Source organism: Cuculus canorus, chromosome 3 (assembly GCF_017976375.1).
Source record: "Cuculus canorus isolate bCucCan1 chromosome 3, bCucCan1.pri, whole genome shotgun sequence".
Taxonomy (NCBI): Eukaryota; Metazoa; Chordata; class Aves; order Cuculiformes; family Cuculidae; genus Cuculus; species Cuculus canorus.
This window is the reverse complement of record NC_071403.1, coordinates 41,253,090-41,779,567: the sequence shown is the minus strand read 5'-3', so window position 1 is coordinate 41,779,567 and position 526,478 is coordinate 41,253,090. Positions and strand designations below refer to the sequence as shown.

General features: G+C 38.5%; 5 protein-coding genes across 37 annotated transcripts; 2 read left to right on the top strand and 3 right to left on the bottom strand.

Moving 5' to 3' along the window:
* Positions 1-22,877: 22,877 nt before the first annotated feature.
* On the top strand, positions 22,878-139,923 carry EPB41L2 (erythrocyte membrane protein band 4.1 like 2). Of its 22 annotated transcripts, XM_054061287.1 has the most exons (26): positions 22,878-22,979; positions 26,657-26,737; positions 75,243-75,718; positions 76,922-77,131; positions 92,806-92,910; positions 98,196-98,238; positions 104,195-104,270; positions 105,609-105,827; positions 106,283-106,370; positions 107,883-108,035; positions 109,195-109,292; positions 113,164-113,336; positions 116,182-116,348; positions 117,896-118,528; positions 120,435-120,467; positions 120,699-120,761; positions 124,140-124,286; positions 125,502-125,606; positions 128,419-128,553; positions 129,476-129,529; positions 129,737-130,294; positions 132,113-132,235; positions 132,785-132,883; positions 133,698-133,778; positions 136,264-136,402; positions 139,887-139,923. In XM_054061287.1, exons 3-25 carry the CDS (start codon positions 75,257-75,259, stop codon positions 136,369-136,371), a joined length of 3,933 nt encoding a protein of 1,310 aa, XP_053917262.1. In that variant the 5' UTR covers positions 22,878-22,979; positions 26,657-26,737; positions 75,243-75,256; the 3' UTR covers positions 136,372-136,402; positions 139,887-139,923. The 22 variants fall into 22 exon arrangements, with proteins under 22 accessions (XP_053917262.1, XP_053917240.1, XP_053917244.1 ...); XM_054061265.1 differs by lacking the exons at positions 117,896-118,528; positions 120,435-120,467; XM_054061269.1 differs by lacking the exons at positions 117,896-118,528; positions 120,699-120,761.
* Positions 139,924-143,640: 3,717 nt separating this feature from the next.
* On the bottom strand, positions 143,641-148,801 carry SMLR1 (small leucine rich protein 1). Its single transcript, XM_054061288.1, has 2 exons — positions 148,578-148,801; positions 143,641-145,083 (listed from the first exon to the last, which is right to left on the bottom strand). Exons 1-2 carry the CDS (start codon positions 148,708-148,710, stop codon positions 144,971-144,973), a joined length of 246 nt encoding a protein of 81 aa, XP_053917263.1. The 5' UTR covers positions 148,711-148,801; the 3' UTR covers positions 143,641-144,970.
* Positions 148,802-300,328: 151,527 nt separating this feature from the next.
* Positions 300,329-354,642, bottom strand: TMEM200A (transmembrane protein 200A). Its single transcript, XM_054061490.1, has 2 exons — positions 354,119-354,642; positions 300,329-303,491 (listed from the first exon to the last, which is right to left on the bottom strand). The coding sequence occupies exon 2, from the start codon at positions 303,473-303,475 to the stop codon at positions 301,997-301,999; it is 1,479 nt and encodes a 492-aa protein (XP_053917465.1). The 5' UTR covers positions 303,476-303,491; positions 354,119-354,642; the 3' UTR covers positions 300,329-301,996.
* On the top strand, positions 354,036-430,091 carry SAMD3 (sterile alpha motif domain containing 3). Of its 7 annotated transcripts, none has more exons than XM_054061489.1 (13): positions 354,036-354,162; positions 355,224-355,276; positions 392,151-392,256; positions 393,007-393,196; positions 397,637-397,747; positions 408,170-408,355; positions 408,664-408,748; positions 415,583-415,747; positions 425,301-425,504; positions 425,813-425,984; positions 427,677-427,759; positions 427,994-428,206; positions 428,853-430,091. In XM_054061489.1, exons 3-13 carry the CDS (start codon positions 392,178-392,180, stop codon positions 428,859-428,861), a joined length of 1,497 nt encoding a protein of 498 aa, XP_053917464.1. In that variant the 5' UTR covers positions 354,036-354,162; positions 355,224-355,276; positions 392,151-392,177; the 3' UTR covers positions 428,862-430,091. The 7 variants fall into 7 exon arrangements, with proteins under 7 accessions (XP_053917464.1, XP_053917462.1, XP_053917458.1 ...); XM_054061487.1 differs by having other exon boundaries at positions 427,994-428,236; XM_054061483.1 differs by lacking the exon at positions 428,853-430,091 and having other exon boundaries at positions 427,994-428,633.
* Positions 430,092-430,286: 195 nt separating this feature from the next.
* L3MBTL3 (L3MBTL histone methyl-lysine binding protein 3) lies at positions 430,287-510,648 on the bottom strand. Of its 6 annotated transcripts, none has more exons than XM_054061480.1 (22): positions 510,537-510,648; positions 500,292-500,403; positions 486,966-487,077; positions 484,642-484,801; positions 483,473-483,641; positions 482,223-482,307; positions 479,892-479,983; positions 476,183-476,287; positions 474,572-474,707; positions 469,760-469,851; positions 469,082-469,233; positions 459,833-459,909; positions 458,316-458,401; positions 455,867-455,977; positions 453,986-454,100; positions 451,591-451,693; positions 442,760-442,906; positions 441,974-442,138; positions 437,838-437,929; positions 435,142-435,305; positions 434,504-434,566; positions 430,287-432,163 (listed from the first exon to the last, which is right to left on the bottom strand). In XM_054061480.1, the coding sequence occupies exons 2-22, from the start codon at positions 500,391-500,393 to the stop codon at positions 432,020-432,022; spliced, it is 2,472 nt and encodes an 823-aa protein (XP_053917455.1). In that variant the 5' UTR covers positions 500,394-500,403; positions 510,537-510,648; the 3' UTR covers positions 430,287-432,019. The 6 variants fall into 6 exon arrangements, with proteins under 6 accessions (XP_053917455.1, XP_053917456.1, XP_053917452.1 ...); XM_054061481.1 differs by having other exon boundaries at positions 510,446-510,585; XM_054061477.1 differs by lacking the exon at positions 510,537-510,648 and adding an exon at positions 510,196-510,328.
* Positions 510,649-526,478: the final 15,830 nt, after the last annotated feature.

Below are 526,478 nucleotides of genomic sequence, written 5' to 3'. Positions count from 1 at the left end.
TGGAGTTTCCTGATCCTCTTCTTGAGGCTCAAGGTTGTAATGTATCAAGTTACAGGGGTGAACCAATTTAAAGCTCCCTTATTACAATCATTTCGATTTACATTAAGTGACTTAACTTGAGTCATTATACTAGTACTATGACAAAGCATAAGAATTGAAACAAATACAATTAAAAACACCTAAACAAATTCTGAGTAGTTGGGAAAGAGGCAAGTTTTAATTCTCCATTTCTGCACATTGCTATGTCTTTAATAGGCAGTCTCTTACAGTCCTTATTCAATCCCCCAGGCTTTTGATGAGCCACTTTCAATTCACATTCACTCATGCAGTAGCACTAAATGTGCTGTAATAACTGAAAGGGAGGTAACCATTTATATTTCCACTGTCAAATCTGACTTTCAGTCCAGGTTAGAACAGTGTTTTCAGCACCCCTATTGAAAGGATCAGATTTGGGTCATTTTGTCAGGCATCCAATCTGTCTCTATAAGCCAGCATGTGCCCATTACCGTGTATCTGTAAAAGTAGACTAACAGCTGTTTAATAGAATTTATATAAAATGAGGAGAGGGTGGGGAAAAGAATCTCCCCAAGGCTCCAGAAGAACTGTAGTTAATTTGGCCTGATCAGAACATATACCGGTGTAGTGAGAAAAAAATCTTACATCTCAGAATTTTCTAGGTGATTTTCACCTAGATTTTAAGAGTAGAATTTACCAGACTCGTTTCTACATAAGAAAATTGATATATAGCTTAAATGTCATGACAGGTGGCATAAATATGTTTTGAAACACTGAAAGGGAGAAGATCAGGCAGACATCAAAATGCACTCTGTCAAGAACTCTGCTTTTGATTCTCTGGGCAGCCAGAGTATCAATGAATTTTTTTGACACATAATTCATGCTCAATTCAAAAGCTCTCAGTATCAGATATACTTGCATTCAAATGGTGTAATGACTTCCCACGTAACATAGCATTGTGACATGACTGTTCACTTTCTTTCTAATATGCACTAGGTCCTAAAAACCTTATCATCATTATTTTGAGCAAAGCAAATAAGAATCAAAACTGGGAATAATAGGCAAATTGAAAATAGCAGACAAAGAATACTGTGGGTTATGTAGTTGTCTTTCTGCTTTGGCACAATGGTATATACAATCCCAAGAATAGCCTTCCTCACAGCATAGCTGGCTGAGACAGGTAAGCTGCATGAGAACTTTCAAAAAGGGTGAAATCACACCCAGAAAAAGATTGCTTTATGCTTTTGGGAGAGTAAGGAAGGCAATAATAAGATCCTTCAATTGAGTGGCATTCAGTGAAAGTCATAATGTTTTCCTGCAGTGGTGTAATAGGGCCTGGACTAGTTCACTTAACTGAAGGGAAGCAGGACCAGCAGAAGAACAAGGGAGGAGAAAAGCAAAGTGAATTGCCAAAGGAAATGCTGAGTTGCATTTTTTGTTGAATCTATGTGTGGATCTACAGCAGATGTTATCACTTAGGTACTGCATTTGGAAGACTCCAGACACTCAAAAGAAGTTCCACTGACAACAGTGGACTTGTGGTAGCCATGTCATTGGAATGCTGATTAGGGAGATTTCAGAGCAAGCCGGAGTGATTAGGTAGGGCTTTCTGACTTCCCATGAGAACTGGCAACCTAAGGGGCCTTTGACTCTTTGGTAATAAGTCTCTTTGTACTTGCTTTTCTAGATGTGACATGTCTTGCCCATTCAGGTTCGTTCAATATGCTGTCTACATTTGTCATGTAATTTCTTCTAAAATGACTTGTTCTATAGTCCAGTTTCTGCCTTACAGCTGAAACTGATTTTACTCAAGTCTCGAATGACCCAAGTCCCAGGAACAAAACTCCATCATTATTCTTAGTGTCTAGCTGGCATCTTTCAGATCATAGCTCAAGAGAAATACAGTCCAGATCTTAACAGCCGGTCTTGGGTACTGGAAACTGGATGTTTGTGTTTCTGTTACTGTACATCTGGATTAATATGTTGTGCTTCTTAGCTGGATAAGCAGCCCAAAGAGAATACTGCACTAATTAATTTGTTCTGCTTCCAGTGCCATATGAACTCATTCATAAGCAGCTCAAATATCTGTGCACATCATTGCATTAGTACTGTGCAGACAAAGAATCCATGTGTCTTCCTATGCTCCCTCTTCTGTTTGGAAAAACTTTGCAGTTAGCACTGGCAAAACTACAATTTTTTTCTCCTTTAAACTGTTATTTGTTATAACACCAGCAGAAAAAATCCACAGCAACAACAACAACGATAATCCTTAAAACTGCTGAGCTTGTAATGCACTAAGACAATCTTCTAAGCCATTTAATGCTTATCTTATGGCTCCCTTGTATATATCCCTGTTTACCTATCTCACATGGAGCTTGTCTGCTTTTAAACTAAAAAAACAGCAACAAAAATCTATCTAATGAAAACTGGACAAGAAAACTTCATGTTTGTGTGATAAAAGCATCAGTTGAAGCCTTGACAAAAGAGTTGATATCCCTTTGTAAACCTTTATTTTAAATTCTCCTTTTAAGTTACTAGTAGATGACTTTGAAAAGAACTCATAAAAATTCCAGTAAATTGTATGTCATGAGACACATCTTCCTGCAAATACCTACCCCTGAACCTTTTAAAGTAATATTTCTTGAAAAGTTTACTTTTGTCCAAGTATATTATCCAATACTGTTGAAAATGATCCAGTTTAATTACATGAGATGACATCTATGTTGGTAGAAGTCCAAGTTGTAAAGCTGTAATAAAATCTGTACCAGAAGGAATAATCTAAAGAATGATGAAGTTCTTTATATTTTATTTAAATCTGCTTTTCAAAAAGTGATATTTTTATATTCTTTTTTTTTTCTTACACCATAAAAAAGGAAATGTGTATATTGCCTCTCTACAATGAGTATACTAGAATATTTAATAAGTCCTTTGCAGACAAAAGAGGTATATTTTAGTGTGATTATACTGGGGTCATTTTTTGTGTGTGATTCTCCACTTGCTGGCAAAGAGTGGTTAAGTGGCTCTGCTTCTTGCTAAACTGTTACTACAAGACTACTAGTACAATGAAAGGAGACAGTAGCTTTTGGAATACCAGGGCAATTTCTGCCAAAAATAATGTCCCGTTAGGATCAGAAAAAAACCCACACTGTTGCTGTCGAGTTCCTGCTTTCAGCCATAGGCTGTACATGCCTAACAATGAGTAAAATTTGAGCACATATACATTTAACTGAGTTATCTTATTACAGTTTCTTGACTAGATTGGAATATCTGGGTATAAACTAGAAGATAAAATAGCAAAATAAGTTGTTTGGAAAATTTATTGAATGTATTTACCCTTACCAAAAAATATCATGTACAAGTTTTTACTTTGCTTTTTACTGAGTGTTCACTGTGAGGGTTGCTCTGCCCTCCTTACTCAAGGAAAATGAATTTTTGCCAGAATTACAAATTCATGAGCAAGTTCTGTACATTATGTACCAGCACATGGAAGGTCATTAGGAACTGGCTGAATCCTGTGCAGAGGCTGACAATTCTTGTTCTCTCTCCTTGTATATCCTGCCAGCACCTGACTTTTTTCCTTATGTATCTGAAAATCGTATTTTTAATAGTGCCAAACTGTTTAGATTTCTGGTGTTCATATCTGTCTGCACTGTTCACATCAATTTTATGGAAAACGGGTCACAATCTTTATTAATTGACACTGGTCAAAAAAAAAAAACCCGCACAAGGAAAGTTTAAATACTTGCATAAAATTTCCCTAAACTAGGAACGTAAATGTAGGCATAGTATAATTAAAAGGGTTTTGCATTGTAACTAATTTCTGAAAAGATCAGGACTGGTAAGTCTGGAGCAATATTAATTTTATCTTTCTGTCCTTGAATAATTCTTTTTCCATAGCTATGATTGGAATTTGTAATGGCAGGGGAGATTCTACCCACAGATAATGTTTCACAGGTTTTACTGCTACCCTAGCACAGAGTCACAATTATTTGAGTTTATACAGTGCCAAGATGTTGAATTCATGGGATATTTTACTCCTGATGTCGGTAGGGCCTGGATTCTTGCCCTTGTCCTGTGGCTGCACAAGATGAAATTCTATCCTCTCTGCAGTAAAAGACAAACTTTCTTGTATTTCAGTCAGGACAGAATTTCACACTTTAAGGGTAACTCAGAATTACTTCCCCTTTGTTAGCAGATAGAATCATAGAATCATAGAATAGTTTGGGTTGGAAGGGACCTTAAAGATCATCCAGTTCCAACCCCCCTGCCATGGGCAGGGACACGTCCCACTAGATCAGGCTGTCCAAGGCCCCATCCAACCTGGTCTTGAACACGTCCAGGGATGGGGCATCAACAACTTTCCTGGGCAACCTGACAACTTCCCTTGGCAGCCTGGCTTGATCTTTAAGGCTTGTCTCCAATCTCCTTTCCCCACTGCAGCTGTGCGCATTTGCCTCTGCACGACCGAAGTGGAAGAGATGAGAATGAGAATATTGGAAAAATTTGGATTAACAATACCTTAAAAATTGGATTTTGGAATGTTTTTTTGGTCCCAGTAACTTTAATGAGCAACTTTACCCTAGAGTCCAGAGTCAGCTGTGTCGACACAACTAATGTGGACACAAAGCATAATGCTGATTTGGTCAGATTGGAGCAGTAGAACAGAACTCATCAACTTGATTTGACTTGAGCTGGCTTGGCTGCGAAAAAGCAATGCTAGGTGGATACATAGGCTTCATGTGTAAAATACCTTGTAAAATGGGAAAAGATACTATGTTCTTTTCATGATATATGGAGATGAAAGAGACGTGGAAATTTTGGGTATGGAGATGATGCTTGTTAGTTTTAAACTTGTAACACTGCTTGGCTCTCCTGGACATCACTATTAATCATCAGAAAACTGTGGATGTTCTGAGGTCAAAAGTGCTGAGAACAGAAAATATAAAAAGCTGCATTGGAAGCAATTTGCTAACCTAGTTTCCTAAGGTGCCTGTGATTGTGCTGTCAGCCATTGCCTTTTAGCTTTTAATGTCAGTGACCAATTTCAGCCATATGTGCAAAAGGATAGTGATCTTAAAGACAATTAATGTCTTACAAGCTTTGTAAAGCCCCGCAGATGGCTAGAAGAGAAAGGCAAATAATTCTTAGAAGAGGGAAAGGTAAGCTCAGGTCCACTACTATCCTTTCTCCAGCTTAGCCAGAGTCCCCACTCTCTGTTATCTAGGGCAGGTATCAGAGAAGACAGAGGAGGAAGGAGATTTCAGGACCAAAAGACACAGATCTTTACCAAACCAGACTTTTTGAGTTGTGCTGCTCAGCAAAATATTTGTTGTTTCTTCCATAATGGACAATGAACTTTTCTGATGTGAGCACTAGTTCAGGACTCTCTGGCAATGCAAAGAAACTATTTGTTTTTCATTGAGGCAAAAATAAAACCATTAAAAGAAACAAGTAAAGAAATAATTTCCTAAACAGCTTGAAGGAAACAGGAGAAAAGACCTCCTTTTTTTCTGTCTTCCTCTTTACCGGATACAGGGCTCCCAATACCCCGGAGCATGACACCTGTGAATGAGTGGTATCTGATATCTGATTTTTAACTACCTCCTTTCTCTGCACTTCTGCAAAACAAATAAACCAATTAAAAAGCCTAAAGCTGGGCTTGTCCAGGGAAAACCTAGGTGTTTGTAGGACTGAATTCACCACACTTTTCCTCCTCTCTGCACTATTTCTCTTTTCTTCATTCTGACTTTTCAATCTGCCCTGATGCCCTCATCTGACACAGCAACTACATCAGGGAGAGAGAAAACAGGATAGGCTTTCACTTTTGTCTGGCAGCACAAGCTTGCATTCTGTGCTTTGGAGGTTTTCAGAGGCTCTTTATTCCATGTAATGTTCCTGGAGTGCAGAAGCGTATCTTTTGTTCTTCCTTATAAAGGGATATTTTTATACACAAAGATATACAGTACACTGAATTACAAGAGTTTTTATGTATTGGATTGTGAGGCTTTAACACAGAAATTTCTGATGATTCTTTAATTCCGCCTTATCCGAAGCATTTAACTTAAAAAGCCTTAAAGCATAGATGAATCAAAGCCTCAGAATCCATCCAATACATCAACTAATTGTAGTGACATCAAAACCAGAATGAGGCTCTTAATTTAAACAGATTTCACTCCTAGCATGCTAAACGTGCAGCCCGCGTATATGTGCTAAGCTGTATTACCTAGGTATACATATGTATGGCTTCATGTACTTGCAAGTAATTAAAATGAAGGAGGACAGACATATATCTTCGCTGTATAGAAATAATCCTTTTATGCTTAAACATATCTTTTGTTGTTTTAAACACAGCTTCCACGTTTGTGCTGCGAAACATTGTATGTACAAAGTGTAAAAGCCTGTATAGGTCTTTGGATTCCTTTAATATAGTTTCCATATTAGATAGCCAGATGGTGGAGAGCGATAATACTCTGTACTAATCACTTAGGAAGTCTACAGAGTGGTGCTTTGAGATTTAGACCCAGAGCTACTGCCATCACTCTTTTGATGGGAAGCCGCAGATACTATTCCAACCAATTGAATGTTTTCAAACATATCAACACTGAACAAATTATCTAAACAGGAAAAAGACTGGTAAATAGTATTCAGTGCTAATGAACAGAGAGTTTTGTCCAAACGAATGTATTGTTTTTACAATGATCAGAGATCAACATGACATTACACCATAGTATTTATAGACATCTGAAAAAATATTGTTGATTCTTTATAACCATCACAAATAGGAGACATACGTGCATTGCTAAGTTATTTTACAAAGGAAAAAAATGCCTAAGAAGCAGAAAAATTATCCCAATGAATTCCTTAGTGCTTGATTTTTAATTCATACCAATATTCTGTTCTGTCAATTTTAACAGTTTCTCATTCTGACAGATTAATCAGCAGAAACGTTTTCTCATAGGAGTATCTATTGACAGACAGGAACACTTCTTTGTTTTGTGTTTATACCTTGAAAGTATGTGCTTTCCTTTTTGGACAATGCATTGTTAATCCATGGGCACATTTTATAGAGATGAAATGTCAGATGTGCCCTTTCCTAATATCATAGATTTTTTTTCATATGCTTTATTGCTGCAGTTTCAACATAAGAAAGGGAAAATATTTCTATGTGAATTTTACTTTTATTGTTAAGCCTTTTATAAAAATGCATACTGCAGGCTCCACTCCAGGCTGGCAACTAGAAGCTCTGGAAAAAGAGACTGAAGCAGCACTAATCAGCACTCAAATATGATAACTAAGCAGACTAAACATGTAAACAAGTCCTGTGCTGAGTGTTTTGTTTTGATAGCACCGATTGTCATTTCAGTAGAGGAACAAACAACCCACTTCAGCCTGTATCTGGCTTATTAATTGCAGAACACTTTTAAATAGTAAAGAGAAAACACAAAATAATGTTGCACAGAGAGGTTTGTAATCCACTTTTCAGAACTGGGTTGCTCTAGCCACAATTTTGAAACAGCAGCAATATTTTACTCCATCCTTAGGGTAAAATGTGCATCTTCATTGTCCCCATATTTGTACAGCATTGTACTAAAGTTGCAAAGATGGTGGACTTCATAGAATCTATCTATCCAGCATTTTTTTTCAACAGTACTGAGCAAATATTTGCTCAGCATTTCTGAAAATCAGGCTGATTAACACCAGAGAACAGAAAACTAAAGCAAAAATAATAATTTATCTTCTTATTTCAATGTATTTTTCTTCTTATTATGCTTAGTAAAAATAAATAAATGGTTTGAATGTCACTACTAAATTGCTTATTTTAATTAGATTTTTTTCTCATTTCCTACATCTTTTACTCTGTGTAATATTTTGTATCACTGTGGATTCATTACTTACATTACCATGCTATGTGGTATTTCATGATGCTGCCCAATCCGCCTGAAGCCAGAAAGCCTGATTTTAACCTTGAATGACTTCATGGAGTTATTCTTAATACATGCTAATATATTAAAAAGCAAACACTGGCTCAGAAATTGTATAAATCCAGCACTCAGCACATCCTAATGTTACAGCATGCAGTTGAGAAATAAACAAAGCATTGAGGAATGTCTTTAAAATGAGAACGGTGCAGGCACACGGAGAGGAAGATCATCATGTAAACAAGTGGTGGGAAAGAACAGATGTATGCTGTTTAGACACACAGGCAACCTGCCTGAGGGAAGTTTGGATTATTGAGCTAACATGGCAAAGACCTATGGTCTGTTCGCATCTAAATCATAAGAGTTTTTGTGCATGTTGTGTGAAAAGTGTTCCCGCCTCTCCTCTAAAGAAGCATGCGATTTCTCGGAGGAAGGCACAGTTATACACAGAGCAAATTTACAGTTCGTTTTGCCTAGGAATTTCTTCAGAAACACTGATAAATGCTGTACCCTGTACAAAATTCAAGAGATGCAAGTTACAGGAGCCCCTCCAAGATCGCTTAAAGTCTACGGAAAACCATGCTTCAGTAAGGATAATCACTTCAATAGGTGTTAATGGTTTTGCTTTCACAGATAGAGCATCCCCATACTAAACCTGTACATTTCTCATACAGTAGAAAACACAGTTCAGTGCTGTCATTACTGTATGCAGGTGGTCCTGGATATACTTTCCATTTGTGAGGCCAGCTTCCCATGTACAGGTGTGCACCATAAGAAAAAACAACTGATGGAGCAGGAAGGGGAGAAGAGAGTGACAGGTAACAGCTCCAGACACTCTGGTGAAGGTAGTTCAGAGGATCACAGACCACAAAACTCATCTGACTTAACTTTCCTGCTTTCACAGTAAGTACAATCCTAGTAAAATATAAAATGGACCAAAGAGGAAACATAAAATTTCATCCACGTTAGGAGAGAAGACAAACATTTTTTTTTTTGTTCTATTTTAAGTCAGTTTGTAAAAAATGGTACATAAAGTGTGGTAAGTGACCAGAGCACCAGGAGAAGGAGAGAATCTATTGTATAGGAATTGCAGCAAATAATGAAATTACTGTTAGATTTGAAGACTGAACAGCAATGGTCAGTAGTTCATTGTCACAAAAATTACTTTTCTGTACAACTCAAGCTTGCACCTTCTCAACAGTGTCAGAACCTTCCCTACCCCCTGTCCCTGCCACATTTTATCACTCTGCTGAATCTTTAACAAAGGGTAGGGATGGAATACAGGGTCCTGCAGCGAATGAGAAAGGGAGAGGAAGAGAGGGAAGAGGCTGCAGATGAGACGGGTGATGCTGAGTGAGGTGCAGGTTTTGAAAGGAAAAGTGTTTCATTAAGTGTGTCCTGGCAGGACCCTGAAGGAGTGGACAGGCATTACTTTCCCCAGCAACTCCAGCTGTTGTATTTTCTCCTGCTAAAGTAAGAGACCTTAAGACGATTTGTACTGTAAGGGTTTGCAAGGTGCACAGAACTGTTTGTGTGTGTCTCCACATGCTGTTAGCAGAATTTAGGAAGGCATTTGGTTACACTTTTTTCCTGCACAATCACCAGTCTATCCTTCTGCAGCTCCCCATTGCTCCTCACGGGGTCTTTCACACCCCACCACTTGGTTCCAGCCCTTCTTACTGAGCCAGAGAAAACAGTACAGTGCTGCTGTCTTCCTGTAGGGCCTGCAGGTATATTTCTACATTTGCTATGGCTGCTTCCCATGGCAGCTATTCCCAGAAGACTGAGAACAGATGGAGTGGAAGGAGAAGGAGAGTTGCCACCGCCACTCTGAATGCTGGACACCTTGTGCAGTAAGACCAAAAGTTTGAGAAGCCTGGAAAAGGACTATCCCAGTTATCCTGATCTTGCCTACAGCAACTTTCCCTCTGGCTCACCAGAGAGAAGTGGAGGAAAAGACACAATATGACAGTGATGGGTAGGGAAGAGTCTCAACAAATGGTGAGATTAAAGGAATTCAGTGTGTCCTGTAAATTGCTCCTCCTTTTTAACTGTAACTAGTCAGGATCACTTCTCAACAGAGCTACACTTGCCAGAAGACTACTGTAGACCTTACAAAAACCGTGACTGAAGCCTGCAGGAGCAGTGAGGCTAAGACTGTCAGGCTTCCGGTAGGATAGAGGCTTACTGAGGTTTATTTGAGAGAGGAAGAATAAGTAACGCTGCTAGGCTGGAAGCCAAGCCACTAGAAAGGAGTTGTGGAGCAAAGGGGAATCCAGGTGAAGTCCCTGGATACCCCTGCCTCCTGATTTCTCAGAGGCTGCCATTGTGCTAAGGAACAACTGCGTGTGCTGAGAGATATTTAACCTCCCTTTGAAAGGTAGTGAAAAACTGTTTGGGTATAAGGTAAACATGCAGTATGTTGTACAAAACTCTACCATAACGTAAGCACAACATTATTTATACATGTTGTTTATGTCTAATTTTTATATCTGTACCAAACAAGGTTAACACCGCATGAGATTACAGACCAATGCTTGCTATGAGTTACATCGCATAGGGTCTGTAAACAGTACCTAAATACGCTATATGATACAGCAGAACGTCACTAATCCATGATAATGCAGGGAAGCCCCGGTGCAGATTAGTAGGGTTTGTGGATTACGAGCTGGGAGGGCATTTGAGGGGAGGTCAGCCACGTCTCACTCCAGATTTGCCTTCCATCTCAGTAGTGCAGTAAGTCAGTGGAAGGAGCTGCAAGGAGCACTGTTGTTCTGCTCAGCTCCAAAGGACATTACAAGTAATATTGATGCTGCTATTACTTCTTTTTCCAAAGCCGTAGTAGGCCTACTCCAAACAGAGAATTGCACTCCTGATCCCCCTTGAATCAGTTTAAACACTTAGCACATACCTGCTGTGCAAACACATTAAATCAATTTAAAGTGAGGTTACTTTGTGCATATGGAATTGGCAAGGGACTAACCTGCTCAGAGCACAGCTTGCATGAATGTACCATGGTGTGTGTGCAAGTCAGACCCTGAATGCAAAATTTAGTTTCCAAGACTTTCTGAACAACACAGTAATAGCATAAACAAATCTGTGGTTTACTGTTGGCCTTTGATTATTATTTCCACTCATTCAAGGGACAATGCTGCCTAATTCACAGTCATCTAAAATTGTTTCTGGGCTAACCAGGTTTCTCACTAATGATGCAACCAATAACATACATTTTTAACAGTGAAGGATGATTTTGATTGTCTAAAACTGACATACTGCTAAATGTCATATGGATGATAATCAAAGTTAATATCATGATAAAATACCAGTACAGTAACTGTTTTGATTAAACATTTTATAAATACATGCACTATTAAAGAATTTGAAATCGAATGACTGGAACCAATATTGATTTTCATTGTAATTTCTTTCTTTTCAAGAAACAAATTGAATAATCCGTATTGAAAAAAAGAAGAATGTGAAGCTCTTGGTCTTGTGTCAGGCAAATTTTAAATTCTATAAAAAATGGAATATCCCTTATTTCTAATACAAAATGTCACAGATGTCTTGGCAAGGTCATGGCTATACATGATATGGGTTTTTAATGCTAAAAAAATGACCTGAGGCAAACACTTGAGATATATGATTTTAAAGAGATTAGCTCTCCGTGATGCACATTCTCCTCTCAGCAGTCTGTAGGCTCAAACAAGTCTGTACATTTTGAGTTTATTGACCTTCGTGAATATAGTTCTTCAAATACTTCAAAAATGGTAACAGATTTCTTTGAAAATCAATGCCAATCATGAAGCTATTTGTTATCCACTGTTTTCTCACGAATGTGATTAATTAAAAAAAAAAATCACAAAAGTGAAACAGTTAACTCTGATTTAAAAATAAATACTAATTTAATACTAATACTTTCAGGTGTATAGTAATTCATCACAGGCCAAGAAAATTTCTAATAGTCAATCCTATCTTTCCATGAGAAAAGAAAGCACAGTGTGGAAGTTTAACATTATGGACAAATGCTCATTTAATATAGGAAACACTCAGCAAGTTAATTTGCTTCTTCAACTTATTTTGATCTAAGCTCTCAAACGTAAAAAGAGTTGATTCACACTGCTGGGCCATATTTCAGTGTGAAACATACAGGATAAAATTCAGGCACCATTGCTGTTAAGAGAGGTTGTTTTTTAGTGATGCAGTGAAGCCAGGATTTGACCTTTTTTTCTCCTGTCACCATTGAATTGTTACATGGAATAGTGAGAATTAAAGACTTTTGTATAAGTAACAATTTTTCTTTAAAACATATTTTTCTGACACATTTTCTGAAAGAAGCACACATGGCCTTTTCTTAAGGAATTTCCTAGGAAGGTATGTAAGCCTAACTGGCTGCATGGGAAATCTCTTGTGGGCAAACTAGTTTCTAGCTCTGCAAACAGACAGAATATAGGAACTATGTACCTAAAAGTCTGCAGGACTGAAGCCTTAGCAACATTGAGACAATCAATACAAATGTTAAACCCCAGTTACAGGGCAACTTGTCAATAACCAGGTTCCCCAAATCAGCCACAGTTGTAATATAGATGGGGCCCTACAAGCTGTTCAAAGGAAACATTGCAAAAGCTGCTTGCCATTTAATGATTGCATTAACACCATTATCTACCACCTAATCGATGCAGTGATTGACAACTTTGCAAATCAGATTAGCTTTCCGTCTGTGTATGAGAGTAGCATGGCTAGGAATGGAAAATTGCGTGGGCCCCAACTTATGGCAGATGAACAACAGTCAAAGGTATAAATAAGAAAATCACTGATATTGCAGATTAGTTGCAACAATTAAGAAACATAATATATTAAAATCATCCCTGTGATTTTATTCACAACTTGCATCCCATCGCTGCAATGCTGCTCTTGTACAGTGAGGGGAAGTTCCCACCCAATGACATCATAGTTTGTCTTTGGCTACGGCCAGCTACATATTTTTAAAGAGGTCCTGTTTGTTCCACAACTGAACTCTTCACCTTTTGATTACATGTTTTGTTTAGGGGGGGAGTGTTAAAGGGGTAAAGCCTGCTAGCAAATTTACTTAAATTGGTGTTCACAGGCTCAGACTTGGGTGGGCTGCATTCCCTCCTCCAGTTACACCCTACCTAAAATCCTCATATGTTAAAGCACTTGACTAGTTCAGCCTTAATGATTGGGTCATACCCTGGAAAGCAAGTTCAGAGATACTGGAAATGTGTGCTTACAGCCCCAGACATAATTGTAGAAAAATATGTGGATGAACTAAAAGAGGAACACTGGGACTATACTGAGAAAAAACCAAGGTATTGGGAAAAAAAACCCTATCTCTTAATCATGATGAAGTGTCACAAAGTACACGCTGTGTACTACACTCCCAATGACATGTTTATGAGTAAAAATAAAATCCTTGCTAATCAGAAACACCAACCTGAATATTCCTTTTTTTCTTCAGCTGCTACAAACGCATACTCTCTTAATGATATTTTCTTTGCTGTGTGAAGGGCTTACGCAAACATCACACAAGTCACATAATGAGAGCTAGAATGAAGGAGGATCTGCGTTGTCACACAGTAATAGTGTCAGAAAAAGACATTTCTGTAGATATCTTGATTTTCATAACAGTAGACTGAGCCATCGATAAGCTTGAACTATCAGAGAAGTTTTATATCGTAATCAAATGAAGTGGATTTGTTATTACAGTTACAAAACCAAAACTTCTCTTTATTCTCCATAGAAGCAATCTCCAAGGTGGGATCGGCAATTTTCTAACACTCTGTGGATAACTGATAGTATGCTAGTGCTGCTTCCTTGCTTCCAGATACTGGGAGTAGTAGCCAGTAAAAGTCGGGAATTATTATTTAAGCACTTGGAATGGGACAGAAATAAGTATTAGGCAATACTGCCTCTTGTATGCTCTGTCCTCACAGAGAAAATGAAGGACAGAATCACAGCTGGAATAGTTAGGAATGACTAAATATTTTCTTAATGTAACTTTTGCGTTGGAGCAGCTGCTGTGGTTGTCCCTGTTTTTTCCACAAATGAAATGGGAGGTGACCCACACCACTAGTGTTCTGTGGTCCTCACTACAGCCTGGGAAAGCCTGCTCCAAAGAATCCACAACACATACTCTGAAGACGAGAAGCAGAGTAGATGCTGGATCCATTTTTAATTTTGAAAAAGTTTTAGCTTTCAGGAAACAGATAAGTGGTTGGATATGGTATCAAATTTGTGGTTTTCCCTCTTTGCCATTTTAACTTTTGGCCCTTGGACTGAAAATAAAGTCAGCAAGTGGTAGAAACTTAAAACATTTTAGAAAGCAATAAGAAAAGTAAAAAAATATTCTGATCAAAGCTCTTGCAGGAATTTGACTTTGTTTTTTTATAAGTATCCTGATACATATTCTGATTTGTCTTTGTTGGAGTGATAAGGGTTAACATGGAACTAATCTAATAAACAAATGTCGTCTTCTCTAATTGTGGGATCTGTCACATTGCAACGTGCTCTTTCCAAAGCATTCTTAGTGAATGGCTTGGCTTTGTACCATATGAGACTCAGATACAAAACCTTTAAGGAATCCCTGTGAGTCTGTTCCTATGACGTGTTGATTTATACCAAATTATAGTCAGCCTCATTTTCTTTGAATTTAGCTGACTGGTAAGGTTACATGCAGTTTTGTCTTGGGTTGTTTAGCTGGATGATTCTAGGATTATGTGTGATAGATACTATGCTGGTGACATAAATATCCATTTTACTGTGGAGGATAATGGGACCAGGGTGGGACCTTTCCCTATTTGGCACAGCTCTCATGAGACTCCAATATAAATAAAACCCATCCCTTCCAGCCTACATTTTTTTTTCAAGATTCTATTTATCAGCCCCATGAAAATGGATTTCAGTTGTGATCATTATCCATAGCTTTTGCCAGCTAAGTGAGAGCCCTCTCACAGAACCGCATTCACTCACTCTGAAATTGCAAATTGCAAAAATGAAAATCTTTACTGGAGGAGGAAAACAGATCAGCAGGGTCCACAGCATTTGATAGCTACAGTTCTTAAAGCAGGAGTAGAGATCAGAGCAGGCACAGAAGAATCTGCTGATGAGGCAATAACACCTATGCACATCCCTGCACAAAAAACACATAGGCTCCTTCACGAATTATCTTAATGGAATGCTACGGGATATGTCTCTGCAAGTTAAATGATGATGATGGTGATGATTACTATTGTTATTAATATTATTATTATTACACATGTATCCATTTTATCTAATCCTTTCCATGCTAATATTGGTATCTTAGTATTTTCTTCCATCATTTTTTTTATACTCAGCTTCCTCCTTCTGCACTGTACAACTGAGCCAGCTGGCTTGGCCTCTTTACAAGATGTTCATTTGCTCATCCCAAATGCTTTTCACTTTATTGCCTTAACACCTAAAAGTTGTGTCTAGTCTATATGTGCCAGTTTTGTCCCTCACTGCTTCTGCGTTGATGCAGACACGCTTGCTCCAACCACAGTCCAGAAGCTTTCATAACTACTTAAATAAATAAGAATCAGAAACATTTTAGAGAGATGTTTACAGAGATTGTATATGAAATGAGAATTATTAGCCTTGCAATTGAAATCCTAGACATGCAGCAATCATGTTTTTAAATTGTTTTTTTCTCCCTGGAGCTTCCATTGGTTATTATGGTGCAGTTATGAAATAATTAAATTATTTTCTTTCTTAATGGCTTTCATCATCTACTTTGTTACCATACAATGTTGTTTCAGCTACATTTCTTTTGGCATAACTGATTTTGAGACATGGTTGGCCTGCCAGGTTGGATCTTTCTGTCTATTGTTTCCATTAGTTGTGGATGTTTGTCTATTGTTTCCATTCTGTGGATGTTTGTTCTACAAACAAAATCTAGGTCTTCAGCGACACTTGCCACTTACCCATGCCAATATTTGTTATCCGCTTCACTACCCAGTCTGTAGCAATGCCAAGCAGTAACATCAAGAGAATATGGGCTTTTCACATCAGCAGTCACTTTGAACTACTAGTTGTTTTTTGCTATTCAAGGGAATTTATGTTGTGGCATTGATTTTGACACTTAACAACTCTACAAAATTAAACAAATGGGGAATCTAAAGAGAAAAGTTAAACATGGCATATTACCCATGTGATTCTCTCCCTTATCTCCAGTGAATAAAGAGTTTAAATTCACTGTGTTTACCTTACATCATGCAGGGCTCATCTTCTGGATTTTCTTTTATTTTGTATTTTGACTTTAACACTTGTAACTCTACAACTTCTGTTGTTATAAAAGGCACAAAGGCCCATAAGGCGTGCCTGTTCTTCCAGGGATAAGAGCATCTTTTCTTTAATGGTATGGTCTGACAATTAATATCTCCTACAGAGGTGAAGTTCTAACTTGAGGACAGTCCTCAAGTCAGTATAGCAGTAACCAGGAAGAATCTTAGCAATTCAGAAGATGCACTCAGAAGGGAGTTCTTTAACCAGTAGTGTCTGCAAGATTGGAATCTGACGAGTTCCCAACCTCCACAATTACATTTATCAGCTTATAATCACCATATGAAAGCTGTCAGAGCGGGACTGCTGTATTTGTCGTCCCTGCCAGCACTACAGCTGGGGTGTGAGAAAACTCATGCCTTCACACTGCAGTAATATAATTTGTCTCTTGTTTTGGTTTGTGTCTGACATGTCAGAATCCAAGGCCAGAGGGTATCCACTGCATTCTTCTACTGCCATAAATGCAAAGCAGAATCACACATTAAAAAGTACTCACTTAGAAGGGGTGTCCCTTGACCAGCAATCAAACGTAGTAGCAACATCCACTCCTGCAGTGCCAAAGGGTACATTTCACATAAGTTCATGCACGTATATTAATTGGGTAACCTTGAGATGCTGCATATAAATTATATAGCTGGGCACATGAAGTCTTGTGTGTCCACAGACTGAAAATACTGTCCATAAAGAGTCTGGATTGATAACGCAGGTTTATTACATTAAAATTTCAGGTACAATAAACTTCTTTTCTTAATGCATGCTTTTACGCTGTAGCATGTTTTCTCTTAATTATGGAAGATATTTTCACATGCTTTTCCAATGTTGTGGAACCTTCCTGGATACCAGCAGACATGCCAACAGATGGATCTCTGGAAAAAAAGGAGATACATCTCCTTTCCAGAAAGCAGCCTTCTAGAAGCTTATTCCCATCTTTACGTAAACTTTGTGGAAGAAGGAGCGATAACCTCTTTCAGGAGCAATTTCTAACCACTCAAGATTTTACCCATTAAAACTCACAATGGTGGTGCTGAATAACTAAAGTTAAAGTAACTAAGAATTAAGTTTAAGAGTAGTTATATTATTGTAGTAAAAATAGATTATGCCATTTTATTGCATCTCCTTCAACTGTTTCTTCAAACCTTATTTTATTTCTTTCTTCTTCAAAATCTCTAAAATGGAGCAATCCTTACATACAAGGAGACAGCATGAGTATTTCTGCATGCCTTGTTTTCTTTTAACGTCAAATAGCTTACCATTGGAAATGGACATTTTCTCCCTCATATATTTTATTTTATAATACGACTCACAGCTGTGCTGCCAGACTAATGTGGAGTCTTTGCAGGATGAACATTGTAAAGAGGGAGTTACCTTAGTGTCATTTAGCTAAAACCAGGAAGTCTACTGGAGCAAGAGTTGAACAAACAGCCATTTTGACTACAGAATTATAATCTGTACAGACAGTAGCTCCAATACAAGGTTTAACATTTGATGTACTTATGAGCAAGTGTGGAATGAGTTTTCTAGCTTTTTAGCTAAGCCTTGTCTAACTTCACTTTCTGGAAGTTAACTGCATGTTTTTCGGACAGTGTCACATCTATGACTGTGGAGCTGAAGGCCATCCTCAAGTTGGTGGAATGCTGTAATTGAAAGGGGCAAAAAAGGGTCACACCTACAGCTAGTAGCAAACAGGACAGGTGACCCTAAACTGACCAACAGAGTATTCCAGCCCATATATGTTATGCTCTGTATAAAACTGGGGGGGCACAAAGGTCAAGTCCTCTTCTTCAGTGGCTGGCGTCCAATCCAGACCTCATTTGTCTTTTTCCTGTGATCCCGGAACTGTGTGTTCCTGAATCCAGTTTCAGAGTCTAGCTCCCTCCTGCCACTGAGTCCAGGCTGGGAACTATCCCCATGCCTGCTCTGCAGTATCAGTAGGAACACAGTCATTGAGGGGGAGGGTAATTTTGTATATTATATTATTATTATTTATTATTATTATTATTGTTGTTGGTTTTGTTGTTACATGAAAGCTGTTTTATTTTCCAACTCACAAGTCTCTCTTTCTCATTTCCCTTTCCTGAGGCATGGAGGGATTGGGATTGCAACTGCTCATGTTTAGCTGTCGATCAGGCCAGGCTGGTTCTAAACCATTACAGCTTATGTTCAGATGTGTTGCTGCAGTCTTTATTTCTGTTAGACAGTGCTTTGGTTGGATCAGCACTTGAAAGAAATTTTGCATATTGAGTGCAACAACAGATTGGTAGCGTTCTTATCATGATGGCACCTACACAAAATTCAGATATAAACTCAGAAAAACGGAGAGAGGGTGGAGGAGAATATTGAAAACTGGATTAGTGGCATTTCTCTAGTGCTAGTGCAGCAGCAGTGCATCTCAAAATCAGCAGACTATAAAAATCACCACCTGACGTTGTAGACAGAATGACAGACTTCACTTGGCTACCCAGATGTTCAATTACTCCACTTATGAAATTGCCTATATCCTTCTACTCCTTAGGCTGTGCATGTCCCGCTATAAAAGAGTTAAAGAAAAGTATACACCAAAAATTGCATCATGTTTTACATTTTCTAAAACGTAGCTGTTTAAACCAATGAAATTGCTAACTATTGCTTTTCCTAAATTGTACATCATAGAAGAAGAAGAGTTTGTCTTAAGGCAGCAGATTTTTCAAGAAACAACTAGCCTAAAGCCAGTAGGAGAAGAAACAGCAGCATAAATAAACCTCTCTGGGGGGCACTCTAACTGGGGTTCTCAGCAGAGGTATCTGAGTCTCTCTGAGGCAAAGAGCGAGAAGCAGCAAGTCTGAAATTTCACTACAGGCATTTCCACTGGTTTCAGCAACTTTGGGAACCTTATTGAAGCTAAGATTGATGCAGGCACAGCTGTTATTAATACTGTGCCAGTTAAACTTGCTCAGGCCAATGGTATTACATACTGGCAGCTACACAAGTGCTAGCAATGAGCAAAAACAGTTTGGATGGCACAAACCCTTACCTCCAAAAGCTACAGAGACCAAGTGTCTTCTGTTGTGTTTGTAAATTAACTTAAAAGTAGTAGTTACTGTTTTTAGGAAGGCATGGGAAGCTGCTCTATTATTTTGCTGAGGAACTGCAACATGTTCTGCTATAATTCCTTCACACTTAAGAGATGTTAAAGCAGCAGACTGTCCTGCATATAATAAGCATCTAACCCAGTTGCTATTGTGCTGATTGTAGCATCTGCTATATCAACGAAAGAATCAGAGTGACTGGTTTCCCTGAAAAAGAAAAATGATACTCTATCTTCTCTTTCAAAGAGCTGAAGGCTTTTTTTAAATGCCACTTTTGAACGTGGAACGAGATACTAAAAATACTTTATTCGCTTTATTTAAATTATACACTATAATAAATAAAACGTAAAGATTACAACATCAAGTAATATAGCTAGAGAGAATTAAAACTGCTTGTGCACTTGCATTATAATTCCTTCTTTTATTGTTGGTCCCTAACCTCTTTCACTAGATGCAGAATGAACAATGCTGAATTAAGCACAGATATCTAATACTGCTTGCTCTCTATTCACTGCCAACTCATTGCTTCTCTGTGTGCTTACATTAATTTGCTTTAACAGCAGTCCCATGAGCTGCAGGGTTGCTTTTACTTCTGAAACACAAAGATTGAAAAAAAGATATTCATCAGTGTCTAACAGGACTTGATTTCTTAATCTTATGTATTATGAAACACCCAGAATATTTATGATATATTGCTGGCTGTCTTAATTTTCTGTAGTAAGCTTCTCTAAATAAGACCTCAGCATCTTAAGATTGGCATTGTGAAAACAACCCCCCCAGTACTTTTACAAAATCAGATTCAAGCGATGTTGTACACACCATACAGACATTTTTTGTAAAGGAAACAGTATCTTAAATTTCTTCAGAATTCTGTAAAGAGCAGTCATGATCCTGCTCTTTCTCCTCTTTTCCCATTCTAATTTTCCTAGAAATGACACAAGGATTACAAAGAAAATAGCTTATTTTACTTCAGAGTTCTGCTCCAAAGTAGGAAAATCTATCCTGTGCACTGAAATAGGCATGGCTCAGTGTGCATACGAGGGCGAGGTGGGCAGTCTGTAGTTAACTTTAGGTTATAATGCATGAAAGGGATGAACTGGAGTTGTACAGGCAACATAGACTGTGATGGATTTTGCAAATTCAGTAGGAGCGCATGTAACGTAATTAATTTTCTTAATGAGAAAAGAAAAAGATAAAAGCTAGAAGATGCCTTGCTTTCTTAACTAGACAGTTGTTTGCTGGGGTTTTTTTTGTTGATTTGGGTTTTTTTTTACACCTGTCAGGACTACATTTCTCAGCTTTTTTCTTTCCTTGTACATATATGCACAAAATGCAGGCCAGAGTATCACCTCTTTGTCCAAGATTTGACATATACTCTCATATGCTGGAAGGAAAGTTTTGAAGAGAATGAAAAGCCTAATGCTTGTCTAAAGGAGAGCCAGAAGGGCTAAGGTAAGGGAGTTGCCCTTGGGTGGGGAAGATGCCAAGGGCAGACGACCCACAGCACTCCTGCAGCCTGTGCAGCACAGCTGCCCTTACACTCCATCAGTTTTTTCATATCCAGGCATAAGTTAGACAGACTGTCACTCTGATTGCATGTATTTTTTCAAACAGTGTTTTTCCAGGCACTGTTCATTCTTTGAGATGGTAACATCTCGTGTTAAATATGATCTGTGCTGAACACATGTGTTTTCTTCTGTGATCACCTCTGTTTGCAGTGCTTCCCTATCTCAAATGCAAGGTCAGGCAGAGAGCTGGCTCCAGAGCTCCAAATTAGCAAGTGATTTGGCTGTTGTGAAGTTCATAATAACATTGAAATTAGTCTTTGGGAAGTAATAGAATATGCATAAGATTTCTGGGAAAATTTATACATATGCATATAAATGGGAAATATATTTTGTAACTAGCTTTTGTCTCACTGCACATGATTGATGCAGAACACTCCCTCATGTTGCCCAGGCCTGATTAAGTATGCTTGCTCTCTAAAACTCCAAAACAAGTCTCAGAGCGAGTTTATTTGCTGGCATTTTCGGTATCACAGGGACAGGTGCCTGGTCAGACCAGGCTTTTTAGGGCTGTACCAACTAGGTTGTGGGAAACACCCGAAGAAACCCCTCCATTATACAGCTTTCCTCAGCATGGAAAATACTTTTCCTTCTACCCAGCCTGAACCTCTCATTTCAACTCACACACGTAGTCCCTCGGCCTCCCACCGTGCAGAGCCTGGCTGTGTCTTCTCAACCATGGGTGTTGGGGGTCTGCTATACCACACTCCCTCCTGCCATCTCTTCCCCAGGCTGGACCAGCCCCGTCTCTCAGCCACCCTCCATGGGAGGGGTGTTCCCTTCATCCTGGAGACCCTGCTGAGCCCCCTCCAGGAGCTTGTTCCGTGTAGCATCAGCAGATCATGAGCCTGCGCGGAGACACCACTGCCAGTCACAAGTGGTGTTCTTCAGGCCTCAGTGCTGGGGCCAGTTTTGTTCAGTATCTTTAGCAATGACCTGGATGAAGGTATTGAGTGAACCCTTAGTAAGTTTGCAGGTGACCCTAACCTGGGAGGAAGTGTCGATCTGCTTGAGGGTGAGGAGGCTCCTAAGGGATCTGAACAGGCTGGATCAGTGGGCTGAGACCAATGGGATGAGATTCAACAAAACCAAATGCTGGGTCCTGCACTGGGGGCACAAGAGCCCTGTGCAGTGCTACAGGCTTGGGGAAGAGTGACTGGAGAGCTGCTTGGCAGAGAAAGACCTGGGGGTGTTGGTTGACAGCCAACTGAACATGAGGCAGCAGTGTGCCCAAGGGGCCAAGAAGGCCAATGGTGTCTTGTTTGTGTCAGAAACAACATAGCCAGCAGGTCCAGAGAGGTTATTCTCCCTCTGTATTTGGCACTGGTGAGACCGCACCTCGAATCCTGTGCTTAGTCCTGGGCCTCTCACTACAAGAAAGACGTTGAGGCTCTGGAGTGTGTCCAGAGAAGAGTGATGAAGCTGGGGAAGGGGCTGGAGAACATGTCATTTGAGGAGCGGCTGAGGGAACTGGGGTTGTTTAGCCTGGAGAAAATGGCATGAGGAGAGACCTTATCCCTGCCTACAACTGCCTGAAAGGAGGTTGTAGAGAGGAAGGAGCTGACCTCTTCTCCCAAGTGGCAGGTGATAGGACAAGAGAGAATGGCCTCAAGCCACACCAGGGGAGGTTCAGATTGGACACAGGGAAGAAATTTTTCACTGAAAGGGTCATCAGGGACTGGAACTGCCCAGGGAGGTGGAGGCATTTAAAAGACTGGTAGATGAGGTGTTTATGGATATGGTTTAGTGGCAGATAGGAATGGTTGGACTCGATGATCCAAGAGGTCTTTTCATAGAATCATAGGATCACTAGGTTGGAAAAGACCTCTGAGACCACCGCCCCCCACCTGATGATTCTATGATTCTCTGACCCGCTGCCCGCGCGGGGCGGGGCGGGGGCGTCTCTCCCGCGCGGCGATCGGCGTGGGCCGCAGCCAATGGGGCGGCGGGGGCGGGGCCGCGGGCGGGGCGCGGGGGCGAGCGGGGCGCTGGTTGGGCGGGGGGCGGGGCCGGCGGGGTTTTCTCGCGGGCCGCGCTGACGGACGCGGTTCGGCAACTTCAACTTCGCGTGCGGGAGGCGGCGGCCGTGTGGGCGGCAGGTACCGGCGGCTCTGGGGGGGAGTTGTCGCCTCGGCGCTGTGTGTGAGAGGGTCCTGCTCCCGTGGAGGGGGCAGTCCTGCTGCCGCGGGGGGTTCCAAGCGCTGCCGCCGCCGTTTCGTCCCCCGAGCGGGGAGCCGGGGGCTGTCAGAGCCGGGACCGGCCGTGCGAGGCGCGGGGACGGCAGGGGGCGGCAGCGGCCCCCGAGGAAGCCGCGCCCGGAGTGGCGGGGCCTTTTCTCCGCTCCCCGGGCGTGCGGGGGTCCCTGGAGGAGGGGGGGGGGAGGGGGGGCGCACAGGCACAGCTCGTTTCTTCCTTGCTCTTTTCCCTAGAGGGTTGGTCGCAGCCAGGCGAGCCCCGAGGAGCCTCCTGGCCGGGGTTGGGGTGGTTGGGTTTGAGTGGGTGAGGTTGGGTTTGGGTTGACGTGGGTTGTACTGGGTGGGTTTGGGACACTCGCCCTCCCGCGGTCCCTGCATCTCCTGCGCCTTTGGGTCTCCCCTTTCTTACCTCCGAGGCTGAGAGGAAAAGAAGAGAAAGGCGGTTCTACCCTCTCCCCTCAAAAAAAAAAATTAAAAAGAATCTGTCTGGCGGTTGGCTTGTGCGCGAGGAGAAGAGGCTTCGTAGTTCTTTTACACCGCTCCTCATTCTTACAGCTTCATCTGTTTGCATCTTGGACTGGTTCTTTCTTATAGCTGTGAGTAACTGCAGAAGAATGGGCTAAACGGGACTCTCCACTGAAGCTGTTTATCAGTAATTAAATAGGAGATGGCAGAGGGGTTGGAACTAGATCTTTAAGGTCCCTTCCAACCCGAACTGTTCTATGATTCTATAAATTGAGAAGGCTTATGTGTTCCCAGTTTCCTTTCCCTGCAGGATTAGGATAAAAAACAGTGTAGAATCCTATTGTATGTTTTTACTTGCTGTTTGAAACAAGTCTGCCTTTCAGGATGTTATGACATCCTGAAATTAGTAAACATTATGCATTGAGGTCTTTAAAAAGTTATGATGTTATTTATAAATTCCAAGTCTGAAGTTATTTCCTATTTTCTTTTGTAAGGTTTGATTACAGTACTGTGAAGTCTGAATACTCTGAAAAGAGCTGTTAACACTGTGGTGACGTTTTTAGTGCAGCTTTTTTCCACAGGTGACGATCCCACCGAGTTGAAGTTAATCCCTTTTGATGTTAATAGCATTGCGCATGCATGTGTATGGCTAGAATGGATTTAAAGGAGGTTACTATATGAATGATCACTGCTTGACCTATGGGGAGTAGGTTTGAGGAATGGTTGTCTAAATGGTTATGATTTCCAGAAACAGCTTCTGAAATAAATCACTACCAGGGAACAAGTAATAGCCAGCTAGGCAGTAAACTTTGGTTAAGGTGCTCTGATACCAGTAGTGACTACCGAACAGTTCAACTAGGATGCTTTTTCTTGTAAAGATGTCTTAAGACCCATTTTTAATTAAAAACTTGTAATTTATAGCGTTGTCATTGATATGTAGTGCTCTACTTAGTTTTACTATCTGTGTGCTAGTATGGGTGCTTCCAAAGTGTTAGTGAAATGCAACAAGCTCATAGTTCCCCAAAACTTAGCCTTCAGCAATTTCTCATAAACTTGAATGTTTCCAGATCTGGAGAGTTTGAAATGACAAAGTGCTACTATCTAAAAAAATAAAGCTGAATGCTTTAGTGTGATATTTTTCATCTTCAAACAGCAGATAAATTCAGTCCGTAAACTACAGACCCAAGCTGTTGTGGAACAGACCCAGTTCAGAACCTTTTTTTGCGTCATCCTGGGTTATGCAGGAATGGCCCTGAAAGGGTGTTCAGCTGAAGTGTTCTGCTTCAGCTGTTGCTCTCTTCCCTTCCAACAGTTTTCCATTTTTGCTTGTCATGCTGTTTTCTATCTGGTGTTAACCTCTTATGGTGGGAAGTTGAGCTGCTTTCTCTTGCTTAAATTGCAATGTTCTGCTCAATTTGATTCCCTTTGGGCTTAGAATATGACCTTCCCTTCTGCATTTTTAGGGGTTGTGGCTCCCGAAGTTTGTATCAACAGGTTGTACCCATGGCAGATGAGCTTGCATTGTAGCAGTGTCATTTACAGTGGTTTAGAGAACACTTTCAAAATCAGTGTGTACACATGCTAGCAGTGGAAAAGAGGGGAAGTTCAAACTTCTTGACAGCCAGGCCCATGTGGAATAGACTTCAGGCTTCATTCCTTTGAAAATACACCTTTTGTTCCACCTCTAAATTGATAAGTCTCTAGCAACTGCAATCAATTCATACCGAGTTTCATTACCAGTTTTTAAATTAAAAAGTAGGAGCAAACAAAGGCAACTCTCTGAAGCTAGCCTGACTTTTAAGTCTGTTAATGGGGTTTCGGTGACTACACTCAATAGTTCTCGTTTAGAGAGGGTAACCCGAAGAATAGCTTTATTTATTGTATTTGATACGATCTGAATCATCTATTGAGTGTGCATATAGGCAAAATATACATTTGTGATGTGGCCAACTCCCAAGTCATGTATTTAAGGGTGAAGAATGTGGGTCATAGGTGGAAAATGGGAAAGTGTGCTAGGAAGTACAGACATTTAAAGCAGGCGTTGTGGGTTGTGATTAATAATAGTTTGGACGCAAGTTCTCCAAGTCATTATTAAAAAAAATCAAACTAGATATATAAACAACAATTAAAATGTATGACAATATAATAAAATCTTTCTGCAGTTTGTGCTTATGGAATTCCTTTTTTGTACTCTGTTCACTTCCAGCATTAAACTTTAGAAAGTTAATAGTAATAACCAGAAAGAACTTCAGAAGTTTCAAGAACTGGGAAGCAAGTTTCAGTACAGAAGTGTTGTATTTAAGAATTAAAAGGGGAAGGAGCAAACTAAAGTGGTGATAGATGTACCGGTGATGTGCATGACAGCAGATAATAGTGGCTATGAAATGACTTAGTGGCAGGAAAAGGGTCCAAATGGCCTGTATTTTTAATAATTATGTCTGTAAAAATACAGAATTACTCTACTTAAAGAGGACAAATTTTTTACATTTTAGTTTACTGTGTCGATTTCAGTGAGGTAAAAATCATTTTACCAAAGGTTGTAGTGTATAGTGTATTTTCCATTATCTATTTTTAAAGTAAGATTGAATGCTTTCCTGAGAAAGACGTACTCATTCAAATGCTGGTTTCATTCTGGAACTGATTTCTAGTTGAGGGGGGGGGTGCGAGAAGAGGGAAGGTGAGCTTTCTTTCTCATTGCAGGCAAATTTAACCCAAGAAAAGCAGGATTAGGAAACTGTTCATTGTATGCTCACACAGTGGTTGGATGCAAGAAAGGGGATGTGAGAGTGTGTGATTGTCTTATAGCCTGGGTTATAAGGAAAGTCAGACTACGTTGTAAGGAGTTTTTTCTGACCTTCTAAATTGAAAGAAAAGCCTACTATTGACTTTAAGAATGTTAGATTTATAATAAAACTGCCAGTTCTATTTTTTTAAAAAGATAAAATCAAAGTTGCAAGTTAAATGATTGTGTATTTTTTTCCCCGATTTGGAAGAATGTTCAGATTTTAAAAATATTTCTTATTTAAGCACAGTTCAATCTCACTTATCTTTTTTTCTATCACTTGGTGGGATAATTTTTGGTGCAATTTGACTACAAATTTAACTTTCTCTTACAGGTAACGAAGATATTTTACTGTAGTCCAGTTGTCGTAATTGATTGGATTCTACTGATTTCAAGACTCGTACTGGAGTTAGAGGTAACTTATGGGTTTGGTTTTTTTTTTCAAATTGGAAGTCTTGCTGTAGGAATTTACTAAATAGGCAAAGTTCTGTTTCAGCTTCTCAGATATTTTTGCTGTTGATGTGATAAATTTACATGATTTAAGTTGTCAGTTTTGTAATATTTTATGGGAAAGAACATATTAATGATACGGTAAATATTTCTACTTTTGGATATTCTTCAATTCTTAATGAAGAAGTTTGTGATATAAACTGTTCTGTGAAAGTAATTTTACTAGTGGCTTATTTCCTCTGTAGACTTCACTTGTCTTTGAGTACTTGGTAAATTACTGACGTAAGTGAAGAGCATATCAACAGAATCTTGATTGGGTAATCAAAAAATACCTATACCGTTTGGTTAGTGAAATGAAAGTTGTGTTCCATGTATGGTATGAGGTTATAGACTTGCATGTAATGCAAGTGGGACAATGCAGCAAGAATACATGCTTGTTTGTTTTACCAGACTCGAGGGCGGGGAAGGGAAAATTATTTCCATTGCAATAGTGTCTGATGTTTTAATGGCACTTTGCAAGCACTATGTTACGCTGCTGCCTGCCCAGCAAGCTCCATAAGGATTGCTGACCATAATGTGGAATAGCGTTCCCTAGTTTCAGTTTACAGCTCGTAATTTTCTTGGGTTTTATGTAGCTCCTTACATCTGACATACTGTAATACTTTGAAAGTAGAAAAAATTGAAGAAATGTATGGACTTAAAATGTTAAACTTCAAACTCAAACAAAACAAAACTCAAATCTTGTTTCCCTTCTTAAATCATTTTCTTCACTTGCTCTTTACTTTTTTGTTTCCTAATTGTGGAGGAAATCTAGGGCTGGATCTTTTAAGAGTAGATAACTTTTAAAATCTCACAAAGATTTTCAGATACTTATACTTCACTTTGCAAATCACAACTTCCTTTGATGGAACAATGTTTAGTGACTGATCTCAAGTATGAGATGCTTTGGAGGCTTGACTACACTTAAGTTGGACTCTTCATAAATTGCTGATTGTCTCTGAATATTGTCAGAAGTAGGTACTACTGCCATTTATCTCTGTAGTGTTTTTGTTAATAGCGAATTGGCTCTTCAGAGACCTTGTGAAGGAGTTGCAGGAAGATCCTTTCTTTAGAACTTGGAGACTGTCAGTGTCTAGAGGGTTAACTGAGTGTTTTACTTAATATTATATTTACCATGGTGCTCATTGGTCTGTGTCCTGTTTCTCCACCCTGTTTTTTTCTGAATGGTGTGATACAGCCTGTCTTTTAACTTACCTTGCTGTTACGAAGTGATGCAGCGTGTCTGCTCTGTAAGGTTACTGTTTGAAGACTTCGGCACTGAGTAGTAAAATAAGTTTAGCTAAGGACAGTTTAACAATCCTGTGGATTGTTTTGGTGCTCTAGGTTTGCATCGTCTCTTTTGCTTCTGTCTGTGGTTTTCTGTTTGTAAAGCACTAGTTCTGGAGAAGTTTTCTGTAGGAAAAGATGTTCAGTTACCAGAAAATAAAAATAGATTCCAAAAAAGAAGTATGGACTGAAAGATCAGTTTCATCTTAAGTTGCTTGCACTGATGACAAAGCAGAGTTTAACCAAATATTTATTGTTGAAGTGACTCTGTAATTAGTAGTGTTGTACAGCTAAATGTAACACTAGTTTTTACTGTAAATTACTGCTATCCCATTACTGTGGCTTGAGAAGTATAGAGTGTAGCTGTGGTGTTCTTTTTAGTGGCCTGGATAAGAATTTGACTACAACATTTTAAGAACATAGTTTTTATATTTTTAATAGCATTCTTCAGTACATATTTAAATGATGTGATCTCTTACCACAATGGAAAATTAGAACAGCTTTTTCTTATTTGAAATACTCGGCTTTACTGTATATGGGATTTAAAATATATATTCTTGTTGCAGGCTTTTGAATTGGTAAGCCAGGCCTTTACATTCTGATTGACTCAGCATGTATCCCCTACGACTTCTGAAAATCACCCTAAATTTAAAATCTGATGCTGAAAATATGCACTTGGGTTTCATGTTTATTGAAACTTTTTTTGTTTCCAGTTACTTACATAAGCAAGGATTCATTTGTAAAATATTTTAAAATATACTGAGTATGACTATGTCCTGCAAACTTGTTTGAGTGTGAGCATTTCTATTTTGGATCTGAAAGTTCTTATTCAATTTTGAAATAGTGTTTGGTACTTTGTAGACACTGTTGAATAAAGCATTTGCTTTATTGCAGGTGAAAGAAGCTGGTTTATCCCATTTGGCTTCCTTCTTTTGAAGTTGTACTTGAATGTTGTACTTAACTAATACTGTAGCAGCAGTTGTTTCATCATCAGTCAATTAAAGAAATGTAGCAAAATAGTAAGCCTGTATATAATTTTATTTTCTCTTGGATGACTTGATCTTTTTTCTTGTATGGCTCTTTGGATACTTTTCCTGGTAGGAATATTGTGCTATTGAACGAATCTGAAGCAAATCCAGTGTCTGGAGGGAAAGGGTGAGGGAAACCCACAACCAGAATCCAAAGCATGTCATGGCATGAACTTCACATTTGACTCCATGTTAGATCTTAAGACTGCTTTGTCTCCTTTGTAATTCACATTTTTTGTACTGTAGTAATCTTTGACAAGAGTTTAGCTGTATAACAGTCAGAGGTGGCTGCTCAGATCAAGCAGAGGACTCCTGCATATCAATGCTGCTACTCTTTGCAAACCCCAATTGCAAGTGATTTTAGTATTAAATCTGTTTTGGACTCTGAACTCCTGCTGATTAACTGAAGCTATTGGCTATTTGGGCTCATTGTCACAGTGTGCTTTCTCTACTCTGTGTGCTTGAGGATGTCTTGTGAAAAGCGAGTAATGTTTAATAAGATCTGTACGCTTCCAGATTTACTTATTTTTCCTTCCCCCCATCTTGAGTCTATTTGGCTGACAACATGAGTCCATTATAACTTTTCTGGATACATTGAAATATTTTTACTTAGACGGGTAAGACATTTCTGAGGACTGAAATACATGTTCTCAGTCTTTTACCTCTTAATTCCATTCAGTAGAAAAGGTGAAAAATAGCATATTTAAATATTACTTTTTTGTAGCATTTTAATTTAGTCCCAGTGTAATTTTAGAAGATAAGGGTGCTATTTAAGTTCCATGGGATAACTGCAGAATAGGGTGATGACTTTTGAGACCAAATACTTGAGGTATTCCAGGAAAAAAGTTTACACTACTATCAGCACATTGTTCTTCTACTGTAGTAGAAATGTAACTACATATATAAATTAAATTTGGAATGCTTCAGTCCTGTGCTCTAGATGAGAAAAGGTGCCTTCTCCATAGGAATGCTCTGTAAAATGACAGATTACCAGAGACTGATGTTTAAAAACCTCATCCAAACACAATGAAATCTTACTACAGAACACAGTAGTGAACAGCAGTGTTCTGCCTTGGGGAGAGTGACAGCATGATGCATTCAAATAATCATGTGTTAAGAAACCTTGTATGACTAATTTAACTAGATATTTCTGCTTTCTGAAGACTTGAAGGGGTCAAAGAAAAACTTACTGTGGCTTCCTGTATACAATACCACATGCTTGTTTTAGCAAATGTAGTAAAAATTAGATAACCCGACATTCCACTTCCATCCCTAGACCATTAAACTCAATCCTGACAGAATATTTGCTATCTTTACTAGAGGCTAGATATTAAATGTGTGGCAGACTTCTCTGAAGGAAAAGTTCGTGCAATTTTAGTTCCCATATGAAAGGATGATGCTAGAAGCTGCATTACTTCTTATCTCTGTAGGTATTATGGTTATTTGTTTCTTATATTTCAGAAAGTGTCATGAAATTTTATAAAAATACACATACTGTAGCTGAAGTGTATCTTCTGTGCTTAATGTGAAGTCTAAATGATTTAACTGTTTATTTTGAGGAATTGTGATACTTGAAGTACTGGGCTATGAATGAAAAGTATTTTATTTACTGCTTGCAAATGGATTTATAAAAGTCAATGTTAAGCATGCAAGAGATGCTCTTAATATGTTTGGAGCAGATTTGCTTCAGCCTTTCTTTTTTTTTATAAGACTTCATTTTTTTGGGGGGGGTGTGTGCTCAGGCCTTTTTCCAGTGTTCCCTGATATTTTTTTTATTCACTTGTTTCGAGGCGACACCTACAGTGAAGACTGTTTTACCATAAAATTCCCCAGCTCTTGGTGCTGATTTAGAGTATTTCTTAAGCCTTAGACAGAGGGCAAGATATATACCATACATAGCAGCATTAAAGCTTTGAATTGAGACCACACGGAAATAGTATCTGAACTGTTTGGGCACTGTCATGAGCCCTAATTTTCTGACTTGAAACTTCTTGAATGAATAAACTGTTGAATGATGTGGGAAGATTAATTTACCTGGTGAAGTTTTTTAAAAAACAAAAAGATGGTATGTTGCAATTTAGATGTCAAGGTTATTTATGTCCCAGTCAATCTGCTTCTTCCTTTTACTGCTGAATTATCTTTGCTTGCTTGTGAAGGGTATTCACTAAAGATCTGTGGATCCTTTCTGTTCAAAAGCTCACAAAGGTATTTTAACACATCATCTTAGAAATAACTCAGTTTTTCTTTGACTTTTTTTGGTTAAATATTTTAAAACTACATTTAAATACTTAAATTAAAGACTTTTGTGCAAATAATAGTTTTCAAATACTAAGCAGCTTCTTATGTTGTGGTGTTCCCCAGATTAACAACACTATAGCTAAAGGGGCAGGTATGACTAGTGTATATGGGTAGAATGATCAATGTATAAGTAGTTAAATTAACTGCACAAGACACAACAAATGAGCATATGTTCTGTGAATATTTTCACACCTTTGGTTATGTCAAAAAGGTAAAAGCATAGGCCTTTTTTTTGAAGCATACAGTTTTCTTATGCCTGATTCTTTTTGTTTTTAGTTGTGGTGCATGTGTTTTTTTCCGGACTGAAGCTTTGTTTCATATAACTCAGGCAGTGTGTCCATAGGTGTGTCTTGGTGAACAGATCATGTAGCTGTGGCAACAACTCAGATGAAAGGACAGTAGTTTGCACCTACAGGTCCTAGTCAACCTTACTTTTATTTTTGGCTTTAAAACAAACAAAACAAAATGAAACCCTCACAAATAGACAAAAAAAGCCCCCTGGCTTCATCCAGGGCTATGGATAGATTAGTGCAGTAAAGTTAAGTGATGGTTATAGGTTTCTAGTGTAGTTTCCTAGGGGAAGCTGTTCTTGAGGAATGCTTTTTAATTTTGAGGGGTCAGGAGGTAGTTGGTGATTAAGAAAAATTGTAGGGGGAAAAAATTTTCATTTTGGTGTAGGGCAAACACCTTCCCTGCAGTTCGGAGTGAACAGGAACCTAACAAAAATAAGTTAAGGTTTTGTGAGTCTTTCGCATTGTCTATTTTGTGGGTCATCATTAACAGTTTAAAAAACTTTTATTGAACAACTTAAATGTAGGTTGTTTGGCAAGGAAATAGTGTTCATGAAAATGTCTTATATAGAAAACACAGGAAACTTTATAAAAAGTGGATTTTTGGGGGTGGTTTTTCTTGTTTACTTCGCATGTTCATGTTGTAGGTGAAGTCTTTGCTTTGACCATACTCCTCCAATATTGGACTGTGCTTTTGATCAACTATCACTTCAGAGATGAAATTGCTGTATTTTCAGCAATGATAAAAAACAAAGCAGGAATGAAGTGCTCACATTTTGTGTGTTAGAATTTGTACTACATGGTATATCAAGAAATTATCCTAGTGTTTGTAATAGGGAAAGTGCTTTAAGTTTTAAGCACTGGGAGTTAGTGCAAGACAGTATTATAAAATCCATTGATATTGCATTTTTTTGGTTGCTTCTAACCTTAGGAAAGACGTGTCTTTTTTATCAGGAATTCATTGTGTTTTCCTCGAGTGCCATTTTCTTTTGGTCTACCTTCTATATATTATTGAATTTGAATCAATTTTCAAATTTTTACCTCTTTGAAGTGACTTTTTAGTGGAGAGTTTTGTTGCAAGGGTTAATTTTAGTAGTTAGATGATTTTTTTGTGTTATTATTTAAGCTGAAACTTAGTAGTGCAGCAAGCCCTTAGAGCTTCCTTTAGAAGAATATCCTGCTTTACCAATCCTTGTGAGTTACACTCTGGGGTAGTACTTGTGTTGCCTGTAGTTTATGCAGCTTGTCAGGTCTTGCTTGCTCTTCCCTCATCCTCTTTTTAGTATAAGATGGAATAAAGATGGTTTGTTTTTTTTTCTTTCGGAGAAGAGCAGCCTCTGCTAACTAGCTTCAGGCTCTGCCTCCCACCAGCGTGCTGGGACCAGTTGCTTACCTCCAAGTCTATTGCCACTATATGTCAGTGGAGGAAGTCAGTGGGGAAGCGCTGTTATGACAGCGTTGGTTTGCTGTTAGATGAGTTCTTAGAAGTATCTTATCCTGATCTGTTGAAGAGAGTTCCTATACACTTGTACAAAGCAAGAGCCTGATAACAAATATGACTCAGATTACTCTGATTTTATTATACAGATGCAAAAATGTCTGATTTTATGCAGTTAAGGTTTTTTTTTTCCCCATCAGGTGCATTATAGCAGTATTCTAAGAATGTAGCTGGTACTTGAATAATTGTGTGGAAATTCTCTTGCTGAAGTTTCTTGGTGCTGTAGAGGCTTGAATAACTCTCGCATGACAAAACAGTGTTAGTTTAATTTCTGTGTGGGAACAAAGTTGTCAAGTTTTTCAATGAATGTTATTTCTAAAATTAAAGAGAAAAATAATAAAATAGCAACTTTGACATCTGTCAAAACAAAGCTTCACAAGTATTAAATATTTTTATTAGAACAACAAAATTCTGCTATAATGGGAATTCCGCCTGTACCATTTTTCCACTTGAAAGTGTGCTGTTGTTAGGGCATTAAGTTCACTTTCTATAGAAAACAAGCCATGTTTTGCCATTAGATTTTTGCAAGCTTAAAATTATAATTGTCTGCTTTTCAGTAGCCTAAAGTAAAATTACAGAAACTTGACTTCTTTGAACATATTTTGCAGAGCATTGGTCTGAAATGGTATGTAAACTATGATGACATGGTGGGAAAATGTACTGCTGTGTAGGAGTGAATTGCAGCTGGAGATACTAGAGACATTTATGGCTGATTCATTTCTTTGTCTGACTTGGTGAGCTTAAGGAGTACAGTATTACTTTTGTACCTTTGATCGCAGGTATCTTATATTTGCCAACATTCAAATAATGAATTTAGCCACTAACTAGACTACCCAAACTAAGTTTTCTTTCCAGTACTAAATTTCAGCCTGGTGAAGTAGTGATATTGATGAGTAACTCTGTGTCCATGAATCATTCAAGAACAATACTTTTGAACTACTGATGCTATTATGGAACCTTTAAAACAAGAATGTAATTGCAGCAATGTCTTTGAAGTAGGAGTCTGAGAATCTGTAGTCTGCATGCAGGTTACGTTGAACAACTGAAGTTGGGCTTCCATTTTCAACAGTAGATGTACTGTTTTGAGTGTGATTTCTTTCCCTCCCTCCATTTCAGTTTATCTTACAAGGGTGTGGTTCGCCCATATTTTCTCTCTCTTTTATCCTTTTAGCTCCAAGTGAGCCCTTTGTAACCTCTCCTTCTCCATGTCATTTTCTCCTCTTTTGTCTTGTTTTTGGTTTCCCCTTGAATTAACTCTAAAGTAAACACTAATGTTTGTGAAGTCCAGTACTACTGGAGAATTGAAAATGGCTTTTGCTCTGCTAATCACTGCTAAAGAAATGTTTGTAATGGTTTGAAAGTGGTCTGATAGTGTGGTATGCTGCAGAGGTGTGCAGAAAGTATTCTTTGCTGTGAGCAGTAAAATGTTACTTGATGCAAGGTGGGACTTAAATGCTATGCTACTTTAATATGGAAGGCTTCTTGTTGCTTTCTATGAAAGTGAGCATATCTGGAGCTTTAGCTGAAATTGAAGTAGCCACCTTAGAATTAGTTTTTTTTTTAAATAAGGAACTTAATTATTGCTGCAGATGAGATTTTTCTAATGTAAACCTTACATCAACATGATGACAATATAAAGACTCATCTCCTGTGAAGTCAAACTAAGCTGAATATGCTCCTGTGCAATGTTTCTAACATTTTGTTTTGAAAGCAGTTGTTGCTCCTATTATCCTGCTAGACTGAGGAAGGTGCCCTGTTATCTTTTGAGGCGTCTATTTCTTTGCATGAAAAACCTTTCAATTTACTGATCTGTCGCTGTGCTTGAAAAGTGTTGCCAAGAGCAGCTTACTTCTCAAGAGCATAAAGTCATTCACATGACAAAACTATCTTTGCTGATATCCTGAAGGGCTGAAAATTCTGCAAAACACTGAAATATTCTGCAAGAATTTTGCCAGCAATTCGGTGCTTTTTAGCCAAGAGCATCTGTACTATATTCAGTTTTCCAGCTTGATCCACTGATTTGGCTATTTGAGTTGTTTATATGCTTTGCTGCTATTCTTCAATGCACACTTGCAAGTTCTATTGTGAAAGTTTTGGGGAATGGAGCAGAAAGGTCAAACTCCTTAAATTCTTAGCTTGTTGCTGCCCAAGGAGAAGTGATAGCAAGACAAAAGTTACTAGTGCATGTGGAGAGCGTAGGTACAAGCTCCCTGGCTTTGAATTCCCCTAGCTTTCAATTTCTAATTGCTGTGCTGAGGGCAAAACTTCTGGAGTGAGAAATAAGAGAAGAGGAGGCATAGTTGTTGCATAATTTTATTTTCCTGGTTTTTTTGAGTTTTGTTCAGAAGTCATCTTTTTTTTTTTTGTTCTGCAGCCTTTTGTATCCTGTTAGGATAAGCTGTACTTAGTCCATCTCATAAGTAAATGCTGCTAGTCTTTTTTGTCTTACAGATAGTGCGCTTTGACTTTCTCTAGCATCATAGTGCAAATAGTTACATTCAGAGGTCTAGTTAGCAGCTAGTTCTTGAATAGCATAAAGTGGAAAAAGTGAGAAGTAGAGAGACTTGCAGTCTGCCCTGCAATGACTGCATTATTGTGGTTTTGTGCTCACAAGACACTTGAGTAAGCATAGCTGTGTATGATCAGTAAGATGCTGCTTTTTTTTTTTTCCCCGTGGATAGTTTTATTTCCTCTTGTGTCAGCGATTCTGACTTAAACATTTTAACTTTGTCTGTAAAGCTAAAATATTTCTAAAATACCTTCACTGACTGTTGTTGCTATTGACTTAAAAATATAGGATTATTAGTCAGCGGAACTAATATTATGATAGACTGTCGCTGCCTACAGTAATATATTAATTGTGTGACTTTTCAATTAAAAGGTTCTTGTATCAAAATGGCTAGTTACAGTGACTTTCAAAAGTCATTACCAGGGGTTCATATGTAAGGGTATTGAAATACCTTTTTGGGTGGCATTTATTGTAGTGAAAATGGTGATTTTTGTCCCAAAAATACAAAGATAGATGCATTAAGAGCTTTCTGTATGCTTTTTATTTTTTTGAGGAGTTTTGGTGGCTGTATTTGTGGTGTTCTGTAACTTACATAAGCATTGGGAGACTAGAGTGTTATTAAATATGAGGTATCTCCTGACCTATCTGGAAAGGTTGAGATGCCATTATGAGAGTTCTAAATTGGATCTGCTGAGTTCTTGTAATAAGATGCCAAAGACTCTTCACTCTTTTCTCCTCCTTAAGGAATCTCAAGAGTATTATAACTTAATTTACACATCTGATTTCCTTTCTTCCAAGTCAAGAAACTTAAATGAGCAGCAGTCAAGAAACTTAAATGAGCAGCTTAAGATCTACCCAGGCTGCAAATGAATTTCTCTGAGGTATATTGTTAGATACCTCTAACATACTGTACTGACCCTGGTATGTTCTTCAAAAGAAAAGTGTATGGAAGCTGGTATAGTCATTTCTGTGCATGAGACCAAAGTGCTTTATGTATAGTCTGTATGTGAAGTTGTCTGTCTAAACTGTCATTGCAGCACTGAAAATCTGTTAGTGCTCAGTTTGAAAGTAGTTAGACTACCCAGCTGTCAGTAAAGTTAACCTTTTGCTTGGGGATATAACACTTCTGCTACCATATGTGGTGGTTGTGCTCTCTGCTTCCAGTTTAAGAGGTCACCATGCCAAATAAACTGCAACAAATTCTGTGCCCTTGTGGCAAGGGTACAGAAATGATGCCACAAGTTATTTGTAGTCTGAAGAATTGCTGCTGCCAAAATCCCAGGATGACTATATGAAGTTTTGTTTCCTCAGACTTGTCACCTGCAACAGTTGAGGTACTTTGAGATGCATTCAAACTGATAATTGGTCTGAACTTTGCAAAGCCATTGTGAATATTTGACCAGAATTATCAAGCTAGTGAATCGGGAGACAAAAATTTGTCATCTACATCATCCAGTTGGCATTATCAGTTCTAATACCTGCAATAAGCAGGACTGCACTGTGCTCTGTGCTTTTATAGTCAGCTAAGTGTCCGTGTGTTTGAGCGTAGATTCTTTGGGTTAAAGGCACAAATCAGTTTTTGTTCTCAGTGGAATGGTGGTGGATGAGCGAGGTGGGGGAAGAAACTCAGAATTCCTAACTCTTCTGAAGGCCTGCAAGCTGAATTTAGCGAGCCCATCTATCTAGTAATAGCTGAAATTGCTTTATATTGTTGGGTTAATTTCAGCTAGCTTCTTTCAAAAAACTTTCTAATTAATATAGTAGTAGTATGGTAAAGGCAGGACTTAAGCAGTAGAATTGTTAGGTAATAATCAGTTTTTCATGTATTGTAAATATTGCTCCACTCATGTTCTTTCTCCTTTTACCTCCCTTCATGCTGTGATGCTCTGCTGTACGGTATTCAGCAATAGTTGGAAGTAGTAATATGGGAATACAGAAACACTAGCCTCTCTTAGCTAGTGGTGAGAAATATGTTCACCTTCCTGTAATCTTCCTCAGAATTAAAGTTTACCTGAAAGCATTAGGATTTAAATATTTAAAAACTAAGTTCTAATGGAAGAATTCGTGAAGCATGGTCTTTCTTTGACTTTGTCTTGCTCTCCTTTATAACAAAATTTCAATTTTACCTTCCACAAATGTTGCTGTGCTGTCAGTACTGCTTTCCATTGTTTTCTTCCATTATCCCCTAAATATACTTAATGCAGAACCCCGAAATATCACTAGGTAAGTATGTATTTTGCCTGGCTGAGAAGTGCTGATCGTAAAGCTAGTAAGCGAAGTAGAATGGGTTACATAGGGGTTTGTACTAGATGCTCTTTGCTACTTTGGATTTTTTTCCTGCCAAAGTGGTTTTGAGTTAGGTAGAAGTCAAGTATTATTGAGACCCCTGGACCACTGCTAAATTTGGTTGAAATTGACTATTGAACTGAACCATTACTAAGGAAGGGTAACAAACAGATGAACAGGGAGTATGATTGCACAGGTCCACAATTGCAATGTTTCAAGCAGTGGTCTTGTTGGGAGTTCAGGTTAGTCTTTGTCATCCTATTCCTAAGACATCTGATGATGGGTGGTATCTCTTGGTATTGGTTAGGTTAGATTATTAGCTGTTTTGAGGTGGGGATTGTAGTTTTATTTTTGTGATGTATTTGGCATATGTCATAGGATAACATAAAGACATTCTTGTCTTAGCTTTACATTATTTATTTTTTCGTGTTTTCTTTGGAGAACATTAGCCTTTTTTTTTTTTTGTGCCAGGAGTTATAGAATTGTTGAGGTTTATTTGTTGCAGGAGTTAAAGCATATATGTTGAAGTTGGAAGGAAGCCTCTGGAGAGTGCTCAGTCCAACCCATTTTTCTGCTTCATGCAGTGTCACAGAACTTTCAGTTTTGAATACTTCTGATGATGGAGACTGCACAGCTTTGGGCATCCTGTTCTGTTTGACCCTTAGAGTAAAAAAGTTATTCTCCCTCTCTTATGTTTAAGTAGAATTTCCTGTATTTTGATTTATCCCCTTTGCCTCATGATTTCACTAGGTACCCCAGTGCACAGCCCAGCTCCATTTTCTTTACTACCCACTCCCATCATTTATACACTTCGATAAGCTCCGATGATCCCAGGCCTTCTCTTTTTCCCAGGCTATACCATCCCTGCTTTCTCAGCCTCTCCTTGTATGGCAGGTACTGCATGCCTTTGCTGTACTTGCTCCAGTGTGTCTTCAGCTGTCTTGTACTGGGGAGCCTAAGACTGGATGAACCTGCAAACCATAATATGCAGCAAGGACATGGTGCCAGCTGTCTCCTGTGAGCCCATAAGCATCTGTTAGGTATAGGAGAGGGTCCTAGTAGTTTGTCTTGTAATGCTTGTCACGTATGGTCTATGTACACTTTGCCAATGATTACCTCGGCACTTATAAGAATGTCGAGCTCATTTCATTCTAAAGACCAGCTTCCAGGCTTGTATAAGGTGTTTCAGGCGGTACTAATAAGGTAGGAGAGGAGCGGTCAGAAAATTAGCAATACAGAGAGGGGTTTGCTTTTAACTATGTATGTGTATGTATATATGTATGTACATAAATGTTTGCCTAGCTTGTCATTTATAAAGTAATGGTTAAAAATAAAGCCACCTGATTTAGCCTCTAAGCAGAGGCAAGGGATTTTTTTTTTTGTCTTTTAATTTTGATCATTATTTGTACAGATGTGTCTTGATGATGTCAGATGGGGCTTAAACTACGTGGGACATAGTAGTTAGACGTAGTGGCAGTTATGGGAGTTTGGGAGACAGAAGGTTGTATTTCCCATTTCAGTTGAGAATTCTAATTTACTTCAGCAGGCTTTTCCGCCTCTGAAATCTTACCTTTTTTCTTGCTTTCTGCTTCAAGAATTGTTAATGGTAAGAAATTGAAAATCAAAAATGTCTCTGGTAAAACTGAGTGTTTGTAGGTTGCCTTTTGCTGTCAGGAAAATCTTGCTGTTACACAACTCGCTGTGTGGTGTTGATTTTTGTTTTAAAACCTGTGTCAACTGTTTTGCTATATCCTCTGTAAGCTTTTAAGTTCGCTCAGTTGAATACATTTTATTTAGCAACTGAAATCTTGCAGCTTGTTGTGAGTAAAAGGTCTCATTTCCTCCTTTTTTTTTTTTTTGCAAATAGGAAAAGTTATTAACAAGCAGAAGGTTGTTGTAAGTTAGGGAAAACAGTCATGGTTGTTACCTTAGTAAAACTCAAGTCATTTGCTGGGCATCTTTCAGCACATGGACAACTCTGCTCTGGTAGACTTAAATGACAACTGATAATTCTTTAGAAGCCTTATTATGAAGGAAGAATTTTCTTAAATGCATTAAGATTTTTGACAGATTTTTAACGTAGTTATTAATACCTCCTTCCCGTTTGCTCTACAATGAGATCTCTTGAGTTTACTATCCGCTACCCTTAGTTTTCTCTTAATGAGGACTTGTTTTTTAAATCCTAGCCTTTGTTTGTCAGAAGCTATCCATGGGCCTAAAATGTCTAACAATGGAAAGTTTACTACAAACTTACATTTTTCTGATTTTAACCAAGGGTGTGGTTAAAATCAGCAAAAGAGTCTTTCACAGGTATTCCTTTGCTGTTTCAGACCATGAGAGCATCTTTTGGTAGACCATACAGCAGAGTGTGGTCAATTCAATTGAACTCTCCAATATACTTTTAAGTATTTAATGAGTAATGGGGAACAGAGAATCTGTTAGTTTCCAAAACTTATCCTAATGGTTATCGGAGTTGTTAAGAAAATATGGAACGTGCTTGACCAAATGAAGCTGACTATTCCAGGCAGAGAATTAACTGAGCTGCTCTTAAATGTGGGATCTATGCCGTTTATTTTTCTCTGACCTTAAGCACGTGGGAAAGAAGATAGTTTCTAAGCAAAGGGAAAAGGAAATTGTCTCATAGTTATTAAATCCTTTTCCTATCAGGAAGTATGCATCAGGATTATATGCTTGGCAAGCAAGAGTACATATTTTGGCACATACTTCTGTCTTTGCAAGTCTAACAGCCTGCCAGCATTGCAGGCAACACTAGCAGCAATTCTATCCCAGACAGTTTTGATTATAAATCCTGGTGCCTGCATTGAGGGAGAAAGCTCCATGGGGATGGGTACTATTTGGTCATCTTGGCTCCTTTTCCTTTCCTAATGCACTGCTGAAAGTGTGTGAGGAGGAGACAAGAAGTTGGTTATGCTGGTAGTAACCCTCTCTCTCTGCATTATTAAATATCCTGTAAATATTGCCTAAATTTGAGGACATTCTAGGCTTGTTGTGATGGAACCAATGATCTGCAATCTAATTGTATGTGAAAGATCTTCTATAAACCATTGTTTGAGTGCACCAACCCCCAGAATCACAAATGGCGTTGCCCACACAGGCATTCCAGTAATTTGGTACAGTCTTTTCTTGCTTTTCAAATGCCAAGTTGATTGTTATTTCCAATTTTTAAGTACATGCCCAAATCTTTTGTGAAAGTGCTCTGGGGCCAAACCATGTTGTGAACTCAGTCAGTGATAGATCTGTGTTGATAATTCTGCCATTTGGCGTGACAGTGGCTTCCCTGCTTACACAAGAATAGGGGCAAAAATAGTTGAGTGGAGTTACGTTTCCTGTTACAACTTTATTTGATAGTGATAACCATGCTATTAAAATGCTTCATTGAAAATACCTCAGCTAAAGCTTCTGAAGTGTGAAGGGAGGTAAGTGATGAGAGTATATGCGCTTCTATGGGAAAGATTTTGAGGGCAAGACTGCCTGTCCAGTGTCCTTCAGTTTTCAAGAAGAGTTTAGTACTTTTTATGCAGTATTTTTTTTAGAAACTCCAAATTATTAATGTAACTGTTTAATAAGGCAAAAGGTAACTGAAGTGTTATGCTAACATAGTTTGCTTATTTTTATGTAAACATTTTCTTCTAAATAATTTGAATATAGAGTTCAGAAATTTATGGAACATTCCATTTACAAATATATTTCACAGAAATCATTCTGTAGAATGAATATGAAGCATTCAAAATCATAGAATCGCCTGTCTTTCCAAATTTGGTCTTCAAGGAAATTCTATGGTTTTTAAAACTTGCTTTCAAACATGTGAAACTTGCACCTTAAAACCTGGTATATTGCTTTAACGTTAAAGTTGATGCTTTGGGGACTGGAGGCAAATGTGTAAGCAATATTTGGAATAAGTTGTTTGACTGTAAACTGCTTTTATGGAGCAGTTAAATAGATATTCTAGTTTTTGTTAAAATATGTTGATTTTCTTTTTTTTAAAAAATATTTTTAAAGCCAGTCAGTTTTCTCAAGTACTGACATTCTTTTTAACTTCCTATAAGCTGTGTGTTGTGGTGTATTTTTGTGGCATGTAAATTCCCTATTGGGATATTTAGTTGTTTAGAATATCTGACAATAGCAAGTTGCTGGTACTCTTAGCTGAGTTTTGTGACTTATCTTTAGTCTGGAGTTTGATCTCCGACATTGCTTTTTAAGTTTGCCACAAGCAAAGCTGAAGATGCAAAGAATAAATTTTGCTCACTGGATGTATAGAAGCTGCTCTTCATAATTCAAAGAATTTGTATTAACACAATGTATTTGTTTTTCTTCAAGGGAGCACTGAAGTTCTGCCAGTAAAAGGACTGTTGAAATAACTGTAGTCTTCCATAGTTTGCTATATCTACTGCATACGAAGTGTTTTGTGTCTGATTAGAATCAAGGTATTTGACATGATGCAGTCATGAGGATAACAGAAGGTTGTTTTTTATCTAGTGTGAAGCCTGAAAATTGAGTTTTAGCATCCCTAATGTCTGTGCTGCTTCTGGAAGCTAGTCAAGACTAGACTTCTGCACAGACATTCAAAAAGTGAATTTCCAGAGCAGGTAACAGAGTTTGTAAATCTTGATCTTAACCTCTAGATAACTCTCTTGAGTAAAGGATCCTAAATCTCATTTCTGAGGACTTTGGTATTTCAAGAAATTGTAGCAACAGACTAGGCAAAAAATATATTACTGTTACTGCTTGCCTTAACCATGTTATACAGTCTATTCATTAAGTTAGAATTAATTAGCAGAAAAAGTTTACTGTTTATTTTTGCAGATTAAATCTCTTTTAAAGCGTAAAACCGAACAAGAACGTTTGTTTATTTGTTAATTCCTTTGGCAACAGTTCTCATTTAGGAAGCTTCTGCCACTGGACTCGCTTTCGCTGTATTTCCCTCCTTTTCCTCACCACATAAGACTGCTACTTCAACTTGCTCCACATGTCCTGTGAAGACAGTGTCGCTTTTTAATTTTAGTTAGCTCTTTAGGTGGCTTCTGCCGAAACCAGGTATGCGACATAGTACATCTGAGACATCAGCTGGGGAGATCCATCTTAAACGAGCATCCTAATGAGTTACTGTGGCCTTACCTAATAGCCTTCGTCCATGCATGGGACTAGTGTTCATTGAATTCGTTAAAACTTAACTTGGTTAAGAATGGGTACACTTGCTGTGCACTGTAATGAGAAGTTGAATGAGTGAGCATTGCAAATTTTTGTTAGGGATATCAAATGCTGTAAGATCTAACTGGATGGATGTCATAGTATAGAAGAAGATGTTATCTTACCTACTGCTGCAATCATACACCTGTTTGTTATTCCTGAACGAAAATAACTATGCTTCTTACTTTAATAAAACACAAAAATAACTCTTTGCAATTACTGTTGAAAATGTTATGTCTATAGCATAATTCTGATTGAACTGTAAAGCTCTTAATGACTGACGGATTGTGGAAAACAGTTTTTAAACACTTGAGGAGCCTGTGGCTGAGAAGTCTTGACAAGTTACAGATACCACAGATACCAAGAACATGGTATTGAAGGGAAAGAACTATTGTGACATGTGAAGTTAAAATCTATATAGCCTGAGTCTGTATAAAACACAAGTAGCTGATGCCAGGAGTTCAGTTACGTGTAGCTGAAAACAGAGACAGCTGTAAAGGGATGAAGAATTTGTAGTACAGCTCTGTAGAGTAATTGCAAGCTTAATACAGAAGAATGTCTCCTGAGGCACTTCAGGAGGTTCTAGTGAAATAAATCACTGTAATAATTTAGCTGTAGCTGGAAACAAACTAATTTCTTTTTGTTTCAGTAATAGTTTTAGCCTGACTTCTTTCTCTACCTACTCTCGCCCCCTGAAAAATGAAGTTCAACTGAAATGCTTAGTTTAATTATTTAAACCTCTGTAAGAGCTGATAGGAGTAATTATGCAAAAGTTTGCCAAACGGCTGCTTTTTTTTTTTTGGGAAGTTAATGTTTGGGGAAAATAAGTAGTTGTAATATTTTGGAAAGGAGGAGGCATAGACCAGGATTGCCTTTTTTTTTTATGTTCTTTGCTTAACTGTCTTTTGTCACAGAATTGATTTATGGGGTGGGAGGTTGATAAGGGCAGCAAAACATCAGCCTAAAACAGAAGGATGAGATTCTTTGTGTGGGAGCTTTTTGCCTGCTTTGGCATGAGATCTACTTGAATGGGTACTGACACTAAGCAAGGCCTGCAGCCTGCTCCTTTTCCTGTGCGCCTTTCTCCCTCCTGTACCAGCACTTCTTAGCTCTCTGGGAGAGCCACAGGCAAACCTGAGTGAAGCTTGATTCTTGCAGTATCTTTACATCTGTTTCTGTTCTCCTGGCTGAAACTGGGCAGATTTCTGGAGAGCTGTTAAAAGGTTGGAAATTTGGACAGAGAGGAACCAGGAGCTGTATAGGGCTGAAGGACTGGAGTCACTGTGCAGTGAAGTTGGGGAGGTCACTGGGAGGAAGGATGGAAGGGGGGCGCTGGTGTTGCTACTGTAGCCAGAAGGTGTTGAACGGGGAGAAGTTGTTGACTCAGAACTGTGGACAAGCCTTGAGTTTGTGCTGCTCTATCCCTAAACTTTCAAATTAATTAAATGGTTAATGGACTTACCTAGTCATATGACTGGTGCCTTTTAACAGAGTAGACAAATCTTTAAAAACTGAATATCAGCTATGTTTAAAAGTCTTTGTCATTTTCTTTTGAAAATGCATTCATAATAAGTGATATCATACATCTCCTGATAGCTTCACTTTTGTTTAAAATGTTTCCCTTAATGCTTTGGCACATCTTGATGCTAGCAAGAGGAGAAAAGGTTGAAGGAGTCTTGAAAAGCTTTACTGTTTCAATAATGTGTACAAAATTTAAAGCTGAGGTAATTTGAGAAATGTGGTGCTTGACCTATGATACTGCTCCAGCTTACTGTTGGGATCGGATGAACCAGCCAAACCAGTAAATCCACTGTGTAAAAAAAACAGCATTTTGTAAAAAGACCTCCTTAAACAAATACTTTATAAATCAAATATGTTAACTAGTATGGAAGGCTTTAGTTTCTTGAAAACTTCAATGTAGAATAACTAGTTTAATACTGGAATAAAGATAGCTGTGTCATGACAATAGAAAATTTATTACTAAAAATTTCCCTGTCAAATTTGCTTCTTCCTAATATTTCTGGAGGTACTAAATGTGCACCTTTAAAAGAATTTTCTACTTGCTGTATAGTAAAACCATTTGAAGAGATCTTATCATTAGTATTTGTTGTGCCTGTTGTGGTGAATGGAGTTAAATCCAGTGTCTGCTGGTCACAAGTGGTGTTCCTTATCTGCACTGTTTCGGCTTAAAGCCATTACTCCTTGACTGCACTCACTGATAAAGTGTCCAACTCAAACTTTCCTATAGGCTCCCTTTAAGTACTGGTCTATAGGGTCCCCCTGGAGCCTTCTCTTCTCTATGCTGAACAAACCCAACTCTCTCAGCCTGTGCTTCTATGGGAGGTGTCCAGCCTTTTAATCATCATGGCCCTCCTCTGGATTTGCTCCAATACGTTCATGTCCTTTTTATGCTGTGGGCCCCAGAGATGAGTGCAGAACTCCAGGCAAGGTCTCGTGAGAGTGGAATATGGGGGGAGAATCACCTTCCTTGACCTGCTGGTCATGCTTCTCTTGATGCAGCCCAGGATGCAGTTTGCTTTCTGGGCTGCAAGGAGGCATTGCCAGCTTGTGTTGAGCTTCTCATCTATCAGCACCACCAAGTCCTTCTCTTCAGGGCTGCTCTCGATCAGTTCTCTGCCCAGTGTGTATTCGTGCTTGGGATTGCCCTGAGCCAGGTACAAGACCTTCATGACACTTGCACAGGCCCACCTCATAAGCCTGTCAGGGTTCTGCTGGATGGCATTACTTCCCTCCAGCATATTGACCGCACCACGCAAGTTGGTGTCATTAGTAAACTTGCTGAGAGTGCACTTAATCCCACTATCCATGTCTCCAACAAAGATGTTAAACAACACCTGTCCCAATACCAACCCTGGCAGAACAGCACTTGTGAGTGGTTTCCACTTCGACATTCAGGTGTTGACCACAACTCTTCGCATACAACTATCCAACCAATTCCTTGTCTATAGAGTGGAGGTTGTAGCGAGATGGGTATTGGTTTCTTCTCCCATGTAGCAAGCAATAGGACAAGAGGAAATGACCTCAAGTTCTGTCAGCAAAGGTATAGGCTGGCTATTAGGAAAAATCTATTGGCTGAAGGCGTTGTCAAGCATTGAAAGAGGCTGCCCGGGGAAGTGGTTGAGTCCTCATCCCTGGATGTATTTAAAAGACATGTAAATGTAGTACTTAAGGAAGTGGTTTAGTGGTGAACACGGCAGTATTAGGTTTATCATTGGACTCTGTCTTAAATTTTTTTTTCCAACCTCGACAACACGGTCATTCTGTTACTACGTGGACGTCTGTCTTAGGGTTGCTCTGACAATGAGTACTGAAATGATCAAATGCATCCACGTAACTTCTAATGCAAGTTGTGCCAAAGAGACATTCCTCAGTTTCAGCAATACAACGTAACCCCAACTGGAACCGATTATGTACTTATGCTGTGTTCCAGAGGCAGCATCAGGTTAGAGATATTGAAAAGGTAATTATTGCAAAGTATGGTGCTGTGTGTTTAGAGATAAAATAAGGTTTCCTTGAAAATTTTATTTCTGTAAAATAATTTTCTCATTGTCCTGTGGAATCTGATGCAAACAGTTGTGTTAAGTTTAGTAAAATTTTCAAAAGTAGATTAGGAGAAGCTATTTTATTTTCAGTACAGGGATAGTCACTTTTTTCCTTATAGTATGCATTCCTTTATTTTGCAAATTTCAGAAATATCCATCATTTTACATAGACATTGAAACATACCTGGTTTAAGTGTTAGTAGGAAACTGAGTTGTTCCTAGTTGTCTAGGACCATCCTGAAGTAGCACTGCTATTGAATAGACAGTGAACTTCTATGCCCTATGAGTCCACACCAAAATTTTTGTCTAGCTGGGAATCCAGGAGTTGCACATCCTTTGCAGGAGAGAGGGAAGCATCGACAGCAGCTAATGGGTGGGACTGCTACTTTTGCAGGTAGACTACATGGACCCACTATGCAATGCATTGCTGAGTCTCAGGATGATGCTGTAGTGTGTCTCTGCCTTGGGATTCAGGCTATCACAGCAGCAAAAACTGTTATAATTAGTAGTAGTTATTAGTTTAAGTTGTATTTAGTTATAATTAACTTGCAAGGGGAGCCACTTTTAGGCTGCCAGAAGCTACACTTCCTGTAGTTACAGACTGGCAAGGACTATGTTGTTGCTGAAGGGGTAAAGTGGAGTTAATTACTTAGGCTTTTTATAAGTCTTATATGAATACATTTATCTTTTGAGTCCACGGAGTCATTTCTGAAAAACATTACATTTCAGAATTAGTTCTGAAATTCAAGATTTTATACAAATGACAACTGGCAGTTTCTGATAGTTTATGGATAATCTATATTTAATAATCTGTTCAAGGCTTATATAGAATATCTGTATAAGATATATAGTGAGGTACACAGTCTGCTATCAGTGCTTTCTGATAGGAAACAACTTGTACATCAGGGTGGTAGCAGGGGCACAAAGTTAAAGTTAACAATAAAAATCACCTTTTACTGAAGAGAAGCCTGATAGCCTAATTTCGTGGATGAGATTGCAGGGGTAGATTTTTGTGTTGCTTTGTCTTTTCAATTAATAGATGTAAATTCTGAAGAAGAGGCAGAACTACATTTTCAATGCATGAGTCCAAATCATGAGAGTTTTGGAGTTAGAGATTCTAACCATGACAAAGACTGGGTGTATTTGCTCGTGTTTGCTTATTGAGGCGCTAGTGTGTCTGACCTAATTGGGTAGTAAATTCCAGCTTTTGTTCTCAGCCTTTTCTGAGTGCCCGGCAGACTTTAAGACGGAACGCTGCATGAAAAATAGCTTCTTGTTGACTCCTCTGGAAAATTCAACAGTAGTAACCTTTGGGGCTTGAAGAGATTTCTTGTAAAGTATTGATTTGAATTAAAGTTACTTCAGTTCCTTCAGGTAGTGCTGCTATATGGTGCTGCTCTATTGATTTACAGTTTTGACAATCAAAAAAATTGCACGATGTAGTGATTTGTAGCTTAATGAGAAGGTAAGTAGGAATTTTGCTTAGAAAGAAATAACTCCAAGTATATAATGTTCAGTTAACTGGAAAAAGTAGTATTTAATGATATCCAACACTTCTAGATGTTAAATTAAATCTCTTTAAGTGGTGGAATAGGCATAATGCTCTTGATAGCAGTTTTGATATGTGTATATACTTTGAGATATCCTTTATACGCTGTGGATTTCTTATGGAAGACAGTTACTATCTTTTACTTGTGAAAGCATTTGCATTCGAAACAGTTTTTCTTCTAGTAGCCAAAAAGTCACTTCAGGGCAAGAAATGCATAAGCATCTGCCTATTACATTGGCTCTATTAATTAACTGGAGTGCATTGTATTAAGTGATTGTCTGTGTAGAGGATTAATTATATGCTGACTCAGAGTCAAATCTTATTGCAATAAACAAGAAACTTCCTCTTGTTTGTCTGGGAGTCCTTCCTGGCAAAGTTATAAAAATATCTAATCTCTGTACATTAGAATTGCCCTTTTTGTCAGATACGCTGTGGAACACAGTCTAATAAAAACCAGTGTTCCAGATTGTCAGCATCTGCAGTTCTTCTGCAGTTTTTCTGCAGATAAATATGTGGGGCTTTGGCAGGATGTACAGTGATGTCTGCTGTCTCCCACGTAGGTTACCCAGTAGCATCACACTGCTGCCAAAAGGATGGGTGGATGAGGCTTCTGTAGTTTTGCCAAGGACCTTCAATGGCAGAGTGCTCACAGTGATACAGCTTTAGTTGGCCTTTTTTAAACTTAGTGGTAGACCAATTCCAGATTTATCTGCGTATCCTGACTGAAAATGTTAACACTGGAAATTCTGACTTTTTTTTACCACTAGGTTTTTAATTATATCCCTTTTTAAAATGGAAGAGATTAGAGAACTTTAAGGAGCAGGTAGTATTGTGCAGGTGTTCTGCATATGGGACAGAAAAGGCAGGATTTGATGAGTTACTTTATGGCTTTGGTTTTGTTGGGTTTTTTTTTTTCAACCACTATTTCAACAGTTACCAGTTAAATTCTTACAAAGCTTTAGGAAATAATTTCTGATAAATCTTTACTACAATAGAAACTTGTATGATGTCTCATGTCAGAGGATATTTCCTGAGGAATCCTTGGCTGGTTGAGAGAGATGAGACTATAGAATACAATAATGTGTGCAGACATAAATGAAATGTGTGTATGCATGTGTTTCTTGTGTGTAGCTTCTGTGCAAGTCTTCAGTCTGTTAGTAACTACTAATACGTAATGATGATTCTTGGATTAGCCGTGTCTGGATCTCTTATCAGTAGTAGCTATGAGAGAGTGCATTTACTTGCATAACTTGGTTAGCTTGACTGTGTGAGTATAGCTTGTTAAATGTGTGCAGGTGTATTGGTCTAACTGCTATTTTGAGACTCTTGATTGTTTTACAGCCTGATATCTCCTCAGCCTTAGTGTACCTTCTGCAGCTCCAAACAAATACTATATTTACAGTGCCAGCTATGCTTTTGTCTTGGCATGAACAGCTGTGCTGCCTCTATCAGAGGACATGTCAGCTACAATAATGGTATCAAATTGAAGTTTTCTTACATGAATCTGGCTTGAATGAGATATTATTACTGTAATTTAATACTAAAATTTGAAGTTGTAATTAGCCTACTGTTTTTGTGAGCATGTGTTGAAGTAAACACTAGAGCTCTTGCTTGAAGGCTTTCCTTTGTTTCTCCTGTGAAAATAGTATGGAAGAGTGAGACTTCTAGGTTTAGCCTATGGATAATCAGAGGAAAGCAACTTGTTTGTTCAGACTTTCCAGCAGCTCTGTAATGGATCTCTCGTGGCTGATACATGTGACTGTTGCTCCTAAATTGGCCATGCTTGAGTGCACTGATGATAAAATAAATGAGTGGATTATTTTTCACAATAGGCTGTTATGACTGACAGTGATTAAATTATGAGAGATTGCAGAGCACATTCTTTGAGTGGCTACAAAGAGAGTTTTCTGTTCAAAGCAGCAGAGAAAGTACACTGCGTTTCTGTGTTCCTGTTCTGAAAGAGTAAAGTGGTGCATAATGGAGATGTTGAGCACTATGACAGCAATATAAGCTGACAAAGTCCTAGTTTCGGTTCTGGTGTTAGGATGTTTCAATTTTTAGCTGTTCAAGATGGACTAGAGAAAGAATTGAAAGTTAACACATCTCCTGTTTCAGGACCTTTGCAAGTGCCATTGAAAGGTTGGTTTGGTTTGTTCATCTTGCTACTTAGGGAAAGTGGCCCCAGTCTTATTTGTTGTATGAAAAAACACTTACATTTCTGCGCTCACCATATTAAATAAAGTTATCCATTCATTTGTATATCAGAATTTCTCAATTGTTTACAATTTATTTCCACTGTAGTGTTACTGTATAGTTCAGGCTTCTTCATCCAATGGTACAGGAACTCTGAAAGCTCTTGTAGCTTTTGCAATACAACAAACAAATGAGCATAATATGTGTGTGTGTTTATAACATGCTTTTATTATTTTTATGGCAATATCGCTTTAAATCACAACTGTGATACAGAATGTTCTGTACATCAAGCATATTGAGATCTCATAAAGAATTAACATTAATTTTCTTTAAATATCATCATTAAACATCTTGAGCTATTTTTATCTTCTTTGCACAAACAACTTCTATTTTATTTTGAGGAATAAAATATATGATCTGCTAATGAATACTGGTTGTTGTGATGACTAGTGGAAAAATATCATGACAGTTACCATTCATCCTTTTAGTTCTTATTCTTTTTCCCACAAAACTTATAGAAACAGGGCAAATGGAGTTCTGTACTAAGTGGCAAAATATCGTAGTCTGTTACTACTGAGTATTACCTGACCTAGGGAGTAGACATTTAAGTTCATATGGCTTACTAGCACTATGGTTTATTAGCACTAATGTGACTTAGTTTGTGTTCTTAGGAAGCTTTGGTAAATACTTTCCTTTTACTACAGTGTCTTTTTTTTTTTAATCTAGAAGGTAAGGAGAAACAGAACAGCGCTTGCATGAGTTTCTGTGCAAAAACGAAACAGGTATTGACTGAAACATGAAAAGGATGCTGTTCATGAGGAATGGCTTTTCTAGTGTATTTTCTGTGAGAGTGAATTAGCACACATATACAGCTCACTTCCTAACAGATTTTTATTTCCTGTTTTGCGGATGCTGTTTATGTGTCAGGCTTAATGTGTTTAGTGAACTTCATATATTACTTTTTTCCCCATTCTTGGTCTCGTGCCAACTGACACAAGGTATCTCTTTGAAAATTACTGTTCCAATTAATGGGTATATATTCAGTTCAGACTTAACCAAATGATGTGGGTAATGAAATTATGCAACTCAAAGCCACAGTGCTGGTTGCTGCTTGGGACGAGCCTGCTAAGCCTGGCACAGTGCTTCATGTGCTGTTGTCTTGTTCTGTGTCAGCCTCCATCTCCTCTCAACACCTGACTTTTCAGCTCCTGCACTAAAAATGATGAAGCAAGCAGTGGGCCATACTGTCCAGCACTTTGCTTTTCCCCTTTCTTGTGTTTCTTCAGAAGCAGTGTGTGTGGCACTCTAGCAAAGTGCTGGAGTGTGTAGAAGGGCTGCCAGTCTTGTAAAGGGTTTAGTGGAGGGTACTGAGGGAGCATGAATAGGGGAAGGGAGTACAGTGAGGAGGAAGGAACACTCGCCTGCACTGATTCGTCTGAGATGTTTAATGTTACTAATAGATCTGGTGGTTTTGAAATGCATTTTAATACAAGCATAGAGAGAGACTGAAATTGTATTGCACGTTGCTGGTAAATGAGGACTCATCTGTGCTGTGCAGAGCACTCGAACAGCTAAGTTGTTAATACTTTTAGCTGTAAATATTTGGTCTGAAACAAAAACCACACCAAAAAACTCAACCAAAAAATCTTAATGGTACTGAGAGTCTGAGAAAAGGCTTGAAATAGAGGGTTGTTGCTGTTCAGTGTAAGTTAATTCTGTAGTTACACTGCTCCAATACAAAGAGTTGCTTGCTTGTGAAGTTTTTTAGCAACATCAAACTGCCATCCGCACTTGCTCATAGACAAAATTGTTCCTGTTTTATTCCTGTGCTATTTAGCTGCAGAATTTGTATGAGAAGTTTCCTTGGAAGGTTCATGATCTTGAAGTAGCAAAAATATTTTAATGTGGGATTTGCATGAAGGCCACTATCTGGAAAATTAAAGATTATGTTAAAGTTCCACCGTGCTCATTGAGACACTTTCAGAATGGATAATCTGGTTCAGTTAATGGTCTAGTTATTTTCCTTTCACATTTTACTCATGAAGAGTATATGATTTTAAGCACAAAAAGAAATCCTTGTATTTAAGGAAAAAATTCTGGTGCAGCTCCCTTTATTAAACTTGGATCCTGAATGGGATAGGGTGTATTAGAGCCATGTTCTATTAAAGCTTGTGTTAGAACAGTATGGAGATTTGATAATGTATCCTGTAGGGATCTGAACTCACATTATCTTTTTTGGCATTTCTAATTTCCTGCTGGTGATATCTGTGTTAAATTGAAGGAGGGTGTGTTATCCGTATAGTAGTTGTGCTTCTTGTTCATACTGGAAATGGATCTGTCAGCTCAATATGGGCATCTTTTACTCAAGGTTTGAGTCAATATATATTTCTGCCTAGAGTCAGTGTCATTGCCTGTTTGCCAGTGATGTTTGTAATTTCACAAGATTAAGGAATATAGTCGCATAAAGGGAAATAAGGTCAACAGCTTCTTTCCAGTGGCCATGTCTACTCTGTTTTTTGATATTTTTAGAATGTGTTTATTCTGCAGTCAAAAATGTGATGGCAGCTGTGATTGGTGTAGCTAGGTGAATTGCCTGAAATACCATAAATGCTGCAACATGGGCTACTGGCCCCAAAATGTTACAGTTGTGTTGGAGTTTTACAGTTCTTCTTTCATAATCATTGTTAGTTTCTGAAGTAGTTTTGGTGTGTCCCGGCATGTACTTGCTTCAAGACACCAGTGGAAGACATCTATGAGAACCTAAGTTTTCTAGAACTACATGGTTTTACAAAGGGGAAATTCTGGAGAAGAACTGCTTGGTTTTAATATATTTTTGACAGTACCATTTTTTTGAGATGCTTTGGTTAACAAAAAACTATGTAAGGTATTGATGTAGTTGGTTATGTTCTAGTCTAAGTAGAAGTTTATGTGCTGATGTACATGATCAGAATTGTGATACAGCATCTTCTATCTGAAGCTGTATGTACTTTAGTCAGAAAACTAAATGCTTGTTGTTAAGTACTGATGTGAATATAAGTATTTGGGCACAGAACTAAAATTCAAAATGGAGATAGCTCCAACATATCAATGTTGACAATTTTTATAAGCATACTGAAAAGTAGAGAGGACAAAAATAATTTTAAAATTGCATAACAGTTCTTAAGGATTTTGGCTTGAGTTTAACGGAACTAGTTTACCAACAAGAGATTGAGATGACATGATGTAATGTAGAAGTCTGCTAACAAGGGAAAAGTAGTGAGGATGTATGGGCTGCCTGATTCCCAAGAAGGAACATTGTTTTCAGAGTGTGATTAGAAACTGGCCCTGAGACACTTAGTTTATCATTATATGTTTTAGCAAGCACAGTTAATTTGGAAATCAGATTTGAGACTAGACATGCATTTATGTACGCAAAGTCTCTAATCAAACTGGCTATATTTGCAAAATTTATCTCAATGATGTAGTGTTTGACATTTTTTAAAACAAATATCAACTTCATTCTAAATTGTATGATGCACTATTTGCGAATAAATAATTATTATTCAACATCATAAGACGAAGTTAAAAATAAGCATATATTCAGGTGAATAATAACTTGAATGTGTGGGTAATTGCTTATCACAACAGCAAGACCAAATGTAATATTAGCCTTGCATTCTGCTGGAATCCATTTTAACAACTTAACAAAAAGAAATGGATGTTTCTTTGAGGAAAAAAATGAAAACATCTATGTGCAGGCATATGCACACAGTTTAATAGAGCATTATTGCCAACTAATTGAAATCAAATATTGTGTTCTTTTAAGGTATTTTACCTACGAATTTGTACAACCTGTGTATTTAGTCAGTCCTGAGAAATAATGCTCGCACACAGGCTGTGCTGGCCTTAGGAATAACAAGATTTTCACTCCCCTATTCATGGACTTGATCAATGAATACTGGCTGCAGAGTGATAGATTTAATATTAGAATGTATCATATATTGGGATACTTATTCTAGCTGTTTAAGTTAAACAGAATTTATTGTGGTGGTACTTAAGTCCATGAAGTAGTCAGTTGTAGCTCTAGTTAGAATATAACTCAAAGTTGGTTTTTATTGCTTTGCAGCACATACAACTACGTGGTTCCTGGTTATCCTTTTCAGACATGAAAAAAACCCACTTTATTACTGAAAAAATAGATTAAATACTTCAGAAGGGCTTCACAGGTGTCTCAAATGACATTGAATGTTTTTACAGGGTGTCTTTACAGAATCTTATGGCCATGTCATTAATGAACTTGGAGATTTTAACATTTTAAAACCAGCTGCCAGATCTCTTTGAGCACCTGTGATTAAAGCAACCTAAAAAAATTTAAAAATATTATTACAGACTTATTTCTTTACAAAATTACCTAACTTTTTTCTAAAGCACATTTATAAATATTAGTGTTTTTCTATCAAGATACTAAAATGTTAGAGGCTTTTCTTGGATCACTCTCAACAAAGTGCTCAGAACTAGATGAAAAACTTTTTCCAGCACAGCTTCTTAAAATTTGTTTGCATTCCTCATGTTCTTGCTGTGTTTCCTGAAGGGATTAAACACCAAGTAGAAGAAATATTGCACGGCTTCCAAAAGACTTTAGTATTCTTCCTTTTTCCAGAGGCTCATAGTGCTAGGAATTATTGGAAAGACAAATAGCATCTCTCCCTCTTACAGTTTTTCTTTTGATAATTGATTTTTTTGTTCCTGCTGGGTTTATTTTCATTTACTAAAGGGTAAATTAAGGATTAGTTAGAGCCATTTCTTAATGTATTGTCATAGTCAAAATTGAGAAGAAGGAATGTGATATTTTTACCACCTCTGTGTCAGGCTTGCGAACAGTAAAATCTGCTCTGAGTAACGCAGAATGTTTACCTTTCCTGAAACTTTTATATTCATTTTTCGAATTGGAGAAATGACTCCTTAAATGAAGTCCTAGATTAGAGCAAATATGAGGGATGTTCTTTGCCTGCTGGGCATGAGCAGATTGCAGCTCTCTGGGTATCTTAACTTGTAAACAGATTACCGTAGCCTGTGCAGCACCGCATGCTGCTTAAACCCTGGCTCAGATTGAGCAGTCATAAAATGGATTGGTGACTTAGGCTATTCATCCCAGCCATGACAGTTTAAAGGAGGTCACTGAGAACGTCAACAGAGCGTTCAATCCTTTTCTTCTAGATAGGCTTTGCCTTGGGTTTTTTGTCAGGCAGATTCTTTCAGAAGTATTAAGGCCTTCCACTTTCATCTCCATTAATCGGGGGCTGTTCTGGAAGAAATTCCCTATTAAAGGAGCTCTCGTGTTGGTTTTTGATGCCTGTCATCCCTTCAGTTAAGGGATTGCAGAGGTCTTCATAAACTATGGACCAAGAACAAAATCCATGTTTTCCAGAGCAAGATACTTTAGGAGACTAGACCAGAAAAATTTAGTGATTTATACCATTCTCACTCTTTGTTTTAAGAGAATTTCTGTCATTTCCGCAATTATTTGGGGTATTGAAAACAATAACTGGAACATGTGTGATGCACAGAAAAAGAACTTAATTCCCTTTGTTTCAGCCTCTCAGCCTCCTTTGATATATTAGCTATATTGGTTTCCAGTTGCTTTGGGCAGAAACAAATCCCCTATACTAGGTAGTAGTATAGTTCTGATTAAAAAATTAGCTGCTGAAGTGAATTCTCTATTTATGAAGTGATTTCATTCACATCAAATATTTTCCAGTGGTGTAACTTGTGATTAGTTGAACAGCTTTTAAGTACTAGATTTGTGGGGTTTGGGAGGTTCTAATCAGCTACAAAATAAAGGCATTCACATAATTTTGCAAACAGCTTATTTTGTTTGTTCTCATGTGGATACAATTTGAAAGAAAAATCCAGCTAGCATATTGAATCATTTATGTTCTTTTTGTTCAGGTGAGATGCTAAACTCACTGGATGTAAGCCAGGCTTTTGACACAGTTGGCACCCTGACTTTCTAGCAGTGTGATGGAATTAAGAATGGAAGGCATAAGACTTAATTGATAATCAGGAAGATTCTAAAAAAAGTAAATAAGATTAAGTGAAGGTAAAAGAAGGCAGGGACAAAAGAGGATGAAAGAAGTTTATACATGAAACTAATATGGAGTAAGAAGGGTGTTTGTGTTGCAAATAGCGAAGCCCACACATCAGCTCAAAACAACCTTGTTGCTTTGTCTTGGGAATTTTAGGGAATCTGTTTCCCATTACAGGGTTATGGAACATTATGCTCCAACATAATTATTTTTTCACTATTTCCATCTAAATGTCTCTTTAAAATGGTGCTACATATATTTAAGGCTGATCTATACATCTTAGCATGGGGTAATACATTTTCAGAATGAGAATTATTTATATAATTGTCAACTTTTTAAAGTATTTCTGGATTGCTTAGCATACTTTACATTTTCTGTGAAATATGGTACCATATTTTGACTGATATAACATTTGAGGGGTGAAAAGTAGTCTTTTTTCCAACCATTTGAAACTCTCATTGAAACTTTGGGAGTCACACCAAGCATGCCATATTAGTTACCTGTATTTCAAAAAGGGAATGCCTTAAGCTACAGTTTCCCTTTTCCAGTAAGCTTACTTTATTCTTTACAATCTTGTATCTCAAGTGTTGCAGTATATCTTGCAGATATATGCAGTCTGAAATCCATCCTACTTTGTTAAAGATGCCAATTAAAACAGTGTTTCGTTGTCATAAAAAAATGTGTGAGGAATGCTGCATTTTTTCTTAGTGGAGAAAAGACTACGTATTTTGTTTGAAGTATTGTTTCTGTGTAATTGTGGTCATGGTAATTAATGAAGTTGAAGAGAATCACTTGATGACAGCAGTACTTCATAAAAGGAACCTGTCAAACAAATTCTTTCCTCACCTGATGTGGTGGAAAATTTGGTTCATTTGTGTATCACTGTGGTGAATTCTAGTTCTGTGGAATTGGAATGTATAGTTAGTGGTGTCTGTCCTCCAGACTTGGGTTTGACTTTGGATTTTTAGTCATGTCAAAGAAACATGGATTAGTTTGGATTGTTCAGCATGAAAATGTTATATAACTTGAGAAGAACAAACTTCTAGCTTTTGTAATAGTTACTTCAGTGGAAATTCATAGAATCGTAGAATAGTTTGTGTTGGAAGGGACTTTAAAGATCTAGTTCCAACCACCATGCCATGGGCAGGGACACGTCCCGCAAGACCAGGCTGCTTAGAGCCCCATGCAACCTGTCTTTGAACACCTCTAGGGATGGGGTATCCACAACTTCCCAGGGGAACCTGTGCCAGTGCCTCACCACTCTCATGGTAAAGAAATTGTTTTGAATGTCTAGCCTAAATCTGCCCCTCTCCAGTTTATACCCATTGCCCTGGTTCTACCACTACAAGCCTTTGTAAACAGTCCCTCCCCAGCTTTCTTGTAGGCCCCTTTCAGGTAGTGAAAGGTTGCCATAAAGTCTCCTTGGAGTCTTCTGCAGGCTGAACAAGTCCAACTCTCCTAGCCTGTCCTCCTGTGGGAGTTGCTCCAGCCCTCTGATCAGCTTTGCAGCCCTCCTCTGGAGCCGTTCCAACAATCCAAATTGAGCTGGGAATACTTCTGTTACAGGTTATGATTTTAAAAGGAAAAAAAGCTCATTTCGTAAATGCTTGTAGTTTTCTTAACTCCCATGTAACCCAGTACTGACAGTCCATACAGCTAATAATTTTTGTGCGTGCCTAGAGGATCTAATAGTATCAACATTAAGACTTGTCTCTGCTTTGTTTTCTATATGAAATTTGGATGTATAACTCTTTCCTAAACTCTTTTTTTTTTGAGAGGTGACTTCTGGGTTTTGATTGACTCTCCCCTTATATGGAATATCTAGAAGTGCTTGATCCTCAGTACATAGAGGAGGCCTTGAGACCTATTTTTGGTTTGCTTCTACTTCTGTCCTAGTGTCGTGTGTCATTTTCTCCTCATGGTGCTCGAGTTTATCTGAATCTTAATTTTTTTTGGCCAAAACCAGAAATACTTTTAATAGATTAGCAAATTTTGTAACTACCACTAAACATGGATCATGTTTCAGGTAGGTGTTTTAGATAGGTGTCTGATTTTTGAGCTTCTCAACAAAAAGTAAATGAGATATAATTCATTGAGTTTTAAAACGAGGAAGAAGCTTACCATGTAGCCAGTGAGGAATTGAAGAGGTAGTTGAAGTGTTGAAATATTGTGCCTCAAATCTCAGAATTGACTGGAACCAGAACACTGTATGGATGTCTAGATATGCCTGAAAACCGAAAGTGAACTAATTGGAATTCTGTCACATTAGGGGGTTGGAGGAATACACTAACCCTAATCCAGTTTTTCTAGAAAGTTCAACTTCTCACTTGATGTGTTAGGAATCCAAAGCAAGCATTCACTGCTTAAAAATAATTACATAAATAATTAGAAGCACAGAGGAAGAAGTGCTCCATTTAAATCTTGTGATTGAGGAACAGGTCTTACAACTTGTCATGAAATCAGTGTACAGAATGAAGATGCTACTGGCAAAGTCTTAAAAGTATTGCCTGTTGAGGCATTTGGTTGCATAGGAAAGATTTTTAGCCTCTGAAAATTCTTCCGGAACAGTAAGGCACAAGGACAGTGCGTTTAAGGGTTTTGCTTCTCCCAGTCCTACTAGTGTGCGTTCGCCCTTTCTTGCACAAATTCTTTCGTGGCTAAATGACTTTAGTGGGCAGGATTTTATATGCGAGGGTGAAGTGATAGTCGCTGAATCTCCTGTGGCCTAGCACTTGAAGGACCAGTACTTGGAGATCTTGTGTTCTGTTCAGTGGCTTCTGCAATGTAACGTAGCCCATACTGGGATTCTGGTTTCTTCCCACCCTGCCCCCTTCTCTGGCCTCACTGCAGTTTTTTTGGCTATTACACAAATCATGACCTTTTTTCCTGTTGTCTTCAGTGTCTGTTTCCTGTTTTCTTCTTCCCTCTTCCCTCCCCCACCCCATTTTTTAGTTCTGATTTTCTTTCCAGTAGTGTATTTCACTGTTAGCTTGGTTTTCCGTAATTTTTTTGTAAGAAAAATAAGAGAATTGAAAGCTATAACATCAGTCTGTATCTGAACTTGTTACTGAATTTATTGAACATTAATTTGTATGTTCATACCGCTTCCCAAAACTTTTGTCTGTCTTATGATGTGTTTCTCCCATCCTAACACAGAAACTGAGATGTAACCATTTTCTAAGTGCTAGAAGTTTTCAGTCTTCTATTCAGTCACATGTTTAGGCAGGCTTCTTAGAGAAGCACATCCCAGACTTCATCTGGATCAGAGCTCCAGTTCTTGGTCTCTGACATCTTACTTTAGGAACTATTGTTTGAGTGATCTTGATTTATGAAAGAATATGATGTAATTTTAAACAAGAGTCTGACTAATTTTTTATTAGTCTATGCTTCCTATGGCTTCCACACAGGAATGTGGTCTTGCAAAAAATCCCAAATTGTTAATGAGTATACTATGGTCAAGAAAAATCTTTAAATTAGTTTAGTCTGTTTACATGCTTATACCAATTTTCCCTTTCTGATTTCTTTATATCTCAAAGTACTTCAGAGGTGAATCTAGAGTTAAGGAAAAATTAGGATGGGGAGGTCCATGCTGGGAAGCTCAAACGTGATCTTGGTTGTAAGCTTAAATGCAAAAGAAGCATAAGCATAGAAAACAGGAGTACGCTTGAAGTAAATATGCTTTCAAGCATTTGTTCAGTCAGCACTTAAAATGATGAGCCCAAAAGGAGGGAAAGAAACCTCTAAACCCAGGCAGATTGGGAGCTTCACTTCAGGTTATTTTGTGTGGAGTTCATAATGTGCTGTATGTGTTTGTGTAATAAAACTGTTGGATTTTAAATTGCTGTCACCTTGGATTTGTTTGCCTAGAGCTTTTTCAAAGCTTTGAAGCTCACTGGATATATAGGATGAGAACTGAAAATATAGCCCAAGAAGGCAGAATAAAACCTGAAAGCTTACTGTAATAACACACCATCCCTATTTGTATATGGTCATTAAAAGACTTTTCTGCAATGGGTGAGGCTGCTTTGGTAAACTGCAGTTTGTGATATATATTTATATGAGAATGTCACTGCAGTCATGGTTTGGCAAGTCACCATCTGTTTTTTCCTTCTCTACCGGACAGTTCTAAATATTCCTCCCCACCCTGTTCTTGGTGTTCACAAATGAATTATTCTTTTAAATCTTTCTTATCTGTCATCTTTCCTTAACTCTCCAAAGAAAACTGTTTAAATAGTTACTCCCTTGGGACTTTCATGCACATCCTGTTATCTGTTTTATATTACAATCTTTCATGCTGGGAATGTCCTTCCAGAAAGCACAAAACAGCTAAAGCACTTCGCATTTAGCATATTTGTTAGTTATCTGAAGTCCAGGCACAAAATCAGCATTATTAGCATAACATTGTCCTTTGCTCCTTTTACTCTGCTTCCCATTAGTAGTATTATACTTGTTTCTGACCTCTAGAGCATCATTTCACTTTCTGTAGCCCAGAGGTGCTGCAGTGGTCAAAATGTTATTAGAAATGAAGCCATTGCCCTGAAAAGTGTGATGTTTCTAGAAAGCTGCTGGTATTTTCACTCTTCTAATCAAATACCAGCATTCAGAAGAGCCTATGGGAGCAATGAAGTTTTGGCTGCCAATTTTATTTGCTCAGCTAAGAGGCATCTCTACCCCAGTGCTTTTTGTTGCTTGGGGTTGGCATTGTAGTTCTCCCACAGGAGCAGCAGATGCATACTTGCCCAAAGAGCAGTATCATCTGTAGTTTCAATACTTCCTTATATATTTAAGTAAACAAATATGTAGGATAATGTTTGCAGTGTCTGACTTCACATATATTATTTCAGGTGCTTTATAACTATTTGAGACTACTGAGCAAATTTGTTCTGCTCTTTCAGGGAACATTTCTGTTCCAGTAGCACATGAACAACTGTTAGCTTGTGCTAGGTGCACACGTAAAAATGAAAATGCCAACTCAAGACATCTTGAGTGGTGAACCCCTGAGGTTTGGCGAATGTGGGATAGGTGACAGGGAATATAGAACAGCATTTATTCATTGTAGTGGTGGTTGTCAATTATCATGTTTTTAACTACTGTATTTTTCATTTTATTTCTCATAAAATATACTACACAATTAATAGCCTGAATTTATTTACTTATGCGGGTGTTCTGGCTAGAGCTGAAGTGGAATCAGTTTTCTGATTTCAGATAAGTCTCATCTAAGTAACTTCATTTTCTGATAGTTAACTGCATGTTATTCAGACCATTTTTTTTTTACGTGGAACACTGGTATGCAGAAAGGCCATTGCTTATACTTATTCCTATAGAAACAAGGGCCATTCTCAAGCTGATAGGATGCTGTAAGTCAAAGAGGTGAAAAAGGGTTGCACCTGCAGGGAGAAGCAAACAGAATAAATTGATCCCAAACTGACCAACGGATTGTTATATCCTGTATATGTCATACTTAGTATAAAACTGAGGTATCATGAGCGTCAGTCTCTTCTTTGATGGCCAGCATCCAGTGAGGACTTCATCTGTCTGCCTCTGATCCCAGATCGGTGCATTCCTGAATCCATTTACTGAGTCCAGCTCGTTCCTAAGCCTGGACTCTTCACAGATGCTGCAGAGCAGACACCACTGGGCTGACATAGTCATCGAGGGGTGGGGATGCAATTTCATGGTTTTGTATATATTTTATTATTTTCTTACTAGTAGTATTTTCTTGGTTATTATTAATTCATTAAAGCTGTTCTAGTTTTCAAGCCACAAATCTCTCCCTATCCTTTCCTGTTCCTGGGTTGGTGGAGAAGAGGAAATCAAGAGCTCAGCTGCTTGGGTTTAGCTGCCAAATTGTGCCAGACCAGGGCTAAATGGTGCCTGACTCAGTTACTTCTGGAGTGCTGTGCCTCCACAAAATGTGCTTTTCGAGGCACTTAAGTGTTGTGGGCAGTGGCATACAGGGCACAGGAGGATGATTCCAGCCACCCAGTGGTTGCTTCCAGCGTTGTAAGCACATGCTTAGCTTGGTGGATCTGAAGGAGTGTGATATATTCAGTTTGCCAGGCCTCCCCATACTTATTTCAACAATCGTGCTTGATGCCACAAAGGTTTTAACTGTTTAGCTTGTTTTATTGAGGTGCATGTTTCACAACTGTGGATTCTACTTTAGGTCAAACCAGAACATTGTGTGAAGATCTCTGTAAATCCTTCAACAGTGAATGTACTAGTAGAATCATACCCAGCAGAGACAGCTTCAACTTTCCTGTAAAAATCCAGAAATACTTCACCATACAGCTTGAAACTTTGCACTTATTTAGAATTTGGATTCAGCTTGTTTAAGATTAATTGCCAGGGATGCCATTTATCCAAGTATTTGAAACTGGATTAATTATTGGTAGGAAGCAGTAGCAGTAACACTTTTTTTTTAATTTCAGTTTAAATACTGATACAGGAAAACTGACCTTAAAAAAAAAAAAAAAAAAAAGGCAGGTGACAGGTGTGGAATCTTCTGCTACTGTATAAAATAATTTGTAATTTTAATGTCATTTTGTTTGTTTCCTGAGTAACGTGCAAACATCAACCAGTATTGTTAAAGTGGCTTGCTAAAGAGAGCTGTTCTCTCTAGTGCTTTTATTTGACAGTAGCAAAAATGAAGTACTCTTTGAAGTTGAAATGCAGAACTGATGTTGCTGCCAAAAAAGGCACTTTTGTGGCTATGTTTACACCCTGAAGCTTTGTAAACAATGTTTGTTTACTGAAATCTATTCTTGTAAATGACAGAGCAAACTGTCTTAATGCATTTGTTGGTTGGTTTCTGGCCATTGTTCCTAAATTAGATTAGCTAAAATAAAAAGCTAACAGGCATTTTGAGTGTGATCTTAGTAGTGTCTGCATCTGTAGCCTCCACATACAGCTATTAACTTTTTCATCAGTATTTGTTTTGCTTGTAGGAGTCTATGACTAGTGTTCTATGAAGAGCACAGATTAGTTGCTTCTCATTTATTTTTCCTGACCTTGGGTGTTGGTGTTGTGGTTATTTCCCACTTTTGCATGCTGTTGAACATTTCCTAAACATGTGAGAAGATAATTGTCTATGACTTCCACTGAAGAGGAAATGAATACTTGTCGAAACAATGATGTGCAGCTGGGATTCCAGCATACAGGAGCTTTATTACATTGGACTTCTGTTTGCAGGACAAAAAAATTCTCAGGTACTAGTACTTTACTTTTCAAGCAGAGTTGGAAAGTGCTTTATTAAACATGTTATTATATGTGCCTTGGAAGCATGCTTTATGCATGAGTAAACTTAATGTTATAGGTATAAAAAGAACTGGTTTTAATCTTGCCCACTTTCAAGGGTGGAAGTTGGAAATAAAAAATTTGTTGTAGCATCTAGAAATCAATCACTTACAAATCGGAGCAAGCTAAATAATTTACAGAACCCAAATAGATTCCCCTTTCTCCTGCCCCCCCCCCCCCCCCCACAATTTCTTTAAGAATTGGAAAAAATGAAATGTTTGCTTGTGCATCAGTGGAATTGTGGCACTGTTACAGTAAGCCTTTTGATGAGATGGGATAGGGTGGAAGAAGGGGAGTGGAGGTTGGAGGGACAGCATGGCTCGGAAGAAATGATGGCTTATTGCTAGTTTTAATCTCTAAAATTGTGGTTATAATGAGAGTTTAATGTGAGCAGTAAGAACTCCCTGTAGACTTGCAATGTTGATTTTAAAGATAGGGCAGATATTTTCCTCAAACTGTTGTTCTTAGTTTGGACAGATAACAGGAAAACAGAGCTGTCTCTTGACCCATGTGCACTTTCTGGCTGCTGGAATGAATTTGGAACTAAATCCTGGTTTTCCACTGAGCATGTCCTTCTCTAGCAGTGTCAGGGCTTGGGTGGAGTCACTCTTCTTCAATGCAGTTTTTCAAAGGGAATGTTGGATTCTCATCAGTTTACAACATTTTTTCAGTGCTGGGGAACAGCAGAAAACTAGCCTGGTAAATTATATATGTGCAAATGTACTCTGGCAAAGAGACTTCTTGAACTGAATTCAGTTAATCTTTGAGATTTTGTTTTTGCCTTGATTTATTGGAGTGTTTGTAGTTCAAAAAATACAAAAGGAGCAAATTGCTGTTGTTGCTGGATATGGTATAGACAGCACTGAAAGAGGTGCGGAATGTGTATTTAATTAAATGTAATATTAAAGAAATTTCAGTGTGGACATCGCAATTTGGCTACTTGAAAGGTATTTATGTTCTGAATTTTTTTGGAAGTTTTGGGGATTCTTCTATGATTTTACATGTTGTGTCGTAGCTGTTACAGACAATGCAGTTCTGAATGCATTTCATTTTAGTATGGGCAACAACACTATTTCCTATGTTTTATGATACATTTTTAGGCTGCTACCTAGTGTCACGAGACAAATTTTGGCAAAACAGTATTTAAAGAATTCTCGCTTGTTTTCATGTCTAGTATTATCTTTCTTTCTGAAGAGTTCTATTGCTTCAATTGAATTGTCCTTTAAAAATATTCCTTTTAAGTTGTATATTTTTGCAGAAACCATGTTATTCACCAGTCAAAATAGAGGTGGCCTGCAGCAGGTGTTTTATGAGAAGATGAGGGAACTTGAGTGATAGGGAATAGACTTGTGTTGTTGGGCTGCTTTAATGGGAAAAAGATATTGAGAAATAGTCACGTCCCTGGATTCAATTTTGACTTTACAGAGAGCTGAGGTAATTTCCCTAGAGTTGCTTTACAAAAATCTGTCAGAGTATTTTCAAAATAAAACTATTATGCTATCTAGACTGCAGATATTCACTCTGCAATTCTAGACAGAAATCTCTAGACAGAAATAGCTTTATCTCATGTCATTTGCCTTCTATATTTTTTATTTTCTGTTTATCTCCACAGTGATCTTAAGTAGTATTTTATATTGTTGTTTCAGAAGTGTCTTTTAAGTTCACACCCCCCTGTGTAGGGACTTGTCAGTGTTTTTCTGGGGAGTCCTGTGTATTACACGGATTTATTGCACATTAGCAGTAATCTTCTAGCACTACAAAAATTAGTTCTAGAGACTTAATGGTATTTCAATATTCATATAAGGACAAAAATGTTTTCCTAGTAAGGCAAGTAGGTTACTGTATTTGGGATGGGAACATTGTATGGTTTTAAGTGTTCTGCTGGCTGATGACATGTATGTAAACATGAAGCCTAAAAAAACTCTGCCATTTTGAATAGGGACTTCACTATCTAGGTAAAAAGATGTTTGAGTTTAGTTGCCATTAAGTCTGGGGCTTCTAGCCACCATGACATGCCTGGAATTCTCAGGAAACTGGATTTGATAGATGTAGTATCCTTTATAAAGACATGCTTTTTGTGCCTATTCTGTTCTTGGAGATAAGCTGAGAGGCTATTTGAATATATGTGTCTATTTAGAGACACAGATGTTTGTGTACACTTGTAAATTTATTTTTTTTTGTTGTCATAGTGTAGTAAATCACTGGCTCTGAAGTTAGTTATGAAAATAAGTATGTTAATACATACATAAAACATTCAGTCACTTGTAACTTGGGAATTGAACTTGGAATAGTTTTGCTGTTTAAAGTTTGACCTTTGAAATGTGCTACTGATTTTTAGAGCTATTATGGCACCATCTGCTGACCAATGTACAGGCTGGCAATGACAGCTTGCTCACCTGGTTCCCTCCTTGCGGATAAGCTTCCAGTTTAGGGGACAGTTGGGGCAGAATTGTGAAAGGAAAGGGTGATTTTCACTTTGCTTATGTTTGGAATAAACATTTTCAGTGGAGACATAATTACAAAGCCAAGTCTGAATCGCAGCACAGCTTTAGTTGTCTAGTCACCTGGATTATTGCTTAAAGCCTTGCCATGAACTGTGAAGCTTTAAAAGAAGTTATTTGGTGTTTTGGCTATATGTGGCATAGGATTGTTCTTGGTATTCTGTTTATCAATGCCTGCTAAGCCTACAAAGAAGAGTTGTGACAGCATGAAATCAGTTCAGGCCCCAGCTTTGGTGGTCTTGTCACAGCATGGGAAACAGATGGATTCTGACAGGCTTCTGCCCTGTAGCTACTACTGAGACCCACAAAAAGCAGAGTCTGCAGTTTGTCTTTTCAGCCTCTCAGTTAACCTTGATTTTTGTGCACAGTGATCTTCAGGGAAGGAATAAACTGAAACAGTCCCCTCTGTTGCATTCAGTGTTCAAACAGTTAACTTGGGTTCAATTGCTAGAGGTAATCTTAATTGTTTGAAAGTAGATGCTTAGATTTTGGATGTACAAAACGTTCTTCTGTGAGTTCACTCTAATATTTAAAACATGTTCAGTAGTTTGCTGATTTGTTGGTCTTTGACTTTAATCTCACTTACTTATTTCAGGAATGTGCTTAAATGAACCTAATCCAAATTATTAGATTTAATAGTGAAAGTGTGTTGGTATGAATATACATACACAGGACTGTATATACATAAGCACAGAAAAGGATGCAAGTACCTGTAGGAGAACTGGGTCTTTTTTGAGTTGATGTTTTACTGCAGATCAGGATATTTTTTTTTTTTTGGAAGCTGTACAATGTAAGTGTTGTGGATTGATGTAACTAAGTCAACTTTAGGGGTGTTCATACTTCCTTAAGGATCTCAATGTTGAAAACTGTGTTCTTTAGTTGGTAATTTATTCGTTTGTGTTCAGAGAGCTCCATGTCTTTGCCATTGCAGTAACCAGCCTAAATAACGACTAAAAGATGAAACTGATTTTGCTTTTGCTGTGTCTGCAAACAGAATGTGCAGGTTATATTGGCACCCTCGGAACAATGCTGCAGCACAGTGGGGTGCTGCACAGAGCCATGTGATGCCATGAGTTTTCTTGTTTACGTACTGCTGATAAAATACAGATTTTAAATTAATAGCAATGCAAAAAAAAAGTTTTTGTATTTGATACAATACGTTCACCCTGATTTGGGATATAAATTGATATACCCTACAGAAAGTAATCAATTTATGCTTTTGAAAAATCTTGTGGGAGGAGTCTCAAATTCCGCAAGTATTACCTAGTGCTTGAACCAGACCCTTCTAGACTCCATAAAGTTTGAATGATGTTCCAGCTAGGATTTTACTCTTTATGGCTTTTATGTCAACAAATTTTGTAGTGAAACCAGCAAGCATACTTTTTGTAAATGACCTGTCCTAAACAATGGTGAAATGCAGAGCAGTCTTCTGTGCTTCAAATCAACAGTATGGCAAGAATAACACACTTTCTTTAAAATAAATCATGAACTCCCAAATATGTAGCTGAAGTACACATGCCCTTGTTTCAGGCTTTCATGTATATTTTTCAGGTATTCTTTGCTTTGTTCTTTTTGTGTGCCCCATGTGAGCTTTAGTAATTGGAAGTGTTTGTGTGCAATTAGTCAATTTTTGTGAAGGTAAAGAATTTTTAAAAGGAATTATTAATACCGTGGTGATCTAGAAAATTGCGCATCTTGTGCAGTCACCCATGTTGCCTTTTAGTGCACTGAATTGTAATTAAGTTGTAATAGAAATAAGAGGAATTATTATTTTTTTTTTTTGCTTCCATGACATGATGGTTTTTGTGAATCCCAGTAGACTGATTGGGGGTGACAACTATCAAAGCTGTTTTCTTGAGTTTACTGTTAATTTTAGTGACAAACTCAAAAGGAATAAACAGGTTTAGGACTGTCTGCTCATACTTTTATATCCTCAGGAAATGAGTAGAATAAGATTCAGAAATATATGGAGAAAGGATTTGTGTTTGTTAATCTGTGCTGATGAATAAGAAATACCATAAGGGAAGCAGTGAATTAAGATACAGATTATCAACTGCAGTGAAAAGAAGCTTTCTGTGGTTTTGCAGAATCACAGAATTGTTTAGGTTGGAAAAGACCTCTGAGATGAAGTCCAATCATAAACCGAACACTGTCAAGTTTGCCACTAAACTATGTCCCCAAGTGCCACATCTATGTGTCTTTTAAATACCTCCAGGTATGGGGACTTAACTGCTTCCCTGGGCAGCCTGTTCCAATGATTCACAATCGTTTTGGTGAAGCAGTATTTCCTAACATCCAGTCTAGACCTCCTCTGGTACTACTTGAGGCCATTTCTTCCTGTCCCACCACTTGTTACTTAAGAGGAGACACCAACACCCTCCTCACTACAACCTCCTTTCAGGTAGGTTTGGAGAGGGATGAGTTCTCCCCTCAACCTCCTCCAGACTGAACAATCCCAGTTCCCTCAGGTGCTCCGAACCAGACTTGTGCTCCAGACCCTTCACTAGCTTCATTGACCTCACACTCCAGCATCCTCATGTCCTTCTTGTAGTGAGGAGCCTAAAACTGAACACAGTATTTGAGGTGTGGCCTCACCGGTACAGAGTACAGGGGGAATGCTCTGTAACTTTTTAGGATACATTCAGTTGTGATCTTTAAGCCACTTTTTCTTTTCTTTTAGTAAATTTCATGTTATATGTTGTCTTCTGTTTCTGGTATATATATATATATGGTGGCAGGAATCCTTCTGGTCAGAAAACTACACTTCAAGAATTAATAGTAGTAACTGAAGTAAGGTATCAATCTGTGTATTTGAGAGGAATGAGAGTGGGAAGGCAAGAGTAGCGTTCTGCTCTGCTTGCAGATGTGATCTCTGACCATCATTAGCTTTTCCTCAGCAGAATAAAAACAGAGGGAAGACACGAATGAGAAGGGGAGAGAACAGCTGTTTTCTTCAGTTGCTTCCTGGCTGGAACCCTGGCTTGGGGATCCTGGCCCTGATTAGGGCAGGATGTCTGCTCCTCATAGGAGGGTAACTTGTTTTAACAAACTTAGTTCCTCTTCAGAAATTATTTCCAAGTTTATTTCCAATATTTTCTGCCCTGCACCTCCCACCTTGGCCCTTTTAGGTTGGGTAGACGTTCAGTCTGCATGAGCCAAGTTTTCAGGAGAATTAGAAAAGATAATGGATGTTATCACTAGTAGCTTAATGTGCATGAGTTTAATGCCAATTGCAAAACATGCCAAGATTTTTTTTTTTATTTGCATTACTCAGACCTTGATAGTCCTTCCATTCAGGCATCTCCCTGAGGTTCCTCCTCTGTTGTCCACTCCTGCTGCAAGATTCTTACTCTCACTCTCCTTTCAAAATGAAATATGGATTTAATGTTACCTCACAAGATGAAAGAGGTAGGATAAGGAGAAACCTATCTTGTAACAGCTGTTACAGAGCTAAAAAAAAGAAAGGGGCAAGAATACTTAGTGTGTGTATGCTATGCATTAAGAGCAAATGAAAGTTTATAATGCTTCCTTGGAGACAGGAGAGGAAGAAACGTTACAATTGAAGTTTATAGTCAGAGCTTTAAATTTTCAACCTAATTTATTTAATTTCTCCCCAATATCCTTCTGAGACTGGTGGTGTCTGCCTGTTTCTGTGTGGTTTTTTTTTCCTGACACATTGGCTCTTAAGACACAGGGCTGGATGGCTCTTGCAAGGGCTTCCCTCTCGGATCGGGGAAAAAGCTGTTTCCAGGTATCCTGATTACTTGATCTGGTTGACTGTAGTGAAGGTAACATGAGAAACTTTTCAACCTGCAACAGTAGACACTGATTACAGAACTGTGTTTTGTCCCCCACTACCCCTGTTTTTTTTCTGTGAACTATAGAACTAGAGGATCTGACAGAGTAAGGAAGCAGTGAGCAGAAAGGAAGGGTGTGCAGGGAAGGGCAAGTAGAGCTGATTTTCTGTTTCTCCAGGGATCCTTAATTCTTACACCAAAATGAAACTCTAGGAAAAAAAAAATAACAATCTTGCTGGACAGACATAGGTACTTGGGGAAGACTATCCCTTACGCTCTTGGTCAGTGCCATTGTTTGTTAAATTAATCCATCTCTAACAACTCACTCAGAGACTGCTGGGAGTACAAAGAAAATCTAAGAGCTTAGCAAAGAAGTGTACCGTTTTGTAGGATTTTCCTCTTTATTTTTCCCTCTGGAAAAGCACTGAAGTTAAAAGCATGAGGGACATTGAGCTCATGAAAGAAATCACATCCTGCTGTGGGTATCAAATGAAGACATTAAATGAATGTGGAGACCTATTCAAACAGGGTCTGTAACAAGTTTCCCTTGCTTTTGCAGTAAAAACACAAGTTCTCCTTTTAAATATAGGTTAGGTTGTGAAAAACCTGGACACTTGGAAATGCAGAACCTTTCTTGTTTCACACTGAGTTAAGCTTGTACCACCCACTGCTATATTGCCTAATTTAATCAGTTAAGATGTGAAACTTGTTATCCTCTGTTCTTTTTATTGTTAGAACAGTATCATAGGAATATGTTTACAGAGTGATTTATTTTCCTCTGTTCTTAGGAATTTTCTGCAGATGCTTTCTGTTGGACTGTATAAGCAAAATATCTTAATTATGTGAATGGTATAGGATTAATTTTTATAACTGTATACATATTTAATGCATTTCTGCATATTTTTAGAAGTAAAAATGAATGCGGGGACTTAAGATTTTTCCATTAGCATCTTTGAAGTTTTGTCTGTGAAGTTCTCTAGAATTTTTAGCTACTTTCTGGGAAGAAACTGGCCCTTTCGTAGAGATGCGTAAGAAGAAATTGCTGCTATCTATTAGTAAAGAAGTTTCCATTTTGACTTCATTGAGCAGTGTGGATGGCTGCTCTCTAATTGGCAGAAGGTTGTGGATTTTTCTGTTGGAGAAATATGACTTTCTATATTGTATTTGATTATATTATAATATGATTTTCTATATATTAATTTTGATAAGACATTATTATTATTATTATACTATTAGGAAAGAACAGCAACAGTTATTTGTAAGATATGAAGGTTATAGGAAAATGTAATTTGACTAGGAGCTGCTTTAAAACTATCATACTAATTGTAGAGTGGCTTGGGTTGAATGTTGTGGAATAACTAGTTCCAACTCTCCTGCCGTGGGCAGAGACACCTTCCACTAGATTGGGTTGCTCCAAGTCCCAGCTAACCTGGCCTTGAATGCTTCCAGGTGATGTGCAAAAGCAGACAAGGGGGGCTAGGAGCATTTGTTAGAGATTGGCGTTGTTCGCCTTGAAGACCTTGGAAGTTGATAATGAAGGAGCCTGCTAGCAGCAGTTTACTGATAAGTAGGCATTGGAATGCAGAAGGCTGGCTGCATTTGGTTCAGGAGTTTGAAAACAGCTGGAGGAGACTGAGTCTGCGCAAAGGTCAAAAAGAAATATATTCATCCCAAGGAAGACTTCCTACTTCATCCCTAAGACCCGGGCCCACGACCATCAGGAGGCACTATGCAGGCACAAGATTGGAGTGAACTTTCCCGATCTAATTATAATATGAAGCGGGGATAGGGTATGAGTATGTAGTAGGCGCTTATACCTGTGCATGTCTTTACACTATAAGTAGCTGCTTGTTAAGCTATATGGTGTGCAAGCTAGGAGGAGAACCCCCTTGCACCCCAGCGCTGGAAATAAACATACCTACTTTATAACTCATTTTGGGTTATAGGGTTTGATTCCGCAAAACACAGGGATGAGGCATCCGCAGCTTTGTTGGGCAGCCTGTGCCAGTGCCTTACCGTCTTCAAGGTGAAGAATTTCTTCCTTATGTAATTTAAATATCACCTCTTCCAGCTTAAAACTGTTACCCCTTGTCCTATTAAAACACGCTTTTTAAAAATCTCTCCCTAGCTTTCCTGTAGCCCCCTTCAGGTACTGGAAGGCTGCTATGGGGTCTCCCTGAACTCTTCTCCAGGCTGAACAACCCCCAGCTCTTTCAGCCTGTCTCCATAGGAGAGGTCTTCTAGCCCTCTGATCATCTTTGTGGCCCTCATCTGGACTTGCTTCAACTGTTCTGTGTCCTTATGTTGAGAGATAAACACAGGATTCTAGGCGAGGTCTCACAAGAGCAGAACAGAGGGGGAGAATCACCTACCTAGACCTAGTCATGCTTCTTTTGATGCAGCTTAGCATACGGTTGGGTTTCTGGGCTGCAAGTGCACATTGCTGGGTCACATTGAGGTTCTCATCAACCAACAAGTCATCTTCCTCAGGGCTGTTCTCAGTCTGTTTCCCACACAGCCTGGATATGTGCCTGAGCTTGCCCTGAGCCACGTGCAGGACCTTGCACTTGGCCTCGTTGATTTTCTTGATGTTCATAAGGGCCTGCCTGTCAAGGTCCCTTTGGGTGGCATCCTTTCCCTCCGGTATGTTGCCTGTATCACAGCTTGGTGTCATTGGCAAACTTGCTGAGGGTGCACTTAATCCCACGGTCTATGACTGCAACTAAGATGTTAAACAGCACCAGTCCCAATACTGACCTCCAAGGAACACAAATCACTGGTCTCCACCTGGACATTGAGCCATTGGCCACAACTCTTCACATGCAACCATCCAAGCAATTCTTTATCTGCCAAATGTTCCATCCATCAAATCCATGTGTCTCCTATTTAGAGACAAAGATGCTCTGCAGGACTATGTCAAATGCTTTGCTCAAATCCAGATAGATTATATCACCTACTCTTCTCTTATACATCAGTGCTGTAACACCGTCGCAGAAGGCTATCAAGTTTGTCAGGCCTATCAGCTTCATCTGGCAGTTCCCTCAGGACCTGCAGATGCATCTCATCAGGTCCCATCAACATCAGGGAATGAGCTTCCAAACTGATTGGTCTGATGGATTTCCCATCACAGTGTATTAAAACTAATACTGCTATAAAGGGCAACCTGAACCTGGATTAGGGTGACCAGAGACTTTGATCCAGCTTGGTTAAATCTTCTTACTTCAAGTTAACTTCAGGAAAGGATGATTATGTTTTACTTTCTGGAGAAAAAAAGAAAAATAATTTATTACTTCGGAGCCCAGAGGAGGCTGCAAACATGATCTACTCTCATATGAGGACAGGCTGAGAGAATTTGGCTTGTTTAGCCTAGAGAAGAGAAAGGGGTACCTTATAGCAGCCTTCCAATATGTAAGGAGGACCTACAGAGAAGATGAGGAGAGCCTCTTTATCAGGGAGTGTTGTGAAAGCTTGAGGGAGAATGGTTTTAAGCTGAAAAAGGTGTGACTTACATAGTAGGAGGAAATTTTTCACTGTCACGGTGAGATGCTAGAACAGGTTGCCAGAAACCTCTGAAAGCCCCATCCCTGGAGGCATTCCAGATGAGGCTGGATGAGACTTTGAGCAACCTGATCTAGTGGTAGGTGTCCCTGCCCACAGCAGGGTGGTTGGAAACCAAACCAGGGTCGTTGGAAACCAATTTGTGCATCTTCAGGTTCTTTAGATGGTCCTGAACCAGATCTCCTGCAGTGAGCTGTTCTTCATTCTCCCAATTGCCTTTGTCTTTTGCACATTGGGCAGTGGCTAGGGTACTTGCAGGTGAAGACTGAGGCAAAAAAGTCATTTAATACCTCAGCCTTCTCCATATCCTGTTTAACCAGGTCTCCTGTTTCCTTCAGGAGAGAGCCCACGTTTTTGCAGTCTTCCCTTATCACCAATGTACCTGTAGTAGCTTTTATCGTTGCCCTTCACGTCCCTGGCCTGGTTTAATTCTATCAGGGCTTTAGTTTTCCTAACCTGATCCATGGCTGCTCAGACAGTTCCTCTGTCTTCCTCATAGGCTATATGTTATTAAGTCCACCTTCCGTATACTTCCTTTTTCTGTTTGAGTTTGTCCAGGAATTTCTTTCTTATCAATGTGGGTTTCCTGGCATTTTTGCCTTTCTCTTTGTTGGAGTACATCACACCTGAGCGTGGAGGAAGGTGAGCCTTGAATATTAACCAGCTTTCTTGGGGCCTTCTTCCCTCCAGGGCTTTATCCCTTTATTTTTTTGTGGTTTATAATGGCAAATTCTTTAATCTTAACAGCCAGTCAGATAGAAACCTGCCTTTCAGACACCCGTTACCTCTGAGATAGAAAATGCTTACAGAAATATGAATGCTCCATCACAACAAATTTTATTTACTGTATTAAAACTTGAAGGGTTTCATAGAAAGTGGAGGAATTAACTTCACTGTAATATTTCAGCTTGAAATGTCTCTAGTAAAGCAGTAAAGATACTTTTCTTGTAATTTCCTAATTGGTGAATGTTTTGGTTTAGATAACATAGTTCGGAGTAATGAACAAAGAAATACTCATATGTAGTTAATTTTGGTCTCAAGATGCTTGTTTAATATTAATTTGCCTGTAGATAGTTCAGGGCTCTTATGTCTAAGCTTCTTACTAAAATGGCTGTTAAATTTGTTTCTTTTTATTCAATAATGTCAGTCTCTTTTGCCAGAAGGGCATTGGAATAATCTTTACTCAGAAAATTAGGTGTAGCTTTTAACCAAACAATTTCATTTGAGTAATCACACTTAAATTTTCATTGAGGAGAAAGAAACATTTGGAATACCTGTTTCTCTTGAGTGGTATTTTTGAAAATCTTTATCTGCAGAGCACTAAGTTTTAGCTTACTGCTTTTACTTGTGAGCTGAGACTCTGAAAAGAAGTATTTCTTTAACTCCAATAAGTTTCACTTAAACTCTTGTAGATTATTACTACTTCTTACTACAAATAACAAGAGTCAGCAGTACTAAATAGTGATGCTACCTAACAAAACTGTTTTTATTGTTGCTTCTTTCAGTGTAAGTTGTTACAATGACAACTGAAGTTGGCTCAGAGACTGAAGTGAAGAAAGATTCTGAGCAGCTGGGACCAGACAAAGCCAAGGACAAGCCTGAAGAAGCATCAGACACTCCAGAAAATCAGAAGTCCAGGGAAACATCTGAAGAAGCTCAAGATTCTTCTGTCCCAGCACCAACTAGCCAAAGTAGTCCAGGTACCCAGAAGAAGGAAAAAACTTCATCTGAGAGCAAGGGTATTTCTCGTTTCTTCCCTCCATGGCTTAAGAAACAAAAATCCTACATCTTGGCAGAGCCCAAAGAGACTAAGAAAAGAACCACAGAGGAAGAAAAAGTAGTTGAAGAAAGTGAATGCCAGACAGCAGAGGGGGTGGCTCAACCGAAAAAGAGCTTGGAAGAAGCAGCAGCTGAAAACCAGCATAGTGCTAAAGCAGATGACAAAGAAGAAAAACACTCTGTTAGTAGTGCTGAAACACAGGTACATGTGGGAAGTCAAATAGATACTTTGGAGTAATTATAATGAGACCTGATTCTTGACTTACGTAATTCATGTAAAGCTTCGTTAGGGTGATAGCAAATTATAAACAACTACTCTCTAGCCTTTTGTGCAGTTGGGTTGATATAGTTATGCGTAGCTTAGGTGTTTTGAGAGGCTCTTGCTGTGTAGCAAAGCATATTTTTAACGTCGTCATTCTAGGTGTCTAATTTTAGTGTAACCTCACACTTTGGCGTCATTCAAAGGATCATTGAACTGTATCATTGTGGTAGAAATGAGAAAGGATAAGAGGAAAGTGTCTTCAGTCAGCTTTGTCTCTGAAGCGATTGGATAGCATGAATATGTCCTTAACAACTTAACCACAACAAATAACAAATGAATTATCTCAGAGTATTTATGATCTCAGTTTTTGTTATCCTTTATCATACCTATGGTTCCTGTCCTTATTGATTTATTCTGGGAGGTTGGTGCTGAGTTCCAAGGCAAATGCCACCTTCTGTGGCTCTCAAGAGTCTTAATTTTTGTGAAGTTGCATGTCAGTGCTTGACATCCAAACCTCACATTCTAGGGTGACAGAGGTAATTAAGGGTATAGAGAATCTTTCATATGAGGAAGGACTGAGAGAGTTGGTACTCTTCAGCCTGGAGAAGAGAAGGGTTAGGAGCGTCTTCTCAATGTGTATAAATACCTGAAGAGAAGGAATGAAAAGGAGACAGATTTTTCTTGATGTTACACAGTTAAAATGATAAAAGGCAATGGGCACAAATTAAAAACATGGAATTTATTTCAAATCACAAAAATCTTTACTGTGATAGTGGAGAGAGAGACTAAGAAAAAAAGTCACAGAGGAAGAAAAAGTAGTTGAAGAAAGTGAATGCCAGACAGCAGAGGGGGCGGCTCAGCCGAAAAACAGCTCGAAAGAAGCAGCAGCTGAAAATCAGGAAGCCAATAAAACATTAAAATATCTGATTTCAAAGAACAAAAAAAGGAGTACCTTCTGCAGTTTGAGAGAATATCTGGTCCCCAAGGGAAGACCTTAATGCTTACACTGATTATTGTGCTTCCAGCATGTGCATAACTTTCATAAGAGCCTAATGTCTTATTTATTGGTAGCTTATAAAAGAAATTAGCAATAAGAGGCACACTTTTCTGAGTTTAATCATGGTTTAACTGTATTTCATGTAGCCTGCCAAAGATGGTAAAGAAACGGAAGTAGAGAAAGTTGAAGAGGAAAAGGAAGATAAAAAAGAGGAACAAGAAAAAAGGGAGACAAAAGAAGTGCAGACAGCTGAAATTAAAACAGAAAACATTCATCACAAGTCTCCCAAGAAAACTAAAACAGTGCAATGTAAAGTGATGCTTCTGGATGGCACAGAATACAGTTGCGACCTAGAGGTAAGGCATCAAGTTTCTACATGATAAGCTTTTTCTGTAGAGGAAAAAAACCTGCTTCTATTGCATTGAGAGTTTAACAATACATTTTGTTTATCTAGTGAACTTATCACAATTTTACATTCTTGTTGCTATCATTAAGGGCCAGTTAACATTTAATTTTAAAACTAAGTCTTTAAAACATTACCAGTTTATCCTATAAAAAGGCACTCTTGTGATACACTAGTAAATAAGATAAAATGCAGTATACAAGTCCTTTCAGTGGTGATTGTATGACAGCTCAAACTTTATCTTTTTGGAAAAGATTAAGGTTTTCTTGAGGGTAGTGTCACGTGTACTAAAATTGTCTTAAATTCATTGCTATTTTTTTTAAGTTATCTTAGCTGAATTATTTAAGTTATAAATGAAGTTTGTTTGAAAGAAGTTCTTTGGGTTCCAGCAGTCAGTAGAGGTTCCTGGGATTTGAGAAAAAGCAAATATCCTTCTTATTTATAGGAAGGAGGATATAGGAGATGACGGGCTGATCCAGCCTCACCTTGGTATTTGGGAGGGTTATACTGCAAATAATCCTTTTCAGACTTCTTTGGGACAGCGTGTTTGGGAGCAGTCAGATTGGATCTACAAAGGGGAAACAGTACTCTCTCTTGTGTTGACTGGCTTTGGATAAGCGGAGAGCTGTGGGTATTATCTTGGTTTTGGCAAGGCTTTTGACACTTTTTCCTATAACATTGTTCTAGACAAACTGATAATATATGGGCTAGGTGAGTAGACAATGAGGTGGACTGGAAGCTCCTGAACTGCTGGGTTCAGAAAGGTGATCAGCAGCACAAAGTCTAGCTGGAAGCTAGTTGCTAATGCTATATTAAAGGCATTGATACAAAGGAAATTAATGACCTGGATGATGGCACAAAATGCATTCTCAGTGGATTTGTAGATGATAAATGCAGGAGGAGTGGGTGATAAACCAGAAGGTTGTGCTGCCCTTCAGATGGACCTGGACATGCTGGAGAAATGGACAGACAGGAATCTTGAAGTTCCACAAAGAAATAAAAAGACCCGTACCTGGGGAAGACCAACTCCTTGCACTAGTACAGGCTGGAATGATTGGCTGGAAAGCAGCTTTGTGTAGGAAGAACTGGGGGCTGGGAGAGGTGTCCTCGTGAACAAGCTGACCATCGGCCAGCAAAGAGGTCTTGCAGTAAAAGTGACCAACAGCTTCCCAGGCTACGTTAGGAATAGTGTTGGCAGCAGGTCAAGGGAGATGGTTCCTTCCCTCCACTGAGCACTGGTGAGGCACACTTCGAGTGCTGGGTCTAATTCTCAGCTTCCCAGTACAGGAGACACACAAATGTGCTGGGGAGCATTCTGCAAAGGGCCACAACATTGATAGAGGCCTTGGAGCATCTAGCATATGAGGAGGGACTGACAGCTGGAACTGTTCTGCCTGGAGGGGAGGTGACTCAAGGAGGTTTTAGTACCGTGTACAATACCTGACTGGCAGATCGGTAAAGAAGATGGAGCCACGGTCTTCTCAGTGGTGCCCAGTGGCAGAATGAGAAGAAATGAGTGCAAACTGAAGTACAGAGAATTCCACTGAAACATGAATTTGATGGTACGTCAATTGTGGGCATGATCAAACACCAGAACAGGTTGCCTAGGTAGATTTTTGAGTCGCCACCCTTTGAAATATTTCAAATCCGACTAGGTAGGGCCTTGATTTGACCTGCTGTGAGCAGAGCTATTAGACCAGATGACTTCCAGAAATCTTGTCCAACCTCAGTTAGTGTACATAATTATATTTCACCATTTTAAGAGGATAATTCAAGAATTACTCTAAACACACAAGCTGTGTTAATTTAGATTCTATAATGCACATTAAACACATAGTCTGTCAATTAAGAACTGATGATAGCATGAATGGTATTAACATAGAATCATTAATAAAGAAATATAACCATGGCATAGCTGCAAATCTATGAAGTTGAATAGTAGTGTAACAATCACAGTGCCTATGTGCCAACTGCCCCAAAAAACATTTCACTGATTCGCACTACCATCTCAATGTTTTGGAAAGAGCTAACTAATGAATGCTGTGTTAACCTAGTAATCCTTCTAACATCTGGTCTTGCTGAGTTGAAACTTTGCTCTGTTGGAGAGTTAGCACCCCTGCCACTACCTGTTGTGGTGTGGTATATTGTTGAGGTGAAATGATGATTCTGACTTAAGTACGTTGATACAACAATAATCCCTCATGTAAGCAATACTTAGCTGTGCTCTACTATTTTCACTTCAAAAATATACCTTTGAAATAATTTGGAGTTTACTGAAAATGTGCTATTGCTGGAGAAAATGCAAATGTGAAAACAACATCAGATTCTGTTTAAAGTATTTTTCATATTTTTAATTTCATTGTGGTATGAAGAGAAACTCTAGTGTTTTCTTTATCACATCATCATATGTTCTCAAAATTAATAGTTTTTATGTGGTCCTTCTAGGAACATGATCGCTTCTCATCATTTTTTATACTTGCAGGAAAAACCAGTTGCGTAAAATCTCAGCATTTTGTCGCTGTTGCCCAAGTCCCTGGTTTTCTCTGGCTTTTTTTGAACTAAGACAATAAATCCCTAAATAACAAAGAACTTCCTTAATGTTGTTCCACACATAACATTCAAAGCTTATGCTTTGAGACTTCATACTGTTTGGAAGTACACAAGTTCAGGCATAGCGCCCCTACTAGTCCCTATTAAAAAGCTTCTAAAAGCTCTTTTGTTAGTGCTTGTTGAACTCCTTGGCCTAAGTAACTAGGCCAGTTACTTAGTCTCACACCTATCTTTTTATTCCTGTCTATTTTCCTTTATTTTAAAATAATCTTAGTATAGATTAAACTGCTTGCTGTCTTCCTGTGTCTCAGTTCTGAAAGTTTTTACTTTAATTTTCATTCTTTTTTTTTCTATTCAACTTGTTTTTCTTTTTTTTTATGAAAGAACAGAATATCCAGTAATACGTCTGTCTTGCTTAGGAAGAAACACAATTTCAGAAGACCAGAAACTGCTCTCGAAGGTGCTATCCACATGGTAGCTAGACTTCATCCTGCTTATGTTCCCTTTCACTTTGTGAGCTTAACTTGGTTCTACACGTATGTCTTCAGGTCCAGTGCTTTAGAACACTTCAACATACTTAATTTTTTATAACATGGATTTTGAATTTTGCATACTTAAGTATGCAGCGCTTAAGTATTAAATGTTTTCATGCAGCATCTTACACGAAAAACAGCTTTTTACTTTTCTCTCCCAATCACTGAAGTTAGTCTTGTTCTTTATTTTGCAAAGTGGCAAGTTTGATACAATTTAAATTGGAATAATTTCTCAGTTGACCAAATATAGAATTTTTTTCAAACTTAAAAATGGATATTTTAATTCAGTAAGGTGCTAGTGAGCTTTCATAGATTACATAAAACTACTGTATTGGAAAAGTTACAGTTTTTGTTTAAAGTTGAAGCTTATCTGGAATTAGTTTTTAAGTGTATTGTCTTGGAGATTTAGACTAAGCAGCAAAAGATGTATAAATGCTGGCCTGGACCAGGCTCTCCTTGCTTCACTAGACATTTTCAGAAATTTAGTGTTTATCAAGTGACAAATGCGTATCCTAACTTGCTGAAAACTGTGTTCAGCTCTACTCCTAAATGCTTGAATACTTAGTACAAGGCTGAGATAGGTGGAGGATTGATTTAAGTGAATAGGTGAGGTTCAGTTCTGTAATTGATATGACTAAAGCAAGTTTTTGTGTGTCAAGGTATTGGTTTTCTGTCTTAGTTACCACAGATTGGTTTTCATAATAATAATCCTGATATTTCTCAGGGACCTTGATCTTGGCAGCTGTGAGCTGTGTGATGGAATGTCTGGCAGTGCCTTTGGTTTTAAGTGAGAGAAGAATTTTCAAGGCAAGATGGAGAAAATAACAATATTTAACAATATTTGTTGGTTACATGAAGTAGGCTGTTTTGCTTGAAAGGTACTCATATCTTATTCTGGATAGGTTTTCTGGACCAAACTCAAATGTTAGTATTTTATCCTTCAGTGTCTCTCAGTCTCTTAAGAACTGTTGTGTTCTGCAGCATCAGTGTTCAAAAGCATAACAAATAGTATGTAAGTATGTGTGTTACCAACACAGTTCAGCTCAAAGAGGGCAGAGTTAAATTACTTAGGGAGTAGTGTTCCTTTAACACAGTTCTTACTGTTCTCAAGAAGTTGCGGTATAGCTAAATGTTGTGCTCTTGAGAGGACTAATGTTCTTCATCCAAGATTGGACTCTCAAAATAATGATTTTGTATTTTAAGTACCAGATTTGATCACAGAGTCTTGGTTTCTTTGACTGTAATTCTTTATTGCAGGCAGTCACTGTTTAATCCATCTGAAACAGTTTTGCTCTCCTTTTGTGGCTTTTCTTTCTTACGAAAGGAGTCGATGTGACAGTCCTTGGGGAAGAAAGAATCAGGAAAAATATAAGTTTGTGTTGCACTCAGAGTTAAGAATTGTTTTTAAAATCATCTCAGACCACTGAATAGCTTGTCCATTTGTGCAAATTTTTTGGTGTTTTTTGAGTGAATGTCATTGTTTTTCTTCACAAGTGCTGATTTATTTTGGAACCATGAGAAAAGTGGAAGGGAAGTTTTTCTCAAAGGTCACATAAGGAAAGGCAACATTCTCAGCTTTGATGGACATAACTTGCCCTATGTAATTTTCTGAGGGATGGTGCAAGTTGTAGTTTACATTTGGTAATCTTTGCAGAAACAGAAACGTCCAAACCTTACTTTTTTCATTTTTTTTTTCCCCCCTCATGACAAGCAGTGGTGATCACTCATTGTTTTAGGAAATACAGTTCTCAGATCAAAGCTCATGCATTTCACCAGGTCTGTGGCCACCTCTGATTTCTACACACTGTTACTCTATACCTGTGCCTGAGTTCTTTTGTTCTCTGTGCACCTGGTAAGTCTGGAAGAGAAAATAATGGGACTGTGGATACTGCACACAGAATTTCTTGCCAACTTGGGTCCAGTTTACGTAAAACTAAGCCTCTTTTTTGTGGTACTATAGACTCAGAAGTTTTCTGAATATATTCCACGTCCTCTCCTAAGGTTTCTGTTACAGAGTTTGATATCATCACTTGGAAAGATTACCTGAAGAAGCCCAGGAACGCTTTAAAAGTTTTGTCTTGGGCCTGTTGCATCTTGGAGGGCTCTGCCATGATCAGCTGTGGTTCATACTATGTGAGACTTCCTTAAGCCTCTGTTAACATATGCTTCTTAAAGTGGCTGATAGTACTTATTCCAACTTTCTGGATTATTACCTATAAATAATGAACTGAAAAGGTTTTCCTTTAGACATTGTCTGGTATTGAAGTGTTTGACATTCAGGGACTGACGTGTATCTAAATTTTATTTTTGTTTGAGTACTTAACTTGTTTTATGCACAGAATATTGTGCAGCTGCTACTGTTTCCTTATGACATCATAAGCAATAATTTCTGAGAAAGCTGATAGTTTTTACTGAAAAAATCTGATTGCTGTAGTCAATCCATGGATTAAAAAAGAAGTTGCCTTTTTCTTGAACGGCCTGATTTAGCTGCTTTAGGGTTAGAGTTCTGCACTGTAATATTAAATACTGTCTTTTAACACGCAGTAGCATTAAAATCAAGGCACAAAATATAGGTTCATCTGTGGATGATTCACATGAATCTTTTTTTTCCCCAAGCATTGTCTCCCCCACCTTAGCACAGTTAGTCAAGTTGACTGTTAAGGGCTGGACTAGGAGGCATTCAGTTTGCTAAGGTGAAAATGCAGTACGTTTGTGACAGTAACCAGTAGACAGGTATGGTAAGTAGATGTGGTGTCTTATTAGCTCTTCGGTTTGATTTTTTGGGGTTTTTTTTGTTTTATTTTTGTAGCTGAGCAACAGTTATGAAGATGTTCTGGGATTTGATTTGGTCGTGGAGTTTCACAAGTGTATTGTGAAATGCCAGTGTAAAACTTGTTTACACATGAAAAAGGGGAGTGCTCTAGGGCTTTTTATCTCTATTCCCTGTTAGGAAAGGGTTAATTTTACATTTATGCCGACTAACTGAAAAAAGCAGGGATAAGGATAGGTTTGGTATCAGGGAGTTGTATATAATCACTCTTTTTCTGTAATCTTCAGAAAGGATTTGAATTTGGGGAGCACATGTTTGTAAGGAATTCAAATCTACATACTATCTAAAGAAAGAAAAGATAAACCAGCACAAATTGCAAGGCAATTACGAACTTGGTTATATCAGTACAGAATTTCATGATGTGCACTTCACTGCATCTGGAATTATTTTAGTTTGTTGAATGGATTAAGTATATATGCAAACTTAGCATGTATTATATGGATAAAATTGAGGATTTATTACTACACTTACATTGATGTAACTTCTGCATAACAAGACATTTTCTCTTTAAACTGGAGAGATATGGATTTGATGGGTGGATGGTAAGGTGGATAAGAAACTGGTTGGATGGTTGTATTCAGAGAGTAGTGGTCAATGGCTCGAAGTCCAGGTGAAGATCCGTGACAAATGGTGTCCCTAAGGGATCCATACTGGGACTGGTGCTGTTCAAAATGTTTGTCAATGATATTGACAGCGAGATTGAGTGCACCCTCAGCAAGTTGGTGAAGAACAGCAAGCTGAGTGGTGTAGTTGCCACACTGGAGGGATGAGATGTCATCCAGAGGGACCTGGACAGACTGGAGAAGTGGGCCTCTGAGAACCTCATGAGGTTCAACAAGGCCAAGTGAAAGGTCCTGCACCTGGGTCGGGGCAATCCTTATTTTCGGTACACGATGGGGGATGATGTGATTGAGAGCAGCCCTGTGGAGAAGGACTTGGGGGTGCTGGTTGGTGAGAAGTTTGACATGAGCCGGCAGTATGCGCTTGTAGACAATAAGGCTAACTGTATTCTAGGCTGCATCAAAAGAAGCGTGGCCAGCAGGGTGAGGGAGGAGATTCTGCCCCTCTATTCCTCTCTTGTGAGACCTCATCTGGAATACTGTGTCCAGGTCTGGAATCCTCAGCGTAAGAAGGATATGGAGCTGTTGGAATGGGTCCAGAGGAATGCTACAAAGATGATTGGAGGGCTGGAGCACCTTCCCTAAGAGGACAGGCTGAAAGAGTTGGGCTTGTTCAGCCTGGAGAAGAGATGGCTCAGAGGAGATCTTACAGTGACCCTTCAGTACCTGAAGGGGGCCTACAGGAAAGCTGGAGAGGGGCTATTCATAAAGGCTTGTCGGACAGGACCAGGGGAACAGGTATAAACTGGAGAGGGGCAGGTTTAGACTGGACATTAGGAAGAATTTCTTTAAAATGAGAGTGGTGAGACACTGGAATAGGTTGCCCAGGGAGGTTGTGGCTGCCCCATCCCTGGAGGTGTTCAAGGCCAGGTTGGATGGGGCCTTGGGCAGCCTGATTTAGTGGGATGTCCCTGCTTGTGGCAAGGGGTTTGGAACTAGATGATATTTAAGGTCCCTTCCAACCCTAACTATTCTATGTTTCTGTGATTCTTGGAGTCTATAGTGAGTCTAAGCACGTTTTGGAAAGAAGTGTATGTGACATGTAGAATACATTGAGAGATATTTAGAGAAAAATTGGTTTCTGTGACGCAGTTCGCTTCTGAAAGCGAATTCCTTTGTGTCTTGTCTCCTGTCATTTGTTGGTATGTGCGTAGAGTTGAAACTGATAGGAAGTGCTCAGTTAGAAAAAAAAAACAGATTTAACGTGTTGAGGTAGCAAGCTTATGTATGAAATTGTGTGGAAAAAAATCCCCATTCACTCATGGTGACTCAGCATGTGTTTACTGTGATATAGAGACATTTCTGCAAATGGCTGATGCTATTTTTCTGTAGTTCAGTATTTGTCATCAGATGTTGCAGTAGGAGTACAGGTATACTTGTATCCCTCTTGCTTCTTTGCCACTCATAGTTTTTATATAGCAATACTTACTTTCAGGATTGTTTTTCTTCTTTGCAGCTACCTAATGTTGTTTTGACAATAGAATCATTTCTTCTGGCTTGTCTTTGCAGGTCTTTCCCATTGCCCGAGGCAGGCCTGACGTGGTTCATGTTTGGCTTCCAACTTAAAGCATGGCTCGGGTATTTTTTTTGAAGGTTACTTTGTAAATTAATTTATCACCCCTGAGAGTAATCCCTTTGTTCTTTTGCCTTTAGAACTCTTTATTTTGCCTTAATAGGGCCTCTGACAGGCGTCAACTTGCCAGTTTGAGCTTAATTATTTTTCTACAGAACTATTTAAACTACTTTAGTTTATTTTATGATCATTTCCTTCAGTTTTTTTTCTCATCTTTGTTCTTTTATTACTTTGCTTTTAGATGCAAATTTGAAGGACCCAGTTTTTAGTATTTTTTCTAACTTCTCCAAATAGGCTTGTCTGAATTCCAGTGTGGATGCAACATGTAAGGTACCTCCACTGTTGCCTAGGGAAGTCCATGACCTCTCAGCATAATAAACCTGAGCCTTGTACCATGTGAAACCTATTCCATAATTCATTGTAATTTGTAATTCTTACTATGTAGTGTTTTATGGTCTTCCGTTATTTTTTTTTTCCCAGAAGTTAACTGTAGTCAGTTCTTGCCATCAGAATCTCTGTATGCATTGGTAGCTTGGATAGCTGATAAACTGTGTTGGTTGATAAATGATTAATCTGCATCTTGACTACTTGCTCTGAGAAATTAAAAAACTTGGTGTGAGTAGTGTCATGAAATATGATACCAAGCACTCTTCAAACTTGATTTATTTTAGTTTTTGGGAATTCAAAGTTTCATAAGGAAGCAAAATTAACCTCAATTGAAATGTTACAAGCTCTCTAACCTTTAGTCTGAAGTGTATAAAGTTCTTCAAGTCCACAGGTAGCTTTAAAGTAAAAATGTCTAAATCTCCATCTCTGACAAACTTCTGAATTGTATCATGAAGTAATATTGTATAGAAGCGCTGTACTAAAGATGTTGAAATGCATATACTGTATGTACATATATAGAGAACATGAGCAATTGATTCAATTAATTTTTTTTAACTTTAAAGTTATTGTAGTTCTTGGAGATAACGGTCCATATAGCCTCAGACTCTCCAGAGTAATGTATAAATTCCTGTAGAGGAGGAGAGAGGAAGAAACTATTGTTTGAGTAGTTTTGGAGGAGCGTGACTTAAAACAACCTTCACAGGCTCTGAACTGTTAGTGATTTTCAGGTGTCTTCTATGACTTTGAAAGAGAGTTCAGTTCACTTAGTTTCATGTTATTCGTATGTCAGAAAGACTTGTATGTGAAGATAAAAGATGTGTAGTGGTATTTGCCAAGGTTTGTAAATGACTGAATCTTTGTGCTTACTTGAAATGACAGAATCATATTAAAGGATAAAATAATAGGTTTATGATTCAACAGTGTAATCTTTGTGAGATGTTATGGCAGCTGAGTTGTAATAGCTTGGGTGAGCAGACTGTTGGAATGTTTGAGATTTAATTTCTAGAAGCAATTGTTTATTTTTAGCACAGTGCAAATGACACAATTTTGACATAATCCTTTCTTTATAATTGACATCTGGGGGAGCAGGTGTAAGCTACTAATCTTTTAGGATGATCTGTATGTGTCTTTTGAAGGAGTGTGATGTGTGAAAATGGACTTGCTTTTTTGTTCTCTCTCTTCTTTTGTGGTTTCCTAGGTGGTTGAGTGGAAATTTCATCAAGTTTGGAATAAAAACTTATTCAGATTTCTGCTTTAAATATAGCCTGGGTTTTAGACAAGAATAACACAGTTAAACAAACAAAAGTGCTAAGTGCGTAATGATTACTAGTTAGAAGCAAATGAAGATCCTATTAGGTTTGTTTACTGTGTTCAGTCAGTGGTCTAATTAAACATTTATAACAAAAGGCATTTAAAGGATGCCAGCATTGACCATATTTTATGCACGTATGAACAAGTGAAATATATTGGAGTTGACATAGATTCTGTGGTTACTTAGTTTAATACAAGTAAAATTTTTTTTCTTAATGTACAACAAAGATCAGCTTTTAACCCTGAATTAAGAAAAGTCAATGAACTTGATACAGAATAGACGTTTAATTGTAGTTGAGTTTTGATTTACAAATTTTTATTTTCTGACTGCTTCAATGTGTAGACTAGTGCTTGAATAAACCTAAGTGGTCTATTTAAATCATGACATTGTATTTAGAACAAGAAAAATAGAGATGATGTTACATTTGACACATTTTTAAAATATTGGTCCAGATTCAACAGATACCACCGAAAGTAATGTTTGTGTAAAGTCATCTTGGAGCCAAAAGATGCTCTACACCTCTATGAAGTTCATGCAGAGGGAACCAAAGCCCTTTCTTTCACCTCTGGCATCACCACAACCAAATGACTGTACATGGTATAAATGTACTTGTTTACATAGTCTGAACATACATACCAATTTTGGCACCAACATACAAATTGACAAGAAGAGTGCCTTTCTTATTCTTTCAGTACTCAAAATACTGAGTCCTGAAGGAAAATGATTTGCCAGGGTTTTAGACAGGTCTGAATACCTTCCCCCAAATCTAGGTAGGCCGATAACTCTCAGGAAGGTCTGAGTTACAAATGTGCTCTGAAAGTGACTGAAATGACTTTTGTAACCTGTATAAACATGGCCTACTGTGCTGTTTGGTTTCAATGGCAAAGGGGATATTGAGCTGATAGCAGCGATGAGCTCTTTTTACAGTTTGAAAGTCATCATTAACCTCACTGTGCTTTGGGCATAGATCCAAATGTTCTAGGTCTGAAAACTAGCAAGCCTTCCACCACTCCAGTATAACTTCTGCTCACCTGTTTTTCAAAGCCTGTCTTATTTCCGTGATGGTCTGTTAGCACCATCCATTCCAACTGTTTATACTTTGGCTTTTTTCCAGGCTGTGGCTACCAAAATTACATGCACGCCCTCCCACCCCTGGAAAAGAATTGCTGTCCAGCCAGATGTTGCTGGTCCTCCTCACTGCATGTCAGTGATGTAAGCCATAGTGCAGAGAGCACCAAATTTACTAGGGACAGCTAATAGGAGGGGAGGGGTGTCTCTGGGCTGCAGAGCTGGTTTCTGCCACAGAACTGGGTTTGTCCCTGGAAGCTTAGTGGCAGAGGAAGCATTGGAGATGCCCAGCAGCTATGCCCAGTGCATGACCATCAAGGACAGAGACAACTCTCTGGGCCTCCTGGGCACTGGGGCGAGCGCTCCAGAGGCCTTCCTTTAAGGGATGCTGGCCAGAAGGGGCAGCAGGTGGAGCTGCAGGGGGCTCTGTTACTCCTATCATAGGGCCACCACCTGGCATTGCAGCAGTGACGATACTGCAGGACAGGATAAAGCGGGCCTCATCCCATGTCTTGCTGGCTTGCCTGGTTTTCCAGGGGCAGCCCAAACATATCAGAGAGGGAATCCTTGAGGAACTGGTGGAATTACTTGGAGGAGGGAGGTAAGGGAGCGAGACTGGAGACTGGACAAAATTACTGGGCGTTCTCTGCTGCAAGCCCAGCTCCCATTGGGGCCATGTTCAAAGCTCATCTGATATACTGAAATCCTGCCTTAGCTTTTGGGGAAAAGATGTCTAAGGCTATTGGGCCTATTCAGCTGTGGCAAGACCCAAGGGAAATCCTTCCTGAGGAATACTGCAGAGCTCACTGTCCTCATCCCCTGCACAGACAGTGTCAGTAGCCATAAGAAATGGGATGCAGAGATGTTGCAAGGGCTGCTAGTTCATTAAGGCATGCACTGGTGTCCTACCAGGTGTGGGAAGGATTCTTTGCCCCAGGATCTATCAAGACAGGAATTTTGCTGTTTTTGGAAGCCCCTGAGATGACTCCAGGATGAAGGAAAATAGGGATTGGGCTTCTTTTGCTTGGGTTGCCCTGTGGGACGAGGAGACAGGTCTTTGCTCGTGTGCTCAGAGAATAGCTAAGTGCCAGCTCTGGGGTCAGGAAGAAGTTTTCCCTAGGGAAACACTGGTCCCCAGGGGATTTTTTTGCCTTCCTCTGCAGCATTGAGCGTGGCCTCTAGACAAGGCCCTTTGGGCCATTTTGGCTGGGTTCTTGCCTGTTGCTCTTGCACCTCCAAGGTGCCACTTGTGCCCTGCCTCTCCGTGGAAACGGTCAACAGCACTTCTGTTTTGCCTCATCAGCAAACTTCGTAATGGTGCACTCAACTCCTGCATCCGGATCACTGGCAAAAATATTGAACAAAACTAGTAGCCTGGAGGAACATCACTAGTATTTGTATTGCATTTGTAGCTGGCAACTCTTGTAGCCAAACGGATCCATAATATCCTATTCTAATTCCCAACTGCATAGAAATTTCCATTCTGTGTGTCTGCTGTGATTGCTTTGCTATGGTATGTTCTTGTGTGAAGAAGGTAAAGGACAAACCTTGTGACCCCTAGTTTCATGAAGCAGTTGTATTATGAGGTGGCATTTGGAGTGTCTAAATATAGATTGGGAAATTGGTACTGGAATCGTCTGTGTAATATACGTTCTTCTTATGCTTTCATGTTAAAAAAAGTGTAACTTGGGGGCGGTGCAGAATGTTGCTCTTCTGAGTACTCTTGTGTTTTAAATTACGGGCTCTGTGAGCCTGTTCTCAATTTTCTCACTTTGTTGAAGCCTCTTTGTATAGCTAGGCTGCATGTGCTCCCCTTCTTGATGGGGGAGCTGGGTATGGATTTATCCTTTTACTGCCATTTTGGCATTGGAATTTGGAATAAAGAGATTTCCTTTTTTTCAGTGCTAATGTTTGGTGTGCTATATATGCATATGGGTGTGTATATACACCTACATATAAATGTATATCTGTACATAAACGTAAAAGGTTACTGATGATCTTTTTTACACATTGGTTGTGACTGTCACTTGACACATCAACCAACTGGTGAAAAAAGACATAGAATCCTGTGCAAACCATGATGTTGCTTCTTAGTCTCCTGCTCTTCTGTTAAACAGTTTCTAACTTCTGAAATGACTGGATCACAGTAGTTGTCGTCTTTTTGTAACCTCAAGTCTTGTTTAAAGTCTCTCTCCTAGGAGCATGGGGTTTTCCAGAGAAATCATTATCATATAGTTTAAACTGTATAGTAATGCTTGTCTTCAAAGGGATTGCAAAGAAATTGCACTTTAAAAGTTTGGGTTTGTGAATTGAATAAGTTGGGATCTTAACTTTCTGAGTAGGATTTTATAAGGAGAACCATTGCTGATACTGAGGCTCGTTATGCTTTGAATCCGTAACAGAGCTCTATAAATGTCACTTTCTTAGGCTATGAGAACTTAGTATCATGCTGTTGTCTAGAATGTAGACTAACATAATTTGACATTGTGGTATTTTTCCTTATGTGGAAAAACTATAAACTTACTTAAAGCTCTTTAACGATACAGTAGACATAGGCAGTGTATCCCAGTTCTGTGTTGACTATGACTTCCTAAGAAGTAACTGCAATATTTTACTCTTATACTTGCAGTATATTTCCTGTGAACTTGGATGCTTTATATCTTTGTATGCTAAGACTTGATATCAACTGTTGGTTTTGGTTTATGAACTTTATGAAAAGCTATATGATTAGCAACTTCTGGTATGTACTTAATGATAGCGTATGCTAATCTAATTCTGCACTGATCTGTACATTTCTTTTACTGAAATATGTATACCTGGAACTTGCTTTTGCAAGGAGTGATCACTGATGTGCACAATGACCTAGGGAAAAAAAATTGTATGTATTACATGTACCTAAGCTGATTAAGATTCTTCAAACTCCCTCCTTTTTTCACTATTCCTGCTTTCGATTTAGTTCCCTACGTAACTGATGGGGGTTTTTTTAAGCTGAAGGTGTCAAAAGTAAGTGGTTACTTGAGACTGCTAGGGGAGTCATCTGTCTTTGCAAAAAGTGAAAATTCTGGAAGTACCACACAGCTCGCTGTTTCAGAACTGACTCTTTAAATTCCACTGCCTTGCTGTGATAGGCTATTAAATGTGCTCATTTTATGTTTCTTTGGAAGCTCTCTGATCTTTCGGACTGTAGTGTCAGCTGAACAATACAGTCTTGAATAAATAAAGCTTTGGATTCTTGGGGAATAAAACAACAATGCCTTCACTATTTGCTCAGCGCATACCTTATCTCCCCGCTCCATCCCCCCTTGGCCTTCATGTTTTGTGCTGTGGGGCCAAGCTGCAAGCAAGTGTGGAGCTTGGAGCATATTGTGAGCGCTCCGCTGTTATCTGCAGGACACAATGGCTGCAGTGTCGCCAGGGCCTACACAGGGGCAGTTGCTAGCGTGTCTGTGGAATTGCAGTGGTGTGTGGCATCTACTGAAATCTGTAGGATTTCTGCAAATGCAGAAATTCCTTTAAGCTGCCAGGCCTCTGAAAATGCCATGTCGTGGTCACATTGAAAAATGCCACAAATAGCAGAACAGTCATGGAGGAGTTGGTTCAAACTGGGAGACTGCATGCTATTCATGTTCAAATTTGAATTGTGGAAACAAATTCTCATCTTCTCCACCCCAAGTGTGTTGTGAGCTGTCTGTTCTAAAACTTAGTCTACTGTCAGCTGCCATCTCCAGTACAACAAACCTTTTCCCTGAAATCTGGTACAGAGATGTAGGGCCTGGGCCTGCTTTTCATTACCAGCAATAGTAAGATACAGGATACCCTTGCTTAATGTCCCAGTTCCAGGTACAAGAAGAACAGATAAAACTTCAGGATTAATTACCATTAGCTTAAGCTGTAATAATACTGAGCTACACCAAGCAGACTTTTTATTAAGAATGTTTTTGATTACTACTGTGAAGTACCAGGTGACAATATTGAAACTAACCTCAAATAAAATTGGGATTTTTTTTTTGTTGATTTTTCTTTTCTTACTACTAGCTTCCATAAATACTACTTTTTGGAAGTATAAACTTCTTTAGGGCCTGGAGTTTCAATGGATTTGTTGAGTACAGAGTTCCTAAATCTACAGACAGAATGCAGCCCTCTTATTTTCTGCCCCCCAAAACCTCTGCGGTAGAGACAGTTAGGTGTGTTACTTATATTCTGCTTAAACTTGTGCACTACATCTGCTGATCTGATCACTGATGGCTTGGTTTTCTTGGATTTCTTGTCTCTTGAAGATGATAAAATGCTTTATTTTTCTTGGGAGTTCCTGTTACCTCATTCATAAAACTCATGGAAATGTACACCAAAATGCTAGAAATGCAGAAGTTAACAGAAATTAACACTATAGGAAGTATTTTAATTTTTAGAAGACAATAGAGAAAAAGTTGGCTCGCGTGAAGAAGTATTGTTATTTTAAAAATCAAGAACCAGAAAAACTAAGAACTAATTAGTGACCCATAATGGTGCAGAATAGTTGAATTGATATAGGTGCTATATTTTCCTTGTGCATTCAAGTCAACTCTTTAGATGAATTGGAAAAGAAGTCTGTATTGTTGTCAGTGATGCATATAAGCAAATATGGTGAACAGTGAATCAAAGTTGCAGCTTTATAATCTATTTTATTGGTAATTTAACTTTTCCTCACTAATAGCATGTAATTACAGTATCTGTAATTAAGGATTTACTTCTAGTATGTTTTTTTTTTCCCTCAGAAAAGAGCAAAAGGCCAAGTGCTGTTTGACAAAGTGTGTGAACATCTCAATTTACTGGAAAAGGACTATTTTGGACTGTTGTTCTATGAGACTTCAGAACAGAAGGTAAGCCTGCATGAGGGGTTTCATTTGTTTGGGTTTCTACGTTGCTACTGACTTTAATGGTTCAGTGTGGTATATGTTATTAAATGTATACAATTAGAAATGTTTGAGTAAACCATTGCAAAACGTCAGTTCTAGTCTGCTGTAAACTTCCAGCACATGCGAGATGCTGATTTGTATATTAAGATACCTATCAATGTGTCTGCTTATTATTTAGAGTGAGAGAATATTTAAAACATCTGCATTTTTAGAAAACTGATTCATTGGTAGGGTTTGTAATTAAATAGTATGCTATCCCTGCAAGTGAAGACAGGAGATTTTAACATCTTATTTAAATGTCTGACAACTCCCCAAAGTTCTCAACAGCCCTGATGTCTGTAACTATTAGGCTTCAGAGTTCCTTTTTTATTCGTTTTAAACTTAAAGAAAATTTTGGAATTTGTTAAGATGAAAGTCTGGATTGGTGTGAAGTATGTCTTTTTCCCCCCTTTTTAAAAATTATTTATTCTAGTTTACTTCTAGTCAGACTACAGTTGTCTTGGTGTTTCTCAGTCATGTTAATGGCAGAACAGCACACCACACAAAAAGAGTCCATCTGTACATGTGTACATCTATGTGTGTTATCATGGATACTTATCTATAGTGTATTTAAATGAACTGGAGTTCCATAGTTTTATGGCACATTGAATAATGAAATTGTTTGTCCAAACTAGTTAAGCTCCTGTGAGGCACAAAGGATGGGTAGGAATGATTACTGAAATATTGTTACCAGTTCTGGCTTTCTCTGAAACTCTCAGGCTGAGGAAAATACCGAGGGCCTACTTTAGTCACTTAGCTGAGAAGTAGAGATTGATTGTCAGAGTTGAACTATTATATTCCTTAGAATATTCATTCAGATGTCTTTCAAAGTCTAAGAAGGAAAAGGAAGGATTGTTTAGTTGTAGATAGGGTAAAGAAGGTACTGTACCTAAATTTCCCAGTTTCAATGAGTGTCCTTTTTCTTCTGTTTTTCTTCTTTCTTCTTTGTTTGCTTGTTAAACAGGGATTATCTGTGTGCCCATTGCTGATGATTTGTGAGCTTTTAATTTTAAATTGATTTCCAAAGTTATTAGAGCAGATTTTGTGTTATGTAATTCATATATATTTTAGGAGTTTGGATATATGTACATGATGACTGCATTCTTCATTATTGTTTTGTGTTTACTGCCATTTTAGTAAGAACTGATCGTTTGATTTTGCTTTTTAACTGCAATAACTAGTGTTCTGTGATCACTATCTAGAAATATAAGCAGTGAGATGATAATTAACTATCTGGATAATGTGGTCACTGCTTTGATTATTTGCATATCCAGGGTAAATCTAGCACGGTCTTCAAAAGAAGAATAGACAGCTCGTCACCTAAATTATGGATAGCAGCAGGCTTTTAGTTAAACTTCTGGAGAGGTCCAGTCAGATTTGTTGTGAAGACTGAAAAAACTGCGGTTGTTGGATTTTATAGTCCTCATACCACTGAGTTATTAGTGTTATTTGGAGAAAGATAAAGAAGTCTTCCCTAGCAGATATGTATTTCCCACCTCCTGCTTTCTCTTGCAGGCTTAAGCTTAATTTATGGTGAACTGTAGGAACTACCAGCTTTTGATTACACTAGATTGTACCCAAAGTGCCATTATATGGATGCTACTATGCCTCTGATGCAGTTGTGATTGCCAGATGAGTGGGAATACCCAGGTTTTCAGCAAAGAATTTGAAAACATGGGCTTTAGCATGAACCAGTCACATAAAAAGCTTACAGTCCACCATAAAAGCCTGTAAGCTTTTATGGGTTGGGCAGTCTGTACTGTCTTACACCAGTTACATGGTATAAACTGATGTGATGTGTAGCTACTGCAGTATCTTAATACTGCAAAAGTGTGGGGTTTGTGCCGAGTTCCTCTTCCTCAGCTTCTGCTTACTTCTTTCTTGTAAGTTTGAAATTGTATAGTGGCACAGAATGTGCTCTAAGATTGAACATTTATTTTTGTTATTAAAAGGATTTATTTTTAATACATGGAAGAAGAGTGTTCAAATTGTTTTCAATAGGTTAAATATTTGTAGTATGCTTTTGATGAATCCTGTGCTTCTGTCTTAAGATTTTTAGATCTCAACTTTTTTTCCATTCTCTTAAAGAAAAAAAAAGGGAAAAAGTTCTACGTTTGGATTTAATTAATAGATAGAAAAGGAGAGGGAGGCTGATCGGTCTTGTTCAGCGATAGCTGCCAAAGAAAGCCTGAGGACTTGGAACTTTGACTGTTTTTAGGGCCTTCACTTTTGTTCACCTCTGTAGCAAGTTTGAATTCTTCTCTGTCTCAGTACTGGTTCTTTCTGATGCATTTTTTCCCCTCTTAAGACTGTTGCCTCTTTAGATTAAAATGTCACAAGTCTCTGACCTTCAGGCCAGTCAGTACTAAATGCTGAATGATGTGTTTTTCTCATTCTTGTGCACTTATCACAGCCACCCCTTTATGAGCCAGCTGTTGAACTCTATGGCAGCTGCGGGGTGTGGAAACTGAATGCCAGGCACTCTTTGAATTAGAGCTGCTCCCTAATGCATCACTGGGGTACCATTGGAGGAGGAGTCCCATTAACTTTTCTCTGTGGGTGTTCTTTGAGCTGAAACACAAGTTATGTCTTCAAATCAGACTGATTTTTGTTAGCTTTAATACATGTATTAGAACTATTTAGGTCAAATTACCCAATAATGATTTATTTTTTGGTTTTGCAAACGTTAAATTTATTGGTCTAGTTCAGTGACTTCATTGCATTATACCCTCAAAACTTCATGAATGCTCCTTTCACACTATAACTGGTCTGCAGAAGTGTTAGAAAGCTTCTGCTCTTATCTTCTGGGTACCAGCTGGAAATGCTGCTTTTCTGGATTTCTACAAAATACTTCTGTAGTAGTAGAGAACATTTTGTTGTTCTTTGGCAATGCATTGCTTTGTCTCTTCTATAACCTTACTGTTCACAAATTAAACGGATAGATTTCTGCATACTGGAGCACGGTAGTGTGTATACACTTGGTATTTTGTTTTGAAAGACAAATCTGTCTCTTATGCATATTCTATTTTAAGGTAGATTTTTTTTTAACAGTGTTTGGTTTATCCATAACAAAAAGCACAGATGTAAAAAAAAAACCACCCCAGTAATTATACATAGAAGTGGAATATAAGCATCAGATTTTATTTGGCAGAACAGTTGCAAAAGTTGATGACAAAGTCTGCTTCTAGCAAGCGTACTCCAGGTTCGGAAAATCCCAAAGTGAACTGTAACTTCTGTAAAGAAAAGATTATTCTTCTCACCTTGCAGTATATTCTGTATTGTCTGCTCTTTTCTCCTACTTTATAATGGTAAAAGATAAAGCACTGATAGTAGCATACTCATGAATCCTATTTTTCTATTGTGCTATATTCTATACTTATTTACTTTATTTACCTTATACTGTACCTTAGCTAAAATGTAAGGGTTTAAACTGCTTCTGGTTATCTCTGTGATTGGAAGAAAATAGTTGTGTATCTTTTCAGAATGGAATTAATGCCAAAACTGAAAACCTAGAATAAGAATTGTAGCTGAAGTGAGTCTCAACTAAAATTATTTGAAGACTTCTGTTGTCTTTCAAGGCCTTTCCATATCAAGACTTTGCCAACAGAGAGCAGTTTTTCAGACTTTAGCAGAATAAATGATATCCAAATCTTTCATGGGAGTGTTTTGTACCTCTTCCTTTAACAGCATTATGGACTGTATCTCTGGAAGAATTATAGTAGCTATGAAATGTAGAGGTTTCAGAGTTCTTAAAGCAATAAATGTGCAATTATTCTCTGATTACATCTGTATGTTTTTTGCATTTAATTTGTAAACAGTACTTCTCTAATATATTCGTGCTGCATTTGTGACAATCAACCTGGATCAAGGTCATTTACAACAGGGAACTTGTATTATGGGTCGTATTCATAGCCACATCCTTTATCAGCAGAGGTAGCCTACATTAAGGATCTATGCTAGTGCAAAAACATGTAGTTCCAAATTCTCCTAATCCATACAGACCCATAAAAATGTGGCCTATTATGTTTTGTATCCTTAAAATAAATTAGACCTTGGGTGGAAAAGCCTGTAATAAAGACTGAGGGATATGATATTGGGAAAACAATTGTTGCATCTGGCATTCGGTTCTGTAGACTGGAAGGCAAGTCACATTACATCCACTACTTGGCTTGGTTAGGAAAGAAACATTGCTAGAGATATGACTTTAGCAATATCTATGCTGGCACTGAGTTCCTCTCTGACTTAAAAGTTTCTAATGTGTGCAGTTGTTTGTGGAAATGCAAGTGTTTTGCTTGACCTTACAAGTTAGTTGCTAATTCTTCCCTACTTTGCACACATCTGTATTTGAAATGTGTTAAGTCCTGCCGGCAGGCTGGTCGTATGCCTGTGTGTTTATTCCATGTATGTGCTTGCATATGTGTATCTGGCCATGGGAAATAAAGGTTTAAACACTGTATAAAGTAAATTCTTTAACTGCAGTTAAAAGGCTTATTTTTCTAGTTTCTCTATTTTCTAACATCTATGGAAAATCATGAACAGGATTGTCTGAGTTACTGATGAATGTGTTACTGATGTTAGTTTCACTTGTCAAAGTTACATTTTTTTGGATGATCAGTCAAAAAGTCGCTTTGCATATATCAATAATAACTGAAATGCTATGAACCATTTAATAGATTGCATGAGGGAAGTCAGAAAGCAAGTGCATCAATTTGATTAGGTTTTTCTAAACACTTTTGAGTATTATCAGAACTGAAAAGTGTATTCTCTAGCACTAATAATGGGAATAACTTGTCTCTGGAGCTAAAGAGAAATCCTGTTTTAAGTAACTATGGCTGTGTAAATACCGACATGTAGAGATTATGTAGTCTGCTTATGTCAGTAAAAGGAGTGTGAAAGAAAATTGCATTTGTCAAATGTATTTTCTAGACCACCTCTACTGTAAGACTATCCACTTCGCAAAATTACAGGGCATAAATAGTCTAAAGAAATAAGAAAACAATGAAGGCAGTGGCATTACACACTTTGATTTATGTGCATGGGTGGGGAGGCTTGCTAGCAAATCACAAATTCAGTTTTAGAATTCTGGTGATTTTAAATTAGAACAGATGCCCGAACAATGCAAACTTCAACTGTGGTGTATGAAATTCCTTCACCATCTTCAGTCTGAAATGATTTTTAAATACTGGGTTTGTTTGTTGTTTTTTTTTCAGAACTGGCTAGATTCTTCAAAAGAAATTAAAAGACAAATTCGAAGTAAGTACTTCTGTATTCAGATGTTATGCTGCTTTTATTTCCTCACAGAAATATTCTTCATAAGCTTATTAGCCTGGATGTCAACTAAATTGTATATTTATACTATTAAAAGAATTTATATCTGATAATCATGTATTCAGCCTTAGAACAGAAAGCAAAGGTTCTATTTCTGTCCACCATCCAAGGAGAGAAATAATCACTCCTCCTTGTGCTGTATAAGTTGATGTTTATACTGGCTGCTGCCTCAAAAGTGTTGTACATGACTAATAGTTGATCTCTGCATCCTGAAACACTAGATGTTTTTCTACTTCGTGCTGATGTTTGGGTTATGGAATGGAGAATGTCATGTTGCAAAGATGGTCATAGCTGTTGCTATAGAAATTTCTAATTTCCAAGACTCACCAGCAGAATATGAAACTATAAAAAAGAACAGGTCTTACAGAAAAAGTATCTTTTTCCAATCCCGATCAGCTCAACATTGATATCTCCATTTCCAAAATGGAAATGGAATAGAGAGCATTACCTTTGAATGTCTCATTACAATGCTTTTCAGATCAAATCTGTGAGAAGTCTTTCTACTTCGTATACTCACTACACAATGAATAATTTACTTAACTCTTTTTGCATAAAAGGGTATAAACTCTTCACTAGCCAGGTACCTTTTGTAGTAGTTAAGGGAGTGAATGGAGAGTAAATTTGAGGAAATAATTTGAGTATACGTGTCTCAAAACAAGTAGCCACTTCAAAGTGCTAAACAGCTCTTGCCCTTACTGAAATTATTCTCATTGCTTTACTCATTTGTGGTCAATGCAGGTGTCTTATATTGTTTTGATTTTGATAGAAGCATTCTTTTATGACTGACAGTAATTGTAAGTGGCGAAGAGATGCTGGTAAGATTTACCCTTCCAACATCACAAGAATTTAAATTGGTTAAGGAACTGAGTTTGAACTCTTTTGGGGAATGTGATCCAGTGGGAGCACTTGTAGTTAACAGCAGTGTTATTTACAATGATAAATGGTGGTTTCTTTACTATTTGTAATTTCCTATTTTAAGGCAACAGTCACATTTTCCATAAATCAGTGGTATTATATCAATTAAACCTACTTCAAGTCTTCTGCATGCCAAAATAGACTAACTTCCATATTATATTCTGTGGGGTTTTTTATAAGAAATGAGGATCCCAGTGTTCTGAAGGTGGAATGCACTGGTGTAGGAGTGAGTGCAGTCTGTGCATTCTCATCTGATAAAGGATGGACTTAACTGGTTTTACTACTCAAGTTAAATGTAAAGTTATATTATTGCCTTTTGTCAGGAGAATGCTTGTTTAGCCATAAAGATTCTAGAAGGTTCATCACTGTACCTAGAATATGATTTTTCTGATCTGATGTAGGTTAACTGTGTCCACTTAAGGTAATAGCCTTTGTTTTCTGTAGGAATGGGTACTTTCAGGAGGTGGGTGAGTGCATTCTAAAATGACTGCCTGAAAGGGGAGCTAAACCAGCCTTGGCAAATGCTTTTTTCCACTCTTTGCATTGGCTATAGATGGGAGTCAGTGTTGTCTTAGGTAACTGAGGTTGAATGAAAGTACCAATTCGCCTCAAAAAAGGTAATGGTTATGGTGATAGAAAAGTTATTTTCTTTTTAGAAAGGAGTGATTAATTGTGGAGTGAAGACAAAAAACTTAATTTGCTTGTAACTTGGTTCAGTTTATTTATTCAGGGGGTTGAGGAAGGAAGTACTCTAATTTTATGGAATTGAATCAAAACAGATGAAATATTGCAATAGGTAGAGCAGCTGGTGGCGAGTCTTGGGCTTTGAGTTCAAACCTTGCTCCTTGTTCTTGTTGAGACTGTTCTTAACATCTTTTTGTTCATGGGCCTCTAGCCAATCAGACTGGGGAACTTAAACAGCCAAATGGAATACAGAGCTAAGTACAAGGGTCCTGCACCTGGGTCGGGGCAGTCCTTGGTTTCAGTACAGGGTGGGGGACTACATGATTGAGAGTAGCCCTGCTGAGAAGGACTTAGGGATGTTGGTGGACAAGAAGCTCGACATGAGCTGGATATGTGTGTTCACAGCCCAGAGAGCCAACTGTATCCTGGGGCTGCATCAGAAGAATCCTGAATCAAGGGAGGTGATCCTCCCTCTCTGCTCCACTCTGGAGAGACCCCTATCTGGAGTATTGAGTCCAGTTCTGGAATCCCCAACATAAGAACGATATGGAACTGTTGGAATGGGTCGAGAGGAGGGCTACAAAGATGATCAGAGGACCTCTACTGTAAGCCAAAGCAGAGAGAGTTGGGGTGGTTCAGCCTGAAGAAAAGGAGGCTCTGAGGACATCTTACAGCGACCTTCCAGTATCTGAATGGAGCCTGCAGGAAAGCTGAGGAGGGACTTCTAACAAGGCCATGTAGTGATAGGACAAGGGGAGAATGGCTTTAAATTGTAAAGAGGGAGATTCAGGTTAGACATTCAGAAGAAATTCTTTACCCTGAGAGTGGTGAGGCACTGGAACAGGTTGCCCAGGGAAGCTGTGAATGCCCCATCCCTGGAGGTGTTCAAGGCCAGATTGAATGGGGTCTTGAGCAGCCTGGTCTGGTGGGAGGTGTCTCTGCCTATGGCAGGGAGGCTGTAACTGGATGATCTTCAAGGTTCCCTTCCAACCCAAACCATTCTATGATTCTTTGAGACATAGTTAGCCAACAATTAAAGTAGTTTTGGGAACATCAGGGAGCTGAAATGGATTTTTTTACCTTGGCTCTATGGTATGTTTTGCAATGCAGCTTATACATTTTAACTACTCAGGAAAGAGAATAATATGGAAGGATAATGATATGGTTAAATAAGTATCTTTTCAAATTACACAGTAGACCAAATGTTGATATATTCATAAGTACAGTTCTGAGAATTACAAGTTTAGAATTTTGCAACACAGTGAACCAAAGCATTTAAACTTGCAGCATGTATTTGAAGTGCTAAGTTAGCAGTTTAAATGTATGGCTCTGGCTGGCTGATTTTAATGCTAACAAGACAGTTAAGCTCAGTCACGAAAATATGATCAGTATTTCATATCCATCCTTTATATGAATAACTGTATCTGTAGAAGTTGTGGCTAATGTCAGTCTGAGTTGATTATGTTGAAGTCTAGCTTATAGTTGAAGAGAAATAAGTACCTGTGCCAGGGAAGAGCTGTCCTGGAGGAAAGCTTCTGTATGTCTACTAATTATAAAGAATGATTTTGCAGTTTGGAGATGTCCGAGTTTGTGAGCTGATTCTTGTTAGTCCAACTAGGCCTGGCTGGACTCTGGGGTTTCTTTTTCATATTTTGAATGTGCAAACTGGATATAGATCTCATTTCTTTAATTTTCTTGAAGGCAAGTTGAGCAAAATTGTTGAAGTTACTTTCTTAATTTGATGGCACTTTTCACATGTCTGTGAGCAGTGTGTGTCCTAGTCCTGCAGTAAGCAAAAAATGTTATTTGAGAGACAGAGGTATCATCAGTAAAAGCTAGAAAAATCCTTCACTGGAGAGAAAAAAAAAAAACCAAGCCTCCCTGATTTCTCAGTTTGAATGGGATGAATCATGTTAATTTGTATGCTTCTAGCTGATTGGTTATATTGCATTCTTTTTCTCTAAGAATGTGCCTAAAGTTGCTGCAGAAGCATTTTTGAGGTAACAAGCTGGGTAGAAAAATTCTTAGCATTTCTATAGTCCATATTATTAAACATCAAAACAGACAGCCTTATCAAGGACAAAATGGTAAATATAATTTTAAATATCAGTTGTTTGGGGTTTTTTTTGCCTTGACCACCAATTCAAAGCTCCAGTAATAGTGTGCATTATTGTGTGAAGACAATTATGTTTGTATGTATCCATTATGTGGCTATACACAGTATGCTGTAGTGAGAAGTATAAATATAGGTTGTGCGCATTGTAATATCCTTGTTAGTCTATATTCAGGAGATGATAAACACACTTTCAGGCAACATAGAAAGTTACAAACTGTCCAGAAAATATTTAGTAGAGAGTCAACTACAGTATTTTTTTTCTATGAATTAGCTATGAGAATTAGTACAAGTAGACACTGAAATTTTTCACGTAGCCTATAGATTCAGAGGATTTATGCTCTTTTTAGCTTTTTGTGAAGAATATAGATTCCCCATCGCTTTCAAAGGGGTTCTTGGTCTTCTGGCTACAGTGCTTTCTGAAAGCTACTTGTGAAAATGCTGTCAAGAAAGAGATACAGGTTTAGGCAGGAATTCATTTGTGACTAGTTTCACTGCAGTTTCATACCAGGAAAGCTTGAAGATGGGTTAAGTACCTGTGTAGAAGGATACATCCTTCATCTGTCTCCCTGCCCTACAGCCTTCTTAACATGACACGTCTCCCTGAACGCTTGTTGTGTAGGCTTTTTGGCCAATTGTTTCTCTTCATCAATTTGGCTTACTCAATACTAGCAGCTTTTCATTAAGTGATGTGAATTCCCTGGGAGATAAATGATGGAAGGTGTGCTAAATCTATCCCAGCTTTAATTCTGTTTGTTCCTGTTATGTGTATTAATTACTATTAGACACTTCTAAAGCTATTTTTCTCTTAATTGTGTCGTGCACTAGATTGCAGTAGTTGATGCAATGAGGCACGTTTTTCCACAAATTGGTCCTGTGTATAAAGCCAATAAACCAGGCTTTCTCATCTAAGCAGTTCTGCCTTTGTTTTGTCAGAAGTTGTCATCGTTCTAAGAAATAACTGATGACTGTAAGTCCTAAGATGTGCTAAAACCCTGAGGTCTCAAAAGGAAATACTGATTTAGCAGCTAGATGGAGAATGAGGTTCACATTTAAACAGAAATTGAAGTGCTCCCGTAAATAGTCATGTCTCAAAAGCTGAATTTTTTGAAATGTTGAAGGACCTTAGAAATTTTGGTGCAGAGCACTTTACCTTTAATACCTGCAGAATTTTAAGGTGGGGATTTATTAAAGAAAATAACATTAAACAAAAATATCAGCACTCTTTGGTAGCATAATGTTGGAAATAGCATCTCAGTCTTGGGGATTTTGTTATTGTTAAATAACAAAAATTTTGAAAAAAATGTTTATTTTATCTGTGTAGGACAGAATTTTCAAGTTGTTTACTGTCCAAAACTCATCATTAAAAAGCTTTATAAAATGATTACCTTTTTAGCAAAAATATTTGGTAAAGTCTTTCACCACAATATTTGTATTAGGAGAAAAGGGGCAAGCGGAAGATGAAAAAAACTACCTACTTGTTTTGATAATATTTTGAATTATTTAAGTTTCAGCACATGGACATTATAATATTACTTTCATTATGTTTGGCAAAATATGATAAAGCTTAACTGCATTTGCTTTCAAGCAGCATGCAACACCAAACAGTTACATCTTTTTCCTGTTTTGGGGTTTTCTGTTATATCTGCATTGTGCTTAGAATCTGTTTGAATTAGAGAAGTTATACGTTTTGTCAAGTTATTAGTACTTTCCAATGAATATATTCCTCTTGCACATAGTATTACAATACTGATGTAGATTAATATACTGAGACTGTATTTTAATTATTTTAATTAAAAAACTTGATTTTGACATCTCATCTTCAGAGTTGTTGTACAGTCTCTCAAACTAATGGGAGGACTGTTTGCCTTAGAGGAATTGGAAATAAGCACAAATTCAATGCTAGTGTCTTTGAACACGTAATATCTTATTGGTAGGTCTCAATTAAAAACTTCTGATATTTATGTAACTTATTGTAAAGCATTCTTTAAAACCTGATAATGAAAATAATGTATGATTTTTACTAATATACTGTAAAAAAAAAAAAAGGGTTAAAACCTTTCAAGATTTTAGTGGTTTAAGTTTTATGATTGCCTAAGATTTTGCAGTAAGGTTCTTCCTCTGCGTGTTTCAACTTGTCTGAGATTAACAGACATTTTCCATGTTTAGGATTACCTTGGCTATTCACCTTTAATGTGAAGTTTTATCCTCCTGATCCTTCACAGTTGACTGAAGATATCACTAGGTATGTATAGCTCCTTATTTTGAACTTAAAAGTTACTGTTAGTCTAATTTGAAGACCATGTCAAATTTCTTCTTCAGTTTCTGGATGCTGTAATGGGTTTGGCTATTACTGTGGAACACTACAGATGTTCTTGTACCAACTGCTTTTTCGATCGGGGTTGAAACGGGAAAATAAACTTATGGAAGAAACCTGAGAAGAATTTAATGATAAAAGGGGGATATGATTTTGCTGCTTTATTATATAGCAAATCAGGATGGGGGGGCGTGGGTGTAAAGAGTGAAACTCAAAGGATCCAAGATATTGGGTAATAATCTGAGCTAGGTTGTGAAAACAGTTTTATACTTACGCATTAAACAAAACCAACAAAAATAATAAAACCTAAAAATAATTCTCCTAAATTCTTAGATCGAAAGTACTTAAAATGCACTCAATACCAGGGATCTAAAAAGCACGATTGCAAGACTAACCTAAGCAGCAAGTAGAATGCAAGGACTTTTTTTCAGGCGTGATGGAAAACCTAAATGTTTGGGTTTGGAGTTAGCAGATGCTGCTGAGGCAGGGTATATGTGCATATCGTATCATTCTTCTGCACAAAGTAAGACAGCTACACATGTATGTAGTTGATAGGCTACTGCAAATATACATTCAGTATGCAGTGTATTTAAAATGTTGTTTTCTTGAAAATATTCAACTAGTTGCTTGACTTTTCAGTTGTGTATTCAACTGATAAAAGCATTTTTATGGTTATAGCTGAAAGTTAAATTCCTGACATGTTAAGAGTGACTCATAAAACCTTTTTTTATTTACATTTAAAAATGTATGCTAGGGTAACTTGTTAAATTTGGTAGGACACTGTGTGCAGTACCTGAGATATTAAATTCTAATATATAGATGGTTTAAGGAAGACAGTTGTGTTCCGTACTAAAAAGTCTTTCTTTTGTATTACATAACTTGATTCTCTCATGAACCACAAGGGATGTAAGGTTAAAATTTGAAGCAAAGGATAACTTCTATGGAAATACCCAGGTTTTTATTTTTTAAGCTCGGATACCTGCAGGCTGGAATGTGAAATGGAGTTCCTCAATCAGCTTTTGTTATACTGGAAGTCTGGAGTTATTTATGCAAGTAATACTGGCTCTTAAAAATGGAAGTTAAATTTATTGTGTAGCAATAATGCTCAAATAGCATAAGGTGTAGCAAATTATTGATGCATTGACATTTTAAAATATGCTTATATTATCACATGTATCTCAATAAATGCTGCTGTGTGTCTCAGACGTGCCATTGGTAACACTTTCTCGGTTCTTGTTTTTTTTTCCCCTTTCCTTTGTTTTGCAGATATTTCTTGTGCCTACAGCTCCGTCAGGACATTGTTTCTGGCCGGCTGCCATGTTCTTTTGTGACTCACGCCCTCCTTGGTTCATATACCTTGCAGGCTGAGCTGGGTGATCATGACCTAGCAGAGCACCGCAGTGACTACATCAGTGAATTCCAGTTTGCACCCAATCAAACTCAAGAATTGGAAGAGAAAGTAGCTGAGCTCCACAAAACACACAGGTGTGTCAGATACAGTGGGATTAAAGGAAATCATTATGCTTTGTCATGTTTGTCAGTTCTTTTCAGAATACGCGTAAAGGTGCTAAGCTGATGTTTTTGCTACTTTGGCGATCTTCTGCTATGTAACTAGGACCTCTTTAGTGTTTATAAAAATTTCAGTTTGAAAACAGTAGCTTCACTAAGATCTCAGACAAGAAATTTGGAGAAAATATTTTATCTGAGCATGTGAATTAGTTTAAGCAATATACAGCTAAAATATTTTCAAAGAGTGAAGGTGGAAATCTCTACTAACGGAATATAATATGCTTTTAGAAAACAATTTTCCCTTTAGGGCAAAAATGCTATTCATACCTTACAAACTAAGGGTTTTCTATGTGTGTGAATTCTAGGATGCTGCTCAGTGTTAATTCTCAGTTCTTTTGTCCGTAAACTCAAGGCTTATTCAATGATTTTAGGGGCTTGACTCCAGCACAGGCGGATTCCCAATTCCTAGAAAATGCTAAGAGGCTCTCTATGTATGGAGTGGATTTGCATCATGCCAAGGTACTGGGGACTTGTTTTGTTTTGTTTTAGGATAGACGTGCTTAGTATTTAAGGATGTGGAATTATAAAGGTTACTTTAAAAATTTCATACCCTCGTTTCTTAGATATAAGCCTTCTATCTCTCCATCGTAATAATTACTCAGTTTACAGCTCAGAATTTATTTTAAATCTGTTTATTTAATGTGTAGACATATGTGCAGCATGGCAAGAACCTCTTATTCAAAAGAGCAGCTAAATACTTCTTAAATGACAGATTCTTGATACTGAGGAGACATAGGGCCATAAAGCTTAAAAGAACACAATTATTTCTGTAATGCCAATGTGTGCTTTTTCCACTCCTCTCAGATCAAATTTGCATCTCTAGTGGGATTTTTTTTTAGTTAAAGAATCAACAAACCAACTAACCAACACCCTTTCAGTTCCCTTGCACAAATCCAGAGTCTCAAATCTTTACGAAAATTAATGTATCATAAGTGTATGAGTCCTATAGTTAAAAAAGAAAACCAAGACTTATGCACTGGAGAAACATTGTTTAATTCTGTTGCACATAGAGACACTGTGCACTTGTTTTTGCAATTTTCCATAAACTTCTTTCCTGCGTTCTGTTAGAATCACTTGAAAGAAATATACTTAAATTTTTATACATGTCCATTAACTATGAATAACATCTATTCATTTTTTAATACAAGTGCAGCATGGCAGTTCACTTGGTCTGTAGTGTTTTCAGGGACTTTTTTTTTTTTTTTAGTTTTATTGGGGCTCCTTTTGCCATAGTGAACTAACTGCAAGCATGAGAACCACTGTTTCATAGAATCCACTTGCAGCTGTTAGTTATGCTAGTGAAGCAACTTCTTAATGACAGTGCTGTATTTGATGTAACTGACCTGTTGTTAGGAAGGACATGAGATTCTGCTGTATTGAGTAGTGTTACAGTATATTGAAGCCCTCTGAGTAAATGATTAGATATGTGGCCTGTAGAACTTCCATCAAACGTTGTCAGTGGAACAGAACACTCAGAAACCCAGCCAGCATTTTGACTATCATTATGTTGACATTTTCAGCCAACTATACATTACTTCCTGTATCTTTATCAGACTAGTAGGTGACCATAATCACCAGCTTGTTTAGCCCCTCATTGTCTGTTTTAAGTTGGAAAGGCCTTATTAAATTTTTCCTTCTTTTGTTTTGATATTTGCTGAATTTATTGGTAGCATGCTCATGATACCTCTCCTTGCCTGTAAGTTGTTGACTTAACCTTTATTGCCAGAATATTGAAGAATTTCCCAGTACTATGGCATACACAGACAGAGGCATGCCAGAGCTATTACTTGAAGCTTTTCCCATAAAAATTATATACTTGGATATTTCTGCTTTAAGAATCTCATTGTCAAGGTCTTTCAGGTTTGAATATGAAAGAAGTCCCAGTTGCATTGTTACCTAAAGGTATGCCAGAAGTACCTACTCGTTTGGAGTGTTATTAAAACTGATTTTTATGGAATTCTCATGTGATAGGATTCTGAAGGTGTGGATATCATGCTGGGTGTATGTGCTAATGGACTGCTCATTTACAAAGATAGACTCCGGATCAACCGCTTCGCTTGGCCAAAAATTCTGAAGATTTCCTACAAGCGAAGTAATTTCTACATCAAAGTTAGGCCAGCAGAAGTAAGTAGCATCTTTCTGCCTTGTGTCTTTTGTGAGATTATTTCTGTCCAGCAACAAGAAAACAGCCTGTCCTCACTGGTTTATATTGGATTTGAGCAGAACTTAAGTGTTTTATTTTCCTCTTCAGATTTTACTGATTGTATTAAACACTTGTTTTGATTATTAAGTGCAAACTGAGAAGAAAATCTATTTTCTTTTTTTAATACATGCCATCTTTTAATTTAGTTATTATTTTACAGGGAAAGCTAGTTACACTGACCATGTTCTTACTGTCTATACCAACTTAGAGTCCTGGGGGAGAGCCAGCTTCTCCTCCTATTTGGGTATAATTGTTCACTTAATGTTAAGCATCTTGCTTAAGTGTAGCTGAAGGCCTGAATTGTCTTGTGGGATGTTGTAACTGTTCCTGTTAATTGCTGTGGAAATAGTGCATTCAGCTTTATTTTCAGATGCCATTATAATCTTGTGTAAGTTTATGAAGTCGAGGGGGGGTTAGAGTAAACTTTGAACTCATTGTAACTGGCAATTTAACAAAAACTGAGAGGTCAAACACTGTAATGCTCTCTTAAATCATTATCTAAAATGCTTAAGGTAGCTTTTACTGTGTGAAAAAATAAAAGAGAAGTCCTAATACAAAAAAGTATTAGTAACATTGTAGTATTTTAAACTTTGTAACATGGATATATTGTTCTTTCACTCATGGGTGGTTAATAAATGTAGTTTTTGCTAAGAAACTTACATAGTAAAATGGCTCAGGTAAGCTTAACGCTGCAGTATGGATTTGAAACTTTTTTTAAATCCAAGGAAAGTGTACGGCTCAACCTGCAGTACAATTACTTCATGTAGTTTAAAAATAAATACATCTGGCAGCTATTCAGAAAATCAGCAAGGAACACTAAAGTATTATTGAGTTTTTCAAGAGTCATTAGTACAGATAGCAAGTGATAATGTGATTATTGCTCCTCATGACTAGCCTGCCAAGTACAATTTTATTAAAAGTTTGGAAATACTGATTTTTTTTTTTCCCCCTCTTAAATCTCATGAAGACTTATGACAGGAGAATTACAGCTTATTACAGTAATGGAATGATCTGAACTCTGCCTGCTAGTTAATAGCCAGCGTAAGAAAATGGGTTAATTTATTTGTGGATTCTTTCCAGCTGGAACAGTTTGAGAGCACTATTGGGTTCAAACTGCCAAACCATCGGGCTGCTAAAAGGTTATGGAAGGTTTGTGTGGAACACCATACTTTCTTCAGGTAAGTGATGATTCTCTGCTTCCCACACTTCTCTAGCTCTGCTTGTGTTTCTTTTAAAGGATACAAGGGAAGTAGAGAATATTTACCCTTTCTTTGCCCCTAATTTCTCAGTCCAGTAACACCTTGTAGAAGACAGCCTAACAATCATTGACTCCAAATTACTAATTCTGAACAGTACAATTAGCTGTTTTATTTAAACTTGAGTGCTGACAGGATGGAAGTAAACTGGTGATAGTATGTAAGACTTTCAGAGAGACTGACTCTTCAGAGTGATCATCTAGAAGGCCACTGTACTCCTCAGTAAGAAGCTCTTTGAGCTTGACAGTGATAATCATTCACCTCACTTTTCAGAACATTTTGCTGAGTGTAAGTGCTTACACCTGAATTTTTCCATATTTATAAATGGCTTAGTTCATAATAATTCTTCTAAAGAATAGGGAATCACTTTAAGAACAGGCTACTAACTTTCTCTGCATATTTTCCCTCAGCAACTGAAAAACAAAATTCTGAATTGGTCTTTGAAGCTACGGTCTGTTTGGAAATGAGCATTTTAACAGCAGGGCACAGTTTTCTTTCTACTTCCTCCGTTGAAAAGGAATTATAAAAATCAAATGAAGATTTTTTTTTCAGATAGCACAGACTCCATGAAGGAGTGCATGGGCCCTGTGCAGCCTAGGAGGCACAGATTTAGATTTAATGACTTGTGCATTGAAAAGGCACTAAATCTGAGTTTCTTGCTTGAAATGAGTAAGTAGGGTATGTAAAAGGCAAGATTTCTCTTTCAGCTGCTTGGTTTTTATTTTAAAAAAGCAATTGTATTTTAAGGTAGATGCAATCCTGTCCCTGAACACTAATGTAAGGTGAATATTCTTGCTGTACTGAACTTCACAGACCTGGTGATGTCTGTTACCACAAATAGCATGCAGTTCTGTCTGCAATTAAAAGTTTAATACTCTTCAGATAACTCATGTAGTGATTCGCTTTGCCAGGAACCTGTATTTCCTAATTTTACAGTAATAAAATGGACTTGAATAGGGAAAAACCAAATCTTATTGAGGTCAAAAAACCCTAAACTGAGAACTACCATTTGCAAATACAAGTGTTTTCAGGAGTGTTAAGACATAGATGATCTTACTACAGAAATTCTGACATAACAAAAGTAACTGGATTTTATTCAGATTGGAAGTGACTTTCCTAACCGGGAATGACATTATAATGAGAATTATGTAACAAATACTTGAACCATTCTGTAAAATCCATATACTTTACTGATGTCATCACACAGAAAATCCTCAGAATCTCTCATCCTGATTTAAAAACAGAAAAATAACTCCAGCTCTATTTTTTTGCCAAAGATAAAAAGCAGAAAGCAATTGCCACAGTCCAAGAGACTGTAGCTCTTTCAGAGTTTGTGTAAATCTTGCGTATGATACCACAGTAAATTGTATTTACTAGATACAGTTTTTTAGCTACCAGATTTCTTTGCATGCCCCATATGATATTGTAAGAATCCTTATTGTGTTTTGCAATGTTTCTGTTGTTCTCAAACAATTACATCAAGATCCATCCATCTTCTTAAAATTTATGGGAAGTTTAACCACCATGAAGTTATTTATAAAAATTTGAAATCAACTATATAGAAAATGACAACTGAGTTCAAAAGGCACCGGGTTCACTTGTATCGTGCAAATTTTAGAGTTCCTGTACCATTTTCAAATAGCAACAATCTGCTTTAAGAAATGCAGTCAAACTGCATTAATCTGTTGAGGCAAGATTAGTCGGCAACTCTAGATCTTAAACAATGGCTGCAGAAACCTGCTTGCAATTCTGCTTTATGATGTTTTATTTGAAATTTTTGTCATTGTTTCAGTGTCACCAGAATGTCATAAAATGATAAAAGCATATTCTTCAATTACTTTATGTAATTAATTTTGTAAAACAAAAATACCATTCTTATGCCCTTGATCGGGAAGTAATTAGTTCTCTTCCACATTAAAAGAATTAAAAGTTTATATCAGCAGGGTGGAAGACAAAAATGACAGTTAATGCTGTAGCCTTGCCAAGACTGGAAAATAAAGAACAGAAGGAACCTTGGAAAATCCCTCTTAACTTTCTTTCTCTAAATGCATAATGCACTTAGAAATAATGCACTCTTAGAAATAATGTGAAGAAATACATTGTCACAAAGGTTGCATAAGGCTGCTTTATAGAAGCAATGAAAGGGAAGTTCCAGATACTTGTGTTTTTATTACATAAGTGGCCTTAGCGCAGAATGGTGTATTAGTCTGTCTTGAATTCTATTTTCTCTGAAAGTGTGTTAAACATTGTCTGTCTTGAATTCTGTTTTCTCTGAAAGTGTGTTAAACATTAAGATTCAGATGCATTCATATGCATCTTGGGCATGCGGGATGGGACCCTCTGGCTAGTTCTCTGACAATGCCATAGACATCCTCTATTAGAGAAAATTGTAGCCTTCTACCTAGCTCAACGTTCTTTTTGCTAAGTATCTTAAAATTCTTCTGTTTGGGTGAAATATCTTTAGAATTACTGTCAGTTTTCTGAACCAGCCACCAGATACTGTCTTACTGTATGCTAGATCAGATTTCACTGATAAAGATTCTCCCTGTGTAAAAGGGGAGAATGAAGTTGGCATACTTCTAAGTCCTGCTTGCCTGTCTGTGCCATCCTAAGTACAAAAGGAACAGTAGATGCTGGTTCTGCTTGAAAGAAGCTGATATTTGGTGAGCTTATCCTTTGCAGATTCTCAAATCAAAAATCTCTGTCTGAAACAATCTGATGGTTTTAGACAGCAGGAGAATAGGTCACGGAGACTGCCATGGTGGGTGAGAATCTATTTGCTGTGCTATGTTGATCCAGGAAGCAACATCAAAGGCCTTTCTAGAGAAGTGGTGTCATGGTTTAGCAGAGAACAGGAAGAGTTCCTGCAGTGGTTATCTTACCAGCAAGAACGGCACTAGAACAAACAGTGTGGAAGCTGATGGTTCAGATTTCAAAAACCGAGTATGAGCAGTGAGGATTAGATGAAGAAGAGCTTGAAGTCCTCATACTAAAGGAAATTGAGGGACATTTTAGAGGACCTGTGTCTTCAAACTCATATGTGATGTCAATAACTGCTGGAACAAACCAGCAGAATCCCTCATAGCATATTCTGCCACATTATTTGAACTTTCTGACATTGGCTATTAACTTAGGTATTATACAAGGATACATACACAGCATAGAACCCAGTATTAATAATACTTGTAACTGGATCTTTTTTTCACTAAATTATTTTTTCTCCCTCTTTATATCCATGAAATATCTACTTGTATAAATCTATAAATGACTTTGTAAAGAAACCCAGAGACTCAATCTAGCTTGTTAAACTTCTTAGTGTTCATTAACAACTCTCCAGCCATCTCAATCTTTTTTTTCACTTGATACAGCCTTCCGTGCAGCTTTGAGATGCCATTCCCTAACTTTGAGGAATAGCAGCTGCTGTATCGCTACCTCAGAATACAGGAAAGACAGTGGAGGTGGGATGTATAGTTTCTATTACAAGTAATGTTCTAAGGAGAGAGATCCGAGAGGTATTCTACCTGGACCTATTTCTGTCTAGAAAAAAGTACAATTTAACCAAGATAGCACAAAAAGACAAGAATCTCAGATGCTTAGTCATTCTGTAGAAAATGTGGTAGTTATTGGCATCACCTCAATTCAACTGCAAATAATAATATGTATTGTAAAAGTTCTTTGCAAGATTATGGTGGAATCCTTTGTTGCAGTGCACAGATCATGTATGGTGATGTGAGTAACTTTAAAATAAATAAAATAACCTTTTTACCTGACTTTTCTCTTGCTTACCTTTTAGACTTGTAACACCAGAACAGCCTCCAAAAGCGAAGTTTCTAACCTTGGGTTCCAAGTTCCGCTACAGTGGACGTACACAAGCACAGACACGACAGGCTAGCAACCTCATAGACAGACCAGCTCCACGCTTTGAACGCACTTCAAGCAAACGTGTTTCCAGAAGCCTTGATGGAGGTATGATATTTGACTTATTTCTTCAGTGTAACGATTACATTGTGTTGTGGCTTTGATCTGAACAACATTCAAAAGTGTTGATATTATGGATGGCCAGGATGTCAACTGAAAAATTTTTGAATTTTGGTTTCTGATGGGTGATACGAGGCATAGCCACTTTGGTTAGTTGTCAGTTTTAGGTGACCTAAACAGTAGTCTAAGTCACTGCCTAAATTATATGGCACTGCTGTGAATTTATGGAGGATTCTATACTGGACATGTAGCATCTGTGTTCACTACTGATATCTATTTTACTGGATGGCCATACACAATATGCTGTTGTATAGAATTGTTTGGTTGGCAGCATCTTTGAGCTATGAGTGTCTCTCTTTACACCAAACAAAAAAAGGCGGAATTTCTTCTAATTTTGTATAATTTTGTTCAGTATATTGCTATCCTAGTATATTTATTAGACATTTCTGTGTTTAGTTAATCTCTGTGCTGAAGTTGTTTGAATAGCTATATTTTTTTTTGGTCATTGCTGGTGTTGGTTCTCTGAGCAGAAAAACCTTATGGCTTCCTTTATTAGAAATAGGCATGCTTTCCAAAGGCAGATGTCAGCAGTATGTGTGGGATATGTAGAAGCACATGTTATACTAAGTCCGGTTTAGGTCCTGTGTCTTTTTAACTCTTCCCAGGTGTGATTGTTATACTAAGTCCGGTTTAGGTCCTGTGTCTTTTTAACTCTTCCCAGGTGTGATTGTATCATCAAGCCTTTCTGAAACCATCCTGGCAGTGTTTAAGGCAGCTTGCTGGTGTTGCTACCTGCAGGCTAGTTTTAAATAGTTTTAGTAATAGTTTTAGTAATAGTTTTAAATAGTGTTCATTCCAGGTCAAATATAGTTTTTTCTTCAGGCAGTAGTCCAGGTGTAGGCTCATAATGTGAGCGTACATGAGAAATCCTGTAGTGCTTGCACTCTGCCTCTCCTTTGTGAGCAGTATGTCCAGTGCCACTGTTCCTCCTGGACACCTGGAGTTGTGTACCCATACTTGTAAGGGTTATTCTTGTTCCACTCCCACCTCACCCTCACTAGAGGAACTGCAGCATGCTGGAGGAATAGGCTGAATGGAACCTTATAAAATTTAACAAAAATAAGCGTGAAGCTCTTCATCTGGGGAGGAGTAACACCATATACCAGTACATGCTAGGAGGACCAGCTGCACTGAAAGCAGCTTTGCAGAAAAGGATCTGGGGACTCCTGCTGGACAAATTAAACATAAGTCAACAGTGTACCCTTATAGCAGCTCTAGAAAGCCAACTCTGTCCTGGGCTGTATTAGCAAGACCATAGCCAAAACGTTAGAAATTTAATATTCCTCTCTATTCAGTACTTTGTGAAGACCATGTCTGGAGTACTGTGTCTGTCTTTCAGTTCCCCGGTATTAGATGTGCATTGATATCTTGCAGTGAGCCCAGTAAGGGCCACTAAGCTGGTCAGAGGGCTGGGGGTTCATGATATGTGAGGAGAGGCTGCGGGAACTGTGATCCTTCAGGTTTAAGAGGAGAAGGCTGTAGCAAAAGATATTACTGTCTATAGGTACCTCCAGGGAAGACTTCTTTTCTCTGAGGTGCCCAATGATAAGACAATGAGAATGAAGTTGAGACAGCACATTTCAGTTAGAAATAATTTTGTTTGTTGAAAAAGACCTTGGATGTGCTCAAAACTCCACTGAACAGGTCCCTGAGCAAACTGGTTTAATTGTCCCTGTTCTGAGCAAGGGTGGTAGAGTCGCTCACCTGCAGGTGTTCATCCCAACCTTCCAGTTACTCTGTGATTTGTCAGGAGTTACTTGTAGAACTTGAGGTATGTATACTTAAGAAGTGCTCTGTTTACCAACCAAGGAACAAATTGGAAGCCTAAGTTGCAGAATTTGCTATTTAGAGTGATCCTAAAAGCCTAGTGTCTCATATCTCACACTTGCCCTTAGCTGACCTTGCCTTATCAGCAGCATGAAGAAGGCTCTGATCTGGAACCAAGACTGTTTTAAAAAGAGAATCTCTCTCCACAGTACTCCAACAAATGTCTCTTCCTCTCAACTTTCTGCACCTTGGCTTCATAAATTTACTAAAGATGCTTAATCTGATGAATTCTTCTGTATTTTGTTACTACCATTTTGACTGACTCAATCATCTTGATCTTAAAAAAAAATAAAATAGTAAAAGCCATCCTGCTCATTAATCCTTTTAGGCTGAATCAAATAATAAAAAAACCCCTAATTTAAGGCCTTTCACTCTCTTGTGCTTTGACTATATTTAAGTATACATATACAGTATTTCCGGTTTTTTTGCAAGCAAATAGAGGGGAAGGATCTTGTTTGCACTGAGCTCTTGCTGCTGCAGTTTTGCTAAGGTTCTTGAATAGAAATGCTGTGACAGTTAGATGTGTAGCTTCTTCTGTAGGATTGTAGAATAGTCCTCTCAAAATAGTGAATATCAACAGAAAAAGGTTGCCTATTTCTCTCTTTCATTATAGTAATTTACACAGTCACAAGAGAACAGTACTTTCTATTTGTTTTCCAAGACTAATTGGGAAGTTGGGAATTAAATATTTTCCTGATGTTGTGAGGTTTTCTCCTTTGCATAGTAAGTGTACATTTCGACAAGGGCACATTGCTGTTCATATCAGTGCAATGAGAGCCAGGGACATTTTAGAAAGGCGAGACACTGAAAAATATGGTATCATTCAGTTACTAGCCTGTATTCCTTATTGTTGGCGTCACCATAAAATCATTTTGTTACGAAGTCTTAAAAAACCCAAACGTTTCAACTTATCTTAATTAATCAGAATTATTTTGTTCTGCAATAGCTCCTATGGGTATCTCAGACCAAAGTCTGCTGAGAGGCTTCTCTGATTCTGGGGGGCAGGCTGCTGGAGATATCATTAACACTGATGCCAAGTTAAAAGAAGGTGGCAGAGAAGAAGATGTAAGCCCAGTAATAACTCCGCAATTAGAATTGACTCAGGATGGGAAGGTATGGCTGACTTTTACACCAAAATTATTTGTTTGTGATGTGTGTCTGTGTTCTTACTTAGTGCCTATCACTTCTGAGCATCATACAGAACACCATATTAAAATATTAAAGGACAACTGTCAAGTGTTTTCTATAGGTTTAAATTAATGTAAGTGTTTGTAAGCAAAAGAGAACACAGACTTCCAAATGGCATTGACCTATGGTTTCTTTTATTGTGACAGTTTTAATTTAGTTCTCAGTAAGCTTGCATGAGTTTCTGAAAAAGTGTTTCAAGAGGTAAATAATGTTTTGTTTATTTCCTTAATTTCTATAGGCTTTGGAAAAAAAAAAAAAGTTAGGGTATCCACAGATCTGTACATTCTACAAATTTGGGTGTATTATAACTGTCTTCAATTGCCATAGATAACAGTATTGTTTCACTAGCCATTGCAGAATTATTTCATCCTTTAAAAACTTAGATGTTGGCTGATGTGTAGATTTCTATAAAAAGTTGAGTACTTGGTCTTTTCCTGTCACAAATAACCATTTACTTGTCTTGCTTGTTTGAGCTGCTTGGAGGAATAGGTCAAAAAACTTAGCTTACGTTGTATGATTTGATGTAAGAATTTCCTTCCAGAGAGTCTTCTACAATCTTCTGCTCCTCTCTATTGGAGGTCCTTTCTTTTTCTGGCAGTTCTCCAGAACATTCATATTAAAAGAGTAATTTTGGATTTAAACATTTTTGCGATGGTAGCTACACATTTGATTCCTAGGAGGTCTGCTGAGTTTCTCTGTGCAGTTCATGTGTTCCCACTGCATCCAAGGGTGTGGAGGGAACAAATGCCAACAGTTGCATTTTCTTGTTTGGCTGACAAGTTGAAATAATTATGAACTAGCCTAGGAAAAGGCACACGCAGTTTCTTTATGGGAGAAAATAAATTACTATGGTTTGACTTTGGGCATAGTAAAATGGTGATGTTACCTTGTTTCAAAGTGGCAATATCTTTCAATATATTAAGAAAGAAAAAAAAAAAAAAGACAGCATTTTAGGAAGTTATTCCAGGAAGCTGTTCAGTATAGTTTTGTTACACATGCCAATTATGTGAACAGCTTTCTTTCCCCCCGGGGCAGATTGTTCTTTTTCTTTCTGGCTCACTTTAAGTCTTAGAGGAAATGGTTATAATCCCAAGAGTTGAAGTGCCAGCTTGTCTTTCGTGTACTGCACTGTCCCCTGACCTTTCTGCCAAAGCTTTGAATATCTCTCTGCTTTCATCTGTTGTAAGCAACTATTACAGTTCAAAAGAGCACAGTTCTTTACTGCCTGAGAACAAAACATTCGTAATGGGTTCCTTACATAGTCTGCAGAATTAAACAAGTGTGGTGCTTGTAAAATACAAGGAGATTTCTGTTTTTATTTGGCTTTTCTGTTGTGTTAGTAGAGCTATCCCTGCTCCTAAAGAAACATTTTCACTAACTAATAATTTCTTTTTTCCTCTCTTGTGCCTTCAAACTTGCATTTTGTTGTGCTTTCATTTGCCACTGTGCACATAATTTTTTTTTTTCTTCAGTTCATTCACATACACCTGTCATCACTACCCATCCATTCTTCGTCATCCCATCTCACAAACCTGTTGCCTGTTCCCGAGGTGGACATGCTTTCAGATATTTCAGAGGAAGATCCTTTAGGGGAACACCTCCTTACTGTCCCAGACATCTCAGAGTGCAATTCCACAAATGATACACCAGATCATAATGAAAATGAAGTATCTACACCGAATAATATCTTTGAATCGATGAGACCCCTAGTTAGTCAAGGCTTCCCTGCTGTGGAGGGAAAAATCCATACAAATGATTATGAAAGCACCAAGTTTTGTGTCTCATTCAGCTTCATCAGATGCTTTTCTTTCAGTTTCCATTCACTGCTTGATGAGGATGGTTATATCACTTTTCCTAGCCTTCCTGATGTTTGTGTCTCTCTTCTCCCACCTGGCCTTCAGCACTATATTCCTATTACCTCTCCTTCCTTCATCCCTTCTTTTCTCCTTATCTTTGTGCTGCTTCTGTCTGCTTTCCAGTCTATCCTTTATTCGCTCACATTTTCCTTTCCTCTCGCTCTGTCCCTCTGCTACCTGGAGCCTAAGGTGACTTCCTTTAACACCTCCAATGACAATGACCTAAATGACAAAGCAGAGGAAGAGGAGGTGTAATTTTGTTGCCTAAATGTTGACACTTGCACTTAGCTTTTCATGCTTGTTCTCCCAGAGGCTTGGTCATTATTTGCACACTTCCTAGTATAGGAATATGTCTATCCACATGCCTGTATGTATATATACACAAACACATGCATGTTTGTATCTTTCTAACTTCCCTCATCTGGGAGAAATTGCACTGCAGGATATTTAGTCAATAGATAGCTGGTGGGTTTTCTGCCTGAATTCCTAAAGCATGCCTAACTTCATTAGATTTCACAGATACTGAGCTTCAGGTGGAGTTCTTTTGTAGCTCAAAGTATTTGTGAGCACATAAATCTGAATACTTTAAGTGTTGTGTAATAATAGTTATTTTGTGGCTTGATACTATTTGCAAGTTATGCTACTTGCACTATCAGTTTGTTAAAATGCACGTCTCCTGCATGTGTTGACTGGAATGCACGCCACTGAAATTGTGTTTACATCTGAAAAGTGCAATTCCTAAAAGCTGAATTCAGAAAATTCTGTATGCTTTAAAATTGGCTTTTCTGTTATTCCAGACGTCAGATGTTTCAGCTCTACAAAGGTGTGTGCGAAGTTCAGTCTCTCCAAGGCATTTTTCAAGTGCTTTCATAAATCTCTAGCAGGAGTTCAGGTGGAGACTGATTTCATTCATTAGCTGGAATTGCAGGGTTTGTCAGACTTGAATCACTGGAGTCTGAACATTGTTTGACATAAGCAGTTAAAGTTGCTGTAGAGAAGGCTGTCACGCTAATACTTTGCTCTGATCATTTGGACTGGTTGACAAAATACCTCCTTTCCTTATGGCTGCTGTGCATGTTACAGCAATGCTACTAAAAAAAGTTAGTTTATTTTAATCTTCAAAGGAAATATGAAACCAAATATTACAGAATCAAAAGAGGGGGGGCTCTTCATTGTTACATTTAAAACTTATTAAGCTGATCAAATCAATACCTTGTACATACTAAAAAACGTGCCAAACATTACACCAATCTAAGTTTAAAATAATGAAAAACAACTTTTTTCTGTTTTCTGTAATCTAATTCAATCCATCATTTCTAACAAAGTTGGAGGAAATAGAACCCCCCGATAAGTAAGGAATAAAAATGTGGTATGTACCACGTTATGTGGACATCAGTACAGAATCCAAAATGCAGCAGCATGTGCAATAAGTAAACCCCTCTCCAAATATACATACTTGCACAGTGTTGACTTCTAAAAGCATCTTTTCCTATGATTAGCATTTGATATTTTTACCTGTGGAAAGACTCTGGGAAGTGGTTTGCTTTTTGAAAATGCTATTCCGTAGGCTGGTCAGAATACTTGTAAGATATGAAGGTGAACCATCTTTACCAACAGAGTGCATTGCACTTTGAGGACAAAAAAATGCACCTAAACAAGGGGATGGAGTGCAAAAACGCATCCCAAGACATCAACATTCTTCAAATAACGAAGGCAGTTTGTAAATTCAGTGTTTAGGTGTTCGACCTGATTCCTAGACTCTCTTACCAAAAGAACTCATGTGTTAAATTTCATTTTACCATCCATTTGTTGCAGAGTTTAAGGCACTTGCCACAGAAATTATGCATATCGTTATTTTTTCTTTACTCATTCTTAAATTTCCAACTGAGAAAACATGAAAAGTACAGCAAGAAAGGGACATAGTGTGAGAATTCCATTTTCATGCCACTTACACAAAATACTATTTCAGCCATTCTACAACAACGTAGGTGAAGGAAGACCAAAGTCGCTTAATTTCAACAACTGAGGCCGAAAGAGTAAAGGTCTGTAAATATAGCACGCTTTGCAGCATTTACAAAGAGGTGAAGCCTCTGTGTTATTCTGTAAGCATATTTAACAGTTTGTTTTCTTGATAATTTGCCACATGCTCACGCAGGTGGAATCTGGAGAAGAGGAAGCCCATCAGAAGGTGCATGTTTGTTTTTTTTACAGTTAAATCTGGCTGTACCTGCCTGCCTTGTTAGCACCCTAAACTTTCTGTTGATGTAATCTGAATAGTGCCTACACATTACCATTTTATTTCCTTTATTTAACTCTCTGATTCTAAGGGTTTTTTTTTTTAGTTTACTTGCTGGTACATTTTATGTCCATTTTGAATTTTTTCTTTTTTTTTTTTTTTTTTTGTGGTTTAATTTCACAGAGCAATTCCTTGAGAGTAGATGGGGAAAATATTTATGTCAGACATAGCAATTTAATGTTGGAGGTTTGTATATAACATGAGAAATACTTTCCCTTCTCACGGGCTGCCAGGCTGCATGGGTTGTGAAGTCACTTGCAAGCTGTTACAAACACAGTGCATGAAGTGCATGGGGAAAAGCAGCTTGGAAATGTTGCATGTTAGCATTCTAGTTTCAGAGTTTAAATCTAAACAAACAAAATCAGTAAAATCCAAACAAAAAAACCCCTCTCAGCTTGAATGCTGAATGTATTTTTTGTATATTTTTCCTAGATGTTTTCAAGGTGGCAACTGGGAATAATAGCCCTATTTAGATAAAGCAAATGCATGGGTCCAAGTCATAATCCTGAATGGATATTTATACTTTGCTCTTCAATGTGTCTGTCTTCTGTTGAGAAAGGTTTCTAGTTTTCACCAGTTTAATCAACCTTTATCAAATATGTTATCCGAATAAATGGAGTTAGTAAGGCACAAGCAGTGGTAGATGTATGGAAAAAACATCCTGGTTCTGATGCTCATTGATTTTTTTAAGCTTTGAGAAATGTATATGTGGATCAGATTTTTAAAGGAGATGTCCAAATCTGCTTTCTGAAATCTGCCTTATTTTATCACTTTTCAAATGGAAGTAATTCTTGCTTCCTAAATGTTGGTTTTAATTGGAGATAAGCAACAACGAAGAGTTTTGAACAGTATGTTGATGTGCAGTACTTTGTCACTGAAGTAGACATTTTTATTATAAGAATTTCCTTATAGTCTGTTAATCTGTATTATTTCATCAAGCACTGTCTGTATTGTAATCAGTGTCATTTAACTTGTGGTTAATAAGATAAGCTATCAACTAAAGAAATTTTAGAGAATCCTACTACTGTCTTTAATTTATTTAATTCATCCAGATGGGGCTATAAATGATTCCCTTTGTCACAAAAACTGTCTTTTGAAAAATCATCAGTGCTTTTCAGGAATAAGATGTATGGATCGCAGTAACCCAACTAATATGTTTATTGGCTTTTCACAGCTTTTGATCACTGTTGTAACTTTGCTTGTGTGTAACTTACTAAAGCACTGAAAGTGCGCATTGCATAACTGTGCTTTGATCAAGTCCAAGAAATGTGCCTTGTGTCAAGCCAAGACAGGTTTTAAAATTGATATGATTGTTAAACTTCAGTTGTGTATGGAATGCCTTTGGCATAAGGTTTTAGAAAATACATACTTTAGGGGGACATATTTAATGTCTTATTAGTCCTATATTAAAAAAGAAACATTGATCTTGTGACAGTATGAACCCAATAAGTTGCTGGAAGGGGAGAGGTTTTTAGTGTTCAAAATCCATGTGTGAATATTTGCAGAGTTAGAAAATAGGTGTGCAACACCATGAACATGCAGTGAAAAGAAATTAGAAACTAACGACTATGGGTTTGGATTCTTTTGTGACCATATATAGGGCATCATTGCACTGTGAGCACTGAGTATAAAAATCCTAACCAAAATATTAAGGTAAACTTCAAAATATTCTTTATGAAGAATATAGATTCTTTGTACAAACTTTAAATGCTTTACGTAAACTGTTGTATCTGATTACATTATTTAGATAAAACTCCATTAATAATTATGTCTAAATTGATATTGTTCCATTTTTACCTTCAGTCTTTTAATTCTGTACTAAAAATGGATCTGAGGCTTAAACTTGGATTTCACCACAGAATACTGAGTAGTCTTATGTCAGAGTACATAACCAACACAAGCTTTTCTCAAGACCAGACATGCCTGAAGGAGGACAGGCTATGGAGGCAGAGTGAAATCTTTTCCCACTGGAGCCCAGCATTCTATTTAAATCACAGAATGATTGGGGTTGAAAGAGACCTCTGGAGATCTAGTCCAACTCCCGTGGCTAAAGCAGGTTCGCCAAGTGCAGGTTGCACAGGGATGTGTCCAGGGAGGTTTTGAGTATCTCCAGAGAAGGAGACTCCATAGCCTCCAGGCAGCCTGTTCCAGTGCTCAGCCCCTCTTCGCATAAAGTTTTTCCTCATGTTAAAGTAGAACTTTCTGTGTTCCAGTTTGTGCCCGTTGCCCCTTGTCCTGTTGCTAGGATCCACTGAGAAGAGTCTGGCCACCCATCCCTTAGATATTTTATAGCATTGGTGAGGTTCCCTTTATCTGTGCCTTTTCAAGCTAAACAGACCAAGCCGACTCGGCCTCTCCTCCTAGTGGAGATGCTCCAGTCTCTGATTGTCTTTGTGGCCCTCTGCTGGACTCTCTTCAGTAGTTCCTTGTCTTTCTACAGCTGGGGAGCCTGGAACTGAAAGCACTTCTCCAGATGGAGCCTCAGTAGAGCAGAGTAGTCACACTCTTAATGTACGCCAGGTATCATTGACCTTATTGGTCATAAGGGCACATTGTTGGCTCATGATTAGCTTGTCACGCACCAGGACTCCCAATTACCAGAGCTGCTTTCCAGCTGATAATGAATTTCCAAGAGAGGTAAGCAGGTTGATTTTTACCTGCTTACCAGAACAGTTATGTTTCTGCGTAGCTCCTGCTCTGTCTGCTCCTGTACCTGGTGTAAAGTAAGAGATTAGCTTGTTGGTATTTTGTCCAATGTGCTACAGCTTATTCTCAATGGGTCATCGTAAAATCTAGTTCAGTATTCACACTGTGGTATCCCCTTTGGCACTTGCCTATGTAGGTGCAATGTGGAGAGAACATCTTTGGTATCAGTGTGCACAAAAACTATCCCTACTTGCAGGCTGTGTCTGCTCTCAAGTTCTTAAATGTGGAATTGAAAATTTTGGCCTTTAAGTCTTGAAATGTGATTCTTAGGTATGTTTAAGCCTATGTGACAGGCACAAGGAGTAGTCCATCTGAAGTTAAGCTGGTGTTAGTTGCTTGCATATTTGGCCCTGGCTTATTGTTTCACAGAAGTATTTTCCATGGAGCTTCTAATATCAAGATACATGCATTTTTATAATGCTTCTTTCTTAAAGCTGCCTTTGGTAATGTTAGTTGTTCAATATCATAAACCACTTGCTTCTGTGCTTACAAATTTTAGATGAAAGCTATCAAGTTCTGGAAATTATTATTATTATTTTATAGGCATAGTAGTTTCATGTTTTGGATGGAAATAGCAGTCTGTTAAGTAACTATGCACAGTATTGTTTTTCCTTTGCCTTAAAATTTGGAAGAAACTCTGTATTAGTGGCTCTTTGTTACAAAAAAAACAAAAGAAAAACCTCTTTGTTCCCTTACAGCCTTAAACTATTTTATTTTAAGGCACTCCAAAGAAGAATAGCTTTTCAGATACAAGGCACTTTCCTTGGTTTGGTTTCTCTTTTCTTTTTTTTTTTCCATGTCAAGTTTGCTTTTTTTGTTGTATTTTGTCGTACTTTGTTTTACGTTGCACATTGCTAGGACCTGGATAAGACCCAGGACGACTTACTGAAACACCAGGCTAGCATTAGTGAACTCAAGCGCAATTTCATGGAATCCACACCTGAACCCCGCCCAAATGAGTGGGAAAAGCGGCGTATCACACCTTTGTCACTACAGACACAAGGGGTATGTCACTGCAGACTCTTGGCAGCATGCGTTTCCATACAACCCTGTAAATGCAGTTTGTACTTTCTTTGGCTAATGTTATATTTGTTTATACTAAGTATACATTAACTTTACCACTTACCATTGTACTTGACTTGAAATAGTGTGTGGAATCTTCTTTTTCTACAAGAGCAACTGAATTAGAATCACTAGGAAAAAAATGGAGATGATGGCAGCATTTTGCTCTGTGTTAAGGACAGCTTAAATTTCACACTGATATACCCAGATCAATGGAGATAATTTTTCAGCGACAGTATAACTTTTCCCTCCTGTTCCCTCTAACTCTTCATCGACAGTTTGTGCATAAAACACGCACAGTTTCAGAAGCACCTTACACAACCAGTTAATTTACATTGTTGACTTCTTCATGACATATTTAATATAGTTGTTAAAATTTACTCACCCTAATATCTGAAGATCTGTAAAATGAATTCATCTACTTTTTCCTCTATACCTCTTTCCTGATTTGAACTTAAAGCAGCAGTTTGGAAAACGATTTTCTACAAATATCATCCTGAATGCTTGTGGCAAAAAAAAACCCTGCCCAGATAAAATTCTCTTGCTGTTGTGAAATTTTTAGGTTTATGAGGAGTTATTTGCTGCTTCTTTCATAGAGTAGAAGAGCAAATCAGTCTTTAAAAGAAATCAATTGATCTTGTGTAGCTATCCTTTTCTTCTGCCATGAATACCCTTCCCTCCTAAACACATTGTTGTCCTACCCCATTAAATTCTTAAGTATTCTCTTCATTCCGAGAAAGGTGAACTTTCCATTAAGCTTGTTTGATACTACCAAATGATTTTCATTAGTAAGGTATTATTTTAATAAGATGCTTAAGCAATCCAAGCTGTCAGTATGTGCATAAGATAATACAGTCACTGTGTGGATCACTAATGTCCACAACACATTGGTTCATTTAATAGCTATCGATATCTTTTTGGTTAAAATGGACAGTTACATGAAAGTGTAGCATAAGTTTTGTGATGTGACTATGTATTGTGTTGATTACTTTGTATTGAAGTGGAGGCCCTTCTGACTTTTTATCTCCAGGGTTGGTTTTTTCCTCACCTGGTATGTTCTGTCACTTTCAGACGGTGTGGTTTTATGTTTATATGTAGTGTCTGTCTGTCTCATTGCCTGTTGATTTACACTGGTTTTATAAAATGAAAACCAAATAGAAAAAAGGAGACCACGTTTTCCAAGTGAAAATCCTGCCTGGGAAGGAGAAGCAATGGACTGCAATGCCATGGATTGCTGGAACAAAACCAGAGGAAACAAATAAGGTGGCTGCCCTGAAACCTACTGCCTTTTTGCTGTATCTGCTATGGACTAGCTTGGGCACTTCTTTCTTTTTTCCTCTTCTTCTTTTTTTTTTTTTTTTCCCTGATGGAGATAATTTCTTTTAAGCCAGTATTGAAAGGAGATGGTTGAGTTGTAAACCAGGATCTGTGTGCATGTATGCGTGTATATATATATAAATATGGATGTCAGCAACCTTCTGGTTAAACACCGAACTAGGTGTAAGGTTCTGAATGGCTACTATTTGGGAAGAAAACCAATTTTCCATGAGAAAATTCCTGTGTTTTCTGTGACTAGGATGACAGCAAAACATGTACTTCTGTTCTATACGGAAGTAATTGTCTGCAGCTCTTTAACACTTCTCACAAGAATGTTTGCTTTGCACTCACTACATAGTCATTCAAATCAATAATACTGTAGAAGCAGCTTCATTTCAAAGGAAGCTTGGTTCTGAGTATCTCCACACTTCTTTACCTCTCTTTTCATTCAGGAAAATAGATGTTTTCTCCCCCCATGAACTGGTTTAACATCCATGCAGTGGAAAACACTGTATAACGAGTGGGACTGTTAGCAGTATGATAGTGATGATGGGTAGCAATTGTGATATTATATTTTTACATCACTTTTGGACTATTTTCCTCCACCTAGGAGCTGGGAGAGAAGGGGGTTAATGTAAAGCTTCCAGTCGCATTTCAGTAACATATATAAATACAGTGGTTGGGAAGCATTTCCATCCTGACTTATAACACTTATTAATGGATGTAGAGAAGTTTGTGTTCAAATATTTTCTTAACCCCAGTTCATAAATTTGCTGCTATTAGCAGACTAATACATTACTCAGTTCTATTTGTGGACTGTATGTTTCCTTGCCTGTCATTTTAGGATAGTTGGACAATACTTAAGAATAACACAGGGATGCTATTGCTAATATTCTTTCTTTTCTTCCTTCTTGCACTGCAGTGAAAATACTTGCAAATAAGTAATTTTCTGTGTATAAGAAGTATTATTTTGGGTACGTCTTATTTGTGCAGCTACACTTTTGTCACCATACTCTCAAATGCACAGCATCTGTGACTTAAGTATAACAGAAATTATGAAACACTGATATGTACATCACAAGTGAAATGTCATGTTATGGATGCCCATAATATTTTAATTCTTATAATCCATTTCCCCTCACACTCACTGCTTGTAAATAGCATTTCATGTTAGTGTATGACTGTTTACCTGAAGGAATTTGCCAGGAATTTAAACATCTTCACAGACTGATACATCATTGCAACTTCAGTATTTTGATTAAAACTGTCAATTCTATCCATACACTTAATCATTTTACTAAATGAGGCAACAGAGGTTGCATTCTCAAACTAATTGTGTGATTGGAGTTTTCTTTCAAAAAGATTAGAAGACCTAAAAGTTTGAAGATGGTAGAACGCAAAAAGGTGTGTGGTATGTGCCTGTCTATAATTATATGTATATAGTATATGAGATGCCCACAGTTTGACCACATAACACAAAGTTGGGGGGGGGTTTTCCCTCCTGGCTTTTTTTTTTTTTTTCCTGCTTTGAGTTGTTAGAAAACATCTACTATCAGAGTAGAGTAGATGTAATCTATTAATAGAGGAACATTTATTGGGCGCAGTAAAATAGAGGAAGAAAGTCAGGGTACAGAACATGTTGCCCTGATGGCTATTGAATGTTGCATAAGGACAGATTTAATAGCTTGCATTCACATTGAATTTTCTTAGTCACTGTTGAAATATATTTCAAATTATATTGTAGGGGAAAAAATATAGGGGTTCTTTTTCTTTTCCTCCTCTGTTCTTCTGCATGCCATATGTGTGGTATGTGCATGGTAGCATGGTGTAACTTGATGTCATTTCAGATTCTACAGTGCTACTCACGTGGCTAGTCCACATGGACTGCAGCTGTCTGCATGGCACCTTGGCTATCCTCTGGCATGTGGTTCTCTGTAGTACCTTTCTCTAAGACAGCAGTGTGTCTTGTTGAAAGCTCTCAAAATGTGTGTTATGTCCATGTTAGCTATTTGTTATATTACTGGCTTTTTGCTTTAATGGTTCTTACTTCTGACTTAATACAAGGGCTTGGGGAAGTTAAAAAAAACTTAACTGGGCTTAAGAATTTTAGCCTTTTCAGAGGGTTGTACCCACATGAATTGTAAAAGTTTGCTTTACTGTACAGATTTATAGTATTACAGAAAGGAGACCAGGCTCTGAACATGATTTACGCATTAAAGCAGTGTGTGTTTTTCACGTATGTTTGAATAAAACAAGTTTTCCCAATAGAATGGGAAATGCTTTTTGAAAACAGATTCTTTACAGAAAGGAATGTGCTTGGGTTATTTAAGCATTTGAAAAGCACAGGTATAACCTGTGTTTATAAAGAAAACCTCATTTTGGCATTGTGGGTTCGTGTTGTTCAAAGCAAATGCATTTGACTGCCCTGAAGCTCTGAGGCAACTGGGCATTAGAAAAAAAATGCATGTTTTAAAAAGGAAAAATATCAGTAGTAAATACAGAATTACTACCTAACTGCTGTATTTGGGAAATCCGTGGAAATGCTAATGCTTTTAGTTTTTATCGTGGGATGTACACGGCTGGAGAGGGGCCGTGTTTTATCAGAACTGTGTTCTTGTCCTCCTGTCCTCTTTTCACCCAGCCTTTCCCCTTTTTCCTCTTCTCCCAGCCAACTCCTCTGTCACGTTTCTCTCTCGCCGGACCTTTCCTCCGCCGGTCGCTGTTTAACGCTTTCCTTTCCCTTCTCTGACCCGTCTAGAGCCTAGAAGAGGAGATAACCTCCATTCTCTTTAGCCGGGCGGGCTCGGGATGCGCTTTCGGCAGCGGCAGCGCGGGGCCAGCAGAGGGCGCTGCGGGGGAGGACAGCGCCGCCTCGGCCGCGCCGCCGCGACAGGTGCGGCTGCTGCGGGAGGGGGCGCGGCTTCTGTGGGGCAGCGCTCGCAGCTCGCCTGGTGCCTGGTGGGGCCTCGCCAGGGGTGCTGCCGCGATCTGTGGGCGCCTTGCTTGCTAACCGGCCATCAAAGTTGGGATTAAGTCACAGATGATGTGTTGGTTTTTGTATTCTCGTCATTCGAGCTCAAATTTTGCTGCAAACTTTTGACTAAAACCACATTTGACCGAACTAAAACAAAAAATTAAAAAAAGTTACACTAGGCTTTCTAATATGTCCATTGCAGGTCACTTTGTTACAGATCGAATATTAATCTAACTGCTTTAATCTCATTATTTTGGCTCTGAACTGAATACTAACGGGATCATCTTGTTAATCATATATTGCTATTCTGACAACATACCCCCTAAACAGTCTGCCTCTGCCTATGTACTAAGGTTCAAAAGCCACAGACCAAAGATGAGCAACTAATAAAATCTTACAATAGTCTTTTTTTAATTATTTTTATTATTATTATTTTTTTATTATTTTGTATGTTGATAAGCTGATAATAGAATGCTGAATAGGTATCGATATTTTTTTTACTTTCCCTTGACATTATTTATTGCAAATTCCTGACTTAACCAAGAGAAATAACTGTCTTGGTAGCATCACTGACCAGTGCGTTCATGCTTTGCTTGTCTTTCATAATTAAAATCTTAAGCCAGTTAGTAATGTCTAATTCTAGATGTTCTAGGCTGATTCTTGCCTACTTTTAAATGGAATATTTCAGTAAAATGAGCGTAGTTCTAGGAGTCTTGTAGTGAATACACAGTATCTGTCTAATATCATATATGTGTGTTCTTAAAGCTTGCTTGGGGTATGTTAGACTGTTGAAAAGGGTTATGCATTGATTTTTATCCTCTGATTGCTTTTTGTTTCACAGAGACATGCTTCCAGGGCAGAAGGGCCTTGTACTGGAGTCAGCGATGCTGATAAGGTTCTACTGATTTTTTCCATGGTTAAATTTGCTTCTAACTCTTTCAATCCATCTTCATTCTTTATTTCCTTTTTTTTCAGTTAACCATCACAACCATCTTTTGTCTTCTACATGACATGAACCAGTCATCAGCTAATTTTGTTTCCTTCATTTTAATTTATTCATATACTCTGCTTTTGTTTTTCCTCATCCATGTTTTTTGTGCAGAGGTCACATGAGACTCTGGCCATAGTGGAGGAGAAGAAGCAGGCAGAGGTTGGGATAGAAGAAACACTAGTCGTAGATGAAACCAACAAAGGGAAAATGCAAGTTACCACTGATGCTGGGGAAACATGTAAGGTGGAGCATCTGTCAAAAAAGGACTCTTCATCATTGCCGTCAGATAGTAGCAGCAGCAGCAGTAGTAGTGAGAGTGAGGATGAAGAGGTGGGAGAATACCAGCCGCATCATAGGGCAATTGAGGAAGTCATCAGGGAAGAACAGGAAGAAGAAGAAGATGTGAAGAGGAAAGAATGTGAAGAAAAACAGCAGGTGGAAGACACACCAGAAGGCAGTAAACTAAATGTACCAGTTGAGCGCACACAAGTTACAGCTGAAGATTTGGTCCAGGAAAATGCAGTTACTGTAGCTACAGAAGAAAAGAAATTGTCAGAGGAAATTAAGCAAGATTTAGGTGAAGAAAAAGAGGAAGAACAGTTCAAACTCAATGGAGAGGTGTCTCATATTGACACTGATGTTGCACCACAAATAATTTGTTGTTCTGAGGTAAATGGTAGAACAGTTTGACAACTAGATTAAGCAGAGATTTCTTGGGGTCAAAATATACCTGCCTTTCTTCTTCTCGCATTCCTCCAGCTCTTCAGGCATCCAGCAATATTCAAATCATTTGGAAGGGGAAACCATTGATGAGCAGTGAAGTTCTGTCTCCTTCAGTTATGGTTTCTGACTTTTTGCTAGAACTGAGTGAGAATCACCAGTAAGGCAAACCTTCCGAAGACTGCCATCTCCTTTTTATCCCCTCCATTAGTTTATATGCACATACGTAATGTATGTTTATTGTTTCCAATGTTTTAAGTCTTGTCTTGTCTATTTGTCACTTGTTTTTGACATGTCCTTGACATGTAATTGTGATTGGAAAACTACTGGCAATTGAAATTAGAAAATACCCGTCACAATTTTTTTTCTTTTTTCGCCTCATTGCTCGCTGTTTTTTTAGCCTTTTTTCCCCCACTCTTTTAATGTTACGAATGTATAGATTAGAATATGTATGCTTAGAGCACTGTGTTGTAAGGGAACGAGGCATATATTGCAACCTTACTATTTAGTCTTCTAATGCAGTAGATATTTAGGGAATCAGCTGTTTTAAGCCAAACAAGGTCAAAGGATTTATTACTAGATAATTGTTACAAAGAAGCAGAAAAGGGGAAAAACTAAGCATAGGGTTGCATCTCTTTAAGTTGGCACATGATTTTCTGCTGCGTTTTTCAGTAATTGGATGGTTTTTTTCCTACTCGTCTCTCTGCTTGTTCTTGGCAATTTTTTTTTTTTTTTTTTTTTTTGCAATTACATCTTGAACGACTTACCCTCTTGCTTTGGTTTTCTTTTTGCATACACAGGTGTTCTGATGAATGATGCGAAAGAAATAGTTTATAAGACTTTCAGAAGTCGGAGGCACTCACACTTCCTAAAAACATAGCTAGTTTGGAAGAAAGGAAGAAAGGCTGCTGTGTGCAAGCGTGTGTGAGAGCAAGAAAGAATTATTTTTTTCCTGTAGGATTTCCCTCCATGTGCATCCAAAACCAATGGGAGATAGCAACTGATGCATCTAGGAAAATATTAGAAGGCTTTTACTAGTTATGTTTTTTAAAGTTCTTAAGTATATCGAAAGTCTCCTCTAATAAGATAAGTCACAAGTTCAGTGGCTTTCAGACCTCTGGTTAATAGTTTGCTTTGGGATATTGCAGAGAACTCTGCTAGCTAACACTAAATACTTAGAATGACTTTTTAGGATTGTTGGCAAAAGAAGCCCTTGATTTCCAGAATTATTAGATTGAATGTAAACTGCTTAAAATCCAGTTCCCAAAGTTTTTTCCTGTTCCAGAAGTAGTACATACTAAAAAATTCAACTTTTACATAATTTCCTTGGAATTTCTTGTCTTTATTTGCGGTTTGACTGAGCAATGATAGGTGTTTTCCCAGATTAATTCTAATGTGAAGATTATCTGAGCTAGCTATCACCTTTACACAAACTAAGGTGTTCAGTTTTTTCCCTAGTGATGCTTTTTTACACATTTTAATTAGCTGTGTTGCAGCTTGACTTTACCAGTTGCCTTCTGTGAGATGTGCTGTGGGCTGAAACACAGAAGTTTGAAAAAGTTATTAGGAAATTAAATTTTCCTGCTAGAGGGCTGATATAGTAGTCTTCACTAGTTTGCCTATTTATTGCATGCTTTTTGATTGGGAAGACTGTCAAATACTTAGATTACTGTTATGATTGTCTTGAGCTTTTGGTTGTGTTTTCTTGGTCCGCTTCACAAAACACCTTTTGTCTTTTGAATTGATTCGTTATTTCTTACACCACAGCCTCCAGTAGTGAAAACAGAGATGGTAACCATTTCAGATGCCACACAGAGAACTGAAATCTCCACTAAAGAAGTTCCAATTGTACAAACAGAAACTAAAACTATCACCTATGAATCTCCACAGGTATGGTGTCTGGGTTACTATACTGTTTGCAGCTGGTTTTTATTCCAGTTAATTGTAGGTTGAACTAGACCATGACCAGAAAATCCTTTTTAAAAAAGTGTGTGTATATATATATATATATATGTATATATATATATACATATATATATATATATATACTTTTTTTCCAGCAGCCAAGATTGTTTTAACTATGAATTTGGTAAGTGAAATGCTTGTAGGCATAGCAGTATTACTTCTGAAATTCTAGGTGTTTTTTTTAATATAAGGACTTAGTTGCTGTCTGCAAATATATAACTGATTTTTAGTTTTGGAAACTTGATTAAAATATCTCATTGCTTCTGAAAGGAAAATATAACTGTGATCATAAATTTTCCACAAGAATGAACCATAACAATAGTCTTACATGACTCAGTAAACTTGGATGTCTTCTATTTAAGTTTCAGTTCTAAATGAGCTAAAGAATGGATTTAGTTAGAAAACGAACCTTTTCTGCTTTGAAAACAAGGCTTTTGGATGCCAAAATACAAAAATAGCATTTGTTTCTTACAGTTTGATGGCAGTGCTGGTGACAGTGCTGGTGTGTTGGTGAGTGCACAGACAATTACATCAGAGTCAATTTCTACTACCACAACTACACACATCACAAAGGTAAAATATAATGTCTCTGAACTAGAAAAAAACCCAAACCCTCAAAATAGTCTTTCATGAAGTTTCTCATGTATCTGCTAATGTATTAAAGAAAGCTCACTTGAAATGGATTGGATTCATTCCAGGCATGTGTGAGAGTTAATCTTTCTGTACATAGATTTTTGAACAGAGAAGACATAATGAATAAGCAGGGCTATGTAGGAACCAGAAAAAAACATGATTAGTTTTTTAGAAATAAGACCTATATGAAGTATTGTGTTTGACAAATGAGTATGTGTCTAAATTTTTACAGTTTCAGTTCTGTCATCGCTCACTGATACCTTACAGAATCTTTGTTTAAGTAACTGATTTGGTCTTCAGGAGCTCTGCTAATGGCATCTGTTATAAGGATGAACTGAAACTGTTGTCAGCCTTAGCATTGATGATTCTTGTTTAAAGAATGTTTTAAAACAGGTCATACCACTAGATTGCTTTGCAAGCATATTTTGATGCTGAGTTATGTGCTTAGTTTTGAACTTTTGTCTTTGAACGGTCTGTAATTTTCCTGGGAAATTGTTAAAAGTATTGTTTAGGGTGGAGCAAAAGGAGGAAGGAAATGTTAAGGTGTGAGTTGAAAATTTTCTTCCTCCTCTCCCCCCTCAGCTGTGTAAGGAAAAGGAAATGATGATATAGTATTGAGAATATTTCCTACTAATTGCAACTCGATCACAAGAGTTTATTTGATTCAGTGCAACAGAAAGCAGTGCTTTGTAGTGATATGGAATATTTAAAAGGATGGTGGTTTTTTATATGTTTTTTTTTATACCATCTGTAGATGGTAAAAGGCGGGGTATCAGAAACAAGAATTGAGAAGCGCATTGTCATTACTGGAGATGCAGATATCGACCATGATGAGGTGAGTATGCAAGCTGTTAATGCTTCCAGTGTGCTTTTTGTAGTCCAGTGATATCTAGATGACATTTTACAAACCTGAAATGAGAGGAAGGCAAAGAATTTGAATAAGAAGACATAAAGACCCTGACTGTTAATCGTGGCAAAATTGTTAAGCGATTTTGTTTTGTGAGTAAGGAGCGTTTAGACTATAACTGAAAGGAAAAACAGCATTTGTAACTTTGCATCGTGGATCATGTAAATGGATTTCTTGTTATTTTTAAAGGGATTTCTTTTCTGAGAAGAGACCAAATTTGTTTAGTGTTGCTTTTGCCATTTGGGAGGAAAAGCATTAGTTAAAATAATCTTATTTTGGTACCTGAATCTGTAGAGGTAGCAGTGTCTGCTGTGTTGTGTCAGCAACATCTGAATGTGTTTTGACTGAAAGCTTTGAAATATATTAAAGCATAAACTGCTTGAATTTAAAAACTAGTTTTTGACTTGTGTTTATAGGAGTCTGTATAACAAAAGTAATTTTTTATCTACTGGAGTCTTATGTAACTAAGTCTCATGTCTATCAGTACCAAAGCAGTGTTTTACGATGTTTTAGAAGCTTAAGTTTAAAATTACTGCTCCCTTTCCTATTAAGTCTGATTTTAAGCAGTGCACAGGAAAGTAGTTGAAAAAGTACTATTATATATTCTTTATAGCGATGATTACAAAATTTTTATTGTTTTTCTTCTAAAACTATAGTAATAAAGTTCATCAACGGTCTCTGGATAATACAGATGGAAAAGCCTACCTTCCACATATTGTTGCAGTAAATCCAATTCTATCTTTATGAAGGCTGCAGAAATCAATGTCACAGGATTTAATTTAACTTCTTAACCGTAATATACTGAGAGCTCTCAGAGAATTTAATTTCACATTTTGATCTTCCTCCACAAAGTGTCTCTTGACAAGTTAAATCTCTTCTTGAAACTTATAATTAAATGACAGGGCTGTTCAGCATCAGGCATGGTTCTTGTCTGCCTCAACACACGTTCCATGCAATTCAGATATCTGGAAAGTATACCAGACAATGCTTCAGTACAACCATTCTCTAAGCTCTTTGTTTTGAGGTAACTGGTAATGAAGTAAAAAATGAAATTATAATATAGGAAGTACAAAATATGATTTTAATCACTGAAGTTCAAAGCAGCTGTGGGAAACTTCAACAGATTTAAGAAATCTCTACCACTTTTTCTTTGGTGGATGTGGTGCCCTTTAGATGCACGGACTACAGGCTGGATGTTTATTCTTTTGGCTTGGTATGTTGTAAAAGACAAACTAATAAAAAATTTTTGGGATAATGCATCAGCAAACATCGGTATAGTACCCATGCACACTGTGTGTTCTTCTGTACATATTTCCTTACCAGGACTTCAAATTCATTATCATAGTTAAGGTGGCTAATGTTGGTGTTTCCAGTCTCTCTTCAGAATAACTATTTTTTCTCCACTTGCCACCTATGGCTAAGGAAATTTTCTAAATTAAGATGGACCTTTCTGGTTGCATTAACTTTTTCTTGCTCCTTCTACTGTATTTGGATTTTTTCAGTTGTGGATAATAGTAGGGTGAACAGGGAGCTAACATCAGAATGCCTTCCAGTTTCTTCTTCTTTTTCTTGTGTTGAGTTCCAGCAGTAATACAGCTCACTGAAATAAGGTTCAGATCAGGGGAAGGAATAGAAGGTCACAAGTGCTCTTTCACTTCATGCCTCCTAGGATGCTCTTATGTGGTTGGCTATAAAGCCTTGTGTAGAATAATATTGAATAATTTCAGTTGGAAAAGACCTGCACTGATCGTCTAATGCAACTGTATCTCTCTTAAGATAAAATTGCTTAAAATTGGAGGTGGAGGTGGGATTGTAAGGAACAGAGTAATTCTTATATCTACACTTCCCTGAGTTAAACTAAAGGAAGTTCTTGTAAACTAGTAAGAGGAGAAAAAAGGAGATTCTTGTGCTGAGAAAGAAATTTCTGTTATGATCTTCCAGCGTTTCAGCACTGTACTTAGAGGGCATTCCAAAGTATCTTTCTGTATTGGTCAGGAAACTGAAGGGAACTCTCTTTGTACTCTGAACATTCTTTTTAAGTCTTTATTTGGCAGATTTGTTGCAGAAGCTCAAATACTTCTGAGGTATAAGAACACTTTGTCTTATGGAATGAGCTAGAAAAGATACAGAATAATTTTACGGTTGTTACTTATTGAAAATTTTGACAAGTTTTTGTTATAATGGGCTTTGGGGTTTTTCTGTTGTGTTTTGTGAGTGGGTTGGTTTTGTGTTGGGCTTTTTGTTAATGTTTTGGGTTTCAGTTGAGTGTTTTTGCCTCCGAGCCCTCCCAGGTTCAGGAATTTAGAGTTCTGAACAACTGTAAAGAATTTTCCAGTGCTGCTCATCCATTCTCTGGCCCCACATCAGTTTCCTTTAACTGTTGTGGAGTTACATATTTTGAATATATTTGCAGGCCTTGGCACAGGCAATCAAAGAAGCCAAAGAACAGCACCCTGACATGTCTGTCACAAGAGTGGTGGTGCACAAAGAAACTGAAGTTGCTGAGGCTGATGAAGAATAAAATCAAAAATGTCCTCGAGCAAATACTTGTGGTAAGCTTATGTATATAATTAACATAAGAAAATGTAGCATCAGTTTTCTGTTGCATTCTATAATAAGAGGCTTGAGAAATATGGGGGATCTTTGATAAATGATGTGACAAGAAATGACGAGTTGAAACAGATGCTAGTACCCTGTTAGTGTAAGAATTTTTATCTTGGATCTAATCTGACAGTAATTGGACATCTTCCTTTATGTCTCCCAGTTTTGTCGCTGTAGTTTCATGGCATCTCCTACAATGTCTGGTCAAGTTGTTTTAATTTATATTGGAGTGAGTTTGAGCTATTCTGCAAAACATGAAGTATGTGTCACTTTTTTTCCTGTTTACCTCTGTGATTACAGTCTTTGCCTTCCATCTTGCTTGCTTAGTGGAAGACTATATGGAGTTCCCAGGAGTGAAAGGGCATGCTTGGACATTTTAGTTTAGTCTTCTAGTTCTTAATCCTAAGAACACTGAAATACTGAACCTTTTATCATTTTCCCAAGCAAGGAGGTAAATGCATTGCAAACTCAAGTTTTAAAACCTCGTATCAGTTGAAAGAGGTATTTGGAGGAGTGTCAGTTTATTAGGCCCTCATTTCTAGGAATGAAAAAATCAACCAACCAACGTGAAAACAAGAGGGGAAAAAAAGCCCAAGGGAATGAAAACCTGATCTACTGATACATTCAGTAGACAGATCAGAATGAACACTGAATAAATCTGCTTTTGACGTTGTTATATGTTGATGTCTTAAAGCTCAGGAACCAGTTGGGTATGTAGAGCTTCAGATTTCCTTTGCTTGTGACACTCGATGTTGTGAAAGTGAAGCTTCACATTTTTCAAACTTGATGGCTTTGTTAATTGTAGATTCACATTCAAGGAAAAGGTATCACTTGAAGTGGTGTAACAATGGGGGTTACTTGAAAACAAATTAAAAATAAAAAGCAATGTTTTAAGCCTTTGGGACAGATCTTAGTTTCTACTGATAAATCTCTTCAGCTAGAAAACCAGAGGTGTTATTAGCACATCTTAAGATAGAAAGCTCTGTAGCTTTTAATAAGCATTGTGATCAGTATTACTGTAGGGGAACACAAGGTAAAATAAATAAATTTTGGGTTTCTCTTAGAAATTAGAGTTGTCATGATTCGTATTTCCTTGGTGATTTATATAATGCTGGTTGTGGCCTGTGGAAAAGAGTTCTAGGTCCTGTACAGGCATGCATTCCCTTAGTATTGAATGAAGTCTTTTACAGAAGGAAACGACCTGTCATAAACTTCATGCTGCAGCTTCATGAGACTTTTAGGTCCCACAAGCACTATTCATAAAGTGTCAGGAATGTATGTATGAACAATGAGACACTGATTTGATTCCAAATTTGATGTAAGTTACTATAAAGACAGGAGAGTGTATTTCACATAATCCTGGTAATTTCTCATGTTCAGAAAGTCAGTTTTATTCCTGTGCCCAAGTTTAAGAGCTGGAGAATACGCTGCTGGGTATCGCTTTTGTGATCCAGATGAGAAAAGATTCAAGCATTGGTTTGTGATGTTATGAAGTGCATTGACTGGATGCTACTCTCTTAAAGATCACCACTATCAAGGAATGTGTGCCATGTTTTCAGCTGAAAGATATAGGCAAAGGCCTTGGTTTATTTTATCTACCTATGAGTCTTGGGTTTTTTTTAACATTTGGATAGAAGTGAAGGGGCTGATGTGGCTGAGGAAGGGGAAAGCTAATATACGTTGCTAACTGTTGACATGTTATGATCAGTAAGAGGCTTACGTGTTGTGAGATCTTTGGAAGACTTTTTCCTCCATTGTGAGATCTGTTGGCATAATTGTTGGTTCCCATCACTGCACACACCAACTCTTCTGTGAGTTTATCCTGAACTCCTGCTACCTGCAGCACTGTGTAGAGCAAGTGTTTGAACACCGTGAAGTCCACGAGGTTAACAGTAGAATCATAGAATCCCTTGGTTGGGAAAGACCTTTGAGGTCATCAAGTCCAGCCTTCTGTCCACTACTAAATCATATCCCTAAGCACTTCATCTACCCCTCTTTTAAATAAATCGAATGCCTGCCCCCTGCCTGCAGACAGTTTATCCCCCTTATCCATCAAAGTGGTTCAAGTTGCCTTTCCTGGCCTCATACTGCTTGTGCTAGAACTATGATGTTTTTGATTATGTGAGTTTATAATTTATATTTATAAATTTTGGCCAGTTTTCCTCTGAGTTTGCTGAGAAGTTGGAGGTTTTACATTGGAATGGAGCTAAGTTTGAGGTGGTTTGGTCGGATTATTGTGTGTTTGGAAAAAAAAAAATTAATTTTTGCTCATAAATTTACAAACCAGGAAAACAATACAAATCAGGTTTCGAAGTGCAAGGTCAACACTCACCTGGATATTAATATTATGACATTAATATTTTTTATAAATATAACATTATGTGATATAGGCAATGCAAATAAGAGGGTGCTGCTTGTGAGGGAGGATTGAACATAATCTATACTATATACGTAATTACACCTTCCTTGGAGGGACTGTCATGAGAGGAGGAAACAATGTTGGCAGGTTTGCGGCATGTTTCTGTATTAACTGCGCACTAACTGCAACGTTGATTCTGCTCCTTCATCAAATATTTAACTACTTTGTTAAAGTTTGATTTGGAAAAACATTCAAAGAAGGTCTTCCGCCTGTTGAGGGTGGTTTTTGTTTTTTTGAGAAGTACATACTGTGGAATGGTGTTTGTAGTGTACCAGAGGGCCAGGTGTTCTTGTCTGAATTTGCCAATTGCTTTACAGCTCTCGATCTGAAATGCTTCTGAGAGTAAAACAGGACTAATGAAGACAATGCACCATACTGCTTTTCTGTTTGACATCTGGTGACTTGTTTGATTCCTTCCAATTAAACATTAATTAAAAGTAGTTACCTAAACACAGGCCGCCTGAAGTGCCTTGAATATCTATCTGCAGCTTGGATTGTCAAGAGACCTGTGTCTTCCTGTAACAGTACCTGAAGGGCAGATTGAACTGAAGAAATGGCTCTGGACAATTGTTTAGGCAGTGGAATCATGCCACTTGTCTTGCTTGGTTGTTTCTAAGATGATTAAAGCTCTGTTCTGATGAGTACACAGCAGTGTCATTTGTGTAGACTTTTTCTCTAATAAAAGTGAGACACATAACACACTCAATTATTAATTGAACAAATATTTTTATTTATTTATGCACTAAATTGTGGATTAAGATTTTCAGTAAATTGTGCAAGAGGTGAATTAAAATACTGTGAGAATTTTGGGGAGGGAAAAGTACCAAGAACATCAGTGATAGAAACTGAGCTGCTGTTTACCTTATGACTGAAAGGGGCTTGGGTTAATACAACTTTTATTAAATGACCTTCCTGCAGAATAACCTGTATGGGAAAAATTACTTTTTGATTCTGTGGTATTCATTAAGTATCAGTTATGAATGCTTGTATAATCTTCCCCCTCCTTTTTCTTACAGAAGTAAAAATGATACTGACCGTGTTTGACCATGAAGACCTGTAATCATTCCAAGTCATCACTACTCTGCTGAATTCACCAAGCCTAGCAATGATGACCACATGTTCAAGAATCAAATGCCAATACCAAACTCCATTTTAACATCTTTGGTCTATATTCCATTACAATCTTTCTTGTTTATTTTTTTTTATAACCACTTCTTAACAATCTTAGATTTTATTTTTTTTTAAATGACATTTTAGAAGGTGTGATCTTCTTTTGCACAAATACTTGTATTTTTGAAGCTCATCCTTAAGTATATGAAAGTGAACAAAAAGGTCTGGAAAGCATTGTTCACTGGAGCAGGTGGTAATTGTGCTGGGAGATCTTAACTAATTTAGATATAGTATTTTCCAACTGTTTCAAGTGAAATCTCTTACTGGAGTAATTTACAGATACTTTTTTCAGATAATTCAGGTAAATATATGGTATTGCATAACAAAGATTTTTTTTATAAAATACATTTCCTAAAATTTGGAAAAGTATATTTCTTTGGATAAATTTTATACTGTAACTCTGTAACTCCTTCTGTTCTAAGGTTCTCCTCTCTGGAGCAGAGATGGTGTGGCAGTCTGTAGAGGAGAAGGAGTTGCAGACGTTTCTTCTGACTGAGCACTGTGTTCTTTTTGCACTTTGGTGCCAATGGTCAACTTCTTGCAGATGTTTTGCTGTCTGCAGCATTCCAGATAAGGAAAGAAGGAAGTACAAAATATCTTTCTCATCTTCCAACAAGAGATGATCTAGGCAGCTTAAAACCTTAGTGCTTTTTTTCTTACTGTGTCCAAAATTCCAACACTTCCATTATTTGAAAACATGTTAGAATGCTTGCTTTGTATTAAACCTCATTGTCTCCGTGTTAGAACTGACATTTCTGTTATTGAGAAGGTATACGTTTCAGATGCTTTGTCTAATGGTTAATGCAGGTTTTAGGGTACTGAGTAAAAGTGTACAATGGACTCCATTCATAAAGTGATAAGACAGTACCATCATTTGAGACTGCCATTGAGAAAGCGTGTTAATTATTTCTGATTTTATTTTTATTTTGCTCTTGCAGGGTGGTTGGTTGGGTTTTTTTGCTGTTGACGGTGTATAGTTAAAATGCCACATTAGATTTATAGCAGCTTGAGGTTGTATTAAGTGATATTTTGCTCTCTGTAATTCTGTTAAAAAAAAAAAAATAAAGTTGTTTATTCTCTGTATGACTTTTGAGACTGACATAAACTTGGAAGGTACTTAAAGCGAGCAGATCAACTGTGAGAACTGCAGTTATAGTAGTAACAGAACCTTAAAGTGGGGATTAATGCAAATAGTCTCCAGGGTTACTAGAAGGGTGTCCTCTAATACTGATGCTAAAGTTATCAGGTTATCTGAGACATGTTCTGATAAGCTTCCTGGTTTCTGCAATTCGGAAAGTCTTCAGATGCCAAAAAAGACAAGGTTTGCACAATGCAAATCAATCTGCAAGTGGTTTTATAGAGTTCATTGAGTTGGGACATACTATGATATTCAACTAACAACAACAACAAAATCGCAATACTTATTACATTCTTTCACTTCTGAGCAATATATTGTTGGTGCTGTTCTCAGTTTAGATTGTGTTGCCATCTGTCAGCAGGCTTCCTTGACAGAAATCCCTGTTGGTTTTGGCATCATATTATTTTGATAACATAAGACAACAGTAACCAAGATGTTGATTTATATACATATGTAGATGTTCTCAATTACATCCCACATTATCCTGAAAAATAGCGCAGAACAATCGTAACTGCTTTTCTTTGAAAAGAGACATTTAGCCTTTCAAAAAGGAGAAGAGAACCTCACCCAACCTAGTAACATAAGAATACTACCACCACACGGTGCTTGAGTGCAGGAGGTTGTCAAGGAAGTTTGGGATATGTAAGCGGAGGTCAAAATGGAGACAGACATTTTAAGGGATCTTTTGTCTTGCAAAACTGTGCAAGAAAGCTTTACGGAATCTTTGAGGCATTTTTGATATGGGGTAGTATTAGTTGTGGAACTTGTTTGGAGGGAGGCAAGCATATGATTTAAATTTCTTATTGAATCTTTCTGATTTGTTAGACATACAATTTGTATTTAATCCTTCAAACTGCAAATATAGTATTCTAGAAAACAATATCACTCCCATGAGAGCTGTATTTCTTCAAATACTGCATAGAACCTTTTGTCAGGAAAAAATTAATACTGCTTTCAGATCAGCAAAGCTTGTGCATAGTTATTGCTTCCATTGATTAAACATGTACTAATTAAACAACCGTTGTCATGCAGAAAAACTTAGGGCCTCAAGTGTGTTCAATCCTAAAAATAGTCAAGTTTTTCAGATTCTGATTATATGTAATTATGCAAATGTTCTGGAATATTGTGCAATTCTTGTGAGATTTCATTGCTTCTTTTTTAGTATATCTGTAGCAAAAACTGCAGGCTGCAACAAAAGAAATTGTTCTCAAGACACATCACAAGCTGGCTTTACAATACCTAGGCAATTTCTAATACAGGTCCATTTAATGAGAAAATACTTCAGTAATTTGTTCTGCTTAAATACTGACAAAAGTGAGTCATGTGGATCCTACACAAAAATACTTAATACATCTTTATTTTCAATCAAGATCACCTAAGGGTTCATAGTAAATGCTGGAATTGTTGCCTAGATTAAGATTCCATAAAGTATAAGGAAGTAACTCTGGTGACAACAGACTTCAGAAGCAAAACAAACAAGCCACATTTATTGCTCAAAGCGATGAGCAAGGAAGTACAAAGTGTTTCTCGCAATGTCCTTGTTTGACAACTCAGGCTGAATGTCAACTTTTAGTTTGGCCACAGGAGAAAATAACAATGATAAATAAAATAAATGAAATACTATGACAAAGGTCAGAGTTTGTGAGATTTCATAGTGATCAAAACAACTAACTGTATCTTTGGCCAGGTTGAAATGGGAGCCTCTCAGCTTTTAGGCATGTTAACAATGGAAGTGTGCTGCTTGGAGCAGTTGGTGTGTCTCACTGATGACCTGTCTACACCTCTGGAACATGTGAAACACTTTTTTTTCAGGCTGTTCAGTTGTTGTTTTTCATACTGCACTTGGAAAAGATACTTGGATTAGAAATATTAGTACAAATTACAAGTGTTAGCAATGCTGCTGATACCACTAATGTTTGTACTGCATGAAGGAAATCCCACAAGAGTTTTTGGAGGTAAGTGTATATGAATGACTATACTGGGCCAGGCTAAATTACGAAGACTGCCAGAATCCTGTCTTTGATCAAGGCTACTGGTAGTTGCCTAGGGATGTGTATATAAGTACTGTACTAGAAAGTATTTTCCAAAATACTCCGGCTTCTGGCAGTTCTCAAAGACTTGCTAGTCTCTCAGCTTTTCATATTTATCTGCTTCAGTGGATTTTTGTTCTATACATTTGCTAATTGCTTCCTAAAATATTTCTCTGGCAGGGACTTTTCCCATTCCATGTATCTTAAAAAACACCTATCTTCATTTCTTTTGAACCTGTCTCTGCTAGCTTCATTTGATAGCACTGCTGCAGGTACCATGGGAGATGCCTAGCGGTTGTTCTCTCTTTAGTCATTCCCCAGGCAAAAGTTATTCCACAATTCTTATCACCTTTCTCTGTACCCTTCCTACTTAAGTGTTAGGACTTCAAATTCTGTTCTGGGAAGTGAAGAAGCAATCACAGACAGGCAGGATGGTTTTAAACATGCTTTACTGCTGTAGATGGAGCAGAATTGTAGCTTCACGTTATTGCTAGTGAGAGGAAGACGAGGACTCCTCAGTAACAACAATGAAGGCAAATTATTTCATTGCAGTCACTGTTTCTATATATATATTTAGAGAATGATTTTATAATTTATTTGGACAAACAGTTCTATGATGTTATTTAAATACACCTTCTTTGTCTTGAAAAGAGTGATGTAAGATACCAGAATGTATTTAATGCCGGTAGCATGAAAACAGAGACATTTCTCAATTCTGTTCAGTAATAGAACTGAAAACAGTGAGGCCTGAGGATTTTCATGGCATGTTATGGAGTCTTGAATGTGAGATCCTAACATCTATGTACTATTCTTCAGTATGCATGCCACTGTTTCTCAGTAAAGTGTTGTTAAGGAGTAATGTCACTTTCCAACAGTTTACATCTCTCTATTCTTAGTCACTTTGTGAAAGTGAAAAGATTGATCTCATATTGTGGTAAGGCTTGCTAAACTTAATTTCTTTATCTTTATATGGGGTCCAGACCAGTCTTTTTTTTGACTAGTAGGGGAGTGGGTGTTTGGAAGTGGAGGATAAGAGGATGTGTTACAATTCCTCTAGCCTCTGATCACTATCCAAGATCACTGCTGTACTCTTGGAATAATAAGTGTTCTAAAGAATACTGTTTGAATATTTTTGTGGTTTCAAAACTCAGCATGGTCAATCAGTAGAAATCCTTTTCTTTCCCAGAACTGTTATATTTTGCTTCCAAATTCTATGGAAAACATACTTTACAAAACCTACGATCTTTTCGAAAGTGTAGAAGCTAATAAAAACAAGTCAGTTCCCCTTAATCACTCTTCCCAATTTCATAGATGTCAGTGGGTGTTATGAACTTCCTATTTATGCATCTTCAATTTAATAAGACTGCCTCCTTTATATATGCATTCTCACTTCTCTCAGGAGCTTATGTAGCTTTCTTCTCAGTAGACTAGTGAAAGGTTAGTGAGCAAGGTACTTTCCCTCCCATTCCCTTCCTCCATGAATCCTGTGTCATGTAAGGAAACTGATACAGTACACTGCAGGTGGTCTCTGGAGTTTGATGAGTTGCATAAAGTACTTCTTGCTTCACCTCATGAGAAAGCAAAACTGTTACAAGACCTTTTTGAATAGCAGCAGCTGTTTCCTTTGTATAGCACAGCACTGACTTCTCTCAGTTCTGTTTTCCTCAGTGGTATTTAACTACAGCTGTTTCTTTTTAAACCTGCAGAGCTGGGTACTGGGTTTAAGCTTTCTTCCTGATACGTGAATCTCCCTTAATATCTTTCAGTTCTTGCGTTTGCTCTCTTTTTGTCCAGATCTCCTGGCTTTCTGCCACTGGCTGTGGTAATTCAGGAGAGCGCTTCTGGGGTCTTGTTCCATGGCCAGTTCCTCGTTAACTGAAAAAAATCCAACACAAAATTCCATAAGAATGTGTTCATTTCCTATGGTGAATTTTTATGAGGAAAAGGAGCTGGCATATATTAGTAAGAGCTAATTTCATTAAATTAAAAGTGCCTAAATAGCATGCTCATATCAGTGTGCAGTGTTCATAGAAGAAAGTCTTCTGAGTGTGAGATAGGAACTGTGCCTGTGCACAGTGGAGAACTGACAAACTATTGACATCGACAGAAATACCCTGTTCTAGTTTGCCTCCACCAGCGTTCAATCAGAATAAAATCCTTGAACAGCAAGGAGAGCAGTGAATTTGTACTGGCAATTTGCATTCCGCTTTACTCTGACCGTGCCATGAGAGCCTCAAATTGGTCTGATCCTCCCAATGCTGCCCGTGATACAGACAGAACAGAAAAAATTATCTCTGTCTCTATAATCGGAGATCCTCAGAACAGGATGGTGGTGTCAGAGGCTTGGACAATGTCTGGAGAGGGAGGGAGAAACAAGAGAAGAAAAAAAAGAAAGGGGGAAAAAAAAAAAGGAAGGGGAAGTACCTAGTTAGCATAAAGCACTCTGTCATGAGATATTAGTTTCCCTTGTTATTGATAGTTGTTAAGGGGAAAGGTATGCCATTTTGTTGGATTTAGTTTTATTTTTTTTATTTTAACGAGTCTTGAAAGGATGACATGAAGGTGGGTTTCAGTATATTTAATTGAGCCCCTCTTGCTGCACAGAGAAAAATGAAGCGCTTATTTGACAATGAAACAAGGCGGCCTCGCTTTTAGTAATGCAATTTGATATTTATTTTTTGCTCTAATTGAAAGATCTAAGGAAATAGTCACCTAAAGCCTGCTGATTATCTGAGGTTTTGTCAGAGAGGGACTGTTGGCGAGTCTGCTGTCAGGCTTATCTGTGGTTATTTGTTTTGCTCGCCTGATGGTATTAAGGTGAAGTTGGCTCTGCTTGCCTGTAAAGGGAGAGATTCTCTTGGACGAGTTGTGAGTTGGCTGGTGATCTAAGCGATAGGCTGGACTCTGGCAGTCTCAGATCAAGCAAAAGAAGGGATTGGAGGTATAACTGGGATTGTGGTGGCCAAAGTATGAAGTAGACAGGAATCCATCCATTTCACATCCTTTTGAGAATCCCTGACAGAACACCTGTGATCTGCAAATTGTTCAGTGCCTCAGGAAAGGAGATTTGCAGCCAGGTGGTTCCCTTCAAGCGCCTTCCTCAGTTGTGAAAGGGAGAGGCATGGAAACAATATTCCTTTGGTAAATTAGTTGCCTAGCTACTTCATTCACCTCTTCCAGCCTTGATTGCTAATCTCGGCAAATTTAGGAAATTGATACTTTTCTAAACTCAATACAAATCCAAACCTAAAAATTCTGTGCTTTAAGGGAAGCGGGATTTAACATCTGGTTCTGCATGTAATTTACAGACCTTTAGAAAGTGCATCTAAGGGAAATTTGGGCACTGTGAAATAGGGCAGGCTGGTTTGGGTCAGCAGTTGTTCATGCATCATGAATGTGAGGTATTTTAGATGGGCTCTTTTGGCTTAAGGAAAGTATTGTCTGAGCTTTAACAAGATGGGATCTGTAACCCCCCTATTTTTTCTGTTTTCCTTGATCCTAGCCAGAGTAGAAGAGCAAGGTCATCAACAGGTAAGAGTAAGTTAGTAGTATCCAAGCATTATTTCATAATAATTGATGTCTACTATCACAGATGGACACAGAGATGATTACTTGCTTCTATCCAAAGTCTAATGCAATGATTTCATTAGCTTCCTTTTCGACCTTTTTCAAGAAAGAGCTCTCGATACTTAGCCTTCCCCACAGATACTGAATTGTATGACGTTTTGGCACCACACCATTTCTTGGTGATTGTTTACTAGTGTGTGAAAAACTGCCAGCACCTTGCTCTAAGGGTAATTTATAACTGAAGGCAGAGCTGGGTTAGGCACACATAACTGGCTTCCCTGCTGATTAATTCAGCATCTGAAAAGCCCATCTTGAACATGAAATGGTTGAGTTTTAGCATCCTGGAGGTAACTTGTATATGCTTGTATGCAAACAAACACCCTTTCACTCTGCTACAGCCTCAGATCTAAATACCTGGAGATGTTATACAAAGAGAGTGAACTCATTCTACATTTCTGGGTATGTGTGACCTTCCTTACTTTTAGAATTGTGTTAAATTGCTCAGTTGTCAGGATTTCAGAAGGCTGCAAGATAGAGAAAGCTTAATGGAGGTACTAATTTCAGTGCCTGATCTGATGTCTAGGTAAGGGTTCTTCCCTAACCTTGCCCTGGTGGGTAAATCTGGCCTTCTCCTGTTTGGCTGATGCACCTCTGAGTGAATGTCTCCACTTACCTTCAGAGCCTTGTGGTCAGGGTTGTTCTATCTGCCCTATCCAAGTATCTGCTTTTGAGATCATGAGTGAGCTGCTAGAGCTAAAACCTGTAGTACATGCGTTGAGGACCATTGTCCCAGGCAGGGGTGTCTTGCCAAGCTGTTCCAAGTAGCATCTGAAGTTTACAGAGGAAATCTAGAATATAATCTTAGCTCCCCGACACACTGTGGAGACAAGGTTCAAAAGGCATCTGATTTGAGGAGCAAGCTTAGGCCAGTGTCTGCAAGAACAGGTTTTGGAGGGGCTGAAGGAAAGAAAAGATGAAGAGTCTGAGCTGAATGTGTGCCAGGGCTTGTGGTGGCATCTAGAAGCCTAAAACAAACAGTATACGTGAAAATCTGCTGCTGGACCTCAGATTCGAGCTGAGGCTTAACCCCAAACGTGGAAGGCACGATGATCATCCCATTAAAACTGGATGGTGTGAGGTACAGGACTTTCCTTTCTGAAAGAAACTCTCTGTCTGCTAGGGTTGTAGCTCAGTGCATTTTCTGTGCAGGACCAGTCAGGCTTTGTTTGTGGCTCTTGGGTGCATTGCACTGAGCATTTACTGGAGGGGGCAGTTTCTTGCTTTGGTTTTTCTCTGAAGCTACATATTTGAAGTGTGTGTATAAGCTGATTTTAAAATAGAAAAGGTAGCATCGCAAATGTGCTTTTAGGTACAAAGTAAAAGTCCATATGTACCTTCGAAAGAACACAGACGTACTCAAAAATCAACGAGTTACAGGGTGTACCTGCTGTTACCTGACTCACCGAAGATGTGCATTATGAAAGCACAGAAGAAAATGACCTGTACTTTAGCCACCCGGTCCTTTCTCTCCATTTTTGTTGCCTCTTCCATAGCGTAGAATAGCAAAATCTTCTGTAGTATGGATTGTAAAACTATGGAGTTTTAAGTGAGGATTCAATCCAAGTTCTAAACAAATTCTTGTAACATTTTTCAAATAGAAAATGTCCTTAAATGAAGGACAGCTTCTGAAAATTATAGTCATGTTTCTCTTCAGTTTAGTTAATGGTACCAGCTTAATGGTAGCCTGTTTTATGGGAATTTTTGCCTGCCTACCCACTCATGGCCCTAAAGCCCTGACTCACCTTCTAACAGTTTGATCCAGCAGTAGGCAATTAGCAGCAGGAGGAATACAGTCACAGGCATAAAGATCCCAAAAAAGAAAAAGAAGGCAGGCATCTCCTTCCAAAACATAGAAAGTAGGTAACTCGTGATCATCTTCCTCTGTAGAAGCCGTGCTGAACAAGATCCTTGTGGACCTGCTTTCTTCCTTCTTCCCCCTGTGTCCACATTCTGCCCTTTGCTCAGGCTATTATCTCTTTTTGGACTTCGGTTTGTTTGTGCAGGCCTGTGATTCCTCATAGGACTACAGTTCGCTTGCAAAATTACTCAACCATGAAGTTTCAAAGTGCACATTGAGTTAATGTAGGGTTTTAAAACCCTTGGGTTTCAAATAATAAGCACCCTCTTTCTGTATATATTATTGATTTTACAATAGATGCCAAATGCTCTCTCAGGATGAAGACCCTGTTACACACATCACACAGGCATATGTGTGGTCTCTGCTCCAAAGACTTTTCAGACCAGACCATTGATGCAAGCAGCAAGTGACCCAAGTGGATGCTGGACCAACAGCACTTTTTTCCAAAGAGCAGCTGCAGAACAGTGAAACTCAAGAAGGTTTCTTTCTTAGCAAAGTCAAAAATATGTGATTTGGGAGTTTAGGTGTGCCAGAGAACCTTTTAAATGTTCAAGTATACTGGGTTTGAGGTGTTCACTGTGTTCAGTTTTTTCCATCTGGTCATCAGCCTATGGCAGGTCCGTATCTAGGTTGCATGTGTTGGTCTAAAAAGATGATTAGTCATTTTACAACCCTTTTTTACACCTCAAGGGTTCTAAAAACATCTGATCAATAGACTTGACATGTTGGAAGTGCTATTACATGCAGGTTCCATTGGCTTCACATAAGGGCAATGGAGAATCTTGCTGTTTGACCTGCCTGTGTGCTTGAATTCCAGTAGAGATGTGTTTCAGGTTGTTGGAGATGAGGTTAGTCTGTCTGAGTATTCAGTCTTGTGTTTCAGGTTGTTAGAGATAAGGTTAGTCTGTCTGAGTATTCAGTCTTTGGCTTGTCAAATCTGATACCTAATGAAAGTATCAGGTAGCATTAAACATTGTGACTTTGTGGTTGCAGCAGCTTGTTATGACAGGGACAGAAAATCTGGCTCATTTTATGTGTTTGAGACAGACAGGTTTTTGTTTGCTTAATACCTAACAAATCTGAAATTGGACCATGAGGATCAAGGTGAAAACCGTTTTGAGAGCCGTTCTCTGCTGGCATCCAGAAAGGATGTACTATATGATTTGATTGACTGACTGGGTAGGTGGGTAGCCAGGATGGGAAATTTTGAGGGGAAAGTAGATTTTGAGGGTGAAGAGGTATTTCTGCATTCACCTTGTTTTCCTTCCTTATTGTTTTCAAAAGGCAAACAACTTTACTTAATAATCATTTACGTTCATAATTTTTTGTTAACTCTGACACATTTGATATCCTCACTTTGTGACAACAAGTGATGGAAAGTAGTATGTCCACAGGCAAATTCCTGGATTTTTTTAATCACCTGCTGTTGTGTTTGATAAAAAAACAAATGACGTGTCTTATGTCTTGCTTATATTTGTTTGGTTTGGCATCTAACCATCACTTCTTATTCTGTTTTTTCCTACTAGATGTTTGACCTCATTCGTAAAGTGCTTGGCAAACTACTGATGAAAAGCATGGATTAAAAGCCAGAGGGTAAGGATATTAATATAATTATAAGCCCATTGGTTGCCATATAGTTCCTTACTTGTCATCTGTGATCCATAAATTCCCTAAACATTATTTACACAGGAAAAGTTAACTCGGCTTTCTTTTTAGGCTGTTGTAAATGTTAGCATTCCAGTCTGCAAAACAGTGGTAGTATTTTGATGGAAACTCTTCTAAATCCTTTTAAAAATTCTTTCCTAACTCGTATTCTTAAAAAAAATAAATCCTTGAGCAATTAGAACTCAGTCTGCAAGACTAAAAATCTGTGACTGAATTCCAAACACGGTGACATTATGAAACAAGCCAGGAGGATATACCAGCATACAAAGGCAAAACAGTCACTTGTACTTTTTAATTGGTTTTCCTTGTGTGCCCGAGATATTGGTTCTTTCTGTCAAATGGGAGTCAGGGGAGATGAAGTATGTATCTAACTTGCCTGTCGTGCCTTACTGCCATGGGGCCAGACAGCTGATGGATGTAGAGCAGACAGCTTGGAAGTGGTTTGTTTCTGCTGAGGAAGAATAAGAAAATTTTCCAGCCTTCACAGTTGTACAGTCTTCTTGTGAAATTGTGAGTGTCAGCTCTGATCACAGCAATTACACGAGGAGTAAAACTTGGCTAGCGGCCGTTGATCGTGGCAGATATCTAAAGCGTGTTTCCATGCTGAAGCAGGACAAATGCAGGTGGAAACAAGCATATTTTTTACCATGAGCAGTTCTTTTTCTGCGCAGGTGGGCTGGGGTGGCAGTGGGTGTGCCTGCAGAGGAAGGGAGCTTTGCTGCTGCGCAGATGGTGGCGTTCGGCAGAGCGGGGCTTCTGCTCCCTCGCAAGCCCCAGCGCGCAGTGGCAGCGCCTTGCGTGTCTCTGCCGAGTGATCACATCTACCACAGTCAAAAGAAAACTGGGAAATTAGGGCCAGGCATGGATTAGTAATGCAGGAACATATGGTTTCCAGGATGATCCGTGAAGCTTGGATATATTTGGGAAAACAGATGGATTCACGAGCTTTGTGAAAATGTCACTGACTTCTCATGAGTTGGAGGAAGCAAGTGATTGCTCTTCAACCCCTGAGTGCTGCCAGTCCCACAGTGCAGGACAGACCTCCCGAAAGCTTACTTTCTGGCTCACAGGAAATTCAGCCATTTCAAAATTTTCCTTTTGGCTTGAATCAGGAACTATATTTCCTGTGAAATGGAGTTTAAGGCACATTAATTTTAGAGCCACTTATTCAGCTGTATAATTTTAACTATTTACAAAAAATACCAACACAAATGAATTCATTCAAACTTCAAATGACTTATATTTCCCAAACCTGCCAACTAACATTAGAAATGAACATCACACCTACCTTGTTGGAAGGAATTACTTCTCAGATTTGTGTGTGTGGTAAGCAACATTCTTGTTAAATATTTTGATTCAATCACAATTTCCAAAGGAAAACTTTCTCTTAAAATTTCTAGATGATTTTCGTAGAGAATATAAAAAGGAAAAAAAATACCTGTTGGAGCTAAATGGAAGATCAGGATCTGCCTGTGAAGGCTCAACTAGAATAAACAAAATAAACCTCACTTAATTATTGCAGGTGTTTGAGAGCCTTTGGGGCAGTAATCAAGATGTACACATTCCGTAAAAGCAAGTCACCAATATCCACAGCTACTGAACTGACGAAGCCAAGGTTGCCCTTTTTTCACGGAAAACACTGAAAAGGTTGCAGCGAGACCAAGTCTTTCTTTTTTAATTAAAAAAAATGTTTCTATAATTAGGGTGGAAAGGGGATGCAGTGGTTCAGTCCAGGCTCAGTACGCACAGAGCTTTCCAGCACAGACCGGTGGGTCAGGCGCAGACTCCTGTTGTACTCTCTGTCAGGGTCGAAATTGTCCCCACAGGGCTGGGTTTTCCCACAGGCATCCCCTGGCCTAGGAGGGGTACCTGTAAGCTGGGTTTGCTGCTCAGGAGGCACATTTTGATTAGAAAAAGGACCTTAGTTTCCTGGGTTATCAAGCTGAAGAGCTTCCTGGAAAGTGTGATAATTTTATTAAATTTAAATGCTAAACGGGCACCTAGAGCTCATCTTTCTCATGGATCTCCTTGCTGGAACACCAAAATCCTTTATTTTCCTGATCAATCTAAATTCATTAAAGGTCATTAGATCAGGTGGTTTGATATCTTTATTATTACTGACCTTTGCAGAGTCAATAAATTGATTGGTTAAGACTTTTTTCCAAAAAAATCCAGTCTGTTTAAAAACACGATGAGAAGGAGAATTGTCTGTCCCTTTCTACAGCTTTTCATCATGCAAGACACTCACCTTGCATCTGGTTTGGAGCTTACCACACTTCTGCCTGTATCTGTTTTTTCCATTTGCCCATTCCTCAGTGGATTAATGAGATTTTGGGGCCCTGGTATTTTTTTTCCCTGTCAAAGTACTGACACCTTGCAATGCTATTTCTCAATCTCTTTTCGGTTATACTACACACGCTCATCTTTAAATTCCTTACAGTGAGTGATAAATTGTTTTACCCATCCTTGAAACGTCCTTGTAGGTTTTCTGTTTTTTCTCCAGTTTTTAAAGGTCCCTTTTAAATTGTGGGCATACGAGAGGCTGCAGTCTTGTAACAGTGCCGCCTGCGAAACTCCTAAAGGTAAATTTGTGTCCTAATTCTCTGTTGCTGCTGTTCACTCATCAGAAGGGCTTATTAGCTGTGATTGATAGAACATTCAGAGGCACTTGCTGCATTGCCTACCTGTTCTGGATCTTGTTTGTCTTCAGGATTGTAGTCTCCTAGGACAATCTTTAGGGATGATCAGTTAGTCTTGTTTCTAGATGTAGAGCTTTGCTTTGGAAATGTTGCAATGTTTTTTGTTGTTATAAACTCGGCTCCTCGTAAGGATTCTGGTCACGTAGCCTATCTGCTGTGTTCTCCTTATAACTTAACATCACGCCTTTGATCATCTGCACATTTTAGAAGTAGTGATTTTATATAAATTTCTACTTTGTGGTTGGGGTTTTCTCTCCTATTTTGTCTATTTTCTACTTTGTTACTTTTCTAATACAAGCATTTGTGTCTTCACATGCTAAATAGGTTCAAGTTCTTGATCTACCTGTAAAGCTGCATAAGCTGTTTCTGAGCTTTGAGGAAAGGTATTAACTAGATTATTTTCAGACTGGATCCGTTTTCTGATCGAGCTTACGGTATGGGCATCCACGAGGCAATATGGCACAGACTGTAAGGTGTACGGAGGTGGTAATGAGCGGCCGTTTAGGAAGGAGACCCTTCCCCAAAGCGAGGCAGCAAGTGGAAATGCCTATCACCTCGCTAGAAGCACTGCATGCAGCGGCTTCCCTGTGGATATGACTTTTAAGATCCCTGCAGCAATTCCTAATTCATTACTTGTGTGCTTTGTAGATATAGAAAAGTGATTACTTTTTAATGAGCACATTGTGTGTTACTAATTCAAGTGCCTTAAGACATCTAAGTGTATTGAAGCTGCGGTTGCCTTTATCAAACAAACTTGTAATCTCATTAAGAAAATAACAGCTATTTTGCATAAGCCATGCTAAGTAGCTTATTTATATTCCATTTCTGTATCTGTTTGAACCATCTTTGCATTCTTACTGCCTTGCATTTATTTTCTTATCTATAACTAGGCCAGATCATTTGAGTGTTGGCATGAAAATATTGGGTTTCTAGTTTCCTGGATATTATGCTTAAGAATTATGAAAAATTAGCATCAGTGAAATAAAAACCTGCTTGGCCAACTTCTAGCACTCTTCCAGTCTTCTTGATTTTCAAAGTGTTTCTATTCAGTAGAGGTTTTTTTAAATTTTTGCTTTGTTATTAATCACTTGTACAGGTGAATATTAATCTACCTCTGCAGAAGCATCTGGTGGCGGTACCAGGGAATGACTCTTGTACAAACCAAAATATTTATTGAGCAGTAATATTCCATACCTTATTATTTAAACCTTTTAGTTATGGGCTGCTGTGAACATATTTCTTGCTTCCAGTATAATTTTAAAAGAATGAAAAGATAAAATCCAGTTGTTCCTAGTCCTTTGACCATAGCATTTTCCATGATGAAAAAGGCTGACAGTGTCCATTTTCTGTGTTCATGGCTTCAGATCTGTTGAATGCAATCTTATTCTTTTATCTCTTTTTTTCCCCAATTCTTACCTTTTTTTCCAAGAAAAAAAAAGTTTGTGGAACTACAATGCTTGTCTTCCCTAATAACTCTAAGCCAACTGCAGAAAAAGTTGAGACATGTAGGTAACTTGCTTTGAGATTTCCAAATACCGTGAAAATTCATGGTTCAGCAGAAGAAAAACTGCAGTCAGGGCCCAAATGAGAGGAAAGAGAGCAGAGCTTTGCTCCTGCATGCTCAGCTTTGGACAAGGACACTAGCCAGTACCTGTGTGGCCACTCACCCGGTAACAGTATTATAAGGGGTGTAAGTTCAATGGTGGAACTATTACACTGGCAAGGTGTCTAGTAGCAAGGGATACAAGCTCATAGAAAACTAGGCTTTGCTACTTCTACTGCTTGTGGAGGAAGATTATTTCTAGCTGCTGCCTTTCCCATTTAATCAACAGAGTTTTTTCAAAGTCGTGCTTATCCTTGATTGGCAATATGACCCTAGAGAGAGTCAGTAAAGACTCATATTTATATTTCTGTTAAATCTAAGTTTATTATGTATGTCGGATGTTCTATTAAGTTAATAAATATTTATTCTTTTCTGTCAAGCAGTTTTGCCGAGAACTTTGGAAATAAGTTTATTTCTACTGCCCATTTTAGAGTGTGTGTATGTAGGTTCCTGTTACAGTTGCCAGCTGTTTGCCTGTATCTAGTAAGACTGATTCCCAAGGACTGCTCTGTAAACAGCTACTCTTCACCAGTCCCAAAACAGGGATTATTTCACCTGTACCTGACACGACACAGTCCTGCAAGGTCCCTCCCTAAATCTGGATCCCATTTCCCTTAGAACGTCATAGATCTTTAGAAGCCACGTGGTGAATGCTCTCTGCATTTTAAATGGAAAGGTATCTTTATCTTTTTAAATAAACACCGCAGAATGGATGGAAAGAGATTAAGTTCAATCTCTTGGATGGCTCACAGCTGTCTCCTAGTGTGCTTTTCTCCTGGATTAGTAAAGAGGAAATCATTGCAACATTCAGAGTAGACGAGTGAGTGGTGAAAAAGTGTGCTGTCCTGTTATCCCAGAGAGGCAGAGCAAGGCTGAACTGGGCATAGCTGTGTGGTGGTACCACGGTGCTGCCTCTGTTTGACCTATAATCCATGGCAGCAGCTATGGTGGTGGCTTGTTGTATTAGCATTTGCTCACTGATAGGTCATTTTTTACCTAGCAACACACAAAGCAACAAACTTGACAAGAGATGCATCTACAGGCTTGACAAGAGATGCATCTACAAACTGGGACAGATCCCATATTCATCGGGCACCCCAATTTGAAACTGATCCTGACACACCTCTATGTAAAGTTCCATTTAAGGGATCAGAGTGATTGTGAAAACTAAGCTGTTTCTTTGTTTTTTTTAACTGGCCCGATTTTCAATGTGTTGTGTCATTAATTGTCTCTTGGTTAGCTAACACTTCTTGATATTGCTTTGTAACATTCCTGCTACCCTACTATTGCTAACCTACCTTACTGTAAGCAGTTTTGAGTCACCATATGGCTGTAGTGCAGTGCATCTTTTTCTCTTCCCTCTTCCCTGCAATAAAAAAAGGATGGGGAGCCGGCTACAGGGGCAAGATGTACAGTTGTGCCATGCTAGCTCAAGAGGCGGAACTGGATATGCCCGAGCCAGGAAGGCCTGTGACTCTCCTTGGGAAGCCGGAACCCAGCCTGGGCTAATCCAGCACAGGGCTGTGCTGGTGCAGTAACATCTGACTGGGGCGGCCACAGCACGGATGTCGAGGAAGGCTGCCTAGCACTACAAGCTTCTTTTAACCCTATGCACAAGCTATGCTGCATGGCACTGCTGTGAACATCTCATTTTATTCAGTAGCTACAAGTGCGCGGGTGGGGTAGCTGTATTAGGCACAGCTCTGCAAAGTAAAGAAGTGGCATCTTCCAAATATGAGTGCTTTTTAAGACATGTTAGCTATTTGTGTTCACTTGTGTGCCATAACAATGACTTGAGCCATGACCTCTCAGCTGCTTTTTAGGACTGCTGAGAATTTTGCTGTATCTCAGTTCCAAGGTCCCTATTAGACAAACTTGAAAAAAAGCCCAGGTTTTCATACACTTAATTGAGCCGTAGAAAACTCAGACCCACATTAAAAGTGCCTGTGTTGCTGTTGCTAGTAACCTATGTCGCAAAGTTATTCACTAGATGTGAGACAGACATTTCATCTTGATTTTCCCTGTGAGATTCCCTCACAGCAAGGTGATTTGTTACCTCCTCCTATTGCATGAACTGCCTCACAGGAGAAACAGGGCTCCATTGTGCAACCAAATGCCAGGGAGACAAACTGCTGGGGTTGAGCCGTGGTTTCATCAGAAATGTATTGGGCTAAGGCCTAACCTCGGTGAAAATAATTTATAGTGAAATGAACAGTACGGTAAGGCAGTAAGTAATGCTGGAGAGGTGTGTGCATGCACAGCTGCCTCTGTCACAGTGTCTGTAAGGGAATAAAATCTCTGTGTGAGAGAAATTTTCAGCTGATCTACTCCTGCTACGGAAAGCTATGGTTAGTTTATTGCATTTTGTCAGTTATCAAGTACTCGATTAATGTGACATGAAATAAAATGGCATGAGCACATATTATTCTGTTATGCATTCCTAGCAACTGTTAATTAATTTGTCGTTCTGCTTTCCATGCTGTACTTCTACACAGAAATGAGTTGTAGCCATCTGCTGGCATAAAATGATCATGGGGTTTTTTTTTTCCTCTTCTCAGAAAGAAGAAAGGCAGACAGCCCTTCATGTTTCTCCTTATACTGTAACATATCCAGAAAACCTTATGCTTAACCCTGACACGAGCATCAACAAATGCTAATTTACATATGCAACTGTGTAAGACCAAGGAAAGAAGTTTTAATCCTCCATTGTTCAGTGATTTAAAATAGTTACTGTGAATGTTTTGCCTTGGGGAGCTTCATGTAGTGTTTTATGAGATGAGCATTTTTTCCCTGAGAGAGGAATGCGCTGTAAGGTCTTTTAGTCATTAGAGTGATAAGGCAAATACAGTCCATCCTCATCAGAAAGCTGCCCTATAGGCGACAGCTTCTCTAGCATGAATGTTAAACCATATAGAATTATGGGAGCAGGATAAGGGAACTGCAAACTGATAAAATAGAAAGAGAAATAATTGAGACAAATGTTTCATGTTGGAAAAAGGCATAGCTGCTTTGAGACTCTGTTGCCCCAATTTGCTGACTTCTCAGATTGTGGCCTTGATTTATGTGGAAAATGCTGACAGGCCCTGTAAGACCTGATTGACATAATACTGAATATATCTGTAATGGGGGCAAGACTATTTACCTGATTTCTACAGGTACTTTAAACATTGATTGAATAGTTGATCCTGAAGGACAAGAGTGAGGGGAAATGAGATCTCTTGCTTTAAATTGCAATAAAATGCTTAATGACTCAGAGCTAGGGAATGATGAGGACATAGTTTTCTTATCTTGTATATCTGAAGCTTATAAAAGCTCTTTTCCCCCCCCCCTCTTTAATGTTAATTTTAAGACTAGAACTAAGCAATAACCTAATGAAAAGATGAGCATTTATATGTGAAAAAGCGGTGGGGCATTTCAGGTTGATCAGCAACTCGACCTTATAGGGCTCCAGGATGTGTTATAAAAGCCTTCTATTGAATTCCAGTTGGCTTTGGCAAAATAACGTTTTCCATAAAATGATATTTTGACTAAAAATTATAGTCCACCCCTATTTTGGTCCAGGAATTGAGTAATCCTGTCCTTCTGTTCCTTTATTAATGATTTACTAATTTACCTAATACAGGTGTCAACTTTGCCACTTCTTTTACTCTGGAGTTCCTAATGTCTGTCTTAAAACTCAGTGTCCTTTCTGCACCATCAAGCCTTGACACACCAAGGCAGTTTTAACCAGTTCCCCGCCACTGTTAATACCTCACCTGCCTCATCCTTTATCCTCTTAGAATTTCTCAGGCAATAATGGGATATGTTGGTGTTTCTTTCACCGTTTGTTCGGTAACTTCTAAGCCACTTAAAATTTCAGATATTTGCTGCCCCCTTATTCACTGCTAAAGAGTTCCAGCATGGGAACCTCCTCAATTTCTTCCACAGTGTATACTTACAAAAGGAATTCTTTCAGCTTCCCTACAGTGGCTTGGTCAGGGGCTGCCATCATAGAGGTGTCTGATCTCCATTTTAAAAAGTACCTTAAGTACTTTCACTTCTCAGAGGAATAGAAGTCACACATGTCAGGAAGATCAAACAATAAGGACAGGCAGGAAGAGCTGCAGATATGTCTAATGTACTAAACACACTGAGGCCTCCCAACTCACTGTGTGCTATCAAACAAACTTTAGTTTCTCTGAGTTGAAAAGAGTATGAACACAGAGTAGTACTCTTGTTACTTGGCGAGTATGTGCCCCCAGTCAGAGTTTTGCCTGCCCTGTCAACTTGTGGTGACTAATCACTGCCCTGGTGAGCATACGCCTGAGTCGTAATTAGAGACTACCTATGAAATCATAGCTTACTGTACCTGGTGACATATTTTTTTTGTGTATGTGTGTATGCTTCAATGGATCTGAAGATTATGATCTATCAGTGTTGAGTGTCTGGGCAGTTTCATTGTTTACAAAATCCAGAACCACCGTGGCATCTGCAGAGCTACAGTCATCTGTGTTGTTGCAGCATGCTTCTTTGGTAGATTGAAAGGTTAGAGAGAAATTAGTGAAAATACACATTTTTAAGGTTTCTGATTAATTTTCTTGCCCCTCATCACCTATACGGATCTCTCTCCCACATACTGTTTCTTCCATTCCTGCTGTTTTTATCTTGGTAGCATTATCTGTTTTCACGTAGAGTTAGTTGTGTAACAGCAACCTGCTGATTTTTTCAATGGCTTCCAGCAGCATTTATTATCTAGCACTCTTCTTCAATCAGTGATTGCAGAAGCACAGTGCACTCAGGGATACTCAGATAATGGGTTACAATCAACGACATTAGAGAGATACATTCTCCTATCTCTCTGTAGTGCCTATTTGTGCATTTGTCAGAGAGTCATAATAGCAACATTTGAAGTTATATTAATGCTTTCTATCTAAGGGTCTCCAAGCGCTATGCAAAGCTCTGATAGATTTGCTCTCTTAGATGTGCTGAGAACTTCAGCACCTTCTGGGAACACTGAGATTAGCAATTCCTATTTTACAGCCACAAAACTAGGATTTTAGCTTGTCTTAAAAAATTTACAGTAAGAAAACAGTTTATTTAGTTTCTAACAGTTTCCTGAGGTTGCCTCGATGGAGGACACAAAGGACACCTGCAGCTGGCATATTTTCCCAAAGCTGGTTGGAGGCAGAGATAAATCTCATTTTAGTCAGAGTGGCAGAGCAACTTAGTGTATCTTTATTTGGTCATACTCAAAGAACTAATAAATGTCTCCTATATCACAAATTAGTGTGAAAAAGGTGGGATGGCATGTTGACAGAAGATAAGAGGGGCTTTCTATGGGCTCTAAACACAACAGAAGGCAATGGCTGTAGTTTAATAGGTCTGTCTGAGTGAAGAAGAAGCAAAAGCAGCAGACAGAAGATAATCCAGGGGAGTAGAAGAATTCTGGTGGCTCAGGCCAGGGAGAAATTGTGTTAACGGCATTGCTGCCTGCTGAGAAGCTGGAAATGGAAACAAATGTCCTCCTGTTTTTTGATTACTGAACAGAGTCATGTTTCTCAAAAATAGATAGACACTTCTCTCCATATTTCACTTCTTTAAATAATAATGTAGGTTGGATGTGTTCCCTACCAGCTGAAGAGCAAAGGGGGCAAAATGATGGCTCCTATAACCCCCTGGGGTTAAATAGGGTAAGAAGCACATGTGCTGCTCCATTAAGTTAACTGTCTGTTTACTGGGAGGGAGAGAACTAAGTATTAGTAGCCAAAAGCAGTTAATGGCAAAAGCGAGTCTTAACTGCACAGCTTACTGCTACAGACATAATTTGATATTACTGGAAGAATTAATATTAAAAATAATGTGGGTGGACTGCTTTATCTCAGATATCAGCAGTATTCCAGTAGAACTCAGGTAAATTTACTAAAATACAAAGTCTTCTGTCACTGTTGTCTGTAGTTAATAAAACAAAGTTAGCAACATCAGGCTAAAAAAAGACTTAATTGAAGTAATTTGCTGTACTTTTATAAAAATTTACAGTATATTGAGAAGTTTTCAGGTTAGAAATGTACCTTACAGGAAAACTTTACTCAGAAAAGTAGAGTATTTTAAAATACTTGAGGAAGGACTCCTTCCCCTATTGCATTGACCATTTTATGCAGGTAGCTGCTGCAATTAGACTGAGATGGACATTCAGTTTTCTCTGGTGGTCTGCTCTTTTTACTTGGTGAATTATTATTTTTCTCTGCCTAAAAATATTTCTTCCTTTACTCCTTCATCCCCTCACATTACTCCAATGCCTTATGGCTTTTGTCACTCACTGTTACCGTGCTTTGATCATTTCAGTACAATCTCTGGACAGCTATAATTCTCACCCTAAGTATTGTTTTCAGTGTTTGAGGGTTATATAAAGAAATCAAAGAAATGGTGCTGGAAATGTTTTCAGGAAGCGTGTAACCAATACCCCTCTTCTCAGACAGGGTTGGGAGCACCTTTGTTTCTTGAACATATCAAAATAACCTAAGCTTAAAACCCACTGGGAGTGATGTTCCAGTAACCTGCCAAGGTATTGCCTTTCTGAGGTACAGTATAATGAGTGGTGGTATGCTGAGACTTCCTTACTATGTAGCCTAAATATCCTTTACTGCATAATAAACTAATTATTGTTCTGTCTTTTCAATAACAGTTGTTCATCATCCTTTTTTTTGAGACACTCCATAACTTTGCAGTTTGCTTTGTGAATCCTTTCATTCTGGCAGTAAAAAAAGCTAATTTTTTTTTTTTTGTCCCTTTCTGTACCTCATTTTTGGAAACTTTATAGTTGTGGCTATTTTTCTCTAAATTATGCCTGGCCTTTCTATACCTTTCTGAGAATGAGCTGCTCAGTCTCCAACTGGAGGCCTCAAGTACTCTCCAGAGTATGATAATTTTCTCTGTGTTGCAATGTTTTTTGCCTGCATAGGGCTTAGCTGGGCCAGAACTGTTGATTTATGTGTGCCTGGCAAGTATGGCAAGTGTTGGCCATCAAAAAGAATGAGCTTGCTAGTAGAAAACTGGCTAAGGATTGATCCTACAAGGGGGGAAGTCAAGAAGGACCCTCCAAGAAGGAAGTGTCATGCATATTAAAGTACTGCTAGTGGTCCTTGTACTGCCTGGAAAGTAAGTCATGGGGCAATAAATGAGTCTCTGCCTTCAGAAAAAGAATGTCTTGAAGGCTCAGAAAAAAGCTATGATTTGTTAACTGGGATCATCCCATGGGAAACTGAAGAAAGACAGCATCTTCAAGATGAGATCAAGTCAGAGACAGCCTAAGGAAGTGATGGGACTCTTGCAGAAAGCCAAACTTGTAGGAATTTCTGGGAGGAGTGTTGTGGGGATTAGTAGGTCTGGGATTCCCTACGGCCCTTGAAGGAGGAGCTTCTCTAGAAGAGCTTATATGGAGAGGAACAACTGGAGAGTTTTTTTCAGGGGGAGAAGTCATAGAGTTGAGCCTAGAGAATGCGTTGAAGAGGAAAGAACAGGTGGGGAAAAAGTGGAAAAAGGACCAAGTGTGTTGTCACTCCCCCATACCTGAGGAAAGGAAAGGTGGTGAGATCCTTTCGGTAGATCCTTTTTTCCTTTTTTTTTTTTTTTTTTTTTTCTCCCCTTCCCACAGTATCTCTTCCCTTTCACTTTTTGAGCCATAAAAAAACCCAATGCTGGAATATAGCCTGACTATTCCCCATTTTGTATGTGTGCCTTTGAGTTTTGCTTCTAGCACGGTACTTCGAACTTTGCATTTTATGATTTTCAGACTCTTCTTCCAAATTGTTCAAATTAATTTTAAATTCTAATCATTTCATCTTGACATGACCTGCATGGTAGCCCATAGCTCAAATCATTGATAAAGATATGAAATAGATAGGTCTTGGGACAGACTGTGTGACTTGACTTGAATGACCTCACTTGAAGCAGATAGGCTGACATGTTAATATGCATCTACCCTATATGCTTTCTGTCAGGCTCTTTTCTGAAAACAAAAATGAGACTGTATCAAAGGCTTTCTAAGATCAAGATGTGCTACATCTGTAATTTCTTCCTCTACAGGAGACTAGTCACCTTTTCAGAGAAAGAAATGAAAAGATTTCTTACAGTTTGCTCCGACAAATACGGAGTCGTTGAGGAAGGACCTGCTTTCAGGGTTGGAAACTGCAATGACATCAGTCAAAATGTTGGAGCATCAGTTTTCTTGATAAAAAAGTTAGTATGTCTTTCTCTACTCATATCTTTGAACAGATGTAGTTTTGACATCCTCTTTCAGCTTAATTTCTTGTAAAACATGTATACTAGATGAACTACAACTGTTTTCTGAGTGTGTTAGCTAGCCGAGTGACATTAATAGGTGATTTTGTATTGCCTTAATTGGCCAGGGCCCTAACTGACTGCAGCCAAAAGCAGCTGAAAGCATGTTTCTGTGCCAGCAGGAAAGAATAATTGCACTCAGCAAATATTACATCTTGGCAGTTGCAACTGACAATCTCTGAACCCTGTATCTCAAGTCTATTTTTGCCTACATTGATTCAGTTAACAATTATTTTATCCTACAGTAACTAAGGTGGTTGTAAATCTGTTTTGTTCTTGATTTTAAACTGCATAAATACTACAAATGAACTGAAAATGGTTTTTTATGTTCTAACAATAAAAGACAAGTAAGCAAGACATCTAAATATCTTTACACGCCTCTCCTGTATGTCATTAGCATATACACATAACAGCAGTAAGTTCACTTGGCAAGATGTAACGTTATAATCTTATTTTGTTTCACTTTCCTTCTACTATTTTCTCATCTTCTTGGTTCTTTTTTCAGTGAAATTGTTCGGCTATCATCTGTTCCCAGTATGGCACTGTGAAACAAAGGATTTACCACGGGCTGGAGGAATGGCTTACCTGGCAGTAAGGAGGTGGGTTTTCTACTATGCCCAGTGGAGTAAGAAAAAACTCCAGTGCCTTTTGCCACCCAGCGGTTGCCTGTTGCTCTTAGATGGTGCTGGGGTGCAAACTGCTCTGAATGAGCTGATGATTGGCTGGTGCAGTTTTTGGGCTTTCACACTGCCGACAGGGGGGCCAGCTGGGCAGCCGTCTGTTTTGCAGGGGTGAATGAATGGGCTGGAAATATCTGATACAGGTCAATTTAGTACAAAAAGTCAATTGTGCTGCTGCCCAACCTCATTCTGAGGTAAAATATAAAGCCCATAGTGTGCCTGTGTGCTTTGGAGGGCACCAATCTCTATTTTCAAGATAAGTCTAGGGGGTAAAGCTTGGGTACTCATGAGGTAGGTATTTTCTAGAGCAAAGCTGTACTTTTGCCAAATACCATACTGCTCTTAGAGTAGCTTTCACTGTAGTAGTTTTTTCCTTGCCCAATGGGCTATGCTACTATTATGTCTTCCTGCATAATATTTACCCTTTGTGTGATTCTGTGATTCTGTGATTCTGTGATTCTGTGATTCTGTAATCACATCCATTAGAAAGGACATTACCCAGCCAACAATACTTCTGATGGCATGTGGTGCTCTTTAATTAAATGTAAGTATTCACAAAAGCATAGAATATGTTCTGGTTTTTAGGCCTCCAGCTATCCCCCATGGCTCTCTTTATTCATTTAAATACATCATCAGAAAGTTGAAAGGCTTTTTCCTAATACACTAGGCACAATGGAGTCTGAAAGTGTAATAATGGTACTACATTATGCAGTGTGCAAAGTTCAGGGAATTTGAATCTTGGCGTTGAAATCTGCCTTCCTGAGTTTTAAAAAAAGAAAAAAAATAGTTCTACTTCCATGTTAGACATATGGTTGTCTTGTACTAAAAAACAAGTATGAGACAGTATGTAAGTAGAAACATGGCTGTGATGTCCAACATCTGGTAAAATTGTGAGTAATAATGTAGTAATTTTTAATTGTTTAATTTTCTTTATTGGGTTGTTTTCTGAACATGGAATGATTCACTTAATTCTAATTTTCACAGTATCATAATATAGTTAGGGTTGGAAGGGACCTTAAAGATCATTTAGTTCCAACCCCCTTGCCATGGGCAGGGACACCTTCCACTAGATCAGGCTGCCCAAGGCCCCATCCAACCTGGCCTTGAACACCTCCAGGGATGGGGCATTCACAACTTTGCTGGACAACCTGTGCCAGTGTCTTACCACTCTCATGGTAAAGAAATTCTTCCTAATGTCCAGTGTAAATCTGCCCCTCTCCAGCTTATACCTGTTCCCCCTGGTCCTATCCCCAGAAGCTTTTATAAGTAGCCCCTCTCCAGCTTTCCTGTAGCCCCTTCAGGTACTGGAAGGCCACCATAAGATCTCCTCTGAGCCTTCTCTTCTCCAGGCTGAACAGGCCCAACTCTCTCAGCCTGTCCTCATAGGGAAGGTGCTCCAGCCCTCCAATCATCTTTGTAGCCCTTCTCTGGATGCTTTCCAACAGCTCCAAAGCCTTCTTATGTTGAGGATTCCAGAACTGGACACAGTATTCCAGATGAGGTCTTACAAGAGAGGAATAGAGGGGCAGAATCACTTCCCTCAACCTGCTTGCCACAAGATTTTTCATCTCTTCTCAAAGTATCTGCTGTGGAAAATGAAGTTTTGCTCTCTAATATTCCTAAGAATAGTGTTATCAGAAAATAGCAAAGCTTCACTTTGTAGAAAAACTTCATTGGTGGGTCATGCTGCTTTTTTACACCGATATCTATAACACAGCATGCAATGTTAGTTGAAAGCGTTCTGCTGTGTTGCATTAATCTATTGCCCATCATGGAGTACACATACATTGTTCTGGAAGCTTCAAATAGAGCTAAAAAATAAAGGCTGCCTCAGATACTGTATAACCCAAGTACACAGCAGGACAATTAACAGCTAGGTGTAAACAAAGAAACGAAAGACCACATTAGTATATGTAAGAAGCAACAGACTTAGCACAGTAACCATGACTTTTGGTAGCCATCACAACAAATAGAGTTTTAAGAAATAATCTGAATGAAGTTATCAAGGCAATTTATGAGGTGTTACCTTCCGGGTCACCTTCCGTATGTAACTTGAAACTCCATAGGTATGTGTTGCAAACTGGCACCATGAACCTATCAGGTCAATGAGGTGGGACAGAATATGGGATAACCTGGAAGAGAAAAGCAGCCAAGACTGCATGCTTTATAGGGAGAAGCAGCATGAGTAGATTGCAAGGTGAAATACCAGACTGGTAGTCTGGAAAAAACTCTTTTCAGGTGTGCTTGAGTGAATCAGAGCAGATGGAGGAGAGGGCATGACTGTGCCTGTCAACCAGGGAGGAGGATGTTGAAGAAAAAAATGCATGGAGTTGAAAGGCTCTCACTCCAGTCCTGCACAAACACTCACAATTGACTTGTTAGATTTTCCTGGTTTAAAATGCAGACTTCAGCTATCTTGGTAATCTTTCATCGATTAAACCACTGTCACTGAAGAGACAAGATGAGCTCACAATGTTAGGTTTACGCTTTACTGTTGAATCATAAAAAAGTTGAGATTTCATAGTGAGATAGTTTAGATCTTACCTTTAATCCTAGGGAAATCGCAAAGAAATTCTCTCTTGAAAAATGTAAATTACATGCAATACCTAAATCATTTTCAAAGTAAACTGAAATTTACACTACCTTTCTGGTTTGCAGACTTAGTTTTTCTCAGAAAGTACAAAGTATTCTGGATGAAGTCTAGTGACAACATGGGTTTGGGGCTCTCCTGTGAATGAGAGGGGTTAATTTCTTATTGCATTTGTCCCATGACATTTCATCAACCACCGTACTGTACAGTAGGAGGCAACACAGCATTCTTCTGTCTACTCATTGAAGCTGTCCAGTCAGTGAAAACAAAACCTCTGTTTAAAATGCTTTGGGAATTGAAACCCAAAAATTAGAGGAAATTTGATGTTAAATAGAACTTCTATTTAAATTCCTGTCTTCCTGTTTTTATTTGGGTAGTTTTGTCAGCTCCTACATGATGTGCATATTGCTTTCAAATACCAGCAGAGCTTCCATTGCCATGCAAAGAAGCTGGCAGTAAATTATAGTTCTGACGATATGCTTTTTCTCTTTATCCTAGTGGCATCAACATACTTCACTACCTCTAAGTGGAAAATGCACTACAGTTAATACAGAAATTAATCTTGATGCATGTAATTGGTTTTGTGAGTTTGGGCTTTTTGTTGTTGCTTGGTTTTTCTTTGATTTTTTTAAAAATTATTATTATTTTGCTCTTTTTTTAAGTTCTTGGCTTTAAAACAAACATCTTTCTGGAGACCTGCATTGAATTAATTTTTCCAGCTGTGCATTTTTGAATGGATACATATCCTGTCTCAGATTATTGATCTCAACACAGTATAAAGTAGAATCACACAGTGGTAGGGCTTAGAAAGGACCTATGGAGGTCATCCAGTCCAATACCCCTGCTAAAGCAGGTTCACCTACAGCAGGTTGCACAGGAATGTGTCTAGGCAGGTTTTGAATATCTCCAGAGAAAGACACTCCACCACCTCCCTGGGAAGCTTGTTCCCGTGCTGCATCACACTTGCAGTAAAGTAGTCTTTCCTCATGCTAAGGTGGAACTTCCTGTCTTCCAGTTTGTGCCCATTACCTCTTGTCCTGTTGCTGGACACCACTGAGAAAAGTCTGGCCCCGTTCTCTTGACACCTGCCCCTTAGATATTTGTGAGTATTGATAAGGTCCCCTCTCAGTCTTCTCCAGGCTAAACAGACCAAGCTCACTCAGCCTTTCCTCATTACGAGATATGCTCTAGTCCCTTGATCATCTTCATGACCCTCCGCTGGACTCTCTCCAGTAGTTCCTTGTCTTTCTAGAGCTGGGGAGTCCAGAACTGGTCGCAGTACTCCAGATAGTGCCTCACTAGGGTAGAGGGAGCAAGATGATAACCTCCCTCAACTTGCATGTTACACTCTTCCTGATGCACCGCAGGATACCATTGGCCTTCTTGGCCACAATGGCACACTGCTGGCTCATCATTGTCTACCGGGCCCCTTGGGCCCTTCTCTACAGAGCTGCTTTCCAGCCGAACAACCCCTAACCTGTACTGGTGCAGGCAGTTATTCCTGGCACGCTCTAGGGGCTTTTAACTCACCTGTGGTTGCTCCTGGCAATGCCCAAGGCACAGCAGCCTCTCTTGTGAGAGCTGCAAAGTCCTGGTGGGTCCCTCTGCTCTTCTGCAGGCTTCTCTGGGTCTGGGAACCTCCTATCAGCCCCAATCTAGCTCTCAGTCTTAGCACTTGCCATTACTGCTGCCACATCCCTTGCCGACTGAGCGCAGTTAACAGTTTTGGGCCATTTAAATCAGGTGTTAGGAGCTGAAGTTCATGACTTCACTTCATGGTAATCCTACACTGAAATCTTGAATACATGTATCGGAATACCCCCATCATACTCCCATCACTGTCACATCAGTCTTAAAGGACTTGACACCAGTCTTTCCTCTAATGAGTGTTATAACATCTGTCAAATCAAGAAGCAGTGTAAAAACTTAAACTGTTTAAACTCCATTTAGTTTATGCTGCCTGTTACTTTACATTGGTTTCCAAAGCACTTACAATGTTTAGAATAAAAAAGTTTCAGTAAAACTTGGTAGGAACTCAATGAGTGAAGGAAATTAAACACACCTCTTCTCTAACTGATGCTCTCACAGGTAACATTCAGGCCAGTCTTTGGACCTCTGCTAGTTTTTGGCAGCCATCTCTTTGATCGAGACATGAGCTTGCATAGGAGAAATGATCAGATGCATTGAAAAGACATTACACAATCTAGTACCACTTCCCTTAGCATAATCAGCGTTTTTTTCCTTGTAAAACATCAGTGTCTAAAATTGTCAACAATTTCTTTACATGAAAACTTTATAATTAAATGCATCTTTCTGAAGTCTCAAGTGAATGGCTTTATTAAATATACTCTGTCACTTAAAAGGATTTTGTAAACAAACTTCAGAAGGAAATGAAGGAAATTCCCAAGGAAGGCAGTGGGTTTGCAATATCCAGCACTACTAACTATGTTTTTAATAGTACAGCAATGGCTTGGGGTCCAACAGAGTTAGGGAGTTCTCTATATTAAGTAGTTAACTGCTGTCACCACTCTGACTGCATTAAGAGCAGATAGAAGAGATCAGTATTTGAAGGAAAAGGAAGTATTGCTATCTCCATTTCACATGCAGTGGACTGGTAAAGGGAGTCTAAATGGTTGGCCAAAGGTCAGATGGATGAACTTTGTTAGAGTCAGAAATAGAAGCGTGATGGCTGAAGCACTTAGTTCCAAGACCAGCCCTGCTCTTTCTCATCTCTGATTGCAGTTAAAATCCTTGTTTATAACATGAAACCCTCAAAAATTTGGTTCAGATAAGCTTTCATTCTTTTGAATGCTTATCTTAGCCTAACTCAAACTTTCTGACTGACTCCTCTGACCCTGCAAAATGGATGTCTTACAAGAACTTTTTAAAATTATGTTTCAGTATTTTAAATTCCAGTTAGAAGCAAGCACCGAGAGGGATGAAAATAAAAGATAACATGAAGAAATGTAAGTTAAATTGCGAACTACAATATGATTTCATCTGGTTTGTTTTGGTGGAAGTCATTCTAGTCCAATTTTTTAACTCCCCCTTGCACTGGAAAAAAACAAATTCAATTACTTCCATGTGTACTAGAATTAAAACAATCAGAAAGGAGATGCTTTGCATGGACATGTTCCTAAAAAACTGCTGGCAAAGAACTTCATTCCCCATAATCTCTGAAGCAACTGAAGTGATTGTTTGTGAATGTGTAATAAAAATGTTTAAAATTGTATGTTTATGATACTAGAGATAGTAAATCACGTGCAACACTTAGTAAGTGGTGAGGTTGGGTTTGGCAGCAAAAAAGGCACAGCACTTTTGTTAGCAGCACAGAGGCTTAGTTCAATCTGATTCAGCTCTGGCTTCTGGGAAGATTTATTTTATATTGGATGTGCTTAGAGGTTCAGTGCAGGTATTTGCAATCTGTCTCCATGATAAGTTGTAACAGGCTGGTGCCATTATTGAATGCTAATGTCATTGAGAACTTCCTGTTACATAGACCCTGTTTTCCCTTGCTTTATCTTTGCAAACCTGAAATGTTTTGCTCCGTAGCTGTTGGTCTCAAATGAAATAGGATATGGATATGGAGAGAATAAAAATCTTAAAGAGATCTGCAGAGTGTCAAGCAGCAAGAGTTGGACCTCAGAAGAATGACAGGAAGACCCTCTGCCTGAGATATCTTCTCCTGTAGCTGAAAAGAAACCTGATTCCCAGTCCACATCTGTTTGAGCAAGGACCTGGCTTAGTATCTCTCTCAGAGGCTAAATGTCTAGTCTCATTAGATTCTCCATTAGCTCAAGTAGCAGAAAGGGTTTGATGCATGGTAACCCATCCATACAATGACCACTTGGAAGTTAGATTGCAGCTCTACAATTCAGCTTAATTTTTGAAATTGGTGTTAACATTTAGCTGTCCTACATGAATGTACAACCTGTACATAGAACCTAAAAGTTACAAAATCCAATGTGCAAGAATGCAGATGTCCATGGAATTTTCATTAATCGCTGTATGTCCCTTACAATATTTAATAGCTACAATTCTGAATCTTCCTGAGCTTAGCAAAAACAGTGCAAAGGTATTTCCTGATCTTAGAATTTCTCTTGGGGTAAATATGTTGTTCTTAAGAACTTCAAAGCAGAAGCAATATTCGCGCATTGTTTTTTAAACATAGGTTCATATGCCAAGCCTATCCATACAATACATTAATGCAAATGGCACCATAAGGACGCCTATATAACTTCTTCAACGGTGTGAGGGGGAAAAAAAATAAGATAAAATGATATTTATGGGTAAATTAGGCCATACAGCAGACCAATCTAATTTCTGAACTAAATGGACTTCAGGGGGGAATTAGCCAGGCTTCTAAGGTGCTTTCAAGGCTTCTGGCATCTTTCTAGTACTGTGAACCAGTTCAGGCATTCTTTCTATGTTAATAATAATAATTTTTACTCTGTCCAACTATATTGCAAATTTATTCTCTAGTACTGTTTGTGGTGTTTAAATGCACCTTAATAGTTTAACTGGTGAAACTGTCAGGCTTTCAAGCAGTATTTTTACTGATACAAAAGATTTTGCAATTGTTTGTTCTATTATTGTTTTTATTATTATTTTTGAAGACTGTTTTACCATCAAACCAAGATTTAGGTGATTACATTCACAAGGGCTCCTGCCAGTACTTTCCTATTGAAGTTGCAAATAATCCACTATTTGGGCCATGCCAAGAACTTAATCCTCAATGATTTTAATTTGGAATTAGTTGCCTGTTTCTGTTTCCTCACTGCATTTTCTCCCCAAAAAACTGTTTTCCATAGTGTTTATATTAACCAAAAATGTTATCTCCTCAATAAAATAGAGTTTAAGAGCTTCTCTTCCCCTGGAAGGTCAATACAGGTAAAATAACTTCAGCTGTTTGCTCTTTATTAAGTTTGTGGGAATCCAAAATAGTCTCAATTATTTAGGAGGAGTAAATATGGATTTATGTTCTGCTCAGAATTGCTTTTGAATAAATACATAGTTTCAGCAGATCCATACTGTCTCTTCAGTTTTTACAACTTTCCAGTTCTCTGTGTGTATTGTGTACATACATATATATAGGGCTGTTGTTGGATACTGACATCTAGTATGGTCCAAACTAAACACATGTTGGTTTTGATCCTAGTTAGAACTTCATTAGTACTTGAACAATCTCTTGCTCAAATTTGTAAGTGCAATGTTCTTGGTAAGTAATTGCAGTTTCCTAAGGTGAGTAAAATTATCATTCTACTTATCTAAGGCAATGAATTGGTCAATGTACCTCGATGAAAAAAAGATATTTAGATTATTTGTCAAATGGCATTAAATATTTATCATCATTATTGCATACTTTAAAGAAAAGCTGTTGCTGTGGGGAGTCTTGGACACTTCTGTGTAGAGATGGCTCATTTCTGAATGGTGACAAACGTATGTTTTCAACTCAGATTTATGAATTTGATGTCAGAGAGCAATGTCAGAGACCTTATGAAAAGGGGGAAGAAATCTGTGGAAGCTCTGCAGAAAATCTGTTCTGTGTTGTAATGTTTTTTTTTTGCTTATAGTATTTTTGAGATTTCTGAAAGGACTAAAATTTTAGACGTCTGAGTTTCTGTGCTACTAATTCCCCTCATTCTTTATCTTGGCCTCCAAGGGCTGAAGTTATGGCAACATAAGAAGAATGAGTGAGAGGCCCAGTGAGATTTAATTAGGCTCTCTTCTTCAGAAGCTAAAGCAGCTAGAAGCTTTTAAATGTTTCTGGAGCTTCGACATGAAACAGTTTGGATAACTGCAAGAACTGTTGGGGCTTCAAAGGCTACATCTTCATATCACACACAGAAAAGTAATGCATAAGTTAGAGGAAGATGTTATGCCAGTTCAAGTTCATCTGGAAAATATTTTTAGTGCTACAAGGGCTGGCGCACCAGCAAATTTCCCATGGTGCCAGGCAAGTCCTTGAAGTAAACCTCAATTTCTATTTATGATGTATGCACTCAGGTTCTCCCCAACTTATACTTGCAAAGCAGTGACAAAACTGAGAAAAAGGACTCTGCACAGAGAAATTTGGACTCTGCTCTGCTTCTTCAACCCCTTTCAGTCTTTAAGTACAGTCGGTGGGCTGTGTGACTCTCATCCAATCCTCTTCCCTAAGGGAGACAACATCCCAGCCAAAACCTTGAGTACTTTTCCTAGCTCAGAAACTCTTTGATAAGCTGTTTCCCTCCTTTCCTTGTAAAGAAGTACTGACTGCTTTTGACCAAGATGTCCTGAGATTTTGAGGAAGAAAAGGTTATTTCACCACAATGAAGTCTCAGTTTCAGGCAAGCATGACCTAGCAAGCAGATCCTGCTGCTGGTTGCAGCAACCAGAGACCATTATTTGCTGAACGTGTTTTGTGCTGTTCCAAGATGAAGCAAAAGCTCGTAGTTCATTGGCAGGCCTCAAGCTCAGCTTTCTTACCTTGTCTCAAAATACACTCACTGCTCTTTTTAGGCATCAGAAATGCTATAGCAAGTTCTGGAAAGTAAATCTGAGGCAGACTGCATTTCCAGAGGGACAAGATAAAGGGGCAAAAAGCCAATTATGAGACATGTACGGATGAGTTGATATGTTTGAGAGCAACATCTGCTGTGGAAGGCTACTGTCCAATATCAGGCATTCATTTATCTTTCCTGTTGATCCTTTTCAGCTGAGCTATTCCTGGCAGGACTTCCCTAAGGGATGGAGCATGACAGCATTGCATTTCTTCTCTCACAGCCAAACTTCAAGAAAAGCTGGATATCACTCTATGCTTTTTTTTTTTTTATGTAACATTATCACTGAAGCTTTCCTGTCTTTTTCTGGGGTTTGTCTCATTTTTATAGAACTCTCTTCACCCGCTCTTTGTCTTTTACATCATGTTATGTGATAGCTAGTGGAAGGCTGTGTGGTTTTCTGGGTAGGAATGAGACTAAGGTCGCTTTTATCTGCAGGCCTACCCTGAGGAAAGTGCCTTGTCAGGTAAACTTTCTATATGTGCAGAAAAACAACCTTCCTTCACAAAGCCTTACAGCACACTGCAGTTATAGATCCTCAAATGATTGCTCTGTTTTTACTATCAATGCTGGGCATTGGCCTTAATAATAACATCAAGACTTGCCAGAAAAGTGTCTCATATGTTTGTCTTTATCATGTCTTTCTATTATTTCCTTGACTTTTCTGTCCTTTGAATGCCAAGATCCCTTTTCATTGTCTCTGAAATATCTTCTTTACCTCAGACATATTTCTGGGGACAGACTTGTGGGGTGTCGACTGTTCCTCGTCTGCAATCCAGGCCCCATAGTTTACTGAAACACAAGTACATTTAAATGAATTGGAACCATACATTCATGCCACTGACACTATATAATTATTATTTTTAAAAGGAAATACAGCCGTCTTCAGCAAAAATGTATCTACTGCAGAACTTTTCTCACCTCTATCACTTTTTCATTTTTTACATGTAAAGAAAAAAGTATATTCAGTCCTTAATTAATATCTCTGCCTCAGAAAGGTGTTAGTCATTACACTATTAGTGTAACTCATTCTGATGGTATATGTCCAGAAGAGCAAGTAAGGTTATTCACAGACTATTAAGTAGTCAGAACTAGTTCATCTTGTAAAAGAGATTTATTTTGTTTAATAAGTTGCTATTAGACAGATGCTTCCTGAGTCAGCGAATAATCCCTTTGATTTTGTCGTGACTACAGTGAAAGCTGAAGCTCATCAGCGCTAGATAAATAGTAGGCTTGCAGAGATCTACTCTACTAAAAAGTTTCCAATTAAAATATCAGCTTCCTAAAAGGAGCTCTGCCACAGCTGTGTGTTGTCCTGTACGAAAGGGAAGGTCCTTCCTCAGTCCTCTGATCTAACAGCTGTCGTTTGATCTACTTGGAAAATGTCTTCGAAATCACATACCTTGTCAAGACTGTATGATAAAGCTTTTGAAACTATATTTATTGCAAGTGAGTAGTTTATTATGGCCATATCTGCAGAAATAATTTGTTATTGAATGTTGCTCCAGCTTCTATTTAATTTTGGGGGATTTGCATCAGTATTAGAAATATAGAATCAAAAGAAGGCAGGACAATTATGTGAAAGGCAATTCCAACTTAATGAACCATTGAAATATTATAATGGAACAAGTTTCCTTAGCAAGTTATAAGCTAGGAATGCAGTAGAGAGGTTCATAGTAAGACCATAGTAATGAAATATGTTCTTGTTATCCTTTGAATGTGTTTCAGGTACCCATCAAAACTCAAAGTAGTGTTCCTTGTTCTTACTTAGCTTGCTAAATGTACTGAGAAATGGAGCTGAAGCAAGGAGTTTTTGTTGCATAAGAAATGTGATTTTTTGTTTGCCAGTTCTACTTTACCCATTATCATCTGAGACCTTGCTTGGTTTATCCTCTTTGTTTCCCTTCCCACCCAGTCTGCATCTTAGTATGACAGTGTACAGGGGAAATGTAGCATAGGATCTTGGAAATCAGCCCTTTAGTGTTGCTGGGAGAAATATTTTCAGCCTGAGAAGGCAGTGCCTGGGAGCTGAATGCAAGGAGAGTCCTCCACAGTCCACGTTAGACCTTTCTCCCAGTCCACAGTTCTTACGGCAAATCTTCCCACCCTGCCCAGATTTCATGTGCATTCCTTTCATGGGGAGATGCTTAAGAAGATACTTCCCTCGGCTGTTTCCAGCCCCAAGCTGAAACCCAAAAGCAAAGTCAACAAATCTGAACATTGCACCATACAAATGCAATCGTTCCCCATCCACTTCAGTGGCAGCTGTGCTCCTGGAGATTCCCTCGTGTCCCCTTCCTTGGCTCTCCTCCTCTTGGCATCTTAGTTGCCTGGAGGAAAAGCTGCTCTTTACCTATTTGTTTCCACTTAGTTTCCCCAGCAGCTGTCAGCTGTAAGGTACATTTCTGTAGAGCAGATAGTTGTGCTGTATGCACGAGGACAGGAGATCTCGACATATTTACTGCCACAAAAAATGGGACAGCTTGTCTCTGCAATCTCTATGGTCTCTTTATGAATCAGAGACGCTTTGTGGCATGGTGTCAGCAATATGTGAGCAATAACTGTGTTCTCTTTCAGAAGCTCTTGCTCAGAAGGATCAGACCCCAAGGGGAGTCTGCGTGACCTTACAAATTCATGAGGCTATTGTCTCAGTGAAGAGATGAGTCTCATGCTATGCTCTGAAAATTGAGGGAGGGGAATTTATTCTGCTGCTGTCACTAGTGAGTGCCAAAAATAGCAATGGACACTTGTACCGGTGAGAATAATTCTAACTTTTTTTCCACAGAGAATGTAGAGCTCTGTCTTAAAAAAGCTGCTGTGTATTTCCAGCACATTTGTGCTCTGACTTGCCAAGTTTTGCCTTGCGTAAGAGTGCATGTAATATGTCTTCCAGGCATGCTGTTGGGTATGGTGGCTTCAGGGGGTTATGTGATTTCTCTGTGTTAAGGAGTATAGGAAATACTAAAAGGATTGAATGTTATAGTTTCCTAGCAAAGATCACAATTCAGATTTTCTGTTAGTGCTTTTGGGCAAGCAATAACAATGTCTAGAGCAATTTAGAAAGCTTTAAAAATTGCTCTTACGCTTTAAATAAATTCTCAGAGCAGCATTAGGACATGGACATTTTAGTGCTGGATATCTGCAATTTACCATGCACATAGCGGTGATCAAATGCAGTCACAAGGCAATGCAAACCCTGTTCTTCAGTCAGGAGATACCTGTAAGGGAACATTTCCCTAGACAGCCTCTCTGGTTGGGCTCTCTATTACGAAAAAACAATTGTGAACCACTGCATGTATCGGTAGTCTGTGTGCTGACTCAGCAAGAAGGACTGAATAAACAGTTTGAATGTACATTCCATAGCAATAGACCCTACATTTGGATCAAGGCACCAGCACTTGCAGGGGTAGATAGGCTCCTCTTGCAATTAAAGAGTTAGGGGGCTGCCCTCATTAGGCCAGTTCAGGTCCCTTAGAGCTGCTATTCCTCTTAGTGGAATGATGTCAGGCACAGTCACAGTACAGCTCTGCCATAAACTGCTTTCTGTCTTTTCAAGACTTATTTTCCAGATAGCACAGTGCAACCAGAGCTACTCAAAAAACCTAAGATGTCGACCTTCTAAACAAGTTTTAAAAATAAATTATTAAATTAACATAGATCTCTGAGCTAAAAAAAGCTGCTCTTCAATTAAATGCGCACAGCTGTTTAGTCTGTTTGTAATCCAGTTTTCCCTGTGGTATCTGGCATTTAGAGCATAAAAAGGCATTCTTGAAATTAAATTACTTTTAGGACTCTTACGTACAAAAGTGCCTGGATACTTCAGAGAAAAAAAGGGAAAATGAATATTGCTCAGACATTGTAATGTTTATTAAGAGATAAATGCTTTCCAGGGGTGTACTTCTGGTTAATATAATCTTGAAAAAATCTTCAGAAAACAATAGACGTAGAGGATGAACAGAGCATATGTGGCACAACAGTTCCTTGCAATCCACCCTTGCCTGAAGCAAGAATAATATTTTAAAGTACTGATTCCAACTCGTTTTCTTGGAAGTCATAGTTCAATTTACATTTACGACTGCCTGAAGCTATTTTGAGGAACCCAAATGAACGAATAGCCAGTCTTCAAAGCTGTCTCAGAAATGACACAGAAAATGTTAAGTATACCTGTGGCTTGCACTTGTGTCATTTGTTATAATTAAACTTTTATTGCCTCTGGTTTTGAAATCTCAGGGGAATATTTTCTCTGGGAAGTGGTGTCTTAAAATGTAAACTTGTTTTCTGAAATGAATTTTGTTACCATTTCTGCAATATTTTTGGTCTTTTTTTATATTTATCCTTTGAAAAAAAAAAACCCAAAAAGCCCTACGGAAAACAAACACTTTTATTGCCCTTACAGCAGCAGTTTAAAGAAAAAAGAAATAAACCAACCAATCAGGAAACATTTTCGTAACTGTGGAGTTGAAGTAATTTTCATAGTAGCTTTTCATAAATGGCAAAAATTTTGGAGACTTTCAAGAGATTTATTTTTCTTATTTAATATGCTGTAAAACTCAGCTCTCATACTAAAATAGGGCCAGCTGACAAGGACTGGATCTTTGGGTCAGATCACCAGTACTGCACCCTCTTTTCTGGTGCACACAAAGCCCAAGTAGACCTAGACCTCTGCCTCTGCAAGGCAGCAGTACCCGCTGCCTCATCTTTGCTGTGAAGAATTTCTGCTGGGGTATTGTCCCAGGAAGTGTCTGCAGCCACCTGGAGCATCCGCTTAAGGGGACAAGAGGCTGAGAGGATAACCAGTTTTGCCTTACTGAAGTATGAAGGCTATATTCAATATATATTGCTGGCATAAATCTCTCGAAGGGGCTGAATGTTTAGCAGATCTGGGAGGGGTTGGCCAGTGCTTTGCACTGTAACTTCCTTGTGTAATAAGCATCCCTAAAAGCCCAAAAAGGTTTTAACCTTGAACAAGCCAGGTGCAGGGCTGATGCTTTCTACCTTCATTTTAGCCAAGTCAGTGGCTTTCTCATGGTAGCAGAGTCCCTGCAGTCCTCTGTGGTCCTTAGGAAGGTTTTTTCCTGTCATCTGTAAGATGCCCTCTTAGCTCTGTCTCTCTCAACCTCACTGCTAAACCTATTTCTCTCACTACCTTACTGCCACCTTCTCTGTGGTGCTGTCAGATCTTCCACTGCATGGCTCAGTTGCGTTGTGCATGATCAATCTCCTTCCCTCGAGAGATTTCACACTACACCCTTCCTCTTCCTAAGGGAAGAGCTGGGAACACACAACCAATATACAAACTATTTGCTCAAGCACTATAGCCACCAGTGCTTCACCTGGGTTTCATCAGAGCCCTGAGTGAACAGACAGGTATTTTGGTGCCTGATAGTCAGTGTCCTGGTTTTATTTCGAGGGTTGTGACAAAACTGTCCTGGAACAGGCACTGGCACCATCTCTCATGTATTCCCATTTCTTGCCAGGAATAAAAAGGAAAGCTAGACAGATGTCTGGTCACTGATCTTCCTCCAGTCTCCAGCAGTTTCAGTGTATATTTGAATAAGTTGGAAACAATCATCAGCTCAGAGGGCTTATAGAGGATGAAATTTGGACTTTTTTTATTTCTTCAAAGTCCAAAAGATAAGAGACATCCTTATTAGCAATTTCTCTAGTTTGAGGGTTTTGGTTGCTTTTATTTTTCCTTAGCAAGGATAAAAGCTACTTGTATCAATCAAGAAAGGCACCGAATGCTCTGTCATCTCAATTATTTGCAATTTATGGGTAATCATACAGCTCTTTGTGTGTGATCCTGGGACCAGAAACACAGTTAAGAAGTTTTTGTCCTCAATAATTTATTTGTAGTTTCCTCACTTGAGCTGATTCAGCTCTCCATGAGACTGAACTGGAAAGTGGGTTGCCGAGATCATCAGAGATTACATAAGGCAAAACTGTGTTTTATTTTGGTTTTCTGTATGATGAGATGAAACAATTAGTGTTTAGCTTTGGTCAGCAAGGAGCAGAGAGCAGGCAGGAAGTTCTGTAGCTGAAGAGAAGGCGCCTAAAACTGTCTGAATTTAGAATTTCCTTTGGCCTTTAAAGAGAGATGTGCAACACAACATAGTGGCACAGTACTGAGTCGCACCTTTTAAGCTCATCTAAGCTCAGTATCTTGTTCCAGAGGGGTATCAAACTCGGAAGTGTCAAAAAGACTCTAATCACTAAATGTATCTAGTTATAGCTCTCCATGGTATTCAGAGATGACTGGTCTAGGGCAGAGTATGCTTTCCACATTAACCCATCAGAGAATTTTGAAAGTTCACAGTAGCATTTGGAAAAGCAGAAGTCAAAGGAACAAAAATTCCCACCAGCTGCCTCAGTTATAAGCTGCTGAAATGGAAGACAGTTAACATTTCTGGACTGTTGATTATCAGTGTAGAAATTCAAATTGATAGAGCCACCTCATTTCCAGTTTAACAGCATTTTGAAAGCTACTGCGTACTTTGTTTTGAATGACAACAGACTTTCTGAATTTGAACATTGTGGAAGTGCTTCCTTCCATTCCTGCCTGCCTCCCTCCTGGCCCCCTCTATCCACTGCCAAGGACTGAAAGTGATCCCATTGTCATGCTGCCAAAGTAAATTAACATGATTCACAACTTTCCATAATAACTATTTGAAATTAAAGCAGTTGGTAATTAAAGTGATCCTTGCTCCCTGGTGACACATGCAGCATGACAAAACAGAAGTAATGTGACAGCAGCAGAACCTGTCTTCTTTATTTACACATTGCTTCAGTGCCCTGTTCTGCCAAGTGACTGATCTTCTATTGAATTAGAGAAGAGTTAAATTAGACTGAATATTTGTGGTGAAAACGTTAATGTGAAAGTATCTGCTGTGATAGCCCATTAAATAAAATCAATATACTTTCAGATTCATCATGCTCCTCTTGGGTCTGTGGTTGATTTTGCTGTGGTTTTCAGGGAAGCAAAGGAACTCTGCAGCTGAGCTGCTGAACTGAGGCTGGGAAGCTCTAACCTGGAGATTTTAAGGCTCAGAGACCAAATATGTTGCATGGAACAGAGTGGGTTGCTTTGAAAATGTCTCCACCCAATGTCAGTCAGATTAGCAGCTTTGGAAAAGGTACTTGTAAATAGAGAAGACAGTTTATGTTCTCCGGACCAGGATGGGTAGGTCCTAGCAGAGTTGCCTTCTTTAGGATAATCTGGAGAACCATAGTGCCATGGCTTTTTGGGAGGAGGTCTTCCTCTCCTCTGCTGCATGAGCTTTGCTTGCCGTGTACCTGGTGGTGGGGCTCGTCTGTACTTTGCCTTCCAGACCCAGGAAAAGCAGAGTGCTTCGAACTAGCAGTTGTGCCTTTTTCCTCCTAAGGGCTGATTCAACAGGAAGAAATTCTTTTTTCGTAGGTTTAAAAGTCTTAGTTTAAGTAAAAGCCTGAATTCAGAACAAAATGTTGAAGGGAAAAGAACCGGCACTTTCATTTTTTCAGTTGTGAGATTTTTGTCTTTGTGTATTCATTCCCCAGAATAAGAATGATGACATCTGAATCCTTTATGCTTTTGCACTGTTGTAGTAGTTTAAACGTATGCTGCAGTTAACAAATGCAATGTGAAATGCTCATTGTCCTAAGGAGTTGCTATGGGAATTAGGACAAAATGACCATTTGAGGTAAAAGATAAAAAAGCTTTATTGATGAGTTATATCTTAGGCAAAAGTGGCTTCTTACAAGGTCTTTGGAAGATGGAGATGGAACGTGTTTAGAACGGTCAGCACTGTCCTTCCTGCAGAGTGCTGGGCAGGGATATGAGTCCAAGGAAGCGCAAAGTGAAAGGACTCAGAAACGAGATGTGGTGACAGTAGAGCTGGTCATGCGATGACACCAGTTCTTTAAAATGAATGCTGAAGGAAAAACTTGACACTCAGAAACAAAGCCCAAGGTGCCATCAAGTGAAGGATCAGAAAACTTCATTAATTTTAACTTCAGTGTAGTTTGGACGGGGGAAACAGAAACAATCATTTCCATCTCATTGGTATTGCACAAGATGGCATGCCAGACAGGGCAAAAGCTTCATCTCACAATCCACTCTGCCACAGTCGCTTTGTATGATTCTGGCAAGACTCTCAATCTCCATATGCTTTTGCCTTCTCCTTGTGTGCTGTGACATGAGGATAATAAATTCCTGAGGGTAGGAAAGGGAGATGTGGATACATGCATGCTTCAAAGCTTATGAAGCACTCAGGCACAGCAATGTGCTTTCTGCCAGTAAAATTCCCGAGTTCATTTCTCCACTGCTAATTGGAGTTGAGGCATTGCTATTTACTCATATAAGCTAAGTGGAAAATACAGTTTCTCACACTAGATATGCAGCTTCATAAAGACAAGAAGCTTAATTTCAAAGGCTAAACTATAACCAGTTCATAAGTATACCTGGGAAAAGAACAGCTACTGTTGTAAAAGATTTTATTCTGTTGCCATAGAAACCTCTACAGCATGGAGTGCCTTATATGCGAATGTTATAGAATAAGAACTACAGAAAAACATTTTATTATACAAGACCAAGCAAACATGGTCTTTCTTTTTGTACTTAGAGAAAACAAGAAATACATTTTCAAGGAAGACTGCACTTATTTAAAATATTTTGTTACTGGAATGTTTGTTTTCAAGTGCTACCTACTCTGAGTTTTGAGAAAGGAATGTACCAGCTCCCCTTTGATTGCAAAGCAGTATCCCGTAATTCTTTCTCAGGGACCCTTGAGAGACCTTTGAAATACTTAATATTCACTCCCTCTGCTCAGTCTTTCTAAATTATTTAAATGACATGAGGAAAAATGCAGTTTAAGCCACTTCTGTGTGTGCAGGTGTCTGGACAGGAGCTCTGCCAGAGAAAAATACAAACGAGATTTTAATTTTTCCAAGCTCTTTTTGAAACCACCTAAAATGTTCCCAGTGCACCTTCAAGTTATGAGTCCATATGCAGATGAACATGGTGGTCACAGTGAGAAGGCAACTCAAGCAAACACAACTAACTGAAACAGTTTAATTCCTCCCATTGTTAGCCTAGTTAAAAGCTTGCATGAAGGATGAAGCAGTGTCTCCTCAATTTCAGCTCTGATCCATGCACAAAACAAACTCCACATTCTAAAAGCTCCCGGACCGAACCCTCGTAAGCTCCAAATCCTCGAGGAGATATTTGCAGTAGGCTGTAATTCTGCTAGAATTTGTGCAACTGTCCAAGAAACCAGCCTGGCTATTTCGCTTTACACAGATAAGCATTATGCTTTGAACTAGAGCTACAGTGATTTGCAGCCTTCTGCCCCAAGTGACCTGTAGCACTGCTCAAACTGGGCAGCACAGATTGCACTTCAGTCCTTCCTTCAGATGTCAATGTATCTAAGCCAGTGCAAGAGACAAGTTCTTTCTCAGGGTAATAAATGACCAGGTTAAAATTGCCTGCCCAGTATCAGCTGAGCTTTGACATCAAACTGTGTACGTCTCAGCCACGAAGTAAAATGAGTTAGCTGAAATTGCTTGAGGCAGTGGTTTTACTGTCAAGAGGTTAATTACACTCATGGTATATTAGTTTTGAATAATCCTTAAGTTTTAAAGCAAACCTTGGACGCTCAACAGTTTTCTTCTAAGAAAAGTATTCGAATTGTTAACGCATGAATTCTTTCTTTAAATGACACCTCCCTTAGCACAGTCCAGTCTTTCTTTACCTAGCCAGAAAGCAAAAAGTTGATCATCTAGCAAATTTTCTTGTTTTTTTAGCAAGGTTTCTAATTTGAAGAAGTCCAAATGTAGTTGGTCTACATTAAACTTCTGAACACTACAAGAGTACTAGATACCAACATGTCAGGAGATGGGATGGTGGTTGTGGTTGTTATGGTGGTTTTTAGCTTTGTGGTTTTTTCAAACAGCTTTCATTTATCTCTGAAATTCAGAAGCATCTCGGAGTGAAGAAAGGCACCAGAAAATGAAAGTTTGATAAAGCTGGGAAGTGTGCTTCCTTTAGCTATCCATCTCTTGGCCTGGTTGTTGCAAAGGGACCATCACTCTTTTACAGGGAGTGAGGTTTCAGACACTGCCAATGTGTGCTTGACACCTTTTAAAGCACAACCCTGGTGAAAATCAGGTTATATGCTTGCTTAGCAGTGAGATCAAACATACGTCCTTGGCTGAATTCCCATTTTTGCTGAGAGCTGGGCAAATTACTGAAAACATGAATTGCAGCCATAAATGCAAGTCTTGCCTTTCATTTTTTTAGTCTTTCAGTATTCTTCCAAACCCCAAATTGGCATATTTCAAGTTGTGGATAGCTCTCTGTAGATATTCTTGGGGTTTCTGGATTTTTTCTTGCTCCAGTTATATTTGATTCTGGGTTTGCCATTTTCAAGATGTTTTCTTTTACTTGTGTGGATAAACAGAACAGGATTTAAATTTTACTTTTTGTGTTATCATAACACTAAACAGTCCACAGTCCATTTCCTTATAAATGCGTAAGCAGATTTTGATATTATTAGCTAAGTAAGCATATGGCAAAAAGCATAACTGATGTGTGCATTCATAAAAAGCAGGTCAATGCTTGATGTAAATCAGAACACACATGATTTGCTCTGAAAATATTAAAATGCCTTTTTTGGGACCCTTTTAGCTTACCATTTTTGAGTTCTATGTAATGATTCTCAAAGGTTTTACTACTTTAGGTTATGATACAGTAACATGTAAAGAAAGTTGAATGTTCTTCCGTGCTTGTGTAAAGCCAATATTTTTCTGTCTTGTTCACATATGGTGAAGTGTGAAAGGTGGAAATACAGTTTTCTTGACCGAGATCTGAACAACCACTCTTTAATAGTCCAACAGTTGCACATGCTTTCATTAGAGTAATATTTCATGTTATGTGTCTTATCCTTGAGGAACAGCTATAAGCATGTCTCAGTGACTCAATCCTAATTAACTGGGACTGTAATTAGCCTTCTTGGAAATAGTTATAATTACTGTTCCTGAAGGGACTGGCTCCTCATCTGAACTCTGTGCTAGTAACCAACTGGGATTGGGATGTGAAGCAAATGCTCTACACTGGAAAGCACTACTGTTGGTGATGAAATCCACACTTTTTAGACAGACAAATGATTGCAGTATTTAGCTAAATTAGAGATAATCTACTCCATTACAAGGTATGGATCTCAATATTTCTATCTGTTTTGGCATATTCTTTGATGTTTTACATATTTCAGATGAAGTTTATGAGAGAAATGTATGGGTTTGGGGTTTTTTTCAATTTTTTTTCGCCAGGTGTATCATTTCATGAATAAAAGACTAGAAAAGCTTCTAGTGAGAGAAGCCCACTTCCAAGATCAGAAACAGAAGTGGTGATAGTTTTAATACTATTTGAGGACAAAGTGCTGCAAGTTCAACTTGAGTATCTTGTCTCCTGAACTATCTGAGAAAGAAGCTGGTTGATGCTATGGAACAGAGTGAAAAACTGGCATGGAGAGAAATAAATGGCAGAGGTGCTTATAGCAGATGGCTGAGAAGAATCTATCCTAATAGGATTCTATGTATAAAACTGGTTTTATTGTTTTACACTGAGCTGGATTGATGCTACATGGTGCTCTTGCTGGAGAGGAGGGGATGAAGAGAGCAGGTTACAGCTCTCTGATCTTGCAGAAGACCAAGGTCCCTATAGCTTGTGTTTCTCTGAAAAATAATCTAATCCCTACTCATTATCAAATTGATTGTCTCATTTGACATTGTTGTCACTATAAAAAAATTCACTGTCATTAGAAGACAGCTAAATCACTCTTAATTTTATTAGCCTTGTGATCTAGATAAAGGTACATGATGTTTGAAGACATATTTACTTCTTTTGTTAATGTCAGTGTTTTTCTACTTACTGCAAACAGACATTGTACCAGTGGAAGTTTATATCTATTTAAATCCCCTTGAACTGGAAGTGTGATTGAAAGCTGAACTATGATATCTTTGTGCATGAAGAAGAGACACTCATTTATTCAAATTAATGTCAAGCTTGTCTACTGCGCTTTTTTCTTCTACTTAATTGTATGTGCCTGCAGTAGCACACAGGGCATGTGCTTAAATAGGAAGGACTAATTGTAAGAAGCTGTCACATTAACAGCGATTTAACTGGATAGATTGCACTTTAGTAGAAAAATTTCCTCAGGATAAGGCTGCACAGTTTATGAAGGTGTGTGATGTGTAGGAAGGTACCTTTTTAGGAAAGATGTAAGGCTACTATGTAATTACAATGAATCTTTTAAATTTAGAATGGATAAAATACTGCATAGATGAGTTCCCTGTAGGTTATTGAGGTTTTTGGAGTTTCTTTTTCATCTTATTTCAGCTCCTCTTTATCCTTTCTGCACTCAAGCAGGGGAGTTGGTTGGTTTCTTGTCACCACTGAAGTAACAGAAGTATAACAGGTAAAAGAAGATGCATTCTCCATTAGTTATGTATGTCTTGCTGTTATGGCTGCAAAGCTGGGGAGGCTTGTTTCTACCGTGAACTTACTGAAAAAATATCTGGTGTTAGGCTGAATAAATAAACACAGTGTTAGTCTTGCAATACTTGATTAAATTCCTAGGGAAGATAATGAACTGCTCCTAATGTTAATATGTCCTTATTTAAATTACACTGAAACATAATTTTAGTTCTCCCAAATGTGCTTTAACATGTTATCAAAATGACAATATAGTTTAACCTTTTAACATCGGGTATCTAAAGACTCTTCAAGCCTAGCCCTATAGAAATGGTGACGCTGACGCAGACCTTCAGTTTGAGAGGTCTGAGCTGCTCACTGGTTTCTGATATGACCGGGTGTTTTAAAGGCCATATCTAGCACAAGAATCTGTTATTGCTGGTGCTCACACAGCGACCTACCTTGGCAGTGCAGCTGGGAACAGTGTGACTGTATCCCCTGGAAACAACTCTTGTGTGGTCTTCTAAGAAAGGGAGAAGAAAAATGGTGTAGAGACGCAGGGGACGCCAGGGGAAGTACTTGCTTCTGGCCTTTGAAATGGGCAGGATGACCGTGGCCTCTTGCTGGACCTGTTAGCCATGGGCATCCCACTCAGAGCCTGAGAAGCTGACTAGCACCAGGAGCTACAGGCAAGTGCTCAGGCTGTGCTCAGCGCAGTGACCTATCCTTAAATGGTGCTTTTGTGGTGATTTTATGTAGTGATACATTGTATTGTCATGTTAGTAAATAGGAAGATAGTTAACCTATTTTTAGCTTTCATTTTATACCGCTGTTTATTAAAAGTGAGCTGCCCCCAAGCTCTCTGAATAAACAGTGGGACTGAGCATGCAGTTTTTCAATGCTTTACAAAAAGGGTGTCTTTGAGAGGAAACTGCATTACAGACTCCTTTGAAATGAGCAAAAGCTTTTTTTTTTTTTCCACTGAGAACAAGTTACCTGTTTGCACCCACGTTCCCAGCCCTTACTGTAGCTACAGATGGCCTAAATGCATTGTTCTTTCCTTCCCAAAATAGATTATACAGAAGCCCTCCTATTCCTAAGGTTGCTTAGGCACTTACCATGAAGAAAGACTTCACTGCAATATTTATACTGGGAGATTCCTTCTGTGATGCTAACAACATTTTCAGTCAGCTTGATGGTTGTAATGCATTTGCACAAAACCACTGCCAATTTTATTTATTAATTTATTTTAAGAATGCAAGCAACTGTTTTATACTCTAGGTAATTCCACCTGGAGAATACAAATTTGTGTTCCAGAAATGTATCTGCATTTATTTTTCCCTAGATCTAGGTGAAAACAGAATGAAAATCAGACCAGAAAATATCTGATGTAGCACTGGGATCCATACCACTGTCTCTTTATTTAAAAGAAACCTGAAAAAGCCAGGAATATACTTGTTTCTGATGGATACACCATACTGTTGCTTTTCAGTATCTCTCGTGGTGACCTTCAGGAGTCTGGTAAGGTTCATATGCTTAGGAAAAGAATTCAGTGCTTTATGAAACTGTAGCCATGATTTAATACAGTTTAAGAATTGTAATATTTCATAATGCTATTGTACCAGATAGAGGTGAATATTTTTCCTCCCATTAAATGATAACAGAAAGTAGCATCAACCTACTGGAAATTTTAGCTTCCACGAGATGATTCTCTGAGTTAATTACCAATATCATTGGTTCCAGCTTAGCAAGCTGCATCCATTGTGAGCAGATGGTTATAAAATGAAATATATGCTTAAGCCCTCTTTCTTCTTTCAGTAGTTTTTAGCATGCAGTTGGTATTATACTTAAAAGATTTGCATGCATTTAAAGTTTTGCTTTGTAGTGAACCTGTCCCCTGCTTGCATCATTTAACATTTGATGCACATAATACTAATTTTTATTTATAATTCCAAAATATTGTTGCCTTAGCCTGTTTGAGGGCTTTTTTGCTCTCCTGCTGACAACAGAGAAGTCTATTCTGGTTTCTTCTTGAAAACCTCTCTTCTTTGTTGAGACTTTTGAATACAGTACTATTAAAACTTGCCACTTGGTGGCACTAAGAAATAACACAACTGCCCTTGAAAAACGATGTTGTAAAACACGGCCAATTGGCTGGTTATAACAGAGCCCAGTGGCCCTTTGAAAGGAAGACATCAAGTGAGCAGAAATCCCATAGCCGTTTTGCTTGTTGTAGACGTTAGTACATTTTCAGCACAGAGGATGCACGGTGGGATGCTACTTCTGCACCTGGATGTGCTCAGCAAGTTCTTCCCTTTCTGCTGGCTCTGCTGACAGATGTTCTGTACTCTTACATAGGCTACTTAAGAATCAGCTGTACCTGCCTAGGAGAGTTTTTGCTGGAAGTTGAGGAGGAGGAAGTTGCAAAGCCTTCATTTCCAGTGCCTTAGTTCAGGCATCACCAGAGAGTTCCTCTTGGATGAGGAGATTTGCATGAATCTCCCTGGGGAGCGCCCCAGTGTAAATATTATTGGTTAGAAGAAGCACAGCAAAGCCATGTAAAGAATTAACTCGCTTCAGGGTGTGTGTGCATGTGTGTGCGTGAGAGTATGATTTTACTGACTTACAACTACTGGTAGTATAGAAAATGAAAGAACTGGACTACCATTTATCCAGGTTCTTTCCCATCTTGCTCAATAATACCTAGTAAAGGTCAAGTGCCCTAGGAACCAATTTCATATGTAGTTACATTTCGTGTCTCTGGTGCAGCTTTTCTTTCAGATCTGAACTGAAATATTGTTTTTCTCTTTCCCCCTGCACAAGGCTTTTCTTGCTACAGTTATGGGTTATTTATTCAGAACTGAGTGCTGGTTTTCTGTCTGAATATTTTTCTTCTGTCAATGCTCCTTGTAGTGTGTCTTTGAGTCCTACTAATGCTCCTATTAAAAAAAATTATAATGATTTGTCCCAGCCTGTTAAACAGGGAGAAGTTTTCGGAGTGGAATAAAACTCTTGCAGCGAAAATGTAGCAGGCATCTGAAAAGCAGTGTCATTGTTTTATTTCCCTGTATTCTAGAATTAAGGCTATGTCTATGCTATTTAAGTAGGAAGGCCAAATAGTAGCAAGTTTATAGAGCAAAGGAGTTGGTACTGAGGACTTGGTGTGCAGTCCACATGCATTCAGAGGACATGAGCTTGGGCTCCGGGCTGCCCTCTGGAAGGAGCAGCTGTCAATGCTGGAACACACCTTGCAGGTAGCTTTGGTGGAGAAGTCCAGCCCCTGCCTCCATGCGCTCCATGATCAGTGTCATGAACTGAAGGCCAGCAAACTGCTTCTGTTTTTTGAGATGAGAGCCAAATTCCTCATCTCACCTCTCGGGCTGTGGGTGACACAATGAAATTGTAAATTGCGGCTATCACAGTATGTTAGCAAGGATAATGAAGTTGGCTGGCCTGGGAGTTTATTACTGACAGAAATTACTCTTCATCAATAATTTAAACCTGTCTGTGGTGACTGGAACTTAACACCAGCACGTGAGTGTCTTGCTGAGTTAGTATAACTACTCCAGGAGGATAGTGCCTATGTAATGCATAGCAAGTGCTGCTGGCAGTGTCCCAACTCATGCTAAGAAGCAGATTTTTGTGTTTCAGATATCTTGGAAAACTTTTTGGAAATTGGAAGAGCTAGAGATGAGACTGTATCATTGAGAGACTCAAGGAAAGGCAGGGACAGATGTCATGGTGATGGGTGGAAAGAGTTAAGGAGTGAGTAAGAAAATGGATGGGAAGTTAAATCGGAGAAATCCATTTTTGCCAATCAATGCATGGCCAGGAAATCTGTATCTACACAGAACCGCTTAAGCTCAAAATAGAGATGATCCAAAAGTAATGAAAATAATTTCTCTGAGTAGAGGACCAAATGACCCTCCACTGGGATAGTCATTATCATCTGCTTTGTACAGCACTTGGCAAGCTGGAACTTTGCCCTTGGCAACTTACAATTTTTACAGTATAGATGTTTGAAACTAAATAAAACAATGAGATCCATGTTGTTCTTCTAACAAGCAATAACTGTGGGAAAAGCATTCTTGCAAGTGCTCCTTAGTCTTGGTGAGATTTACTGTAGTTAATAACTTATCCATTAGTGGTTTTTACATAGCCCACCATAACTGACAATCCAATAACAAATACCGTGTCAGAAAGACAGTTAGATAGCTGAAATATAGACATAATGTTCTGACTCCTGGCTACATTCCTGGTATGTCAGTGTCTGGCTCCTAAATATTATCAGAAACTTATTTTTTGAGCCCTACATCAATAAGCTATATCACTCTCAGCAGCAAACATCAGCTAAGAAAAAATGACCTTTAAAATAAGGCCTTTAAGAGGTTAAGTTTACTGCATACTGCTGACTCTATGAAAAGTAACCAACATATTGTAAAAATCATACTTTAAAAACAAAAGCCAGACAAAAATATCTGTTTAGAATTATTCACTCAGCAAAAGCAAAATTGCTGAAAGGTATTCCTCTGTCGTGCTCATGCAGTAGCAGGTCTACTTGGTCATAAACAAAAGCTGAGGCAATCAGTTTGCCAAGCATCACGTTAATAGCACAAACTGTCTTTAATAGCAAAAAGCAGTGAAACAGCAGGAGGGCTCTCATTAAAACGACACATTCCTCTCTAAAGGAGACAGCCATTCAAGGCAATAGTTATTTGGCAGTGTCTTCCGCTAAAGAAAAAAATAATTTAAGAACTTTCTAACATTTGATGTTCACTGAGCATGAAATTTCATCTGGCATACTTGGGCTGTGACTTGCTCCAGCAACTTGCTGCTTGTTTACATTTGATTTATGTCTCATTTACGTGGGAAATCAAATGTGTGATTCGCTGTTGTGTAAAGTTCAAAACAGGCAGTTTTATATGTTGGTGGCGTCCACGTCACTGTGTGATCGTACAAAAATAGCACATCAAGAAAAAGGATGCTTGCTGTACAAACTCCTTTCCTCCTTTTAGGCAATGATGATGAAAACAGCCTCCCCAAAATTTCAGGAATTACAAGAGAAACTATAAGATTACACCTGCTCTGCTGTAGCCCAAATTCATCATTATCCTCAAAAGGTATCATCAGCAGGGTATCATCATCAGAAACCAAGGATGGTCACTCTTGCTCCATTGTGGCTGTTCAAGCAAGACGTGGGAACAGGCACAGCCTTTCTCTATAATAGCCACCAGAAAAGATAGAGCAGTGTCCAGACAGAATTACTATAGGAAACACATTAACATAAGATACATTTTTTCCATCTAATTGACAACCATCTAAAGGTTAATGCTCAGCAAATGCTATAGGTAATTGCTATAGGTAATTGTTCTGAACTTATAAACAGTAATTATGCCTCACATCATTCTCTACAGAGCATCCAATTAACAGGTGAAATATTAAGAACTTAACATCCTGATCCTGCCCATACCCAAAACTGCATCACAATGCCACCGATATCAGTAGCTTCGACATTGAAAAGAGTAAAAGATGGCAAGTATGACAATATTTTAAAACAGCCACTAATCCAAGGAAGTAGAGATCACCAAATCTGATTTGCTTTTTAGCAAAGCTAGATGAAACCATAATAATATAAAGAATAGATTTTTTTCCATGGGCGTAGCAGTATAATATAATACAATACCTTCAAGAGTTTACCATGGATATATGCTACATGTTGAGAATGCTTTTGAAGAGGAAGTGGAAAAGAGAGACATGATGATATTTTTTTACTATGGAAAAATTAGAATATCCCAAACTAAAATTGATTCTAAACTGATGTGTTTATCATGACAGACTTTATTAGCTATTACTAGTCAGAAAAGAGATTTTGTCATCATTGTAGAAGCTTCTGAAAACATTTGTCACTCAGCAGTAGCCAGAAGGACAGAATCCAATTAATTGTTAAGAAAAGAGAGGCAGAAATACAAAATACCTCCATACCACTTTAGAAAACCCATGTATATCTCACATCTTGAGTGTTGTATACGATTCTAACTACATTCATTTCTGAGAAGATAGAGAAACAGCATAGAGAAAAGTGTAATTGTCATTAGAGATAAGGAATTACCTCTGTGGTGCTGATATTTAATATCTTCATCTTAGAAACTGATTCTTTCTGAGAGAGAATAGGTCAGAGATTTATTAAAACAAGATTGGTATGAAGAATGTGAACAGGAAACTATACACCTTTTATCACAGCACAGAGTTAGAGAGACACTGAATTAAATAGTTTGGAAGCAAATTTAAAAGTAAGAGAAGGAAATATTCTTCATATGATGTTAGTTAATTGCTGGACTCATTTGCACAGGAGGTTTTAGAGGCCACGAGATTAAATGGGCTCAGAAAAGTGATTAGTCGAATTGATGGAAGGAAGTTTGTGAAAAGCTGTTAAACTCAATAACCGTGATATGTGCGCCAGCTCAGGAAGCCTCTGAACAGGGGCTAGCAAGAGGCTATAAGTGACAGACACATTAGTACATGTTCAGCCTCTTCTTGTCATCTTTCTCTGATCATAAGCTGCTTCCCTTAGTATCCTCCCTTTGACAACAGGCTATAGATAGATATTTAACTGAAACAATATGGACACCCACAGGGTCCTGAATCTGTATTTTAGCCAAGAACATTCCAAGTATTTGCAAAATTGAGAGTAGCCAAGAATCCTGACTTCTGTTTATTTGTCTTGGAAATCTTCTTCAGGTTGCATTTGCTCTGTGGTCATTTCCACTCACCACTGGTTGAGTAGTTGGTGTCAAACTTGGTGTTGGTATTTCTTTGTGGGGTTTTTTTTTGTTTGTTTGGTTAGTTTTTCTAAGTTATACGTCTGGGTGTTTAGAGAATCAGCCTTCCTAGAGAGAAATGAAACATATTTGTTTGCATCTCTTGTAACCTTGGTCTGTGTCAAATAAAATACTGTACACCAAGGATTTTCAGAAATGGGCATTACAGTATTCTGTAATTCCTGCTTTACTCCTCAGGTATCTACCATTTCCAGGATTGTGGTTTTCAATATTTTTTGCTGTTAATACCTTGAAATTCCACTTGATATTTATCTATGTCTTTTATAGTGCCCAAGACTATCTTGCTGTTGCTTTAGGATAGGGCTAAACCTGTTCAAATTTTTATTCTTAGGAACTTTTTGTAGCTCATAACATAATTAGCATGTCTGTCACTCAAGGTACAGGGCACCGTAAATTTTGGCTTTGAGTTTAAAATGCTTTGAAGAATCCGCATTCTAGGCAACTGGAAAATTTAGCATTGATGGAAGGGTTTTCCCTTCTATGTGGGAGATAAACTGGAGATAACATTCAAGTCCCATAATTCATATGTTATATTCTAGACTGTTTAAACTAAACTATTTACTTGTGCCTTGTAGTATGCTAAATCCCTTGTTAGAGTGCAATTCTTAGCATAAGATATACTTGCAGTTGTGTGTGTGTGTGTGTGTGTGTGTACATCATCCTGATGGATCATTACAGCTGACATGTAAAACATTTATTTTTGGGCATTGCTGAAAACAATGTTTAAGTATTTTGCTCTTTAGTCTTCAATGCATTTCTGTTGGGAAGGAACAGAAACCAAACCAACGGGTGCAAAGAGTGCTGAACTTCTGGTTGTTTTTACTTCACTTCATGACAAACGATGTGAAATGATTGAATCCAAATAATCTGAACCTATGCAGAAATAGTCATAGGGATTTGAAGCCTGGATTCTCCCTTACCTTATCTGAAGGTAATTTTTCCCACTATGTATCACTGCACATTTTTTATCTTCAGATACAAGGCAAATGTGCTCCAACTCCCTCATCTTTGCAGGTGAAAAAATGAGAAAAAAAATCTCAGAGTCACAACACTGAATTTCTCTCAACCCTCTTTATTAAAACACAGCCTCATTTTTACTTCCATCACCCCATCTCCCATTTTTTCATCCTTGTTTCCTTTACCAGCGATGCCCAGACAGTGCATCTTCCCTGCAACAATTTGCAGGTCAGCCCACCCTTGCAGCGTGTGTTGACAGGAGACCAAAAAGGAAAATCCTGAATCACATCAAAATATGTAGTCCTTTTGCAAAATTTAGGAAAGAGTTTGAAACTAGAGTCTCATACCAAAATTCATGTCGGTTTTCATTTCATTTTAAAGAAAAAATGAAAACCATGGCATAAAATAATCTCTGGCATTTACTTTCTTCCCTTTTGTAATGCACTTGGTGCAAATGATGGGAAATTGTCCTTACAGACTAGTGTCCTTACATTAACAGTGTACGTGAATATGAGAGAGACTGCTTGGGTCTCCACAATACTTACATTCCAGCAGTCCAAGCTGATATTCTTATGCAAGTTACTTTCCTACTGGAGCTGATAGGAATCTTGCTAAGCTGTTGCCTTGAATTGAAATGGTATGTGTGGGAGGACTGTGGAGTGACACTTCGAGGATATTTAGGCATGGAAAATACTTATTATGCACTCAGAAATATTTCATAATGAAATGTTACAAATTACCGTCAATGATATTTCCTTGTAAGCCATTTAAAAAATAAAACACATTAAGAAATTTATCTATAAAGCTGTCTTTCCATTCCCTCTCCTACAAATGGATTTGTCAACTGTTTGTTCCACATTTTGCAAATGTCTTAAGCTGACGTTCCTTCCCCCCCAGCTTTTTTATCTCTCGTTGGACACATCTGTTTAATGCAAATTCTGTGAATGAGGGAAACATCGACTTCCCACTTAATAGAAAGCCATGCTCATCCTAATCAGCATATCACTCTGAAAACCCATGTGGAAGGAAATATTTTTGTCTTACATTAATTCTGAAACAAGCTTGAAAGCTGTTTTTTTTTTTCTGAATCTTACTGTTGGAGACAGTTGTCTTGCTAGCAGGTGGCATGGGCAGTGACATGGACAGATAGGGAACCTAACTGCAAGGAAATGTTGCCATTCTGTTTTATACCAATTTAGTTGCAATAGAAAAACATTGCTTTATATGTTCTACAAGATTCTGTGTAAAACACTGTGGGGTTTCTTCCACTGAGCTCCATCCATTTACCCTACGGATGCAAGATGAGCAACCTCATGCATTGTTTCCCTCAGATGTCTCCCTCCACTGACTGAGACAGCAAAGTTAAATACCACATGGCAAAACAAGTAGTGAATAGTTTGCTAATCCTTCCCTGCAGGGCTCTTGGTTTTCTGGGGGTTTTGGTTTTTTGCTCATCTTTTAACTTAAGGACAATTTAAAGAATGTTAAGGACAACTAGCTGTTGCACAACTAGCAAACATGCTGCGAGAGCCTGTAACAGCAAATGAGGCGGCCTTGAGAAAAAGAATTCAAATATAAAATACAGAGACTCCCTTAATGTAAGTAGAGTGAAGGAGTGTTTACTCTCATGACAAAACTATGAATGCCAGAGGTTTATGTTATTTAATAAGGAAAAACTTAATAAGAACCACTTGTCAAAAGCCAAAGTTATAATGGCATTTCAGTGCCTCTCAGGCTGAGACAAACACTGACTATAAGGTTTGGCAAAATGATGAAAATCAAGTGAAATGTAATGAGATTTGATGCCGAGCTGGCCAGAGTAGATAAGACAATGGTTTCTTCTGATTTCTTAGGTGCTATGAAGATGCACAGACTTTTGTTTTGGCCACTTGTAGCAGTGTGTCAGCATCTGACTGCTGAAAATTAATAAGCCTTGTTGAGAAATAAAGTTTATTTCTGTTATGTTGCAAATATAGATAAACAACTGAGGTAAACAACTGAGATAATCAGTTGTTTATTTCTGAAAAGCCTAAATCTAAAAATTCAAATGAAGTCAGGGAGATTTTGATTTATTAATCGCATAACACATAGAAATTGGTCTAAGCCATAAATTTTGAAACATCTATATCCTTATAGACAGGCAGTTTTGATAGCAAGAGATATCATGAAAAAGACCAATTGTTCTGTAGGTTTTCCTTCCTATCAGAATTTCTCCTATTTTACCTGTTTAAAGTCAAGTTTAGATGTTTTGTTTCTTTGTATGAATCATTGCTAAATTTTGAGTGATATGAAAGATGATGCTGTTTATATTGTACACAATGAAGCTGTAGGACTCGATTGGCAGTTCACAGGGCTCCAAAGAGGCTGGGAGGATTAGTCTACATGGGAGCTTTAGTACTAAATGACCCAGTTGGCCCACAATAATGTTCTGAGTTTCATTTGAAAGAAGGAATTCAATTTCAGGGCATTCCTTCTGACCTCTAGAGCTTCTTAGAACTTGACTTTTTTGAAAACTAGCTGTAATTTGTTGACATGAAAAAATCTAACAGGATATATTTATTTGGGATGGGAGATCACAGAAACAAACCCAAATACACTGACTGTTTCATATTTCAGCTGAAAGTGGACATCTGAAATAGCCACAGCTGGTATACGATGCGGGAAACATTGTGTGTCTTTCTTCATTTTTAACTAGTTTATCTATTAGCTAACTTGAAAAGTGGAGATCTGACTTAAAGATCTTTAGTAATGAGCATGGCATGAATTGCGTGTGTTGCTATTGTAATCTGCTTAGAAAACACCATCCACATAGACTAGTGATTCTGCCACTGTTTTTTTTCTAAGAAGCGTGATGGGTCATTAGCTTAGTATAAAATATATGCTTAAATTGAAGGGTTTTAATCCTGCCTTAATTCTTTAAGGAACATAAATAATGATTGCATCTTTCTAAAAGGGAACTGTTCACACTAAGAGCTATAAGGGAAATTTACAGACATTATGAAGTAGAAATGCCATCACTGAATCAGCTTCAATATATTTATTACTGATTGCAAATGAGGAGTAGTGCTTTTTACCTGCATTAATCACTATGAAATTTCTTTAGAAAGAAGAGATATGGATGCCTTAAAGCAGCTTGAAAGATGAAACTAAAATTGACTGCAAAGTACAGCAGTACCTTCTCTTTCTACTTTTGGCAATATAGATACTTTCAGCTGATTCTCCTCTAGAATGTATTCATGAGGATTTAACTTGTGTACCTTAGAGGTAAAATTGGCCTTTCGTGAGGAAGTTAGATCAGTTCACGTCCTGATGGCTGAATAATGCAAGACACATGATATTTCTTTAGCTCCTTTGGCATTTCCTTAAATTGCAGGTAAAAGTAGAATGAATCTAGAAGTCGTATCATTATAGCTTATTTTATACCCAATAAAAAAAGAAATAATTTACAAAGAACAGTGAGAAAAATATGGAATTCTGTTTTTTTTATTAGCATGAATGTACAAGTTTTTGGCAGAACCACCACTTGCATACACAAAAATTCCTCTCATATTGACATGGTTGCAGGATCTCCATCTCTCTTGCTCTAATGTGATAGACCTCAGGTAATATCATCCAGAAGGGAACGGGCTAGCAGTTGTCCAGAAACAGTTAGGATAGCATTGCAGGCCTCGGGCATAACGTCGTGGGGAATCAAAAGAACTCTGAGCTGTTAATCTTAGTAATTAGGATCAACTGATCAATGCCAATATCAGGTCAGTGCTCAACAGTGGTGTGAGGAGTTACTGAATTATTAGGAGTTATTGGGAAAGAAATAGAGAAAAAAGAAGAAAATTTTATTCTGCCATTGTATAAATCAATGATTCTCTCACATCACCAAAAAAAATAGACAGCTCTGGTCACTTCATCTCTGAAAAGATTCAGAAGAACTACACAAATTTTAGAGAAAGCCTGCAGCCATGATCAGAGGAACTAACATTTTCTACATGAGAAATGACTGAGCCTTTTGGGAAGAAAAGGAAGACACATTTGGGGAGGACATGACAGACGCTGCAAAATTATCAGTGCTATGGAGAAGAAATATAAAGGTCAATTGTTACCTGTCTTTTCCCATAGAACTTTGAGCCATCACATGAATCTACCCAGAAGCAGATTCAAACCTAAAAAATGAAAGCTTTTTCATTGAACAGCATGCAGACCTGCCAATGAATGTGTAGGCGATAAGGTTACAAGGCTTCTCAAGGATTCTGGATGCAGGTGGCCAAAGAGACAAAGTACAAAAGGCTCAGGGAAACTGGTTTGGAAAAGGTGAGAGGCTGAAGGATGATTCATCAGGCGGTGTTTCACTAGCACTAAAAATGATCCCCAGTGAGTCAGGGTAATCAGTGCTTCTCCCCCATCCAACTGTGAATGGTTGCATGATGTTGCTAAAGACAAATAAACAAACAAAACCCATTTAGATTTTCTGTTATTGAATTAATTTTGCTTTCTAGATTAAAGGAGTCTCTAAGAGCCCCAGGGACTTATGTGTTTACCGTATATATATGGACTTCTGAAAATCTAATCAATGTAATCTAATCCCTATGATGTGTTACAGCAGGGATGCTTCATTTATTTTCACTTTGGCCCCTGGTGCTCATAGGAATATTTTTTCTTGGAAACTTGCTCTCATAATCATATTTGATACCTTTGTGTGGGGCAACTAGACGTACTGAGGTGAGAATCTCTGAAAATCATTGATGTTGCCAATTACAGAAGTGATTATTGAACTGAAAATAAAACTCTTTGAAAGAAGTTAAGTTGGGATGAGTCAGTACTCTGCACCAGAATGAGCTGGTGTCATGTGTTGTGTTAATTAAATACCAATACAGGTTTTCTTACTGAAAAATTTTTAACACACAGCTTTTGTCCGGCCTTGACATAATCTTGGGCATCTAAGGCAGATCCTGTGAAAGAATAGGACTGGATTTTGTGATTTCTTCTGAATGATCAATACCTTAATGAGAAAGATCACATTTCTCTTAATTACAGAAAACATTACCCATCATTCAGGTCAAGATCATCCTTTCTGAGATTAAAAAAAAAAAAGAATAAAAATACAGTGCATTACAATTAGATATGAATCTAACCTGGGACATTTCTTTCTCATTTACAACCTCTTCTTCAGAATCTACTAGGAACAGACATCTTAGGTCCCATTTTGACCAATAAATTGCATACTTAAGTACCCTAATTACTTTGGATTACTAAGAAAACTGATTTAGGTTTGCAGCTATTGACAGTGTAACTATCCTTATGTACCAAACTTCATGACTTCTGAACTGTGTTTTCTGTCTATGGCTAGGCCTAATAATAACAGGAAGATCACAAGCAAATTCTGGTCTTAAAATAAACTCAGTTTCCATTATAATATTTTGTGTATATATTTTATGCGTAGTTAGTTATTTTTTCCTTTCTATGAATTAATTAATTTAAAAATGGTGACATTCATCTACCACATTTATCCATGTATCAGACCAAGCTGTTTCTGCTGTTTTTCAGAAAACCTCTTCTGGTGACAGGTGTTTCACATGATGCTTGTGCCTATTCTTACATTTGGAGTCAAAGGCCATGGGTGGCAGCACTGACATGGAGGAGGGGGAAACAGAGGGCAATTAGGATTTAAATGGACACAGAAGCCACACCATGTCAGTCCTGCAGGTGACAGCTGAGAAGTCTGGTTGTATTTCTTTCTGGGAGACTGCTTAATGAACAAAGGGCAAATTTTTAACCATTTAGGAAAGACCAGAAGTATGTCATTGCTTGGATAAATACGCTGCTTGCATTTCATGAGTTATTTCTGCAGGGCAGTGCAATGTTTCACAGACTCTTGATGAATCTCTCTGATATTTCTCCACTGTCTGTTTTCCCCTGCCCCTTTGATGTTTTGGATTTGTAGTTTAACTGTCGTGAAATTAAATACTCAGTGAATAGAAAGGTGTTAATGCAAGACCTTAAGTTTTTTTCATCAGATCAATGTGAGATTTTGTGTCTTCAGTAGGAAAGCAATTTGGACCACAAACACTTCCACTAAAGAATTCATCTTGTCCAGAACAGATAAAAAAAGAAACAGATGCAAGCATATGTACACAGGAAAGAAAAATCTCAGCAGGATCTATAAATGATGACATTCACCTCATTGCAGAAACCTGCACACAAAATCCTAAGGTACAACTGTTTGTCTCGGCATCAGTGGTAGCTGGGTCTAGGGATGCATGACCATCCTTGTGGCAGTCAACACCTCACTAAGAGCAGCCTCTGAATGTGCCCTTCTGCCACAGACTGTGGAGTTGCTGCTGCTGCTCACGGCAGGAATGTTGGAAAGGAGGCGGGAGGACAGCCCTGTCTGTAACCCTCCAGCTCTCTTGTGCCAGCTGCAGCCAGCTGTTGAGCTCTAGCTGCCAAAAGATGATACTTCAAGTTCTTCATGCAGATCTGCATCTTGAACAGCTGTTTCATCTTGTCGGCAGCAATGCTGGCTCTTTTTCTAGCATCTTAAATCTCTTGCAAGTTGGGAAATGAAACCAAAAGCTGCATTTTGGAAGACATCTCTATGAAAGGGAATTTTATGGTAAGTTATCATATTTTTTCTTCTAGTAATCTTTATTTGAATTAAACCTGTAGATATTTCACAGAAATAATCTGAAAATTAGTATTATAGGCAGTCTGAGTCTGCTATTGTTATTCAACTTTTAATACTAAAGTGTTGAGATGTTTTGCAAAAATGTATCTGTTCTGTTTAGAACATTAGTACAATCCCGACAAAAGGCTGATGGCCTAATTTCCAGGATACTACCTAGGAAATTCTTCATCTGTGGTAGACATGCACCAATATGGACCCTCACATGCCTCCGAAGTCATTTTGATACCGAAAATGCCAACAAATAAAACTCTCTAAGACTCGTTTTGGAGTTATAGAAAGCAAGCATCCTTTACCAGGGCTGAGCAACATGCAGGAATGATCTCCACCAATCATATGCAACAACACAAAGACTGTTACAGAATATGTTTCCCACTTACATGTACATGTATAAATTTTCCCAGAAATCTTATGCATATTTTATTACTTTACAAGAACTAATCTGAATCATAGAATCACTAGGTTGGAAAGGACCCACTGGATCTTCGAGGTCAACCATTCCTAAGAATCCCTAAACCTTGCCCCTCAGAACTTCATTGACCCGTCCATTAAACACCACCAGGAAAGGTGACTCAACCACCTCCCTGGGCAGCCTCTGCCAGTGACCAATGACCCTTTCTGTGAAAAACATTTTTGTGTCATGAAACTTTGCAACAGTCAAAACTCTTGCTACTTTGGAGCTGGCTCCAGCTCTCTGCATGACCTTGCCTTTTCAGATAAGACAAAAACTCCAAACAAAGATGATTACAGAAGAAGAGACATCTGTTTAGCAGTTATCATGCTTCACACAGGACATTATGATTTTCAAAGAAAGGACAGTGTCTGAGAAACATTGTTTTAAAGAAAACATGCTCTCAGAGGGACATTGTATCTAACTTTCAAAACCCATAACTGCTTAGATGAAACTTGACTGTACTTTAGCTTAAATCATCTTGAAATATTCTATGTATTGTATCAGTTTGAACATCAAGCAACCTCTTTTTCCTAGCATTTTAGTTACTACTAAATGGCCTTGCTTTCCTTTGCATTCACAACAGAGTCTTCTTCTAAGCTTAAAAACATCAGAGAGTTTCCTGTCTGACACTGTTGTATTTTTTAATCAGCTCTTTCATTATAAGCTGCTCAAAAACGAATGTCTCTTTTTATTAAATGATAGGTAGATAGGAGAATGACAAGATGACAGGAGTTGACAGAAGAATGACACACATGGTAAAAGCTTTGGACAGTTAGATCTGTTAGTTTGAAGGAAAGATAGCTGTGCTGAGAAACACTCACCTTAGAATAGAGATAGGAAAATTGGGAGGGAATAAGCTTCAGTCACAGAAAGTAATTACATAGAAAATGGAGCCCATTTTCTTTGCTAGACCATAAAGGCGAATTAATAAATTTCACTAAGTGATTCAAGGACAGACTGGGTTAATTTTTTTGTAAGTGAAAAAGGATAGTTGAAGGAAGGTGCAAAAATTACCGAGAGAGATATGGCATACTGCTAACAGAAAGCAATCAGAATTAGAAGTATCAGATATGAATAATCAAATTGACAAACTGCAAAATCTATAGCTGCAAAAAGCTGTGTCCACCCAAATTCATATTGTATTGTTTTACCGTGCAAATTTAAACTGATATGTCAAGGAGGTATCTGAAAGTGACTGAAAGTGGTGAGGAACAGAACCCATGTGCTGATGGCTTGCAGGGCTTATATCTGTACAACATCCACACAATGCAGTACAGAAAATATGTGCCTCCAAGGGACCCAAAAGAAGCAGTAAAAGTGAGTACGCTACTTTTGGCAATTATGTATGCTCTTTAGAGGAAAGGCAACTGGTGGCCAAGTATGAAAGAAAAACCCTAAATACCAGATTCATAATCAAAGACCGATAGCTGCCTCACAGCTGCCCAGGTGCTATCCCACAGTCTAATCCAAAGCCCTCTGAAAGTAATGAGTCTTTTCATCTGTTTGTACAAGCCTTGGATCAAGTTTGTGTCTCAAGAGAAAAAGTTTATATACTATTAATGCTAAAACCCAAGGAAGGCATTTAAGTGTTCATTACACACCAAAAGGATGGATAAACACTTCTGCACTTTACATTTCTAGATTGAAACCTGATAGGAAAATGCAGTGGTGATCTGGGATATTTAGTGTAAAGTAAGAGCTGCCTCTGACTAATGTTTTTTAATGTGAGTAACTATTATAGGCCATGGGAAAACTCAAAGATTTGCCATACATTCACAGCAAAATATCTGTTGGCAAGAACTTTATGCAGCGAGAGATGAGTTTTTCATGAAACTGCAGTTTATAGGTTAAAAAACCCAGTCAGTTGCTTGCCACCTCACATCTAGCTTTACTGCACAGCACATTTTCAGTGACAGCTTATGATATAGATCAGATAATATGCTGAATATCATGGAAATTATTCAAAATGTTAAAACAAAACATAATTATTAAAACAAATCAGAGCAAAGAAGAAAATGTAATGGAGCACAAAATGAGTATACCTATTAGAAGTTATTTTTGTCTGCAGTTTTTTTGAGTGTAACATCAAAATGGTAGCATGCATTCTTTTTATAGCACTGACTTCTGGTTTTAGCATTGCAACGGCTGTGAGTATACTTAAACCTGTTTTGGAAGAAACAGTTTCAGCTACCTCCTCAGTTTGGGATCCTTCGAGTTGCACATACATATATTTCTGTATAGGACTGGCTTCATGGCTTAAGTGGGCATATTGCCATGGCTTTCAGTTTAGCTGAACACGTAAGCACTTTGCCCAGGAGAGATACACAGGTAAATGCTGTGAATAATGCTAGACTAAGTGAAGCTTATGGCCCATCTAGCCAAGAATTTTTCTTAGGGGATAACATGAGGAAATGTTTCTCTCATAGGTACTTAAAAAATTAAGATATAACCCTCATATAATATATCTGATATAAAGGAATAATCTTACTGAGACAAGGTAGAAGACTTTTAGGTCAGCAAATAGTTTGTTGTTCTTCTCATGGATGTGCAATAGAGCTAGACAGATAATTTGCAGTGTTTATTCTCATTGACTGATACTGGAATATCAGTGACAAGATCATGATTTCCTTCAAATATATTGACAGCTATATCCATGCATGCAACTGTGCAATGTTATATACCAGAAAACACTCACCTGTTATAGATGTGCTGGTAATGGGTCAGTCAGTGGTCTCTAAGGACAGAGATCACTGTGATCCCTGTTGCTGTTTGTATTGTCCTTGTCAAGTACTACTAGACTTCAGTGTAGAGGTATTGAGAACCCCAGTGTAAGAAAATTTATGTTGAAGAGATCTCAACATTTAGACTGTTTTAAATGCCTATAGGCTTTGTTCTGCGGCAAAGTTTCAACCAGGATTATTGCATCAAATCCAGATCACTACATTTAGCCTAATAATTATCAGGTCATGGATTGAAGCCCACATTCCTGTGGTTTATACAACATTTAATGGTGTTCCCTTAGCCTACTATCATTATAGCCACATCTCGGTCCTCTTTTATAGTAGGATCAAAGAATGCATAATATTACATTCCATTTGAATCTTTGTTTACAGGCTGTATTGTCCTTGATGCTCTTAATCCAACCTTATCTGGATTGTATTGTGCCTGGTCCAGTCTTCCTTGCTTGTAACTCTGACAAGACTGCACAGTCGGGTCAGTGGCTTGGCAAACTTCCATGGAAGCAATGTACAGGGACTAATGCTCCAGGGAGACTGGAAGCCTCTGAGCCACACTTCAGTACAGGTTCTCTGGCCAAACACATGGTATTTCTGTAAGCCTTCTGTAGGCAAAGGCAAATGAAACTTGTCCAGTCCAAACAGGTGCAAACAGTCTGTGATTGTAGACATTTAAGAAATCCGTTTAATCAAGAAAATGTGGGTGGTAATGCATGCGGAGTGCTTGCCTGGACGTAGATCTATATTCATCAGCTCAGAAAAGCTAGCATGGAAAAGCAGCAACCAGCACAGCATTTCCCATCACAGAGGCTGGAGTATTAATAGGTTAGGTAAATATGAAATGGGGCCAAGAAGTGACATCTTCTGAGTTAAGATAATTTATATCAGTTGATGTAAGGGCACTGTTCTTCATGTTAATGAGATCATACTGATTTATGACTGTTCTGTCTGGTCTACATCTGCAATTCTTCTATATTTTACATATTTGCATGACCTCATTCAGGTAGATGATCCGTTTCTCATCTAAGTGCATGGAGACAAAGATATCAAACATTTATTTAAGCTTGCAAATATTACAAAATAAAAGAAAAAGTATGCTTGAGAAGCCTGTAGCAGAACTTTAAGGTCTCTGAGAGCCTTATGTTCACCACTCCCCGAGAAATAAGTAGTATCTGCTATTCTAATAGTGATTTTTCTTTCTCCATCATACTTAGTCGAGCCTCTCCAAACTAGGCATCAGCTATCCTAACAAAGACTGAGACAAGGAATGGGAGGAGGGTAATATATACACTCAGTGTAGCCTATTCCCCTAACTACCCCAATTGATCTATTTTAGCAGTTTTCTTTTCCTCTAGTGACCTGTGTCTCTGGTGGTGCAGCAGACCCAAGCTAAGCTCTTCAGAGCCATGCAAGCAATTTAGTCCCAGCTTTTATTACAAAAGCATTTTCTTCAGTTATTAGTTCACTCATTTTTTTAGATAATGTCTTTGTCTAATTTTATATAAAACTTCAACAAGGGAAAATAAGAAGAAAAAAAAGCAAATGTGAGATGGGATACTGACTGTCAGGACCCTACCATGTGCAAGTGGTACAGTTGCTGGGCTTTTTGTTGATACTTCCTTATTGTATGCTCAGCCCATCCTCCTGGGTCCAGTTCTGTTCAATATCTTTATCCATGACCTGGATGAAGGGATTGAATGTACCCTTAGTAAATTCACGGATGACACTAAGCTGGGAGGAAGTGTTGATCTGCTTGAGGGTAGAGAGGGTCTGCAAAGGAATCTGAACAGGCTGGATCGATGGGCTGAGGCTAACGGGGTGAAGTTTGACAATGTCAAGTGCAGAGTCCTGCATTTGGGACACAACAACCCTATGCAGTGCTACAGGCTTGGGGAAGGTGGCTGGAAAGTTGCTTGGAGGAGAAGGACCTGGGGGTGTTGGCTGACAGCCAACTGAACATGAGCCAGCAGTGTGCCCAGGTGGCCAAGAAGGCCAATGGCATCTTGGCTTGTAACAGAAACAGTGAGGCCAGCGGGACCAGGGAAGTGATTGTGCCCCTGTACTCAGCACTGGTGAGGCCACACCTCGAATACTGTGTTCAGTTTTGGGCCCCTCACTATAAGAAAGACATTGAGATGCTGAAGAGTGTCCAGAGAAGAGCAATGAAACTGGTGAAGGGGCTGGAGAACAAGACTTACAAGGAGCAGCTGAGGGAACTGGGGTTGTTTAGCCTTGAGAAAAGGAAGCTGAGGGGAGACCTTATCACTGTCTACAACTACCTGAAAGGAGGTTGTGGAGAGGAGGGAGCTGGGCTCTTCTCCCAAGTGACAGGGGACAGGATGAGAGGGAATGGAATCAAGCTGCCCGAGGGGAGGTTCAGATTGGATGCTAAGAAAAACTTCTTCACCAAAAGGGTTACTGGGCACTGGAACAGGCTGCCCAGGGAGGTGATGGAGTCATCATCCCTGGAGGTTTTTAAAAGATAGGTAGAAGAAGTACTTAGGGATATGATTTAGCAGTGGGCAGGTATGGTTGGACTTGATGATCTCAAAGATCTTTTCCAACCTAGGGATTCTATGATTCTATGATACTATGATCAATTCTACCATCTCTTAAAAATTAAAAAAAAAAATAATAGCTTTTTTTTTGGCTCAGGAGATGTGTTTTACACACTAGACATTCTGGCCTCAATAGCATCTGGCAATCATGGTTTTCCAAGTCCTTTCTACTTCTGAGGTGAATGAGAGTTCTGCCAATAAGCAATAATTGGAGTACATTGGAGGAATTTGACTTTACCTACCTCACCTTCTGACTCTCATGTGAACTCTTCTCAAGTTCTTCTCACACGGGAAAAAAAAAAGAAAATAAAAACAGGAGAAAGCCTGCTTTCCTCATTAAGCAAAACAATGCATTTAACAGCATGCTTCTGGCTCCTAGATAACCTACATGGAGATGACGGTCTCCAGGAATAAGAAAGGAGGAAAAAATTGTGAAAACATTTTGGAACAAAGTTCTATTGGGACCCATACACTGTAATCTCCAAATTAATACAGTGATTGTTATTAAAATGTCAACATTTTTCCATTACATTACTTTTTTCTGCAAAGTGATTCTCTGTAACTAATAAAGTTAATTATGTACATAAAGTTAATGGTGGATCTTAAAGAAATTTTAATGGTAGAAACAGTTAATGGGTAATAACTGAAGCTGCATTACTGAAATTTTAACTCCACATTTTTCTGCAGGCTTAACATAAGGTGTGACTATGCCACCACTGGTAACCAAAAATATTACCAGATGGCAATTTTTCCAAAAACTGTGAGCAGTATCCTCAGTGGGGATAGGTAAAAATATCCTATGGAGAACAGAGGGGGGACCTGATCCCATGGCTAAATTACTGAGCCCAGGGAGAAGTTAGGGCTGAGCTGAATGACAGGAGGGATGCTCCTGCCCTGCTGGCAGTTTCCCTCTCTCTAACAGGAGTTGCTTCAGTAGCTGTTTCCCATGCCTAATAACCCCTTATTCAAAGACATGTTAATCTGAGCAAAAGATTTTACCATCAAGTTTTAATAATACATAGAGTTCTTCATATATGGTTTCATATCCACTCTTCCTACCCTCTTCATACTGCCTGTGTAGCACTGATGCTGCCTTCCGTGTCTGAGCCATGTGTGGGTAGTGCTGTAACTTCCTATCCTCTGCCTATACTTCTCTCCCCCTTTCATTTTCAAATTGCCATTTATTTCATCACTGATAAGGACTAGAAGCCAAAGTTAATCCCAAATGTGGACCCTCTTAAATGTCTTGAAGTAGTTAATTCCAAGTAGAGACACTGCTGACATTTTCCTTCAGCACTTTAGAGTATGTGGTGCTCATGATTTGATTTTTGAGATGATAGTCTCCCACTGAGAATTAAAGGACTCTTTAGCATTTAGCATGCAAGTCCTATAATCAGCCTGAGAAAAATAAGCAGTAGAAGATGCTTAAGACACGTAGTGCTTGCAAAGATCACTGCTATGCCCTATTGCCAATGGCGTCTTACTGCCATGTAATAGTAATTTTACTAACCTTATGGAATACATAGGGCTATGTCCTATGTTTTCACATGTTCTTCACAGGATCTCATCTTTTCATGCTGAAGCTAATGGGTGAATGTCTACTCATTAAATAGGAGTAGTGTTCTGGTCTTTTAGAAGGAACAAATAGTGGGAGCGGAGAGATTTGGGATTCTGCAACACATTTCCTGAGAAGCCATTAAATCTCTTTTTGCCTCAAGTTCATTGCATTCTTTAGAATTAATGAAAGTACAGAGATTTAATATATAAAACATGTAGTGATATTTTTATAATATTTTTCCCTCCTTGATTCTTAAGTTGTTTTCTGAAGAATTTTGTATTCCAGCAGTATTCCAGAGAAACTTCTGAAAACCACCAGCAAAAAAAGTTAATTTCGTTAGTTTTACAAATCTGCTATCTTCCTTCAGGGCTTTCCTCCCACTTTCTTGTGGAGACTGTGTTCATTCTTTCCTGAAAAACCTGATTTGCGTACCCTATTTTTCCCACTTCTTGTTGGGGAATGCCATGTTTCTCCCTTCTTTCATTTTTTATGTCCCATTCTTTGAGCCTTACACACCCTCCCTCTTTCCTTTTGTGTGTATTTCTTTTCTATGCCTCTTTCATTAATTCTCTTATTTTTTTCTGTCAGAAAACTTAAGAATTAGTGTTACTTTCTAAATTCTATTTCAAGTTACTTGGCAGGCACATTGTAAGTCAGTACAGTTTTCCTTTGCTTTCCATCCCTTTGTCCACCTAAGCTGCAACATAAAATGCAGCTTGGGAGATTTCAAATCCCTGAAATAATGTCTGGGGAAATAAAAAACCCTACATTTTTCCTGAGGGTTACTTTTGATTGGTCTATTGCAAAACACCTCAAGAAAAGATAATTCTCTACATCATCTTTCCAAGGATAATTCCCGTAGCACTGAAAGCTCTCCAGGTGAGCCTGCAGCCAGGAATCAGTTACTAGACAACTTGTTGCTGAACGGTGAGAGGCCTGTAATTATTATAGCCATAATAAAATAACTCAAATTTTCTTTTTGGGAGAATGAAGCCCTGAAATTTACTGAGCCAAATTTAAAATCACCAGTAATATTTGATAAAAAAAAAAATAAGTTAGACAATCAATTGCCCAAATGATTTAACTATGACTGAGATTACTTTGAGGAAGGTAGATGGATTAGAGAACAAATTATCTCATCCTACATTTGGATGAGGACTGCAAATTCATAATCACTATATGCACCTTTTATTCTCTTTTTACATTGTATTTATGACTTTTGCTTGAAAGTGGAAGGCAGCTGCATTTGCTGAAATGACGTTCTGAAATCTCTTTTGGCCTGGGATCATGCTGGAGAAGACAGCTCCGTGGGTAATAGACACAGGGAAATTATCTCATACCTGTTTATTAGGCACAGGGAGATTTCCAAAGAGATGTTACTTCTGATGTAGTATCTTTCACGCAGGATCTGCTCCCGCAGGAGGACTGTATATGCAGGTGGACTCATACAGGTTGAAGCAGGACTTGCAGCAGGAAGAGTCCCACGCCAGCCATGATGCAGGGAGGCTGTTGGCCAAGTGGCTGGAAAACAGTCTCCGTCTAATCCCCAGAACCTGCAAGGGTTGTGTGTACATCCTCAAATGCAGAGACTGAAAAAAACCCTCCCACTTCAATGAGATATCAGTCAGTGCATGGCTGAAGGAAGTTTCATCAGCTAATTGGAATCACAGAGTAGAAGTAATTTTCTGTAGTGGTTACAAGCCGCATACCAGGTGTACATTTTTTTCATGCAGCCCATTCATATAGCAATAGCAAGAATGAGGAGGTAACCTGCAGATCTGGGATCTTGCCTGTTTGTACATGTACATGCACGCTGGAGTAATCAGATCGGAGAGTGGTCGCTTGTGCAATGGAAATGCAAAATATTTTACAGTAGTATTAACTGTAGTATTTTTAGACAAATTGGTGTCTAGAAGTTTAACAAAATAAAAACAAAACAAGGAGAAGTGAGTTTCCTTCATAGTCAATCAGTGAAATCCTGCCTTTAACAATGAACTGAGGTACCTCAGTTTACTACAAAAAACATAAGCTTTTTGTTCTTGTCATCTTAGCCAATGTTGGATTGTTCTAAAACCTGCTACTGTGCTAAATCTCTACGAAAGAGATTTTTTAAGCAGAACATGAAAAGTCTTAATATGCCAAAAATTAGGATTAAGGAAATAAAAAAGCGGAAAAAATGCATTCAACCCTTCTTTAGCAATCTTCTTATTCTGGGCAAATCTGAAAATCTATTTGGTGGTGTAAACTCAGTCTTAGTGTTCACATCTGCTGAAGTATCAGTTGTGGTGGTAACACCATCTGAACAGATATTCTGCTTAAGTGGAATCTACGCTACATCCTAATTAAGCCACTGTCACCATCATACTGCTGGCATTAGATGGAAACCTATTCCCAGTAGCTGTTCCAGTTGAGTATGTGAGCTTCAGTTAAATGAATAAGCTTTCCAGTTCAGTATGTTTGGAACATGACCCTTGGTGAGTATGATTGACCACAATATCCTTACAGAAACAAACAGCTAGTTCTTAATTGAGCAACTATTTTAGATGCAGGAACTGAAGAAGCATTTTATATGGTCCCTAGTTTCTTCCATTTATTAAAACCTACATCATGTCTACAGTGATAACTTAAAATAGGCAGAAATGGAAATGTTCTTCTTTGAGTTACCACTATTTTTATTTATTCTATCACATTAGCCTTTCATGAAACAACAAAATAAGATTAGAGAACAAAATTCATTGTATTGTTCATATAAATTAATTGCATTTAGGACAATGTATACTACCAGAAGTCAATCAAATGGTTTCATCAATGGTCAGGCTTAAACACATCTTCCTGCCTTTTATGATTTGTAGCAGCTTCGCTAAAGAACAATTATACTTATCAAATAAAGCACACAGAGAGAAAAAATAGCATGAAACATGGAAAATCCATTTTCTTTCAAACCAGCATGCATTCTTCAGCTTTAGGGAGTGATTTGGGTACGTGTGTGTGGGATGTGGGCAGAGGCTGGAATCCAACATGCGGGCACACAGTCCACACAACTCTTGCTTCACCTGCTAAGCCTTACAAGTGCCAGAAGACTTTCTTGGGATTTCAGAGTGCTGCCCAGATGTCTCTGAGCTGGTACTGTGGAGTCTGTCAGTGTTCATTTCATGTTTATAGAATTACAGAATCATTAAAGTTGGAAAGGACCTTTAAGATCATAAAGTCCAACTGTAGACTTAACATGAAGTCCATAACTAAACTGTGTCCCCAGGCACCATGTCTACATGTCTTTTAATGTCTCCAGGGATGGTTACTCCACCACTTCCCTGAGGAACCTGTTCCAGTGCTCCACCACCCTCTCAGTGAAGATTCTTTTCCTAATATTCAACCTAAACATCCCCTGGGACATCTTCCTGCAATTCCATCGGGTCCTATCATTGGTCACCAGAGAGAAGAGAGTTTACCTTTTTCCCCTTGTGAGGAAGCGGTAAACTGCTACGAGGTCCACCCTCAGTCTTCTCTTCTTCAGGCTGAAAAAAACAAGTGACTTCAACAATTCCTCATATGACTTCCACTCTAGACTCTTCAGCAACTTTGTGGCCCTACTCTGGACACTCTTCCCGGTAGCTTGATATGCTTTTCATACTGCTGCACTCAAAACTGTACACGATACTTGAGGTGGGGCTGCACCAGTGTGGAGCAGATCAGGACAATCACTTCCCTCAACAGGATAGCAATGCCGTGCTTGATGTACCCCAGGACACAGTGGCCCTCTTGGCTGCCAGGGCACACTGTTGGCTCATGTTCAACTTGTCATTGACCAGAACTCCCAGATTCCTTTCTGTAGGGCTGCTCTTCAGCCTCTTGCTCCCCAGTCTGTCCTTTTGGGTTTGTCCTATGCAGGGACAGGAATTGGACTCAATGATCCTTGTTTGTCCCTTCCAGGGTCACTGCATATTTCTGATCATATGGATCTGATCCTAAGAGGCTCTGTGTGAGCGTGCATGCACATGTGTGAATGAAAGACAACACAGACTTTTTAATTTCATCCCTCTTCAAGGTAAAGCAACTCCAGTGAATAAGGTAAAAGCTGTCAGTTTTCAGGCTTCAGAAACTGCAGACAACGAGCTGTCTCCTTTTAGACCTTGCTCACTGCATTCATTAAGACTGCTGAAGTTAATAAAGGGATCAGGATTTAATTTGACCTAGAATTTCCCACATTTTATGCCAACAAAAAGAATATCTGCACCAGATGTTTAATTTATCGAAGCCTTGGGGCTAGCAGAAAGCAGATGGCAACCCTATACAGCTCCTGCTGAGCTAGGGTGCATTTAGGAGGTCAGGGCACTGGGACCTACAGCAGTGGAGGAGCAGGCTGCTTAAATGTACTGGTAAGGATGGCTGGTCCTGGGCCAGTTTGTATGCCTATGTCTGTGTGCCTTTACTGCACTGCTGAAACCAAGCGGATTTCCCCGGAGTGGCACTTGAGCTCACTGTAGACAGGAAAACCAATTTATAAACCTTGCAAAACTAAACGGGAGGTGTTCAAACATCATATTTCATTTTTTTCCTAGCATGTAAGATCTTTAGTCAAAGCATCATAATAGATGTTGAGGACTGTCATGAAAATTATACCACGTTAAAAGATTTGTGTTGGTGAGTATTTCTGGACTGTCTGATGAGGCTTGCTACATTTCAGGCATAAATCAAGAAAGAAGATGATCCTTAAGCTTAGTTAGCAACAGAAGAGACAATACTGTTCAAATCTTGAATTTGCATTTGAAAATCTAGCCAGTTAGCAATAAATATTCCTTATTTTGTGTCTTAATGGTGCTTTTTAATTAAATACCCCATTAAACTGAATACTAAACAAATTTTAGGGTCAGATGATGTATCATTTGCAGATGATTACTTGCTCAAGGCTTGTTTTGAATCCCAGTGAAGTTAAAAATATTCTTTTCAATTACCTTAGTGGGTTTGGGACTAGAAAGTGAAGTAGTCTGATTGGAGCAGATAAAATAACTCCATGTAAGGGGGTACCATCTTGTACAAGAAGGGATTTGAATGTCTAATTTAGCAAATAGATAGAGCCATAATGGTTATTAACATGGTAAACGTTTTGGAATTAAAAATCAGCTGGCATCAATTTGACAAAGTATTTTTTAACAGAAGAAATGGCAGCATGGTTGGCTCCACAGAACATCACTTTTCAGTGTCTATACTGTTATATGCAAAATAGCAGGAATGCTTTTGTATAATTGGGAGTCCACAAAGGGCTCATATTTTCTACGTGCACACGCATACATAAAGATATTTACATAAAAAATTCCAACCACACTTCAATTACTACAGTCGGCAATTGTGTTTTGTAACATTTATGGCTTTTTATAGTCTTTTGTCAGACGCTGCCACGTGGATATTTTCATCTCTTCATTTCAGTGCAATGCCTTATTACAGAAATATGAAATCAGGGGAAGTCTGTGAATTAAAAGAATACCCACTTGAGAGAAAATTACCTTCTTAAAAAGATTGATTGAATGACCACCAGAAACTTTGAGAAATTATGCTTACCATTTCCTAAATGATAACAGCTTGAACCGACTCTGATGTTTCTGTATTTCACATCTGTCTCCAACTCCTTTGTAGAGGACCAAAGAAAACAAAAAAACATGCAGATAGATGTTTAATAATGTAGTGTTAGGTCATTGTTTTCCTGTGATTTCCTGTCTTTTATATGTGTACACATTTATGGTACGAGTCCCCACTGGTAGTGTAAATAACTACATTTTTATGATTATTTACGTTATAACCATGGGAGGTTTGTTGGTTTTGTTAATGTTATTGTGCAAGCACTTTAAAGCCCTATTAAAGATCAGGATCTTTTTGTACCAAAATCTATCCTCTCAAGATATAAACAGTTTCTGTTCCGGAGAGTTCACATTTGAAAGACCTAGTGTGGAGTTTGGAAGCATGTGGTCATAAAAATAAATGGTAAGAAAAATAGCCTGCAATCAAGTATTTGCTGGTCATTTGTAACTGCCTCCTTAAAGGCTAAAAAAGCACATAACTCTGAGAAGTTTAACACAAAATTATGTTCTTCTAACTCCACAAGTTATTCCTGGTATTAAATATGTTAACTAGATATAGGTTCTTAACCGAAGAACAAGTCTGAAGCCATCTTTCTCCATGAAAGCTACTGTTCAGTACCAATCATACTGCATCGTGTTACAATACTTGGAAAATAGTACAGTACCCTTTCACAGAGAATAATTAGCAGAGATGGCATGCAAACTCATAATCCATAAGAAATGTTTACCAAAAGACGAAAATCTGTGAAGCATTTATAAGTTCTTGCTATGGGTTAAACCTAGCGGGCAGCTAAGAACCACATACCCACTTGCCCACTTTCCTCCCTTCAGTGGGATAGGGGAAGAGAGAAGGAAGAATATAAGCAAGAAAACTTCAGAGTCAAGATAAAACAAACAAATAAAATTGTGTAATAAATGAAGGATAAGTGGAAGATGAGAAAACAAAACAGGTGATGCAAAATCACTCACTCTCCATCCTGTGGGTAGACCATTGCAGACCCATTTCCCAAGCAAAATATGACTAACAACCCTAAATCATCCTCTTTTGCTTTTTATTGCTGAGCATGACATTACATGATATGGAATATCTCTTTTGGCTAGTTCACCTCTGTAGTTAGTTTGGGTCATCTGCCCTGTTGCGTTTTCTCCCAGCCTATTGTGCATCCCCCGGTCTATTCACTACGGGGCAGGGTGAGAAGCAGAGGGGACTTTGATGCTATGTGAACACTGTTCAGCACAAGCTAGAACATTAATATGTTATCAATACTGTTTAAGTCAAAAGTCTAAAGCACAGCACCACATAAGCTGCTATAAAGAAAATTATCCTAACTAGGCCCGGTAAAGTCTTTTAATTTTTCTCCTCAAATCCGGCCTTAGAAAACATTGTGCATTGTTACAAGAAGAATTGAAAATATTCTTGCTTTTATAATTTTTCTCCTGGAACTTCCCAATATTCAGATAGCGTCATACAGAAGGGAAGAATACTACTTTCCTCATGGTATCCCTTTTCTTTCTGGGGAAAAGTTATTCCTCTCTCTATTGAAGAGTGTTTTTTAAGGGGGATTATAATTATTGCTCACTTTATGGAGTATAAATTGTACTGCCTCTCTGAATAGTCTGATGCCTTATATTTTAATATCTTGCTTGTGCAATCTGGAGGACATGGGGAGAACAGGGGATTCTTGTAACCTTCCAGAAACCAAAACAGCTGTCGTCATCTGGTAGGCAGTGCCTGACCTCCCTGCCAGCTGAATCAGAGGGCAAACCTTCCCTTGACATCTGTGAGCAGGATGGGACCCTTGAGAGCAAGCACAGCCCTAGAATCATTACCCAAAAGACACAAAACTTTCAAAAGGTCAGGGAAGAGTTTTGAGGGATATATTTTCCACAAAGCAATGTCACATTACATCCCCGTTGCTAGGGAAGTTATACCAAGCTGTGCATGGAGCCTACAACTGCTGGAAATTTATTTCAGCTCAATGTGATTCACAGGCAGGAGGACTAATAAGAACATAGTGTATTATTAAAAATATCAGCTTGACAGGGCTCAGCAAGTGCCTGTAGCAAACGTCCCTTGGAAACAGGGAAAAAGCCTGGCTCCATTTACTCTCTACTTCCGAGCCTTCTTACTTATCTGCAGAGAGAGGCAGAGAAATTACATGAGGTTGAGATTTTAATGAGAAGAAGTAGAGGACTAATGAAATGCTAATGAGATCGACATAATCCAGTGTACCACTGCAGGCTCTCAGTCCTTTCAAGCCTGGTAAACAAAATAGCAACCATTAATTTGCCTGAAGTGGATTCATGAATTTAGCAATGGAATTCAGAAAAGCATTGAAAAATACCTTATGTTCTCAGCAGTGACATTGAATCTTGTTTTTTTTAAAATATATTTCCCTAAGGCAGAAGTAAAAGCTCAATTTTCCACCTGCCATGGACTCACTAAGAAGGCTTCGGTCAAGTGGTTGCCACAGACAGACACGCAGGTGACTTTGTCGTTACCATAGGGTTTCTACTTAGGTAACAAGTTTGATGTGAAGGACAACTGACAGAAAACTAGAGGTTGGTGGTGGGTTTTCATGGAAAACATAGAATCATAGAATGCCAGATTGGAAGTTTCCTCTAGGATCATCTGGTCCAACCTTTTTAGCTGATGCATAGTTTAAATGAGATGGCCCATCACCCTGTCAAGCTCAACCTTAAACTTGATCAGTGTAGAGGAATCTACCACTTTCCTGGGGAGGGCTATGAAGATGATCAGAGGAATGGAGCACCTCTGCAATGAAGACAGGCTGACAGAGTTGGGATTATTCAGCCTGGAGAAGAAAAGGGTCCAGACCTTATAGCAACCTTCCAGTCCCTGAAGGGGTTAACATGAAAGCTGGGGATGGACATTTTACAAGGGCATGGAGTGATAGGAGGAGGGGGAATGACTTTGAATTGGAAGGGGGAAGATTTAGATTAGACATTAGGAAGAAATTCTTCACGATGAGGGTGGTCAAGCACTGGAACAGGTTGCCCAGCAAAGTCATGGCTGCCTCCTCCCTACAAGTGCTCAAGGCCAGATTGGATGGGGCCTTGAGTAGCTTGGTCTGGTGGAAGGTGTCCCTGCCCATGGCAGCAGGGGTTGGAACTGAATGATCTTTAAGCTCTTTTCCAACCCAAACCATCCTATGATTCTGTGATTCTATGATTCTAAGATTATTTCAATGTTTAACTGTTCTCATGGTAAAGAATTTGCTTCTGGAATACAATAGGAATCTCCCTAAATGCAACTTATACCTATTATCACTTGTCTTCTCCATGTGACTCGTTGCAAAAAGGCAGTCTCCATCCTCTTGTTAGACAAGAATAAAGGGTGTCCGTGTACTGGTATGTGATAATATTCCCCCAAGCCTTTTCCTCTCAAGGCTGAACAAACTCAGTTCTTTCAGCCTTACTTCATATAGTAGGTTTCCTAGTCCTCTGGTCATCTTAGTGGCCCTTCTCTGGACCCTCTCCAGCCTGTCTGCATCTGTTTGGAAAAGACAGGTGGCTCTAAGTGATGGTGCTAGGGGGTGTAGGCTGGCTACAAAACAAATTTTTGTTTCACATCCAACCGAATCTGCATGAGGTTCAGCATATCTTAGGCCTATGGGGAGCTTTCGGGCAAGACCTTTTCCTTTCCAGAGCAACTTAACTCTGATCCCAAATAGGCTGTCATAAGACCAGAGAGCTAAGAAAGGCAGAAGTAGGTTGAAACTATTTTTACAGCTCTGTGATCCAGAGACAACTTTTGTCTTACACAGGATAGAACAAGTTTCAAGCTGTTCTGTGGGGTTTTTTTTTTTTGTTGTTTTTCTTTTTTTTTTCTCTAGCCCTCAGCAGCCCAGACTGCTCCTCAGGGATCACTGGGACACAGGGCTACGGCTGCCATTCATCTCTCTCACAGCAAAAGCACTTGAATCCACAGAGGAATAATTTAAGTCAGGTCTCTCCTGGTACAGAAACAGCCGAAGGCACTACACAATATGTCCAAAACTACTCTTTTGTATGGCATCAGCTGATTTCTTTACACATGGCTCCTGAAAAAAATCTCAAATTGAACTTTAAGTCAGGTTTCAATGTTACTGTCTATCACAGCTACATTTGCAGGTTTAGGGCCTTATTAAAGAGGACTTCTAACTAGTTCTTCTAACCTAGAAGATAATTCTTGCCCTCGCAGCTACCAAGGCTACCTTGACTGACTAACTTCCAGTTGGATACTCCATTTATTGCACCAAACTACTGATTCCAAATACTTGCTGCAGACAAATTGCGTATTTCCCACAGGGAGAAGAAAAATACAGAGAAAGAAAATAAAAATGGTCATTCAGAGCATCTTCTGACACATTTTACCTTGAATCTCTCTTGTTCTAGGTTTTAATTTTGGTTCTTCAAAGGAAGAAATCTCCTTCTCTTTCAACATTTCTTTTCAGTTATACATATATCACAACAGTTTAGCATACATTTCTCTAATCTTTGATTAATGTCTTAACTTTTACTTAAATACCCATTAACATGAAATCATCACAGTAATTTTGGTTGAATCCCCATATCACTGACATACTGTTCATGAAAACAAGATTATCATCTGAAGGCTTCAAGGGATGATTGCTGTAGCGTTTGGATTCTTTCCTGACAGAATAGACTCTCTAATTCTTTTAAATGAGAGAAAAAAAAGAAGCATGATGGGCATACAAAGAAACTTTCACACTTCTTTCTATGCAAAGTCCCAAGTTAAATGCATGATTCACAAGAGTTAGGGATTCAGTATTTGGGTTAAAAATGTGTTCCGGTCACTGTTTGACATGCTGACCAGCATCTGCTTGACATGCTAACCAGCATTACTTTATAATTTCTTCATTTTTTCTTGACTGATTTGTATGTTTCCATCAGACTTCAGCCTTCTATCTGGGTTTTAAAGAATATTGGGCAGGGATTACCTCTTATGGAAGCACAAACAACAACATATTTTATCTGAAACAAATTTCTCCTTCCTTTATTTGGAACCACATGCAAATTACATCCATTTTGAGATGTTCTTTAAATAAAAATAGTCCTCCATATGTCTTTGTTGATTTAGTTACCTGCTTTATTAAAAATAATTGTCAAGTGTAAGAATTCAGTGACTGACACAGCATTTGTGTTTACAGGCAAAAACTTTCAACATCCACCAAAAATCTCAAAGGCAGCCCCGAGAATGCCAAAAATTAACACTCCCAAAGTCCCTCTACTTTTGTTCTCTCATACATAAAATGAGACCACTACTGACTTGACAGAGCTATAATGCAAGACTTGAATTCATTAGTATTTGTAAAATACTTCAGGACTCCAAAGTGATGTTCACTTAAGGTATAGTTGATATTTTCTTGTCTTTTTTCCTACTGTTATATCAGAACTAGAATCATGTAGTTTTAACACCGAAAGACAATTTGTGCATGAAGTGTTTTTTCACAACCCTGTGCTGCGTTAGCACCTTTGTCCTTTTCCTCATTAGTTGCATGATCCATTTGGATGTACAGATAAGGGCTGATATCATCTGTCCTAGATGTGTAAAAACAGAGAACAGGAATTCATAGGGAGCCAAGTGCTGCCCCTTCTGGCAATGCAGTGTCTGCACAAAGGAACTCAGAGGCTTCTGCTTTGAATGCAGATTGGGTCAGCTGCCAAAATAGTCCCCTGACACTTTTGCTGAGACTTTGCTGCTGCTACTCCCTGTGGCAAGGAGTGGAGATTGATCTCTTTCAGATATCAGTGAAGACCACTGTTTCAGAGAAAAGGTCATCCTTATCCACCTCTTGCCCTTGCTCTGATTGCCACTGACCCTGTTTTTTTCTCAAGTATTAATCAGGACTGACCTATGTTTTCCTTTGGGCGGGGCCTGATGCTCAAAGCACGGTGTGTGCCTTCCCTGGTTTAGCATAGTTGATTGTGTCATGTTTACATGGCTTTGCTACTTTCCTTCCTCTGTTTAATTGAATGAAAACTACCTGACGTTCAGCTTGTCCTCTGTACAATCTAAGCGACTTGCACCCTGCAGTTAAAAAACACTGCTCTTGTTTGCCGGTCTTGCCTTTCTCCTGTGTTAATTATTAGGATGTCCACTTCATACACCCACTGCTGTGGTCCTTGGCCTGAATACTCTTGTGTATGTTGCTTACCATAAGCACATGAATAGCTGTAATGAAGCAAAAGCTTAAGCTGCACATAATTATAATTTAGCATTGGGGTTATTTATAGATTATTAGAATGCTGTCTTACAGGAGAATGACGTCACTTAACTCCTCAGCTTGCTCATCTGTTCCTCGTATCTCATTTTGCTTGCTTGTGAATCAGACAATATCCATCTTATATGATCCACATCTCAGTAGTATTATTAGAAGCAAAACACATACGTCTCTAGATAACATCATGTGCATCTTAGATATTTTGTAGAAAATAGTTATTATTATAATAACTGAAGCACGAGGTTGAATTTCAAAGATTCTACCTATTTAAAAAGAGTGATTTTCCTTGTCTCCCAGGTTACACTTGGTCTGTGCAGAGCGGGGTACTGAGGCAACTCCTGAAAATAGCTGAACAGTTAAGTAAACTATAAAGGTAGAAAACAGAAGAGACGCATTTGAAGAGTATTTGGTGAAGACAAAACAAAGGAAACAAAGGCAACTTAGAAAGCAAATTCAAGTGTAGTTCAACTTTAGTCAAGGGGAAAGAGGGAAAATTAAGAAACAATATGTTACTCATCTCAATTTTTGTTACATCAAAGGCCTATATTTTAGTTTGTTTATTTTCTAAGGTCCTCTGTAGTTGACAGAAAAAGCGTGCTACCATTCCAGTGTGGATCATACATCGCTGAAATCAATGTCTAAGTATCACCCTTTTAATATCTTTTCCTCTGTCGCCCTCCAGTAAATCAAGGAAGATGTCTTTGTTTTTGTTACTCTTACAGTGATGAAAGTGCAAGCTTCTCCTTTTGAGAATTTCTCTGATTATTCTTACGACAAATATTCATCTGTGGCACCCTAGGAATGTAGTGCTAATGAGCTGGGGAAGAACTAGATATGAGTAAAATAAAAGGAAATAAAAGAAAGGCACTACTGGGGCACTTGTTATTTTTCAGAAAGGTGGTGCATGGGCTGGGATAAGGTCAACATCCGAGTATCCTGTTTGCAAAATATTTTCCATATTTTTTTTTCCAATTTCCAGTCCTACATACAAAATGTGAATGTTTTCACGAAAACTGTGGTGTTTTTTTATTTAATCGTTTTTCGCATCAGACTTCACTTGGAAGAGTGAAACAGTCGGTAAGAACATGGAGTTCACAGATCACATCACCAGAATTACAAAACATGGGAGGAGAAACCTACCATTGGAGGTGAAACTCAGATCTCATGCCCTAAAAGCCAGAACAGCTTTTAGACTAACTTCATATCCTTCCAATCTGGGGATGTTCTACTACATGAATAAATGGTATCATTTCAGATAAAACCTGAGAAATAAAGCTTGGCCTGGGAAGACTAGACAGCCCTAAGAATTAAAGCTGGAACTTCACTAGTTGTCTAAGGTTAGCAACAGGGTTTGGAGTCCCCTCTGTAGTAGTGCAGTTTCCTTCCTCAACATGCTCTCTTGCCCGACTCTTGCCAAGATTCCCGCTCCACGACTACGTTAGGAGTGTCTTACATCTTCCTTACCTTGTGCTAGAAGATTCGTCCCCCAGCAGAGCCCTTCCACACACTGTGCTGGGGGCGTGGAGGCAGGCACTTCTCTCTGGACACTGACTCTAACCTGGAGGCACATAGTGCCTGAGCCTCCCAGGAGGTGTGCCTCTAACTAGAGAGGAGATCCACAAACACCAGCACATGCAAGCACTGCTTTTGCCTATAGGGTATAGATTTGCTGAGAGCCCTTTGCCTTCACGCAGATTGGCTTTGCTGATAGGGAGGCACAGTGTGGCAGACACAGACTGGCAGGCTGCTGGGCTGTTTCTGCTGTTCTCACCAAAAGACAGGAAAGGAAATACGCTGATTTTGGTGCCAAGCCCTTCCTTTGAGAGAAGCTGAGTAGTGTGAGTGGCAAGATGGAAGTGGGAACAGCCCTGTTTAGTTCAGAGGTGACATAAATGGTCAGCACGGGCTCACATGGCACATGTAAATTGTTTTCTTCCCTGAACCTTGTTCTACTTTTAGATGTTTTAATTTCCTGTAATCTTTATTACAGTCACCTGTGGGCAAGTAAACAGACTGTTTTGAATCAGACAGCTGTGCTAATTTATTGCACTGTTTAAAGCAAAGCTACATGCAGGGACTGGAGGTACTGGTGGATACAAATGGGTATGTACCTCCCTACAAATTAAAACACCTTCGGCAAGGAGCAGACCAGCCAGCAGGCAGGTTGGTTTGTGCACATTCGACTCCTCCCATGTCTGTGCACAGAGGATGTCATGGCGGTGCCTGAGCTACATGTCGCGAGTGGCTCAGGGGCAGCTGCCCCCAAGGCAGGAGAGAACAGACCCCTTCCTAGTATGAGGCTGCCCTCTTGTTCCTTGCAGCACTGCTGAGCAGATCATGACCACCTCTCATTTCTTCAGCTGCCTTGGGGCTGCTGGGGCTCCCAAGGGGATTCAGGTAGTGCTGGAGGCTGTGTCTCTCAAGGCAGACAGTTTCCAGCCTTTCATGCCTTTGGGCTTGCGAGGCCTGACTGCATTGCTTTTTTCTATCTTGCTCTGCCCGGTCTCCTTGGAAGGCAATGAACATTTTCTTGTAGAGAGCCTGTGCTTTGGGCCAGAGCATGAACAACCCAGAACAGAAGATAAAATGGACTTGCACAGGCTGGAGCTCCCAAGTTCTCATAACAGTTTGTAACAACTGAAGACAGCATGAATTAAAAGATTCAGGGAAATGTCCTAAAACCAAAGAGTAGGTAAAACTGATTTTGGATTCAGAGGCTCCTGGTTATCAAGGTCACCCTGCTGTTTATATAACTGTTCTGCCTTTTCCTGACATGATACACGCTACCAAACACATTGTTTATTATAAATTCTCCTCTCTGATTGGAAGGCATTTTGAGGACCCCAAACATGTTTATTAAATTAAAAGTATGAGAAGTGGAAAGCCATTATCCTCTTGTGAACTGGTCTGGAAAAATATGCATATGAAATAAGTCTGTGGAGGAAGACAAAGGAGGCTGCAGTCAAGATCAAGTAACATTTTTTTTAGTTTGACTTTTGTTTTCAATTTTCCTCATTAAAGTTTGATGTCGTGCTTCACTGACCATTTCTACAAGAAGCCAAAGAAAAAAATTACAATTGCAATTCTAATTATCTAATGGCACGTGAGCAATATTCTACCTGTATTTACCTCTACTATGTCCTGACTGCATCTGATCTGAAACAATCTTGAGGGAAAAGCCCAGTTAGTCTCCCTGATAGGTAAACAGCACTGTGAAGAAAAGGTTCCAGGTTTCTCCTATGTCTGTTCCTAGGTAAGCAAATTGAGTATTTAAATAGGCTACAATAAAATGAGAAAATAGGCTACAATAAAAAAATATACATGTATGTGTAGATGTTTCTGCAAGGAACTGCCCAGGAATGATGTGTTTTGCAAGTTGTACACTGAAAATAAGTAGTATGGATAAGTCCTTATGCTGACAAAGCCCATTAATGTTCAATACTTAATCCTTAATGCAACTTTAAAAAAAAAGAGAGGGAGAGAGAGGAAACATTTTGGAGCCTTGAGAACATGCACTCTCCTACTTGGGTGAGTGTTGTTTCTGTCTTGTCTGCTGAGTGACTTCTTGCATTTCCACAGCTTCCTTCTGCTGCCTGCAAATAACCTGCTCTCTGCTTATTTTATTTGTTCCCCAGTGATGGGCCTTACCACTTGATTCTCCACTTTTCCTCTTCTTGGTGTCACATCCTGGTTTGCAGATGCCAGTCATCTATCTATGCTGATAGATGATTGCCCTCTTTGTGCTCTTATCTTCTTCATCCTCCTTACTCTTCACCACCACCAAATAAGTCAACAGTTTCAAATGTTTAACTTTGTGTTTGAAAATGCTGCAGTTTCTGTGTGATCTCTTGAGAGTATTGGTGAATACAGATGCTCAGAGCAGTCATGAACAAAGGTATGATCTTCCTCAGCTCACCTATCTTCCTTCTTCCACTTGGTGAAAACCAAGTCCAGCATTAATGGGAAAAAAAATTCTTTTTACTTTAGTAGGAGTCCTCTGTAGTAGCCACTAGTCCTGTGACTTTAATAAAAGCAGGATACTGCTTCTCATTCCTCCTCCATGCTTTAGAAATCCAGTTCATTCTAACTAGGGGTATTACAGTGAATTACAACATTGACAAACAGGTTTATTTATGTTTTTTCTGGCTCAGTAGAGGATCACATATTCCGTAAAATGCTTATGTAGTCCCAGGATTACCTCCATAAAATCTCTACCATGCTTCATTCATGTAGAGGTAAAGCTTTCATATCTCTTTGTGTTTCTTAACCATAAATGAACATGCATGTTCCAGCTAACATTGTGCAGTGACTTTAGTGCGCATTAAACTCCTAAGATTTTGTGCTATTCATTTATGCATTTGCATGGTCTGTCCATTCAGCGTTTCCAGATGTCTGGAGTCTGGCCAAAGCTACTCCCTCATCAGGACTGCTGGACATCTGGAAATTCCAGATAAGTGGCCAATGTCCACTTTTTATGTGGACAACATTTTTAAGGAGATAGATAACATACACAGAAACCCAGATGTACTTATGTAACTTATTGATAAATCCTAGACAATGTGAGGATACTTTGAGTGTAACAAAAACAAAGAGGGCATTAAAGACAAAAAAAGACATCTCCTACAGAAGGCCAATAGCAGATGAGTGCCAAATTCCTCTTTGAGCATCTCGAAACCTACGTCTCATCTCATTCGCCTTGGCTTTATTACACCTCTCTTCATACCATCCGTTTTGCCTGAACCGATACCTTCAGTAACTTTTTTCCTTACGTCTTCACTGTGAAAACATTCCTGAGCATGACATTATAAAATACACTTTAAAGCTCCCCTAATCCTGTCTTGTTGGCTTTTTTTCTCCCATGGTTTCATAATTTATGTTTCTCGTGGGACTGGTAGACTATTTCTTTCTGACACACCACTCACTGCACGATATTTGTATATGTATATGTCTTTAGAGTACTGCTATATAAATTCTTTATATGAGCTGTGCATTGCTTTATGAAACTACAGTTGATAAGCCAATTGCTTCAAAACCATACAAGGCCTACATAATTCCTAGATTTTTTTTCTAGACATCGTGAACACATTGTAAACTGACTTTAATCCATGCTAAAAACGATGTGGTCAAAAGGGAACATTCATGCTCAGAGTATGTGGGATGACTGAATATGCATGGACGCTTTGTGACTGCTATCAGATGAACCTAAATCCTGATTAATGGGTATAACTTCAGCAGTCAGAATGATAAATTAGACAGTAGGATTGCAAAGAAACAGAAGACTGCACTTCAATTTTGGCCAGAGGGTTTGCAGTTCATTTAATATACTTGTCCTTCAAATTAACAATTACCTAGGCATACAAGAACACACTAAGAGGTAGACTAAAAAGATATAGGTAGGTAAAACGTGAACAGTATTGGGTTTAGGAAAGCAGGAAATATTTCAGTTATGATCCTGTTAAGACTTACACATGGCATTAATGTCAGGAGCTGAAGGGTCTTCTTAGATGGTTGTGTTGCTTACAAGTTTGTAATCTGTGTTGAAACTTTCTTTACATTTTTGTTTATAACTACAAATCTGTTCTATTTCTCTGTTCAGTCTTTATATTGGCATGTAGATTGTGAATGATGTATTTGGCTAGAATTTTTTTGCTTGCAGACGTTATGGATCAATGAACAGTCATTTATAAGTTCCTTACCATTCTTGCCAGAAGCAGAATTTCCTTTAAGGCATGGGACCATTCTGAGAAATCACAGATAGAAAAAACAAACCATGAGAAATAACAAGGGCCATGATGTAAGAGAATAGATAATTGTGGGCAAAACTCTCTGTAGCCTGGAGAAAGGATAAGAATATTTATTTTAGAATTAAATTGTCAACAAATCAAAAAATACTTGAAAAAATGGAGTGAGTTCCTTAACATTATATGGGTACTGCACAATGTGAGTGGATATTGCTGTTGTCCAGAGTAGTTTGCCTTCTGCCATAAAAGTAATGTGACTTCGTATTTATTTAGTCCATAGGTTGAAATTTTTGTTGATGCAAACTTAAGTAAGTCATGCTGGTATTTTTATATGTTCATTAAATATCCTATTTGAAATTAATTTGAGAATAATAATTATTATTTCTTTCTAAGGATATAAGAATGAGAAAAAAAAAACCATGCTATGATTTGAAAATTCTGGTGGAAACTTTTGCAGCTTCATGTGGGAATTTTTGTTTCTGTTCTGAGATTTTTCTTGCCAGAAATTTGCATCTCCTAGATTTTCCATCTTTTAATATCAATATTAATTCAAGTTAGGACTGTTGGGTTTTCCCAGACTGCTTTCAGTTATTCAACGCTTTCAAGGCCAAAGAACTGAGTAGCAACTCCTATAGGCATTTCAAATAAACCCAGGGCATGTCCATGTTTGGCACAGGAGGCAGCCTGCCTAGGAGTATATTCTAGAATTAAAACATAATTTAATGTAATCTTAGAAGTGTCTCTGTTTTATAAAACCAGAAAAAAATCTTTTTGATGTGTTCCTGGAACCACCTAAGAGCCTAGAAACCTTAATGAACTCCTATATGATTTTTTTTAATGAACAATATGTATTTTCAATTCTTTTTATGACTTTGATAAGTAGGTTGAGGAGGTAGTGTGGTTAGAAACTTGAGACTTACCCCATGGAATAAAAATGAAAACCAACAAAGAATCAGGTTGTGTCAAAAGAAAATCAGAATGTGTTTTGTGTAGGATGAAGGGTTCACATATTCATTTTTAGACTAAAGACCACATTCAAAATCTTAATTTTCTTACTTTTTATTATGTCAGAGCAGGTGAAACTAGGAAGAAAGGAATTGTATATATATGTATTTAAAAGAATAGGAAAACATATTAACTCAAAGGAAAGAACTGTAAATAGAATCGTCTAACGTCTGATTCGGTGTTTTGGGTTTTTTTGGTTTTGGTTTTTTTTTCCACACAGGGGCTTCTGAAACCCCATTTTGCATTTACTCCCTATGACAACTGTAATGCTGATCTTAAAATGTGTAAGTGATATCTCTCAGTGAAAAGTGGCAAAAGCAAAATAGTCATATTAATAAATGGTTATCATTCATTAGTAGTATAATCATCATGCTCAAATAATTGCGGTTTAAGTCCCATAATTAAGGTTTTTAAAGTATTATGATATAAAGGAAATGGATTCAGAGGAAATTTAATCTTTTTATGAAATATATGATAAGGTTCTTTAGCTGATAAGTTGATGGAAATAACATGTTCCAAAGCTGATTTCAAATGGATTTCAGATGGATTGAAATAATGGTAAAAAAAAGGAGGGAAAGATTATGTATTATCCAAGAATACATGTAATCTGTAATTTAACACATAATAGCTGCTCTAACACAGACAGTATCCTGCCACAACCTGACTCGTTATTGTATAAAAATTAATACCTTGAAAATGCTGCGTGCTATATGAAATCAAGTAGTATTTATATTTTGAATGGCAAAATCTTCAGAAAGAAAAATGTTTCTTTCCAGATCTTTACCAAATCACAGATCTCAGCATCTTAAGAAGGGAAAGATAATAACTGTGTCTGCATAATGCCAGTAAAAAAAAAAAAGATAAATATGAGCTCCTTTATGGCAGTTCTCATTTTCAGGAATTAAAAACCTCCTTCTCAATGTACAGGTAAAGTCCATGTCCTGCTTGTACATATTCACTTGAGGATGCACATGGGATTGGAATGAGGAGGAACTTGCATCATTGGGTGTTTTGACAGATTCTAACATTTTAAAACTCAGTTTGAATGATCTTTCAGTGTAACATATAATTTTGGGAAGTGAAATGCAATTTCTATCCATTGCTTTTTCTCACTGAAAGATTGCTCCACACGAAGAGCAAGTTTCTTTCTATTTAAACTGAAAAATAGGAATCAGATAGAAAACAATTTTGTTTCTTGTTTGAGAAATCCCAATTGTCACATTTGATTTTTAGTTTTAGGGGAAAAGATGAACTTTAAATTGCAGTTATTGAAGTGTAAATTTTACAGTTTCATTTTCTGTAGTACTCTATGGATCCTATATAATAAAGGAAAAAATTAATTTGTTTTTTTAGACATTTTAAAACCTCTTTCTATAAATCTTTACTTGAATGTCATATCTTGCCCTCAACCTAATTCAAACATTTTTAAATGTATTCTCCCAAACTGCCTCTCTTCACACTTCTATTGACTGATGCAGCTATTAATCTGTCTGAAAAGCATGATGGGTTTGACAATGGAAGACTATATTTCTTGTTCCTTGTTCTGTTGAGTGATATTGATCATGACATTTGAAAGGAAAACTCACCTTCATCCCTCATAATTGTTTTCTGTCATATATTTTCTCAAGTTTTGTCTTTGGATGCACCTACACAACATAATGCAGTGCCTTGGAAGTATATCCATGCTACCTCGTGCATCATAAGCAATATAGCGGCCTTAACAGAGCAATCTGTCTAGGTTAATTAACCCAGCTGAGAAGATATGTAGGTGGACCATCATCCTGATATTGTAGCTTTATTACAAAATCTAGATCTGCAACCAGATCTAAGTTGCGGGTTATTTCTGAGTGATAGCACAGCCTCCTTCAAAACTGGTGATGTCAGAGGCTGCAAAGACACAAAAACTTCAGCATCTCAAGCAGGAAGATGGGGATGGAGCTCTGAGGGGCAGAAAACTCGCATTGGCAACCTCTTGGTCTGCCTTGGCTGCCACAATTAGTTCCTGCTGATGAATACTGAAAGCAGCTGTCTGGGAGCTACTGGAATACAAAGAGTATGTTCACGACGCTTGGCCAGGGTTATAAAAATAAAATCTTATCATCTATGAAGAACATCATCATGTCAGAAACCATTCACATTTTCCAGAGGTATTTTCTGAAGGATGCTATGCAGTATACAAGTCCAAATATTTTCTTGATGATGATGACTTCAGTGAATATGTTGCTCTTATCAAATGGTCCCAGGATGCCACTTGTTTGGAGGGATTATATTTTTGGCTAATCTGTTCCATGCTAGGCCAAGAATAGAAGGAAATGGACAAGCCTTTCATGGTATCTTGAATTTGGCTGGTCACCGTCAGCGTGTACCAGTTTGTTTATTTTCAGCCTTGTAGAGTACAGGAGGAGTCTCTTCCCTTTTCCCCCAAAAAAGTTGTTGACACTGCTAATGACAGCCACTACACATAAGACAGCAGATATTTTGCTACACTAGATATCTTTGTTAAAGCCACCTCTAATATTGGCTCCACGACTTGCGATTATGTGGCCTTGGGAAGAAGGCAGTGTTCATGAAAAGTCCATTTCTCAGAATTCACCTTGCTAAGACACATTAGTACTAATGTACTTGGAATATAAAAAGTGAAAATAAACAGTTACAAGGAGGTAGAAACTACTGTGCTTGCTGAACTTTGTGGTGATGTTTCCTTTCCCAACACTTAGAACAGTGCAATTATTTTATTGCTTTGAGAGCAGAAGGAAGTTTGACTCACACACTTTAAGTCAAATATTCTCTTTGACCTGTCTAAAATTTACTTAGGTGGAAATAGAGTTTCTTATGCCTGATTTCACTTTACTCTGCACAAAAAATTTGCGAACAGTCTAACCAATCTGGAAAAAATTAAAACTGAAAAAATCTCCCCAAAAGACAACAACAACTATGGGGTTTTTTTCAACTTTTAGTGTTTATAATGGCTGATAGGGTACACAGGTACAGCCAAAAATAGCCTGTTGACTCAAACAAAATCATAATGTGCCCATATTTTTATGAAGGGCTAGAAATGAAATTATTTCACCAGCTTTGATTTGTTCTGTGGAACCAGAAATGAAATCATGAAAAAGAAAATATTCAGGGTATGTCACACTTGTATACTGCAAGACGTGTTCCTGTAACGTAATTCTGACAACAAGTAAAATTATGAAAGCGTGTGTTCACTGATAATAGATTGGAAACAGAAGTCATTCTCGGCATAAACCCTCTGCATGTATTGCTCTAACTCCAGACTTCAAAAGACTGCAAAAGAAATTACTTTATATAAACAAACCCATCGTTGGTCAAGAAACTGTCAGAATACTCAAGAGTTATACAGGTTCTTTTGCAACAAAGACAGAGTATTTAGTGAAGTATGGTGATGTTTACTGCAGGTCTGACTATTAAGCAAACTTTTGTTTGCTGTAGGGATACTATGAGTTACAGCCAAAACAGAATTTAATTGACAGAAATCTTACTAATTAACACTAGCGGTTCATTTGTCTTATGACATTTTTTATTAAATAAATTCAAATAGCTGTATGTGCAATGGCATTGCCTGGAGTTGGAATTGTTACACAGTGGGTGTGTGTTAGCTGCAATTTCACATAGATTGTTTACACCAAAATTATTTTTATCAAGAACCTGGTTTGGAGCTGACCGGAAGCTTAGAAGTGGCATTTTAAGAAACTTGGGATCTCTGTACTGATGAGCTGATCAGGCTGCGTCTAGAACAGACAGGCAGAACCATCCAGGATGAGCTGTTTCCTTTGCCATATTATAGGCCACTGCAGTTCCTGGTTCATTTAATTGCCTGAGGTCAGACCTGCTGTGTCTTGGAGATCTCTCAGTGCGTTAACACCGGGCTTCAAAACCACATCATACACAGTGAGGTTTACCTGTTACACATTTCCTGTAGCTACCAGGAGTGCTATTAAACTTGGCTGGCAGTTACAGGTAGTTTTTCAATTAATACAGCTATATCACTTAGTGATTATTGCTACAGTAGTTCAAACATTTATGATGCCTAATCAGATGAAGCTCTAGATGAAGGCAAATGCATCACATTCTAAATTGATTTGTTATCAGAACTACTTACAGGATCATAAAAAATGCTTTAGAAATTTTCTTCCAGGTATATAAATATTTTATGTAGCATTTCTTTTTAACCCTGGTGCAGATCTTTGTCATCTATATGTTTACCCAGTCTTTTTTTAGATTTGACACAGAATAAAATGTCATATATAAATAAAGAATAAGAACAAGCAAGATACCTCACATTGCTGATGAGTTGGCAACAGCCACACTAACCACTGCTTCTCTTGAGCATCGTGAGATTCTTATAGCTAAACAAGACATCAGTTCTGTTTGTGTGAATGAAGTCAGTCATGGAAACTATTGTCTCTGAAAGCAGATGTCTGTACTAAATCCCTTTAACCCAGTAGTCACTTGTCTTCGTCTGAGTCTTGCTTAATCAAAGTAAAAGGGGACAGCAGATGCCAGAAACTGTGAAAGGTGGATAAAGGTCAGAAAGGTCTTCAGCAGAGACAAAGTTTTTTTGTGGAGATGAAGCTTTGTGCTCAAGCGTGGTATAACCACTGAGTGACAGAGGCTTATAGCAGGGCAATAGATGTGATGTGTGAAGTGTAAACGAGCGTTTTACAGAGTTAAGGAGAGGAGAGGTAGCAGAACAGCATTTTGAAGAGTTAGAGGAATGGAAAATGAAGACAACTATAATAGTTATAGTGAAAAGCAGGGAAGGAGGGAAAAGAAAAAAGAAGAAAATTATGAGTAAGAAGATACCAAAACTGGGGAAGCGGGCGTTTTTCTCTTCTCCCAAGTAACAAGCAATAGGACAAGAGGAAATGGCCTTAAGTTGCACCAGGTGAGGTTTACACTAGATATTAGGAAATATTACTTCACCGAAAAGTTTGTGAAGCATTGGAACAGGCTCCTCAGGGAAGTAGTTGAGTCACCATCCCAGAGGAATGTAAAAGACGTGTAGATGCAGTGCTAAGGGACGTGGTTTAGTGGTGGGCTTCACTGTGTTGGGTTTACAGTTGGACTTGATAATCTCAAAGGTCTTTTCCAACCTAAATATTTCTATGTGATTCTGTGACATTTTCATTTAATTTGATGCAATATAGAGTAAGAATAATGGCATTTCCTATTGATTTACTCATGCTTTATCTCCATGACCTGAATCAATGTAATTTATAGCTCAAATTTTAAAAAAAATTGTCTGACATATCATTTCACTTACTGTGAACCTGATAATTCGAGAAAAAGTACACAGGTTTTGGGGGGCTGTTGGAAATAGCTTCCCTAGACCACGTGTTGGCTTCTTGGCTAAACTGGATGTACCCAAGCGGAGGACCTGAACAAAGGTGCCAAAGAGCTACAGCAAGGCAGGTGAGCAGATAGATTAGTCTTGAGGAGGCTGCACATGCAAAAACAGTTGGTGTGCTGCTTCTTAATCCAAGATGATTCCTGAACCCTATCAGGATATAGAAGATTAACAAAGCTACTAGCCAGTCACTGATACAGCTCCTGCTCAGGAGTAAAATCCCTCATCAAATCATAACATTTAGAAAAGCTCCTTTAGAAAAAAAGCTCCTCTTTAGAAAAGAATTTATCCTGTGTCTGTAACATTTGGACACTGATCAAATAGAATCATTGATATCCAGTTATACAAAGCAGTATTTTCAAAAATTAAATCACTTAGATTCACAACAGATGAATTTGTGAGGTGAGGTGTAGAAGTGAGCACTAGTGAAAAGCCTAGGACAGGTACATGGGCTCCAGCAGCTATGTTTGAAATACAATATAATCAACTAGAATGGAAATAATTTTTATATACTCTTAGCAAGTGTCAAAAAGATAATATGAATCTGAAAAGATATTTGTTTTCATTTACTGATATGTATAAAACACTACAGTAATTGCACTGGTATGTGAGAAACAATTGTTAGGAAACAAGTATTCTAATAAATATGGATGTCAAGGATTCTCAAGGACACAGATTACTCTTGTGTATGTTTCCGATTGGAATCCTCAATGCAGTGCTAATTGCAGTGGAACAATTTGTCTTCACCCCTGCCCTCTGTATGTTTTGAAATGATCACTCTGTGTATGTGCATGCACACAAACACAGAAGGGCCTTCTAGTTACACCCTTACTGGTTTCAGAGACTTTCAGTATACATCTGTAAGAGGAAACTGAAGATGGAGTTTCTTCAGTAAGATTCACCCACTGTGGAAGCCATTTGGAAGATGCTTTGTTTGACAGGGCTATCAAAACACTTTTTTAAGGTGTTGTAATATTTTCTTTTTTTTTTCTTTTCTTTCTTTTCATTTCATTTTTCACGCAGGAATGGAAGAAGAGAAGATCTTACTATGAATAAATAAAAACTCTCTTCAGCTGCTATGTGGTGCAAATTTTGCATTTTTAAGGATTTGCATGATCTCCCAGGAATTGCAATCTGCTATTAGACTGCCTTGCATGTGTGACTTCTTCACAGTCTCTGGATGATGAGTGCACACAGAGTTTCTGTGCCTTTGATGTTGGTGCCCATGGGTAGTGTGAAATAATCTTGGTTTATGATTTATTTCTGGGAGGGCTTAACTAGTTTCTTTAGGATTTTATGCATCCGGTTCTGTGGCTAGTGTTTGCCGCCAGATGACTGATTGCACATTCAAACGTTCAGTGCACTGAATTCAGCCTACAATTTGTACTACACAACACTTCTGTTAGTTAAGGTGCAGAAGGCTACAGATATAAGTATTATTTCAGGTGTAGTAAAGTATACTAGAATATGTTTGTACAGGAAAGTATAGTTAAGTATGCAAAACATAGAGTTTTTTTTCCTGTGTTTGATATAGATAATGCTGCCTCGTCTGCTGCTCTGTTCTGTGGGGAATATATCTGTTGACGTGGCACAAGCTGAATCAAGACTATTTCTATTATTCCCGCTACTGGCTGAACTGATGGGAAAACAAGAAGACTTTCTGCATTCTGTTTTAACTTTGTGTTGAAAGAAACAGAAGCTGGAAATTATCCAAAGGCTAATGTTTCTCAGTCTGAATTTCCATGTGGAGGTTTTTCTTTTCTAACTGAATTCCAAAGTCACCTTGGGCAGCACAGTTTGGCTAATGTTTTGACCCAATCAATGAAAAAAATCTTCAGCAGATACATTTTCAGGAAGGTGTGATTTGTCCATGCGTTTAGGATCAGTGTGCATTAAATGGTTCTTGTGCCTTGCCACATCTTGTATTTAAATGGTGATTTTAAGGAACAGAGAGAAACAGTAAGTTTGAGGATCTGATCCTCCGCATTTGCATTTACTTAAGTGGTCTAACTTAAGGTTTCATTCACTTGTGTGAATAACAGGCTGTCTTGGCCACACACCATGGATGATGAATATTTTATGACATAGTGATGATTTCAGTTGGATATATTAACATTTTAATAAAAATTCTTCAGAGAAAAACCAAAACCAGTGCAGAAAGAGATTTTTTTTGTGTGTTTCTCATGAAAGATGTTGAGGAGTCTTTTAACAAAATTATTTGAATGCAGAATAATGACTAATACTTATTTTGTCTTAAGCATTTAATAGGTGCTGATCTTTAATAACTAAAGGTTCACTCAATAATTTATACACACAAGACAGTGAAGGATTCAGTCAGAGTATTTAATATATCCTGAGAATAGAACAGGTGAAGTTCAAACAATTGTAGTTTTAACATTTGGCACTCCTTTATGTGGAAATAATCCCAGCTGAAAGGTACCTAAGGAGCATACACAAAATATAATAAACCCACCCGTGGACATAAGGATGGATAGACTAATAAGTTTGTTTAGTTTTTTCACCCAGACTATACTTGAGCATGTTTCACTTGGTATTAGAATTAGCAACTGGTTCTAAACATTTGCTGAAGACACATTGAATTACTTTCTTCTAACAGATATTTACTCACTGTTACTCATTTGCAGTGTTTGCAAGTTTACCTTCCATCAATTCCTTTCAGAAAGAGGAAAATACTCAGTATTGTATGGACTGTAATTGGATGAGCTCTAACTTATGACTTAGGAAAAAAATTTATTACCCTACATTAGAATACACAAGACTAGATTGACTCAATTATGCTGATACAAATTCACTATAATTCCATCATTTTTTCCAGATTAATGCCAAAGTGACTGAAATTCAAATGCTTCCCATAACTTCCGTTGTCATCTTGAAGCAAAAGGCAAAGTCTCTTGGTCTTCTTCTTTCTTCTCAGACAGTTTTTAAAGAGAGACTGGGGGAGTGGTAGACAAGTGTGATTAATATATCTCTACAGGAATTTTTACATATATTAAGGCACACTTTTTTTATCCCTGTACCAGGGTGTGGAAACACTGCGTTTCTACTTTGTTTTGACTGGAAGCAGGCAAAAAATATGCTGCAAGAGGAACCTGAGTGGAACAGTGCAGACATGCTCATCACACTGGGGGTATTACCAGAGCCTGCCTTCAATTCATTCTGCTAGTTGCTGTACATGCATGCTCTTTTCCAGGTATAATTATAAAGTATCACTGCTACTGCTTCTTGCATGTCTATAGAGCTGACCAGGCACAAAAGCCTGATGATTCTAGGACTTTTTCCAGACACGTCTCCAATAATTAGCCGTTTGCCACAGTTTTCTAAACCAACTATCCAAGAGCTGACCAATTATTTTTTCTAAATCAATTATAAGCAATAAAAGATGAGGGTGATTATTTCTGTGTTTTAATTACGATGAATAATTCCTTCAGTACAACAGGAGATTTTTGTCCTGAAAAAATGAAAGTACTGTTATACTTAAAAGAAGCAATGTTTCCATTATTTTGAAGAGGTAAAATGACATTCTACTTTCTGAGGAGGACTTGAAAAATGGGGAAATAACTGCTAAGAATATTTTGAATTTAATTATCTTTCTAAAATGCATTTTATCAAAGTGTATCTATTGGGAAGAACTTTTCCAATATAAAGCATGCTTCTGCAATCCATACTGGAATATGCATGTGCACATTTCAGAAATTTCAGGAACCTCTGCAATGTAGTAAGTATAACTGGAGCAAAATATAATGACATACTTGAAGCTACATGTTTAAGTCTTTCTCAGTTATACAATTTTAGGAGGAAATAGGAGCCTTTAAAAAAGACTTTTACTGTATATCTAAATTACATAAAATGAATGCTAGACTGGCTTCTTTCTTCTTGGTAATCATGCATTACTTTATCAGGCAGTCCTATGAATTTTAACTTCTATTGTTCATTTGTTCACAGTTTCGTGGAGTGAGCTCATTTGGAGTTAAGGTTAGAAGCACAATCACATCAGGCTGCTTTGAAAAATCTGGTCAAAACTTTCTGAAGTGATTATTGTCAAGAAAACTTGAGGGCAGTTGGTTCAGTTCATCTTCCATTCTTTGTGTGCTATGAAGGAGAGAAATCTCTTTGCCTTATAAGAAAAACCACTGGGACAGATGCTGTCACTTTGTGATACCAAGCATAGAAGTAATGTGCTTCAAATGGTGAGACGGTGTCAGCTCTTGAAATGGCTTACACATTTGATATGGAAATAGGAGAATTATATCAGGTACCTGCATCTTCTTATGCTATTTGCATTAATGCTCACACTGCCTATCCCTCCTTCATGGAAGGAAGGCACATTTAGAAGTAAGGGTAAAGTCAATTGGAACAGGTAGGTGCTTCAGGGTGCTCATTTATTCAGGTTTTCTAGACTGATCTTCAAGATATGCTTCATCATCATCTTGAGAGAGCTGACATTTGTTAATACTTCTTCCCTCCTGGCTGACTTAACTAAAAAATCATTTCAGTTTTAAGTACACTGATATTGATGAAAATATTCTGAAGCATAAAATTTGAACTAGAACAAGGTATGACATTAGAAATTTCATCTCTATACAAAACTTACAGCAGTTCAGTTCTATTCATTTCTATCAGACCTAATTTCTGCAAGTTTGGGTTTTTTTTAATAACTCCTACTTGTTTTGGTTTTGCAATGATAAAACGATATGTTGTTGAGCTTCAAAGATATGCAGCTATGTCAGTACACAGAGCAGATGCTTTGTAGATAAGAAAGCGTGTCTAGGCAGTGATCAGGAATATATTTATAATATGCAGTATCAGTTAATGGCATCAGAATTCACTCCCTTTCATTCAACATGTTTTCTGTTATTAAATATGATTCTTGCTAGAAAACTTGGCTAGATTTAGTCCACAATGTAAATTAACTCGATAATGGGCTAGTGGTCATTCTGCTCACTGACATGGAACACAGCTTAATTTTTCCAAGCAAGCTGTTGTCACTGATACTGAATGACATTCTGCTCCTTAGGAGTTCACTTTCTGTGAATTCATGTTCTGAAATTAACAGTCCGTATTGCAGGAATGCAAATGGAGAGTCCCATGTTCAAAGTCCTGTCAAAAAAAAAAAATAGATAGATAGGTACCTTAGGGAGTTTTAAGACTCTTGACCTTTTCTAAACATGCAATTAGTGTTTCACTGCTGTATATTTAGAATCTCTCATTATTTGAACTTTTTTAGTGATTTTTCCTTCTAGCTGAATGTCTGAGAAATGTGAAAGTAAGACTGCAAACAGTAAAAAAGGGGAAGGAAGGATTTTGTTTTGTATTTTTGAAACATTCTGGTTTGGGCTTCTTTTCTTTCTCACTTTCTATCTAAATTATACAGCAAAGGGATCAATACTATAGCGTGTGCTTAAGTATGACAGCGTATTTAGGAAATAAATTATCTTAACTTGTTGCTGACACAGAAACCAAAGTACTTGACAACTTATCTATGACAGCATCACAAAAAGAATCTCCATATTTTTCAATCAAAATATAGGAAGGGTTTGTGTTAATTTTAGTCATCATGGCCAAGTGAAACAGCTAGAGTACCACAGCAGCGTTTCCTGCCTTCATCTCCCAACATGTGAAATGAGGGCAAGGTTACAGCCACATCTGTCAGTAGTAAGGAAAGGAGAGCATACTCTGACAATCTGATTGAGCACTTTCCTACAGGGTTAGAGAGGGAATTAGGTGAGAAAAGAGACAGAAATACACCCTCACCCCTTCATCTTTTCTCCTTCAACTCATTAAAATTTCATTACAAACCAAAGCACGCTGAAGGATGTAGAACCCCACCCCCCCCGGATTTTTATTTTCCATACTAAACTGTAGCACTCCTAATCTCTTCACGGTCTCTAAGACTCTATTGATTGATAAGCCTTCACTGCTATCAGACAGCAATGCTTAATGGGGCATACAGCTGACCAAGTGAGCTGTGAAGCTCTCCCTGAGAGGTTTCCAGCTGGACAGAAATTCTTGTCAACCTCAAGCTACTATCTCAGTTTGCAGATTAATTTCATTTGGACTGCTGTCACACCATATTAGGTCTCTGAACATTTCTGATGGTAGAAAAATACAGATTTGTGGTGTAAAAATGACTTAGGAAGATACAGATTTTCTGTTATTCAGTGACTCAAGTATAACCATTGCATAAAAACCCAATTCCCTCAAATTACCTAACCTTAAGGTTTCCATACCTTAAGGCCCTAATTCAGGATCTTAAAGCATAGGTCTTTCTGCAAGAGACAGTGGGTGATCTGGCTGCTGGCATCTGCTGAATCCAGCGGCAGCAGAGGAAGAAGGGCCACTTATTTCTTACTTCATTTATCACTGTTCCTCTGTGGGAAGTTACTGTCTGTCACACTCTGTGGCTAAACTGCTTGTTTTCTGCTTGTTGTGTAAACTGCTTTTTGTGTAAACTGCACCTCAGTTTGCTTCAGTCAAAACAAGTTAATTTAAACAGTTTACAGAGTAGGCATTACTAAGCTGGCTCTGCTTGGTGCAGAACCTCAGGTCTGAGGACACCACAATTCTTGACCCAACAGTGGTCAGGATTGGCCGGGTGTGGCACCAAGGCACTCTTCCCTTGGCTGTCGACATCCATGACTGATTATTGTTTGGAGAGAGCATTTTGTGCTCATGATGCTGGTATGCTCGATAAAATGAAACAAACAAAAAACTTTCTAAAGTGTCACTGAAATCAGCATAACCCACCCATACAGCAACTTGGGTGAGGAAGAAGATGCTGTTTTGAAGTAATGATTTACCCTATTTTGCACTTTAACAAGACTCTATTATATCTTCTGAACAAGCTTTTTCCTCTGTTTGCCTTTCCATGCTATGCCCAAGAACAGAGTCTTTAGTTACATCTCACTCTTTACTATATAAGGCTGACATGGAAATATCAACACTTTCCAAATGCAGTGTTTTACCAATTCTTTCTTCTGGGAGGCTACCTGCCCCTGTTCCAGCACATTTCTATTAATGAAACCATTTTCGTTCTAGTTCAAAAGCACTGATGCAATGGGGCAATTGGAAATACACAAGGCAAGTGGCATTTCCCTCACTAAGGCCTTTCTTAAAATGTCTGTTAGTTTCTTCCTTCAGCCCATGGTGCCAAGGATGCTCTGTTCCAGGGTAAATCTCAGTGACATATAATAGTCTGCAGAAAATATTCAAATTCTATTTTTAACAACTGTCTTTTAAAACCAGGGTAATTTTCTCAGTTTCTTGACATACTTTATGATGCCATAACCTTGGTCTGAAACTTGTAGTCATGCTTTACTATCTTCCTTTTACATTTACTTAATTACTTTTCAATTATCTTCTTCAAGAGTCTTTACATTACAAGTTCAGAAACTCAAAATACATTATCCAAACAAGTCCTTTGCTCTGCAAAGGGGAGTTCAAAGCTCCATTGTACATTAAAGGCATTTTTTCACATATCTATTTTTGTCTCCTAAGTCATCAGATGGAATAATTTGTGACAATTTGCATGAGACTCACAGCTCACCTGTTACTCTGCTTATTTCAGCATGATTAGACCAGGGTTACACATCAGGCTCAAGCGAAGTCACTAGGAGCTAGTCTTCAATATATAATGCCAAAAATAAGATATCTATTATAGTGTGGCCATTCAAGGTTACGAAATACTCTTTACTTTAAAATCTCTGGCTTACATCCATAAAGGGAATGTCCAGAAGCTATCCAGAGGTATAGTATTCAACCAATATGCATATCTAGACCTTCTACTTTTTGCTATGTTTATGCACAGGACTGCTTACATCTTGAGTTGTATGAATCCTCCTCCACAGTTTAGCCTCAGCTGGGTTCACAAAATGGGCTCAACTCTGATCCAAAATTTCTAATAAAAAGTAAACGTTCTGGATAATGAGAGTGAGCACCAGGGAGACAGGAAAGGCAGTTTGTAGTTCCTGATCTGGTGAAGAGGTACTTGTATAAAATGAGTTTCATAGGGAAAAACTGTTAACTCAAATTAATCATGGACAACACACTGATACCACAGTAAGAAATGTCTGCTGATAATAAGCATATTATATTCTTCTGTGATGATGAACTATTAGCAATGCTAGTTGAATGCTTTACATTGGGGATCCAGTCAGTGCTATGCTGCCCGGATTCAGATGCAGTTGATGTAGTGTTGGTGCACAGTCAGAGTACAGGGCTCTCCTCTCCTTAATCCACAGTGCGGCAAGTCCAGAAAACGTCTCTGCTGAGTTTGAAAATTCCATGCTTTTGAGGGGAGGAGGAGAACAGAATTTCCTAGCAAAACATCCAGAGTCAGGTCTCAGCTCCACAACAGGAATGGAGCAGTGGGAGAGCGGTGAGAGGAGGGTGAGGAAAAAGAAACACCCTTTGAAACCCTGTCTTGCAGAAACCTACAGGTTTCACCAGGTGGTACTGCATTACCTGGTGGTGTTATGACATGATGGATTTTTTTCAATTTCACTACTGTCAAAAGCGATCCAAATTAATTCTAGTTATGCAAAGAAGGATTTTAATCGATTGTAGATAAAATATCTTACCTACAGACTACAGAGCACAAGAAGGATGGCACTGACACCATCACCCTGGTGTTCTCTAGTTTAGTTCCAGAGGCAGGGCTTTGGCTGTTAGCATTGAGGAGGATGGAGGTCTCCCACCCTTGGAAAAACAGTACTGACTCTGTAACTCTCTTGACAGTATTTTTCCTTTGCTAGCTAATGATGTTCTTTCCTCTGTTTGCAGTGGGCCTAGCAATAACTGGCAGGATATTTCAAAAGCAGATGCCACAAATCACACCCTAAATCCTCCTAGGAAACTAACTCCCATGTCCTGGTTCTCAATTCTGAACATGAGAGAACTACTCCCTCCTACCTTGCATGAATGCTGGAGAAATGCATTCACATCTGAAAAGCAATCAAATGCCACAGACGGGGGAAATGCAGACAAACCTACAGAGGCTAGTTCCAACTTCAGAAGAGCTTACAGAGTCTGGCAAATGACATTTAGTGAGCTGCATGCTGACAAACAAGAAGAAAGTAAATATTAAATAGCTGCTAGCTGCATGAGAACCTTGTACTGAATGGGAGAGAAGTTGAAAAATCCACAGTATATCATAAAACTGTATCATAATTTTTAGGCATAGAATGAAATAATTAAGTTTGTATAGGCTTCCCCTAAATGTCAAGAGCTTGACTTTTAAATTTTAAATTTTGTCCTAGTGTATACATATACGGTGTTTTTCTTCGAAAATGAAACCATGTATTCCCCTAGAGTTTTCCTTGTCTTTTTCTAAGATAACATTTTTATGTAAAAGTAAACCTGTCCTGTTGAAGAGAGCAGCTGATTTCTTTCATTCTCTGTTTCTCTTTGTGTGCCACCTATCTCCAGGGCAGACCTGCATGGGTATGTCCCTGCTGGAGCTCTATGGTCCGTTCTATGCTCACCTGGATCATCAGGCTCCTGTGTCCTCTAACCCTGACACCAGCCCATCATGTGTCAGATACGTACCCTGCAATGTGGAAACTCTCACAGATTCCTGTCAGGTAGCTTCTCCATTGACCCCCATACAGCAGTGTGCAGAGCCCAGCGGTCTCTGGTGGGTGCATAGTGCTATCATCACAGTATGTCTGCAAGCAGCAGCTGGTTGGAACAGATCAGAGCAGCTTCTGCCAAGTGGAGGTGTTACCCACAGACATAGAGCAGGCAAAAAAAACTGTTAAACACACACGCGTCAGCTCATCTGCACCGTCTGCATTTCTTAGAGCTTAGATGGATGTCCAGCTGTCTCAAGCACGTATAGCTAAGTCCTAATTTGCTCTCCATGCCTGTTGAAGATGTTACATATATGCCAGGGGTTTATATATATATATACATACATATACTTTAATGTATATGTATTCTTTTTCTGTTTTGTCAAGATATCAGGGTTGTTTTTCAGGATGGCATTTATCTGAATATAGAATTTACCTCAGCTTGCATACTTCACAGCAAGTAAGTAGGTGTTCTCTGCTAATTATCTCTCTTCTTGCTCCCTGAAGGACCCTTACTTATGTTGTTCATCCCTCTGACCCACACCTGGCACTCTCAGAGCAGGAGCCAGTCGGTATAGTGAAGAGCCATGCAAAACTCACTGAATTCCTCCAGCCGTGGCAGACTTTATAATGCAGAACAAATGCAAGTCTCTGCTTCTTTTCATAGCTACTTTATGCAAATACTGCATAGAAAGCTCCACCGTTTTGCAACAGCATACTCAGGCTTTGGCCTTTGTAAACTTTAACCAACATTTTGTAGAGCTCAATGAGTCTCGCTTTTGAGGTTGACTTGCTGACATAGGAGAACTTAGAAGATGACTCCTGTTGCAACAGGCAGCTTTAGGAACAGTGCTAATTGCCATAGGAAACCAATGGAAAAGAGAAGCTCTTTTAGAACAAAAGAGGAAGAGTCCTTCCTGCTTGCACATTGACCTCCTGTTTGCCACTGAAACACAGAAGCTTGGAAACATGTAATTAATTTGTCTTTCTAGGAATGCCTTTTGAAGCTGTGACAGCAAACAGAAAAACTGTGATAATCTGTAGCAGATACTTCAAAGTGGCTCTTCCTTTGCTTAAAATGCACTGGAACAAAGCTTCCAGAAGCAACATCAAGATATGAAGTCCATGCACTATTATCAGTGTGCTGACAGAGTGCTGCCAACCCCTTCTGCTCTAGAGGATTTAATAAAAAAACATCACTTAAGCTGGCCAAAAAAAAATGAGGAATCAAAGAAGTGTTATAGTTTGTGAAGTTTCCCACACTGGCTTTAAGATTTTTTTACATCACTGCTCCCAAGACCTGTGTTTTATATCAAGCTTTTCAAACCATTTATATCTGGATTACATGCAGATCCTGAAACAGCAGCCTGAGTATGATGTCCTTGCAGTTCCTGAATTTGGCAAAAGTTGTTCAGCTTCCTAACGTGGGAAAGTCCATAGTTTGTAAAAATGTCCAGTTTATCAAGCTCACTGTTTCCCATGGCCTCAGGTGAAACTGAAAAAAAGGGGACCTCAGTTCTGGATTTGTTGAAGATACAGAGGAATTATGCTTCAACGTGAAAGAAAAGTGATAAAGAAACATGTACAGCTCCAGTCCCCTCTTAGTGAACCATCCTCATACTTTTTCTTTAGCGCAACATTATGTTATGACTAGATTAGCTGGGTTTTTCTAGCCAATAACACGTGTTCAGAGCACAGAGATGGGAAGCTCGCTTTTCATACCTTATGCAATTTGCCATTTACTCTGTACTGAAAGCTGAGAAGGCCAAGAGCAGCAATGATTTTAAAAGCATCGGTATATAGAAAGCAGACAAAAAGAAAGACTTTGACTTTATCATATCCAAAAGTCTCTCATGGCATTAAAAATCTGGATTAATCATAGGTGGTATGAGTAGATAGACAGCAATATGTACAATTTTAATTTTCAAGCTTCGGTAACTTTCTGAAATAATGCCTTCATTTCTTGGTACCATTCAATTCTTCTAATCTCAGAAGACAAGTTTCCTCTTGCTGTCTTTATTTAGTCTTTCAAGGCTTCAACAGGAGGCAAATATTTTTGGTTGTGAGACAGAGACAAAATGATTTCTCTGTTGTTCTTTCAGGATAGTGGCACGTAGAATCTTTCAAGATCAACTCAGTTAAAGGAAGATTTGGGTTTGATTTTTAATGTTAAAAATGCTCCAGAAGAGCCGATAAGTAGGGGGTAATGTTTTTCCTCACAGTTTCTTCATAAATTAGTGCAGAGTTAATAAAGCTTTAAACATGCATATCTAATGATCTTTAACAACAGGTGGTAAAACTCACTTACCCAGTTTACTCAATACTAGCTGTAAATGAGGGTCCCTCAGGAGAACCAGCCACAGAATGGCTCACTTCTTTTGATAATACCAGCCTCTGTTTCTATGGAAACAGCACATCATTTTTGTGGCTTGCAAGACATGTGTTTAGCCCCTTTTAGAATAAACTGTGTTCTCTTTACACTCTTTTTAAGACTGAAAGAAATACCCTGCTTGCAACACACCAAATTATTACCCCTTCTCTTTTCTATCTAAATAAAAAAAAAAGCTTGGCTGTATACCCAGTAATTGCTAATTATCATGAGAAGTAATGGCATTTTTGTAGGTTACAATTTCTAAGAAGAATGGATATCTCACTGTTTTGTGGCAGAGAGTTGGAAATTTTGGGAACGTGGCTAAAAACAAATGCTATCATGTTGAAAAAGGAAAAGATTTGGCTTCATTAAGCACATATTCTCATGTATGTTTTTCCGTATGTCGGAATTTGGTAATTTGCATCACTGCGTTTTGAAAGTTATTGCTCTTCATGTTGCTAGATACTTGAAGTAGCTAAAAGACCGTCTGTCAAATACCTGATGTATCACATATGCATGCTCATATTTACCTGTGCTTTTACTGGGCCATTCATTTTTCAACATGAGTTACCACTGAAACTATTGGGGTTTCCCTCCCAGATTGCCCATATGAAAGAGCACTGGGTAATTATATTGCAAATAAAATAAGATTTTAAAAGCCACAACTTGTCTGTCATTAATGGGTGTTTAGATCATACTGAAACAATTTTATAATCTGATGAGTTTACCATGGAAGCTGTTTTTATATCTTCCCATATCTTAAGTAGTGAAAATAGAATGATCTGTTTCAAGCTGTGATGGAATGAAGATTTATAGAGCTTGGACCGTCAAAAGGCTGGCATTATAGGGTTGTCAGAGTAACAGGCCTTGGGAAGCCGTACTGGTTGTGTTTAAAGGGAGAAGTCAGCTGGAGGCAGACATCTGAGGCATGTTGGATTGATTTGCAGCTTAAAAGCAGATTGTGTTTGCGGAGAGAATAATGGAATTCTAGCTCTCATCTGTCTTCCAGATTAAATAACAAACAGACATTTTCCTGAAAAAAAATTATTAATGCAGCCCCACTTTAGCAGAAGCACTTTCAAACATTAGAGAAACACAGCCCCACCTTTGCAGTAGGTCATTGAGAGAAAGTTTGTGATATGAATGAAAACAAAGCAAGCCAGCCTAATTCAGTTAAAAAGACATCAAAAATAAAAAAAGAGGAGTTATTCAAGGTTTAAAGAAAGATACATCAAGCATATTTCATACACCATTTCACATGGAGTTTGAATACCACTTTTTGAAGTATGGAAGATATTTGATCCTACATTTCTCACTCAGCAAGCTACCTTCATTTACTAGGGCTTTCTTCAGTGCTAGTGACCCTAGTACAAAAGAATAATTTGCATATCAAACTTAAAAAAAACCCGCATTGTGGTGAATATAGATCGGCATGAGAGGAAAAATTTTAAGATGCTGCAGAGCATTGCCATCATCAGATGAAGAATTCATGAAATCTATAAATTAACTCTCTTGATTCACAGTACAAACACAGCTAATAGAAAACTAAATATTCCTGTCTTTCTCTTGTTCCAAACAGAAGGTTTACAGTTTTAGGAAGCTTTCAATACTTCTGTTTCTCTAGCATTTCTCAGTTATTCTCTCTTAAATCATTAATGCAATGGAATTCCTTGCCTGTTAGTTAAATGAGGCTGTTCCTTAGCCAATTTGTGAAGGACTGCAATTTCCTGCCTGCTCCTATTGTGCTAAATTGTACTTTGTCTCTTATTACTGTAGCATTTTCAGTTCTCTATTGATCAATACGTTGCATTGTCATTTAAAGCAGAATATTTTCACTGGTGTGGAAAAGGTTTTGTACAAGATACACAGTAATTTTCTCTCAAGGTGAGTAGTCTTTCTGCCTTTTTCTATGCTGTTTCTCTGGGTCTTCTTGTTACAAAGAAAATTTTTAATATGAGCTTTTAAAGACACACAGGATGTGCCTCTATTACAGGCAAAACTGGTGATTAAATGCGTAAAGATAATACAAACTTTTTTGGGACAGTTCTTCATAGCTACTTTAAACCTCAATTCCACATAATCCAAGATACTTCTAGAAGGAATTTTTTAGTCTATAGTAAAAGGATTTCTAGACCTCTCCATTTTTAGATTCTGCTTGAATTAAAGTATTTTCTGGAACCATCTGGGCATTTCTACATAATTCTGTACTGAGGGATACAGACCATCAATGTGCCTTTTGTTTTGGCCTGCTCTCTTTGTATCGTTTATTTTAGATTTGTTGTCACAGAGTGCTGGTGAGGGTTCTGTGACTTGTACAGCACATCTTCCATGGACCCTCTAACTATCTATTAAACAGCTAACTGCAACAGGCAGGGACAGTACTTTTGTATTCAACGAGCAGAGCCTAAAACATTAGACCAACACATACATGCGACTTACATGTTGAAAGTGAAACAAAAGTGCTGCGGGAAGGAGGAACCACATACAGTGTGAGGTGTCTCCTCACACGGGAGAGCATCCCATGCCTGCCCCTACACCTCAAATGTCCCTGCTGAACCATGCTGCTGCGGCTCATCATGCATTCATCTGACATAACAGGCATTGGCAGACTATGTATCTTTTCTGGCACAGCTATAACAGTCTAAATATTGTGTCCAAACATGTGTTTAGTGAGCTGACAGTTTCTCTGCCTGCACCCAAGCTGTACCTGTTCTTTCCTCTCAATATCTGTTTAAAATGTTAGGACTGCATGCAGAAAGAGAAAATACAGGCAAAAAAAATGTTTTTCTTTCACTGTTAGTAGCCAGAGTAAAATGTATGATTCTGTTTTTCCAGTTCTTGAAAAATGTAAGTCTCTGAACAAACTTTTTTCAGTAAACAGAAGAAGAAATGGGATTTCGCAAATGTCAGAGAGAATTATTCTAGTTTGTAACTGTTAAATTATTTCTTTGTGTTTGTTGATCATCAGCAGATTTTGAAAGGCTGGCATGCAGGTTCTGATACACATCCAAAAAAATCATCTGACGTTTCACAAAATCATCACTTTTAAGACCATAAAGTACTGTAATTATGACAATTCTCTGTTCAGGGTAAAACAGGAAGAGGCATCCAGTAAATACAAATTCATGCTGTAACCCATCAAGTCTGTCTGTTTGACTGTTTCAGTCTTACATGATTAATGTCAATATTACTTGTTCAGCTTCAATATTACAAGTACCAGTTACAACAATGAAAGGATTTCTTTTCATATTTAAAATGCTCTTTCTTTTCTTAAATCTCTACAATTTGTATCGCATGATATGACAATATTTGGTTATATTCAGAACTACATTTTTTGTGCTACCTTTGCAGCAGTCATTGCACTAACAGCTGTTTGTCCCATTCATAGTCTGTGGCACAACTGAGAAGTTATAAACTGGACCTCTCAGTGGTCAAATATCGTTCCAATACATAGTTCTGCAAGGAAAAGGAGGATGTTTCTGCAGCCACATTCACCAAAGAGGGTGAGGAAGAAAGGAATTTTTGTCACTTGCATCATTGAAAGATGATCAAGATTGTGCACTAACACATAAAGACTAACTTCCGTTATAACAACCATTATCAAAACTTTAATTTTCATTGAAGATAAGAACATAAGGAGAAGGGAGAAAGCACTGATGAAGCATTTAAATAAAGATTTCTCTCATTTTAATATTTTTGTCTTCTCCTTTAATTTGAGCAATGTGGAATATTGAATCAGATTAATTACAAGGACATCACTAGTTATTGCACTTCCTTGCAAATTATTCTGAAACAGAAAAGTCTTTTGCTGCCATGTTCACATTTAGCTTTTAGATTGCCTTTCTGGCCACAGCATCACAACACTGAGCCAACTTTGCTAGAAACACTGGTATGAGAAGCAGAGAAACCATAGGGAGCACTGGAGAGAGAGGTTGCTCTTCTAACCTTCCCTTCTTCTCCTATTCAGTGGCCATCAGATAAATAACATTCAAGCACAACAGTATGATCTGGTTAAAATTAATTGTTTCAGATAGAATTTATGATTATTCTTCAGAATCTTGAAGACCGTTCAACATAGCTCTTATAACATAGATGGGCCATCCAATCCTCTTTTTTTTTTTTTGAAACTGGCTTACATAAAACTGTTTTGCAATCCCAAGTAAGTTCTGCTATCCCAGGCAACTTAGAATAAAAGTCCCAGCTCCTGAACCTCATTTGAACTACCAGATGCAGCTCAGCAGGAACTCCCAAAGCTAAATGTCAAGGTGGAGCTGTGAGCAAGTTGTGAATTTGATGAGAAGACTCAGACGAAAACCTTGACAGCAACTGCTGCTTCCTATATCCAGAAAATGCACCCAAGCAATTACATCTGCAGTTCTGCTCTTCAGTTGTTCTCCCTTTTTCACCAATCAAATGCTTTCCAATGCAAGTTCTGTGGTACTGCTTAGTATCTAGCCTAGCTAAGGATGGGTGGTAACTGAGCAAGCACTAGGGTTTAAAGCAGGAGAAAATGGAAAGTATGTTACAGAAACCTTTCAAAAAGGTAAGGAACTAATGAATATGGAGTTGTGATAGTGATCAATGGTAGTCCAGATGCATAAAAACATCAGGCAAAATAAAACAAACTTGAATGACCCCGTTCTCTAGAGAGAGTCTCTTTGTTCTTCCTTGGCTGGAAGAGCAGAGCTTGACACATATCAAAAATCCAAATCATGCATGTTGTCCTCTCTTTTTCTAGAGTCACGTGCACTGATTCAGCTGAGATGAAAGGAAGGAGTGTGAAAATGTCAGCTGAAAGATTTTTCTCTTGAAGTTTTTTTGTGCTAATCTGTAGGATTTACAGTTTAGACAATATACTGTAGTCCCAGAGGTACACCAGTGAAACCTAAGCCAGCTGGATAATCAGCTGATCCTTGACAAGTTTAAACTTATACACATTTTTGTTGTCTTTAAAAAAATCTACATTTTATTAAAAACATATAAATTCTTTTCTGTATTTTATGAAACACAGAGGAAGGACCTACATTAGTGCATTACACTCACTCATTTCTTAAACTTTTTTTCAAAATTAGTATTTTCGGGAAGCCTGCACATTTTTATCTGTGAAATAGTATTGACGAAGTGAGAGGAAATTCAGTATTTCTTTGCTGATCAGTATGAATCCCATGCAGACTGGGGCATATCTGTGTGCATGTGTATGCGCATGTTTGTGTGTGTGTCTACTTGTGAGTACCTTCTTCTTAAGAACTCTGACACCTTTAGCTTCCATCATCTGCATTCTAACTTCCAGAATAGGCAAAATGGAAAACAAGAATAATGCCAAAACACAATTGGAGTTATTTGTGCAGGGAGGTTTTAATTTTTAAAAAAATAATTTCATCCACTGACATTTTACCCGTGAATCAAAGTCTGGATCTAAATCCAGAGGGAAAATGTTGTAGGTGTTGTTTTGCTATTTATTCAAGTAGACACTTGTATTGGTTCTCTGATTTGTCTAGTCTATCTCTTTCAAATCTCTTTTTTCATGTCAGTGTGGTTTTAAAATGTCTTGTTTTTCTACTAACCCATGCAAACACCTGCCAAAGTACAATGTCTCTAGAATGCCACTTCCGGCTGAACAGCTTCTTAATGAGAAACTGAAAGAAACCATTCCAATTTTCTTTTAAGCCGTGTCACCAATGTTGGCAACAACCAGCTCTCCTTTTCTTCTCTAATTAATATTCTTTACCAATGTTCATCAGCATGATTGCATTAATCTTTGCCTTGTTAGATTTACTTCAGGGTATATTTTCTGTGGGAATATTGAGCAAGAACAGACCTCTTGATTCATCGAGGCCAGTCCTCTACTTTATCTTCAATTTCAGACAATCATTCCACAAACTCTTTTAATAACTGTTTAAGTGTTGTCTGAAAGCTACATGCACTTAGGTGTTATGTTCTGTCCATTAGGAGACTGTACTAAAGTCTTTCATGGGCTAAAACCTCGTCATATCTTAGTCTAACGAACTAAGCAAAAGCGTTTGCAACTGGATATATGCTTTCATGACCCAACGGGCTGTAGAGTTTATGGACTTTCTGATTTAAAACCTGTCTTGTTTCTACCTCAGACTGGGTCATTCTCACTCCCCTTATTCACCCGGCCTTTGGACCGGTGTCCCAGTTTTCATATCAGTCCTTTCCTCTGTCCTGCAAGTTCTCTCTGTGTTCTTGAAAACTCTTTTTTGAGGTGGTTTAAAGATTTTCTGTAAATATTTCCCTTTTTTATGTGACTGAGGTTCCAGATAGGTTGTGGTTGAATCTTTGACTACACACATTTGCTTTCAAAGCCTTGAATTCCCTGAGCTTCTTTGCTAACTTTAGATTTACCACTATTGACTTTGCTCATTCCATCATCATAATTGCTTCTAGGATTAGTACTTCAGCAGGAAGGATGGAAAGTCTCTGAGTTTATCATGGGTATGAGCCTTGGAAGTTTTAAGTATGAGTTGGAATAAAAATGCCCGAGATAAGTACAGAGCAATTTATCAGCAATCAGAAAAATGGAGAGTGGACCAGAAGATTTGGCCAGATTTTATCTCTCTGCATCCTCTTGACTCATTTTTTATGCCAGGGAGGAGGTTTGTTTCAGGGAAGGGAATGAGGGCTGCAAGAGTTCACACAAGGGTCTGCTCAGGACAGGGCACAGTTACTTACAAAAGCAGAAATAAGCTGCTTGAGGTGATGGCACCTGGTGAGGAAGTAGCTGAAAAATTAGAAAACATGTAAATTCAAAATACATCAAATTGCAATGTAAAACAACTTCTGAAATATGCACAATGTCAGTACCACAGTGCCTGCATGGTCTGAAATTGCAAAAGTCCAGCACATAGTCTTTTTTACACTACCTCCTTTGTAGACTCTTTCTGTCAACTGCAACAGCAGTCGCTATGTTCAACATAAGTTTGGAGCTACAGGTGTCAATTTAACAGAAGAATAATCAGTTAACACTTTTGAGAAAAATTATACTTTTCAGCTGTTGATCAGGCCAAACACAAATCACGTTTTATATTAAGGTGGCAGATGAAGGAAGGGAACATGCCAGGGGAGGGCACTGCAGTGGAAAATGCTTACACTACAGTTGAGATTTCTTACTGTTAATCCTGTACTTTTCCAATTTCCTTCCCCAGGATCTTTGGAAATGTACAAATAATTGTATCTTAGAATAATTTGTGTTGAAAGAAATCTCTGCAGGTATATCATGTTGTATCACCCTTGAGGAAAAAGTAGAGTGACACAAATGTCATGAGAGTAATTAGAGTGTTTGTTTTCCCTCCCTTTATACCCAGGCAAAGGTTTCATTAGAACAAACTGTTTCTTAGTGATTGTACTTGGGGTCAATAAATCTGATTACATGCTTACTGAGACCATGCCATTCATTCCTGGAACTACTAGGCCAAACATCAGCATCAGTCACACCATATTCACTTAGCTGCATTTGTTATGAGATTCTAGCTTTCATACCAACTTACTTTTTGAAAACTGTCTAAAAATAGTGAAGTGGAATTGTAATTGATAGTGATCTATAACATACCACAAACTAGAAATAACTGGCCTTTTAAGAATGGTTCTTTGTCCTTCTTCTTAATGCCTTGATATTAAGTTGAAGCTACAGAAGGCAATTCTGCAACTAAAAAACATGATGGAAAATGTCTTCAACTAAACTGCCAAAAGACTGAACTGCATATTAGATGACTACTGTGGAGGCTGTGCCTTTCTGCACACTTAATAGCATTGCAGTCTGTGGGGATCATGTTTTCTATCAGCTGAAGGAAGTTCTATACATCTAAAGCATGCCATGTAGCTGGAGTCATACTTAAAACAGGAACCCTCACAAAGTGTCTATGTATTCTTTAAATGTTCGATTATTTTGGGTATTTATGGTAATTGTACATCTCAAGCTCTGTACTGTAAGGTGAAATACAATTTAGTGCATGATTCAGTTTCTTAGAGTGTATTGTTCTAATGTTTAAATAAGGGGTGACTCCTTTTCAGTCATTACTTTTAGTTTCTTGGGTTTGTAGATTTAATCAGATCTGATTTATTTAAGTAGTCAAAATTACCTTGTGATTTAAAACATGCAGCTGGTTGTGCTGGTTAGCACTTAATAAAGTCAGCTGTTCTCTTCTTTTTGATTCTGCGTCACAGATTTTGTGACGCTTTATAACCTGGCTAATACAAATGACAGTTTTCCTTCAGTACTTTTCATTTTAAAGAGCTGTAGAGCCTTATTGCAAATATAATACCAGTCTGGCTTTTTGTATCTCCTGTGTTTTACGTTAGTAAAATAATTTGAAACCCCTTAGCATCATTTTAAGTTATCACCTTTATATGCATTACTGAACTACTTTATGTACAGAAAAATTTCCTTTATGCACTCTATGAGATCTTTTTATATCTGAGGGGGAAAAAAAATTCCAAGTTCGTCATACCAGTGAGCATTATATATATCTAATATTCTTTTTTCTTCCTTTATCCAGGAGTGGCACTATAAGTAGAAAACACATGCCACAAGTACAAAACACCACTGGGAAACATCAGGGAGATCACACAACTCAAATTTCTGATACAGAACATATAGTAAAGTACAATCAGCACAGTGAATCTGGAAGAACATGGTCTTCCCTGTTGCAATGGCTGAGGCTGAGGGAGCAGAGAGCTGTGCTGCATGTTGGGCATCACCGCATGCAGAAGTGAGCTTACCCTGCTGTAAGAAAAGGTAATTCTCCAAGAAATGCACAGATGATCATTCTGCTTGTCTTGCCAATATATTCTGATGATGAGCCTATAAAGAGAAAGAAGGTCCTGTCACTGCAAGAAGCTGTTCTCAGATATTCTGGCAGCAGAAGTTTTGAGAAAGGTGGTGGAAACAGCCTGATAAAATATGAAACAAAAAGATGAAAATGTTTCAAAGCAGAACTGGAATGTAAAAGTTGATACCTCAATCAGGAAAATAAACTTTATACTGTGAAGAAACATTTCTTGGTGGAGGCTTAGAAGTGTGTATATGTCCATAAACACAGTAGAAAAATAATTTTTAGATATCATTTCTAAAAAGAAATTCACAGGAAATAGGGTTGTTTCTTTTTCAAAATAATGCCTAATTGTTTTTTTTCTACCCCTCTTTCAGAGTAAATGCTATTTTCAATCTGTTTTTTACATGACTTGTTGCTCAGTGTGACTGTGAAGCAGAAACTCAGAAAGAAAAAATTAGCACAGTTTGATTCAGAATGCAAAGTAAATCCCAAAACTAAAGTTGTGGTTTTATTACTAGGTATGTATTAGGGAGCAGACAGAAGCATGAAATCACTTTCTATGTGCAGACATAAATCTTAGAAGCACTATTTTTATCAGCAAGAAAAATAAGTGATGAGTCATTTTGACTTTGTGCATGTGTACCTAATCTTGTTTTCTTTGGTTTTTTTTCTTTCCTCTACAGATATTCTTTTCAGAGGATTAGAGCATTGTCTCTACCTATTTTTATTCTCTAAATGCTCCCAAAATATATTAAATGTTCAGAGGAAGGATGAAAGCTTTATGCTTGGCGTAGTCCATTGTACTGATAGGTCTGTTAGCTGGTCAGCTAGTGATAGCTCTTGACAGGATTCCCAGTAAAACATCAAGAGATGCAGGAACAGAAGATTACGTAGGGAATCACTAGGGACTGAGGGCATGGGTGCATTGCTTTATGAGTGCTGTGTAGCCCCTGCCTTGCATATGCATCCCAGAGTGACACAGGAAAGACTGCTGAGGAAAACTGGCAATCAGGAACAAGATGTTCCATCTGCCAGATGAATTCATCCTGCCTGAAGCCTAATGTCTAAATGAGGCAGCCAGAAAGAGGACAAATAGACCAGAAGATGAATTTTCTCAAGGGCTGGATTTGAATCATATACCACGGGCTGAGTGCTTCTCAACTTGGAGTGCTGGTTTGATTTTATGTTAGGCCACTGAACGTTGGATGAGTTTTAGCTGATAGGAAGGAGGCCAAAATGGATATTTATTAAGTCAAAAGCATTGGTGTTTTTTCCACAAGTCACCTGCTTTATAGTCAGGCTTAGTGGAGATGGCGAGGAAGAAGTTGTTTAGGATTCCTTCCTCACCAGTGCAAAGAGTAGCATGAAGCCAAACTGGACACATCCCTTGTACTCTGTTTACGTCTGTAGTTTCAGGGCTTTTGCTATGGCTGCTCTGAGGTCATATGCAATACATTTGACTCCAAATCTTTCTCTGCAATTATTTATCATTCACCATGCCCATTCTCCAGGTGTCAGTTTAACAGAAGAATAATCAGTTAACACTTCTGAGAAAAATTATACTTTTCAGCTGTTGATCAGGCCAAACACAAATCACATTTTATATTAAGGTGACAGATGAAGAAAGGGAACATGCCAGGGGAGGGCACTGCAGAGGACAATGCTTACACTGCAGTTGAGTTTTCTTACTGTTAATCCTGTACTTTTCCAATTTCCTTCCCCAGGATCTTTGGTAATGTACAGATAATTATATCTCAGAATAATTTGTGTTGAAAGGAATCTCTGCAGGTATATCATGTTGTATCATCCTTGAGGAAAAAGTAGAGTGACACAAATATCATGAGAGTAATTAGAATGTTTGTTTTCCCTCCCTTTATACCCAGGCAAAGGTTTCATTAGAACAAACTGTTTCTTAGTGATTGTACTTGGGGTCAATAAATCTGATTACATGCTTACTGAGACCATGCCATTCATTCCTGGAAGTACTAGGCCAAACGTCAGCATCAGTCACGCCATATTCACTTAGCTGCATTTGTTAGGAGATCCTAGCTTTCATACCAACTTACTTTTTGAAAACTGTCTAAAAATAGTGAAGTGGGATTGTAATTGATAGTAATCTATAACATACCACAAACTAGAAATAACTGGCCTTCTAAGAAAAATTCTTTGTTCTTCTGCTTAATGCCTTAAAATATGCCACATTCTTCTGAAGATGTTGCCCTCAGAACTCTCTAGTCCTCAAGAATGCACTCACTACCAGCAGTTGTAGAGAAGATAGAATCATAGAAACATAAAATCATAAATTCATAGAGTCACAGATTCATAGAATCATAGAATCATGGACAAGTTAGGGTTGGAAGGGACCTTAAAGATCATCTAGTTCCAATCCCCTGCCCTGGGCAGGGACATCCTGCTGGGTCAGGCTGCCCAAGGCCTCATCCAATCTGACCTTGAACACCTCCAGGGATGGGGCAGCCACGACTTCCCTGGGCAGCCTGTGCCAGAATCTAACCACTCTGAGGGTGAAGAAATTCTTCCTTATGTCTGGTCTAAATCTGCCTCTCTCCAGTTTGCACCCATTCCCCCTCACCTTATCCCCAAAAGCCTTTTCGAATAGCCACTCTCCAGCTTTCTTGTAGCCCCTTCAGGTACTGAAAGGCTGCTATTAGGTCTCCCTGGAGTCTTCCCTTCTCCAGGCTGAACAAGCCCAACTCTCTCAGCCTGTCCTCGTATGGGAGGTGCTCCAGCCCTCTGATCATCTTTGTAGCTCCCCTCTGGATCCGTTCCAACAGAAGGGGATAGATCCTTAAAAAGATGGCCCAGCAACCACTTGGTTAGTATTTGCCTGTTAATTTGTCAAGAGAAGGTCTGTCTACTGAGAGCTGAGGGTACACCCATGATCATGGGTTTGCACAATGCATGGACTGTGCATAGCCTTATGATGCGATGCACAGAGTTGTGCAGCCCACAAATGTATGATGATGATGACATGTACATGTCATCAATAGTGCAATGGTCCTAATATTTACCCTCCTCATAAACAAGGCTGGTACAGGAAGCACCTTATCTCTTTGCTTGCAAAAATTTTATCATAGGAGCTTTTCCTCTGATTTTTCTAAAAAGCCTGTGGGAGCAAGTGAGTGCAGTGTGATAGTGGAAAATAGGGTTTCAGCACAATACCCAATCCACTTTGCATGTGCTCTTGCTCAAATGAGAAAAAATGAGTGTCATGAGCCAGCTGGACACATCTTTTGCCCATCTGTTCCACATTTATTTATTTATTCAACATTTGATTTACTGCTTTATGTTTATATTTCTCATATTTGGTACTCAGGGAAAACCTACAAAAAGCCATCAACACTTTGTTCCCTCCCAGCCACCCTGGAATTCCCATAGTAAAAAATGGCCATGAAACCAAGCACAAGCTTTGTCAACAAGCTGACTGTCATTTTATTTGTGTGCTTATAACACTTTCAATAACTGTATGTTTTCTAGCTATCTTCAGGCACACATCACATCAGCAGCATCATATTTTCCAGGGTAAAATAATGCCTAATTTGACTTGGGATTTTTCTCCTTTTCTTTCAAAGAACACATAAATTGCTAATAGATGAACAAATCATAATCCTAAATCTAGTAAGGAACAACCCAAAATTCTCAGCCCCTTTCTTCACTTCCTGCCTTCAAAAGACAAGAAACATAATGTGTTTATTTTTGGAAAATGTAACAGATATTCTTGGGGGGAAAAACTGGAGGGAAATGAATACTAACGCTGAATGTGTCTCATAGGATGTGCCTTTCAGTTCCGATTTAAGTCAGTCATTGCATCTCTGGGAATTGTCAATGCTGCAAACCTGCTCTGGAAAGCAATTTCACAGATACAGTCTCAATAAATTAGTTTAGTTTTGTTCTTACAAGACTGTTCCTTCATACTGGTTAATATTGGATTGTTGCCCTACTGCTGGAGATACACAAGAAAAGAGAACTGGGAGAAGAAAAGTGTTACCAAGTGACCATAACCTTAATAAGCATTTAATGATACTAAAGAGTCCCTCTCACCACTCCTGGCAGCAGGAAGAGCTAGAGCCGGATGAGGTTGCTCATGCTTAGAGCAGCTAAATCTTAAGTACTTCCAAACATTCCAGACCTGGCTATTCTAGGAAACCTACATGAAGGAACTGTAGTTTTGAAGGGTTTGCACCAACTAGGATGGCAGAGCACAAGGTGCCAGCATTGCAAGTGTTCCCACTATTGCAATATACAATCTGCACAGCCTGAATTGATAACTACCGGTAGTAAGTTTTTCTTTCATAAAGTTTTCTGGGGGTTGACAATTTTGTTAATTCAAACATTGTTAATGAATAATAGTATCCAGTACACTTTTCTATAATAATAGTGGGCAGATAGGAACAGTCCAGGTTTCCTGCCTTTCATAGTATATGTATCTGATCCTATGTCACAGAGTATTGTACTGTATTCCTGGTGTTCATTCATTTCCAAAACTTTTATTTATGGTTATTTGCAGTACTTGGACTAAGTCACACCTCTATAAACAGTGGCAGCAGTACAATGAATTTTGGATTGAGCACATCTCACAAACCGCTTTGTTTCTCTGTGTCTCCTAAAAGTTTACATGGTGTCTGTTTAATTAAGGCTCTTCTATTTAGTCCAATTTTTTGGATATCAGTGGGATAGATTTTTTTTCAGAAAAAAAAGGACACAGAATGGAATTATCCAGGAAAAGATGCAAGATAATATTTTTAGTAACAAATCCAGTGCTTCAGAGCTGCGTGGGAGTAGCAATAAATTTACTGCTACGAGAGCAAGCAGCCTTGAGAGCTCCAGATAGACTGGGCTGCCCAGATGGATAACCCAGACCAAAAGGCTGAAAATGCTCTTGGCACTGAAATTAGCTGGTCAGGAGAAACAATGCTGAGACAATTCCCAATCAAATTTGCTGCAGGGCCTAACAACAAATAGATTAAAGCTGGAGGGTCTGAGAAGGATGAAAGTGGTAATAGGGCACACCTATAGTCCTGGAGATCTTGAGAATGATCTGAAAATATTTAGATATTTGTGGCATATGTTTAGGGTGGCATCAGACCCACTCTTACTTATGCCAGCTGTTTGGCAATTGCATGCAACAAGCAAGAAACATAAAGGCAGCTTTTTACCTCTTAGCTGATGTCTGTCACGGGAGAAGGAGATGATTTAAAGAAGTTCTAGGGGTTTTTCCATCCGATTTCATGACACAAAGTACCAAGATATAACCAAGAATCTGTTTGGGAGTAGAAAAATTATTTTTGAAGTAAACATCTTAAGTTCTGTTACTGATACTGCGCCAAGATCATCTTTATTTGTGTATGTGTATGAGCTAATAACTTTATGTTTAATGAGCAGAAAGCACTCTTCTAGTTAACTTTATTTGGAACAGTATCTCGCTTTATAACAATAATTTTACACTTCTTTGGATTGATTGCTATATTGCTGTAGAAGGACCACAACATCTTACATATGATTACTATTGTTAAAGACAAAGCAGAATTAAAAGACTTACAACCTGCCATTGCTACTACAGGTAACTAAGAGAAACTAGAAATAGTTGCAGAAGTGAAAATCACAGAATCATAGAATAGTTCGGGTTGGAAGAGGCCCTTAAAGATCATCTGGTCAAACCCTGATGCATTAAACAGGGCTATCTTTAACTAGATTAGGTTGCTCAGAGACTCATCCAGCCTGACCTTGAATGTCTCCAGGAATGGGGCACGTAGCAACTTTTTGGGCATCCTGTTCCAGTAGTTTACCACCTTCATTGTGGAAAAATTTCTTCCTTATATCTAGTCTTAATCTACTCTCTTTTCATTTAAATCACTTCCTCTATAACCACCCCAACTTTCCAGCCTATCTTCATGAACCTTGTCATGAACCCAAAAATAATTGATTGGATTTGATGCAAAATGCTAGTGGTTTTTTTCTCTGTATTAATATCCACCATCAGTGTCATGGGATTAAAGAGAAAAAAAATAAACCCTGGAAAGAAATGGTAAGAATAATAGTTCCTTCAAACAAAGCCTGTGTCTATGCTTCCCTCTCCAAATCTCCCTCGCAGATCACCGTAGGCAAGGCAAAGGCCAGCTGATGTATAGCACTGGTGAATCAGCATGGCTGGCCCCAAGCGCAGTGCGTGGGTCCTAATTGAGTTTAATGTACCTGATGACAGCTAAATCTCCCGCACTCGCTTTGTCTAACTCATGTGGGAGTATGAATGTAGGTGCAGAGAGTAAAATGATCAGATGGTATTCCATACATTGTTCTTCATATTTTGAAGGGGAAAAAAAAGTTCAATTATGTGTTTTGTTACAATGTCTTCATTAAAGTACACAGACACACCCCTGGAAGAATGGAAACTGTGGTTAGAGAGGGTAAAATGACAGAACAACTGTCATCAAAAAATGCCTACTTTATTAATACCTTTTAAAATTATCCTAATAAAAACTCTACCAAAAAAATAAAAACCAATTTAGTAGTGCTGTCTTTCCCCTTCTGCATCTAGGCTCTTTGTTTACTCATGTATAGGAATATCCTTTTGGAGGCAGAGCTTGTGTCTAAGTTATGTCAGTACAAAAATAACAAAGAGCCAGGCTGTCTCTGAGGGCAAACGTCTTTGTAATATGAAATGAGGAAAAACTGGGAGCTTGGAGACGCTGGTGTTGAAGGGAGGCAAGCCCCTGTCTTTTCCAGAAGGTGAGGATGTAATATCCCTGAGATGAGAACAGCAGGTTGTGTAGGGGCTAGAAACTCCAGGAGTTATCTTATGTGTCTCTTCTGCTTCTTTTTCTCTCTGCCAAGAGCTGTTAGCCACACATCTGCACCAACAAACCAAGAACAGTTAGACCTGGTTTTAAAAAAATTGCACTTGAATTGCTGCTTAAAAAGGCATATTTTACAGCCAACAAAGCCAATAATATCCTTCAGCCACTCAGTTATGCTCACCATTTCTTGGAGAAAACACTCAAAGTACTCCACTGGTCTCCTCAGTCAGCACTCCACACCACAGAGGAGAGCTGCTCATTACAGATTCCTGCCCTTTCATTCTGCTTTCCAATCTATTCAGGCAGTATTAGAAATCGTAGAATCATGGAATGATAGAATCATAGAATAGTTAGGGTTGGAAGGGACCTTAAAGATCATCTAGTTCCAACCCTTCTGCCTTGGTCAGGGACATCCCACTAGATCAGGCTGCCCAAGGCCCCATCCAACCTGGCCTTGAACACCTCCAGGGATGGGGCATCCACAGCTTCCCTGGGCAACCTGTGCCAGTGTCTCACCACTCTCATGGTGAAGAAATTCTTCCTAATGTCTGGTCTAAATCTGCCCTCTCCAGTTTTTACCCATTCCTCCTGGTCCTATCCCCACAAACCTTTATGAATAACCCCTCTCCAGCTTTCCTGTAGCCCCTTCAGGTACTGGAAGGTCGCTATATGAGCCTTCCATCTCCAGGCTGAACAGGCCCAACTCTCTCAGCCTGTCCTTATAGGGGAGGTGTTCCAGCCCTTCGACCATCTTTGTAGCCCTCCCCTGGACGCATTCCAACAGCTCCAAAGCCTTCTTACGTTGAGGATTCCAGAACTGGACACAGTATTCCAGATGAGGTCTCACAAGAGAGGAATGGAGGGACAGAATCCCCTCCCTCGCCCTGCTGGCCACGCTTCTTTTGATGCAGCCCAGAATACAGTTGGCCTTCTGGACTGCAAGCACACATTGCTGGCTTATGTTGAACTTTTCTTCAACCATCACCCCCAAGTCCTTCTCTGCAGGGCTGCTCTCAATCACGTCATCCCCCATTGTGTAGTGCAAACAGGGATTGCCCCGACACAGGTGCAGGACCTTACACTTGGAAAGGGAAAAATAAGGTTTCAGGTCCAATGGTCTCAAATTCACTTGCACACTCAATGCAGCAGATCTCATTGTGGCTGGATCCTGCAGAGCATTTTGTGCAGAAGAGTACCTTTGTATGGTCTACTGTGCTCCTGAAACATCTGCTGTGCTTTGATGGTTAAAATCTTTTACTGGCAAGTAATTGAAAAGAAGAGAATTCATAGGCAGGAAAACACTGAACAATTTGCAAGAGAAAAGAGAGGCACAGTGGGCATTGACTGAAGGTTTGATTAGGCTCATTAATCCATAGGTGTTGAAACACACTGATTAATACTGAGTGGTGATATTGATTATTTAATTAGCAATTTTCAATGCATTGTAGATGTTGAATTTTGTATTGTAGTTATTTCTGACAAAAGAACATTGTTTTTCATTCTTACCTCATAGAAACAGAGCTAAGAAAATTAGCTTTTGGTGCATGGATCCAGAATAGTAATTCCAGGGAATTAAGTCTTTTAATTATCTAAAGCACTGCAGTATAAACTTTCCCAATTGCCATGACAATATGTCTAACACTGCCATGTAGAAGACCAGCACACGGTGTTGAGTGGGTGTCTTGTACTCCTTGTTTATTAAAACCTTGGTCTCTGCTCAAACTTTCACAAGGGCTCCCAATTAGTGCCAATTGTGGTGATGGTTTTGACCATGTGGATGATTTTTCTCCAGGAAACGGAGTAAGATGCCATTGCAGTTCTGAAACGAAGATTCCTCAGTAGGAAAACAAATCTAGGTGTTCCAAGAATAGCATCTCTGAATATGGTTTAAATTATGTATTTGCATTGTATTAAAATCCTTCAGATATCAAGCTTATAAAAAATGTATTATCAGGAAAACAATGATAAATAATAATAATAAAATATATTCTGTTCTTTAAGATAGCAGTAGCAATTATTTTCCAGAAACCAGAGGAGAGAAGTGATTGGGAGCAGTTAATATTAGTGACAGGCTGTAATTGTGACACAATTTTATACAAAGCCACTGCTATCATACTGTATTATTTAAATTATTTGTCCATGTTCTAAAAATCTTTAGGACCAGCCATACCTGACTCTTAGTGTGTATCAGTATCTGTTATTATTAAAATGAATCAATTCTCCAAAGATATTGTTGAAAGAACTTTTGCATTTCAAAGAGGCTCTGAATAGTATTACTTCAGCTACTTCTGAAATTAAGGCATGTAATTAATGAGCATTTCTATAGAGACAGAATGACTTCAAGTCAATTCAATTTTGTCTCCATCAAAATGTATTATACATGTTGGGAAATGTGACAATGGGAGAGGACTGGGAATCTTCAGAGCATGTATAAAAGTTCAGAGGCTTTCAGCTAGGCATCATTAGAAAATTCCTACTCATACAAATTGAATAGAAGGAAAATAGAGAAATAGAAGGAAGAAAAGTCCTGCATACATGCATGCTAATCTATGTGAGTGTGCAGAAGGCAGAAGTGATGGCAATGGAAACACAGCTCAGAGAAAGCCTGAATGGCCTGTAAGCAGACTGCAATATACAAGAAAAAACAGATCAAAGCAGATAGAAGTAAGTTTACTGCTGCTATCAAATTTCAGGCTCTTTGATCCTTCCCCCTTGAAGCTTCAGACCTATAAGCATGGAGTGAGAGGTGGTATTCTGGGCAGACTAAGTGGGCTTTTTGTTTTATTAGGGCAAAATTCTCAGTAGCACGTAATTAAGCAACGGCTGCCTAAAAGTTCTGGGAAAGGCAGTAGGGAGGCTCAGCTTTGCAAGTATGGATTTCTTAACAGATAAATCTCCAAACAAACTTATGCATCCCTAGATCTCCCTTGACCTCTTAATCCAGAAGTCTTATAGCAAAATTATTCTTGTAAAATACAAATTTCATCCTATTTGGAACAATCTTGGTGAGTAGTCATCACTTGGATCTTTAGGTCAAAGTCAAAAGATGTCCCCTCATTTCTACTTTAGCTTATTTCTTGAAAACAGGATGTCCTGCTTCTTGAACAAGTGGAAACATCAGTCACAGCAAGAGGAAGGTAGGAGTTATATCAGTGCACAAAGAGAAACGTTAAACATTTTTTTTTGTCCCTGTATTTTGTCTTTGTAACAGGAACTATTTTGGAAACTGGATAGTTTAATGAAATTGTGTCTCCTCATGTTCACACCACCTCTGCATTTGAACTAAATTTGGCTTAGGTGATCATTCAGCTTGTCTATGCAACCAGTCAAAACAGTAACTGCTGAAAGGGAAAGATGAGGAGACATTTGTTTTGGAATAGCTGTATCGTGGAAGGATGTTTCAAAGATCCCTGTAATTTTTTTTTTAAGTATTGAGGGATACCAGATCTTTTCAGATTTTGAAACATTTTTATTCAACGTCTTTCTGTTGCTGTGATGGTTTGTTTGATATTTCTTCACAGGCTGTTCTGAAGAAAAGTTTTATGATTGACTTTGTTTTAGAAAATCTAAAATGTGCCAGAGAAAAAGAAAACTGACATTTCCACATATCCATTGGATGAACTGGTCAAGTAATTGGATTTATGCACTGTTAGCGTAGAAATTGGAGTGTCTATTTCCATTCATTGCATGCAAACTTCTGCTTTACAAAGATGGCCAATTCTTATCACAGATTGAGCTTTATAGCTCAGCCTGTGCCAGAGCAAAACATAAATTTGGTCTTTTGGGTGGAGAAATGTAGGTTCAGTCCTTTTCATATATTGTGCCAACCTCTTTGGATCAAGCTACAAAGCAGACTTTGGTCATTACCCTATTTTTAAAAATGGAAAAAAAGGAAGATGCAGGAAACTACAGACTGGTCAGTCTGACCCCTGTGCCTGGCAACATCGTGGAGCAGATCCTCCTGCAAACCACACTAAGGCACATGGAAAATAAGGAGGTGATTGGTGACAGCCAACACAGGGCAATTTGTGCCTAAAAAATTTGGTGGCTTTCTGCAAAGGAGTCACAGCATTGTTGGATAAAGGAAGAGCAAATGGTATTATCTTCCTGGACTTGAGCAAAACATTTCGCACTGTCCCTCATGCCATTCTGTCTGAATTGGAGAGACATGAATTTGATGGATGGACCACTCAATGCTTAAGGAATAGGCTGGATGGTCACATGTGTGCAAACAGTTGTTTCCAATGGCTAGATGTCCAAATGGGGACCAGTGACAAGTGGCCTTCCTCAGGGGCTGGTATTGGGAGTGGTGATACTTAATGTATTTGTTGGCAACGTGGACAATGGGATAGAGTGTACCCGCAGCAAGTTTGCCTATGACAACAAGCTGTGTGCTGCAGTGAATGCACTGGAGGAAAGGGATGCCATCCAGAGGGACCTTGACAGGCTTGAGAGTTGGGCTCATGCAAAACTCATTAAGTTCGGCAAGGCCCAGTCCAAAGTCCTGCACCTGGGCTGGGGCAATCCCAAGAACTAATGCAGGCTAAGCAGTGAATGAATTGAAAGCAGCCCTGAGAAGCACTTAGGAGTGATGGCTGATGAGCAGCTTGATGTGAGCTGGCAATATGTGCCTGCAGCCCAGAAAGCCAACCATATCCTGGCTGTATCAAAAGAAGCATGACCAAAAGGTCAAGGGAGATGACTCTGCCTCTCTACTCCACTCTAATGAGACCCCACCTGGACTACTGCATTCAGGTGTAGGGTACCCAACATAAAAAGGACATGGATCTGTTGGAGTGAGTCCAGAGGAGGGCCATGAAGATGATCAGAGGTCTGGAATAACTCTCCTATGAAGACAGGCTGAGAGACTTGAGGTTGTTCAGCCCGGAGAAGAGAAGGCTCCAGGGAGACCTAATAGCAGCCTTCCAGGCCCTAAAGGGGGCCTACAAGAAAGTTGAAGAGTGACTTTTTCAAGGCCATGTAGTGATAGGATAAGGGATAATGCCTTTAAATTGAAAGAAGGTAGACTAAATTAGATATAAGGAAGAAATTTTCACCTTAAGGACAGTGAAGCAGTCAAGCAGGTTGCCCAGAGAAGCTGTAGATGCCTCATACCTAGAAGTGTTTGAGGCCAATTTGGACTGGGTTTTGAGCAACCTGACCTAGTGGAAGGTGTCCCTGCCCATGGCAGGAGGGTTGGAACTAGATATTTTATGAGGTCCCTTCCAACCCAGATCATTCTACGATTCTGTGATCTTTTTTATTCTTCCAGATACAGCCAACAGGGTGGGAAAAATCTGTCACATATTAGCTCTCCTAGACTACTGCTTACACTAGATTTTCACAAAGAGATGTTCTCAAGCTATTACTCTTAACCAGGAAGAGATTTCTTCCCATCTCATCCCACAGTGACATCATCTGGTTATTTATGCTGTTATTTCCAGCAGACCACTTAATTGATCTTTAGACCTTCACACCTCTGTGTTCAGAGAAGCATAAGCAGCCAGAGCTGCTATTTGTACTCTTCCATGAAATTTGGTGGAATGGAGTCAAGTTCAGTATGTCTGGAATAAGCTGCTAATTTACATTCAGGATAAGTTAGGCCTAGTATCCCTCTACTAATTGTTAGACAGAAGCTTTCTGAGGTGCTCTGAACTGCCCTTCTGTAGCCTCTACTGTTTACTTAGTGTATGTGGGTTTGTATGCAGCTAAACTGGATTTCACATGCAACTGAACAAGTGCACGGGGTTGAAATTCATGTGCTATACACAAACACATCATCTCTGACTGGGCTGTGAAAAGCCAAAAACTAGGAGATTGTCAAGAGGAAGTAACTCACCCATTTGCTTTATTTTTTCACTCTTCCTGATGCATTTTCTGTTGGTTACTTCTGTGAGTACTTGTATCTATGGTATGCAATAGCCTGAACCCAGAGAAGCTGAAAATCTTTATCTGCCCTAGAAGACAAATGATACACTGCAGTTCAGCTCTCCCAGAAACCAAAAATATCCACAATAATAGTAAACCTTGCTTACAGAGCTTTTGAACATCTGACTCACAGATACGTCTCCTCCTCTAACCGTTGAGCAACCTGACCACCAGACTTGTGGCTATGAATTCTGCTAGCTGTCTGGATGCTGTTCTACTTCAGTGCTGTCAATGCTAAGACTGAAGATACAGCTTTGGCTTTGTCTCAGAAAGGTAGATAACCAAGAAAGGGAAATTGTAGGTACCTTGCATAATGAAGTCTGAAATAAGTAGACTGCAAGAAAAGAGACTAGGTCTCTATGAGTGAAAAGGATTAGCACTCTGGAGCATGGAAGGACTTGAGGCAGGTTACTATGTTTAGGACAAAGCATGCATTTCAGATACTTAATACACAGTAACAATCTATTTTAAGAAAAAAATGTTATTTTCTAGACTTAGAAGTCAGAGTGCACTGAAAATAAATAAAAAATGTTCATGAACTTCAGAGAGCTTCACATCAGGGGTTTACAGGACAGTAAACATAAACAAACAAAACTGTCACAAAACAGACAAACAAAAGCAGGTCACCTTCTGTTTTAGCTCTGCCCAGTGCCAAGGACTGTTTTTTAAAGAACTTTTTTGGTATAATAAATTCATAGAGACCATCCCAGGAATTAATATGCCCCTTTTCTTAAACTAGACGATCTACTATATCATATAAATGACACTTTCAGAGTCTGTAATGACTTTCATACTTGGTTATAAATCAGTCACCGTGAAGATGCCAGAAAGGTTATAAAGAACTCTGCAGCGTAGCAAAGGCTTGAGGTGTGTTGATGTGTAGAGCAAAGAAGAGCACAGCTGCAGTATTCCTTCCTGAATCAAAGCAGCATTTCATTTTCACATGTTGACCTACTCTAACTTTTCCACCGAGCGAGGAGGAATAGGAAATGCATAATTAAAAATTTCTGCCTTTACTATCACTGAAAATTAAGGAAAAAGGTCATTGAAGATATGTTTTTGTATGCCATCTGTATTTTTGTCAAACTCCTTCATCTGGGTAAAGCAACAATATTTAGAAAAATCCTAAGACCACGACTAAGAAATATTTTACCTAAAGTTGCAATAGCTAATTGTGTTACAACAGAAGTCTGAAAAAAATTCTTCCCACATCCCACAACTTTTATGCCAGGTTTATGTAACCTTTATTGTGTGTTCCCTCCACATACAGCTGTCTATCTGGGAGATGTCAAAGTAAGTTTTGTAAGGAACTTTGGTAACCATATTAAATGAAGGAAGGAGAAGGTGCATTTTATTGTGATGAATCTGATTTTGCTGCTTAACCCTGCCATATGCTCAGTTCAAGGAAATATGACACTCCTTCACTACGGTTGCACAAAGAGGAATTTTTAGGTTATTTAACTTTGAAGACTTCACAAACTAAGTTCAAATATATTTTTCTCCATTTTGACACAAATGCACACCCACATGTGAGAAAGTATATCCCACAGCAAGACACGTTTATAGAAATGCCAGCTATACATACTGTGCTGCATCAACAAAATGTGGAAACAGAAAAAAAGTCAAGTTCACATCTATGTTTTGCTTGTGTCCAATTATTGCCTTAATTGGACAGAATGACAGTTTGTGGCAGTTGTGAAAAACATATTTTACTTGATGTCAAAGAGAATTGCCTTACACAACAAGAATATGTTTCAAGAAAATCTTTACAGCATTACTTACAAACAAAAAACAACCTGTAAGCCTTTTGCATCCATTCTCACCTTGGAAACACAAACCAGAAGCTGCTTATGATAATAGTTCCTAAAATAGAAAATTAAATATTAACTCAGAATAAATTGGACCTGAAATGAAACAGCTACACTTGCAGCAAGCAGCTTAGATCTCAGCCTTACTCCATAAGGTTTCAGGTTTTGCTAGGCAACTGTACAGGCACCTTTTAAATTTTAAAGCCATTGCATCTATTGTCTGTGGGAGTGAAAACTAAGTGTTTCACATCACTTGGCTACCTAGGAGAAGCTTTATGCTGAGAAATTAGCCATATATGTGAGGCCAATTTAAAGTAGTGAGGGAAAATGGAGAAAGAACTAAGTTGGACTTTTTCAGCGAAGTGTATGGCATAACACAGTCTGCAGTGTTTTTAGTTCAGTTTTAGTGAAACATTTCTACTAGTTATGAATTCTGATCAGAGACTTTTCCTAATGTAATCCTACTTAGAAAGTCTTGGTTTACTAAATTAACTACATCAAGAACATGTTTGACTAGGAATTTTACGGTCTCTTCCCTGATCGTGACATTAACTGTGAAAGATTTCACCTGATTAAAAAAAAGTATGCAAAGTAGGACATGATTATATTATAAGATCTTGCACTCATAATGTGTATCTTTTCATAAGGTAAGAAAGGAGACAAATCATTAAAGTCATGTTGTCCCATGAGAGACAGGACGTGGTTTGACACAAGTAATGCAATGGATAATTCGAATTGCAAAGGATTCATATTTTCCTCTCTAAATTACAAGCACATTTGTGATCATCTTTCCAAAGATCAAAGTGTGGCTTTTTTTGTTATTATTAGTATTAATATTAATGGCAAGTTTGCAGGTTCTGATTCAGGACTAGGGATTTGTTGTGTCAGATGCTGTGAACGCACACACAGCAATCTGCAATGATGGTCCCTCACTGAAAGATCTTTCAAATCAGAGTTCTTCAACCATTTATTTATAATTACATTGTTTTTCTTATGAGTCAGCCTTAAGCCAGAAACAATTTCAGTTTTGGGAGCTCAGAGTTGAATCGTAATAGGAAGATGTGTCAGTAACAATCTTTTTTCCATTAATGCTCGTGAATATCTATTTAAGACCAGATATGCCACAACATAATGTCCTTTAATAAGACTCTTTTCTTCAGACTGGATTAAGGCCAGAAATTGCTTCATGCTGGCTTATACCTAACATTTTTACTAGCTATATTTCTTAGTTGTTTCAGCAGGAGAATTATTAATTGAACTTCATCATTAATTTTCATCATTCTTTCCCTGATTCTGCTCTGCTTGTAGGAATAAGCCATTTAAATGTCAAAGCAATACTACTACTGCTACTACAGTTTTGGTTAGTATGTTGTTTAAAAGCAAAACCAAAGAGTAACTGTCCCTGAGAATGCGAATGTTGTAGCTTATTCCCAAAATAAACAGAGAATCTGAAACAGCAAACTTTCATGTTATTTTGACCAAAAGAAAATGGCTATTTCTTTCCATTCCAACAACCATGAATATTCTCACTCACCCACAGTGGCAAATGCAGGAGTGCAGAAGCTGGCACTTGCAGTTGGAATACTTGTGTGTCTGAAGATTTTGCTCCCAAAAAAATAGTTTACTTCCACAGATAGCCATGAGCTAATGGAGAAGATTCAATCCTGACTCCCATTTCTGACTAACTTCCAGTGTAATTAGAAATTTTAGACTTAAGTCTTTCACTTCTAAAATTAAATGCTTGCTTGACCGAGTCTTAATAATTACAAAGTGGGAGGAATAAGGCATAGTGTGTCAAAAATGCAAATGCAACGGAAAGTGATCTGCAGGTAGCTGGATTATTTTGGTATGCCTGTTTTAATGATGGCTGCAGCTGGGAGGAGGCTGCAGGCACCCAGGCCTGCCAGAAGTGTTTTCTGAGCTTTCTGTGGCCAGTCAAGTAAGTAAACAGGAGAAGGAAACTAGAGAAGAGGTTGAGCTAGAAATTATGCAGAGAGTCTGTATGTATCTGTCACTCTCTCAGACGCCCTTCAGATGGGAGTCCACGGGAGTTTTTTTGCATTCAAAGCCTTGCAAACCATTTAGAAACAGTTATCACTGGCTCCTTGCTTCTCTTCTCTTTGTGCATTTTCACTGCTCTCAGCTGTAAAAAGTAAATGGCTTAAAATACTGTCCTGGAATTGGCTAAAGTTCTAGAAAAAATACTGGTAAATCATGCTGCGTTAATTAGTGCTGGGCAAATGTTTAAAGACAGAAGTATAAACAGGGAAAGGCTCTGTTTGTAGTCAAACATTACAAAATCCTCTTAGCATGACAGTTATGGTAAGGCAAACTGGTGCAGAAGACAAGAGAAATGAAAACTGAGATTTGACACACCAGCTAATTAGCCAACACGGGAGTAAGACATTTCAAAGTTTCTTAGACATTCATAATGAACTAATGGCTTAGACACCCTTTGTTCTATTGTACAATCAATACAAGTGCAAACGCTGTTTCAGAAATCACGGCAGTGTTCAGTTACCTGAATTCTCATTGTCAAAATTTCAAAAGGAACTAATTCTGCACTAATGAGCAAGCAACCTGAAAGGTTTGTGGTTTGTAAACTAGATTTGGTTTAATCTGCAAGAGTTCAAAGAAAGAAGCTGTGACTACTGAGGATGTAGTGTAATTAATGTCAGTTCAAGAATTTAAATAAAAAAAAATCTGTTTGTCTTCACGTCCAGATTTTGGAAAACATCCCAGTTGTGACACCCCACACCCATGGGATAAATTCTCAAGGACTGCTCAGGCCATGTTAAATAAAGAGCTAACGTGTATCACTATTCTAAGTGCAGGCTGTGCTTCTACAAAAGACTAGAGCCTTCCTGAAGGACTGGAGAAGGTCTCAATGTGTTATATCCTTTGCAAATGCATAAAAATGACCGTGACAACCACAACAACAGCCTTCAGGTATGGGAGAAGTATACAAAACATATGATAAAATATTATTTACCACGGAAGATAGTTATTTCAGTACACCAATAATCTAATTACTGTCAAGACTGATACCATCATGGCAAAGGGTATTATAGGTGGAGTGTTGCAGCAATTCTGTGGATCTTTGCTTCTCAGGCAGTAAAGTCAATTTTGACAATAACATGGCAAGTGAAACAGGTCTTGCAGACCAGTTTAAACCTGTAAGGTAAGGTGGCAACATGCAAGTGTAGCCATCAGAGTACTAAATGAGAACAGCAGTCTCCCACTCTGTTCAAGATGATTTTTATAATCTTTACTGAGAGCAACTTTAGCAAGACACCGAAGCAGAACAAAGCACTGTGAGGACCGGAACAACAGCATACAGGACAGCCAGATTGCTGATATATGAATAGGAGAGGGGCAGAAGAGGCTGGAAGGGGAAGAGGGTTCAGTGATCAGGTTTAGGTAGGTTTGACTTGTTAGCAAACAATGTCAAAAGAGGTAACCACAAGCAGTAAAAGAGAGCTGAAAATTACTTGTGCAAGTAAAGAAGAGCTAAGCAAAGGAAAGCAGCCATGAAATCTCTGTGTATGTCAGAAAGAGAGAGAAGAGAGCTGTAGGAGGGGAAGTCAACAAGAGAATTAGATGAGGGGAAGGACAATACACTGCCAAATTTCTCTTTGAGAGAGGCCATAAGATCTCACAAAACAAGGGAAGTGGATTGAGGAGGGTGTAAAAGAAGTGATGCAAACATAATAGGAAAACAGCAGACTGCTACTAGAAAAAAATGCCCAAGACTGGGGCTCCCTCCAACCACCCCCCAGGCTGCTCTTAGTAGTTTCCTAAATTTTGCTCTCCTTCAAACTTTTCTGAAATTTGAACTCTCTCCAGAAAGGAAAGCAGCATCTCTAAAACTCCTATCCACTGCCTTACATAGTAGGTTCCCCCGAGTGATCTTCCTGGTGCCCACAAAGCAGGAGAACCCTGAGCTTAAGCAAAGGAGGAGTTACCATAGTTTGGAGTCGGGTATCTCATTTCCATCAACTTCTGGTTTAGTGGTCTGAGTTCCTTAAAATAAAGCTGCTTAAGGCACCGCATATCACCTAAAATGGCAGCCTAAATTAGTCCAAGTACAGCAAATAATATCTTACTCCCTGAAGTGACTGTATCTTAGTCATCAAGCAAAAGTCTTATGCCACTAGTTATGAAAAATACAGCTGATCTGTCATCATCAATTTTTTGAAATTGAACTTCAGAGGTCACATTTGTAGCTTTAAAATGTGCCCTTACATAAAAAATCAGGATCAGAGTGTATGTTGGTTTAAAACAGTAGGAAAATATTAATAGAGTGAGTTCTGGAAGTATGCTACATAATTAGAAGAAGAATAGACTAATTTACAGGGCGGTGTATTATCTTATTACTTCCAGGATCACTATCATAGCAAATAGCATATTTGTCAAGGGATGAGACATTTCATCAAGAATGAGACAAACTTCAGCACCTTTCCTTCATGAAAAATGTAGTGCTCTCTACCACTCCTTGAGTGACTCCTTAGTCAAAGCCCCACAAGCAAAAACAACAGTTACAAAGGGACAAGTTGAGATGAATTTTATACTCTATCCATTGCAATTCTGAGGTGTGACTGTGTGGAGAATATGAACCTGGACCAAGATTACCGAAGCTGTTTAAACTATTGGAAATCCTTGAAGTAAGAGTATTTCAAGTAGCTGTTGTCCAGAAAATATTTTAAATAGAAACCAACCCAATTTGTAGCAGGTATTTTTCCTAAACAGTTCTCAAAGGTTCCAGTCTTTAAGATATTAAATGTCTCCAGTGAAGTACTGAGCACTGTCAGTTTTCATGACCATCAATCATTTCTTCCAATACAGAAATCTGGAATATGTTCTGTTTTAAGTACCCCTAAGGTCAGTGAGGAGCCAGAGTTAAGTGAAGAGAGAGACAAATGCATGCACAACTGCCGCTGCTGATGTAAATAGCCAGGTACAGGAAACAGGAATCCAGCTGCTGAAGTGGTCTTTGTTCACACCTGCTGTAGTACTCCTTTCTCATACTGTCGGCGCCACAGCTTTGTGAAAATATACTGATTTAATTTGACACTCCTAACCCTGCAACTGTTGTGTAAAATGTTTAACCACGCTATCTGTTAGAGCCTGCAAAGCTCCCACAGTGAGCTGAGGTCTTCAATGATTCCATTCATGGTGTATGAATAATTCACATAGCTTTAACATCTCTGAAATCTTATTAGCCTATCTCTAATGAGGCTTCTTATTATCAGCACCAAAGTTTCTTTGAGGTTTTCTGTGTAATAGAAGTAAAAATGCAGTGTAAAACACATACCATGCAGTTAAAATTTACTCAAATATATGCAAGTGAACTATGTAAATACAGAGGGAAAAGAATCTCCCTGCCAGCTTTAGAGAATGTCTACCTTAATAACTCTGTAATTACAAAAAATGACCATCATCCTTCACCTTCTCCCTTCTAGATGTGCTTTCACTCAGTATTCATTTGTCCATCTATATGATGATTATTTCACATCTAGTAATTGGTTAACATTGCTAGTTACTGCTATTTAAGAAGCAAAGCCAAAAATTGGTTACCACTATGTGTATCTAGAAGAAGGAATGAGTGATCAAACCCTGGCCTGCAGCTAGACTATATTTACATAGAAATGTGTCACTAAGATACCTAACCTATTTTTATTTACTGTCCTAGAATCGCAGTCGAATGTGAGCACATTGGGAAGCTGGAGAAAGGAGTATTGGGTTCTGCTTTCTGCTGCAGCCCTGATTCACAGTGGAATCCCACCAGATGTGCCTGGCATTATTTGAAGCCATTACTTCTCCTAAACAGGTCTTTACGCCCTCACATACAGTTTATTATTTTGTGCCTGTATATGTATTATAATACTTTTTTTATTGGGCTCTGATTTCATCAAGATTAGTTAAATTTACATTTTAAGTTAAGCTTGCAATACATGAATAAAATATTTTCTAGGAGAATAAAATATTGTATAAATTTCAATCAGTGGAATACACACATTTAGACATGCTCAACTAACTACTCATAGTCCTTATCAGCTCTATCAGTGAATAAATAACCTTTACTGTAGACAGTATCAGGACACAAAAGAATGGACAACATTGTGAGGAAATAATTTTAATCAAGTAAAGAAAATATTAACAAATTCTTTCTGCATCCAAGTGATCTGCTGATAAAAGGTCATCCTGTAGACACCACAGTTCAAGCACTGACATCTGCCTCAGTACAGCTTACCTTCATTAAAGTAAGGCTTCTCATGAGTAGACCACAGCACTTATTTAAATCCCCATGAAAGCAGCTGGGGACTGTTCTTGGGAACATTCAAAGCATCAGCTAGTGGTATTCTTGGAACGGAGAAGATTAATTCAGCCTTCATTTGATAAATCCTACTTCCACAGAGAAAGTTTGTCAGTCTTTAGGATATATTTTCATATTGACATATGGTTGTTTTTCTTCTATTTTTCAAAATAATATATAGGATCCAACAAATTGTTTCCTGCTGTATATTTGTCATTGGCATGAATTCTGGATGGCTTTAGGAAACAGAGAACAGTACACTGAGATAAGTAAAGGCCTTGATTTATTTTTAATATGCTATATATCTATTTGTTATGTAATTTGAATTACCATCAACATAGTATCTTTCAATTACTCAGCAAGGGAGCTGCCAGGAACATATGAAGAGATTACTGGCTTTTTCTGTGCCACTTCCGATGTTTAGCATAATTATTTGCAAAAATACTTAATACAGACGATAAGCAAATAGATTCATGTCAGTTGGGGCACAGACAAACTAGAGAAAAAATTTCTCTAGTAGTACATTAAAGCACATATATATAAACACAATCCTTTGAAGAATTGACGCTGTATATATACAGTGACTTTCCAAAAATTGATCTCTGCATGGGACCAATGGCAGAGGGTCATGATGGGAATTTTGTTGATATAAGGATTGGAAGACTCCAGTTTCAATCTGGCTTAGTCTCTGTTGATTGAAGTATAAAATTAGTCATATTTCAATTCTTTACTTGCAAAGTATGATAAAAATTTTTTTATCTGTTTTTTTGACAAAGTGTGTTACATCACCATTAGATTCTTAGCCAAGCCAAGGTTTGGTGTTCAGGCACTATTAAGAGTATAATTTGTAGCAAGCATAGAAATGTTTATGCACATGCTTAATTTTCTGTCATGGGTGGACCCATCGAAGCCAATGGATCTATTATCATAAGCAAAGTGAAATGTGTACAGAAATGCAGGTGATAAGAGGGATCCAGCCTGCAGTTACATTCAGACAAGAACTAAAGACGGTTTGGGGTGAGTTTAAGACTCAGGCATCAAAAGATATCATGCATTCTAATATAAAATAGATTTTATTATACTTCTGACTTTCTGTTCAAAAACACATTTGCAGCAGCGTATTGCTTTTGTATTCTCTGTATCTCCTCAAGGAAAACATTTAGCAAGACTGTTATGAAGATAAATGATATGATTTTCAAAAACATAGAGGGGAAAGAGAAAGGAGAGTTCTTTCCTTCATACAAAAGAGAAAGAGAATTTCTAAAGGATACTCTCTGCTGGAGGATGGTGTGTAAAAGCTTGTTTTTTCAAGGAGATAGACTTCCTTTGATTGGGGCTGAGCAAAAGATGTTTAGGCTTCTAAAAAAAGTACAATACTTGCAACTCGTCCCAGTGAAAGCTGAAAGAATAGTAGAGTCTGATGCAGAATTTCTTGTCCTCTGACCCTACACCTGCACCAAACCACTACAATGCATGCATGTCTCAGTGTGGAAACGTATCCATTTATTGCATCACTACAAACATGTGACACATTTGAAGAAAAAATTACAAGCCTCGAGGCATGCTTAGAGTTATTAAATTAGCAACACCAAATTTAAATAAGGCTTCAGCTACAGAGCATACAGCTGGTTCACCATGATAGCTTACATCAGAGCAACTCCACTGAAATAGATGAGGTCAGATCAGGGCACATTAGAAACCAATCAGAAGAGATCTACCACCCCCCTTTTCCCATGCCCAACCGTAAAATTAGATTGATGGTTGTGTTAGTGAAAAGCATTTATGTAGAAGCAATCTGTTAAATTTCAAAATGACATGTAGACATACACCAAAGCATTTAGGATAGGTTATCTACTCTCCTGAAAAAAAAAAACCCTCATTCTTACCATAAAATATTCTATTCGTTGGAAATTTTGGTGGGAGCAGGGGTACCTGTAATAACAATTAAATTTAAGAACTTTCAGAATTTTTTATAGTAATATATTTAAAAATTCATAGAAGAAAGACACAAATCAGGGACCTACAGACTTTCCTAAGATAGTTGTTTCCTTATTCATCAGTGAACTTTTCAATTAAATGAAGAATTAAATCCTCAAGTTCATCTTGCTTACATGGAACTACAGAAAAATAGAATTGGAATGGATTTTCAGAGACAGTGGCATCTAGATGTTTTCATGCTCTGTAGTACAAACAGTTATACCAACATCATTCATTGCAAAAAAAAGAGTTTCCTTCTCTTAAAACTGCCATCCGCTGAAAACCCTCAAACAATGTTCCTTGGAAACAGAGGTAGAGAGGACAGAAAAGTGGGAGATTCATGAAAAGGTATCAAGAAGACTACAAAGCAGTGAGTTTTTCACCTGGAAGTGAGAACAGGTTGTGACTATTCATGGGAAACAGAGATAGTACATTAAACAAAGGCATGTAGCAATTCTTCTGCGGAGGAATGAACATCTTCAATGCAAGGTGGCACACAGGAGCAAATTATATAGAAGGAACTTCAAAACCTGGAGGAGCACTGATTTTGGATATTGATTTTCTGTTTCAATTTCTTGCCATACTTTTCCTCTTACTTGTAATACAAATCTAACTTGCTTCAGTTTAAATCTATTGCTTTTTGTTGCATCCATGCCTCCAGTCTTTCCTGATGATAATGCTCACTGCTGGGTTCATTTTAATTGGTCTTCATGTCTCTTGAACCATGAATACGCTTGTATGGCCTTATATCCAGTTTTTCATGTAGGTGTCTATCAGATTCAGGGAGAACAAGTTTTCTTGAATGGGTTGTATGAGCATGTGTTGAAACAATTTCAAAACATACAAGATATCTGCTACTTTTCTCCCACTCATAAAGCATACTATCTTGTCCTAGAAGGTGGTTACAGCAGTTCGACGTGATTTGTTTTCAAAAAATCGTTTTTTCCTCATTATTTGCTAATTCTCACCCACGCTTTGCTTATATATTCTAAAATTTTCAAGAGATAGAAAGTTACTTAACTAGAGCCAGAATTGTCTCTCTCTCCTTTCTGACCTTTTTTAAGGATTACTACATCTAGAATTTCCCATCCTTTCACAAGCTGAGCCATCATCCACAGTTTTTCGTATCACCACTCTCTGTCCTGAAATAGCCCTTCTCCATTCTCAGGCTAGTGTAACTCCTCCGAAAACTGCTATAAAATTTCAAAATATCTTAAAGAAACCAACTTGACTATCTAAACAGTTCATCCAAAAATCTAGCCTGATTTTGTACTCTTTTTACTCTCTTATTATTTATATAAGTTGGCAGCTTATGGCTAGTCTTTCAAAAAGATATTAATCACTTGAGACGTCTTTCCTTTGTATACTACAATTATTTATCTTTTAAATGCATTTTTCAGATCTGATCTTCTTTCTGTTTTATCTAGTTTTTCTCATTTCCCATGAGGCCATTGCAGAGTTATTAGTATAGTGAGTTTAGTCTTCTAGTGCCTTTCCATTGCTTTCATTGGGAAAGTCAGCATTTGCAGTTCTGATGTCACTGCTTTATGGAACACTCATTTTTTCCACAATCTGGTCTATCCAGCAGCTTCACTTCCAAAGGATACAAGCTGAAAGTCATCATAGCTATTCTGATATTTTAATAATTCTCCATCCTTTTTTCTATTGAAACATTTAAAAACACATGCAGATGGAGGAACTCTAAGCAATTATACTTCTGATTCTGTATGGGGAAACATTCTCTAGTTTTACTCAGGAATGTGGAGAAATACTTTCATTCTTTCCAATTTTCTGAAAACAGGTAAGCATGGAAACATTCTCAATATTAAAAAATCAAATACATTGTGAATATTTACCTAAAACCATTGAAGCTATTTATTTTGCTCAGCACTGAAGAAAAGTTTGTAGCATCTTAAACAAAATTGACCGCTAGTGCCAATAACAATGCCTCCTGTAAGTATGAGATAAGAGCTTCTTTTGGTAAACATGTTACATCACTTACAAGTTGTTGTAAAATTTTAAACTTTTTATGTACCAGGAAGGTGCATGCAAAACTGATTCTCAAGAAAAAAATTGAAGGACAACTGAATTTTATGCTAGTTCAATGATAACAGTAGAAGTTCTTTGTACAGATCTAGTGCTTTCTGTGCATTATCTGTGTTTTAGAAAAACATGTTAATGTGGAAGATTTGATATTCACTTTTTAATCACAGAGAAACTGAGAGACTGAATGACACCACAGGTGCTCGAGTGGTGACTGAAGCACGAAGATTCTTATATTCATAGAATACCTTCTTAGAAATTCTCCTAGCACCAGCTGATGTACTCTAGTTAAATATGAAAAATACTGATGCTTAGTTTTGCTCAGAGTACCATGGATATGTGCAATATACGCTTTTACAAGACTAACAAATAAACAAACAACAATAGAAAGGAAGATGTTTCTAAATATTCCTAAGCAGCCTTCAGTGTATCTATTTATGTTCCAGTGTGGCATGCATGACTCTAGGTTGTGTGCTATATGGTTTTCTGTTTTTTCTTCGTAGCGAAAAAAAAAGCCAAACTAAAAGAATATCTTTCTTGAACAACCATCAAGGTTTAAGAGGAAGAACTTGAAAAATATAGAGTTATTTTCTTCAGAGATGCTCAGCTACATTACACCAGATCATAATTAAATCAGCGAAGAGTGATATCTCTGGAACACCCGTTGTAAGTCAGACTAGTATTAATCATCTCCAAGGTGATTCCAGTTACTATGGGAACTATGATATTTGTTTGTGTTCCTAGCACTGGCTGGTCGCCCAAGTTTGGCAGCCTCCTTATAGTAATCCAGCAGCTTAGAAATGTTAAGTCCCCATCATGAATTTTTCATTACTGCTGTCAATATGAATCTGTCCTTTTCAGAAATAATTACTAATTAATAAATCCTACTCCGTGTTCAGATGGGAAAGGTTGTCTATGCTAAAGCTGCCCTTTTGTAACCAAGCTGTTTAAACCCTTTTGGATTTTGTCAAGCAAAGAAAGCATCATTTTTTCACTCACTAAGCTCTTCTTTCAAAATTGTGTAAACTCCTTGCAGATCCTTTTTTCCTGTGACTTTTAGAAATATTTATTGAAAAAAGATGGATCATCCTGAATGTAGGCTTGACTCAGATAGATAGTTCACTCTTGTTTAATTAATTTCTTTTCTCCAGCTGCTCCAGAGAATTTCTCTGGTTAATGAAAGAGTGTCTGAAGGTACAAGTGAGCACTTGGACCAGCTCTAGCACCTTGCTAGTGAGACCTGGCTCTGCCGTCACCACACCACTGGGGAAGGCACAGGCTGTCGATGCACCCCACACAGGTCCCCACCACCTTGGCTACCCCAGCAGGGGCCATTCCCAGCAGTGTGTTCTGGATGGTCCTGCTGCCTACAGGGTGGGGTTCATCATGCCTCAGCCACGGAGAAAATGCCATCAAACCCAATGTAGAACAACAGAAGACCTGCACTTACTGTCCCAGGAGCGGGGAGGCAAGGAAGAAAGAGAAAAGGAATATTCTAAAATTCCCAGTACATCACAAAAGCAATTTATCATACTGGAAAAAGTCTTGTGATCCTTGACTTTGTGCTAAAAAACATATCATACAAAAACCTGGATGAATTATTGAAAACATAGTTGGAGGAGGGAAAGGGAAAGCCAACAGCTAGCTAGAGAGCATTTCATTTTCCTGCTTCAGTGGATATCTTTCCGCTGTGTAGATGCCACGGTTTTCTCCCCTTTTTATTTTGACAGGAAGGAAGCAGAAAGCCCTTATAAAGTCAGCTCCACTTGAATCATGCAGAAAATCTGATCTCTCTTCACTATGGAGCAATACAAACTATCAAAACCACCTTCATTGCAATGGCAAGGTATGAAGGTATCATAGTACCTGGTGTTCATAAACTTCTTTTTTTCCTACAAATACACACCTATTGTGAAGAAGCTGCCAGCACCCTTCGCCTTTTCTCTCACCTTTTCTTTCTTTCTTTCTTCCTTTTAAAGGACCCATTTCTAAACCTCACTCAAGCCTTTCATTTTATCTGAGCCAAGAACAAGAGAAGTGAAGTTCATGAGGCTCACTATGGAGACTTTTTGGAGGAATGGGTCTTTACTGGTAATACTGGAGAATAGGCCAGACGTTTAACAGGATGGCAAAAGAAATAAGAGCACAGTACATAGCAGCTGGGGAGGACAAACTAGGAGGCAGAGTCTGGGCTGATCTAAAGGAGAGCACTTCCAAGCAAAGTGAAAATTTTCATCTGAGATCTGTTGCTGATATTTTATTTTAGTCAAATAAGTTCATTGGCAGCATTAAGTTGTTCCATTTTAAACAGTGCTGTTCCAAAATGTCATCTGAACACAAGAAGTGAGAATGTTAAGGAAGAATCAGTCAAGTGTTTAGAGCCAAGTGAAAGAAGACTTTGAAATTCGAACATTTGAAAACCTGTACTAGCGGGTTATTTACCCTAAACAACCTGTATTAACCTGAAATAAAACCACCCACAAGAATCCTGACGTACAGTATTAGAAAGTATAGGTGATTTTTGTTATGTTAACAACTCTCAGATGTCTGACTGTGTTCCAATACACACTTTGACTACAACAATGTAGAAACCTTATCACAACAATTTAATAAAACATAATTAAAATAGATATATTCAGTGAGAACAAAGACAAAGAATTTCATTCAGAAATAAGACCCAAAAATGAATCAGTAAAAATAGTCAACTTTTCATTCAAGATAAACTTTTCAGGTTCTTAACAAATCATACATTTATGAAAGGATCAGATATTGAAAATTAAGCACAAAAAGTGTCTCCATTCTGCCACATCATTCTGAATATTTTAATGCTAAAATATGTGAAGCGATATCCAGTAAGCACCACTGGAAATATTTACATCAACTTTGTAGCAACACATTAAAACCAAAATAATTTACAATTTCAGAGACACAGGGAAAATAACTGGTGAATTGATTGGCAAAATTATTGGCCACTGAAAACTTCATATGATTTGAAAAGCCAATAAATACTACCAGAGTCCTGAGAATATTGCTTCTTTGTGTAGCACAGAAAACTGAAATAAATTATGATTAAAACCATAGATCTACTACCAGGGCCAGGCGACGTTTCTAACTTTCTAAGTACACAATTTATACTTCTTCAAATATCTCTGCCACCTATTATGGAGGTTATTCTTTACTCCTAAGAAATATTCATCAGGAAGATTATTTTCTATTGTCAAATATTCACAATCTTAATCTTTCCTTTTTTTCTTCTCCAATAGAAGAGATTTTTATAGCAACAAGTTTGATTTATTTTGCCTTGTTCCTCGCAGAAGAAGACTCTCAAAGACAAAAAAAGAGCAATAGCTAAACAGACAGGCACCTAACCCAAGGTTCCTGGTAGAGTCCAATTATTAAGCTATTATTATTCTGGCATGCTGCTCCTCACTTAAGATGTAATAAATTAGAACTATTGACATTCTTAATTTAGAAAGACAAGGCATCCTCATGGTCACAATTCACTGTACATTGTGTGACCAACACTCAGCACTTACCTGCACATACCAAAGAAATGCCAGAGATTTCTACCAGTGTATTCTCCAAGTCAGTACTCCAGTCCAGTTGTAGCTACTTTAAAATTGGATACAGTATGTAAGTCAGATGTGTAGATATGATCAAGCTAGAACTAAATAAGAGTCTTAGTAACGTTGAGCATGCTGTAAATCAAAACAAAATTTAAAGAGAAAAACAAACTGATTTTCAGGTTTCACTGAGTGGATGCTACAAAATATGATTTAGGAATTGGGGTTATTCTCTGCTCAGTCTACAATATTTTATGCATGTGTTCAGTAAAATAATCACAGCGATTCAAAATTCATTTAAGAGGATATTCTTCTTCATTAAAAATGAAAGAGCACATTACATGAATAACAATGAGGCTGAAATTAGCTCTTGCTCCTTAGCAGAGCACCAGCTCTGTCTAGTTTAGAGGCAGTTGTGGAAGACAGATGGTCCTAGCATCACAACTATTTTTTAAAATTTATATTGTCCACAGGGTATGACCACACTCTGTGTCATTCATACAGGGCATCCTGATGAAAAGAACCCTTTCCTGGAACTTCTTCAAGGAAAGAAGCTGCTGTGGAAGGACTGATAGCATCATAAGTATGGCCAAGCATCCCCACGTGGTTCTGGCAGTGTGCCTTGATTCTCAGAAAAAACATCTTTCAAGCTAACAGGGTGGTTCAGCCTTTACATCCAGCCACTTTTTCTCAGTGTGACTACCCGACTACAGAGGTGCCCAGCTCACCTTCCTACAGCTCACATAGGGGAAACTGCACCTTACGTTGGTGTTTGAATAGCAAAAGTAGGATTATGTGATAACTATAAAATTTAGTACTGACATTTGAAATCTGTTCTGCTGGCTAACGCAGTGATATCAGGAAAACATTTTTAAAACTAGGTTTTGGTTGCATAAATGCATAAATATTGGGAGCTACTGATGTTCATAAATGCCAGTGTCTCCACATGCAGAAAAACTCTGTGTATAAATAAGTTTATTCAGTATTTGTTTTTATCGTTCTTCTATTTAAAAAAACTTCTGTCACCTTGGCAGATAACAAAGAAAATATTATTAAATATAGGCCTGCAGTTTCCAAAGGCATCTCAGCAGTTAAATGTTTGGCTGACACGAGAATTTACAAACTCTCATGAACTCTATTAAGATTGCCAGCTTGGATGAGTGTTCAAATGTCTCAGTCATTGTATAACAACCAGTAATTTAAGGAAAAATTAGGTTGCAAAAACCCCATTGAACTAAATGCAAAGGTACAAATAGAATTTATTTGGGACTAGCCGACTTCTGCATTAGTAGTGTCTAACCAGCTGAATATCTGCTTGCCACAAGTTTGAGTATTCCCCCTGGTATTTATTTTACAAATCAGTATTTTACAAGAAAAGCATATTTAATGAAAAAAATAAAATGCCTTATTGCAGGAAGCAAATTTTAAAAATAGAAACTGAAAATTTGTGGGGAAAAAAAGTAGAATATTATTTAAATCTTATCAAGAAGTCTATAGTAAGTGTTTATATGTGTACAGGGTTTTTGGTGGGAGGGAAAGGAGGAGTTATGCTTTAGCATAGCTGTTCATGACAGTAAATTAACATAAAATTTGCTTTTCCTATTGTATTTTTATCATCCAAGAACTGAAAAGATAAATACATATGCCATTTCATCTCTGTAAGTAGAACTGTGCTGAAAAAGTACAATGGAAAATTAACCCTTCATAAGCAACCCTGGTAGAACAAAAAATAAAAAGATTAAATGCTCTGCACGTGCAGTGCGACAGCTCAAATATCAGTCTTTCATTCTGATTTCTTTCCTCCACAAGAATGCATCATTCAGTGCTCTCAGGACTGAATTACAATGAATGTCAGTTTGATGAAGCAGAAAAATTTAACCAAAGACAGCCTGGGGAATTCAGCTGCCTGCTTCACCTCACATGAGGTTCTCACCCTGGGATGTGCCTAACAGGATCCCAGCTCTTAACACAAGCAACTTGACAGCAATGCCTGCACTTGCTGTAATGATATAAAGCTGCAGAATATTGCAACCTGTGAAGTACATCTGCAGATAACCAGATCATGTTTTAACATGAGTAAGTTTAAGGGTTTTTTTGACCCTAGGCAAAACATTAAGTTGCGTCTATCTGTCTTCCTCATCCTCACCTTTTGGAAGGAGAAGAGGGCTGGGCAAAATTCCTCATGGAAAGTCTTGTGCAACACTTATCTCCCAGAACTTCCAGAACAGTATGGTTCTGTTTGAAGAAAGAACTCGAAGAATTGGTCAAATAATTTAAAATTATCACAATTAATTCCATTATTGAATTTACTATATTGGTTTAAGGTCAATATTGGTCTTATGTATATAGGCTTATAATTTAAAGTTCTATGCTAATAATATATCATATACAGCTAGCTTAATTTTGTATTTTTTTTTTTTCAGTTAAGCTGTAACCAGATGCAGCCATGGAAGAAGCCAAGTCACAGCTTCTTCTTCCGCTGTCACTGTGGCAGGGTAGGTCACTCTAAATCCTAGTAAAAATATGCATTGCTATAACCTATACACTACACTTACAGATGGATAAAGCCAATGTGGTATCACCATTAGATGGACAGAACTCTTGCTCCAGTGCTATCCTCAACAGTATCACATATCCTCTGATTTCTAATAAGGTTTAAATTTCTGTACTGCCTAATTAGGGAGAGCAATTCCCTGAGGTTCCCTTCCCTACCAGCAGAGAGACACTGGCACCTCCAGAAGCTTATTGGGGTTTGAGACATGCTGGCTAACCTACCATAGAGATGATTTTTTTCTTTTATTTATTAATTGTAAAGAAGGCATTGGGCAGGTAACCTTATTCTCAAGCTTTTTCAAGCATGGCTGATACATGTATATATGTTTACACAGAAGGGAATGGAAAAGACCTCAAACTCCTTTGCAAAACTTAGAAGTTGAAATAGTTTTGTATGACAGTGTATGCTAACTAACTTCTGTAGCTGTCAGTAAAAGCTATTGATTCAAGAGGAAATTACAAACTTGTGAATGTTTGTCAAGAGAAGTTACCCTCAAAGCTCTCTATTCTAAGCCCTGTGGATCACTTGTGAGAAGATGGACAGAATTATTGGTCAGTTGGAACTGAAGTGTTACTTTCATTATGATATAATTTATTCCCACATTTCAGTACTCTTTTGATGGACCTGTGTTCAGGGATATTAGAATAAATAAAAGTCAAACTGAATGCCACTAATAAGGGAATGTTGTGAGAGTGATAACAATGCAGTAATGACACAGATCATCCAGAGAAATTAATAATGTAATGGCTTGCTTTTTCTTTTAATTGCTTTTCCTTTTACTGAAAGACTGAGGCTCTGCTTTCCATCTAAATCTTTTCACAAGTAATTAGAGGGTGCAAACTTCTGTCAGAAGTTAATTTGTTTCTATAGTCCTCAAACCAAAACAGGCAACTGAACATTAGGTCTGGCATTTCTAATTAGAATTCTAATTATATAAAACCTTTTTGCCCAAAACAGCGAGAAACAGTTCCTACTGCTTAATGGAAGTAGAGCTCTCATCAGTCAACATTCTGGTACAGTAGTCATCTATGTAAAAGTCAATTGCTGCATACTACCCACTGCCAACTGTTACCCACATGTAGCCTGAGTAGCAAAATCCATCTAGCAGTGTATGATCTTTCCATTTTTCTTTAAAATTCTGCTTCAGCATGGTGCTTTTCTTTTTTTAATAAGTACATTATCAACAGTAAACTAATATCAGAAGCAACATGGAATTGCTGCTGCAAGCCAGCAAGTTCCAGTGTTTTTCATACTACTACCAATGTGTTCTATAACTTAATTAATCAGTCTGCATCTTATATGCTGTGAGGCCACTGGCATTTGTTACTGCTTACAGCTAAATACTATAGAGTGTTACTCACCAATGCAAAATCTTTCACACGAAGAAAGGAAGAGGAATGGAATAAAAATCAGCAGATAACCAGAACACAAAGTGAGGATGCCCAAATATTGAATAGCTTGTGCTGTATGTGCAGGAGAGGGAGCAAGGCAGGTGTCTCATGATGCACTCTTTTCCACATTGATTTTGCTTCCTCTAACTACCTAAAGAAAAGTATAGTTCTAAAGAACAGAAAGACATTGGCAAGCACCATCATAACCAGGGTTTCCTCCACTCTTTTTTTTTAATCAAATGTAAAAGACTCTGTGAATTCATGCAAGTAAAAGATGAAAAGAGAAGGCAAAGGTTTCCTGGGAAAACCAGTTTTCTGCCTTTGGCAAATGCCAAACAGCTGGCATTCCTAGCACAGTAGACGCTCTAGCAACTAGCAAAGGTAGGGGACAATTTTATACTCTTCATGCACAATGGTCAGATGTATGCAAACTGCATCAAGCTTGTGCTACCTCTAATGTGAGGATTAAGAGATAACACCATACTCTTGCTTAGGTGGTTACACCAGCTTGTAGTATTAGTCAGATATAGACCAAACAAAAGCTTACAAAGGAGTCAAAGCAGTGTTAATACGGTCTTTAGTATAAACAGGCATCCCAGATTAAAAGTCAGAGGAAATCTTCCCACCTGCCTGTGCTGAGCTTATAGTTAAATTCTGCAGAACATTTTAAACAGAAAAATTTGACCAAAAGCTGATTTTTTTTTGATGTATTTGGGTGCCTGTCTCCTAATGTTGCCTTAAAAAAATCTACAGTGAACAGTATAAATTCGTTTTCACCCATATACAGGCAATTTTGATTCCTGTGCTTATATGACATCAGATCCACGGGCACATTTCCAGTGGTATGTCTGTACTTTCAGTTGTATTCCCAGAGGCTTAGTACTGTAGAAAGGCTTCTGATAAAAAATGCTGATAAAATGAAAAAGATTCCATTGCAGTTGTGCTGTAGCACTTCCACATCAAACCTTCTCCCAAGGGCAAAGAACAGATCTTTGGTCTCTACTGGGAATAATAAAAGTGTAACCCCAAATCTTTGTTTTACCAGTATAAGATTTCATGTCTGAGACACTAAAATTCTCTTGTTCACAGAGGTTGCAGAAGTGGTGCACAATGTTTGTTTCTTTGTTTGAGAAAACACAGAGAAAGAGAGGAATAGCACTTTTTTTCTTGATGCTTGAGATTAAGTGGGTAGGATGCTATACAAGGTCCAACACAAAAAAACCAAGACTGACTCTACAGTTTGGGAACCAAGAGTGGGAGGACAGAGACAAAGAGATGGTTACAGAACATGCTCTGTCACAGTGAGACAAGGCTCAACTTCATCGCTTCACTTAGTATATGTATGTTCATATATATCTGTTCAAATGTGGATGTTTTCTTACACTTAGTCAGAAAATGTCAGTGTGCAAGAGTGAACAGTGAGTTAATATCAAGTTTCTTGTGAAACTGAAGAAATCCACAACAGAAACTTCTCAAGTTATTGACTGTGGCTTAAGGCGAAGAGATCCAAGATCAATTTGGTGCTCAGAGGACGCCAGTTAGTAGATGAAAGCAAATACAACAGAGATCCTCAACAGCCTGCTATAAAATGATCTGTGAAATTGCTTTGAATGTTGGCAGCACCATATGCAGCTATGAGTCAACTCAGAGGGAACTATTTTGAAGGTGATCACAGCTGATTTTCTTAATTTGTTAAACAAAAGAGTTATAGGCACAGTCTCAATTTTTTTTTGTGTTGGACCTACACATAGTTCAGAAAATTGGCAAATAAGGTCAGCAATTAGATAGCAAATCAGCACGTATATCCAGCTAAGCTACAAGGTCATTGATGAAGAAGTAGATGCTGAAGAACAGCACTGAGAGGGAGCCTTTGAGAAAAGAACCATGTAGTGCAATTCCCAACAGATAAAACAGATTCCCCGCCATGCAAAGGGCTGATCAATATGCCATCAGTCAGATATTTGTATTGTTCTTTACACAGATCTCAAATATGACCTTTTAAATAGACTTCTGCCTTGACTGACAGGCTGAATTTGATTTCTTCTGTGAAGTTTTTGGATCTCACCAGAATTCCTCACTTGTCTTAGAATGAGAAAAGTGTGCATATATTTAGACAGAAAATAACTGTTTTCTTTAGTTGGTTAAAGTATTCTTCCTCTTAAGCTTTTAATCTTCCTTTTATTTAAAAAAATAATAACTATGCTTAGCCCTCATTCTTATGATGTTTTCTTCTCCATCTGCAGGAAGTAGTGCTCTGCTAGGCAGGAAAGCACCCCTCATTCCTTGCCTTGCTTTGGGATGTGTTTGCTGCTACACATCCTGCATCCTTTAATGATAACAGTAGACTCCTTCTGTAAATGGTGTTTTCTTGCATTCTGTATTTGCCTGGGAAATCAAAACACAAACTCACTCTGTAAGTTATGCTTCTTACATAAGAATCAGTCTTTCCAATGTTGATTTGCCCAAGAGTCAGAACATGCGTAATCCTTTCTGCCCCAGGGTCTCTCAACTATTTTTACTGTCTATGCAATGTGTCTGTGTGGTGTATATTTAGCCATCAAGCAGCAGTTGTTTAGGAGCCACTTTGTCTGTCAAGTGCAAAAGAGGGCCAGATTTCAGGGCAGTTTAGACAGAAATGGCAGTGGATGCATCTATTTAACAATGCTTACTCCACTTGCATCAGCCTCCAGCCACTATCGTCAGCTAAAGACAATTGACTTGTGAACTAGGACAGAAGTAGAACAGAGCCCCTTATTTCCTCAGGATGTGGCCCCTTTGCAGGCTGGCTAATTGTGTATATGTGGTGTGTGTATCAGTATCCTCCAAGAGTCACACGTCTGGTTCCAAGGTGAATTTACCCTACTAAAATTACAGGCATACGAGTCCATAGGGTCCCTGCAGGTGCCTACATACCAGGCAGTGTTAAACCAAATAATAAACTACCTTGTTTGAAAGTCTGGTGAGCTGATGATCCATATATGCTTAAATGTTTCTGCTGATCCTTGTGGAGTCATGCAAACAGACCTACACCTGGGAGGCAAATGCTCTTCCCTTTCCCCAGCTCACAAGTCAAATGACCCCTTTTCACATTACATTGTCTCAAAAAGATGTGCAATAAATAAGGGATCAAGAGGTCAAAGAAAAAGAATGCGTAAACCTTACATATCTAGGAAATTCTGAGCTTCCACCTCCACGTGCAGCCACAGGACAGACATTCAGGTGTCATTATAGGCTGGGGTGCCTATAATCTTTTCCATATCAGGTGAACATTAATGCTTTCTTCAGGTTCACAGAATTCTACAAGGAGTTCCTTGTTTCCACAAGGGATTAACCTCCCAAAGAAGACCTCTTATAACAAGCCCAAATCTTCTCCAGGCCCTGGTATTCAAAAAATCCAAAAAAATTAAGTCTCCCTTTAAAATTTATCAGATATTTTACAAGCTGCATCTTAAATTTACAAATTTAAGGTTTTCCCATCATTTTCTGACTTCTGAGTGTGCTGAATACACTTAAGGCACACTTCCAGAAGTTTTTTGCAGGACAGCGGGTAAAGAATGAAGGGGTTGTCTACAGTGTGTTTTCCCCTCCAGTGGAAACATATATTCGCATAAATAGCAAGAAAATTAGTCTTGAAATACTGCAAGATTTACAATCAAACCACGACAATTGGTGATGTGGTAAGAAAAGTTGCAGCAGGCAGTTATTTGATTCCTGCTACCTTCCAGGACTCTTTCCAGTGGCCCTCAACACCCCACTTCCCAAAATATGTAATTTCCAACTCTCTACTGGGTCACTATCTTTGGCAGAGTCCCCTCTGTTCTGGGCCAGTTTGTACCGCTTCAGTGGAGAACCACTCTGACAGCTTTCCTGCTTGCTCAGCAACCTGTCCAGTTTATTGTCACCAGACTCCTACCCAGTTCACAATCTAGGGCAGCCGAGACCTCAGGCACTTCTGCTGTCTCCAGGCTTGAAATCATCTGCTGACGCTGATATTTTTTTTCAGGTGAAGCCTCTGCAATAATCTGTTGTATTTTTGCTGGTTCCCCGAGCTTACTGTATGGGTGGGGAAACCATAGCTCTGCAGCTAGGTTTAGGATGCAGAAATGTAACAACAGCACACAGGGCTTCATCCCTCTCAGGTTCAGGAAACTGTGCAAACTGAGTGGTAGGTGGTTTGTGTCTGCAAGACTTTGAAGTAAACCAAGCCCTGATTATTTGCAAAAATATTCCTTTCAGGTACTCTTTTCTTAAAGCCCATTTCTTGGAGTCCAAATCATAGATGTAGCTGTCATTCCTGTGTGTCACTGAATTTCTGGGATACAAGGCCCAGGAGGAGGGCTATCTCACCTTTTTTCCAGTTGCCTGTTTTCCCTCTTGAGGATTACCACCTACATTTAAGTGAAAACTAATGGACATTTTCTCCAGTCAGCTGACCTGTTCATCTTTCCATTATTTGTGAACCTTTCTGGCAATTTTCACTCCATTTTCCTTGGCACTCTCCCTACACAACAAGCTCCTCACTCCTCCACTGGTTGCCACAGCTCGTCATGGCCAACTTTGTCATCCACTATGACATTTATAGAAAAATGTGCATTGAACTAGACAGATTTATCGGCTGAATTGAAGAAGAGGATGAGAGAGATCAGAGGAGTGCAGCTTCTGTCCTTTCACAAAGGGAATTAAAAGCTAAAAATTGCTAAGTATCCATTTATTTATTTGTGTGGAACTAAAAACAGAAATTCAGCGCTATTACCTTCTTTGTCAAAATAAACATTGTCACAGAAACTTCTAGTTTCCAGTTATTCTATTTTGAGGTTTTATGGTATATTTCTCTTACTTTCACTCTTATTTGATATTTTATTATTGTCTTACTTTCATCGCAGGAGTGAGGGAGAATAGACATGTTGCATGTGAAGGCATCAAGGTTGATTCTACCGAATAAGAAACCTGTTACTGAAGGAACCAGCCCCCCTCTGTCTTCTGATACCGTGGTCCCAACTCCAGACAAACTGATACATTTTCCTTTTTTCCTGTTTGATCTTTCTTATATTTATAATCAAGAATTCACGATGAAATTGAAGTCAGACTGTGGCCCCTGCCCTGCTCTGCCAGCACTCCTCATGGAGGAGAGAAGGCTGTTCTGTGGCCATCTTCCATGTGACTGTTACTGAGTTTTGGGCTGAGTTTTTCTTTCAGGAAATCAGTCCATGCCAGGCAGGTAACTGCAAGGGACCTAAATACTAAACAAATCATTATCCACCTCACACGCAACATTTAAACCAAGCAAAAGTAAAACAAGACAAAATTAACTGAAGGGATTTCTGTCTTTTTAAGTTAAATTTGAGCAATGCTCTGTTCTGTGCATGTAAGTTTCTTTTTGTGGCATTTATAGAAATATTTCCAAATAACATCATTTCTTGGTTTCATGAGTGTTCACAGTAACGCAGTTCAGTGAACACTACAGAAACTGTTAAGTGTAACTTTCATTAGGTGCTCTGAAGCTATATTTCTTCCTTTCCTTATTCTTTTAAGAGAAAAATGGTCTTATATTTGGGGTTCTGCAAAGAGATCTTTGACAGATACTACTTAGTTCTTCAGCACCCAATGTCTTTGGTGGCACCTTTGAGCTAACGAAATCTGTAGCTTGAGGTTTGTGATTTCACTGTTATAAGGTGAAGGCTGTGAAGGATAAGCAGAAATCCTGCAACAGAGATAGAATGACAAAGAAAAAAAAATAACTTAGCCTTCCCATGCAACAGAAATGCTATAGCCCTGATTTTTCTGCATTCGCTTAAGCACCCAGTAAATCCTTTCTCCCTGTAAGCAGTACTGCTGCTGTTCCTACTGAAAACAGCTACAGTTAGAAAAGAATGGACAAAGTCAGGCCAAAATGTCAGCTAGTTTAAGGGTAGAAACTGGAATGGCAAGTTGCTGAAATAGGAAGTATTCAGACTGTCTGCTGAGCAAAATGACTCCCTCTCATTTTCTTATCTGTTAAAGCCAGCGTTCACTGTGACAGGAAACACGGAGTGATGACAGGGCTAAGAGAAAAGGCGATATAAACTTCAATTCCTACCAACAGAAAATTGAATTTTTGTTACTGTAATGAGTTAAATTTCTGCTATATCCAACCACGTACATACTGTGGATGTTCATATACTTTTCAATATGTTATTTATGTTCCTTGGAGAAAGCAAATGTTGTTTTCCTTTTAGATAATGTTACAGCAGTTATATATGTCCTTTCTCAGTATTACTTGTGTAGGAGAAAAAACAGATGGTTCCTTCATACTGAAAAAGGCAAATACTACATTCTGAGCTTTAGGATGATGCCCACAGGCTTGAGTAAAGAAAGAATCCTAAAGGAAATTATTGTAACTTGAACTATGCTTATTCAATGAGAGTGACAAGATTAAGTGGAAAGTTGATAAGTTCAGGATCTGGATCTTACTAGTTCTGTTGATTGCTTTTTCTGATACTGTTCAGCTTTTCCCATGTTATTAGGTAGAAGTCCAGAAACTGACATTTTCATCAATTCTGCTAGACACTAAATGTCACTTTAAAACAGCTGAATTATTTGTAATATCAGCTACCGGACTTGCAGGAGGCATGGCCGACTACACGGACCAAATACTGATGCAAACCTTATTATCCAAAAAAACCTGATATTGAATAGAAGCTTCTTTCACCTTGGTAACATTCTTCAGATAATGAAATGTTATTACCCTTTACAGTTTAGCAGCATACGAAATAACTAAGGGGCCTGCAATCTGGTTTAGACTCTTTCTTATCACAATGATGTTATCACTAACTTCAGTTATCAACCTTATTCCTGCTATTAGAGAGGCATTCAAAAAAAGAAAAAAACCCAGAAAACTTCAGTTGCCTTAATATTCTGGGGATGCTGTCTTTTAAATCCAGCAGATTCCTGTTGATGAGGAAATACGAAGAAGTCTACACTTTCATGAAAACACACTGCCACTCTAACTCTTCTGGCCAGCTCCAAATACCTAAAAAGAAGTATTTTTCAGGCAGGTGTATGCACCAAAGAGCTGGCCAGGACACATTTCTTCAACAGCTTCTGTTCCATAAGTAGAAAAAGGACAAAAATCCTTGTTTCAAACTTGTCCATATAATTTATCTACTCTGTAAAATGGCATGCAACTCATTCTGTCAGCCGATTCTATTTATGTCTGTTCACTATACTCAATATATTCAGAGTTCATTTGAGATTGTGATTTTTTTACAAGATGCAAGAGCCTTTCAAAACCATTTTCATTCAATTTCTACAGGTTCTGTTACAGAGCTTCATCACAGAGAAGCTGGGTTTGAAAGTTATTTGATTTTTACTCCTATATGACATCATTTGCTTTTACACTCTCTAAAAAGTAAGATAAAAGACTACACTAGCTTAAGGGGAGAAATGAGGAAAGGCAATGAAAACATGACCACATTTGTCCTCCAAGTGTCTATGATTTTAAATTGACTTACAACTTACATTTTTATACTAGCAGACACTTTCTCATTCAGGAAGAAATCCATATATAGAAAATAAAACTACTGTTCTTTACTAAACCAAGCCCTGGTCTGCTTAGGAGGGTATCCAAGCAAATATTTTTGTGGATTATTGATGAGCTAAGCTTTCTGAATGCCTAGAAACAATCCATCACCCTTCTCATAGAATTAAGCCTGGACGATCTTAAGTAGCTGCAAAGAATCTATCAACTTCAGCAGACTGAATTTCTCTTTTTCAAGGAAACCAGTATCCTCTTTACATCTGCCTATGCTCACACTTTAAATAACACAAACTCTTTCGTCTCACAGCACACGTTTTGTTTTTGCTGAATCTGTATTTTATGAACAACAAAAAAAGCCTTTTCTTAGATAACATGAGGAATCCTAAACTAAATGAAAGCTAGGTTTTCTTTTCTATAGATATTAATATGAAAATTAATGTCAGCTGGATTGTGGTCATGATCTGTGTATTTGTTTGGCACAGCTCACCATGTACTGCTTACCTTGGCATCTGCGGTTAAAGTAATTTTAAGCATGAATACTATCAAAATCAAATGTAAATAGTATCCAACACATTTCAAAATACACAGTTTCTTTACTGTGATATGCATTCTTGATGTCAGGGAAGGGAAGAAGATAAACTAGAAAAGGTATGTGATTGCACATAATTTACTGTTCACATCAGTGAATAAAAATTATTTAATTTGATAATGTGGTAGCCTGAACCTTTCAAGACTTAATTTGGTGATATATTAACCTGCATCCCCCAAGATTGTGACATGCTATGCTAGCCTCATTCTTACAGCTCTTTAATCTCATTAATAACTTTGTCACTTTTCTAAGTCTTTGTTTTAATGATTTATATTGCACTTACTTTCACTGAGACAAGAATGGATGAAGGCAACCATGAATTCATCCTGTGTTTTGAACACAGGCATCCTCCTCTCCCCACCCACTTTGCACCATGCTGTTTATCTCTGCTGAGGAACAAAAGAAGAATGCTCTGAAGTAGCATGCTCCAAAGATTAAATCAGCTTCCAGATCCAATAAAAAATGCTGCGTGTATATATTATATACACATATGTGTATAAAATTCATATGCGTATATGACTTAGCACATGATTAATTAGCACATAATTAAATAATCTAATTTAAAAAATAAACATTTCAATCCATTCTAGAAATCAGTCAGACATAGAAGGGCTCAGGAGTACATTGTCTTCCCATCTGCTTTACATTTGGAAAGCTCCTTATAACATCAACTACTTAAGATCTAGAGATCCCAGAGGGGAGAGAAACTGACAATTACAAGCATACAGCCATTAAGAAGCAGCCATGCCTATCTTTAGCAACAGAGTAGAAGCTGAATAAGTGACTTACTGACAATACATAACAAGTACATTTGTTCTCATTTCTCTTTTCAGGAAATGCAAATGGTGTGCTCATTCATAGACGATCATCAAGAAACTGAATGCTTGAAAGATGACAAAAGCAAATACAGACAGAAAATCATAAACTCACAGGATGTTACTACCAGAAAGGATATTAGAAACCCTGGACAGTCTGTTATGTTGCTCTAGAAACCACTAGATTGTAGTGCCCTCCAAAATCACAATTTATCTGAGTCACTATGATATTATGAAGAGAGGGTGAGGTTCACAATCAGCTGAAACCAATCTGCTGCCATGGCAGTCTGGCTTTTCCTCTGTGCTTAAACAAGGAGGTCTTGAAGCAGATCAGCTCTCAGATCAAGCTGAAAACTACTTGTTTACTACTGCTGGTTGTTTTTTTGCAATGAGTTGCTACTGCTTTAGCTGATTTTGCTGATTTTGTTTTCATTTGCTGACCTGGTGGATCACAGCTGCTTAGGGAGTAGGATGATACTGGAAAAGATGGAAAGAAGGGAGTGGGAACCTTACACCACCTGTGAGTCCAAAGACTAAAGCATCCCTGTAAAGGGGTTTAGGCGCAACCGTAAACATCAGAGGGTTCTTAATGATGTCCAGAAATATCCTGACCTGTCCTACCTGAAAAAATTAAGGAGCAGAGTAAAATAGAGTATTAAGGAAAGGCATGATAGCTTTGCAAAACTGTCAGTCTAGATTATAGTAAAACAGGTATCAATGTAATAAAACTGAAAACATTAATTCAAAGAGTTAGTGGACAAGCAACAGGTTTATTTTCTCATTAGAAGAATGACTAAGACTGTTTTCTGTGACAGTAAGCAACAGTTCCTTGCTTTGGTGACAGTTATAAAGTATGCAAATTTAGAAAGTAGAGTTTAATGAGAATCTAATGTCTGTTTTATTAATTCCTAACACCTCCTAATCTACTGTATTCACCTGACTCCTCTACATGAAAATCAAAGGCTACTGCCATTTAAGTAAGTTATAAGTCTAATCTTATTCCTAGTCCCCATAAAGAGAAAATAAAGAACACTTCTTTGCTGGAGATAATACAATACGCTCACATCGCATATCAGAATGCTTCTGGCCTGTTAAAATGATAACGATTCTCTACAGCTGCAAGATGAGTTTAACTATATTATATTCTCTGTGTGATAGTAGCTGATCTTCTCCATATTCTTCATCCATGTATTTTTATTTGAATCCATTGAGACCCTTGAAAAACTAGTGACTGCGATAAGACAGTAATCACAACAAATTGGAACAACATTACTTCAAGATAGACTAGAACATGCCTAAATTGATAATTATTTCTGAAAAATGCTAAGAAGTGCACATTGGAAAGAGTTATGTGATGTGCTTCTGTATGGTAAACATTTCAAAACTAACTGCGCTTGCAAAGAAAAGCAAGCCTTATATCAGTGAATGCAGATCAGTGGAAATATATGTTCAACAGTCAGATTAAAAGGTAAATTTGTGACTATAGTATGGAAATTAGAGAGGTTAATACTGAAAATATTATATTCCATTAAATCTATTCCATTAAGCCCACATAACAATGTTACACTCTCATCTTGGATACTTAGTTTTGCCTACTGTTTTCAGAATTATAGTGCACAAGTATTTAAGACTTCTAGACAGTCAAGATAAGTAGTTAGAAGACACAGGAATATTTTTCCCTGTGATGACTGAATTAAAAAGCAGGAGTACATTGATCGTCACTAACCAAGTTAAATATTGTCTTTACCTTGAATTTATACTTTTGTCTTGTAAAAAACTCAATTTCCCAGAAGTAAAGACTGTGAACAAATGTAGCTGTAACAACTGAACAGAGATATCCCTAGACAGAAGAGTGAACAGACATCTACCACAAAAAATTGCTGTAGCAAATACCAGCTGTCTTTTGTTAAGCAATTCATGTGCCATAGACAAGAAGCTCCTAGAAACACAAGTGCTCATCCAATTAACTTTAAACAGGATAAACTACAGTGGAACTCCAGGTAAACTATTGATTTCAGCTGAATAACGTTAATAATTTCAGAAGAAAATAGTTACTGAAATCAGCCAGGCAAGGAGGCTGGTGATTTAACACCCAGGTAAGGCAGATGTTTGATTTTAAATTAACAACCCACAAACCTGTATCTCAACTGCAGGAAGCCTCTGGAGATAATCGAGACCAAGCTGGATTAATGACTGCTTAACAGCACACAAAAAAACCCACAACCAAGGAAACTTAATGGAGAAATGTATACAATGGAGCAGAGAGTGAGTGTGGGAACCTGCTGTGAAGCGTGAAGTGTTACATCCAGCTACCCTCTAATCCAATTTAAAATTGAACAACCCCCCCAAATCCACTGAAACTGACAAGTTTGTTCCAGATTAAGTCTATATAATAAGTGATTACTCTGCCTCATTTCTCAGTAAGGTTAATGATATTAGAAATCGGGGAAAGGTAAGGTAACTAGAAGGAAAAGAGATCTGGAAATGGGAGTGTGGAAATGAGAGATAGAAAAGAGCGAAAAATGGAAGAAAGGTGTAAAAATGGAAGCTATGTAAACCCTCACCTGTGTGAAAGCTAAATTCAAGCCCTGAATGCTCTCACGGTGTGGGGGCACATAATCTCCGCTAGAGAAGCCTGTAAAAATTGGCACATGAAACACATAATAGCAGGAACTTTCAATACATCTACTGAGCTGACAGAGAGATGGAAGGCAATGTGTATTAAAAAAAAATAGTAATCTTTTAAACTCTATTTATGAAGTGTCAGAAAGAATGAAAGGAGGAGTTATCTGGCCATTCTCAATCTGCTAATAAAATCCAGGTAGTATGGAAGGCTTCAGAAAAAAAGCCTTCAAGGTAGTGAAGAAAAGAATGAAAATGGGAAATAGGATAAGATGCTGAGAGGATGTGCCAAATATATCTCATACCACAGTAAAGTGATGTCTCTTTTTGAAATAATAATTTTCTAGACAAAATATGCAGCAGATCTCATCTGCTCTGACTTCAGCAATGTATTTGATACAGTGGCACATCTGAAATTATTATCTGTGCTGGATAAGAGAATTAGGAGAAAAACTATGTTGAGTATTAACCATCAAATGAGTAGATGGCAATTTGGGCTGGTAAGTAATGTATAATACAAGATTTCAGTGAAGTAACTTGCAAGGATCTCACAGGGAACTAATCTTATCAAATAGCATTTATTAACAAACTTAAGATTAAGGTGCATTTGTGCTGATGAATTCAAGGAAGTCACTAAGGGTGTGGCTAAACAAGCATTTTTGAGACCTCTTTTTGGACTCCTTTCTGCAGAAAATTAATGGGGAGATGTTCCCCAGGAACATAGCTAAGCATTATCAATATGAAAGAGATCAGAAGGAAAACTGAATTGTTGTAATGGGCTGGAATGTAATGGAATTTAATATTAAAAGACACGTAATTAGAGGCCAAAACAAATACAGTATTGCTTACAATTTAGGAAAATATTCTGAGAACAAAAAGATCTAAGTGCTAAACTGGTTGTACAATGAGTCATAGGATAACTCTGAGCAACTAGTGTAATTAATTTCTTTAAAAATACAAAAAAAACCCACCCAGAAATATAAATATATTTACAATAGATGTCACATTATTCCTGGTGTATAATTTCAGTAAGAGAGCAGTGGGCTATTGCAATGAAATTAAAGTGCTGATAAGAATTTCAAACTGATAAGGGAAATATATTGGTTGGCAACTTACAATTAATTTGCAGTAGTTTACCAAAACAACATTAGGAAACTGAAGGGCTTAGTGGGATTCAGAAATAGATCAGATGTTTCTGTGAATGTCATCCTGAATAATTACACTACATGGAATAAAAACTGGTAAGGGATAATAATGGTTTTATGATTCTTCCTACAGACAATTCACAGTGATTGTAAATTACTCTCCTCTAAGGCATCATCTACCTTCTTAGAATGAAGACAACAAATTAGACATACTGCTTTCTGTTTAATACAGTAGGTTATTACATTTCAATTTCAACAAACTATTCTGAAATAAGAGTATTGTAACTATCAGATTTCCATTATTTACAAGACTCGGGGCTATAAATCTGCAAAGTGTCATTCAGAAAATCAATGCTATTAAAAAACAAGCCTTACTGAATGCATAAAATACTCCAGTGAGGTTAATTTGAAATACTGAGTCCTAAAATACAAAACAACTTAACATTGCCATACACAGAATATTGATGGAAGAGTTAATAAATGTGATGTGAAAGTTAAACGTGTGATAACTGCAATTAATTTGCTCCTGAGTTTAATTGAAAAGGTTTAAACAAAGGTCATGAACTTGTCTTTGAGTAGCTAAATCATACTAATTGAAGCACTCCTATATTATAATAGACCATTTATTCCATTTGTATTCTCATATATGTATGAATCATGGAATTGTTTAGATTGGAAAAGACCTTCACTATCATCAAGTCCAACTGTAAACCTGACACTGCCAAGTCCAGCACTAAACCATGTCTCTAAGCACCACATCTACACATCTTACAAATACCTTTATAGATGGCGACTCAACCACTTCCCTGAGCAGCCTGTTACAATGCTTGACAGCCCTTTTCAATAAAATAGTATTTCCTAATATCTAGTCTAAATATCCCCTGGTGCAACTTGAGGCTATTTCCTCTCATCCTATCCCGTGTCACTTGGGAAAAGAGACTGACACCCACCTTGCGACAAACTCATTTCAGGCAGTTGCAGAGGGTGACTTCACACCTCAGACTCCTTTTCTCTAGATTGAACAGCCCAAATGCTCTCAGCCACCCCTCACAAGACTTGTTCTACAAACCCTTCACCAGCTTCATTGCCCTTCTTTGAACACAGTATTGCTAAAAGATTTCTATTGTTCATCATAATGCGATGCTTGGTACGTAACCAAAAAGAAAGTAGTGTTGGGAAGATGAAGTCAGAAGTTCCTGAAAAGGGTTAGGAAAAGATTCATAGTAAGAACTTAAGAGCATAAGACTAAAGCAATACAGGAACTTTACAAGCTGCCTGAAAAAGCTTTTCTTTTTCAGAGAAAAAACTGCTGGTGTAGGTTAAAACTATTCCCCAGATTTCACTCAGCAGAAACTAAAGGACTAGTAATGCTGTATTTTAAGGACAAGTAAAATCAGCTGTAAGTTTGAGAAAGACATTCTGATACGGTTGCAAAAAATAAAATAAAATTATTTAGCTATCTAATATATGAGGTGGGACAGATGCCTGCCTCCAAAACTGTCGGCCTCAAAAATTCTGCTAAATTATAACACCAAATGTCACTTCCTTTCAAAAACAGACTGGTGGTGCCAACTTGCCTTTCCATCCTTTACACAACCCTAGCGTCAGAGCAGCAGTCAGAGTGGGTAACAATATGCCAAAGTCTTTTGCTGCTGAGAAAACCCATGCCAATACCTTCCCCTCCATTAAGCCATGCGTAATTGAGCAGCTGGAGCATTTGCCAGTCCCTCCTGCTGAACTCTGCACCGCTCTGTGTGGAAGTGTTAGGTTCATTGGCTCAGAGGGAGAGTAAACTGCGCTCCCCAGGGAGTAATTAAAATATCAGGCTGGCAAGAATCCAGTCCTTGTTTCAAAGATTTTATCCAGCAACAATTTCATGTAAATCATAGAGCAACCTTGGAAAACACAATGTAACCCAGCATTTCTGCTCTATCACTGCATAGTTATGCTCTTTATTTCCTGATTAAACTTGCCTAAAAAATTAGCAAAGTGAAACAGCTTTCCCTAAGAGGGAGGGACAGACCATAACATCAGTCCCATCATAGAATCATAGAATCATAGAATGGTTTGGGTTGGAAAGGACCTTAAAGATCATCCAGTTCCAAAGCCCTGCCATGGGCAAAGATACCTTCCACTAGACCAGGCTGCTCAAAGCCCCATCCAACCTGTACTTGAACACCTGCCAGGGATGGGGCTTCCACAACTTCTGTAGGCAACCCGTGCCAGTGCCTCACCACCCCAACACCAAAAAAAATAAAAATCAAAAAAAAAATCTTCCTAATATCTAATTTAAATTTTTCAGCTTAAAACTGTTACTCCTCATCCTGTCATTCCTCTCTCCGTCTTTCCTGCAGGCCCCCTTTCAAGTCCAGGAAGACTGCTTTAATGTCTCCCCAGAGCCTTTTCTTCTCCAGGCTAAACAAGCCCAACTCATATGGGAAGTGCACCAGCCCTCTGATCACCTCCGTATCCCTCCTCCAGACTCACTCTAACAGATCCACAACCCTCCTGTGCTGAGGACTCCAGGACTGAATGCTGGTCGCACTTCCTTTAATGAGCCCAGGATACAGTTGGCTTCCTGGGCTGCAAACCCATGCTGCCGGCTCATGTTGAGCTTTTCATCCACCAGCACCCCTGAGTCCTGCTTTTCAGGGCTACTCTCAATCCATTCTCCACCTAGCCTATATTAGTGCTTGGGATTGCCCTGACACGTGCACTTCTACGTGTTTTACTTCCTGAGGTTTGCACAGGCTCAGGTCTCTCTCCTTGAGATTATTCAGAAACCATCTGCACACAGCCCTGAGCAACTGGGTCTACATTGCCCTGCCTGAACAGAGGGCTTGGACAAGATGACCTCCAGATGTCCCTTTCAACCTCAATCGTCCTGTGATTGTATGAATTAAATATTCCATTTTGGGGTAATTTGGGAATATTTTTCTTGTTGGTCTGTCAACCACAGAGTTGCTTTGTATGATGCTATTTTTATTTCTTATTTTAAGTCAGGAGCTTTATTTTGGTCTCCTAGGTGGGTAAATTTGTAAAAGTGAGTACATTTTTCAGTACCAGGTATCTATGTTAAAATGAAAAGCTATAGCCCTACCATATTGACAAAAGGACCACTCACTATTCCTACATATGATGGTACCCAAAGAAGTGTCCCTTAAGCTATGATTTAATGTAGCTACTAAGAAAATAAAAGTTCACATAATTCATGTCTTCAGTGTTTTCCATTTTTATAAGAATACTAACTGCCAAACAAAAAAGAACAGTGTGTTCTTTCTATACAAAATTTCCTTATATCAAAATCACTTTGAAAATATTTCACACTGCACAGAAAAAAATATTCACCCTTTATATGTGTAGGGATGTCATCACTGAAATCAAGTAGTCATAGCCAAATATCTGCTGGCAGGCTAATAAATTAAGCACAATATTACATACTAAGTTATGATACCTAACTATATTTTGATATGAAGATTTGAGATCATGGAAGAAAAACAGGTCTTACACAAGATATATGTAGATAGACATTTTATTTTATTTCAAAAAATAGCAAATGTCTTAAGAACACAAACCAGAAAGTTATTAAAAGCTTCATAGCAAAATATTTAGCCAACTCTGTTACGATATATAGGCTTGAGGTTATAACAGTTAACACTATGCCTCAATTCAAGGAGCAAGTAATGCTCTTGATACATAAACATCGTGCAGTTGAAATATGGAGCTGAATATAAAAAACCCAAAAGATACGGCATTTTTATCTTTGATCTTTCATAATCAATGTAATTGAGTAACAACGACATTTTAACATGTTTGACTCTTTTGGGGAAAAGCCATTAAAAATAATTCCTGAGTATTTAGGTTAGATGAATATATCAAAACCGACCAATTAAGACCAACATCCTGTTAGGTAAGCCTTGCAGCTTTGAGTCATACTCTCTGGCATGGCTGTCATAGCAGGATCACGGCCTAAATACCTTAATGAAATACATGAAAACCTTCTGGTATGTACCTTCAAATTCTCATTTTCTTTAGCAATAGCCTACAACTGTCAACTGTGAAGCTTTTTTTGCTGAGAAAAACATTGTTTGAAATGCCACTTCCTTTTGCAAAATCTTGTAATGCAAATTGCCACAGCTAAGCCTACGGTGAACCATCATTCCAATAATTATGTGAACTATATAAATCAAAATTTAGGCAAAGGGCTTTCACACTATGTTAATATATATATCAAATTGTATGCTTTGTATCAGTGTTTTAAACATAGAGATCTAGTTATGTAGTTTCTTGCTATTGTAATGAGAAGCAACATATTAATTTTCCACTATTCCCTTCAGATTCATGTCACAATGTCATCTCATTATACACCGTGTTTCTAAAATCCTGATGGCATTCATCATATTCCTATGATTTTAATTGAATCTGTATATTTTGATTTTAAAACTGCTGCCAATCAAAGTGGTTTAGAGAACTAATCCCAGAAGAATTTTCAGATTTCTTGCTTTATATATGTCTTCCTGGAATTAAATTACGGGATTAAATTACAAAGGATGTAGAAAGATTATTGCACAAAGCATAGTTAATAATTCACAACACCGGTATTCAACTTGACCAATTACAATGAATTCACAAAAATTATTTTAATTATAGCCACTCTTTTCTATCCACCCATCCCAATATGTAAATAAGTTTCTCACAATGACAATGGTAAGACTGCAGTTACCAAGATGTACCATATGTGAAAAACAACGCCTAGGATAAAGGCCTGGGTTTGACAATTCCAGTATGAACACCTGCTCACTTCCCATTCGAGACTGCAAGCACCATTTTTAGACTTGCAGTCATTAAATAAATATAACTTACAGGTAAATGAAGCTTTTTTCCTAATGCAAACTTCTGGAGTCAAATTGATAAAACGTAACATGCTCATATTAAAGGAAAGAAAAGATGACTTGGGAAAAAACGCAATCAGTAGTACCGAAAACCCTCTGAGTAATGATAACATATAGTCTTAACAGTGGTATATTACTAAGAAAAAAACCTCTTGGATTTACAAAGATGAAGATTTCTGTTCACGTAAGCCAATTTTAATGGGCTATTAAGCATTTGGTTAAAAACAGGCTTGTACTAGTCTCACTGAATAGGAAACACTTGTCAAAATGTTTTTTATTTTTTTAAAAATACTATATGACAACTTCTAAATTGCAATTTAAATATTAAAATCTTGTTTCAGAAGTTCCTCGCTTCAGGTTGTTACTCAAAAACTCGTCGTGTTCAAAACTCAAATTATTATGAGATCTTGAGATCATAAGAAGCTTTTCCTTATTAGTAAAATCTTTCTTGACCACTGCTTGTGGCACAAGTAATCTATCCATTGGGTCCTCTTTGTTTTCGAGTTTCATATATCCTTTACTGTTGCTTCGATCAAGTCTGGGCCAGCTTGGGTGTTTCCTTTGTTCAGCTTGGACAGTAAGCGTAGATGGACCCCTATCCAAGTCCAGGGACTTTGAATGTGAAGACAAAAGATGTAAAGATGTGTTGGACCCAAACTGTTTTCTGGCAGCACCAGGAGATAAAAGCTTTCCTGTGCTCGGTCCAAGAGTCATTGAAGATTTGAATTGATCAGATGGAGTGTCCACAAATGAATTGTGTCGTGGAAGCACGGCAGCAGCCGGTTTGTAGGATTCATTTGTATCAGTTAGTGGAATGGCCAAAGAATCCATAGACAGATTTCTAGACCGACTCCTGCTAATCTCCGAGTCCTCAGTTATGTTATCTATACTGGGCTCATCAATAACACAGTTGTTCAATTTGATTACTGGCAGCGTGAAAGCACTAATGGAAGAGGATACAATGGATTTTGTTTCACACTTTATAGAGCTAGTGTTTCTGTCATCTGAAGCCTTGCTGGAATGAGGGTACAGTCCAAAGATTGAACCAGATTGCCCAGTCAGCAGAGGTGGCAGAAGGCTACTACCAGTGATCCTGTCTTCATTTAGGGTAATCTCATCTTCTTCAGCAGAACTATCCATTTTGCTATTACTTTTGAAGCCAGAGAAAGGTGCAACCGTGTTCGCAGCCAGTCGTGATGCACATGAGCTCCCACTATGCATCATTTCTCCCTCACCTAACAAGCCAGTGAAGGCACCACTCAGCTGCTTTTGTTCCTTGATCCTCAGGGTATGGATGTCTATTACAGTGGAGTATATGTCTCTCATGTGTATGATTTTTGTTTCCTTGTCACGATTTTCATGCAGAATGGCATTTGCGCAAATAAAAATGAAGATTCCAATGCCCATTGTAAAAGGGCCCAACATTTTCATCTTATCTGAGTGCACATGCTGTTCAAAGAAACGAAGTAAAATGCTTCCTTGGCTTCTCAGGACCTGGGTTTCATTTGTTGACAGATTATCTTCAGATCCTAAAAGCTGTTCTTTTTGGGGCCAGTATCCAAGGATGGCCATTGCAATTCCCAAGAATGCAATAAGTACTCCCAAAACAAGGAAGAATCCCGAAGGGGAATAGAGCCGTATTTTGCCCCTAACAATTACTACATCAGCTCTAGGCCGGCGTCTCACTGGCTTCTTCTCCTCAGAAGCTGGTGCTGTTGTAAGATTTACATGTTGCTGAGACCTGGCAGAGTCTTGCCTTTTTAAGGCAGCCAGTCCTGTTATGACTCCTCCGGTTGCTATCATAGTTCTATACTGTGCCCTGGGAAAACAAGAAAAAGAGAAAAGAAATAGTGACATAAGCAAAGTTAGCATGTGCAAACATAAAACACACTTTGCTAATCTGTAGATAATCCTTGAGATTCAAAATACTCATGGCTTCAAAAAAGCTACTACATCTTAAATTTAGTTATGACATAGTAGCAGTTTCGAGATTCACATGACATTTTGAAATATGTCCAAAAGAATTTTATCACTGTAAGTATAGGTAATAAATCTTCCATCAGTGATACAGACATTAGCAGAAGGCTCTTAGTGGTGACATATTAGGATTAAAGATGAAAATATTCTTAAGTTTTAATAGATGATTTATATATGGACTGGTCTGCAGGAAAGTCAATAATACATTATTACCTTGTATGCGTTTTAGATGAATTTAACACTTTAGTGAGTAGTTCTTTTAAACTGTGACATACAGTTACAAGTACAGATTATTCTACATATCTCCTTTAAGAGATCTTGCCTTATAGATTTCAGAATATGTTAATAGAATTATATTCCATCATTTAAAGCTTTTATTAAGTCCACTCAGATCACCGGAGCCTCAACTATCGAATTAATTTGCCTTTCCTAATAAAGCATATCTAGAATTTTTTTCCTCCTCCTCTTGGTTCCTCATGGATTGTAAATCAAGTAGCCCAGTTTAGTTTAGCAGGTAAGAAACCTTCATAAATTTCAAGTTCATCAATTCAAATCTACTTCATTTTATGAAGAACTGTTTTTATTTTAGACTGATATTCATACCTAGCTGTCTATTACACCAGAAATATTAACCAGCCTGGGTTTAATAAGAGAAACCCATGTTTGATAGGTTTTTATGAGTAAAAATAGCAAATGAAGCAATACAGTTCAGGATAATTGTATTTTATTTTTCAGGACATCTTATAATCAGACTCAAACATAGTTTCTGAGCTTAATTAATGAATATTAGAATGAACCCTAGGTAATATTGTAGGGTAAAATTAAGATACTATAAGCCAGGTATGAAAAGATTATGTTCTCTTTGGTGGCTTTACTAGGCTCGGAGGTAAAGATAGGCTGACAGACGGCTGCAGAGGAAAAGGCTCCATGACAAAGCTGGGGATGGTTTAACAAGCAGACAAAGCTAAAGTTGGGCTGGAAAAATGAAGTAAGAGGCTGAAAAGCAGATGCAAAGCAATCTAGAGTCTGTTTACAATTTACAGTAATTTTCATAAGATCTTTTAAAATATTTATGTCTATAAAATAATCCTAGCAGTATACTCATGCAAAAAAAAAAAATTAGATCTATCATAGTATGAGAAATAAACAGACAGGCTCTATATCTGGACACTACCATAGAATTTCAACACTGCAAGCAGGTGTCGCATAAGCATAATCTACAAACAGAAATTGGACCAACCCGCAAGTTATGAACTTGATTATGAAATTAATAGGGAACTTGAAACAGGTGGCTAGGTGGAAGGACCGATCAAAAAAAAAAAAACAGTTTCCAGAGCTCATTATCATCTGTTAGGCAGCAATTCATATGACAGACAGAGCAGTAACCTTAACTGCTTCCCTGCATCATCGTTATTAAAGCACAGACACCTTCCCCTCTTTCTATAAGAAGCCTTTTCTTTACCAAGGGAAGACCTGAAAAAGGCCCAGGGTGCTAAGTATACAGTATTTTCTGAATTACTGAAAGAAAAATCCGTAACATTATTCCAAAAAATCCCAGAAATTTCACCTGTAGGGCTGGGTTTCATGTTTTTCATCTCTCTGGAAATTCTTACTCTTTGCAATTCACTTCCATTTTTATGCTACCTGAAAAATTTCAGCAGTTCAGTACCAATTTATTTCTTGAATGCTTCACGAAAAGCCATTTTTTCGAAACACAAGAATTTAAAAATCCTCCAAAGAAAGTTATTTGACATTGATAGTCTTTAAAATTTAACACAAACTTTTCTCATATGCCTATGTGGTTAAAGGTTTCTGCTAAAACAAAAGGTCATTATTTTGTACCACAGTGTCTTGAACCTCTAGACAGAAATAAATAGGACTTATCCACTATATAAGCTGTTATGTTTTGTCATGGGTCAATTAAATGTAATTAGCTTTCTCTATGAAATAAAGTAAGAGAATTATGGCATATCTTTACTGAAATGAATAGATTGTTTAGCTATAACCTAGCCTGTTCCATTACTCCTTTCCAGATCCCAGACCCTTTTGGGGGGGCAAGGAGTTTCCATATTCATGTGGTATTTTACAGGCACACATCAACCCACTCTGTCAATTCTCAGGGCTGCCAAGAAACTGCACAGATACAGCAGGATTTGTTATTTTGTGTACTGTACTGTGCTTATCATAGCTCCCTAGACTGTGCCAAAGGGTGAAGAGAGTAAGCTCATATCTGCTCTCTAAATATTTTAAACATACCTCAAGCAAGATTCCTCTCCAACTCTGACAAGCAGAGCCAGCAAAAAGGCTCTTAAAAATGATATCTTAGATGTCTTTCAATAGAAAGTTCTCATTTATAGATTTTACAAAGATTGCAAGAAAAAAACACATCTCAATCTTATTATTAATAATAAAATAATGAAAGTGAGAGAGAAAGTGAGATCCCTCAAGCCACCTGGCTGGGCTCCTCCTGTTTTTTCAGAGGAAAAAGTTGTTCCTCTGTTCACTTTACCTGCATCAGAATTTGGATGCAGGGGAGAGAAAGTCTGGCTGAAACAAGATAAAAACATATTTTATACACAGAGTCTCTTTCATGTTTCTTGAGTTTGCAACAATATTATTAAATCTCCTTTCTTTCAAGGAAAAAATGACAACCAAGTTTGTAAATAATAATTTGTAACAAGCCACATTGTTGGTAAGGCTTACGTGCTACTTAATATTGGCAGCTCAATTTTGATCTCATCTATATTTAATAAAATCAATGGTATTAACAGACATATTTGTACAAGATGATTTCACTTCGTACAGACAGCTTTTCAGAAACCTATTATATTGGAGTGCATTTTAAGATGGAAACTTTTTTTAGAAAATACTATATTTAGAATAAAATGGTGTTGTAGATAGTTGAATTATTCTGCAAATATTACATTAAGTGATTACATTTAGTTTTACGCTGAAGTCTGACTTCAAACTTCTGAACAAGCAAACCTCAGAAGACTTTGATTCAGAAATACAGAAAGATTATGCAAAGACCTCAGACAGAGTCTTTTTAGTGGCAGTGTGAATGACACAGACTCGCTCCAAATGGAATCAAATAACGGTAAAATGGATAGGGAATGCAGAAAAAAAAAAAGAAAGGGACAGGCCTGTAATTAACTTTATAAAACCCAGACATCTTTCTGATACAAAAGCACCACGGCTACCAAGCTCCTCTTGAAGAACAAATGTTGAATGATTCTCTGACCTCGCAGCTGCTGTTTGTTTCATCCTCAGCAAGAACAGCAGGTCCAAAGGCCTGGACAACTTAGGGTTTTAGTCTCAAAAGAAACACAGGCCCTGATTTACCTCTAAATTTAATTTTGGTTTCTATTGTGCTGTTGTTACAGAGCAGCCTTGGCACCAGCTCTGTCGGCCACTCAAAGATTACCCAAGAAATTCCTGTCTTGGTATAGCCCCTGAAAAGGAGCTGCTTCTCACTCTCTCTCTGCATTGTTCCCACAGAGGAGAGCAACTCGGGCTCTTGACATTTCAGTTCTAACCTTGTCAATGGCCATTAGCAAGATGCACTTCTCCTTTCATCCAGACTGTAGGCTAAGCCCAGTCCTCTGCATCTGGCAGGCTTTCTAGAAGACACCCTAGAAATTCCAGCAGCAAATAAAGTAACAGGTTGTTACGTGACCCTTCGCATGAGGAAAGGACAGATTGCTCAGCGGCTGCTACTGATAGATATCTGAGATCATAACCTCTGTGGGGCCTGCAGAGAACTTTGCACAGTCACAGAGAAGAGGAGCTGGAGGCAAAGACCTGGATGACACCAGCAAAAGTATGAGTGGGTAAGGAGGGACAAGAGTGGTTGCAGATCATCTAAGAAAATAATACTAGAGACAGAGGAATAAATTCCTGGAGGAAAGGTTTGCAGATGTGATGCAAAATAGATAATGGCAAAAGAAGTATCAGTCTGGGATGTGAAGTGACATCTGCCTTTTCCTCACATTACACCGGCTATCCAAGGCAAGGCTGCCAGAGAGGCTGGAAGAGATTCTTCTTTATCACCTTCCCATAGAGGGAAAGGTTGCTCACATGCTCAAGGAAAGGCTGTCATAAAGGAAACTTAAGAAAGAGCGTAAAAACAGGTTTCACAAAACAGTTTGCTGTGAGTAACCACTAGACTTGCATTTGCGAAGCAAAGAATGAAGTATTTTCCTAACCAAGGCAAGAGGACAAACAACTCAAACCAAGAAAGAAATGGTATATTCACTTTGTGATACAAAGGTAAGGCACAGGTAAATTATCAGACTGTAATTTAGCACAAAAGGACAAGGACTTTGCCAGCCTACTGAAAGGGAGGCAGGTGACCTGGGGACTCATTAGAGTAGCTGCAGAGCACAGAGGAATTTGAATAGCTTGGACACCTCCGTAGGGAGGTATGGTAGATAAGAAGTGACTCAGAGTCCTTTTGAAGCTTGCAGCCATCTACCCAAGTAACATCCAGTTATCCTCTGGAAGCTAAGTAAATGACAAAATGGGTGGGAGAGGATTTGTTGGGATTTGAGCCCAGTTGACTCATTGATTTATTATCCCAGCTATAAGAGATGTGTCAACTGTAAGGACCTATTACAGACTGCACAGTTCTGTTTTAACAGCAGCTGAGACAAAAGCTGGTATTTAGACAATGGCTCCAGTGCGAGGCAGCCTAGGAAAATCTGAAAGATGTGTGTGCAAAAGCACAGATTCAGTGAAAGGAATTAACTGTTCTAGTGGCTCCAACTAACTTCTCCTGGATTCAGAAACTATAAACTACTTATTTCTCTCTTTTACCTATGAGGCCACAACCTTAATACCCCCTCTTTTCTCCCTAAAGGCTAACACCACCTCAACTATACTGCTGTCAACTAACTTTTTTCCAGAGATGGCTAACTACTAAAAATATAATTCATTTCTCAGCAATTGTTCTCAACTCCTAGCATGCTTTAAAGCAGAGGGCTTCTATTCTAGGTGCCTGAAAGCTTATCTGAATTTTTCAACTATTTTGGTACTGTAAATGTTATTACTTCTACATATAACTTAGACTTTTGAATGCATATACAGTCATTTGAATTATAGTGAGATCTTAAACGTAATTTTAAATGTATACTAGCAGCAAAGACAGGAAGAAAGCTAAAGAATTGTATTCTTTGATATTTTTTCCAGACACATTCCAGCGTCCCTTACCACTTACAATCTGTGTTGTTTGCATGAGTATTTTCTTTCTCATTTTCTGTTTGAGAAATGACTGAAACTTAATTATGTGAAATTATCAGAACTGTACATGCTATTTCCCTGTAGTTTAGGCTTTATGCAAAACTTTCTGAGAAATACAGCTCTTGTTTTTCAGCAAAGAATTAAACATCACTGCCGTAAGAAGTACTGTGTGATAGAACCTGGTTTATATTACCAGAGTATTTCCTAGCTTATTATTTCAGCTGATTAGAAGATTTATTTCCCATCAGTAGTTGCTTCACTATCATTTAAGGGACTCAATTTCAAATTTTAACAAGAGGACAAATTGTGACATCAAGGAAAGTTTATTTTAGCTTCGATAAATGAAGCTCCTAGAAATGAAGGAGGTATGTGAGAGCCTGTTTACTCATAAAATATTTCTCATAATCAAGAATGCAAATGATAAAGTAATAAGAGAACTGATAACATAACTGAGTAAACAAATCAATATTAATCTGTATTTAACACATCTATAATTTCTTCCTGATGTATAATATATGCATACCAATATGTTATCTATGCATAGAGGTTATCATCTGCTACAATGTGTTCTATTCCAGAGGTTAAAATATGCAGTTTTATAGACCCAAAGGGATTAATCACTCTGACAGAGATAATACAGCTGTTACCCAATAGAGGGTAGTTTCACAAGAATCAAAAAAATCATCGCAAATTACATTTTTATTTAGCAGTTAAACAAGCAGTTTAACTCCCCAAGTGTCTACCACACCAATGGGACTACCTTATGATACATCTCTCTTCTCATATCCACTCCTCAAAAAATGAGCTGATCGAACAGATTGAAAAAAAAGAACAGCAAGCAAGCAAAAGACAGCTTTGGTAGTCATGATTATGAAGTATCTTAAATGTTCATTAACTGACAGTAGGTGAGAAGAAAGCATGTGAAACGTGGTTTTAAAAATGTTTATAAGTTCAGATGAGATTTTAAAGTCATGCTAGCAAAAGCCAAGGATAGGAAAATGCACACATTTTAAACTTTAAACCTTTGAAATTTCCAGCTGAAACAAACCCTTTGGGTTCAAATTCCCTGTAATGGTGCCTCTTTTAGGCTCCAAAGGGATAAGCTTAGGGACTAATCATGTTCTTTTAACCTCCCGGTTGCCAGTCAGATTATGGAAGCAGGCCAAATCACACGAGCAGTTTCGCAGCATAAAAAGGAAAAGGCAAGCTGCACGTGGTGAGGCAATGCAAGAGCACCAGGGTGTCCAAATGCAAGCAGCAGGCAGAATGCTACTGCAGACATTAAAAACCGAGGTTCCCTGGATACTGGTACCATACAGCTGTATCAAATGATCTGTATTTGCTTTACAATAGTACCATGTTAAATAGCAAAAGATTTGCAAATAAAAGCTTGGTATTAAGGGCATGTCAAAATCTGTTGGGATATTTGAAGTCCAACAGTTATGCATTTATTTAAAGCAAGACCATGGAGGCCCAGCAGTTACCTCTGCAGAATCTGTGAAAGATAACTAGGCATGGCCCATATTTTCAAAAACCTAGAATTTTTACTGTTTTAAGGAATTGAAGGGGTCCACCAATTGTGAAGGACAGAAAATCACCGGTTTGGAGAGGCTCTAGAGGATGAAGATACATTGGAGAAAAAGAGAAACACTCTTCTACTATAAAAAGTTGGATACTGAAACAAAGTAAGAACAGAAAATGAGTTTTTAAAAAGCAGATCCAGGCTTTAGTGAGAATTAAGAGATGTAATTTTTATATATAAGGATACTATGTCACACTGGTTTGACACATTGTACAAAGAAGCAGGGTTCTCTTCTATCAAAGTGACTTTGATGGAACTTTCAGGTGTGGCAAGTAGTTGAAGGAGCCACCTTGAATATATCAGATCTTCATTTGGACTCATATTCATTCTATGTCATTGGCAAGCCTGGGCCATGGCATTCCCTATAATGACCTTTATGACTGTCCACTGTCTTGTATCGAAGCAGGACTCTTACAGCTGGGAAAGTCCAAATATGTTACACAAAGCATCTACATTACAATTCAGTGGAAAGGTCATAAAATTACCCCAATTCACAAAAATTACAACAAAAAACTTTAATCCTCTAGTGTTGGAGGAGGGGCACAAATCAAAAGATATAAAAGAAAAAACCAAGCCCACCAAAATATTCTTATAAAATTATACTTCATTGCCATTATGTGAACCTCTCAATGTGACAATGAATAGAACTTAGTTAAAAAGATACAACTGATCAACACCCAAACTTCAACAGTTATTCAGTTTGTGTCCTCAGTAACACAAGCCTCTCCTTCATTTAGAAAGGAAACAAGCCTGAAGGGCGCTATTTTATTTTTCAAATGAAATTTTGGGGCATACTGTCTAAGACAGCTGATTCAGCAGGTCAGAGTCCTGGTTCATATACAAAACAAGGATATAGGATCACATAATCATTGGATAATCCAAGCTAAGCAGGAACTCAGGAGGTCTCCAGTCCAACCTCCTGCTCACAACAGGGCCAGCTGCATGGTCCGAACAAGTTGCTCAAGACTCTTTGGTCTAGCCTAATATGCAAAACCCCCAGGATGAAGTCCACTCTGCCTCCCTGGGCAGCCTGCCTCACTGCCCCATGGGGAGAAAGTTCTTTCCTATATCCAGTCTGAACCTCTCTTCTTGTAACTTGTGTCTGCAACTTGGTTCTGTCTTCTTGCTCACTCCCTGTAGGTACTGGGGGGACTGTCGTTAGGGCCTGTCGGAGCTATCTCTCCTCCAGGGCTGAACCAATCCCACTTGGTCAGTCTGTTTGCAGGGCAAGAGCTTCAGCCCCCAACCTCCTTGGGGCCCCATGCTGAACCTGCTCCAGTCTGTAGATATCTCTCTTCACATTTTAATATTGTGAAAAATCCTTTTTTATTTGGCTCTAAACTAACTCGAAATAATCAACCAATAACTATAGAATTTGAACTAAAATTTACAAACTCAGAAATTCTGATAAATACAATTGTAAGCTAAGTGAGGACATCTCTAGATTTAGCAAATGCCATGACTGCATTCTTTAAATCACATCAAATAAAAATCCCTTACGAATACCTTCGTCACTTACAGTATCTGCCATGTACATTAATTATTTCAACTATTATGCCAAGGTCAAAATTAAGGTCAACACCCAGCAATACTGCACAAAGATGAATGCCAGAGCTGCTTATCCTCTTTACTGTTATTTCTTCTTCAGCCAGATCCTTTCAGTGGGTCATATATTGTAATTCTCTGCAAAATCAGCAACATTCAATATTGGCAGCATTTACACAGAGCTCATTAGCTGCTCACAAAAGCACAGAGCAGACATCAAAGAGAGAAAGAATGAACCTGAGTTTCTATATTTTGCTTTCAAGACACCACTCTATGACTTGGCCTAGATTTGGTCTACAAGGTTTTGCATGGCCTAGTTGCACTCACTTTTAAATTTGCTCCTTGCTTAACTACATCTACTGGCACGCTGCCATAAATCAGGTGTGAGTCTACAGAGGTTCATGGATTTTACCAACGTAGAACTCATGTAACAAGAGGTTGGCATCAGGTCTCTTACGTCTAGAACAGTTTCCCAGTCATCATACTCTGAAGCAAATCTGTTGTTAGGCCACAAAACATCTGACTCACATAACGTAAACCCACCTGCCCCACCATCACCATGTATGATGTCCCAAATTCCCAGCTGTCCTGCTCCCTGTAGCTGTACTAGCCTAGCTCTGGTCCTAGATGACAGACTAAGGAAATACAAGCTCTCAGTCACTGGATGCAATTGATTGTGGAATGCCTACTGTCATCTCTGTATTAACTGTATTAAATTATAGATAAATTGAGAGCCGTAACTTGTTTTTCAGAAGTGTGCACTGATAACTTCTTTAGTCATGCATAGAAATTTTTGCTTCCTATGGATATCATGTCCTGTTCCATGATACATTACAGAACTATGACAAAAATCATGAGGGAGCTAAAAAAAACCCTAGCAAACAAAAACGAGAAGAAGCTTTGTAAGATTTGAAGAAAAGGTGTTTAAAAGGTGATTGACTAATAAAGTTTGCTTCATTTTCTTCCTAAAAGAAAAAAATAGAATATGAACACACACAATTTTTTTTTGGCCCAAATTGAGTAAGGTGATAACTCTCCTTTATAACTAAAGCAACAAAATCTGTTTCTAAGCTATTTTAGCCCTTTAGTTTGTGTAAATCCATTTTCTACTGAAAAAGACACATTTGTCCATTCACATTATCAGTGTTCGCATTCAGTAATCAGAAAAGATCCTGGGTTCCTTGTGTTTATAGGTGAAATAAGTAGATTATTTTAAATTCTTAAATCTATCTGCTTTCAGTAAAAATAGAAATTCAACCTTTTTATTGAAAATCATCACTTTATGAGCACTAAGCCACATACAAGATGGGTGTGGATCTTCATGCATTTATTCTAACTTGCTTTTTTTCAGGTTTTATCTTTTAGATATTACAAAAAAATAAAAGGAGTTTCCCTTAGAAGTACAAAAGTGAAAACTGTGAGATAATACTATAGCCCAGCAACCCTAGAGCTGAAATCCAAAATGCACAGAGCTAATGGGAATTCTGAAGGGAGCTCAAACAATGCAGATCAGGTTATTGATCAGCTATCAACCACAAGTCATGAAACAAATTTTATAAAGGTCTCAAGATATTTCAGGATGACTGAACGTGTAAAAGCAGAGTCAAAGATATGTTCTCTGTCATCTATTGCAAATTAAAGGCATGACTAAACAGCTCAGGGCTCAATCTGTCAGATAAATTCAGTTTCCTAATACAAACCAAACAGGAAACAAGACTGAAGATGCTAGGAAAAACCTTCATTTACAAACACTAGGACTGCTGATTCTTATGACAAAATAAATTGCAGGAACTTGGCGTGGAGGTACAGAAGCACAAACAGTGCTGGAGGGCTCTGGCTACCATTTACAGTCTACCTTAACTAGCAACCTGTTAACCTGATTTAGTCAGAGGTGAAATCTCTAGCCTAGACACAGGCTTAATGTAGGCAGTGACCAGCTGTCATGAGACCAAACAAATGTCCTTATCTGCACTATATGCTCAGGTTCTAACAACTGTAATTTCCCACTGTATACAAGTCCAATGGTTTTAAGATCAAATAAGATGTTTCCAGAACAAAATGAAGCAGGTATTTTGAAGAAGACTTAAATAATATACATAGCAGATATGAAAGCAAAGCTATTTGCTCCACAAATAACATGTCTGAACAAAGCTTTCTCTCTGACCTAGAAAATACTTCATGTCCTATAAAACTTAAAGCAGCAGGAATTATCATTCTCTGTTTACCCTCAGAGACCTAGGACCAATGTTTCAAACCAAATAATGCAAGAACTTCACTCTGAAAAGTACGTGGGTATCTGCACTGTGTAGAGGTATTTGAAAATCTCAGTGCATGACAAAGATACAAAAGAGATGCTACACGCCTGACTTAGCAGAACTTAGGCATCTAGGACCAAACAGCAACTGTGAAAGCTACAAACTTAACCATGCTACCTATCCATTAACCCTGATGATAACCCCAGCACAGTTTTAAATTAGTGGCCAAGGAAGTGGGGCTTCCTGGGAGAGAAGCCCCTCCACAGCAGGGTGTGGGTCTTTGGAACAAGACCTGGAATTTGAATTCCCTGAGCACCCCAGCCACAAGGTGACAGTGTCTATATGGCCAACAGGAACAGTTGCTTCAGCACAGATGTGGCCCTTTGCTATTGTTACACTCATCTGGTCTGTCATTGCCTTTTGAAATCTTCTTTAAGGACTACGATCTAAGGAACACTAAAAAAACATTGGTCAGTGTTAGGATGTCCTTCACGCTTTTACACTTTTACCTTTGTGCAAGTTAACTTACTCTGCCAAAATGCAAGACAAATCATCCCCTCCTAAGGTCTCTGTTGCCATAACTAGCAAGGTCACAGTATCTGAGTTGTCTGATTTAAAGACTTCTAGTGACTCAGGGGTGTAGGTGGACTCCCAGATAGTTACAATATAATTATTTTCAACTACAGAGGCAGAAAAATCAGTGTATGAGGTTTAGGTTACTCTACATTGGTAAATAAATCAGGCCATCATTATATCACAGCTATTATTAGAAAATTAATAATGGAATGGAAATTTTCTTGGGTCTTAGGAATCCCACAAAAATAAGTAAACTCGTTAGCGTGATGCTATTCCCAATACGTCAAAAATAGTTTCAAATACTAGATACAAAGAAGGGAGTCAAGCACTATTTCAAAGAGAATGGAAAGCATAGTTCAAAAATACTTCTGGTATCCCACAGTCAAACTTTTTTGCCCATTAATGGATGTCACAGAAAGGAATTATTATTAAATTAACAGTAAAACTCAACCATGTCTTCAACTGCAGAGTAGAGTGATCTAGCCAGATATCCACATGGGGGCATCAGTAGAGCCTGTAAGCACTCACACTGCTATTACTTAGCTTGTTGACTGGTAAACACAAGTTACAAAGTATGCACAAGAGCAGCAGTTTCAACATGCAGAGACAACCCCCCCCAATATTTCACGTACATAAAACAACAGGAATGTCAACATGAAGGTTTAAATTCCTTTCTATTACATAAATTATCCCTCACAAACAATTTCTTCTGTACTTTTAATCAACACCATTTATCAACTACACTATAATAATCACTCTCTTTGTGCTAAACCATCCAAGAAGGATACTGCAAACAGCAAGAATACACAGGGAGCCAAGAAACCTACAAGTAGTGAGATGCTAAGAGAAAGATATGATAAAACACTCTGGGTCACATTTATAGAACTGTATCTTAAGCTTTGACACCAGAATTCACTTGTAGAGATACATGATTTCCCTAGTAAATATTTTTTTTTTTCTTTTACAGTGAAAAATCCAACCCAGGCTCTACCAGTCAGGGTTAAAACCAAACAATTTCTGCTAGTACGTAAATTCAGTGAGGCCAGTTAAATAGAGCAGAAGAACTGCTTCCTATGCTACCTCCTCACTTCTACTTGCTTCCAGGATGCCCAGCTGTTGTTCTCACAGAGGACTTTGCACCTACCACAAAACTTTCTTTCTCAACCCTTAAAAGGTCTGACTCCCTCATCTCAGACATCAACGCTCCATCCTCTTGGCCTGTATTTTAAATATACACAGCTTTTCCATTGGACCACAACCACTGAAATACAGCAGAGTTGCCGTTACCTAATTTTGCATCTATGAATCAGCATACGCCTGTCCTACTGTTTTGCAGAAAAACAACTCCATCCAGTTGTTCCAGTTAGACTGAGTCCCTAAATGAGAATTTGTGAAAGCACAGGCTGCCAGGCCTAAGACAAGTGTGAATATTCCTAACACATAAGAAGTGATAAACAGTACTGTCGGCCAAAACATGGTGCCCTAGTTGAAGCCCTATTAACAATTGTGTTGTCAATAGAATGCTGTATTATCTTATGTGTTGCTCAGTTTCAATTATCTCCATTCATAAAGTCTATACATCTGTGTTTTGATGCATTTGAGCTACCTTGTATAATGTAAAACATGATGTTATCTGACTCATATGATCAGGACAGATGTCAACACTGACTAATACTAGATAACATTTTAACCTTAGCAGGGATGTCAGCTTTTACCAGCATGTATTATAGGCTGAATTTTATTCATAAATGACTTGCAATTACATTTTTTTTAACTCCTTGATGTCCACTCACTTAAATTACTATTGCTACATCGCTTTATGCTGTTAATATTTTCCTTATGTGTCTTTAGCCTGGGTATGGTCACTGTTAATTACCAAGACAAATATCAGTTTATTTTAATGAAAATCCTCTTAATTTAAACAAAGCCAACATAATGTTCAAGCACTTATAAATCAAAGTAAGGCATGTTTAAACTAAAATGAATGCCTGACTGATGTTATTTGCAGAACCTTGTTAAAAGCTCTTGGCTGATATGTGATGCAAATATAGACAGCATAAAGAAGTAAGAGATTACTTCAATAAGGAGTTAGAAGTCAAGAAGAGAGAAAATATAGAGTCAAGTTTTCTGGTTACTCTAAAATGCACATCTATATCTTATTGCTTTAGGGTCTTCATAACGAGTATTTGTAGGTATCAGTCAGTCTGGTATGTCTAAATCTTTAGCCCAATTTCTGAATGTATTGCTGAGGAGAAAGAAAGTAAAGGTCAGTAAAACTCTCTCAGCAAATTACCAAGTACCAACAGATACAGTGTGGGTTACTTATTTTTTTTTTTTAGAAAACCACTGCAAAATTATCAGCTCCATGTAAGAAAAGCAGGATGAAGAAACAGGAAGAGGGAGATAAATTGAAAATGTAGTTACAGGTTAAGCATCAGGAAGCCATGGGTAAAGAAAAAGGTGTTAAGCAGATGAATCTGTACATACATCCCGAAGTTCAAGTTCAATATGGGACTAAAATGCAAAGAAAGTAATTACTGCTTGTTCAAGGCAGTGATGAAAAGTACTGCAGCAATGGCACAGTAAGCCACATACACCAGAAAGTCAAAGGACAATTGTTATTTTTTCTAAAAATGCGCTCAAGAATTAGCCGAACAAATATTAGAAGGGAAAAGTTCTGTACAAAATGAACTGAGCTCAATATTTGAAATAGTGGCTGATAGAGCTGCAAACAATGAGGACCACCCAGAGTGAATAAAGAGGTAGAGGAGCACGCAGAGAGATGAACCAGATCATGTAACTATGTGGAATGTCAGAGAATGTCAGCGGTAGAATGTAAGTTAACTAATGCAAATGCCAAAAAAATGAACATAACAAATGAGAACACAGTAGGAGGCAAGGAAAAAATGAAATCAACAGAGACCTACACAAACAATGAAAAAACATGACAGATGAGAATGAAACCAAAAGGTAAGGTAGAAGATGCACCTGGTTACGAGAACTGTGTGATTTGTAGGAGATGTGTAGGGTCTGTGGGAGTTAAGTAGTCAGATACACTTGCAGCTGCTGGCAGATTTGGAAGCTCATCACATCCTCCACATTCAGCTGGAGGATAAGATTTTATAGAACAAGAACCTCTTTTTCCTTTCAAACCACATTGATGTTTTTCTTCTAGAGAAAGGATAAACCATCACCTGCCCACAGGCTGAAATGACCATTTCACAGGTGTTTTGTTTAGGCTTCTCATTTATTCTTCAGTTGTCATTATCCTAGAGCATTGCTAAGACAGCAATAAGAAACAAGAAAACCTGCTACACACTCCTCACAGAAGTCATGGACTGCTCCATGCAGATGCAGTCCAGCCAACTAGCACAGCCACCAATTGGCGACAGAAGTCCACAGTACTCTGAGCAGTTCAGAAGCACCTAAACCTCAGACATTCATGCCAGCTGGCTCCCTCAAAAAAGCACCTGCATTGCCCTGGTATGGCTTCTCATACTGTCTTGACCTCCCAGGGTATGATTGTAAGCAAGGCACATCCCAACCAAGAGCGTTCCAAACTCCAACCAACTCTGATGCTTCTGCATTTCAAGTAGTTGTGAATTTGAGACAAGGTTTAACACAACTGCCTGCAATTTTTCGCGGCTGAGTTGCTGAGTGAAAGAATGGGTCAGAACAGAGGACACTTGCAACACCTCTGCTGTAGCCCGTGAAAGCTAAATTCAGAAGAGAAAGATCCAAACATAAGATGCCTACTACATAATTAGCAATATAATTTCTGTACTGTCAGAAAATAGCATAGATCATGCTGGTACTTTTATTGTTGTTGTTCTTGTTGGCAAATTCTATTTGTTGCAATGTTTTATTCAGGATCTTTGAAGGATTTCTGGCCAGCTGCAGACTGTGAGCTTGAATCTCCCCAGCATCTGAGACTGGGTAAAAGCTGTGTTTGGATTTTTCACTTGGACAGTCCACCTCCATACAGTTCCAAGTCACATTTTCCAAGCCGTAGAGTGGGAGTTGTGTAGTAGGCCTCTATTACTTGCTTACTGATAACACATGGCAGCCTTCCTGTGCCATGTACACAGAAGGAGCCTTCCACGTACCTAGGGATGTCAGTGACAACAATGAACCTGATGGTTTCCCAAGGGCTGTTACTACATGCCTTTGCCATGACAGGGGCACAACAGTCACCTCATCACTGCCAGGCATGCTGAAAGCAGGAACACAGTATTAGGATCTTAGTGTTTGATATTTGTCTGCTTTATTTAAGCTGACTTAAATCAGCAAACAGAAATACAGCTGCGCACTTTTCCTGACTTTTCAGTTCATAATCCATATGTAGATCCATAAATCCAGCCTGAAAACTCCACATCTGAGAATAAAAAAAATAACCTGTTTTACAGGAAGCTTCTGTGTGCACATCACACAGAGCCAGAACAGAATTTTAGTGGATTGTGACACAACGAGTCAGCCTGCTTTGGGACCAGTGGGACAGATTCCTAAATAACCCCTAAACTAGACTGGAAGGAATTATTGCTTCTCCAGCTCATAGGTCTTACCAAACAAAACTCCCCTGCATGCAGTCTACATGCAGAACCTTTCTTGAGAAATATTCTCACTTATACTAAAATCATTACAGAAATGTCAGTAATGAGTGCTAGTGTTAATGACATCACCATCCCTTGGTGCCATAAATATCATCCCAATGTGATCCTGCTCACAGAGCATTAGCATATGTAAGGAGACTCCAATTTTCTTTCCACTTGAGGTATGATATAGATCATGCAATTCCTAAAACATGGCCATGGTGTCACCTAAACTGCTTCCAGAACTGCTGGGACATTCATGCTACTCTAAAAGCCTGAAGTCCTGCAAGCAATCAGAGGTGGCCAGGAGCTGACATACCAACGTACCATCTTTTTCTAGCTTGGATTCTCACAATCTATGCATGAGGCAGCACTCCACTCCCCCCCAGTTCTAAGCTACTCTTGTTATACCCATGAATGAGCATAGTAACACCTGTTCTCCATGAGTGCCATACAGTCCTAATTGCGTTGCACAACTGTGTAGTACTTGTTCTAGAAAAGTGTCACTGAAGAACATTGATGAAGTACAGTATAGTCAACAGAATATTTCTATTAAACCTTCAGTTTTCCAGCACTTCCTGATTATTTTCTGATTTGAGCTGTGTGACCCAGCTAAGTATTAACATTGATTTTTTAATTAAATCACAGAGACACTGGCTTGGAGAGCTGTGACATTCTGAAATTCAATTGAATTTGGCTTGCCCTCACCTCCTCCTAATACACACTGTGTTGATTAATCAAATCCTGTTCTAATTCGCTGCGGTGTAGGCTACATTTATCCATTCCATTCCTTCACAATAAATGCCATCCACCATTTGCAACCCTGATTCACCACTGATTAACCATATGTCTGACATCAGCTTCTCATACTTGACCGGAAGAGTTATCACAGAAACTTATTGCTTTAAAAAGAACAGACACAGTAAGAGCAAGAGAAAGCAAGGGCACATAGGAACTCAACATGTGTTTTGGGGATGGATTTACAGATTTAGATTTGCATAGGCTGCAACAGACATACGTTATTCAGAACATCTTTATTCCTAGCCTTTCCTTTTGACAGCATATGTGGTTATATTACAGCTCAGTTTTTAAAAACTCTATTTAACTGCTACTGTAAATGGATTACATCCACCCAGTGCCAATTCTTGAAGAACGATGTCAGCCATAGGATAGAGACAAATACTTGTTTACTCTGCTAGCTCATGGAAGAGGTAAAAAGATGCTGTTCTGAGCTAAGAAGCCCTGACAGCCATCCAGAGAGACCTTAACAGGCTTCAGAGGTGAGCCAGTGCAAATCTCATGAAGTAAAACAAGTAGAAGAGCACGTGTTGGGGCAATCCCAAGCACAAATACAGGCTGGGTAGAGAATGAATTGAAAGTAGCCCTGAAAAGCAGGACTTCGGGGTGCTGGTGGATGAAAAGCTCAACATGAGCTGGCAATGTGGGCTTACAGCCCAAAAGGCCAACTGTAGCCTGGGCTGCATCAAAAGAAGTGTGACCAGCCGGTTGAAGAGAAGTGATTCTCCGCCTGTACTCCGCTCTAATGAGACCTCACTTGGAATAGTGCATTCAGTTCTGGCATCCTCAGCACAGGAAGGTCATGGATCTGTTAGAGTGAGGCCAGAGGAGGGTCACAGAGATAACCAGAGGGCTGGAGCACCTCCCATAAGAGGACAGGATGAGAGAGTTGGGCTTGTTTAGCCTGGAGGTAAGAAGGCTCTAGGGAGACCTTAGAGTAGCTTTTCAGTACTTACAGGAAAGATGGGAAGGGTCTCTTTATCAGGAAGTGTAGCAATAAGATGAGGAGTAACAGTTTTAAGCTGAAAGACAGTAGATTTATACTAGATATAAGGAAGACATACTTCATGGTGAAGGTGATGAGGCAGTGGAACACGCTGCCCAGAGAAGTTGTGGAAGCTCCATCCCTGGAAGTGTTCAAGGCCAGGCTGGATGGGGCTTTGAGCAATCTGGTCTAGTGGAAAATGTCCCTGCCCATGCCAGGGTGGTTAGAACTAGATGATCTTTAACATCCTTTCCAACCCATCACATTCTATTATTCTATGTTTCTATGATTCACGTTTCTTACCTATAAAATCATAAACAGACTCCAGCATACCAGAACCTACTCTTGGTTGATATCACAATAAATTTATCATCCCGTGCAACATTAGAGGCTTGGGGATGAATGTCTGGAAGGCTGTCTGGTAGAAAAGAACCTGTGAGTGTTCGTTGATCCAGCTTAATATGAGCCAGCAGTGTGCTTAGGTAGCCAAGAAAGCCAACAGCAACTTGGCTCGTATCAGGAATAGTGTAGCCAACAGGAGCAGGGAAGTGACTGTCCCCCAGTACTTAGCACAGGTGAGGCTGCACCTCGAATACTATATTCAGTTTAGGGCCCCTCACTACATGAAGGACATTTTGCTGTTGGAGGATGCCCAAAGAAGAGTGACAAAGCCGGTGAAGTACAAGTCTTACGAGGAGTGGCTGTGGGAACTGGAGCTGTTTATTCTGGAGTAGAGGAGGCTGAGAGGAGATCTTATAGCTCTCTACAAGTACCTGAAAGGAGGTTGTAGCGAGGTGGGTGTTAGTCTCTTCTCTCATGTAACAAGCGATAGGACAAGGAAACATTACTCCACCAAAAGGGTTGTCAAGCACCGGAATAGGCTGCCCAGGGAAGTGGCTGAGTCATTATCCCTGGAAGTACTTAAAAGATGTGTAGATGTGGCACACAAAGACATGGCTTGGTGGAAGACTTGGCAGTGTTAGGTTTATGGTTGGAATCCATGATCTTGAAGGTCTTTTCCAACCTAAATGGTTCAGTAACACATAAGAAAGCTGAGGGCAAAATTTTAAAAAGCAATACAGAATCTCTTTTAGAAGTTAGCTGTAAATCTTCATTCAAAATGGAAATTGAGTTGCCAATTTACTCAGATGCTTTTGACACTTTTACTCTTATGGTCTGAACCTGCAATTATGGAATGATTTAGCTTTAAGCATTTGAACATTAGAGCTTTTCAGCTGCCACCTATTAACTGGGTCATGGCTCTTTTGCTCTGACTCTGCAACACCCTCATCAAATTCCTATTTACTAAGCATTAAGTAATTAAGTTGTAACTGTTTGCCTGGACAGCTATTCCTCCTCATTCTTGCCCTATTCTCCACATATGTCAACCTTACAAGGAACTTGGTTTTAAGATTCCAAGCAAGTTTTCCACTCATGAATTCACACCTTGCTCTGTGTAGCTCTGTACAGCTTTATTGTCTAACAGTCTCTGTTAATGGGAAAAGGAGGAAAACCATCTTAAACTTAAGAATACACAGACCATATTGTTCACTTCTCTAATGTGTTTATAAGGTGATGCCTGTCATTATCTTGGGACAAAGTCTTTGCATTGTTCACTCTCTGTTTCAGCAGTCCAGTCTTTTTACGGGTTTGAATTGCACACAAAAAGCAGATTTAAAATGTTAAGGAATGCCCAAATTCAGCAATTCCTTCTTTAAAGTATAGTAAGATTTATATAGCAACAAAAAACAGGATGTGCGTTTGTGTGCATAAAAAAATCCCAAACAAACTGTCAATTCAGAAGGCATCAGCAAAGCTACTATCAAAGATTTACCAGTCTTGTGCTGAAAGGACCTTTCTAAGTACAAAATGTGCTTCCTTGTAGTTCACAGCCTACCTGTGAACTTCTGAAGAGTTCTCCTCTAGAAAATTACAGAGGATATGGAAAAATAATATATTATAAAAGTACGTGGAAAATATTGTTTACTAATATGCCTACAGCATCTGGGCAGCAGCAACAGTTTCTTCAAAAGCTGTCATTGAGTTATTTAACCTGAGGACTTAACATCAACATTATTAAGATGTTCAGTAACAAGAATGCTGAAATACATGTGAATGCAAAATTGTGCATTTCTCTATTGTTATACTAACAATCACACAAGAGCTACATTACTGAATGTACCACATATTCATATTTGTTTACACAGGCAGAAAACAAACATTAATAGAATAAACAAATTATGTAAGGCTTTATTTTTCCCTATACAGGCTGCCTTACTGAAACCTGAAAACTGGCCCCTAGACACACTCGTCTTCATAAGGATCTCCTCACATTTTATATTTAATATTCAACTGCTCAGTAAACATTGTGTTCTTACTCCATGCAAAATTAGAAAGAAACCCATGCTTTGTATCATGTCAACTAGAGCACTTTAACATTCAGAATTACTTCTACAAATATAAACTCTTGCCAATTAGGTGAAAATGTTTCCTTGAATAATTTTTGGATACTCTCTCTTCAATGCTGCTTTTAAAGCCAATCGAAAATCAAGGGAGAAAATAAATAGTTTAGTCTCTCTACCAGAAGCAAAGATAGCACCAGATACTGTTATGTTATTTCTCTAATGGAAATAATATGTTATGGTATCTTCAAAATTCCCAGTAGTATTAAGGACAGATTCATCACTTTTTACACTCTCAAAGCACTTGTTTGGTCTACCAATACATTTAAATGTATGCTAACCTTTAAGAATATGAATATTGCAGTTGACCTTGACAGAATTACAAGTATGCTTCACCTTTTTTAAACTAAAATGCTCTGTGCATTGATGAGTTGAAGCAATATGATCTACAAGTTGCAGACTGGGGTTAAACAAGTAGGAGGTCAGGATCTGGGGTAACCAACACAAAGAATAGGCACAAGAGCAGATGCAGCAAGGACAAGCTTGTGCGTCAAAGAAGAATAGCCTAGGGTAAAACATTTATAGGGGATCGCTATATGCTTATTTCTTTAAGACCATACCTATTAAGACTACTCTAACAATCTAGACCATATTCACATACAATACATATGATGAATTAAAAATAAAAAAAATAGGGTTCTCTACCTGGTATCAGTGATTGAGAGTCTTTTTGTAAAGTTTTGTAAGGCTAAAATGTTTCAAATCAAGCTATTTTTAAGCTTAAGTCTATTACAAGGAATAAACATAAAAATATTATTTGTGAAACACTATAGCATATCATAAAAATATAAAAATAGCATATATGATATATAGCATATCATATAAAAATATTCTACAGTACAATCTGAAGTGTTAAACTCTATTTGTGCCTTCATGCAATACAAAGCCAATATTCAAGTATCATGCTCCTCTTGCTCATGCAGACTCTAAACCTAGACCTGGGAAGGAAAGGTGAGCTGTAGCCTTCGGTGCCATCAGCTGCTGTGAGTAAGCATGGAAAGTGAACTGAAGTTCTGACAAACAAATGTAGGGTCAAATACTCGGTGTTCCAAGGTGGTGGATGTTGCCCAGCTGTGCAAACTGAGGTTAGGTCCCAAGACCGTCCTGCTCCTGCACTTCTTTCCTGAGCTGTAATCCTACTGAAGCTTTTATGTAAAAGATTCACACAGAGATGCTAAGAAGCTCACATAAGGAAGTGATGCTGGATCACTGTGGTCCTTTCAAATGGACTGCAGGCTCTAACATTTCTAAGACTCAGCCTTATTAGCTGTTTCAGAAGAACCTACAGTTTATTTTTCTACTGATGGGTGAACTTTAAACCCTATAAAGACATTTGTGTAAATCCCTGTTGCTCATCCTGCAACATACAGTTTAAGAAGGTATACATTTCTCATACTTTTTTTTCCCTTTGCTTGCTACTGCATTGTTTGAGGTTTCAGTTATTCACTTATTGCCATGCTGCACTGTTTTCCTTATTGTCACCTCAACTGATTTTGTTGAACTATCCAAAACTAAAATGTTTCACAACTGTGAAGAATACATATATATATTAAAAAAAATAGATTTCTCTTTCTAGATATTGAAGGTACTGTTACTCAGCTAACTTAAGTTGGAGGGAGAATACTTTGATATCTTCAGCAAATACTGAGAGGCTTGACATCTTTTTCTAACCATAAAGGGCTGACTCCCTAGTAATAGGGGAACATTTTATATTCCAGACTATCAGTTGATAATAACATGATGAAAGCATACATATCCGCTGTATAAAATCTGGCTTCAGAACAATTATCCAGTTATAACAGTGAAGGCTGTAGTAACTACCCAACTTTACTACAATGCAGACATTCTTGACAAGTTCCCTAAGCTTTCTTTGTAAAATCCTTCTGGTAAATCACGGAAGTGCAGCACCTAAGCTGGTACCTTGTCTCTGGTAATGTATGCAAGAAGCCCTACATTACCAATTCCAAGGCATACCAACCACAGAAAACAAATTTCACCCCAATTACTTTTATTATAACAAGAAGATACATTATCTTAATTTTCATTATTATTGCCCAAAATATCAAATATTTAGCAAATATTTAACGGTTTGAAGCTTACAAAGCTTTCCATTTCAAATGTGAAATGTGAAGGGTTGTTTCCTTTGATTAGCTTTATTATTTGTTGAATGCAGTCTGATTCTCACATGGCTGAAGAGGAAACACCCCCATTCGTTATACTTATTGATTTGTACACTATCACCTAGTCTTCCCACCTCCTTACCTGACATTCAACCCTTTCAGTCTAATTTCTTCCAAGAACTTTGTCCTTTAAGTTTGATACACTTAGCATACTAAGTGTTACAAAAAGACTCCTACTGCCTCTCTAAATCCTGTTTCTTATAATCATCTATAGTCTTCTAACAATCTTCCACTCCCAGCTGCTATCCATCAGCATGAATAAAGAGTAGCTGAAGATGTACATGTTAAGACTGTAAACTCTATGGAGCAAACCTGTTGAATGCAATTCTTTGTTGCCTTCCAAGTATTGGGGGAGTTCACACCTATGCACAGCAGGTTCCATACGTCATACCACTTGAACATGGCAGGACATCCCTTCCCACTTTGCATTCCCTACAGTTGACAGCAAAAAAACTCAATTAAATTTTGAATAATTTGTAATTAACAGCTGACTTCATAGTGTCTTCTATTGTTAGAAACATCTCAGAAATTAAAGTAAATGCTCAGAATGAAGTTTGCTAGCTACTAATTAATTAAATCCTTTGAAAATCTATAAAGCAAAACTTTTGTTTCAGTTCTAAAAGGGGCCTCACTGGAACCATCCTGACAAACACTTGCAAAACTGAGATCAGATTGTGTACTATACTCCTCAGGGGAATATAATTAAAAAAAAAAAAAGAAACTTGCAGCCAGTGAGGTTTAGATGGACTGTTTGTACTAAGCGTAAACACAGATGTTTTTTTGAGTCACTGCCTGAATCCAGGCACACCAGCTTAATAAAAATTAAATTCTCCTATCATCATAGACAAAATACAGATAAGGAACCTACTGTGTACTCTTGTAAACCAAATATCATATACTTAAGAGAATATCTGTTGCATAACAACAGCAAATGTAATTATTTTGTTTATCTGTGAGCATTTATGCAAAGATATGTATCTTCACATTTGCATTCTGACATGACTAATGAAAGTACAATATTTTGTCTGCAACTAATTCGTTTTCACTTAATACGGCAATGACTGATTAATTTAATTTTCTAGTGTGGAGGACATCCTGTAACACAGTCAATGTTGCTTCAGAACCTTTGAACTTAATTATCTCCAAATAGAAGGTAGAGTAATAATACGATTTTTCTTTCTCTTTTTCTCTCTCCATATCTCTGAAATTACCTGCTGTGTATCAGAAGATTTTTCAAAGATTTATGGTTAAGAAAACACTACTCTTATTAGTGCCCAAATCTCAACAGGAACCTTGCATTAGTAAAGCATGTAAAATTTTATCTGGAAATGTCTGTTAAGATTACACTGAGTATAATTTATTTAAACTAAATTAGGAAAAAAAATTCTACAATTAGAGGCTTAGTCCTACTTTTTTAAGTGCATACAAAATTATATTTGGCTTTTATGGAAGTTTTGAATGTACAAGGGATACAAAATTATATTAAAGGATATTAAGTAGCTCCCCTAATGCAAAATATGATTATGAATATCAATAGCTACACTGTGGTCAAAAGACACTGGTGATGAGATCTCTAGAATTTTGAAAACAAAATTCACAAATGTTCTACATCGAGAGGGAACAAAGCTGGGTGCCTTAGTTCAATTTCTAATTATTTTAAACAGTATTCAGAGACTTTTCATATTGTTGACAGTGTTTTTCCATTCTACATTTGCAGAATGGAATCTTGAATTCTGAGACATTACTGAAAAATAATAAATCAGGTTATGATGGCTGAGTCACAAGAATCAGGATGGTCATGACACTACTGTGTGAAATCCTAATTATTAACATGAACTGCAAAATTTCCATAGACTTAAACAAGGATAGGCCTTCATCTGCAAATAAGTTTATTTTGTAGATATCCTGAATATTCCTGTAGATATTTCTTTCACACTATTATAATTTGGAAGCTTCATAAATGTGGGCAACACCACACAAGAAATGAAAAAACATAGCAAGAAAGAATAGAATTTTTCTAACAGTGCTAGTTTTTAAAACACAAAATATAATTATTTCTATAGGATATGCAGTAATATATGCACCTACTCAGCATTCTGAATTTTTAGTTGCCCGTGTACTGGGAAATTTTAGGCCCAGTACCCTCACAGTGATCCTAAAAATGGAACGTTATGAAAAATTGTTTGGACATGAACATAAATACTTCTTAGCAAAATCTTAACCAAGCAAAACTGGTTCTAGGTTGAACAACAGTTTGGTTTTTTTTTTTCCTGTGTGTTATTACCAGTTTAAAACCATTTTTTTTTAGGGTGAATTTTGATTAAAAACATCCTTTTGAGAGGTAAAAAGAGGATTTGCTTTCAAAATACTCAAAAAATATTTTGGCTGCTTCAACTTTTGTTTCTGATTGTTATTATTTTAAGCCCAAACCACTTATAGTGGTAGCATGGGTGCCCATATAGGGTTTGGTTTTTTCAATCTAAATTGCATTTTTGGCAAACATTTAATTATCAAAAATGGTCTTCTGATATACTTGAAGTTTATCCTCAATTTTAGCTCCAGTAGCTGCATTTCAAAGTTTTGATAACAATTAAATAAAAAAGATGATGAAAAGAAACTTTACAGGAGCTCTTCTTTCATATTATTGTCAACACTGAGTTGGAATGAAACGTTTTGAACATAAAAGTGATTTTTTTAACCAAAATATTACATGTACAGAGTGAGTCATAATATAAATCATATAACTTCTGTCAAAAGAAAGAAACACTTCACATGGAACTGACATTCATCTGGTTATGAAACAGCACCTGTTTTTATGAAATGCGATTTTGATGTCCACAAATCATGCTGCTTATAAGAAAGTTTTATACAATGTGCACACCATTTTCAGATTCATATATTACCAGCTGTCAGAGACTGCAGCCAGGCTTGCCCCCTGAGGTTTTCCAAATTCTTGCCTTTACAATGGAACATCCTACAAGCTTGCCAAAAGCTGAAGAGTTGCTGCCCAAATACAGTAGATTTATTAGGAAAGCTGAAGATGTTTATGGCAATGATCAGTTATTTTCCCTTAATGTATCCCATTGTTCTCTCACTGAAAGCTACTCTTGGTTGCCAAAATTTTTACATACTCATGTTTTCTGGGTTTTAGGAAGAATGGAGCTTTAAACAGTAGCTGCAGAGCTACTTTAAATCAGGAAGCTCCACCAAACGGATATTCTCTAAGGGTGACTGACATTCTGAACTTTACTTTCACTACAGTTTTTTGTTAGACAACATGCTTCTTATCCTTGATAGAAGCTCAGTCAGGAAAACTGGCTTGCAGGATACTAATCACACTTGTGGCAGCCCTGTTGCATCTTCCTCCCTGCCAGGCTGCCTGGGGACTTGAGAGCAGCACTCACTGAACTTTCATTCAGGTGACCCCTTTGACCCTTCTTTTGGGCTCCCAGCCTGGTATCACATGTGGGAAGATAAGCGGAGAAATGGAACAGATGGTGGCAACAGATGCTATCTCCCAACACAGGTGAAAGGCCATGGTTAAACTGACGATCCCACAACTCCTACCTTTCCCTCAGCTCTTCTCCTTTGCTCTCCCCATATCGTCTCAAATACCTTTTGGCATGGGCAGCAGTCCTCTCTACCCACTCCAACTGCAACTGCTAACTTCTGTGCAGTCCTACTTCCAAGCTTTGACACTGGTTACAATATTTAGGTTCATGATTAACTTCAACACCAAAACTACTTCTATTCAATTTGCATAAAATATCATGTGTAACTGCACATAGTTGGTATTGGATAAATATTAACACAGAATATAATTTAGAATTGAGGTGTCATTCAATGGTAAGGTCCCTACTGACCTCCAACTGAATGCACTCTAAAAATTACTATAATCTTTGGTGCAAGATCAGACTGTAAGTTACCAGGAATCAATATTGCAAGGTATTGAGCCCTCTGGCTCTAGGCAGCCTAAGCAATAGTTCAGCCACATCACCAAGAAAGGAAACTGGTTACAATGCATCCTCAGAACCACAAAAGAAACTTCTAACTCAGAGCAAGGCCAATGCCTTGATGAGGCCTTGACTCCAGGCTTAAAATTTCAACCTAGCTAATTAAAACAAAAAGAAAATTATTTTTATCCCTTTCTGCTTGTTTTACTTGCTGCAGTAACAATTGAGAGTGACTAGAAAATGGACATGCTTACCTTTTCCCTATTTTGTGTATTTGCCAAAATTTTTTGTACAGCAAGTTTCTCCATTTCTTATATCATTACTTAGACTGTTACTTGCAAGAGCTTTTTCTATTTCTGAATATAGAAAACAAAATATAAAAAGTGATAACATTTTTAGGAGCAGCATTTTCAGAAGTCTAGCATTTGAAACTTACATTATGTACTGATTTCTAATGCATGTTGTCTCTTAATGCTTTTTAATACACACACAATGCATATTTAAGCTAGGAACAATTCAGAATTATTTGCACTGGTGTTAACGTCCAGCCATTAAACCGGCAATGGAAAATAAAATGTGTATGTCTTCCACGAGAAGACTTCAAGATAACTGCACGATGCCTCCAGCCAAAAGGGAAATACCAAATTCCAGTTTCCAAAGCCAAAACATCTAGGAAAGACTAAACGCAAAGAAGAGGGCATGTCTTAACACCTGTAATTCAGCTAGAAAATTATTCATATTCCAGATCGGTGATTTTCAAACTTCTGTTTGCAGACACCTAAACAATTTCCAGTGCAATCTCCTGTAAAATTAATATGTGTGAACTTTTTTCATCAGTCATCTTCCATAAGTGTCTTAGAAGCTGTTCACAAACCTATCCCCTTCCACTCTTCATGGAATCCAAAGATCGCATGCTGAAAGCTACAATTAGATATTCAGCAGCCAAATTAATAGACTAGAAAAAAAGAAGAAGAATTACAGTTTTAGGAGACAGGTTTGTGAGAAAGAAACGTGAGGAACAAAACAAACCAAAACACATACAGAAAACTTCTCTTTTGTACATCTGAAAGATTCCATAGAAGTGTCCAGATATTGTAGAAAACTTTTTAACTTTTTAACTTCCCAAGTCCAAATTCTATTATCCTCATCCCACATTAGGTTCAGATCTCAGTATCTCTTAGGGCCTTAGTGGACTACTACTGAAAGTCAACGACCAAGTTTCATGTCAACTGACTTCTACATCACAGAACTGGGAAGTGATCAAACCTCTTTCCATGCCTATTACATCTCTACCAAGTAACTCCATAAATCTTCAGGGCACACTTGTTATTTTAACAGTCAGATGTCTTAAACAGGCTATGTGCTATGAACAAGATCTTCCACACAGATAGGTCCAAGTCCACCGTGCTGACTCTGACTGAATCACACATTCTCTACTAGGAAAGCCTCAGCAGTTTCTGAGATAACCGATTTCCTTCACCCAGAAGGCGTTTCATACACATGTAAATGTGGAGAGTGCTATGACAAATTAAGTAAAATCTCTGAAATATAAGAATAAATATACTTAAGAACATTTCAGAAGAAATGAAAAGAAGACGTTAGAGGAAATCAGAAGAAACAAAAAGATTAGTATGCAGCTTTTACTTATAGGAAGAAAGCATCTATACGCTATCCTTGAGTTATCCCTCAAAACCAGGAAAAAAAAAAAAAGAGATAACATCAAATCCTAAAAAGATTAGTTTTCCTAGTATTCATGGAATTTTTTAAACATATAAATATAGTTACTTTTGCAGAAGTGTTCACATTGGTCACTTATTCAGTTCATCTGTGTGAGTGATTAAGCCATCATAACTGTTTTATCATTTTCAATAGTCTCAGAATTCAACATTCCACTCCACAAATGCCGAATGGAAAAAACACTTGGGCAACAAAGTAAAAAGTCCGTGAATGCTGTTCATCAAAGTAGTAACATCTGAAGATTAATTCAAAAACCAAACATCTGCCACCTTGTTGTCGTTAAGAATCCACAGCTGCATTACAGATCACATATATTCTCTCATGATATCTGACAAGACAGAGGGGAAAGAACCCTAACTCGACAAAGGAAGAGGCACAAAAAAAACCCCTTCCCCCTATAATAGATATTAATATAGACATGCATCAACACAGAGCTGAAATTCAGCCATATTCTTGAACATAGGACAGAGATTTGCCACAATCAGTACCTTGTTGGCTAGGGCTAGATGCTGTTGCTGTGACTCATCCAGGGTATCACTGCGCCGCAGGAGACATTCTGCTGTGATCTACAGTCTGTTCAATGTAGGAGTATTACAGCAGCTCACAGAAATCATTCTGGGGCTCTTACAGATGCCAAGTAGTACCTTACATCTACTATAAACAGTTCAAGTGGAACTGACTGGGGCTACTCATTTGAATGATTTTATTTACTGTTGGTACAAATGCAAAACCTGGGCCTTTGCATTTCTTAGAGAAAAATGCCTATTCTAAAACACAGTATGATGCAGATTGTGCTTGCAAATTATAAAATCCTCGAGGAGGCTTAAGAACAATTCACAGAACTAGTACACTTGCTATGTTTCTTTGAATGCCTTTTGGCATTGCTATAGAAGGCAGCATCTCCTTACTCCACTCCCAGTTCTAAACTTCCCTGTGTGCCACTTTTCTCTCAGGCAGGATCTGACCATCTCTCATGTTGTCACCAAGGATCCCTCAAATCATACTGCCAGGCTTCCTTGCTCTCTCCTCGCAAGACAGCTGAGGCTCTACACATATTCCCTTTCCCTATAACTCTCCCTGTAGTTCAGTCTGTGCCTCTAGCTATTCTTCATCCTATCTGCACTACATGCTTTCTTCATTCACTTTATTCCATCTTCCTCATTTTTTTTTTCTCCCTATTTAGGAGATGAACCATTCAGGACGTCAATTTTACCGAATGATTTTAAGATGTGAGATGGAGACCTGTTATGCCAAAAATGCTAGGAGCTGTCACCAATCAGGTTTTTGACATACTGTAATGTTTCCCACACTTTGAGCCGTACACAAGGAGCAAGTGGAAGTCCAGGAAACTGAACAAAATCATTAAGAAAACCCCAAAAATCTAGCAAGATAAAACTCTAATGACGATTAAGAAACACAGTAATAGGGTATGTTCACAAAGCTACTAGAACAGTTTCTGGAGCTCTTATGAATTAAACAGGGTCAGCTTCAGCTCAGTAGGGTTATGTGTTGCTACCAGGCAAAGCGCTCTGGTGGACAGAGTCCAGTGGATTAAGTGATTTTCCCTGCTGCATCCAATCCCAGAATTTCTCGGTTCAGTCTTGCAGTGCCCTGGTGGAACAGCAGAATCAGATATGCCAGGGCCAAAGTTACTGCAAGCTACAATGGAATATACAAACACTTTGTTAATCTTCATTAATTATTCATGCTAATATGCTAAAAGATGAGCTGTAGCAACTGTGGAGTTGTCATGTGTTCTCACCTACTGCTGAGCAGTAGAGGAAGCCTTTAACATTTCTTAGCTGTTTGCTTAAAGATGTGTAGATTGCCTTCAATCCTACAGTCATATCAACATTTAAGCAACAGCAAGGTTTTCTTTACATGCCTCATACTATAACCTCCCATTAAAAAAAAAAAAAAAAAATCAAAAAAACCCATATTGACAGGTCTTAGCTCACTACTCCTGCTGAGGATTTTGGAAGAGAACACAAAAGCAACCCACCTTATCCATCCCAGCAGAAAGATGCCGTAAGTAAAGGTATGCCATAAAGAGGAAGGTAAGCCCATGCTTTGTTTAGCCTTCTAGTTACAAGACTGTTATAGGCATTAATCTTTAGTTGAGAAAAAAGTTTAGTGAGGAAGAGGTATGGAAGCCAACAAATTCTAGGGCTAACTTTCTTCTTCCAGTTTTCTGTCTCTCCTCCATCTATATTTCCCATGCTCTGCATAATTTTCAAGTCATTTGTCTTATTAATTAGATATCTGAATGCCCACATATGTGCTTTGAAAGCAAATAAGATTTAACCTTTTCTCTTGTTAAGTTCAAGCAACAGGAGGTTGCAGTCAGTTTAAATGGGATCAGAATATTATACATGATTCATAGTTTTTTTTTTTCCTTCTCAGTAATTCTTTGTGTGTGCGCTTTGCTGCCTTTCCAAAATAATTGCTACTATAGTTAATTTTTTATACACTTAGGAGTCTTAAGAGGCTGTCCATCTTAAACCTTAAGAGATCCAATCTTGTTATTAATTTTTAAAAGATTCATGCTTCAGCATTAAATTGGCTTATTAAACAATATGATGATTACTCCAGAACTTAAAAATGCTGATCTTTTCATAACCCTAAAAACTAAAAGACTCATTTTAATGTACCCATGGGAATTATGGGACTTAAACTATTATTTCTATAGTGACAAAAATATGCTTTATGTTTACAAATTTAGCATAAACTTCTACAGAGAGCCTGATTTGTAAACATTTGCACTTTCTTTTTCATTTTAAGGTCACAAAAAATTCTTCAGAGTTATAATTTTATTTCGTATATAAAATGGAATAATTTTACAAGTTGGATGCAGATTTTTTTCAGAAATAAAATGCCTTCAGTGCATCTAAATCCTGGAATTCCCTCCCTGAAAATCAGTGTGATTTTTCATGCAACTAACTGCTGCTCGAACTGGCAAGAATTAGTAGAGCTGAGGACAGAGTACTACAGCTTTTGATTTTGCTTTGGCAGACGGAGAAAGATTCTGTCATTCCACAGAAACTGGCAGATATAATCTTATGTGTAATTTCATATGGTTTTGCTTACCGACGAAACACATGAGCTGTATGATTTTTCCAAGCCTCTATTTTAGCTCATTTGCAGGACTGACACTTCAACTACCCTTTATGAATTAATAGAAACCACATGACCAAAAAGTTGAAAAGCTATTCTTAGAAGTAGTCCTGTGGTGTAAAATTTCTTTCATTTTTAAGTTATGAAAGAAGTTCAGTGCTTAAATTATCATCATCAGGTCATACACAGTAACAGCAGCACCTATGAGCTCCTTAACCAACCAGGACCTTTCAGCACTACATGATATTAAAATAAAACACAGTAGTCCACATCTCAAAGAGAAGTATCTATTGCTTACACCTTAAATGCATTAATTTTTCTGTGCTCTTCATATTTCTATTTTTTTTTTTTAGAAGGCAACAATGACCTCCCTATTGCCTTTACCTTCCCTAATTCTGGTAACTGCAGGGAACAAACCCCTTCCCTCCTCAAGGCGCATCTGTGCATGTGCTTCCATCAAATGTATTATTACTGTAGCCCCCCGAACGACCCCTGTTAAAGTGCATGAACTATTCTAAAGTTGTTCTTCATACCAAAAATTATCTTAAAGGTGCAGTCAGCAGTACATTTTCATGCTCAGCAAGCTGAATTCAGTTAAGTATGCTATGACCACAGAGAAAAATATTTCCTCTGAATATCTTTTTGACCAAGGCTTGTCATATACTTCTGTACACCAAAAGCCTTATTTTGGCTTGCTCCTGTCTATCTCTTGAAACAAAGTCTGGTCTCTTTGACAGATTACCTGTCAGTATGTTAGCATACCTGTCTAGATCCTGGAAACAGGGCTGGTTAGAATTCCTCACTTCTGCAGGAGAACCAGTAAAACTTACACGTTAGTTTTTAATCAAAGTCACTCTAAAATGCTGTCTATTAGCATAATACTCCGGCATTTCTAGTGGACACCTACCACTGCCTCAATTTCTTTCAGAAACACTTTCTGTTTCAGAGTGACAATAAAGGCCCCATCCAAAGCAATCTTAAGACAAAGCAATCACTGAAGTTCACTACGTGTGTGCTGTATAAAGCAGACCTCCTGGAAAAAAAATATGATGAAGTAAAAGGAGGTTACATTACAAGAAGAACAAGGACTGAATGGAAATACTAGCTCTTTTTGGATTTTCATTGTTCTCCTTCGCTCTTTCAGCTTCCCTTCCTCTTTTATTTCTTGACTTACCCAATTGTCCCAAGACTTCAAGAGTTTCACTCAGCGCAGCACTGGACAGATTTTTTGATAAAGATAAATCATAACCATTAGTATGGTTAAATCATAAAGAAGCTATACTGAATTAATGTATCCTAAAAGTGCACAGCAGCATAGCTTTTACAGAAGTGGAAATAAAATGTACTTTATGTTTACTGTATGTGTCCTAATGTACACTGTTTACGTGTACATTAGTACAAACGTACTAACATTCAGTGAACGTGGAGATCTCAATAAATAAAAAATAGTGACTAACATTACTTTCAGTTAAAACCAAAGACTTTACAGATAAAGCTAACATATTACAAAATATTTGTGTTTACAACATAAATAGCATTTTTGCAGCAATCATCAGATGCAGGATCTTTTGCACAGATCATAAAGGGTCTTTTCCAATGTCATTATCAGTCAGAATTGCAGCCACTGGGCATACTTACACCATGCAATGAAGCGCAGTAAGCTGAACTCTGAGCTACAGCTAACACAATTCAAAACAAAGCACTGTGTAAAGGTGCTACTTTGGGCCTTGAAAGCAGAGCAGCAGATCCTACTGCCTTGGATGCAATATCACTTTCCTGTTTCTTTCTGCAGAGGTGCTACTTTCTCCAGATGGCACAATGCTGGTTAAACAGGTAACAAAATATCTGACACAGCGATCTGTAGATATGACCAACTTTGTTTTGGACAGCTAGCTATTAGCTGAAGGGCTCTCCTGAAAACTAACAGCCCTGCCCTTCACACACCCATAACAAGGTTTGCCATTTGTCTGAGGAAGCTGCATCCTAAAGGAAGTGCAAGAGAAAATTACTCATTATGTCTATTCTCACATTTTGAGAGCCAGTACTTCTCCTTATCTCCTTGGGTGAATGTGGACATCTTTTAGTGTGACTCTGTGTGATTGGCAGAGTATAATTCCTTATGAATACTTATGATCAAGTTAAATATGAAATTATCAGTTTAGGGATAGATCTTTACACAAGGTCCACTACAGGCCACTGATTATTTTGTAATGATACAACATTAACTTAGATTTTTGGGAAAGTGTATTAAGTTGAAGAATACCTGACTGCAAGACCTTGTAATTAATTAGGAGATAGATGAAGGACTGGAATATACAACTGTAAAAATATTTAAATTATGTACATTAAACAAATTCTTAGATTTTCAGGAAACCTCCATAAAAATATACCTTGAATGTATATTTTTAAATTATTCTGAAAAATCTAGAAGTCTCTATACTAAAGCTGCTTGACGCCCTCTCTGTAAAGTCTCCTGCTTTCTCTCCTATCAGATTTTCAATTTAAAATGTAACCATTGTTAGCAATCACTACAGTTATATATACTCCAGATGAAGAGCTTTTGCAGTTAAAGTCAAACTGAGCAAAATGAAACCTCCCATAGTTCACTGAAAAAAATGTATAGAGTATGACTTCCCTTCCTCTCCCTGAGCATTATAATGAAGAAACAGTTATAAAAATCTGTCATTCTTTGGCAATTCTTGCCCTGCTGATCTTATTCAAGATTATCCACAAAAGATGCTGTGCTTTCTCCATATTTTTCCTGTAACTCACACAGCACTTAGGCCTTTGGTTTGCAGGAAAGATGAAATTTAGAACTAAATAGGTAGCTGTAGATCTAAATTATTTTCAAGTAGTTTGCTTCAAAAGATAACCTGAGCCTGTGATTTATAATGCTTAGAACTGCACCATTCTTGTAACTATGTGTTGGGTAAGAGAATGAAACTTGATGGCTTGACAATATCTGGTCCTGCAGTTCCAGCTGGTTCAGCAACAGAACACAGGAAGTTACAAGATGACCATTCTCAATGGCCCTTCCTGTCTGATTTTACATGATCTTTTATTTTGCATTAGGATGTATTATTTTGTAATACTGGGATCTGAACAGGCTGGACCGCTGGGCTGAGACCAATGGCATAAGGTTTAACAAGGCCAAATGCCGGGTCCTGCACTTGGGGCACAACAACCCTGTGCAGTGCTACACACTAGGAAAAGTCTGGCTAGAAAGCTGCCTGGAGGAGAAGGACCTGGGGGTGTTGGTTGACAGCTGACTGAACATGAGCCAGCAGTGTGCCCAGGTGGTCAAGAAGGCCAATGGAATCTTGGCTTGTATCAGAAATAGGGTCACCAGCAGGTCCAGGGAGTTTATTCTCTCTCTGTACTCAGCACTGGCGAGACCACACCTTGAGTACTGTGTTCAGTTCTGGGCCCCTCACCACAAGAAGGATGTTGAGGCTCTGGAGCGTGTTCAGAGAAGAGCAACAAAGCTGGTGAGGGGGCTGGAGAACAAGTCTTATGAGGAGCGGCTGAGAGAGCTGGGGTTGTTTAGCCTGGAGAAGAGGAGGCTGAGGGGAGACCTTATTGCTCTCTACAACTACCTGAAAGGAGGTTATGGAGAGGAGGGAGCTGGCCTCTTCTCCCAAGTGACAGAGGACAGGACAAGGGGGAATGGCCTGAAGCTCCACCAGGGGAGGTTCAAGCTGGACATCAGGAAAAAATTTTTCACGGAAAGGGTAATTGGGCACTGGCAGAGGCTGCCCAGGGAGGTGGTTGAGTCACCATCACTGGAGGTGTTTACGGGACGGGTGGATGAGGTGCTGAGGGGCATAGTTTAGGGATTGTTAGGAATGGTTGGACTCAATGATACAGTCCTTTCCAACTAGTGATTCTATGACTGTGAAGGAAATGGTTTTATTTACAAAATCTATTTAAAGTGCTGCCAAGTTAACCAGTTGCCTGGTTATTTTCTCTGTAAGGTTTTTTTTTGTAGTTTTGTTAGAATAGCTCAAGGACCAGCATAGTCCTGCATTTGCTGTCTTCGCAAAAACTTCACCAAAAACTGGTCGTTTGGCTTCTAAATGAGGCTGAGGGGAATATATAGAAACAGTGATATTTATGTTTTTAACTGGTTGTTTAAAAATTTGCAACTACTTACATACATTTAAATTCTACAGTATTATATAACTGGGACATAACTTGTCATGTCAATTTTTGTTCAGACTCCACAATAACATGAAAGAACAGGATAATGCAAGAAAAGAATAATGATCTTCTGCCCAAAATTGTAAAGTTTCATTTAAAGAAAAAAAAATAAATCACAAAACCTTTCTTTATACAACGCAGATTTTGCAAACTAATACCTAAGTTCCGCTTTATTAACACACCTAAATAAGAATGGGGATAACTTTGAATGTTTCAGACAATAAACTGCCAACCCTCCTTGTATAAATGATTTTTCTTCCAAAAAATGATATGCCAGAAAAAGAACTGTTCAATCATATTGAGTTATGAATCCAAGCAATAACAGTTTGCTCAGGTTAAATCACTAAAATCAGACTTTGGGCCCAGCTCTAGACTCTTTGCAAATACAAAACCTTTGGTGGAGTCCCTGAGAGTTTTAGGTAGCAAACGAGAATTTTGGAATGAGCAAATAATTCATGCTATTTAATAATGCATTTGAAATTCTGGTGCCACTGAAATCAACAAATTCTCAACAATTCTTTCTAACCACCACACCATGTGTTGCGTGACATGGATTAAGTGACGGATATTACCCACACCTTGGTCTAACCTTGCAAACACACAAGCAACACAGTCATTATTCTTCGTAGTGCTATCAGCAGGCACTAGCTGCAAAATTTTTCAACCAGTTAATTATCCCATAAACATGCCAAACCAATTTCTTCCAACATTGTGGCTTGTACTTGTTACATTCTTTGTTAAAATAGTCAGGGTGTTATTTTATTTTGCCTTTGAAAATACATATTTCTCCTTAAACTAAGTATTTATTTGGCATAGTATGTTCATGAATACTAGAGGGATTATGTAAGTTTAGAACTAATATTTCAAAATTATCCAGACCACACTGTCGTCTAATTAGTTTCTGTTGGGGAAAAAAAATGGCATGTTTTACCTTCCTTCTCCCAAGCCTACCAACAAGAACAGTCCAATCTCTCACCAAGAACCAAACAAAAATGTCATAGTACCATTCTTCCAAAATGTATGATCCATCCACTTTGGTGCCTTGAACAGAATCTCCAAATCTCACACTTGAGGCTTACGAGGACATAAAGCTAATCATGACTCAGACAACAGAAGCTGCCTGTAAGAAGCACAGGCAGGAGAAAATGCAGTCTCTGATGGTGACTTTTTCCCTTTTGGGTTCCCTTCCAGGCACAGAAATATAGATTTCCCAAGGGAAGGAAAGAGCCTCCCTGCTGACTGACCTGCATGTGCCATCCTCCCCTCCAGGGCAAACTTCCCATCTAGCCCTATAGCAGACGGGTTTCTCCCTGCCTAAGAGTTGGACTTGCACTCAAAATTTCAAAATATAGGATCTCATCACTCAAAGTCTGCAACTTGATTCTGTGGTGATAAAATATACTCTTAAATATTTAATCACAGATTTATTTTATTAAAAGCTAGCCTGGCAGTTAGTCATACAATAGCCGCTGCTGATCAGTATTGTTTTCTAAGTGAGACAAGCACCTAGTGCTTCCTACTGGCAGATGACTCCTGAAAGTCAGAATTCAAGCCAAGTTATGGAATTAATACAGACACCACATACGGTGCTCCATCTTTCAAAAACCTACTGGAAAGTTAGCCCTGACTGTCTTCGTGCAATATTAGCTGTTGTGGTTTAACCTCAGCTGGCAGCTAAGTACCATGCAGCCACTTGCTCACTGCTTCCCCCGATGGAATATGGGAGAAGAATCAAAAAGAGATGGAACTTGTGGGTTGAGATAAAGATAGATTAATAGAACAGCAAAAGAAGAAAGAAGAATAATAATGATGATGACACAATATACAAAACAAGTGATGCACAATGCAATTGATCATCACCCAGTGATTGCTGCCTACCCCATCCCCAAGCAGTGATCCCATTCCCAGTCAGCTCCCTCTCCAGTTGTATACTGAGCATGACATCATACAGTATGGCATATCTCTTCGGTCAGTTTGGGTCAGCTGTCCTGGCCATGTTTTTTCCCAGCTTCTTGTGCATCTGCTTGCCAGGCAAGGATGGGAAGCTGAAAAGTCCTTGACTTAGTACTTAGCAACAACTAAAAACATCAGTATGTTATCAATGTTATTCTCTAGTATATACTAAATCCAAAACACAGCAGTGTACTAGCTAATAGGGACAAAAATAATTCTATCTCAGCCAAAACCAGGACATCAGGTAATGTTGAGCATGAAAAAAAAATCATATTCCACTAACAAGAGGTTTTAAGACACAACGGAAGTGCCCACCTTTGGGCTACTGTTCCTCCATTTCCCAGAACTGAGGCTCTAGCTTTCCTGATGAACAGCTGAGCTAATTAACAACAAGGAATTCAGGTAGGGAATTTCACAAGTCATAACCTTCACAGAAGTGTGATATAGACAGAACCTCATCTCAACAGCCAGTAAGGGTGTTTACAGACTGCTACACACCTAGAGCGGCTCCAATTATATATCGCCCAACTACCCAGCCTTGAAACGTGCAAACTCGTTCTTACACACATAGAAATCAAAACCACTTATTCTTGAATCACAGAACTATAGAAAAATTTAGGCTGGAAGAGACCTCTACTGCTAACTCCAAAGTTAGTTCAGGTACACAATTCATGTTAATTTTCCAATAGGCTTCAAAGAAGACAAAAGAAATGATTTTTCAACTTGGAAACAGTTCAGAAAGAGCTGAAATGATCTAATTCTGTGCTATTCAAGACACGATTCAAGTCTTTGTTCAAGCCACAAAAAACATTAACAAATGGCTTGTATTCAGTATTGTACATAAAACTCTGTTCGTTACAATTCTTAGCATGACAACTGTTCCTGAATTCACAGGGTTTGTGTAAATTATTCAGTTCTACATGCAGACATCTAGACCAGCTTATCTGGAGCACACATGTAAATAGTTACTTGTGTCTAGTGTTCATATTAGCTCATTCACCACCACAAGGTACAGAATTTTGTTAGCCAGGCTTACCAATATCAACCCGACCTCCACCACACACAAATAATGCATTAAAGGCACAGTGCATCTGCAGAATTTTACTCTTATGTAGATGTGTTGTCTTCATTCACTATACTGAGCATACACAGTCTAAGACTTACCCAAGGAGCTGTGTGCTGGAGAACCACTTCCAATCTCTCCAACATCTATTCATCAATACAGCTGGAGAGAATTGCCTGAAATAAACATCCAGGCCATTACGCTTGTCTAAATAACGAGCTTACATAACACATTCCAAATAATAGCTCTGATGGAATTTAAATCCCTCTATAGAAAAGCACTAGTTAGCCAAAAACTGTCCACCAAAATACATATATATATATATATATATATACATATATGCGCATGGATATTTTAAGCCAGAAAAGATCACTGTCATCTGCATTCTGCATACATAACCAAGGAAATTCACCTCTAGCTTCTGTATCAAGCCTGTAACATCTCCTAGAGTGAGATATTTCAGAAAGATTTTAAGAAAAACAACTCGGCTCCTAGAAGGTACTTTAAAAATTCATTCTTTTAACCGTTAGAAATGTTTTCAGTGCTAACTGTTATTTTTTTTCAGTTTCAATATTTCAGTTTCCACTACATTTTGGTGCATTAAGGCACCTTCTGCCATTAATGATTCTGCTCAGATGCCAACACTGAGAGCTCTTTTCACTACGAGTATATAATACTGTTGTGATTTTGCATAACACCTTTCATTCAAATATGGCAAAAACCCCTCATGACTATTTACGAGTGTTAAGCCTCCTATAGAAATATCTCCATTTTGTAGATAGCGTCTTTTCCTTCAGTTTGCCTAACGATCATATTCTCCAAAGAAATGAAAATAACGTGAACAAGGTAAGTATGCATTTCTGGGAAGGCAGAGTCAGGCAAGCTTTCCAAAGTCATAGACTACCTCTGGCAAAGCCATCTCTCTCATCACATTATGTCTGTGCTTCTGTGACAAGACCATTACAATTGGAACACATTATTTCTAGATACAGTTGTATAATGTTTAGGCGTACAACTCTGCATTTAAAACAATTCAGAAATGCACTACAAATTTAATACCAATGTTTCAGTTATATTAATGGTACAAACCACCCATTACAAGACTGGAACAGTTTCTACAGTGCTTAAGCAACTGGCTGATTTTACCCCATTTCATACAATGAGGCACTAAGTCTAATAAATCACAAACACCAATACTCATAGTAAGTTCATCTTCACCTTGGTAGCTGCTGAAACTCTGACCTACAGCAGAGACAGTGAAGACCTCAGCCCAGCAGTTCAGTCCTCAGTGGCATTATGTCAATGGAAGCACGCACACTCAGTCACTTCCTTAAGAAGTTTTTTTTTCTTGGTCAATGAACACTACTGAGTAGATGAAAGAACTTAACAGGTCTTCTCCAAAATGCAGCTAATACCTACTAGAGCGTATTCCGAGAGGCAAAGACCTCTTAGTCTCAAAGCCTTATGTCATATGAAGCAGTAGGTCAGATAATAGTAAGGGGCAGAAAATTACAGTTGTTCCCTTTCCCTTCCCAGCAGATGGGATTGCAGAATCAGAACAAAATAAATTCTCAGCACATTTATATAACCTTTCCTACATCTCCAAGCTTATTGCTCAAGCAGATTGGGACACAAGGGTTACCAAGATTTTACTACTATCTTTGAAGTGAGGGATATAGGCTTTCACGAATGACCAGCTTTTGGCAGAATGAGCATCTGACTTGCTGAGATTTAGACACCTCAGAAAGTCTTCCATACCTGTGCAAAGGTATTTCTACAAGTTCTCTAAAGAAGTATTTATCCTGGACTGGAAGAGACATCTTCCCAATTATGCTTCCACTAAGAGTCTGAATATCACTAATAAGGAACTGAACATCTACTCCATACCTTGATTAACTTAACCTACCATATGCTTTCATAATATGCTATTAAAATCAAAAAAAATTGGATGGAAAAAAATATCTTCTACTTACAAAGTTCATTCTACTCAGCATGTTAGATGCTGCATTTAGAAATTTAGAAGACAGACATTTTCAAATTCAGCCAGTAAAAGCATGTGTTTAGGGAATGTTAAAATAAGAAAAATACCACCTTAACATGGCTTAGGTAAGCTAGAAAATCTTCCTTGCAGAAAACACAATCAGGAAGGTTTTGGGGGTTTCCAGGATGACAGTTTATTAGCTGAAACTGATTGGCATGGCTTCTTCTATGTCATGAGAGCTGTTTTGGCTTGCTTGTGTAATAAGAGTCACAGAAAATATCTTCAATATTTTTGGGCCATGTAAAAAACAGCACTAGCTCCATGACTAGCTAAAATACTCAACCAAATTCAAGCAATATTGAAATACATAGGAATTCTGCCTTTGATTTCACGTGCTCAGGACCTCACCACACTACGAGAGCAACAGTAAGCAAACAAGAATAATTCAATCTTCTCACAATGTTCTTGAGATCACAGCAGGAAAAGACAATTTTTGACATGGATTATCCAATTCCCAAGCCTAATGTCTAACTTTCTACGAGTTTTGTGACATATATTAAAATTTCCATTAAAATCAAGGATTTATATTGAAGTAACATGAGAGTAATGATAAAGAATCCAAGTTCTTATCTTCACTGACCTGCATATACAACTCTAGAAATAACTTTGCAGAAGTCATTCAGTGTTCAGCATGCAGTTCCTGGCTGTGTGCACCCTAGATAGAAAGAAACCTAAATAACACTTGTTTCCTGAAGTATTTACTGCTCTGACGTAACAAAAAAAAGCAAAAATGGAGAAATGAAGCAAAGGAGGAGAGGATGGACCTCCTACAACATAAAAGTTGAAAGAGAAGAAAGCATTGCAAGGACACAAAGACCCTGAAGGATTTAAGGACTGTTTCAGAGACGAACAGAGTAAGTCAGCTGTTATCAAACCTTTCATATAACATCATGTCCACAAGATTCTTACACTCTGTATACTGTCTGTGTCTACATAATACACAAGTGGCTTAGGTTCATATCATAAAGCAGGGCTACAGCATTAAGGTGCTTCTACTGCTATTCTTCAAAGCACACAATGAAACTAGGGTCTACAAATCTCCTTACAAGACAAATCCACTATGTGTTTGTTAGGGTTTTTTTTATAAAAACACGGGAAATAGTTCCATAAACTCCCTACTCTCGCCAAGATTTTTTATATATATACACACACACACACACACACACACAAACATATACATGGAAAATACAGGTTTGCATGGGAAAAACTGAAATTGCTGTCAGATAAGCCGTAACAGCCATAGCAAATTCAGACTAACTTTCAAATAATGCAATACTAGCTTGGCTACATAGCCATGCTTTTTTCATGCTCCTTGTTCATGAACTATCCAGTATGGAGAGAGTTGCTATACTATAAATATGCAGAGTCGGTCTCAGTAAAAACAAACAAAATTCATACCAAGAATGAGCAACAAAAAAATCTCAGTCCTTGAAAACAAATTGCCTCAAGATCTTCAAGAAAAAAAAAAAATCTTGAAAACCTGAACATGGTGCTCATATCAGCTACCTCTGCAAATACTCCTTCCTCCTCTGTCTTCCATACTGGGAACCACCGTAAGAGGGCTGGAGCTTGATCAGCCCCAGGACACACTATTGATAGCACATCACTAAGTACATCAGAGTCTAAAAAAGGCACAAGTATGGTCAAAAGGCAGACAATAAGCAGTACAAACGTGTATATGACCATGCTAAGGGCAATTTTGCCGTGCTATGCAGGTGTTGCTAGAGAAGCTTTTAAGTTGAGTGTTTGCAAGAGGTCAAAAGCCACAACCTTCTGAGCATAGCAGGCACAAAAGCAGATCAGATCCCTTTTCTAGTGCCCATTTACTGCTGCACATCAAATTGTCTGCTGTCACACCTGTAGACTCGAGTGTTACCCCTATCATGCCTTTTCTCTTCTAAATTTCTAATGATGGCAAATGCCAACACTTGTTCTCATCACTCTTTGTCGATTTACTGAAAGAAATGGAAAAGAGCATTGCACTGATGTTGCACATGCTTCTAGTCAAACTACATGGTAAGACCCATTTCTCATACTTTCAGTTATTCAGATAGGAGTCTCCTCACTACTTGTCTAAGACATTACTTGCAAATGGATGGCCTTACTCCTACAGAATAACCAATGTCTGTGGTTGCTGCTATGCTACTGACCTAACTTCCTCTCTGTCTACGTTTTGCTTTCATAATATGACTATAGTCACAGTCCTGCAGTTGTCAAGGAGTGAGTTGTTCTTGCCTACAATTTTTCAAGGAAGTGTAATAGATTATGTCAGAGTTTCTGCGAGTCTTCTGTACAGCACAGAAATACTGGATGTGTGCAATTGACTCCAATGCAGGCAGTTAGGCAAAACATGTCAACAAGATTAATAATGTAAAGCAACAGAAGAATCCACCCAGTAAACATCACCCAGACCTCCAAGCACCAGGACTAACCTACGAAGCCCCAGATCCTCAGTAGTACTTAATAGTTTCAGCTCATGCTCTTGGGATTATAAGCATAATAGTCTCACTATTGAAGGGCAACATCCTCAACTAATTCCAGAGCAAATTACCCATCATAAAAATCTTCCAATCCCAATTTTCATAACACCAGCAAACCCTCCAAGGGCCATCTCTGTTCCAAACTGGTTTAACCAGCCTCCCTCTCCCTCCCCACATCTGACTTCATAGCTTCCTGTATTGGACCATTCTTTTCTTTCTCCTCCCCATTTTCCCCAGCAGATGCTTCTTCAACTGTAAAGCAAGAAGAGATAGAGTAGGAAAGAATGCTTGGAACTTGATTCTGAAGTCCATCTCTTCAGTCTCAAGGTTTAACAAAAGCATATTTAACCCAAGCATATTTAACTCCTGTCTTGTCAAGGAGTATTAAGCAATGTGTTAGGCCTATTTCTAAAGCACTCAATATTCTGGGCTTAAAATTACCTCCTAAACTCAAACCTGAAAAGGGTAGATGACCAACATTTTTCAGAATCAGACTGTCTCTGGTAACAATTAGAATACTCTGTAACAGAGACAGGATTTCCCCTGAGAATAGGCCTAAAATCTGGAAGAAAATAGTGCAGAAACTAAGGGCATGCAGACCATTTTCTGCTCCAGGTTTTCCCTTTGGATGTTGCCTGCTCTAACACAGGGTAAATACCTAGTAACATGCACACTGACAAGATGGGTTGTAAAAGCAAAGATTAAGTATCCTCAAAATTCTTTGAAGACAGTAGGAAAAACAATGAGCTTCATATGTCACGAAGTCATGTCACAAAGCACAATAATAATGCATTTGTATGCTATGAAGGCAGCACAGGAATATATTTGTACCATTATCCAGAAAACATTAACAAAAAGCTATACTACCTCATCAGAGGCCAGCCTCTCATAGTACAATTTTGACTCTGCAATAACCCTACCTCTTTTACAGAAATTATATAACATATACAATGCCATCTAGCCATAATATCCAGTGCCACAGAAAGAAAAAAAAAAATAATCTAAATGAATGAAATGAATGAAACAAAACACAGCATTAAGAACTAAAATAAAAAAAAAAACTACCACAATCTCATTATAACCTGTTTCCCGTTACCATTTCAACTCTACAGCCAGCAGGACAATGAAAAATTACAAACCAGAGTTCTGCAAAACATGGCATTGCTTGTCCTTAGCTAGTAAATATTTCTGTGTGTAACTTCATTGGTATGCGTACTGTTTGCAAGCTTGGATCGGAAAACAGTGACTTGCATCTTTCTAATGTAATATTGCCTATTGAACTATGTTCTAGCAACATATGTAGGACCTTGCAGATATTCCACCATGGGTATCAGTTAATGAGACCACATCCTAGAAGAATAAAATTGAATTAGAAAAAGAATGGCAATAAATTCAGGTAAGCTTCTGCAAAGTAAATTGAAAAGAAATTTCTTTCTGGCAAAGAGCAATGCAGATGTTTTGTAGGGGTCATAAAAAGGGTCCGGTGAAAGCACTTTGGCACTGAATTAATGCGAAGTGATTCTACTGCTCTAAAGTCAAACTGTATTAATAGCCAAGCCATTACTTCCCTAAGAACAGTCTGTTAAACCTCTGGATGTTTATTATTCATATGTGCTAGTCATTTTTGTACCAGGCTATTACTACCAGGCCAATAATTGCAATATTAAGACATTTCAGCTAAAGATTTATTTTGTGTGCAAGTTTCTGCTTGTTTGGTAAATCTATTATAGTCCATTTGGGAGTACAGTGTCCCAGTATGTTCCAACAATTCCACGTATTTTGTTTATCTAAACATAATGTTCCAAATTCCAGTTTCCACAATACCAAAGTTACTACTGTGATAGCAAACTGATATCAGATTCCTTTAAATTTAATAGAGCAGACAATGGCCTCCAAAGATAACTTTGAATATCTTACTTCTATTTCAAATCCATGTACATTAGGATCATTATAGTAAGAGCCTTTGGGCTGAGATGGAAAAAAGATTTTAACAAGTCCTAGATCTAGTGTCCAGTACCAGCTGCTGTGCACCTTACTACATCTCATCTTTCTTCTGCCTCTATTTTTTCCTTTCTTCATTATTTCTCTTTTGTCATTTGCTCTTTTTTTTCCACTTCCCTTCTCCCCTGCTTTCTCCATTTTTGTCTGTTATCTGCCATTTAACTTCTCCTTCCTACAGAAATAGTCATACCTCAGGTGAAGCAAGCCAACTGTTAAATACATAGTAATTTATTGCAAGAAGTACACACCTGCCAATTCTCATACACTGCATCAGGTTTACTCAGTTGACCTCCAACAACCCCCACCCTGACAGTCACCTCTCATAGCATAGTTACATGGTGCATCTCTTTTTCTGGATTCAGCAGGCTGCCTCAAACCCCATATACCAAGCATGCCTATCACAAGACCATGCAAAAGAGAAGCTGAAGCTGGTAAGCTGTGTACATCTTGCATGCTCCCAGGAATACTTCCTTTGGAAAGCTTTTTTGCCACAGCAATATGCTGCCCCAAAACACAGTGCTGCACTCATCCCCATTCCAAAAATGAACACATTAAATGTATATCTCATTGCAAATTTCATATTTGAGCAAGAGAAATAGTGCCTGTGCATGTACCCATGCAGAAAAAGGAACGTATGCAAAAATACAGGTAACAGGATTAACCTAGGCTAGAACATTCTTCCTTGACAATCCTGCCAACTTGCATGAAGAAGGACAAGCACTATCAATACAATGTAGTTACTTATTATGAGTTTTCCAGTACACAGGAAAATGGCTTAATATCCTAACAGCTCCAAAAGCTATTAATTGATCTGTAGTTTCTCACACAGTGAATCCTAACAAATAAGCAGATGCTTTTCAGTAAAGCCAAACAACAATTGAGTAACTGGAACAGTTTTAATTACGACATACCATTCAATATATTTCTTCTGTATTTTAATACATGATACACCTTAGTTACTTTGAATTACACAAACGAGAGAGAAAACTCCAGCCTTTGAGCTGCAATTTTACACATGTAACTAGGTGAATAGACAAGCTATAGCACAAGCAATGGCACATTTTCTTTTCAATTTAATACACAACAAAATGTAAGTGATAAAACTAATTAGATACAAACTTGGTTTTCAACTGATTACAGATAAGCAGGGACATTTACTTAGCCACATTCAGATGCAGAATGTGGAAAAAAGATCAAATTATATTACAAATTATATTACTATCGCACCAAATCCAATAAAGGGATTTTAACTGTCTCCTAATTAGTCTGCTTTGATGGTGGTTAAACTGACAAAAATTAAAGCTACTTTCAGAATTCCTTCCCTTATTGGAAGAAAGTAGTGTGACTGTCATTGGAAGGCTCTAAAAATTTGCCTTGATTTCATATGCCCTCTGAGCTACTGCTGTAGTCCCGGCATGGGTCACAGGCATCGAAGCACAAACTTCTACTAGTCTGAGTTAAAGAATTAAGTGCCACTAACCAGCTGCCAGGACCCACAGGCTAACTGTTAGTGCCCAACTGTATCAACACTGCATTGAAAGTGTCCTTCCTGGCTTACATCCAGAGTGAATTATGGAAATGTGCAATTTCAACATGGTCAAATTTTAGCACTTTATATTGATGTGTTTTAAAACCTTAGCACTGGGATGCTTTGTCCAACTGTCCTTGTGAAACAGGAAAGAAAAACAAATTCATATAAAGAGATTTTTCTCTTCCACCCTAGTTCTTAGTCTTTAAGCTAGTTGCTATACTGTATTTTACACTTCTTGTGATTTTCAAATCTGAAGTGTACTTCATTGAAGCAATAAAATCCTAGTTTCTCTGATTCACTAAGAGTTTCATCATTTAGCTCAGTGGGGTAAAATTAAAAGATAAATGTAAACAAATATGTCCTTTGTTTCTATTTATTTTAACTGGAGGAAAATAGTCACATTTCCAACAAAAGGAACAATTGACTAGAATTCCAAGGAGATATAAATAATGACATATAAATGGACACAAGAGAGTGAAGTGACAACTGTCTCACAGTCCGCATAAGACTTTTCAGAGACTTCATACACAAGACAGTAGTTCATTCCTTCATTTTCCACAAGTCTGGTTTAGTATTACCTTTCCTGAAATCTCAGCTACATCATTACACCTCATTGACGATTTTCCCTAGACATCCAGTTTTGATTAGGTGGCCCTGTACCTCCCTGTCACCCTTTTTTAGGTACTGAAACATGGAGAAAGGAGAACAATCACCTTCCACACCATGAAGCACAAACTAGAGGAGACGACTGAGAAAAACAATCCTTCCTTCTTAGGTCTTCTGGTCATTCAATTATTTTAAAAAACACCAAGTGCTCTTTGAAATATTTCTGCCACAAAAAGACCAAAATAAGAATACTGAGCAATACAAACATGTGGTGCTGCTGCTGCAGATAAAAGGTAATAAAGTAATAAAGTTCTAGAAGCAGTATGTCATTTCATTTACACTAAGAGACCAGTATAATTTGAATACTTCAGTACTAAGTTCATCCATCAGTTCCACACAAGCTGCTCCTAGGAAGGTTCACCTGTATGAAAAGCAATTACACATGCACACCCGATTCTGAATTGTGTTAAGTGGAAATGGTTAAAGGTGGAAGTTCCAACAGTTCCATAAAAGGTGGACACCCAGCAGCTATTAAAACTAGTGGGTAGGATAACAGCCGTGCAAAACATCTGTTCAGTAGCTTAATTCACTGGTGTTGCCAGCATTTCACCTTTCCATGTAATCAACAGTTCACTTATTAAGAAGCTAATTACCCAGAGACTGTGTGGGTGATGTGGGATCCAATAAAGAAAAACAGAAAGTTCTCCTTACAGTATTTTTACATTAAAACTAAACCTAAAGCCCTAACTCTAGCAGTGCCTGCAACTTCTCTTGATCTCTGTGGGTGTGCAGAGTGTAAACAGCTCTCTGTTTTAAGATACATATCGAGCTTCTCCAGGAAGATTTCTAATTCTTAAACTATTAATTAGTATCTTTGACTCACCAGCTAGCAGCACAGCAAGTAATACAAAAATGCTGCTGCTAAATGGGCATCAAGAATTAATCTCCCTAAATCATGATAGTATGGTCATATTTGGGATGTCTTGCCATATCCAACGTACTGCAGCATCAGAAATCTAAGCAACAAGGTTCTCGGAGAACAGATTCAAGTCTTCCTAAAGGCTTTTATGTAGAACTGTAATACAAACCTTATCTAACAGCATACTCTACCTGGTCCTCAACTGCCTTTCTAGAAGCGTTTGGGTTCTCCTTAGATGCTGTCTATTACCCTCAAAGAGGTCTGGAACATCTTAGGTGTCTAAACAGGCACAAGATGCCTTTATTTTCAGAAATTAATCCTACTTTCAGCCTCTAATCTTGCACTCTAGGAAAGTATTTGAAATTTCCCCTTTGCTTCAGTACCACAATTTCAAATACATGTAGTCTAAAAGTACCTGATCCATTTAAAAAGCATGATGGCATCAACCCAAATACAGGCACCATCACCGTTACTAGCTAGGATTTCAAGTTCCTCTTACTTCCACTACATTGTCTATTACCATCACAGATAAGACTGGCAGCATACAAAAAAAACCAACTAGGAAATCATTAATGACAGCGACCTTTAAGTTTCATATTTTTTACTGATTTCCAATACTTCAGATTTTTGGCTCCTAAAATACACTGAACAAGGCACAAGAAGTAGCAGTCTTCTCCTGCCATTCTATACATGTACTTCAGTCTTCAGCCAAATTTCACTTTTCATTTCCCTCTTTTGCCCCCAGAGAGGTACGAGCCAACCAAGAACATACAAGTTGTGAGATGTGGCTGATGTGAGCACCAATGCGTAGCACAGGTATTTTGTGTCATATGTCCATCATTCAAGGAAATAGAATTAGAACATACTGAAAGAGGGCTTCGTCCAGGAATGGTCCAGCAATGCAGTTAAGCCAGTGAGCAGTTACTGGACCTACTGCCACCTGCAATGAACTGACAGCACAGGGGATCACTAGGAATGGAGGTTGGAACTACTCACCTGCCTGCCTGAGAGTCAGCATGCATGTCAGTGCTTTGTTGTAGCAGGGCTTGCTCAATCCATACTTCACATGATTAAATTCAGATAGCCCACCTTTTATAATCAGATTACAGAGCTTCCATAAAAACAAAGCTCTGTTCCAAGGCTGTATTGGGCAAAACCATTTATATACATGGACTAAAATAATTCTAGCGTGCTGAACTCTTGCACTGGCACTCCAACGTTCATTTGGATCATTGTTGCAGTCCAACAAAGGAACAACAAATAAAACATGTTTCTATGCCTACAAAATATAAGTCATAAATGGTTTTATTTTGCAAATTACTGTTTAACCACCGCATATCTTTTTTCCATGAGGGCATTCTTCTGTGCAAAAATGTAATTGCAACTCATGTTTCAAATTACTAAAAATTGTCTTATAATTATCTTCTAACAAGTATTTTGCTAGGAGTACATTTACTGGCAACATAAGTACATTAAAGTGTACCAAACATAAAAGACCCTTTGGCTTCATTATCAAGTAATTGAAGTTACATTCAGTGAAAATCTAATATTCTGTTTTAAATAGGCTTCCCCCCCATCAGTTTCTACAAAGTGCCACAGAAACAACTACAGAAAAAGAGCACTGTTTCTTTGTATCTGGACACTTTCTTAGTTTTCATCGCATAGACTGGAAGCACCACATACTTAGAGAAAAACAGAATAGATGCCACTGTATTGATTTAGGATCAGCGAAGGCAGTGAAGACAATATCTTTGTTGACAGAATTTTATTGTACAGTATAGTTCGCGTGTCCTAAAAGCGTTATGAAGTGCAAGTCCACAACACCGCTACAGGTTATTTTGTAGCTATTGTTACACAGGATGCTACACTTTTGCTCTTAAGCACTAAAAGCCGCGGGTTTGGGTTTTTTTTCCATAAGCACCGCATAAAACAGACCAGCAGTGCTTAATGACAATTAGTCTTAAGTGTCAAGTAGCTACAGCTATTGCAATTCCAGCCCTGCAGAACAGCTGCACACGTATTGAATTCACATGCGAGCACCAACAGCGATTATGTTAATAAGAATCGAGGAGCGTCTCCCATGCACCCGAGCTGTCTGCTGTACTTGTTTCGAAGTCTACCTCGCTGCTAAGCTCGCGTCTACCCGATGAGCGATTTATTTAGCAGCGAGTTGTGTTTGCACGCAAGGGGAGGGGGCAACCCCCCGCCCTGTCCTCCCCGTCCGCCTCTCATCCTCCCAGATAACCAGCACACCACCATTTTTTCCCCTCACTCTCAAACAAAGGTTAAGGAAAACCCAACTTCTGGGGCAATAAAGGGGACGCTGGCTGCGCAGAGCCGGGCTCCCGGCGGGCGGTGGCAGCACGGAAAGTCTTTTCGGACCCGAGAGCAGACAAAAGAGGGTGTGTGGCAGCCGCCGGCGCGCCAGCCCGCTCCGCTCCCGAGGCTGAAAGTCCATTTCTCGCAAGGAAAAGCAAACCCACCTCGGGAAAACAAACCCACCTCCCTGTTCCCCCCCGCCCCTCGGCACGGGCGGGTCTCCCCGTTCCCCCCCCCCCCCGCCCGCCGCCGGCAGGAGCGGCCACGCCATTCCCGCGGCTCCCGGGGAGCGGCTGCGGGCTGGATGGAGTTTAGGGGCGAAGGGGAGCCCCCACCGCTTACCTGCGGGGAGGTGCGAGGCGCCCGGGAGACGCGGGAATTCTCCGGTGCGGGGCTGGTTCAGCGGCTGCCCTCGCCCTTCCCCGGCGAGAGGCGTGCGGGGGGAGGCATGGCGAGCGAGGCAGGGAGCGGGGCGGTCACTGCCGGCCGCCGGAGGAGGAGGATGCTCGCCGCCCCGGGGCTGCGCGCCCCCCCGGCGCCGCCGCACGGGCAGGCGGAGGCGGCTGCCCCCGGCTCGCCCCGCGGGGCTGGGCGGGGACCATAGCGGCCGGGCAGCCGCCGGGGAGAGCCGCCCAGGCTCAAAAATAAACTTTCCCCGGTTGTCAGCGCGGTGCCCGGGAGCGGCTCGCCCCCGGCAGCCCCCGCCCGCGGCAAAGTTTCACTCCCAAACCTCCCGGCTGCCCCCGCGTCTCGATGGGAACGGCCCCCCCCATCTCCCACCGCTTCCCACGGGACCGGAGGGCGCTGGGCGGGTCTGTCGGGACGGGGATGCGTCTCTTCGCCTGCCTCCCGACCAGCCGGGGAAGTTTCCCCGCACCGTTCTGCCGCCAGTCCTGCTGGAGAAGAGCATTTGTAGCGCCCGGTTCCGCCCCGGCGGGCTGGGGGCTGCGGGGGAGGAGCCACGGGCGGGGCGGGGACCGGGGACGCCCGGCAGGGGACCCGAGATGCAGGAGACCTGGGATGCGGGGGACCCGGGGTCCGGGAGATCCGGGCGTGCGGAGGACCAGGGATGCCCGGGACGCGGGGGACCCCGGATGCAGGAGACCAGAGATGCCCGGGACCCGGGATGAGCGGGGAGACCAGGGATGCCCGGGACCCGGGATGCAGGGGACCTGGGACGCGGGAGACCCGGGATGCAGGAAACCCGGGATGCGGGAGACCTGGGATGCGGGAGACCTGGGGTGAGGGTCTGGTTGCCCGCCCTTTCTTTCCTTCCTTAGAGCCGGGCGGGAGTCGTGGGTGTGCGGAGTCATTCACCGAAACATGTGGGGTTTTTTTCACTTAAATTACGCTTTTGTGACTCAGTGCCTCTTTTTTCTTTCTTTCTTTCTTCCCCCGCTTATTTTGGGGTTTTATTCGTGACCGCCCGGCCACACCTAGTCTCCAGCCAGAGACAGCGGAGTTGACCTGCCTGGGGCTCACACCTTCCAGCAGGGCAAGGTAACCGAGCAGCTGGGCTTGGGAGAGGGGGATACTCCAGCCTGCATGGGAGCTCACACGTATCTTATGGGAGAAAAAGAAACCCCTGCACTTGTTTGGAGTTGGTAGCTGGTTTTAATTCATTTTCCAGACCTGATTGTACTTCAACAGTGCTATTGGCTTTTATGTGACTTACGGTAATTCTACCTAATGCATCTACCAAAAAGAAAGGAGAATGCTGGACTTGGCATAAGGATATCTAAATTTATCTCAGGTGGTGCTCTTTCTCGTGACAGGAGCTTCCATCCACCCTGCAGCAGGACTTCAAATCCTAAGTGCGTACAGTTTCTTTGTGGCTGTACTGGCTGTTTTAAGACACTGTTGTGTCTCAGTGTACACTTTATAACTGTTATACTCCTGTCTGATGGCCACAGTGGCTTCTACATTAAATATATCCTCTGTTATCCCCATATTCTATCAAGGGATGCAGGATACATCAACACATGCCAACAACTCTGGACTAGCAAAGAAAAAAGTAACATTCCTCAGAAGTTTCAAACATTGCATTTCCAGCTGGTTAATTCAAGGAGCAAGAACCACTTTCGAGTGTCAGATTTCTGTCTGTTCATTCAGGTATTACTAGATCTGTAAAATGGTTTGTGCATGATGTAACATGTATTTGATGTCCGCTACTGAGAAGACAGGTCTACAGGCAGGTATGTGCTTTGCAGACATCCAATTCTGTGAGACCCAGCTGTGCATCACAGAGGGAATGAAGGAAAGGTTTATATATGTCCACCAAATCCCTTTTAGATGCAATGTCCCTGTAAGTAAAAATACAGAAACTTTCTCTAGAATTTATGGAAAATGTCACTGTGAAAGAGAAACAGAAACTTTACCCTCCTGTGCTGTCAGTAGATGATGTAATGTGGACCAAGTGTGTGATATGAACCAGCGCCAATTTCATCACTGCTGTTGTACTCTCTCTTTTAAGGTTTGTAAATCTACAAGGAAAATTATCTGTTCTATTTTTGCTAGTGACCTCTGTTTTTCCTCCAGCACTGGACCAGGTGCTTTGTCACTGTGTGTTTCTTCTCTATTCGTATTTTCATGCCGTAAAATGTTTCTCAGATACCTTTTGTACTTCTGGAAGTACTGGCATTTAAAATAAATCCTCAGATTATTTATGCTCTCCAAGAGTTCTCTCTCCCCCCAAAAAAAAGAGATCCTGGGCAGGTGACAGTAAGACACAGTGTGCTTTTGGGGACTAAGTGAGTAGAACTAATTTCAGTAGTGCTCCTAGGTGAGAAGCATGTATGGGATAGGCTTCCCTTTGTATTTGCTGTATGTGCAAAACCCACACTGCCACTTGAACCGCAGGACTGTTGGTTTTGCATAACCCATAAGCTATACGTAGAAAATGTGGTAATCAGTTCAAATGATTGTAAGCAACAAGTTTTGTGGAAGATTGCTGAGGACTATAGTATGAGAGCCGCACATTTTTGAGACAAACACTTGGGAAATGTGTCTTGCGAGCAAGTGACATTTGGCTTTGCTTCTTACCTGTGTTGCCTGGATTCTTCTAAAATTCTGCCAGTGCGTTCTGAAAGAGGTGTAGTGCCTACTCCTATTCCTACTTAAAACAGTTCTATGCTGATCTGTAACACCATTGATTTAGGGAATTTAATCCTGATCTGCAGTAGAAAAGAAAGAAGAGAAAGCCCTGAGGCTCTTCAAATTTCAGTCATCTGCACATCTCTGGGGAGTCAGCTAATGTCAAGACCAATATTGCAGGCTTTAAAAGGCAACACTGATATTGACAATGCCGAGTAAAACAAATATTTTAATTAATTCATTATGAAGGTGGTTGCTTTTAAGATTATAGCAAGAATTGGTAATTAGCCTCATGAGTGAGATCCTCCCTTTCCATCCACTTAAAGGCACAGAATCCTTTTATTTGAAATTTGGAATGTTAGCAGTATTATTCTAGTTTCCCTTCCAATCTACACCTTTCGATTTGTAGTAGGAAAATTCATTCATTTGCTGGGATAAGCAAAACAGTAGGAGAATGGAACTGTAAGTGTATCTTCGGTAAATGTAACGCAATTAAAGAGAAGGCTGGTGGTTTCTTTAGTTCTCGCCTTTGGACAGCAACCTTTTCTAAGATCAGACTCATTTCTACTTCGACTTTGGCTAGAATTTGTGACACTTAACTGTCCCGTGTGACAGGGAGATGTGTGATATATCGTGAATTTGGAACATGATTGAAATCGAAGGTTGAAAGGATCCCCTCTGGAGTTGAAGAGCCATAGTCAAGTCTGGACCATTACAGTGAGAATAAGCTCTACTATAAATTTTTATTTTTGCTAAGACTTAAAGTGACTATTATTGGGAAAATCACTTATCTTACAAAGCTAACTTTCCGCATTTTATTAACCTAAAAAAAATAGCCTAAAGGTGTTATCCCTTTAGTTCTGATTAAGACATAAAATAAATATTCAGTCTGTCATTTGTTCATACTCATTTTTTACAGTGTAGTCGGAGAGAATTTGGTCTCCATAAGCAGTGAATAAGGATATCTGAAGTTCCTTGGTGATAATAAAAGATGTGTTAGTCAATAAATAATAAGCATGCAACTGCAAAATATGCCTGGATCTCTGGCTACTGGCTGGGTTCTGGCCCTAGAAGTACAACATCTAAGATACTTAAAGAGAAAATGCTTAAGCAATCCGAGGCCTAAATAGTGTCTACACATTAAATCACAAACTTGTTACATGTAATCAGGAGGTGTAAGCTAGTAACCAAAATTCAGTCCTGAAAGATGTGAATCATCCCAATGTTTTCCTGCAGGAAATGGAGTTAATAGTGTAGGTATTCCTGTGATATAATTCTAGAGCACACAAAATGGTCTTGTATGATTTGCTGTATTTTCCCTTGAACTAAGACAGTGAAATTATTATTAGAGAGGAATGATGACACAAAGGCTGTTGTTTCAACTTGTGACTTTATCACTTCCTCCCACTGTCTGTCTCTTCGAACAAAAGCCACTTTTCCTCACTCTCAGACATCTTAAGAAGTGTCTTTGCCTCCTTTTCTTATCCCATGCTATACTGATAGGCCAGCTCCTAGCCACTTTTGCCAGCGTCCATTAGCCAACTGCCTAGATGTTTAACAAGCAATTAATTCTTTTTTCTATGGTGCCTTGCATACTAGTCCTACCAGAATTTCATCAAAATATCAGTAGGGCTTCCTCACTGATCTCCTTATAACACCAATGTGAAACTCCTTTCTATATTGCCTAGAAAAGTCTTGAAAGCCACTGGGCTGCTGCAGTGCAAAAACCACCGACTCTCAGACTGACCAGTTTAATTCCTGGTACTCATTTATTACACACCCACTGTCTTTACTCAGCTGGAAGCTTTTCATGGCAGGTGGTATCTTTTTGTTTTGCATCTGTACACCACTGAGAGAAATCAGTGAGATTCTGTTCAGCGGAACTATGGTGCAAATATTTGGTAACAGCAGTGTAAGCCTAGAAACAGCGAGGCCAAGAAAATGTCAGAAGCATATAAAAGGATCCTGGCATATGTCACTGTTTGTCTTAACAATAGTTAAACAGCATGGAATGCTATGTGATTTACCATTTATTGGCTTGAGCTTTACCTTTAGCGGTTTCTGAAGCTAGTGAGAATACAGATAGAAATGTCTGCTTCCAAATGATTTGCGAGCTGTCAACAATACTTAAAATTCTTATTTAACTTAATCCTATCATACTTTTCTACAGCCTAACTTTTTAAAAAAGAATAGACAGCTCTCCAGGTATGACAAAAATATATATATATTAAAAATAAACCTTTGAGAGTCATATATTCCTAGTTTCAGCAAATAGAAAGTAAACTTTTTCTCTGCTCAGCATTGAGAGCGTTCATGTCCTTTTGTAGAACTTGCTGAATATCTGTTCTCTTGTTAACAAGTATGGAGCAAATATTAGAGTTTAGTAGGTTTTAGTCTGTCTTGCAGTGGTTTAAAAAGTCAGGCTTTCTTAAACATGTTCTACGGGTGTAATAAAATTTTATTATGCCTTTGTCTGAAGAAATTTTTGTTATATATTATCAATACCTGGATGTGTTGGAGTGCATAATGTTGGTATCTAATAAAAACCACAAAAATCCTCACCTAGAAATAGAACTGTTATTTTTTTTGCACATTAGGTGAAGAAACTCTGAACAATAGACTGAATAAAGTAAAGGAAGTCAAATACGTATGAACTGGAGCTCTTGTTTAATGCATAGGATAGTTAAGAAAAAATTCTTTCAGAAAGGTATGCTTTTTCCTTTTCCATTTATTATTTAAGTCAGTGCAGTTTATGAGTTTTGGCCTATGCCTGGGAGAATTTCTTGAGTTGGCATCTTTAAATAGCAGCACCATCTTGAAAGGAACATGGAGAGTAACATGTACCTTTTATGTCCATTATAGCAGAAGCATTCAATAAATAAAGCACTAGTGGGGGAAAAAAATTAAATTGAACAAATATATAGAAAATATATTTGTAATCATTATATATATATATAGAAAATATATTTTGTAATCAGTAATCTTTTCTCAGATTACTGAATTATTTGCAGCAGACACTTTTTCTTCTCTGCATGCAAGGTTTCCCGATACTCCGTCATGAATTAAGACCCACAGCTCTTCTATTTTGGCTGTTTCAAGGCAGTGGGTGGGATGCTGGGACTGCAGGTGGCGTATTTTCTTGTTTGCATAAAGAATTTTCTCTGCATTTTAAATGCCAGCAGTGGTGCCAGCAAAAGAGGAGATGGCTTACAGAACTGCTGTCTTTTCATCGTATATTTCCAGGAAGATAACAAAAAGCAACATACTGTGCAGTTTAACATGCTAGTTTCGTGATGAACTTCCCATGTAACTGCTGTCCTGAGCAGAAGTCATGCTATCTATGTGTAAAATTCCACTGGGGTCTTACAGAAAATTAAGACCAAGTGGAGCAGAACTATCTTTGAGAAAATTATTATTGCTCTTCTGAATTAAAATATAAATAATGGAGAAAATATAATTTCTTCACGATTTTGAGTGGTGTCACCGAAGCATTTTATGTCGCTTTGTAATTATATGTGATCATTTCAGTAGTGGTGATAGCGAGTTCAGACTTCACACCATTCCATGCCATCTCAAATTCTCTCACTATAGTTGTAGGAAAAAAAACTATGAAGCACTAGGAAAAGTGAATAGATGGCTCTCATTTGAATCCTTGTATCCATATTAAAATGCATCATTAAAGGAAGTATCAATTATTCCTTCTGTTGCCTTACATAGGAAAATAAAGCCATGTCTATGTAATAAATTCAATCTTACTATGTAAAATGTAATTAATTACCTACAAGTGCTACCAATGAACTTCCTGAATATTATTGTTTCTAGACTAAATAGGAAACTAGAACTGAACAATAGTTTGCTTCACTAAGAAAGCATGAGGGTTTTAAAAATGTCTTGTGACATGACCAGATATGCGCTAAAGCATGAATTTTACGAAGTGACAGATGCCTCAAATAAAGTGCACCTCTTCCATAGTCAATAGCATTTTATCACATACTCACATGCCATTCCTGCCTATCCTTGATTAAACTACAGGAAATACTTTAGAAAAATATTGGTGAATCAGGGAAAATAGCTAAAACATCTGCAGCATAGAAGGCTGGCACAAAATCATTTTTATGGATCCCCATTATGCTTAAAGATTGTCACAATGGTGTTTTAGGATGTCACATAATAGTGGAGTACTGGAACGTATTCTAGATGAAAAAAAGTATTTGCATTAATTCTATTCTGATGCCATGAGAGTCTTCCTGTGTGATGTGATTATGCAAGTCCCCTCAATAACCAAGTCCCACTTGGAGTCTAGACAAAAGTTAGCTTTTATTCAAATAGTTAAAGGAGCTGCACAAAATCTTAAGCATTAGGTCTTCATGGAAGTGTCAGTCATAATTTCTGAGCTTTATGAAAAATAGATTGTAATTTGTTGTTCTGTTACTTTCATGCCAGTTTCTGCAAGGCAAACACTAAACAATTCTAACAAAGACTACCAAATGTGGCAATTAAAGCAGACTAATTGATGACATCAGGAAATTAACATTTTCTATGAGAATAATTATGGAAATGGTATTTGTGCCTAATCCAACATTTTGGTTTCAACACAACACAAATCTATAGTCTGTGTTGCCTGGTATTTCATGGACTTAACCCTATATAGACGATTAGTCCACACAGATTTTGTCTCCCCATTCCTTTTGTCCAGTTTTAGCCACTGTGCTCTGTTTGTTTGGGTTTTTTTTTAATTCCAATGAAGGTTTAAGAAGGGACTGACAGGTTACTGCTTAAACCATGAGGTAGATTTTTGAAGAAGAGGGATTGCTCTGTTTTTGTTTTTTTACATTTCAGTGGTGTTAGAAGCTAGAGTATGGAGTCAGAGAGCAACGTTCTTTGATTAAAACTGAGGGAATAGGGTAAAACTAAAAGTAAATACGGTAGAAATTAAGGAATGATCCTGTTTCTGTTGAAATCAATGATAATACTCCCTCTAAATTCAACAACCCAAATATTTCTCTAACTGAAGTGTGGCTCGAGCCTCCTCAAGACGCAGAGGACTCTGCCACTATAAAGCAATGCATTTCAAGACTTATTTAACTTTAAACATGAATAATGCAACTGAAAACCCTATCTACTGCTGTTGGATGGTGTTCTGTGTCCTGCTAAATTGACTCAGTGATGATCATGGGGTCTTTGTGCTACAAAAATAATAAGGTTAGAGTCTTAATTCATATTAGAGTTTTATTAAAATGTGAGTATTAGATTAAAATTACTATTTTGTAATTTTCAGAATGCAGTTTATCTCAGCAGTGGCTCTGCCTGTCCTCCTTGGGAAGCACTCTGAAACAGAGGAGGAATATTCTAGTACTCAAGGGAAAGAAGACAGAGTGACTTCATGTCTTTTTCATCTGTATCTGCATGACCCATCAACACATATATAGTAATATATTGTAATAGCTTACTTTTTCCCCCCAGCTTCTTAGAAAATGTTTTGTTGCTTTTTCTGATATGAAACTTTTACTTTTTACAAAGACCATGTTTTTAATACATATATATATAAAAATTACAATTACTATTTGAAAAAAAATGCTTTACATTCAGGTTTCCCTCCTTCCACAGAATTTTTGCAATGCTTAGGGTTTTCAGTTTCCTCATGAGAACCACGTAAGACATACTGGGAGAGACATTACTTTTAGAGAACTGTATACTAAAGCAAATCAAACTGAAAGGTGTGCCCCAGCTAAAATATTAAATGTAGAGAAACTCTTGAAATTTTTAGCCACTTTTAGAAGTGCATTCTACTGCCCATCATTTTTGTAGTCATGAGTGAAAAGCCCATAGACAAAACTTTCATTTCTGAAGCAGGAACTTGGAACACAGCAGATTCTCAGCAAAGTTTATATCAGGAAATTGTTTCAGAAGGGACTGTGAAGGTAGGTACTCTGCTAAAATGTAAAAGGACAGATTGAGGGATAGAGCAAACGTCTATGCAACGATGCCATTAAAGGATTTTATTTACGGTTTTAGTGGTCTCTGTTCTGCTTAAAGAATTCTAAATGCCTGTAAGGGATGATTTAGATACAAACATGTAATCTGTTTCCTATTTCCATTAAATTATTGATAAAAGATGCTTAAGAAGGCAAAAATAACAGTGGAGCCATTCATTAATATTTAAATTTTTCATTATTAATAATTATGTAACAGTCATATCAATCTACCACACAGTGTTTTTTTATCACAGTATTGTCTCAAGTCTCATTTATGAATGGATTGTAAATTAATAGTAATTTATGAATATTAGATTTGCTTAAATGGTAATTAACATGGAAGCTTGATAAAGGGGAGTCTGTTATTCATTATTTCCATATGTCTCCCAGGATTTATTATATCAAAATAAATCAAAAAAGTACAAGGGAATTATTTTCAGAGGAGTATTAACACCTTTACCGAAGTGCTAAAGATGGAAAGGGATCATGTCAAAATATATTAATGTGATTCTAGGAGAAAAATGCTGTAGAAAAATAGGTTTTTTAATTATTTTAAAGCAATTTTCCAAATGTATTTAAGTTAAAGGAGATACTCTGGAACAAATTGCAGAATGAGCTTGACTACCTTAGCATATTGCTAATTGCTTCAGCACATCTGCCGGCAAGCACACAGCAGGCTAGCTGGTGCCTCCATTGATGAAGTTTGCCAAAATATCAATTTGTTTGTGTTGAAATTAATTACAAAAGTCTTTGTCACTTTATGTTTGTTTATTTTACTGTATCTTCTGAAAATACCTTTTTTCTTCACAGCTTGACCAAAGCTGGATAACATCTTCCTCAGGAGAGCAGTTCTGTTACAGTTATTTATACATAACCAGACACTTTCTTATGTACCCATCTGTGCTCAAACTCTCATTGACTTTAGTGTGAATTTAATGCATCGTATGGTAAAGGGAGGCACTGCCTAATACTTGCTTTCAGTTAATATGTCAACGAAAGCCATCATCTAAATTGCATTCTCTTTCTGCTATGTTTTCCATCCCAAGGAAACTAGCAATGTTAACCTTAGTTTGCCAATTACATTCCAGCATGAATATTTACTTTCTTTTTAAATTCCCTCTGCAGTTTCCAGTTGTCACAGCACTCCTGTTCTCACCAATAGCCAGTAAACAGCATGGCTGTACACTGCTCACTGAAACATCAGAGCCTCCGTTTTTCATCTAGTCATCAGCTATGTTTCAAGTCTACAGTTTATTTACCATGGGATCGGAAGCGTCTTACTATTCCCATAGCGTTCCTCCCATCAAGGGAAGCTTGAATCAGTATCTTTAGCGGGGGAAAAAAAGTACTTGTGATTTGCAATAAGATTTAAAATCTATTCTGTTACCAATTTTCTGGTAACTGTTTTGATTCAACTAAAATCCTCCTAACCGTATTTTAAAAGCACTTGACAGGCTGACCAGGCACGCACAATTCCTATTTCCTAATTCAGTGTACTTCCTTGTAAGGCTAGACTGTGATCCTCTGGATTCAAAGATTGTCATGGATGGAAGAACATGGTAGAGTATGATTTCATGAGTATGCTTTCATGTGCATTACCACAGCCTTGGTCTTCCTATCGTTGGACATGCAGTCTCTTAATGGAAGAAGTGTTCAAGAATGCTGAATTTCTCAGGACCGCATGGAGTAAAGAACTTTCATTATCAAATGCAGGAATTTGTTAGTCCAAATGTAAGTTCTTCACACATGCTATTAATTAGAGGGGATTGGGCTGAAAATGACCACTCTATCATAAAAGACAATTAAAAGGCAATGCTCAAAAATGCATATTCTGAACATAAAAATATTACAATGGCATAGCAATGACATCAGATGCAGCAGAATGGTGTTTGTCCCCAGTTGTCCAAAGTAGCCATTTGTTGCATGATAGGGAACAACAAGGGCTGTTAGAAGTTTGCTGGTATAGGAAATATCCCAATTTTACAAAGTGCTTTGAGTGTGCATCAGAATAAAAATTACTATGTAAATATAGGAACTCATTTGTTTAAGAGCAGTGAGCCTCCCATGGCATTCTCAGTGCGAATTTTAGATAACAAATGGCTGTGCAGTGCAGGAAAGGGTTCACAGGAGCACAAGCTCCACTGAAGCGTAGCTCAGTAGTCTGTACAGCATAATGCCACAGACAACAAAAGTTTAACGTGCCATGACTCTCAGCCTTATTGAGTCTCCAACACCTGTGCCTGCTCTTACAACCAATGTTTCTGATAAAAATCTTTAGAAAAAATAACAAAGCTATTCTTTACAAATGTCTTTTTAGGGCATGTTAGAAATTCTGGCTCTGTACGTACCTTTAGTTCTGTAACAATGCATCTGAGCTCTACAGATCTGTGAATTCTAGAAATTGGAAAGCCTTTTGGGGAAAGACATTCTGGAAGACATTTAAAACACTGGACTCCTGTAAACAGCTCTGGTTTGTTCACCTCTGGAGAAATCTGAAGTCTTATCTCCACAACATGAAAATAATGCACTGAGAATCCAGTCTCAGGGTACGTGCATAGAAAAGCTGTTTTGAAAATGAGGTAGGGCATGAATTTAAACTTCATCTGCTGTTTTGCAGACAGCCTCCACACAGATAAATTTATTTGGATTTAGAACATCTATAGCATTCAGCTTAATCCTCTTCTGAAAAAGGATATTCTGACTTTCCTGTAGAGTATCAACATGGACAGATGCTGTAAAACATATATTGATTGCAGTGTCCCTTTTCACTGGTGCCCAGTGACAGAACTGAGGGCAGTGGGGGGAACTGAAAGACAAGAGGGTCCCTCTGAACACCAAGGAGGCACTTTTTTACTGTGAGGCTCACAGAGCACTGCACAAGTTGCCCAGGAAGGATGTGAAGATATTAAAAAGCCATCGTCTTGGGCAAATGGCTTTACATGGCTCTGCTTGAGCATAGGAGTTGGACCAGATGACCTCCAGAGGTCACTTCCAACCTCAACTCTTCTATGATTCTGTAGCCATGATTTTTTTTGTAAATTTTGGGTTACTCATTGCAGGAAGATTTATTAGATGAGGTGGTAGGGGGAATGTACTTAAATTTTGCCCACATTTCAGAACAAGGCTGATGCTTTTCTTAACTTAGCTAGCACTTTCATCTCAAGTCAGCAAGCCAGAGTTTATCCTTTGCAAAAGCTAAGGAAAACACTGAAGGTAAACTGGACTTAATCTTGATTTGTTTTCCAGCAGGCTGGCCTACACACATTTCTGTATCAATTGAAGGTAATTGCAAGTACTCAGAATAGATTCACCAAGTTCCCTGAGCAAACTTTATGAATATATAATGCATTTATAATAACGCAGCTGCAGCCACCTTACTGATGCACCCATTTGCCTTCCCATTGCTTTCTAAACGTAAATATCACATTCTTCTTATCTTCTATTGTCTTATTGCAATAAGCCTGAGTAGCCAGGCTTATTGCAGATATGTGGACATAAGAACAGTTATGAAATACTGTCTAGCTCTTTCCATACCACTACTGATTTTGCAGGAACTTCAACAGAAAAATTCTATATTCCATTAAATATAACTTAAAAAGGTTTAAGTGCAGCTTCTGACCCCAATGGCTTTGCATATAACAATATAGAACTTAACACATTACCAAGTACCTTTATTTGTACAAACAGCTCCCTTGACTTCAGAAATATTACTTGAATTGGAACAGGTTGCCAGGATTGCAACCCTACGTTTGAAGTACAAGTGAACTATTAACACGTTTGTGCTGTTGAATGCCTCACTGATTTCCTACCCTGTCTACTCTGTTCTAAAAAAACACCCGGTAGTTTCCTTATGTGAATAAATGAATGTCTCTGTTTTCCCTAATCTTTGGGACTTTAAAATTACAGATTAATTCAAATCAAGCCTGCAATACTTTACCTATAAATGAATATCTCACAAAATCAAGTCTCACCTCAAATACTCTTGTCCAGTGGTTTGGTTTTCATTGGTCTTTAAATCATGTGATTTAAACAGGAGTTTGTCTTTCATTCACTTTGAAAGGCTCTTGTATTTAACAGTAAAATAGAATAAATTTTTTTCCAACTCTCAGTATATAGTAGCAGATTGTTGTTGGTTTTCAATTTGTTTGTATTATAAAGTTCAGTGATTGTTATGTAGAATTATTTGAAAAACCTTCAGCTTATAGGCCAAGGAGAGAAGGCAAAGAAGGGAATAACTTAGTATTGTTATTTGTGGCTATTGTGCAGTCGTAATCAGTGATGTATATTTCAACTAATGGGAAGATAAAGGAGTAAAGGAGACAGTAAAGTTAACAGTAGAACAATAAGTTTATCATTTCGAAACAGAAGTTTACTTAAAAAAAAATCTGCTTTTCTTCAAATAGATGACATTTTGCAGACCTGCAGATTCAGAGCTTGAAAGCAGGTGTGAATGTGTTTAATGTTTCTTAATCCAAATTGTTTATACAGTTTTAGAGCTGTACCTTTTGGCAAACCTTTTGCAATGCGGATGGCTTGCAGTTATTCTGCTTTTGCAACATCTGATAGAGAAAGTGTATTTCCTTGCTTCTCCCTTCTCCATGGCAAAAGACTTCAGTTCCTGTCTAGTTTTCAGCACAGGCTTGGATCTGGTGCCTTGATGGACGCTTAGGTTTAATGCCTGGCATGATAGGGAGTGGGCTGAATGCACTACTAGTCCTGTCCTGATCCCTATTATCCTTGCTTGAAAAGGAAACATCCTTTCCATGGCTGAAATACTGACATCTCAGAATATCAACCTGTGAGATGCAGAAGGTAAGTTGTTAGATCTAAGTCCTGACGATGGAGAGGAGACTCAAAGGAGCTAGAAAATCTTCATGCCAATATGGTAGCAATAGCAAGACTTTTAGCACCTGAGTTGGAGTATCATCAAGGCTTGAAGTTCTTACTTACTAATCTTAGCTGATTATCTAGTCCTTGTTCTGGAAAAAAGATTGATGATAGTATCAATTTTCCCCAAGAAAACTGAATTGAACAAATGAACAGGTGTTTATATATCATACACTAATATGTACAGTTTATAAAAAAAAAATCCATATATTTAGGTGTTATATTTTATCTTTGCTCTACCGGGCTTAAGAAATTAAGATTCTAGTTACTGGGCTTAATTTGAATTAAAGTTAGTAGAGTTTCTCCAAATACAATATTTTCTGTTAGTCCTATCCCCTGAAATATTTACTAGCACTATAAAAATACAAAATCTGTTCAATTTCATTACAAACAGCAACACCTATAATGTACTACATGTAATTTCTAAGCCGTAGGTATTGTGCTTGCCAAAAGTCTAAAAGCATGTGTCAATCCTGATTGGACACAATTGTAATTTCATCAGGAGATAATGCTGAGATCCTAAATAGCACGTGCACAGCTCAAGCAGTTTGTGAATGGTACCCAGTCCCTGTGATTAAGTGTGAGGACTGGAATTTAGCTCAGGACTGCGTCACTCTCTGTCATCCACTACACTTGTTCCTTTCCTAGGCCAAAAAGCGGCCAAAGGCACAAGAAACAATTCTGAACTATGCTCCAAAGGTATCTCAGAAAAAAAGGTAAAACACTCCGTTTAGCAGGGCAGGGATTAGTCCTGAAGTTTGAAATATAAAGTAACTGATCTTGCAGTCATTAATGAGGGGAAATTAGACAGACAAAGAAAACATTGCCTGACTCAGTACTACATGGCTGGGTTCCCCGTGAGTTAGCAGCAGCGGCATTGCAAACACACATTAAGCATAACTGGCTGAAGGCAGCATTGCAGAGCAAAGATTATTGGATAATTACGTTGATTTGTACCAGGAAAGAGCTTGCTTACAGAACATTTTAGTAAATCATCATTATCCATTCTGAATTTATGATTGTTGATCATAAAGGTGTATACGGAGGCAAGAAGGGCCAATCAGCTCATCTGAATCTTTGAACTTGAGAAGACTGGATTATTTCAGTCCATTTACCAATGTATTTTTATATCTGTTTTCCTTGCTGAGAAGGTTTTAACCTAGTTTTCCCTTTAAAGAGAAGGGAAAAATCTGTCATTTACAGTAAAACCATGAAATCACAGAGGATCTTGCAAGAGGATAAGATCCATTTTCAGTCTCATACCAAAGCGGGCCACTTCAGCTACAAGTTCACAGCCATCAGCATAGTGTGGAAAATCGTTACCCATGGAGGTAAACTTCCTTCTCTGCTCACCTTGTTCTCCCATTTGGCACCATGCTGTTTGCCCTATACCCTATTCTGCGGATCACAGGCAATAATTATACCTCCTGAGGTGCAGTTTTGACTAGATTTCTCCCTTGGTTAGGGCCAAGTCAGAATACTTATAATACCTTTTATATATCTTTATCTGTATATACACACTTTATATAACTTTTATACTTATAGTACCTTTTAACAGCTGACTATTACTTTTTCTTTCTTTCTTTTTTTCATTCTGAAGCTGCAGTTCAGATTTCATTTGCTATAGACTTGATTAAAAGCTATCTTTTCCTTCCACATTGTAATGTATGTATGTCATTTGTCTCAGATACAGAGCATAGCCTTAAATTCATACATGTTCTAAAAGAACATGTCATATTACAATACTTTTTTTTTTATTAATACAGACTTTCTAAGAAGCTATTTTTCTATCTGTTTTCATTTCCAACTTTGCCAAAAAGTACCTAAAACATGCATGGAATATGAGGTAGATTTTTGAGGAAATTGCTAACTATGCTGCCACCTAGTGAACCTGTACTGTGTCTGATAATACTTTTCATAAAGAGATTTAACTCTTTTTTGAGGGCAGAAAAAGCTTTATTTTAAAAATTGTTTCAATAAAATAAGACCCTAGAAATGTATCAAATGCATGAAATTTTTCTTTAAAATTTGGTTTAAAATAGCCAGATACAACTATTGTAAAATGCTAGTGTCTTGAATTTATCGTTATCATTAAATATCCTTTTTTTGTAGGATCATCCTACAGACTTCTCAAAAATTAGAATCCTAAAGTCTAAGGCCATAGTACGTTTAAGGATCTGTGCTCAATCTTTGTGTTCTCTCTAATGGTTAAAACAGCACCATTTTACCAAATATCCTGGATTTGTTCCTACACAACTAAAATCAATGCACTTACCTTTTACTTTAATTGAACTGAGTTCTTCTGTAGCTGCAAGACTTAATCCATATGTTTGCCAAAATATTTTTAATACAAGTCATCTGCCCAACAAGCATATCAGCTGCTATTTGCAAACACTCTTTTAAGGAAGAAAGACTTTGGATTTCATCTAAAAAATCACACGTTTAGCAGGCTTGTGTGTTGAGGTTTATTTTCTGCTGTGCATCTTAGTGCATGAAAATGCTGAGTAGAATTATTATTACTGAGAAAAAGCAGCAGACGATCCACAGTGAAATCAATTCTTCTGTAAGGAAATGCACAGCATAATCCCTTGTCTTCTAACATTTAGAGTCTTTCCTAGGTAAGTGAATAATTACATAGCACCTGTGTGATATTAATGCTCTATTCAAATCCTAAAAATATGTCCTGGAAGTCCTTATCCTATATGCTTATTCTCCCTAAATCATATCAAAATAAGCCTATAAAAAAATAAAGACCAATTGTTGATCATAGGACTGTATAATGTACATTTGTTTCAGGGCAGATTTTCTTGTTTCCAGCCTACAGTTAGGATTGCCTCTCCTTTGCTCTTTGTCTCCATAAAATTGTGTTCCACTTTTGCAAAGGGGAGTCTGCTCTGGCCACTGAAGCTGGAGACTGCATGTGATGGAAGGTTCTGGAAGAATCTCACACAAGGTTGATCAACAGTCTGGTAGGTCTACCACCTTTAGATTGAAAGTCTCAGTCCAGGTCATCTGTTTCCTAGATAAGTCATTGCACACTGTCAGTCTGTGGTTTTCATTTAATTAAGAGCAATTAAAATGAACAAGGAGTAGGCTGAGCAGATATAAGATGCTGAGAGGTTAATTCAAATTTGGATGTCATTGACCAATGTTATCATCCTAATAGAATTTAGATGTATAGCTCTCCAGACTCAGTTTCATCAAATCATGCATCAACATAGACACACAGACATCTGGCTCACAATGAAAGTATTTGATATGCAATCTTTAAGTATTCTAAGACTGGTTTTAAGCATATCTACAGCGAATTAGCACTTGGGAACAGAGTAGCAAAAGCCAGACTGAGATTGAACAGTCTGAAGCCTACATAAGATTGGAGTTTATATGAATTTTAGATTATGAGAAGCTAATACAATACTTTTCACCTGCTGTGTTTTATTTCCTCAATAAATTGTCATCATGTCAGTCGAAGTGCTTCTTTCTATGTAACTGCAGAGGTTTGTTTAGTCTTAGGGCTGTGTTGTACTAGGGTACTCCACTGGACGAAACTCTGTGTGCATAAAACTTTCTATTAGGGCTGAATTTTTAGGAAGGCAGACTATTTTGGGTGCTGATATTTCTGAAATATTTGGCTGGTAGCAGTGTTAGCAGGAGTTAGGCTGAATGGTCAGCCTATCTTTGGGTTGATTGTGGCAGTCATGCAGCTCATTGGTAAATGTCCTTAGCTGTGAAGGCACATGTTCAGGGTTGCCACATCCAGAAATCCAACAGCAGTGAGGCTGCCACAGCTCTGTGCCCCCAGAGCTGACTGGTAGCACATCCCAAATAGGAATAGACATACTCATGCCCACAACAGGGGCACACACACACACACACACACACACACACAATGCACATGTACATAAATTCACTGCCAGCCCCACAAATCAATGCAGAAACCCCAGCACTTGCACAAGCACTAATAGGCTCATCCTGTTCCCCTCTCTGGCTGATCCAGATGTTGGTCTGTTAGTGGGATATACTTATGTATATATGCAGTGGAGCTCCCTGTGGTAGCTGGGCTTAGGCAATTATTACAAATGAAGCTGAATGAGAAGCCAGGGTGGGCTGCACTGATGAAGTGCAGAGCATGGCCTGAAAATGCACCTCTATCTCACTAAGCCTGAAGAGCATTTCATTTTCCAGATCAGATGTAAAATGGAGATCTTGAGCACTTGCAATCTTTGAAGTACTTTTTAGTTAATTTTTTTGTAAGAATTATTACTAATCATTATACTCTAGAATTTATCCTAACAGAAGTATCAACTGGTAGAGTTATTTTTCATCTTATCTTTGTTAAAAAATATCTGTGGTGTTAAGAAACAAAGGCTGTTCTTTTCTATTCAAGGTAGCTAAAAGCAGGAATAGGAGAATGAGCAATTCTTATGTAGTTTGTCAAACATTTAAGAACCTTCAGTACATAATGAAGCTCTTCTAGACCTGCCACTTTCCAATAAGCAATTATCTGCTTTTATTTCTGTTAAAACAGTAGCAGAATGCAGTATGTAATCGTAATGCAGGATTATATGACAGCCTGTGAAACAAAGATATGGTTTATAATAATCCCATACGGTATGACATTTATTTCCCACTTTAGAGAGACTTTAGAACCACTTTTGTATTTCAAAAAGCTATTAATTAGCAGCAATAGCCAGCAGAAAGCCTAAGCTATGCCACATTCACTGATATCTCGGTTGACTGTGAGTTCAGAATGCATCCACAGCAATGTTATGTTATTAACAGTCAAGTCTTACAGAAATATTTTCCCTGAGATGGGGTTCTGCAAGTGCATAACTCCTAAGGATATTGCACAACTCCTAAGGATAGTGCACACTTGGCCACACTGTCACTGTTTACTTGAAATATATACAGTGATAAATATAATGATTCACTTTAACAGTATTAAGTCACACTGCTGCATAATGCTGGTGTCTTTTAATCTTGCAAAAATATGATGAAGTTGTATCATAAAAGTAAGAGTACCTCCAGAATTAGCAACAACATTTGAGCAACATTTGGCAGCCTAACAGCAGAGGCAGGTACTGCAAGTATAAAGTCCTGAAAGATGAGTCTTGTCTGGGTGAGATGTTTGGACAGGTGGTGGTGAAGTTTCAGTAAGCATTGGATGGAGGTTCTGGTACAGTGACATGCTTGTCACCCTGAAAGTGCCAGTCACACAATCATCTAATGATGTAACTTAGGTGATAGTTCTCCAGCTACCTCTGGATAAAGGAAAAGAGAGAATGGTCAATCGTGCAAGATCACGAAATTAGTTTTTACACTGAAAATGCTCACACGAGGCTGAAGGGCAGCTAAACCAAGGCAGAAAGAAGGCTACTCCTTCTCTGGTGAAAGCATGTAATCTGAATCCAAGCCTAAATAGTCCTGCCAGGGTCTCTAAAAGCAACTTTTGCGAGGGGTGGCTTGTAATGTAGATCCGATGTCACTGTACTGAGAGAAAGAAGGAGGTCTTTTGGGCCATACAGCTCAGAGAGGTATCATTGCAAGTTATCTCCTGATTACACTCAAGAGATGGAAAGATATGTCAGAAATCAGCACTAGCATAGCAGCTCAGACGTGGCATTATCTAAGTGAAATATCTGGGTGGGATCTGTGTTTAGCAAAATATACATGCATGAGTAAGAGGTGTTTGGTGCCACATCAGATAGATAAGGCAGGGGAGCAGCTTCAAAAATAAAAATAGGGGAACATTGCATTTTTTCCAGAAGATTCTTAGACGGTTCACACTTTAAACAAATCATGTCTTCATTCCATAACCATGAACTTTTCTCTCCTTGGACATTGCGCACTGCCAGCAACAGGCTTATGGTGCCTCTATGCTCTTCTCCTCCTCAGGCTTAAGAACCCTCAACTCCTTCTGGGCTATCCAGATTTTTAGTAGCTCACCAAATATTCCTTTTTGTACACTCTGCTCCTGTCATTTGCTGGATGCCTGGTAAGGGTCATGTTACCATCATAAAGGATGGGCAGTGCAGTGGGAGGGAGAAGCATTTAGCAGCTACACTTTTATACCTCTGCAGGCACTCTTTCTGTCAGAAGAGACATCAATGATGAAGGATCAGAAGAAATGCTTATTTCAAAGGCCTAAAGGGAACACAGTGAGGTACATACTGACATAATTCATCAGTATGGTCCCATCTGTCATCCTTTGGGTTTGAAAGGCCTGAGCTACCTATTCTGAAAAGAAAAGAATAGCGACTCTCCTTCTGATCCTGGAGCTACAACAGATTACTTTTATGCACAAAAGTTGCATTTTGTACACCCTGCAGACATGCAGAAAGTTGCAGTGATGTGACTGGAGTTACAACAACTTTAGAAATTCTTGAGCCTTACCAGTGACTTATTATTTCTGCACGCTTAGGCGTTCAAGAAGCAGAACACCAGAATTGCTGAGTTTTGTATGAAACATCACCACCTCTCACCTACTCACAAAGCCATTTCTGGTGATCGATCTCTCCTTGTCCTTCCCTCTCTCAGACCGGATGGTGGGCTGCAGCACTGACTTGAATGCACAAACATTTTGTTTGAAGGTGTGAAAGCAAGCTCTCCTCAGCAAGATGTTGAAAGCTGTCACTTTGCCTGTGGTTTGTAGTACTCATTTTGGGGAACTGGTTTTGGACTGTAACTGCTAGTAATTGTGCATAGGTAAAGAAACCTTATAAAAGCCAGTTTTAGGACAGAGCTACTTGAGGATCTCAGTAGCATGGTGGCATCCTCCTGGCCGGTTACACCTGACCATATGAAACTACCAGTAGCCTTAATTGCATTCGTGACTGTTATCTGTATTATCATTGGGTTTGTTACTATTAGGCTTACAAGTACCTTTATCCATGAATATTTGAATAAAGTTAGAATTATTAGGTCTCATATAGCAAGGTTTAGTGAATATCTGAATGCTTAATAAAACATGTATATCACTAATCTCAATGTTTGATTGGATTAATTCTTTACCTATGAGAGTTCAGTGGGTATTCTTCTGTTATCTCTCACTTTCAAACATCATTTTGTAGACATTGTTTTGGTATTGCACATATGATCCTATGATTCTATATACCTACTTTAAACAGTTTAAACAGTTGGGCATAAGTAGGATGGCCAGGGAGGAATCTGAGTATTATTCTGACTCAGATCTGCCCTTGACATTGGCCACCAACTGGATTTAACTCCATTCACCACAACTCTTTGGGCCTGGTCACGCAGTCATTTTTCTCCCCAGTGAAGAGTATCCCTGTCCAAGCCATTAGCACCTATTTTTTTCCAGGAGTGTGAGGCACATTTTGAAGGTGATGTACCCTCAACTTTAGAGTGCTTTCCACTACAGAGAAAGCTTTCCAGCAGCAGGTGGTATCTGGTCAGCCCTAGGACAGTAGAGGCCACACGAATAGACTAACCAGCTGGTCATGTGAGGATGCAAGGCTGGAATATTGCCAGAACAGCACGTACTGCAAAGGAACATAAGTGCATATGAATTTACTGTGCTGTGAAGTTAATATTCCTTCAGACAAAAGTCACAAAGTCCTGTACTTCCTTACTAGAGACACTTTGAAGTGGGTCATAGGAGCAATGAGCAGAACTGTTACTCAGTGCACGCAAGAACAAGGTTTCAGATCTGTTTAAACTGATCTAATCCCAGACTACCATGGTCCTCCATTCCCTGCATCAGTGCTACCAGCAGGAGCAACAGGAAGAAAAATATCCATGTATTGATTAGTTTAGGCTGCCATAGATCCCATAGCTTGAACAGTCTTATGTGAAAGTGTCCTGCAAAGTAAGCTGAACATTCTATTTATTGATTTTTTTCTCCTCAATTTATTAATCAAGATGGTTTTACTTTGTGCAAGTTGCTTGCAGCTGTTGACTAATAAAGGTACAGTGTACCTAAGACATGACTGTGGTCACCACTGTTAGTCTTTGTAAATTGGTCGAGTTCCAACACCAAGGAAGAGGTGTGCATATACATCATTATCACACTTTAAGAGTAATTTAAAATTAACACTGCCACAGAATTAAAGGATTCAAATTATCAAAAAAGATTTTTAAGGTTATACTGATCAGAAAGCTTATAAACAGTGTATCTGAGTTTGTTTTTTAACAAAAATATTTTCTTCTGGTTGTGTGCTGTTTTTCACTGCTTCTCCTGTCATATCCAATTGTAAAGTAAATTGTGCTCTATAAGATCAAGAAATCTTTAGCGCTTATTTCTGCTCTGCCCAAAAGAATTTAGCTTCATATGTTAAGGAACATTTAAATAATGAAAACTGATTAAAAACAAACAAACAAACAAAACAAACAAGCACACACCCTAAATCCTTAGAATCTAATGATTTTTCTCATATATTTTTCTAAAATAGATTACATAGCTGATATGTTAAATAACAGAAATTGCTTCCAAGTTGTAAGACTAAAGGATATCTTTCTGTTTGATATTTTGTAACTATTTTTGAGACTCTGGTAATAAATGCAGATGGTAAAATCTAATAATAAATCCTACTAGATTGAGAGATTGTCTACAAAACTAAGTGGTAAATCTAGAAAACTCTTTGTAAGAAAATACCAGTAATAGTGGCACAATTAAGGTTGTCACCAGCAAAATAAAGTGTTTTGAAGAAAACAAAGAAACAAGGTAGATGCTTTTGGTTTATGCACTTACCCTTCTAATACCTCCATGCCATCTGGGTTTGGCTTGAAAAAGTTCACTATTATATGCAAACTGAAGCATCAAAACTTAATACAACTTATAATCTGACTATTTTTGCTTTAAATGTGGTAATGAATTCCTTAATATGCCTGTGTTGAGAGGATTAACATCAACATTAACTACACTACCAGCAAGGGGAAAAGAAGCCAGAGATTTGTAGGCAATTTATAACTTTGCCAATGCAGGAATTTGGTTACTGTGATGGAAAATCTTAAATACCAAGACTACCATCCTGCCAAGTTTCAGATCAATATCTTTTAATGTCTGCTTCTTCGCAAGCACTGAAACAAGCCCCCTCCCCAGCCAGGGAAGGATTTGTAGCCCAAGCGTTCAGTGTCTGAGAAGCATTTGGACAACACTTTTAGATATATGGTTTAACTTCGAGGTTATGCAGTTCTATGACTCAAGTTTATTTTCTGAAGTAGCCACCAAGGTTTTACAGAGTTGTTTTGGTTTTTTTTTTCTTTACTTAAAATAAATTTAATCTCTCCACTGACTTTAGTGTAAGGAATATTAGGGGGTGGGCATTATATGAGTACAATTCTTCCCAGATATAGAATTACTGGAAAAAGTTTGTGAAATGTTAATCAAATATGCTATTCTTGGGCTGAAGGTGAAGCGCAATTTCTCATGAACTAGTAACTCAAAGCTGTAAAAACCCAGGAGCATTGGGAAGTCTGAGCTAGTAACAAATTGCTTTGACTGCAGTTGATGTCTTAGAATGCATATAAATAAATGAATGAATAATAGCAGCCCACTGAGATTATAGCAAGAACTGTTAATGCATAATTTTGCATGGAAAAAGTCATAGAAAGGGTAACTGGCAAGTGTCATGCATCAACGTTTTAGCAAGCTAACAGATGGCTTAGTTAACATTTTCTTTTACCAGTCTTCTGTGTCAGTTCCCATGCCCCCTATATATGTTAAGAATAAGTTTAATTAAAACCGTTGTTTCATGTATAGCTTTAACTATAACTAGTGATACAGCTATCAAACTGATCTTCTTTCAAGCAACAGTTTATATTCCTTTTACGGAAGCAACATAACTTAAAAGATTAGGTTCTGCTCTGGGAATATTTAAAGCATCTGTATTCTAAAAGTTAGATCTCTCTCTCTACTTACCCAGTACTGTAATTATCAGGGCACCAGATACAGTTCATGTCACTGAAAGATTAGTTTTGCTCTGATGTGTATTATTTTAGTATGAGTTGAAGTTTTTAAATAAAAGTAAGGGAGAAAGTCTGTCCCCATTGAAATATTGTTATCATCTGCAATGATTTCACATCAAGGTGAACCAATTCACCACCACTTCAAGATGTGACACACTTAAGTCTAAGAGAAATTATTGTGGCATAAACCCCCTAATGCTGAGGGAGACATCCAGGTTCCCTATACAGTGAACATAACATGTTGAGTATCAAATAATCTGTTATAGACTGCTGTTAGCTAATTAAAACCAGCAACTTCTTACTGCTCCTGGCCTAACTGGGCTATTGTGACCTGAATGTCCCTACAAGTTGTTATCTGTTCCTGGCTCTGGGAACTGCCCCAGTCTGTCTCATAGCAGAGTCTCCCTTTCTCTTCTCTTTCTCCAAATCAATGTAATCTAAATGTGCTTCTTTAGAGGCGTCTTGGGATTGTAGGCAAGTGTCTGCAGGGCAGAAACCTTCATTTTTGCCTAACAACTACCAGCATTAGAGCGACAGACAAGATGCCTTGACATCACAGTTGCACGTGTAGGCAAGATTGATGCCATTTGATTCCTCATCAACTACAATGTACAATCAATACTGACTTAGACAAAGCAGCAGAAAACAGCCTGACTCTTTCTGAGCCTGCAGTCAGGCTGCAGGAGTCCATAGTCCAGGAATGGTGAAGAGTCAAACCACAGCAATGTGAATACAAGCCGTTCCATAAGGTGAACAAGGTGTGATCATAAGGACAGTCCAGGGACTCGCTTAAGGTTGTAATGTAGACAGTCTTACCTGTTACACAGAAAATGTATGGTTTTACTTCAGTGTTGCTGCACTACAGTCCAAAGTGTCAGCTATAATCAGAATTAGCTCATTAGAGTAATATTTTATTAAGTAAGAACCGTCAGATACAAGCAGTAGTGTCACAATGCTTCCAGTCCTTTGTTCTTTCCCTAGTATAGCTTTGCCTGAAACTAGCATAGTAGAGCATGGCTTCATCACTTGCTTCAACAAGAGCTGAATGTGAAATATTTTTACTAATTAACAGTGGCAGTAAAATGGGAAATTTCACTAGAGCAATTACACATTGTATTTTAAACAATATTTATAAAATAAGGGCTGGTTTCTGCCAGGAAAGTATCCAGCAGGCACCTACAAGAAGATAGTTTATTTTCTTGCTTAGAAGTCTGTGGTACCCAGCAGTTTATTATTGCTGTTTCTTTCAAAAGCGTGCCCTTCAACCATACAATATCAGAACTGGAGAAAAACAGCTGGCAAGAACTCACTGTCAATAAAATTGCAATAAAACCCCTGTTTTCTTCCCACCTGCTTATGTTGAATAAAGTTGTTAGCTCCAATAGTGTTCTGTGATACTTTCTATAAAGCTGAAATTTTGTAAAATTACATCTCTGTTTGGTCAAAACTAACAATGCATGCAAGATATGATTGGCACAAAGGGCCACATTTTTGGCCATAAAGCAACTTCTTAGAACAGTTTTGTTCTACATGGTTCTTGTAGGTTTTGAACATCTGGAGTTGTTCCTTTTTTTTTGTTAGCCTCAGGCACAAGGATTTTATTTGTGCTATTTCAGCCCATGTTTTACGGTCAAACTTCATGTTCTCACTGACCCAAAACTTCCTTTGACTTCAGTTCTTTTACTTTATCCTTCCAAATAGGGAACCATAACCAATTATTTCCAAAAACTCCTACTGGATATAAGATTATATTAAAAAATCACACGTATACACACAAATAGAGGCAGCCAGCGGGACTTTCAGGGGTCTCTTCTAAAATTTGCTGTCTGTAAAGCAAAGAAGGTTGAGGTGGTTGTGAAACAGTTCTTAAGCTATCCTAGTTTATAGCTCAGTATTTTAAAGTACTGCACAACTGGCTGCTGCTTGCTTTCATAATTCAGTACCCCAACAGGGACATACATTATAGAAATAGTGATAAAAAGCTGTTAATCTCTTTGGAGCAGTTTGGTGTAATAATTCTTTAATGTCAAGAGATCCTGGGAGTCAGAACTGGGTATGTACCTAATTATTTCCTCTCAGTAAAACTGGATTTGCAGACAACTTTGCAAAACATAAGTGATAATATAGCTTGTATTTTTACAAGCATTTATTAAAAAAGATAGAATAAGTGTAATAGAAGTATTGCTGTATGGTAGCATTTGAAACTTCATTTAGCACTCACTGTGCTACTCTTTGATTGCCTTAATTACATTTTTAACTGCTTAAGTAATGGCAGTGATCATTGCTTATTTTTAGCCCTTTAAGATAGAACTGAGTTTTAGATACTTCAAAACTTTAACATTGTAAAGATACGTTCAACCATCTTATCTTAACATCTATATGTCATTGCCAATTAAGAACATTGACAACCCTTAGCTGGCATAGGACGAGGCAATGTGAAGGGCAAAGCAATCCTGAGGCTGTCAGATTTTTCAAAAAAAATAAAAAAGAGGCTACAAATAATTGTCAGGACTCGTTTCAAGGCTGCTTGTGCAGTTTTGCTTTCTCCACCACCTCCTGGCTCTGCACCAGGCAACAGGACAAAAGCAGAGTCTAGCTTTCCACAGGTTTAATTAGGACCCCAGAGCCCAGGCTGAAGGCTGAACCGGAGCACTTGGGGGTGGACAAAATGAAGAGCAACTAATCTCCATTTTCTGCAGACATGTAAGTCCTTTTTACAGCCACAGAGAACCTGACCTTGTGCTATGGCGTGCTCTAGACTCAGCCTTGCAGGGTTCTGGACTGGCATGAGTTATGACAGGACATTTGAACTTCAACACTATAACACCCCAGACCTCTTGCTGTGCCAGGAGCAGGACTCAAGGTTTTGAGAGCATTATGGAAGACCCTAAACTCCCAACTATACTTAGGCAAGAAGATATTAAATAAATAAACATCTGTCTGCTCTTATAAGGAATACAAGACTTGCAAGTGTAATATGAGAAATTCCAAATACCGGCAGTCTCAAATAGTTCAAGTTGCCTAGTAATGCTGATTTCCCACTTCACCTGTCATCTGTTGCTAAAGATTATCTCATACACATCTAACTGGTTAATGAAACCTGTGTCCCTGCTAAAGGATTTAAGCCCTGACCTTATGTTAAAATGGCCATGAATGCATACTCTTCCACTGACCGTTTGAAACCAGGGAGTTTCAAACTGCTGCAAACATGCAAATGGAGCCCTACAGATTCAAATCAAGCCTAAAGACTGAATTTGTTTGGCACTGAATCTGGATCTGATGAAGACTCATTTTTCAGAAGACTGAGTCTGAAAGAACAGCGGCAACAATGTCACCCTCAGAAAAATTGGAGAAACCACAGTACCAGATGTTGCCCAGGACTCCAGGAGCGATAAGTCATGGATGAAATTAAGTGTCTAGGGGATCCCAGAGGCAAGCCATCCCTTAACCTGCAGGAAGTCCTGCTTTCCCTCATTCCCCTCTTAGCAGATATACCTACCAATATGACTTGTGAGAATTGCTGCAAATATGGAGATCAGTGTGACTCTAAAGATGATAAAGACTCACCCATTTGGCTTCTAAAGTTTTGGTCAGAGTCATTGTGAAAAGCAGCTGTGGTAATTTAAGGTATCATGCCTGCTGTGCCAGTGATTACCTACTGCTTAGCTAAACTGGCATTCAGGAGTACACAAACAGCTTGATTTTAACAGCTTTCCAGCTGAGAAACAGTAAGCAGCTGGAGATAATACTTCACATCAGGGCAGTTCTTTCCAAAACGACTGTTTCTCTACATCCTTATTTAAATCAGACACTAATTCAATAGCTATTTTAAGCCAACACCATTACCAAAATGGCAAAGTCTTCCCTCGTATACACCTGGTACATCTTTGCCATCTTTACACCACCACCTCCCTTTCATCAGCACAAATAATCATATGACTCTATGATGAGCTGGACGGGGGACCAGAAATGCCAGAAAACTAACCACCCTCTTAGTTTTTGATTGTATTGGTCCCCTGATCTGGCTTGTATGACCACGGAGGACTAGAGCTGGCAGGAGGAGTGGGGGAAGTGTGGCCAGGGAAATGAGAAGGTAGAAGAGGGAACAAGGACAGCTTCTTTCTGTGTCAGTGGCTTATTTCTCAACAGCACCTCCAGTGTTTACATCACTGAGCAATGGGACATCCAGAAGAGAGCTGCCAGGCAAACAGACTGGGTGGGGCTTTTTCTTGAATCAAACTGTGGGAAAGGGGAAGAAGATAATTTAATTCCTTTTTAATGATATGAATAAGCATAAAGTTTTGGACCAAAAATATATTCATCTCTGGAAGTTTTTTGGTTCTGTACTAAGCATGTTTTCCACATCACAGTGTCTCTCATAAATGCCCATTTTCAAGTATTTGTCTAAGCTGTGTTTGATAGCTACATTAATCACATCATACAGTATATACTTCAATACTAATATACCTAGTACAGATAATCTGAAACACAGGAGTAACAAATCCCAAGGAGTTTACTTACTTACATAAAGTTAATATAGTATTTTTAATTAGATCTTGGGTGATCAGGGAAATAGTTATTCTGGTTTTCCATTCAAAAAAGGAGAACAAAGTAATTATTAGGTTTTCTTGCATTCTGATCATGAATGCTATGATTTTATGGTGTCCATAAATACTTATTTGAGTGTGTACGCCTACCTTCATACTGCTGCATTCATAAAAGATTACTAATTTATCTGTGTGTGATTGCATATATACTGTCTGTGTGTGAATAAGCAGTCTGTGCTCTCTTTTGTTATGATCCCAAGGATGGTGCAAATGAGAAAGCAGTGACTGGGAATATCCATACAGAAATATTGTTATGAACAATAAAAAAAAAAATAATTCAAAATGGAATTTTCCCAGTATTTGTCAGAGAAAGGTCACATGCAGAATATGGTAACATTGACCATCTGTCACAGAAGCATCCCTGTGTCATTTGCTGGGTAAAAAAGTGTCTTTATTCCTGGTTCTGTTAAAGCCAGCCAACCTGCCTATGAGAGGGACAAAGTGAAGATCTTGCTATACTGCTTATCCTTGACTGCTGAACCATGTATACCAAAGTATATTTTCTTGTATGTGGCCAGTGTGTCTAGCTAAATATCAACAACTTGCAATGTCCATAGCTCTTTGGGGTATGCATTTGCTTGGAATTATTAACATTTTAACAGTGAAATGATGTTTTGACATTAACGCTCTACTTAAAATACATGCAGAAGAATTTCACACATCTTTTGGTGTTGTATTGCTTCAGTCTGACTGTCTGCGATGCAAACAAGACCCATAGTCAGAAAAGATTTATTTATAAAATGCGTAGGTTTAGGAGCCACAGAATGAGTGAACAAAGCTAAATCAGCGAACCCGTATATTTTCCCATATACACTTGTAATCACCTGAGACTGAATCACACAGCTGATTACTTCTAGCTATTTCGGAAAACAAGTTTGTCTTCATTAATGCACCATAAAAGCCTAACGGACAGTAGGTGGATGGCTTGAATGCACTGCATCTACCTATTGTCAGCCTTGAATAAGGTGTTTACTTTCCCTTGAGAGCCTCATTCTTGGCCCCTCTCCTGGAGAACATATTTAAGCTGAGGTCAGGCCTTTTCTGACATCCCTTCCCCTCCAAATGACTATCTCACCCCAGTGCCTGAAGGTGTAAGGCATATTCCAAAATCCATGCTTAGCCTAACCTAAAGCAGGGATTTAAGAGTAGTTTTCGTGCATCCTATGAGCTAACTAAGAGGCTTTGGAGCAACTCGAAGTGAATCTCTTGAACTAATAAGTTCCTCTTTACATAAATAATTCAGAAGTCCTGAAAATTGTAGATTACAGCAATTGACTGGCATGTGGGCTCAATAGTTGATAAACTATCTGAGGATTCAATCTCAACCCACTCTTAGACTGGGAATCTTACACCATTGTCACTAGAACTAATGGTTATATGTATATAGGTCTCTATGTGTTTGGGTTGGTGGGTTTGTTTTTTCAAGACATCATAAATTAGCATAGCTAAAAAAAGGCCAAAAGCAGAATAAAGTGGCCCTCTAAAGTGGGCTTGTGAACTATTTTACTTATGTTGATACAAAAAGTAGTTGCCATTACAAGAAATGGAGTATGTTTATTTAAGCTAGAGTTAAGATTCATCTAAGTGATTATGTTCTTTGAAAGTTAGACAGAATGTCCCTCTGATAACATATTTTCTTCCTTTGATAGCATGTTTTCTTTTAGACAGTTTTTTTTTCCAGACACTGTTCATTCTTTGAAGATGATAACACCTTGTATTCACTATGATCTGTGCTGAACAGATGTCTTTTCTTCTGTAATCACCTCTGCAGTATTTCTATTGTAAAGGCAAGGTCAGGCAGAGAGCTGGAGCCAGCTCGAAATTAACAAGAGTTTTAGCTGTTGTGAAGTTTCATAATAACATTAAAATGAGACCTTGGAAAGTAATAGAATATGCATAAGATTTCTGGGAATATTTATACATATGCACGTAAGTGGGAAATACATTCTGTAACCACCTTTTGTCTTGTTGCATATGATTGATGGAGATCACTCCCGCATGTTGCCCAGGCCTCATAAAGAATGATTGCTTTCTAAAACTCCAAAACAAGTCTTAGAGAGTTCTATTTGACAACATTTTTGGTATCAATGCCGTGATTACACTGTTGTAACAGAAGCAGCAATGGGGGCTTACAGATGTTCAAATCACCCACTTCCCTGTTTCTATCAGTAGGAAGAGATTATTGATTAACTTTCCATTGGTGGTTTCAGCTAAAGTTCTTTTATGTGACTTCTTCAACTAGATGTGATAAGGAGATAATAACACACAGGCAGTGGGCTGTAATGACCAGTTTGGTATGGTAGTATTCTCAACTTTAAGACTTCAGCCTTAAAAAATGGGCTACATATGCTATCACATATCATCAATCAGCTAAATAAATGCAATCACCCCTTGGGGCCATCTATTTTGGATCAGTAAGGCATTACTTAGTTCATCCTTTAGAACATTCTGTACATAGAGTTTGTGCCAATGGATGCAAATGAGTAAAACTACTGCTTCTAGTGTATTAAATAGACCTATGAGACAGCCTGTTTTGTTTTTACCATCTAGCTCAGTCATACCCGCCTCACCTGGCTTCATATGCAAACACAATTCCCTAACACAAAAATCTATGACTGACTGGATTTGTCATTATGAATTAATAGTACAAAACAAAAAATGTGCACAGTGAAATGTGTTAAAACTTAATTATTAATCATTGTCTGCATACCCATGTGATGGATAAACTGGAGGAGGAGTGTTGTCAGTGGTTAGTAACCACGTAATTCTGCAATCCTCAGTCATGCCAAGATAGCAATCCAGAAGTGCTGCTAGGCTGCAACATGCATTTCTTAGCAGCGATGCTTTGCTCTTTGACTTGTTAATTCTAAAAAGCAATTGGTTACCAGGAAGGCACATGAGTCCTTCTGCCCCAGGGTGTCTTACCCACCTTGCCAGGGGAGGAGGGAAGGGCCACTGCAGGAGAGACTGCCTGTGCCCCCAGCCACCTGACAGCTGGCTGTCCTCAGCACAAGCCAAACAAAATCCAGAGGTGACCTAGTCAGCCCTGGTTCCTGTGCTTTAAACACATTCACTTGCTTTACTCTTTCAAAGTGCTGATGAGCTGCAAGTAAATTACTAACTATTCATAAAGTGTAGCAAGTTCTAGTTTACCCAGTTATGAAATGACAACCTGAAAGGGATCTCTGGACAGATTCTCACTGACAGGCCAAAACTGATTGTGTGCAGTCACTTGATTTTACCAGTAAGGACAGTTTGTTCAGTTTCAGGATTTTCTTGTATGTCTTCCTACTAACTCTCACTCCTCTATGTGGCTGATTCATCTACCTGATCAAATGCCCACACAACTCAAAAACTTTGTTGAGGTTCTTGTTTCTTTTCTGTCTGGTAAACACTTCTGGATCTAGTTAGTAGCTCTTTTTGAGGTTGAGCAGCTGTCTCAGACAGGTGGCTGTGCCTGATGAGGGTACATTTCAGAGACCAGCCAAGACCCTTCTCAGTGACAGGACAAATGCTGACTTTGGGCATGTTTGAATCACTATTAGAAAAAAATCTTGCTTTTATTAAGACTTGTTTAGAAGAGGTGCAAGGTTGTGTTTTGCACTCCCGTGAATCTGGAAGGACAGTGAAAGTAAGGCATTATGGCGGATAAATCCTACACATTTTTTCCACTCTAAAATGCGTACCAACAGTACTGCTGTGTGGTTTCACTGTTTAGATATGGCTGAAAAGATCTTACTTTGAGTGCAGAGTATAATACAGAATAAGAACAATTAAAGCATGGAAAAAAAATCAAGTGGTGTATTTTATAGCATCTCTTGTGTAGTAAATGTGTAAGTGCTGCATAGATCACTTATTTGCTGGGAAAACCATGCAAATGCCATGTATCATGTGGTTCCACATGGAAATCCCAACTTAGGTCATAGGTCAGCTGTGCAGGCCTGCTTAAGGATAGCATACTTTTCTAGATGTTACCCAGGCTAAAAAGGTTTCTGTATCCATCCTTAGGAACAACAGAGACCAGCTTTGTCAAAAATTAGCACCTTTCATGATCTGCCAACTGAACCACTTATAAATTGCCAACAATCATTTTTCATGAGGATGGACTTGGTAAGCCCTTATTTCCAGCTACCCTCAATTGTTTTTTTGTAAGGTTGCTATGACTGTCTGCTGGTTCCTGATTTATAATTCTAAATCAGGAGTGGTGTGAGCAAATAACAGAACTTTGTGCTCATCCTTCTCAGTAATTAATGGATTAGCATTGTTATTATGCATGTTCTACATCTTATTAACATGAGTCTTATTCACCAGGAAAGCTGAAATGGGCTTTGAATGGAAGCAAGAGAAACCTTGGAAAGAGAGCCAGTTTAAGTCAAATATAGTGAATTGAGGGAAAGGAGATGGGTTAATTTCCCTTTTTTTTTTTTTGAGGTGGAATAGTTGCTATTCACAGTTTGGGTTTCTGGTCTAACTTGACAAATCAATGCTCTGTTGACAGAAATCTTCATAGTGATAATGCATTATTTATATCTACATTTGCTAGATGAATCTAAGGGTACGATTCCACATCTATTTTCACCAAATTGGCATGGAAGTCAATTAAAGGCACTCAACCATCCAAACCCCATTCATACAAAAAGAATTACGTTTTCAGCTTAGCTTGAACTGTTGATTCCATGATCACATGGACAGCTGCAAAGAAGAGATCTGGATTATGACTGCTGAGATTTAGGCTACTGTGGAATTGCGCTGCAGTGTCAGAGGTCTCTGCACTGCTCAGTGACAGCTGGACTCCTTTGCTAAACCAACAAACAGTGACACAATCAAAGGTACAGATAGTGCCAGAGAGAAATTTGTACTACTGTTCTGGGTAAAAAAGAAAAGTCAGTGAGATATCACTTACAGAAGAAATTACTTTTTTCTTTAGTTTTCTGAAGCAGTCCCTGGGTTGTACTGAAGACTTTCAACTCGAATGCTTTCTTTACAGTATATGAGATTTCATTTTTGTCATTCATAAATTTTTAACCTTTATTTGAGATTTTTTTTCCTGCTTTCAATATCCAGTAACCTTGTATTTTTAATTTGACATGGTTTTGTTAGAGTTGAATTGAAAAGGATTTGATTTTACAAGAGCTTAATTTCCAGAAGCTGTGTTCTTAAAAAAATTAAGACATTTTCTTGTACAGCTAAATGGCTTGTGCACTGTTGCCAGTGACAGCAAGGACAGAGACTCATCTGTATGAGTATTAAATCACTTTAAAACACAGTCAAATTAATTTTCCTTTTTTCCTTCCAAATTGCCTACAACTTTAACAGGGAGGAGAAACTGGTACTTGGATTGAATCTTGTTCCTGAAGTTAGAAAGCTCATTTTTCCAGTACAGGTGAAAATATTTTTAAAGTTTATATAGTAGAAACTGTGTATGTAATCATAAACAAATGTGTTAAGGAAAGAGTTGATGTTTTGTAATATTCTTCAGAGTCAATTCCTGCAGCAGAGGAATTGTTCTGCTTGATAATCTCAATAGATGGACATGTTTATCTTGGTATTCCCCTTAACTCTTACAAAGGATTAGAAGGACTGTCTGGCTTGTTCCTCTTTATCTGCAGCTGAGTAATGGTTGTGCATGTTTTCTTCCTAAATCTTCTTATATAGCCTTATCCTTACGTGATACAGGGTTTCTGTTTCTCTTGTGTCTGCTGTATATTTATATGTTTCCTGGTCTTGCAGCTGCATGTGTCTTGCACTACAATAGAATGAAAATGAGAACTGAAATGTGCGCTTTGGGATTTGCTCCTTCATTGGTGACATCAGTGTATGAATTTCCTTTTTGTCCCCTCATATTGCTTCATTTGTCCATTTCTGTGAGCACTTCGTGCAATGCTTTGTGCGAGTGTTTGCCTGATAAATGTCAGGCACATTTTTTGTCGGGGATGGGGATGGGTTGGAATGAGACTGGAGAAGTGGGCCTGTGAGGACCTCATAAGGTTAACAAGGTTAAGTGAAAGGTCCTGCGCCTGGGTCAGGGCAATTTCAGTACACGATGGGGGATGTTGTGATTGAGAGCAGCCCTGTGGAGAAGGACTTGGGGGTGCTGGTTGATGAGAAACTCAACATGAGCCGGCAATGTGCCCTCGTAGCCCAAAGGCCAACCTCATCCTGGGCTGCATCAAAAGAAATGTGGCCAGCAGGGCGAGGGAGGGGATTCTGTCCCTCCATTCCTCTCTTGTGAGACCTCATCTGGAATCCTGTGTCTGGTTCCAGAATCCTCAGCGTAAGAAGGATATGGAGCTGTTGGAACCGGTCCAGAGGAAAGCTAAAAAGATGATTGGAGGGCTGGAGCACCTTCCCTACAAGGACAGGCTGAGAGAGTAGGGCTTGTTCAGCCTGGAGAAGAGAAGGCTTAGAGGAGATCTTATAGCAACCTTCGAGTACCTGAAGAGGCTACAGGAAAGCTGGAGAGGGGCTATTCATAAAGGCTTGTGGGGATAGGACCAGGGGGAATGGATATAAACTAGAGAGGGGCAGATTTAGACTAGACATTAGGAAGAATTTCTTCACTATGAGAGTGGTGAGGCATGGGGACAGGTTGCCCAGGGAAACTGTGGATGCCCCATCCCTGGAGGTGTTCAAGGTCAGGTTGGATGGGGCCTTGGGCAGCCTGATCTAGTGGGATGTCCCATGGCAGGGAGGTTGGAGCTAGATGATCTTTAAAGTCCCTTCCAACCCTAACTATTCTGTGATTCTATCATTCTATGATTTTATGATTCTATGAGTGGGTGCCAGAGGTGCTCTCTTGGAGTATTTCCCTATACGTTATTGAAAAGCTTTGTGGACAACTGATGTTATTTTCATGATAACTCAGCACTGGATCCAAGATGACATATTCTGCCTTCTATAAAGTTGCTTGAATATATTTTTAATTATTTTTAAAATAGCTTGCTATAAGTGGAAAAAAAAAATTCTATAATGCATACAAAGTTAAAATCAAAATATGACAGCATCAAAAATGCACACAGGATAGTTTGTTTGTATCTTTGGTATGCATCTATTCCTACCCATCATGCTTGCAAATTTGAGACCTGGCCTTGTACAAAATGTGCCACATAGCTGTGATGTATAGAGGTGCACGCATCACATTCCTCACTCTTGTATTGAAATGTACTAAAATTAACCTTAATTCCAGTCTCAGAGACATCCACATAGAGGGCTGTTTACTTGTAGTCACGGATGCCACAGGCTCTCCCACAAGTCAACATGTAAATTAGATGTAACAATTCACTTTTCCCATCTAAAATGTTTTGAGATATAGATTTATTCATTTACAACTGTCATTTCAAGTTGATGGTATCTCATTATATCTTCTCATAAATCAAGCTGCATAGTAAATTAATGCACACGCAGTGTTAATCTGCCAGCCCTGGTGTCATGGTCGGGAACCTCATCTCTTGCTATTGTGTAACCAACTACATCAGCAGAAATCTGTACCATCGATAGGTCTTTAGTTTGATCTGATTAAAAACCCAATTTTTTTCACCCTTCAGTCTTGAAGGATTTTGCAATAAAAGCAAATGTTGTCCTGACTTACCACAGGGAAAATAAACTTTCATGGATTCTATTATTCAATTTCATTAATCAGGGCTGGTTTAGTCCTAATGATAGGCATTCACCCTAGATGTTTGAAAATATGAGTCCCAGTGATTTGTTGTAGTTATTAAAAGACAGGGGTCACTCATACTTAGAACTGTTCTGAACTTCACTTGAAGTTACACTGTAAACTGCTAAAATACAATCTGTCTTTAAAATGTTGCCATTACTGGGGTTTTTCTGTTTTGACTTTTAAGAGTTGATTGAAGCATATAAACATTCACGTGTTTTTCAATTCAATACTGAGCACGGCGCCCTTCGCTGGATAGTCTTTTGATGCTGTTGTAGTAAAAAGAATTATTAATGAAGACAAACGTTAGCATCTATGCTCAGTCTTTCTCAGTGCCTCCATGATGCTGATGTACTCTTTTCCTAGTTGTTATACCTATAGTATATGCAGGTAAGTGAAATCACTTTGGGGAAACATATCAAAGCATTTCTGTGTAGTGACCCATAATACATATAAATCAATTCTTTTAAAACAACCTCTAAACTGTCGCCTCATCTCCTCCCCACCCTCGAAAGTGTACAGCCTGCATTTCCATGTGGAAGTGGGCAATTTGCTGTCGAGTCAGCCACACAGGAGTAAATATGCATATTGTTGTGCATGGCAGTATCTCGCAGGACACTATCTGAAACGTTGGTATCTGCATGACTGCATTAACAGGACTGTTCTAGGATGCTAGTTTTCTTATAGGAAGAAGCAGTGACCTTTCCACCATCTTAATGTATCTCTCTACTTTCACACTGCTTGGTTGTTAAGGGAAGTATCTTTCTGCTTTGCATGTGGCTTTATCTTTCAAGATTTTGGAGCCTTTTTTTCTTTTTTCCCTTACTCTTTGCAAGGAAGGAAGAAGTGTGACAGGAAGGTGTGATTTTTAATTTGCACCAGAGTTCTCAACAAATAATGACTTTTCACACCCTGTTATTGCTGCTTAGCCTGGGGGAGGAGTTGTATGGCTACTGTTGTCATATCAAATTAAATCCAGTCATGTAATTCAGAAAGTCATTCCTCTTCAACTTAACCCTTTTAAGTTGCTGAAATCTCCTGGCACAAAAGCGTAAGCTGGCATGCACCTATCTGGGGGTGTTCTGCTTTGGAGGATGAAAACAGAAATGTTTTTATTCAAGGATGGTTTGCATTTTTTTGTAGCACAGTGGAGCGGGTTCTGATGAGGTTTGTGTGGGTGAATCCTCATGTCAGCCTGGAGTTCACTGCAGGCATAGGACATGTGCATGGATGTATTTTCAGAAAAGAAGTGTTTGGCCGATGATGCCAAACGCATGTGTTCACATGTGAAAAACTTGCTTGAATAATTTCCTCTGACGTTGTTTGCTGTGGGTTGCAAGCATAGTCACGGAGCACTTGGGGCTCCTTTTATGTAGTAGAGCTAATGCACATTAATAAGAGAATCTCAGAGAGAGTTTTCTGCTGCTAAGGAGTTCTCAGAGTAGGATAAGCTCTGTCTTTATAAGTAATCTTCTCTTGAGGAGGTTGCTGTTGATTTTGGTAGGCAATGTACCCCCTTGTGATTTGGTACGTGCCAAAGGTATTGCTCCAGGTGTGAGGATGGGTGGGTGTCTGTACTCCAGCCCACCAGCTCCTGGGAACTGGCTCCCAGCACTCCTCTTTCCAAGGGTGCTTGCCACATCTTCCCAGGGAGGGCTAGAGCCTGGAGGATGGGACTGGCAAAGAACAGGAGAAGTAGTACCCTTGCCTCCATTTTTCAGGAGCTTTATTGCTCTTAATTTTTGGTAGTTGAGGGTGAAGTATTTGCTTGAGTACCTGCTTGATGGGGTAGAGAGGGTTAAGGTGCTTGATTTAGTATAAACATGTATGTGACAGACTCTTCTCTGATGGTGGGTTGGGTGGCTTTTTTTTTTTTTTTCTTCCTTCTGTAAAATGTCAGCCATTTCCTGATGAGCGTGGTGGTGGTGAATTTCACACCTTTTTTCTTTTCTGTGTGGAAACCTGGGTGTTAATGGTTTTGGAGCAGGTCGTGTTTTATAAGGAATGAAGCTGTCTCTTAGAGCAGAGGGAAAGCAGGGGAGGTGAAGAAAGGAATTCAAGGAAACTGCCACTTGCAACAGGCATTAGTTGGATTATTTTGCAGTATTTTTATTAAGAGCATGTGAGTGTAACATTATTTGCTAAATGCATTTTTTCCCTATGAAATATTGGAGTTCAGTTTAGAGTAGAGTTCAGCATAAAAATAATCCTCTCCTTTCATTTCACAGTAAAATTTAGCATTGCAACAGCTGAAGATGGAAAACTGGTCAGTTGATGAAGTCTGCAACTGGTTGAGGCAAAGAAATTTAGGAGAATTAGTTCCAAAGTTTCGTGGTAAGCCTTTCTGTTGTTTGGGGGGGTGGGGTGTTGTTTAGTATTTCTTTCTATGCCTTTAATTGGCACTGCCTACTTTGTTTTGGGGAACGTGTGTATATGCTAACTTCTATGGAAATTTATTAAAGTGAGAACTGACATAGATCTGATAAATCAAAATAGGAGTGCAGATTTATTACGAAGTCTCTGAGAAATGCTGGGGGATGAAGTTAAGCCTGTACATAAAAAGATATACCTCCAATCAGAGCTGGCAGTTTAAAAGGTTTGTCAGGGCCTATTTTATACCGTGTAAATCTTTTGAAATAATGCAACTGTAGTGTGTAAATGTTTTATGTCTGATTATAAAAACACTCCAGAAAAGACTGTGTGAAAAACTGTTATGTGAACAAGCCATTCATTCTGTGCTCTCTTAAAAAGCTTGCTTCCCTTCATTAATGAAGTAACAGTCTGCTGTGATCTAGGCAAGGCCTGATTTAAAGCATTAAAATAGGCAGCTCACTGCTTCTGTATATTTCAGTCATGGCTTTTTGTCAGAGGAAGGTATCTGGCCAGTGACTAGGACTCGTGGCACTGTTTGTGAAATGACAGTAGCTAAAACATCATCTTCTTAGCAGCTGAAGACGATTGTCAACAGTAGAAAGCATCCTTGCCTTTCACCTGTCCTCCATCATCATGTTTTTAGGCATATAGAATGCAACTGTAACTATAAAGTTATTTTATAGTAATTTTTTAATCCCCTTCAATCTGCAGAAGAAGAAGTAAGTGGAGCAGCTCTTCTGGCTCTTAATGATCGTATGATACAGCAGCTGGTGAAGAAGATTGGGCACCAGGCAGTGCTGATGGACCTGATTAATAAATACCAGCAACAAAAAAGTGGGCTAGAATCCTTTACATACTGTTGTGAAACAGCATCTCCAAAATTTTCAGAAATAACCAGTAGGTGAGTTTGTGCATTGCACAGAATATATCAGTCTGAGTATGGTTGTATTCTTCTCATAGCCTTTTATAAATGGTATTCACCAGCTCGTCATCTGTAAATTGTAACTGTTTTTTATATTTTGAATCTCTAACAACATGTGACATGCAAAATAAAGTTATTACCTTATGATTCTAAGCAGAGCATCAACATTCCTGCACAACATCATTAATTACTTTAATCTGCTCTTCATTTCCAGTTCTGGGACCTAGTGTTCATTTGGGTTAAGCATCATCAAATTTCCATTATAGCTAAAATTTTCTGTATTTGTGATATTAAGCTTTTGAATCACTTTTAAATGTTTGCAAGTCTTAGACTAAAATCTTAATTTAGCTAGAGGATGTTTGTGTCACAGGTGTATTTAAATTCAGCCTCTCAAAGGAAGCTGTGGTTTTGATCTAGGTGTAAGCATTTAATGTGTGGATGTAAACAGATTTTAGAAAACAAATTCCACAGAGATTGTCTTCATTGAACATGTTCTGGCTCTTGATTGAGCAAGGTTTCTTCTTTTGTTTATTTGTTTAGGATTTCTTGGAGGTGGGGGGGAGGGGGACAGGGGTTGGTTGGTTGGTTGGTTGGAGGTTTTTTGGGTTGAGTGTTTTGCTGTGGGTTGGGTTTTGGGTGAGTTGGTTGGTTGGTTTCCCACATCCTTCCCCTCCATTTTAATCTGTTGTAAGTCTTGCAGGATTATTTTTTCTGCATGTCTTGGCTGAGGGGAGACATCTTGAGATCTCAGAGTGGTCCCTTCTAAGCCCAAGAATCCTAACAGGATAGAATGGCTTGGCATGGAGGCAAAATGCTCTTTTTTCAAAGCAAAGGACACCAGCACTGTGCCCACAATAGTACACAGTTGTAGCCCAGTAGGAATGCATCTGTAGAGCATTCTCTGCATTTGCTTTCATCCAAAAGGAGACCAGGTTGTGCACTCCGAGAGGACTCCACAGTGCAAACCAAGGCATGGTAAATGATGACGATTTTGTTGGTTATTTCCAACCAAATAGCATTCATGAGCAGAACTGAACTGCTCATGAAGATACACCCTCTTGTCCTTGTGGAATTATTTATGAAACCCCCAGGTAAATGGCCTTGCATCACTGGAGGGAAGAGGGAGTGCAGGGAGAAGAAAATATCACAGCATGTATGATTTATCATAGACTTGAAGTATGAAATCACAACCAGTCCTGGTTCTCTGCACCAAGGTGCTCTACCACCTGATTTATAGGAAGCTCCCTCTTTGGAGGTAGAGTTAGGTGTCTGCTGTGAAAAAGACTACTGTACGTGGCCCTGTACTTCATCCGAAGCGCAGCAGATACATAGTGATTTCAGCAGGGTCTTTCAGGAGAAAACAAGTCCTTGCTCTGAGGGCAGTTCGAATGCTGCTTTGGGTGTTTAGATCTCATCCATGACTTTTTTAGGGTTATTTGACTGGACCGCATATCAAATGCAACTGTTCCTTGTGTATTTCTCAAGTCCTGCAAGTTATGCCTTACTGTCTCACAAAGAGCATGCAGCTGCAGCAGTGTGAGGGCATAGCTTTCCTGTGACATTCTGAAGATTCCAAAAATAAACGAGTGCTGGAAATCTCTAATATTAGTGAATATAATTTACCCTAAAATCTTTCCTGTCCAGTTTTCTTGCCTGGGAAACAAAATGCTGGTATTCCTCTATTTACAGGGAGGTTAGGTAAATAAGCTGCTGTTCCTGAAATATTTCCTGCATCAGAGTCAAAAATCACAGAAAAAAAACTCAAATGTGTTTAAGAAATGCACTCTGTCATGTTTCTTAGGATGCATAAAAGATCAAGTTATTTTATGCAGTTTAGGGTATAGAATGATGAGCAAGCTCCTACAGTAAAAATATTATTTGATAATAAAACTAACAGCTGTATCCTCGTATGCAGGTACCTGTAACTTTTATTTCTTAACTTTTATTTCTTAGTGATGTAGTTTGAAATTGTTTTGTTTGTTCAGTACATCTTGAACAAAATCCTCTAAGAATAATTTCTTCCGATGTAATTCAAGGACTCAGAACAAAGAGTGTTAGACATTGTTTCAAAGTAATGTAATAAAATCATGGTTTTTTGTAAGCTTCTTTGACACGCAGGAACAGAATATGTGACAAACCCCGAAAGTCATAGATCCACAATATATGCGAAGTGAACTCATGTTTCCTCTGTTGCTCAGTGATGTCAGGCTGAATCCCATAAGCAAAGTCACTGCACTAAGGTTCACCGTTAGTAGCATCCATAGTTGAGTGTGTGATCCTATAGTGGCAGGGGACAACTGTGAAAACTGAGCCTCCATGTTTCTAGCCTTTCTCCTGTCATGCTTGAGCCCAGGTGAAAACCAACCACCTTTTCTGTTTTGCAGAATTATTTCTTAGCCAAATCAGTTCCTAGAACTAGCTCACCCAGCCGGTACCAGTGTCAGGGTAGAGAAGATGTTGTTTGGCCAGTAAGGCCAATAGCAATCTCCTCCTGGCTCAGCTGAAACAACTGTGAAGTTACCAAGGGCTGCCAGCAGTATTTCCCTATCGTGTTTCTCACAGGAATGCTATCCCTGCGCTTGTTGGTGCACTCCTGACTGGCTACTGCTTTATCCTGGTGTCCTTAGCACATCTTCTAACTGCATGAGTTGTGCTCAGCTCACCTCTCTGCTAGGAACAGAAATAAATTTGTTTGTTGGACATGGAGTTTTGAGTATGGTTGGTGAATACACTCTATGTGGAAGTAATGCACTTGTGAAGGAACACAAAATGTGACTTACATCTCCAACATTTTGGATTAGGCTACAGAAATAGCATCTTTTGTCTGTCACTGCTAAAGGGGAATCGTTCTGGGTCATGCAGTAGAAACTGTTCATGTGCACATGAGGAATTCACAAAGATGTTGCTAGGTAAAAAGGGGCTTTCCAATTCCAAGATCAATTGCTTTTAGGAGCCAAATAAAGAACATGCTGGATTTCTCTGTTTCTAACTGGATAGCTGAAAAAGATATATTGGTTCATAAAAAGCGGAAACTCACCTTACAAACTTGGCAAACATTAATGTCACTTTCTAGCAGCCTTTCATGTGTGAGTATAGCTGAGGCTGGAACAGTTTATGAAGCATCTTTGGAGTTCAGAGGCTCTGAAGAGGTGGAGTACGGAAAGGAAGCTGTGCTGTCCCGAAAAAAAAAGAATTCCAGGTGTCATAACATTGAGAAGGCTTAGTTCTTAAATGCATGTTTGTATTTCCCTAAGCCTGGTGCTAGCATGTCTCAAGAAGGCTTCAGCATCAGCATTTGCAGTAATTAATCTTCTGATAATGTCACCTTAGTGGCCTCATTAAGAAAATTGCTGTGATGTTTCCTAATTGATTCAGTTAGAAGGTGGAGATTCTGTTGGTAGAGTGAAGTGAATCAATGTTTAATGTTGACTGACATCTGGTTGTACACAATGTGCTAGCATTGAACAATGCCCACAATCGTGTTTCCTTTTTCCCCAGTCCTCAGGTGATGTAGAATTAGCTTTGAATGAGCAAAGTCTAATTGATTACGACAAAAATGACAAACTCGGGGAAGAATGGAGCCTCTAGTGTCAAGCTAGCAAAGTTACCGGCTTTGTTACCAGCCTCTCCTGTTGTCTGTGAATAAGAAAACAGTTGATGACTGCCATGGATTTTTGACAGTATAACAGCAGATCCTATCTTAACTCTGCTTTTCTGCCAGTGCAGGGTGAAATTTTTGATTCTGGCTTCTACAAGAAAAAGGTGAAGAAGAAATAATAGGAAAATGAGGAGGGAGAGAGATAGATACACAGGTTAGATGGAAAACAATAGTTTGGCCCATAGACAGCAAAATGGGTATCGGAAGTTTCTGGTGCTGGTGGTGGGCTAGACTTGAGGCGGATATCCAGGCATGTGAGACCAGGTGGCATTCAGGGATCTTCTGGAATGGTTGAAGAAATGTAAAGCTGACCCAAAGGTTTAACATGGGCTTAACCCTCAGAAAAAAATGTGTGTTCAAGATTCTAGTTGAGTAGAAAACACCCTACAATACTTCAAATCTCCCCCTGCCCTTACATACTGTAATGTTTAGTTATTCCCAGTAGAATGAGATAGCAGGCTGAAAAGATGGCAGTTATTCTTCAATCCTTAAAAGCTTTACTTTCTTGAGTTTTGCAACTGTGTAGCAATTAGAATATCACTAGGCATTATTATTTGCAGTTTTCATTTTAACTTGTCAGAGTTTGATAATTGAACTGAGAGACTGATTAAGAGATATTAGCATCACGTGAAATCATGACTATTCAACATGTTAAATTTTCTCCTTTTCTATTTCTGCCACTGGTAATTTAGAACACTAAAATACCTCTTTTCTATATGCTGTACTTGACAGTGAAAATCTATTTTTTCTTCCTCTTTCAGGACTACTGACAGACAAACAGTTAATTCTTCTGGTCCTGTGGAGCAGAAAAAATATCTGTGCTCAACTGAAAATGAAGAAGGACTAATTGATCATAGAGTGCTAAAGCAAAAGTGAGTTTATAATGCATTTACTGAATTTTCCTTACCTTTTGAAAATTACATCAGTACTTCTTTTTACTTCGTTAAGACTAAACATGTACTTTAGAAGAAGTGATCCTAATTATTGGAGGACAGGTTAACGTATATTTAGAAAACAGCAGGAGCAGATATTTACTAGGATTCAACTGAATGGAAAAGTCAAATGATATGGTTTCTGCTTTTCATCCTTATTCCTTGCTCAATATCACATTAACTTCTGCAGAGAGCAAGACAGAAGTCTGTCTTTGTTTAGATTTAAAAGAATCCTCTTTTATGAATGTCTTTTCAATAGCAATCTGACAAATCAATCATTAAAGAGTGGAATATGGCTTTAAAAATTTTTCTGCTTTAGGTACCTTAGATACAGCAATGGGAAGGTAGGCATGCTGGTTCCATTTGCACACTCATTTTCCTTGGGTATCAAAATGAGTCACCTTGAAAACTGGAGGGAAGGGGATGAGGTTATGTTATGGGGGTTTTTTTATTTTTCTTTTTTTTTCCCCTACACATGATTTTCCCCTTTGAGATGGGCAGTTAGTGTTGACAGTCCCATTCCCCTTTCAAGGCAATTCTTGTCTTGCTTGTGAAGCTTTCTCTGCTGATCACTACCTGTCTTTATTCCTGCCTGTTATTATTTCTCCCCATAGATGTGGCTGATGGCTTCGTCATCATTCTGATATTCTGAGATAAGGGGTGATCTTTCTGTAAAAACATCAATTTTATCACTTTAGAAAAGTAACAAGGGGTTAGGGATAAGACTGTCTGGGAACAGAGAGGGTTTAGTGAATCACATACTTAACGACTTTAAAATAAAGCCCTGCTATGAGCTTCAAAAGAACAAAACAAAAATTGCAAATCAAAGATCCTTTCAGCATTGTTGCCAATGAAACAAGCTTAAATCACTTAAAATCATTGGAATAAACCATTGAAATGATCTTGCAATGATGGTTTTTAGCCTGTACTTCTAAAGGATACTTATTTTTAATTGGTGATGAGTAATTTGCCTTGTGCTGTATAAGGTGTTTTAAATGGATTGTGTGAATCAGTGTAATCCAGAACAGACTGACCTTAGGAAATGTTTTCAGCAAATGTTTTCTGTAGTAGCTTTCAAAGGCCTATACTGGCCTGGTAGAGGTAAGAGACTGCAAAACAGCAGTGCCAATTCACCCTGGGCAAAGGAGCAGAAGAGGAGGGAAGATGGCTGCTGTAAGTGGAAGTGCCCCCTTCTCAGTGAAGTAGTAGATGCCCTGGAAATCAGTGGAGCTGTCATGATTTGTAGTCTTGAAGATCTAGTGGTCAATGGCTCAAAGTCCAGATGAAGATCTGGGGTCTTGGTTAACAGCCATCTGAACATGAGCCAACAGTGTGCCCAGGTGGCCAAGAAGGCCAATGGCATCTTGGCTTCTATCAGAAACAGCACGCCCAGCAGGTCCAGGGAGGTTATTCTCCCTCTGTACTCAGCACTGGTGAGACCACACCTCGAATACTGTGTTCAGTTCTGGGCCCTTCAGCACAAAAAGGATGTTGAGGCTCTGGAGTGTGTCCAGAGAAGAGCAATGAAGCTGGTGAGGGGGCTGGAGAACAAGTCTTATGAGGAGTGGCTGAGGGAACCGGGGTTGTTTAGTCCAGAGAAGTGGAGGCTGAAGGGAGACCTTATTGCTCTCTACAACTACCTGAAAGGAGGTTGTGAAGAGGAGGGAGCTGGCCTCTTCTCCTAAGTGTCAGGAGACAAGACAAGGGGGAATGGTCTCAAACTCCACCAGGGAAGGTTCAGACTGGACATCAGAAAAAATTTTTCACAGAAAGGGTCATAGGGCACTGGCAGAGGCTGCCCAGGGAGGTGGTGGAGTCACCATCCCTGGAGGTATTTAAAAGACAAGTGGATGAGACGCTCAGGGGCATAGTTTAGTGGTTGATAGGAGTGGTTGGACTCGATGACCCTGGAGGTCTTTTTCAACCTAGTGATTCTGTGATTCTATAACGAGTGGTGTCCCCCAGGGGTCTGTACTGGGACTGGTGCTGTTCAGTATCTTTATCAATGATATTGACAGTGAGATTTAGTGCACCCTCAGCAAGTTTGCAGATGACACCAAGCTGAGTGGTGTGATTGCCACACCAGAAGGATGGGGTATCACCCAGAGGGACCTGGACCGACTGGAGAAGTGGGCCCCTGAGAACCTCATGAGGTTCAACAAGGCCAAGTGAAAGGTCCTGCACCTGGGTCAGGGCAATCCCTATTTTCAGTACATGATGGGGGATGATGTGATTGAGAGCAGCCCTGCAGAGAAGGACTTGGGGGTGATGGTCGATGGGAAGCCTGACATGAGCTAGTGATGTGCGCTTGCAGGCCAGAAGGCCAACCTCATCCTGGGCTGCATCAAAAGAAATGTGGCCAGCAGGGCGAGGGAGGGGATTCTGCCCCTCTATTCCTCTCTTGTGAGAACTCATCTGGAATCCTGTGTCCAGTTCCAGAATCCTCAGCGTAAGAAGGGTATGGAGCTGTTGGAATGGGTCCAGAGGAAGGCTAAAAAGAGGATCGGAGGGCTGGAGCACCTTCCCTACAAGGACAGGCTGAGAGAGTAGGGCTTGTTTAGCCTGGAGAAGAGAAGGCTCCAAGGAGATCTTATAGCGACTTTACAGTACCTGAAGGGGCTGCAGGAAAGCTGGAGAGGGCCTATTCATAAAGGCTTGTGGGGATAGGACCAGGGGGAATGGATATAAACTAGAGAGGGGCAGATTTAGACTAGACATTAGGAAGAATTTCTTCACTATGAGAGTGGTGAGGCACGGGGACAGGTTGCCCAGGGAAACTGTGGCTGCCCCATCCCTGGAGGTGTTCAAGGCCAGGTTGGATGGGGCCTTGGGGAGCCTGATGTAGTGGGATGTCCCTGCCTATGGCAGGGAGGTTGGAGCTAGATGATCTTTAAAGTCCCTTCCAACCCTAACTATTCTGTGATTCTATCATTCTATGATCTGAGTAAATTTTACAAGTTCTTCTCTTTAACAGTGAGATGAGAAGCTGGCAAATGTCTTTCTCCAAAACAGCTATTTTAACTGATTAAGGACAGAACTGAACAGTCCTTGCATCCATTAACTGCTACACTAGTTTCACCACTAGCCATATACTATTTTTGGAGTTGAATATTGTTGTTTAGATATGTCTGTGACTTCACTCACACTGATAAATGCGATATTCTATAGTTCAGGTTTGATATTTTGTTTTTTTTCCTGCCTGCCTTCCCTACACTACTCACTGCATTTTCAACAACCAGTGAAAAATCTTAATGTTTTATATGTTTGAGGGGATTATGCTGGCCACAAGCAAGTTGTGAAGGGTTGAACAATATATTTGTTTCAGAAATCTGATTATGGACACAGAAAAAAGTCACTTTGACTCTTATACAATGATAAATTCTTAGCCTGGAGTATAAAAGTAATACCTCTGTCTAGTGTGCTAATACACTTAATTTGAAAGCTGAGTGTGTTTGTTTATTTGTTTGTTTTTCACTCAAGTTCCAGTCTATGGATTTATATCCTGTGTTTTTTTACATTGGATTAATGGTGGCTATTTTGTATATTTTGGTGTAATGTTAATCTGAAATTTCTGTTAGATCAAGAGATGTATTTTTTTCCATTGCTTTAAATTTGGAGTGTTTGTATTCTGTGGGTGTGTTTCTCCCTTCCAAGTCTCTCATCTTATCTAATGGGGAAAGGGAAACTAGTAATATAGGGAGGTGGTTCTGCAAATAAAACACTCTGGACTGTTTTATTTTTAATATGGAGAGTAGGTATCCATTTCTCACCAGCTAGGCCGGATTTAGAAAAGCAGCTATGAACAATGACAACTCCCACCTGTCTTTAGTGAGGGTTCCCACTTCACTTATTTGGTGGCAAAGCAGTTCATATAAGAACTTCTAGAGTCAGGGGTTAGTATGATTTAGGGGATTTGGTTTAAATGTACTGTTCAAATGGTTGATATCTGGCTAGGGTCATGCTCATAGCATCTTGTCATCTCATTTATTCCATCTGAAAAAGTAGAGCTTTTTTGGGAAAAAAAAAAAAGGGGGGGGATTATTAGCACTGGTGAATTGATGAATTGGCTCAAAGATTCTCTGTGTCTTTCCTGTGTATGACTATCCTAACAACTCTGTTAAATATACTCTTCTGTATTATTAAATTTTACAAAAATATCAAAGAAGATTGTTTAAACACAAAAATAATGAGTAAGTGGATAAAGCAATTGTGGAATTTTATTTTTCATGTATTGAAATAGGGCATATGTATAACCAGATGACGTTTGTGGGCTACCTCTCTGGAATAACATTTTCCTAGCAACGACGGATGTAAAAACAGATAGTCTCCCAAAAAGGTTAATCTTAAAGCAGTGCTTTCCTGTGAAGACAAGGTAGCCGCAGAGGATGATTCAATAAATATATTTCTCCTATACCTGCTTTTCTGTATCACAGTACCAGCAGTTTGATAGCTTCTAGCAGCCTGGTGTTTATCTTGTTGCTAAGACAGAGGCTGTCATTACTTGCAAATAACTGACACTGCTGTGAAAAAACAGACTTTTATTGGTTGGTTTATACATCCTGTCTGCCTTTCCTCAAAGTGTTTGTTTATCAAATGGCATCCCTAACATATCCCTTTCTCACTCTTTCCAATATGACAGTACAGCTGTTTTCCATCAGTCTGGTGAAGGTTTATTTGTACATTTATTCTTTCTATAAAAATGTGTTCTGTAGCTCTTAGTGTTGTGTAACAAATTTACTGTGTGAACACCTTGAGGCAAATTTCTCATTGCAGGCTTATGTGCACAAGCAGGATAACAGATCTTCTTGACAGTCTCGAACCTCTCTCTTTGCTGCAAATTCGGAAGATGTAGTCAGTGTTCAACTAAACCTAGGCCTGCTAAGTGTTCATATACCAATAAAGCCATTCCAGCATTGACAGTGTATTGGCGCTGGTGCCCACATAAATTTGGGCTGATACCAAGGGCAATTAATTGGAATATTTATTTTAAAATAAACTTGGCTCCTGTCTGCAAAATAACCATGCTAACCTGCCTGCTTATTGAAGGCAGCTTGCCTGCTGCAAGCCCTTTCAAGGTCGGGCTATGTGCCTTCCGCAAAAGTTTACAGGGAAAAAAAAAACTGTTAGATTTCCTTTCTTCCACACCACAAATAAGCAAAGTCTTACAAATAACTTGCAGGAAATTCTAAATGCATTGCTTTTTTAAGGTCTAGAAAAGTCGTAAAAACAGCCATAACAAAAACCTCTCCAAATACATAAAATTCTTTGGGTACAGTGTAACACATCTTACACGGGTGCATGCAAATAAAGCCTGTTTCTTTTAAATGGCCTGATTTAGCTGGCAGTTCTGTCAGTCAGATTCCCCAAGGGGCACTCTCTCCCCCATCAACTACAGCTGCTGCCCTTGCAAGAGACAAAAGTGCAGAGCCTTCACTTATGTGATGGAGGTCCTCAGAATGGAAACTGTCAAAAAATCTTGACTTCCTCTAGAAGAAGCTTGTGTTTACATCTCAAACTTTCTTTAAAGCTGATTAATTTTGTCTGTAAATTTGGGCTTCCACTGAACCTGATGTTTTCTACAGCAAGGGTAGCCCAGGGAAAGCTGAAACTGTAGGTGCTCTGGGAAATGGGCAGCTACAGTGCATCTGTCCGCTCTCACGTTCTCACCTTGCTGAAGATAATGCTGCGGCAGGTAACTTTTTGTTTAGTCTAAAGGATTCCTGCCCCTACATTTGTTTGGAACTGAAAAAGTAAAAACCATCATCAAGCACTAGGTAGACTGCAAATTCCAGCCTCTAGGGAATAACTGGGAAATTGTGCATTTGTGCTGGAAAGTAGGAAACAACAATGAAGCATGTGAAGGGAAAGGCAAGCGAATCTTTCAGGCACAGATCTCAGAAACTCGAATAGGGAAAAAAAGCCCTATTTTGTCCTACTGTTGAGAGGGGGAAAAGAATTTCTTTTGATATGAAATCATCTGTCATCGTTTCTTCCTTTTGACTGAAACAACCTTTATGAACTCGAATATTGTCATACAGTTGAAAGCATATTATATGTGTGTTAAGGAAAAGGAATATTTTATACATCCATAGACTTTTTATTCCTTCACATCTGCAAGTTCCAGGTTTTCTTTTCACTTCTATTTCTTCCTTGGTTTGATAGATGTGGATTTTTTACAGCCTACAAATCTTCAAACAGAAGTCTCTTGCTGACATTTTGTATAGACACGTGAAAGGCTAGACTTTCACTTGTGAAAAATAAGAATCTATTGAGGTTCTGCCCATGTGCTGAGTTTATCTGGGCACACTGAACACAGCAACCGACTGATGTCAGCAAGGTTCTGTTCAACTGTGATGTTTTGTGAGTTACAGGGACCTGAGCTGATACAAGATGTAGCAATGGGTACCATAGATTCATGGACTTTGGTAAAGTAGACAGTAAGAAAAGCATGTGGCACGTGACTTGTTTATGCATGTGCTCAGTTGGTCTTTAGTTCACTTTTTTCCTAAATTAATTAAACAGATACAGGAAACTGATCCTTCTTGCCAGTATGCTCAGAAGCTTAAAAATGACAAAATCTTATGATCTAGTATTTCAGCCTGTTTCTAGGTATTTATTGCACTTTGCACAGCTGTCTTGATTGAGCTCTGCTGATGATAGGATTGTTTTTACTAACTTGTTACAGCAAATTGAGTCTTTCCATGTGAGACTGCACAGGACATTGAGCTTGGAGATGCTGCGTTCACTCACCACTCTTCACACCAGTGCAGTCTAAAGCTTTCATTGAATGATCTGGGTGATGCCGCAAGTGTGTAAAATCTTTGTCTTTCTGGCAGTAAAACAAGATATTCCCTGGGACTAGGGATCTGAGAAATTTTATTATTCAGATAGGTGAGGGTTATGGGGTTGTTTGTTTGGTTGTTTAATTTTGTGGTTCGGGTTCTTTTTTTTACAGCTGAAGGAGACAAATAGCTCCTCCCAAAATGATGTTAATTTATGATTTTGTGTCTCAGTAAACATGCTATGCATGAGCAGTGTAAGGCTGTAATGGAGCCAAAGAAAGAGATAACTGTGTGAAAAGTGCTGTGACCTTAGCACAGTAAGTAAAGCGGTCATCTACAAAAGCTGAGTTGTTAAAAGCTCTGTGATAAGTTGTGTCCTTGCTGAGGATATGCTTCTTAGTATGCAGTTCCATATTGCAGTTTAATGTAAAGAAACAGTCTTGCTTCATCTGGTATTTGTTTCACCTCATCAGGAGACATTTGGGGGACCTGAACAGTGAGAAAACTAAACGAAGAAGTGAAATGAAGAATTTCATCACTCTAGCTCCTTGAAGTAACTTGCTGTAGGGTTAGAGGCCTTCCAGTACCAATAAGAAAGGGCTAGAGACATGACAGAGGGGAGACAAGGAGACTGACCTTTTGCAGCAACTAGCCCTTGGATTGATTTACCTGTAGCATCAAATGTCTTAAGAACTGAGAGAAAAGAAAAGATGCAGGAAATTGTACTTTTGGATCTTGATCTTATGCCTGTATCTTAAAGTAGCTAGAAGACTAGAAAGGGAGGGTTAGAAAAAGATATATTTGTTTTTACCTACTTCTCTGTCTATAATGCTGTTCCACACACATTTTAACTGAACTGTTCTGTCAGTTAAAACACACAAGTTTGTGTGTGAGCCTTTCTGGGGATAAAGTTTACTGTAGAGTCATGTCTCTTCTCAAACAAACCTGTATTTCTTTGTAAAATATTACTGTACATATTTAACTTGACCACATAACAGCGATGATTTCAGTAAAAGCTAGTAAAATATTTAGTCTATTGCACCGTGTAGACTAAAAGAATTTTTGGGTCTTGTTTGGGCAGCAAGGAAGTAGTTTCTGTGTTGAGTAAGGCTGTAGAGAATTGGATTTCGGAGTGTTTTTGTTGTACTGGCAAAGGTGAAAGGACTAGTGGAGGGGAGAGTTGCCATGCCTTCATGGCTTATGGCCATCCCAACACCAAGAAAATGTTATATTCTTCAGGGAAATGAGTACAGTTTGGTTTGCCTGACCTGAACCTTCTAAACTAATCCACTTTTCAAAATGGCAATTCAGCGTCACTGTTATTAGCAATGACAGAAATATCAGTACTGTTCCTCTACAAATTACTCCATGTTTTAAACTTTTGTACATTTTTGAGCTAGTTTAAATGATAGCATGTTGAAAATATTATGTAGTAACTTGCAGCCTGCTGCTACATCATATTCATCAATAAAGTTGGTGCAAGTACAGGATTTGAAGTTACAGACTACTCGTTGATGCTACATTGAACATCTGCACTTTATTTGCATAGTACAGGGATTTCAGGATCTGGGTTGGGTTTTATTTTCCCATTTGTGTATTAATTTACCACCAAAAAAGGACATGGATGTGTCTATGTGGATATATTGTCACTTCTCACACAGCTTTTCCTTCTTTTGGAACTACAAAGTACTAATAGAAATTCATTATATCTATGTTATGATCTGTGGCCCTTAAAAATCTCTTGGGCTTGGAGAGACAGCAGCCCTGGCCATTCTGTGCATTTGACATGGGGAAACAATCGTTCTGTGAGTACTGCTACTCATGTTAATATGTCTATGGGGATCAGATTACAGTACTCAAATTACTATTTTTTTCAGCGCTCCATCACAATTTGCAGTATTGCTGGGGTAGTAAAGTTATATCATAGCTGTAGAGCTTTTACTAGCCTACAAGCTACCAACCTACATGAAGAGATACCAAGATGGTGTGGTGGCATAACCAGGTCAACATGGTAATGAGAATTTTAAGCTAACCTACCCAAGAAGGTAGTGAGTCTATAACTAGTACCCCAAATAGTCTTTCTCCTAGATATACTATTTCAAAGTGGTATAAAGTAACCTGTTGCAAATGCTTATCCATTGATATTGCAAGTGATTTTGCCAGCCTAAAAATATATGTTGTCATGAAGGGTTTTTGCATCCCTACTCGAAGGAGGGAGGAGCAAAACCTCCCAACGAAGACGTTACTAGAATTCTTCACCACTGTTATTTATATACCTAGCTGTTGTTTATAGGCTACAGTAGAGACCTTTGGGAGTCAAAACTTGTGTCTGTTGATGGGACTGAAGTCTAGTATTATCTCCCTCCATAACTTTTACAGACCCAAAAGCTAGTGCAGTTTGGCAGTGACACCGGAGCATGACTAGTTCAGCCACATGTCTTTGAGTAGGAGCTTTTACCTACCAAATTGGGGTTCCTAACTCAAGACATACACAGAACAGATTTCAACAACTGTGGTAACTTCCTTAATTTCCTTCATAATTAACTGGAGACAAAGAAATGGGAGAACATCTTGTTCGATTGTAGATGTCTTCTGATTTTCTGTCATTCTTCAGTGGTGTATGTCCTCAGTGAACGTAAAGAGAGCGCAGACAATTAATTCAGATATAGGTGTTCTACATTTGTCATGTATAATAGCATTCTAGTTCAAAAACTCTTTTGAAAGTCTGATAGTTGTTTCCAAATTGCAGAGAGCAATTCAAATTAAAGCAAACATAAATTGCAGTGACACCACATACATAACAGTTCTCTTTGAGTATCTTTGGCCCCTCTCTTTACTGATTCTGGACTACTGTGGCTGGGAAACTGTGTAGGACTGCCAGAACCTCTCTACCTACAGGTGTCTCCTGACTGACTTCCAGCTCAGTTTATTTCTGCTTTTCCCTGCCTTCCTTCAGAATTAAGGTTTAACAGTCCCTCTGGGGGTGAGAAGCACTTGGGTAGCCAGTGATAATATCCTGCCTCAGGCTCAGCTCAGTTGGGAAATGAAATCTGTAAAAAGTGCTGATGGTAGTCTTGGAAGGGAAGCTGTGGTACATAGAGGCTGTGTCTGCTTTGTTTCCAACCTTTGTGCTGATAACTGCCTTCATCCCTTTGCTGCTTTACCCTTTGTGAGGACAGTCTTGGCTAATAATATGTATACTATTTTATGCAATTAAGCTGTTCAGTTTACTTCCATGACTAAGTTAACAGAACTGTTAAGAAGTACACTATAAATTATGACATTTTGCAACAGTAGCAAGTCCCCAATGACTTCCTCCACTCTGCCTTTTGCTTTCAGTTAGTGACCACCTTCTAGCATCTGCTGATTAAAACATTTACAATTGACAACTAGTTTTAGCCCTGTAATTTTTAATTGCAGCTTTTGTGGGTATTCTTTCCGTAGAAATCAAGAAAGCAAGACTCAAATTTCTATAGCAGTAGCTTTCCCTTGTGATGAATTTTTGCGTGTATTATTCTTTTTCTTGCTTGCATTCCCATAGAAGGACATGATCGTAATGACATAATATTTTCTCTTACAGAAAAAATCTGAAATCATTTTTTGCAAGATACAAGAAACTGCAGTGGACAAGTTCTTACACTTTGCCAGACTTCCCTTACGATGTCAAGTGCATATTGGCAGAAAAAAAATGCCCTGATCACAGTATGAGAATAAGGATTATTGAATTTTTACAGGCAGACATGACAAAATACCTAGAAGGATCACTGTGAGTAAAAGTTGTTAGATTTATTTTTGGGGGCATCACCAATAGGCTGCAGAAGTAAATTTTCAGATTAATGTAAAGCCATTCTCTTTAATATGCCTGCTTAAGGAGAGGAGGCTAAAGGCCTGAAACCCATTGCAGCCAACAGGAAGACTTCATTCAGCCTTAAAGCTGTCCCTTTTATTATTTGGAGGGGAATTGATAGTCTTGGAAATAGCCAGTTTAATCTGTATCAGTATGGATGCCAGACAGTGTCTAATACTGTCTAGAATACCAAGTATTTCTTGTACATCTCTGTCTTGTTCACACAGGTATCCGAACAGTCAGCAATATAACATTGTTGTCAATGCTTTGCTGCAGGCATACCCATTCCTTAATGAAGATGGGAATGGCTTTGTAAGTATTTTAAAGAGAACTCTGTCTTGAAAAATGTAGGTTGGGTTTTTTTTTTCACATAATCAGTCATAAGAGAATAACCCAGCCCAGAGGAAATCAGTACAGATTTTTTATATATTGCCTCTGTACAGAGCTGTAGGCTTCACTTTGACATGTTTGATAAATCACATTCTTATGTCATTATGTTAATTGAAGGTTAATCCAGTTATAGCCATTCCTCAAAGCCACATGTAAATCATGCAGAGCTGTACGTGAAGTCCCTGGTTGCACATTGGGTATGGTTGGTTTCTGGATTGATTTCTCTCAAAGGATAAATTTAAGTATATGTGACTTACTTGTGTTTTTAAAAACAAGGAAGCCAAGCCTTTAGAAAATTGGCTGTATGAAGGCTAAAATGTGACTGTCTTGCAAGGCAGTATAATTTCTTCTGAATTAGATATCTATCTACAGCATGCAGTAATATTAATGGCTAAAGTATGTTGGGAATCTAGGCCTAATTAAATAAAAAAAGTATTTTAAAACATGGTTTGGGATCTCAATAGGGATATTACAGAAAGCAGTGGAAGGGGATGACTTAAGTTTGAACTACATTTTTTCACTCTTGTGACCCAGAATACATATCTGTGGTCCCAGAGGACTGTGTTCACCTTTTGACTTCGCATCTTTGCTTTGCCATGTGATACTTTTATAGCATCTTGTAAAAGTTTGTGAGACTCAGTGGAGATTGTTAGCTTTAAACATATTTAAATATATATCTTGTATTCAGTTACTGCAGAAAGCAAAATAATTTTGAGAATAAAAAAAAAAAATGTGTGGTTGGCTATTCTAGTTCTCGTCTGAGCCTAAGCATTGTAGGAGGAAAGGGACTAAAGAAACAAAACACATCTTTGAGAGGAGAGAGGGAGCAGAATGATCAGAGAGCAGCAGTCTACCCTTATTTTCCATTAAGATACCTCTCTGAATATCCCAGTGGGGGTCCACTGCTGGGGTCCAGGGTAATGCTACAGCTGGAGCTGTCTCCCTTTGTGAAGGGAAGCTGGAATGACATTCAGGTCCGGTCCAAAGACCTTTTTACAGCCTTTAACGTTTAGAAACAGTTTTTAAACAGATTCTTAAGCTAGGTTTTCAAAAGGCTTTAATTGCAGCAGTACCATAGACTGAGTGAAACTAACTCCATTCTTTTGGAAATGGCTTAGTACTTCCTAGATCAATCCCAGAATTGTTGCTGGCAGAAGGTATGTGATGAGGCAGAGACTTCAGAGTTGTTCTTTATCTTTTGATATTTCTCTCAGCCTTACTAGAAAGCATATCTGGAAGAAACCGTCATAAGTAAACAAGGAAGCTGGAAGCAATTGCAGTATTGCTACTCTAATCCTTCTGAGCCAGCCCCTCTCCATTGCTCGGGTTGAGGCAAGATAAAATGCACTAAAGGTGTTATGTCTGTATAGTTAAGTTTGGAGGAGGGTGTGAGAATGAATTACTATTTTTATTGACCCTACTGTTAGACATTCTGTTCTTCCTTCACAGTCATAAAGGCTATAAATACTTATTTTCTCTTGATCTAAGATAGTTGTGTGCTACAGCAGTAACAGCTTAAAACAAACCTTACAACATATGCACAGCCACTTAGAGTGAGACTTGCAGTAAAACTGAATCCATATACCTTTAAGAAACAAATGTACAACAAAAAAAAATTTGCTAACAGTCATTCTTTCATCTTTTCTCAGAAAAGGTGTATACAACAGCTCAAAAAAATGAAGCTTTTGCAGGCTTTCCTTTTGAAATTGCCTCAGGCTAGCATGGGACTATAAGAATTGCTGCTTGCTGTTCCTGATTAGAGTATTGAATCACAGGTCTTGTAAGACATAAAATTTTACTGACTGAAAAGTTTTGAATACCTTCAACTCGCTTATCTATAATAACTGGACAGTTATTATTACAGTTTTTGAATAGTACATTTGAAAATGTTGAAGAAAACTACCAATAATAACAGCTCAGAGGTAAAACAGAAAGCTCTTTATTTGGGGACTTATGCCTAAATCTATCTAGAAAAGGAAAACTATCATGAGGGTAGTATTTCAAGAAAAAATATTAATTACATCAGTTATTAAATAATGCATATATATAAACTTCTGAAGATGCAATTCATATAATGTGGTTTTGGTGTTCACATCGGGAAGAGAGGAATATCAAAGTTCTTGTTTCTTTCTGTGGACTTGACTTAAAGGGAGGCTTGGGTGATCAGTTGTGCACAGATGTTTGTGTCTGAGAGATGATGCCCTTCTTTCAGTGTGTTGTGAGGCTGAAGAAAGAGACATGCTAAGCATGGCAATTCAGCTTGGCAGGCCTCTCAGAATACTAGTTTCCAGGACAGGTATACCAACAGTCACCTCAGTTTATTTAGAATACCAACAAACATGTTTTCAAGTATTCAGACTTCTAATTTCTTGTCAAAGTTACAGGAAAAAAGAAAGAGTTGCGTGCATTTTGAAAAAACAAAATAGCTGAATGTATTTTGGAGTACTACATCTTGTGTTCCCCCTGGTGTGCTGGAGCTCACTTCTGTCATTGAGTGTTTTCCTTTCTGCTGCTAAAAATGCTTTATCCCATTTTATTGGTAATGACGTTAATGTATTGCTCTTTATTTATTGCTGTGCTGTGTCTTGGTTCCTGGATTCAGTTAAACGCTAAATTCATGCTTAAAAGGAAAGAAATTTCTTACACTTTGGGATGGAGGAGCAGTCACAGTGTCTGCTGGGGTCTGCGGAATGCTGCAGTAGTTCTTAATGAGATGCCCTGAGAGGGTCTGGCAGTGGTGTGACTTTATTTTTAACTCATGAGTCTTATGGTTTGGAGCCCATGACCAGAAATGGATGCATCTTGGATGCTGGAAGGATGCAATGGAAACTGTTCTGGGTTCTTCCACATCCATTACACACCCCTCTGCATGTCGTGGGTGGGCAGGGGCAACCCAGGGGGCGTTCTGGCAGAGAAAAGGGAAGGCTCATCTATTTTTGCAACATTTTCATGGAAATTAAATGGCTTGGAAACTTGGGAAAAATCTGCTGAGGAAAAACAAAAAAACAAATCTAAGAACACATAAATTCACATCAGTATTTGCATAATAAGAAAAAAATTACTTGCAAAGCTTTGAACATTCCATGTTTTTATTTGACTTGTTTTTCCAAAGTACTGAACACTTCTTATGCACAATTCCAAACTATTTAAACACGTAATTCAAACAATGTGTGCATTATTTAGAAGTGTAGTCTAATATTTTCAATCTCATACTGCTGCAATAAGAGGTCATTAAAGGTTTAATGTTTCAAAATTTATTAGTAGATTATCCATAATTCTATTTTCCTGATTAAAAGTTTTCCTGTTTAATTTCGCAGTAGAGAAAATTATGCTTCTGTGCATGTTGAAAAGGATATCTAGTGGAACACAGTCTGAATGATTATAGTGATCCTAAATGAATACGTTTAAAAATGTTACAAATAATACACTTGTATATTATTAATCTAAAAATAAGGTTATTTACTAGGTCACTGTAAAAGCAGGAATTAAGAAATAATTATCTGAAATCTAAACAATAATAATAAAACTATAGTAAAAGCAGAACTCATTTAAGAGATCTGTGGAGCACTAGGAATTAAATTAATTTCCCTACCCTGTTCCAAGATTGGCTTTTAGAAAGAAGTGATTTAAGGTGTTTACATAAGGAATTTTTCCTATGATGTTTTTGTCTACTTAAACAATGTTATCCGAAAGTAACACATAGAACATTTTAAAAATTAATCTCCTCAGTCGAATGATGAAATTGATTATTAGATTTCTGATTTATAATGTAACCAATATAACATTTGTAAGTAGTCGCAGGCAAATAGTTTACATAGAAAAAGCCAAGGCCATAGTTGCCATAGAAGTCAAAAGAAAATCAGCATGACTGTGTTTTGACCACTTGGAAGATACTATTCTATTTGTGGTTTTCCATTTTACAAGGATTACAGCCAACCATTGGGAAAGAGTCACTGCCCTTACTTAATTTCAGCTAAGAGTTGAAAATTGTTTGATTTCAAGACAACCGTACATGAGGAAGGAAAAGAGACGCTTCTCTCATCCTAACCACTTGCCAATGAGCTTTGCATAAGCTGCTCTCCTGAGCATGGGGCTGCTGAGCAGTGCTATAATGCGCTGGACCCAGGGATCCCAGTGCTCATGTGCCTGACTTATATAACCGTTGCACAGAAAACGATTATTCATTAGTAAATTACTGCTTTTAATCTGCATGTAATCCTTTCCCTCCTATGTCAGATAGACACAGACTAATCCTTCTGCTGCTTTACAAGCATTGTAAACCTTGCTGGAGTGGTTTGGGCTTTTTTTTTTGGCAGGGTGGGGGGGGAGAAATTAATAGAACATAAAATTGACAGCTCAAAAATAGTCCTGAAAGCATTCTTTTTAGAAGACGTATTACCCACTAGGGAAAGCACATAAAAGTATGCACTTGTGGTCTCATTCAATAAATAAATTTGTGAGAAGGGACGTGGATAAGCTTGTGAGAATCCTACTACAGAAACAGACCTAGTTAAAACTATTAATTTATCTGAAGAAAGAGGGTGAAACAGCTGAATATTTTCAACTTTGAGGGATATTTAAAGCTCTATATAGGTGAAAGGACAGGTGAAAATGTCTCCTAGCCAAATGAAGGTTTTCAAAAGAAAGAAACAGTAAAAGATTCTACTAAGGGAGTATTGAAATTGTCAGCTGGTAATGTATTCTGGGATGATCATGTTTTAAAATATTTTAACATCTGTTGAACAATTCAGAGAAGTGTTAAACTAAGATATTTTTGTTTGGTTGTTTCTTAACAGCCTTAAAATAACCAAGTCCCAGCTAAATTTTGCTAAGCATATAATTCTGGAGTATTTGCATCAAAATGCAAATGCATAGGGCCAGATTTGTAAGCATGTGCAGGAACCTTAATGGTTCAGGTGGAAAGCAAGTGGCCAAGGCATGCAGTCACCTGCTTTGGAAACCAGTGCTGAGGTGGAATACTCAGACTGAGGCTCTAAATATACCTTGTGAGAAAACTGGGTGGGTAGTTGCACTCTAATTGTTAACATTTAGATTGGTGACTACGTGACTCCTGTTCTGGCAGAATCCTAAGTTTGAAGCTTGCACACTAGAAACGGAAATGAGTTTGGAGATGAGTTCTTGGATGCTCACGTATGACTGTTGGTGAGAGGGTACTTCTTTAAGAGCCTGTAGGTGGGTGGCAGAAAGTGTCTCCCAGAAAAGGCAGACCTGCCCTGGCTGGCGTAGGTTTGCCCAAGAAGAGCTCAGGTAGGTGCTACATGGGCTGTGTTCTTGTAGCACTTCTGCCTTCATTTTTCACCTTTAATGGAGGTCTTGCTTTTAGGATTGAGGGCCTGTAAGTCAGCTGTAGCCTAGGGAGGTGGGAACAGTACTTTCCGCTGGAGAAAGGCAGGGTCACATTGCCTTCACTGCTGTCTTTTAAGAGACTCTCCCATCTGTATCCCGTGGGTGAGGAAGGCAGGTGTGTCAGACTCTCTGCAAAGAAAGGTACTGTACTACATAGTCTACTTCTACTGAATTCTAGTTTACACCAAGTTAACCCTTAAAGTCGTATAACCTTGACTAATAAAGGACATCATTTCTGTAAGAAATTTGGGGTAATCGCTCTTCTGTCTGTATTGTGTTTCAGTACGTTTTAGTGAGTACAGTCTTGAGTATTAAGTATAGTATTGGCATCAATTTTAGAAAGTGAGTTAACGGCTATTTGAATATTTCTTGCCACATCCTGTCATTTACAGTCACTTTTCTGATTAATTTTTATTCCCTCTGGCTGTTGAAACCCCCTCAATAACTGAAGTAAGCAGTTGCTTTTGAGTATCTGAATAAACATTTTCAATATTCACAACTGCAGGGTTTGCCTGCAGATATGTTTAGCAGCCTTGGCTTAGTAATTGCTTCCCCACATGCTGGTACTTAGCACTGCTGACTCCTGCCACAAGACACCCAGCCAGAAACTGCAGATGACCAGCTGTCTGTAAGGATGCGTGAGGAAGTTCGGCTGCCAAGGAGTGATGAGTGGCTCCATTAAACAGTGACTGCACCCACTTCTAGTGCAGAACTGTCTTAAGCTGCAATTTGCGTGCCTTGAGGAGTCTTACAAATGCTAGGACCTACTTAAATGATTCTCTTAATTCAGCAGTTTTGAGTTCAGTTTAATAATACACTTGATGGAGTGTAATTGTAGGCTTCTTGCAAAAGCGGGCACCCCACCATGTCTTTCCAGCTCTTTTGTGTGAGATACAGTAATCAGACAACTGCACAACCAGTCAGATGCTGTCAGAGGCAAGGGAAAACCAATCCACTAAAAAAAACACTACAAACCTTTGTTTTCTGTGGCATCAGTGAGCTGTTTCTCTGTGTAGTTTCATGACCTGATGTCATGGATGTAGTATCCCAAAGTAAAAGCTGAGAAAAAGAAAGCTAACTGTGGTTTCACTAACAGCTCTGGTTATGTTGGATAAATCTAAATCTTAGGTTCAATTACTGTCATCCTTAATAAACCATGCCAGTGCCAGTAGCCCTACTCTTCGGTGGCCATAGTCATACACCACAGGTTCTTGTGACTTCTTCAGTCCTGAAGCCAGCAGTAAGTGATGCTATTCTACAAGTCTTTTTCTGCTTAGTGGCAAAAAAATTTTATAAAATAGAGTTAGGTGAAACAAAGTGACCTGCTATAGGAATGGGGCAAATTCTTTAGAGACACTGATAACGAAAGATTTTCCCCCTCCCCTGCAGTTGCTATGGAAACGGGCCCTTAAAGATCGTTTCAAATATGTTCGGAGACCCATTGAAGATGATGAGCAAGTCCTGAGGAACAAATGCAAGTTTGGCCACAGACGAGGGCAGACCAGGAAATTATCTGCTGAAAACAAACCTGAAGATGTCAAGGTGCAAGCAGAGGTAAGATTTTTGATGCTTAACCTAGTTATGTGTCAGCTTCTTTGCTGATGGCAAGTTCACCAGCCAGTGAAGAGGTGAATCAAATAATGTCATCCTATTGAAACTGATTTTGTATACAGTTTGTTCTATGGCCAGACCCTTGATTTTTTTTTTCCTTTCTGGAGTGCTAAGTAGCAACAGTGGAGCTGTACCTGATACTGGATGCCTTGCACATTTGTTGTTGTTTAGAGTTGTTGCCAGTTGGACATAAAATTCTGTCTTATTTTTAAGTGCAATATTCCCGTTCTGCTTTAGGTTCTATACCTCCAGTTAGAGCGAAAAGCAGTAGAGATTTATGTCTAAGAGCTGAAACCTCTGTATAAATAAGAATGGGAAATGATATATAAGTGGTAGCAAATGGCCATATCCTACTGTCATATTGTACTTTGTTATATAAAACCTGTTTGTGTTGATGTGTTACATACATAGGGATACTTATGAGTGTACACATGCAGTTGGTGTATTTCCTTCTAGTTAGAGAACTGAAGAGCTGTCACTGTCCCGTAGGTGTTTGAAGTATACTAATTATTTTATGCACTTTCATAAATATGTTAAGGTTCCAGTTATGCTTTACCAACGCTCCTCACACTTCCTTCAGTGCTGTAATTAAAATGTGGTAAAAGATAATCAGTTGTAAGCAAGTGATAAAGAAGACATGTCAGCAGATATTTGACATCAGTTTGCATACATCTATCCTGCTGTTTGCCAGACACATGCCTTTAGAAAAGCAAGGGTGGTTTACTAGGTGCATTTCTGCATACATCACCCTTACCTTTGAAGGTAGCTGTAGTTTTCTACCCAAAAAGCAGATATACATTTTTGGTTTGGTTTTCTGTTTTCGGGTTTGGTTTTGGTTTTAGAAGTTTCAGTAAAAGTAGTGTCTGTTTATTCACTTTTGTTTAATCTGTGAAGGAATAAACACTTCCTTCTTTTTGAAAGGTTTGCAAAATTTATGGAGTAAGCAACCTTTAATTTGGGTGCAAAAGAGTATAACAGTCTTGCGTGCAGTAAAGGAGAAATGATAGGCTCTTGGGTTTGTGCATACATTAAGACTTAGCCATCCTTTATCCACTAATGCTTCAAAAGGCAAATGTGGGTCATTTTTGTCACATCAGCTAGCTGAGAAGGTCTTTGCAATAGTCCTGTAGGGATTGCATACTCAACTGTATTTTTCTATAGAGAAGATGTAACTGCACTGTGCTGTGTGATATAAACTAGGAATTACTACTCTTTTTTAATTGCAATGTCCAAGACCGTCACTGGTCATTCCTCATTTGCTTTGGAAGAAGGAAGTATCTTCCAGCCCTTCTAAAGTCCTAAGAATTTTCTGCTAGCCTTAATGTTGCCAGCAAATAAGGGTTAAACTGGCAGGAGGCAGGAGGATGCTAAGTATTCCTGAACAACTTTTCTTTTTATCTTTTTTTCTCGTATCCTGAAAATATGTATAAATAAAATAAAAAAAAATTCAAAAATTAACACTTGTAGAGCCTATTAAGTCCTAAGAATGAGTATCACAAAACTGAGGGTATCATGACTTTCCTGGTTTCAAGTGTGTTTCTACAGTGAAAGCAGGCATCTGGCTCTGAGATGCTAAATTATGTCACTACAAATACGTACAGCTGAAGAAGATGTTTATTTAATATTGTTTTAAACAAATACAGCATGGCATTTTTCATTTTGCATATTTAAGAATACACATAAGTGCACCTTTCTGCTAATCATTGGCATTAACTTATTTGTGGTAAATTTAAACTTCTGAACAGGGTTTTAGCCTCAAAAAGTAAATATTTGGTCTAGAAGCCAATACCACAGGCAAAACCAAATGATACTCAAATTATCACTGGCCAGATCCTCTTGCCTTCATCATTTTTCCCAAGTCTAGAAGAACAGGTCAGTCTTGTGCAGGCTGGAAGCCAACACATCAGGATTAATTAAGGCAAAAGGACAGGAAATTACTTCCAGGTTAAGGACATCTTTGGCGACTAATCAGCCAAGGATTCCTAGCCCCTTTGTGTCACATTCTCACTCAGATAGGCAGGGCGGGACATTTAGGGCATTACAAGTCAAAGCCAACTGGCAAGCAGCGCAGATGAAAGAGCACATCTGGTTCCCACAGATGACCTACTTACCAGCCACACAGCTGACTTCTATATTGAGCTTTAGTTTCTGAATAGCTGTAAGATATAACTCTGTCAAATGTGCTTTGTGTCAGTATACTCTTGGATTGTTAATGGTATGAAACCAATAAAAAGCTTATTTACTAATAGGAAATGCCTCACTGGTATACCTGTCGTTTGCTTTGATATAAAAAGAGTAATAAAGCTATTACTACTAATAACATCCCTGTCTACTCTTTCTATTTCATCATGTGAAAAAACAGTTGCTTGCCAGCACAAGCTTCTTAGGAGGTTTTGGGATGTGCTCAGAGCCACCAATGATGCCTTCCCCTTGGTCTGTCCAAGCCCTGTTACCTGCCAGCAGGCACTCCTCCTCCAAACACACAAGTGTTACTTGGACTCCCAGGCAAAGGATTGCTTCCAGATGCGGCATCTGGTTTTCTCCTCCAGTTTCTTTCAAACATCTGCTGTTGTGTTGCTCGTTACAGAGCATTATACTTAAGCAATGTTGAAGAGTATGCATATTTTAGACTGGCTAGCATCACAGGAAAGGCCCTGAGCAAGTGCAGCACCCAGGGCTGTACAGTGGGGGTAAGAAAGCACAGAACCCCATGCTGGAGGTGACTCGCTGAAAAAGCTATGTGATGGGCCTCCTGAGTTTTGCCGAAATCCACATTAAGATCAACTTGGTGCTCAGAGCCAGATTTAATGATGAGGCCTGGAAGGCTCAACCTGCACAAAGTACCTGGTTTAGGGCAGATATAGAACACAGTCTCTGAACCAGCCAGCATGAGGGAGCTAATTGTTGAAAGAAGTAAACCCATTAATGAGGTGAAGCAGATGATCTGTGTTGTCTTTTGCCTTTATCCTTCTTCAGCCTGCACAACCTTTTGCCAGAGTCAGCCTGATACTAAATCTGAGAGTCTGCTTGAGGCCTCTGGGGATGGTCTTAGGGCTCATTGTCAGGAGAAAAATGATGTTGGGAAAGTTTCTACTTCTGGGTGCTTCACAGTTTACCTCACTGGCTTTATGGTCATCATGATCTGGAAATTGTCTTTTTTGATGAAATAAGGAATCAGGATTGAGTGATGTCTATCCTGGGCATTAGCGTTTGTTTTACCTCAAAATAGGTAAATTAGGTAAGTTAGACATTTCCTAGGGATATGCTTTTCTTTGTGATGATAATTAACATCATGTTTGTCAATGAGGTCGTGCCACTGCAGGAGTCAGAAACTTGAAATAAGATTTCAAGGAATGTGAAGAGAATAGGATTTTGGAGGCAATGGCTGGAGAAAAGGGAAGGAATGAGGAAAAAAAATGGCATTAGCAAGGGAAAAAGGAAACCAAATCAACCAAACGTCTGTAAAATTCTCAAAGGATGAACAGCTTGTGCAGAGGATGCAGAAACTCTCTTGGCTGAGCCTTGTGGTTGAGGGGCACTGTCAGAAAGTACAGCACTAGGTGCCATCTGTATACTGTATAGATGAATATGTGCACTGTGAATGCAATGTGATTGCACATGCAATATGCGCATATGTAAATGCTGTACACAGATGGAGCAGATGTGATAGTTCCTTTTCCTCTAAGATTAAGTATCTCCAAATCAAGTACTTGAATGTCTGCACGGAACGTGAGTGTGCATATACGAATCATCCTTCAATGTGTGTACTGTTGTAATGTGTTTTTTCCACTAGAACTTTTATGTGTATGGTGTTGCTTAGTTAATATTTTAAAATGCTTTTACAGTCTAAGCAAAAGGTTTAAACAGAAATTCCTGGTGTACATCTTATACTTCACCTTCTTATTTATGTCATTCAGTGTCTCTATTGTTTTGTAAGTTAACATAAAGTATGAAATAACACCCATTTTGCTTATGCTGTGTGTTTGGAAAAGCATTTTCAGAAAATCAGAAAGCAGTAGTGATGAGAAATAAACTGACTTTTGTGGCTTTCCAAGTTTGCAGTTGGCAGTATGCGAGTCTAGCTCTGAAAGTGTCTGCCTTGTTCAAAAGGGTGATTATGTGTAATTAAAGTAGAGACTGCTTTAATTAAACATTTCATTTAAGTACAAGTCAGCATGGATCCTGCAGTAGGTTGTATGCTCATTTTGCATGAAAACAGTCTGCCCGTACTGTTTCATCTGTTCCTGTGTTCAGTGTTTGGACATGAGAAGTGTCATGGTTGCAATGCCTTCTCAGTTCTCTCCTACCCTCTGGGGCAAGAAGATGGGTGTTGAGCTGCGTCCGGCTTACTGGCTGCCTTTCAGATTCAGACTTCTTCCTGATCAGTCTGGGGTTCAAGGCTGGTTTTGAGCAAATCTTCACTGTCTAATGATCATAAACTGGCTTAAGCATTCCTCCTGACATAAAATGCCCTGGTGTTCACCATACTAAACGTCATTATGATGAACCTGAAAGTCTCCACAGAAAAAGGGCTGTTCTTTACAATAGTGGTACTAAAAACTCTTCTGTACACTGTGTTTTTATGATGCCTTGTGCCTGTAAGTATTACAGACAAAACAGAAATATAATTTTTCAGTACTCAAAAATCAGGACACAAAATTCAGATTATGCTCATTTGTGAAAGCTTTTTCTCATCCTGAAGCAGTTACAAAATCCAGTTAATGAAAAATATTATCCCAAACAAGGGCCCCACCATACTCCTAGTGTGAGTATGCAAGCATCATACTCTTTGTTTTGGTCCATAAACATGCACCACTTGCATTAAATCAGTTGCAATTAGGAATATACAATGATGCAGTAAATCTATCCTCCCGATTATCTATCTACATTTATTATACATTATCTATCTATATTTACATAGCACTACATACTACAGTATATCAGTTTTGTTCCCCAGTAGGAATGAAATTGTCCAGAGACAAATTGAAATGAAGTGATTAGATATAGATGACACAGACCTCGTGCTGTACTAAAGCCCCTGTATATAGTCAAGGAGTCCTCAAAATCATAGCAACTTTGGTTGCTAATGCCAACTGTAGAACTCAGCATTTGCTTTTCATTTGATTGCAAGCAGTGTAGTTTTAAAGCACCCCAAGTGTTTTACTTCATACTTACCATCGCCCATCCTCAAGGTACATAAACTTTATTTGGTATATTTCCACTGCACTTAATAACCAAAAAGTGATGTCTGAAACAGCAATGACTACTGAGGTCAGTAGAAAACTGTCATTAAATGGTATTTGAATGGTGCTCCACAGACTGTATATATCTGGAGCTCTGTAATTTGACTGACATTTTAAGATGTGTTTTATGGCTGGGTATGTATATCCATTACAGACTACTAGTTTTAAAAAGCTGTCTTAAAAAGCTTAAGGTTCAGAACTACCGATAACTTTCTTCAGCCTAAAAGAGCAGCTTAAAAAGGTGAAAAGATAACTGATGGAAATTGGTCTCAATAGGCTGAACACTACAAGAAAACAAGTTCTAACACAGACTTCAGCTTGCATTACTCATATATAATGGATGATTTACACAATGAAGTTTGGTCTCCCATCACGTTTTTCTTTTAGTAGACAAGTATGACAGCAATTTTTCCTTATACCACTGCTGTATTTCTGTTCGTAGCTTGCTATTGATGCTTACCAAAATGTCAAATGGTATCATTTAGCTAATTAGTAACGTCATTAGCTAAACTAGCTTTCAAGGACAGAGCTGGAAAGTCCATCAACTCCAGCGGTGTTTGCCTTGACAAAGGGTATGGAGATAAGCTGGAGTAAAGGTCATAACTTGTTCTTCTCATTTGTTTCTGAACAGCCCAGACAGTTTGTCTGAGGCTACAGCACACTAGGCTGAGTTTGTTTTGCTTTCCTGCCTCTGTAAGTCAAGGCAGTGAAGGTGATGGTCCCTCTGGAAATGAGCCACTGTGCTCCATATCAAGTAGCTGAAGAAGCTGTTGCTCTTCAGGCAGGAGGCCTGGAAACAGACCCTCAGGAGAAGCCAGTAGTAAGAGAGCTGTTTGCAGTCAAGAGACATCAAGATAGCTCTTGCTCAGAGTGAAAACCGTAAGTGTAGTCAGAAAACCCCAGACAACATTTTGCATGTGTGCATGTGTGAGAAAGCACCAGCATCTTGAGACTGACAAAAATGGACCTATGCTTCTTTTTGTGCAGTGGTCACACCATAGCAAGAGACAGTTCATCCAACTTAGTGCAAGTTAAATGGAACAGCTGAACGGCTCACTTGGGGATGTGTGAATACAGGAATGGTTTTCACAGTCAGTAACCAATATCAATTAGATAGAAGAAAATGCTGCACCTGATGCAGGGAGACTGCAGAGATGACACATGCTAGCAGCAAAACAGGACTCTGATCACTGTGAGCAATCCACTGGAAATTTACACAAAATTGGTTTTATGGTTTTCTGCCTTTCCTGCACCAATTACGAAGGTTTTATTAAAAAGATGAGAAGCAGAAAGCCTGGCGCTGCGAAGGGACAGGACTGCTCAAGGTGCACTTTTCAGACGAAGGAGTGCTTGCAGAATATAAAGCCATACTACAAAAAACAGGGTTTACAAGGCTTTTAAGATGAGTAGTTCAGGCAATCACATTACGGGGACTGTTCTTCATTGAACATAATGCAATGTCAGGCAATGTCAGGGCATCCATCTCAGATCACCGTCAGTAAAAAGGTCACAGAATAATACACTACAGTGAGCAGTAACACATTCTCAGGACCAGATGATATTTGTGCAAAATTTTCAGATGTGTCCAAGGATAAAATAGGCCATTTCTAACTTGTGATATGCAACTTCTCTCATGAAACATGATACTAGAAAATTGGAAGTAGCTAATTTGATGCCAGTTTCTAGAGTTTCAGGAGAGAGCTAGGGAACATATTGACCAAGAAACCCGATGTCTTTACTGGCCAGATTTGCAAGAACTCTAATACAGAACCAAAAGATGAATGCCTTGGGAAGGAATCAATGAAGTTCCTGTAAACATAAGGAACTCTTAAAAAAAAAATTCATTAGTTCTTTGAAGTATTCAACAACCCGGAGGATATGGGAAATCCAGCTGATATAGTTTAACTTCAGAAGAGATTTCACCACATGCCTATCAAAGACTCGTCGAGGATATAATCTGAGAGAATAAGCAGAAAGGTCCTTGCATGGATAAACAGTTAAAAGACAGAATAAAGAAGGCTAGGCAGAAATAGTTTTTACTGTGGAAAAGATTACTAATGCTTAAGTTTAGGGAGTTCAATATATTTCTAAATGAAGTGGAAAAAGGAGAATAGTTGCCCGACCACATTTGGTGATGCTATTAAAGGTACTAAAGACAAAGACTGACTGAAGAATTGAGAAGGACCGCATGCTAATGAGTGACAGGGCAAAAAACCAGTAGATAAAATTTGATAGCGACAGATGAAAAATAAGGCAGAAGGAGAAAACTCAGTCCTAATAGCATTTACAGTGATGGGCTCTGAGCTTAATATCACCACTCCCAAATGATAGTTTTGTATTATGCCAAAGAAAATATGGCACAAGCAGCAGTCCAAAAAAAGTACATTGAAATCTCAGAATTATTTAAAAAAGAAACAAAAGGGAGCACATTATTCCACTGTATGCACCTTTGGTGCCCTAGCATCTAAACTACTATTTGAAGCTTTAATGTGCCCATTTCATAAAGGTTGTGGTGAAATTAGAAAACATGCAAAGACAATAACAAGAATAATTGAAAGTATGGACCAGCTTTTATATGTGGAATGATTAAATAGCTTTGCACTGTCTTGGCTGGAAAAGAGGTGGTTGAGGACAGAATATGACATATCTATAAAACTGCAGTGGGAAGAAGATGGTGACTAGATATTGAATCCAATACAATAGAAGGCAGAAGCAGCAGTAGAAAACAAATAAAAGAAGGCATTTATTCTGCCAGTGCATAATTAAACTGCTGAACTGAACACAGGAGGTTGTGGAAGGTAAGATTTTATAAGAGTTGGAAAAGTGACTGAGAGAAGTAATGGAGGAAAAAAAATCTGCTGAAGGTTACTAATACATAAACTCAGTTCAGTGGAGTCTTGACAGGACTCTGGGGAAGTACCACTACCCAGTCATCTTTACTTTGTATTTTTTCCCAGCACCCTGCTCAGCCAGATAGAGGAGGGTATTGGACTAGGTCACCTGAAACACCACCTCTGTTCCTGTACAGTGATGAAGAGGACAGGAATGTATACTTAAGCTGGTCACAAACAAACATTACTTCTGTAATGCAATTAAGAGTAAATTCCTCTATTAGAAAGAGTACAGGCTGTGCTGATACGTCATCCTACCAAGGGAGTACCTGTGTGTGTCACAGTAAGTAACTGCATGCAAAGCCGATTTTCTTCTGTGATTCCGAGGGCTACTGAAATCCATAGATTTCAATAAACTAGGAAGGAGACAGTTTTTTAATTGTGTACCTTGTGCAACCATTCCTGGAATACCATATGCACAATTTACAATAAGATGTTAATTACACTGGGAAGTTTACTTGCACATACAGAGAAGTTTTGGATGATACATCTTTTGCAGGTCTATGTCTTAAATGTTCTGGCAAACAGAATGAAATGTTTCATCTCCCTCTGGCATTTACCTACAGACCACCACTGACATAGTTGACAGTGGCATCAGTGACAATACTCATGGGAAAGCAGTGCAAATGCAGCCTGAGAGTGGTAATTGTACCAATAACGTATCAGTGGGTCATCAGAGCTTGTTTCAACGGACAAATTCACTGCAATCTCTGACAAAAACTATACAGCCCCAGACTTCTGCCACAGGTGTACAGTTTTGGATAGTCACATCAGTAATTACTGGGATTGGAATTACCACAGGGACAATAATAATAATTTTGAGAAAGATTGTTAATTGTATCTTCAAGTACAAAATAACTTTTTGACAAAAAAACACTAACAGTCAAGCTACTCAAACAATGCTTTCCATTAAGAGTTTTCTTAGTTCAGCTGGACCCTTTAGGGGCTAACACTTCAGATGCAGAAACATGAAGTTAGTTGCCCTGCTTTTAGGACCCGTACAAGTATGAAGAAAATAATATTTCTCTTGGCAATATAGAGATAATATTACTAACCACTGAGTCATCATTAGAACTGCCTACTAATTTCCAGTAAACCACCAAAACAGATGCAGGCAGAGGAATTTCATTAATATCCTCAAACATGTGGTTTCAGCTTGGGAGGATTGACTGATAGCTTTAGTACTGTATGAAAAAAGCTCTTAATATAACTGTTAGAATATGAAGGTGAGTTCATAGAACTGGTACCGAAACTACATTACAGTAACTTCCTGTTGAGCTCAACTACACTCAAATCACACAAACCGCATCTGATATCAAGGACAGCGGATTTGTTACAATTCTGTCCTCCATTTCTTGACAGGAAGAACCTATTCATCTTGAAGGCAGTGCAATAGATGTACACATTAAGTGGCTTAAGCAAGAATATATGAAAACTCAGAGGAACTGGAAAGAAGTGGATAATAGAATGAATGTGACAATGGAAATACGGAGGAAGATGATCAGTGATAAGGCACCTTTAAAGGACATTCTTAGACTATTTCCTTTCTTAAGATGCCCTTATCAGGTAATAGAACTATTTTTAATAATGACATTGAATTCTATGTTATATACGTGAAACAACCATAGGTGTGCATTTTACTGGATGCTCCCATCAATGCCACTCTCTTTAATCTAACTCATGTTTTTTTGTATTCTGGGTTATTTGAAGTATTTTGGTGTTACTTGATGTATTTTTTCTCTGCTTCGAAAAGAAATGGAACCGTATCCTTCAGTTTATAATCTTATGTTACTGAGCTAGTCTTATCCTGTCTTCCTGCTTTCAGTTTTGGGTTTGAGGATTGCAATAATACCATTTTTTTCTTTTTCTTTTAGCTTTTTAGGGAGTTCCAGCTTCTCACACACACAGACATTTATAAGAAAACAGCTGAGATTTTGGAGATTTATTCGGAAAACATATTATCTTTGTATGTCGTGAGGCATAATCCTATTAACATTATGCTTCAAGAAAATCTGAAGCAGCACACAGAGGAAGACATTCTGAAATGTCAGTATAAATCTTCTATGCTCTGATTTAGAGTTTTGTTGTCGCTAATTGTTCTTACTTGTCTAAATAAACTAGCTCTAATTTTTCCGCAAAAACATTTTAAAAGGCCACAGTTGCTTGAAAAATATATATTAAAAATAGTGATATAGTCACTATATATTATATAGTGATAGTAAGAAGCATTAAGAATAAAAGCTAATAAATTACTAAGAAATTAAGTCAGTCAGGTATTGAAACTTGTTTTTTCTATTCAATACAAGATTGCAGGTTTGATAAAGTTAGTAACTGCCTTCAAATAAGTTGAGAAGAATTATGTATTTCTAGATACGTAAAAGAGTTGTTATTGATTTCTAAAAATACATCCAGAGACCAAATTTTTCAGTTTAGAAATAGTCCCATAAAAAAAGACCATTTCCTTTAGAAGGAGTGGTACTGTTCCTATCGTTGAAGTCCTCATCCCCGTGAAATAACAGAAAAAATAGTTACCACTGCCTGTGTTTCAAGTACCTTGTCTCTGCAGAAACACTTTGCAGGAATAAATGCACAGACTGATACCCGTAAGTGAGCAGATCCCCAGTCATGCGAAGAGGTTCAGGTACCTCAGCGTGTTTGGCTCATGTGCTGCAAGGGAGCAAGCACCTGTTGCCATTCAACTTCTTTCAGTCTGAGAAGCCTGGGAGTGTGGTTCTGCAGGGGCAAAACATTAAAGGAGTTACGGACAATCTTTATTCTTCCCAAACTTCAGCTGTAGATGCCTATGCCTGAGCTTGGCTCTGTGAGAAGGGCTCCTTTGACTGCCATTTTTTATCAAAAAGGCATAATGCCAGGATGTCAAATAAAAGGCAACATGTGTTTCCTGTAGTGGTTTCACTCCTTTTATTACCAGGTCATTTCTTAAAGAATTAAACATAGTAGATTAAAATACTGGGGAGTTCTTCCTTTAAGTTTAAAAGCACGAGTAATGAATAACTCATGATAGATTAAAAAGTGTCAATGAACAGCCTAACTCAGAAAGCCTTTGTGGATTTTCTACTCACAGCTTTGGTCATAGAAATCTATGGATGTTGTAAGGGATTTCCTCATTTCTTATACAATATGGCCACAAAGATTTTAACTCATACCTTAGTAAAGTCTCAAGGCCTCTACCTTCCTGTTTATTCATAGCTGGCAGCTAGATAATAAATGCCTGACAAGGCTGGTTCAGTAAAACGGTACCCCCCGAGAAGCCTGAGCTGCAAAATGATGTTACAGTCACTAATAGCTGAACCAGAGGGGTAGCAGATACCGCATCCCAGGAGGTCCTGCAGCACCAGCGTGTACCACAGCCTTTAAAGTGGAACCCTCTGGCAACAGGGCTCCCCAGAGACATCTGATTTATTGGGGAGAGCCAGTGGGTTACTCATCTTGCAGACTCCACTAGAAGCAACCCAATGGCCCACTGATTGTGAGAGAAACTTTTATCGGAGTACTGAGTAACAGAGTGCCATGAATGATTTGAATACCATTGCCCACTGCCAGCTGAGGCACTTAAACCTTCACTGTAGTACAAACTACCCTTCAAAACGGACAGGACAACAGTTCCACTGCTGAATTGTTAACCACTTCATAGACTGCAATTTGCTTTTTTAGGAAGGTATTGCAGGGCCAGAATGTTTTCATTTGCAGTTTAGTAAAAATCTTTGTCTTTGACAGATATGAAGATGACTGCTGCATGTTTGCTCCTGCCAGATGTCTTTGGAGATGATTCCGATCTGTTTGCTGCAGTGAATGAGGAGGTAGGAGACAGAGCACCAACATTCTTGGTCTCTCTTCCCCCTATGAGCTGCCTGGGCATATCACCCAGGCTTTTGGTGACTCAGCTTAGTTCCTCGAAAAGGATAATATTAGTTTGTCTTTTGGGCAGAAGGCAAATATTTCTAGAAATACTAGCTAAATTCCAAGCAGTGTCATCTGTAGTGTAGCAAAGGTTATTTTTCCCTCATCTGAAATATCCCTTTTTTTTAATGTAGGTCAAGGTGGCAACACCAGTGTTGGAAGTAAAAAATCCCTTCAATGTGAATTCATGTGAGTTTGCACTGTACATGGAAAGAGAAGAGCTAGCCCAGCTCGATGACTGCACCATGGCCCTGGCTGCGCTGATAGCTGCGTTTCACGTGTTCGATATCCCATGCCCAAAGAAAATCCACAGGACGCTGAACTTCCTGGAGTCCCTGGTGTTTGAGGTGAGGAGCCCAGCTTCCCTCGCCACTCAGGTAAAGAGAGAGCTGGAGGCATTCCACTACCCCAGTACCTGACCATATACACAGCACTCCTCTGGGAAGCATTTGACATTTTGTCAAAATAAATTCCTTTGTTGTAAAAATAAATCCGTGCCATTCTTTCTGGTGACAGTGTATGTATATTTATAACTCAGTTGTGTTTAAAAATGCCTGTTTTTTTCATTGTACAGGCTACTTTTTTAAAATTTGAACCCCAAGCATTTTCATTACTTAATTGGAAATTCTAGAGCAACGTAAATGCATTAGAGATAATAAAATTTTCTAGATTACTGCATGCGTCATGCATTATTTTTCCATATCGAGCATTTAAAAAATTTGGATAGTCTTCTGACTACCAGAATTTAAAAACTACATTTCTGAGTTAATGTGAGCAGTTTACTGCTTCAGATGCTAATATATTGAATGTTTTGAAGTGTCACACTTTTCATGATATGATGATCACTGAAAGTCTACTGTAATAATTTGGTGGTTTATGGTGGGTCTGATTTGTAATTTGCAGGATGTTTTCACTGCTTTTTCCATGCATGAAACATCCTTTTCTTTGTCCTTTTTTTTTTTTTTTAACATTAAGCCTGAATTTTCTAAATAGGGATTCTGAGATGAGCCTTCCAACAGCAAGAATGACTTCTCTGGGATGCTGCCATGTGCAGTTGCAACCACAGCTTTGGCGCCAGAGTGATGATGCCTTTTTTTCTTTCTGAATTTGTTCCCCAGAATATATCAACCTTCTCCACATGGTGACTCTCCTGTCTACCCACACAGAGTGGAGGCCCTCTCCACTCTCTTTCCACAGCTTCCTCTTCTCCCTAACATAACCCTATTAATTTGTGTGTATACAGAAATCCCAAGGGTTACTGCCTGACATGCCCAGCTTCAGACAAGTGCCTAGTGATGGACAGTAGCAGCAGTCAGCAAACATGACCTATGGCATTAATCAGAAATTAAAATGGCTTTTTATTAGTAGAACGCTGTGTTTTAAAGAGATCAATCTCTCACCAGTTCTAAAAATGTCTGTGTAGGCAAAGCAGCATTTGTGGTCACCATGATTACTTAAACACTCAAACACACAGCTTGGAAGACCATGAAGTTTTGTTAAATCCTGGCTGTGCAGGGGTGACTCCAATGCAGAGATTCCAGGGGCAGACGCTGCATTATGAGGGGAGAGCATTGCAGTTAATGGACAGACTCTCTTAATGTAAGTCTTAGGATTTTTTGTGTGGCTCCCACAGAACTCAAGAGGACAACCTCTACTTCTGTGACAGCTGGTCTGCCTCCAACACAACATACAAAACAGTACTGACTGCCATCTTAAAGATTCAGGAGGTGTCCTGAATGTTTTTAATTTCTGAATGAATTTGTTTGGTGTAGTTTTTATAATAGAGGTGGCCACACCCTGCTACCCCATCACATGGGATACAAAAATAAAGATTATGCATGCTCCCACTGCTTGAAGTGATAGCTGTATTAACAAAAAGTTGCACTCTGTACCATTTAAGTGAGGTTTATTCTACATCTTGCAGGTGTAGACTGATTCAAACCCATTTCTTAAACTGCAATTCTTCATAAGTAGGTATATAAAAAATCAGGGAGCTGCTAACATCCCCGAAGTAATCTCTGCTGAGCAACAACTCTCTCCATTGGTTCTCACTGCAAGGCTAGAGAGAAAGAGACACACAGAGGGTGAGGGAAAATAAACTACATGGAAGGATAGAAGGAAAGAAAACAGAAGAATCTGATGTTTTACTGATCTGCATGGGCAACTTCAGCTGCTGCCAGTGACAAAATCCAGATCCATATACAGGATTCTGATTTTTGACAGCAAGTAGCCTGTGAGCCTTAGGAGTAAGTGTTTATGGAGAGGGCAGACAGCAGTAGCCAAACTACTCTTTTAAAATCACGGCCACACTGATCTACAGTGAGGAACTACTCCACACCACCCTTGGGAACAGCTGGTTTCATCTGAGAATCCTGGGCACACACAAATGTAACAGACTGTTCCAGATCAGGTTTTATTTGTATTGTAGTACAATAAGAGTGCAATTTGAATGTACAAACATTGAACAAAATGTAAAAATATTATTTATGTAATGCTATGGAAGGAAATAAACAGAAGAATGCAACTTACTTCATACTGACCCTGTTTCACCTCATATTATGGCAGGCACCAGTCACCTACATGATTTGGAAGGGGCCAGAGAGTTCCTGACGTCTTAAGGAACTACAGTCAAAGAACAGCCTAGTGCAGTCTGTGGGAAGATGTAAAATTCTCCCAGCTCTGTGCAACGGAAATGCTGTTTGTTCTCAGCTCTAAAGGCTGAGCAACTGCCCACTGCAGCACTAAGAAAAGGGCTGCCAAAAATCTCAATCCAACTCTTCTCTCTCTTCTTGCAAAAGTAACATTGTGGAACAGTCCTCAGCATACACGTAGCCAGGCTTTCTCTCATTTAAAGTGCATCTGGTTTACATCGTGCCTATATACACCAAGCGCCACCACCTTCCCCGACAAATCGCTATAATAATTCTCTGAGAAAGAAGTTACCTCACTTAAGTACCCAGTAGTGGCATCTGTAGCCTGCTAATGACCCAGTGAAGTACATGCATTTTACACCTCAGATGTACCAATGCACAATACGCACTTAAGTATCCTTTTCCTCCTTGCTTTGTCCTTCCGCCTATGCCTTATGAATTTATAAATCAGACTTTCCAACTAAGAAGTGGTGGGTGAAATAATTCTCCCACCACTGGGAAAACAAACTTATGCTGAATATGAAGCCAGAGTAGCAGTCCTAGATTTAGCACACTGTTTTTCTCCACTGCGGTGGAGAACTATACTGGAGACTGGCATGTGCAGACCTGAATGAATGTATTTTCTTTGTTTGCTAACATCCTTACCTCAAAATACACATACTTTCCTTCATGTGCTGAAGAACTGTAGCAGGCTTCCATGTAAAACGCTGACTCTATTGTGTGGCATAAACAAAAAGTCTTCTATGAAGTCAAATTATATTTTCAGTTGCAGCCTTCTCTATACTGATCTTTTGGTAAAATACATTAAAGATGCTGGTGGAAAAACTCACATAACATTTTTGTAACCGTGCAAAAGTAAAAACATTCAGTTATAAAAAAAGGATTATAATTTCAACCCCAACAAGGTTTGTTTTGTTTTGTTACAAGCAAACAGATAGTTTTATAATCTGTAAAGTTATATGCTGTAGCATAAAGTGTCATGTATGGAACATTAACTGTTTCATTTTTAAACTATGGCACAAATACATATTAGGCATAACAGTCTCATCTGGCTACCTGTAGCCTAATTTTTGACTGATCAGGTTTATTTTGATAGTATGAAGTAAAAGCTTCTGAGAAGTAAAATGGGTACATGAAGTAGAATTCAAGAATTCTTAGAAAATATTAACGTTCCCTTATATAATACAGCATAAATAATTAATGAAAGTTTTCTAGATGCCCAGAGAAAGTTAGGGATCCTAACTATCCATGGAGAATTAGCGCCATTATTTTGGTAAATAAGGCTAGCTGACTCCTTTGTTACACAGTACCTTCTCAAAAGCTTGAACACTTCCCAGAAGGATTCAGATGTGTACTGGCTCTTGGAGAATATAAATAGTCCACCACTGCTGAACATACGTTTATTCCTTTCTGAGAGTCCTTACTGAACAGTTCTAGCAAGTCTTTGTGCTTTGAATAAAACATGAGCTCCAGTGGAGAAAGCTGGCTCGTACACATTTTCCATTATCTTCAAAGTTCATTGTGTGAGTTCTTCTCTGCAGCTTTGAACATCAGAATGGAATTAAAGATTTTTAGGGCTGGTCCCAGTTTAATGCTCATTATTTTGACTATGTCTGATTGGGTCATTAGCAGAAATGCTTCTCCATCAATTTGCTTTAAAAGAAAAAACAAACAAAGCTATTAATAGGTCTGACAGTAGAGCAGTATAGATGTTTGAGAAAACATGAAAAGAAAATCCCCAGCAGTTTCAGGCAGTGTAAAGGAATAGCTGAATACAAACACCTTCAGGACAGCTTTGATTTCAATCTTTTAGACAGATCAGCTAGTCCGAAAGAACACAATGATGATGTTCTTTGTGCTTGAAAACAACTGTCTGGGTAATTTTTAGGTAACCAATTCTTATTTTCATACTGACATTATAAGGTAAAAAACACTGAAAAGCAAAATGAGTAAATGAAGTAGAATTCAACTGCACTGCAGCGCCATAATACTTTTTAACACTTTAGCTACCCCTTTTATGCAAGGTTTTCTTAAGAAAGCTTCCAGATTTCACCCCCAGGTAAAGAACTGGAAACTCCTCCAGGCCACCTGTTTCTGTTCATTCAATGTCAAATGAAAATTAATTTGGTTTCAGATGTAAACAGGGGCCAGGATAGATAAAACTGCCTCTGACACAAACACAACTTTTGAAAACAATATTTTTTCCGCCAGCCTTGTAGTGTTGCTATTTGAATAAATGTTACAAGTGAATATTCTCCTGTAAGCAAATCATTCTGTCAGCAGGAGTGCTAAATCCAAACATGAAGAGCCACAAGGCCCTCAATTCTAAAGGCTTCAATGGGGCCAACACTTCTTGTGTAAACTTCAGGTCACTTTGATATCTACAGCAATTTTTCAACATAACTTAAGCAGAGGAGCTAGGCCTAAAAGCTAACTCTGGCTAAATTAGGAGCACTCCTTAGGCTTAGAGATAATAATTTGAGATGAAAATAGGGTAATTAGGGTAACTAAGCTACTGTAAGACTAGAAGACAAGCTTTCTGAATCAGACACCCTGCAAAGGAAGCCTGCAAGGTTCACCCCAGCACTGTCGGTTAAGAAATACTGCAGTGAAAACTGCATCATGCAGCTACCGTAATTCCTTTTTACTCATTTTGTGCACAAAGCTAGACTGGGTCAGCTCAGCACTTGAAGTGTGGGAATGCGGGGCTGCCCAGCTTTTGCAGCTTCTTCATATAAGCAGTATGAGAGTTCCACAGCAGAAGTCTGAATCAGCACCTTTCACCTACTCGTGCCAGCCAGTCCATGCCAATTGGCCTCACTGGGGAGGTTTAATTCGGTGCTCACAGACAAAGCCTGAGAATTAGTGTTTAGGCACTTCCCACCTGCTAATTTATCAGCAATATGGAGCTTTTATTGCTCTTAAATCCATTGGTGAGACACCCTCAGTGACATATGGGATGATCTTGGCCTGCATACCTGCTGCAACTGTACAATGCCTAATATCTAAGCAAATGCAAAATGCCCAGAAAATCAGCCTGTCAGTCCTTTGATATGCAATTGTAATAGTCATTACAATCTACAGCACAGCCTGAAAACTTTTGTTGGTGAGATTAGTGGGGCCATCTGTATTCATTTTCCTCAGGAGGTGCCTTCTCAGGTGTAAACACTACGATTACTCCTCACTTGATAGGCTGCCGGACTTGGCATATTGCAGTATCAGACTCTGCCCATTCAAGTGGTCTGGCTGGGATAAGCACTTGAACTATTCAGTCTGGCAATCTGTGGTCAAACAGCCTTCTTGAAATTAGGTATTAACAGGAGTAAGAAAACTGAGTAGAAAATCAAAAAACAACCTAACTCATAAAGGCGAATTGTACCTAAAAGCCCTATCACTTCCTAATCACAACTTTGGCACAGCAATCTTCTCAACTATCAGAAACTACACCTGGAATGCTCACAAAGTGCATGCACACTCCTTTAAAGCCTTCGAATCCTCTCACTTCCCGCTCACTCAAATCACATTCATAAACTGGCTATATCAAGGGGAAGAGCATCAAGAGCTAATTGTGACCAGACGAGACACAAAGAGCTTTAAGAGGTGGTTATCTTGAACCACCGCTTGGCTTTATTTTACTTATTAACATCCTGCAGAACTAAAACGACACACATAACTAAAAAATTTCCCCAAGCCAGATTAAGAGAGAACAGTAGTAAATCACAAAGTTCCTCCTATTCTACCATTAGTTCTAAGTAATTTCAGTTGCAGTAACAAAGCTGAAGAAGCATGAGAGATTTGGCTGACATTTGGCTAGTTTTATCTTTTTTACTTCCTTCCTACACCACTACCTGCAAACCAACCTAATCTTTTGCGCCTTTTCACCATACACTTCATCTTATGGTCATCTTATCCCATATGTATCTTTAACAATGACATAAAATTAATTTTTCCACCAAGCTTTGTACTCACTGTCTTGAAATAAAATTCACTCACCTCATCTTTAAACACCTTGCCATGTTCTTCACATCCTGGTAAACTCCGTATAAATTCAGAGACCTGCCACCAAAGTATACAACAAAAGATTTAGTAAGACCGTTGTTCTCTCAAAACAGTCTTAAAGGCCCACAATCATTAAAGTTTTTTAGCTATTCTTTTATAGCCTCGTATTATGTGTTCCACCTTTTTCTGCACTATATTCTCACTCTCCAAAACAGTGTACCACATCCAAACTATGCACCAGGAATAGTTCCTTGGTCCGTGCTGAGCCCTAAAACATTTTTCCAAAACGACTGTGAGTGCTAGATGTTATCAGTGTAGATCCTGAGCACCTGGTCTACTGGGCCATACATTTAGCACTTGCCTTTCCCTCATTAACCCCAGTGAATACACATACACACATATATTTATGTCTGTACTTAGCTATACACATACGAATTAATAATACTCACTGCATCTAGCGCTGGATGGTAGCTGAATGAGTATTTTAGAGATGTGTAATATTAGGTCTGGCTGGCTCTAATCCTCTGAGTACTAATAAATTATTGTTATTTTACGGGGTTAATCTAAAACTCTGAATCAACCAAGATATCAAAGCCAGAGGCAATGAGACAGAAGACACAGGAGAAACCTACCTCATCTGTACTCCACTTAGAAACTCTACTGGCTGGGATCCCAGCTACGCTTGGAAGGAGCTTGCTCTGCTGTTCCCAGCGCAAGGGTAGGCCAGGGATTTGCAACTTGGATGACATAATAACTGGTTGAGAAAGAAGCCGCTGCGTGTTGGGTTCTTCAATATCTTTAACAACATGAAGCAACAAACAAGCATTAAATCCCTCAGTCACTGATGAGATCAGTCACAGTAAAAGCATGCTCATTTCTAACGCTATAAATGGGCTTTCCTAGACAAGCTGCAGTTTTGCTTACACTAGAGTTAGAGGAGCACCACGACTGTTCTTCCACTAGCACGACTGTGATTATATTGGCTATATATAAATGCAACCACTCTTACACTGAAAAAAATCTCTTCCAACTCAACAATCCTATGCCAACACAACTGCTGGCATACCACACCATAGGTCAAATAATTTTAAATGCTTGCATACAATAAAACATACCCACATTTAGCAGCTATACAGTAATACAAGAATTAACTTAATTCCAGGGTTGAGCTGTTATAACTTCATCAAAAGTAGCACTGCACTGCTACAAAATACCAAGTGAATCAGTTGTACAGTTCCAGCCCACACAACATCTATGCCTCATCCACAACAAAATGTTTTTCAGTTCTTCTGAGGAAAAAAACACAAATGTCTGCAAATTCCCTTCTCCCACTTCAACTTAATATTCTATTTGGCATATAACATTTAATTCCTCTGTGCTGCTATGGGGTTTTTTTGCAAGGTCATTTCCCTTTTTATCTCACTTATCCATTCATAATGAAAGGAACGAGCTCCCATCTCACTGGCCTCAAAGGTGATGTTCTGGTGGGAAGGCAGCTTCAGCCACATGCTGCTCCACAGAGCAACAGCAGTTGCAGATGTGTGTAGGAGGAAAGAGTGAAGAGGCACGCCTCAAATGATGTCAAACTGCATAAGACATCTATGTTCATTTAGAATCACTGCAAATGCAAAAGCAATACGTCTGCTATGAACCCAGGCCTGAATGCTTCCCAACTGTCAAGCAATATTGTGGAAAACCTCTGGAATTAATTTCTGAATAAAACAGCTATCTAAGAACCTATGTGTAATATCCCTTGCTGATATGGCTTCATGCAATCACTCACAAACCCCTGTGCTATTTTTGTTTGGATTGTTGACTTCTATTACAGCTCCATTCTATTTCCACTTTTGGGAAGTTGCTATTATTCACAGGTCTCTCTATCCTTACTGCTCTAGTTTTCATACATTTGTACCCAACAACTAGGGCACAAATTCCTTTTATAGATTTTTGCCAGCACAGTGCGACTGGTCTAGAATACAAATTGTGGCCAAAACAGGATGTGATTACATTTGCTTGTGTTGTTCTGCTCCTTCTGGTTAAATTTTTGTCACTTTGAACACTTACCCTCATTTTATACCAATGTCCATGACTCAGAATTTTACTTTTAAGCCATCTAGTCAGTATTGCCAGTCCAGTGATGAAATTTTAAACAGACTCCTTAATTTTTTTCTAACATCATATTCGTACTCTTGGAAGTGAATTCACTATGCCTTCATTGTTGTGTTCAAATGTTCCTTAGAGCTTCTACTACTACTAAAAATCTCACTAAGAAACGAAAGATTCTTGTAAGGCAGCAAAGATTCTCAATGTAAAAGCCTATTTTACTGAACAGTATCTTTCTGATTGCTCCCTTGAATCTTCTCCCCATCCTTATTCCCTGACGTTTTTCTTTCTAAAAAGAATCTCTCAAGAATTGAAAATCTACGTTTTTAGCTTTTTTAATTTCCACTTGCAAAGCATGTAATACATTGATACTGTAGTATAAATAGCAGACAACACTGTGTGAAGAAAACAAAGACCAGGGCATTAGATTAAGTTATACAGGGCCCTGTCAAACCAAGTCCAGCAAGAGGAATTCTCTCTCTTTTCTGGGCAGTTTATTCCAATTGTTCTCATGGTGAGAAGTTTCTCCTCTACATTCAGTCAGAATTTTCCCAGAAGCAACTTGTGTCCATTTGCTCTTTTCCCCACCACTGTGCATCCTGGAGAAGAGGGCACCTCCATCTTCTTTACAATTACCTTTTAGTTACTGGAGGACTGCAACTAGATTCCACCAAGCCCACTCTTCCTAAATTCCTTCAACCTTTCTCATATGTCAAGTCCTTCAATTACATAATCGCCTTGGTTTTTCAGTGAAGTAAAAATGTTAGTCAACCCTCTGCAAGGGCCTGTTCTGCATATGGGCTGCCAGAAAGTATCAGACTGTATGACAGACCAAGGCTGGGCTGGATAAGCCACCTTACCTTTGCATTATGCCTGTAATATATCAACGCTGAACTCTGCATCTTTAGCTATCTTTCACTACGCTTTTGAAACAGCAAATGAACGTTATATCTTTACAATACAGCCTGGTTTAATCATCTATTTTTACAAGTCAGTGGAAAAATATTCTTGAAATGAAACCTTTAATACTAGTATTCATTTTGCACTCATCTTTACAACTGCAATAAATTTCTTGGCAAAGCCTTTGTTGATTACAAGATAAAGAAACACAGTGCTACTGTTAAATTTTTGGAAACAAATAAGTTGAAATGTAGTTTTGTGAAGGAATATCACACTTTCGCTCTGCAGATTTTAACGTGAAATAAATGAAGTACTGCCCATTTACCTTTAATTTCATTTGAAATCAGCGGCTTATTTTCTGTCTCCTCTTCTTCACACTCTTTGTTCTTTATGGTGTCCTTTGTTGGTAGTACTCCACTGAGGAAAATAAGATGTTCATTTTTATCAGCACATCATAAAAATCACTAAGCATGATGACATCTCTTGCTAGCAATGCTATTAACACTCCAGGATTCCCACACAAAGGATGCTATAGCATCATAAAATTAAAAAAGAGGATTTCATTCTAACTTACACAGATGGCATAACTACCAACATGAATTTCTAAATGAAGGCACGAGAGTAGCATAAACTAAGATTACGTAAAATTGCATCAATGCACTTGACTTCATACTGAAACTGGAAAATACACAAATGAAAGTAGTGGATGTGTCAACAGCAGAGAATGGGAAGACTTAAGAATGCATATATAGCTGCATCTCCTACTAAATCTAATGGTTATCCAGGCCATTTTCAGGAGCTGTCTGAAACAACAACTACCTTTTTCTCTGTTCAGCCTTCAGCTCTACCCCACTCCAATTCCTGCACTTTAATTACACACAATTGTGCAGCTGTTAATGAGAGCACAGAAAAAAATCTGGCCTTATTACTGTTTTCATTCCTTATTATCCAGCTAAAAGAAGTTCTCTTTGCCTGCTGCCTGTGGCTGCTCCCTCAGCTTTGCCAGCCCAAAATTTACAAAAAAGGAATGTGTTCCCCTTATTGAGAAAGATGGGGCAACAGAAGTGGAAACAAGAGAACTTCTAAAGGGATGGGTGTATCTTCATCTTAAAGCCAGCCCCTAGGAAATTCCTTTTCAAACTCTGCCTTCATAAGGTACTTCCAGCCTGGGTTCTTAAAAAAATGAAGCTTATATGAACTTGCTGACATTATGCATGTATTTATTTCTCCCGCTTTTAAGAACCTGAGAACCCACTGGCCCATTCTTACTAAACCACCAAAGACGCAGAGCTCTCAGAGATACTAAGTACATCATGAACATTTTCTAAAAATAAGCACCAGACAGAATGAACTTGAGGTCCAGACTACAGAAAAGCCTACTACATGAACTCATGCTTTACTGTCTACTAGAGAAGCAGTCAACAAGAATCCTTTTACAGAAGTCTCAAACACAGATAAAAAGACAAACTAGAACTAATACCTTGTGATACATCAAGATTAGCTAACCTCAAAACAAAAATCCACAGTAGAAATAGTCCTGTTTAATTCCATTGTTTACATTTATATTCCTAAATACAATCTATACATTAGTATTACTACCATATAGCTATTTATACTACTAAATACAAGTACGCATTTAGGAATAAATCAGCTGGGAGTTGTGATTTCACTGACACCAACAGAAATACATGTAACACACTATTAATGGTGCAAAATGAACACAACACATTGGAAAATCCACGCTTTGTGTTATGGTAGGATACAAATAATGGTATGACAAGCAATGCCAGTGAAATGCTTACAGCAGGTGTGCCTTTTTGTGCCACAAAGGAATTCTCCATAGCACCTTCCTTAGAAATATAACCTTCATTTATTTACTTAAAAATTATTTTCCTAACCTCCACAAGCAGAGAAAACTTGTAAAGCAGGATGCTACAAAGTCAAAGGAAATTATTATTGTCAATGTAAGGAGAGATCACCAAAACCTGTGAGGAAACACAGCTCTTCCTGTTTTCTGGTATTCTATGATTTTCATAGTGACATACGTGCAGAAATTATCTTACTAGTTAAATACAAGATAGTATCATTAATTGAAGGTTTTGGGAAAGGGCTTGGAAGAGAAATTTAATTTTCTTTTCAGAGATAGTGCCATTGGATTCCCAAGCCACAGCGTTCACCTTCCTTAACTGTAAATATTTCCAAAGTGGAATTCCTATTACAGTGAAATTCCTTTGCTACCCTGAAGACAGTATAAAAATAGGCCCATATTAAAACTGAATATGCTGTAGGCATGTAATATTAAAACTGAATATGCTGCAGGCATGTATCCGGAATTTTAATTTTTGGAATATTCCAGAGGGACAAACTGCAGTTTTTACATGCATATTTTTCAAGCAAAATTTTATAGTGTCATTGTTTGTATGCACAGATGCCTCTTACAAGTTAAAAAAAGAAGGAAGGAAGGAAGGAAGGAAGGAAGGAAGGAAGGAAGGAAGGAAGGAAGGAAGGAAGGAAGGAAGGAAGGAAGGAAGGAAGGAAGGAAGGAAGGAAGGAAGGAAGGAAGGAAGGAAAGGAAGGAAAGGAGTAAATGGAACTGAAAATTAGCTGAGTACCACTTAAATTTAACACAACAAAATAATCTCAAGGTTGACTGCATATGTGGCTGGTTCCTCAACCAAGAACTTCTATGAAACAAAAGCCTATCTGGAACATGAAGGGATACAAAACTGTGCTGAAGTCAAACATAAAATTAAATCCACACTAAGAACTCAGCAACTAAAAAGCACACAAGTATTATGTATCTAGGTCTTCAATTATGCATGTGTACTTTGAATATATATCTAAAATGATCCACTGGGTATTGCAATAACCAGATGCTCAATGTTTTATAGTTCTAGCAGTTCATATATACGTAGTGCTGTGAACACTATTTTTCACGCCTCTTTCAAAGGAAGTTTATCCAACTGAAAGTCCTCTCTGACTATCCTGGATACATAAAGATTGTGGAAAGCTAGATGATAAAATGGAGATAGTCATCAGCGTATTCAAACAGTTCAAACACAAACTGCAAAGCCTTGAGGTAGTTCAAAGTTGGCATGAGGCTATTATTATCTGAATGAAAATGACTCAACAAAGTGAACAGATAGCACACATACTGGTTATTTTAGGGCTTCATAAAGATAACACAATCTAAAAAAATGGAAGACCAAAAAATTGTTCTTAAACTAATTTTAAGATATATTCTATAAAGTTTATTTTTACAAAAAGATTAACCTACTGCAGTTATGGTTAAAATGATAAATGACAACTATCATTTAACAAAGTTTATTTCAGAACTACATATAAAGTTGTCTTCTCTCTTTTTGCTGCTTCAATTCACTTGAGTATAATTAGTGAATGCTATCTGTTCGTGACATGGAAATTATATCAACAGTGCTTGATGCTCCTACTAGATTTTTTTCAATACAACTTTAATAATACCACCCATTTGGAATAATGTGAGAGAATGTTCTAAAGAAAAGCTGACCAATTTTAAAAGATACAAAAAGCTACACATTCTACAAAACATCTTTTGTATTTAGTATAGTTATCTGGATTAAATGAAAAAATGAATACCCATTCATGAAAGAAAAAAAATCTAGTGGAAAAAGGAAGCAAAATCATAAAATGCTGCCAGATGGGGTTAACCCAACTTGAAAAAAAGGTAGAGGAGTTTTAGGGGATTTAATTGCTTCTTAATCAAACAGATAAATTTCAATCATCAGCTTTACTGAGAGGTATTTACCATATAATGCTAACTATCCAAAGCCTCAAGATACTATTATTACTAATACTTACATTCATGTACTATGAACACATAATGCAGTTGACATAAATATATAACAAAGGATATTTTTTGTTCCAGGTGTTTTGTATTTCTGTCTGAAAATGGCCAATGAAATAACACACTGATGCTGTAACCGATTAAAAATGTAGGGAACACTGTTGTTTCACATATCGCCATGAAAACACTCAATTGTATCTTTTTACCCACAAAGATATCCTTTTTATACCATAAGCATTATTTTTCAGTGCAAGCTTGGAATCTCTCTCATGTAATTTTCTGTCAAAAAGATATTTCAAATCCTGTGGTTTAAGGAATTCCTTTTCAATTTTAAATAAATGTACACATTTGTACATGTACAATAATGTTTATACATAGAGGTAGGGAAGAAGGATCCCAATTTCTAGTAATTTCTCTGTTTTATTGAATTTTTCCTCTCTTCTCTGATATGCATTTCTTATTTCTTAAATAGATTGTGACACCCCCTCCCCCACATTTCTAATGACACCTAAAGCACTTCCATCTCCTTCTCCAGTGCTTCCAAGAGTTGCATGGACAAATCCCTGTACCACTGCCTTGTAAGCTGCATTTTAAACCGTCTCCAAACAACCCATACTTTGAAAGGAACTGATAGTTACCCAAGTGCCTTCTTTTCTTTCACATCATATAACAGGGGCTTCTTGCAAGGAGATTTACTTTCTGCATCTTCCTGCTTAGTTGCTTCTGATACAGTTTTCCCAAATGATCGATTCTGAGCTGAAGATTTCATACCTATGTGACCAGGGCTAGGGCATTTCCTGTCGCTGTTTAAAACAAATTAACAAAATGTTTAAAACTGAAAGCGGCTGAGGAATCGTTCAACTTATTTTCTCTATGAGCTAAGAGTCATTAATTTAACTAAAGAAAAAGAAGTGGTCTGGTTTTTCCTAGTGGTCTGGCTAGAAGCTTCTGCTACAGACTTTAGCACTGCTTTTGCAAAACCCACTTCCAGTAATTTGATTCCCCACTCCCAGACAGAATTGATAGTGGCTATTCTTCAAAGAGCAACACTGACTTACCTTCATGTCAATACAGAACTCCAGCAAACAAAAGAAACACAAACAAATAATTTTCTTTAGTGAAACCAAGTGGCAAACAATCCATTTTAAATTCCATTTAACCACTTAGTAGTCTAGACAGTTACACTGAAGATGAAACTCAGCTATTGTTAAATCATACATAGTAAAATCAGTATTAGTCTTTGACAGCTCACTGACATTTTTGATAAGCACTCATGAAACCATTTCTTCTCTGTAAACGAAAAAGCAGATAAATAGTCAGGCCCTTCTGAAACCATTCAGCTATTACACAACTACAAATTACGTTGCAGAACACTGAAATGAAGTACTACTGTTAGTCATAAACATCACTTCAATCATCATTACTTGATTACAGGAGAGGTGGATCTTTCACTTGCTTCCACTTTTCTGTTTCTGGGGGTAGGGCTAGCTGCAGGCATCTCCCCGCTCAACCGGTCAGGTAAGAGGCTTTCTTTGTTCAAGTTCATCTCTGAATACGGGCAGCTGACTGCGCTAGAAATTGAAGAAGAGAAACGTCTACTTATTCTCAGAGACTTACTGGATTCACTCAGTTCAAATGAATTTACATCAGAAACCAGTTTTCTAGAAGCAGATGCAATCAATTAACATAAAGAAGATTAGAAAAAAAATGTAGTAAGTAGTCATAGTTCAAAATGCTAATAAATATACTGATTAAAAAACTCAACCTAAAAGTTTTTCGCATTTCCTTTCGACATCAACTTATGTAACACAAATTGTATTAATTTATATTACAGCATACATTCTGATAAATTGCTTGATAAATGTTTAGCCTGCTCTCTCATACCTTTCACAGTATTTTATACATAATATACAGGGTACTTATGACTACACACACACCTCTCTCCAAACAGAATCCTATTCCCAGGCTTATTTTCCTGCAAAAGAGGATATTTCTACTATGTAATGTCAACACAGAAGTTGCACTGTAAGGTCATAGTAAAAGGAATCACACACATCCTCTTACTGCAGCAAATGCCCCATCTTTGCAAACGCCATTTGGTGATATTCCATTAAAAGACTGTGATATTTTCACAGTTTCCTACCATTCAGTACTCCCTATTTCACTACACTCCAACTAGAGGAAGAAAGAACTTGACACTGTTATTCAATAATGACTTATAAATATTACTCTAGCAAATGTGAAAGTCATACCTCCCACAAGAGACAGAAAACGGAAAAGCAACATGAAATACACTGAGCTAAACTAGGATTTTGTCTTTAGAACATTACAGTGCAATGTTCAACTGATTAGTCAGGCTACATACTCACACTTCAACAATAACATCCCAAATTCTTAAAGGCATATATATGCCACAACAGCGAATAACAACACGCTCAATTTCCAAATCTTTATTTAAGATATAGGAGAGGCTGTACTAAACACAGAACCATAGAATGATTTGGGTTGGAAGAGACCTTAAAGATCATTCAGTTCAAACACCCCAGCCATGGGCAGGGACACCTCCCACCAGACCAGGCTGCTCAAGGCCCCATCCAACCTGGGCCATCCACAACTTCCCTGGGCGATCTGTTCCAGTGTTTCACCACCCTGACTGTGAAAAACTTCCTAATGTCTAGTCTAAATCTCCCCCACCTCCAATTTAAAGTCATTCCCCCTCATTCTATCACTTGTGCCCTTCTAAAAAGTCCCTCCCCAGATTTCCTGTAGGACCCCTACAGGTACTGGAAGGTCGCTACAAGGTCTCCCCAGAGCCTTCTCTTCTCCGGACTGAACAAGCCCAACTCTTGTATCCTGCCCTCACAGCAGAGGTTCTCAACAACTCTGATCACCTTTGTAGCCCTCCACTGGACCCATTCAAAGAGTTTCATATCCTTCTTATTTTGGGGATTCCAGACTGGACACAAGACTCCAGGTGGAATCTTACAAGATAGGAATAGAGGGGCAGATTCACCCCCTCGGCCTGCTGGCCATGCTTCTTTTGATGCAGCCCAGGATACGGTTGGCATCCTGGTCTGTGAGCATGCACTGTCGGCTCATGTCAAGCTTCTCATCAACGAGCACCCCCAAGTCCTTCTCTGCAGGGCTGCTCTCAATCATGTCATCTCTCTTCCTGTACTGAAACCGTGAGGTGCCCCCATCCAGGCATAGGACTTTGCACTTGGCCTTGTTGAACCTTATAAGTTTCATAAGGCCCCACTCCTCCAACCTGTCCAGGTCCCTCTGGATTACATCCCATCCTTCTGGTGTGACAACTGCACCACTCAGTTCCATGCCATATGAAGACCTGCTGAGGGTGCATTCCATCTCACTGTCTATATCATTGATGAAGATATTAAACAGCACCCAATACGGATCCTGGAGGGACATGACTTATCATGGATCTCCATCTGGACATCAAGCATAATGTGCTACTTGTGGTTCCTGAGCCACGGCACTAATCTATAACGTAAACACACTAACCTTATAATCTAAAATTATGCTTTCTTACTCACCTGTATTACAAGGAACTATACTACAGTAATACGTAAAAAAACATGTGCTGTGTTTTTGCTTATTTTCTTTTCAAGAATATAACCATCTGCCTTTCCATAAACTACTGCAATGTCGTATTTGTTTCACTGATTGTTACATGCATAAGCTCCAAACAGAACTTTCTAATATAAACAAGCGTACCGTGCCATCCATATGTCCTGCCACCTCCAAAGTACAAAAACTTATTAGAAAACCCATCATGTCCATTTTACAAAGCAAAGAATAAAAATGATGCCTGATATTCTCTTTTTTTCTTTACTTACGAAGCTTTTGATTCACACTGTGCATGAATCGAGCCCTATGACAAAACTGGACCAATATTAGCAATCCAATTTTGGTCTTATCAGCATGAACATAAAGTTGGTGGAAATTTACACTTCCCTCTGTGCTAGCATAAAAGAAGAAAATAAGGATCCTTAAGGTTACACAGGCCAAGGCAGTCAGTCCTTGCTGGGTTTATCAACACAGGAGTGCAAGAGCATGCTTGATTTTGTCCGCCAGTTCATTTGAAAACAAGACAGCATCAAGCTTTTTTTCTTTCTGTGCTGAACTTGAGTTATGGAAGAAAAACATGCCAGCAGAATATAATTCCTGAATTTCTAACAATGATGAGATCCCTGTTTAAGGTCATTCCAAGCAGACGGTGTTCCACGACAGCCTGTACAGTGTCTTCAAGGGACATACAGCCATCCATCCCGAGAGGATCTACACAGAACAGTCCTCTCTGCCTTCTTCTGAGGTAAGGGGTGGTAGTTCCAGCCCCTCCTCTGAGATACAGGCACCTTCATAGCAGAAATTTACATAGTAGCATAAGATACAGCCAAACGGATGCTGGACTCCAAAGCACTACTCTTAAAATAAGGTATTTTTTGGTTAATGAAAATGTTTTGAAGACATGGACCAGAATACACAAAGCAAAAATTAACTTTTATTTCTCCTAAGCAGAAATGATCTCTTGGCATTCCATTTCAGATTTATTTATATACCTCTACACTTATTTTTCAGCCTATTGGTTCTGTCTGTCTGAGGACTAGCCTCTGCCAGATGCCTTAAAAGAATGAAAAAACATGAACTGAAAAGATGTGGAAGAAGAGATGAACACTAGGGAAGAGAAGAAGTTACTCTATATTCTCAGTTTTTTACATTGCTGCATCTACATAAAGATGTCTTTTTTTCCTTTCAAATACACTACCAGATAAAAGATACAGGCTTCAGAAAAAGGTTTGAAGGAGCTAATGCTGGTGCGATTTAAGTTCTTGCTGTGACAAACTCATACTGCTTTGATGAAATACCGTTATCAGAAACTCAGGAAAATATTAGTTAATCTCAGTTCTGCCATTGCTATAAAGCAAAGCACGTACTCTTTTGGTTTCCTATGCTCACAGGGGTGAAGCGTAGTGTTTTTAAGCAGTTAGAGGGTTGTCTCAAGGAAACGCTAAACACTACCAATGTGGTATTTAACTTCAGTTGTGTATTATTAGACAAGCCTTACACCACAATGAAATCTGACAATACAATTTCACCTCCTGCAGATCTTCTGTTTACCAATACCATTAACACGTTTTAAATTAAAAGATAATAAAAAGTCTCAAAATTCAGTCCTTCAGTAGAACCTGCCTGTTTATATACTGCCTTTTCCTTTAGTATTTTCTGGAAAAGCAGCGGTTGAACGATATTTTCAGTCAACAACAGTTATAATATGAATAATGCTTTAGAATACTAGATTACAGATGAGTTTTTCTTTGTATTTAATCATTTGAGTTGCTGTATTATTTTATAAAAACTCCTTGACAGTGCTTTGATGTTACTATTACTTTGGGCAACAAAAAGAATCCCAAGGTTTCCACTAGTAGCTTTGTTTGAACAAAACACAGCATGAATGAACCTGTGTATGAGTTACATGGCTTCGGATCAATCAGTAAATCCTCCTGAATCTCAACGCCTCTAGCCTTCAGTACAGTTTAACTTGTCTTCTACAAAGAATAAAAAAAATAATCTTGTTATTTCTACATACTAGAAGTATTTCATTTATACAGGACTGTCAGTTTTAGAGACAGCTCATCTCAAGGGCTCAGAAGTTTTGATGTTCAGGTTATTTAATATTAAATTAGGATTAACTCTTCTGTTAACTTAGATCTAGATTTCTGCTGCAAGCTGCAGTTTGCCTTAGCACACTGTTTTGAAAACGGTTCAGAAGCCAGTCTCCAACATGACCAGATGTCCTTGACTTGGGGGTATCAGGGTCTGCCAGAGAATCAAGGAACATGGCAAGAAGTGGAAGCAGCAGTAAGTACCCTATTTGAGTACCCTTCTATTATACATCTGACAGGGATATATACTCTCCAGCACTGCTTCATAGCTTTGAAAGCATTCCAACACAAAAATACTCAATTATGGTCTGAGCTCCTTCAGCAGCCTCAACCAATGTTTCACTAAACAAATATTCACATTAAAACACTTGACTGCTCCGGACAGAAGAGTTATCAGCCACCTCTAAATGTTGAAGGATCAACATAGCACAGCAATTAACTATCTGCTGTATACTTTCCATCCTACTGAAACGACAGCAGAGTGGCTGGCATTTACAGCAATACAGCTGCACATAACGTAATTTTTTGAGGAAAGGGAGCCACCGTTTCCAGAGTCCCGCACAGGCTGAGTAAAAACTGAGCATTAAAATAAGATTCTCTTTTTATCAAATCAAGAAAGATCAATAAAAAAACCCCAATGCACTAATTGCTGTTTCTTGTATACCATGCTGAAGACTTCTTGGGATCACAGGCCTGGGACTGTCAAATCATCTGAGGTTTTACACAGTGAGCCCTTTCCAGATCTGTCCGATGGAACAAAGATATCAAGGCGGTACATCTCATTTGTAGTTATTTTGCAATTGCTCTTCTATCACTTTAGATACATATCTAAGTAGGGTTACACATGTAACCTTTTTCTCTACATTTCAAGGGTAGTAGGATAAACTAGATGAGTGGGCATAGACCTTAGTCTTCTCCAGACATTTGCAGATGCTCCTATCTTCTAGTAGTATGCAAAGTTTCTGAAGCAGAGTCCAACTGGATTACCCAGCCTCAGCCATACCTGACATTAGAAGTGAATATAAGCCAGGATTCCCTCACAACTAGAAGAAGAAGAGTAAGATGGTACTCTGGTAAAAAAAAAGTTAATACTGAAGTAGTTTTTAATACAGATTATTAGTCTTTATGATTGCTAAAAATATTCTGCAAAAGCCACAAACGGGTCTCCTCGTTTAGCTGTACTGGTCAGAAATGTTACCAGTCCCGGCTCCTCATGGCCTTTCAGGTGCAAGTTATTGCCAGGCACTGCCAGGGGGCGAGGTTTTATAACAGCTCCAGAAGAATTCACCTGGATTTGCTCAAACTGTTTTCCTTGACAGCTTAAACAAATAGATTGGACTAACGGATGGATTAGACTTTATCTTGAGCAGCCTATGTCCAGATGACCACATCTGCTGGTAGTGATATGCTGTTAGTAAGAGACCTCCAGCAAAACTGTCCTTACAACATCTGGGGATGTATTCTTTTTTTCTGTTCGATTTTTTGTTACGTGATAGGTTTACTCCAGTTGACTTTATGAAAACATTTTTAAGTAGTCTGAAAAAAAGTGATACAAATGTTCTCTTTCACAATTTACAACACATTTATTATCAAAGCATTCTTTTTTAGGAGAAGGCTGCTTCAACTGCCTAAACCTGACTCAAGAGTGGCTTATAAAAAATTTGGGTAAGGCCAATGACCTTACATAGAAGATAAAAAGACATTTGAGACTGCCATAAAAATCAGAGGTACTTCAGTAGACATTGAACGAACAGATACGACATCCTGTTGAGCTGAGGTACCCCACATTTCTGCGCTGCAGTTCTTTTACAACACAGCCTCAAACACAGCACATTCACTTCACTTCAACTTATACAATTCACAGTCATAAATATGCAGGTGATCTGCATAATGCTACTAACCTGCACATCAGTCTCAAGTTTCAACTGTGCAGCACAAAACCCTAGATTAACTGGTGATAGATATAAAATCCTTATTAACATAAACTCTTCCAAAAAGTACACGCTTTAACCCCGCCACATAATTAATCACTGAGGCTTTCATCTGGTTCCTAAGGAACAAGCTCTCAAAATTATTTCAGAATTACTTAGCATTTTAAATTATCGTCTTTTCTGCACACAGGCATTTATGCCGTAGATAGACGGTGTACCTCATCATGAAAAAAATGATAAGCATGGTAAAATACATTTCAAGGTTGCCAAGATAAAAGAGCCAAGGGACTGCTACCTGAGGTGGATAATTATACTAATTTCAAAATGTCTTTGTTAATTCACAAAAAAAGTGATGGTGCAGCATTAGAACTTTTGAGGTGACCTGGACTCTCAAGTCTGTAGACTCCAGATAAATAAGAAACCTCATTATTTTCTTCAGAAATGCTCAAGAAAAAAAAACCTCAATATGAGCACAGAGGGCAAACCAAAATAGGTAGCAAATAAGATACTTAATGGTGTTAATTTATTTGCTATGAAAGAGCAAATACCTGTCTTATGACCAACAAAATCTCTTTGGTCACACTTTTATCTCCTAGAACTATCAGGTAATGAACAAATAATATGACTATTAAGACCACAGTAGAAATAAAACACAATAGATCATCATGAGTTTATTTCCTTTCTTAATGTTCAGGATGAGCAAGTATAACAACTTTAAATATCATGGAAAATCTAGTAATAAAAGCAAAGGCTACAGGAACTAACTAGACATATACTTCTTACTCATCCCTTCTCTGTGAAAGAGTAGAAGTTTTAATACCAACGTTTATTTAGGGAGATAATAAATCATAAACTTTTCTGACATATTCACTTATGAGGTTTCAGTCTTTGGCTAAGAATAGGTATGTTCACCTGATTCTAAGTAACTGAGATAGCACTTGGTAAGAAACTGGAATTTATCGCCTTACAGATCAGGTACATTAATAAATCATACAAGATTCAATCTAATGAAACATAAAATCAAATGTGTTTCAGCTAAGCAGCCAGGAAGGTTTTTAGGTAAGTCTCATTTACTTCACAGTTGCAGTGGACTAACCCGTGAATGCAGTAAGTTACCATATGCTAACTGAAGGATGGTAACCTCCTAAGTACTTGACTGTTTAAAGAGCCATCCTCCTGACTGAGTACAACAGAGCTTCTCAAAAGGGAAGGCAGAAAAACTGGAAAAAAAATAAACCAAAGAAAAAGAATATGGATAGAAAAAGACAGAAGGAAAAGAGTGAGAATAATCTGAAAGACAGCAACATGGCATACTGTGTCATGACAATACCACTACAGTTCATACTGTAACACGTTTTGTCACTAAAGCTAACCCAACCACATCCCTTCCTGTAGATAAAGCTTGCAGAAGCATCAGGAATTCTTCTGCCTCCTAACAACACAGACACAATGCCTCTGCAGATAGCAAAAAAAAATCTTTTCTTTGCAGCAAAAGATGCCTTTCGCACACTAAATATGTAACAACACAGCAAGTTTTGCTGGCAGGTATGTTTGTTAGGCAGGAGTCAGGGCTGCAACCAGGTATGCCATCAAAACCCTGCAGTGTAATTCTAGTCAACAGGACATAATTCTCTCACCAAAACCATGAAAAGATTGCAGAGCTAACTTGGATCACAGTACTTTAATAATATGCTTAAAAAAACACGAACAGACAAATAACCAAAGAGCAGACCTTTAGCCACATGAGAGCAGAAAGTACAGTCATGTGACATTCAAACATCATATGACTGTGTAACGGAAAAATTCCAATATAACTTCTGGAAACTCTAATTTGCTAAAAGGTTATAGGATATTTATGATACTTAATTCTCAAATTAACATGTTACAGTAACTGTATATTACTTACTGAAATATTCAGGATTCACCTCGTACTGTAAATATTTTAAAAATAAGAAAATTTAACTTAGTAAATGCTTCCCATTTACTCTCTCATTATGAGTGTCTCTGTTCCCTACTCCATTTTCCCATGCTATTGCTCTCGTTATGTCAACGCTCCTCTAGGACAGCCTGGGTTGACCAGATTTCTGAGTTATGTTTCAGAAGTTGTTCAACAAAAGCATCTTTAGAAACACCAGGTACAAACAGCACATTGGTCAGGCTGTCATTTGAGAATACGTCAATCGGAATTTCCTTTTCAGCATTTTTCCAAGTCAACAAACAAATCCTCACCCCTACCAACAAAGCAGAACAAAACCATCCAAGACATAATATAATTAGTGTCTTTATATTTCAAAAAGTTTGTTATTGCTTTATAAATATCTTTCTGTAACATTTTGCAATCTGAACAGAAAGCGGAGCAATCCTCATAGGAGCAAAATACAGAGTAATGAATCTATCACGTGACAAAAAATGACGTTTGACAAATCTTATCATGGCACATTCTGGTGAAATTAAGCTACAGACTGCTAACGTTTATTTCAGCATGCTCACCATGGCAACTGAAAACATTGCATATTTGGGTTTACAAGATTTCCTAATTTTTTCCAGTTTGGATCTGTTTTCTTGTGAACAATAATTAAAAACCCCATCTGAACACATCACTCAATTGAAAGAGTAAAATTACAGTTTCATATCACTTACCTGTGATGACCCGTGTGTCTTGATCTCTTAATGTGCCCAACTCCCTTACATCCTGCTGTGGGACACCCTCCATGCTCTAAAGCTTCCACCAGTTCCAAGGGACCTGTATACCAAGAGAAATTACATATGGTATTAAAAAAAGTATCTAATCTTTAAAAATTATATAAATCTGCAGGAATACCAGAGTGTCATAGTACACATGAAGATGACATAAGTAAACAAAACCTAGCTTTAAAGTACTTTACAAATGCATTCTGTAAAAGCACGATGGAGACTCAAACAACCTAATCCATTGGAAAAATACTTATTCTGTGTGAGTAAATGTCTACAGGGAAGCTACAACTATATAAAGAATGCAAAACTTGGAGGAACTCTATGACTTCAAATTTCTCTCCTAATAGCTACATGTAGCTGGAACCTGGTCGTTTTGCAAGAGCAAAGACAAAGTAAGCTACCCTGCTGTTCCCTAAGACAGGGATCTGTCCATAATGGGTACTGACCTCAATTTTTAGCTCAAGTCTTCCAGTGAACAAGACATGAAAACAAAGGCTGAAAATACTACTGAAAAGAAGAACAAGCCATCAAGAGATTTTTGACATTTTTACTTATCTGAATTTATGTGTCTGATTTTCATCAACTTGTAACAATGATGCCTGCAGAGACATTAATGCATGTAGCTGTCAAAACTAGCTTTGACACTCAGGAAAATACAGTATGTAACCCATGGTTTCATAGCAAGTAAGAGACAGAGCTACTCCAGCACACAAAGCTGAGAACGTCCTGCGAATATGCACTGTCTCTCTAGTACCGGTTTTACTTGAAAAGTACAGGGACTTGTATCTTTCTTCCCTTAGAGATAACAATACTGACATAAAAACATCTACTGAAATAAACTTTCCTAGATGAAAGATAGATTCTTGCTCACAGGCAGACAATGAAAGACGGACAATTATTATGTGTAATTAGGACAGCCCAAAAGCGTTTTTAACAAATATAATAACAAACTATGCTAATGTTACAACACTATGACTACACTGAAGTCCAAACACTTCCACAGACTTTAAAATACCGTAGTAGACGAGAGAACAGAGAATTTTATCTTTTCTACATTTATGCAAAATTGCTGCCTATAGCAAAACAAGTTAGTGGATTCAAAGGAAGAGTTAACTTTGTATGGGTGCTTTTGTGAAAGGAAGCCCTGCCTCACCTATGCTCTGCTTGGCTAAAACTAGCTTCCTACAAATGTTCTCTCTTCACTTAAAAAATTACAATTCTCTAAAAACCTAAATTAGAAGACCTGCAACTGGCTGCCCATATTTAAGCAAGAATCTGCTGCTTCTGTTGCTGCGCAACGATATTAAAATCAACACCAATACGAGGCTTTTAGTTCCCTAACTGCCATCAGAAAGGTAATAATCCATCATGACTTCACTACACCTTAAGAGAAAACACTATGAATACACAAATAATGGGAGCATAAGTCCATTGTGATGATTGCTCTAGACTAACATAGCTAACGTTGCACAGCGTTCACAAAAAAAATTCTGTTTTAAAGACAGGTATCTGGACTGCATCATTAAAGGGAATATCTTACTGACTGAGGAAAATATACTGTGCCTTGCGAAATATTTTCTTCCCTCCTTCTGAAAACCTTTCACAGAACTTGAAATTAATCTTAACTTATTTGGAAACAATATTTTTATAATATTCCATATTCTATACAATAATCTACAGCAATATAGTCATATGGCTGTAGGAATATATTATTCAGTAATCACCCTATTTTAATCATATTTGTGCAGTTAATAAGTCTTTTTCTATTTAATGGACAGTTACATTCTATCTTGTCACATTGTCCACCTTTGGTTTTGTAGCTTAAATAGTATTGAAAAGTCACTTCCACCACTCACATGCCAAGAGTAACGTCGTAAACTTATTCAGCTCTTTTGACATATAAAACAACTTCGATTTTTATTGCCACAGACTACTCTTTCCCACTGGACTGTTCCTTCACTCAGTACACAGGATGCACATCACAGATTAAGAAGTGCTGCACCCTACCTTCTCCTTGTTATTCACTTTGTGCTTTGGCACTTAGGGCATCTTCATCACTGGCTTTGGGAGGACCAGGATTTTACGCAACAGATCTTTACCATTACTGCAGGTTTTGACTGTAATTCTTATGAAACATTGTATTTCCACTATTTTAAGGATCAATAAAGTTATCTACTAAAAAGCTAATAATTACTGACCATTGATTTTGCACTAAATAGCACATTTACATTATTTTGTGTATCCTGGTTGCTACTCTTTCTTGGACAGCACCAGCAGGGAAAAAGACAGCACAGTACACATGCCTTTTAATATCATTACATTACAATGTGACTTTACTTACTCAGTGGGGGCTGAAGAGGGTGCCCGGTTTTTGCACACCAGCCTGCAGGATGGATATCAGGGCTATCTACATCAGTCCAATAATCATAAATACTATCCCAGCCATCAAAATGGACCTAAAATCAAAGAGGAGAATGATACATTTTAGATCAGAAAAATTCTCTATAAAACCCGTTTGCCCAAGTAATCTGTAAAAATGACACGTCCATTAGAAAAAGTACTATAAGACAACTATTGATGTTGCACAGAAAAATGCATGTATATTAGATTCTGGACCGAGGGATACTCTAACTGAAGTAAAGAGAGAAGAATCATATTTCTGCTCCTTTTTTTCTCTCTCTCAAAAAAAAAAAATCCAAACATTTTTTAATCTCCCATTTTAACATGATTTTAAGAGTAACAGAGCAGTAAGCAAAGACTTTAATGGCTATAAATTGGAGAGGGGAAGATTTAGATTAAACATAAGTAGGAAATTCTTCACAATGAGAATGGTGAGGTACTGGAACAGGTTGCCCAGGGAAGTTGTGGATGCCCCATCCCTGGAGGTGTTCAAGGCCAGGTTGGATGGGGCCTTGAGCAGCCTGATCTTATGGGAGGTGTCCCTGTCCGTCACAGGGGTGTTGGAATTAGATGACCTTTAAGGTCCCTTCCAACTCAAACCGTTCTGTGATTAAAAAATGACATTTATCCTTAAAAAAACAGACAGCCCCCACTCAACTAAAATCAGACTATGCGATAAGGAGTTGAAACTGAAGAGAAAATTAAATATGCGACTTTCCAGAAAACCACCAGTATGGGCTATACATATGGCTTTTCATGTATCTTCAAATCTTGCCTGACCTCTGTACTACCAAATTGCTCAGCTCTCTCATGCCCGCATGTGCGGATGTACGTACACACAGATACATACAAACAGAGCTCTATCAACACATGCTACACAATCAAACTATCATTTGTAACTTTAGGACTTACAAACCCTGTCATTTTAATAAATTAGACTGGAAAGGATGAGCATTTTTTTCTTTTGTTGTTTTTTTTTTTGCATGACCAACTTCAAGTTTAGATAGAAAATGTGTAGGTGTGAACAGAATTACTTCTGATGACTCCCTATCATCAGTTAATACAGATTCAAAATGAAATCTCAGCTGCATTTCCTGCTTGAAATACCAGGTATGCCTAATAAATCTATATAAAGTGCAAACAAATATCCTTTATATCTGTCTAACTGGGTATCTGGAATATCCTAGTCCTTTTAACACTTAAGGGCTTCAGAGCATAAACTCGTTTTGTACAATAATAGAAAAATAATTCAACTATAAAACTTCTGGAAAACCGCAATTTCTTAAAAACACATTATCTGAGATTAATTCAGTCTGAAGTCCATAATTAATATAAACTTCAGAATTGCAGAAGTCATTGACAAGGCAAAAGAGATCAGGGTTATTTTTTCACATCTAATTTATATCTCTTCCCTTTCCCTGCAAGTTTATAGAGACAGATTCAATTAACCCAGGCCAAATATTTTATGGGCCCTAATACAAATATCATGGCAGCCCTTTGACAGCTGGTATTAAATCATTGCATTTCTTGATAGAACAGACAACTGTCTTGTATCAACTGTTCCCAAAGCAATTTTCCAACACAGTCAACTCTGCTCTCTAATTAACTACGTCAGCAAATCTAACTAAGAGGATAACAGAACAACCCCTTCCAAAGGAATTATACACACATTAATCAGTGAAAAGTATGAGCAAAACCCAGCAGGACTCAGCAATGTGACTTATTTCTTCCCGTGCTTAACTTTACAACTCCAGGATTTTGGGTTTACCAACCACTCATCAGGCACTCAAGCAGGATAGTACAGTAAGACAGAGAAACTTACTTTTATTCTATAGTCATCAGTATCTACAATGGTTGCTACTCTGATAAATAGCGGATTTCTCTTGTCAACCACTTCAAGTTTCATGTTTTTCTGAAAGCCATGAGAAGGTTTCTAGAAAAGGAGAATTATATTATATGGCACAGAAGAAAACCTCAAAAGTCCCACACAATTTTGAAGTACATAGAATCCATAGAAAACTTTCTGCCTTTATTTTCTCAAAATTTTCTCCCTCTCCCTCCAACAAATCCAAGCATAAAAACATCATTCAAACCAATGCTAATAGATTAGAGAAATGAAGTAACTACTTTGGGATTATTGGTTCTCCAGGAATGGACTGGATCAAGCCATCCAAGCAAGTAAGTGGAGATCTCTATTTGAAATCAGCTGGTTTTTTTTACCTAAACTCTCCAGAAAAAGTTTTCCCAGCAATATGGCCAACAGTTTCCATGCAATATTGAATGAAGTAATACTTATCATCACCTGAAATGTCTATGAAATTGTCTACAGGAAACATATTTGTGGTTTTGCTTCATGGATGAAGTTCTTTTTCAGTTTCCTACTGAAAACATAGCTAATCCGCAGTATAACAGCAAATACTCACTCAGAACAAACAGGACCAAATACCTGTTACATCATACTGTTTTGGCAAAAAAAACCCATGTTTTTCTTAGAAGTACCAGTTTTTAACTTTGCCATCTATAGCTATGAAATCTAAACCAAAAATTATTTCGATTTTAAATGAACATATGCACAAGATGCTATGCTTTTTATTTTAGATTTCTAGGAAAGTAACATATCTGTCCCTATAAGACTTTCCAGAATATCAATGCTTTTTCTTCAGCTGCAGCTTAAGAACCCTATTTTCTCTCATAATGCAATATAAAACACTGTGACTGTCTCAAGAGGACTTCACCCAAACTCCAACACAATCAATATTTTATTCTCATCAAATTTGCTTTTTTATTGTCTATCACAATTAACTTTAATATGGTCACCCTTGTATTAGTACAGAAAGCACAGAAGTGATTTCCTCTAGCTGTGAAACCAAAAGACACAGCACAGCTGACCCCGATGCAGTCAAGCTCTCCTCCCCCTCTATTGTCAAATCCAGTTAGCCTCGTCTAAGCTACCTTTTGGGACCTACACTATCCCCAAGCTGCTCTTTGCTAGTACAGTTTCTGGAACAGTGCTGAGCCATGCCAGCTCGCACTCTCCCAGTTTAATGCTGTCAATGCCTGCACGTTTGTGGTGTGTCCTGTTCAGCTTCCTGGTGCAGACACAGGCAGCCAGACCTTGCTCCCTGGAGGTGTCTGCTGGTCACTTGGTGGGGCACTCCCACTGCTGAACCCTGCACAATGGCTGTTCCCTGAACTGCTAGGGGAGAAATTAGAATGCATATGCTCTGAGAGAAAAATGAAACATTTGCTTTTAGCTTGATTTAATCAAGGTCACAGCCCGTCACTGTTTTGCCAAGGACTATGCCTCCCAGATACAACCAAATACATTCCTAATCCTTGCACCAAGTATTCTTGCTGAGTACACAAGATTGAGACATGTCATTGTGCTAGACACGTTTTAGATAAAATGCAGGTCAGTAATAAACTCTGGTGGACCCCAGAAACTGCTACAAGCACCACATTTCTGCTTTTGTTAATCCAGCTCTTAGCAAAGCGTTATTCAGAACTAGAGACTCTAATCTGAAAAGCCGAGACAAATCAGCTTCAGTGTGCTGTAAGACATGGGGCTGGGAGCAACATTCATCTGATGTTGGCTCCTAACAGCAATCCTTTCTGCATTACTGCCCAGTCCACTTTCCTCTCTGAAATCCTCAAGAAATATGGGTGCAACTGAAAGAATATAGCAAGTACAAAGCTAAAAGAAAAGGGTGTTCACAAATACCACAGGTAAGTCAGGGAGCTGCCTGTGGATGCTACCCATGCACCCTAGTCACAAGCTCACAGAAGAAAAAGTCTACTGAAGAATATATTAATACAAACTCTCTCTTGGCTACTGCCAAGACAATGGATTAGATAGGCAACTGGCCTCACCTCCTAAAATAAATTTTACATTCTCACTGTACATATTGCACCCTTTAAAATGTACAGAGAGAAGTGCATAAGATCAAAATATGTTGTGATGACTCAGTAGCTATCTCATTATTTCTAATAACTAGACAGTAATTTCCCACAGCAAATTACATTCATTAGTAATATTTGGTAGCATTTAAATCCATTTATAATTATTTAAGTAATAAAGTAATAGTGTAAATAATAATAACAATATAACAACAACAACAGTGAATGGCAAACTTGCATAAAAATAAACCATCTATTACACAACTAATTAACGGGATGTTGCTGGAAACACAACAACATTATATATGTTTTCTCTTCTTAAGTTAATTAATTACATGCACTTACAAGCATGGAAAAGTAAAACATTTTCTCACCACTTTAAAAGCCCTTGCAGGTGCAGGTAATGAACTGGTTTCTTCCAAATACTTCTCCCAAGAAAAATGCTTAGCCTGTGGATAATCTGGCTCAGAAGAAATATGAGCAAAAATAAATATTTATGTGCAAAAAATAAAGCTGATATCTAATTCACAGAATGCCTAACATGCTTATAACACTGTCCTGACTTACACTTCAGACTTATAAAACAATTACAAGAAAGGTTATTTTTAATTGTCTCCGACACATTCACCATGTAGGCTAAAAAACCCAGCAATCTTCTCATACACACTAGTGAGCAACTAGCATAAAAAGTTACAATTGCTTTGGGTATGAGAATACAAATAATGTGGACTGGAAAAATCTGTCCACTTAATTCAATAAATTCACTCAAGTACTATAAGCCTAATCCGGTATTTTATAAACACTTAACTTCTTGGCTAACACATTCCAGCCAGCAACAGCTTTGCACACCTGACTACTTCTTAGTGAATTTTAGTGAATTTTGTTTTGAACTAGATTTCTAAAAAACAGCCCGGATGCTTCCTGTAAGAATAATTTACAGGCATCTTCAAAGAAGATGTTGCGTTTATCAGAAAGTGTAATGTTTACAAACACTTTATGCAAGCAACACAAAGACAGCTTTGTTATTAAAGAAAAGCCAGTGCCTGTCCCTTGCCTTCAATCTGCACTAGATGTTTAACTTGAAATTTAAACATTATGATTCATAATCTAGAACACAACAAAACAAACTCTGGTTTGTTTTAAAAGGGATTTCACTGAATAATAGGCTGTAATTAACCTCCTGACAGACAGATTGCTGACAACTTTTCAAGACTGCTGGCTTTTAGAACTTCTGTCAAAGTTGGTTTTAACCAATTAAAATTTTCCATGCTCTCAGACCACAGATGGCAGTTTCTGCCACAGGACATTTAGATCATCCAGCTATACACAACCGTTCTGAAACAGTGGTGTTCTCACATTTCATTCTTCTGTATTGTCTCTCTCACTGTGTTTTCCTGCCTTCCAAAGAGCCCTTACAAGTTTGACTCCTTGATCGCGTAAGGCAATGTTTTCATCAGTCCATTATCCTACATACTTAATTCACATGAAGATGTATTTCTTATTCAACAATCTCATGCACCTGCAATTTGTTTTATCAGCATTTTCATCATGTCTTCTAATGGAAGACATTCAGTCAAAAATAAAAACGTGTTCAGATTCCAAGGGGGCTCTTTCATGGACAGATGTCTCTACTAAAGCAGCATACCTGTGCACATATCACACCTAATGTCTATTGTACTTATACTTCCAATACTTTCCTGCGAAAATATTCAGAATTGTCCAAATGCCAATTCTTAACTACAGAAAGAAAAATTCTGGAGATATAACAATAAACTTATTGTAAACTTAAACTTATATTTAAACTAAAAAAAATGATGCTAGCTGACTAAAACCTCCCTAAATCCTTCATATATACACATATATATTTATACACATGTATTCAGATACAAACCTGGTGGGGTGATTAGAGTTCGTTTATGTTCTTTACACCATCCAACAGGATGAATATGTGGGCTAGCTGCCTCGCACCTAGAAAAGGGGGAGAAAAAAGGGATCGGCAATGCAGTTCTTCACTCTATTATGCTCAGAAAACAAGCAATACAAAAAGATTTAATTAATTCCAAACAACCTATGACAGTTTCAACTTACATTTAAACTGCAAATATAACCTGAAGATATTGAATGCATTTAACACACACCTGTTACCATCTGAACAAGCATAAAGTTTAATTTACAATTTCACTGGAAGATCAAAAAATCAAGTACTATAATTCAGTGGTAGATTTCTACTGAAATGCTATAATGCCAGACCTGAAAAATTCTCAAGTAGAGACTTTTGGTAGAAAGATGTTGGCTGGTTGCAAGAACACAGCAACCTCATCATCTCACAGCCCAGAAGGCCAACTGTATCCTGGGCTGCATCAACAGAAGCGTGGCCAGCAGGTCAACAGAGGCGATTCTGCTCCTCTAGTCCACTCTTGTGAGACCTCATATGGAGTCTTGTGTTCAGTTCTGGGGTCCTCAACATAAGATGCATATGGAACTGTTGAAACGGGTCCTGAAGAGGGCTACAAAGATGATCAGAGGGCTGGAGCGCCTCTGCTGTGAGGACTGGATGCGAGAGTTGGGGTTGTTCAGCCTGGAGAAGAGGAGGCTCTGGGGACACGAGAAAGCTGAGGAGGGACTTTTTACAAGGGCATGTAGTGTTAGCATGAGGGGGAATGGCTTTAAATTGGAGAGGAGAAGATTTAGACTAGACATTAGGAAGTTCTTCACAATGAGGGTGGTGAAACACTGGAACAGGAACAGGTTGCCCAGGGAAGTTGTGGATGCCCCCTTCCTGGAAGTGTTCAAAGTCAGGTTGGACGGGGCCTTGGGCAGCCTGGTCTGGTGGGAGGTGTCCCTGCCCATGGCAGAGGGTTTGGAATTAGGTGATCTTTAAAGTTCCTTCCAACCCAAACCATCCTATGAATCTATTCTATGATTCTATCATGAAGGACAGACAGGGTTTCACAATGCCAAGACTGACACTTTAAACCAAAAGCTTCAAGACTTTGATTAATATTCCAAGTTGCACCTGGAGGCAGATTAGAAAATCATGTATAACTGCAATGCACTGTCAATAACAAATTAAAATTCAAACCCAGATTCTGAGTGGTTTGCATGGAGCTATAAACATGTTATTATAACCCAGCAGCACATAAGTAGTGTACGTCTGAGAAAATTGTCAGCAAAAAGGAATAAAACAGCATTTTAGGCCCAAGATTGCCTGAAAGAATCCAGAACTAATCAGTGATCCCAGACAGCAAATTGCTCTAAAAAAAAAATGATCAAACTCTTACTCAAAGCACTAAGAAATTCCTGTATTTTCTGTCATATACATAAAATTTTGCACTAATGCTGTTGCCTGTGGCATGCCACAAGAACCACAGACGATTAACAGAAGCAGGATGAGATACGCTTGCTGGCATCTCCCTGATGCCAGCAAGGAGAGATCACTTTTACTGTGCTCACTGGTTCAATTACATTGTACTTAGAAGAAAGCAGTGCTGGCTAGGAAATTCTGTTAGCATACAAAAAAAATTAAACATACTGCAAACACATAAATGATATAAAAGCAGATGAGGGAAAAACTGTTTAAACATTCAGTATTATTAAATTATTATATATACAGAAACATAATTTTATTACATATTGTTGTATTATTAACTGTAACATAATATATTATGCACAATATAACAGTGAGTGTATATAATACATAATGCATAAGCCACATATTATAATTATTATATTATTACTCAATATTAGCAAAGGCAAAAAGTAAGCCTGATCTACAGGAAAAGTAAAAAGCCATGAGACTACACCATGAAACATGAACCATCCCTGTGTCTGCATCAATACTTAATGATTGTTTTTGATTTGGCTGAAAAATTAACTGTGCTTTTTAAAGAAGTAGATAGCGCTTATGTAGTCAGGGTAACTAAGGAACATCATGCTGACACAGAAAGCTGGCATTACTCTGCATGGCACTGCACTGTGCCATGCGAACATACTGTTCGTCTCTATTTAGCTGGAAACTCATATTTAACCATATAATTCCCATGCAGATCCGTTCTTAGAGATCTCGCTTTTCTTAGGAGCCCGTCTCACCAAATTTTTTCAACACTACAGTGCACTCTCTCTCCCATTACTTCCTAACCCTAAAGGTGCATCAGTAGCTGACATTAAACATTCCCAACTACATGCCATCTCTTTTCTGTGGAATTCCGTTAGCGCTTCCATCTCTCCAGTGGCCACAAGCCCAGTGCCTTACTAAGGCCAACAATCTACAGCCCGATAAAGTTGAAGTAGGTAAGGCCTCCATTCCACAGGGAGGGATCAAGAAACCAAGCTGAAGTAGCCAAGCAGTAGTCTAGATAGAAACACCCTCTCTCCCTCCTGCTGAAGGAATGTTGCTTTCCATATAGTTCACAAATATATCATGCAAAAAGAAGACAAGCAGAGAGCATCCATGCGTGAGGACGTGTATTTCATATACAACAATCATTGCATAAAACACTGAAACACTCATTGTGATACAGATTCTATTTTATACCTCTCTGAAGTAAATGTTTCAAACGTTCGGCTGGAGAGTTACGTGTTATCTTCTCCCTGTCCCCTCAGCCCAAGAGTAACTAACGTAAAATATCTGAATAGTGGGTCTGCTCTCCTCGATTGCTATAGAATAATCATTAGCTGTATCTACCCAGAAAGTATAAGCATGCTGGAAGTACATATTAACTTCCCTTAATTAGCAATACTATTTTATATTTTTCTAAAATATCACATGTTGATAATCTGTAATACCCAAGAGGGTGGAATGAACTGTGCACGACAGAAAAAGAAGTTATATTAATTAGTCGGCACCCTAACGCCTTAAGGCTCAGATCAAAATACTAGGTCTGCAGACCTTAAACACAAACACATTTAACATGTTTTAATGATTGCAAAAGGAATCACAGCACAGAAAATACTGAACCATGAGCTACTATCACATTGCAGTTTTGAACCTGTGCTGCACAGAATTAAAACAAAGGAGCACATCATATTTAGAATACACAGATTAACAGTGAGGTTTTTTCTTAAAATCTGAAAAGTAATTTTACATGTTTAAAATTCAGTATTGATGTACTTCAACAACAAAAATGTAGGCCGAGTGTCTCAGAAGCACTCTCACAACAAGCACTCCTTCTAACTAAAATGAGTTAAATACTAATGATGAAAAATATCAGCCAACCTACTACAGTTATCTTGCAGCTTTATGGATAAAACAGCCCTGCTAGTATTTCTTTGTAATGATGCCAAACAAATCAATTTCTAGCAGATAAAACCTACCTTTGATAGTCCCTGCAATGGCTCTAACAATAGCCAAAAACGCAGCCCACTTGAAGAATACCAAGCTTTTGTCCTACTACTATCTACAAAGTTACACTGTATGTATTTAATATTTCCAGTATCACACCGGATACTTTCTAAATCACTGAAGTCACCACTAATAAAAGGAAGCAAAAGGACTTTTGTGATAATTTTGCACTGCTAAAATTTAGCATCTGACTCCGAGAAATGCTTTGGCCCAAACAAACTGAAGCAAAGGCGAGTGCTTCATGCTCCCTCTGTCCTCTTCCCATCTCTTTACAGTAAATGTGAAGAGGAGTTAAGGAGCAATGGGAGCACATCTCTCTTATATGCCTCTATGTTTTCCATGGAAGAATTTTGCACAGATGAGGCGCAGAAAGGACATATCCCTTACTTAATGAAATGTTTTGGAGTAAATTCCACAAATTATTTTCAAAAGTCTCACGAGATAAATTTGGGAACAAGACCCATGCTCATGAGTCATTATGGTGTATCAGTATTATACTTAAAATAATGAGGTAAACATGTAAAAACATCTATGAAGACAAAGCTTCTAAACATATTTCTTCCATTTTGCTTTTCCAAGCACAGTTTGAACAGTCATTTTTATAAAATTCTGAAAAGTAAATGCCACTGCACATAGTTCTTGCCTTGACGGTCCAAGAAACAGCAAGTGACTGAGGTATGTCACAATGCAAGATGCACTCCTGGAAGATGCTCTGACATAACAGCAATAGGACTGAACATGGAACATGTAGCAATGAGTGCTACACACCACACCACTGCAAAATAGCACTATAAACCATCCACAACATTTTGATCTGCTTTAAAAGAAAATGCCAGTCATTAATGATGAGCCTTTAAGAAACTTCCATAACCGCGGTGGCATCAGGAAAAAAAAATCCATCCCTCTTCTAGCAAAACTAGGTCATCCAATCCATTTTTACCACCTGATTTCACAGCCTTTTACCTTCTAATAGCCCATTCAACAATAAAATTAGAGATCAGTAAAAGTCACACACAAAAACTACTATGCTCTAATTAATGTGTGTTATTTCATGGACATATTAGCCATTAGTTTGGAGGAACAACAACAGTCTATCAGCCTAAGCCCAAGACTTGTCAGCTGGAAAGCTAAAGGCTACTCTGACTTTTCGCAATCAATTTGCCATGTCCCATGGCAGAAGGCAGATTACACAGCTCATGTGCTTCATAAAACACGATGATCCATGAATTGTTAGGATGCTTGCTAAGCCAAAATAAGGCTACCGCCACTAACAGGAGCAGAAGAATTTTGCACCTCCAAGTCTACCTATCCCTGAACCGCAGCAGAGTATCACCATGTTTCACCAAGCAGTGCAGTGGTGACACAAACATGCTCAACTAATAAAGCAAGATTATAATGTCCACACAATTCATGCCCCTTGAGATTCGTTTCTTCTGTTGTGTGAGAATACGCAGACAGAAAAAGGTATTTATTATCCATATTGGAAACTGAAGCTAATCCAGGAAGCTGAAGCAGAGCCAAAAGCTGCAGAGTACATTAGTCAAACCCATAAGAGAGCTACACAGAGGGACAGAAAAAGTGGCGGCTCCACTGAGTTACGGACAGCTTAACTATATCTTAGAAAAGATTTCAAAGGAGAGAAAAGTTACATGATGTAAAAGGCCAAGAGGAAGTTCTGCAATAAGGAAATCTGAGAGCAGCTGACAACGTGAAGCACTGGAGCCTGCACCTCTCTGCACAAAAGGAACATGTGTGCAGTTCAATAATCCTTAATTTATAGCAGGAGAGCGTGACTCAACAGGAGACCCAGTTATGGAAGAAGACTTAGTATTTCTCTGTTGGTCACTTTCAGTTGTCCTGTTAATTCTTCCCAAAAATTAGTTTTATACTTACCACTCAATAAATTCAAATCAAGAAAGATGGATGATAATACTGTCTGTTAAAAAAAGGAATATTCAATTTCCTGTAAAAAATATTTCCCCAAATAAGTCTCTTCTCAAAGATGTGGACAGAGATTTTATTTAGTAATCAACGTTTTCTTTAAAATAAGCTGCATATGTTATACTAATTTTCTGTTTTGAAATAATTTCTGGGTTTCCTTTTTGAAGAAACAAACCTTTTGGTATTTTTATTTTCACTTCATTAAATGTAGATACAATCTGTAATGAAAATGTTATCTCTCAAGAATTACTCATACACACGTGTTTTATGCACAAATAATAATATGCCCTCAAGAATGCTATTCATACAACTTTATGACTGTGAGATGTCAGTCATCCAACTGTGCATAAAAAAAGAAGAAAAAAAAAATAAAGGAAAACATAGAAACCATCCTGCAGCCCCATCTAGTGCATAAGTGAGAATACTTCATCATTGACAAGCGTAAAGCCGGTACTATTTTAGCCACATTTAGCACTCCTTAAAATGTGGCCCATGATGTTATGGTATCCATTCAGAGATGGTATAGCAAGCCACATTACCTTACTTTCTATTTAAAGTCTGGTAAGTGTAAAGTCTGATAAGTAAAATCTGCATGGTGATTTGCATGAGATTTTAGAGCTTTAGGGTCAGATACCAGTCCATTTTGCATTTAAATAGTTAAAACCATGCACTGTGACTCATGATTCTTGAGGACTGTAGTACCTTCTTTTTGGCATAATATAATGCATTCCAAAAGACTGTTCCTTTTCAAAGACAGAGTGGAACACAGTTAATTACATCAAAAATTAAACAAGTAGAGCACAACATGGCTGTTAGCAAAGTAGTAGATGCTGCTGGAGAGCAGAACTGGACACCAAAGTCCAGTCTGTTCCAAAACTCATACAGATAAGAAAACAGTTCAGAAAATCAAAAGCTGATTTGTCTTCACAAGGTGCTTTAGAAATGTTTTTTTCTCTGCAAGACAGACAGGTGAGTGTAGCATGGGACACTGTATTTTCTCCGAAAAGCTGACTGTAGCACCTCATCTCCAGTGGAAGTTCAGACCAAGCTGTGGATGAGGGCTTCCAGAGCTGAGTCTGGACTGCAGCAAGTCCAGCACTGCCATGCCTCCATCTCTCCTGTGGGCAAGCAGTAACAAGCTTGAACAGCTTCAACGCCTGTGCAAGCTCCGGCTGTGTTTGGGTTTGGTGACAAAAAAATTTTGATGACAAAAGAATGTCACCAAAGCTGAGGCAATGTAAATCTGTGTGTAGACAGACGTACCCAAAGACTCCCACTTGTTCTTTCCAGATTCAGTCAACCCTAAGAAAATTCGGAAATTCCACTCAGAGTGAATGCTTTTGACTCTCAGAGAACTATTATTTGTTTCATAAAAAAAGATGGGACAGGTGGAAAAGACCTGATGACTTCTGTAGTACAGGTCTTTTCCGAAGATAAGTCTCAAAATTGTCAATTTTCTTCTCTGTTCTTCCTTCTGAAAGCCAGTATCAAAGGACAATCTAATGGGATTTATAATACACTGAACGTATCACTGTCATGCATTACAGAGCTCTGTAACAACTAATTCTAACCAGAGTACTTATGTTCAACTAGTAACGTATTTTCTAATGTTCAGGGAAAAGTCAGGAAGAGTCTACGCAGGCTGAAAGCCTTAAGCTTAAAAAAAGGTTAGATGATGACAGCAGATTTCTGTGGTCTGAAGTCCAGTAAAATAAGTCAACTATCTTCTAGTAATACAAGAAGAGGAAGGAGCTTTTAGCCTCAACAAAAAAGTTCAATCTACTCAAAGTAGCTAAATCACAAAAGGTATACAGGAAAAAATTAAAGATACTTGTTTGAAAATAATCTATTACATACACTAAATGCATAATTTCTCCTTCAGTACAATCCTGAGATTAAAACTTACAAGCAGGCACAGGGAAACCTGTGAGGCTCTGCTCTGGGTAATCCAAACAGAACTTTACACTTTTATTTGCAGACACCAGTTGGTAGATGTGAAACTTAAGAGACTTAAGATATTTTAAGGCCCCTATAAACCTGGCATCTAAAATTCAAAATATAAGTTGGATACATTCAGAATGCATTTTCAGGCTCTCTTTTGGTCAGACATTCCACTGCTATTTTCATTTGCTGTTCTTCTCTCCCATTTTCTTTCCTTCCTCCTCTATTGACTTGTTCTCAATTGCAGCAAAGCAGAGAAGTAGGCCACACCACTCAAAATTTAATTTCCATGCACAGTACTTTTGGTAGCATCTTCTTGATCCTTCCAGAAAGATATTACAATTTCACCAAAAGAACAAACCTTCAGCTTGGCTTTACATGTCTACTGATTTCTCAAACTGCAATACATTTTCCATTTCAATTTGCCGTCATCCTTTAAGAAGATACTATATCATGTATTCTACATTTCAAGTTCAGAAATCCCACTTCAGAATACTATGACTGCAAAAAGTCTGGATATGCACTTAAAAAACTGTGTTTCCTTCTTTTGAGAAGATTGGTGGACAAAATTCCTGTTGACATGGCAATATTAACAAGCCTGAAATTCAGTGCATGTCACTACCCATAGTGCAGTGTTTCAGAGATACGTATGCTACCTCTGAACAAGCTACAGGTTGTATTGCATTGTGCTTGCCTAACTGCTCTTTTAATTTTTAATGGCCTAACTGTTATTAGTGAGGATTAGAATATCTGGAAATTCAGAATACCTCTTCCCAGTTGACAGTTTTCTGCTGTAGAAGAAATATATGTTCCGTGTTACTTCCTCATGGAAATAATCACTAATCTATCCGGTCTTTGACTCGTAAGGACTATTATCTTGAAATTCAGTTCCTGACTTCACCAAAATGACTCTTCATCGCTGCTTCAATAACCTAGTTCTCCTAGAGCTTATATTTCCTGTAGCCTATACAGTTGCTAGGTGAAGAGATGGACTCACAAAGTTTTTAAGTTACATAACAGTTTCATGTCATTCTCACTGATATAGCGCTTAAGCAGTCATCAAATGAGGATGAAGAAAACTTTCTCAGTTTATTTTTACAGGCTGATATACAATTAAGTTGCCACTGTGGAACCCAAGACGTAGGCTTACAATGGTCCAACTGTTCTGCAGTAACTTGCTCTTCAAAGAATTTAAGATATTTCATCTAAATGACCTGCTAAAGGCAGATGCAAGTGAAAACACAAACCTGCACTGTGGCAGTCAAAGCCTGAATTTCCTTCAGGATCTTTATGCTTGTAGTATGCTCCCCTCTGCCCACTGACTTTTCACATACTAATAGATACACAAAGCCCCTCCACAACAGAAGATGCAGAAAGGTTATCTCCAAGACAGGTCAGGATACCAGGATCCCAGTTCTCAGAGGAATGTAGAACAAAAACCAGCAAAACCAGATTTTGCCACTATTCTGATGCCTTACAGAAGATGGGTAAGGTTATGTCTGAACAACACAGAGCTTTGAGAACCTTGTGAGAAAACACAGCCTTTCTTTCAACTTACAACTATATGTAAACCCAATTCTGTGCATGATCAGTCACATTATCATGGTACATAATCTTCACTTAATGTATCAACCTGAGCCATAGCATGTAACTGAAATGAGAAATTAGTCCACAACTCCAGATGTAGCAGCACTCATTTAGTACGAGCTCTGGAAATATTTTATGTGCAACCTGACATGTGAAATTTGATTCCTGTAGCCTGTCACTGAGATACACTTTTGTCAGCCACCTTTACAAATCTAGTAAAAGTTGGTATGGTAATTATATTGACAGTCTGGAAAGTATCACAGAAAATACTGCTTAAAGCTAACACATTTCTGATCAGTCTCACTAGGATACAAAACAAAAATATCATACCAGTAGTCGTAACTCTCATCCCAGTTGTCAAAATGAACCAGAAAGCGATTGTCCACCATGTCTGTTACCGTAGCAACACAAATGAAAGTCGGATTCTTCTTGTCTACGGCTTCCAGCTTCATCCCTACTCGAAATCCCGATGGCATCACTGTCTACATAAAGACATTTAATTGAAGATAAACACTGTAAATCCAGAAATCTCCCCAGTGTCCACAATCAATACATTCATGTCATTTCTAAGTTTCTCAATTAGCTGCCTCAACAGAGCGGCATCAGCCTAATTAGCTGACATGAGAGTTGCTCAAACACAGGCTCACGGTTTATGAAATAAAAAAACCTCAAAACATCCTGCTAATATTACAAGTGTTGGTTTTAATTCTGTCTCAGACACTCTTTCTGAAAGACCATGCTTGTTCCACAACATTATGAGGATTACTAACGAGTCTTAAATTTCATTTAATACACTATTTGTGAATATGCCAGATTAGATGTTTAAATAGACTAGTAAAAAATTAATGGATCACAATTGCAGAGGTGAACTGGAGATTTTTACTGAATTTGTTATAAACATTTTTATCTTTCAGGTCTCAAATCTGCCATCACTGAAATGCGCTGTGATGCTCTACCACACACGAGCATATTAGCAACTTTCCTAACTAGTAACAAGTGAGTACTTACCGCATTCTGGTTTTCAAACAGTGACTTAGGAGCAGCTTGAGCTTTGCATGCCTTTAGGTATGAGGGCCAGCTGAATTCTTCCTCCTTGTATCCTAAATGGGGGTCATAAAAAATGGCAAGAATTGATATGCATGAGACACAAGGCACACGTAGCTGATTTGACCTTAATCGATCAAATTACTTTTTGCATCCAGTTCTAAACTATTTCTTACATTTTCAAAACTAAAAAGATTAGGTATTGTTATCTATTTATTTTAATTTTATATAATTTACACTATGAAAATTTACTTTAAAACCACTTATTAATTTGACCTCAATATGAACTTACTAAGTCTCTGAGCGAGCACTGGTTCGGATTAGTGGACATCTAAGCAGAAGGCACTATAGAGGAGCTTACAGAGTTCAGTAGTAAGTCGAAGAAGATCTTCTGTTTTTATTTGGGCATCTAGTATTACAAAGAGGAATCATGCTTTTTACTCAGGGTTGGCTGAGCTTCCTTACCAAAATGTCAAGCTTTCTTTACACTAACTGAGCAAAATATTCTACTTTCTTGAGCTGCACATTATTAGTTTCTTATAGTTAGCTAGGACTGACATTTCAACTGTTCCTAATCTTCATCAGGGAGGAAGTCATATAAAAAAAGCACTAGGCAAGAACTCAGAGATTTCACCTCAGTTTCAGTTTCCCCTTCAAAGCAAACTAGGAGCATTTTTTACAAACCCACTGCTCTGTCCCTCATCTCTAACCTCACAGTCCTGGCCATCAGGGCACCTGAAGGTCCTCAAGGAGCAGAACATCTAGGGGGAGCCTAGAAACTAAAATCTGTAATTCTGCTCGGTATCAAAAATCAGTCTCAGTAAGATGTATCTATATATAAGAGCCTATAATCTCCACCCCTTTGAATAAAACTCTCTAAGTGGCACAGGCTAAAAGCCGCCTCTGTTGTCTCTGCCCAAGAAAATTGCACCTTACCACCTCTCTGCCTCAGGGGTATCAACTAACTTTCCTTTGGTGGTCTGACTGACACACAGCACAAGTACTCCTCATCTACTTTTTAATCTGTTGCTTCTACTTCAGAAACAGCAAAGGGCCTACAGGACCTACAGCTCTTCCACTATACCAGTCAGTCTCATAAAAAAAAATTCCTTCCTTCTGCAGACTTTACCCTACTACATCCCCAGGACACTACTAATACAGCATGACCACTACTAGCTTTGGAAGAAACTTCCTAAGTTATATCAAAATAATTGCTTACACCACCAATGCCCCAGGACCTCTCAAGAATTTATGGTGCAAACTGTCCCTTGTGTGGACTTTCCATTTTTTCTATTCTGTGAATACAGCACTAGGAAAGAAATATAAATTTAAGTTGATAGTTTGTCTCTTCTAGTTTCTTAGAGGAAAAAATAAAATAATTCATAATACATTGAACTGCATAAAATGATCCAGAAGAAACTGTTTGTACTTCTTATCTACAAAGCAATGCTAAGAGTTGTAAGCAAATAAGTCTTTTTCCTTTATTCACCTGTTAAATAACAGTTACAGGAACATCTATTTTATTTCATATGTTACAGTCAAATAAAACAAGACCAAAACCACTACCAGATTCAGTAAGTGATTGCATTAACTACTGAATTGTGTCACCTTTTGACTGTTTGCTACTCAAATATACCACAGACAAAAGCTGTTTAATCTTCAGAGAATCTCATATTTTCATAAGAACCACAAGTAATGAATTCTTCAACTTCACCTTCTCCACATCTGCCTTTCTCAGTTTTAATTTTAAATATTACCTAATACAAATTAACCTCCAAGTCCAAACAATGACACTTTTCTTTATAATCCAATTGCTTCTTTCTTGATATATTATAGCTGTAGACCAATTGAAATAATTTTTAAAGGAATGCAGTATCAAGGTTTTAATTTTCCCTCTGTAATTCTAGAGGATATTCAAACCTAACTCAGAAACTCACAGTAGACAAAACTCCTGCCTACTGCACATGTGATTGGATCAGGTACTATGTCAATGTCCATGGGAAAAAAAAATATTTCAGTAGATTGTGAAGCAGTTTCTAGACAGCATGGATCTTCCTGTCATCAAGTGAGAAAGGGAGATCTCTAGCTCCTACCTCCTCTCTCAAAAAAGCAGCAAAGGTGAATTGATTTAGTCACTAAATATAGAACAGTCAATTCAATTTTTACTTTGGGACTTTTTGTGACAGGCAGTTTTCCAGGATTCTCCCTCCTTTGCTGACTGCAGAGCAACTCTTCTGAAGTGGTTTCAAAAGACCAGGTGGCCTCTGTTGCACCAGCTTCTCCCTCTTGCATCCAAACGATTTTTGGCTCGATCCAGGCAAAAGTCCAGAGTATATCACCATTGGGAAGCCCATGATAATTCTAGGAACACACATGGCCCCCCAGCCGCCTCTGCAGGCTTCACCTGCATGAGACAGAAAATTGACCTTCTCTGCACAGAGAATGAACAGCATCCTGAAACACCATCCTTTTTCTTCCCTGAAGCCCAGTTTGGTTTTGCAGCTTCACTCCCATGTCCACTGGAAGCCCAGCAGCAGGCACCCGCTGCCTCTGCTGCCATGGGGACCCTGCCATGACCCCTGTCCTGCCTGGCAGTACCGAGAATTATCTGCCCCTTCCATTTTAATAAACAAGGATAGAAATAGGTATCAGAAAACATCTATAAAAATATTCTTCCTTTCTCACATCCCTCACAACATCCACAGTTCTCCCTATCATAATAAACAGCTTCCCATCCCTCCAGACCTAACAAGGAAAGACTGATTTAGGTCTGTGTGGAAAGTTACCCTCTTTCAACCCTCACAGAAAACAAAGAATCAAGTTACCAGGCCCCCCAAATCTCCCTTGAGAGCTCCCTCCTTTCCTGCCGAAAAAGTATGTTTAACTGATGAACAGTTGTTTGCTGTCCGCCTCCCTTCCATGCATCACTCTACCATACTGCTTGTTCTTTCCTGCTCCTCTTTCATGCCATGTGCAAGCACTGCTTGCACTAGGACAAAGGAAGAAGTCGCCCAAGTACAACAGCAGGTTTCAGCAAGCACACACCTCATCAATGATGAAATGGTTTACCACTGAGGTGAAGTGAGTCAAACCATACGAAGAGCCAAGCACTTTGCAGGTCTTGGATAAAAACACCAGAGAAGAGCCCGGCTATTCAAAATGAAGAATATATACTGGGGATGGCAGGAGAATATAGCTGTGCAGGATGATAACCACAACCCTGAGAATTACCATCATATATTCTCCTAACTTGTCTCCGTCAATAGCTCTGATAGGCTCTACAACTCTCCTAAGTGAAAGACCCATCCACTGCTTCAGTATGGTGAAAAAAAATTAACACAAAAGAACAATCTTCCCACCAATTTAAAACTAGAAGAGAAAATGAAGAAACTTTTCATGAAAGTGACTTGGAGACAGACAGTAACTTTCTTCCAACAGCAATAATTCATAGTTAACAAAAGCTTAAGCTTTCTAAACCAGGTATTTAAGATGGAAAAGATGACAAACCTTCATCACGTAAATAAACCTTACTAAGCATGTTGTAATAACATCAATAACTCTATAACTGGAGACTACTCATTTGCTATGTGTTGTTATTACTTCAGTGGAGGCCAACTTTCTGAGAAATTCTGATTTATGTTCAAGAAATTGCTATTTCTGCACAGCCAGTTATGCAGAACTATGCCCAATGAAAACTACTGTACTGGAGCCGCAGCATGGAGCACTCCTGCTTATAGCCAGTGTGGAGCTCACAGAGCACTGACAAGACCAGCACATGCTCCTTTATACTCTTTCAAGGGTCAGCTGCAAAACGCCACCCTCTCCCACACTGTCAGGCCCTCTGTCTGTACATTTTTAGTGGCTTTACTCTCACCTTCCACACCTCAACAGTTGTATCCACACTTTGATAGTTCTCCATAATACACCCTCTTGACTCTGTACACTCATCACTTTGCAGCCTTTTGAAACCACATTACCCTACTCTCACTGCATATGTCAAAACGCCAGATTCATTTACTTATAACTCTCCTGTCTTCAGGACTGGCTCTCTCCATCGCCACCTAATCCCCTTCTACCCCAAAAGGGAGCCCATTTACCCCTTTCTTCACAGTACAGTTCAGTACCTTCCATCTGCCAAAATAAAGGAATTACATAATCTGATACAGAATAATTGAGCAAGCAAATTACATGTATTTCAACAGTTGTGTGCCATTTACATAAGCTATGTACAAGTTACGGTTTCAAGTTTGTAATATTACTATTTTTTCTCCATCTTTATCTGTTCATTCCTCTTTTATCTCTATTTAAAGCTTACTCTGCGACGAGAGCACAACCTTTACTAGTCTGTGCCAACATATGTAGAAAAATGGTGATCAAGATCTAGTAATGAAAATGTTCTGAGACCTTCCACTAAGTGATTCTCAGCTGCCTGTAAGACCACAGTTTAAGCATACGTCACCACTATGCTGCCATTTTACTTGCAATAAGCATTCATTTGGGGTCTAGATTTGTTACTTAACTTTGTTTCCTAATATCTTATGAACTACCCTTATGGTTCACCTTTCTTCTTTTCTCTGAATTTCCACTGAATAGAAAAGGTAGGATTTCAATCTTAAGATTTCAGCAAGACTTGAAAGTACAGTTTGATTTGCCATGTTGAAATACTCTGTCTACATGAACACAAAAGTTTCTGCCCCAAAAAATAATTACAGCATTACACAGATAATCTTGATCACAGAGCTATGGAAAATGTACACATTTCATAATAAACAATACCTTTAGGTGGATGAAGCTTGTGACCTGTTTTCTCACACCACCCAACAGGATGAATGTCTGAAGAATCAGCATTCACCCAGAAATCGTAACAATCTGGGTATCCATCAAAATGGAGTCGTATTCTATAGCCACAAACCTAAAAGCAAGAATGCACAATATACAACAGTATGTTTTAAGATGTTTGGCCTAGACATGACAGTTTCTCTTCAGTATTATGTGTATTAACAGCATTCTTTCAGTCAGCCTTTTACTTCTGCTCAAGCCAGAACTGGATGAATGAATTCTTTTGATAAAAAGGAAAGAAGAAAAAAGCAAAGCTATTCTCAGTATGAGTGCCTCCTCTTCTGGTAAAATGAATTAACTAAAAGTTGGATGTTGCCAGTAGTGTTAAGAGTTCTTGAAAACTATTCAACCCAGCATCAGAATAAAACAGAAATCCTACAGAAGAGCATGAATACATCTGACACAATCATGGAGAAAGCACAAATAATGATGCTCTCAAGCTATCCTGGTTAATCAATATGCAAGAGAGCACTCAACAATAACAATATTCAACAGGCTCTCCAGTTACTGAGAACTCTTATTAGAGATGAGAAATCAGTGAAGGTATCCCCAAGAACTCCATTATTTTATGAAGTAGTAAGTCAGCCACTGACAAGAAGAGGAAAAAAGAGGACACACAATCCCTCTCTCTGTACAAAAATTCTCCACATCTTCTCGAGTGCCAAATGCCGTAACTTTACTGCAGACATCAGCAAAATAATTTTGATCCTATTTTATATTTAATTTATACTCTGACATAAATTTCAGTTTGCCATCTCAGAATTCTGTGGAATTTTGTCTAGGCTACAAAGATATAAACTGCAAAAATTACAGCTGCTTAGAATAACAATGACAGAGCAGAGTATATAGCCTATTCCTGTTTCCACATTTTAATTCACAAAACAAAACTAAAAAAGGATATTTGGTAAAATTACCTAAAATTAACGTAAAGTATATTTGAAAGATGTAAAAGCGTAATTGAGAAACAGGTTCCTATTTATATTATTAAAAGCGAAGAAACTACTCATCAAAAAAAATATTTCATAAAATGCAGAAAAAAGACAAACTGAGTTTATATGGTAGACTAATTTGTAGAAGTTGCCAATATGGGCAACTTGTGAGGCCATCAGCCTGAAAAAACTGTAACACAATTCCTAGATAAAGAAGTTTTAGATATTTGTATCAGTGAATGGAGCAACTCTTATTACTATCAAAACTCTATAAAACCACTGTAAATCAGTTGTCATACTTATGGGGTTTATGCTTTTTTTCCCTTTAAAATATAAATTGCAGGATTACAGAAAAAAACACACATCATTCAACAGCATCACACATCTTCTCTAGCTGCATACATTAAACGTATGTAAAGAGTCACCGCTGCATGGTACTGGACATAGTTGGCATGTATGTGTTTGTCAAGTAGATTTATTACAGTGTTATTAATTGAAAATCTTCGTAGGTACAGTTTCTGTCTCCCTGCCGGGGAAGAGCAAGCACTTTCAGCTGCTGATGTTCCAGTTCAGTTTCTCCTACAAACATGTACCATTGCTTCTCACAGCCTCTACTTACCTCGGCCACTGTGAGAACACAGTATATCGACTGGTGCTCAGGATCCACACCCTCCAGCTTCATCCCTACTTTGAATCCATTTTTGTTGTATGGAAAAGATTGATACTGCAATGGAAAAGAACAGTTTCAATACTTCCAGAAGTATATCAGAGAAAGACAGAGTATCTTCGTAAGGAAAAGAGCAATGGATTATTTCTTATTCATGTACCTGAAAGAACTAATAAATTACTTTAGAATAGTATTGTACTTTATAAACATACTGCAGAAGAGACAAATTGATGACTGTTTGAAAAACATGTTGGTACTAGAATAACTTAAAACTTGAGAGTACTTAAGAAAATTATGAAGAATTATCAAAAAGGTTACCCAAGAGAAAGAAGACAGCACGATTTGCCCATAATTTTTTTCACTAATAGCAAATAAAACTTTTTAACAATGCAATTATATAATTTTCAGTCTGTACACTGACACTTTGACCTGGTGGTCATCATTCCTGCAACAATTACAACAATTATGCTCTATTTATCCTTTTCATTTGCACAGCTCAGGCCATCAAAGACGAACTGCAAGGCAGAAATACAGAACATTGTATATAGGGATGGCTTCTTTTATGACATTCTCTCCTTTGCATGTTGGTCCCAGACTAACCAATTTTCCAGGAATATTTTTGCATCACAAGAAAACGACTACCCTTATTTCGCATTCCAATAACTAGAAGAACTTCTTACAAAAAAATCATGTGAAAACAAGGCCAAGCAGAAAGGACATTTTCAATCAGAAGACATCAGTGTTCATATAACATGCTCCTTGTCTTCTGTTATAGAAGGAAGCAAGCTAGTAGATACTCACGTTAAATTGGAGGGAACATCAGAAAAAATTGAATAAAACCGAGGAGCTTTTTTTGCAGGTTACCAAATTCACAGCTAGACAGTTTTTATGCCCCAAATGGTTACAGACAAAAGACACTAAAAGCATCATATATGCTTCCTCTTCCTTCTGTTGCTCTTTAAAAGCTACATACACACCACCTACCCATCTGCAGTACCTCTGCAGCCAATAGAAAATGAAGAGTAGCAAGTGAGGCACTCAGAGAGGTCTCACCTACTTGGAAGAAAGGGAATGCTCTCTTTGGTGGCTTTGACTGCAAGTGATATAACAGAATAATGAACTCCAAAGATAGAACTGCAGTGCATGGCACAAGAGCAAAAATGCGCAGTCAAGGGGAAAGGAAATGAAGAACCAGACCAGTTTTGATAAGCCTAAAGTGGCCACCTAACTGATGTCTAACCACAGCTCTAAATTCCTATCTAAAAACAGGTCAGATCATTTTGTAAACCACAGTTAAGGGATCAGAGTATCTCACTGCAGTACATGCATTTGAAAGGTAATTTCATCCATCTCCACAGTTAACATTTTCATCAATGAAAGTTTAATGAAGTTAAACTATGCATAATTCTGGATATTTCCTCAAGAGGAATGCAAAAGCAGAGCATTATTTTTAGAGCAATAAAGTGAAATTTTCGAAGTTCATCTTGCGCAGACTTGTAGTTAATGCCATCTGTACAATAAATACTTTACAGATAAAAAAACTCAGGGGAAAACTGAAATGCTAGAAATACGGACACACTGAGGGACAGTGGCCAAAAATGTAACTGAGATTTTGCAAAAGCAAGCGCAAATAAGATTACAAAGAAAGGAAACAACTAAAAAGTCACAGAGCTGTTTATTCTTCCATTATTATAATAAACATTACTGCACAAATAGTAAATACTCAACAAACAATATAGTAAAAATTAAGGATATTTCCTGACATTTAAGATATGCGTTATTCACTATTTTTTCCATTGTCAAATCTAAAACTTTAAGACAACACAGTCTTTAGTTTGGCTTCTGTTACAGCAAAATAACAGGCAAATTTTGAAAGAATAACTTCACTATTTAACAGATTTCAAATTTGTGCATCATTCTCACTATATCACAACAAACATTTGAAGATAATTTGTTAAGAACAGATAGATACAAGAACAAAATAAGAGTAAAGGAAAAGGAGTCAGCAAATTATCAGATGGTAGAGTAAGGATTAGAAACGCTTATGTATGGTGCAAGAACATATAGAAAACCCGAAAGATTATATAAGGGGAGTTGGAGATTGAAAGTAACAAAATTCAAGGGTAAATAGTTTTCTTTTAGAGGAGCACTAAGAGCTTGTCAGTTACAGCCTAAAACTTATTTGAAGATTTAAGTAGCAGGAAGGGGAGTGGGAAGGACTTTCCATTATCCTGACCATTCCTAACTAAGGGTACACAAAAAATGCTGTGAAAAGTACTGCTTTCAAACTGGAAAAAAAAAAAAAAGAAGAAGAAAAAAAAAGAGAGCAATTCTCACAATCCAAATGGAAATCAAGTATTCAATACTGGTGGTGACATTTGGGATTTTTTTTAACCTTACCGTTCCTGTAGCTTGCTTGTCCATTGGTAAGTTGGAGAAATATTACCTGGCCACTACTGACTGCTACTAAGAATTCTCTCTCTGCTACCGGATTTAAATATTGCACACTAAATAAAACCCTAGAGTTACCCAGGGGCTAAAGACTTTAAAAGAAAATATTAAATAAGATGGACTGAATAAGAAAGGTACACTGTAGAGAAAAATAAAGGGGCCAGCATGTCATCATGTAACTCCGGACTTTACCACCACATGCAGTGCCCACAAAGGCTGGTATACGCCCATGTGCGGCAACAACATTTAATGGAACTTCAGACAGGCAGAGCAATGTTTTGAAAATCTGCCTTCCACATAAGGCACTACTTATCCAGATTTTTTCTTGTATATTTTTCAGCAAGTACACAGTACAGGGAATGGTCAAGTAACTGTTGTTCTTGCACCTACGAATCTATGGATTCTGTACATTGCAAACCTACTTCTTTACTTTTGTATCTCAGTCGCATCTGAAAATACCAATTAAAGATCAGGCTCACATGTACATGTAAACTGAAAAGCTAATCCCTGCATACAAGATTTAACGGTTGAAGTGCAAAGCAAACAGAAAAAAAATGGATGCAAGAAACAGACTACAAGTAATAGCAGAATTACCGAAGAATAATACTGGCAATACATAGCAGAAGTACAGCAGCTGAGACATGTTCACATGCTTTGCAAGAGAAATAACAGCATGAAAACTTTGTGGATTTGCATACAGACCTCATTTCCAAACAAGAGAGACAACACAAGAGAAAGCACTGAAATGTCAAAGACTACCATAGCAAGCAAAGGACAAGCAGGAGATGATGATGTGACCTCCACTCAGATGACAAAATAGGAACAAACCAAACTACTATCTGACATAGTAAAAAACACATCAGCAGGAGCTGCAAAAAGACAGGTAATATAATCAAAGCTACAAGCCAAACGACGACCTTTACATGACCTTTCTTAACATATTTAAATAGAATGATATGGCATGAAAAAAGAGGGTATTTATCAGATTTTTAGCTCCAGAAATTAGAAGGAAAGGCTAGAACCTGCAGATTGTGCAAAAGCATTTGCTTTTCATAGTCTCAGATGACAGCATTCATCTACAGCTACAGAAATCTGAAAAAGCACAGCTTTCTCCCACAGAAGTGTAAAATCTTCAGATTTTTTTAATTGATTTCCTAGAAATTTCATGATCTTGGATGGCTAACTGATTTTAAACTTCAGAAGATCATACCTCCTTAAAAAGCTTAGTAGGTACTGCAACAGCCTTTTCTTCCTCCAGATAGGATGCCCAGCACCACGCCTGCCTTCCCTTAGAGGGTACAGCTGTAAAAAAATGACACAATAGCAACAGAACTCTGTAACTGTTAACTCCTCAAGAAAAAAACCCTAACACGTTAAGTTTATAATATACTCATCTCAAAATCTACATTTTATTAAATTCCTTCATGGTGTTTCTCAGGGCTTACTTCAGGAAAAGAAGTGGGTCTGTAGGTTTAACAGCACCAGGAACATGAAGGTTACTGGTTTGTATAGAAAGGTTTCCAGCAGTTCAAAACTTGATTAGTAACAATAAAAATCTTTTAGGTGACAAGAACAACTTATGCAGTCTTGCCCCCTGTCCCTTTTCTCTTGCTGCTCATAAGAAGCATTAAAGTATACAATTTGCAAATGTGTAAAAAGATCAATTCAAACCACAAAGTAGCTCAACAGTTTTTTTTCTGATAATACCTTTTCCTGGAAAACATTTTCAACTGGATAGCACTCCTGACATCTATTTTTTAATCACAGTTGAAATACTTTATTCATCAATGGTATTCAGAATGTTCTAACCTACACTATCACTTTGTAGTTTGATGGTTTTAGGTGGAGAGGCAGTGAGTTAACAGTAATTTCTCCAAGCCATCAAAACTGTCACCAGTGCATTTTCCCCTCCAACACATCATTAGCATATGACAGAAACCTCCAGTTTCAGCTTTGTTCATACAGTATGAACACTCACATAAACTTGCATAGTAACTGTAACATTGGCTATGGTCACATCAGTGAGTAGCAGTTTTTAAGCCTGGAAAATAAATCACTAACTGCACTAGTAAAAACCAGGAACTTAAAAAACAGATCACTTGTGAAGCTGGTCATGCATGCATCTACTCTCACACACCTCTACTCTGCTCTACTAGTTATCAGTTAAAACGCTTCCTCTGCACATACAGCTTAGCATTTCAGACCACAAACTAACACTGCTAGGAGGATTCCTCACAGTCCACAGTACGATTCTGTCCTGATCCTGACTGTGGGGCTTCTGGGTGTTTGTATGACTAGGACACAAACCATAACAATAATAATGCCAAACTCTCCTGAAGAAAGCTGATAAGGTAACCAAAAAATAACAAATTTCAGAATGACAGTGATCGCTCAATACTATTAAAGCACACTCATTTTATTTGTGATTTACACAGTTTTTATCTATTCCATTTAAAAGAGGTATTGCTCAGCACAACGACACACAGTTACATACTTAGTTCTGAGTATAAATTGGCCTTTATACCAACTCTCTTGTGCTGAACTAACATTTTCCCGAATTAAAAAAAACAGAAGAAGTCTGTACAGATCATTCTGTCAGCGGACTGCAGTAATTTCCTTACAGCACTGGCTTTGTGCTTGTATCTCACACACTTATCACTTCAGTTCTGGGAACAACTGTAGAAATAATATTCATATTTTAGAGGTAATTCTATTTTGGGAGGGGGATCTTCCGTAACTTTTAGATGCTGTGCCTTCAATCAGTATTTCATCTGGCCAGTGTGCAGCAGAGCTATTTTGAGCTCAGTGCTGATTAGTGGCCTGGAAACTTCTGGCAATGGTCTTGAGTCTACCATAAGAAATGCTTTGGAGGGCAAGATGTAGGTTTGTGCTTGGTGCACCACTAAGGTATAACAGCTTCTGATTCTTCCTAGAAGTATCTATCATACAAATAGCTTGAAAAAAAATGGTACTCATTTAAAATATGTTTTATTATGCCGTTTGATGCAGCACATGTCCCTTTGGACTGATTATAGCAATTATTCCTAAACAGTATCATAAATGTGTCTACTTCCAGCACATACTGGAGATACGAAATTGATCCCCAAGGAAACAAAAGTAAACTTTAACTTCTGCTTAATACATGCCTTTCAACATCTGGGAACTCAATGGATCTGATTCCCTTTAATACCAGCGCTCTTTAGAGGAATGAACAAAACCCCTAAAATGTGCATCAATTACATTTACATTCACTATATCCTCCTCCATATTGCCACAGGTATATAAACTGGCTCTTTATAAAAGGTAATCAATCTCCAAGTGATAGGTTTTTTTCCCCAGTTTTCACTTGGCTTTCTTGGTTCTTCAATCCTTCAAACGTAATTGCTATAAATAACACCGGCATTCTCTTTTTACAGAACTGAAAAAAATTTATTCAATAGGGAATACAAATTCAATAAAACAATGCTGGCAATTCACAATAAGAGACAGATATTCCCTAAAGAATAGATAGTCGAGATTTTTGTTTCATAATCTAACTTACTTTGTTTCAAAACTGTTATTTCCCCTTTTCTTTTTCTCCTGGCTCTTTGTGAGACTCTCAAGATCCTTCCTTCAGGTTTGTCCTCCTAAATTAAAAAAAAGAGTACAGTAACCGCGTTACTTCTAAGTTTAGTACAATAAAAAACTCAACGTTTAACTCTGACTTCTCTTAAATGGCTACTAACATAGCTCTCTGCTGTATCAAAGCTGCAGGTGTCTAACAAAAACAAAGCAAGCCAACAGTGACAATCACAGCAAACATGGTGAAAATGACAAAGAGGAGGACTCTCACAGCCAGTCAGCCTTATTTATGCTGTGGACAGACCACGAAGCCCATGGCAGGTCTGGCTGAGCCTGAGACAAATAGCAGTATCTTTGGTATGTTCATGCTTCCAAAATAATGTAAAGGAAAACCCCTCACATCTTCAGTCTGCTTTTTTCAAATGTACAATCGCTTTACTAACTATAAAATGACACTGATTAGGACCTGAACAGATGAACAGAATAAGTCCTCATTTGAGAGGGCAGATGCATGGAGCCAAAGAAGGTGTCCCCTGACTTTTGCCTAAGATACCGCAACACAAAGAGCTACAAATTCCCTTCTGACAACTCTAGTGTCTTTTGACAATTTGGTAGAGCTCTCCCCTTCTTGCTCAAAACTGTCCTCCCAGCAGTGCCACAGCTATTGGGAAGAAAACAAATATTACAGGAAAACAAACATTAAGGGAAGGTTCTATGATAAGTTTATTCTAAAATGAAAAATAAATCCAAAAGGAAAAAAAATGAACACATTACACTGAAACACAAAACAAACCCATATCTTTAGCTGTGATTTTCTATGGGAAATTACACTAAGAAAATTAAAAGCCTCCTCTTATTAACAGTAACATAGCTTTCTTTGTAAACAAATTATTGGTCTATAGTCATTTATTCATGTGCAGAGTGGCAAAGTAACAGGTGTTGGAAGATATGTACTCCTATTTTCCTACGCTGAAGACATAGGAAGTCTAGGTTAGTATCATTTCCCTTTAAATATTTTTTGTTCTGTTCTCAAAAAAGGAGAAAAAAAAGATAAAAAACAGGTCTTATCAGTTCATTGTCAATAATTACAATTTACTCTTGAGGTGTAATTCAATTGCTAAGTGAGCCAACTACTTATTGTGGCTCTGAGAGAGTGATGTCATGATTTCTCTTTGCAGACTGATGAAGTTACTGACATCACAATATAAAGCAGAATTCCCACCAAAATACCTGCAGAATAGGTTTATGATGCATACTAACACTTTCATCAGGATTCTCTTTTTTCTCCCCATTATCCCTGGACTCTTCTTTGAGAGGTAACTTTGCTTTTCTTTTCCGAATGCCTTTGGAATCATCTTCCCCATTGCATTCCATGCTGGGCTTTTCCTCCTTTGGTTCTCTATTACAAAAACAACACAATGACAGAAAGCCAGTATTATTTCACTTCGCATATTCATAAAATAAGTAAAAAGGGAGTAAGTCTGAAGGTCAAGTGTTTGTAGGTCCCAGGGTATTTTACCAAGTCCATTCTTAAAAATGCTACTGAAAATTACATCTGTCAAAAGAATTAATCTGAAAAGACACACAATAGCAATTGCAAAAGGAAAGCTGTCAGCTTACACTGAACAAGTTCTGCATGTTTCGAATAGTGTTTCTTTTCCCATGTAGCATCAAGTCTCAGGGAGAAGCAAACTGTGAAATGTTCAGGATTGCAGGGCAATTTACAGAAAGGAAGGCAAGGGTAATTGTTAAGACTGACAAATCCAGCTGGAGAAAGCAGTACATAACTGTACAAATTGCTAAACAAGCAATCAGAACAGAAAACTTAGAAGTAATTAGCTAAAAATGAAAAAAATGCATTAAATCATAGATGTTAAAAACTGACATGATGTAATAATATGCAATACAGAATGGACATACTAACACAAACCTTCTTTAATGATGAGATGAACTGCACTAGCCAAAAGAAAAGGAATTGAGAAACTACAATATGCTCATGTTTTCACTCACTGTCATTTGCAACATAGCACTAGCACTTAATTATAATTAACTTACCACATCAACCATCTTATTACTGATTATCTCAATTCCAATGATTATGAAACAGGGTGGAAGTCTGACATTGACTCATGCATCCCTTAGACTTCTACCACTTGCCTCTGACAGCAGAACACAGCAAACACACAGCAAAAAAGACTGCTTTCAACATCAGTGTTAGACAAAACCAAATATCGTTAATGTATTTACAGGAGAAAACATCATAAACTAATGAAGACTCACAAAAACATAGCTGCTCCCTACATCCCTTTGCCCCACTGTTAATGTTCTATCCCACCAATTTTATTTCACACTGCATTTATGCCAAATTCATTGTTTCTATGCTTTACAATAGCACCTACTTGTTTTTCACTTGTTGGGCACATTTCTGGCTGCAAAATTTCCCCTCAGGAACAAAGTCTTCTATGGTACCATAGCTGTAACAGTTTTCACAGAAAACAAGTCCATCCATTTTTGCAGTTTCCTTCAACTTTGTGGGGATCCCCATCTTTTCTGAAAAGGCTGCACAATGAAAAAAGTAACTCACTTAAGTAGAGGTGATACGTTTGCAACCATCCTCAACGTGCCTTGCCAAACAAACAGAAAATCGAAAGTCATGTCACTCTTGTTAGAATCCAAAACTGGGAGTTAGTACCTGTACAGCATGTGTAATTCTGGCCAGCAAGGTGGGTTTTCATATTGCAACATGAGAGAGGGAAATCCACCAATTCCATGCTTCTGTCATCAGCAGCACATCAACATTGCTGGTTGTGGCTATTCATGGAAGGAGTGAATTTAGTGACAGGCACTGCCTTGACTGCCCACACACTTATCATTTCATGGAGTCCACCACCTTATGTTGTGCTGACATGCCTCATTTTTTACCTATACAGAGGGTCATTTGGGAATAAGGTTTGGGAAGGAGTTATCTTTCAATAGGTGAACTTACTTCTGGAAGTAAATCACTGACTACATTCTCCAGTCTCTCACAGCAGTAGCTATTGATCAACCTGCCTGAGGTCTCTCAGAAGTAAAAACCCACTAATTTGTAACAAATAAATTTTCAAATACCAAGTTACTCACTCATCCTAAGTTACAATTTCCTCACAAGAGGTGTGTAGCCTCGGAGTAGATGCCATTTCTTCGTTAACAGGCTAGTATGAAGCACTGTCAGGTTCTCCAGCTTCTAGAGCCGGTCATTGACTTTGCACACCCCAAAAGGCAAACAAAGTCTTTTGCCTGAGCACTGTGCTGTCTTTGAAAGCAAAGTCAAATGAACTCATGTACAGACTACCTCCACTAGAAAAATACATGATTTACATGCTATATTTACACTCCAGCATCATTAACGCTTCGGAACAACTATTTCCTCTCACAATGGAAAATACGAGCAATATTTTTATCTTTGAGGAATATTAAATTAATCAAGGCTAGCGTAAGGTAGTAGAAGGATGCTCACTTGGTATGCTTATGTGTCCATGAATGCCCTTTAATTCAGTAGCAATACTTTTTTTTTTTTAGGTTTATCAGACTGTATTGGAGGAAGTTGTATGCTTTACTGTATAAATCTGTGATCTCTCAGTCTAAGGAGAGAACCTGTTGTGCTACTACACTATCGCACTGTTGCCACTCAAATCATCACAGATTTGAATCTTGAAGAACTATCACTGCCTTGGAGACAGACTTACAGAACAGAGTAGCTGTGGTCTGAAGCTTCAGACCTCACAGCTGAGGTCCAAACTACTCTCCCACTGGTGTAAACGTTTCAACTATTCACAAAAGTCACAAGACAATTAAGACCCAGTGGTGGCAGGGTAGCAAAGGAGAACTTTATTAAACCAAAATTTTGAAGTCTGCTTTTCAAAGGACTTACAGAACACGTATTTTAAAAGAAAAGTTATAAAATATACTATCAATAAGGAAAAAATACTAGGTAGTCCTAAGTAATCACAAAACCACGTGCAATATTCTTTCATGCTACCCGCCATTGATGGAGTCAGTGTATCAAAATTTTCAGAATTTATGACCTTGTAAGACATCTTTCCTTGGAAAAAAAAAGGTGTTTCCTTACATCATTATTTTAAATCTAGGAATCCTCTTATTTAGTAGACAGATACAACTATTAGAATTTTATAATTAAAGAGTTACTACACACAAATTTTAATACTGTAAAAAAGCATAGTCAGCAGGAGCAAGGCAACAGTGCAGATGTACACTGACATCACTGGCAGCAGCTGAGCAGCAGCCAGGATCATGCTAAAGCAGTTTACAATATGCAGTACTTCGGTCTCAAATGAACTGTAGGCAGTTAGTCATCTGTGGGCAGTCTAAAGTATCAGCTCAACAAAAATAACATCTAAAAAGTCCTCAATAATTTAAATAAACAAACTGACTACTTTGCAAATTAAATAGAGGGAAAGTACTGATTCTAAACATGGAAGAAATTACTGTTAGAAAAAAATATGGCTGCAATTGAACTTCAGACGTTTAACAGTAGAATTATTTCCTTTTAACTCAAAATGTGTTTATGTTCATACCCCAAGATACAGGTAATTTCATCAGAGATACTCTGTGCATTAAAGCAAATACGGTTTTGGGTTGCTTTGGGGGGCAATCTTTAAGAAAAACTGATACATTAAACAAAATAAAATCTACTACAGAAAACATCTACTGCATTGTAACTGACCTTCTTGAGCAGTTGGAACCATCCAGGTTGTGGTAGCAGTTGCCTTCTTAACACTTTCCATCTCAGTTTCATCTGTAATCACTTCCAGGGCCCCAAATTCATTCACTCTAAACTATAAGGAAAAACAAATGGCATAGAGTATAGTAAAAATTTCATAATACACTTTGATGGTGTCTTCTTCTATTCATCAAGATTGGTTTTACATGGCATCCTCACTACACAGAATTTCCTAATGTCTATATGTTTCTGCTCATCCCCAAGGAACTAGGAACAAGCCCTTCTTTTTTTATCAAGCAAAATGCAAACTCATTTTGTTACCTAAAAAATATTAATTTGCAATAGATATTGATGTAGATGCCTCCACATGCAGACTGATATCTAACTTACACAGAAGAATTAAAAAAAACAGCAACAGAAATTCATAGGAAAATCTCCTAGCCATATGCTTTTCATCGCCAGCAAAATAATGGACTGCAGTCAGAGTATTTTTGTTGAGGAAAAGGGAACTGAATGTCAAACACAAATGCTTCACAGAATACAAGAATTTCAGTATCCTCTGAAAACACAGTACTGTAAAGTGCACATAAACAAACATCTAAAGGCAGTTTATGAGCTGTTTAATTACACGCTGAACGTGATATTACTGTCAGCCAGAAGCAAGGTTCAAAAATACCCCGCATGCTGTGCTTACACAAGAGCACCAGGAGTTATATCCATCCTTCTGCCAGCAGAAAAACGTCTTCCAAATGCCATAACGATTACAGCGCTACCAGATGAAAATAAACTTCAGCTTCCCAGTCACTATGCGGTTTGCAGGCACAGCTGGTTACAGGCATTGAACTCAAGGTAGCGTTTTGTTCCTGATGTCTGCTCTGAACAGTGAAGGGATGTAACTCTCCAAGTTTTGCCACAGAGGACATGTCTCCAACAGTGAGGCGCTCTCACCACCAGAGGAAAATTACATCTGAGAGAGTCTTTCAAAGCTCTTCAGCACCCACCTCCAAGAATATTCCTCCAGGGCAGTAGCATGAAGACTACTTCTGATTCTCTAGTCAGATAACTTCAACTTGGAAAAATTAGAAGATGAACAATGGCCTGGCACTAAATTGATCTTCTCTGTGCTTCTGGAGGCTGCATATTTACTTTGGACCCTGCTATGGTACAGTACCAAAAATAAGCCTTTGACTGAAAGCAAAGGTAAGCTGCTCCATGACGCAGACACAGCAACAGTGTGCTTTCAGTCCTTCAAGCCTCAGCATTTGCGGAGTCACCAGGTCCTAAAGAATGTAAGTAACTCAGTAACTACAGAGGACCTCACACAGGAGAATGACTTCTAGAGCCAAGGTTTTTCTTTGCGATCAACTATGCTCACAACAGATAAACAAGTGTGGATAAACTGTCAATAAATCCATCTGGACTGAAGGACCAGGTGTTCAGCTTTGAAAGGCAAACACATGCAGCAACACCAACGTGCTCATACTTCAATCTAGACAGATACTCATGCTTGCTACCACTCCAAAGAGGATCTGTGTCTTACAGCTGACTTATGCACCCAGCCTGGTTCCTATTTTGGTTAAGCTCATTTTGCTATTAGTGCTTTGCTACCTCCGCAACAGTTGAAAGCCAGAGGGAAAACCTTCCTCACTCCAAGAGCTCTAACTCTGCAACAGCTGGCTCAGCAAGCAGGCTGTGAGCACAGACTAAAACATGGTGATGCAGCCCAGCAACTGACAGGTCACAGGGAAGTTGCTAACCAACTTCTGGAAATACTCTCCTGCACCTTCAAACAATATCAACCAGAACATATGCACACCAAAGGTACTTCCAAACAGTCCAATTAATACCTGGAATATTTCTTTATGATGTGATTGATGTTCCAGCCCTGACACAATCCATATATTCCTCCACCGGCGCCTCCTGTGGTACACAAGGACATCACCCCAGCTAGTGAAGCAACCTGCCAGCCATTCTGGCTTCAGCAGGCTGACTGAATGGCATCAAACAATGAAAGACGGATGACTACAGTGAAGGCTGCTCCCAAGCTATCATTTCACTGGAGGCTGTCCATGGCAGGAAGAACCAAACCGTTACAGAGGCAGCTCTTGAACAGTCAGGTCACCACACAAAGACGGGTTCTGTGATGGAGATTAACCACTTGCTACTGTCATCGCACATCGGACAGCACAACAGGACTGCTGGCCCAGCTGCCTCATCTGACCTCTGTGTCTCCTCTTTTTTCCTGCAGACTCTTCTTTTATCAGTGTCAGAGACATACCAGCTCTTGTTTGGATGCAAACCTGAAGCAGGTATGTCTGCTTTCACTCACTGCTTCCCCAGCTATAGCTTCAGTATGACAGTGCATGCTGAGGTCTCCAAAACTGACCAGAAATATGCCTCAAAGCTGGGGAGTTGTACTCTGGTTTTAGCAATGAAAAGCTTGTGAACAGAGGTTAAATGCTTAAAACCAGGATGAGCAGATAGGTGTACAGAGCAGTACGCTGCATAAAGCCAACAGAGTTAAGAGCAGCCGGAGTAACATGCCAACTCCTGTCTACTGTTGGAATTATGACAAAAACGGATCTACATTAATGGTGGTTTATGTGTCTATGAAAAAATTCAACACTTTCATAAACGTCTGTTTTGGGTGATCCAAGCTAAAAAGTAGTCCTCCTATATAATTCCCCAGGTGTCTTGACAGTCTGGAAGTTCACGGCAGGTGATATAGAGGAAAGGAAGCAGTGCCATTGAGCTAACTTCTCAGGATGGATCCATAGCTTTCTGAGAAGTAAAAATTTGTTTTTAAGTCACAGATCCCTTAAGTAAATATATAAATTAGCACTGGATAAAGTCATTGATGAAGGGATTTTCCTTAAACCTGTCTTCATTAAAGCAAACGGTAAAATTCCCACTGATGAAAAATAGTGATCAAAAGAGAATTATAAAGCTTGTTGTGCGTGAATTCAATGCAGTCGACTTTTGTCAAATGCCTGTTTGCAAATTTTAAGTAAACTTCTAAGAAGACAATTCTCTATCCCACCCAATGGAGCCAATGGTCTTAAAAGATCATAAGACAAAGAGGAAGACAAAGAAATCTCAACAGCTTTCAAGAGTGAATCCATAGTTAGACAAACAGAAATAAATATAACATTTGCATGGAAAAATTAATGTTCAAAGTTTCATGTACAGAGAAGCAACAAGGGCAAAAATACTCGTTTTCAAGTTAGTGCAGTTCTTTTAACACAAACATATCATAAACTGAGTTGGCAGGATCAGTCCAAGTGTTAGTGGGAAAGTATAAACAGAACTTACTTAGCTGCCCTGTTAAGAAGTTTCCATGAGGATCAAAGAGGAATCAAACAGCACCTTCCATCTAAACATTATTATAGATTCCTTCCACTTGGAGATACATTTTCACATTCTTGGTAAACAATGCCCTGATATACCAGAACTTCAGCGTATATGTCTCTTAATTTAATCCCCAGGAATATTTAAATATTTATTCAACAAATAAAGAACACACTGAAGGAAATCAAGGCTTAAATATGCAATACTCAAACATTATAAATACTTTCTGAACCATTTCTGTCTGTCCACATGCTAAGCTCTTCTACAGGCATTGAAACGACTATCAACAAACATTTTTTTTAAAATTAAAATTGTGTTAAAATTTACACAAGAGTGGAACAAGCATCACCAGTCACTGAGACAACGCCTTTGTTTATTGCAGGCAACAGTATCACACAAAGTATTTCATAAATGTTTCAGCTGCAATGGAGAAACAGACAGATTTTCTACTGAAAGTCCATTCCTGAATTTCTTTCTCAAAAAACCTTTCTGCTAACTTTTCATTTACAACTATTTATTATCATTTTATGCCCATTTATTCTTAATCCAACATTACTCTATGGGTTACTTAGCTTTACCACCTTAGCACTTACTTTTTGGGTGTAGGAAGCAAGGAATTATGTATCCCCAAACTTGATTTTATTAGACCAAGCACAAGTTCTCCTGTTCTTCTAACGAAAATGGTGCCCCATGTTCTTGACCAGCCTGACATTCTTTGCCCATCATGTACTACGTTCAACCATGGAAATTCACTTTTTCCCAGCAAGCATGACTAAGCATAACACCAGAGGCAGACTTCTGTTGTCCTTCCTTCGTTGGGTTTTGGACCTTCCCCTTTCTACTGGAAGCTCTTTGCCTTATCATGTAGGCAGGAAGGCACTCTCTAGTTCTATGTAAGGATTTCAATTCTCTTTTTCCATGTTTCATAAAAATACTCTGAGTATTTGTCATGCAGGATATAAATAAATCTGCAAACAATGCAAAATGTCTACCATAGTGCAGATTAATTCTTAAAAACTCAAACCTATTGGGAAGGAATATGTACAATCTAGTTTCAGATTAAGTCCTCACTGTTGCATGTGCCTAATTCAGAGCAACAAAGATTAGACTATCTCCGTTTGCTCTTAGTTGTGCCCCTAGAACATACAAGATCTCATCAGTAACCACAAAGATCAAATCAGAATAAAGACCGCTACTTTTTATACTGGTAAAAATATTCTTTGGGAGAACAGGTAGAAATAAGAAGAAATAAATAAAAGAGGAACTACTGTGCAAAGTGCAAAGACAAAAAAGAAGGAAAAACCCCATGCATCTTAATGTTCAGCTTTAAAATAAATTATAAAAAACAGCCAACACTACCATCTACTGGGCAAGATAAGGACAGAGTTCACTGCAATAAAGATAATTGTTGCTGCATTCTGACAGTAACTTCAGGTATAAAACTCATCTTGAGCCCACAGCAGCACGATTGTGGACTAGCACAGAAGAAACCTGCAAAATTTATATTATCCAAAACAAAAGTAAACCGAGTAAATTCTCTTTATGCCTATGAAGTAATTAAAGTAGTAGAGTTACACAGCAGTCTGTCAAAAGGACCGAGACCTGTCACTCCAGCGATACAAGCCACAGAACTAAACTCAGATTTCTGGTTAGCAAATAGTTACCATAATTCTTGATTTTAATTACGATTTAATCACAGTGATGTCAGTGGGACTACTCAGATAAACCAGAACCTTTCTGGCACCTTACAGCTCCTCCTCTCTTTAAAGCAAAGAAATCACCTATAGACAACCACATACTGCTATATGACAAGTTATTTTTTACATACTGTTTAAGTTGAATAAGTTAGTAAATGCCAGAACTTGTCCATTCAACCATTCTCCTACTCTGTGAGACTCTGAGTTACAGTCTTCACAAGCATAGTCATATACTCTTTTTTTCCACAGAACCCCTGCCCCAGGCAGGGGCTGGATAGCACTCAGAAAATGAGGCAGCTGTTGGGTATTTTTATACTCTTTCTTCAAGCAGTAAAGTCAGTCTTATTTAATCTACATGGTTTGAAAGCAGAATGACTGTTTATTTTCCTTTTTAAAAAAAAACCACTGAAATAATAAAGAGTATGTATCTAAAAAAGCTTTGGGCACTCCAGCAATTACTGTTACAATGCAGTGCAAAGTAATTCCTGAAACAAAACCTCTGTTCTCAGCCACTTACAAAAGAAAATAAAAATATCTCTTCCTAGCTCTTCACCCTTCTGAGTAAGCCGCTCCCAGCTCATTTCAAAGCACTCAGTAAGCACGCGATCAGTGATGCTTGCCTAGTCACAAAATTTTGACACTTTCAGGGATGTAGATGGTTAGGAGAATGTACCCCTGTACCTGTCTTTAATGATGAGAAGAGATCCTGCCTGCCTGCTCCTGCTCTGCAAAAGACAATTTAAGTAGGACCCCAGGCTGTTTAGGGCTCCCTAAATCATAATCAGTAAAGATTAAATTCCATATTGCAAAGGCCAGACCCCCCTCACTGAAATGATGCTATCACAGCAAGAAAGTCAAGCACTTCAAGCAACCTTTGATTTTAAGATGCTTCAGTAACACTGCACTAGGCTAATCCTTAAGTAATGAAGAGAGAACAGTCTGCATCCAAAAGGAAAGAGTTCTCCTATCTGGTTTAGGTATAAACAGGAAAGGAAAGGATTACTATCAAATTACAACCTTAAAAAGAAAAAAACGGAACATTTTCTCATCACTTCTGAACTGAAAGTTTACGTACCATCAGAAAACATGGCAAGGGAGATGGACAGTTCTTCAGCAAACTGCTGATACACCTCAGGCTTGTCCACAGTAATGTTTATCTACTTCATTCTCGAAACACTCAGGCTCTTCCACTCTCTCTGCTCCACTCTGCATGCTCAGAAATTAACTTAGTACCAGAGAGCTTCTCAATTATTTCTCTCCACTGCAAACTCCAGCTGCCTTATTATCTCCACTTGCATAGGAAATTGCAACTAAACAGACTTTCTTAGGATGATACATAAATTGGTGATGGAGCCAAAAGTCAAGGCCTGCCAAGCTGAAGCTTATTGATCCAGAAGTTGACCTACAAAGCTGCCCTGGCCCCAAATTATTTTGGCCAGAATTACTTCTAAATACCAAACACTAATATCTCATGGGGAACCCAAGCAAGTGACAAAAAATTAATGGCTACCTGCCAAAGTTTTGGTTCCAGTGAATTGTTCGGCACCGCACAGGAAGGCTGTGGTAGAAACAAGTGCAGTGCTAAGCTTTCCTGTGTGGGTTTTACCTGCATTAATTAAAAAAACCTATTACTTTTCCTTCCTGAAATCCTCTGCCCAATTACACACAAGTCTAACAGCATCTACTGCAATTGGCACATGATCGCTTAAGTGAAGACTCTACCATGACTACACAAGAGGAAGCCCAACTAACGATCCAAAGGCAAAACTAATTCCAGCATTTCTGACTTGGGCGTTATAGCAACTTGTAGCAATTTTAATAGTGGAATGTCCTTTTTGGTCCTTCTTTTCTTAAATAAGGTAAAATAATTTTGTGCCACTTCAAAGTTTTACCCAGAAATCTATGGCAATGAAGCACAGCATGAGCTAATTAATTATATTAGATTGCAACAGAAGAAAGTTACTTCCGTGTGCAGAAGACCAGGCCCTTAGGTACACCTGCTGAGGTTCACACACAGCCACAGAAACCCTATTCTGCCTTGCTTTCCCCTCCCTACACCACCCCTTACAAGCTTCCCTGAAGGTGGTCTGCCTTCCCTCTGGAATCATGCCTTTCTGATGAAAGCAGTGATTTAGACGGTTCCTGACAGTTGATGTTTCCTATGGACACTCTGAGGGACTCTCACCTGAGATAGAAAAAAAAGTCTCCCCCAGATTCGGTGCAGCACGTGCCCCTGTGTGAGGACAGATTTGCAGTAAAAAACACTGTGGTTAGTTATTGCCTGAGACGCTACTGGTGTTTCTGACATATAATCATGTGAGAAAAAAAATTAAGTTGTTTTCAAAATGTTAATCTCAAGCAAGCTTGAATACACTTTCAGAACAGGCATAGGCATTTTACTGCCTTGAGTTGCCGCACCTATATATCCAGAAACACAGCACTCTGACTCACTGCTACCTTCTTCATAGAGCGAGTGGAAATACCCAAGCACCACTGACCATTATTGCACCATTCTCGATCCACTATTATAGTTAGTTTCCTACAATATTAGCTGCCCAACTTTATTTACAGGTTAATTTTTTCATCATCTTTTTGTTATTGTTGTTCAAGCACAATTTGCAACCTGGAAATAACAACCAAAATTCCATCCAGACAGTATAATAACAGCTCACTTTCCAAACACAAGCACTAGAAAACTCATTATGAAGTACTTCATAAACTTCTGTCACTGCAGTAGGAAGTGACTGTAAATTATTACAGCTTTTCCAATTTAATGAGTACATTTAAATCTTGAAGTGATGGTGTTACTGCCTGTACTCAGCACAGAGATTTAAAAAAAAAGGGGGGGAAAAAAAGAAGACTATTTCACATTTACATTCACACCATGCAGAGTAACTGGTAAGCACTGATGTTTTTCAGATGAACATACATTACTTCGCCTGCCACATGAAGGCATTTGTAATTTGTAAACTATTTTAAACTCTACTGGAATTCAAGTTTTCTGTTTTATTTAAACATCTTGAAAGAGCTAATATACAACACCCAAATTTTAGTTCAGTCTTCAGTGCACCATACTGTACAATTTTTAATTTTCTCTATCCCCTGTATAATTTGAAATTCTAGCGTTTTCCACAATCACTTATTGTTGATCTGTCACACTGCATGCTTAAAGCAGCATTCAGGAATTATTAACTATTTTATGACTAATATTGCTGAAGAGTTTTAACAAAATCTGTATGAGAATCTATTTACACACCCTTCACCTACAGGTGACAAAATAACAATTAATACTGCACAAAATCATAGGAAAAGAACATTTTCAGCATTTTATCAATGTAGAAACAGATGTAGTCAAAAGAGACCATAGCACAGCTGAGAACAGAAGCTTGGTATCTAACCTGGCTCCCCCTGGTGCAGCTTAGCTCCCTAAAGTCTATCTAGTAGGCATGAAATTGCCCATAGGACTTCGTAACAAACAGAAATCATGCCATTTCCTATTTCTGACTTAGTTGTTACTTCTATCATAAGAAAAGTAAATTTAAGCAATGATAAGAAAATACTGAGAAAAGATATTTGTAAATGTTTCAAGCACTTCACACTATTTACAAAAGTTATTTACCAGCTTTTGTTAATAGAGGAACGTATATTCACAAAAATGAAGTGGTTCTTAGAAGAGAATGGTTGCTCAAACATGCTCACCTGATAATCTGACAAGGCTGGATATTAACATAGCATAAAAGAAAAGCGATTTCTTTAAAAGCACCTATGTAAAAATAAACATAAAACCTCATAATGAGATGAGGACACTGGAACAGGTCGCCTGGGGAAGCTGTGGATGCTCCACCCCTGGAGGTGTTCAAGACCAGGTTGGATGGAGTCTTGAGCAGCCTACTCTGGTGGGAGGTGTCCCTGCCCATGGCAGAGGCATTGGAAGTGGACGATCTTTAAGGTCCCTTCAAACCCAAGTCATTCCATGATTCTATGATTCTATGATCATGCAAGCAGTAAAGACAAGTAAATGCCATATGACGTACATAGAATCATAGAATCACCAGGTTGGAAAGGACCTCTAGGATCATCGAGTCCAACCATTCCTAACAATCCCTAAACTATGCCCCTCAGCACCTCATCTACCCGTCCCTTAAACACCTCCAGGGAAGGTGACTCGACCACCTCCCTGGGCAACCTGTTCCAGTGCCCAATGACCCTTTCTGTGAAGAATTTTTTCCTGATGTCCAGCCTGAACCTCCACTGGTGCACCTTGAGGCCATTCCCCCTTGTCCTGTCCCCTGTCACTTGGGAGAAGAGGCCAGCTCCCTCCTCTCCACAACCTCCTTTCAGGTAATTGTAGAGAGCAATAAGATCTCCCCTCAGCCTCCTCTTCTCCAGGCTAAACAACCCCAGCTCTCTCAGCCGCTCCTCATAAGACTTGTTCTCCAGGTCCCTCACCAGCTTTGTTGCTCTTCTCTGGACACCCTCCAGAGCCTCAACATCCTTCTTGTGGTGAGGGGCCCAGAACTGAACACAGTACTCAAGGTGCAGTCTCACCAGTGCTGAGTACAGAGAGAGAATGACCTCCCTGGACCTGCTGGCAACGCCATTTCTGATAGAAGCCAAGATGCCATTGGCCTTCTTGGCCACCTGGGCACACTGCTGGCTCATGTTCAGTTGGCTGTCAACCAACACCCCCAGGTCCTTCTCCTCCAGGCAGCTTTCTAGCCAGACTTCTCCTAGTCTGTAGCACTGCATAGGGTTGTTGTGCCCCAAGTGCAGGACCCGGCATTTGGCCTTGCTAAACCTCATCCCATTGGTCTCAGCGCATTGGTCCAGCCTGTTCAGATCCCTTTGCAGAGCCTCCCTACCCTCCAGCAGATCCACACTTCCACCCAGCTTAGTGTCATCCGCAGACTTGCTAGGGTGCACTCAATGCCTTCATCCAGGTCATTGATAAAGACATTGAACAAGGCTGGACCCTATGCCGAGCCCTGGGGAACCCCACTTGTAACTGGCCTCCAGTTTTCAAATTCTTTTTAATAAAAAAATAGGCACTCTAATCTATCAACAGACTGTAAAAGTAGAATCTTTGGATTTGTACATCTCGCTAGTACACTGTTTTCACCAGATCTTTCAATTGCTTTTCAACATAAATACATGGCAATGGTTTGATATCTTTAGTGGAACAAGTCTATTATATTTTTTGAAAGACACATGTGAGCTTAAGAAGTAAGTGCTATATAAAGCCATTTTCTTCAGGTTTGGAACACAGTATTAAAATCTTCTGTTATGAGGACAGTTCAGGTAAACCATCCATGTTAACTCCATTCTGAGAATTCCACAAAAAGCGTAACATATCTTCCATGATCACATTTCAAGGGATTAGTCAGTGTTTCAACTATCAGTAATAAGAAGCAGCCCCAAAAAATTAGCTGTTACCATTGTCTCAAAAGCTTAAAAATCCTCCCTATTTTAACAACTCAAATTCTTTTGTTAACTATATAAACTCCTTGTCTTTCACTGAGTGTCAATGCTCCCTGGTGCAGTGAGCTCTTCAGGCTAATTCTGCACTGTTAGAAAATATTCTTTCCTCAGGCAGCATTAGAATGGCTCTATTTTAATTTCATCCAGTAACTACTTACTTTTGCATTTGGAAAAAAAAAAAAGATCAGAATGAGCTGCCTGGCCAATTCTCTCTGTATCTTCCATCATTCTGCATACATTACCATCACACCTCTGATTGTGTCTTCCCTAATGCCTAGATCAAAGAAAGAATCTCTGTTCAAAAATCAAATAGCCGTTTGTTTCCAAATAAAAATAAAAATAAAATAAATATAAAACAGAAGAGCAACCTTAAACTGAAGCTCATGCTTTCCTGAACACAACATATTTAAGAATCTCCTTGCATGACTTCCTGAAGTTATCCAAGGCTATAGCTTCCAGTCCCTTTCTCTGCTTTGTACAGCAGCTTTCTCATTCCTCTACTAATTAATGACCCAACATTTGCTTCAGTTTTGTTTCTTTTGACATAGGGTAACCAGAACCGAACAAAGCCCATACCAGCAATCTGTATGAGTTTATTATATGTTCCTGCATTGTTTCATTTGTATTCCTCAAATATTTCAATATTATTTTTGCCTTTCACACAGCGTTGCTTATTAAAATAGAAAGGAATTTTAAAAGCCTGGACTTTTAAAAAAATACAGAACTAGTCGGGAAGCAGAGGCTGATGCTAGCCTTGGCAGCAGCAACCATGAGATAGTTGAGTCTGAAATCCTGAAAGAAGTGAGCCAAACGAAGAGTGAAATAGCAGCACTGGACTTCAGGAGAGGCAGATTTTGGCTTGTTCAGAAATCTGCTTGGCAGGATCATACAGGAGACTGTTTTAATGGGTAACGAGGCCCAGGAAATCTGGATATTTCTCCAAGGACTTCACACCAGAATGATGCATGTCAATGTGCAAGAAGTTAAGCAAACATGGATGAAGGCCAACACAGACTCCTAACTTAGTTCAGATGAAAAAGGATGTAAGCAGAAGGTGAAAGAGGAAAAACATTCTATAAGAAAGTATATAGTGATATTGTTGTAATTTACAATGATGGAATTAGGAAACCCAAGGCTCAGCTGGACAAGAAACTGGCAAGGGCAACAAGAAACATTTCTGTATGTATACAGACAGCGAAAGTAAACTACCAAATTGGAAGGACTGGCTGATGCACTGAAGGGCAGGGTGGCTACGCAGAAAGACCTCAAAACACAGAAGAAATGGGCTAAGAAGATCTCATGAAGGTCATGAAGGTCTTGAATCACATGCTAGGCCCTGCACCTGGGACAGAACAGCTGCGTGCACCACCACAGCCTGGGGGCTGTCGATTTGAAAGCATCTCTACAGAAGATGACCTATGGAGCTGAACATGAGTCAGCAATGTGCTCTGGCAGGAAAGGTGTCCGCGAACATCCAGGGTTGCTTTAGCAAGAGGGTAGCCAGCAGGCCAAGGGAATTGATTATTCCCCTCTATTTAATACTGATGAGACCACATGCTGACTACTGTGTCCAGTACAAGACACTGACATACAGGAGCAATTCCAGCAGATGTCCACCAAAACAGCAGGGGCTGCCGCAGGCGACATGGAAGGCGAAGCTGAGCAAAACTGTTGGCTTGGTCTTAAGAAGAAATGCTGTCTTCCAGCAGTTAATGGGAAGATATAGAGGGGATGGAGCCAGGTTCATCTCAGGTGTGCACAGTGAAAGGACAGGAGGCAACAGGCACAAGCTGCAAAATGGGAAATTCCAACAAAGTATCCATAACAGGAAAAAGTCTCTATGAATGTGATCAAATGCTGGAACAGGTTGCCCAGAGAGATTGTGGTATCTCCAGCTCTGGAGACAACCAAATCTATACAACAGAAAAACACAATTGCAACATTTATATTCTGAATTTCAAACTCTTTTGACTCTTTAATTCAACAACAAAAGTTGTATCAGGCACCAAGGGACATAAAGTTCTTTTTTAAAACACACATTTTCTGATGAGATTCCTCTGAAAACACAAACCATGAGAAAACTTCATCAGTGTTAGTCTAAATGGAATGATATGAAAATATTGACTATAATCAACAGGAAATAGTTGCAAGACAGTCTCTAATATTGAAACTGTATTTTTAGCTAACACGGCAGAGGACATCTTCTGACAACACAGGAAATCGTACCAGATAAAAAATACATAAAATATTCTGAAAACAAAATTGTTAGAATTTACTCCAGTAAATGCAACCAGTGTGAAAAATATAATTATAAGTATTATGCCAGTATCATTCAATTTCAAAACTACATCAAGCTCAAAAGCACTCATTTTATTAATTTTTCTAGCAATCTACATGACAAAAGCACAGCAAAAATAAACTATTTTTAGAAATAAAAAGAACCAAGAATCAATTACAGTATAAAGATTCTCAGTGATACAGTAATACAGTGCTCTCAGTGGACTGAATTTTCACACTTAACTTTTGAGATTCCTTTTGGATTTTGTACACTTGATTACTTTTGTCTACACACTGAGGCAGTGCTAATTTATGCCTTCCTACGGGGATGACAGTTGTCTGTGCCAGCACTAGAAACTGAATCAAGAAACTCCAGAGCTAAAAGCTAACAGGCAACAGTCTCTTAACTCAGAGCTGCAGATTCATGTTTTATTCATAAAAGTGGATACCTACACACCAGCTTGTGAAATGGATTCATTTCAGCATTTAACATTTTTATTTCACTTATTAAAAAAATGACATATCTTACCTTTAGGTCACTTCCTGGCAAAGTACCTATGCCATCCTTCCAGTCCATAGCACTAAATACATCAAACTCTTGGCCATTTCCACTAGAAGCGGATTCATTCATGATGCATGTACTAAAAAAAAAAACAGAAAAGAAAAAGATTTTATCTGAAAATGTTGTAAATGGTTTAACACTTACATCACTACCCATTTCTTCAAACACACTTCATAGATTAATATCAAATGCTTCCTCAACACATTGGCATTGTGGACAACTGGTGACAATTATGATAATATACAGTAACATAATCAAAACAAGAGGAAATCTTTTGAAAACCTTAACAAATATTGTTTGGTTTATACACTAGAAAACTATCAATGAAGCTGTATTGGAGAGAAATGAAGAATTTTGTACTGCAAATAAACTGACACTGGGAAAACATAAATACACCTAAGAAAAACATTTGTTCTGGGTAAGGCAGGACATGAGTGCATATGCCTATAATAAATACATTATGCACTGGTTAATAGAATTGTTTTTCCTTAAATAACACGCTGATGTGAATGTTTCACCAAAGTTCAAATTAAAATTTCAAAATTAATTTGAAACTGTCTTTTTATTTCCACTGACTCATGACATTCAAATATTCCTTGTCTGTTTCCATACAATTTCATTAAAAAATTGATCTGCATTTGTAAAAATTATTTACATGCAGAGAAGCGCATTTACACCAGGGAAAACTACTGCTCTGACAGACTTTATTTCACCAGATCCCTCTGCTACAGAACAGTGAAAGGAAAGCAGAGAATATTTGTCTTCAGAAATCTTGCATCTGGACAACCTCCTCAATAGTAAGAGTTTACCCCATCCTAAATAATTTGCACAAGCAACATAAGTATATAAAACTTCCCGCTGGCTTTTCCCCAGCACTTGTCACTGCCACAAAGACAGCATCAGTTGTCCTGAATCGCAAATGTTTCTAGTAGCCAGTTGTGACTACCACCAACTCCTTCCTTTCCACTTCTTACAAACCTAGAAATCTTCAAATGTGTGGCCTGGCACCTCTTTTACCTCCAATGTGAAATAGGACTCATTCATTTGCTTTCTGGACTTCTGTGCTATGTCTAGTAGATGAAAAAATCTGCAGCAAAATTAGCTTCCTCTTTGGTTTGTGAACTATTAGCAAAAGCTCACCCCTTTTCAAACAATATTTTATGAACCTTTTAACAAACACTTTATAAGCCTCATACTCTATGCATACTGCAAACTTTTGCTGCAAGTGTCAGTATTTGAAAACCAAATGGGTAGAGAGCTTCCTCAGTGCTTGATCTTGTTTTCTAAAATCTTATTTCTAACTTGGATCCCACTCCTCAAATGTGCAAATATTGATCCAACACTGCCAGGAAATCTGGAATTTTCACAGAAACAGACTGAGTGATATCTGTTCACTCACAGATAACAGAAAAAGACGCAAACCAAGCAGCAGTAAACTTAAGTAATCTAGAAGCTTTTTACTGAAAGTATGAGGAGAAAAATGCTTAGCTAGTTAACTCTGTTGCGTGAAAAATAAATGAATTTACATTTTTTCATCAGAAAAATTCACATCACTCACTGTAACCCCACCACTACAGAGAGATGCTGTAGGGGGTTTTGGGTCCACAATGTGGACTCCCTCATACTTCTTGGTTTCCTCCTCATTTCCAGCAGAATTTTCTAAAATCCTGACCAACACCTTATTCCACGAATACTTTCACAACGCTACAGTCACTGCACACTATCAACAGGATGACAAGAGCTGGACCTCAGTCAGTAATCACTGCTTAAGATAAAAGCTTCTCCATTTCCCTTTATTTCATACAACAGGCAGAGTTCACAGAGGGCTCTTTGGACAAAACTTCGCGTATTTCACGTAACTGAGTTTGAAGAACCATGTGATTCAATGTGTCTTCTCCATCTCGAATTTCAGTAATCCTCTGTGAGAAAGCACTGAAAACCGTGCTGCCAATGCACAAAAATTAATTCTAAAATATGTCAGTAAATCTAAACAACTTCAGTGCGAACTGAGAAATTCCCTAAAGCCACAGACATTATTTTTAAAATCACTCCCTGGCAAAATCCACCACCCCACCTCAGGATAGGCTTCTGCAATAAGACGTTGACAACCTGTGTTTGACCTAAGAGCATGTACCCAATGGTACATCGCAGAGCTCAAGCCCACCAAGCATCCAGCCTTCCACACCGCAGCAGATCAACTCAAGCAGGCTCCCACCAAATTGAACTGCAGCACAACAGCAGAGACACAGGTCTTCTTTTTCTCAAGAACACAAGATCCAAGTTGCTAAGGAGTAGCTGAAAAATCAGACCCATCCAGCAACTTGTGAAATTTTAAGGTCATGAAACATACTGGTTTAAGCACATTGGTGTAAGGAGCTCCCTGCAACCAGCATCATTAAGCAAACACAAAGCTGTGTTCTGTATTAACTGAAGTTTTGAGTAGTCCTAAATTACCATTCTACTTAGAGGATACTTCACTCAACCCTCCTGTGGTTTATTTATTATCGAAAACACATTCAAATAGTTTCTGCAGAAGGCATGACAGAAGACAGGAAGAGACTTGGGAGGCTGTAGGGAAACACTTCCTCACAGCGGCCACTGCCCAAGGAGCGAGGAGGAGCCACAGACAACCGTTCCACTGGATGCTGCTGACTCCGATACACACTTTATAACAGAACTAGCTGGGAAAAAACAACATTGGGAAAAATAATAATCTTAGAGCCTCACCTACTTAGACAGAATGTAAACTGCTAAAGTAAAAACAAAACAAAACAAAACAAAACAGAAAAGTTCAGGTCATGTTTCTCTCAAGAAAAAACAAACAAACAAATTTTAAGTTAATTCCACCTAACAAGAGTTTCCTCAGGTAGCAATGAGAAATAGGGTATATTCTATTGTTTGATAAGGTATTCATCATTGTTTTCCCTTTTAAAATTAACTCAACATCAAAAGCAATCTGTACTTTCACATTCTGCAGCCTTTAGAAATGTTCCTAGTGGGGATGAAAAGGTTAACAAGCAATACAGATAAAAATGAATTTAACAAAATTAATTACATTTAACAAAGTATCTGTTTCCAGCTTTGCTGAGTTTAGACAGATGAAAGATAGGGGTATATCCCTCTACTAATGATAATAAGGAGGGAGATAGAGACCAATTAAATTGTTACAGCAATGAGGTACTAAAAAGGATGAAATCATCACAATATATACATCTAAATCATAGAACAAAGAAAACTACAGAATGCCTTATCTACTTATTTTGTTTTTAAAGCTCTGATGTATTTCTTTGAACTAATGTAATTCCTTCCATAATGATTTCATTTGCTATCATGTCTGTTGCTACACTTTCCAAAGAGTATTAGAAACACTAGATGACTAAGGGGGGAAGTAACTACAGTACTGTCCCTATACCTGTCACTGATTGCCATCCCATATGGAAACAAGGACAGAGTAATAAGAATTGGAAACAGTCAGATTCCAAAAACATCTCCAAAATCCACTATTAGGAATGTAACTGTATCTCAGTCTTCACAGCCATAATCTACAACACTTATAGAGCTATGAGTGTGTTTCATGTTAAGAATGCAATATTAACTTTGTTTTAGACGTGCAATAAATACATTAAAACAAGCAAGCATATAAAATAAGATTAGACACATCCTTTAGAAGAACCTTCATTTTTACCAACTGGTTCAATAATAAATGAGTACCTCACAGAGGAAATACTTAATGAGAATAACAACACAAAAATAAGATAGTTTAATCTGCTGAAAGATTCTCTAAAGATGTAAAGCAAAGCAACAGGATAGAATATGCCAATTAAACTTACAAGTAGATTTTTAAACAATTATAGGGTTATGTGCTGGATAAATCAAGAATTAATAATAGAAAGATTATTTCTTTCAGACGTACTTTAAAAAACTACCTGACATCTGCCCAAATTTTGAAAACACAAGATGCCACCTGTGAAATAACGTATGAGTTCTAATCAGCAGGGCCAACTAAATAGCAGGTCATGGGGCAGCAGAAAGAGGGAGATTCAGCAGTAAAGCACCAGTCAGCACAGCCAGATTGGCATCATCTGTCTGCGATACTGTGTCTTTTCCTTCTCTGCATCCCTGTGTACTTTTATTTTCACTTCTAGGGACTTCACTAGCCACCATGACAGGACAGGCGAGCAGATTTGCCCCATGCTGGTCTTCACCTCAGCCAACAGATACTGCAAGGAGAGGCAAAACCAGGCATGTGGAGCCAGAAGAGGTCTCAGCAAGTGGCACCAAGTGTGAAGTCCAAGGGGACAAACAGTGATGCCAAGGGAGGTAATGTCTTTATAGAGCTGAGCCACAGTTCCTCTCCCCTACAGGGCTCGGTGACTCCAGCACTGATAGATGTTCAGAAACAAAGGCAACAGATGATTTTTTTCCCCATAATACTGTAGATGGTTATTTTGGGCATCTCCAAGAATGAGGGTGCTTGGCGTAGGATCCATGGGCTAATGGGACAATTTTTTCCTAAGCGATAAATCAGGAAAACAAAGTGTATCAGAAGAGGACAACTCAGTGTACCAGACCTGCAAATACACCAACTTCTACACATCAGGGGACAAGTGGATACTCAACTTCAGCTCTATTTAACATGTAAGAATGTGGATAGTACCAGGGATGACTTGTTATACTGCTGAAGCCACATGAAATAGATTTACTTCTCAAAACACAGGCTTTCTCTATTTCAGACAGACTTCATATTAAAGTAGCTTCATAATGACAGCAAAAGCAAAGCCTGCTGACTGCAAACCCACTGGGCTGAGCCCTGCTTTTCCCCTCACAATCCTCCCTTTGAGCTGGGTGCACTCCTCGCTTGTCTCTTTCTTACCTTTCATCTTTTTGCACCTGAGTCTTCACTTAAAGAAATACACCACAACAGGAACAGCACAGGAAATGGTACAATACTTTAAGGGTATCCACCACATTCTAATATGTGCTCTGTTTTGTAACTGTTTAATGGTTCAATTGTCTTCATGTTTCAGTAAAAGAACTATTTTCAGATTACACATTTGCTTCAAAATATTGTTTTTTGTTGTTTAGGAACTACTTTACTAGTTCTGCCAGGTTTCTATTTTGTGGGTTGAAGAGCTGTTTGAGTAAATTTAACTATTTTGCCTGTTGCTCATGAAATTTATTACAAGTGAGTTGTTTTAAAGATTATATACATAGCTTATATATATAATCACAAGAGGATCTCAGTTTAAAATTCTTTGCTGTTCTTACCACCTACAGCAGAAAGCAGATCAGACTTCCTATTGATTACGCTCCTTCAATGTTATTTCCTCTTACTTTATTTGTTGCTACTCTTCTGCTCACTAGATTCTCGGAGGTACTGTATATGTTTACTCCTGCTTCCCCATACTTCAGCTTAAAACCTTTTTCCTCACAGAAAGGATATAGCCACAAATGCATTATAAATTGCTGTGAAGCCTCAGTCCATACCAGTGCTAAGGAAGATTTATGCTGTCCTCAACCGAGTCTGGTCTCTGTTAGTGGGCTAATACAGGCATTTGTGTACCACTGCCAGAAACTGGGTAACACAGTTACACAGTCTTCATCTACTCCCTCATTTTCACATATCCACACAACCTTGTAATAACAATAGTTATCCAGTACCAGAGCTATCCGATCATATAAGGAAACTTAACACTGACAACTTCTATTTTGTTTATAAAGAACTTGTACCTCACACCAAAAAAATTATTTCCTCTGCAATGCTTTGATGACTCTTTTATTCCCGTTATTGTCCTCACAGTCCTGAGTGGAGGTTTAACCTACTCAGACAGTAAGACCTGACCACCACGATTCTGAAGTCCTATGCTTTATTTTTTCTTAATTCCTGGAACTAGGCACAGAAAGTTACAGAAAACTGCTTTTGCTTATTCCTGTCTCCTCCCCTTCTCCACGCAGGCACCTCCCTGAGAAGAAGTTTGACGCACCAAATCCTCACACAATCACCTGACCTATTTCAAACTGTTATTTCTTACCCAAGTTAATTCAATATACAGCTGAACACACTTTTGTCTGACTCACGCCCTCCTCTGTCAGTTCTCAGCAGCTTCCACGAGCTCTGCTGTCCTTAAACAATTAATTCACCTTTTTCTAGCTCCTAAATACACTCAGCGGGTTACTGCACTTCTAGACTTTGCCTTCTCTCCAATTCATAAAGAGCTCCTACCTCCCACTGTGACCAGTGATCCTACTACTGGAGCACTTACAAGCCGCAACTACACACACACACACTATCACTTTCTTCAGGAAGCCCCACGCCAAGTAATCCCTGGTTCCTTACACCCATCACTCACAATCCATCATCCCACTTGCCAGCAGTATTAAAAAACCCAAAGAGTAAATGGAATAGCCCGCAAAAAGCCAACCATCTCTCTTCACAGACTAGGTACACTCTATATAAAAGTGAACAGCTCGGAGGGAAAGGACTCATCAGATGATCGTTTTCTGAAGTTTTTAGAACTTTTGAAAGCAACACTCTAGAAAAACTCATTGAACTGGAGGTTAAACATACACCACAACACCACAACAAACACAATCAGTATTCACTGCAACTGACCAACCAAGAAGAAAAATCATCCAAGAAGACAATCACTTTAGCCACCTTCAGTAGAGCACCAATTCATGAGAAGACCAACTGGACTACAGTCAAAGCCACTGAAGTCACACCAGGAAAAAAAGAAAAAAGAGGACTTAGCACCACCCAGATCTAAGCAAAGTGCTTTTTCTGCCTTCAGTCGTTAGTTTCAGGTAGTTTCCCTCTTACAGATGTTCATCATAGAAACTTCTGGGAAGGTGGTAGCTTCCTTGGTAAAAAGCACCAGATTCCTAAACAGCTTTGCAGTTGGACTAAGAAAACTATGAAACAATCCTGAAGGACAGGAAACAGAAACCTGTTATGATCCTAAGGTGATACACGCTGAAGTTTCTGCACCTCGAGTTTTATTTACACTCACTGCCTGACTTCTAACTCCCACAACTGCGCGTCCTCTCCTGAGTAGAAACACCAAAGGTGGTCACTCCAACACCACGACACAGAGGAGATTAAAATGAAAAAATAAAATGGGACAAAAAAAAGAAGAGGATCTAGCACCACCGGGATCTAATGCCTTCAGTCATTAGTTTCGAGGAGTTTCTCTCTTCCAGATGTTCATCACAGAAACTTAACAAGAAGGTGGAACTTCCTTGGTAAAAAGCAACAGATTCCTAAACAGCTTTGAAATTTGGATTAAGAAAACTATGTAACAGCAAAGGTGGTCACTCCACCACCACTCCACTACACAGGGAAGATTAAAATGAAAAAACAAAGCGGGACAAAACAGAGAACAGAACCTTTCGCCGTAAAGCTTACGCACACCGCGCTATGAAGCGCAGCTAATTAAAAGACACGGAGGAGGCTGCGACCCTCACCACCCGCGGAGGCACCCCCAGGGCCCTCCTTTCCCTAAGGCGCCTGTCCCTGGAGCTCGAACCGCGCCCTCGGGCGGGACAGGCGCCGCGTCCCCGCCGCGTCCCCACAGCCCCCGGCCCGGAGCCGGCGGAGCGGCAGCCGGGACGCGTTGTCGAGGCCGGGCGGGTGCGGCCACCGCTCCCCGGAGCCGGCAGCACCGGGCCCACCACCAGAGGTCCCTCCTTGGCCAGTTTTTGCGCCGCTTTTGCTGCACTTGAAACTTTCCGGAGAGAAAAAACCGGGCTCAGGTCCGCGTCTTTCCCCGAAGCTCGGGCAGAACCGGCCAAGACAAAAGCGCCCTCCCGGCTCCTGGCGGGGGAGCGCTCGGGGAAAGCGGTTCTCCACTCGCTCCGTTTCTCTCCTGAATTTGCCTTTTTTCCTTTTTTTTTCTTTTCCCACCCCCACCCCCCCGCCCCGGGCAATGGAATGGAGGGGGGGAAGGGAGCCCCCTGCCCCGAGCACGGTGGGAGAGGAACTGGGTGTTAAGTGTTCCTGAGGAAGTTGCACAACGGCAGAGGGACTCTGCTTGTTTACCGGGTCCTTTGCCTTTTTGGTGTTTTTTTTTTTGTTGTTGTTGTCTTTGTTTTTCTGTTGTTTTGTTGGGTTTTTTCCTCCCTCCCACCCACCCTCCCAGAGCGGGATCCGGGAAAAGGCAGTTGTCTGCGAGTGGAAAGGGATAAAAATAATAATAAACCAGAAAAAAACATAATAAAATAAACCAGAAAAAATGTTACCTTCTCCTCCCCTCCCCCAGCGCGAAGGAGGAGGTGGGCGAACTCTCTCTTTTTTTTCCCTAGGGGGCTGCGGGGTTCGCTCGCATCCCTGGCAGAGGCGGTGTCGCCCCTTCCCGCGGCGGGATCGCCCCCGCCCGGCCCCGCAGCCTCCGGCGCCGCGCTCCAACTTTTTCTCTCACGCTCTCGCGTGCGCCCGCTCCGACGGGGAGGGAGGGAGGGAAGGGAAAGAAAAAAAAACACACGGGGGGTGGGGAAGCGGGCAAAGCGCCCCCTGCCCCGGGCGCTGCCGCAGCTCCGGCTCCGCGGGGAGCGCCTTGCCCTCGTCGTCCTCCCCACGACAAAAAAAACGCTTTCTCCCTCCACAGCCCCCCCCCCCCCCCCCCCCCCCCCGCCGAAAAAAACCCCAAACACCGCCTCGCACACGTTAGCGAGAACAAGTGTGCCGATATCCTGTTGTTCCCTGCACCGGCTGCGGGGACGGAGAAACGGGCGTGTGCGCGGGGGGCGCTCCCCCAGCCCGCCCCGCACTTGGGGCGAGAGCGCGCAACTTCACCAGAAAAAGCCGTATCCTATTCCCTCCCCCCCCCACCCCCCATCCCCCTCCCCAACTCCTCGCTCTCAGCAAAAAAACACGCACTCGCATCTCCGCGCGGCCCCGCCGGCTCCATCCCCCGGGAACCCCCCCCGGCGCTCCGCTGTCAGCGCAGCCCCCGCCGCAGCCCCGAGCGGCTCCGGGGCCGCTCCCCGCCCGCCTGCCGCAGCGAGCGCGGCGCACGCACCGCACACAGGCAGGAACCCGGCACTCGACAGAAACACTTTTTTTTTTTTTTTTCCGCCTCTTTAAAAAAAAAAAAAAAAAATTGCTAGGAGCCGCTTTTTCTTTTTTTTTTTCCGTACGTGTATGTGTGTGCAAACTTTCCCCAAAATGGCGGAAATTGGGAGATTATATTTTAAATATCTCTCGCACACGATCACACAAAGTGCAGGAGCGACGGGGAAATACAAACTCTCTCCGCTGCGCGCTGAAGAGGCCTTCGCACACGGGGACCCACGGCACATTCAACCGGTCCATCCCGCCAGCCGCCACCTCTGGCCGCTTCCGACCGAAAAAAAAAACCCAAACCCGGGGCTTTTTTTCGCACCCCTCTCCGCTGCGCATTGCCCGCACTTCTCCCCGTCCTTCAGCCTTGTGCGAACAAAGAGAGCCGGGGCTGGGGAGGGAGGGGGCTCGCTGCCACCCGAACCCCCCCCTTCCCGCTTCTCTCCGCTCACACGCACCCCAACACCCGCTCCCCCCCTCCCCCCCCCCGGCACCCGCATCACATTGTTCCCCACAGCGCGGCGGTGCCCCGTAAGTGTCATTAAATGGAGCCAACTGACAAGCTCATTGGTGGGGCAAGTCTGCAAAATGTCTCTCCCCTTCCTCCCCTTCCCTTCCCCCCCTCTTTCCTTCGGAGCCCCCCCTCCCCTACCCCCCCCCCAACATTTCCACAGCTCCCTCCCCGTGTATACATCTATGTACATGCACATTCGTGCGCGCGTGCCCGTGTATGTACATAAATATATAGCGCATACAGATATAGGCATGTACTCCCTTCATGTGTTTGGGAAGAGAAAAAGAAATATCAGGCACCTCTCTCTTTCTTTTGTTCCTCTTTCACACTCGTACATTTATGATTTAGTGAGATCCCCGGTGCCCCGGCCGCTCCCCAGCCACTTGCGAGACACTTGCCCACTTTCCCCGGCATTAACTTCCATCCTTTCTGCTCGAGGTGGTGGGGGAGAAGCCCCCCCTCCCCTTCCCCAGATACGTTTCGTAAGGGAGGGAGAGGAGGTGCGTCTCTCCCTTTATCTCTCGCGCTCTCGCTAACTTTCATCCTCACCTAAGGGGGAAAATTAAAACCCATCGCCAGCCTTTGCCATCGCGGCTCCCTAAACGGCTTGCGGATCAGATCGGAACCCGCCGCTCCTTACCCCCCCAAATTCTCTCTCTCTTTTTCTCCGTCTCTCGAGTAGTCCTGACAAATATGGTCCAGGGCTGCGGGCACCAGTGAGCATGCGCCCGCCGAGCCAGGGCTGGGGAAAGGGGAAACTGCCGCCGCCGCCGCCGCTCTTCCTCCCCGCCCGCGCTGCCGCTGCGCCCGGGCTGCCCGCGCCCGCGCCCCCCGCGCACCGAGCGCCGCAGCGGCTCCGGATGAGGGGCAGCCGCTCCCCCACCGCCCCCCTCCCACCCACCGTCTCCCCCCGCCCCGCTTTGCTGCCGACGCCGGAGGAATAATAAAGAGAGTTGTGCGGCAGCCGCGCGCTATTTTGGGCGCCTTTCAAAAATAACGCACTTTTCGGGGAGAAAGGGAGGGGGAAGGCTTGGTTTCCGGAGGTGCCGCCAGGTGCTGGGCGGTGGGAGAGCCCCTTTGCGGCTCCTGGCCCCCCATCCTCTCCATAAACCAGAGTTGGGCACCGGGAATGGTCCCGCGGGCTGCGGGAGAACAGAGCTGCTCCAGCGCCTCGCAAACGCAGGGTTCATCCCGCACGTTCGTTCCGTAGAACGGCCCTCATCTCATGTAAAACCCATCCAGTTTACAAATTAAAAGTAGTTTCAGATGTGCCACCCACCTGGGTTCTCTCCATCGGTTACTCTGTATTCACAAAATTCTGTCTTCAGTGCTTATTTTCTGTCACTTGTTCAGAAAAGAGTAAAAACAGAAGGTCCACGATGTTTCATGGGATTGGCCAGGATGAACTTCCTTCACCAGCAAGGAGGTTTGTTGGGCAAAAGAACGTTAGGCAAAACAGATGTACACAAGGCCTAACTACACTTGGAAGAGGAAGAATGGAGGATTGCAGTCAGTTGTCTGTGCGATTCTTTAAAAGATGTGTATATATGTGTGTAATATATATTAATATAATTAAGACTGTGTCCTGCATTGCTTTATATATAGCAATATATATATGTATATATAAAGCAATACAGAATATAATCTTAATTACACTAATAAGAAATATTTCTTCAAACCACAGAATGCCTCCCTAAGATGACTCTGTCCTTACGATAAAAACTGTAAAAGTGAATTTTGAATATTAATTAGTTTGGCAAATCTCTTAACCCTCAAACCTCAATACATCTTCTGTTAATCACAGCAGTTATCAACATGCTAACTTTCCTATGACTTTAGATACACTTCTTTCTACATCTGCAGTGGCAACTTTGGCCCAAATTGCTAGAACAGAAATACTAATAAATAATAATAAACATCCAAGAATAAATATCATCATTGTATATCAATGGAATTAAACATACTGCAAAAATGCTCACATGCAATGTCAGAATAACTTATAGATTGGTTCATACAAGACCGAATGGAAACTTTTTGCTATTAGACATATATCTTGTGTTACAGTAGTGTCCCGGTGGCAGGAACTGCATTGCACTGGGCTCAGGGTGGAGGTGGTCCTCCTCTGACAGGAAAGCTTCTCAGTCTCAGCTTCCATTCATTACAGTATTTACTTAAGAACGTATTTTTAAAATATATAAGAATCAAACTTTACAGCTCCCCTCCTTTAGACTATGTCCATGGTCAAACAACTTAGACATGGCTTTGCTTAGATTTTACCATACTAGCTTGAGAGTTTCTTCTTATTTAAATTAGATTTTCTTACAGCAGTAAAATGGGACTCACACCCAGGAGTTTGCAGGATTGGTGCCTTAGGACAATATGTGATAGTTATTTTATGATGAACATATCTCACAACCCTCCAGCTCAAATGGCATTGCATATAGGCTGCAGCTTTCATCAATGAACATATGTTCATTAGAAAGTAATTACAGAAAGCAGCATTAACCTAATTGTAATAATTAGTGATAACATGTATTTAAACTCTTCTAAACACGGATGGAGAAAAATAGCAAAGGATGAGAAAATTTCTACTTTCCACCAGTAAACTTTTAGTTGCTGAAATTTATGGGTTAGAAACAAATAATAAACTGTGGCTGAAGTAATTTTGTGCTTTTCTGAAAATCGTTTCCCAATGTTATTGAAATGTTTTTATGCAGATAGTTGCCAAATAACTGGATTATTCTATTGTAGCATTAAATCAGCTAGGCTCTGCAAAAGACACTTAAAGAATGATGCAATTTGATGCTATTTAAAACTCTTTAGGATGCTCAACCTGTACGGATTATTTCTCCAGATGACCTTGAGGTTCTGCAGGAGGGTGTACCATACCCTGTTATGAAGACACATGAGTTATCCACAGTTAGTTTGTTTATGCTTGAAAGACTTTTTCGCTTTTCCTTTGAAAATCTTAGAGGGAAACATAGAACTTGTAAAACCCCATTATATTCTAATCCGTTTTACCTACTTGTGAAAGTCATAGGAGTGTACCCCCTTACCGATAATGACGGCAGAGGTGGAAGAGTTCCTTGAAGGATGTACATTGGAAGTCAGAACTGAAACTAAGTAGTTGAACCAGACCATAGCTGCTTTATTGGATGAGTAGTTTCAAATGGTTAGCTCTTTGATTAAAATAAAAGGGCGTGGGAAATTAATAAAGGTACCTTCTGATCTCTGTCTCTTCTTCGATCCTTGCCCTAACCATATTGTGGCAGTTCATGATGTATAATAAAGCAATTATTTTGTCAATAAAAATGTATTGAGTAAAAATAGATTAAATGTTATTCAAATATGGTCTTTAAGCATTAGTTCTGTTGCCATTTTATTTAACACTAGACTTCCATCTGTATGCTGAAGACAGAGCATTTTGAACGCTTGTTTTTGATATGTAAGTATGGCGTTTAATATGACTTTGGCAGTATGTTTAATGACAGATTTTGCAGCAGCTATATTTGGTCTTTCTGTGAGTATTCTTGTAACTCGTTGAATAGGTGTTTGTGCTGTAGCCAAATACTGATTATTTTTCTAAGAGCATGCGCATGAACATCCATATACGTGGCTTTCAAATCCCAAATCTTGAATACCATTTAAGGTGGTGAGAAGAAAGAAACATAAATTATCTGTTCAGTTTGCATATTGGGTTTATACCATCCTGTGATCTAATTCAGTATTTACATTTTACTAAATTACTTAATTTCTGGAATACAGACTAAGAGGCCTGAAAAATGATCGTGTTCCTGAAAAATAGCCTGCATGTGACATTTCATCACCCTCCTTCTAGCAACCTGTTCAGCTCATTGTGTGACCTTTCTTAGGGACAGAGTAATCAGTCTGCCACGTTATTCTTCGCCAAGCCAAACCAGGAGGACAGGAAAGAGGGCCTGAGGGCAATCGCAGGGGGGAAAAAAAGAAAAAAAAGAGTTGTGTATGATACTTTGTAAAACTCCAAGCCAGGAAAATAGAAAAGTTGTAAGAAGTTTGGGTTAAGGAAAGGTGGTGCGAGTGCCAGACTTGCAAGAAAGACAGGCAAATTGCAGTCCATGGTGATTCCATTTCCCCGCAACAGTGCTCTCACACTCTCCAAGGAACTTCATGTTCCTGACAACGTGAAGAAATAACGACTGATGTGTTGTCAATGGAATATTTCCTGTGGAAGTTACAAGGGCAATTGACTAGTTTTTTTTGCTACAAATCCCAAAATAGTTATCAAAGCTGACTCAGATGTCATGCTAAACTGGGAGAACCTGTAATATTTCCTGGGTTTCAAATCTGAGTGTGTGCCCTGACCACATCGAACCCACTACCAGACTGTGACCCAAACTTGAGCATGCAGCAGTCTTTTTTCCTGGGAGAGAAGCTTGAACCTGAGTGCTTCAAAAAAATGCAGTGTTTTCCAGCCCGGTTTCCACCCATTATACACCTGGATGCACTCTACATGCAGCCTTGGAAAGCTTGTTCCTAGAGACTAGGAGTTTTGAGACACTGTAAAGATTTTTCAAAAATTTCATCAAAGGTGCAAGACTGCTAAGATTTCCAGAAGCGGTCTTAATTCTGAAGACATTCAAAGCCAGATGTGGGTGTTATGAGACTGTCAGAGCAGAAGTGAATCCAGACCAATACTGTCTATGAAAATTTGGGAGGTACTAGACCAGATTAATGAGATCTAAAAGCAGAAAAAATGGTTTTTAAGAGTGAGTCAAATGCAAGTTAGGAATATGGCAATATTGATGGGGACTTTTGATCCAGGAGAAGACTGAAGTGAGAAGCTTGGACATTTTGGTTGGGCACAAGGGCAGGGCTTGGAGCACTGGCAAAAACTTGAATTAGTTGAAGGAAGTGAGAGAAAGCACTGTCTTTAGTTGTAGGACAAGGGGTGCAAAGTAGAGCAGAGATTGTGTGATCTAGACTGGGTAATAGGCCAAAAGAAACTAGTAAGAATAAAGGTCCTGTGAGAGAGAAAAGATGAGGAGTAATAAAAGAGAGACTTGACACAGAGGAGAACAAATGATGTGGAAAGGGACAAGCAGAGTCTGAGAGGGAAAGAAAGGAAAGGGGAAAGAAGGAAGGAAATATATGTCAAACAAACAGCATGACAGTCTCTAAAATGGACTTTATTAGAAGAAGTTTGAAAGGGTGGTAATAAGCAGCATCTCACTTACAGACAGGGAAGTGGGCAACTCTTTTTGAAGTAAAATTATATTACCTGCATGCTCTTCTCTAAGTTTTGTGGGCACGTGCTGCGTGTAAAGGCCACTATCATTACCCTTAGCAAAAGTCTTTGGCTCCAACCATGCGTAAGATTAGAACAGCCTCACAGCAGAGCGTTACATTGGAAAGCTTGTTCAAGCTGGATACTTCAGACCTGTCATCCAAGAGCTAGTAGTCACTCTGAGAGCTAAGGCTGTATTTTTAAATATGCACAAAGAAGACAAGTTGATGAGGCAGCACAGGAACAAACAGCACTCTTGGGAACAGAAGCTGAATGAGAAAGGGTTGCAGCCTGCACTCCGTATGCGGAAAATAATTCTGTTGAAACATGCAACAAATGAAGGGATTATTTTTATAATTGTTGGTAGAATTTCTAGATCTGTAACTGTTGCTGAAAAATATCCAGAATTGAATGAATAGCACATCCTGGGGGTCTGGTTGGATGCAAAGCCTGGCAGTGCTGGGAAAGGAGGAAGAAATTCCATACAAGGTCCTTAAGACACAATGACAGGGTGAGAACTTGCTCTAACTTGTTCTCCTTGGAGAGCAAGAGAATGGCTTTTAGAGCAACATTTGTCAGACCTAGTGACTCACAACCACATGTGGACATTCCTAGTAAAATATGAATTGGTCCAGCAGTAGATGAAGAATCCCAAGTATTGCTTCTACTAGATCCGATGACTCAAAGCATGCATGCATGCAGAATTCTTTCTTTATTTTCAATCCTTTTTTAGTCAAATGGTGTGTTCCAACACTTTGTTTTAAAAAGGTACGGATGATGTAAAAGAGGTTGCACCTAACAGGCAAGCGAATGTTTGATGTACATGGGATAATGCACAGGTTTATGTTGAGCAAACAGATTTCTCCTTGAAATGGCGAATGCAAAAGCCTACGCCAGTGGTTAAAGGCAATAGAAGGAAAACAGAAATGCAGCTAGGCTGTAGCAAACATTGAACAGAGCTTTTTTTGGACATTGGTAAGACGTTTTCCTTACCTGAGAATTCAGAATTAGGATTGTAGCAGAACAGGTGTCCGTTCGGCCTATCAAAAATGACTGCAATTAAAGCGATAGACAAAGCATCTCCTGTTAGCTCTTAGGCCCAACATCCCCTGCAGAACAATGGGAAGTGGTAACGTTTTTCCAGTGATATCATGTGACACGGACATACAGCAATAGCATTCCCCGCTTTGACAAGGAACACAGAATATTAATAGGGACTGTTTCTGAGACCGACAAAGAATGGATTATTCAGAATCAGAGAAATTCATATTCCATTGTTGCTGGTCCTGAGTCATCAGGCTTTGTGGAGTCAACGCTTAAGTTCCTGGGCTGAAACAGTGGGCGTTGTGGCTATATATGTGCTATCATGGATTGATATATATGAAAATAAATAGTGTCTTCAGTAGGTAAGATGGAGGTTTTTATCTGGACTTCTAAGCTATATGCTAACTATTCGTGCTATGAAATCAATCTGACAATATATCATTTAGTATCTAGAAAATAATGATGAGTGTGAACTAGTATTCTTAGAAAAATAATGGTGCACAATAGTAAGAGGTGGGAGTACGTACTTGCTATAATTTTCAAGGTTCAACAAACACATTTTAGTAGAGAACTCGGCCTCCTGGCTACCACAACAAAGCAGGCAGGATATTCTTTTTGCTTTGAGCACAGAACTTTATGTGTTAGTAGTCTGTGCAGGCTGGTGCCTGTTCATGGAAGAATCTACTCATGTTGATTTACATCTAGTTTCCCACAACATGATTTGATTTCAATATCCAGTGATAACAGAACCGATGCATGCTTTTAAGTATTCAAGAGGAACTGAACTTCAGGAAAAGATACTTTTGCTGAAAGTCGTTCATTTTCACGTGTTCCAAGGCAAACTTCAGGTAGCACTTTACATTGAGTCCTCCTAGCTTCTTACTCCCCCAGGGAATTCTTTGCAAACCAAAAATCCTCCGTGGCTTAAATTTTAGAAAGAAGATTATGTGCATGGGAATACAAACTGTATAATCATTATAGTACCATACTGGGAAGCATATCTACCCTACTTTACCTGACCTCCAAACGTTTAAACTGGAAAATTTAAGTTAAAACTGGAGGACTTTCAGATTTGCACTGCACAATTATGGCATTAGAGGGAATTGGCGGTTTCCCAGGGGACATTCAAAATTTGTAAGCATCCAAGTAAACACAGAAGAACTTTGAGATCATGGGCTAAAAGACAGCGTTGGACTTTTCTGGCTCCAAAGAGATAATGCCCTCCCCTCTCATCACTCATCTGGGCAATCATGGATGTGACTACTAGTTGCATAAATATATGATCATCCTGAAAGCACCATGCATATTCTTCACTTTATTCACAGAAGTAATCACACTGATGATGATGTGCAAAGGTACTGGTAGTGCAGAGAACTCACCTAGCGGCTACTCTTAACAGCTAACTTCTGGCATCTGCCTTACATGCTGAGTTTGGAGCTAAGGCTTCCTATAAAGTCAATGGAGTAAAGAACGTTCCTTAGAGTAGGATTCAGATATATTCTTCAAGAGTTTATTGCTTTTAATTAACTATAAGCGAATTCAGAGACATGAATAACATACGCTATGTGAATATCTGAATTGTAGTTCTCAGTCCAGAAACTTTCAGCTAAAAACATCTCCTTGATGATGGTGATCTCTTTCCATTCATACTATATCTGACTTCACCCGTCTTGAATGAGCTAGCTATGAACATCTATCCAATGAAAAAGAGATATTACTTAAATACATCTGAACAAGAAAGAAGAGTAAAAAATTGTAGTGATATAACTATACTTATACAATATATTATATTTATATATTTATTTATATTAAAATGCTTAGTCTTTTGCAAGTAAGGGGGTTGCTCTTCTCTATGCCAAGTTTCAGCTGGGAACAAATAATTGAGTTATATAAGCATGCACAAAAATAGACTGACCCACATCTATAACAACAGGATCACATTATAATAAAATGGTATTTGTTGTATAATTTTATGAAGGCAGAAAGCACCTATACAAATGGACTTATACAAAGAAAGCACTGTAATATTTGGTCTATATTAGGCATCCACGGAACTCTGCAATATCATGTTTTACATGTGTGTAAGCCAAAACATGAATAATTTCACTTCCTGGTGCAATGCCATTCCACAGGGAAAATGGATATCCATCTCTGAGTATCATGATCAGCATTTGTATCAGCAGATTGATGTAAGATGGCATGGTATAAGAAGAAGCTAAGTACAAAAAATATTAAGTAAAATTAAGATTTTTAGATTTCTCGAATAGGCCACAGTACTGTACAGTTTTGTTGACATTACTACAACTGATCAGAACAGTCTAGTGAGCATAGTTCTGCACACATCAGGGAATCTGCAGCTGCAGATTTGAATAAGATAAACATTATATAAACTTATTGCACATGCTGCTTCTCCTGCTGTAATAGCTAATATGTCAAGACATGCTTATAGAAACAGGCACATGCATATGCACATCACAGACAAGGTAGGCGCTCGGCTGGAATTCAAACCAATGTGTATTTACAACTACTGTCGCCACTCCTCTCTTGCACAGCTTGCAAATTCACAAGGTGCCACAGTATATTCAAAATAGTTTAAGCTGTGGTGCTCTTCAAAGCTAAAAGCCAGAAGTATAACACAGTAATTGTGAATATTTAATATTTCACAATACTCACAGACTAGTTTTACCAAGCAAAATCTGTTCCTAAACCAACATACAACGTGCAACAAGAATACCTTTCTTTAACTATAGCTACTGTTACTGGTGCTCAAAGCCAACTTATGAATCCTTAAAGCTTAGTTAACTCAGAATTAATTTTACTTACAATAAGAACACAATGTACTGAAAAATAATGAATATTTCCACGCCACTTTCTATTTCAAATTCTTAATTTAACTGTCGATAATATTTGAGGGGTTTTAGTGTGGCAAGAATTCTTTTGTAACAGAGACTCTTTCTGTCTCTAGTATTCCAATAGGTGAAAAATAAATGTTCGTAGAAGCTAAGCATGGAAAATTTAAGACTGAAATATTTCTTTGGTAACGACTGAAAATAGGGGATTAGAATGAAACCCATGCCTAACCTTGTTCATTTACCTCCTTTTAGCTCTATTGTAAAGTTCGAAATATATGGAAAGATGTTCCTGAGGCATAGATCTGGTTGCTTAACCAACAAGATATAAATCTAATCTATCAAATAGAGCATAGAAAGGGCAAAACACAATATTTTTTTACACTGGTTAGCCATTCTGCCTTAACACAGAGGTAAAGGTAGCCACTCAAGGCAAATTTAGGCTACAGTTGCCACTTGAGCTTAGCTGAAAGATGGCTCTATTTCAGTGCGCATTGACTCAAAGGTATCTCAGCTGACTCTGTCAATAAGAGCAAGAACTAAGTGCTCTCCATGATATAGAGCCCAGTTCTCTGAAAACTAATCAAGACTACAAGGTCATCTTGCACTGGTTATAGAAGAACCATCAAAATAATTTTTTCTTGCTTCCATTCCAACATGGACTGAAATTTCCAGTAGATGTAGAAGATAAGTAGAATATGCAGTAAATCAAATCTGCATAATAGTGATTTCCTCAGCTAGCACATATGATCAGGTATCCCCTATATCCCAGGAAATCATGCCAATATTTCAGGTGTTTAGTGTGTCATGTAGCAACACTTATATTTTTATGTAAGGGCAACACTATAGACAAGAGGGCTCCAATCCCTCGGACAATGTAACTGCCTCATTCTCTATGCATCCTTGAGAGATTGCAACAGCATGGTCATTAAATATATTTCTGAAATGAGGGAAAATAAAAAATTAGAACATAAAACATACTTCTAAACCTGCTTAGTGACTGATTAGCCAAAAGCCTACAAGAGTTCAAAAGGACATTAGTTCCCAAGGGAAACTGGGATAAAAAAACCTTTTAGACCATTTTCAAATTTTTTCTCACATCTAAAAACAATCTAATGTTTCTGGAGCCAAAACCTCATGGGTTTAGCGGATCCTGGAACTTCAGGTTGTGAAAATACCTCTAACATTATGAACATTAAGGAAAAAAAAGTCATTGTGTTTTACATATGCTTGGCATCAGGAGAGGCTGGTACCTATGACCAATACTAAGCTATGTAAATTAAAGTAACTACATAAAGTGACAGTAGTAATTATATCACTGTTGAGCATAGTCCTCTCTGTGCAGTGCAGTAAACAGTACAGAGTCATCTGACATTATATACATCTTTCCTCATGGGCTCAGTAGCTTTGTGAAGTACTAACTTACAACTTTGTAAAAGGAAACGTTTGAGAAACTGATCTGTACGCAAAGTAAGAATTCTATTGACAGATTCAGCTTACCAGGGTGTACCGTTCACTGCAGTGGTTTGAAATTTACCTGCAATCAATCCCATACCTGGCAACTGGAAAACATAGGAAATTTCATTTTAAAGCATAGCGTTCAAATTACAGGAGAGAGGATTTCAGTTGCTCAAACCTTAATCAAAGTCTCAGATAGATGTTTGCAAAGGTTGGCCGTATCTTTTCTCAGTTTACAAATGTTCTGGGGCTCCATGTCAGCTCAAATGTTCCTTTACTTGTCATCCCTAAAAGCACACCTGGTGTGATACAGCTCAGGGAACTGAACTTGCAGTGACTTTGCACAACTGTGCAGCATGTGAGAGCAGCTGAGGTTCACCTAGGCTGGAATGTACAGCTGGACATTTCCTCAGCTCCAGCAACAGCTCCTATCCCCGCTCATCCATCCCAGTCCCAAATTAATTGAAGCAATCCCGTAAACTTAGACGGTAAATTTAAGATGTCTGTGTCATCCATATATAAAGCCTCTGTGGGCCACAAATAGCTCATTGGGAATGGGGAAATAAGTAACTTGTTCAAAGATTTCCCTTTTTGACTTCTGAAGCCAGCTTTTTACTGCAGTTCATCTGTTAAGTAATTGTTCCCAGACAGCAGAGTTAAAGAAAAGAAAGTAGGTTTTGTAAACCAGTTGACAAGAATCACTGCTTCCTGACAAAACCAAATATCTCCCATGCCTGTCCGGCAATCCAAACTCGTGCTGCACTGACTGTAAGCTATGAATCACTTGGTCTTTTACCAGCAAGAAAAAAGGGCAAAGTCTTAATGTCCACAGATCCAAGATACAAGTCTTGGTGCGCTTGGACTCAGCAAAGCCTGAGCAGTGAGCAATTCCTGGTGGGCCTCCAGCCAGATCTCCACTGTTACCATAGGAAAAGACATCAACAGAGTTACACAGGACATTTTCCAATAACATACATACATTGGAGTCATTAGCCTCTTTCAAAATTTTGATTATATTGTTTATCTTGAGTTAAAAACAAAAGTCGTACTTAATCTTGTACCTTAAAAATTTGCAGTTCTGATCTTCAAGGTGAGAAAAGATTTCAGTTTTTCAATATGACAATTTTTCATTCCTACATGTAGAAGCTGAACTGAAAAAAGCCCCTCAAGTCTGACCTGTCGGGAGCTGGGTGAGTGAGGAGCAGTCCAAATTAAAACAGGTACCTTATAATTATTATGCGTATAAGTATTATGTATATAAGAATATATAACATAGCTTTCTTATATACCGTAAACACTATAATTTCACAGATTGTTTGAAAGGTGGAACTTAGGCTTAAGTAATTCTGTGAGGGTGTTAGTATGTATTTGGAAGAACATTTTTTATGCATATATTTTTGTTCAAATATTCTTCATTTTTACAAACACAAAGCTTGAAGGTGCTTTGAGGTTTGGCACCTTGGAAGTTATTCCACTGGAGATAATTAATACAAAGTGGTTTTAAATGTATGTATTATGATTTGATCTGATAACATAATCTGTAGTGAAGATGTCTCCAAATTTTTCACTTCAAGACACCTCTTTTAGTTACTTATAACTTTGCCAAATGGGTTTTGGACTGAAAAATTTCTTACCAGATGCTTTTCCTTAGCCTGATTATTTTCTTGTTTGATTCTCAATTTATAGATAAAATAATGGAAGCCTTTATGAGAACAGGGCTAGACAAAAAGCGTATTATGTTGCCCATGTTGAGAATGTTCTGGGTTTTCACTTTAAAAGCTTTACTCCATCCAGTTGTTGAAGCAAAAACATTAAATGTGACAGGAATGAAGGGGCTTTATGCTACAGAAATATTCCTGCTGTTCTTTGTTTGAAAAATTACATTTTATAAGTGTTCAGAAAAGACCTGCTAGAGATTTAGCTGGAAACTCTGAAGAGTCTGATATGGACCTACTCAGGGCTGCATAGTCATAATTCTTCCTGTGATTACATCCAGGTGCCACAAAATGTATGCCTCTCGGGGACCTTTCTGTTGACAGAGTGCAGAAAACAAATTAACTTGTATGCAGTGTAGATAAAAGTGGAATTTAGGAGTTTGTGATTATATACATGGAGAAAGAAATGGAAGGAGTATGATGAGCGAGAGAGTAGGACAGTGAATTGCCATGTGTATATGCAGGAGACGGGGACTGGGAGCTTGTGTGGAAGATGAGGTTTAGAGGATGACAAACAACGAAGATGGACAAAGGAAGATAATTGGGGTTAGCTGAGCAAAGAGACCAAGACAAATGTGTGAAGAGAAGTAGATGAGGATCTCAGGGAATAGGGTCAAAAATGAACACCAGCTAGACCAGAGATTAGATAGTGCAAGAGGGCTAACTGGTAGTCTGGGAGTGTGTCAGTGATTAAACTGAAAAATTTTTTATATATATTATGTTATACATACTATATTAAACATGCATATCTATAATATATTATATTGCTTTAATGTTTAGTTTGACTCTTATTCACAGTCTTTATGCCTTTTATATTCCTATCTTCTTATAATAATTGTCACAAATTACACATTTTTGGAGAGCCATCTGGAGACCTGAGATCTAGTTTGTAATAGTGTTTACTAGTCATAGCTGAATTCTGCTGGAACGATACTAGATATGTAAGGTCTTGAAAAGTCATGTCCTTGGCGCCTTGGACATTGAGTATTACAAAACAATTTTCCCTTCGGTTTCTTGCTTTCCCATTCTATGACTGTTTATGCTTCCCACCTCAAACTCTTCCTCGGGTCCAGATGTCCCTCCAAAGTGAGAACCAAAATTTAATTCTGTTATTCCAAAATTTAATTCTATTATTCTTCTGTGTATTTGAAGTATTGAGGACTTCAAATTGAATACCTCAATAAACAACTCTCTTATTTATGCAAAACTACATGGATTTGTTTGTTTCAGCTTAAACATCTAATTCAATCCTACAGGGCTTTTGGCACTTTTTTTGTTAGATAGTGATTCATCTCACGCAAGAGATCAAGTAATTTCTTGAACTAAATACATAAGAAGAAATAAAACAAAATAGTTCTGGAATGAGAAAACCATTGTAGCTTGCATTTACTGAATAAAATCCTATGTGGTTAATATTCAGAACTAAAACAGAACCTCCACTTTTGGGTAGAAACCAGAGAACAGTTTGGAGTTACAGTAAAATAGCATGTGGACAAATTATTTTCAGTGGAACAATAGTCTGAAGTGTTGCATTCATTTTATTTTCAAACTCAGGAAACCCAGGCTGTGAGTCTTTCATACCCAAGCAGAGTTTATCGAATGACACCTAATGTAGGAAGATACAGAGCCAAAAACCTGGGGTAGAAAAGCAACATTTTTTGTAGTAGTGTGGGAGGATGAAGCTCAGAAGAGTGTTTTATATCTTTTAGTGACTCAGGTATTACATACTCAGATATGAACACACTCAGCAGAACAGCTTGCTGTGTAAGTTCTCAGGCTAGGGGACTGAAAGCAAAAGGTTACACGAGGGAAAACATAAGCATGCTTGGTTCAGCTGAAATCAACCTCAAGACACTCCTAATCCTGAAGTAATATTTACAGCTTGTAATTAGAAAACAAATTCACCAACATCAGAATTGGAGACAGCACAGAAAAATTTAAATGAGTATTTTTCTCGGAGTATTAAATCATGAAAGCTTAAACCAGAACCTGTAATTTGTGAAGTATTTGCTAGTATTTTTCTTCTCTTTTTCTTTTCTTTTTCCTTTTTTTTTTTCCCCTTTTTTTTTTTTCCACCATTTTGGATGTGTGCACTGTGGCACTTTGCACTAACAGGTCTAAGATCACCTCCCCCTGAAGCAAACTTCCCAATAACTTTACTGTAGAGGAAAGAAATATTATTCTCCCACATAACTGTAGACTGCTGGCAGATGCACAGGAAGGCTCAGGCCTCCTAAATTCCACATAGCAAGTCTATGGGAGAAAAAAGTGAACTCACGAGACCCTGTTCTGTTTCTTAAGACAACTTTTATCACAATAGAGACAATCCTTTCTCTTCTAAAAAGGACACTCAAAAGTAAGGGAAGTTTTTTTCTACATTAAATGTGTATGAGGGTGTATGCACACTTCCTCAAAAAAAATAGCCTTCTTCATAGGAAAAGTTAACAATCCATTACAGAAAAATTGCTTCATCCCTTCAGGCTGTGAGACTGCTCCTGCATTTGGGTTACAGATCTAAAATATTGCAGGAGTGTTCTCTAAGCAATTTTCCTTTGAACGACATAATATCTTGTATTGAAAACAATGAGATTAAAATCTGAGACACTAAATGCTTTTCAAACATTAATTTAATTTTATTTAGAAGGGCCTCTTGAAACTGTAAAAGAGATGATTTAATGTAAGAATGGGAAGCCCCTACCTTCTTCATGAAATAAAAGCCTATGAAGGGACTGAATTTTCAAGAGCAGTTAATTTTGCAAGGAAAAAGTAATAACTGTTTATTCAGGTTAATGACCCAGCATTTCGGCCAAAAAATCTGAAAACATTGTTTTTGACATTGCAATAAGGTGACCTTGCAAATTTCGTCAGGTCTGATCTTTTGTTTTCAAAGCCTACAGCCAGCAGGAGCCATCAGGCTCTGTAGTCTTGCCTCCTATATAATACAATCTACTAGGTTTCAGCCAGATCTTTTACTGTATTACATTCAAAATACAGCTATTAAGTTTGACGAATAAGGAAGGAAGGATTCAATGCCCAGAAGAGCAAGAGCTTTGTTAATTGTAGTCAGAAAACAGTCACAAATGGTGACAATCATGACTAAGGTCTTGGCAAGGCTGAGGGCTAAATAGGTGATGTGATCTCGGAAGAGGAAACACTCTTCACACTATAGAGGAATGAAAAGTCCTCCCAGGTACTCAGCAAATCTAATGTGGAGGTTATTCCTTTCCACCTCCAAATCTGGTAATAAGTGAAAATCTGAATATTTGAGGAGGACACATTAAGGAGAACTCTGAAAGCAAGGATCCTTGTCACTGCCTTAAAGCGTGAATTCATTCTGCATGAGGTCTCATATCCAGGAATGGTTGATCTCTGGTACTTCAGAGGAATATCAAAAAACTTGTGATAACTTGCTTACGTGTTGCTAATTGTTCATGAGGCAGAAAAATGCTGTACTGATTCTTGCTGGTGAAAAACTAATGGCCCTATGCATGAGATCCAATTGTAATAATTGCTTTACTGTGCAGCTGTGATTTAACAAGGCTGCTAAAGGCATTGCCTACAATATCCCTAAGGCCTGCGAAGGATGGGGATAAACATCACTTCACTAGACACAGACTTGGTAAAACCAAAGGGAAGTGCACACATTCAGTCAGTTTAGTGGACCTACTACACTTTTTCTCAGGAACCAGATTAAAGCAAATCTTTTGAGAATTAATCTTGCTTGAGTTTCTGATATGTGCCCTAAACCCAGTATTAACAATACTCTCGATTTGTCACACAAATAGAAATTAAATCAGAATCCCTATTTTATTTTTGATAGCATAGCATCAGTAAGCTAAATTAGTGTTAAAAATAAATCCCAAGTCAATTGCCAGGCTATTGCCATAAGAAAATGTCTGTACAAGTGCTAATCCTTCACCTTAAAGAACTGTTAAATCCCAAATAAGTTAGTTCACATAATAGTGTGAGTGAAAACTCAGATTTCAGACAGAAACTAATCAAAGATGGATAACTAGCTCAGTTAATGGCATAGCAAAGGTATAATAATTAGGTATACATTTTTAATATATATTTACATCTGCTAATGTAAGAAAGTAAAATACACTAAGCAAAATAGTTTTTGGCTAACTCTTGCTTTTAAAAGCGATTTCTGTTTCTGACTGTTGGTATCAGACCAATGCACAATAGAAAAGCATACTTACAGATACGAGGCCTATGCTAATTGTTTTTAATGCAGGATCATAAAATAT

Coding starts and splice junctions, on each gene's coding strand:
- EPB41L2 (XM_054061287.1), top strand. CDS start 75,257: ATGACAACTGAAGTTGGCTCAGAGACTGAAGTGAAGAAAGATTCTGAG. Junction 109,293..113,163: donor GAACACCATACTTTCTTCAG/GTAAGTGATGAT, acceptor CTTACCTTTTAG/ACTTGTAACACCAGAACAGC. Junction 113,337..116,181: donor TTCCAGAAGCCTTGATGGAG/GTATGATATTTG, acceptor GTTCTGCAATAG/CTCCTATGGGTATCTCAGAC.
- SMLR1 (XM_054061288.1), bottom strand. CDS start 148,710: ATGATCACGAGTTACCTACTTTCTATGTTTTGGAAGGAGATGCCTGCC. Junction 145,084..148,577: donor CTGGATCAAACTGTTAGAAG/GTGAGTCAGGGC, acceptor GATTTTTTTCAG/TTAACGAGGAACTGGCCATG.
- TMEM200A (XM_054061490.1), bottom strand. CDS start 303,475: ATGATAGCAACCGGAGGAGTCATAACAGGACTGGCTGCCTTAAAAAGG.
- SAMD3 (XM_054061483.1), top strand. CDS start 392,178: ATGGAAAACTGGTCAGTTGATGAAGTCTGCAACTGGTTGAGGCAAAGA. Junction 392,257..393,006: donor ATTAGTTCCAAAGTTTCGTG/GTAAGCCTTTCT, acceptor TTCAATCTGCAG/AAGAAGAAGTAAGTGGAGCA. Junction 415,748..425,300: donor ATGTCAAGGTGCAAGCAGAG/GTAAGATTTTTG, acceptor ATTTCTTGACAG/GAAGAACCTATTCATCTTGA.
- L3MBTL3 (XM_054061477.1), bottom strand. CDS start 510,233: ATGTACGAGTGTGAAAGAGGAACAAAAGAAAGAGAGAG. Junction 476,288..479,891: donor CTACTAAGCTTTTTAAGGAG/GTATGATCTTCT, acceptor TTTCCATTGCAG/TATCAATCTTTTCCATACAA. Junction 435,306..437,837: donor GATTTCAAATGAAATTAAAG/GTAAATGGGCAG, acceptor ATGTTGTTAAAG/ATATTGAAGAACCCAACACG.